Source organism: Passer domesticus, chromosome 12 (genome assembly GCF_036417665.1).
Source record: "Passer domesticus isolate bPasDom1 chromosome 12, bPasDom1.hap1, whole genome shotgun sequence".
Classification (NCBI taxonomy): Eukaryota; Metazoa; Chordata; class Aves; order Passeriformes; family Passeridae; genus Passer; species Passer domesticus.
In genome coordinates, this window is record NC_087485.1 from 19,621,505 (window position 1) to 20,183,510 (window position 562,006).

Sequence of the window (562,006 nt, forward strand, 5' to 3'; positions counted from 1 at the left end):
TGCTCAGGACTTTACTGCAAATGGTGATGTTTTTAAAAGCTTGAGTGATTTAGTCTGGATTCAACATCTGCTGCACAGCTCCAGGTGTCACCAAGCCTGAACAGCTGATCTGAATGCCAAGGTGAGCTGAAAGCTTTCCGTGTCTCTCAGAATCTTGGGCCAGAGTGCAAGGCTCGAGTAAGATGAAGAAACACCCTCAGCTGTTCCTGTGGGTGTTTGCATTTGTGCTGCCCCTGCTGCAGTCACTAATAGATGCAAGTGTAATAAAGAAAAGCTGATGGCACTTCCTGTGCACGTGCAGTGTCTGCCATCAAACCTTTCATATTCCTATATTAGCTCTTCTGGCTAATGTTCTGTTGTTAAAATACTGCATTCATTATGTTTGAGATCAGTTGACTTTTTAAGTTAAGAGAAAGGAAGACTTGGGGTTTTTTGGCTAGGATGAAATCCTTGGAGAAGTAGAGGCCACATGTATGCAGAATGGGGGGGGAAGGTTCAGTATTAAGCACTTGTGAAATTATTAAAACAAATTTTTAGAAACTTAACTTTAAACCCTTCATTATATATTAAGTGTACCCTCAATGCTTTCTCTCACTGCTAATGTATGCAGGAAAGTAAGCAATTAAAATAAGAACATTTTAAATTAAAAAAGAGCAAAACAATTAGACCTTGGATTGGTAAACAAAACAGGTACCAAGAGACCAGTTACGAACTTGCAATCCTCCTCTGCTCCCAGCTTTTTCATTTCTCAACCTGATCTGCACAGAAATTGTACATATTGTAGATTCAAACTGCTATTTGGCTTTAGTTCTCTATTTTAAGCATTATTGGGTGGAACTGTCAGCACAGCAGCAGCAGTTCAGCTGTTGATCCTTTTAGCAAATGTAAATAGTGTTCATTTTTTAATCCGTCAACTGTTTGGACCAGTTGAAAAACAGAAGTTAGCATAGGTCCAAATGACTTGCAGTCAGAGTGACTTGCAGTAAAACCACTGGGGCTTCATGCTTCTCACTGTGAATCCTACACAATGTTATTGACATTAGTTTGGATATTTAGTGTGAGAAATAGCTACTCACTTTTCATAGTTTAGGAAGGTTTATTAAACCTTATTAAAAATGCAACAGAAAACTGAATAGAGAAAAAATGTTATGGCACCGGGAGCAAAAGATTTTCCCCGCCATGTGCTCTCTCTTCCACACAATGGATGTTTCCCCTTTTTAACCCTTTAACCCCTCCAAAAGTTCTGTTCATCAACCCCTTCCTCGCTGACCAGTGGTGGACATCTCTTCCTCAAATCCTGATTGGAGGTCAAATGTCACCATAGCAATTCTAAAAATTAAACCCACGTGTTTTATTTTTAGTGGATCTCCATATGCAAGTGACCTCCTTCTCAGTCATCCTGAGGTGTTCCCTGATATTCCCTGAGTTCTGACCTGTTGTGCTCAATTTGCTTCTCAAATTGAGCCAGGGCATTGGCTGCCCATTTATGTGGGGTATCCTCCTCTAAGTTCATGATTTTTGAGATAAGGTTAGCCTTTCTTGTCGCCATCTCTGGGTCCATTGGCATGGTCGCTATCTGCATCCCTTGTACAACTGAGTGTATCAACCGGATAAAGCAAGGGATCAGACAGGGTAGGAAGATGACTCCTGCTATGGAACAGAGAATAAAGAAGATTAACTTCTTCCACCATGCCCCATTAAACAGATTGTCCCACCAGGATGCATTAAGGATCAAGTTCCACTTCTGGATGGGCACATGGGCAACTCTTTTTATTTCAGCTGCAAGTCCTCTGATCGTCTCCCCATAATCGTCAATTTTGATGCAGATTTCAATTCATTGAACTTACCACATACTCCCCCTTCCTCTGCCAACAAATAATCCAATGCTATCCTATTTTGGTAAACAATAGCCCTCATCTGGGAATGCTGCCTTGATAGCAACTCCAAGGCATCTGCAGTGTGGTTGGACACGATTTCCACCACTGCCTGGAGTCTGATTAACCGGTTCAGGAGATATATCGGGGGACGGTAACCCCAACTACCATCCTGAGCCCAGGAAGCGGGCCCGTAGTATTCAATGATACGCTCTGCGGGCCACTCCTCCTCCCCCCATTTCTGGCTTCCTTCAAAGATTGGAAATTTCTTTCTTACATCTCTCTTTTGTCGATCTAGGGTCTCATAAAGAGGAGCCTCTAGTGAGCTGCTTTCTGACCTGGGCAAGGTGAAGAAGGCTGGTCTGATCACTCCCAGGGTGCATGACCCTTTCCATTTCAAAGGCAGCTCACTGTATGCCTTTTTTCCACAAATCAAATATATTCCATTCGGTGCTTTCCAATTCTTTACCTCCCTGGGTTTGTCCCAAAAATCTCTTAATCCCCCTAAGGATTGGAAAGGGTTAGCCCCAGCTTTCTTGTTCCAGCAAAGTCCTATGTTTTCATTTCATTTGCATTGGTTATCTTTTTTCTGACTCCAGTACCCGTAGGGAAGTTCTGGTTGCCACCTTTGGCTTTTGTTATCTGAATTTATGATCAGCGTGGAAATACATGGTGTAAAACCTACAATTTCCACATATTTTCTTCCTTCTCTTCTTATGCAAATTGTTCCAATTACTCGCTGATCTAAAATCCATCCCTCAGGTCATTGGATTAATTTAGAAATTTTGGTGTGATTCCACTTAAGCAGTTGTTCTGGGGTTCACCCTTCTCCTTTCCAAGGCCACTTTTCGGCCGATTTTAAACCCCCACATATCCAGCAATTTGTAAGACCTAATTCCATAGCAATTTCTTGCATGAGGTCTATGAACAAGTTTTTATCTGATGCTAGAAGGCCAAATTCACTATATTGTTTTTCTAATTGTTCGTAATGCTCACTTAGAGTTCTTAACCTCTCCTGCTCAATTTTCCGTTTCCTCATTTCGGATTCCTGTCTTTAATTCTTGGGTGATCTGCTGAATTTTACTTTCCGAATTCACTCCTTCTTTGTTTTGGGAAAAGCAGAAAGTTTTGTCATATTGGAGGCAGGCTCGGTCATCATGATCTTCAAGTAATCCTATGATGACCGGTTCTTTCCCCAAAGACATATTCTTCCTGTACTTCAGATTCTCCCCCACCCAATATGTTCTTCCTCCCATGGTACACATTCCCAACTGTTCACTGTTATAACACAACTGGTTCACTTGAAAATATCCCACAAAAATCGAATCCATTCTTCCCCTAGTCCACACAGTACGGTTACACTTATCACATATGGGAATCTTAGCAGTTCTAATATCATGCTTTTTCCTGATAAGGGTTGACTTACCTACCCTGGACGTCACCTCTGGCAAGATGCAGACCCTCTCCCCTTCTTTTAGACAACCCCCATATCGAGTGCCGTCCGACCAACAGTACCTGTGTGCTGTGCCTTTAATGCAGCCTGACAGGGCGAGGTTGGGAAAAGCCTCCGCTTCACCCTGACCATCCCTTGTATAAACCTCGCAGATTCTGCTGGGGTCCCACTGATTTGAATCAGTTTGTGTTTCAGCAAGTGCACTAGTCCTGAGGCACATGGCTAGACTCAGGCTCATCAGGGTTAGTCCGATTATTGTTCCTCTGCCCCCACTCTTGCCCACTGGGTTGCCTCCAGCGGCGGGGAGTACCATCTTCTTGGCAGCAGGAATCAATTTCTCGGAGATCATAGCTGGCCCGGGCTGCGTACCTCCACTTAAACACTCCCCACAGACTGAGCCGTACTGGCCGGGCACTGCAGGGTACTTTGTTCTTCCTTCGGCACTTGATTTATAAGATGTGAGCCCTATATCGGAGTTTTCCTCTTAATCCGTTTTGGAAAAGCCTGAACCACTGTATAGAGTCTGCTTCAATCACTCCCAGTTCTGTGAGCAACGTCAAGAGTAGTTTAGTCACCCGTACTTCGTGGTTAAAACAATCCTCGCACAAACCCCTAGGTCTTGCCCCCCATCACAATGCGCCGCTCACGTTATCTTACAATAATAGCACTGAAATGACACAAACAGATAGCAAGGACAGTCCGGCTCTTGACACTCGATCCGGTCAATCTCGGTCATCAGTGTGGTCTGCGCAGGGTTAACTTCAAGTCTCCAGGAGGCGAGATGACCTTCCACTCGGGTGTGCCCTTTTTGGATTCCACCTTCTTAACCCTGGAAGGTGCGTCCAGCCCTTTTCGGTGGTTCGTACTGCTGTATCTGTAGTCAAAAGAACAAGAAAGGGTCCTTCCCAATGAAAAGATAATGGCATGTCCTTCCAGGTTTTTATCAGGACGTAATCTCCGGGTTGGACTGGATGAATGGAAAAGCCCACAGGAGTCCCTTGCATTACAATTCCCTGTTTTCTTAGCTCTTGCAGGTTTCGGTTAATAGTTATCAGGTATGGCCTTATTTGCCCATCTTCAATCTTGGGGTGTCCTATTGGCATCCCATGTTCATAAGGCATTCCGTACAGCATTTCAAAGGGTGATATTCCAGTTTCTGAATTTGGCAGAGTCCTGATATTTAGCAGAGCCAGTGGTAAGCACTTAATCCAGTGCTTACATTTTGGTTTCTAAAATTAATTTTGTTAATTGTGCCTTAAGAGTTTGGTTCATCCGTTCAATCTGGCCTGAGCTTTGTGGGTGCCAAGGGGTGTGATACTCCCAGCGGATTCTCAAGCCTTCTGCCATTTGCTTTATTATTCTACAGGTGAAGTGGGTACCTTGATCTGAATCGATATATCTCACCAGCCCATATCTAGACACAATTTCTTCTAATAATATTCTTGACACCATCTGTGCAGTTGCCCGGGAACCACCCAGTGTGTAAGCTTATCCACTATGACTAGTAGACATCGATATCTTCCCACCTTCGGCAGATTGGTGAAATCGACCTGGACCCTTTCAAAGGGTCGATATGCCACTGGTCAGCTTCCCATTGCTGTTTGCTTTGCCCGGTTCCGGTTGATTTTCTGACACACCATGCACCCTTGCACCTCCTGTTTAGCTAATTCATATATTCCTTTACACCCAAAAAATCTTAGGAATCGATTTGCCAGTGCCTGAGTTCCCCAATGTGTTTGTGCGTGTAGCCTTCTCAGTATCTTCCGGGTATATTCTTTAGTCACTATCTCCCTCCCATCGGGTAATTTCCACTTACCTTCTTCTAATTTTCCCCCTATCTTTTTATATTCCTCAATTTCTTTTTTGGAGGCCTGTGGGGGAAATTCTCGTACCTCCCCCTCACAGTCCTCGGGGGTACTTACCGATAGGAGTGCTGCGTGTTTAGCCTCCTGGTCTGCCAGATTGTTACCTCTTGTTTTAAACTGTGTCCCCCTTTGATGTCTTTTAACATGTACTATAGCGATGGCTTTTGGTTCTCGTATAGCCACCAATATCTGTTTTATCAGCTCCTCATGTACAAGTCCTTTTCCCCTAGTACTGATCAGCCCCCTTTCTTCCCAGATTATCCCAAAAGTATGAACCACCCCAAAAGCATATTTTGAATCAGTGTAAATGGTTCCCACTTTACCTTTTAGCTTCAGCAGGGCTCTTAGCACTGCATACAGTTCACACGCCTGAGCTGACCACGCTGTATTTAGAGGACCTGTTTCTATTGTCCCCCCAGTTACCCCATCTACAATTGCATATCCAGTCTTTTGTTTTCCCTCTATGACCCGGGCCGACCCATCTACAAACCATTTTTCCCCTGTTTCCAACTCCACTTCTTCCAGATCAGGCCGAATTTTGGTCTGCAACTGAACTAGTTCAGCGCAGTCATGCGTGGGTGTATCCAAGGCTTCTCCATACAGAAATTGGGCCGGGTTTTGTGCCGTTGTGGTTTTTAATTCCAGGTTGTGAGAATGGATTAAAATTGCCTCATTTTTCAAAAGCCTTGCGTCAGTGAGCCACTTTTCTGCTTTCTGTTGCAAAATATTCCTGACGCTATGCGGAGAATACACTTTCAGTGGAGCCCCAAATGTCACTTTCTAAGCCTCTTCCATTAGCATTGCTGTGGCCACTATAGCCTGGAGGCAAGTGGGCCACCCTCTGCTGACAGGGTCCAATAGCTTTGATACATAACCCACTGGTTTCCTTGACCCCGCCCAACTTTGTGTTAATACTCCATACGCAGTATGATTGCTTACATCCACAAACAATTGAAAAGGTCTTTTCAAATCCGGGAGGCTGAGTACTGGAGCTACTATGAGAGACTCTTTTAGTCTTCTGAAACTTACCTCATCCTGCTCACTCCACTTAGGTCTTTTGGTAATCAGCTTTTCATATAAGACTTTTACTTTTTCGCTGCACCCCTCAATCCACTGCCGGCAGAAACCCACCAGTCCTAAAACCTGCCATACCTCCCGCTTTTATTGAGGTGAGGGCAAAGAGACAATACCCGCAATCCTCTCAGGATCTAATTTTTTTCCTCCCTCTTACGAGCCAGTGACCCAGATACTTTACCTCTGGTTCAGTGAACTGGAGTTTCACCCTTGAAACTTTTAACCCTTTGTTCCCCAAAAAGTTCAGCAGGGCAATGGTGGTTGCCCTCATCCCCTCCTCATTAGGCCCCTCAATCATCAAGTCATCTACATATTGCAGCAGTTTAGTCCCTTTTACGGGGACAAATTCACTCAAAAGATGCTCAAGAGCCTGACCAAACAGGTTAGGTGAGTGTACAAACCGCTGCGGTAGGGAGGTCCATTGGAGCTGCTGTTTACGGTTTGTCTCCGGGTCCTCCCATTGGAAAGCAAAGTAATTTTGGTTTTCCTCTGCCAAAGGGCATGTCCAGAACGCATCCTTCAAGTCAATCACACTATACCAGATATCCTCCGGTGAAACATTATTCAACAACACATATAGGTTGGGGACCGTAGGGAATAAAGTTTTAGTTCTCTGGTTTACTGCTCTAAGGTCCTGTACCAGGCGATAGCTCCCGTCTCACTTCCGGACTGCCAGAAAAGGAGTGTTATGCCTCGACATACAAGGTTCCAAAGTGCCTTTTTGAATTAGATCATCTATTATAGGTTCAGCCCCCACCGTCGCTCCATGGGTAATGGATACTGTTTTACTCTAATAGGGTTTTGCGGGTTTTCTATTTCTATCCAAATAGGTTCCATCTCCAACTTCCCCGCCTCCCCGGCTGTATGCCACACCTTAGGATTGATTTTTTCCTCATCCTCGGATGTTAGTTTATATAGACTTACCACCAGCTGTGATTCTTGTGCTATTAGGCTTATGCCTAAACTCACCATTAAGTCTCTACCCAATAAGTTATAATCTGCTTCTTCTACCAACAACAAATTCCCTAAGCACTTCTTCCTCTCAGATTCCACCTCCACATTTTTTATTACTGGCACTTTAAATGGTTCCCCCTTTGCCCCAATTACCATCATAGAATCCTCGCTTTTTGAGCATCCTTGGGGCAAGTGCTGCACCGTAGTCCTCTCTGCTCCTGAATGCACTAAAAACATTGTTTCTTGTTTCTGAGGTCCAATCCTAAGTTTTATCAAGGGCTCTCTCAGTGTTATAGACCCCAAATTAAAAAGCCCCTGACACCTCTAGTCCTCTTGGAACATCTCGTCTCTCATCCTCTTCTTGCAATCTCTTCGGAAGTGTCCCTTCTGTTTGCAGTAGTAGCACTCAGGTATCGCCTTCGGTTGGGGTGCAGGTTTCTTCGGAGGACGTTTAGGTTTTCCTGAGGTTTTTCAGGAAGGTGCCGCTTCCCCTGCAGCGAGCTCTTTTTCTTGCTTCTGAGCTTTCCGGACTGCTGCCACTAGGACCTTAGCCTGTGCCTTCTGCTTTTCATCCTCCCTCCGCATATATACCCTTTGCGCCTCCTGCAGCAATTCTTGCAATGATTTCTCCTGCCAGTCCTCTAATTTTTCCAATTTTCTCCATATATCCTCCCATGATTTAGCCATGAATTGTGTTTTTAATAATATGGCTTCTACCGGGCAGTCAGGGTCAGTGCCTGAATACATTTGGAGACTCCTCCTTAGTCTTTCTAGCCATTCGGTCGGGGTCTCATCCCTCCCTTGGCATTCCCCTAAAGCTTTCCCCAAATTCTGCCCCTTAGGTACCGCCCCTCAGATACCCTGGATGACCATGTTCCTTAATTCAATCATCCTTTGTCTATATTCTTCTATCTGGGCATTCCAGGATAGTCTCTGGTTGGACCACTTAACCTCCCTGCTCCCCCCTTGTGGGTTCCTGTGTTCCCAATCCTTTATTGCGGCTGTCCTTTTCATGTCTCGCTCCTCAGCATTAAACAGTAACCTCAGAATAGCACAAATATCATACGAATAAATGCTGTCTCCCAAAAATTCGTCCAGTTGCTCGGCCACGCCCAAAGGATTATCCATTATTTTCCCCATCTCCTTTTTAAATGCCCGCACATCCCCCGAATTTATTGGCATGCTCACATAACCAATAACTCCCGGAGCAGTTGGGACCTCTCTGAGTGGGTAGAATCCCGGCTGTCCCTCCTCCTCTTCCCTGTCTTCTGCAGAGTGTGTCTTCCGGGTCCTGTGTCTCGTGTGGCTAGCGGGTGGAGATTCCTTCCTTGCCGCGCTCCCTTCGGGTTGCGTGAGAGGAGGTTGGAGGGACAGGGTTCGTTCCAGCGGGTAGGGGTCTGCTGGTGCCGACTCCTGCGGGATGTCGGGCGGCGGTGCCTGTGGTCTTACCGGGTGGTATCCAGGATTCTTGGGTTCGGGGAGAGGCTCGCGCACCTGATGGTTCGGGTGCGGGGAAGGCAAATTCTCCAAGGGTTCCCAAGTTCTCCAAGCCGGTCCCTTCGGCTGTTTGTATGCTCTCACAGGGTACAGATCAACACTAGCGTATTCCCAGATCAGAACGTATTCCACCTCCTCTTTAGCAAATCTTCCCTCAAACACAAATTCTCTCAATGCCCAACATATCTCTTTATTGAATGATCCAAACATGGTCCAGAGCATATGTTTCCTGATTTCTACATCGGCCCACTTCTCCATACAGTACTAGACTGCCTTTTTCTTAGATTTTTCCCTTCTAATAGGGCAGTCTTCCCAAAGTTCTAGCATCCAACCCAGAGGACTATACCTCAGGATGTCGGGGAGATTGGACCCCACCTTTCTCCCCGATTTATCAAGATTCTTTTCTTGGATTTTACTCTTCTACAACCCCATATTCTACTCCCCTCCTTAGGCCTATTTACTTACAGAACTGCTTTTTATTATTTTTCCTTTTACCAGTGTACACACAAAAAACCAAAAAAACTTTGCTGACCCCCCAGTCACGTAGCAAACTGAACTGCGGATATATCGTCAACAAAAATGAGCTCTCTTACCTTTTCTCTGGATCCAGCGAGGTCCCGTCGTTCCTCCTGACCCAGTCAGTGATTGTCAAAGCAACCCTTCTCCCCCCGCCACCTTCTCGATTTCCCCGGGGCTTTTCTCAGGTTGATGTGTGTCCCAAAACGTGGTACTTTATTCTGTGGGGATCCGCGTGGGGATCCACGCTCACTTCGTGGTATTTCTACCCTGTTCACACGCACTCGTGGTGCATGTTCCAAGCGAGCTCACTCCCCGCTTTCCCCATGACCAGTCGCGATGCTTGGATCCGCGCTCGCTTCGTGGTATTTCTACCCTGTTCACACACACTTGTGGTGCGTGTCCCAAGCGAACTTTCCACTCGCTTCCCCTGTGACCGACCACTTTCCTCAAGGAAAAATGGAACTGTGATCTTAGGGTCCGCACTCGCTTCGTGATATGTATCACGTCTCACACACACACACGAACACTCCACCACCCAACCACGCGATACTTACGGTCCGTTTTCCTGCTTGGATTCTTCGTGCACGTTGTTTTTACGGGTAAAAACAGCCGGCTTCCACGGAGAGCTACCTCCATCCTCGAGAGCTCTTGGCCCGTTCCACCGTTTGGTTGTGGCTAACTTTCTGGCTACAGAAAAGTTTGATTTTATCTGATTGGTTCCGATGGGTTTACCCAGTCTTGTCCGGCCGCTGAAATCAGCGGGCCGCCGCCCGGACCTCAAGAGGGGACCCTGGAATCCTTATGAGATATCACGTCGGACTGGTCACCAAATTGTTAGAGATGAAAAATGAAAAATAGTCAATTTTAATAAAAATATAAAAAGTAAAATTTATTCCGCAACCGTAATACAGTCTCGACAGCCACCAACCAAATCGGGCAGCGCACCACCCCCGGACGGTGATGCGGGTGAACATGAGATTGGCCTCGCTAGTACCAATTCTTCCCCATCCACACTGGCTGCTCCGAGGCAGCAGTTCTTATACGGTTTATTTTGCCCACAGCAGAGTGTCTTTGTTTCTTTCTGAGTTCTTCATATTCATGTTGGTTTCTTTCTCTGGCTTGGGCTGCACAAAACCTCCGTCTGGGAATAGAATAATAAGTTTCCTCGATTCCTGGAATCTGGCATTCAGATGGAAGGTGTTGATGGCCCTGCTCCTCTCAGATAGGTGTCTGTCTGGGCCATCATCACTTTGGCGTCACTGGGTGCAGGTCCTTGTGAATGCCCATCTCCTGTGCAGCCAGCGTTTCCTTCGAATGCAAATGCAGTGGTGCCTCTCTGTCCATCTGCCGCGGTTTCGCCATCCTGGGGAAGGAATCTCCCCCACCTTTATACACCAATAGTTAATTTTATACATATATATTTTGATATACCCTTTATTCCCACAAATTACTACCCATATCTATAACATGTTAGAAAGTTATGCTGTATTAATTCTCTTAAGTAGTGTGTTAAATATAGTTTTAGGTTATAACATAATGTTAAAATAGAAACTATGTGATGTAAGATACTTTTAAACTAGCTCAAGAAAGAGATGAGATAATCAAGAAATTCTTCACACAGAGATAACAGCAACAAGATGCTAAAATCCCAAAGAGAAAGAATAATTCCTCCTTATCGTGAAGAACTAGTCTCCTTGCAGGCTCCTTGGAGTCTGATCATGATTTACAAGATGAAGGGGGGGAAGTTGACCATAACCAGAAAACACCCTTTGTTTGAAAAGTTTTTGAATCATGTATGAGATGTATGAATATGCAACAGGCCATTGCTTTTAAGAGTCAATCCTTTGTTAGCAAGTCATGCTTTTTTTGAGAAAAGTATCTGAACTTCATATTATTTGCCTTTTTTTATTTATTTTCATATCCAAAGTTCATATTATTTACTTTTATTGTCCTTTATTGTCCTAACTCTGATTGTCCAAATTCTTATTGCTCTAATTTGTATTACTATTTTTATAACTAATTTATTACCATTAAATGTTTAAAACTTTTAAAACAAGTGATTGGCGTATTTCACACCCCCCTCATATTGTAAATCAATCATCTCAGTCTCCATGAAGTCTGGCTCTTCTCCATAAGGAGGCAATAATTCTTCTCTTGGAGAAATAAGAGAAAAAAGGAATTTCATTTGGTTCTGAACCCTTGCAGAATTCTGTAGTCAGAATGGTCAATGTATGTGATTCTAGTTTCAACATACATTTCTTTATGATTTGTGATGTTAATTAAATGTATTGTGTTATATAATTGCCTGTTACTTAGCATTTCAGACTCAGTGTGGGTTTTGTTTGTTCTTCAAAATATAAATACAATTACTAGGAAGGAAAATATCTAAGTAATAATGAAACATTAATGAGGAATAATCATCCTGTTTGTCAGAACCTGCTGCAGGGAATCCATTGTTCTCTGGCTAGCAACAGAATCATTATTTTAGGCATATTTACTTCTTCAGGTCCTGGGATCTGTAATCATTTAGAGTGTCCCATGATAGTTATTTATTGGCCTATCTCTCTTGCTCTCCACTCTATTACATTTGAATATATCTTGTATTGAAGGTCACAGACTCACAGAATGGTTTGGATAGGAAGTGACCTTAAAGCTTAGACTATGTTCTTAAAATATTGGCATGTAACTTTAAATCTAAGAGCAGCATCTTTGTAGATCACCCACAGTACTGATTTGCAGTGTTTATGGGAAGCAAATTGAATAAAATGGGGTTGCTGCCGCTCCTCCCGGCTAGCTGATGACAGGAGGGGGGCAGCAGATTCCCCCTCGAGCCCCGTTGAATCCCAGCTACCAGTGACGGCGCAGTATAAAACACAGAGCAGCACACGGGTCCCGGGGTAACTTCATTTGATGGTAAAACTTTTATATAAACCAAAAAATTTGGAGATGTTTCTGTTTTTCATGAAGAACATCATATGAGTGCTTACAGGTCAATATGCGTGTGATGAGCCTTACAGTAATTACTTTTTTTAGAAAGCTGCCATAGCAATACAGCTTTTACAGCAGTACATGTTAAATCATCTCCAATTTTTAATTATTTTTTTTAAAAGTAGCTATGGTAGTTAGGTAACCTCTCTATCCCTCTAACCTTGCCTCTTGCCAAAATGTAATGGTAAAACTTCCCCCCCTTCTGCGTCCCAGAGGTGGTGCTGTTGGAGCTAGCAGGTCGTGCTGTGAGAGGAAGGAGCCTGTGTTGTGTGGTGCTGCTCATGGGATTGCCACAGAGAAAAGGCAGAAGGCTTTAATACACTGCTGCTGTTTGCTACCATCTTCAGCATCAACCTTTTGAGTCCACTGTCAGTCAGGGGAAAGGTATGAAAGTTCTTAGATAAGGGACTGACACCCTCTATTCAATTAGCATCCCGTGTAAGGACCAAGCAACAACATGGTGCCACCCTCCCCCTGGGTCTCTTGAGCTCCTTGCACACCCCAGCAGGCTTCCTGGTGCCTCTGACTGCAGATCCAGCTAAGATCCGGTCATGTCTGGAGATAAAATCCTGAAGTAGCTCCATAGGTGCTTGTTGCTTTGTCTCTGTGAGTTCTGCAGTGCCAAAGACTGTAAATGTGCAGGTTTCTAGCCAAAGCTGCTTATATTATAGCCCTTTAGACCTACTTATATTTTATACTGCACTGACAATATGTAGATACGGTATTGTAGTATCCCACACACTCTCTTCCCTTGGTCAATCTCCAAGTCTCCACCCCTGGAAACATCACTACTAACCATAGAGTTAGTCCTCCTGCAGGGAAAAACATAATCCCCCATGGACTTTTGCTTTACAACTTCCTCTGGTTTCTCCTTCCCCAGTCACTGGCTTGGCACCCCTGGCGGCCACCCCCCTTCCCCTGGAGGCCAGTCCCCTCTGCCCAGCCCTTCCCCTTCTTAAGCTGCCTGCTGCACGTGGTTCATCCTCTTTCCCGTGGGTTTCCCTTCAGCTACTGTGTTATTCTGCTGGAATAAAACCTTACGAAAGAGCCTTTCTTGCCTCTGTTGCTGAGCCAGTTGCGCTGAGTGTTGAGTGGAGGTTTGACTGCGTTGCCTGAATGTTCACTCAGCTTGTCTTTCCACAGGAGAGGCTTGCTGGGGACAAGAGATAGGCAGCAGCACCTACCATTCTAACACCTACATTTTTACTGTATTAATTAGCAAAATTAATTAATTAATTAATTAATTTTTAATATGTATTTTGATATTTTATTAATATTACAATTAATTGATTTACTGAAATAAATTAGCAATAAGTTTAGTCATAATGGTCCACATAATCAATTTCCTACATCTCACACCTGACCAAGAGTCTTCTCTCTACGAGTTTGCCACAATCCCCAGTGTCATCTGGGCCAAAGTACCACCAAGGTAACGTGTTTGCTATCAGACTGTCATCCATGATCATCATAAGGGTGTCATTCACTTCATGATATGGGTTTAGAGTATTAGCTATCCAATTCCAGTGGCAAGGGACATGGTAGGATTTCAGGTAGTGGTTAAGGCTGTCTATAAAAGCTCCAGGTGCTCAACAGAGGTGGACAGAATCCAGTTCTCTGTCCTGAAAAGCTTAATCTGTGAGAAAACTGTGCAGGATCTCATGAAATTGGCACCATGCCTGGGTAGAGAGCTCAGCCTTCACAGATTTCTTCACATAGAACATTCTTTTCCCTTCTTTATTGGTAAATGAGCTGTGCCAATGGCAATCCTCAAGGTTCTTATCACTCAGTAGGTTTTTCAAAGAGCGTCCCAGTTTCAGAAAGAATTTCAGGACTGAACTTCTCAAGGCACACATTCTACAGAATATAATGATGATTCAATTTCTTTATCCTCAGCTCAGTTCACAAGGTCAGCAGTTCCACTGGAGAAGAAAACAGGTCATTCCCATCATACAGCTATAGAAATAGGCATAGTGGCTTTTTTAAATAATAATTTTTTCTGCTTAATGTCTGTAATCCAGAACAGTAAAGAAATAATGGAGTCACAGACCAGTAAGAAAAGTAAATGAGGTCTATTATGAGTAAGGCCATTTGGAAATCACGTGGAACTTTGGAAATAGTGGAACTGTAGGAAATGCCAGAAAATTTTGTTCTTCTTCCTTCTGGGTGCATCTCAGAGACTGTTTCTCCCATGGGAGGAAGAGCACACTAAATACAGGCAGCATTCAGAACAGCTGAGAGGGAAAAAATCAAAAGAGAGGAGATGCCCTGGAAGCTGCAGGGACAGTGGGCATGTGCCAGCACTGACCTGCTGACCATGGACCCTTCCCAGCAATCACACAGGAGCCCAGTGACCTGGGGGAGTATTTGCACCTCACCTTCACCGCGGTGAGAGAGGCAGGGGAAGCAGCTGTACCTGAGATGTCACAGTAAACCGCTCACTTACAGACCCGGGCTTCCTGGGGCGTGAAGAACACGCTGACTTCAGCCGAGCAATTCGGCCTGATCTCACCCTCCTAAAGCAGATGGAGACAGCAAAACATTTCTCTTCAGACATCACATTTCTGGTTCTCAACCACAGTCCTGTAAGCCGTTATTTAGAGCATCAGTGACAAGCAAGGAGTGGGTAACACTCATCAATAACACTGACAACAGAGTTTGGAAGCTTTAGTCAGGCTCCTGCTGCCTGCCAGGAGCCCATAGGGCAGAAATGCTTTTTGCAACCAGATCTCTGACCTCACCAGAATTCCAATAACTTCTCTCTTGGCACACAAAGCCAGCTGAGGCGGGGATCAAGTGACCTTATTCAGTCAAGTGACCGTATTCAGGGATGAGGAGGAAGAGGAAGAAGAGAAGCAGGAATGGGGGTTCTCAGCCATCATTTACCTTCAGCTCAAGGGAGAAAATGCCACTGCAGAACAGCATGGGATCTTCTTGCACCTTTGCCCTTTCACTCTGGAGGCTGCAGGTGGGAAGAGCAAAGTGTACTTGGCAAGTAGTGTCAACTCTGCACTCCTTCAGAAAATCAGAAGACTTGTCCTTTTCCTCCTGACACAGCCTGCAGTCACTGGGGACACAAACCCAGCAGGTTGTTTAATAAGCCCCACATCTTTACAGAGAGAAGTGGAAATGCAGGAGCAGCTCCTCAGCAAAGGGCTGACCCTGAGCCACGGGCTTCCAAATGGATCAGAGGATCACTTGTTGTTCACTCCACACTTGCAAGCTCAGGAGAGGTTTCCAAAGCCAGCAGCCCTCAAGAGAACCTCGTGGCTCAAAGCCTCTGCCACAGCTGAGGGAAAATCCACCAGCCACCCCAAGTGGCTTTTCCTGATACAGAGCTGCTTGGGGGAGGCAGGTAGAGATAGGATGGTTTACTTACCCTAAGCCATTCAAAAGCACCAGTATCTACTGAAGCCATACATTAGTTTTACCCTTGGGCAAGGTATTTCACTGGAATGGAATTTTCAAACCTACCTCAGCTTCAGCTGATCCTCCCTTCCCTGAGTATCAACAGGCTTCCACTGGAAGTGGGCTGTGATATCACTCTGGTTGTGGATGAGCACAGCTGCGTGGTGTGACAGTGTGATGTATGTCTTCTCAGCTGTCACAGTATTCCTGTCCAGCCTGATGGGGACATCCACAGCTCTTCCATGAAGGCTTGTGTGGGTGTCTTCACCTGGAACAAGCAAAGGGGAGTCTTTACTCAGATCACTGGCTGATGGAAGCACAAGGAACAAAGCAAACCACAGGCAGCAGAAGAAAGTGGCACAGCTTTTAGCTGAATGAGCAGTTCCATGGATCAGTACATGTATCACAAGCTGAGAGCTGCATGTGCCCAGCATGAGGATCTCCTGGACAACCTGCCAGCATTTCACCCTCTAGAACAGACCCCTAGCAAAGGCTCCCTCATTTCCAGAGCTTTCAAACCTTCTTTATTCCCAACTAACTCCCGCGATTCATCTGCGCTGAGATTCAGTACCAAGCTCACCATTCCTGATGCAGGTGAGATGCAAACAGCAAATACCAGACATGCTCTCTAGAAATGCCATTTATGTGGAGCTCTACAGTGATCGAGATGACAAACCACATGGCTACAAACTAGATGACTGCAAAATGAACACCATGAAAACTATCATCATCTCCCTCTTTAAACCCATGGCCACATCAGCCTTTCTGCTTAGAAAGGGCTCTGCTCTGAGGGATGCACAGAGTGCCCTGTGCAGTGCCCAGCACTCACCTGTGTTGTAGTAGTGTCCCAGCATGACAAGGGACCTGGAATGGTCACCAGTCTATAGTGGCAGAAATCCCACTGTCACCTGCATGGTGTCACCGATGCCCAGAGCTCCCGGGGCTGGAATGACAGAGAAAGGGCTGCAACACAGACATAGCAGGACTCTTGGGGGAGATTTGGGGATGTTAGCCCTTTTGCAGTCCAGTTCACTTCTGCTCACTTGTGCAAGCAAAGAGAAAACCAACCACAATCAGCAGAAGACAGAACAGACAGGGTCAGAACAGCTACTGACTCTAGAGTGAGGAGATCCAGTCCTCACAAGATCCTGTGGGATAAAATTACCTCATGTCCCCCATACTCTGTGTCCAGCTCTCTGCAATGAGGCTCAAGGATCATTTGCATGTTGCTTACTTTCATCAGGCATCAGTTCTCCTTATTGACAAAGCTGGGGAAAAGTTATGGCATGAGGACACCAAGCACCATGTACTCCTGACATAATTTAGAAACAGAGCTGACAAAGTGAGCAAAGCTGGCAATTTTGTGAGCAAGGCTCTCAAAAGCACCATGGTAAATGCACTTTTGGTAAATGCTGTGTGCAAGGAGGCTGCAATCTATTTCAAGCCCCATGGTATAGTTACCTGCTATAGCCAAAAGTTATTTTGTCCACTGGGGCCTTAACTGCCATTATTAAATTATTTGATTTTGGGAGAATCAATCTCATTAAAAGCTGCCTCCCACCCCAAGGAAGACAGAAAAATTACTGCTAATTGAATTGCCTCATCTCTCCACTAACACCTACTGCAGCAAGAAACCCAAATATCACCTAATTTTAACATATCTTACTTTTTAGTGGTGGTGTAACAGCTGAAGTCAAATGGCATTAACTATTCCAATAAATCCAGTCTGTTAGGTTAAAGCAGCCATTACTCCATCTCTGTGCTGAAAAATTCCATACAGAGTCGGCAAATCACAAGCTCCATCTTTCCCTCTGTCACTGCACCCAGGCTCTATTTCATCTACTTCAATATTTAACTCCTGAAGTTCAGAAAATGTTTAAATCTCTATCAAGCAGGATCCAACATGTTCTGTATGACTCTGGCAACAGAGAACAGCTGGCAAGCACATTGCAAAAGGATACCAGAGTTTACTAGATATTTATTTTGGTGGTGACACAACCAGATCTGGAAATCCCAGAGAAAAACTGCATGGATTTACAAGTTCCTGCCTACATATTTGCACAGTCAAAAGCAGCAGCCCATTTGAACAGCATCTGAGGAACCTGCTCAAATAGCTTTGGAAGGCTTTGATGGAAGCTTAAATAGCTTTGGCAGGCTTTGATGGAAGCTCCTCTCAGACCCTCAAGTTTCACAGAAGAAATATGAATTTTCCTTTTGGACTCAGTTTTGCCAAATTAAAAATCAAAGCCATTCAGCTGCCCCAGGTTAGACAGCAGGTCTGTGCTGCATTCCTGACCTGAGCTCCTACACCAAGACCTCTGGGATCAAGTAAACCTCAACTCACCACCAGCCAACTGAACTGGTTTCCTTGCAGATACGGTGTCAAAAATGCATTACCCTCTCCAGTTCAGCCAACAGGAGAAACAGTGATTGTCTTCTGAGACTGACAGGAACAGCACAGGCTGTCCACAACACAGCTCATGTTGGGCATCTGATGAGAGGACCACTGGAAGGCCATGTGCTTGTCTCCTCCCAGAGAATGGGTCTATTTGGCTGACAGTGGTGAGTAGGCATTTCAGAAGCTGCTTGTGCTCAGGAGGGTGCAAGCCAGCTACTAATGTGTTCCAGCACCCTCCAGGAACAGAGAAATCTGGGACAGAGACAGCTCAAAGGCTGCATCCTGCTTAAAACATGGGAAGCAACAGCAAACCCCACACGTCCTGCCCGTTTCCAGCCAGGCTGCAGGGCAGCAGCTGCGATGCTCTGCTTCCTTCTGTTGCTCTTTCCCAACCCTGTTATCACCCAAAGGTGTTTTGCACAAGGAGAGATGGGCTGCCTCACCTCTGGGTGCTCAGCTGGTAACAAGCTGCCCGGTTACCAACAGTGTGAACCAGCAGAGTCCTCTGGTGCTGTACTTGACCGGACACCCCAAAAAGTCCAGCTGGTCACGGAAGTCCAGGATAGCTTGGGCACCAATAGCCCAAATTGGCACAATGAACTCTTCCCTTTCAGTGGTGCAGACGAGCTGGTGGGAATAATCCTGCAGTAAAAGAAACTGCCTCAGCACAGGGCATTTATCCCCATCTTCAGCATGGGCAAAGAGTATCTCCCAGTTCTAGATCCAGTGCAACTCCACCAAAACCAGCAGAGGTCCTCAAAACCCAGGCCAGATGCCCTGAACCAGCCTTGCAGGTTCACTTTCCACTGAAGACACCAGTCTCTTGGGACCTCCAGACTCACCTTGTTCTGCCCAGGGGTGAAGAGGATGCAGACAGTCGTATAGAGGCCTGGTGGCACCTTGCAGTACATACCACTGGGCCCTACCAGCTGGAAATAAGGTGGCTCTCCAAGGTGACCTTCACCAGCTGAGGAACCTGCGAGAAAGACATGGAATGATGGTTTTGCCACTTGTGGAGACAGGGGGACATGGCCTGGTGCCATCCTTAACCACCCTTCTCTGCTCTCCTCTTCCAGCACAGTGTTACACTTCCACATCCTGGCACTGACCTTGTCCCTGTTCCTTGGAACCATGGGCACTTCACAGACCTCACTGGAGTGTACTTCTGAAACACCACCTGTGGTGGGGAAGGATGAAATGAGCTCTGCTCTGGCTCAGCTGCCAAGAACTGCAAGGAGAGGCCAGAGAGAGCAGGGAGAGCTGGTCTGCTGCTGGGAGGAAGGTTCATGAAGGAGAATCTTACACTGATCCCCAGTGAAGTACAGACTCTGGGTGAGTACATCTGCCCAGCCCACACTGGGCAAACAGCGGCTGATCAAAAGCTCCTGGACCACACCAGGCAGGCTCAAGCCAAGGTGCTCTTTTGGCACCCTCCTCAAATATGACAGCAAATGGCAAGGGCAGGGAAAGGCTACCTTGTGATGACAGGTCTCACGCTTGTCTTGAGGCTGGACAATCTGAGGCAGACTCAGCTTCTTAGCTCTGGCCAGCCTCTGCTTGGTGGTGAGAGACATCTTCTGGAAGGTAGAGGGAGTCACCCTCAAAAAAAAAAAAAAAAAAAAAAAAAAGTAAGAGCCTCAGAAATGCCCTTGTTATACCCTTGTTCCTAGAGGCTTTTCTTGTTCACTTGCTACTGATGAATAATTTTATGATCACAGCCACTAGGACAGTCCTGGAAGCCCTGGAAGTTTCCTGCTGAAATACTTAGCATCAGTAAATTAATAACACAGAGTGGAATACATATACTCCAACCACATGGCTCTGTCCCATTAGCTTCTCTATAATGTGATGTAACATGTTTGGGAATTTCTGCTCTTTGGGTTTTTGTTTCCTCTTACATTTCATTGGATTGAGGCAATTGTTACATATAGGTTTTATGAGTAATTTTTTCCTCCATAGAGAGAGTAGAAAAGAATACAGGGAGAGTAGAATAGAATACAACAGTATTCTTAGTTGGTTTATTAAAATCAATGAGTTAGAAAGTAGTAAGTAGCTATGGAACTGAGAAAAAGAGAATATTAATAGACTATGATAAAACACTATGGATGTGACAGTCTGGTTAGAGAGCAAGAAAACTAGATAAGTTTTCCCCAAATCAGTCAGAGAGACTTCAGGGAGTTGAAGATAAACAATGATAGCCTATTATCATAAACAACCTGCAGGTGGTGTTTCCCTACTCTCTATTTTCTTGTTTTTCTCAAAGACTGTTTATAGGAAAGGCATCTTGTTCATTAGCCAATCAGGTGAAATGTATTGATTAATTGACCAACCAGGCCTATCTGTATCAGAACAATGTATAAAAAGAGGATCCGAAGTAAAGACGTGTGCTTTATGCAAACCATCCTTCTGGAGAGTCTGTGTCATTTCTTACTCAATAGCGAAAAATCACTCCACAGAAAACACAAGTATGCTAAAAGAGTATCCTTCTCCTTTCTGCAAAAGGTCGATCACAGAGGGCATAACCAGGGCGGTACAGAAAGCTTCATCAAGAGCTTGTGGGGTGGAAACAGAGTTTTTTGTGTTGCAATGCCAAAGGTATTCTGTGCAGTGACAGAGCTCTTGTAAGAGCTGTAAATTGGTACAATGCCTTCAGGATTAAATTCAAGCTAGAAGCATTCCTGCTCCCAGAGCAGCAACCTTTCTGTCACTGCTCTTGGACTGCAGCTTCAGAAACAGGCAAAACAGACCTCAGCTTAGAAAAACCTAAAAGCTCATTTTGGTTTCCTTAAGCAGATACAGGAGCCACCGGTATTTTACATGTAAATACTTAACAGGAAAAAAAGCCAAGAGCCTCGAAAAGGCAAAACAGCTTAGTAATTTATAGAAAGTAACTTTGATCAAAAATAAAATGTGTTAATAGATTGGTCTGAAGATGACATTCACAATTTTCCTGGTGATATTGTGCACTGTACTGTAACAGTGGATAACAATGGGACATAGCCAGTAGGATAGCTGGATATGATTTTCAAACTTATTCTTAGTATTCATTGAATTATTCATTGAATTCTTATCCTTCTGTATACTTCAGGTCTGCTGTAAACTTCAGAGACATTTTTTCACAAGCTTCTAGCAAGTTACTCTAGATCCATAATTACTGAGGCCAAATTGAGTCAAAATGCCAAGTGGGATTACTCTTTCTCAAAGCCTGGAGTCACACAGAATGAAGCAGTACTGAAATCATCGTGTGCATCCCATACACACAACAGTCCAGTTACTGACTGTCGGTTCGAGAGGTCTCGTGGGGTCCCCTGGCTAGCTCTGGACCCTGGGCTTCGCCGACATGAACAAAGGCAAAAGATGAAAGGCGCCCTTTCTCCTCAGGATGATTGTCCCACTACTTTATTTGCAGCACTACTCCAGGGAATCCGAGAGGGGAAAGAGATCGCTTGTGCGATGTTGGGAGATTTTAAACCCGGGGAGAAGGGGGCGGAGGAGAGGGGCCATAGCCAATGGGATACAGCTGAAGGGAGGGCGGGGGGAGGGAGTAACCCAGGGCAAGACCACCACCACAGGGCTCAAAGGAAAGGGGTGCGAGAACAAACCATGTAATACAAACAAACCGCTTAGTGCAATATGACAACTGACCATGTGCAGTAATCTTTTTACTTTTGCTACAAATTAAAGAATAAGCTACAAATAATATCTTGAACCTGTTTAAATTAAAGGATGGCATTGCAATACCCTAAAAAATTCTAAGGGTACCTACTGCTGGTCTAGTAATACAAGAGAACTGTAAGTGTGTATTACTAGTTGTTATTCATCCTAGGTAAAAATTGCTCAATTCAGCTCTACACAGCAGGAAACAAGTCATGGAGAGTTGAAATGACGGAGCTGGGACAGTGTAGCTGGTCTGCTTTTTGTGAGAGATGCTCTTAAGCAGTGGCAGCAGTAATGTGCTCAACTCTGCAATTTTTTGTGCTCTTTTTCTTTTCCTTATTTTTTCAGCTGAGTACCAAAAGGAAACACAGAACTGCAATGTTACTATCAAAATCATATATATTTTTTTCCAACTAAAAAATACTCAGACCATTTAGAAAACACAACAGAAGTGTTGGAAAGTGTAAACAATACAAGATATTGGACAGTACTTTTACATTATAATACATCATCCAAATGGATATGTATTATAATCCAAATGGATAGTGGGGCTTGAGGTACAAGGATATAAATGAAGTTTTGTTAAAAGGGCTTATTTTGGTCTCTATGTGACAACTGTCATCACCATGATGTAAATACTTCACAATCTATTAAATTTTCCTAAGTTGTATTATTTCACGATCAGCTATGATTTATTTCATTCCTGTTGTACCCATCACTGAACTATCTGAGCACAATCTCCAAACAAGACAAATGGTAAAGTAGCAAAGGGTTGCAATAACTGAGCAGCCAACAGAATAAGCCATATTGGCATATATTGGCTTTTGTCGAATCCTCTGTGAGTGCTTTCGTTTCTTTTCCTCTTTGGTTTAAAATGCAACACATTTTCATTACTTCTGATGACTCACCTCTGAAAGAAAAAGGCAGTAGCTGTTTTTGGCAGGGTAAGTCGCATTTGCAAATTGGCTCACCTCACTGGCAACAGAACTGCATTTTTTCTTACAGAAGCTGCTCATCAGCTTGAGTGGGGAGAAGGTGCAAAAGGATAAGAGAGGCTGGTGGAGCTCTGATGGTCTGAGGATCCAATGGTGCAAAGAGCTGGAAGGTGAAATACCTTTTATAGAGTTCAGGGTCATTAGGGAAAGGGAGTGTGTGCCTGAAAGTCAGTTCTGTCAGCCATATTCACCTAGTAAAAGGTTTTTTCCTGCACCTGTGTGTGTGGCCAGTGCCAAGGGATGGCAGCTCTTTCTGTTGTGGGGGCATTGCAGCCTCCAACTGCAGAGCATTGAAATGTGTTCACCAGGGCTCTGTTTTGGGGCTGGTCCTGGTTAACATCTTTATTGACGATCTGGAGGTGGGGATTGAGAGCACCCTGAGTGAATTTGCAGATGCCCAGTTGGGTGGGAATGTGGATCTGCTAGAGGACGGGAAGGCTCTGCAGTGAGACTTGGACAGATGCAATCAATAGGCCAAGGACAAAGGCGTGAGGTTCCACAAGGCCAAGTGCCACATCCTGCAGGTCACTAGCCATGTCAGTGTGAGCCAAAGTGTGCCCAAGGGACAAGAGGCCAAGGGCACCTGGCCTGTATCAGCAGCAGTGTGAGCAGCAGGACCAGGGCAGTGCCTGGCCCTGTGCTGGGCACTGCTGAGGCCACACTCGAGTGCTGTGCCCGGCACTGGGCCCCTCGTGAAAAAGGACATTGAGGGGCTGAGGGTGTCCAGAGAAGGGCAGCAAGGCTCACAAAGGGTCTAGAAAACATGCCCCATGAGGAGCAGCTGAGGGAGCTGGGTTTGTTCAGTCTGGAGAAGAGGCTCACGAGGGACCTCACTGCTCTCTCCAACTCCCTGACAGGAGCGTGCGGTGAGGTGGGGCCGCTCTCTCCTGCTCGGCCTGCAGTGAGAACCAGAGGAAGTGGCCTCACGTTGAGAGAAAATTCAGGTTAGAATTTAGAAAAAAAAATTTCTAAACTGTTCAGGTGTTCAGGCCTGGGAATAGGTTGGCCAGGGAGGTGGTGGAGCTGCCCATCCCTGGAGGTGTTAAAGAGGCCTCTGGATTTGACACTGCGAATGGATTACTGGCTTAGGGTTTGCAGTGGCAGTGCTGGCTGACGTTTAACTGGATGGTCTTAAAGATCCCTTTCACCCCTGACGGTTCTGCAATTCCGAGTGCTTCCCGCCTGGCCGGGGGAAGGCTCAGGGCTGTCCCCAGTCCAAGGGCGGCCGCGCCCTGAGGCGCTCGGGCGGCGCTGCGGCTGCGGCGTCTCCTGAGGGGCTGGGCCGGGCGCTGCCCTCAGCTCCGCGAGATCCCATCCCTCAGCCCGGTGGGGGCTGTCGCTGTCCTTCAGCCAGGAGATCCCACCCCTCAGTCCGGCGATCCCTGAGCTCGGCGATCCCATCCCTCAGCTCGGCGACCCCACCTCTCAGCCCGCAGATCCCATCCCCTCAGCCTGCAAATCCCGTCCCTCAGCCCGGCGATCCCACCCCTCAGCACTCGGCAGCGGGCACCCGCCTCGCCTCGGGGTCTGTCTGGAGCCACCCACGCCGCTGCTCACAGGTACCTGAGCCGTGCCCCATTTCCCCCCTCGGGACTCCCCGGCCTTCCCACAGAAGAATGCAGCTGCTGTTTTAAAGAATGCTGCTTTAGACTGTTGCCTTCCAACCCCACCCCGCCCCACCCCCTTTTATTTAAATTTTTAAAATATTCTTTCCCTTTTCTATTTGGGCGGATCTGGAGTGTTTTCTAAGAGGTCAAAGTGGAGCTCTGATAATGAGCTGTAAATCACACGCGGCTCATCCGAGGCAGGAGGGTGCGAGGGAGCCGAAATAGGCCAGGACAGCCCCAAGTGCTGCTCCACAGCGCAGCGTCCTGCCGGCCTCAGCTGCTGCTGTGGGGTTTGGTTTCCACAGACGCCAACAACGCGCACTTCTGCCCTCTGGGGTTTGGTCCCTGGGTTTCGAAGGGTGAGTCCCGCCGAGGCTGGCTGGTCTGCTGACTGTGCCAGCCGTGTGCTCTAGTGCTGCTGAGCACACACATTGGCAGATCTGCACTTCTCCAGGAGTGGTTTCTGAGGTTTGAAGCAATGTTACTGGGTTATTTTCCATAACTGATGGAGAAGGGTTTTATATGCAACATTTGCCAGATGTTAGTTGAAGCAAATCTAGTTGCTTGTCTTTCCACCTTGCCCTGTGATGCAACAACTGAGGTGAGCTATTTGCATCTAGTTAATGTAGGCTGGCTCATAAATACTATTTTGTGTGCTTTCTGTAGTTTGCAGAAGATCCAAGTAAGGTCAAGATGTATCCTTGTATACATACAGTTTTAAACCCCTTGTGCTTCCTATATTGCATAATTGTATAAACATGTCTTAAACTCTTCTGAAAAGCAATTAGCTCCAGAGTGAACTCATTTTTGAGCCTTCCTTTTGTTTGGGTGGGTTTTGTTTTTTCTTAGGCTGGCGGGGTGGTGGCAGTAGGATGAAAAGAGGTGAGGAAGGCTTGCAAGCTTTTGCCTGTTGTGGCAGGGTTGGATTTGCAGGAAAATTAAATGTAATGTGACAGTGTCTTTGGTGAATTGCAATGAGTTCTCACTGTAAGGAAGATGTCTCTGTGCTCATTGCCTTTGCTTTGATCAGTACTGCCAGAGCAACGCTGATGGTTTAGTGGCTCCTTGAGCAGCAGGAGGCTGAGTGTTTGCTAGTGTTCAGCCCCGAAGTAACATTACTTGGTCTTAGTGCCAGTTGTTGGCTGACAGCCAAGTTGGCCACTCTCGTAAGGAAAATTGGATCAGCTTTGTTGTGATCAGTGACACGGAGCAGGGGATATTCTTTACTGACAGTGCCCCTCAGTGGTAACATGGAATTACCTGATTTCTGCAGAATGTCCGCTCTCAAAAGATGATAACCTGGTAGCTAGAAATGCAGGGTTATCATAAAATATTGTATTTCCAAAGGAAAACTTTGCCATACAAGAATACATTAAACTGTGTGTGTGTGAGATGACAGAGTAAAAGCAGAAAACTGGAAAGTGTGTTTTAGAAAAATGACGTCATTTATACTGCATATGTTGTAAACACTGTTAACCTGAACAGACCTGAAAACACTTTTTCCTTGCTGTTGTAGAACAAGAACAAAGATAAAACAAAAATGGACACTCAAAAGGTGCAGAAAAATCAGTGTGGTAAGAGATCTAATATAATTTGTCATTACAATCTGCATCAATTTACAGAGTTTTAGCAGACTGTGTTAGGCCTGTTGTGGTGTGGTTAACAGTTGGGAAAATGTACTTTTTCCCAGCTGCCAAATTTGGATATTGTATTGGATATGCGAAGGGTAAATCCAATGACAAACCTACACACATAGTAAAGCACACCACCACAAAGTCACTTTTAAAAAAAATTCACTAATATTCATCCATGTTTTTATTGTATTGTAACTTTGTTAATAACCCCCAAACCTTGTAAGGATTTACAAGAAACCATACATTCTGTCACTGTTGGAAATCATTATCAAATAAGTCTTTTAATTGTACCCCAGTGTCTAAGAAGCAGATTTTGCAAGTCTGTTGACCCACCTAGGGTTGTATGTAGGTGCCCAGAGAATATTTTGTGTTACGTCTCCAACCACCCGATGGAGGGCTCTGCTGCTGTGCTGCATGATTTATGTCTCCTGTAACTCAGTGCCACGGAGCAGCCTTGTGCTCTTGGACTCTTTCCTTACTACTCCATAGGGTTTCAAGTGCACTCTGGATTTTGTTTGCACTCTGAATACTTTAATGGCTGTGTATTATTTACACTTAATGCACCTTGCAATTGTGAATTTAATATTTAGCAATTTATATCAGACTTACTAAGAGTTCCTAGTAATTAAAGGCCAGAAATATTAAAGGGGGGCTGTTAGTCTGCAAAGGAAATCATGCTCAAATAACAAACTATGGACAGCAATATTTCTAGGTTTGTAGTTTGTGGCTGAATAGAAGTGAGGTAGCTCCATTTTGGCTCACTTTCTCCCCTTTGTTAAAATATATGTACATACTACATTTTGGACAGGTTTATTCTAATACTGACTAGATTCATATATAGAAAATATAACAATTTTTATGATTTTTTTTTTGTGTTTGCTCCTAGATATGAAAACAGATCTGAACTTACTGCTTGAATGCCTTAAATATCAGATGGACTGCCCTCTGTCTCAGAAGGAGGCTTTGATCACTATCTATTCCATTTGCCAACAAAACAGTAAGAAAGGCTTTTCCTTTGAAGCAATGCAGTCATTTGTGTTCACCATGTATGCTAAGAAACTGCACTGTAAAAATGTTGTCTAAAGGACATAAGGTTTGAGATGCTGGAAAATCTTAGGAGCCTTTCATTTTGCAGAGAAACAAAAGCAAAAGTTTCTGTTCTTTTTTGCTCTTGTAGGTGAAGCGAGCGAATACTTTCGAGAAATTGGTGGTTTGATGTTTATAAATGACCTTGCCAAGGCGAGTGCTCATTGCATCGTAAAGGAAGCAGCTTTATTTACATTGGGGATTATTATAGAGAGTGATGGTAATAAAAATAATATTGTTTGTATTTCTGAGTGCGCTATGGCCCCCTGACGTTACTTGTGCTCCTGCTTTGTCTCCATTTCTTTTGGTCTCCCAAAATGAGACGACAAGATTGTCAGTTGGAGCAAGGGCAGTGAAGGTGCCCTGTCCATCCCCAGAACTGAAAAGTGCCTTGTTGATTTGTGCACGTAGAGTGTCTTTAAGTTGCCAGACACCTGCACTCTCCCTCTGCCTCAGCAGCAAGTGTTCAGTGACGCCTGGATTGTTCCAAAGCTTGCCAGAGTCCTGGCTGGTGTAGAGCTCACTGCAGGGGAAGCCCCCAGTCACTTCATAGTCCTGCCCTGTCTCCACTTGCCACATACTGGCCACAACTGAGACATAGTAATTTAGGATTGTGAGTGGCTTACTTTAGGACTTAATGGTTTTCCCTTTCTGTTTTCAGTGTATTGTCAACAGACTTTGTGTACTTCTGCATTGTTTGAAGACCTCATTTTATTTTTAATTAAAAAGGATTCTGGTGTGAACTTGAAAAGAATGTCTATTTATGTCATCTTAGTACTGGTTTCAAATAATAGTAAGTTGGGTTTTTTCTGTGTTACAACATTTCTTTTCTATTTGCCAATCTGCAGTCCAAAATTTGGAACATTGACTAAGTAATGTTTTGGTGAAGTTAATTAATAAAGATGAATGTTTGCATGTAACTGAACCTGAATTGTCAAAGTAGGTTATTGCTCCCTGGGATTTCCTTAAACAGCAGAACGTGGTTTAGTTCTAAAAATACAGTTTGCAAATGCAAACCCATAGTTTCTGAGAGTGTCTAGAAAGAGAAAAACATAGAAAGGTTTTTTACCAATATGTTGACATGATTTTGTATTTCCTTCTGGGAGGATATGTGCTTAGGAAAGAGAATGTATGTATGTAAATGAAACTTGATGTTAAGATTTTGTCTGCAGTTGCATTTGTCTCTGGAGTCTCGTGTGTGTTCTCTTTTAGAAAATGGGCAAACCTGTGTCAGAGATACAGGCTGCATCAGCCTGCTGCTGCAGTTATTCAGGTAAACAGGGTTGCAGTTCAAAGAGACAAATAATAGACTAGTTAGCAGCCATGTTTCCTTAACTGTCTGGGACTTGTTTGCACTGTCCTTAACAGAACAACTCTCTCCACCTCTGAGAAGAATCTGTCAGCTAAAACCACTGATCCCTGCTATCAGCTCTGGTCCTCAGTGTGCAGCACTCTCTGTGCCTGTGTCAACAACCCCCAGAACGGTAGGTGTTGCTCTGAAAGTTGTGGAAGAAGTTCAGAGATATTCTCCAAAGCGGTAGCACTTTGGTTTCATTTCATTGGGTTTTGATTGGGGGTAATTTGTTTTTACTTTTCCAGAAGATAATCAAAACATTTGCTGTTCGGTTTTTCCCTATGCCAAAGAGTGGCTCGAGAGTTGCACAGAGCCTGAGATAGTTCGTCCCATTTGTTCATTTCTTGGTCTCACAGTTGCAAATAACTGTAAGTGCAGCTCAAGCTTTACACAGTTTAGCATTTGAGAAAAGGAAGTTTAATTAGAGAGTTAAATGGTTTTTTCTTTCCTGTCAATCTCTACAAAGTCATTTGCTGTTCTTCCAACTTTTACTCTGACCTCTGTATTCCACCATCTTTACTTACACGACGCTGTGCTCAAGCCCACAAATAGCCACAATCTGGTTACGTTTCATAGGGTCAGGAAAACTGTTTGGAGGTGTTTTGATGAAAAGTGTGTCTAAATTGAAGTCCTTCTTACATGACTGAAAACAATGACTTAGGTAGAACTCGGGCTTGATGTTTGCCATTTGTGTGCACATATTAGGGTCCTGTTTTCCTGTAACTATGTTATATGCAGTTACTCCATTTCTTGAGATTAATGTATATCCAGCTTCTGTTGTATAAGAAATGGAATGACTAACACATGCACAGAAAAGCTCTGATGGACTTAGTTAGTGAAATGCTAAAATAATTTGCAAACTCTGTTTGCTTAAATCACGTTTTTTCTTTTTTCCACTAAGCATATGTGCAGAAATATTTTGTTTCTATTGGAGGATTGGATACATTAGCCAAAGTTCTCCTTGAGCTTATGCATGATTCCTGTTTGAGTCACTCCAGCATGAAACTTGCAGCGGTAGTAACAAAGACTCTGGATGCCTGCATTGCTAATAACTGTGAGTGGCAAGACATTTTTTATCTATGGTAATTTTCAAATGCAATTTTTAAAGTCTTGTGCTGGTGGAAAAGTTGTAGAAATGAATGCTTTAAGGCAGTTAAGTAATGTACATCCCAGTGGGTATAGCAGTGTTTTTTAAAACTCAGAGGTGTAAGTGGGGAGTGATTCAGCTCATTTGAGGTGGATTACTGTCCCATTGTTGCTAAAATAAATACAGTGAAATTGAAACCCAATTGAAAATTAAAAATAAGATGCCACAGCTCATGCTGGGTAAGTAAAGCTGAGCTCTGGGCCTGGATTTGGTCAGTCAGTTTGGATCCTGGAGTTAGGCCTGTGCCTGGATATTAAATTGTGTAGCTTTGGGAAGCTTTAGTAATTCAGAGATGGAGCTGAACGAATGTGGTGTTTCTGCACAGCACACCCTGCTCTGGTTTGCTGGCTGGGTACTGCTCTCCTGATGAGGTCTTGTGTTTTCCACACAAGGTTTGCAGAAACCTGTGATCCTGACGAGCCTGTGCCGTGGCCATGGTTGGTGTATCTCACACTTGTGCCATAAGAGCTTCAAATGGAAGTCCACAAAAGTGGAAGAGCATAAGCCTGCACTAGTTCTGAGGGTAGTTTCAGATCAGTTGGGTGTGACAGGACTAGGCCTCAGCATGGATGGACTAGCAGTGGTGTTGCCAGTGCCAGGAAGGGCTTGCCCCTGCTCTTCTTATGGCAGATACTCTGTGTGTCAAAGCTGATTCAACTCTGGCTCCATGCTAGAGCTGATAAAGGACGTGGAGAAACTCAGCAGGGATCTCCAAAGCTTGCACAGTGCCAAGCCCTCGTTCATCAGATCTTCTGCCTCATCTCCATGGAGCACAGGCTGGGAGGATAGGCAGGGCTGGATTTGGGAGCAGCACAGGAGGGATGGGGTCATCTGAACAGTTGGAGGTGGAGCAGAGCAGGGCTGAGCAGGCCCACGGCTTTGAGGGGTTTGTAGAGTTCCCTCAAAACCCAGCATTTTATCCTTGGAGAATTCCTGTACACTCATGACTGACTTTATTTTCCTTCCAACTGTTTCAACAAACAGCTGCCATGGGTGTTGTCTTGGCACAGTATCACACTGTGTCAGAGCTGCTGAAGCTGCTGTCCAATGAGACACTGAGCACAGGAGAAAAAATCAGTATTATTCTAACAATTGGACACTGTACTGAAGTTTGTGGTAAGATTTGCTTTTTCTTTTTCCTGTCAGCTTCTCCTAAATTCTCGTACACTGACTCCTCCAGTGGTGTCACTTCATCAAGACTAGAAAAGGAGAGACAGCTCTCTTAAATACTATAGTGTCAATATTTGGACAAAAAGTTTCTATAATGTTCATCTTTAACTTTTAAAGCTTATTAGCAGGAAGTGTCTCTAGAAGCTTTGAAAAAGTAGACTAAATATGCAAGAATTCAGAGCTGGGCTTAGGTGTCACAGGGAAGAGTTAATCCAGACCTGAAAGCTACTGCAATCCAGACACAGCAAGTGGGTTGTCTTGAGCACCCTTTTCATGGTCCTTGGAACATACAGTTCTGTCCACTGCTTACAAGGCAGTAATATTTGTAAGAGCCATGTAAGAGCATTGGTTTTCAAGACACAGAAGCAGTAGGTAGCCCTGAAATGTTTTGTCATGTTCCTCAGGGCTTGCCCAAGCATATCTGGCACAAATGCAGCACTTCCGTTGGTATTTTGTGGTAGTGCAAGCAAAGAGAAAGGGAAGTTCATTTGTAGTCCTGTTTTTTCACATGTGTGTTTAGATAAACAAGAAAAAGGCCTTATGTTCAAAAATCTTGGTTGGTTTTCATCCTCTGAGTGCCAATAACATGTTCAATGATTAGCTCAATAGGACAGAAATTTATTGTAGCAGACATTTTTCATGAAGAATTAGTGAAACAAGACTTAATGGAAAATGTCTTGAATAGAAAAATGATTAAAGCAACAGAAAAAAGGTTTCTCTTAAAATGTCAACACTGTCAAAATAAAAGTGTTTACTTTTCTAATTTCCTTTTTTATTACGTTTAAAAAGAAAGAGCTATGTTTAGCAAGTTATCATTTCTAGGAATACATATGCAAATGAGGTCACAATAAAAATTAAGCTAATTACATAATGAATGAGGAGGAACAGATTGGCTAGAGCAGGATTAAACTACTAATTTTATTTTGCTGATTATAAACCGTGAGATTTTGATACTTCTGCATCACAGGCCTCACTGAAATGTCGCATATCTACTCCAAGAGCAGGTAATGGAAGAGAAGAAGTACAAGAGTCATTATTCAAATGCTTTAGGCCACAATTAAATGAGCTTGGAACTCCATCATATAATTTGTCTCAGTAGTCATCCTTCAGTTTTCTTGCAGTAATCTGAGTTCTGATCAAATCATCCTGTGGGATGTAAAGCTCTCCTGCTGTCACTGCAGCAGGCTTGGGTCTGTAATGAAAATCTCTTTCTACAGAAACTTGCAGAAAGTTGCCAGTATTGGCTGCTAAAATTACTGTAAGGTTAAGGTGTGTGGGGCTGAAACCAAACCTTTCCTTTGCCATGTCCTGTTCTAGAAGAAAACCAGTGTGAGCTGCTTCAGAACAATGGTCTGCCACTTATGATTCAGGTATTGACAGAATCTCAGGACGAGGAACTCATCAAAGCTGCTACTTTTGTGCTGCAGAACTGCAAACAAATGAGTAAGCTTGCTGTTACTGCTTTAAAAATGACAGTGATTGTTTCCATCTCTGTGTCCTGCTGATTCCCCAAGTGATTTTAACTGTGGCAGCTTTGTAATTCTGTGGACTCCTAAAGATGTTTGTTTTCTGCACAGAAAGTTGCTTATTTGTCATCAAGAACTGACTTAGGCAGAAAAAAGAGAAGTAAGAATTCCAGCAGTGTTGCTATAATGCATTTGTGAAACCCCTCCATGTAGGGCCAGTTCTTAAAGCTTTCCCATCTATAAAGTGTGTGGAAAATATGAACATTGTCATTTAACACCCAGTGGATACCCTTTTCCTGGGGATGTAGCACTAGAGGGAGAGAATAAACCAGGAGATAATCAAGCCTGAAATCACTGTGTCTGCATTAATTTCCACTATTAAGAAATCTTGATTTTTTTTTCTGAAGTAGGATGTATTTTTTGGCCCCTTTAATTATCTGTACAATACCTCCCATGAAACAGAGAGACCTTGTCCTGTGATCTCTAGAGTGTGGAGGGTGTGCAATTGCCAATTAGAAAAAACAAACCAGTATCTACATTTCTGTGCTGTAAGCACAACTGAGAGGTTTGTGTAAGTTTGAGGGGGTGTGGAGATTTGTAGTGCCCATTAAGATGGAATTGTTTATTTAAAAAAGTAGAGACTCATGCTTGTGAAAAAGCCAGAGTTAAGTCAATGTCAAAGTCTTTTTTTTCACAGCATCATCGTGAAAACAGTTTATAGGAACTATAATTGCAAGCTCACCTCTTCTCACTGCAGCATATATTTCAAGTGTGTTAACATTTATGTATAAATTTAAGTTTTATAAAAATTGGTTTTTTCATTGAATTATTGGTGCTGGCCCTCAGCATACTAAAATATAATAAATACTTTTTAAATGTTACTTGATAAAATATTAACTATTAATTTTGTTTCATATTTTATAAAGCTGAACAGTTGTCTCTGAAATTATATGATAACTCATTAAATGTGAACAATGCAGAAGAATTGGATGTGCAAGTCAGAAAAAGATGTCTGCAAGACTACTGGAAGAAAGCAAAAGAAATTTTACACAGAATAAACTCAATTGAAAAACAGCATGATGAGGTTGGCCTATTTACCAAAATAGGATGAAACTAATCACATCTTTCCAGATTTAAGGAGAAAGCAAAAGTAAATCCTTTAGATAATTTCAATGTGAGCAGAAAACCCAGGAAAAATGTTGGATTTGTGTGAAACTAGAACTTGCAACTTTTATCAGTATTGTAGATCAGACAGAGTTACAGGTGTGCAGAGAATGGAGGCATCTGTATTGTATGAAGTATTGTAGTTTACTCTAAACCCAGATTTTCTATGAGATAGAAAAAGAAGTTGAATTTATTTTTAATTGCTGGACATCCATATGTATAATTTTTATATATTCATGCATGAAATGCTCAGGGTTGTACGGCTATGGTGGGATAGATGATAAAGGAGAATGCGAATATACACTGAGATAAAGTTGTTTCATTTTTTCCATGTGCTGTAAAGCTTCTAAGTATCTGTGGGTTTGGAACAACAAGTTTATGAGTTGTTTAGATGGCTCTTTCTAGCAGCGCCTTGCATTAGTAGCAAATTCCTTGCTTTAGCCTGAAATTAGCATTTAGGAAGACCCCCCTCAATACCTTAAGTGGCATTGCTGTCTTGTTGGCTCTCAGCTCAGTCAGGGGGTTTTCTGAAGCTTTTCTGGAATTTGCTTAACCCTCAGAGTTTGACTATCTAGTTCATCCTGGCACTGGATTAAGTTACCATTTTTATAGAGCTCATATAATCACTAACCAATATTTTTCAATACAGGAAAGAGTGCAAGGAGAAATATTTGTAGACGAATCTTCAGTAGCCAATTCTGAAGCATTAAAATCCCATGAAGTGAATCCTGTTGATCCAAAGAAGTACACAGAAGGAACACAGAAAGATGTCTGTTGTCCACAGTTGACCTCAAAGTTGAATAATCAGGTTCTTGCTTCATCTGTAACTTCTGCTCCACAAAAAGATGAAACGGTGAACACTGTGGATGCAGCTCCTACCAGACAAAGTGAACAGAGCAACATTCCATGTTCAGTCACTGAGCTGCAAACAGACAGTGTACCGCAAAGTCACAATATAAATGGAAAAACTGCCTTTGGAAAAAATCAGTCTGGTCTTCAGGCAGGGTGAGAATCTTAACACCTGAGCAGAAATACTAAGTTGCTTTTCTTTAGCCATTCCAGATTGACAGGCTTTAAAATTACCTGCTACTAACTATAGGTGTTTTTCCTAGTGGAAAGGCATAGCCCTTTGGTGGCCCACCAGAGGTTGTTTTGGAGGTCACAGATCAAAGATTGCAGTCATTGCAGTAACAAAGCTGCTGATCTTTGAGTGCTGGTGTTGTACAGAGAGCCTCTTTCAGGGCATGTTTGAGTGCCTTCAGCATAGCGCTGAAAATCATTCCTGGCTTTTGCCCCAAAGTTCTCACTAGTGTAACAGACCAAGATTTAAGCTGTTGGTTTGGACAAAACCACAATGGTTTCTGTAATATGCACTTACTAAGGAAACAGCAGGTAGAGAACTGCTTGGAAAAGTACTGAAACTAGAGTGTCTACAAAGTAGGGGGAAAAGTTTCTGCACCTCTGCTGTTCTCACCTCATGTTCCAGTGCTACCCTGCATGGAAAGGGAAAGGAACAGCCCTATTTGGGGCTATTCTCTTGCTCCTTGGTCTCACACAGATGCTAATTTTCCTCATTTTCTTTTGCTGCTTGTGTTTATCTTTCCTGTTGATAAACCCAAAATTATTTATACCTAACTTGTAATGATAAATACAGATTCCATTCTCTTGAGTTTGTATCTGGAATATCCCTCAAGACAGTCAGTGGAAAAGTATAAGCAAAACTACATTTTTGTGGGTGTTTATGTTTTGTTTTGGGCTTTTTGAGTTCCACATTTTTATTGTGCTTTTTTTATGTGTCTGGCTGCACCTTGCTCTGTGCAGTTTCCTGGTATTATATTGTTACTTCGCAATTACCACAGAAATCACCAAGAGCCTGGATATTTTACGTGGTACATTCAGGTAAATTTTGCTTTGCTACTGGTTAGCATCATTTCACAGCTTCTTTAGTTGTTGTTATGGGCTCTGATGCACAAAATTCTTAAAACATCAATTTAAAAAAATCTCTTTGTGTGAACTCAGAAGCTACTGGAAGGTAACCACGGATCAGGCTTCTTGCTCCTGCAGCTTTCAGAGGGAGTCAGGGACACAAAAAGGCTCCATCAGGGTATCATAGCAGTGTGTTGGTTGCACAGAAGTTAACTGGGCTAAGAAAAGAAGAAAACCAATTACCTTTTAGAGTATTTGCTGCAAATGATGAAGGCTACAGTATTCTGAAGACTTTGTGAGAGCTTTGTGTGCACTTGCTAATCCTTACGTGAATCCGAATTGCAAATTACTCTGGAAACCAGTGACAGCTCTGCACTCCCTGCTGAACAGACTGCACAGAATGCCAGTCACAGATCTCTGGGAAAGAGGTTTTAACATGCACTGATACATGCTAGGTGCCATAAGTCCAGTAACTTGGAATAATTAGAATAATTTTTGTAGTGTTTTCTCTTTAATATATTTAATATGTGTTTTTGTTGTGCCCTTGGAATGTGTGTATTCATTTGCAGGTAAATGTATGTTGTTTTTATTGTTTTATTGGTTTTAATTTGATTACATTTTGATCTTCCCAGTGAACAGTTATTTAAACAACCAGCAGAGACTGTTAGAAATATGAAACCGACATGCATATCAGGTACAAATAGCTACACATTCTCCTTCCTGAGCTGATTTTGTTCTTAATGAGATTTTAATTAGTTCTGCGTACATTTATGACTACTTTTTATCACTTGTTATATATCATTAGATGACAAAGGTGCCTTATGTGTAATATCCTTTAACTGGTTTGCATAGTGTTGGAATTTTATGTTGTACACAGTTTTACCAGGAGAACATTTATCCTACTTTTCTTCTAATACATATTTTAGTTTTCTTTTTTTAAACTGATTTTAACTATAGAAATGAATGTATCAGAGATTAAGTGTAGTGTTTAATCTGACTAGTGAAAGCCACTAACAGAAAGTGGAGGTTTGGTCCAGAGCTTGTAAGGCTGGGATAGAGCCTGCCTGTGAGAGTGACTTTTGCCTGATGCTGTTCCTACACAGTGAGCATGTGTTTAAGAGAAAAGATTTTCAGATTTGCATTAATCCTGGTCTGATACCAGAAATGAATGATATTTCAGAACTGGGATTGATTCAATCAAATCTTTATTCATTATTTACTTTCCTGTTAATTTATAAAATTACTGAGTATTCATTAGATTAGAATTTGCCAGAATGGGAGCTTTACAGGTGACCAGCTGATCTCCAGGTTACATCTGTTTAAAGTGAGAATATGTATTATTCCAATAGATTACATTTTTCAGCATTTGATTCCAAACAAAAATAAAAATTATAGGGCTTAGTTAAGCAATATGGGTTTACCAGGTTAATTTACTATGTTCAAGTTGAAGTAATTTCCTTTGGGAGAGTGGTGAAAAAACATTGAATTGAACATAGTTATTCTGGAGTTACAGAAATGTGAATGTGAGGCATTTAACTTGAGAAATTTCACTCAGATTTTCTGCTGTTATGTTAATTAAACTTTAATAATCTACAAATAGAGAATGCAGTTTGATGTAGTTATACCGATGCATGATTACCATGGCAAAAGATAGGTTACATTTCCTAGTGACTTTTTTCCTCCCTCATTTAGATTCATTCTGCTCAGAGAAAACTGAGAGAGTCAAAAGTACTTCAGCTACACCTTCATCCCATAAAATGGCAGATTTAAGATGTTTGGGTAAATATTATCTTAGATCTTTATTTCCAGAGTACATAAAGAAGCCTTAAAGAGTCAGCAGTGCAGTAAGTGGATTGACTTGACAGAATTGTAATGCATCCCTTCCTTCCTTCCTTCCTTCCTTCCTTCCTTCCTTCCTTCCTTCCTTCCTTCCTTCCTTCCTTCCTTCCTTCCTTCCTTCCTTCCTTCCTTCCTTCCTTCCTTCCTTCCTTCCTTCCTTCCTTCCTTCCTTCCTTCCTTCCTTCCTTCCTTCCTTCCTTCCTTCCTTCCTTCCTTCCTTCCTTCCTTCCTTCCTTCCTTCCTTCCTTCCTCCCTCCCTCCCTCCCTCCCTCCCTCCCTCCTTCCCTCCCTCCCTCCCTCCCTCCCTCCCTCCCTCCCTCCCTCCCTCCCCTTTTTTCTACCTCTAATATAAAAGGTAAATATTGAAATAAAGCTGACAAATTGCAGTTTTGGTCCATGTAATAATGTGGGTTTAATGTGTGTAATAATGTGGGTCTCCCTAATTAGAAGAATAGTTGAGTAAGTGTTTTCGTCCTTTCTCTGCTTTCAGAGATGGAGGAAGAACACATAGCCCTGCTCATTTCCCTCATTTATTCTCCTGCTAAGCCTCCTCAGTGTTTTGCAGCCCTTCTCTTCTCTCTGACTCACTGCTGTGAAGTATAGGCAGGCAGTTTCATGGTAATCCACATCTACAGCCCTCCGTTACCCCAGGCTCTACTTCCTCAGCCTGCTCCATCAGTAGGTCATGAGAATGTTGCTGGTACTCTGGATTTGTGAGTGGATTTTGTAATCAAGCCAATGTTTCTTTATTTAAAAACCCCCAACAAAACAAAAACCCACAGAAGACAAAGACCCCCCCCCAAAGCAGCCCATAACTCACTTCTGAACATTATTTTTATCTGAGTTGTCAAACTAAATTCAAGCTGAGATTTAGCACTGCTTTACCTTAAGGTACAATGTTATAGATACTTGTGCCCTTCCTGTGACTCCTCACACAAGTTCTCCTTCAGCAGATGTAACTTAACCATGAGGGCTTCCAAGGATATCTAAACCATAAATTACCCTAGGAATGTCCTCAAAAATGAACAGCAAGGCTTCCTGTGAGGGCATTCATGCCTAAACTAGATTTAGCTCTGTGCCTCACTCAGTACTTCGGGAGTGGAACTGCAGTATAACTTAATCCCATAAAATGTTGAAAACTAATTTTTTTAAGAGAGAAAATACAAAGTATTTCAGGAAGTCACATAAAAATGCCATGATTATGGAAAACCTGAAGTCAAATTGATCCTGGTGAGCAAAATAAAACCTGAACTTTGTGGTGGCTTGTTTAGAAGCTGTGATTGCTGTTTCTGCAATATCTTATTTTTCCCAGGTTGCACAGCAGGAGGACTGTCCTTGAACAGTAAAACCTTCACCAAGATGTTGCAGAGCTGCCTGCACAGGTGTGAGCACCACAGAGTCATCCTGGAGGCTGAAGAAAGATACCGAGGGGAGCTCCGCAGGGTGGCTGCTGGTAACAGCAGCAAACCTGCAACTCACCAGAGTATGGAGTTTATGTTCAGTGCTTGGAACCGTTGCTTTAGAATTGCATTTAAAATTCTGAACTTTAGTTTATTTGCATCTGATTGTCTTGCTGTTTTAAACTCTCTCATAGAATTTGATTTACAGTGATTTGTACTAAGTGAGATCAGAACTGGCCACTTCTGTTTTGAAGGATCGTGTGTGTTTCTTGCCATGGTGACAGATGCTCATTATAGGCTTTCATAAGACTCTCACATTTGCCAGAAATAGTCAAGTCCTTAGAGAAAGGAATGTATTAAGTTGAAATATGTGCAAGTAAATGTATGACCATGCCAAAGTAATTTCATTTAGTATTCACAGAATCACAGAGTGACTGGGTTGGAAGAGACCAATAAGATTATCGAGTCCAACCCATGCCCTAACAACACCTCAACTAAACCCTGGCATCGAGTGCCACATTCAGTCTTGTTTTAAACACATCCAGGGATGGTCACTCCACCACCTCCCCAGGCAGACCATTCCAGTGCTTTACCACTCCTTCCATGAAAAACTTTTTCCTAATATCCAACCTCTGTTTCCCTTGGTGCAGCTTGAGACTGTGACCTCTGCTTCTGTCAGTGCTGCCTGGAGAAAGAGACCAACCCCACCTGACTACAACTATCATTTCAGGGAGTTGTGGAGAGTGATAAGGTCACCTCTGAGTCTCCTTTTCTCCAGGCTGAGCACCCCCAGCTCCCTCAGTTATTCCTCACAGGATTTGTGTTCCCAGCCCCTCTCCAGCCTCGTTGCCTCCTCTGGATGTGCTCCAGCATCCCAAGGTCCTTCCCAAACTGAGGGGCCAGAGCTGGACACAGCACTCGAGGTGTGGCCTCACCAGTGCCCAGTACAGGGGCAGGATGGCCTCCCTGCTCCTGCTGGCCACGCTCTTCCTGATACACTTACAGGTCCAGGATACTTAGAGATCATAATTAATTAAATAGAAGCACATCCTATATTTTTCTGGTTTAAAGAAGGAATTCTGAAAATTAAACAGTTACTACTTACTAGCATTTGTTCTGGTGCTCATCTTATATTTTCCAGAAATGCTGCTGGCCCCAGTGAAGAAAGACAGGCTGCATAAAGAAATATCAACTTTTAGCAGCAAGAAGGATGGTTTCCAAAGTAAGGGCTTGGTTTGGAAACCTGTGTGAAAAGCCCTTACTGTCTATTGATTCTTTTGCAGAACTTTACCATGGAGACTGTGGATAGAAAACTATTTTCTTTTTTTTTTTTTCCTCTAGATTCTGAGAATAATCTGTATATTATTAGGCCATAAAATGCATACTCTATAATCATGAAATTGTGTAATGCACATTATCTCCCTGCAAAGTTATCTGGCACTTGCTGTGTTGATCCCGTTTTGAATCCTGTCAGGGTTACTTCCTTGGCATTTGCTATTTCTCAGTTTTCTGTGGCATTGTTTTCTAAAATGGAGAAGTTTAGTCTGGCTCAAAGCAGAGCTTAGCTGCCTGAACCTGGATTTAGCACCATTCCTTACACAGTTCCAGTCATGTTTTTCCATTAGACCCATTCCTGTCCTCTGCTGAGGACTTGGGGCTTGTGATAAACAGCCAGACCAGGAATCCGTAATGAATTCTTTGAAATGAAATTCCCACCAAAAATTTATTTTTAGTACTCTTATTTTCAAAAGCCTTGTTTACATGGTTATTTAATTAATGCCCATTAAAAGCTAGTAGGTTGATGTTTGAATTTGTTTATATTTTCCCCCCTTCAGATTCAGTAATTGATTAATTTGTCTTATGAAAGCCACAAAGTTATTTTAAAATATAAAAACCTAACTAAAGCAACTGTATTTCATCTTGAAAGCCCATTACAACAATATATTGTCTTTAGCAAGTACACATTTCCTGTAAGCTAAAGTAAACTGAGTTTTTCAGTCTTTCTTCCAAGACCAGATTAGTGGTATGGCTCAAAAGATGGTTCTCTCTTAAATTTTAATTCCTAAAACATAACCTCTGTTATATGATTTGGGTTTTTTTCTAATAAAGATGTGTAATGTTTTATTGTTTGGTTTTTTATTGTTTGTTTTTAAGGCATTCTTTTGACTCCAAATAGAAAAGACAAATCTAATACTATAAAGAGAGATGAACATAGTAGAAATATTAGGTGGACTAGCAACTATAACTTGACACCTGCATATGAAAAGTGTGAGTATTACCAGAAAATGAGTTCTCTAATATGCACAACTGAAAGATTAGCATTTGCATTTAGGTCAGGGCATTGAGAGAAGCACCTGTCCTTTATCTCCTATTGGAGATAAATGGCAATGAATTTAAATAAAGTGTTATACTTGTCTCTTACAGAAATCCACTTGAACATCAATAACATTATTATTTGTTTCTGGTTCATCAGTAGTCCCTATGCCTTAATGTGGATTATGAGAAAAATATCTAAGGAGAATGAGATATTACTAACAAATTACATATTCAGATTCATTTGAATAAATGCTCCTTTACAGTTTTATATCCAGTTTTTCAGTAGATTTTAGTTAGTTTAAAGTGACTAAGTGGCCTCCTTGTTCACAATTTTGTAGCTTTACAAAAAAAACAAGATGCTAACCTGAAGAGACAGAGAGTCAAAGAGATGTGCAGCCAGAAATGTCAGCACTTAAAAGAAAATTGCATTCATTCACTTGACAAAGATGAGGTTAGTTATGCAAAACCTGATCATGCACTGACATGTTTATAAATGGTCAAATAAAAGCACTAGGAGTTACGTAGCTTTTTTTTCAGTCATCTTTAACTGGAGCCCAGTAGCAAAATGAACCTTATGAAAAAAATATTCCTGTATTGATTCTACTCCAGTCACACTGATTTAGCCCTGAATTGAGTTCAGCATTTTTCAGCTGACATATTTTCAGAATGGTGGATTGGAAGGTCTGATTTTTCCTGTATTGATGAAGATTTGCACACTATGGAGGCAACAGAAGCCTAAAGGAATAAACCTGCTAAAAGAATAAACTATGTAAGCACAAGAGAAATTAAGATCACAGAAAAATACTGTATTTTAGTAAGTGTTGACAGTGAAGAAATATTGGAGAAGCATTGCTCCCTTGCCAGTGAGACAATTTCTTTACAACTACTAAATGTTGAATTGCTGGTAATGTTACTTCCCCGTGCAAAATAGTATGTACATTTACATAATTCTTAATGACACCAAAATAATTATTTGCAGGGTAAGGAAACGTGTTCCCTGGCCACGAGCATGAGACCTTTGAACAAGAGAAGAGTCCGAAAAGATTTCACAACTGAAGAAATCAACTGCCTTTTGAAAGGCGTTCAAAAAATGGGCAACCACTGGAATTTGATTTTGTGGTCTTACCCTTTCCAGAAAGGACGGACAAGCGTTGACCTTTCCAAGAAGTACTACAGGTTACAAGTGCAGGTACTCATCACTGAATTTTCTACTGATGGCAAATGCTGGGAGCCCAGTTTTCATTGTTAGCCCCTGAGCTGACTTGCAGAAGTGAAGACAGGCTTTCAGAGTGTGCAGCCATGGGATTGTGCCTTGTGTCAGTGCAGTGCCCATGAGAATAGCCATGAGAATGGTCTCTGGTGTAATTCCATCAGAACTGGAATTCAAATTGGTGCTTGGAGAGAGAGAACTAAAGTAGGGAAAGACCAGAGAGCCTTAGAACTTGCCACTGCCACCTGACAGGGTACAGAGAGAATTAAAGTGTCATTAAGGACTCTGAATTAATCACTGTATTTATCATGAAGTTGGTCTCCTGTCTGCTCAGCTGCTGTTGTGATGCTGGTCTGTGAAAGCCTCTGCAGCATTTTCCCAGTGATAAATCCATGCAACCCTCACACAGGGAGCATTGCTCCTGTGCTTTGGAGATCATGGGAGCAATTAAGTGATAAGCCTTTGTCTACTGAAAGCTGATCTGTAATTGTGCAGTGGTTTGGAACAACATTTATCTTGATATTTTCTCTTTTATGTCCATTTTATAGATGAAAAAAGCCCACAAAGGACATCAATAACATCATCTGTGAGAGCTTTGGATTTTGTTGCAGAATGTTCAAGAACAGCCTTTGTAATATTGAGGTATTGCCAGAACAACTCGAGCCCTTGGAGAATTTAGGTTGGTTTGGACTCCTGTTTTTCAGTGGCAACTGACAGAATTGTTATGCATTATAATTTAAATTTACCATAACTTGACAAATTATTTAAGTAATGCTATCATAGGCAACAGAATCTCTATCAGTAAAAATTACATTAATTTGGAACTTAATTTAACCTTCTTGAGCATTTCATCTATGCAATTTTGAGTTAACTTTTTGTGGCTTGCTCTGTACCATTTGTCAGAAAAGGATGTATTGCTAAAATGAATACTTTATGTCTGAAACTGCTGTTAATGTTGTTGTGTCTGAATCTGTTTCCTCTTAATTAAATGAAATGTTTAAAGCAGGTAGAATATTTTGTCATGTGTTGAATATGCTGCATATGCAGAAAAATATCTTTGTGACAGAAAACACTGAATGTGTGGTTAAACACTGCTGCACAGAAGAGGCAAATCTTTCACTGCAACAGAAATTCTGTACTCACTGTTGAACTGAGCAGTACTTGTAGAATTTGGCTTCTGTTTATAGTTGGACAGTTTTCTGGTGTATTTTTCAAATAAGTGAGCAGAACCAGCATTTCTGCTAATTACACATTTTTTACAGGACGCTTTACTGAAAGCCTTGGTAACTTGCTTTTTCAGTGATAGCCTTAGTATTTCAGTTGCATTTTTTATTTGTTCTGATAAAGAAATGATGACTCAATAGTTAATTTATTGTGGAAAAGGTTTAGTTATTGTATTAGCGCTAGGTTTTCACTATGATGTGGCTTGAATGCTTGAAAACAGGCAAGGTAACCAAAACCTGAGAGACTTGCAATAAAGATGATGCCAATGATGCAATAAATATGTCTTCCAATATTTTCAGCTGTTGCAATTTGGGGGGGGGTTATTTTTTAAATATTGAAACATCTATAAAAGATGTCTCTGATTGGAGCTGTTGCCAGTAGCAGGGTTGAGTATCAGTGGAACTATTGGCAGAGTAGGAGCCAAAAAGGCTCCTGAGGTGGAGTGTCCCCAGGGAGGGCACTGGGGTCCCTTACACACTCCAGATGTTTTTCCAGGGACGCCATCCTAGTCCACACAAGCTCTTACTTCATCCTTTGACTGAATGTGTATTAGTATCCACATTGCCAAGTCCTGAAATATGTCTCAAGTGACTAAAATATGTAAATCTTTACTTGTCACAAGTTGAGAATGTTGCAATACTGACAATTTACCACACCTTAGGTGTACCCTGTGGAGCCTTTGGTCTCCTCTCCTCTTTGGAGCAGGACTGAGGTCAAAGTTATTAAAGTTGTTCAGTGCCTTGCCAAGTTCTGAGACTCCTCAAGGAAGGAATTCCTGCAGCCTCTTTGGGCAGCCTCTGCTTGTGCTTCACCTCCTCTTGCAAGGCAGGAGCTGGAACCACATCACTGGAACATTCTGGTGGGATCTGAAAGGGAAGTCATGGATCAGGAGCAGGCAGAAACCTGAGGTGTCAGTTTGTGCAAGTCTTTTGTGCTGTCTTTTGCTCTCCTTTGGATTGACTGCACAGTTTTGATCAGTTTAATTTTCTTGCACAAGTACTTTGAAATCCATATGTAACAGGCACCAAAATTGCATGAGAACAGCTGATGTCACTTTTAGGCTTGTTGGGCCACCCAGGGCAGTGTTTCAGCACTTTGAAAGGCTGGGATGACTGACAAACCATCCAGGAAAGTCCGTTTGTAAAAACTCCGTGCCCTCCTGGCTCTGTTGATCAAACAGAGGGTGTTAGGGGTGTGAGGATGGGGTAGTAATGACAGCTTGATCAGTCAGCAACAGTTTACACAGTGTGCTCATCAGAACTGCCCCGGCACTGCCGGCACAGGGCCGACACCGGCGGGGCACGGCAGGGCAGGTGCCGGGGGTGCGGGGAGGCACCGGGCAGGTACCAGGGCAGGCACCAGGGCGGTACCAGGGCAGGCACCAGGGCGGTACCAGGGCGGTACCAGGGCAGGTACCGGGGCGGGTGCCGGGGATTCGGGAAGGTACCAGGGCGGTACCAGGGCGGTACCAGGCAGGTATCAGGGCAGGTACCAGGGCGGTACCAGGGCGGTACCGGGGGTTCGGGGAGGTACCAGGCAGGTACCAGGGCGGTACCAGGGCGGGTGCCAGGGCAGGTACCGGGGGTTCGGGGAGGTACCAGGCAGGTACCAGGGCGGTACCAGGGCGGTGCCAGGGCAGGTACCGGGGGTTCGGGGCGGTGCCAGGGCGGGTGCCAGGGCAGGTACCGGGGGTGCAGCCGGAGGTTCCTGAGCGGGCGCCGCTCCCGCGGGCAGCAGGGGGCGCTGGCAGCCAGGACGACGCGCGCAGGGCGGGCCGCGGCCGGGGCTGCCCGGGCACCGCCTGATCGCGGGGCGGGCGCGGAGCCGGCGGGGCGGGCGCGGGGCGCAGGGGCCGGCGGGGCTGGCGGGGCCGGCGGCGCGCGCGGGCGGGGCGGGGCGGGGCGGGGTCCTCGCGGCCCGGTGAGGTCACTCTTTGTGGCGGCGGCTCCAAGATGGCGCCGGTGCTGGCGGAGAAGAAGCTGCTGGGGCCGGACGGGCCCGGCGGGGCCGAGCTGCCCGGCGAGGAGGACGAGGGACAGAACCTCTGGTGAGTGCCTGCGGCCGCCCGGGCCCGGCACGGCGGGGCGAGCCCGGGCTCCGCCGGGCTGGAGCGAAGCGAGGCGAGGGCTCTCGGCCGGTCGGGGCCGCGCTCGGGCCCCGCGGGCGGCGGCGGCGGCGGGGCCGGCGGGTAGCGCCGGGGGGTGCGTGAAGGGAACCCCACGGGCGCAGGGACCGGAGTGCGGGGGTGAGGCAGAGCGGGGCAGCGGGGCCGGACCGCGGCTCTGCGGGACGTCCGCGGCTCCGGCACAGGCGAGCTCATGTGTTTTCGGCTTTTATTTCTAAAGAACGCTTTAAACAAAATACCTATCGTGGCAGGAAGGCGTATATCGAATATGCAGCGATCGATTGTGATGACAGTTAGTTGAAAAGTAATGTTCTGCAGTATTACGGCCTCTTAAAAGGGAGGAGAGCCTTAAATGTCCCTGCCTATGGTTTAGGAATCATAAAAGCTGTTCATGCTCGTGGTGGTTCAGGGTGCAGTTGGCCTGTGGCTGTGGGAGCCCCGCTGGTGCGCAGCCCGCGGGTGCCCGGTGCGGATGTGCTGAGCTCATGGTGCTGTCGCTGCCCGCTCGCTCCGCGCGGTAACGCGGCCGCTCTGCTGCTTCCCCAGGTCCTCCATCCTCAGCGAAGTCTCCACACGGTCCAGATCGAAACTGCCATCGGGCAAGAATATTCTTGTTTTTGGTAAGTAGCACACACGACCACTTGGGTGTTGGTTTGTTGCTTTTTTATTTGTGGAAACAAAGTGTATTTCAAACAGCGATTGGCGCAAACTGACACATGGCTTTGTTACAGTTGGTTTATGTAATTTGATCTGTGGTCTTGTCTTGTGCTTGTAGATTTACTTTCTCTTTGTTTTCCACTGTTATATTTATAGCCTATTTTAAGTAACAGCAGAGAATAAGATATTCTTCATTCTTTGCTCCGGTATAAGCCATTGGATTTAGCTGAAATACTTGAAACAGAACAGCAAAGAACTGTAAATCAGAAGTGTACAAGGATGCTTCTCATTAATTAAGCAAGTTGTGAAAAAATATTTTCTATGGAGTCAAATGTAATTCTGAAGGTGGTTTTTTTTTTTCCTCTACAAACTTACTGGCAGGTGATGATGGTTCAGGCAAAACCACACTCATGGCTAAAATACAGGGGGCAGAGCATGGCAAGAAAGGAAGAGGACTGGAATACTTGTATCTGAATATTCATGATGAAGACAGAGATGGTAAGTTCGTTTCAAGTGCAATCTCTTTAATTAAGTAGCTGCCATGCTGTTTTAATAATTGTGGTTTGGTGAGTATGTTCTGGGCTACGCCCCAGTAGCTGCTTCAGCGTGGTGCTGGGAGTTGTGGGTGCTGGGTGTCCATTTCTGTGGACGGGAAGGTTTCACAGTCGGTGTCTGTTCTCCCTTCTGCCCCTCTGAGAGCCTGACCTGTGCCTGGGGCAGGGCAGCTCTGGAGATGCTTCTGGGCTAGGGGAGATGCCTTTGCTGATGGTGACTTTGTAGCAGCTGCAGTGGCTTTGCTGTGGCTACTTTGTGACTGGAGAAGAGAGGGATACTCCATGAGAATTTCACGCTCAGCATGGATCTCTGGGCGCAGGGTGTTGCTCACAGGGGCTGTGTGTGGAATTTTGGTTAGCTGTAACAGATGTTTTGCTTTACTTGTCTGAGTGAGGAACAGAACTTAAAGTCAGAATTAGTGTTTCCTTTTCTCAAGCTGGAGCTGATCTCTTTGCTCTTTGCCCCTTGTCTTTTTGTTGCTGCTGCTGATTTCTTGTCGCTACTGTGTGGAGGGAGATTATGCCAAGAGAACATTGAAAAGCAGGCCTTGTGATCAGATTACTTGTATTTTTGGGAAGGTTCGGGACAGGAAGAGATGGGGAGTGAGTTTTTTATCCTTGCTCCTAAATGTGCCTCTATGATCTCATTTTGGGCAAGCTGCTAGACCTCCTTGAGTTGGTTTGTCTTTAAAAATGGGGAATGTAAGCCTTCCTATTCATGACTTCCTTCAGAACTCAGAAGAGGGAAGTGGTGGTGGTGGTGGTTCATCCCTGTTTCTGGGAACAATAAGACTAGGAAGATCCTATAATGGTATTTTGAAGCTGGAGATGCACTGAGGGCCTGCAGGAGTGATTAAGTGCCATATGTGACTGGTTGTTATGGAGATTGGGCCTGCACTCACGTGGCAGGAAGCTGCCTTTGGATACTAACTTAGGCACAATGAAAGGATGAGTACATTCCTATATCTTCCAGGGGCCTCCTTGCAGTTCCCAAAAATCTTTTGGGCTGTAATTTTAAGTGCTTCTTCAGGTTCTGGGTGTAAGTGCTTTTCCACCATGCACAATCTGCTTTAGTTCAGCATAAACACTTCAGGGGGGGAAAAGCCCCTATGATATCAGGAGGGCTGAGGCAGCCTGTGTCATTAGAAGCTCTCTCGCAGCTTCAAAGGAGATGCTGTTGCAAGCAGAAAAATGTTTGCTGTGCTATTTTTCCTGGTGTTATCTATTAAACCTCAAATATATCACTACTCTGGAAATATTTTGGGGCTATTCCTGAGTGGCTGAAAGTGATAAGTATTTGAAGTGATTAGGAGAAGCCTGTCATAAGAACTCAGGCAGAACTAGCAGGAAAAAAAGAGATCTTTTTGACTGACTACAGTCTCAGCTGGCCAATTCAGGTCTTCATGCATCCTCTAATGTGTGTGTTAGGAGCTAATAATATATGCCTTTTTCCTTTCTGTCTCATTAGTGTCATCCAAAAGCAAAATAAATAGCAAAGTGGGTCAGGACCTCCCAGCAGGCAGAGATAACACTCTTTCTTCTCTAGGACAGGTTTGGATTTGGTTTTTAAACTCTCTGTGCTTCAGATGAATGTATGCTCATATCCAGATTGGGGAACAAAGGCTTTATAATTGACCCACAATTCTGGAAGCCATAAAGAACCTCAGGGTAGGCATTCAGGAGCAGTTGAGTGGTTCTGAGAGTCTCTGCTCTTTATTAGACTCCAGTGTAGCCAAGACCAGATCACAAGGTTTTCCAGGGGTGCCAGGTCAACACTGGCAACTGAAACTCTGCAGTGGAGTGAGATGATCTCAGTTTCTTTCCCAGGTGATAGAAGATTTATTTGCTCTCTTAGTCTTATTCTTCTTCATTTCAGATAAGTTTACTCTGTCCAGGAGAAATATTTTCCTCATAATGCCGAGTCATTCATTATCTACTTCTCACTTCCCCTTGGAAACCTTAAGGAAAATCTCTGTTGTTTCCTATGTTGTGGTCTCCCCTCCCCATTCCTCTTCAAGGGATGTTTGAACCCGGCTGCTCCTACATCTAAAGTAGAATTTTTTTGGATTGCTGAATACAATCTTGGTTTACAGTTACTTTCCCCCTTAAGATCAGCTCAGGAATTAAATTGTTCTTTTCAGTTTGTAGGAAAGTCCAGGAAGCATGTCTGCCTTGCTGTGGCTCTCTACCCGTGGCTCACAGAGGTACCCATGGACTGTGTGGTTTTCCACGTCCCCTGCTGGTTTCCTGGCGGCTGGAGGCACATGGGCACTGTGCTCTGTCCAGCTGCTCCAGTTCTGCCAGGTGTCACTGCTCAGTGTGACATGTGGCCTTTGCTTCCAGGGCTCAGGATACTTAGATTCTGTCTGCTACTGAATCTCTGCCTGAACTAGGGAAAAGATACCTTTTTATTTTAAAGTTATATTTTATCACTATCCCAAATGCCACCTAGGCCAAGGCATTTGCTCAGAAAGAGGTTTGGAGAGATCTGAGAAGCAATCCTGGGAGAGAGAGGATTCTCCTAAATCCCCAGCTATGTTATCCTTAGAGCATATGGCTGCTCCTGCATACATGACACCATAGTTCATCTGGATGAAAGCATTTATAGCACTGCCTGCAAACTTAGCTTTGAATTTTAACTGATCTTGGAGCTCAGGCCCCAGAGTCCTCCATTAGTGGAATTTCTCAGGGAGTGTGGCAAATTTCAGTTTTTTGCTTGTCTTTTTGATGAGCAGGTGTTTTTTGTCTCTACTGGTTAGTCTGCTTTTGAGCACTGAGAATCTGAATTCATAGGAGGTAGAGGAGAAGCTGTGCACAATTTTCCTAAAGGATCTGTGTTTCCAGAGTAGCTTTCAGAGGCCCTTGCAGGGCCAGGGCAGAGTTACAGTGGGGATGTGGAGCAGAACAGGCAGCCAGACTGCGTGGCCTGCTCTGTGCTGTGTGTGTCAGCTGGAGCCACAAGCACCAAGGCACATTTCTCACCTGTCAGATTGCAGATGCACTTTGCCTGTGCCCAGTGTGCAGGGAAGAGGAGCCATTCTGGGGTTGTGTTCTTACTTGTAACAAAACAGTGTTGTGTTTTGCCTCAGATTTGGACTGGCCTCAGCCATATCATATGCATATTCCAGCTGAACTGGTTGTTCCAGATTGAGCCAAGTCTTGCTGCTGCACTAGTTTCTAATGAGAAAATTTTTTTTGGTTGTTTTTTTTTTGTCAACATCTTTAAAGTGGTTCTCTTGAAAGTTTTCTTTTTTGCTTCTCTTCACAACTTGAGCAAGGGATATCTAATTGCCACTGATATCTTTTGAATAGATGCAGGTGTAGTTGCAGTTCACAGAATCAACAATGTGCAATAAAATTCATCAAAGCTGGAAAATCTTTTTCAGGACTAAAGGGATAATGGAATATTGACAGGATTTAGAGGTAGGATTTTAGCAGCTTTTGTAATAGCCTGTGATAAGTAGCTCCTGCTTTTCCAACAGGACCTGGTAATTGTTTGCTCTGTTTTTGTATGTTGTGTCATGGCCAGTAAGAAGGTCCCATTTAACATTCATGACTAAGTAAGAGCTTGATGTGGTGCTGACAAAGCTGAATTTACCACCAAGGTCTTGCCAAATTGTGAGCACCCATGCTGTATTTTTAAGTGTGTTTTATGTTTTAGCAAATGTAAATCACAAGACATTCCTCTGTCCTGTTAGAAAGGAGCAAAACCTTTCCTTTCATACAATGTTTGGGGTTTTTTTTTGCTAGAGTACATTTTAATGTGAGTGGAAGGGTTCCAGGCTTCCTAGCAGATTGATTTTGAGTGGTAGTTCCAGCTGCATTCTAGTTCCACCTGTATTCTAGTTCCAGTCTGCATTCCACATGTTAAGCAAAAATTAAATCCTTAAGGGGAGCAAAGGTGCATAGCAAACAAAACAATTTTAACCTTAGATATTGGCTTTAAAACATTACTTAGAAGCAGTGAATTTGGATATTATCAATTTTTCTTACTTGCCAAGGTGTGAAAGTCTTCTGCAGAGTGTTCCCTACACGAGAATCCATCAGTGCTGAGGAGAGCTATAAACTTGCATAAAGTATGGATAGATTTGCATTAGGTTTTCAAAACTTCCATTCATGCTCCAAGGAGACAGTTATGCATACACAGTCCCTGTCTATTAATAACCTTTAGCTCATAGAAGGCTCACGGGGTTTTTATTTACTGGGAGGCTGCTGCTTTAGGGCATGTACACAGGATGTTTCTAGGATGCAGAGAGTCCTGCAGAGATATTTCATTTACTGTTGTGTAATAGCAAGCATGTAAGTGTGTTCACATTGTGTCCTACCTTGCTCTCTGTTTTCCAGACTTTTCCTAGACCTTCCCTCTGTCCTCAGAGGTCTTTGGGAGCTCTAGATTCAGACCTGCAGTGCTGTGGGAATCCCTGTGATGCCAGTGATTGGTGTCCTGGAGCAGGGTGAGGTAGGGGAACAGGGCTGGGTGTGCACAGGTGCATTTCTGAGCTCCACAGGGCTTACCCTCACTGATCACTGGGGAGTGAATCGAGGGGTGCAGCTGGCAGTGAGAGGAGCTGTAAGTTCACAGTGTGGCTGCTGGCCTGTTTGTGTCATGGCTGATGTTGGAATGTCTTAGGACAGCCCAACAGAACTTTACAACAAATGCTAAACGTAGGCTGCCACATAGAGCACCTTGATGAGGTGTCTGAAACTGGGCTGCTCAGTAATTTTGTCCAAGGCCTGATTAAACAGGTAGGATGTATATATCGGTCATCTTTTCTTCTTCCAGATTTCTTAGCCAAGCTTTTTCCTTTTTCTGCAGTCAGGATGGGTGGATTCCTTCCCAAAATAAAGTCATGATAGCCATAGTAACTGGATTTATTTTGCGAAGCTGAAAGATTCAGGACACAGAACTACAGTGAGACGGGGTAATTATGAAGCTCAGTGGCTGCTTTGAAAATCTGGGCTGTGCAGTGGCTGGTTTGCAGATCTCTGTGTTTCAGAAGTGACATGTTGTGTACATAGTGCAAGAGAGACTCACTGATCCCTCTGGATAGCTGTAGTAAAATAGGGAATACTTAGGGAGGGGTACTAGGAAGAGTCTAGAAGATAGAAACAATGGAGTTGTTCCTCTTCAGCAGGAAGTTCTGAGGATAATGTTCTCTCTCTCCTTCTCTCTCTCTCCTCTCTCTCCTCCAGTCCCTTTTTTTTAATTTGGAAGACTTGGTTATTCATGGTACCTGATACATCATTTTCGGAGGAGACTTCTTTTTCAGTTCTTATACTCTTGCCAAGAGTTCAGTTTTGGGGTAAAATGCCTGTATCTGACACAGCTGATCCCCCTCTGCCTTGCATTCTAACGAAATATCCTGCCACTATCAAAAACACTTGTGGAAGAAACACAAAAGCTGCCATACCAGGTCATTTCCCCAGTGCTCGTTTGGTCAGGAGTCTGCAGAAGGAGCTGGTGTTAAGTCAGTGTGAGTTAAAAGCAGGTGGCACAACCTTGTTGGGAAGGTGGGAAGTTCATCCTGTATTTGCTCCTCCCACTCCTGTGCTAGAAACTTAAGCTGGTTATTGCTGGTATCTTGTTTGCAGCTTATTTCTGCTGGGAAGTTTCTTGAGTGTGTGAAACCAGCTTATGTGTCTGGGAGACACCCAGGGCAGCGTTCATCCCCGCTAGGCTGGGGCAGGGCCACCCCTTTGGGCCTGCACTTACACATCCACTGTGTTTTGGGTTCACTGTGAGTGTTTCTAGTGCAGGAATAGTGTGCAGTGATTAAAAACTGTCCTGACAGCTGTCCTGAGTAAAAGCTCAAGAACAGAAATTATTTTTTTAAGGAAAATGAAACCCAGAAATGAAAGCATTTCTGACTAATACAGGCATTTACACAGGAACCTGTCTTATAAACAAGCAGGCAAAGTGTGCTGGTAGCTGGGCCTGCTCCTTCCACTGACACTGATGCTCTCACCTGGTCGCTCCCAGCCTGGCAAAGCAAACCCTGGCATCTGCTGGCTTCCAACTGTGCCTTTTCCTTTCAGATCACACTCGCTGCAACGTCTGGATCCTGGATGGAGACTTGTACCACAAAGGGCTCCTGAAGTTCGCTGTTTCTGCTGAATCCCTGCAAGACACCATCGTGGTCTTTGTTGCAGATATGTCTAGACCTTGGACTGTTATGGAGTCTTTACAGAAATGGGCCAGCGTCTTGCAAGAACACATTGATAAGATGAAAATTCCTCCAGAAGAGATGAGGCACATGGAGCAGAAGTGTAAGTCTTTGTGCCTCCATACATTGCTGTTGGTTTTTTAATTGCTCCCACAACATTTGATGGATTTCTTTGGGTCAGTGTTTTGAGAATGGGTTGGATAAAAATTACTTTTTGGTTGTGATTGCAGCCCTAATTCAAATATACTGTGTTAGGCTTTAAAACAACTCTTCCAGTTTTGCTGTGCTGACAAAACATCAGGTGAATTATTGGTCTACATCCTGGGCAATAATGAGATTTTGATAATTTGATTTTTAAAAAGGATAATTAAAAAAATAACTCAATAAAATGACAGATTCAGTTTTTAAAAGATGGTGACAAACTTCAGTGATGAATTGAGCTGTCTGCTTTACTGTGATATCTCAGCCACATCCCATTCCCATACTGTGCTTGTCTTACAGAAAATCTCTCTGCCTTTGTTTTTCTGGTGGCTCAAAACTGGTTCTGGTTTCCGTGAAGCTGGTGCAGCTAATTGTGTCTCACTATAGCCATTCCTACCCTGTGACTTTAGGAATGTTGTATAAATTAACTTTCTTTCCTGGCATATCCATGGCAGGATGGAATCTAGCACTGGCAGGCAGTCGTTTTTGCAGTATTGGATCCTGCAGTGCTTTCCTAAAGTACTGTTGAATGTTTCTTGAGATTTTTCTTTCTGTTTTCATATTGAATTACTCCAAAATAAATTTCTTTAGTGAAAAAGACCTTAGCAACTTCCAGTCCTTTGAGATGAAGTAGATTCACACTGATCCTTTGTGCTTGCTGCTTTTGCTCCTTGTGGCTCTCTGTGCTGGAGTGTGGAACCCTTTCAAATATGGTCTGGTAGGTTCCTGAGCTATCATAGGGAGCAGTGTGATCTGCTTGACCTGTGAGCACTCAGGTGTATTTGTCTAGCTTATAATCCTTTCTGAATGTTAAATATTATGTTCCCAGAAGCCCTATGCCTACAGCATACCAGCTGCAGTTTAGACTTAAATCTGATTGAAACCCCCCGGGTTTGATCATTAGGTTGCATTTAAACAGACAGTAAAATATGAGAGTTTTTAGGGGAAAAAAATGTGTTTCAGAGATTTTTTGGGAATGGGAAATGGAAAGGCAGTTCTAGTATCAAAATACAGCACTTAATCCAATTTGCACGTTTGTGAGACACAGCAAATGTTATGACAATCCAAATAAAGGGCAAGTTTGTGCACTTAAATTTTCCTTTTGAAAAGAGAAGCTTTTCAGCTTTCCCTTCAGAGTACACTCTGTGAAGGAGGTATGGCAAAACTTGAGTGCCCTGTCTGAGGAACTTAAAAGGCTTCCCAATAGTGATATCTTAGATAGAGAATTCTAAATTAAAGTATCATAGAGACTCCTGGTTTGTTCTGAGCTCTCCTGGGGTCAAGGGAAGAGGAGAGAGGCTGAGTTCCCTCATGCCTGGCTCCAGCGCCATCCCCTGGCTCAGCTGTGGCACACAAGGCCCTGATATCTTCAAATTTCCATCTCCTGTTCTCAGACCTTGTGCAGGACCCTTGTGCCACCTGAGCACATCTCTGGCTTCTTGCAGACTGTCCCTAGGGCCAGCTCTGTGCTCAGAACTTTAGCCATCATGTCCTGTAATTCTCTTAGTAGCCTGTGCTGAGGAAAGGCCCATTGTACTGTGTCAGAGTAATGCACTGGCCAGGGTACTGCACACCAGGGTGCCTGGTGACTGCCTTGGGACTGCTGCGCATCCTAAAGCTACACAGCAAAGCTCTTCTTACTGAAATCCTGCTGCCTGTGCCTCCTGGGGTAAGCTGCCACTTAGAAAATGAAGTCACTGGCTTGCAACAGCCCAAATACGTAAAAACCAGGATAATAAAGTTCACAAGGGCAGCTGAAACATAGAAATGGAGTGCAGAGTGATGGGATGTGCTGAATTTAAACCCCCTGCAGCATAAGACCACGTGGATTGATGTGTTTCCTGACTTCTCTGGCAGAGTATTCCCTTACTCCTGCTCCTCCATGCCAAGCTGAATGTCCACAGTGATTTCCCTGGCTGTCACACTCAGCACCAAGACCCGTGGGGAAACACTGTTCAGTCCTGCCCCACTGGCATCCACTGGAAGTGCTGCAAGGTTGTTCCTTCTCCATTGCTAAGGTCCTAAGAGTTTCCAGACATGCCTTTGTTAGCTCACCCTTGTCAGTGCAGCTGGACTTTGGACTGCTTGTCTCTGCTGGCAGGGTTTGGGAGGCCTTTCTGCACCCAGCCCTTGCTCCTGTGTTTGCTGGTTGAGATTCCGACTCTTGGCTTGCCTGGCTGGCTGAGAAACTTCCCTTTGGAGTTAAAGAGCTTCCAGAGTGGGCAGCAGGACACATGGAAGCCAGAGGCTGCCTTCTTGGGAATGTACCCAGAGCATTGCTTGCCTGCACTCACTCCATCACTGAGCTGCTCTGGGAGTTCCTTGCTGAGAGCTTGGCTAATATGAAGTCAGGTACATAATGTGAACTATGTGCATTTAATTCAGGCTCAATTGTGATCATTCATTATTTGAATAATTATTTCAGGGATGTTGCCTCCCTTTTTAAGATAGCAGAGCAGATAAGGTGGCTGTCAGGAATCAAGAACTGCAGAAAGGAGGTGTACTGGTAAAATGGCAATTATACCAATGACCTCTGGGGTGTTTGAAGCTAAAGAATTGAAACACAATAACATGTTTTTGCAAATTGTGTACTGTCCTGTTCAAGCTGAATTAGTTTCAGATTGTCTACCTTTTTGCTTTTCTGATGTAACATAGAGCTGAAAGATTTCTTAAGCTAAAAGATGTTTAAAAAATTAGTTTATCCAGGTACCATTTGTCTAGGAATTCTTTTCACAAGACTAAAATTGTTAATGATCAATGAAGATATGGCACAAAAAAGCTAGAAGTTATTGTGAAACTTGAAAGAGTGTAAATATGGAAAGATTGTCTCAGAAAAATACTCTTGATTTTTCTCATTCTGCTGTTCAGGGCCTTTGGGACGTATCCATTAAGTTGTAACATTTGCCTGCATTTCCACATTGCAGTCAAAGAGCACTCCAAGCCTGAGAAGATTACTGTTACTGGAACAGCCAAACCTAATCATTGAGAATTGCTGTCTCAGTGCAGTGCATGTCCTGAGTGATGCAGCAGTTTTTGGTGGAGTTACCTTGCAGTGCCTCATGTGACCAACAGCAGCAAAACAGTTTGCTGGAACCTCACTTTCATGTGCTGTGTTCAATGCAAAACTCTAAAGAGCCACAAATTTGGTAGATAAATCAGCACTCTGTAGTGGAGGTATGATTTTAATGGCACATCATCACCTGGTAATAATTTTTTTAACATAAGGGGCCATTCTGAGTACTCAACCTTAGTGATGGGTGGCAGAATATTACAGATTTCCAAAGGAACTGTTGTTTTTCTGACTTCCTATTTTATATGCGTCATCTTAGGGGTATTTCCTGTTGGAAAACCTTAAATCAAAGTAATTTTCACTACTTCTTAATAAAGAAAAGAGTTCTTTTTCATACCATATAGAAGATGATTCCTCAATTAGAACTGTGGGGAGGAGACAATATTCATAGCTCATAAGAAAAATAAAAGACTATGGGGTGTTTGGACATACGACTTTATATCCATTAAATATGGATACTTTATGTCCATTAAAAGCCTTGGAATGGAGCTCAAGTGAGACATAGCTGTGGGAGATGAGAAAAGGTATGAAAATGCTGTGTGTCAAATAAATGTTTTAACTGCAGTGAGCTGCTTTATTACTTTGTGAGAGTGCAGTTTATTCATCGGGGCATCTGACAGTGCCTGAGGTCCAGGTTCACTTGGATTTCTTAGGACTAAATTCTGAAGGGAATGGGGGTTGAGTGGAAGCCTGGAGTAGTGTTGAAGAGCCTGTTGCTGTCAGGCACTCCCACTGTTCAGGCACTCCCACTGTTCAGGTGGTGTCTGTGCTCAGGGTGCTGTAGTCAGAGGTTCTTGCTCTGGCTGGTACCTTCTGTAACTCCGCAGTTGTTTGTTCAGAGCTGCCCCTGTTGGCCCCAGTGTTGTGTCCCATTGCTCCGTGTCTGGCAGGGGTTAATGCCAGGCCAGGGACATCCCTTGGAATCCACACAGAGCTCAACTCCTCACCAAACCCTCCCCCTTGGTGCTGCTGATGGGTCCTGCTGACTCCCGGGGAGAGGGGGGGCTGGGAGTTGTGGCTCTCTGGGATTGTGCCCTTCATTCCCATTCAGCAGAAATTAATGAGGATGAAACCATAAGACTCCTGAAATTTCCGCCTTACATTTGCTCTTATTTACATTTCTAAAATTCTTAGAGCATCTAGTGTTTTCTCATGTTGTCAAGTGTTACTCTTTTCGGGAGAGGCCTTTTTTCCCCAAATTTGAAGGATTTATGCTCAGTAAAGATTATTTTACTTTGATATGAAAAAAACCCAGGAAAGGAATCCTGTCTGATTATAATGCTGTGGTAAATTGAGAGCTGCATTGTCAAGTAGTCTTTTCTGTGTGATTAAGTCAGAGAGACTCATCTGAACCATTGTGGGAGATGCAGATGCTCTTCTTTGAACTGCTGTAATACACTTGGCCTCAATAGTAAATAGTAATGGGAAAGCTAATAAAGGAAAGAGGTACTTCAGAAAACTCCTTTTCTAGTTAAATGCTTTTGGTGAGATAAACACGTGGAATGTGCAGAATGTGTGTTGGAATTCTGATTTGCTGTTGCCGACTAAGAAACAGTCCTGGAGAAAGCATCCTTTGGAGCACTGCTGTTTCTTCTCCACAAGAAGGCACTGCCTCCCCATGTTAAAAGCAACTACATTTAATTTTCATTTGTTTGTATTTCCTTGCACCCTGGCATATATTGAATTGGTGATTGGAAGTTTTATGGTCTATTTAGTTTGGGGTTTTTAGGCTTTTCTCTGGAATAGAGCTCTCTTCCACAAAAATCACACAATTTTGTTTCAACTAAACATTGTAGAATGTGCAGCTTTAAACAGAAGAGTTTTCTGACTTGTTCTTCCTTCCATGCACCCATACCATTGCAGGATTGTTTTGAAAAGGTACCACGACTTCTTTTTGCAAGGTTTGTATAAGAAACTTCCCTGAGGTTTTACCACGTCCTAAAGCTCTGGTACAGAGCGTGTTCTGAGCAGCCTCTCTATGCGGCTGGGCTGGAGACTGGTGGCTTTTCCAAGGAGTTTTCCTCATTGTCCCTACAGTCACTCTGCTCCCACTGTTTCTAAAATGAAGGAGCCTTTGTAGGAACAGATCATGGAGTTTGCTTGGCTCTTTCTGTGAGGGTTCCTTATGGCTGAGTTAGGAGGAGGAGAGCCCAGGGCCCCAGGGCAGTGTGTGCCTGGAGCAGCCACATCCAGGACACAGATTTAGCTGGTCTGTGGCTTTGGTCTTGAATAAAAGACATTAAAGTGTAGATTGCAGCCCAGATGTGATAAAGCATGTGTGGGCTCACAGTGCATTTCCAAAATGGCTGTAATGTTATTCCTTAGGTGCTTCAGTATTGGATAGTATTCAGGATTATTGGAACACTCACTGTTTCCATAAAATTAAAATACTGAAAACATCAAAAGCGCCAAGTTTCCTCTGGACGCCACTATAGTTTTGCAGAATACAACTGAGTCTCTTCAGGTAGCCTGCAGATGCCCTTGAGTCTGTGTTTATGCAGGTAGGTTTTATATTTCTAGCATTGGATGCCTGCAACAGAAATGTAGAGTAATAGAAACTAAAGTAATTGTTTGTAAGAAAAAGTGGCTGTTTCAAGTTGGTCTTTTCTGTGTACGTGTACATTTTCACCGTGCTTTCTTCCACAACAGGTACAAATTGCAGGGTATAGGCTGTGTTGCTAAACCACATTTATGTTTTCTGTTGTCAACTGCCCTATAATGAAATGTTCAGGAATATGTATTTTTGCAGATAATTGTGATTATTTAGAATGGCTCCAGATCCCACTTAATTTAGCTTCCTGTAAGTTTTGATGGAGGAGTGTTGTGGTGTTGAAAAGGGAAACAAGGCTTAACTTGCATTCAGTTCTCATGTAGTATAAAAATAAAATAAAAAACCCTTGAGATATCTAGTTAGTTTTAGATTAATTGTGGTTTAAAAATAAGTAGTTTCTTTGTCGCAGCCTAAGATTCTCTCTCTTTTAATAGTTATGAAGGAGTTTCAGGAGTATGTAGAACCTGAAGAGGGTTACCAAGGATCACCACAGAGGAGAGGCCCCTCGTCTGGCCAGGAGGATGAACACATTTCCCTTCCCCTCGGAGACAACGTGCTGACTCACAACCTGGGCATTCCCGTGCTCGTGGTGTGCACAAAAGTGAGGCTCTGCTTCTCTTTGCTGCTATGCTGGGTTTCATTACTTCTCTGTTAAAGGCATGATTTCTGCAGACATGCAAAATGAATTCTGGATTAGCAGTGGAGGGATTTGTTCTAAAAGTGAGCTTCTGCCATCAACATCAGTTTTTACTTTGATGGAATAGTAATAACTTTATCAATTATATGTTAATTACTTTAGCATTTGATATATCGGTGCTATTTTAGAACCAGAGACTCAAAGTAAATGTGATGGGAGTGTGTAAGATAAGGGAAGGCGTTTTAAGATACACTGGGATTAAATGCCTATGTTTTTCTGGTTTGTTTTCCTGCCTGTCCAGTGTGATGCAGTGAGTGTCCTGGAGAAGGAGCACGACTACAGGGAAGAACACTTTGACTTCATTCAGTCACACATCCGCAGATTCTGCTTACAGTGTATCCTTTTCTGTGCTGAGGAAATTGCCTCTAATCTGGAAGCAAGAAGAGATGTTTTCATGTTGAATTGTACATAACATTCATCCAAGAGATTGCTCTGCAAGATTGCTTGGTATTTAGTTATTTGTTAGGGTACGTGGTACACACGCCTAACCTTAGGTGAGTATGTATATAGTTTGTTTTTTTGAAAATGTTGACAGACGTATAAAATATTTTATAGTTTTTAAATTGTGCATGGGACTTGGACCTTTTGTTCCTTTACAAAGGATTGGCCTTGCATTTTGTGAAGTGTTCTTTCTTGATTTTTCCCTCAGAATTTGCAGTTTCCATGTAAGCCTGGGATCTCATGTGTGTATTAAGTTTTTGACATTTTCCAACTGGAGTAGGATGCAGTTTTCTTGTAAGCCTGGGAGGATGGATAACTTTTGTGTATGTCAAAGAAAAGTGCCATGAGCCTTGCCCTGTTATAGCCCCTCCACCCCTGCATACTAAATGTCTCTAGTTTTGCCTTGAACTACTGTTCAAAGCTAAGTCTAGTACCTATAAATCTATTAACTCCTCTTAATATATATAATCATTCTTAATAGAATTTAGAAACTGTATATTACCTAATTTTCCTTAACTAGAAGCCCAGATGGGGCTGCCTTGATTTATACATCAGTTAAGGAAGAGAAGAACCTTGACCTGCTGTATAAGTACATTGTACATAAAACCTACGGTTTCCAGTTTACCACGCCGGCCTTAGTGGTAGAGAAGGATGCAGTTTTTATGTGAGTCACTGGGACAAGCAGCATGGGGCCAGAAGGGTTTTTATGTAGAAATGCACTTGCATGTAACATGGATATAAAAGTAAATTGAATGGTATGTTGTTCAAAAGCTTAGTATGTGGAATCCCAAATCTAAACAGCAACTGAGTGCATATTACTTAGACTGTAACACTCCAGTTTTTGCATTCTTGGAATTTAGCTGAGAAATAGGGATGATCTGTAAGAAAATTGCCTTATTTAAGTAGAGGGCAGTAAGTAAATGTTCTCTGTAGAAGCTGCAGAAAAGGCAAAGCTTTATTCTCTTTACAGACCTGCTGGTTGGGACAATGAGAAGAAAATTGCCATTTTACATGAAAACTTCACAACAGTAAAACCAGAAGATGCATATGAGGACTTCATTGTAAAACCTCCTGTCAGAAAGGTAAAAAGGGGGTATTTCTTCCCCCCAAAAATAAGTACAGTTCACTTGAATGGCTGCTAAGGACTATTAATATTGAAGAACTCCAAATATAAATTTAAATATAACTTTTTAAAAATATGTGAAATATCATGCTTTAATTTATTAGTTATTTCAAATACTGCAAGCAAACACAGAAACCATTCATCTTCTTGAATTAAATAGCTAATTTAGCTATTTTGTAGTCCAGGAATAGCTATTTTACATTTTGCATTTTTGCATGCATGGGGTAGAAACACATTCAGAAAATGGAGAATTCTTTTGTAGGACATTTCCATTTATACTCACATGGCTTTGAGATTGCCATGTGAAGGCAAAGCAAGATCATCTCAGTTTGTTGAAGAGATGCTGATGAGATCAATATCCAAACTTAAAAAGAGGAATGTGGCTACTTACCAAGTGCTGATCTCTGTAGGACAGTGCCAGCATCACTGTTCATCTGCTCCAATATTTTTTATTTTACAGTATTTTTTATGTTAACTTCTTTAATGATACTATTATTTTAAATGTGAAAGAACAGTTTAAAAAAAAGTGAACAGTAGTCTTAAAGATTTGCCTCTCTCTCTCCCCTTTTGATCACCAAAGCATAAAAACCAGTTATGATAATTTCAGTTTTTACTTATAACAACAAAATGTTTTGTTCAACAGTTAGTCCATGATAAAGAGCTGGCAGCAGAAGATGAGCAAGTATTTCTTATGAAGCAGCAGGTAAGAATGGAAAAATAAAAATAAGTCCTTACTATGTAAGATTTCACTTTAATTTCTTGTTATTACCTTTAGTTTTTCATTTCTCATTTAAATCACCAGGTAGCTGTTTCTCAGCTTTGCAGATTCAGATGTAATTGTGAAGTAAGACTTTATTCTAACAAATGCAAATAGGAAATATGGTCACTTAACTTGGCAAGTTGAAGGGAAGATATGCTGAAAACAGAAAGAAGGTACATGGAGAAAGGGAAGAGACTTTGTATTTCACCACACAGTCGTATTGATCTGTGAAATAGAAATACTTTTAAAACCTAACATCTGAACATTGCAGTTTCCTTACAGCCAGAGGCTTGAAAGACTTTAATGTGTCAAATTTGGCTATGCTGTAACTTATTTTCTTTATTACTCTGTAGTTTAAAAAATATAGCAATACTTCCCTATCCAGGTGATTATAAATGCCCTGGAAGTTACGGACTGGGGTGTCTGTGGTTCTGGCTTTGAGTTCTGGACTGGATGTGTGAGACAAAGGCCCAAAGCTTATTTACTCCTTGCAGTCAGTCCTCTAGAGGCAGAGTGGGGAAGTATGGAAATATCAAAGAGGAATCCTGTAAATATCAGAAAAAAGATCAAGTAAATTAATGGTTACTCAGCTTCAGTGTATTTTATTCCTCTGTATTCTTTGAAATATATTTAATATGCTTAATATGTTGTTTTTGCAGTCATTCCTTGCCAAACAGCCGGCAACGCCTACCAGAGCATCAGTAAGTAGATCCAAGGAAAAGAGTAGGAGGTGTTTTGCTTCCCTTTTCAAGGGAAAAGGGAATGATTCTAACCTGCAGAGGTCCATTTTTAAATGTAACCTACATCATCTCCCCAAGCTGCAGAAAGGAAATAAATAATGAGGCAATATTTTAAAATGTTGCTTATGAAATCACTGTGAAACATTGGATTATTGAACTGAAAATCTCCTGCAGTGATTCAGCCTTTCCTATAGTAGAGGCACATCCCCAAAATAACTGATGTTTTGGGTGCTTGTTTGTTTTATTTCTCCAGCATGCATCACTACAGTGCCAGTAGAAAGGCTGAAAAAGTATGTGATGTTAAACTTGCTTAATATAACTAATCCTTTGAAATTCTTCTCTGATTTGTGTGATTTGGACTTTTTAAGGAATCTCCTGCAAGAGGCCCTGCAGGATCCCCAAGAACTCAAGGCAGAGCTGGTCCCGCCAATGTACCCAGTGCCTCACCAATCACATCAGTTAAGAAACCAGATCCGAACATTAAAAGTATGAATGAGCATTTTACTGTTCTATCATGTGTTATTTCCCTTAACGTGAATCCTCTTCTGTAGAAAGATTTGGGTATTTATTCACTAATGGTATAGTTAGTTTAGTAACAGAAATGCATTTATGTGATATAACTTTGGATTTTTTTTTTTCTGGTCATTTTTGTGACTTGGAATAGAGTTCTGTTACTACTAAGCAGTCATACAGAGGTCAAATCATCCTAATTTCCTTAAATTGCCTCCATATATTTATTATGCATTAGGTGGATTATTAGGGTGGAGACTGCTCTAAACTAAAAACTGTTTTATACTTCATATCACTTATTCTGGAATCCATGGTGAACCCTGTTCCACTAAAGCCCTCTCTGGAATGTCATTTGCTGTAGCAGATGGAGTCACTTGGAAATGAAAGCTTTCCCCGAGATGCAGCTCCATGGTATTGAAGGGTTTTTTTCCCCTCTGGGCATTAAGAAGAAACAACACTACAGGGCCAGTGTTGTTTTTTGTTGTGCACTGTAGGGCCATGTCTCACTTGCAGGGGGTAAAATGCCCTTCTGGATCCTGTCGCATTGCTGAATTGACAAGTTTTGATTTGTTAAGAGCAGTGTGGCATGAAAGGCTGCACTAGGACATCTGTGCAGGTTGTTAATGGGCTTACCAGTCTTTGAATTTCATGTCTGAACTTAATCATCTTGCTTTTGACTTTTACATTTATTAAAAAATAAAAAACGTGAAAATATTTAGATTAAAATTTCATTACATCCCCCTCATCATTCCAGAAAAGCAGGAATGTGCATTCAGCCATATCTGCCTATGCCAAGGTATGCAAAGGACTGGGGTATTCAAAATGAACAAGGACAAACTTTCTCAGAGCTGAGGTTTATTTCCTTGATTGGCAAACAATTTGTATGTATGTGAAAATAAGTTATAATTTACCAGCTCTCAGTGTTCTGTGTAATCTGTATTTGTTTTTTTCTTTAGATAATGCTGCAAGTGAAGGTGTCTTGGCTAGTTTCTTTAACAGTCTCTTGAGCAAAAAGACTGGCTCTCCTGGAAGTCCTGGTGCTGGAGGAGTGCAAAGTACAGCCAAGAAATCAGGTAATGGGCTTGTTATTGCAGCTTGTTTTTAATAGTTTATTTGGCTCCTTGGTCTCTGGGTGTGTCTCTTACACTGGTCAGGAAAGTGACAGAGCTTGACAGATGACTTTAAAAGAAGAGCTAAACTACTGCAACTTCTCAGCTCCAGGGCTTCTGTTAAACTCTGTTAATTCTTCAAGTGAAGTTGGACTGCTGGGATTTCAGTGACAGTTGAGTCTTGATCCTATGCCAAAAGTGCTGATTTATTTTTCACCTTCAGAATTCCTTCTTTTCTTTTCTTGATGCTTCGCTGTTGCAAAGGAGATGCAGTTTTTTGGGTTTGGACTGGAGTTAGCAGTGAAACTATTGAAATCTCCCCAGAGTTCAAGCTGAAATGAATCACTGCTTGTGACAGCTTGAAGTTGTTCACTCATTAATTATTTAGTATTTTATTGTAATCCAGCACAGCTGGTAACCCTGACAAATGGGTGCCTTCTGTGTGTGTGCTGTGACTGCACTGTGGGAGATCCTTGCTGATAAATAATGCAGCAGTTCAGTGAAAATAAAAGAAACCTGTCAGAGTGGTTGGTACCTACCCAGACCTTGGTGATGCAAAATGCATTGTCCACCTGACAGATGGAATTTACTGCTCTGATTCTTTGACTGTTGCTGTTCAGTACTGGGATTCCCATCACACTGAATGTTCAGGAGCTTTCCTTCCAGAATCCTTTTACTATTAAATTATTGATAGATGCCCTACTTCTGATCACAAGCTTGTGCAATCTTGTGGGTGTTAATGGTCATGCCATACCCACAGTGCCTCATGCTGAGAGGGGAAGGTAAGGCCCAGACATTCTGAACTGGAAATGAGAAATATCTGCTCCCAGCCACACTGATGGTTCTGTCAGTCAGAGAGCCAAGGCAACTGGAGTCTGGGTGTTTTTAAATTTCTTTTTAATTGGGAAGGTTTATATATGACATTTCATGTTCTACAAGCTCAAAAATGCCTAGGATTTGACTTACAGCAAATCAGGTATGATCTTTCTGTGTTTTGTTTCAGCATGATGAATCCTGTAATTTTGTCTTTATCAAACTTAATTATGAAGATAACAAAATAGATTTGTATTATATATTATTTCCATAATAATATTGTTTCCATGTTATAAAAATGCTGAACTAATTCTGTCATAATCCAGAATGCCCTCTTCAGTTAAACACTGAAAGATGTCCCCTGCTTCATCAAATGCAGCCTCATGTTTTACTCACAAAGTCAAAATAACTTTTATAGAAATAGAACTGGAAATATTTTTAGGTGTTACTTCATCCATGCTTTCTATCTGAAGCAAAGTCAGTTAGGGAGTACCTGGCTAGTGATTAAAAACAAACTCAAAAATAAAAGCTGTAATGTCACCTTTCCAGGAAGCCTATTCCAGTACTTAACTTCTCAGTTACTTTTTTCCCTTGCCCAGTGTTTTTGAATCCCAGTACTCTTGGTCTGGTTTGGGTGGCAGTGGAGCTCAGTGTTTGCAGCAGTGTTTGGGTTTGAAAGCTGTTCCCCTCTGCCTGTGACTTGTGTGTGGCCTGCAAGAACAGATTTGTGTGTGGGCCGTGTTGTTTGGCTGTGACAGTCCTGTCCCCCTGGCACTCTGCTCACCTGTTTGCTTTGTGCTCAGGAAAAGCTGGGGGTGGCAGACAAGGCCCTGCCTGCCCTGAGAAGGGGTGAGCTGATCTGTGCTACACATGTGTTCTGTTCACCTCTCAGGGGGACACAGGGTTGATTTCATCTGTGTGACACTGAGCAGGATTTTTTTTATAACAATTCAGCCAGTTTAATACATTTTCTGCCACCTGGTAGGAGGGTTTCTAGTCTGTATCAAGTTCAGTGTCTCAAAAGCTTGTGTGTTTGCTTGATCATTGTCTTCTATTTTATCATCCTGCACTGCTTTGGTAATTTATGTAAAACTTTTTCCCCAGTCCTATCTTTCCAAATCCTTTGTTGTCTCTTCAGGCCTACATACCTGCTCTCATCAACAGTAGGACAGGGTAGATTGCTGAATAAAATACTGACCAGTGCTATGGATAACTAATGGGTAATTTTACAAATTAAAATTATATTTTTTGCTCCTTCCTTAACTTCCTTGATTTTGGTAGACTAAATTAGACAAGTCCTCTTCTGGTCTCCTGCTAGAGGCTGAGCTCTGTTTTCAGAAATAGTTTCTCCGTTAGTTGCCATCATTGGCTTATTCTTGTCCTGAACAAGAATGATCAGAATATTGTGCTGAGCTCTGCAGATCCACCTCGTTGTAGTGCCTTTTGCAGCAGTTTTCTTTCTTGGGTGGAAGTGCTTCTCCTGAATGATCTCAAGGTTGGTTTTTCTTGGCTACATTGAGTTGGCAGCTCCTCTTCCTTTTCTGGCTTTGGAAGCAGAACAGTTGGCTTTTGCTCACAGGAGAAGGTGCTTGTTCTTGTCACCTGCTGTGCTCACACCTTACGTGAACAGTGTAAGATTAAACTGTACTGAGAAGGTAAGGGCTCCTTGTGCTGCTCCCTGAAAAGCTCTTGGGGTTTGTGAGGTACCTGGTGCTGGTGAGAGCACCTGTTCCTTTGTGGAAGAGTTGAACAGAACATCTTTGAGAAACTATTATTTCCAGCAGCATCCTCTGTGCAAGTAAATGTGCTAAAATTATCCTTGTAAGCATTTCAAATGTCTAAACTGTTTAAGGAGCCTGACGTTTTCAGAAGGTTGATGACAAAAATATTTAGCTTTAAAGAGACCATCTGTTTCTCTCACAGCTAGGAATAGCCTGAGGCTGAAATGTTGAGATTCTGTCCTGGGATGAGAGTGACACTGTGGGTCTCAACAATACTGGTCAGACTCATTGATGGATTGGTTTCTACTGTGACAAATCTTACCTGAGAAAAATCTCTCTTCTGGGCAGTGTCATGTCCATTTTTCCTGCTGTGCAGTGCTTCTTTTTTGTCTTTGTTTCTGGACTCTCTTTGATGTCTAGACCATGATATCTCAAAAAACTTCAATTGGTTATTTCTGTGGTGGATTATCTTTCCACATCTGAACTTCTATAGTCACACAGTTATTTCATTTATATTCATAAGAAGATTCTTGCAAATTCTAAGTCTGCCTTCCTTCTCTATTCCTGTACAGAGATAAAGAACTCAGGTTCCCTGCTCTCACTCTGATCTAGCAAGGGGAATTAATTGTACACAACTGGGGGCATGTAATTGTCCAGAACACATCTTACTGCATGAGGCCATCACTCCTTGACAAATTTGTAGGGAAACTGAAAGCCAGTGTCACTCACATTCATAACTGAGGAGAAACTCTGATTTTCTTAAAAACAGCTCCCTGTATTTCTTCTCCTTTGGAAGGTGCTCCCCATGGTGGTAAAGGGGAGTGTATTCCCCTGCATTGGGAGAGTTTTTCCTGTCCACATGAAGTATTTGCAGGACACTGCTTGGGGTTAGTTTGGAGCCCTAAGGAGTTCATCCAGCATAAAAAACAACGTTTTAGTTTTTGTTTAGCTTTGCTCTTGTTTAAGTGAGGATTTTGTGTGGCCTTTATTGGTTTAGGCTTTTAAACTCCCAGGTGCCATGAGTCTCCACATGAAGTGTTTTGTATTTTAAGTTCTGTTACAGTACATTAATTAATGTACTAACTCCTAAATTTTGCTTAAATACTCCTCCTTTGAGTAGATGATGTGTAGAGAGCTGTGGCTTATGCCTAGTGCTTAGGTCCTAGCTTCCTATTGATTAAAGGTAACCTTTTAACTTGGTTATGTCTTTGGAAAAAAACACTTGAATCTCTACCAGTCAAATCTTGCCTTCTTAATGTTTTCAGCATGTACCCTGGAAAAAATCCACCTAATATTTCACACACATTTGAGCTGGAAAACAGATGCTTGTTAAATTCTTTGGCTATGTAAGGAAGCTGTACATGGTTATATAATCTACTTTTTGTCTAAAAATATAGCTTTTTAATCTTAAATGCTTGTATGCTCCATGCATTAGGCTATATTGTTCCAATTTTGGTGATGAATTTGTCTGTGGGTTTATAATTTTCAGAAACACTGAAGTAAGCTGATGGTTCAGTTAGGGAATTGTTAAAAAGTTTTGAGACTAATATAGAAATGTAAGATATCCCTTTCCATGAAATACTTCAGTGTGTCTGGTTCCAATTGAAGAAGTGCTTTGAAATGCCTGCTTGGAGATATTACATGAGTATGCAATTCCTGTCCCCTTTTTAAGGGAAGCCATGGCTGCAGATATGAGACTTCTTCCTGTTACTTGTTTCATATTCAAATGCAGTGGGTACAAGTGCGACCAAATAAATGGGATTTCTTTTTTAGCAGGTGTCCTACATACCTTGTGCTTAAAAGTTGGGTTTAAATAAAGTCCTTGCTAACAATGCCAATAATAGAACTGTGTATAGTTGATTTTTACAGAGATTCTAAATACATGGTTTTTTTAAGAGTTAGTTACTATAAACATATCACTGGTGGTGTTGTGCTTTTTCCTGCTGTGTAGTTCAGCTTTTCATCTTTTTAAAGTGAATCAAACCTGAGTATCAGTTTTTACACAAAAAATACCCTGCATTGTGCCAGGCTCTGTGGCCTTGGGAAGGTGGCAAAATAACAAGAAATAAATAATATATTGCCATCTAAAGGTGATTTATTGAACACGTACACTTCTTGGTTAAAACATTTCATTGAAACCCAATTGCTTTGTGTTCTTTATCTCTCCAGGACAAAAGACAGTTTTGGCAAATGCTCAGGAGGAGCTGGACAGGATCACTCGCAAGCCTGACCCCATGGTAACAGCAAACTCTCCTCCAACAGAGAACGAGGCTTGATGGGCAGAACAATGCAGATGTAAATGACCAAATAACTATGTATAGTGATCTGATAAGACCAGGAATTTTCTGCTATGGCAGATGCTATCAGTTTTCTCTGGGCAGGGGAAATGAGCTTACTACATCATTGCCTTGTCCCAGTAAAAAGTGCACATTCAGGAAGTTTGCATATAAAATCCCTCTGTATAAGATAACCATTTAGAGTTTATATAGGGCAATTCTTTTGGTTTGGAGGTAAAGCAGGTGCAGCTGCATTTCCTGTTGTGAAGAACACAGAGAAGCAAAATGGAGAATTCTCTTAAAAGTACTACTGACTGCACACGAGGCAAGAAAGAGAACTGAAACCCTCTTTCAGAGTTTCTGGAATTGGCTACTTGTATGTTTGCAATGCATTATATTCTTGGAGTGGTGGTGGTGGAACAGCATTAACTGGGGGAAAGAAGCCAAGGTGGGGAATGGAGCCCTAAAAGGGGAAACGGATTTGGGACAGCGAGAAACCAGAATGTTGGATTGACTGGAGAGGAGCAATGTTGTCAAATCCTGTGTTTCACAGGGGGTAAATAGTCACTGTTTTTAAAAGACTACTTTACATTGGAGAATTCCAGGCCAAACACTAAGAACCATGGGAATTTATTCTTGTTATAATCTTGTTTTAGTTTTTAAAGAAGTCTTAAGAGTGTGGATGCCCTTTCTGGTGTAGCTGACAAAGGGAGAAACTAAACTTGTTTAGCTCCAAGTGCCTGGCACAGTATGTGATGTGTCTTTAGAAGGTGCTTGAACTTATTGTGCACTGTAGTACAAACAGTCACTGTTTGGTTTTATTTGAAAAACAGTAGTTTGTCAATTTGTATTTAATTTTAAATCCTGTTTTCTGATAGCTTCTGCCTTTTTTATGCCAAGAGGTTGGCCTATGAAGAATGGTGGGTGACGGATCATTTTCCCATAATGAAATGTGCTACAGAACACTCTCAGTATTTTTCTTTCTTACTTTTTTGTAACTAAATATTAGCTACCAAGCTAAAATGGATTCCTGCCTTACACCTATGGAGGTTTTTAAAAAAAACTTTCAAGGCCCTAGTTCCAACAACATCTGCTGCTGGTGCAGCCAACTCCAATTCTGAAGATAACCTAAAAAGTATGAATGTGTACACGATGGACATCCTGAATAATTTGTTTTGTGTTTTCTTTCATGTACCATTTCATTTGGAAAGATGGGTTGTGGTTGTCCCTATTGCTTTAAGGGAGCCCTGTCCATGGTCACATAAACCCTCATTCTGTACAACAAACACAGCTGCAGTGGTTACTGAAATGGCACTTTGATTTTACACACGGTATGCTTGTTTTACATGGACACACTACCAGAAATTAAAAATACCAAGCATATTCTGTGCTCTTAAATGCTGAAGGGAAAAACCACAATTTGAATTATACAGAGTTTACTTTTTATTGATATGAACTTGTTGTACTAAATCTGATGTCTGGATATAACTTCCCTAATATATATTGTTACTTAAAGATACAGAATTAGACTGACCACTAACACAGTGCTGGGTGTTAACCTCAACTCCTATATTACAGCAAGAGGCTGTTCATGTGAGTCTGTCTAGACATCTAGAAAGCTAAGAGTATTTACTTGCCTCTTTGACAAACTATCATGAGTATGTTACTTGTGCCAGTTTTTTTGTTGTTGTTGTTGAAAATATTCTATTTTTCTTTTTCTTTTTTTTTTACTTTTTTTAAGAAATTGTATGACCTGAAGTTATACAGTTGTCTAGATAACAGTTAGACTAAGACTGTGGCTGGCTGATGGTGATGTGGATGCACTTTCTGGTGTAATGGGTGCCAGTTGCAAGTTACCACACCAGAAGTAATTACACACTGTCCTCCTGACACTGAGAAGTGAGATTGGAGACTAAACCATCAAAAATTGGACAGGAAAACTGAAGTGTGTGATTGTAATGGCATAGTTTGAAAACCTCAGTCTGAAACTGCCTTTTTTGTCATCTAACCTGATAAGCACTTTTCTAGCAATATGGCTAAAACTTACAATTGAAGTATTTTCCAGATGTATAAAAATGTTGAGTATACTAAAACTGATCAAAACTGTTACTGTGTCATAACTTACCAGCTTTGAAGAAAGACAAAACAGGGATAGATTTCCAGTTTCTAATTGCAAGTGAATGCTCCTAGTTTACTGAAGAGAGGTGTAAGTAATGTAGCATCCTGTGGGTGCCAAAGTCTGCTGGCTTTGGTGAGCTGCACAGTTGTTATTCTGGTGTCTTCAAGCATTGGAACCAAAGGCCAAATGCAAACAGCCTTTACATTTTCAAGTGAAACTTCATTTTATTTGCAGATACACTTGTATGGTAGACTGTTTAAACTATTATATGCCTATATTTATATGCATTATAGTGACTGCATCTACTGTTCATGTTTAAACTAAGAAAACAAAAGATGAAAGCATTCAACTTGAAGCAAATAGAAAACTTTAAAGATTGGCCCTCCATAAAAATGCTGTGGTTATGCTGCTTGATTTTAAGTTTGCACTTTTTTTATTGGCATTTAAAAAAAAAACTGTTTAAACTGAACAGAATTTCGTATTTTATTTAATTTAACTACGTTGAAAGTGACTGCTCTGTACATGTGAACTTAACAATATACATGCTGTAAATGAAAGTTCACTGTCCTGTATACTAAGTTTATTGGTTTTTCTTCCAACTTACAATTAGGACTGCAAATGTATGAAACAAACCTTAGTCCACTTGTATGGCTTTAACCAGGTGCAGTATGCAGTCATGTGGAACCTTGCTTTCTAGTGCTGGCAAAACGAGGACGTCTTTAATTACTGGCTTCAATAAACATGAATCCAGACTGCTTTCTGCTGTGCTTTTGTCTGGGAGATGCCTCCTGGAGCTGTTTGTGTGGGAGCAGGGTGTGGGTGAGCTCTGAGCAGGAGGAGCAGATGGGCTGTGAGCTGTGTCCCTGGGTTAATGACAGCTGCCAGGCAGGGGCTTGGCCCAGCCCCTGCCAGTCCCTGGAGCTGGGAGCTGTGTCCTGTGCCAGTGGAGAAGAGCTGTGCTTGTGGCAGCTCACAGCACTGCTGCTTTGGTAAAAAAAAATGTATTTCATGGGGCTGGGGAGACAGCTGTGTGCTTCACCAGCTTCAGATGTATTTTGTGGAATACTGTTCCCAAGCACAGCACTGATCCTGAATTAGCAGGATTCAAATCCAGGCTATGGGAAGTTAAGGAGTGAATTGCTGGAGTGTTGAAAATTCCTCTTCTCTGCCAATAGTCAAGTGTTCTCACTTGGCTGGATGTAAGAAGAGCTTCCCAGTAAACACAGAAGGAGTGGGCATTTAATTAGGATTAAGCTGCTGGTTTTCATTGTTTGTTTCATTTCATATCAACTGGATGCCTCTGTTCCCCTGCATAGATTGAAGTGCTAGGTATGAATGTCTGTTGAGTCACCCTGCCTCTGAAATATAAATCAGCTAAGCTTTGGCTTTCTGGAACATAATTTCTCCAGAAGGGAATCCTTAATGAGGCCATGAAGCAATTATTATTTTAGAAGTGCCATAATGTTTTCATTAGCTCATTTTTTGAGTATATGAAGAGAATTATATTTATGATATATGATATGAGTTTGGGATAAAACCAAGTGAAGACTTCATCTTCAGATGAGGTGAAGTTGAAAGTAACTTGGAAATATGGTGACAGTGGATGGAAGTGGAAGAAATTCTTATAACTCTTACATTTACTTTGCTGCTCTTCAACTGTAATTCATTTTTTTTTCAAAGCAAGTTAGGGGAAAAAAATTGGGATAATAAGGCTTTGGTGCAGAAAAATCTTTCTGAAGGCTGCTCTAAGGCTGCCCTGAAGGCTGCTTTAAGTTTTCTAAGATGCTCCTAGAAGAGGAGTCTTTCACTTCCTGTGCTGTTCCAAATGGCAGCATTAACCCCTCTGGCTTTTCAGGTGTGGCAGGGTTTTGTTAGAGAATGAACTGCTCAGGTAAGAGCCTCTGCTTGAACAAAACAGTGAATTTCTGAGTCATTGCAGTTCAAATACCTACACAGGAGAAGCTGGGGTTTGAAGTTGTTACCAATGACCTGAAGGAGACTGCTTGTCTGGGTCTGTGTTTAGAGTTGAATGGACTGTTTGGTACCAAACCCAAACTTGTCTGTTATATGGTCTTTTTCATTTAGAAATAAATACATTCATAGGATAGACACAGTTTAATTCCAAATGCACTCTTTTGCTGGAATTCAGTTTCCCTTCAAGGAATTGACATTAAAATTCCAGCCTGACATGCTACAGCCTTTGTAATAATGAACTTTTCTCCTTCACTGACCCACTCAGATTGTGTGGAGAAGACAACAAGCACAAATAATCACAAAAGCCAACAGTCTGAGCTGCTGCTTTGGGACACCGCTGGCTCCTGTGAGATTCTTGGACCCCCTGTAAGTGGTTTATCAGCAGCTCCACGGAATGGGCACTGCAGGCTGCAGGTGAGCACAGGATGGGATCTAGAGGGATTTCTGCTCCCTGGAAGAGTGAAAGGAAGTGATCTCTGCTTCCACATGTACCTCAGTGAAATTCACATGTTTAGAAAAAAGCTCAAGGAATTTTCTCAAATGAAGTTCTTCACAAGTGGTAGTATAAATAAGCTGTTATAATGCTTCCAAATCAGGCATGTCTACAAAAACCTCAAGGACAGGGCACCTAATTCTTCTTCACCTGTCTTGAAAGAGTAACAAGGTTTGCAGTATCAGCACCATGCTGCAGTATCAGCACAGCTGTGGCCCGTGCTGAGGGCAGCAGTGCCCCAGGAGCGTGGTGCTGCTGTGGCCAGCAGTGACTGATGCTAGTGGGGTGACTTGGCAGTGTGAGTAGCTCTGGAGCACTGTCACCCTCTGAAAGAGCTGTGTAATCCCTGTTTTTTTTCCAGGAGTCAGAGCTCCAGGCTGCGAGTTCCTGGAGGGCTTTATGGGAAGCACATTAGTAATTACATGCAGGAGGTCTGTGAGATGATGTCAGAACCAAGGGAAGCAATTAATTTTCTCAGTTGCCTTTGGTAGCAGACTTTGTGCAGCAGAACCAACACTATGAGTAGAACATTATATCTGAAGGAAAAGATCCCTCACTCCCCTTTCCCTGACGCTTAATTACAATAACATTTTGCTGAATGTTTCTGGAGCTCAAATATTCCAAGCCCAGGAGGTGGCAGGCGTGGGATTGGTGCCTGAAGGTAATGCTGGATATGCCTACAAAGGCACTGGCCAAAGGCAAAGGCACTGCTTGTCAGCTTCCCTCAGTAATTCCAAAGATATGTTTGGCATATTATTTTTGTCATCCAAGTATCTTCAAGGAAGAGAGTGAGCTGCTGATATTTTTTTCCCCCAAAAAAATTATTTCATTAAATTCTATGAATTTTGTTAATATGAGTTAAGCTGTTCTCCTTTCTAATTTCGAGTTGAATAAATTGACACTGGTTTGACTGGTTTGTTTCTTTCAGAACAAAAGCTGAAACAGCACTGTCCTGCACTGAAAGCCAACAGCTGTATTTGTCCACAAGAAAGCTGAATTAGCTTGGACAAGTTGCCTTTGAGTTTTCAGTACAAATGTTTTGTATGTAATATGTAGTGTAGCTTTATGACATTAAAATGTCATCTTTAACTTGGGCTTGCCCAAAACCCTCAAAATATGCCAGAAATGGAGCTGCAACTACTGCAAGCATGTGCAGTGAAATACTGAAGCTGAGGGAAGGAAAATACTATTGTAGATCTCTGGCACTCACCTGACCAGTCTGACAGCATTCCAAAAGCCAAGGACTTGCCTTTGAGAGAGGGAGTGGAATGGACTTAATTGACAACTGAGGGAGTGAGACCACAGAGAAATGATGGATGGATGGATGGATGGATGGATGGATGGATGGATGGATGGATGGATGGATGGATGGATGGATGGATGGAGAGGGCTGCTGAGATCAGATCACACACAGACAGCACACAGTGGTGTGTTATCCATGGCCTCAATGAGAGGGACTGCAGGACAGTGCTGTGCCCTGGGGGCACCAAATTAAAACCTCTCTTTTCCAGAGGAAAATGATTACCCACTAAGGACTTGGTATACTGATGATGCTCTGGAGATTATTAGAAAGTGAAGATTTTCCAAATTTTCTGCTGTTCTGAAAGAGTTCAGTTACTGTGCCTACAAGCAGAGAGGGAGACATAGGAGAGAATTCCATTTAATTAAAGACCAGTCACTGACTGCACAGAAAATCTCTTGAATGCAAAACAAAGGCAGAAGTCCTGGAGGGAGAGCTCTAGGCACTTCCAACCAAACCCACAAGTGGCTCTTTCTCGCTCGGTTGTGGAGGTCAGCGATGGAGCCTGACCTCCACAGCTGGGCTCCAGCTTTGGTAAGAGTTGGGAGCTCCTGTAGTAATGGGCTGGTTTGGAAACAGGCAGTGGAATATCAGCCTTTGATTTGTGCAAGACATGGGGGCTACTGAATTAATACTGGTATTTGTTTATGCTGTGAACCTGAATTGTTACTCCCAGGTTTTCCTGGGAAGAGCACACATGCCCCAGGACAACACTGGATTGTCAATAGGTGACTATAATTAGCTGTGCTTAACTGGCTGAATCAGGATGTTTTAACCAGTATCTCTCAATGCTGAGAAACTGCCAGAGAAACTGGCAGGATCTGAAATACTTAAAACAGCAAAATCCTGTCAATATCTCTCCCAAGTCACCTTTCAGCTGAACAGAAGTACAACATGACTATTAAGAGAATGCTGTCATATTTTAAATATTTTAGCATAGTTTCCACTGCTTTTGCATTTGTACTCTGTCCTGTTCTACCCCCTCCCCAAAAATAACTTAAATCTTTTGGCCAGTTTCAGTGACAAGAAAGATCTCACAGACAGCTGACTTAATCCCAGTTGCATGAAAATTAAGGGCTTGGTGATGATGATAAATCCAAAGATTTCCTCTGCTTTAGGCAGGGACTGCCAAGGAAGTTTGGCTGGTTCCTAGGCAAGCCCAGCCAAAGAAAGATCTGTGGTCTGCACACACGGAACCTGGTGCAGTGCTGGCTTCCTTCTCTCGAGCAGTAGTTGGAGGACAGAAATAGGAGCTGAGCTGCTCCCTGTGCAAGGGGACCCTGGAGAGGGGGCTGGGGCAGTGGCCTCAGTGGGAGGGGTGAGATGGGGAAGGTGGGAAGAGAAGACAAGCCTGCAAGGAATCAGGATTTATTAGTTCCTCTGTGTATGGCTGTAGAAAGCTGGGCCATATGCCTGCCTTGGGTTTATAGCCAGTGATGGAAGACTTGAAATTATTTTTCCTGTTGAAAAAAAGCAAAAAAGCCAAAACTTCCCTTCCGTGTAGAAAACCCATGTAACCAAAGAAATACTCTGTGAAGAATGAGCCAGATGAGCTGAATACAGAGTTCCATCATATGCAGAAATTAGGTGCTGTTGCAAAAGGGAATATTCTTTGAACCTCTGTTACGGTTGCTGATGTTAGCAATCAGCTGCAGGTTAGCTGTAAGTAAAACAAATTCAGGAGGGTAATTAAAGAATGAACTTCTCTACCATGTGCAGTTCCCCAGGAGAAGTGCAGGGGACTGGGTTGTTGCATAACAACACACACAGGATTCAAACAGTTGAGGTCAGTTGTTTTCACTGGCCCATTCCGTCCATGGAAAGAAAGAATGTAGTGAGTGTACTTCATCTTTTTTTTAAGCCTGCTAAGGGACCTTTAAAACTTTTCTTATAAAACATGGTTTATACAATTTTTTCATCCTTCCCTTCAGCTTCCCATCTCCTCAAAAAATAAACCCTGGCTCTTTCCCTCCAAAGTCTGCTGTACCCTGCGTGCTCCATCACTTGCTATAAAACTACTGATGGTGCAGGGGCAGCATCCCCATGTCCATGCAGAGGGAACATGAGTTTTCTGGCCTTCTGCTCTAGGTCTGTATGGTTTTATGGTGTTATTGGAAGACCACCACCTCAGTACAGGGCTTTTTTTCCCCTCAGTTCCCTGGATAAATGTAGTGCCATGAATAAAATAAACACTGCTGTCAGTCTCTCAGCATATTTTTTCCCTGTGCTTCATTATATAGGATTCTTTCAAAAGAAATATAACTCACAGTCTTGGCTGGTTCCCAGCACCATTAAAGGTCTGCTGGCACTTTTCTTAAGAATCTGGCATTTTGCTTCTCTTTTTTATAGAAATTCATTTCACCTTCTGCTGTGTAGAATTTCTGCTGCCCTGTGGCTGCATGGTAATCCCTCTCTGGCACCTGAAGATTGTGGATACCCTTAGAAGTTTTTGGAGGTGAAAGGAGCACATGACTTCTTCATTCACTACCAAACTGGCCCAGTAGATGATACAGAATGAGATGTCAGTCCCTAATCTTGGAGTTTAAAAAAAAAAAAAAAAAGGTTCTGTGAATGGCTCATTGTTAAAAGTAAAAGCACACGAAGTTGTGTTCCTGTCTGCAAGGTAAGGGTCTGACTGAGCCATTTGGCAGCATTGCCTTTCTTGGTTTTGTTTCTGGGGGGGTGGGCTTTTTTTTAATTTTTCATTTGTTTTTAAAAGGGAAACACTGTTTCCTGACAGTGATGGTGAAGTTTCAGCAGTGACACTTTACCTGTCCCCTTAATCCTTGGCAGGGTCCTGTGGGGACTTCAGCAGCTGCTGCCTCTGCTCCCAGCTGTGAGAGCTGGTGGCACTCCTGGGGCTGGGCACTGTCCCCAGTGGCTGAAGCCTGGGGGGCTCCAGGGCTGCTCTCTTTGTTTTCCAAGGCCTCAGGGCTGGAGGTGGTGAAAGTGCACAGGGCAATGTTGTAGCTGAGGAGAGGAGTAAGAGTCACTACCACTTCTGGCTACTGAAGGTGCACTGTTTGAACCAGATGAAAAGCCCAGGAGTCCCCTGCTGTGCTGTGGTGCATGCCCAAGAGACCCTGGCCAAATGGGCACGGTGCTCTCAGCCAGTGGAGCTTGCAAGAAGCTCTTAGAGGCTGCCCTTCATCTCAGCTTCTTTCTGTTCTCTCTGCTTCTCCCTGAACTCTCCTCAGCTGGCAGGGCTGTGCTTTGACCCCTTTCCTCAGCTGGTAGGACTGGTTTTGACTCCCAGCTGTGGAATCCAGGTGTCCTCACTGTTCCCGAGTGCCTTTCCCGGTGGTGTCCTGCTGGGAGGCTGCATGCCCAGCTGTGGAAGGATGTGGTGACATGGGATTGTCACACTGTTCAGCAGCACTATAGAGAACTGACCTCACAACTCGCCACCATCCCAGACAGTTTTCCTTCTGCTTAAAGTCTGTGCCAGAACTTGCAGTTTCTTCTTCTTGTATCAATTCCTACTTCTGATTTGGCAAAATGATTTGCCCACCTCCCATGCTGCTCATGGCTTCAGAACCACTGTGCACACCACGCTCCCACACTGGCAAAATGCACAATTCCATGCACCGAGGCACTTAAAGCTACCAGATGTTTTCCTGAAGCAAGTTCTTTATTAGCTTTTGAGGGTGGGGCTTGGCTTTTTTTCTTTTCCCCAACTGAAAAGCTAAGAAAAAGCTTCAGCACTTTTTACATTGAGAATTTCAAGGAGAAAAAAGCCTCCTGTCTGATGCCGAAGTTAAACTCTAATCACTGCTCAGCTCTCCTGGAATTTGGCAGCATACCAGGGCTCCTTCCCTTTGGCAGGTCACGTGGAAATACCGGAGCCTTCTCTTAAAGAACCTCTCGGCTCTTTTCAGGTACTTGCACAGATGTAACTTTCCTGTTAGGATTCTAATGCCTTTTACACTCTCAACTGCATTAAAGCACCATTCCTAATAAGCACCATTCAGATCTACAAAATTTTATGTTTGAGCAAAGTTAAAATACTTTTAAGTGTGTTTAAACTACATAAAAGCACTTTAAAATCTGGTTTGAATTGATATTCCTATTCTGCTGGAATAGAATCACAGTTTTAATCTTGGAAATAGCATTTAAATGTGCTTAATGAAAAGAACCCACAATTGGTTCACAAGTTTATGAGAGACTGTAGGAATATCTGAGATGAAGGTTGAGAGATGAGGGTCTCTTTGTTCATTTTGTTCACTGAGAATATTTAAGATTCTCTTTCAACTGCCTTTTACACCTAACTCACCAGCTGGTTTTAATTTATGACCAGTGTCTTGGAGATTCTTTCTGATGGGGAGTTTTTAATTCTGTCAAAGCTGACCTAACTGTTCTGTAACAAACAGATAATTTAATTACAGTGTCTGTGAACAGCATACTTGGTTTTTCCCTCAGTGCTGCTTCTTCCTTGTTTTCACTCTTCAGTTGCATTTTAGCTGGATGTGAAGAACTCAGTGATTAATTCCCTGATCTGATTAGCTCGATACTACGGTGGTGTCTTGAGTGCTGCTCAGTGACCCAGTTCCCCATTTTCCTGGTCCCTGTGAGCAGGCACACAATGGAACAGCAGGCTGTGCTGGAAACTCACAAAGCCAAAGTTATCTGAGAGCAATCTGATCCACGGGGATGAATGCAGTGACCTTTTTCCTGGATCATTACTTCTATTTACATATTAAATGTAGACTTTTTTTCCTTCCCTTGCTGCAGAGCTGTAAAGGTGCTGTATCAGGCAAGAATGTGTGTAAAGGATTCCTTTGTTAAATGTTGGCAGCAGCCTCAGCAGGCCTTGCCAAGCCAGTCCAGCCCACCCACCCATCCAAGAGCACGCCAGGTATCCCAGCCCAGCCTGGGCTGGGTGTGGACCCTCCTGGCAGGGCTGTGCCCCGGGAGCTGGGACACTCAGGAGCTGCCCCGGGAGCTGGGACACTCAGCACACACTGGGAGCTAGGACACTCAGGAGCTGCCCCGGGAGCTGGGACACGCAGCACACGCTGGGAGCAGCCCTCCTCTTGCCCCAGAACACCCTGCTGGAGCAGAGCTCGCTGGCTGTGCTCTCCCCGCCCCAGGAATTGGCTGTCCAAAACCAGATGGGTTCAGTGTGTCTGCACCTCCCAGCACCCCCAAACTGCTCTCGTGATTTAAATACATTTACACTTCATGTCCAGGGGAGAAGGAAGTTATTAAAAAGTTTGCAGAAGGGTGTGCTGGAGGAACTAAGCAAACAGCCAGAATAAAGATCTCCTACCACCTCACCTTTTGCTAAACCACTCAACTATCTTCCCCCTTTGTCCTTCTTCAACACACCTTTAGATTCCCTTTCAACACACTGACATGTTTTGGTTAGAATTGCAAAAGATTGACCAAACTAATACTCCCTGGATGTTTCAGAGATGTTTTCCTTGTTTTGCTCAGGAGAGTTTTCCAGAACTGCAACAGGAGTCCTTCAAAATAAAGGTTAAATGTCTCTGCAGGTAAATATGCATAACCTGTGTTTCTGAAACAGCCATGGAGCCTTCAGTTACAATCCAGAGACACTCTCCTAAAGACAACCACATACTCGTGATGTTTCCTGCAAGAAAAAGAGCTTTGTGACAGTTCTGATTTCCCCAGTTATACAAGAACTTAAATTAAGAGACTGTAAACACCTATTAGTCCAGCCCTGTGCCATAGCGGGATTTCCCCCTTACATGATTTCCTATTGTTAGGCCAGGTTCATGTGACACAAGCAAGAGTTACCCTCTTTCTCCATGCTCTGCTCATGTTTTCTTATTTTTTTCTTTCCCTGCTGCTCACCGTTCACCAAAGGGCAGTGACTTTCTTTTACACTCTTCACCTTGCTTGAGAATATTGGCCTCACCCTGCTACACAGGGTGTAGCAGAGAAGCTGTGGAAGGACTTTGCACAGTCACCTGCAGCTCCAGTTAACCAAGCTGTGACTGTTAGTGGTGAACAAACCCCTGACTCTTTCCCTGGTTTTCTCTCCTTGCCCCTCCTTCTTTGGAGATGTTTATTCAGAGGCCAAACAAGAAAAATATCTTGAAATTAAAAATCACGTGTACAGGGCAGAACCTATGAAAAGAGGGATCAAAGAGTTTCAAGGGAACCATGAAAGGGAGGCATGAAGTAGAACACACAGGTAACTGGAAAGCAAATCCCCAGGTGGGCAATCGACAGTGCTCATGGAAAATAGACCTGTAGCAGTCAGGCGCTTGGAGGCCAGAGGAAGATGCTAGAATTGTGAATGTGTTAAAGTCCTGTAATGTGGAACAGGTGACAGCGCAGACTATCACTGACAAGAACAGGAGCACGCGTCTATCAGACCCTGGCTGATAACCATGGCAGATCACAGGATGCAACTCAGAACACCTGAACTTCACCGTGGTACACAGCAGTACGGCTGTGTTAAAAAAACAGCTGCATTTCACTCACCTGGATTTGCCAGGTTATGTTGCAATTTGTCCTTATTTGTCGTGACACAGCGCCAGGAAAAGCACCCCCAAAACTGGATTCAGAGCCAGTCAAGGCTACCTTGGAAAACGTCACTGTTTCAAAAGACAACGCTCATGGAAGAACGGCGCGGAGGTTTCCGCTGCCGCAGCCGCTCGGGCGCAGTGTCAGCGCAGGGGCTCGGCCGTGAGCCCGGGGCAGGTCCCGGAGCTTGGAGCCGGCCCCGAGCCGGGGCGGCAGCGGGGCCCGGGGCAGGTGCGCGGCCCGTTCCGCGGGGCGGGCGCGGCGCAGGCACCGCCCGGCTGCGCGCCCTCCGGGGCGGGCCCTGCCCGCCCTTTCCGCTCCGCGCAGGGGGAGGAGCGGCTGCGGCGGCGCCGCTCGGAGCTGGGCTGCTTTGCTGGGACCGGGATCGGGACCAGGACCGGGTTCGGATCGGGACCGGCACCGGCACCGGCACCGGCATCGGGATCAGAACCAGGACAGGGAGCCGGGCGCGCGCCCCCGAGCGGCGGCGCTCAGGGCTGTGCGCCCCAGCCGGGGCACGGCTCTGCACCGGGACAGCGCGGCTCCGCTCCGCTCACCCTGCGCGCCTCTCGCACCGCAGCGCACCGGGGCGGCGCTCCGCGCCTCTCGCACCGCAGCGCGGCCCCGCTCCGCGCGATGCTGCCCGGGCGCTCCCCGCCCTGAGGCAGGCGCGGGGTGGCCATGCAGCCCTCGCTGCCTTAGCTGAGCGCGGCGCTCGGCCCGGAGCCCGCAGCCAACCCCCGGCGGCACCCGCGGCACCGGCACCATGAGGAACGGCGATGACCTGGAAGGCTTCGACGGCGAGGCGTCCAGCGCCTCCATGATCTCGGCGGCCAGCAGCCCCTACCAGCCCACCACGGAGCCCGTCAGCCAGCGCCGCGGGCTGGGCGGCCTGCGCTGCGACCTGGACTACCTGCGGGGCACCCTGGGCAGGCTGAAGCTGGCCGAGGTGGTGAGTACCGCGGGGAGCGGGGCTGCGGCCGGCGGTGTGAGGGGCGGGCCCGGCCGGGCCGCGCGGCGCTGCCGGGGCCGCGGGAGCCAGTTCCACCGGGGCCCTGTGCCCGCGGAGCCCCGGCGTGCCGAGCAAACCGCTGCAGGGCCGGGACAGCGCGGCAGGCAGCCTCGGTGCCAGCACCGCACCTTCCCGGTGCCGTGCCCGGGTGAGGCTCCGCCGTTCCCTCCTGGGACCCGCCCGGTGCCGGGTGCGGAGCGCGCCGGGCCCGGAGCTCGCAGAGCCCTCGCTCGCCTGCTTGCCCTTAGCGGGCTGAAGTTCTCCTTAGTGCATCTACTAAAAAGAAAGAAACCCTTAAAAAACCCCCGAACGCCAAACGTGAGGTTTTGTACTGTGAAATTAAACGTGAGCTGGGTTCGTTCATGTGCTTTGGACACCTGAGCTGGTTCAGTTTGATGGAGCCCGTGCAAGGCTTCGACCACCCCAGCAGTGAAACACGTAATAAACACCAGAGCATTTCAGCAGTTTCTGTGGTGATGTTTGCCTTCATCTGATCTGCTTTCCAAGTCACTATGGTATTTATATTTTTCAAATCAACAAATGTGTTTTTCAGGATATTAAGAAAAGCGCTGTTTTATGAAAATGGCAATCACCTTGAAATAATTTTTTACATTGTGTTGCAAATTCTTGTAACTTAAGTTCTTTGAGAAGTGTGATACCAGAAACATTTTAATATTTTGTATTTATAACTTTAGCATTTAAAACCACTGCTGGTTAGTACAAGGCAAAACTTGCACATGCAGGTTTCATGAAAAACACATTGGAAGTATCCTGGCTTCAGCTGCACACAAGTTTATAGAGGACTCTGGTGATGAATTCATTTTTTATGAATGCCTAGTAAAATCCAGGGTTTGGAAGTGTGATTTGTTTTCATCTCATCTCCTCAGCGCAGGGTAGGATCTGTGCTCTGCAAGTGGTAGCAGTGAGCGTGTTAGCCCAGTAAAACAACAGGGACCAGCAGTGTGTGCGTTGTGTGTGTTCAGGACTGGAGCCAAAGGATCTGTCATCACTGTGCAACATCTACCTGTCTTCGAGCTGTTTAAAAACTGTCCGTGTGGTGGAAATCCTGGGGTGGTGCTGCCTGATACGCTGAAATAATCCACCCTCGGGATTTTTGTTTCAGTTCCTACTGCAGATCCTTTCTGCAGTACACTAATAACCATGGCAAGTCTTGTTAAAAACATGTCATTAAAATGACTAATTACTGATTGTAACTGAATCCTTTATTATTAAATCTGACTTGCTTGGAACAAATCCCGAAGATATATGGAGTACACCTCGTAAGTTTTTAAGTCGTGTAAAGAAAGATGGGGGGAAACCACGTTGTGCTGGAGTCAGCGAGGTTTCCTTGTCCCTGGACAAGGACACTGCTGCTCCCAGTTCATCGCTGGGGAGATTGATACTTACAGAGCAGTGTCTTGAGAGAAGCTGAGCCGTGCTTTGTGCCCTTTTCATAAGAATGATCTGAGCTATTGCATGTGCTTCCCAGGAGTGTATGAATGCAGAGGGGCAGCAGTTAAGAAGAAATTAAATAAGCTAGTGTGGGGTGGAAGGCTGTGTACCACTTCAGCCTGGTTACCTGTACTCAAAAAAACTCCTCATTCATGGTAATAGAAGAGCAGACTACTGACATTTGCAAACCGATGGAAAACTGAGCAGTGTTGGAAAAGAAAGGAGAGAGAGCACATTCCACTGTGTACTTAAGTTGCTTGTTTGCCAAGTATAATTATTTCAATTACAATATTCAATAATGCCTTTACAAAAATACTGTAGGAACTGAAATGTGACAAAGTCTGTGGTGTAGAACTCTATGTCTTTAAAACAAGAAGGAGCTCCTGGTGCTCAAAAAAACATTACAAAAAGGAAAAAGGCAAGTATTGGTTAAGATAAAAGTCTATAAGTGTATTATAGTAAAAAAAAGAATGTTACAGGAAAGATTACAATGCATGTGCTTCATTTAGCATCAGGATTTATCTTAAAATACATTTGTGATTGACAGGCAAAATATCAGCTCAAGGCAAACATTGCTGCTGCTTGTTCTAATCTTTCCTTGAAGGGCTTCCCACAAACTGCCCTGTGGTGCTGAGGGAAGGAAAACTGCTGCTCTCTGTGGCTTGGATGGCCCTGCTTCCAAATGCCCATTTTTGACTGTCAGAAGGAACAGGAAATGGGGAAAACCCCACATCACTTAAAATAGGTGTAAGGCTCTGTTAATTTATTGTAGATTTATCTTTATGGTTCCAAATAAAGGGGTTGTTACAAGAAGGAAACCATGATGACATTGTAGGCATACGGAGTAATGTAAGTGCTGCTAGAGGGCACAGTAGTTTTAACTCATTAATATTTCAAGACAGTATGCCCCAAAGTGTCCTTTGAAGGGACACCAACATAATGGGTTATGATATTTCTTGTATGGGATTGTGCAGCTTATTTCTCAGCCTTGTTTTGGTTTTTGCTAAGTTTAGATTTAGTTGCAGACTGGAAAACTACAATTTAGGGCTACATCTCCTCTTTATGGCCAAGCTGAAGAGTTCCTAGTGCTTGGGCAGAGGTCAGTAATAACAGTGTGAGGAGCAGTGAGGGAGTAAGGGAAAGGGCCCATGTGGAACAGCTTAGCATTGAGCTGACTTCCCTGGTTTTGACAATGTTATTGCCAGGTGGGTGAGCTTTTCAGAAAGGAGTCCTTTGCCTGTGTCTCAGTATTCTGTTGAAATAGTTGTGTGTGTTTGTTGGGATCTGTGAAGGAGCATCTGCTGTACTGGGGCTGCGGCCGTAGCCTCTTACAGCAGCAGCTTGGAGGAAGGTGGGGAGCGTTGGACCACATCAGAAAAGGAGTGTGCAGGGCTCCTGACACCTGAGGGTGTCACCAGACAGTGACACACGAAGGGAAATGGAAGGGGGCAGGACCTAAGGTATCTTGGAGCTTTCATGTTTGCTTTGTGCCTTTTGGTTTTGTTCTTATGGGACTTTGAACTCAAAAGGGAGGTCAGGGAGAAGCCAGTGCATTTATGTGCTAGCCAAAGAAATGGTTTTCCTTTGGAGAGGTTGTCTCTGTTGACCTTCTGGCATTTAAAAGGAGCAGTACCTTTTCTCATGGAAGGAGTGAGAGGTCCTTGGAGACCAGAGCATGAATGTTCTTTAGCGTTTATTCTCGTTTCTTTCTGGCACGAATTTGTTTCTCATGCTTTTGAGGGCTTTAATACTTCCCACAGAGACTGCTGTACAATGATGAAATGCATATCACTGGAAAACTTTGCTATGGATGTCCTCAAATGATTTATTTCAGTATTTTCTGCCCATTCCCTTGAATTTCCTAAGGATAGTCTCTTCTTTTCCTGAGTGTGCTTGCTGAAAAGAGGTGTTTACTGTGGAGAGTCAGGAGGGGCCCATTCTGTCATGCCAAGGAGATGAGCTGGTTAGCAGGTACCCCCTCTTTGCTGGAAATAGTTTCATTTTAGATGAGACTGTCTGCTTCCCACCCCCACCCCGCTTTGTTTTAGTTTTCAACTTTTCAAAATGCATCGTTATTATTTTTCCTTGGTTATTGTAATTCTGCATCTTCAAAGATCTTACTGTCATTAAAGCTGGACGTAAACATATTTCCTACTGAAATTCCCATGGCTAGTCATGGCTGCTCTATGTCTGCTGCTCAGTTTTCCTGGGAGTGTGGCTCCAGGTGGGCTGCTCATAGGCTTGAAGGAAAGGAAAACTAGGCAGGATCCTGTTGGGAACCCTGTTGGTTCTCACTGGAATCCTGCCAGGTTTGTACAGGCACTTGATTTAAAGTAACATGTATCACCTTTAGCAGCGGGGCCAGTGGGTGTGAAGAGTTGTGCCTGGTCAGTTCCCGTGACATTGGAATGGTTTACCTGGAGCAGTGCGATCACAGAGCAGCCAGAGGCAGCAACCACTTGGCGTGTGCTGGCTGAGAGGGTGGATGGCATTTGTGGTGATTGGCGATGGCTTCTGTGGCTCAGACAGCCCCAGGCATTCTTCTCCTCATGTGTTTGTTCCAAATGCTACAAAAATCCATCAGAGATTCCTTTTAAAGAAGATAATACTTCTGCTTGGGAGGTCTCTGAGCTGCGAGGTGCTGATGAGTGCACTGGGAAGTATCACTCCATGCTTGCTCTTGTCTTCTTGTCTATAGCATTTGGTATTGCCAGGGGAGGCAGCAGTTTGAGCTAAATGAAATCTGGTGGGAATAGCAGTTCAGATGTTCACAGTTTTGAGAATAAAAAGTTCCAGCTTCATCGGTGAAGAGTAGCTGTGCATTGAAAAAAAGTTGTTTTGTGGCTTACTGTCATTATACATTTCCAGATTCAGAAATAGGTTGCGGAGGCCAGGACTTCAGTGGAGCTCTTGGCTGTCAGGTTCTGTTGTGATGAAGAAGACAAAATTCAAAAGCCAGGAATGCATGGGTAATTACATGGGTAATAAGAGTATTGTTAATTGTATTATTAATTATATTAGAAAATTAAAGTAATAACATTTATGTTCCAAGCAATAATTCCAGCTAATTGCTGACTATTAGAATCTGGTTGAAAGCTATTCTGATGTGTTCATTAATCTCATATTTAGTTATTGCTTCTTCTGTCTTGAGCTCAGCATCTCAGCTGGAGGGGAGGATTACATGGAGCCCCCCACCTCCCACCTGTGTGTGATGTGTCACATCTGAGGGCCTATCTGACTTGGCGGCTCCTTTGCCCCTGCAGTGCTCTGTGTGTGATTCCCAGCCGGGAATGGTGGCTGGAGCAGGGGGCTGGGTGCTTCCCAGGCAGCTGCCAGCTGTAAGGCAGGGAGGTTCCAGGGAGCCACATGATCAGTGTGAATGAAGGCAGATTGCTTTTGCATTGGTTATGGTGGAGTGTGGATTTCTGTCAGTGGGGTGTTAGTTCAGGGAGTTAATAGAGGGCAGTGGGGGGATGTTCTGAGGAGGTCACAGCAGCCAAGCTATCAGTCCTGGTGGGAAGCACTCTGTGCTCCTGCTGAAAAGCAGAGCACTGCAGGTGACACTCAGAGGGACCTTCAGGTCCCTGGCAGCCCTCTACCTGCCTTTTTTATTCACAGGTGATGGTTTCACCTTAAGGTTTAGTTTTCTTCATTTATTCTGCACTTTGGAGGGATAGAAGCCTTCCTCCTTTTCGTTGTGGATTTAGTTGGAGCAATTGATAGCTCTTTGTTCCTGTGCTCACACTGCCCCTTGCTGTAACTCCTCCTGACCCTCCTGCCCTCAGCCATCCCTGTTCCTGCTGCATGGGGCAGGACAAAAGGGTTTGGACAGTGCTGGACAAGGGGCTCTCAGCAGCCACAGCCTGAGCAGTGCTGGCCTTTGGGCTGGGTCCCACCACTCTGCAATGTCACTTTTCCAGACATTTCTCCTTTTTCATCCCAGCAATTTATAGTCACTCTGTGATGAGCTGCATCGTCCACCTTTTTATTCTCTTGTACTCTTCAAACAATGAATGTGTGTTACTGTAAGAAATCATTGTGGGTTTTTTGTGTCATGTGCTGAGCTTTGATTTTCAGTGGCATTTGTAGCTGCTTGTTCAGAAGATGTTGAATATCACAGTGGATACTGGTGATCTCTGGTATTTAGTCTTAGAAAAAGGCTGTTATACCATATTGAGAGGATCAGATTTGTAATGCACAAATATGGTGTCTCTTCAGTGCCTCTGAAACTCTTGACATTTCTTCAAAAAGATTTCTCTTCAAAGGTTGTGGATCTGCGTTGCTGTGTGGTGATATTTTTATCCTAATATTTACTGTGGAAAAATAATAAGGTAATTCTGTTTAGCTTCGCTTTTTATTGTTTCTTTGAACAATTAAAGAAATGACTGTGGCTGTCTTCCCACAAAAAGGTGGATGGATATTGGTTTCTTTCAGAGTGTCTCTTAACTACCATCTGGCCATGCTCATATCTTCCTGCCAGTAACCTCCAAATTCCTGTTAATAATTTACCTCCTAAGATGGTGGATAGTTTTTAAATTCTGATTTCAGAAGAAATTCCTACTATGTCTGTACCGAGTATGTTGTATTTTTTCCCTTCCATTATGAACCAGTGCAATAGTAATAGATGCACTACACTAATGTAGTTCTCATGGTATTAATAATTGGAAAGCTGTCTTTACTTCTTGTAATGTTTCTGGTAATATCTTTTGTTGATGAGGCTCCCTAGTGATTTAATTATCATCTTGAGATGAGAAAGACAAGGACTAGAAATTTAAGAGATTGTAACATAATCAGTGTTGGGAGAATCTGTTACTTCTGCTGAGAGTTAATGCATCATTTTGCAAAATCAACTTGCACGCTTTCCAGTAGCCATCATCATCCTGTGCTCAAAGTTGCATTTCATCAAAATCTCTGTTGCTTCAGGACCTCAGCAAATAATTATGTACTGAAATTTTGCATGCAAAGAAAACTAAATGCACAGTGAAGAGACTTCTTGATGCCTTAGGATTTTAGCTTTTATATTTTTCGAATCCTGTACTGCATTAGTGTATAAACTCCATATAGAGTGTTAGTTAACTCTCTTCACGTTTTGGTCAGACAAAACAATCCCTTTAGGCCTGAAATTAAAGGACACCCTGCAGCCTCAGGCCCTGGAAAGTACAAACAGAAGTGAGTTGGAGGGGAGGAAACTGGGGGAATATGACTTCATTACCTGGAGCTGTAATTGGAGGATTAACCCTTGATATGTAAATGGACCAAATTTATAATTGTCTGAAAAACTCCATCGTCCATCTTGCGAGTAGCCCCTCCTGGAGGCTTTTGGCTGGCCAAAATGTGCCTTTTGAAGGTCTTTAATAAATACCTACTTTTATTCTCTTAACCTTGTCTAGCCTCTGTTCTAGGTAGCCACTCCAAGGCATCATCTTAACAGTGGGTCAGCTGCTGTTGTTCTGTAGTGCTAAAGCCACCACTTATTAGAGCTGCAATTAAAAATACATTCTTACATTAAAAAAAAAAAGAAAAGTCACCTAATTCTCAGGTGATTTGCATAGTTGCTTCCAAAATATGGAAGTGATGTTTAGGTTTCCCTGGAACTTGTGCCATCACTCCAGAATATGGGAGGAGGGAAGCAAAAGCTGGGCAACACCAACTTGCTGTAGAATAGGTGTCAGAACACCCGGCCATGAGCAGAGAAGAGATGGGTCAGAAATATTGCTGGCAATGGGCAGAGAGGTCCTAGAACTGGTGTAGCTGTCACCCAGAGTGAGAGGTCACTCACAGTCCGCAGAGGGGGCTCAGGTGAGCAGAAATCCTCTGATGTTTTAATCTCACTGTGCACAAATTAAACTGGGAACTATAACTCAGAGTATCAGATTCCTGACTGTGGCGTCTAGTGAACTGTAATTAAGGCTCTGGTGTGTAACGCCTTATCTTGTGGGAGAGTGTGATGCATTTTTACCCAGACAAATGTTCCAGCATCCAGTTAAACTTCTGTTAATGTGTAACTTGGTATTCAGGTGGTGATGCTTGCACGTCTTTCCATTTTCTTAAGCTTGTATGTACATTCCCAAAGTGTTCTGTTTCCAAGTGAGCTGACCTGGCTGGGGTTGTTTGCTTCATTCAGGAGAGCCTGAGAGCCCAGCAGTGCCAGTGAGCAGGAGCACGTTGTGTGCCGTGTCTGAGTTCTACAAGGTGCTGCTTCTGCTGTGACTTTCACTGAAGCTAACCCAGGGCGTTTTCAAATGCTGCAAATCTGCCAGTGATGCAGCATTGCTCAAAACAGGTCTGGCATTTTTTTTTCCAAATTATTTTATGAATTGACTACAGCCATTTCCATATTAGGAATTTTCTGTACTTTTGTACATTTTTGAACTGAAATACTTGTGGCAAGAAAGCAATGAGCATGGTTGTGAATATTATTAAATGCTTAAGTTCTGCAAGTCTTTAACTTCTGTCTCAGGAAATTATTTTTGTGCTAGAAATTATTTTCATGCTAGAAACTGATAATGCCACTTGAATGTCGTGAATAGATTAATTAGCAGTTTGATGACAAGCTCTTCTGAAAGAAACTAATTGTTGCATTTAATGCTTAGAAAGGTTTTATCTAATGTAGATGAAACCTTTTGTTAAGCACAGTGGTATTTAAAGCAGAGCTGCTGTTGTAATTAGTAACATTTTTAAGAGGTTGGTGCAGCTGTGCAGCCCCTGGTGTGCAGGGTGGTGCTGGAGGTGAGCGCAGCCCAGCAGCTCTGTGCTGCTCACAGCATTTCCAGGGGCACGGCTGCTGTGCTCTGGAAAGCTCCAGGATGTGCAGCTGGGCAGTGGCACCGGGGCTCTGTGCTGCTCTGGGGAGTTCTCCTGGTGCCCTGTGACAGCCAGTCCGAGCAGCACGGAGGCTCCCTGCATTCCCCAGTGCAGCTGGCAGGGCTCTGCACGTCCTGGCCACATCTCTTGCTTTAATGTTCTCTTTCACCGGGATGTCTGGACTCTTTTTGCCTTTTAAGGCATGGCATCTAAGGGGGCCTTCGGGTTACAGTCTTGGGAACGTTGGGATTGCAGGGACATTTTGCACCATTTCCTTTAAACAAAAACAAACCCAAAAAACTTCAATGGATTCCGTAAGATTACTTTTAAGTTCTTGACTGTTTTCTCATTAAAATTTCTTTCTTCTCTTAGTATTTGTAGGATGTTTGATGTTTACTCATAATTGGGATTAAATGGGGTTTTAAAGGATACAGACAGATTCTGATAGTGATGAAATAGAACTTTCAATTTTTAAAATAGCCAAACAGGCTAGATAAACTAGAGGCCATGCAGACCAAATACTTGACAAAGTTTATGATCATGCCTTTACTTCTTAAAATCAATAAATTACTTAATTTATCTGTTTGTTACCAGATTTACAGTACCGTGTTTTAATATTGTTTTGACTAGCCAGGTTTCCAGCACAGGCTAGCCTGGGAACATGGATGGGAACATGAAGCCAGTTCAGAAATGTTGATTTTTTTTTTCTCTTTTTTAAAAGCTGAATAGAGAATTCTCATAAGTGAAGCAACAGAGGTTTTTCATACTTTATTTAAAAATAACGCAAGTAGGATCTCAGTAATGTGCTGTATTCCAGCAAAGAGTGTGTGTGCAGCCCCAAGACAAGAACAGGGCAGTTATATCTGCCCATTTTGTTTAAATAGGAAAGATATAAAAAGCTTTGCGTCCTTACAGCTTGACTTAATGGGAAGTGCCAGGAAGTGGAGTGGAGAGGACACTGCACCCTTGCTGGGAGGTTGGGGAGGGAAAGGTGGGGGCTGTACTGGAGGTACCTCCTGGGTGACCCACGCAGGTGTTACCAACAACTCATAAATGCTGATACAGAACTGGTGACTCTGCTGACTTCAGTGACACTAACTATTAAATTAGTCTGGAAAACTGACAGGATTTGGCAGTGATTTTTAAGGAAGGTTTTATTTCCCTGCTTTGGTGCCTGAAAGTGAGGCTTGCTAACAGAGCAGTTAAGCTGGATTTAGTCTCTGTTTTGTTACCTGTAGCCAGTTTTTACTCTGTGTTACTATTGTGGTAAAGCCTGCATGAGTAGCAGTATAGCAGCAAATGGGACTAATGGGAAAATACTTTATTCTTCATTCTTCCCCCACTACTTGCAGCTGGCAGTGGCTGAGGAAGATGCAGATGACCCAATGCATACAAAATTACATTCAATATGGCACCATAGAAATATATGGTGGTCTCTTTGACCTATTTTTGCCCGTTTTGTTGAAGAACACGATATGCAAATGCTGGTCAGATTGTGACAAAATTGGACTTGAAGAAACCAAGCTGAGTAGTCCTGCTGTTTAAGAATTTCCACTCACTGTTGTGTGCTTTAATTACGGTTTTTATCAGCACCCTGGAGCCTGGTTCTGAGGTCTGGCTGCACTGTGGTGGTTTGTGTGCTGGGCTGGTGGCCTGTCCCTCTCTGCTCCCCTGGGGCAGGCAGGGGCACACTGAGGCTTCTTGAGAGAATCTGACTGCCTGACCTTGGTGAGCTGCAGCTGCGTCTGAGGAACCTGTCCTGTCTGGCACCAGGGAGCATCGCTAGCAGACCAGCTTGTGAGGCTTGGGAATTAGAATGGCTGTAAAATCTACTTGCACACACTGCCAGAATGAGCACGAGACAGTGAATAGGAAAATTGAGCCTCAGATACAGGGATATGGTGAAAAAGGGGTGAAGAACCATCTGCCTCCCTTAGTTTTTCTGTTTGGTGCACTCACTGTAGCCATTGGCACAATTGATGTATTGTAGACACAAAATAAACCTTTCCATTTATGAGTTGTTCATTTTGCTGGGTTGTTCAAGAATTAAGTGAGTAATGCAGAATATGAATGGAAAAGGTAAAAATGTGAGACTGTGTTGGGATTTTGTTCATTGCTGTCTTGAAGGACTTGTTTCTTATGAAAATATTATGATTTGTGCTACACAAGAACTATAGTTTCTGGGGACTGGAGGCACAGGTTCCTGTGGAGAGGAATTGGTGGGAGAAAGCAATTATGTTTGGCTTTGTTTAAAGCATATATGGTCTTGAAATGAACCTTCCTGTAGGGGGTGGGATTGCTAAGAAAAGTGTTGATGGGCTTTTGTTTATGGGACAGGTGGCACACTATATCCATTTTTGTCTAATCTGGAAGGTTTGTTTGAATCTCATTCAGATTTCAGTGGGGAAATGTCATGTGCCTAAAACAAAAACCTCCTTGCAATGTGCCCTGGCTTCAGATGCTGTTCAGTGGTTTGTTTAGTCAACTGCTTGGTGGATAAAACCTAAAATACATCTAAATAAGACTTTTTTTTTGGGGGGGGGGGGTTAATTGTTTTTGTTTTCTTAGGAAGAACTATATTTGTTTTATCTGTCAAAACCTACTGTGTGTTTAATGGTACTTGAATTGGAATTGGTTTTGCATTTATCTAGCAGATAAGAATGTTTGTTGTATAAGTGTGTCCAAGCAATAACAAAACTCTGTACTAATGCAGTTAGCAGGAAATAAGTCACCACATCATGTCTGTAGCTTTTTTTGTTCTAGATTCTGTTATTAAGTTCACTTTAAAAATTGATGCATTTCTGGTTTAGCCAGTTGAGAATTTCTTCTGTTCACTGTAGTATAATTAATTTTTTTTTAGAATAAGCCTCAGTTTTGATGTCATAAATGCTTTGGAAAAAACATTCTGTTGTTGATTTTGAGTGTTGATTACCTTCACTCTTAAATATGACCCTTTCTCCTAATACACCATCAAAATGTTTCAGGCCTCACCAATATGTTCTGTATTTAGAATTGGTCTTCTGCCTAAACTGAGAAGGGGAAGTCAGCAGTAGCTGAATCTTAGGGTTATAGAAAACTGCTGGAGGTGGCAAAAGATCAGCTGATTTAGTAAAGATTCCCCAATATTTAATGCACTGGAGTTTTGCCACATTACAGCCAAAAGTGAACTAAGAAATAATGAAAACTTTGCAGCTCCATGTAAAACACTAGAGGGGCAATGATGATCTGAAACTCATATTTTCTGCTTTTATTTCTGCCATCACCAGCAAAGCCAGATCAGAAGTGAATTGGGAGGCCTGGTTGAATTTCTCTGGGTTGGTTTGATTGTGTTTGTGCCATTAGAGCACAATTTAGTTTACCCAGGGTGCTGAATCACTGGTGGTGCTTAAGCTTCCCTCTCTGGTTAAGTGTTGTTTTTCCTAAACTTTCTGTCTTGCAGGGAAAGTTTAATACTCCTTTGTGATTAAGGCCCCTTGCAGCCTCTTACCAGAGTTAATAACACTTTTCATGGAGTCTTGAGGATGCAGAGCAGGAGCAGGCGGGAAATCAGTCATTTTTTGCTCAGGGTAAAAGATGGTTTCCTGCTGGAGGAGCAGGACTGTGTTTGAGCCATATGATCCCAAATATTCATATCTGTGCCAGCTGTTTCAGATGTGGGAAATGCATGTGTTTTGCAAGGAATGAGACCCACTTTGTTTCATGCATAAAGTTGGGACTGCTGGGCCAAGGAAATGAGAACAATAAATCTAGATTTTAATTCCAGAAAGTTCAAAGTCTTCAGATACTTTAAGCGGTGTAAAAGCAATATATTCTTCCCTATTTTGTGCATGTGTATTCTGCTGTACCATTAATTTAAACAGTCTGGATGTAAAAATGTCTTGCTGGTGTGACATTCTTACTAAAATTCTGTGGGTATTTTTCAGGCAGAAAAAATGCTGACCATTTTGTGGTTTTTTGGAAATCATGCGTAATTATGTCATTTAACCACACAATGAGGCTTTCTGTGGTAATGTTTTAGATAAACAGGAAAACTCTTTTTTTACTTTGTTTTCATTGCAGAACTGTCTTTTTTATTTTTAATGCAAAGTTCTTTGTTTTCCTCAAAAATACAGCACAACATATTCTGACAGGAAAAATACACCATTAAGCAACCTCCTAAAAGTTCTTTTTCAGCGTTGGTACCTGTCACAGCAGGTCTTCTCCATTTTGGGGAAATACAGTGTTTTATGTCTGATGTGCCTGTGTTGCCAAGAAAGTGATGTAAATATGAGCCATTCACATAGCCCCAAGGCGGATGATTTCTTCATTAAGGGCCCTTCTCCGGGGGAGTTTGCAGGAAAGTTGAGATGAATTGCAGTGATGGTGGGAGGCTGGTGTGGCTGACTCCAGGGACATTGGATCCCGGAGCAGAGGCTCTCTCTCAGGAATTCCCTGGCTGCATGGAGCTGCTCTGGGGACTCAGTGCAGGAATTACCTCGGCAGTGCTGCACACCCAGGGCAGTAACACTTGCCAGTTTATTGAGGGCTAAAAGCACAAAATGGCATCATTGGGAAGCACATCTCCTATTTAACCCTCTGCTTGGGCCTTTTTCCTCCAGCCTGTGAGACGTGGTGTTGGCAGATGGGGGATGGAGGGCAGGGATGCTCTGTCACAGCACAGGAGCTGCACTGCACACTCTGGCAGAGCCAGACCTTTCCTCAGCTTACCTGAGCATAGCTCATTCCTCCTGAGCCTGCTTTGTAGACCAGATCCTTACAAGAGAAAGGTGTTCCTGCAGCTGGCCTGGGATACCTCTGCATGGACCTGAACATCCAGGATTAGCAGATGTTTCCATCATGACAAAGGTGCATTTTAATGCAATATTCACTGTACTTACTCTAAGAGTGGAAGTGGAAGAGAAACCAAAAGCAACTGCTAAAAAAAGACAAAGATTAGTGGTAAAAGAAGGCTATCCCAATTTTAGGGTGTGGAGGAATTAGAGTGGAATAGAAAGCTCTCCAAAGTTCTTGTTTGTTTTATCCATCAGAGAAAACTCTCTCTTGCCTCGGCCCAAGAAAGCTGTAGCTGTGTTGTTTGTGGGGGAGGGCAGTAATTCATGTAAGAGGAGATTTCCACCACATTCAACTTCTCATTTTTCCTTGGTAAACCAGCCTTGAAACTTCGGCTTGTGGAAAAACTTGTCAAATCTCATCACCCTAAACTCTGACAAGATTTGTGATTTGAAAGTGGGAGTTGCCTCCTATGTTGGACAAATGTCACGGTGTATTTTGTTGGCCAAGACCTGTGCTCTGATACTGTGCTGTTCCCATGGTTTTCTGGGTTTTTTTAGCTAGTCTTGGAACTGCAGTTGTGGGAGGCAGAAGCAGGGTCCTGGGTTTTGAGTGTTACCAAGCAAGGACTGAGCTGTAGCAGCTGGGGAGTTGGGGCTTTTCTCTGCAGCTTCGTGTCTCAGCCACCTGCAGCAGTGCAAACTTGGATGGAGCATGGAGGCTTCTCAGGAGGGCTGGGGGTTCTGCATCCTTGCTTCCTCTTCCCAGGAGAGTGTGTGTAGTCAGCATGGAAAGGCCAGGCAGCAGTTTGATCTGGGATGGGAGCTGTGGCCACAGGCAGAGCCAAGGAAGCTCTGGACAAGGGACTTCCCTGCAGTTTGCAGTGCCAGCCAGGGATGTTTCTGTTCATTCACAGCCTCATTTATGTACACTGCCTCGTAAGTTGTTTATTTCATCCATTAAAAAGCACAGGGATAATGAATGTCAACACATGGTTGGGATTTTTTTTTAATGTATCCTATCACTGGATGAGCTGTGGCCTTTGAGAAGCAGCTTTGGTTCATGCAGCAGCATTTGCACGACATTTTTTTAGATCTCTGAGGTGGAATCAACCTTGTGTATTTCACTTTCATTTCTTGTATTCTGAGTAGTTTGCTTTTTTACTGAAAATGAAGTCAGATTCCTCTCTGAGTGAATGGCCAGTGAAAGTGATAGTAGGTATGGTTTATTGAAGTTTCATATTTGTAACTACAAGTTGGGAGGATGCTTCTGGCAAGTTTATAAATGTGTAGGAGGACAAGATTGTCCTGATGTTTTAAAGAGAATATATTTTGTATTGAGGACTGAGATTTCTATTGTGATTAGGAAAAGGGAAGTTTCTGTAGGAGCACAGCTTTTTTCTGATGAAGTGATTAATGGATTTCATGTTTTGCCATGGCTTTGCTGTGAGACAGGAGTGGCAGGTGGCAGGAGGATATTGTCTGTAGCACTGGCAGCATGGACAGTCTTTGAGAAGAGGAACATATATTTTTATTGCAAGAAAAATGCTAACAGATTTAGTTGTAATCTTATTTGAAGTATCAAAGAGTTAGAAATAAATGGTGTGTATGGGATTATTGTCCTTTTCCTGTGTCCCTCTATCAGACAGGGAAGCAACTGGGATTTTCTCCCAGCCTCTCTGGTGAATTTATCAGTGGACTTGGGCTGCCACACCCCAGGCCGCTGCTGCTGCTGCACCTCCTAAACTGATGGCACATCTTTACTTGCATTTGAAATGCTTTGTTAAGTCAGGCCTACGTGTACATAGCTAAGGTTTTTTTCTTATAAGAGTGTGTCACAGGTAAATGTATTTTATAATTTCTTAAGGGATAAAATGAAATCTAAATGTAGAGTTGCTCTGGAGTTTATTAATTCTGTATTTGGGAATATGTAAATAATACAGGATTATTTGGGTTCATTGCTCCAAGTGCCTCTTCAGTACATAATTAATTTCTAATGCTGTTTGAAGGAAACTCTTTGGTCTCTTTTGAGCTTTGCCAACCAAGATGGGTGTGTTGGCCTTGAAGAAGCAATGCTGCCTGGTGTGGAGAAGAGTCAGTGTGAAAATTTATCAGCGAAACACCAGAGCTGTTGCCCAGTGCAGCACCTGATGTGCCACAGATTTTGGCTCCTTCAGCCTAATGTTGGTGGCACAATTCAGAGTTGTTCATGTTTTGAGAAAATGAACCTAATAATAAGTGGGGCTTGTACTACAGTACTTCTAGAGAATAATTGCAGAAGCATACCTTTAAAAAAATGTTTACAAGTGTCATGTATTAAAAATAGTGTCAAGAAAAATAGAAGCTTTATTATATTGGAGAATCTAGAAGTAGAAATTTTGCTGGCTAACATTTAGCATTAAGTTGTGATGTTGATCCTTCTTATAAGAGCAAAGATTGGTTTTTAAAGCTTTTTTCTTTTTAATTGCATTCAGCATCATCTTCAGTTTTGAGGCTTGTGTTTACAGAGAAGATGAACTTCATTACATGCTAATACTTTAAAATGAGGCTGTGTCTGGACAGTAATTTTTTTTGTATGTGTGTCATTGCTGAAATCATAGTTTGACTTGGATTCCGCTTTGATTCTGAATATTCCATTTCACGCATGATCTTTCTTTCTGAAGCTATTCAGTGTCAAAGATAAAATCTGAAGTGTTTAATCACTGGGTATCCATTGAGAATTTGTTTGATGTGAATTGGCCTGCTCTGTTAGCTGACAAAAATTAGTGTGGCATCTGCTGTCTTTAATGAATATGTGCTAAGTGAACTGTGAGAGGCTTTCCAACCAAGTATGAGGGTTTTTATTAAAGTAGTTTGGTTGAGTTTTAACCTGGTTTTAAATTTACATTTTCTGCTGTATTCTGAAGTATGTGGCAAATGAGCATGAGGGGTATTGTCCTTTTCTTAGAATTACTGCTCATGTTAGTGGCAAAAATGCTTTCTTGGTTACTTCTTTCAAAATCCTATTTCTTCATTTTGCAAGTTTTGTTGTGGGAGGCAAAGACAAACTAATGGGTGAAGCATAAAAAGTGCTTGAAGGAAGTTTTTCTGAAAAACATTGAAATTGGCAAAGAAGGATTTAGCAGAAATTGGTTTTTATCCTGGCTTCTGTCAGTCTTCTAAACTTACGTTTGTGCAAAACATTCAGATTGTTGAATATTTGGGTCTGAGGAAAGAATCTCGTTTAGTTTCTCATCCTCAGATTGAAGTGCTTACTGCAGCCTTGATAGAATTTTGTGGCACAGCAAGAAGAGAATTCTTTCTAAAAAATGTCAGTGGGTGAATGGGGGTGGTTGTCCTGAAAACCAAAGCAAAACATTCTTAAGGCCTTCCTTGCTTGTCCTGGAAAATGCAGAAACCCCAACAAAACAACAAAAACCCCCAAGTCATCCATGCAGCTGCTTCAGGCGTGGTGTGAGAGCTTGTGCCAGTGGTGTCCCATGGTGGTGGCAGCTGTCCCTGCTCGCCTCTGGAGGGGGATATAGTTGTCCACTGGGCAGACTTTATTTCGAGTACAGTGAGTGCCAGGGTTTTATCCTAAATGGTGAATTCAACTCGTGTTGAATTCAGAGTGCACACGTGTTAACTCTTCCAATACATCCTCTGAATTTTGTGTGACCTATCATTATGCCAGTTCCATGTTTGTGATTGCAGCACCAGGGGATTTTCCTTCATCTCTTAGCTGCTTGTATTATTGTGCTATAAGGGAATGATAAAATATGTTTTTATATGAAATATAGTGTACTGATGATGATAAATGTGGAAAAGGCAGGCATTTTTGGAGACTGGTAGAAATGCTGAATCTGTCCTATTTTGAATTGATTTAGGTCTCAATTGGTAGTGAATTTTAAGTAGTAATCTTTATTGACATGTCTTTGACAATTGCACAACATTGATACTCTGTAATTGTGCTTGAGGTTGACAAATGCATTCCATCTTCTAGTTTTGGAATAGTGTATCATGAGTAAAAAAATGCAGTAAAATGTTTGAGGTACTGTTTGCATGTTAAGCCAGTGGCCTCCAGGGGTTTCATGCTTTTTGGGGTGTCTTGGTCATTTTGATGTTAGAGTCCTTGTAATTGGGCTCAGTTGTTCTTTGTTGAATGGGACAAATCCAGAAAAATCTTACATTGCTTTTGTTTTGGCTCCCTACACAGTGCCCTGTTGTAAACTAAAATCACACATTCCTGAGTGTAAACCGATCATGTTCCCAATGGAAATTTCAGGAATACTTGTGGCTACTTTCAAAATGTGGAAATCTATTTATTTTTTTTTCCACTTGTTTTTCTTCCCAGCTTTTGGCGCTGACCGCGTTCATCTGCATAGAGACCATCATGGAATGCTCCCCGTGCGAGGGCCTTTATTTCTTTGAGTTTGTGAGCTGCAGTGCTCTGGTGGTCACCGGAGCTCTCCTGCTTTTGTTCAGTCTCAACCTTCACACAAGAATACCCCAGATCAACTGGAATCTGACTGTAAGTTCATTTAAATCCTCACTGTGTTAAAAGTACCCGCAAATCTGATTTAAGTTTGGTCTTTGGGCTTTGCTTTCCCCTGTTGTTTAGTACTGTGTATGAGTGTTCTTTATGCTGGGTAAAGTATACATTTTACTCTACATTTATTTTGAATGCTAACAGCAGAATGAGCTCTAAAATGTAGCAAGATTAAACTACATTAAATAGAACTAAAATTGTGTTCTGGTAGATTGTCTTTGTGAGGACAAACTTCCTGATAATACCAGCAATTATGTTTTGTGAGTGAAGTGGATAAAAATGCAATCACTTAACTTTGTAAAATATTAAAATTATAAAAATGTAGTTATTTAACTTTGGCAGAGGCTGTATTTACAGCAGCATGTTGTTCTCTCTTAACCTGGGGTTTTTTTATATTAGGACAAATTTGCTACATATATTTTCTTACATAGACTTAATACAATCATTGGGCAGTAGTGTAGAAAATTAAGTGCTTTCTGTGAAAATTGGGTGTTTTGTATTGCCTACACACCTATTAAATATTGACTGGCAATGCTTAATGTGTTCTCAGATATGAGGAGTTTCAGGAAGAGAACTGCTGGCAGTGCACATTCCTTTTGTACATTTCTCTATTTTCATGCTGTACTCTGAGTTAAACTTTCAGACTGGCTTCCAAAAACACAGGTCACAAAATCAACATATTAAGTCACTGTAGCAAAAGATCTGTCAGCTTCAAGGGCAATATTTATACCAGCTTCTTTGGACAGTACAGATACAATTGTGCCAGTGTTCTGTGTTATAACATTAATTTTGCAAGTACTGTTGGAGTTGCACAGGTTTTTAGGCTTCTGTGTGATTTAAAAAAAAAAAATTAAAATGTAATTTATTAATGCAGCAGTTTGCTTAGTTTCTCAACCTAAATGACTTGGTTAAATTGAGACTGGAACGTGGAATTAGATGATCCTTTCTGCCCTGGGGCTGCATAGTTAGTTGATAAACTCCTTCTAGGAATGCTTGGTAGATAGATAGATAAGGTGTTCTGTGGCTGAACTGTCCAGAATTATCCCTTTGTGGTGGCATCAGTTGTGCCTGCATAGCACTTGTTAGGAGGTATTTTGGGGAAGGGGGCAGGGTTAAAAATCCAATCAGTTGTGCTTTGGGGTTTTTTGTTTTGTTTTATAGCAGTTTTTGAGCAGTGGTCACGCTCTGCACCCCCTGCCTAAACAGCACTGGAGCAATGTGAGCAGGTCAGAGGCCAGCCAAAGGGCACCTGGAATACCCTGCAGTGCTTTGCTTCAGTTCAGACTGCCACGTCCAGAGGCAGAAAGAGTCTGCCATGATCTCCTGAGGCTCATTCTTTTAGTTGTGTACTGGAGATGAAATGCTTCTCCCATCCTTGTATCAGAGTTCTTCAGAAGTGAGAAGGGAACTGGCAGCTTGTGTCTTCCATGAACTGATGAGACCATCCTTCTTCCTGGTGTTTCTTACAGATTCCAGCAATCTGATTATATTTGATTTTTATTTATGATTATTTGATTTTAACAAGCAGTTGGGACTGTTTCTCTGAGTGAAGAACAGGAGTGAGAGATTACCTTCAGTATTCAGAGTGCTTGGGACCATTCTGTGATTCTACAGCTGTTTCTGCTCCTGCAAGTACAGAGTGTGAGATCAAAGCTTGCTGATAAAACACCTGTGGGACATTACTTTGGCCAAGTTAGTTGGAAATTTAAGAATGTAGGGTTCTGGCTGACTTTTTTTTTCCTTTTGCTTTATTTGGCATTTTAGTTTTTACAATTTAAATGTATGTTCATACATTATTTGCCTCTTTCAATATTTATTACTTCCCTGTGTTTTGATGGTTATTTTTATACTTTTTCAGCCTCTGTATATGACACAGTTACTACAGGAGCTGCTTTCTGAACAACAATCCTTCACATCCCTGAGTGCTTTAGGAGGAAGTCACTCCTGCTTATGTATAAATTCATCAAGATGCTTTTAAAAATATATATGACTTTATAATGCATATTTCCCTTATGAAATGTCTCAAGCATTGCTTTTAGAAGCTGTGTGAGAAGAAGAGGGTGTTGCAGTGAAGGAATTTAATCAACTTAAATTTAGAAAGAAATCTTTCTTAAAAATAGTACTTCTTCCTAGGAACCATTGAAAACATTTGCTTTCAAATGATCCTGTGTATTAGAAAGTACCTGGCCATCAACTGCTATTGTCCAACACAGGATTATTTCCTTTAAAAGCTTATTTAAATTATAATTCTTTCCAATGTATTGTGGATATTGGCAGATGTCCCCTGTCCCTGGCTGGAATGAAAATGTGGATGGGTGTAGACTAGGATCTAACAGATATGCAAAGTTGCTACATTGTAAAAAAAAAAAGTATATTTTTAGCCATTTGGGGGAAAGATATTTGTTTTGATCCTAATTAGAGACTTGGCAGTCATTTTCATATTTTCCTGAAGTAAACATGCAAGAAACATGGAGCTGGTGAGGGCAGAAAAGAGCCTTGTCTGGGTGTGTTGGAGAGAGGCTGGTTTGTTCCAGCAAGATGAAAGAACAGTCCCTTGTCTGTGTTGTGCAGCACTATCAATATTATGCAAAAATGCAAAAGCTGGAGAACCTGTCAGTGGAAATTTCCATTTCCTTTATGCCTCAGAGCTCAAAGGGAGACCATTCTGCAGGGAGACAGGAGTGGCCCAGGGGAATGGGGAGCACAGCAGCTCCTGCTCCACCAGGAGATCGGGCACATTTGCTTTCAGAGAGAGCTAATGAATTCTCCTATAGTTTAGTCTTTGCCTAAATTATCCTTTTTTCTTTTTTCTTAAATTCATGATTTGCATCTCATGTGATGTACAGGGAGATCTGAAGGCCTGGCATCCAAGGGGTGAGCGTGAGCTGGCCTGCAGGAGCAGGAAAGGTGCTGGAGTCCTGGGGTGTGACTGGGATCCTGCCCTGGGATCTGCTACCCACGAGTGTGATGTGACTGGGATCCTCTCTCCTGCTCAGGGAGACACCTCAGCGGTGCCAGGGAGCTGGGAACGCTGGAATTTGGCAGTGTCCCTTGGATGGATGTTTGTGTGACAAGGGAAACCTGATTATCTGAGTACCAATGTAAATCATTGCATGATCAGCCAGTAGAATGAGCTGTTTGTCTATGTGTAGGGAAAAAAAAATCTTCCAAGGCATTTTGACCATTGATTTTTTGTTTTAAATTATTTTCTTGAAGCACTCACTGGAGTTATGGTAGTGTATTTTTTGGGAGTCCAGTTCTGACTGGACTTTTTTCAGCTTAGAACGGCTGAGAAGTGATGCACAGAACTGAGCACAACACAAAATCAGTTCCACTGGGCTGGACTCGGTCCCAGGGAAGCACCAGGGAGCAAACAGGGACCCAGGTCTGTGTGTTAGAACACACAGATCAGCTGGGAACTTCTGTGCTGCCTGAACATTGATTTCATCATCTCTGCAGAGCTAGTTGTTTTCTGTTTTTGCAGCAGTGAAACCTTGTGTGGCAAAGCAGCTGACACTTGAAGGAGTTGGCAGAAAATTTCATGTGATGTCTGAATGACAAAACTGTCCTGTGCCAGCCTTGCCTCTGCACAGTATAATTGCAAAGCTGTAGCTCAAAGTCCTTCACAGGGTAATCTTGCTTTTTATTTCTATTTTTAATTTACTTGTTCCTCTTCTGTTTTGAAAAGACATCTTGCTTTCCTTAGCTGTTGAATGAAAAATTAAGTCAGTCATCCTTGACCTTTATACTTACTGCTCTCAAAATAGTAGTACCTATTAAGCATAAAAATTATAATTTTAAACATTTAAAAACAATTGGAAGACTTAATTTCCTCTGGGCTCTTATGGACTGTTCTCGTTTGGTGCATGGTGTAAATATACTCTGTAATAAATGCAGTCTCAGTTTTAAATACAAGAAACTTCTGTGTTTTGGTAGTTCTTGAAGGTGTGGTCTATTGCTTTGTGAGAGTAACTTTCTGAAATTTATATTAATGGGCTCTTCTATTGGAGAAGCAGTGCTTATATGTATCTTGTGTTTACCTAGGTAACTCTAAAATATATGAGGGAGGAAAGAGATGGCAATGAATGCTCATAGGGTTAATTCGGTTCTTTCTACCTAGCACTTATTTTTGCTTGATGAACCATGTTTCCATTTTTAATTACAGTGCAAAATACTCAAATGATGTTTAATAACAGAACAAAATTCTGGGAGTTTGACCAGTGGTGCTTGGTTTAGAGACTGACTGGTATGTTTGTAACCTTCAACTTGACAGCTTCATATAGAAGCAAGGGAAGATGTTCCCAAACCTTGCAAATAAAGTACTGCTTGGAGGAAAAATCAAGGTAATTGTACCAAAAAAATTAAAATAATAATTAAATGAATAATCATTAATAAATAAATATATAAAAATAAATGTTATTGGTAATTAAATAATGATTAATAACCACACTCCTACTCCCTTCAAACCAGCAAACCCAAACAAAACTAAAAGGAAATGTTACTTTGAGCTCTGTCTTCTGTGGAAGATAAATCAGACACCAGCAGGCCACTGACTTCTGTCATCTTTTGTGTCAAAGTCAGGCTGTTGAAATGTGCAGGCTTTGCTTTCAGAGTACATTAGTTTGGCCACTTTGATCTCCATCAAGATGTAAACTTTTGGATTTCAGAAAGTAAATGACAAGAGCAAACACCAGTTTAAATGTCATATCTCTGTTTACACGAGTTTCAACTGCAGTGTGGCACTGTCTGCCTTTTAAGAGTACCTGGCCACTTGTGCAGGACAATTTACAGGATAAAAGGCAGGGCAGGAATTTTGATTGAATGATTCCAGAAAACTAGTGTGAGGTTGTGGGAGCTGTGGATAAAGACGTGTGGGTGCTTCTGGAGCCGCTGAGCATCAGAGGCAGCTCCTGGTGATGTCCCAGCCTGAAAGGCTGAGCAGCAGCGTGGAAGATTTCAGGAGTGACTTGGTGGCAGCTGCCAGGTCTCTCATTGGTAGCACCAGTTCAGCTTTTCCATCCTCTTTAATCCAGGAGCTATACCTGCCTGGACCCTTAAAAACAAGAGTGTGGGATGGTTACAGAATCATGGAATGGTGCTTCCTGCCTTCACAGCAGAATCAGCAGAACAAAAGCGTTGCCCTCTTCTAGCGTAAAATATTTCTCTTGTCATAAGCCCATCTTCATCCATGAGTTACAACATCTCCTCTGCCTTCTCCTCCCCCTGAGTGGGACAGAGGGAAAATCCATGGCCTTGGATGCTCTCCGTTGGACTGGCAGGACCACTGGGGACTGAACAGAATTACTTGCAAATAAACTAACAAGTGACCAGAAGTCACTTGTTCACTTGAAATCGTTTTGGAAAGGAGAAAGGAAGCAGCAGCAGCCTGGAGTGGGTTTGATTCAGCTCAAAGATTTGATTCTGTTATGGATGGCAGCTCTGTACAGTATTTTATGGCACAGCATACTGTCTCATGAGGTTGCTGTAATTTCAGCAGAAATTCTTCTCTCTCTGTAATGTGGTTTTACTTTGTCTATAAATATAATAGCAAGAACTTCAGCCCCGTCATGGACGGATTTGAAGCAGCTCATCTTTTTTCAATTAGTTTATTCTTCTTATTGTCACGATTATTCATTTTCTCTTACGTGGAAAAAAAACTTGCAGTATTTTAGGGAGTGTCCTCTGCTTCCTGCTGTAGTTTGTTTTCTTTTGTTTCTCCTCTTACTTCATCCAAAACTATTGAGGGGTTTTTTTGCTTTTCTTATCTTTCTGCTCTAAGTAGTAGCTCCCACATTTTGGATAAAGGACCTCCACTGCTATTTGCATCTATGATGTTACCATTACATGTGTATATACAGTGTTGCTGCTGTCATTGCCCCTTAAGCTCCAAAGTCTGTTCTGGGGGTATAAAATCATTTTCATTTTAGCTTTTTCAAAACCCAGCCTTACTATATCAAGGCTATGTTAATTGCATTAGAAAGGTTTGACCTAAGTGGGGAAAATGGAGTTGCAGAGATGAATAAATTGGAGCTTCAAGATAGAATCACTTCTTCAGATTTAAATTATTGAATTCTCTGTGTGGAATTTGATATTTTTTGTTAAAAGTAAACTAAAATAAGATGCGAGTGATGATGACAAGTTGCTGATGTACTTATATCAAAGTACATTCAAAAAGGCATCAACAGTTTAATTTCAGCAGGATTTTATATTTTGCAGCTTGGAAGAAGCTTTCAGGTCCATTTGTAGCATGGAGCTGGGTGATCAATGTGTCATGTTGTGGGCAGGCCTGGCCCTCTTGCTTACACTGTGCTCCTTTGGAAAGGTCCCCAAGGTGACAGATTCTAAACCTCAGAGGTCAGCAGGATTAATTACTGAGCACATCTGACCCCATAAAACATAGACCATCATGTGCCAGCCATGTAGTCTTTAAGTACGGTACTAGGGAAGTACAAAATGTGTGTGTGTGTGTCTGAAAAAGCACAACCTGTATTATATTAAGTGAAAGGATAGAATATTAACTACATCTTTGGCTGTTTGTTCTGATGGTTAGGTCTCCTACAATTAAAATCAGCTTCATTTTGAATATGACTTCTGCCTTAACTTGGCAGCTGTTGATTTTGTTTTGCTGTCAATTTTGTTGGCTTTCTGATAAGCTTTTAAAACAATCAGTGTTTTTAATTTTTTGAACACTGGAGTCTTCGTGTACACAGCTCAATCTTTGTAATATTCAGAGCAGTTTAGGTTCTTTTGATTCATACTGTGAGAAATTTTCTCCTCTTTTCAATAACTTCTGAGGCTCTTCTCTGTAGCCTGTCCAATTTTTCTTCTAAAAATGTGGATAGTGGAACAGGGTGCAGCATTCCAATGTCCCTTGTGAAGGTAAGATTACCACTTGTTGTGTCCATATGTCCAAAGGAGTGCAAAAGTGATTTTTCTCCCTGTTTTTGGTCATGGCAGCACCTCTTGAGATACTTGCCTACAGTAGTTCCTAAGTTCTTCTGAATTATTTCTTCTGGGATTTTGTCTCTGTTCAGCAGGTCCTTCCTGTAGATGCCAGATGTACTCTAGTAATAAGATACACAACTTGACCTTGAGTTGAATTAATTTATATTTTTTTAATTATCCAGGGACTGCCCTCTCCTCAAAATTTAGTTTCCCCATTCTTGGTGACACACATATATTTACATAGAGACTTGGTGGAAGTGTTGAAGCTGGGTCTGTTGCAGATACAGTGAGACTTCCCCTCCAGTGGGAGAAAGGTTCATGCAGGTGAGAACCACAGCTCGTGTTGGCAGCTGCAGGAGCTCAGTTAGAGCTGTAAACTCAGAGCTGCAGAGGGACACTCTTGGAGAAACTGTGTAGTGCCATTTACTTTCTAATACCTCTATTTATGTAAAGTTTAAATTTCATCTCTCAAAAGAAAAAGTTATGTAATTAAAACTGCAAGAACTAGTTAATAGAATTTGGATTTGCTTGATGTCCTAAGTCTCAGGCAGCGCCTATCTCAGTGAGCTTGAACAGGGGTAAAAAATATCTCTGTACACAGGCAGGTGAAAAATTGGTAGGAATTTGTAAGACCCAAAGTTTACTTTTGTTTCTTTACTATTTGATTAGAGTTTGGGTCTTAATGGGCTCGTGACATCTGGATATGAGTGTGGAAGTGGCCATGAGCCATGGGAACCTCTCTGATTCCTTGGGAAAGTCCCTGTTTGAGATGAGGCTCAGGCCAGGGAGATGCCTCGTGCAGTCTGGACACTCAGTTTTGATAACCAGCTGTTGCTGAGTCAGTACCCTCAGAACAGATTGTTTTATGTGAGTAGCTCAGTGCCAGAACCTTCCATCTCTGCAGTTACTTTCTGCAGCATCCTGTAGTCGTGGCTGGGAAAGGAGATGTTTTGGGGCTGGCTGGACAGCACTGTTCCCTCCCAAGTCCTTGTGCTGTGTAACTGGAGCACAGCTGTGGCACTCATACCCAGGGGAGTAACTTTAGAGCTACCTCTTAAGTCTTCAGAGCCTGACTTCTCATTGCACTTCACAAGATGCACTTTGGGAAAAAAAAAATATTTAAAAAATTGAAAAAGTGAAGGAGCTGTAACAGGAAGTGAGCCTGCCTTGCATGTGGGAGAAGAAAGTCAAGTAGAACAAATTGTCCTTGAATTCAAATTGTGATTGCTTTTGTATGGTGGGAGCTGTCATGTTCACTGTGGTTTTGTGGGGTTTTTTTGTTTGTTTTTTTTTTTTTTTTCTTTACCTCAAGCCTGTAAGTAGTACAGCAATCTCGAATTGAAGGTTTTCTTTCAGTCCCTTCTGTGTGTGGTAGTATTCACTTCTCACTGATTTGATGTTTGTAGGATTCACTTCTCACAGATTTGATGTTTGTGCTGAATTGTCCTTTCTTGATCCCTCCACCCTGACCTCACCTGTTCATTCATGGTAGTTTTGTGGTTTGGGAATGGTGTTCCCCAGTTTGGTGGGGGCATGCAGGCAGTGCAGTATCCATACACATCAGTGTGGAAGGTGTCCTGATAACACATAAACACCTTGTCCTGAATGACTTTGTTTAGACTTTGTTTCTTCTGTTATTTACATCCTTGAATGTTTTTTCCTCGAGTCAGGTCAGTTAGCCTTGTATTGATGTAATCATTCTTGTGCAAATACCTGCCATTCAGAATTCTTCCTTTGGTTCCAGTGACATGTTAATGACCCCGTTTGCCGTGAGGCACTGCAACATCACCATCTGAACACCAGTGACAGGAGTTGTGTGTAGCAAGTTGTTTTCCTTTGCTTGGAGCAAAGCAGTTTTCCCTGAGCGTGTGGCAGTGTGTATGTTCTGAAATGTCGGCTTGATGTCAGTTTTATGCATTAAATAGGTAAAAATCTCTGTTCTTACCCTGCTGGCAGCTGTTACTGGCAGAAGTGGCACAGGACATGCAGCTTTGTTCAGTGCAGGCCTCAGGGATAGGGTGGGAGAGCTCCTGGTGTGAGGAGCAGGGGCTCTGCAGTGCAGCCAGCCGGGCAGGGTGAGCCCTGTGCTGGCAGCTCTGCCCACAGCCAGCCCCAGCTCGGGGGTGTTCCAGGGCTGCAGGGTGCTCTGGGTGCCCTGGGACTGCAGCTCCCACTCCTGCTGCTCCTGTGGGACACCTGGGCGACCAGAGGAACTGGCAGGGGGTTGCTGTGCTTCTTGTTCCAGCCTTCTGTGTCTTCACTTCTGATAAAGCAAACAATCATCATTTAGTAATGCTACTGAATTTATTTTTTTAGGATCTGGTCAACACTGGACTCAGCACTTTCTTCTTTTTCATTGCCTCTGTAGTACTGGCTGCTTTAAACCATAAAACTGGAGCAGAAATTGCTGCTGTGGTAAGAATTTAAACTTTTTTCTATCTGACTCTTACCTTGTGTGAAAATTAACTTTTACTCATTGATTGAATAAACCTGTTGCCTTTGCCATCACAATTTACTTCTGCTTTCACAATTTGCTATGAGATAGTTCTTATTTTAAGACTGCTAACATCCTTGGAGGTTTGTCTGAAGGCCTGAGGCAAGAACAGCAGAAAAATGACTTGCAGAGAACACTTTACCGTTGAACTTGTCTTTTTCTTTGGTGCCTTCTCTTTGGTGCTCTATGTTGCAAGCCTGTGGAAACGATAGAGCCAAAAAGTAAGAACTTGAAGCTGTTACACATAATTTGCTTAGCTCTTGCTCAGTAGAGATGATTTTTTTGTTCTTTGGAGTGAGTGTAGTAGCACTTCAGGATTTTAAATCTACAATAGTCAGTTCAAACAAATTACTTTTGTATGTGAGTTGGCGACCTCTTATTATTTTCTTGTTTATTTCCTTTTTAACCTGGTTTTTAAAATCACATAGAGGCTGAAGCATAGAGGCTGATGCTCTGGACTTGTCACTTTTTGTGTGCATCCGAAGGAATGAATGAGCTTTTGGATGAAGGGCTGGTTTCTTTACAAGGGGATTCTTTACACTGCAGGTTTTAATTGTCATGTTAGTAGTGAGAGAACTCTGTTTTCTGGGATAGTTGATCTTAGCCACTTTTGCAGATTCTCTAGTTCATTGAGAAGGAAAACATAATTTCCCAGGCCATGATGATTTGTCAGTGCAAATAACGTAGGAAGCGGAACTTCTGAGGACTTTGCTGTGAAACTGCTTTTCTTCTCGTTTTCACAACTAGTCTGCCATGTCTTTGTGCTGCCCGTAGGTGTTTGGTTTCCTGGCCACGGCCGTGTACGCCGTGAACGCGTTTGTGGCGGTTCAGAAGTGGCGGCTGAGCAGCAGGCAGCAGAGCGGCCGGCAGAGCAGCGACTACATCCGCGCTCGCACCGAGTCCCGGGAGGTGGTGCACCGGCCCGAGGCCCAGCGCCTGGACGCGTGAGAGCCCGTGCCACCGACAGGGAAACAGCGCTCCGCTCCCTCACGCAATAAGGGTTTTGCTTTGTTTGAGGAGGAAAAGGTGGATCCGAGGGTGGTGAGGATGCCCAGCCCTGCACGCGTGCAGAGATGTGTTGAGCCAGAAGCTGCTGTCACAAAAGCAGAAAATGTTGGTGGTTCAAAAGGAAGATCCCCTCAAGGCCTCCACATAGACATGGGCATATATTATATAGCTCACAGAATATATAATATATGTCTGTTCTGAAGTATGTCGTTGCTTTGGATTAACTGCACAGCAGTTCCCTTCCCTCTCTGCAGATCCACTGCTCCTTCAGCTGCCCCAGGGACAGAGCAGCCCTGCCTGGCTGTGAGGGAGGAGGGACACCCACGGGAGCCCATGGAGCCAGGGCCACTCAGCAATAACTCGGCCAGAGGGACCTGTCCCTCCCAAACTGTCTGTCTGTCCTCTGCCCGGCCTGCAGACCTGCCTGCCTGCTGGAGACCCGTGCCTCGCGTTCCCCTGGGTGCTGGGGAGGGCCGGGGCTGGGCCGCGCCTGCCTGGGGATGCACTGAGGGCAGGAGGTGCTTGTCTGCTCCTGCTGGGTGCATCCCAGTGTTCATTCCAAAGTGGGAAAATAAATGTGTTTGGGAGATGGGGTGGAGAAAAGGAGCTTAAGGGGCACAGTGGAGAATTAAGGGGTTGTCATCCTACAGACTTACATTCCAGCCATGGCTTTCTTTTTATTTTTTTATTTTTTTCCCCCCTTTTTTCTTTTTTATTTTTTTTTAAGGTTCAACATTTCTAGAAGTTTCTGCTAGAACTTGTTTTCCCTCTAAGCCCAGGGTAAGCAAGAACTAGCAAAAAATTTATGTGCTTTTAAAGTGTTCCTAAGGTTGCACTGTTGTGATTCATGTAAGTTAAATATTTCTTTTTGGAAGGGTGGTTGTTCTAAAATTAAACCTTAATTGGTAGTAGGTAAACCTGATTTTTATTTTAACTGGGTGTTTCTGCAGATTTATTCCCCTTAGGATTCTTTGAAAAATGATTTTAGCTAATTGGAAAATAATATGATTGTATTGATTCATTTAGAAATAGTAAATAGCTGAAGGTTTTGGGTTTTTTTTTTTATTTTCCTTGTGCATCCAGTGAATGAATTACATTTTCTCTACTCAGAACTCAAATTCAGCAGTAATTGGCTAGATGATGTCACAATATTATTAGGAATATGTCTCTTGATATTTTCCTGTTTCTTTGGTGTTTTTATCGCTGTAGTGCATTATTTGTCATTTGTGTGCCTGTGTGAAGACAGTGTGTGTGAGAGGAGATCTCTAGAACGGAACTCCTTGGTGGTGTGAGGAAAATGAAAATCTGTGCAATTAGTGGAACTGTTTGCCATGTGTGCCTGAGTTTGTGTGTCCTGCTGGAGCTGCACTGCTCAGGGTCAGAACAAGGGGCAGTGTGCTGTGGGTGAGGTATTGAACATGAAAACCCACGTTACACCAAACAGGAGGTCAGGAGAAGTGCCTGGGCATTTATAATGCTGGAGGGAGCTGGGATAGTGAAAGTGTGAACCTAATGCTGCAATATTCAAATTGAGCAGCAGAGAATTATTTTGATGAGTGAAAAAAAGGTGACAAAGGTGGTGCCTTTCCATTTTCAATCTATTGACATCTATAGTGCATTTCATCTCAGTGGCTAAGAATGAGATTGAAGTTCAGAGTTACTGATGAGGTTAAGGAAAATTTGTATTTTCTTAGTGATTGATGGTTTACCAGTTCCTACAGTAACATTTTATTGTGCTTTATTGGATGTTATGCCAAAGGGAACACCAGTTTAAAAGAAGACTGAACCAACTCTTGGTGCTGGGTTAGAACAGGCATTCCACTGAGGGTTGTCTCACCTGGGTGCATTCCCTGAGCAGTACGGGGCAGTTCCATGGCCAGTGTGGTAAGAAATAACAATTTACTATTGCCAGAACTACTGTGACAGCCCTGCTGTTTGCCAGCACTGCCCAGGACTGGCAGAGTTTGCAATGTCAATTATTAAAAGACTTTTTAAAAGTAGCACAAGCATACCCAGTCAGGAATTGTAAACTGCCATCAAAGCAGTTCGGATAAAGATTGTAAAAAACCTCAAGCAACCCAAACCAGACAAAACAAAAAAAAACCCCAAACATCCCACACCAAAATCAAGCCAAACCCACCTACTGAAATACAGAATACAGTTCTTCAGAGGCTCCATGCTTTTAGAGTTGCCATCTGGAACCAGGAGGGGGTTTTGTCAGTGGCCAGGGCTCAAGAGCTCCTGTGCTCATTGTGGTCGGGGCAGAGCTCTGCGGGCTCCTGTGCCTCTCTGGTTTATGAATTTGTACCTTTCAAGCCCTGCACCTTTCCTGGCCTGGAGGAAGGGTGGCTCAGGGTTTTTCTGTGCAGTGAGGTCCCAGCCCTTCGAGCTGCAGTGCCAGGAGCAGAGTGCAGCAGTCACACCTCAGTGGGGCCCTGGGGCTGCTGCAGCAGGGGTGAGGTTCCTGCAGCTGGGAATGCCAGTATTCATTGCTCACATCATGCCCTGAGCCTAGCACAGCTCTCAGGGTGGAATCCAAAAGAGAACAGTAATTTTAAAAACACTATCTGATTCACTTCGTGAAACAAAAGGAAATGTAAATGTGTAATTTCCTTATTTTGGGGACCAAAGATGATTTTAATATTGTATAGTATATACTTTCTAAAAAAATCTTAAGCACTTATTGCTCTGCAGAGACATTATCTACTATTTGGATTATATAGAAGGGAGATAAAATAGCTGTGAGAGACAACTACATTTGAAATATTAAGATCATTTTGATGTATCCATGGCTCATTCGCCCTGAGTTAATTTTACACAGTGTATTGGAGAGGTATTTTTTTTAAGACTGTTATCTAAACTGCAGTCAGACAAAAAAAAACTGTTAAGGAAGAAAAGAGGGTAGAAAGTTTTTTGGTTTTTTTTTAATTGCTTAGACAAGTGACATTAAATTGCTTGTCTCAGCCAGTTAGTCTTGCTTGTAATTGCTAGCACACAGGGATAATTTCTTTTAGTCCTTAAGGGTGCTGTTTAGCTTCATAAAGGGACTCAAACCCCACTGGAAATAGAACTAAATAAAAGCAAACAGGTGAGCTTGGTAGGAACAGGATGCTTGAAGCAGTGACGGTTTGGATGAGTCCCCTTTGGTCCAAGAGAGCCCTCAGCTCTGGAGTCTGGGTGTTTCTGGGTGCAGACATGACTGCATTCTGCACCTGTGCACAGACAGTGTTACACCGTAAGCTCTGGAGCAGCAGCAGTGCTGGAGGAGCCTCTTTGCCTCTCCTGCTCAGTTTGTCAGCCTCAGCTGAGGTTGGAGCCACGTCCTTGAGCTGTGCAAACAGCCCCAGCAGGAGCTCCTAAAGCCACAGAGGAACTCACTCATGTCTGAGTAAAGCCAATTCCTTCTTCCTCCACCATTTCCTTTTATTTGGAATATTCGTGCCTCATGGATCAAATGCTTTAATATTTAATTCTTGCTAAGCCTTGTTTGTTGGTCTGTGCAGTGCCAGGAAATCAGAATGTGTCCAACATCCCTTGATTTCAGCTGTGGTGCTCTTCCCTTTCCTGGTGGCTTAGGAGGTTGGCTGGGTGTTCTTTCCCGTGGGACTGTGGAAAGCTGGTGCTGCTCTGAGATTCCTGGTAGGAGCTTGGGAGGGGTAGAGAGTGATCTCCCTGTGCCTTCTGAGACAGGCACTGGCTCCAAAGATCTGGGACTGCAGTCTGTGCTGCTCACTGGATTCAGGAGCATCAGCAAAATCTGTGCCTTGGCAGCAGCTCCTCTTCTTTCAGTTACAAGGTGTCTTTTACACGGGATTTCAGTAAAGGAGCAGCGGGTGCTGCTCTTTCCTTGGCTTTGTCACCTGTTGTGACAAACACTTCCCAGTGTTTGTTTGTCACTCTGGTCTCATGGCACACTCTGGCATTGTTTCAGCTCTGTCTTTCATTGCTGCTTCCAGAAGGAGGAGGGAAAGGTTCCCACTCCACTGGGGAGGAATTTGTGTTCCCCCTGTGAGTTCCTCTGTCCATGTGCTGGTTGTCCCCTCCTGCCAGGACAAGCCAGTGGTTCATGCAGTGCTTGCACACAGCAGAGGGGATCTGCTGCAGGCGGCCCTGGACTGTTCTGGGTGGGTCAACCACCAGCTTTTCATGAGCTTTAAGGCCCCTAAATGAATCTGGTCACCTCTCTGCTGTTTTGGGGGTGTGCACGCACTGCAAATGCTTAGCTAATCTGTGGCATTATTAATGCAATCCTTTCTTCCTCCCTCTTCCTCAGGCCTCTTTCTGTATCTGTTATTTTCTTGTCTCAAGTCTCATGTCATGTTGTAATAATTTCTACTTGTTTTCTTTTGTGAAGGAAAAAAAACTCACAAAAAATCTAAAATAAGCAAGAATAATGGTTTGAGGGCATAATCAAAAATGTAAACAAACTTAATAGCAGTTCAGGTAGTGTAGGAAGTAGTATTTGTCTCTCCTACTGATCAGCTTTTTGCATGGAGGAGCATGAAGAACAGAACTGCCCTGAAAGCTCTGGAGCCAAAACTCTTCAGGAGGCATTCAGGATAATAAAAAGGCACAGTCTGATAAGGAATTGGAGATGTGAGAAGGACACTTGACAATCCAGAGCTTTCAAATGAGACATGAACAGTATGAACCCACAGTGGCCACAGCAGTCATGGGGATCTCAGGGGGCTGGAAAAGGGCTGGGATTGCCCAGGCTCAGCTCCCAGAGAGTCCAGAGGGGGATCCAGTCTGGTCCCTGCTCAGTCCCACAGGGAGGAGGAAAGCCAGGGTCTGTCACTGCTGAAAATCAGGCACTTGACTTGTGTTTGCACCATGAAATAATGGATTGTCCATTGTCTGGAGGGCCAACAAAACTCAGAATTACTGTGCAGGTACAGGCATCCTGTGTGTGAGTTTTAATGGCAACAAAAGCTTTTCAAAATTATCCTGAAATCAGTACAAAAATGCACAGAATGTGTGAAAATACTTTATAGAAATTATGCCACGTTCCTCTCTTTATTTTGACAGAGGGAGTTGGTCAAAATGAATTTATACAAATACTCAGGAAATCTCTGAATGACATTGTAGAGGGTTTTCCTGGTATATTATTTTCCCTGTCAGCCACTTGGCCACCTTTATAGATCTGCTTGACCAAGTCAGAGTGGTGCTGTCCAACCTGAAAGGGTTCCCTTGTTTTGGTCTTTTTTTTGGTTGTTTTTTTTTTGGTTTTTTTTTTTTTTTTTTTTTGGTTATATTTTAAAAATCTGTCTATAATTTAATCATTTGTATAAAAATAATCTTTTTTAAAAATCTGCTTACACTGTGATTTCTGGTAGCCTTTAATTTAGAGTATACAACACAATCTAATTTTCTAATTTTCTTTTGGGATATGCAGCTTTCAGAAGTGTTCTTATATATGCCCAGAAATGAAAGTTGTCTATTTATCATAGGAATGTGATTAGATAAAGTAACCTATCCAGAATCCCAGTGCAGCTCTTTCATATGTGCTGGATGGACTAGTTAGTGAAATTGCCTTTTAATCTCTATGGGTTAATAAATATTTTTTTATAACTAGCCACAGATATTCCTTTTTAAATTATACTTGGCAAACAGAAGATATTTAATTTTATATACAATATACATAGTTACCTTGATTGACATATTTATAACATAGAGCTTTGTGTTTACTATGAAGGTTTTATCTGTATCCCTATGTATATGTGGACTTCATGGGTAAAACTTTTAAAAGTCAGTTAGCATTTATGGAAGGATATGGGAACTTTCTTCATGGCTTCACAGTGAGGACATAGGAGCATTTAAAAGGCAATAGCCAGATTGTTTTACAAGTATCTGGGGGGGTTCTTATTTTTTGATTGGGGCTGGTCCCTGCAGCTATTTTAATAACATCTGGATGTGAGTAACAGAATGGAATATGAGCATCTGCCTCTTCTGACTGTCACAGGCCATTGTCTAGAGTACAGGAAATTTCAGGGTATTGTATTGTTTTGCTTCGGACAAATGTCTCAATAGACCTACTTAATTAAAACCTTCATGTGTCTGAAAGAAAACATCCTCTCTTAACTAGGTTGATTTATCTCTTTTGGTACCCTTTTAATCCCAAAAGCAGAGTTGTCTGAATATCTTTAGTGATGTTCCAGCTATCCTGATGTCTGCAGGTTAAAGTGGTCCTGGCTAGCACCCTTTTATTACAACAATTGCTACCTTCATTTTTCTACTGTTTCTACTTTAATCTTGAATGTTTACCAGTTTCTATTGTTGGATCTTGTGGAGGGAGAGTGTCTTAGCACTACAGCTCATCCAGCTTTAACTCAAAATACATCACAGTCCTGGAGTAAGAAAATATTTTTAATTATATATTGTGTCCAATTTATTGCATTTTAAAATGACTTCTATACTTAAGACACAACATTTATGACATGATAGGATGAATGACTTAGCTAATCATTGTATCTGTCTAGACTTACTCTCTTTTGTGTTAGTGTCATTTTGAAACTATTTGTATATGTTGAAGTTTGTAAGGGTTCAGGAACCCACAATAAAATAGTAAAGTACGTATTTATTTCTCATTATAATGCTCAAATTTGATTTGGAAGTTGACACTTTGTATGTCTTTTCACAGAATTGTAAACAAATACCGAAAAACTGCTTCACCTAGGGTGCCTTCCATGTGTGGTACTAACACTTGTCATTCACAGGAATAGAGATGTAAATTTATGAATCCAGTAAACACTATTTTTGTAATGTGAGTCACTAACTCAGCTCTGGCCTCGTTGTGCTTTGTTCCCACCAACTCCAGGTTTATGGCTGCTGTGGTCACTGCCTTCCCTCCCTGTGTGCACTGGACCTGACCCCTGGGGATCACAGGTTGTGTCTCCTTTGCTCAGCTGCCCCCCGAGCACATTCCTGGTGTTCCAGGTTCCCTTCCTTGGGCCGTGTGGAAGGATGCTCAGTGTGGGGTGTCTGTATGGTCAGGGCTGACCTTGGCTGCTCTAGACCAACTCTGCAGTCCAATCCAAACATTCCAGCTCATAATTGATGATTTACAGCTTGTGAAGAGGGAGCATCCAGGCCTGACCAAAAGACTTTATCTCTCTGGGTTACAGGTGCTGTATTGACAGGTTTGTAATTGCAAACAGCTCAGAGGTATTATGGAAAAACCAGGTTAGAATTCTATTCAGGCTGAGCAAAGGGAATGCAATTTTCCTTTTATCGTGAGCACAAGTCTGCTGTGCTATACCCTTGGTACTTTGCTTTTGGAGTACAGCCTGCAGTGTTCTGTCCTGGAGAGCCCTTGGTGATCTCAGTGTGGTGTGAGGCAGCACCCGGCTGTTGTCCTGCCCTGGGCAGTGCCCCCTCACCCAGGGGCCAGGCCAGGGATCCCCTGAGCTCCAGATCTTGCTGCAGGACTGTGGGGTTTCACATTCCCCTGGAGACAGCTCACAGCCCTGGAGGATTTCCCGTTGTTCTGCAGAGCCCGGAGGTGCAGCAGCTGCTCCAAGGTGGTGCTCCAGGAGCAGCTCCCACTGCCTGCCAGATCTAGGTGGGAAAGGTATCCTGGGAATGCTTGACCAAGCTCAGAGGCAAGGTACTCTACAAGAAAACACAGCCTCTTGGTGTAGCTTGTTTCTACACCAGTAACCATCTTTCAGTTGTTGAGGTCTTTCTTTGGTGTCTGTGCTAATAAAAAACCACAAGCTGAAGAGTTGTAAAGTCTTGCAATACACAAAGCAGTCTTGGTTTTAAAATCCATGCTATTGCAACATAATTTAAATGGTGTATTTATCAGTTTTAAATGTCATTTTGCTTTTCCAGTCTTTTGTATATGGGCACAATACTTTTTGTAATTTTTTTTTATTTAGTTGTCTTTCTGTCTTTTCTTTCTGGTATTGGAAGATTTGAGCTCTCTGGGTTTTCACGGTACTCTTCTGATCATTCTTCATAGTGGTAAAAGTCTGTATTTTTGTATGTAGGAGAAATGGAAGTTTTCTAACACTTATTCAAATCAATATAGTATGGAATCATTTGTGAAGGACTTCCTGTTTAATAAATGGACATATTAAAGTACTAAAACAGTGTCCCCATCTGTAAACATGGCCTGGGCTGCGGTAATTTTCTTCCTAGTGTTGATGTGGGGCTGTTTTGCATGTGTGTTGATAATTCAGAGATGTTTGTGTTAATGCTGAGCTCCCCCAGAGCCAAGGCTTTTCCTGCCCCTTGTGCTGCCATGCTGGGGAGGGGCTGGGAGGTTGAGAGGGGCAGAGCCAGGACAGATGACCCCAGCTGAGCACAGGGGCATCCCATGTCTTATGGCATCAGCATATGAAGGGGGAAGAAGGAGGAAGGGAGCGTGTTTGGAGTGATGGAGTTTGTCTTCCCAGGTCACCCTGCCAGGAGCTGTGGCCCTGCTCTCCTGGAGGTGCTGAACACCTGCCTGCCCATGGGAATTAATTCCTTGTTTTGCTTTCCTCGTGTGCACAGCTTTTGCTTTCCCTATGAAATTGTCTTCATCTCACCACAGGAGTTTTCTCACTTTTCCCCTCCCCATTCTCTGCCTGATCCCGCTGGTGGGAGGAGAGCGAGCCCAGCGAGGGCCTTGGGGGCTGCTGGGGTGAAACCCCCCCCAGGAGGCAGGAGAAGCTCTCAGTGCAGCACTGGGGGGTCCTGGGCTCTAACAGAGGTGCAAGAGGCACTTTGTGTGGGGGGCACACCCACCATGCAGCCCTGGCTGGGGCTGTCCTTGGGACACTCCTGGCTGCAGGAGAAACCATGGGAGAGCCTTGGGGAGAGGCAGTGGAGCAGAGGGAACGTGGAACTGCTCTGCTGCTCTCGTGCTGGTGGTGGAACTGCTCTTGGAGCAGTTCTGGTGCGCTGCCGTGGGCTGCAAGGCTCCATGCTGGGCTCTGCAGCTGCCCATTTGGGACTGGAAGGGGATTTTGGGGCTGAAATGCCCCAGGGAGTGGGGGAACACTCTGCTGCCTCTCAGGCTGGGACTGCAAGTGGCGCTGGGGGCATTTTTGGTTTCCAGGTGCTTTAGGCACGAGGTGGAAGCCCTGAGTCAGTACAGGTGAGAACTCTGGAAAGGCCCGAGGGATGGGTGAATCTGTGAAGGGATTTGGGAATGTGGATGCTGCACTTAGAACACCGGAGGGACCGGGGCGGGTGGGGAGGGGGACACAGGGGGTGGCACAAGGGAAGGATTCCCTGAGGGAGCCAGAGGCTCTTACAAGGGGCCAGTTCATTTTGCCTGTGGGGGCTGTCAGCAGCACTGTGGGATTACCCAGAGGGGTATCCATGGTGCTCCTGGGTCAGGAGAAGCTTCATCAGCTGTCAAATTAAAAAAAAATAAAAAATTGTCTAACTTGTAGATACTGGATCTTCCTTCAGTCTCCCAGGAACACTGTAATTAATTTATTCATGGATCAGGCTAACAAAATGTGTGTCCAAAATCCATAAAAGAAAAGGACAAGGATTTCCTGGTGGAAAAAAAACGTTGGAATCAGTATTTTCCTCTTCACGGAAGTGGATTTAAAAATTGAGTTATTTTTAAAAAACAACCAAAACCAAACAATCAACAAAAGCAGTAGCAATAAAAAACCAAACCAAAACCAAATCCCACCAACCAAGAAAAAAAAAATCCCTAACAATCCCAAACCAAAAAACCTCCACCCAAACTCCTCCTCTCCAAAGCCCCAAACAAAACCACACTTAAATTTTCTGGGTAACAGTTTTACTTTCTGGCCTGGAAGCTTTACAAAACACTGAACACTGAATTCTTCCAGTAAAGGAGTGTCCTAGGGTGACTATCTGTGTTGCAGTGTGGATTCTTTGATGCACTCCTGTTTATTTATTCCTGACTTTTTAAAGATCCTGACTTTTAAGCCGTGCAAAAAGATGTGAGAAGATTCACATTCTCAGTGAAATTTCTTCTGCCTCCTTGATGCATCCTCTCTGAGGATTAAAGGAGGGCTAGGTGGGGCTGCTCTGCACATGCTGCACATGTGGCATTTGCCCTGGAGGGCAGTTTGTGTCCTGGTGCAAATCTGGAGTGAAGCCACTCAATGATATTATTTCTGACCAGAACTGTGCCCAGTGAACTTGCTTAGCAGAAGGACAATGAGTGGAACCAGGTGCTTACTGAGCAGAGCAGTTGTGTTCTGCTTTCCAGCACACCAGGCTGTTCTCCACCACCACAGCAGCTGAGATTCTCTGCTCTTCCTTGCTTTCCTGGAAGTGACTGTCAGATGGAAACTGAAGACCTGAGGAACTTCAAACAGTATCAAGTGAAAAGCACAGTTGGGTGGGGTAATGGACAGGGTGTTCGGAGGATAACAGAGCCTCTTACTTCAGTCAGAATCTAAACCAGCTACTTGGAAAGGTATTTGAGTTTCTTGGAAAGGTCTTTTGAACTCTTTAGTGTCACCTGTCCAAAAATCACTGCACAACTCTGAGCAAGTCCACAGATAAATGGAAAAACTTGGTAGGAGGGAGAGAGCCCTTCAGGCAGAGGAGAGCTGTGTGAACTCACCTGAGGAGCCACTTTCCCTTCCTGTCGGTGGCTTTGGGGTCATGGAACTTCTGGCATTCTTCCTACAAGGATTCATCCACACTTGGGGTTGGAAACTCCTTCTCAGGCAAGCCCAGGAACTCCAGGTGGCTGCAGTGAGGGCAGGGATTGGGCTCTGGGGGCTTTGGAAGCAGCTCCTCCACAGGACACGAGTGATTGTGATTGGAAAGAGGTGTCTGAGGAGGCCACTGAAATCAGCACTCACTTAAGGGCTCCACACTGCAGGGGGGGTGCTGTGCTTGTCTCCTGAATTGCAGAGAGTGCTCCCAGCACCCTTTTGATGTCAGTTGAGGAAAAACAACCAAACACACCCCAAAAGCCAAGCTGACTTTTCCTCCACGTGCCCCAGACCCTGAACTTGGTGCAGTATTTGTGGCAGAATATGGGCAGAAGAGTGAGTCAGCCCCTTCCACCCCAATCCAAACTGGCTTTGAAGTAATTATTTTAAATCTAATTTTCTGAAATGATATCTCTAAAATACAGAACCATGTTTTCTTTCAGTCATGGGAACAGGTCATTTTTAATAAAAGGCTGATATCTTACAGAAGTGCTTGACCCTGGGAGCAAAGTGCTTTGAAACAATCGGAGCCATCAAGGACTGAAAAGCCAGTAAGGAAATTCTCTGGGCAGGCACCTCACTGCAAGCTGCTAAAGCAATCCCGAAGCAATTAATGAACATTTTGTTTGGTGCCCGTTTACTTTAAACCAACATGGAAAAAATGACCAGAAAACCTCAATATATTTTGGGTGTGTGAAGGATGAACCCGAAGGGGACTTTGTTGTTTATCGGTTGACAAGAGAGCACTGAATCCAAAATGTCTACTCAATAGTAGAACAAATTCTTGGTTAAATTTTTTCATCTCATGCCCTAAGGAAGAGGTTTGTCCCGTGGCTGGTCCCCAGGGCTGGCTCTGAGCTGTGCCCCTTCCCCAGATTTAGGATTCCTGAAGTCACTGCCCCTTGTGCTGGGCACAGGCAAAGCAGCAAAATCAGGTCTTCAAGTAAGTAAAGACACCCAATACTTCTATTAAAAGAAGTTTAATCCAGCATGGTTTCTAAATATTAACCACGTCTCCAGCTGTGACATGCAGTACATTTTTTACTTAAAAAAAAAAAAAAAGAGAAATACAAAACAAGTATAAAAATGAGCCTATGTCCCCTGAACATCACAGTGTGTGCCAGTAAAATACAACAAGAGAAGGGAGAGAAGCATGGGATTTCGTACAGGAAAAGGTCCAAAGAAATCTTTCTCATAAATCAGAGATTGTCTGTCCCATTTAGAAGCAACCACTTGTTTTGCATTTACTCTGTCAGTGGTCAGGAAGCAGGAGATGCAGGAGCTGCCTGCTGGACAACTCTGAGCCTGACCAGCACCCCTTGTCCCTGCCAGCTCCCCTGTCCTGCTGGCAGCTGCCCCAGGGAACTGGAACCCAGATGCTGATTTTATTCCAAAGGAAATCTGCCTTTATTGTTTTTTCCCTGTTTTTCACTTACTCTGTTAGTACCATCTGCTCACATTTTAATCACACCTGTTCTGGTGCTGTATTCATTTTTAAAACATCCATACAGGTTTCTTTGCCACAGACCTGTCTGATGCCACCTGTGAGGAGCACTCTTCCCAAGCACTCCCAAGTGTTTATAAATGGACACAGATATTCCAGGGCAGGTTGTGCTACCTGTGAAAACAACTTTTACATTCAGAGGGCTTTTTCCCTGGAATACAACACAAGATAAATCACATCCTTCCAGGGGAGAAAACCCAACCCACCCCACCCAGCCACACTGAAAAAAGGGGGAGTGGGGAGATGAATTTATTGCAGACATTCTGTAGTTTGGGGTTGGTTTCTTGGCCTTTTCACAGTGGGGAGGAGGCACTCAGTGTACATTCAGTGTACAGTGGCCAGTGGCACAGAGCAGGACACCAGCACTGGTGCCTGGGGCACAAACACCTGCAGGTTTCACCAGGCAGGTCCTGCTGGGAGGTATTTGCCAAGTCTGCCTTCCCTGGCTGTGCAAACACTCCCAGGGCTTCCACAAAAACAGGACAGGGCTGCCCAGAGCTGCCTCAACTGTTCCACCCCATCCTGTGGTGAAATTGCAGCAGAGGGGATGTGACTCCATCCAAGCAGCTTAAAACAAGGGATACTGAATGTTCAATGAGCCAGCTGCCCTGCAGCACCATTATACTTTGAGGTTTGCTCTTGCTGCAGATTTCCAGTTGTCACTTTTCCTTGTCACAGATAGACAGGAGATACAAAGGTATTGAAACCAGCATGCTAACTGTAATCCATGCCTTCAATGCTTGGGAGTATTCAGACTTTGGATAAAGAAATATTGTTAGTTAATCAAGAAAAATACAAACAGGCACCCAAACCTCTCCTCTTTGGCATGTCAAGAAGTATAAAAGCTCTAAGTGTTAATGGTTTGGTATTATGAAAGCACATTAAAAGCTGTAAATGTTAAAAATGCTGTTCCCACTTACTCGGGACATGGATGTACTCAGTGGGGAGGGCCAACAGAGAATTGAGCTGTGTTGTTTGGACAGATCTGTAGGATCTGCAGTTTCCAAGGAGTGTTCAATGCACTGGGAGTAGTCTCCTTTTCCACATCACTGCCCTGTCTGTGCTCTGGTGATTCCATAAACAGTGAGGTGGAAAGGGGCTGAAATGAGGGGATATTTCAATTGGCAGTGCATTCAGCAAAGAGGAAAGTGCTTGATCATCTTCCCTTCACGCTTGGTTGGTGTTTGGTTCTTCAGTCTGAGTCAGAGTCGGAGTCCTCATCTGAGGGGTGAAAGAAGGAACAAAAGTGAAAATGCAAACTGGAAATCCCCCCAGCTGTGGCTCTGGCTGGGACAGAGAGGCTGCGCTGGCAGGGTGTGCCTCGAAGGACACAGAGGCTGGGAATGAACACCTCTGTGAAATGGCAGCTCTTGCTGAGGTGGTGGGACCTGAAATGGTGTTTGAAGGAGCTGGGAGATGCTGCTGAGAGGCCCTGCTGGCATCTTTGCTGCTCTGGGCACATCCCTGCTGCTGGCCATGTGCTCAGCAGCCCTACACTTCTGAGAGCCACAAGCTCTGAGATGCTGAGAAATCCCAGCAGGCCACAGAGCTCCATCCTTCTGGCCTCAGCATTAAGAGCCCCTGTGTGAACACAAGTTGGGGCTGCAGGGCTGAGCCCTCCTTGCATGGCCCCAAGCTGTGGGACTGCACTTCTGTGAGTTTATGTACTTGTGCCTCCATCTCCAGGGGAGTTAGATCTAATCTGTATCCTAATTCTGCACCCTTGCCACCTGATCATCTTCTGAGGGCAGTTCAGTTTTTAGCTTTTACAGTCTCCTTCCTGTTCCTTTTATTCTTTTTTTCTTTTGTGTTTCTTTTCAGCCTAAAGCTTGAAAAAACATTTAACAGTCGACTAAAATCCCCAGAAGAGAGAGTCAGTGCTGCTGTTCACCTCCTGGGATTCCATACACACCTTGGGTGTTAGGTTTTCAGGGGTTTTAGATGGGGTGTTTTGGGATATTTTTTGTTTATTTTTAAGTGTGAAGCAGTCTTTTTAATCCAAGGGTGGGTGCAATAAGTAGTCAAATGGACATGATGCCTGATTTGGGCTCCTGGAAACTACAGAACAACTACCCCTGTCCTGACTTGAGCTGGCTTTGAACACCCAACACCTTCTTTTTATCTCCTCCTAAGTGGATCTGTCTGATCTGAAGTGAACTGTAATAGAAAAAAAAATTGATAGCAACCTTGTTAATTTTATGCTGCTTGACCCTTGGCATTCAAGGTCATTTGCCCACAGATGGTCAAAGATCATAAGAGGCAATCATGATAAGGAAATGATAAAGAGAAAAGCACTATTTGGACACAAAAAACTGTGGATTAATGGATGTTAATTATAAGTTACCAAAAAGAACAACAACAAAAAAAAGGTAGAAGTTTGCTTGTTTTTACAGCAAGACATTTTAATAGGGAAAGAAAATCTGTGCTGCATGGTGATTTCTATAATTGGACCTGGGGCTTTTCAAAGTGAGATGTGAAACTCTGAGAAACTTCACATTCCTGGCTTGCAGGTTATCTTCATAAATCACTGGAATTCCATTTGCAGCTTCCTAACTGAGCAGAGCTGTGGCAGACAAACCCAAGAATAGAAACTGCTCTTACTGAGCAAGAGCTCTTGCTCCCTGCTAAGGGTAAACTGGAGAGGGAAATCTCACACTGCAGCTCGTGTGACAAGCAGGGAATTTTACCCACCTTCTGTCTTGTGCCCCTCGGGGGAATCGGAGCTGCCTTGCTTGAGGAAAGTGACCAGGTCATTGAAGGTGATGTAGAAATCAATGGCAAACACGATGGTGGCTGCAAACCCAAACACCTGAAAGGGCAAAATAATGCTCTCCTTAACAACAGCTCCCGTCTGTCAGGGACAAACCAAACCCACACAGGAAAAACTCCATGGAATTTTTTGGCCTGTGCCTTTCCAAAAAGGCAGGGAAGGCAAATGGTTTGTGGCACATGGGTATCACCTGAATTACAGCTGATTTGGGAGCCTGAGAAGTGACCAGGGGTGTCTTTATCCCTCCCCCAGGCTGCAGCCCTCCTGGGCTCTGGGCACATTCCGGACATCAGCACTTCCTGCACCTCCACTGTCCCAGGGCACATCTGCCACCAAGGAATCACCTCCATTTCTTGGAAAATAATTTTCCACTTGTTTGCAAGGAGATGTGTCTATTGCTGAGTGAACTAGACAGATTAAAATGATTCTGGAATTCTCTCTCCAGTGTCAGAGCAGCAGAGTTGTGCCAAGCTGGGTGCTGGTCTGGGAGCCTGGGCTGAGCACACTCCATTGCTCCATGGCTCACTGCAGGGACAAAGATTAAACAAGATCTGGGTTTGTATTCTGGGATAGTTTGGGAAGGGCTGCTGCCGACACCACTGGGCACTGTTCTTCCCAAGCTTAAAAAATTGTTATGCAAATTTTATTTATGTTGCATACATTATTGATGCTTAGAGTCAAGTTGCAGATGCAGGGGCTGTATTGTATTTCTGACCACAAAATGCTGATGGGTGAAGGCTCCCTCCTGAGCAGTCCTTGTACTGGAGGGTAAAATGACACTGCTCTTGTTTCAACTCATCCAAGTAAAACTAAGCAGGAGAGGCAGAAGGTTGAAGTTACTTAATTTAGACTGGCCTTAGCAGTTACAAGTTTGAGTTTTTTTTGGTTTTTTTTTTTTTTTTTTTTTTTTTTTTGTATCATCATCATCATCATCATCATTATTCCCTCCATTCAAGGATCTTGACACTCCTTGCAGGAGCAACTAGTAAAATTAAAAAGCAGAATAGGTGCCTTCCCTAAGGGTACAGTTAACAATGAGCAGCTCTCTTAGGGTAAAAAAACGATTCATTGGTTCAAGACATGTTTTTCTGAATAAGTGACTATTTCTTCTTTGCTTTAGGCAAATTAATTCTCAGTTAATTGAAGAAACTTCAATGACTTGCAGTGGGGTCATATTTGAACTGTTTCTCAAGTACATCCATGTACTGAAGTGCACTCAGTTCACCACAGCACTCAGCTGGAAAGCTCATGCCTACTCACCCCTGCTGCTTTCGATGCTCCATCGCTGTATTTTGAGACAGCAGCAATTGAAATGGCAAAGTAAATAATGGCAGCGGTGACACAGCGCAAGAAATCCTGTGGAAGAAGCAATGGTGCATTCTCAGACTGGTCAAGGATTTCCTCTAAAAAATTCCATCCTGGAAACTAACACTCAGCCCCTCTGTTGTTGCAGCACTGGCTTTGCTGGCATGTGACCACAATCTGGTTTGCTGTAGAGGAGGAACTGCTCATCTGTGAAATAGCTCTAAATAAGAGAAGACCTGAACCTTGGCATAAACTTCTGCTCTTAAAGATGCTGGGATAAATCCTGCTGCTACCCTGCCTGTGTCAGGCAGACCTTCCTTCAGCCTAGGAAGGGCTTTGTGGGGCGTTTGCATTGGAGCACAGCAAGGGCTTTAATGGAAAAATCATCTGAAATGCCTTAAAAACCTCGTGTTTGAGCAGAACTCTGTGGCACCAGAGGCTCAGGAGGTCCCAGCTCTGTGGGAGCAGGTGCCTGTCTCTCTGTGGATGCAGGGCTGTGGTGATCTCCAGGGAGACCTGTCTGTGCAGCTCCTCATCCAGGAACCAAACACTTGGTTTAGTGTTGGAATGATTTGTGCTTCTCATGCCCACTGCCAGCTCCACCAGCCTGCCCCAGGAGCCCGTGCCTGGTGTCATCCCTGGGATGCCCTGCTGGGCCCTGTCACACCAGCAGGGATGTCCCTGCAGTGGGCTTTAAACACAGAGCTGTGTCCCAGGGCATGTGCAAATCACGAGGGCTGCAATAATGGTACCTTCAGCCCTGTTCACAATTAGCTCTTCTGCCTTTCCAGAACAGATGGAGGAGTAAGATTTGTCTCAAAGCACAAATCCTGCAAGAAACCTGACTCCTCTGAAGTCAGGACACGGTCAGTTATCTACATTGTGTGCCTGCAGTATGTTATGGTAATGGCCATAATGAACACACACAAGTGCCTTTTTTGTCTTAGTTCTGGAACCAGATGCATGTAGAAAATGGGAAAAGGATGGAACTGAGATTACCAGCTGAGAGCTGTGCACAGTCGTAGCCAAAGTAACTGATATTGTTTTATCTACCAGTGGCCTTGCTGAAGCTATTTTTATACACTGAGAGCTCTAATTCAAACCTCAGTGCAATGAACTACTGATGGTACCAAGAGAATCGAGATTGATGAAATCAGCAGGGTTTTTTCAAGTATTTGTACTGCAAGGCAGCTGCTGCCTTTGCAGTGATATTTGAGACTGCAGGGACATCCAGTGGCCAGGGCTCTCCTGCAGCCCCAGCACTGCCCCAGCAGCCACTGGGCTCCTTTGTGAGCAAGAACTGGCCAGAGCTGCCCTTCCCAGAGCAGCTCAGACTGTCTGTGGGTGTAACTCTACCCGAGAATTTAATCACAGCCTGACAAAGTCTGCCCATTATCAGCAACACACCTGTTTCCCCCTCTGCAAGGGTGGCAATGAGGAGCCCCCAGCAGTCAGACTTGGGCTGATGCTGGCCCTAAGCCATCTGCCTGGAACTGGGCATACATTCTGTGCTTTGATAAAGCCATGCTTTGTGTCAGCACCCAAAAAGCTGCAGTGCAGAGCAGAGCAGTACAGAGTCCTCTGGGACCTTCTGAAGCAGAGGCAGCAGGGAGAAGTTTCTAAGAGGGCAGTAAAGTTGTTACAGTCACCCTGATCTCCTGCCCAGCCCCTTTCCCTCCCCTCTCACTGCACAATTAAATCTGAAGGTTTCTGTTGCACATCGCACTTACCGCCAAAGGCCAGTGGACTCCTTTAAACTTCTCATTAAGCTTGGAGGCGTAGGCAAAAAAAAGAAACAGTGCCAGCAGAAACTCTAGGAGTGGTGCCATCATGAAAGAAGCTGCTAGAGATGCAATATAGCAGATAAAGATGATAAATGACAGCACCTAAAGTAAAGGGAAAACTCGTAGTTATTTGCATGGAATAGCAGAGCCGTAGGCAGCTGAGCAGCTTTGAAGTGTTATTTTCCCTGTGTATTTCTGTCAGAGTGCTGCTGCTGCTGGCACAGCTTCAGCATCCTGCTTTTTTATTTTTCATTGGGCCAAATGATTTTTCTTGTTCAGCACAGAATAAATCTGAAGTAAGGGTGTTTATTTCCATGTGTGTGAAATCGCTTTTCCGGAGCGCTGGGTGGATTTGCACCTCTTGAAGTCAGTAATTTGCTCTGGATTGTAAACAGCTCTGACAACATAATTCTGAAAATAGAGTGGGGTGTTGCCAAGCAAGCAGAGCTCTAAGCTTTCAGTCGTGACAGCTCTCATTTGAAACCCAAATCAGTGCTCAGACAGCGTGAAGTAACTCAGCATTTATAATCTTGGAGTCGAAAGAATAAAGTCGGATGATGACGGATAGAAAAGGGCCAAGAATGAATTGTTCTGTGACTTCTGGAAGTGTCTGGTTCCAGTTTTCCAGCATGACAGCTGTTTTAGAGAGTAATAGAACAGATAACTCCCATAGATTTCTTTTATCTCCATGTTTCCTAACTCTAGTAAATAATAAAAAATGGCATTTTTTCTGCACTGAATTAAAATACCTTTAGAATATGGCTCAAAATACAAGTTTCTCAATGGGAAAACAACTGAAGAAAATGCACTTTCACCTACACCAGGCAGTACCTTAATGGTAATGGACTGTGTTTGCAAAAGAGTCTCCAGTCCTCCTGTTTAACTGCCTTGCATGGGAACTGGTTGCTGTTTCAATCAAATTAGCTTGAAGTAACAAAAGTAGGCAGGATGCTGAATTACACATTACTGTGTACCAGTTTACACCTGGGCTGCTCTGTCCAGCCTTTTTTTTCCTGGAGACAAATCTCTGCCTTCCCAAAACTCAGGGATGCTTTTGGTCAGCACAGACTGAGCATTAGATGAACAAGACTTTTTAAACTTCTAATTACAAATCAGGACACTGACATTCCCACTCACACAGCACTGAAAATAAATGGATTTTTTTCCCCCTAGATTGCATATCTAAAGGCAGATGTAGCTTCCTGCAAAGGTAATCAATGCATCTGCCTTGTTAAATTTCAGCTCTGTGGATTTCTTTGTTTGCTGCTACCATGGGTTTCTGGGGACCACCTCAGAAGAAATCATCATTGCACTTGAGTGATGATTATTATCACTCCTATTACCCTCCTATAGTTACTGATTGGTAATTACTCCTATGAGAGGTCAGTCAACTCTCAAATACACGTATCAAAAAAACCTTTTATGTTTACGGGACAACTAAGCAGTTAAATCCCACTGAAATAATTTCTTGGTGTAATTAATTACCAAGATTTTATTCCCAGCCTGTGTTTTGGGAAAGCAGTCAGTGCCTGAGCAGGATGCTAACAGCTGGAATAAACTGTTTTCATCCATTAGGACTGGCTGGTGAGGTTAGAGAGGATGTAACATTTTTAGTAAGAGACTATATTTATCTTAAAGGTCTATGCATTGTTCTTGTTTCACGGGGTTCTAAGAGACTGAGCTGGGATAGTTTATAGAGCCCACTGCTGCATGGGCCTGCTGGGTGGGAATATCTGCCCCATTTGTTCGTGTTTACCCCATTCTGAGTTGTTTATTGCTCACAGAGCCTCTCTGCAGGTTTTTCTTCTTTTCATAAAGTGGAGGGAGTTCATTCCCTGTATCTCATCCTTAGTGTGGTATTTTCTTCCTATGAGCTAAAAGTGATAAGAACTCTTTGAAGGGAAGTGGATTTACCAGAGCTTGACAACTCCTGAGAGAGGACTTCCTTCTTCCCATCACAGCACCTATTCCCTTCCCACCCCAAAGAACAAAGACTGCACTTGCTCTGCAAATCCGCTTCACTTGCATTTCTGGAACACAATTTAGACACAGTTCTATGTTTTCTTGGAAAAAAAAGAAATCACCATCTATACAGGACATTTTCTTTTTGTTTTGGTGTTGAAAAAAAGTCTTCTTTTGTGACTAAAGGCAGGCGATGGCCGTGCTGCAGAGGTCACCAGCAGCAGGGAGATGGGTTCAGGGCAGGTCCCACTGACCACAACCCTTCCAATGGCAGATCCTCAGAATTGAATTAAACCTAGTGATCTCTTAGGAAAGGACTAAATGCAGTGTTAAATAATGCATCCTACTGGAGCACTGAGGAGAGGCAGAGAGGCAAATTTCAGATATGTCAGGTGATGCTGCACAGCAGAGATCCCTTTGATCTCCATTCCGTTTGCGTCAGTAACTCCTGCACTCTGACTGCTTTTGCACTGAGAAAAAAGCTTTCCTGATTAAGTGTAAAGTGAAGGGAAGAGCTTTTGTGGTCTGCTCTTATCAGCTTTATGGCAATTTGTGCCAGGGAAAGCTCCTGCTGTCTCCTCTCAGCGCTGGGCAGGTGTGAGGTTCAGACACAGCTGGACTCAGGGTGAAGCAGGAGCTGGTCTGTGGCAGGAACACACCAAGGAGCCCCTGATCCCAGGGGCTGGGGTGCCAGGGGATCCCTCCTTCTGTGCCAGGGAAGGTGCTGAGGAGATCAGAGCATTTCAACTTTCTAATTGGGTCTGACCCAGAGAGGCTGAGGAAATATTAGTTGTTTATTTTAAAATCTAGTTACCAGACCAGTCACTTGTTCAAACCAAGCCCTGCATGACTGGTAGGTGACAGCAGTGTCCTGCTGCCTGCTCCTCAGCCCCGAAGGTCAGCCACTGTATTCCCACCTCCCCACCCTCAGTGGTGGGATTCTCTCCAGCCTGTCCTGCTCTCCACTTGTCAGCATCCCCTGTGAGGAGAACTGCACACTGAAAAAAGGGCACCTTTTGATTCACAAGAACCTATTTGATTTCAGTAGATTACTGATGGTATTAGTAAAGGGGAACGACTCTGAAGACTGGTGACTGGTCTGCAGTTAAACACCATTCCTCATTCTGGAGGCACTCTGAGACTGGAAGGGCCCAAGGAAGATTTTATGTGAAATAAAAACCTATAAAAGAACAGATCAGATTTTGAGAATGAAGATTTGAAAGACTGTATTTTTGGAAGGCACAGGAAGGGGAGGGAGGCAGACCTTGGAAAGAGCCAGAGGAACAAGAGGAAGGAGGTGCCCAAGGTCTGTCAGGTGATGACCATGGCACTGCACCTTGCTCTTCGGTTTTCTTCTTTTCTGTCTCCTGTCACTGCCCTGATTTAATGCAGATTTTAATGCCAAACTTCCTTGGTAGCTTGGGAACAGCCCTGTGTAATACAAGAGCCCACAAAATTGTAGGGTTTTGATGATGTTTCTCATTTCTCCTTGTGTAGAGCTCATTTCCTCTTCTGACAGCTGGAATGCACAGACTCCTTGAGCAATATTGGCTATTACCTATAACTGTCTTTTCTGAATTACAGAAGTGAGGTGCCTTTTCTGACCATTTAAGTGCACTACCACTAACTCAAGCATTTGATGTTATCTTAAAATTTTAAAACTACACCTCCCCTCCCACAATACAAACACTGCAGTGCCAGTCTGTACCCAGAAATAATGACACCTACCTACATACTTCTCCAGACTTCAAGTCTTTGTGAGAAACATCTTGCAAACTGCAAGGTGCTCTAAAAACTCAAAAGCACCTTTCAGAATATATCCTGACCCCTCCAAGGCTGTCAAATGTTCCATTGCACATCACATTTGTGCACCTCTGCACTTCTTTTCCTGGAGCTGTGTGTTTCAGGGTCACTTCAGAGAAAGGTCATGCAATGGGACTCTGTTTTTTGTAACAGCCCTGTATCTATGCTAAAAAAAAAAAAAAAGGCAGCTAGAGGAAGTCTGTGAGGCTCCATGCAGTTGCAAGTTCATTTCTAGCACTTTCAGAAAGCACTGCAGCTTCTGGGAGGGAAAAAAAAAAGCAGCAGTGTTTTATCAGTTTTGTCAATTTGTATTTACACAGCATTTTTCTCTTCCCTTCACTTGGGATTGCACCCTGAGCACTGAAAGCAGCCGAGTGAGCTCTTCCTGAGCTGCTGATGACAGGTTGGTGTGACTGCTGCCAGCCTCACTGTGAAGGAGTATCTGCATGCAGGAAGCTCTAATGCAGCAAAGAGCAGGACAGGAACCTTTCATAGCTTGGGAAAAAAATAATAAAAAGTCCTGGCAAAAAAGCAGCCTGACTGTTCACTAAGCACCCTTTATGTACACTCCCATTCACACAAAACTCTTCTTGGGTATTGTGTTTCAGAAAGTAACTTTCCCATTTAATCCCATGTAATTATTACTTATTACTGTGTTGCTGGCCTTCCTAGGGTGGCCAGGCATTACAAAGTTATATTTTATTGTACAACCAGCTTGCAGTTCAAGGCCTAAAAAACAGTCCTGACAGTGGCTAGAGAGCACAATGTCCCTGAAGAGAGAGGCCTGAGCAGTGCTGAGGTCATGGCAGCTCCAGAGGCCTTTGTCTCCCCTGAGGAGGAAGAACAGACTCGCTGGAACCCACTGGGAATTCAGGGATGCTGGGAAGCCACTGCCATCACTGCACCAGCTCCTCACCTCCTGCTCCCACCTCCTGCTCCCACCTCCCTCCTCAGGAAAGAAGAGCTTTGCCTACGGATTTACGAGTGGGTAGCAGTGTCATCTTCTGGACAAGAGTGTGTTTTGTTCTTGTATTCTTGTCAGACAGACAAAGTGCATCATTCAGTGGTCTCTGCTGCACTTGTCGAGGAGGTGAAATTCCTGCTTCCTCCAGAACTGGCTGCAGGAGAGGCCTTCTGGCTACAGACCCTGAGAAAGGCACAGGGGCCTCTTCAAAGGAGAGTTTACACCGAGCAGCTGGAGTTTCAGTTACGAAGGTCAGGTCAGAGGAGACTGAAAAGACAGGAGAAAGACAGGAGAAGAGAAGAGAAACAGGCACAATGATTTCTACATCCTTTTATGTCACCACAAAGGTGGCACAACTTTACCTATTCTCACTGCATTTTTATAAAAACTTAAGAAAATGTAATACCACTGCATGCTGGCTTCAGGAGACTGAGGAGATGCCAGTCAAAGCATCCACAAGGGTTTGAGTGGAACAGCCAGGTGAGCAGCAGAATCCACAGCTGGGGATCCTGCCTGGACAAGCTCTGGTGCCAGCTCTGGTGAGAGTGGCTGTTAATGGTTCCAACACAGGGAACTGAAAACTCATCTCTTGAAGGGTGGAAAAAAGCAGGGATGAGATGCTGACCCTCAACACAGCAACTTGAGTGATTAGGAAAAATGAGCAGCTTAAGAGGAGTGTTAAAATGTGTGGAAGAAACCGTGGCATGGGGTGGGGGGAGAACAGAGAGGAAAAAAGAGTAACCTGTAAAATGGTTAGCCTGTAAATGGTGTAATGGTGATGGTTAACCTGTAAATGGAGTAATCTGTAAATGGTGGTTAGAAAATGGAGGGAGCAAGACAGTGAGAATAAACAGGATTAGGAGAGATAGTGAAGCTTATAAATGTATTTGATGCTACTGCTTCTTTGTCTTTACAGATGTCCCAGGTGGAATAAAAAATTAATCAGGCAGGTTAGTGGGGAGGTGGACTGGATATTCCCCAGGGGCCCCATACAACCCCAACCACTCTGTGATTCTGTAGAGATCAAAAGGAGCAGGGGATGGGGGAAGGAGATCTTCCTTATCTGAATAAAATTTGAGATAATTACACCTCTACCTGTTATCAGCTCCATCCCAGCCTGGCCTGTTCTAGGGGAAGCACCCAGGTGCCCAGTTTACATGGGTACTGTACCAGACCAAATCACACCTGAACATCCTAAAGATCCTCTGTGTGGAAATGTTATTCTCAAAAACGGCTCGAGAGCTGCAGAAATAAAGTGCATTTCTGGGGAACTGCCAAGATGCTGGATAATGTGACATTTGTAACAGTAATGAGCATCCCACTTTGCTTCTGAACAAAAAGCACTGTTCAAAAAGTGCATCCATGAATATTATTTCCATACATTTATGCAGAACCTAACTCCACCCCACATTAGCACTGTGTCAGAGGAAAAATTAAACATTCAAGATGAGAAATACAAAGCTAAAGATGAAACACAGATTTAAACCATGATAGATTTAACTTGAACTCATCTTCAATTATTTGGCACTGCATTTCTCTAATTGTGTACAGGCTGCATTTACTCTGGGGCCTGTGTAGTCTTCAAGGGTTTCTTCTGGCAAAGCTGAGACAACTGGAGAGAAACTACTGCTGTCTCTTGTCTGCCAGGAAACCACGTCCTGAGCACGTGGGCTTGGCCTGCAAGGAGCACAAGGAAAGCTCTCTGCAGATGGGATTTTAGAGCTGCTTTCAGCCAGCCATGCCCTTGGGAAGCCCCAAGTGGCCTTACAAAGGATAAACCCCTGTTTTGTCAAGACAGAGCAGTTTTTATTACTCCAAGGAGGCATCGTCAGTACTTCTCTATGACAACAAAAGGGTGAGTCTGATCCCATGACCAGAACAGTATTCCTCCAACATGTCATCATTCTGGGATGTTAAAAAGCCAGGCTATCTGAAAGCCATCATTTAGTGGCTGTAAGCTTGTAAAGGAAATTCCAGTGTGTGTTACAGTATGTAACAAAAATACATGCCAAAGGAGCCAGGTTAGCTGGGCTCTGGTATCTTCTAAATGTGCGGTTTTGTAAATACAGATGTTGTGGGAGTGATGGGGTACCTGAAGGAGGGACGGGGTAGCTGGCATTTTTTTGGTAGAGCTGATAAAGCCCATGGCCTGCTGCTACCCAGCCCCAGGCTTTCCCCACCACAGAAGTCATCCTGACCTCCTGAGTGAATGCTTTTCCTCTCACATCTGGCTGTTCCCCGTCTCTCTGCCGCAGGGCAGTGCCCACAGCCTCACAAGCCCTCAGAGCTGGTCCCCACCAGCTGGTCACAGACAATCCTGTCTCCTTCAGTCTGTTCCTTATCTTTCTTTTGCTGGAATATCCCGGTTTCCTTCCTGAGCTAGCCAGAGACACATTCCACATCTCAACAGTGCTCCATGGACCTGACTGCCAGTTTGGGCTGTCCTGATATTTGACTATCTGCTGCCAAAACTCCAGCAAACTAAGTGTCTGAATTTATCATTATTTCTAGCAAAAAATGATGTTGAACACCTAATTTCAATCAACAAGTTTCCTATTCAGCAGCTAAATTGTGGTGTGAAATACCCACTCCCCATGGGGTGAGCAATCTCCTTCCCTATCACGTGGGCACTGTTTCAGCTGTCAGGTTTTAAGCCTTTACCCGTAAAATTCCAGAAAGTCTCACACCACAGTCGCTGCCCTGGTCCTGCTGCCACGCTACTGCTGACCCAGGCCAGGTGTCCCTGGCCTTCTGCCCAGCTGGGCTGTGCCCAGCGGCTGTCCGGGCACCCCAGAGCCTTTCCCTCTGGGCAGCTCTCCCGCCCAAGGGCTCCAGAGTGGAGAGCAAGCACATCGCTCTGAGGGTCAGGGACAAAGCTCCGGAGGGCTCGGGACAGCAGCTGAGCGACCGTGATGCCACACATCACAAATCCACGAGAAAAGTCTTTCCTGACACACTGAGGACAGGCTGCCCCCTCACCTGGCACCAGCCCATAATACAAACCGCAGCCCTAGTGGGTTACTGGATTACTCTGCAAAGGGCTTAAAACGAAATCAAAGCGCTTTTTCACCGAAAAGGAGTCCCCGACAGCGAAACACACTTAATGCACTGGAAGTCAAACGTGACGAGTTCTGGTCTCTAACGTGCTCTGCCCGAATTACGCTAAATCCATTATGTTCTGGGACAGCCCCGCAGTTCCCCCATTCCGGTACGGCTGCTCCCCAGTTTTCCCCTTGGTTGTTGTCCCACGGCTCCTCTCATTTGTTTTTCCCCGGTTTTTCCCTAGATTTCCCCTCGGCTGCTGCCCCCGTCTCCCCTCGGCTGTTCTCCGCGGCTGTCCCCGCCGCTGCCGCCCCTCTCCCCTCAGCCGCACAGGGAGCGGCCCGGGGCAGGTCGGTCGGTGGGGCCGCCCCGGGGGTGGCTCCCGCAGCCCCCCAGCCCCGGTGTCTCGTCCTTACCGACTCTGCGAGCAGCAGCTGCCCTTTGCGGGAGCGCAAGAACTCCCGGGGCGGGAGCAGCGAGCTCAGCCCGGGCGCTGGTGCGGCTCCCGCGGGCTCGGGGTCCTCCATGGCGGCGGGCGGGCCGGGCTGGGCTCGAGCCGGGCGCGGGCTCAGCCGCGGGGATGGGGGTTGGCCGTGGAATTTTTTTTTTTTTTCTCTCTGAAGGAGGGAAGCGGAAATCGTGACACTGCGGAAACGTGAAAAAAAAAAAAAAGTTTCAGCATCCCCAGCTGTGGGGGGCGGCCCCAGCGCCCGCCCCCAGCCCGGGACAATGGAGCCGGGCAGCCCCTGGCCCCGCCGCTCCGAGCACACAGAACCGCCGGGCGCTGGGGCTCACCCAGCCCAAACCCGCTCACGGCTGAAATTTCAGGATCCAAATGCCACGGCGAACGCTTTAACATGAAATTCACATGGCACAAGAAAATCTTTCCAAAGGATGGTTACTGGGTCATTACATTTTTACTTGACTTTAAAAGGTACATTTACTCTAGTGTACTTTTTTACACTTAGTAAATAAGATTAAATAATGCACTTACACCCGTTTGTATTTTCTTTTTATTAGAGAAAGAAGACAACCATGAAAATAATTTTCATACAGGTAAAAACATAATTAAGTTTAGAAAAACACAACAATTTTCTCCGAAGCTTTAACTGGTGAAACTGCAATGCTGAAACTGCATTTGTAAAAGTACAAAACCTTATGAATGATACTGCAGAAACATCAGTGCACATGAAATTCAGAAGTGAGCATGTGAAAATGCAAATTCTTTTTAAAAAAGTGCGAAAACAGAATGGAGAACTTATTCTTTCACTAACGTCATTCTTATTTGGCAGGAGCACTCCTTCCTCTTGCTTTATCAAGGCTAATCTTCTTGCAAAGAAGAACCACGTCGACAATGCAGAGAACAAGCAATATAAGACCCAACACCTATAAAAATGACCATAAAATTAGTTCCCCCAATCAGTCTTGAACTTTTACTGTAGTGACTCATCAGTAAACATATACTTGTTTCTGGCCTTGAAAATATGTGTGATTTGAGACAGTGGATAAATTAACACCCACATTTACATCCCATCAGGCTTTCAGAGAGCTGTCTACAGCCTGCTCTGTTTGATTTTTGTGTCAGGCCTTGGAGGTAGTGTGGTGCTCTCCTTGAAAGCTAAGCTAATGCTGCATTATGCCAGACAATGCTTTTATCCTAAATGAAAGCCCTTCTGTCCCTTAATTAAGGGCTGCTTAATTAATGGGACCGGCCCTGAGAAAAGTCAAGGGAAAGTCAGTATTCCTAGAAACAAGCCCAGCACGAAAATGCTCTTCTCCTCTGAAGCTCTGAATGGGAAACATTCCAAATTGAACAAAATGTACTGTATTATTTAAGAAATAGACAACCACAGGAAGGTAACTGGAAAAATGTGTTTGCAGAAAAGCCACTGAGTTAAGTCAGCTCCTGCCCTTCAGCCCCATCCCACTGCACACTGGGGTTTTTTATGCAAGCACTGCATTATCTGATCAGGGGAGTTATTTTCAGGAGAACTCTGGGGAGAGGACAGCTCAAGGCAGTTTGTGCCTCAGGAGAACAGGCTGGGGTGATTCTGTCCCTTCCAGCACTGAAGATGTCACATGTTCCACCCAAACTTGTGTTCCCAGCTACCTGCTTGGTCTCCTGCTCCCGCCTTTAATTTCTGTGAACTTCACAATTGAGAATATAAATTCTATTCCAGCACAGTCACTCTATCAGAAAGTCTCCTTTTTGCTTGGGATGCCATTGCCAGTGAAGCCACCAGCCTTCCCCCTTACCATCTCCTAAGCTTGAGTTTGAAAGAGCTCTGTGGCAGCTTTTAGGTTTCTTTTGGTTGCTTGTCACATTTCAGCTTCTCTTGTACTTGTAGAGACTTTCAAAACCGAGGGGTTTTCTTCCCCTCCTTATTTATTAAGGTTAATTACATTAATTGCCATTTGAATTAAAAATACCAATTACTCAAACTATTAAACTGATTTCATCTTAAGAACACAAAATTCTTACAATCATAGTATGAACAAAACCCCTTTTTAACTGACATAATTCCTCCGTTTGTGTCACAAAAAATAATGTAAAGGCCAGGAGGGAGGTACCAGTGTGCCTGTTAAAAAGTTTCAACTCTTTTAATAAGACAGTTGGCATTTTTTCTCATAGTAACCAAACTGGGTAGTCCTAAAAGAGCTGGGGATTCTCCTACCTAGGATTTCAAGCTATGGTAGCAAATGTAAGTTACTTAAAAACTCTGGAAATTTTCACTGTTTCAGTACTTCTCTGCAGTATTCCTAAGTCTTGTAACATCTTCAGATTACTAGTGATGTGAGGATTATTTTCTTTTAGTGAGATACACTGGATGTAACTTGTTTGCTACTGCTGAGAGTGTTCTTCCAAGACAGTTGTTTGCATGGTCCTACCACAATGTGAATGTACTAAGAGGTTCAAATCGCTGCATTCTAAGAACTGAAATTCATTAACAATGCTCCTACTTACTCCTCCAGCCAATATTCCCTTGTTGGTCTTGATTATTATTGCAAACAAGGCCACAACGAGGAGGAACAACGCTGCAATCACCGAGTTGAAAATATCCTGAAACAGCCAGTGGAAGCAAAACATTTATTGTGAAATACAGGCCTGAAGGAGAGTGTGGAGAGCTCCCAGCACAGAAGGGATGGTTAAAAACAGCTGGACTGCCATGAAAACAGAGTTACAGCAATATCCGTGTGAGAGGACACTGACACCCAGTGGTTTGATCAAAAAAAAGAGTGTTTATAGTAAAAGTTCCTTGTTTTACCTTTCTTCTGTTGTTTTTGCATCAAATGTTTGCAATTTGGCTACACCTGATAGACTGAAGCAGCAAATACATGTACAAGAGGGAGGTAAGAGGAGAACTTGTTAGTATTTGAGTGAAAGTGTGTGACTAATTTGTGATGTGAAGGTGTTACACAGCAAGGCAAACAGTGCCTGCGCCGGGAGGGGCTGTTATTGGATCCAGCAGCCGCCCAAGAACTGATGGAACAGAACGCTCCCTTAGGAGAAACTGCCTCAGCCTCCAGAGGGCACTGGGGCTTGCCTTACCTGCGCAGAAACAATCACCGAGCCTCTGACACATCCTCCGGGACAGGGGATCCCTCCTGGCCACGGGCCTGCTGCTGCTCACAGCCAGCGGCCCCACAGCCAGGGGACAGCAGGACCCACAGCCAGGGGACATTGGGGACAGTCAGGGGACAGCAGAACCCACAGCTAGGGGACATTTGGGACACTGGTACCCACAGCCAGGGGACAGCCATAGCCACAGCCAGGGGACATTGGGGACAGTGGTACCCACAGCCAGGGGACATTGGGGACAGTGGTACCCACAGCCAGGGGACAGCCATATCCACAGCCAGGGGACATTGGGGACAGTGGTACCCACAGCCAGGGGACATTGGGGACAGTGGCACCCACAGCCAGGGGACAGCCATAGCCACAGCCAGGGGACAGCCACAGCCAGGGGACATTGGGGACAGTGGTACCCACAGCCAGGGGACAGCAGAACCTACAGCTAGGGGACAGCCACACCCACAGCCAGGGGACAGCCACAGCCAGGAGACATTGGGGACAGTGGCACCCAGAGTCAGGGGACAGCCATACCCACAGCCAGGGGACATTGGGGACAGTGGTACCCACGGCCAGGGATCACTGGTACTCACGGCCAGGGGACATGGGTACCCAGAGTCCATCAATACTCACGGCCGGGGACTCGGGTGCTCACAGCCATCAGTACTCAGAGCCGGAGCACCCCGGCACTCGGAGCCCACGGGTACTCACAGCCAGCGGCCAGAAGAGGCACCGCATCCGCGTGTCGAGCCTCAGCAGGTAGAGCAGCAGGAACAGGACGGTGATCACCGTCTCGATGCCGGTCAGCGCCGTGTAGGCCTCGTGCGCGCCCGAGGCCACGAAGCACAGGAAGGCGGCCAGCGCCACCAGCTGCGGGACAGGAGGGCACGGGGGTCAGCGCCGGTCCGGGCCCTGCCCCTGCCCCGGGCCGCTGCCGGCCGTACCGTGCGGGCGATCTTCAGCGCGCCCCGCGCCGAGCGGGGAAAGGCCCGGTCCACCTGCAGCCGCCCCATGGCGGCCGAGCGGCCCGGGCGCTGCGCGGCGGGACCGGGACCCCGCGACGACGCCGGGAGCCGGGGAGATGCCGGGGCCGATCCTGCAGGTGATGCCGGGGCCATCGCCGGCGCTGAACCAGCCCCGCCTCAGAGCACCGGGGCGGAGGAAGTGGCGGCTCGGCGGCGGAAGGGCCGGGGCCGGTGCGGCGCGGTCCGGGCGGCGGCGGGGATGGGCCATGTGGCGGCGGGGCGCGGCCTGGGCCTGGGGCCGGCGGGGCGCGGGCACCGCCGTCCCGGGCCCCTCGGCGGGCGGGCCCCGCGCCGCTGCCGACCGTGAGTGCGGGGGAACCGCGGGGACGGGACGGGCCGGGCCGGGCCGGGCCGGGCGGCCGCTCCTGGGCCCGGCCTCGGCTCCGTGCGGGCCCTCGGGATGCGCTGGAGCGGCTCCGGGGCAGCAGGAGCGGGGTCAGACTGGAGCTCTGACCGGGGCTGACCGCCGAGCCCGTCCCTGCCTGGCTGGGTGAAGGGTCCTGTCAGCTCAGCTTGGCTTGGACAGGCTTTTGCTGCTGTTTTGATGTGTAAGGTGCTTGTTTTGGAGCTGCTGTGTAATCCGCCGGGCCTGTCGGGCCAGTGGGTGCTGCTCCAACTGGTCTTTCCAAAATTCATTTTTCCCCTGTGCAGACCCACTGAGGAGCAGCAGATGGAGCAAAAATCTGATGGAAGTGTGAGCACTCACCATCAGACTCTTGGCAGTGTCAGGGACAGTGGAGAGCTTCAGCTAAATCTGTGTCATTCGATGCCACAGTGTGTGTTAAATGACCCAATAATTACCTGAACCTTGAAAGCTGATAATTTGGTAATAATAAGCCATAGGGAAGCTAAAACTGGCCTGGAGGATCTCACATTAAGAGACTCAGTATAACTAAGTTATGAAGACCGCTTTGATATTAACTGTTGTTTATTTCCATTCTAGATAAGCATCTGATAAAAAACGATGCTAGAAAGAGAATTGTAAGTATTTGCATTTTGTTCAGAAAACAAAGTAAAAAGTGCAGCCTCTTTCATTGTAATTCCATTGTAATTTGAGTGTGTGTGTGTGTTTGCAGCTGTAGGCCTTAGCTGTGTCACTGGGTCATACCCTCTGCGAGGCTATGTTGGTCTAGTTCTGAAAATTGTGGTAAAATTGTGGGAGATCCGTGAAAAAAATTGTGAGGGCTTGTGTCAGGACAGGTGGCAGTTTGGGTTCAGTGTTGCATGTGTAGCCTTGCCATTGCCTATATAACCCCCTGGACTATAAATTATTTTAAGGCAGTTGAAAAAAAATTCTCTTAGTTTATTTTAGTTGTTTAGGTTTCTGAAAATAAAAATGTGATCCATCTTAAGGTTTAAGCTATCTATATAATGGATGCTGAAGTTACTGCTCCAGCTGGCACTTATTTAAAGCTGGGAGTCAGGTTTCTGAGGTGGCCTGTGGCAGAGTGGGGAGCAGCAGGTGACCCTCTGGAACCCCCAGGGTCCTGGGAAGGGGAAGGAAGCTGGAAGCAGGACAGGGACTGGCTGTGGTAGTCTGGGAGAGTGACAACATCCAAACGGATCCCATGAAATAATCTGTGCCCAGCGTGGGGGGCTGGCATGTTGGAATGGGCAGGGGGCATTTCTGACACACTGTCACTGCTCTGCCACAGTGTGACAAAGTGACTCTGCTTTTCACCAGATCTGTATCGAGGGCAACATTGCCAGTGGAAAAACAACATGCCTGGATTACTTTGCACAGACTACCAGCATTGAGGTACTGGATGCAATTTCTTTGTCCTTATTTCCCTCGCTGAGCAGCTGCGTGTCTTAGATCCAGCATGTCCTTGGGTGCAAGAGGAGGGAGCAGCAGGGGCTGAGCCAGGGGCTTGCTGGGGCACCACCCCAACCTTTACAGTCAAATTGCAGCAGAGAAATGTCGATCACATGTGGTAGGTACTGGATGCCAAAATACCCGAAAAACCTGTGAACCAGTGTTTGTGCCTTTGTAAAATAACAGCAGCCCACAGAGCATGGGCATGTTTGGACTTGCCTGTTTGCCATTTAATCCCACTGAAATCTTAGATGGGTCTGGTAAAAGCAAAGTAAAGAATTATTATGTAAAAATACTTATGCAATGTAACAGAGATCCCAGTGAATAGATGGCTTTTTTAATAAAAGGAAAATCTGTTAGAACTGTTTCAGGAGATTTCTTAGACTGATCTGGTGTTTGATTTCATGTTGCTTAGAACCAGGTTAGGGGAAGGGCAGGCTTGTTGCATTTTAAACAAAATCAAGGTCAGTGAACAATTGTTCTTGTACAACAGATATTAATGCTTTCCCCAACAGACCTGGCTACACATTTTGCAGTAAGTTTTAGGAGTCCTCATAGAAATGCTTGATTGCCAGATGTTTTTTGGTAATTTAACAGGAATTGTCCATATGAAGTAATTAACTGTTAATCCAAAGGATAACATACTTTTAATTTGCCTACAGTGTAGCATTTTTAAGTAGCTACTTAAGTTCCCAGGCTGATGACATTCTCCTAGGCCTGACTCTACAGTATTATTGTAGATTTAGACCCTGTTTGAACCAGGCAGGTCTCTTGTGATTTTACCTGTTCAGGGAAAAATCTGATTAATTTTGTAAAAGATTTTAATACAATTTGTTTGATAGAACACAAAAATAAAATAAAAATTAACGTGGTAGCAGTCTGATCCTCTTCCTTTGCTAACAAGTGTTACTTTATGAGAAGTTAATTTGTGAGGGCATGGGCTTGTCATTGAAATGCTAAGTACTCTGCAAAGCTGTTCTTTCCCTTACATGGCACTGATTTTGACTCAAAAAAAAATTCCCTCCGGGCTTATGAAGTAATCTATCAGTGTTTAAAAATGCTAAGAAGACACTGGATATTGACATGTCTATATTTTTAGCAGTGTTCATTATTTTCATTATTACCTTTTGTGTTACAGAATTCAGTGCTAGTTTTTTAAGTGTGATGAGCTTTCCAATACAAGTCCTGAATACTCTGATTTACTGCACAAGTATTCCTTAAGAATAGTTGTACACTTGTAGGGTCACATTAAGTATTTTGAATGTAAGATGTGTTTAACATGGAGTAATTATTTTTAACCAGGTTTTGAAGGAACCCTTGACCAAGTGGAGGAATGTTCGAGGTCATAATATCCTGGTAAGTGGCAGAAATTATTCCTGCAGTTACAGTGGCTGTTCTTTTAGCAAGACATGTGTGATGGCTTTTTATCAGCCAGCAAAACTGCTACAAAAGGTGTGATCCAAATCTCACACAGCAAAAACTAAAGCTCCACACAGCAAAAGAGCTTCTACTGCAGTTAAGACATGCATGTAATAGAAGCACTGCATATAAAGTGTGGTTTTGGCAAGGACTGGGTGTCCCATGGGGGGAGTTAAAGCAATTCCCAGGAAGGTAAGCCCTGAGTGTGGCAGTTGTTTCTAAATGTGCTTGTGCCTGTTTCAAAGAAGGGAAGGAGGTGAGGTGAGGGGTGGATCTGACCAATTAATGTTGTTGGACTGGAGTTCTGTGGACAGTTCTGGTGCCTCCAACATGGAATTGTTGGAGCAAATCCAGAGGAGGCCATGGAGGTGCTGAGGGGACTGGAGCACCTCCCCTGTGCAGCCAGGCTGGGAGAGCTGGGGCTGCTCAGCCTGGACAGGAGAAGGTTGTGAGGAGAGCTCACAGCTCCTTCCAGGGTCTGAGGGGATGCAGGGAACCCAGAGAGGGACAATTCCTCAGGAACTGCAGTGACAGGACACATGGAATGGCTCCCAGTGCCAGAGGGCAGGGATGGGTGGGATATTGGGAAAGAATTGTTCCCTGTGAGGGTGGGCAGGCCCTGGCACAGGGTGCCCAGAGCAGCTGTGGCTGCCCCTGGATCCCTGGCAGTGCCCAAGGCCAGGCTGGACACTGGGGCTGGGAGCAGCCTGGGATGGTGGGAGGTGTCCCTGCCATGGCAGGGTGGCACTGGATGAGCTTTAAAGCCATTCCAACCCTTTAACCCTGCGTGAATCTGTGATCCTGTGGCTGCTGTAGGTAAGGAAAATTCAGCCCAGTGAGGAGCTGAGGGCTTCTGTTGTCTTTTGAGTGTCTGAGTCTTCTTGCAACTGCTCCCCCAGGATGTCCCTGGGTCCCAGCTGCACACTGGCCCTGCTGGGATGCTGGAGGTGGTCCCTGCTGTCAGCCCTGGGCTTGGGGCTCAGCCCCTCTGCAGAAACCCCACTGTGGCTGAGGCAGGGGTCTGTGCTCGGGCTCTGCAGTGTGGACACACCCCAAGCCATACTTGCCCTGGCATATGTTAAATAGCAGCAGTGTTAGCACAGGCCCTCTGGAACAGTAAATTGTCCCTCCCAGGAGTTGCTGATGCCTTTCTGATTGTTAGGAAAGGGGTGAGGCATGTGTTGCACGACACCATAGCAGCCTTGGAGCACTGGGAAACTCTGATCTTGGCAGGGAGCAAAGCAGAAGGTCAGACCTGTGGGTTGAAGCTTTGCTGCTGGCTTAAACTTGTCACCTTAGCCAACAGACACTGAATGATGTTTTATTTTGAGTGAAATCCTTTCTCTGCTGTGCAGGATAGATTGATGTTTTTAAGTTCTATCCGAGTGTGGAATTGCAGTAATCAGAAAGTAGAACAGCTACATGAGAGCTGCTGTGAGGATCCTTTGGGAAGAATAGCCTGTGTTAAAGGACACCTTTCCTGAGGCCCAGACCATACTTAGAACCCTGTATGATTTCTGGATGCACTGAGGGTCTGTCAGGTCACAAAAATAGAGTAGTAGGTAGGTTTTTTTTCATTACTTGGTTCTGACTGTTCCACGTGCAGAATAACTAATTCCTGCTGACTTCAGCCAGCCTCCCACTCAGTGTCTGTAGGGACAGGGCTGTAATTCTCTATCTCCATTGTGGAGAGCAAATGATCCCTTCATTCTGATCAAACCTGATATCAGCTGTTTTAGTGCACTTCTTAGAGCAATGCTGTTGTATAGGGCAAAAGCTTCCTAAATACCCAACTTCCTGTTGTGCTGTGTGTCCTAACAAATGTCCATCTGTCCTGCTTCCCTCTCTGACCCCAGGGCTTAATGTACCAGGATGCATCAAGGTGGGGGATAACTCTGCAGACCTATGTGCAGCTGACCATGCTGGAGCAGCACACCAGGCCCATGGTAAGGAAACTTCTTTTAATCTTAAGAGTAATTAGATGTGGTTATGAGTGCTAAATATTTTTAGCCTTCTATTCAAGAGTTAGGATGCAGTGTGTGCATTCATTCTTTGTTCCTGCAGTGGGTAGGAATTTCTGTGGTGCAGACATTGTTATGCTCAGTGTGTGCTCTGGGGGTGAAACCTCTGCCTCCTGCCTGCTCACAACTTCCCCAAACTGATCCTGCTGTTTGGGCACACCCTCCAGGGCTAGGCTTGTACAAATTTCTTCCTCATTTCATGTCAGTGATTTGTCTGTAATTTCATTTTTTCAAATCTTTGGCAAACACCAAGTAATCTCATGTTAGAATTCATAGCACTGCTTCATGCTGTCTAGTACAAATTTAGCAATTGCTTCTTCTGGTTATGCAAAAGACTTCCACTACCCTTTTCTATTCCTTTTTCAGGTGGTTGACATCCTTTTTTTCTTGTATTTTTTTCTTTTTTCTAATACTAAATTTCATATTCTACCTTTTTATCAAGATCTCTTTATTCTTTTCTCCTTCAAGCACCTTTTGTTACATTCTATGCTGTCTTCCATTCCCTGATTACAAGACCTGGTCTTAGATGCCATGCTTATATTTTACTGATTGTTCTTATATTCTGTTTTCTGAGTTTGTGTCAGGGCAAGCTGTTGGTGGTGCCAAATATGAAAGTGGCACATATAATCATTAGGTTTTTGGAAGAGGTGTTTTTCTAAGACAATAGAAATCCTGTTCTGTTGGAGAAGAAGTTCAGTCAAGAATTCCTGAGGATTTCCCTGTGTTTCAATCTGAGCTTTTTTGTCATTTGAGCCTTGCTGGAGCCGTTTTTGCTTCATTAATGTGCAGAAACCTGGGTGAGAAGTTGCTCTGCCAGGCCCAGGAGTGTCAGAGGATCTCCCTGCTCCAACATGAAGTGTTGGTGGAACACGTGCAGGGCTGGCTGAGGCCAGGGCTCTGTCAGCTCCAGTTACTCCTTTTAAAAGTCCTGTTTCCTTTCTTGAATGTGTCTGATGTCAGCTGTGTGCTGTGACCCAGCAGTGCATGGGATGGAGCAGCACTTTGGGGAGCAATAGTTCCCATTGTCCTGCAGATCCCAAATGGATTGCTGCTTTTTTGTACCCTGAGTTACCTTCCACTGCTCAGCTGAAGCTCAGCACTTGGCTTTGAACTGGTGTCTGAATAACAAATCAGAGGAAGATCAGGAGTCCTTGTTTGCTTTGTAGTTCCCACCCTCCCAGTAAGTTTGTTTCTCACAAGATCTGAAAATTGTATTTCATATGTGCCACATGAGTGTGAAAAGAAACAAGCATGAAAATGTAGAGAGTCAAGTTTTGTGTTGCAGATTTCCCCCATAAGGATGATGGAGCGGTCGATTCACAGTGCAAAACACATTTTTGTGGAAAACCTCTATCGAAGGTATGGCATGTGGTTTTCTGCTTTACTTTCTTGGATTCATTATTTTAAATATCTATCTAACCAAAGGATAGTTTCTTTGGTAATGTGCATTTAATGGGCCTGTGAAATCTGCCAGTTCTGTGTTGGAGTGGCAGTGTGTTTGGTATGGGCTGTGATGCCCACTTCCTGTAGGACTCTGGAAAACCTTTTTCAGCAGTGCTCCTGAGTATTTAGCACTCAGTGTTATTAGGCACCATCTATTGAAGTTACTGGCTCTCCAGCTGAATACCCAAATCTTGCTTGAATCAAACACATGCTGGAAAGGTAAAAAACCACAAAGATAGAAAGAATTAAGACTGTAGGCTGGGCAGTGTTATCCAGCCTGGCATCCAGGATTGGCATTTCTGGCAAGCAAGGTCTCAAGTCCTGTGCTCTTGCTCAGGATCAGGATTGACAGGATCAAAATAGACTGCAAGCCTTGGTAGGCTGTGAGTAAAGAAAGAACAATTATAACAGTTACACCTGACTGCCCTAGGTACAACTCCCCTGTCCCAAAGTAACGGAAATATTACAGGAATCAGGGTTTTGTTTGTTTGTTTGGATGGGTTTTAGTGGGTTTTTCAGTGGCCTTGAGGTACAAATCCAGTTTGTGCCACAAGGTGTCATCCATGCTGCACGAGCACCTCTCTGCCACGGGAAAGCCTTTGCAAGTGGGGAGAGACACACATTGTTCATCCCAGTCCACACATGGCAAGCAGCCTGGAATATCCTCATTTTTAGTCACTGGCTTCTTTTTTCACTGTAGACAAAGTGCTTTTTTTCCTAAAGACTTAGTTGCTATGAGGCTAAATCTGTTTGTGGCAACACTGTGAGTTAATAATAACAACAATTTTAAGGGCATCTAAGATGTTTTGCATTTTTTAAATGTTGAAAAAAAAGCATTTGCTTTGTTTTGTTACAGCAAGCTAGAAGGCAGCTGCTAGTACCAACAGCAAGACAAAAGAAAAGGATGTGTAAAAGGATTATAAATAAAAGAAGGAATAATTGAGGAATGTGTGAAAGTAGCTGTTTTGTGACACGTTAAAAAAGGAGTCAGTCTGGCTGTGTTAGGTGAGTCTCAGGTGTGTACACGAGTGTGCAGGGTGTGCTGTAGGTGAGCACTGCAGTTCACTGTCCCTCTGAGTCCATCACTGGTTAGGATAGAAACTCTGTTCACGTTGGACTTAGGCAGTAAACACCTGACTTTGTAGGAGCCAAATGCCAGCAAACTTTGGAAATCTAAACACCATGTTGTGCCTTTTGTATACCCTGTATCTTTATGGATGTTGAGCCAGAGTCCTCCCAGGATTACCCAGGGAAAGAAAGCTGTCTGTAGGGCAGGTCAGTGCAGAATTAACTTGGATGTATTTGTCTTTTAGGGTAAGAACAGTGAAGCTTTTTCTTATTTCCTCTCAGCCTTTCTATTTCCCCCATCTATCCTGGAGGAAAGTAGCACAATCAGAGTTTGGCTGATGCAGATCCCTGCTACCCAGAATTGATGTGATTATCAAGAAGAGCAGCAGTGAGCAGTGTTACCCCATTTCCAGATGGCAGATCAGGAGGGGAGGTGGACAAACAGGGATTTTGCTTTTTTCCATACTTAGGGAAATATCTTTTATTACTTTTGCTCACTTTTGCAAGTGATCAAAGCAAGTGATCAAAGGGGACTGGTTAGAAATCTGTGGACTATTTTTCTTCAATGCTATTTAAAATAGCCTAACTGGTCTTAATCATTCAGCTGGAGAGCACAGGAGCCTCCCAACTCCATCTTCTTAATAACATTTTTTCTATTGCAGAAGCATTTAGGAAAGAGTATGGAGTATGTGTTACTGTCACCAGTTTTGTAGAGAGGATACTGTAAAATTAGTAATATTTGACACTCAGGAATATGGTAATAAGTGAAAATTGATACACTAATAAAAACATAGTATGTGATTCTTAACATGTCCTCAGTAACTCCCTTTTACTTGAGTTGTTTGATAGTTTATTGTTGTTGCTGAGTTACCTTTGGGACATTTGTCTCCAACATTCTGTGCTCTGAGTTCAGAGTTAAGCATATTGAATATTTCACTACTCTTTCTGCAAATATTTCTTACAGTGGGAGTAAATTTATTGACACATTGACATATTTTTCCTGCCTTTTACTGTGGCTTCTGTAAGGAATTGTTGGTGCTGCTCAGTAAATCCAGCCCTTCTGGTGACATGCCCTGGGACAGATTTGAACAGAGAACCTGAGCAATAAATACCATTGAGTACTTAAAAAAAAGGAAAATATTTGGTCTTTCTGTTTTATAAACAATGGATTATGTGGCCTTCAATTTGCATGGGCTTCTTTTCACAAATGTTGAAGTCAGTGGGGAGGCATTGTGGTCAGGTGAGCAAAATGAGAGTTTGGAGTTGATCTCTGCATGCTGCTGAGTGAGTGATGCCTCTTGTGTTTTTTCAGTGGAAAAATGCCAGAGGTGGATTATGCTGTCCTAAGTGAATGGTTTGACTGGATCCAGAACAACACTGATGTTTCAGTTGATCTGATAGGTAACGTCTTGATGGGTCTGGAGGGCTGTGTTTGTGGGTGGGTTTCCTTTCTGGGAGAAAAAAATAATTCTTGTTTCTTGGCTCATAAATAATCACATTATTAATACAAAAGTGACCACCATCAGACAGCTTGGGTTTGTGGGTGGTTCATGGGTTGGGTAGTGCCAAAGGGGAGGTTCAGTGGTGGTACCCAAGCCAGGATCCTTCCCTTCTATAGTTTGTGAAGTGAGTTTCTTCTTTGCTTTTAAAGCTGATCCTTGAACATAACTATTAACATTTTTGTTCCTGCAGTTTATTTGCAGACATCTCCCAAAGTTTGTTATGAGAGGCTAAAGACACGATGCAGGGAAGAGGAAAAAGTCATTCCTCTGGTAAGGAGTTCCTCTGATGTATGTGCTTACAAGGAGCTTTGAAAACGGAATTATTCCAATCTAAATATTAAAATTGTATCCTGAGTATATTGCCAGAATGTGGTGCAGCTGTTTCCACTGCAAACTAAACCCTGAGTATTGAATTTAGATTTATTTTTAAAAAAATGATCTGTCTTGCATGCTGACTCTCCCAGGTATTCTGCTGTAGTAATCAGTGCACTGTAGCTGACTTTAGGTGCAGCATTAATCAACTGGTAATCTTCTCTAGGATGTAAAAGTCAATTGTACCATGAACTGGCACAAAAGCACCCAGGTGAAGCAGGGGTGCCTGGACTTGCAGGTGCTGAGGTTTCCGTGGGCACTTTGCTGTCTGCTCCCACCAGGATGTTTGTGCATGAAAAGTGTCTCTGCTGTGGCTGAAAGGAAGCAGCTCCTTGAAAACTGTGAGCTTGGGAATCTGCTTTAAAAGAAGCTGTGGTGCTGGAACAGTGATTGCTGTGCCAGTTCACAGCATGGCCCCTCATGCCACAAGGCTTCTCAAGGAGCCTGAGCAGACATGGATGCAGTTCCCCCTGCAGCCCTGGGTGGGTGGCTCAGGAGAAGCAATCATCAGTTGAAGATCTGTGCAAAGAGCTGAATTTTGGGCCATGTGAAATTTGGAGAATAAATCCTCCTGTAATGGGTTTGAAGAGCCCTTGCGTTATTTTGCATCTCTGCTGAAGAGGAGGGGAGCAGTTATGAATGAGCAATGTGAAGTGGTCTCCATGAAGAAAAAAGCCAGTTCATGACAGGCAGGAGAGCTTTTAGAGGAAATTGAGTTACAAGAAAGTGAACTGGGAATTCTAGGGAAATGTACTGACACAGAAAGTGCCTCCCATACATATTCTTTGCAGCCTTGCCCTTTTTGTCCTTACTTTGTTGTATTTTTCTCTGTAAAATCTTGATCCACATTTTACCTGTGGGAGAGAATCATGGTTGCTTGATCATAAAAGGAGCTGAGAGCCCTGTGCTCCTGTAAGTTGTGTCTTCAAGGTCTTCCTGGAGTTAAACTTTGTACTGGGAATTAATTTTTCTGAAAAACCTTCTGATGCTTTTCATTTTTTGTTAGTGAAAGATACATGTTGCAGCTTTTATATGTGTCTCTTAACTACTTCCCAATGGATGAAGATTGTAATGTGTGTGTCATCCCTGGGCATTTGTATTATTCCAGTGCTTCTTTTCTAGGAATATTTAGAAGCTATTCATGAGCTCTATGAAGAGTGGCTCATTAAACGTGCACTGTTTGAAGTTTCCTGCCCAGTACTTGTGAGTATTATTTTTATTATAACCAATTAGGCATGTGGGGGATTGTGTTTTCCAAATAATAGGAGCATTGTTTAGTGGTAAAAGTAAATAAATCTGCTTTTCTGATAACCTTTGTAGAAGGACAAAGACAAATGTGATAGCTGTTGGTGTATAGCACAAAAGGGGTCTGCCATCTCTGCAGTGGAATTTGAGAGGCTGCTCACTGGGATTGCTTGCAGGATCAGCCATGGAGCTTTTCAGGGAATGCCAAATTCCCAGCAGAAAGCAGCTTGGGCAAATCCCTAGGAGTATCCCAATTTGGCTGCACTGGTAGTCCTGTTCTGTTCTGCTCCAAAGAAGCCAAGTTTTATGGTGTCAGTTATTGTCAGTGTTCATCCTCTTCTTCCCAAGGTTATTGGAGCTGACCATGACATGCAGAAAATGATAGAGAAGTATGAGGAAAACCGGGACCAAATACTGAACCCAGCTAACAGACAACACTGTTTATAGAAGCCTGTGACTGTTGTATCAGAAATCATCTACTGAAGTCTGAGTTGGTATTTTTAATATTTAAAGATAATGGTATTGTTTTTGCACTATGCTTTGTAGAACTCTGTGGACTTAGATCTCTGAAATTATCAGGTACCAGTCAGGAACAGAATATGAATCAATTCCCTTTGTGTTTTTAGACAAAACATCAGCTTTACTGTGTCAGTTCTGTTCAGATAAAATATGGCTTGTTTCCCTCATTTCCCACTTCACTGCTGCTTCCTAGAAGTGACTTTACTTTCTTTGTTTTTTCCCCCCAAAGTCAGCCCTGTTTTTGTAATTTAAAATAAACCGTTTATTACAACATCCCTCTGAGGGAGGGTACCTGAGGTTTCTCTTCATGATCCCCTGGGGGTGAATTGGGCTGAAACAACACCAAATGGCCAGGGTGTGTATGAAGGAGGTTTGTTTATGACAGAGCTTTCAGCTTGGCCCTGGTGCCCAGCAAGTTATCCTGGGTGTGAGCACAGGGCAGGGACAGGATCACCAACCACAGGGTCACCAGCCATGGGATGACCATGGGATCACCACGGGATCAGCCCCTACCAGTCTGAGTTTAGGAGATCTTCCCTGGCCAGGTGCCCCTCCTGGAGGGTAGGGAAAGGCTGTGGATGTGTCTCCCTGGAACTCAGCAGAGCCTTTGAGCCCCTCTCCCATGACATCTCCTGGAGAGGCTGCAGCCCCAGCTTGGCTGGGATGGGACCTAGCTGATGGCTGGGCCCAGCCTGGTGGGAATGGGATCCCCTGGGATCCGTGCTGGGAACAGCCCTGCTCAGCCTTTTCTGATGGGCTGGAGGAGGGCACTGAGCTGACCCTCAGCTAAGAGGGGCTATTCCCCTTGGGTAGCAAAGGGAAGGCTCTGCTGAGGGCCCTGGCCAGGCTGGGTGGATGTGCCAGGGCCACTGCCATGAGGTCACGGGCAAGCACTGCAGCCACGATGGCCCCTGCGGCTCCAGGGAAGTCTGGGATGGGTCACAGCCCTGGGTTACAGGCTGGACCCAGAGACCTCCGAGGTATTTTCCAGCCTCAGTAATTCTGTGATTTTCCAACAACTGAATTGCAGTGGAGAGGAGGGGTGCAGCTCTTTGGGTTCCTTTCTATTCAGATACAAAATACCACAGAGTATGGAAGGCAAGGGTAAGAGCAGGTAGTGGAGAGATCTCACAGCAGCAAGGCTGGATTGTTGGAATTTTGATGTCTATGGTCAGATCAATGTTCAATCTTGATCCCTTGTGGTGGTACCCACCAAACCTAAGGTTCAGAGGATTGCAGACATTCCATCTAGCATGGGAACAGCTGTATCCCTCCCCAGGGAAATGATCCCTCCTGTCAGCTGTAGCTCTGAGGGCCATGCTCGGGTGGAGCCTCCCTGGCAGCAGTCAGGGGCATTCTGAGGCCTGGCTGGTCTCAATGCCCCTCTGGCTCTTGCCCACTCGTGCTCCTGTGCTGTGTGGGCACCATGGACCTGAGCAGCAATCTGGCTCCAGGAAAGTGCTGCCCTACCCTCTCTCTGCTCCTTTGTTCCCCTTTCCAGGCACATCCAGAGTGGCCATTAGGTGCCTGAGGCACAGCAAGGCATTGACTCCTTCCTGCCCAGGCTCTACACGCTTCATACCAGAGGTGAGATGTTCATTTTCTTGTCATTGGAGGCAGCAAACGAAGTGCATCGAGTTGAAGTAGCTTTGTTAAGCAGATCTTACCAGTTTGAAATGGTGTTTTGCTCTAATCCCACATTAATGCAATTTCATTGAATTCAGGAAGTTCTTTCTGCTCTACAGGATATCACAATATAGCTTAGTTCTGAAGAGAACTGTGCACTGGCAGTCCCACTGAATTCAGTGCAAAAAAATTTAAAAACCCCACAGTTTTTGTTAAGTGACTGCAGAATGGCCCTGAGGGTATTTTCAGCTAGCTTTTTATAGAGAGCTTATTTTATTTGTGTTCATGAGAACCCCAGTCCTGCTCTGGCTGAGTTGAGGAACAGTGAAAATACAGGGTGCATGGGACTGTGTTTGTTACTCTTTTCAAATGTTTCTGAAAACATCCTAGAATTAATTGATTTCTTAACTGGTTGGTTTGCCTTTTTTTTTTTTTTGAATAAAAAGGAGTAAAATCACAGGTACTTTTTTGGGTTTATGTCACAATCAGTTTATTATGACCTGTAAGTACTTGGAGAGTACAGAAAAGCAGTGGGGGTTTCATTCTTGGACTTGTCAAAGGAGGTGCTGAGTTGCCCTTCTCTGGGTGCTGCCCTCAAGGGAATCCTTTCACTGCAGCACTCTGACTGCTCTCACACTGAGTCTCTGGGTAATTTTAGGGGAATGATCCCAGAAGTACAGAATGTATTTTCCCCTACTGGTTTTGGTTGGTTTAGCTGGAACAAGCCAGGCTTCATTCATTAGCACTTTGTACAGACATTTGTCAGGCACTTTGTGCAGGATAGAAACATTCATTTATGTGGCTTTTCAACAATACCTGATGGTGCTGCTTTTGTAGGGTTGTGGTTTGCCTAAAACCCATTGCACTGAAAGAACCACACCCAGTCAGGAACTGCAGCTCCTGTCCTGGAATTCCCATCTGATCAGCTGATTCTTTTCTAAATGACTGCAGCTTACTAACAATAAGTGCACAGTGAGAGCATTTCCTAGTGAAGTACTAAGCTGGTACTAAAGCTTGTGATTCCAGGAATGCCATTCTACTGCTCTGTCATAACCCTTTAGAATTCCAGCTTAAAAGTAAGGTTTTGTGTGCCAAGTAATTCTCTTCTTGCAGCTTCTTTGTAGGGGGATACCAGCTATTCTTGATACCTTCTGTTAAACTTTCAAAACCTTTTCTTCTCCAAGAGTCCAAAAGAACGATTTCTGTGGAAATGGTTCTACACGTTTGAAGCTCAGTCATCTGCAGTTTGTTCTTAATTCTAATTTCACTGTGGACATACATTTTTGCACAGCACAGAAAATGTCACTTTATGGTTTAGTACACTTTATGGTTTATGGTTTAGTGCAGAGATTCTCACAGCCCAAAGCATGCCACTGTTACTTGTCAGGACACAGCCCTCTGAACTCCCTTTTGTTCCTAACACCTATTTCTCACAAGCCCACCCAGAGCTGAAGGCAGTCCTGTCCCCTGGTGTTACCTTGGGTGAATTCTGTTTCTCCTACACTGCTGGAATCAGGGGATGACAGAATTTCAACCATTAGTTCTTCAAAAAGCAAATCTTTATATTTTAGTTCCTGAGGTTTTTCTAGTCATATCCCTGTGTGCTCCTCTGAATTTTTTTCCAGGATGATAGTCAATTATAAACAATTAATACAAAATTAGTTTCAGCTAATATTTTAATTGTACATAAAAGGAATTTTTCAGGAATTAGAACTGAGCTCTGTATTAGCCACTGTGAAGAAAATTAACTCTGCCCCAGCCCAAACCAGCACACATTTCAGTGCTACTGAAAAAGCTACTTGAAGCAGTATTAAAGTGCCTTTCTGGTTAACAAGTATATCATAGAATCCCAGAATTTTTAGGGTCGGAAGGGGCCTCTGGAGGTCACCCAGCCCAAGCCCTGCCCAGGCAGGGTGACCTGGAGCAGGTGACACAGGAGCATGTCCAGGTAGGTTTGGAATGTCCCAGAGAGGGAGACTCCACAGCCTCCCTGGGCATCAGCTCCAGGGCTCTGCCCCCTGCAGGAAAACAAGTTCTTCCTCATGTTGGGATGAAATTTTTTGTGGTTTAGTTTATGGAAATTGCTCCTTGTCCTGCTGCTGGGCACCACCCTCTAAAGGTATTTGTAGAAATAGCACTGGAGACTGTGCCTAAGCAGTGCAGCAGTGTGCTTTCCTAAATGAATTTAGAGCTGTGTGTAACACAGGCTCTCCGTGCTGGGAGCCCAGCTTCCAGGTGATCCAACACTCCTGAGCTTTCCACACAGCACTCCCACCTGCAGGTTATCCCTGATCCTGCCCCTGCTGCTCACCAGGATCCTTCTCTGAGCAGATTTTTTTCCCTGCTATTAAAATGGTGAAGAATGAGATTTTTTTCTTTTCGTTTTAGAGAGATGAACCGGCCTGCAGAAAAATTCTGTGCAGAATTAAGTGTCAGGAGCAGGGGCAAGGGAAATGGCAGCCATAGCTGGACCTCTCTCTGCTGGTGGCAGTGAACAGTTACAATGCTCAAGGCTTCTCTTGGAAATTGTGGTGGCCACAAAATACTTTGGTAACAAATGGTTATATATTGGTTAGATATAAAAACTATAGCACAGGTTAATGCCGCTACAAAACGAAGTGTTCACAGAGCTGTTTCCCTCTTTAAAGCTAAAGGAATGTAATCAAACTTTCTAAACCTGTTTTCAGCTGAAGTCAGGAGGAAGATTAGCTCAGACACAGCTTCAAAGGAATGCAGAAAGTTAAGGAGTACAGTCCAGTATGGCATTTCTAAACTTCTTCCAGTTTAGAAGGATTTACCTTGTACTGGAAGAGTATTGAAGGAATAGGTCTGTGAAGGGAAAAAAGAGAAGTAGGATGCCCAGCTGAAGAAACATGTATGGCATTAAGAACAGCCAAAAGGAATCTGACCGATTAATTAAATGGATTTAAATTTATAGAAGACTGCCTACCCTCTAAAAAGGTGACCATTCATGTTTCCTTGTGAAAGGAACCATTAGGAATTTGTGTAACTCCTGCTATTTACTGTCCCAAAGCAGTGATGTGGTTTGGGTATTTTTAGAACTGTTGTGACAGAAAAGCTAATCACCTCCCTGACAACAGGATCAAGGCCACAGGTGAGAGGACAATCCCCCCAGGTAATGACAGATAAAGCACTGCAGACTCAGGTGTGATGGCACAGCACTGCCTGGTCTGTTCTGTCAATGATGACATAAGGCTCCTGGCTGTCAGTCTCTTGGGAATTACAGTGCTCCAGCTTCCCTCCCCTGCCTCCAGCAGCGTCACCTGCAGGCTGCCCCAGGCCCCTCCTGCCCCCGCGTGAGGGCCGCACATCTATGCTCTGGGGGGGGATGTAGGTGAGGTTGGGGGGCTCTCTGACATGCCTGAAGCACTCAGAAGCCACGTGTGCCTTAGCAGGATCCATGAACAGCCTCTTGCAGTCAGAACCAGCAGTGGAATCCTCTGGGTGCCCAGCAGTACAGCACAGACCTGAAGGTGGCTCAGGGTGTGGTGCTGCTCTCTTGTGCAGCTCAGCATCAGTCAGGTATGTATGTTTTATTTGGGAGTGACTGAAATCTCTAACGTGCCTGTCACTTCCTCCTGCATAGGCCATTGCCTCAGGCTGGCCACTTTCCTCTACTGGATACATAAGTTCTTCCTGGGCATCCTTGATTTGTAGTTCTGTGAAGGTCAATGACAGCTCACAAACATCCTCTTCCTTGGGGATGCTGCAGGTTTGGGCAGAGGCAAAGTCCTTGTAGGGCAGAGACTTCAGCTCAGTGGGCTCATCACCAGGAGCTGGGTCTATGCAATTTATGGCATCATTAATTTCTGCTTCAATTGATCCTTCTGGGACTCCTGGAGCTTCAAACTCCAAGGTGGTTTTGCTGTCACAGGAGCTGTCAGCAAACATGGCAAAGGCTGGGGGGCCGCTGGCTCCTGGGGACAGAGGTGCAGGCCCCAGCGCTCGTGCAGCCAAGTCTACAGCCCCTGCCAAGGCACACTCCTCACTCAGCCTGGCTCTGGGCTCCTTTTCCAAAGCCTTGGGAGAGAGACTCTCACTGAAGATGGGTGTTTGTGCGATGACAATGTCACTGTATTTGATCAGGAAGTCCTCGCTGTCTGAGCCCTTGCCTGGGAGATGTGCAGTGTCGATGCTTTGCCTCTGGTGCTCCTGGAGGCTGCCAGGGGATGCAGCAGCTGCTGGCTGAGCCACCTCCCTTGCCATCCTCACATTCCCAGCAGCTTCAAAGGATGCAGCACAGGTGGCTGAACGCTTCTGCTGGGGGGCAAGGCACAAAGGTGTCTCACTGCTCCCTTCACTTCCCAGACTTTCAGCGTCTCCTCCCGGGGGTGTCTGATGCTCCTCCTCCTCTCCTCCATGCCGATGTGTTTGCATTCCCTGCTGCAGGCTCTTCTCCAAACTGCCATGTGTTTCTTCACTTGCCATCTCCAGGATGGCCTCACACTCAATTCTTGCCAGGAATATCTCAAATGCAGTCTGCTTCGTTTCCTCATTGTTTCTCTTTTTGACAAGTGAAAACTCTGTTGCTGTGGTTGCAACATACCCGATTTTCTCCAGGACTGCTTTCACAATGTCCTCTGGTAGCACTGGCTGGATGTAGTAGACAAAATTCCCAGTGAAGGTCTGGAACAGAACACAATATGGAAAAGCTGGTGAACATTGGGGGAAGGGGTGCAGGGAAATGTGAAACAGCTGATTTCCTAAAGACCAAAAATACCTCAAGACCTGCTTACAGCTTTCAAAAAGCTGTGCTCTGCAAGTCTGAGTTTTGAACTGCAGTGAGTGAGGCTTTTCTAACAGCACTGCTTTGGCAGCCTCTCGAGCATTGTGGCTTTGCTACTTTGCACATCAGTTCCAGTGAAGCTGTGCCAGTTTCAACCTGCTGGGGTCTTGGCTAAGAGTACCAGTATTCAAAAAGGAAGAGAGTAAGAAAATCATTTTAGTCAAATTAGAGAAACTCAGAAATAAACCTTCTGTATTCTACTGGGCCTAAGCTTTTGAAACAAACAGAGATTCATAGGATTAATCACTGAGGTCTTTTCCTAAAGAAAGAGACATGATGCACTCACTGTGAATCCCATTTCTGAACTGGGGACAAGTTTAACATTTTCTTTTTCCATGGTTCAGGCTCCTGCTGTGAACTTTACTACCCTTGCATTAATCTGCCATTTTTTAAAAGCATCTTTCTGAAGAGAGACTATTCTAACAGAAGTATTGTTCAAACACCTCTCTTGCACAAGCTGTCTCCAAAACACCAATAAAATGCTGCTGCTACTGTGCAACAACTTAAAAAACTGTTCAAAGTTTGCTTGGTTTTAGAGCTACCCCAGGCATGAGGCCTAGTTTGTAACATGGAAGTGGTTTTTGGTTTTGTCTGAAACCCTGTGACAGGAGAGACTGTTCTGAGCTGGGCATGACCAGCTCCTGGTAAGTCAGAACAGAACAGAGGTGGGAATGCAAAGTCAGGGTTTCCAGGAGTGGGGTACCTTGTTTTCAGGCTGCCCAGCTTGGCCAGACCAAGGCTGACCCCTGACATCAATGTCACAAGCAGGAGGTTCAAGAGAACAAAACTGACCCCCAGAATGGCCACAGTATAATTCTCAGACAAATCTGTTAACAGTGCCCTGCACTCCCCACCTTCTGTTCCTTCTGGAGCGGGGGCAGCTGCAGACACTGCAGGGACATCAGAGCAGATGAGAGGCAGGACATGGGAAATTTTATCCCATGTATTTCAGTAGCTTTTAATAAAATCTCTACATGCACAAGGTACTGGTTGTTCTCCAACTTGCCTTGCAATAGAATTATTTCAGGCCTGCAAAAGGCTGCCTTACACTTTGGGTTGCCCACAGTGGCCTTCAAAGTTTAATTTTAATGCAGCCTAGGATCCTTATGTTAGGAAAAGCTGAACACACTAAGTGTAGACCAGACTATCTTAGGCTTTGCCCTGTTTTAGGGAGCTGAATGAGAAGAACAGGAATTTACAGCTGTTTGAAAATCCACAGGTGAGACCTAAGTGCAGGAAGAATCAAAGAAATGGCTTTTCCTCACCAGCACCTGTTGCCAAAGCAAGGGCAGTAACTTTGCATATGGGAGTCTGTTTAAATTTGGGATGTGTGAAGATGGCTGTGTCTTCTGGGCAACGAGACGTGCTCAGTGTGCTGGGGAAGTGGGGTAACCGTGACCAGCCTGCTGCAGAACCCAGCCGCATTTCCTCTTTCCAGGGGGCTGTCGCTGCCCCTGCAGCAGCTGCAGGCTCCGAGCCGGATCAGCACCAGAGAGGCCCTGGCTCACCCGGCCTTTGGCAGATGGCCACGGCTAAAAACACCCTGCTCGTAGGCAGGTTCTGCTCACAGCTTAGAGTGGTGAAAGGCAAAGCCCTTCGGAGTAGCTTTTACCTTCCCTGCTGCCTCACCACACCCCCGGAGCTGCTCAGCACTCGGGGCCCGGGCGAGGACAAGGCCTGTGAAGGCCCACGAACACCTCGGAGCAGCCCTGCCCGAGCTGGACGTGCCCCCGACCCCGCTCCCACTTTCCGGTGCCGCTGCGGAGCCCCGGCCCGGAGAGGCGGCAGAGCCGTACCTTGAGGGAGCGGATCTCCCGGCGCCAGGGGCACAGCAGGAGGTTGACGCAGAGCAGCTCCAGCAGCTCCAGCGCCTTGAGCAGGTCGCGCAGGGCGCGGCCGCCCCGCGCCCGCCGGCAGCGCTCGGCCACGCCGCGCACGTCCAGGGCCCCGCGGCGCCCCGGGCCCAGCAGCCGCCGCGCCCGCGCCTTGAGCGCGGGGTCGGCGCAGGCCGCGAGCTGCCCCTGCGCCGCGCGGGCCGCCAGCTGCGACACGTACTCCCGCAGCAGCGCCGGCTCCGCCATGGCGCCGGCCCGCCCCGCCGGGCCGCCCCGCGCCGCCATTGGCCGGCAGCGCCCGCGCGCCCGACAGCTATTGGTGCTCCCGCCTGTCAATCAGGTCGGGGGCGGAGCCTCGAGAATCGAAAGTGAAAGGCGGGAGGGCGGTGAGGGCTCGGCCGCGCGCGGGGCGGGCCCGAGGGGCGCTGAGGGGAGCACGGCCCGGGGCGTCTCTCGGGATGTCCCGGGATGTCCCGGGATGTTTGTTGGCTCCCCGGTGCGCCGCGCCAATTCTCACAGCGCCGGGCGGTGTCTCTGTACGTTAACCTGGTTTGCACGAAGCAGGGAGCTCCTGGTGATCCTCCAAAAGCTCCCTGGTCATCAAAAGTTTACACTGTTTGCAGATTTTAACAGAGGTATCAGCAGTCATTGTCACAAATGGTATCACTTCTGTGTTGATTAGTCCTCAGACCCCTCTCTGAACCTCTCTAGCTCGGAGAGGTTTGTCCTGCTGTGGGGTGACAAGTGCCCTGCCATGGGTTACACGGGACCTGTGCCTGCTGTGGGGTGACAAGTGCCCTGCCATGGGTTACATGGGATCTGTGCCTGCTGTGGGGTGACAAGAGCCCTGCCATGGGTTACACGGGATCTGTGCCTGCTGTGGGGTGACAAGAGCCCTGCCATGGGTTACACGGGATCTGTGCCTGCTGTGGGGTGACAAGTGCCCTGCCATGGGTTACATGGGATCTGTGCCTGCTGTGGGGTGACAAGAGCCCTGCCATGGGTTACACGGGATCTGTGCCTGCTGTGGGGTGACAAGAGCCCTGCCATGGGTTACACGGGATCTGTGCCTGCTGTGGGGTGACAAGTGCCCTGCCATGGGTTAAACGGAGGTTGGCTCCAGCAGCTGGAAAGCACACCTGTGATCCAGGTGCTTTTCTAACCTTGATTTTTGGAATCTGAGTTTTCAAGTCACCACCTGTGGCCACCATGATGATGTTGTTCTCCTGTGTGACTTCACAAGTTGATAAATATTCTCTCATATGATGATTATTATTTTATTTCACACAAGTCTATGGCCATAATTTCACGTAGAAATTATTTCTGTAGGGTAAGAAAGGGAATAATTTGTCAGACTACCAAGACCACTTAGATCAGTTGGATGTGGTTTCTATTCAGGAAATATCTTTACTCACCTTGCTGTGCTAAAAAAATGAGCTGTTTTAGTATTTCTGGGGTGATTGGCCTATTATTCCTATTTTGCCATTTTCATATTTTCCCTTGGTGATACGTTGCCATTTTCAGTGTCCTGGTTTCAGTAATTTGACTTTGCCCTTCTTGAGCTTGGACACTGACTTGTCCCCCAGAGCAGGAGGGACCTGACTGCTCCAGTGCTTGTTCCTCTGACACAGGTAAAATCCAAATGTAAGTGACTGAAGCACAGAGTTGCTTCCTCAGCAGTTGCTCGGTCGTGGGTGGCCCCAGAGATGTGAAATAAAAAGCAAGAAAGCCAACCCAAATATGTGTGTGTTCTTTACTAAAAGTTCTGTATAAGATCAGTATATTAAAAATTGAAGCAGAAGAGATGACTACAGAAATACAGGGTTGTTATCATGTAGCAAGAAATAGCATGTCCACTTTTCTTTCTGATTTTACCCATGTAATAAAGCAAAGGCCTGTGTTAAGCCTGGGTTTTAGCACTGGTATTGGAATTATGCAAGGGTTTAGGATAATATCTGATAGCAGGAGATGAATTTCTCAAGAGCAACATCACTCTGCCAACTTTGCTGAGATTTATCCAAGATCTGCAATATTTTCAAGAAATGAAAGCATGTCCTTACTGCATCATTACAAGGAATTTCAACACCTGCAGTGGTAGCATCAGAAGCTGTTGGAGCAGCTTCAAAGCTGCAAAAGTCTCTCTATAGTGTTTTACAGCTAGTTTTTTTTTCTTTCTAGTGCTATCTGTCTGGATTTATAAGCTTCCCCCCAATCCAGCTTTGTTGGATTTCATTCAGTTGAAAAGATTAACAAGAGCAGAAAATGCTAAACCACTCCTGCAAGTGATGGTGGTAAGATATCACAGAAGGAAGCACACTCTGCCTTCAATTCACAGTTTGTTTTTTAATTATATATGTTTGTAATGAATCACATAACCCAGGTATTCAGTGGTAACTCAGAAAAATGCTACAGTTGGATGTGGATGTTTTGGGTGGCTCCCATAGCCGTGTGGCAGTGCAGCTGGGGTTGTTTGGATTATTCTGTGGTAACAGGATGACAGGATTTTATGGAGTGGTCCACGCCACCAGAGGGAGCAGGCAGATGTGTGTAAGAAATGCTGCCAAACCCAGAGCACAGTGCCAGGGACACTTCAGTGTTACTGAAGGAAGAAAGAAATACTTGGATTAGTTTCCTACAATTTTACAATGCATTGCTAGCATGAGGTAATATGTAAATCTCCCATTCTCATCAGAAGTCTACTTAAAAGTCAGCTTGTTTTGTAAATCACAGATACAGACTTGGTGGAAGGGCAGGAAATCCCTGTTAAAAAGGTGAAAAGCCAAACCAAAGGGTTTCCCACTGTGCAGAGAAACTGAGCATCAGTAACAGGGCAGGGACTTGTCTGCCTCGTGTGAAAAGCCCTCTGTGCCTGTCTGCAGAGGAGCCTGCAGCTTGGTCATGTTACCTGCACGAACCTCACTTTCAGGGGAAAAAACCCCCTTTCCCTTCTGCTGTGGGTTCAGCAGATTCCCCATCCCTCCCCAGGAGCAGCGTGGGGGAAGCAGCTCCCGGAGCCCGGCCCTGTTGCAGGAGCAGCTGTGCAGAGCTGCAGGCAGACCCAGCCCTGAGAGCCAACCCCACTCTGCACAGACCACCCCGTGCTTCCCTCTCTGCTGACTGCCCTGCCCCTAAACCTGACTGGGGCACTGCGTGCACCTCTGCCCCCTCTGAGGTGGGGTACAGCATTGTTTCTCTCATTGCAGGGTGCTCTGCATTCCACCAAACTGTTGAAATGAATACTTTATGGAGAGGATCAGTTCTCTGTGTTAAAAACACAAATGTGAAATAGAGCCTTACCTTCTAGAAAAGCCTGCCAGCAGTTCTGCACTGCAAAATGGTGAGGTTTTGTTCTTTTGGGTATAGTATACTGAGAATATTGAAAATCTTGCTGAACTGCAAAAGAATTGTCTCATTTTAGCAAAATACATATTTACTGTCATCTACTTAGCAAAAAATGCATGCTTACCTTACATCTCATCATGTGCATATGACTCAGTAATGGTATAATTTATATAGCAGTAAGAACCATATAATTGCTTCCTCATCTAAGTATTAATTATAATTGTGTCAATCTTTGGAGTGTTGAATGATGATTACAGTTGAAAATTATTCAGTATTTACAGAAAATCCAAGTGTAATTTTAATAATTTGGATGCTGCTTCCTTTTAAACACCATTATATATTTGCTATACTCAGCTTTACATATCCTTTCGTGGTGATAGACAATGAAGTGCATTTTCTCTGTGTAAATTTTTTTTTTTTTTTTTTTTTTTTTTTGGTGAAAATGCCAGTAAGAAATTTCCTGGAGATGAGCCTGTGATAACTCTGCTCCCCTGCCACAGCTCCTTGGCTCCTGTCCCTGGTCCCAGATGGAGCCCAGGCTTGTGGGTGCCCCAAGGGCTGGCTGGAGCTCCATCCCTGCTGTTGATGTGCTGGCAGTCAGTTCTGCTTCCTGCTAGCACCCCGACTCACCCTGGGGTTTTCCATTAGATACAGAACTTAAAAATTGCTTAAAAATGCAGAGTGCGTTTCCTGCAGCAACACATTTCAAAACAGCAAAGCAAAGAAGTTTTCCAGGGGAAAGTCCCAAGGAAAGCACAGGGTTGAGCTCTCCTTGCTCTCTTGTGGGTTGTGTGTCCTAGGCCAGACACACAGAAGCTTTCAGATGAGAAATGGGACTATTTCAGATGAGGAATGGGACTATTTCAGATGAGGAATGGGACTTTCCAGGCAGAAGTGAACAACAGGATCCCAACTCTGTTTCGTTTCAGGCAATAGACAGAAACTTTCTTGGCCGTCTGCTGTTGGATGTCAGGACGGGCCTCTAGTCTGCATCTTGCAGCATTTTTTTTTTTGCTGGGCCATACAAAAGAAGTGTGGGAAGCAGATCTTCCTGTCCCACACTGTGTCCTCCCCAGCCAGGGTGAGCAGAGCGAAGCTCAGGGATGTGTTGTGTTTCAAACACAGATCCAGCCCTGGGAGCTGTGCCCAGCAGGTGCCGGGGCTTGGCCAGCGGCTCCCGGGAGGGGAAAAGGAGCAAGAGGTGCCCATGAGGGGCTGGGTGCCCGCTGCCCTGCCCGCCTCTCGGCCAGTGCCCGTTCTGGGAGCCCCTCGGTGCTGCACTTGGTCTCCTCTGGCCGGGCTGGTGCAGGGGGGCTCTGGCGAGTGCAGCCTGGGGACAAGGTGCAGCCCTGGCTCTGCTGTGCCTGAGCTGAGCTCCCACTGCCCTGGCACACTGGCTGCGGACCCACGGACTGCCAGCCCAGTGTCCCGGGCTCACTCGCTGGGTTCCTTTTCCTGGTCCCGTCTCTAAGGCTGGGAACGCCCCGAGACCCCTGAGGCTCTGTCACTGTGCCCAGCCCAGCGTCTCTGGCAGCTCCCGCAGCTCCCACAGGTCACTGTGGCCTCACGGAAACACCCGCGCTCCTGATGGAGAAAGATACTGGAATTTCCTGTGCCTGGAAATGCAGCCGTGAGTGGGAGCTGGCCCAGCATCCTCTGGGACCGCTGTGCCTCCCCTTGGCTCCAGCAAGCTCCAGCCTGCGCCGCTGGGCTGCAGCTCCTGCCGGTGAAGCCGCTGAGCTGTGCGGACCCGCTGGCCCTCCAGCTCTGTGGATGCTGGCTTTGGAGGAGGACTTGCAACAGGCTTTGCAATGGCCTGGAAAGCCTGGCACCAAAGGAATAATGTGAATATTAAAATATGATTATTTTTTCTTTGGTTCTACATGGTACTGATAATAATACTATTTTTTTTAGGCAGTGCTTTGCCTACTGAAACACACAGACAAAGAGTTATTTAAAAATGCTTTGTTATCAATACACTGAATGAGCTGTACTAGTGACACCTACAATGTCAACAAAAGGCTCTTCTTTTTCCCTCTGTTCTAAAACATGCAAAGTATCATCAAATCAACAAGTAGGCTTGACTGGATAACATTTATCTTCATTATGAGTGGCTAATTTCAATGGGTTCTGCAATGCTTCAGAAAGGTCAGATGCACTGCTTGTCCCTGCAGCTCCTTTATGGTGTGTGATGCCATGGAACACTTTGAAGCACAAACAGGGAAATTTACATAAACTTGCAAAATTCACTGTAAAAAGAAAAAAATCCCATTGTATCCCTGTTTAAAGATATAAAATTAGTAAAACTTCCAGAGGTTTTATTCTCCTATTGGTGTGAGTTCTTCAGCAGAATGGAAGGGAAGGGCCGCTTCCGTTGCGGGGCGCCCCGCGGCAGGGGCCGCGCTCCCGGGGCCGCGCTCCGGGGCCGCGCTCCCGGGGCCGCGCTCCCGGGGCCGCGCTCCGGGGCCGCGCTCCCGGGGCCGCGCTCCCGGGGCCGCGCTCCCGGGCCGCGCTCGCTCCCGGGCCGCGCTCCGGGGCCGCGCTCCCGGGGCCGCGCTCCCGGGCCGCGCTCGCTCCCGGGCCGCGCTCCGGGGCCGCGCTCCCGGGGCCGCGCTCGCTCCCGGGGCCGCGCTCGCTCCCGGGCCGCGCTCACGGGCCGCGCTCCCGGGGCCGCGCTCCCGGGCCGCGCTCGCTCACGGGGCGCGCTCCCGCGCGGGGCCGGGCCCGGGCCGCTGCCGCTCCCGCGGCCTCCCCGCAGCGTGTGCGGCCCGCCCGGCGCTGCCGGCGGCTGCTCCCTCCTCCGGGCTGGGACACGTGTTTCTGGGTATTCCGTTTCTTTGGCAAGGGTCCGTAAGGGAATATGGGGGGGGATCGTCTGTGGGAATATATATTTGTGTTGCTCCTGGCCCCACACATTCGTCATAGCTGAAAGAAAAAAAGAAACATTCATTAAATTCCTGGGGAAAAAAGGCCACAGTACATTACTTCAGCATAACAGAGGCAAGTAACGTGAGAAGAAAACGAGTGTCTGGTGTTTTGTTGCTGAGCCCACATCCTTGCTGACCCTGCCATGTCTGACACTCAAGGATACAGCACTTAAACCACGGAGAGATAACCCCAGAGGGGCACGGTCACCGCAGCGCAGTGCGCCAGGGCCCGTTCCTGCTCTCCCTGCCTCCAAGAGCCAGGCTGGAAGAGCCTGCGGGAGAGGAAGGGGTGCTGCTGTTCCAGTGTGAGAGGAGGCATGGCAGCTGTGATGGAGCGTCCAGCAGACATCTCCGTGCTGCCCTGGCTGCAGGCTGCAGCTCAGCCCTGCCTGGGTGGTGAGCGCTGCCAGGGCTGAGCTGCGTAACCTGCACAGACCGGGGCTGGTCACTCCGGGAGCGGGCACAGTGCCCGTTGTGTGCCTCCCAAAGAGCAGGAACAGGGTGTTATGAATAGAAAGTTGTATTTTTTTTAAGTTTCAGAGTTAAAAACAAGTCAGACCAGTCAGACCTCTTTAGTTTCACTGCCAAAGAAAAGCTCCTCAATTACCTGTTAATGGCCGGTGATTAACCATTGTCCCCTTGATGCTGGCCGCTTGCCAGAAACAAACACAGGGACAGACCCTCTAAGTACGAAGAAAATAGCAGTGACATCAGAGCCAGTATGCAGATAAGAAATGCATTGCGCCCCGAATTTTTACAGTTTTACAGTTTTTACAAGAAAAACCCCTAAAATTACGAGCCAACAAGTGACCTAAGTGACGTCTAAGGATGGGAGCATTGTCCCGTACCTGCTTGGACCTTTTTATTTCTCACCCTAACCTGAAAAGATACTGATTAAAGAGACGCCCCGGGGTGTTAGACAAACAAGTCAGGAATCTGCTACTCTCCCGTGAGGACAGAATCCCCAGCTCTGCCTGCAGACCAGCGGACAAAGCTGCATCATCCTCCTCCTCCGTGCCATGCCTGGGAGCAGCGGTGGCGTGGGCGCGACTCGTCGATTTCTCCCCACCTGAGCTGATTCTTCTTAATAAAGGCATTAAAAAGGAGAAAGATCTCCTGCCCATTTATTTCAGCGCAGGTGGACTGGGGCTTCCATGGGGAGCTGCCAGGCTCCGTGGTTCTGCCTGTGCCACCGGGCTCAGCCAGGCAAATGTTCCCTCCTCGCTCGGCTCTGTGCTCCCTGGCTGCAGGCAAGAGCCCTAAAGAGTCACAACGTCATGATCTTAAATGTTAGACCTGCCTTGTGGCTGCTGTTTAACCTTTCCAGCATCATTTTAACTCCAGTCCTGTAGAAGGAAACGTTTCCCATTAAAACAACAACAACAAAAACAAAACAAAAAACAAAACAAAACAAAAAACAAACAAACAAACAAAAAACCACACAAAAAAACACCCCAAAAAACCCCACAAAAACAACAACAAAAAAAACCCCAAAAACCCTTTCTCTACTGAGTTAACCTGAAAAAAATTTCTGCTGGAGCCAGACAAATTAAGAACCTATTTCCTCAGCCACACTAATTGCAGAGCAATTAAGATCTGGGATATTTCCTGAAAATTGGGATATTGAGCATGTGTCTTCTCAGCAGACTGCAGGCACACACTGTGCCCCTGTACCTGTGTTACTGCCGGGCTACACCAAGCTCCCAAAGCCCAGTCTGGGTGATGGAAATGGTTCTTGGGGAAGGGAGAGGTAAGAAAGTGAAATCAGAGTGCTACATAACTAAATTCAAATATCCATGGGTATTTTTATTTTTACCTTCATTTCCTCTTACTTTTATATTTGTCAGGACAATGGCTTTGAATTCAGACTAGAAAATTTCAATTTCCCCATCAGAAAATAATATTTAAGAACCCAAGTCTGTTCTCAAAACCCTGAGTAGGTCTGCTAGATATTTCAGAAAAGTCTCTATATGTTAGGAAGTAGAACTGTTGGTTTTTTTTGTTTTTTTGTTTTTTTTTTTTTTACAGCATGTGGAAAAGATGTCACTCCAGCCTCTACTGAATACACTGAAGCTTTCAAACATACATGGTAGTCTTTGAAAAGCTCTTGGACCTCCATCAGAGACTTAGGACATGCTGTCCTCCACTCTCCTTGAGCTCCATGAGGGTAAAGAAACAGCTACTTCTTGCAGGATTCCTGTGAGCTGCATCTTTACTGTAATTTACATTTTGCTGACCCAAAGCCCGGTGAATTTATTTGAAATCTCTCCTCAGGTTTGGACTGACTAAATCAGGCTAGCAGGGAGCACTTACTGGGCCTGTTAGCACAAGGGAAAAGTTTCCATTCAGAAAAGCCCACAGCAATGGGAGTTTCAAGGGGGAAAATCTGGAATCCTTCTGCCAAGAAACAAAAGGGAAGAAGCTTTTCTGTCTCCTGCTTCTGGGAAATCTGCCATTGACCTAAAGGAGAAATGGGCACAGGGGAGCTGTTTCTTGCTGCTGTTACCTGATCATCTCCAGATGATTCCTCTGCCTTGGGTTTAATTTAATGCATTTCCTGCACCACAGCTCAGCTTTGTAGAACTGAACTGCTGGCTGGGATAAACAGGGAAAAGATCCCTTAGGAAGGAGACTTTGAAGGGTTAAGTAAATGGTGGGAGTTATGGTAGTAAGGAGTTGGCATTTTAATGTTTAGTTCCAAATATCAATATATTTGTGTTGGGGCATTTTATCCTTCATACATAGGATAAAAATAATTATCTCTTTTTCTCCAAAAGCAAGTAATGTTTTTGGAGAAAAAACTACATTTTTGGCAATTAAGATCACATTTTAAAAATTGAGTGAGGTAGTAAAAAACACGTGCCAGACTTTCAATTAAACAGCTTTTTGGCAGCTTCACAGCTGTGCCTACAGATTGTTGTGGCCATGGAGAGAATTACAAATAATTCAAATAGTTGTGGGGTTTGTTGTTTTTTGGGTTTTTTTTAACAACTTTTTGTGTTTCATTATCAGTTTATGATCTTGATGTTAATTTCCTGTGTTCTTTTCTATGCATGGGATCTTTGCTTGTAGAGCTCCTGCTCTGTTTCTGCAGATAAGGTTCCTTGTACTCTCTGGTGAGGGCAGAATGGACATGAATTAAGGTCATTAAAGAGACTTTAACTTCGTATTTTTTTCTTTGTTTCCAAGTGTTTTGTGTGTTTTTTAAAATGTATTTTGGTTGGGTTTTTTATGTTTGGAGTTTTTGTTTTTCTTTGTTTGTTTGTTTTGTAGTGCGATTTTTCCCCCCTCTGTTTAACAGCTTTAGTACTTTGGTTGTGCTTTCTGACTGCTGTTATAGAGGCATTCCTGTAGGATAAATAATGCATTATCAACTCTACAAGCATGAATTTTATTTTACAGTCTCTCCTTCAAGGAGGCTTTAATATGTAAACTTATATGACTTTACAAGATCTTTTTAATTAGAGAAGCTAAGCAAGTATTATAAGAAATAGTACTGAGTTGAACAGGCATCCACTCTGTGGTGGATGCTGTGGTGGCTGGAAAACCATTCCTCAAAAGATTTGAAGGATTACTTAGAAAAAATTTCAATAGCAATAATTTCTTGCAGGTGATTAGCAAGTATTGATGTGAGTGATGCTGGACAAAAACCTTACTGTCATTTTAAAATACAGCCAAACCTTGATCCCCAGTCTGGAGCTAAACAGGCAAAAATCTTTGGGGGGGAGGTTGGGAGGTTTGTTCTGTTTTGGTTTTTACCTGGTATTTTATGTGTGAGTTTTTTCTGGGCCAGATTTCTCCTGGTTTGACTGCCTCAGTCAGAAGCTCCCAGTTTAGCTGGGGAGCACCAGGAACACCAGGGAAGTGGAAATGGGAGAGACAGAGGAAGAGGGGAGGTCTGACACTGCAGCTTACAAATCATCAAACTGCAACCTCAGGAACTGCTAAGGGAGTGATACCCACAAAGGGGTGTGCAATATGTGTGTGTACATACATATGTGTGTATATAGGTATATTTATCTATTTCTATATATATATTTAGATATATATATGTTTTGCAACTGAAAATGCAGGACCATGAAATGGAAAAACAAAAATACTTGTTCATCTTTTACAAAACCCACCACAACAGTTATATTTTATCTGTCAGGTTCACTTCTGTGAAGATATTATAAAAAGTAGCTCAGGCTTGACGTTCACTACAGCAGTCACAGGAAAATCCTTTTAAACAGGAAAGCAAATGCTTTTGGAAAGTGTTGTGTTACCATAACATAAATAATGGAGCACAGGAACTCATTACACTGCATCGTGTGGATACCAGCCCTGAAAAAATTCTTGGCTGCAGTACTTGTAGTGAATCCACTTTAATCCACTGCTTTCTAAAACTTGAATTGCCTGGAGGCGCAGGAACAGTGGCAGTGATGAGAAGGAAGGGGTTACTGACCATGACATGTGCTGCTGTCTGCATGGCTTTGGGCCTTGTTTTGTTATAATACCTGCACTGCTGTGTTTAGACACACTACTGAGTTTTTAAGGGATAATTTCCCTGAGAAAAGCAAGGGAGGTTGATGTCTGTGAGCATCCTACTGCAGGTAAATGGGATCTGCAGAGGGGAATGGTGCTCAAAAATGACAGCAGCTCTGCAAGATGACCTTGCTGACTCAGAGTGTGGCAGGAGGGGCAGTAACTTTGGGAATTTGTTGGGTCTCGTTGCAGTAAGTATTAGGATGGGTTTATTGCCAGGGAAACTCCAAAGAGCTTCATTAACTGGCTGTCATTCATAAATCAGGAGCCCCTCTCTGGGGCAGGAAGAAGGTTCTGCTGACAGAACTTTTTAAGATGCAAACAACACGAAGTGAAAAAAGGCAGAGCTGGGAATGAAGAATTCTTTGTGCAGTAGATGTCTCGTGGTTCACTTTGTTCATTTGTTGTATGTTCTAACTCTGCTACAATTGCTCCTGTTGCACTGTTTCCATTTTGTGTTCTTTTGAAAATGGCAGAGGCCCTGAATCTGGAACATCTGTGTGCTGGCAGGCTGGAGCTGTGATGAAACAGCACAAAGGATGTTTCCATGATGATGTTACCTAACAGAAGAGCTGAAATTAGAACATTTGTGCTGTAACTCTCTGCAAGAAGGTTCAGATGAAAAAAATAATGATGAGTTTGATGCCCATGTAGGCAGTTGAGCTGATGATGCTGAACTCTGCCTTCTGTGATGGCACAATTAGCTCACAGCCAGGCTGGCAGGAGAGCAGCCTGGAAATCTGTCCATGTGTTCCTTGAGGTGTGTTTTCCTAGAATACATATTTTCTTTGGTGATTTATTATTACCATGGGGAAATATATCAGTTTTGACAGAACTGCTTCTCTAATGACATTGTCATGAGCTAGGGATATTCCTAGGTTTATTTTTGATCCTGACACTTTCCATTTGAAATTCTAATTATATACATATTTATTTACATATTTATTTTAATGCTTTTAAATAGCAAAAAATGTAACCCAAGATATTGTTCAAGTAAACATCTAGGACTTAATTAACTTAACTATTGAAGAGACAGGAAAGGTGGAATTTAGGTTTTTTCTGTCTTTTTTTCTGTCCATAGTTATTTCTGAAATTTCCAGTTCCTCAGAACTACAATAGGAATGTTTGTGTTAATGAGCACTAAAAGGTTACATCTCTGTTCTGCACTCTGTGTCAAGATAATCTTGAGGAAGTTATGACTTTGATGGATAAATATTCCAGAGCAAAGATGAAATTAAGTGTAAACCGTTTTCATGAAAACATATAGCAGATAATATTTGGAACCAATATAATGCAGTTTCATCATAATTGTGCAGCTTTAAACAATTGAAATACATTTTTTAATAAAACAAGTCATTCTAGGATGAGGGTTTCATATGATACAATTCATCCTGGCATTAATTTTATACATAGTAAGAACTACTTGATCATCAGTGGTGTTTGGTCTCTGGATTTCTGTAACCATTACACAGTAAAGGATGCTGGGCACTGACGGAGTAACAAGAGTCAGTTAAATAAAAATTTGGTGCTTCCCAAGCCATGGAGTTAATCCACAAACAGGATTCTGAACACCACCTCCAATTCTTGCATGTCACCAGAACCTGCTGATGTTTGAGGAAGTTTTCCATTTGACAAATTTTAGGATCATATTCCAAGAAAGGGCCTTGCTGTACTTATTGCAGGAATGAATTCTGAGCAGGTGCAGGAAATACTGGCTGCAATATGCAGCTGGGAAATCAGAGAAAAATACTCTTTGTTCTTAAAGTACAGTCATCAAATATTTGGAGCTTTAACTTGTGGTTGCTCTGCATAGCACTGTAGATTTCTGGTTAGAAATCCTTGGTGCTTCCCTTCCATGAGGTGTTGCTGCTGTCACTGCTGCAGGGTGTTTTTTATGCAGCAATAATTTGCACCTGCAGAGTGGAACTGGGGCAGGTATAAAGAGAGCTGGTCAGAAGGTGCCCACAGGTATTTTTAAAGACAGAAAGCAAAGGGAATTTTGTGCCCCAGCCTCCCAACACACAGGCTGAGGTGTGAGAGTGTTTTTGACTACAAAGAAAAGAAAAAAGAGGAAGGTGTGGATAATTAAGAAGAATGGAAATGCCACGGAAAGAAATGCTCACAAATTGGCTGTAAACAAAATTAAGCTTGAAATAAGAAGTTTTCCAAAATAATTAGGAATTTACTTGTTTCTGTCCCTGATACTGATGAGGAATAGCACTGGGATGTGAAGGGAGGGGCTTCAGAGTGTTTGGAATTTGGAGTTAAAGGAATTGAGAGTTTTAGCTCATGTCATGATATCTAATGGAATTATAAACCTGTCATATTTCCAGTGACATTTTTTACCTTACTAACTGAAAATCTCAGTGGGGGTGTTGATGTAAGAGCTGAACTTAACCCCTAATGTCCATCTCATGCTTTGCCAGCTGTCAGTGTAATGTGGCAAAAGCTCCTCACACCTGGTTTGCTCTCAGGAAAACAGCCTTGGCAAAGGAATACAGCACAGTATAGCAAGATTTTATGTCCATTCTCTGCAAGCCTAATTCTGCCTTTCAAGAAAATGCAGGAGGCTGGCTTGGCTAACTTGCATCCTCAGAAGTGGGGGATGGAAAAGAACGTCTTAAAAAAGGAAGTCCCTTAAGTAAGCTTTTAAATATATATATTTAAAGGGAAATTAGTGTCTGACTTTAAGACAGGAGCATTTCCTTTTGCCATTTAAATAATTTTTAAATTGATTTGCCCATTTAAACAATGCAGGCTGAACATGGTTATTGAGAATACTGGGATTTATCAAGCCTAAATTTTCTCTAGAACAGATCCTATGTAGACTAGGGAGGGTGACCAGCTGAGGAAGAGTGAGCCCACAAACAAACCCTCACACAATGTGATTTAATATGAATGCTGGGATAGAGAGGGCTGAATGGTTTTTTACTTCATGTGCCCTGTGGGGAACACTCAGTGTGAAGTTTGGAGAGGACTTCTGTGGCTCCCAATAAAACCGTTCTTGCAGGTAAATCCCTGCATCCTCCTGAGCAGTCGTTCCTCTGGGATGTCCTGTCAGACACTCAGCAGTCTCAGGCAATCATCTTGGTTGCCTAAAGCTCTGTACATACCATTAATATCCAGTCACTAAGGAGTGCAAAAGCACTTATGCAGTAGGGTGAGATGCATTTTCCCTGGCCACAAGGTGAGAAGTTGATAAAAGTCCTTTCCTGCTGTGAAATCTCCTCATTGCTTGGATTTTACTGACTCCCCTAAAGAAAATGTAATAGTTTTTAATTTACTTGGACTTTAGTTGGTACTGTAATTCAATCCACTTCAAACATGTGAACTCAACTTATTTTTAACCAGCTTTCTTACTACATATTGGTAAGCAGATAACGAGTAATGCTCACTAGAAATGTGTGTTACAAAGAACTCAGCACAGTAAACGTGAGCTCATGGTTTCTGTCTATAAAGGTTTCATCCCCAACAGTGTGATTTTACTCCCCCCAGCACAGTGACTGTTGAACAAAATGGCAGATATTGGATTTACAGGCTTTCCAGTGTTTCTTTCCAAGCCATGTTGACCATGATGATAGGTAAGATGTGGCAGGGAGATTGTCTTCTGTCCTGGCTGGATGTGTTCAGTGGGAGGGATTAGAATTCTGTGGTTTAGAATTGTTGGGAGATCACTTGGATCATCTTTCTCACACTGAATTTCTTAGAAACAAAGGCTTTGCCATGTCTGGTGGCACAGACTACGAAACATTAACTTCCAGCCCTGCCCTGCTGCCAGTATCTGTACATATCAGAAATATGCTCTGAAATACAAACCCCTCATATTCTGAAACTGTTTGGTTCATACCCCCTGTATTTTGTTTTTGTATTTCCCATCTATGCCTCATGTAAAATCAATGTGACAGATGCTAGCACAGATCTGAGATTCATTAAAAAGCCATTAACTGTCCTAAAGGGATGTTTATAGATAGCAGCACTGTATATTTTGGGCTGTCAAAACAAATTGACCAAATGGCTTCTCTATAACCACCCTGCAACTACAGCAGGCTAATGACGAAATTCCATGCCTGGCATCCCTCTTAATCTAATGCAAGGAAGGGGTTAGTGGAAGTGTCTGTGGGGATAATCAGATTGAGCCACAAATGAAACTTGTGATTCAGAGATCAGAGCAAATACTAATATCCCAAGGCATTTTTCATAGATTAATTTACCAATAACATTTCTTCTATAAATAGTGTTTTATATAAACACTATTGGACTTCCAGCTGGAGAGTTGGGAGGCCTGAACAGGGAGCTCAGCCACAGACATGGGGACTGCCTCTGTGTTTCATCAGTCTTCCCCTTAAATCCCTTCTCCACTCATTTTGTGCTTTAAACCTCAGCTATGAAATATATGAAATATAACTAACCACCCTTTGGCCAAATGAAGGTGTTGTGCTTTCTCCTGAAACCATTTCAGTGTGTGCTCTGACAGGAATGGTGTGAGGAGCTGCACACTCCTGTCTGGGTGCTGGAATGCAGGTGGCCTTGCAGCACCAGGTGGATAAAGGAAATTATCCTGGCAGCACCCACTGCTTTCAACTCATAGAACTCTCTCACTTCAAAGATTTGTAAGAGTTATTTACCAGTGCAGTTGCTTTCCTTGCTGCTCTTCATTTCTGTTCTGCTGATGCCACAGCTGCAGTACATTTTGGCCTTGCTAGTTTAGCTTTAAATTACATCTTGCCCTCCAGGAATTAGGAGGAGGAATTACATTCATTTAGGCAGTGCTATGTTTCAGTAAACCTACTCTTCAAAATATTATCATATGCAATGAGATTGATCCCAGGGAGTTAAATGCACAAGGTCAGGCATGTCTTGTTTCTGCTTCCAGGCCATGTCTGACAGTCAGCTTTCAAATAATTTCCATGCTCTACTAATTAAAAACAGACACTGCAGTGTTATGCCATGCAGGAGAATATAAAGGGAGATGTACAGGAGTTTTTCAGGCTTTACATAATGCAGTAATTCAGACAGTACCTCTCACCCAGTGCTTTTCTGAACAGCTACAATGGTCTGGAGAATGCATTAATAGCAAGCTTGAAAGTCTCCATGTAGCTTTGCTTTCAGCCATCTGCTTTCCCTAAGTTCCCCAAATTGTGTTGCTAAGATATAAAATTTACTAAGATTTTGATGATTTGCCAAAGCTACTTTTTCTAAAATATTTAACTGCCGTGGCAGTATGAAAATAGCCAAACCATTCACAATAATCTCTACCTGGGACCTGTGATGCAGGGCTGTAATTACTGGGATGAGCAGTGTTTTCCAGTGTGGGCAGAGTGGATCCTCAGGGACACAGTCCACTCAGCCCAGCAGGAAAGCTGGAGGAGGCAGTGGCTGGACACCTTTACGTGTCCCAGAATAGTCTGAGAACAGGTGGGACACAAGATAATTAACCCTTGCCAGGCTGGTTACAGAGCCACTGCAGAATGTACTGCAAGCTGTGGATAATCTGTGCTGTCCTGTGTCACTCATATCTCCTTTAAGCACAACTCCATAGAAGTGGAAAAACCTTCTCTGTGCCTGTTTCCAGCTGGAAATGGAAGCATCCTTTGCTATAATCTTTGATGATCTGTCTGCTAAAGAACTATAGCGTCAGTTTGTTCTCAGGAATCTGGCCAGCTGCCCACTCAGAGTCTTGCTTGGGTGTCAGCTGGCTGCCTTTTATTAGGAAAAACTCGTGGGTGTGGGCCCAAAATCCAGTCTAAATTCCTAAGTGGATTTATATGAAATTATACACATTTAGATGCCAGGCTCAGAGTAATTTTTCACATGTGAGCTTTCTGGTAAAATATTTACACAATCCCTAAAAGCCCATTAGTTATATAGGATGATATATTACCTATATGTGTGTATATATATGGGTACTACATAACTGCTGCTTGTAGAACATGCACAGAATAAACAAAGCAAAGATCCATGTATGGTGTGCTCATAGTGCTGAGCTGCTCTATACCACAGTCAGAAAAGGGCTGGTCTTATAGTGCTTTAACTCAAAAAGAGTCTGCTTAAAAGGAAGAAAAAAAAAAGAAAAAGAAAGGGGGGCATGGCTGTCCAGCCTGTGTTTGCTGTTTGTAAGACACAGCACTACAGAAAGCTTGAAGTTCTGCTTAAAATGATTCCTGTTGGTTCATTGGAAGGAGTCTGAACTGAATCCCTTCACTTCTGGACCTCAGGGGGCCTGAGGCACATGAAGGAGATGCCCATGGCCCAAAGTGCAGCTCCTGTGGCTCACGAGGCTGTTCCTGTACCCTGTGAATGTGGGCACACAATTTAGGAGCTGCTGAATGATTTCTACAATTCTGTTTTTCTGTTTCCTCTGATCTGAACACTCTCAAGATCAGTAATAAATGTAACTTGGAAGTTCTTGGAAAAAGTATGTATTTTTGACTTTGAAACTTTGACTTGTAAATGCATTTCTTTCAAAGAAAGATGACTTTAAGTAATTCTACTTGTGTGTCTCATTAGGATGTTATCACTATGATAAATTTTAATGTGAATATCACTGAATGAAAATTCCTGTCCACATCTTCATTTAGTAAAACTGTATTCTGCTAAGAAAAACCTGAACTTAAACAAAACAAGGTCTGTCTGTATTCAGAGTTTGTGTGAGCTGAATTTTTGCAGTGGGCTTTGCCAGTGTAGGACTGTAACCCTGAGAATGTCAGGCAAGTGCTTACCGTGGAGGTGGATCAGGATACATGATGGTCACCTGAGAAAGTATATCCAGGTAGGAGTCCAAGTCACAGGCTGGGGGGAGCTCCTCGCTGCAGGTGGATCGCAGCTCTGCAGAGGAGCCGCCGTGGGAGAAACCATCTGGGGCTGCAAAACAAGAATTTACATTGGCTGCTCCTCCTCTGTCACTCGTTTATAACACTGCCACAAATCAGAAAACACACCCTTCCTGAGGCAGAGGAGTTGTGGGTATTTTGGAACAATCAGTTTTCACGGGATATTTTATTTCTTTAAGAGTGAATGAAGCCCATCTGTAGGTGAATGGTGGAGTTTCAGGCACAGGGACTGTGCCTTTAGTGCTGCCCCACAACGCAGTTGGAAGTTCCAAAGCTTTTCTTGGGCCTCAGAGGCTGAATAGGAGTGTGGGTTCTACCCTGTGCATCTTCAGGTGTTTGTGGGGTAACTGCAATTCCAGCAATTGCATCCCTGGGAAGTTTGTCCATTCTGGGAGGGCTGTAACAGGAGGGGCAGGGGTTTGATTGCTGAGAAAATGCTGCTCTCAATAAACACTGACAAAAATGGGAGAAGCTGGAAAATAGCACACACAAACACACACACAAAAATCTATTTTCTGTGTTAAAAGGCTAATTAGTGTGTGTGTGTGTCCATGTAATGCAGTGTGGCATAATTTAGTTTAGGATTATTCTTTTGAATATCTCCCCAAATACGCTTTTCTTTTCCATTTATCTAGCATTGTTATATCTAACAAGGAGTTTGAAAATTTTCCTTTTTGTTTTTGCCTGGCTCTAGGCTTCTTCCACGAGTTGAAACTGTCAAAGTAGTAGATTTAAACACAGTGATTAAAGCTTAATGGTCAGTATTTTATCATGCCAAAATATTGGGTCAAACAGTAACTCCAGTTTGGGTTTAACTATTTAATCCTTAATGTAGCTGCTGAAAATTAAGAAAATTGATATTACTGTAATAGTAGACATTAGTTTTCTGGATTTTGTTTTTATTTTCCCTCTGTAGGTTGCCATGGGAGTTTGCATTTAAATTCTTTTGGACTCTAAATTTTGTTCCCAAAATATAGATGTTATTCACTTATCTGGATAAATATTTCTGGAAAAGCCAAGAAGAAATTATTCCTTGCTCCAAGGGGACAAACTGGTCCTAGAAGATTTGTTTAGTTTGAACGTAAACATTCCTGATCCAAGTAACTAAATGAAGTTCAATTGACTTCAATGGATACGTAATCTACCTCAGTGAAAACATTTAAGCCAATGCATTTTTATGTGGCTCACTATTATTGGCTTTTCTAGATAAATAAAAAACCCCTCAATGATATGCACAAAACTGCAGCCGTAACAAGCTGCAGGTAGAGGAGCCTGCTCACAGAGGAGGTTGTTGATGGTCCACCATTTATCACTGGAATTTTTACTGTCTGAAGAATTACACAGTAACTTTTAAAACCGTTTTTTCCCCTTAAATAGAAATAATCTGTCATTTCCTTGACAAAGCAAAGCCCAAAAGGGCTGAAAACACTACTCTAAAATTAACTCCTTGATATTCCCAAATTATCTGTAAGGTTTTTTTAATGTGTTTGTTTTGTTTCATGGGTTTTATTTTGGTTAGGAGGTAGGAATTGGGACATTTTTGAGTCTCTAACGATGGTGGCTGTGGTGACACCGATGTCATCAATGACACTGTTAATGATGGTGACAGTTTAATGATATTTGGTGCCCTGTTGTTCTGTTTCCAGGCAAATATTCACTTTTGCACTCAGATAAACTGCATTTGCCCGGTGATTGTTGTAGGCTGGTGCACTTGGCTGAAACGAGAACAGCTCTGCCTTTCCAGGAAACAGAAATTCCAGCAAATGCTGCACCAAGGCTATCGGGGGATGTGAACACGCGACGGAGAATAAATCTTATCCCATGCCTGTTGGGAAGGATGAAAGTTTGACAAGAAAGTCTCACAGATATGTATGCTTAGCAGAAAGATTTTTGAATGTAGAAGCTGAGGAAGGAATAGAGATGGAAGCAAGTTTTGATATAGAAGAAAATAATTGCTGAGCCAGTCTTGCTGGATAACCAAGGAGGCAAAGGGTATGTTAGTTAGAAGGGGGTTTTTATGACTTAGAACAAAGGATAAACCCACCTCAAACAAGAAGATGTTTTTACCAAGTAGAAAGATAGCACAGGCAAACAAGTCAGCAAATGTTGCAAGTAGAAAAAAGGTCTCAGAATTTTCCACTGCAAGAAAACTGAAAAACAACTTCTAGCTTAAACTATAATGTACTAACATTTAGTGATTGGAGAATACTAACATGAATATGGTAATTGTATTAGTTATGATAGGCTATAGAGAAAAGTTAAGGTATAGATTGGTTCTACTGTATTAAGATGCTCAGCAAAGAAAAGTATATAATGCATTTGTAACCTAAACTAAGGGTCTCCAGGCCTGCCTGCAGCTGCAGCTGACAGCTGTAGGCTCAGGCTCTGTCATCCATGACCCTGGACTGCTCTAACATCTTGCATGTGATAAACTGCGTTTTGGAAGAGCCGCCTGGAGTCCGCATCTCTCAGTACGGCTCTTACAGATGCCGAGGGCAGTGAGCTGGGTTCTGTGAGCCATCACCCGTGTGGGCACCCTGCCCGGGGCTGCCTCTGCCCTGCCAGCCGCCGTGACCGATCCCTGTAGCGGCCGTGGTTCCCGTCCATCCCTGCCATTCCCGGCTCCTTACCGTCGGCAGCCGCGCTGCCCGCGCGGGGCGGCCGGGCCCGGCGGTCCCGGCGCAGGCTGCCCACCACGATGGTGGCACAGGACAGCAGCAGCACCAGCCCGATCACCAGCCCTGCCACCAGCAGCGGGGACACCAGCAGGCTGCTGTCAGCGCCGTGCTCCCCGCGGCCCGGCAAGGCGCTGGGAGCGCTGCTCCGGTTCGAGGCGATTGCTGTGCACAGAGAGAGAGGGAGGAGAAATGTGTCATTTCATTTCATTTCATTTCATTTCATTTCATTTCATTTCATTTCATTTCATTTCATTTCATTTCATTTCATTTCATTTCAAGCTGCCCCCTTTATTGGGAGCATCCTTCTGGAGCCAGGGCTGCGTGAGCCACAGCTTGGATGGCTTCTTCCCCACCAGACTCCTTGTACCCTGAACTGACCGCTGCCGAAAGAACTGAACTGCACAAGGAGAAAAGTGGAAATTCCAAAATGTGAGCTGCAAGAGGTGACAGTCTGGTCGGAGAGAGAAAGCCAGAATTTCTTTCCCAGGAATTGTTCTGGGGAGTTTTGAGAAGGCTGAGAGAAAGAATTAAAACAATCTTGCAGCTGGTGCTTTGAACAGTTGTTTTCTCATAAGATGTTTACCAAAAGGTGTTTTCTTAATTAGCCAGTTGTGTAATGGGGTGTTGATTAAGTGAACAATCAGGTCCACCTGTACTGGAATGATGTATAAATGAATGGGTTTCTAATAAACTCGGATTCAGCCTGCTGAAGAGAGCTAGAAACTATGTGTCACCTCACTCCCGGTCCTGCCTCAAGGGTGACACAAGAGGAACAGAGGAATTGCCTGTTGTTAGGGGTGTCAGAAGGCTCTGAGGATTCGCAGAGGAAGATTTGGGCAAGAATGAAGCACAGGAGCCTGCTTTTGTGGCACATGGCTTGCTCTGGTTTGTTTAGGGAGTCAGCATCCCAAGAAACTGATTTGTAGTGCAGGAAGAGACTCATCCAGGGATTGTTTGGTTGTAACTGCTTTACTCTGGTTAAAAAAAATAAATCTTTACATGTATTATTTGTGTTCAATAATAAATCTTCTTAAAGGAGAATAACTGTAGTAATTTATTGCCAAGTCAAACACAAGCCACAGAGACAGTGCCAAGAGTTAAACAATAATATTCCCTTAGAGAAACAACTGATAGCATGATTATACATGGGAATTAATTGCCCAGAAATACATTTATGGGGGATTGCATTGCTAATAGGGGGAGAATGGGGGAATTGCTAATGGTAAAGAGAATAAATTATGGGAAAAATTATTCAGGATTTTAACAGCTAGAATCCCCCTCTCACACCCCTCCCCCCCCCAAAAAAAAAAACCCCAAAAAAACCAAAACCAAACAAACCTCCCATTAGCTGCTCAGCATCAGTAAACCAAAATTTTATTGATGCAGAAAAATTGCTGGAGATGCCATATACCAAGCTCTGGCCTGGATACATTTTTTTATCTGGCTATGTGCCAGTTGAAAAAGTACAGAATTTATTTCCTGATGAAATCAGGGATAACAAAATTCAGTCTTTTGAGTATTGTGTGGAGTGAGTATGTGTTTTAGGAAGTGCAGTGCTGTTTACAAGGATAGATGTTATCAGAGAGTTCTCAGCAAGGTTTGCTCTTTTCCTTTGGGAGACACCTCTTGATTTGCAGTCACAATAAGTTTAGAAAGAAGACAATGGCTCCAAGCCAGTGTATATTATCACTGACTGATGCTTGAGACTGGGAGAACCAACTAAAACATACACATGACATCAGGGGAATTAGCATGTACAGGAGTATTGTTAATTTTCTGGAGCACTTGACTGTTGGCTGAGGATCTTCATAGGCATTTAGAACAGACAGCCAAGAAATGTGCTGAGCTTTTACCAAGTGTCTTGTGCCAAAAACCAAGACTGATATTTAACCATGTAGTGTTAAATCAAAGGTTATGGACAAGTGTCCTACTTAATACTCAGTGCAAAGAACTTTTGGGTGTGGGATATGTTTGGGGAGTAAGGCCCTTGTGCTAGAACTCAAATTTCCAAAACTTTACAAAATTTGACTTGTGTTTCTCATTTGTACATTTTTAAAGCTATCTCTGTTGGCAGTGTGTCCAACACACCCTCACTGGCTTTCCAAGGCCTTGTATTTTCAGATTTTTGCAAATTCTGACTTTGAAAGATGCAAATATCACAGCAGTGGCAGTTTAAATCCTGGCTGCAGGGATTAACACCTGAACTGGAAATAGTGCCAGGTAATTTATTGGCAATTTTGGCTGACTTGCAAAGGTAAAAGAAGAATCAACTTTGTTGTCAGCATGATGAGAACATGAGCCTGGGGTGTGAGGTTGCCCCACACACTGTCAGGCTTGTGGTCATTGATTTTATGTCAAATAGCTCTGAAATGGAATTGGTGATAAACTGCTGTCAACTGGGGAGCAAGGAGGCTGCAGTGAGTGCTTTCAGGTCTTTAAAAACTTGGGACAAATTTGGGACGATCCTCTAAACAGGAAGGGCCTGGCCAAGGATATTTATCTTTTATTTCCAGGTGTGGAAGCCAGCTGGAATATCCACAGTCTGACTATTTGGGAGATTCCTCTGGTGCCACCCAGTGTGAGCACTGATATTTGGACCTGTTTTGCTGTTGAACAGCTTTAAGTGACTTCATACAGACAATACTCTCCTGCACTGGTGTGGTTTGGTTCAAGACACTCCATTTATCCACCACATTCTCAGGGCTTCCTGGGCTGTCCCAAGTCCCGTCTGTTTTATCTATTGTTTCTCACCAGCTTTTAATCTAGCTGAACCCAGTCCCTCCTATAGACAAGTTGTAGTGCAACATTGCTTTTATTAGAAGGACTGAGTCCCCTTAGCTCCTAACACAAAATGTACTTGAGAAACTTCTCCTGTAGCACCATTTCCAGTTTGACACTGTGAGTCTGATCCTCCAGACTTTACTACTGACTTATTAATGGAACAAACAACAGCAGAATGAGATGCTGCGTTGATATAAATTCTTTGAGTTTGAATTTTGTGGGGGTAAAAAGAGATGTTTATATTACTTTTGGCAAAAAAACCACATTGTAAATTTTCTCCTCTTATCCAAAACCATTTTCTTTTGATAAACTGTGCATTTCTCCATATAAAAATGCTATGGATTTTCCTTCAGAATTGGAGTATCTGCAAATGTATGTGAAGCCCATAAATACAACACTACTAACAGAGTGCTAACACTTTTGTTTTGAGGTAAATTGTATCCTTTCCCATGAAACTGCAAATTATAAACAATACATAAATAAATATGATTATTTTATATCTAATCCTCTAAATGTGAATTATGTGAACACTGACTTCAGAGTCAGCACCAGTGCAGAATTGCCTGGACTGTCCATGCAGTGTCAGACAATAAATTAGCATTTTGAAAAATCCCTTAAATATCACAACATATTACTTTACTCAGTGCTCCTGCATCTCAACAAACCAACTGGAAAGTAACTGAAGGAGGTGTAGAACAGCCTGACTTTTTGGGTGCATATTGTTCTTTCTCAGTCCTGCTAAGCTGTCTTTGAAGGGACAGTGACCCCTCTCTAACCTGGCCATAAGCAGTGGGGAAGTTTCAGCTGGGTCAGATCCTGGCAGGGTGAAATGTGCTGGTGTGCAGATGTGTCCTGGGACAGGTCTGTAACATCTGCTTTCTCCCAACATTTATATACACTCTGCCAACAAAGTGCTGTTGCCAAGGGATATGGGAATGACTGGATTAAAAAAATGAAAAAATTACTAATAATCATGCCTATGAAAAAACTGTCACAAGGTTTTTCTAGCTACTGTGGTCTTGAAAGTTAAAAAATTAGAGAAGAAAAGATAGAATTTCTTTAGAAGGATTTTAGCATTTGGTATTGTAAGCATGCAGATCTTCTGGCCATTCTTCGTTAAATTAACTAAATTAACTAAATTCATTAATTAATTCAAGATGGAGTATAATCTACCATATAAATACTCCTTTCCCTTGTTTATGCAAAATTGTTTCCCACAATATTATAATTTATTTTCTACATTTAGTATTTTAAATCTAAATTAATTCTTCCCAACATGCAGCCCTTTATTAGGAGTGGCTTCTCCCTTCCTCAGCGCATTCCACCTGCTTGTACCTCAGAGCAGAGAGAAGGGAAACACCTCCACACAAATGAGTCTCTTCTCTCCACACTGAGTTGAGTTTGGTGTTGATGGTGGGGTCTTGTTCTGTTTCCTTTTGTCCTGAAGGCACATCGGCTCTGGTGAGGCTGCAACAGCCTCTGGAACTGATGGGCTTTGGGATGATTTTAGAGCTGGAACCTGCTAAAATAACCAAATCTCTTCCCCTGGTTTCCAATGTGCCATCTTAAAAAAGATGATAATTCATGTTATGACTGGTGGAGAGGATGAGACATGGAGTGGTTTTGTTTCCCAGGCTCAAAAGTGCGTGACCAGCTCCTGAAGGAGTGCTGATGTATTGTTCTAGAAAGATTTTGTGTCTAGAATCATCCACCTCTTCACCCCTGCCAGCCTGGCATTATTCCTGAGGGCAGGGTGGGCTTGGTGCTGCCTTGCTGAACTGGAGCTGAAGCACAAGGACAAAACAGGATATTCCTTGTACCCCGGGTCAGTAAAACTGTTTGGGATGGTGATCCAGCACCTCCCAGCACCCTTAAATGCCCTGCACTGACACAGGGCTGGAAGGAGCAGTGGGAAGGTCAGTTTAGGATTGTGCACCCTCTGTAATCCTTTGGTCTTCAAATCATTGCAGCAAAGCATCTCAAACACTGAATCAACTTAAAGCATGTTTCTGATATCCTTCCTTTCTCAGTCCCTTGGATTATGCAGTCTCTTTCTCCAGGGAAGGTGAGTGACAGATGTCAGGAAGGAGCTGAGAGCACCCAGATGCCCTAAATCAGTGCATTGATCTGAGATTTTGTTGATCCTGCCTTCATGAATAGTTCCTGTTTGAAGATGGTTTAGTCTGGCCAAGAGTAACCAGCTGGACCCTTGTCCTGGCTTGTAAAATAAGCATGTATTCTATTTTGCCAGCTGTTGGGGGTTAAGCAGTTTTTTCTTATCTCTTTCAAGAACAATGACACTGCCTGGAAGATAATCTCCTGCTAATGGGCTATATAATGTCCTGGCTTGTAAAATAAGCATGTATTCTTTTTTGCCATCTGTTGGGGGTTAGGCAGTTTTTCTTATCTCTTTCAAGAACAATGACACTGCCAGGAAGATAATCTCCTGCTAATGGGCTATTGAATTTCTCACTGTGGCTGGTAAGATTAGTTACATCATCCCATTGGGAGATGCTCCACCCAGAGGGAGGAGCCAAGCATCCCTGCCACCATAAAACAAGCATTTCTGAGACCACAGACAGCCTTCTTCGCTGGATTTCCCAGAGGAATCAGGAACCAAGGCCCAGCTGCTCCTTCGCCGCATTTTCGGAAGGGATCTACACCCTTCTGCAGATCGCCGCTCCAGGAGGAGCAGCCACCATCTGGCTGGACTGCTATCAGCACCCTGACTTCTCAGGGTGTCAGGTTTTTCTCACTCTGCCAGTGGTTGTTTTGCTTGTACTAAATTACATTGTTATTTAGTTTTTTTCTTCCTAGTAAAAAACTGTTATTCCCGTTCCCATATCTTTGCCTGAGAGCCCTTTTTAATTCTGAAGTTGTGATAATTCGGAGGGAGGGGGTTTACCTTCTCCATTTCACAGGAGGCTTTTGCCTTCCTTCACAGGCTCCTGTCTTTTCAAACCAAGACAACCCTGTCCTTGCTGCTGCCCTGGGAAACAAATCTCTGGAAATCAGCAGAAATTGCACTGCTTGCTTCTGTGGCACAAGGGACGTGTAGCACAAAAAAAGATTTGGGAAAGGGTTTGGATCACAGGAGCATCCCTGCAGCCAGGGGGAGAGGGATGTTACTCAGGCATTGAGTCCAAGGCCCACAGGAGCTGAACCTTAAATTAACTAAAACAAAAAGTCTCTGTTGGATTCAGAGCTATTCCATTGGATCCTGAGGAAGGCTGAAACTTCACTTAGGCTTGATAAATACCAGGGTGTCATCTGCTCATGGGACTAAAAGGAAGCAATGAGGATGCTCAGAACAGGGCAGGCTATTTGTCCTTTTGTATTTCTCTTATTCTCTTGTAGAAGAGTTGAGAAATGAGTGGATGACCAGAACAGTCTGGGAAATGCCCTTTCTATAAAGCAGTTTTACATCAGCCAGACAAATAGTACGGGAAAAGGAATTTGCAGTTCAGGAGGCCCAGGAGCATGTTTGGTTCTCTCAAGCACAGTTCTGTTCTTCAGGCTTTTCTGCTTTCCACACAGAAAATTAAACTGCCTCACTGCAACAGTGCATGTTCAATAATAACTCTGTAGGGAGTGCTTCAAACTTTTACCTCGTCTTCTTATCTGCTGGAATTGACACTTAGTAGTTATTTGACAAAGTCAATGAATAAATAATTTTTTCCTGTCAGTTGCTGCACCAGTGACATTTTAACAGTTTCCAAAGCAGATGAAATTCATTATTATTTCTAAATTTGAGGTAAATCTTCCTATACAAATGGTTAACTAATCTTGCCTGTTCGTTGCTGCTGTGGGAGATCCTCAGCACAATCCATGCCCACAGGAATGCCATTAACCAGGCAGCACCTGTGAATTCACACTCAGCTTCTCCGCTGCTCTCTGCAGTTCAAAGACTCTTTGAACTTTTAAACTGCATATATACTTTCTAATCTGAATTAAAACTTTTTACTGATTAATAGTAAAAAATTAAAACCTTCCTCATACCTGAGACTGTGCTAAGGATGGCTCAGTTTTATCTGGAAGTGAATGTGGGACAGCCTTCCAGGTACAAAAGCTGCCCATGACCTTGAAGAGCTCCTCCAAGGCAGAGAGGGTGGCCTTTCCCCTGAGACAGCAAACTCTGCCTTTTTATCCTCTCTTATGCCTATCAGATAATGACTTTCTTCTTGCATTGACATCCTTATTATAGAGCCAGAATGAGGAAGATTGGATCACCAGCAGCCTGCAAATTGAGAATGTCAGAAGCAAAGAGAATGTGGCTGCAGAAGGGCTCAGGAAATAAATCTTTTCAGCTGCTGTGGCTTTAGGGTATTATGTTGATGTCACAGCAGCTTGTATAGGTGCTGTTTCAAATTAACAGAAAAAATCTTCCAATTTTCAGATCCATGGTCTCTTTTATCAACATGATAAATACCACTGCAGGGAAACAAATCACTCTGCAAGTATAACAGCCCACTTTCTGATGGACAAGGAATATTTTCCCCCTATTTTCTCATATTCAAACATCTTGGAACTAATACAGTTTTATAAGCAGGACCCAAAGCTATTACTTTTCTCAGAAACTCTGTATTAGGGCTTGGAAAGAGGTATGATGAGAATTCTCTTTTATCCATTAAAGTTACCTTCATAAGCCCAGATCCAACCTAGCTTGGTAGTGACTTGAATAGTGCAAACCCTGTAATTTTTGGGTTTTTTTAAATTGTGGGATACTCCAGGTTTTTTTGGCACACAACTTTCTCATATAAATCTTTGGAAAAATGTTGCAATGTAGTAATATTTCCTAAGGTTTGAAAAAATATAATGGACAAATTATTTTATATTTTACCTTATCAGTCTGCTTGAACTATGATCTGGATGTCTCTTGTCTTGCCTTTAGGAGGCTGAGCTCTGTCTGAACTGTATTTAATGTAACCTAAAGAGGGCAGGTGGCAGCTCATGGGACATGCAGCCCAGGTAGGAAACATAATCTATATTGAGGCAACAAAAAACCAACCCCAAACCAAAAATCCAACCCCTTCCACAGAGAAGTTCCTTTCCTTACAAACTTTTGTCTCAAGTTCCACAGAGAAAATAGGAAGGAATGATGAAATTCTTGCCAGCTCAGTCACAACCTGTGAGCACCTGTCTTGTGCACTATATGCATTTATGAATCTCCAAATCGGTTATCCTCTTCTGATCACTATTAAACTGGCTCACATTAATGACTGTTTAAATGATGGAGTTTTGTGTTTTCCTGGTGTTTCAATGAATTGTTGCACTGGCTCTATTAGTCATCTTTAGCAATCCTTAGCCTGCTCACCGGGTTCAAAGCTCTATAATGAAGATCCATCTGCAACTAAATATAAAGGCTGAACTGAGCTTCAGGAACCAGATCCACCTTCGGTACACAGCCCCAGCACTCCTCCTGCAGTGCTTGTGTCCTTGTGCTGCTTCTTACTTAGGGCTTTTCCTACTGAAATTAAGCCCATTTATTTTTCCAGCTTCCTTGCCAGTCTTCAGTAGGAGTAATCTACTGAAAAAGCACATAGAGGAATGACTGATTTTTACTGCTTAGAAAATAATGATGACTGAAATACTCATCCAGGGAATTGTGTAAGGAATGGGGTGCTGAGATAGAAACCTGTTAACACACACTGGGATCCCAGGATCTTCCTTCAGGAGGTGGTATCACATGTGATCTATCTCGGCCTTTCTTTCAAGGTGACATGAATTTTTAAAAATAATTAAAATGGTTTGCAGTGGTGTTCTGCACGCCCACATGAGTTATGGTGATGGTGTTGCAGAGTACACAAAGCCTCTAGTGTGATTTACATCATCATTTGTATCTGTGAAAGCTCCAGCAGTATCTGCCTGCATAAATCAAGGGGTTTTCTCATACCATTAAGAAATTATTTCATTCCTTCAGATTTCACCTGAACAGGACTAGGATGTCTGCTTAGACAGATGCAGGGATGTCAACAATGGCAAGTCAGATATTGATTCTGGAGACAATTTCAATATAATCTTTGTTGTTAAAGAAGCCACTGAAATACAAGGACACTGACAGGTCTGTGGAAATGAACCACTCAAACATTACTGTTCAAAAGCCCGGGGGAATCCCTGTTGCTGCTGCAGAGCCCATTTGGTGCAAGGCAGTGCAGGACTGGCCTCACAGCCCAGGACTGTTCCCTGATGTCTGCAGTGTGTGATGTACACCCTCCACTGCCCCTGTGTGCCCAGCAGGGCTGGGCCAGGCTGGCACAGCAGAGCAGACTCACCCTGAGGGGCTGCCAAAGCTGCCAGGCAAAGCTGCCAGGCTGGGGGTGTCTCCTGGGGCAGCAGAACATCCTGCTGCCCTGCACACAGAGCTCAGCTACAGGCTCCACACAGCTCCTTCCTCTGAATCATGTAATGATGGCTGCTTTTCATTTGAGGTGGCAGGGAAAGACTTTAAAACCAACCAAAAACTCCCCCTCAGCCAAGTGTAGCCTTTAGGAAAGGACATTTATTCACCTTCAATATAAACTGCAGCGTGTAATGTGAATATTGGAAATAGAAAATGCAGTGCCCACTTCAAGGCCTGTTCCAGCAGCGTTAGCACAAACACCTGCATCAGCCCCAGCAGCTCTGTGTGTGCTGGGAGTCAGAAGGGTCTGAGCTGTCCCAGAGAGAAGGCATGCAGAGGAAGACAGATTTACAGATCCCTGAGAATCAGCTGTGCTTGCTGCACCATTCCCTCTCCAGGCAGCTGACAGTCCAGGCTGTAGGTGTTCCAAACTGTTCTTAAAGGGCAGCTGTTTATGGTTCTCAAAAATGATTTAAACAAGGGAATATTTCTAAAGGAACAGGAAATGCAGTGTGCATTGTTCTCCACTGCCCCCCAGTCAGATTGAGAGAGAGTCATAATTGAGGGATGCAGAGTCAGGCTGGAGAAAGAACTTGGGCTTTTTCTGTGAGCACTCTGTTCTGGGGATTATACTCAATTTAAATAATTACACATTATGGAAAAGTTGATTAAATTTTGAATCCAAAGGATTCATAAATCCCTTTGTAATGAAAGGTGCTGCACATAGATGAGAACCCCTGTGATGCCCTCAGAGCACCCTGGACAATGCCTTAACCTGGAGCATTGCCTGGGTTTTGTGGCCTTTTTGAACAAAAGGCACCAGGAAATGGTTCAGTCCCAGAAAATAAGTGTGCCCAGCAGGGGTGCTTCTAATAAAACTATCTAAATAAAAGCTCTTGTAGGGATACTGCCTGGAAGTATCCAGGGATAGCATCCAGCTCCCACCTTCTTGAAGTTCAGTCTGAATTAAAGGTCACTAACTATTATTGCTTTCTATTAATAGTCACAGTGGAAATGTGTCTGTTAAATTGTTCCCATTTACCCACTGGAAAAAAAAACAAAAAAAACCAACAGAGAATTTTTGAAAAAAGCTATGGGATTCTTGGTAGAGAAACTGGTATCTAGGCTGATATTCTATCTCCTTTCAAGTACATGGGTAGACACGTGGAGAAATAAACAACTTTGTAATAGAAAAGGAAATAATTTCTGTCCCTGTTGTCCTGATCACATGTGATTGCAAAGGGATTTTAATCCACATGCTTGCTAACAGCAAAGGCTTTTACATTGTGGATTACCAAATCTGAAAAAAAAAAAAAAAATTTGAACCCCTTCTTCAGTTTCCTCTCACCTGCATTATTTATTCATTTTAACTCCGTGCTGCAGATCAGGGTTACCTTGTTAGGTGCTTAATGAGGCTGAGAGGACCCACATGGTGTGGCCAGTTAAGGAGTTCTATCCAGATTTCCTAAACATTCTTCTTCCCTACCTGAAGGCAATCTTGCATTGCAGGAGAATCAGAATGTCCTTCAGTACGAGGGCAATCAAAAGAGTTTGCATCAGGAGATTGATAAACTCAGATTTGTAAATTGTATTCTCCAGCTTTTAGGGGCACTCAGAGTTGCTGGAGACACTGCTCTTCAGTTCTGACGGGAATGGATGAACCTCTTCAGTTTCTGGTGGATGAACAATCAGATTAAGAGACATTCAGTTTAAAAACAAGCTGAAATTTTCTATTCTTTGCGTTAGTAGACAAAGAGTTTTTTGTGAAGAAACTGACAGCATGAAAATAGCTCCTATTTTATAGGACACTGCAGAAACACGGGTGTGTGAGCTGCAAAAAAGTGAGTGCTCTTCTGAAAAAGGCTTGTTTGTGGAAGTGCTGGAGCACTGAAAGGAATGAAAGGGGGAAAATGGTGCTCCAGGGTTTCTAGAGCACTATCAAAGCATGCACAGCACGTGGGAAATGTGCTCTGAGCTGGACACTCTGCAGGATGACCGTACAGGGAAAGGCTCCAGGAAAATCCCATCCAGCAGGGGAGTCCCAGGGCTCTGAACACAGCAAGGACCTGGTGCTCTGCAAAGGTGCTGTGGCTCCTGGAGGGGACCAAGAACAGGTCCCAGAGCAGGAATTCCCTTTGGCCCAGCCATCTCCAGAGTCCTGAGACGTGGGAGCCTTGAACCTCAGTGCCTAAAGCACGAGCAGTGCAATGACAGCTTGCTGAGGCTGCAGCAAAATCAGTCTAGAAAAGGTGGCTGCTTTGTCTTCAGAGCTCCCGTGCTTTAATGTCAGCAGGGACTCCTTGTGGGTATTGTAACTGCAAGTGAAATAGTAAAACAGCTGAGATGAGCCTCATTAATTATTAAAAAGCTGACAGTCAGTGTGGATCTGTTGTGAAAAAGGTGTGAATTTAGGATGACCTGTTGCCTCAAAGCAATGTTTAAATCTGTGTTACCTCTGAGAAGTAGCTCTTCACCTGCTCCTTCAAAATTATAAACCCATGAACTTCACAGTATATCCTAAATATAATTGTACTGACAAAATGCCCTGTTAGAATGGCAATGGGAAGTGTGAATATTTTTTGATTGTTTTAGTTATTTATGTTTTTAAAAAAATCCAAAGTGCCCACTGTCCTGAAGCTTGAGGAAAACCATGAGAATGGGAAAGGCTTCAAATCTCTGCATGTATCAAACAGCTCCTTCAACTCCTCATTCTTGACATGAGCATCACAAGGTTCTTTTGAGGAGTCCCAGTGAGGGTGGTGGTGGTGTCTTTACACTGTGCTACAGAGATGTGGGCTCCTGACCTGGGGAAGGGAGGGTCCTGCCTTCCACTGCAAGCTGGAAAGGGAACCTGCTGTGGAGCCAGGTGTTTATGGTTTGATGGCTTCTCTGGGTCAGTTTTTGGTTGTTTCTGTTTGTTTGGGTTGGTGTGTTTTAAGCCTCTTTTAGCTGCTGAAGATGAAGGACAGACTGCAATGCTTGGCCAAGGAAGGTATGACCTCTTTGCAACAACAAAATCCTGTTTGAACTCCTCCTGCCTTCTGGATGGCCCCTGCATTGGTATAACGGGAGAAATGTGCTAGAAATGTTAACAAGGGTGATCACTGTGTTTTATGGGGCTACCTCTACAGCTTTAGAATGTTCAGCCAGTGCATGCTGACCTGCTGCAATTTGTTCTGAACAGCACCTGGAGCAAGGGCTTTCACAGTGCTGACAGCACAAGAGACAAGAAATACCCTGCTGTTTGGATTATTACAATTATTGATGCATTCATATGTACCCTGTCATTTGTAATACTATCCTGTTAAGTCCTTCTGGGAATGAGATCACAGATATTTCTAAGTAGCAGCTGCTGCAGAGTTTCCTGAAGCCCCAGATTTTCAGGCTGGGCCAAGGCAGGCAGGGCTGAGGATACAAACAGGTGCCTGGTTTCAACAATATGAGCTGACAATACCTGAGCCTGCAGCCTTGAGAAGGTGTGGGCAGCCTCGGGGACTCAGGGAGTGCTGAGTGTGTTCAGTGAGCTCTGGGGTTCAGAAAGGAAACCCACTGTTCCTGCTCCCCGCCGTGTCCCGTGGAGATAAACCCTGCCTGCAGACAGCCCAGCAAGGGCTGTGTTTATCCCCATGCTGCCCTCTGTCAGTGTTTGATTACCCAAAAGCTCTGCAAAGAGAACCATGCATGTCACCCCTAAAAAATCTGTGCCTGAGAAAAAAAGGAATGAACAATGACTGATGCATTAATTTACATCTGTCAAGTTGATTACCGACTAAATTATGGTTCTATTTCCTCTGATTAATTTAGCACAAGCTTCCTTCTATTATTCTTTCCCTGCCCACAGGGTGGATACCCCTGGTGAAGCACAGGCTCCCTGGAATGCTTTTTGTAATATTCCTCCTCTCTCCAAACAAGTCCTCCTCAGCAGCAGCTCCTGAGTCATTGCAGGAGGAACCCATACAGCGTCTGGTCAGATTATCTGCTGCATGAGGTCAGTTATCTGCTCATGTCTCAGTTCCATGAAATTACAAAGCAGCTGCCACTTCACTGAGGAAGGATTTCAAGGAGCAGGATGTCCCCAGGATGAGCTGGGGAATGCTGGTCCTGGGGCAGGCAATGTAGGTGCAGAATGATCATGGTATGAGACCAGATTAATTACTCATCCATGCATGCATCTGTAAGTTAGGAACATATATTTAATCATTATTTGCTATTTTATTTAATTAAATTTGAACTATACTTTTTTTTATGGTTGCATTCTTTTCAGTGAAGTTTTAATCTTCTTGAAATTTTGGAAAATTGTTTTTGTTTTCAGTAGTAGTATTTTTTCCCTAAACTTTTAAAGCAACTTTAAGCAGAGAAATCTAATTTAAAGGTTTTATTTACTCTACAAACACTGTCCTTTGGGTTCTGACTCAAGATAATTCAATATGAGCACATGAAACCCTCTCCTACAAATGTGTATAGACCTATATTATCACAAATAGTTGCTGTGCTATGATCCCAAATCAAGATTAATACAAAATCATTTTGCCTAATGTCTACCTTATTTTGCCTTTAATGAAGAGCTCTTCTAATTCTTGTTGGCAATTTCTACTGATAAAATTCAAGGGTTTTTTTCCACAGTGACTTAGCAGAATGCAGCAGGATTTTCAAGTTTCCATAATGTGACTTTAAGGCTTGTTTTATTTCCATTTGTTGGATGCCAGTTTGCTGTGGGTCAGGGAGGGGCTGCTGGCCCAGCCCTTCCCTCTGCCAGGACAAAACACCCTGGAGGAGTGTGCTGGGAGCAGTGTCCCCAGAGAGCTCGGGGGCTGCAGGTGCCCCTTTTCCTGAGGAACATGGGGCAGAGCACTGTGGTTTCCTGTGCAACCAGTCACATGGCTTTTGCTGGGTTCCAGCAGGAAAATCTGTGGGTTTATTTTGTGTCAGCTCCTCTGTTCAACAGATCCTCACACAGCAGGAGGAGGTGGCCCTTGCTGGACTGCAAGGAATTTATCACCTGCAGAGCCAAGAGAGCTTCTTCTGTCCCAGCAGAACAGAGGATGTCCAAGGAGCTTGGCATCCAAGTGCTCTCTGCCTTTTCAGGAGGAAGGGAGGGTGTCAGTGCCCAGGAGCAGCCCAGCACCAGCCCTCAGCGGATCCACAAGGATGAGACATTGCAGTTGCTCAAGCACTGAACAATAACCTAAATGTGCAGGATTTTAGCACGTGGAGACTTCTTTTGGCTTGTTCATTCCTGAAATCCACACTGGCCTCTGTTAGGACACAGTGTGGTGGGGACAGGCTGCAGTGCAGGTGCTGGCAGGGCTGCAGGGACAGTGGGACTCTGGTGGCACCATGAACCACACCCCCACTTGTGTGAGTGGGCTCTGACTGGAGGCATTTCCTTTTGGCTGGTGACTTAACTCTGCCCTTCCCTGGGTTCCCCTGTGATTTCATCTAAACCCCAATGGCCCTTTCTGTGGCACATGATCTCTGTCACGCTCTGTGCTGACTCACATCCTGTTTCTGCACATTTTTCCTGCACTTGCTGTGACCTGTGAAGAGGGATGAATTACCAGCACACTGTTTCCTTAAGCTGAGCAATTATTTTGAATGAATATTTCATGGGTTATGCGAAGATACAAAGTGGGAATAAAGATACTTGCTATAGAAACAGGGTTTTTTTTTACTTTTCTTTTTGGAAGCTTTCATCTCTTCTGCAGTGGGGATTACTGTGCTATTTATTCTTTATGGTGAAAATATGGCAGTTATGTCTGTTAGATTTTTCATATTTTTCTTTATATTCCTTGAAAAGTGAGAAATGTAAATTACATTCCTGTACTGTCTTTGGGTATTTTGTTTTTATTCTGATGATGTCTCCTTTCTCCAGGCAACAAAAATTAAGATGCTGCATTATGCCTGTCCCATTCATGCACTTTTTCCATGTTCTACAGAGAATTTCCAGAATGGGGGTTCTGTAGAACTTTGCAAAGCCCTGCTGCCTACTGTCTCCAGTGTGGTATTTACAGCAAGAAAACTTTTAAAGCCCAACAGAAGCTTGTGGATTGACCTCACTGCATTTTATTGAAGTGAATCTTTTATTTTCATTGCCTGATCTCTGTGTTTCTGCACCAGTTACCCATTTCTGCGTGTTTATGCTGTACTGTATAAAATATTCCCAGTACCGAGAATCAGGAATCCTTCAGCAAAGTATGTGTGCAAAAGAGGCACCTGAAAAGCTCAGGGATCCCTACTTTATCCTCTTGGTATTAAACGAGTTATGAAACAAGAAGGAGAAATGCATCTGTGCGCTGCTGACACTGAGCCAGCAGTTTCAGTCTGAGAGGAAGAGAGAGAACAGTGATATTTGTAATCCAGTGCTAAATGCAAATAAGTTCTGTGTCTCTTTCTTCAGGAGATCGCTTCCCTGAGTCACCGGGGTTCATTTACATTTGGGTGACATCTACAAGAATTTTGCCAACACAGCTTATTACTGCAAACATTGTGTCAGTTCTGACATTTCCCTTTGCTGGAGAATCCCCAGTTTGTTCCTGGTGGCAGACTCGCAGTCACACGGGGAGCGGTGCCAGCCGCAGCCGTGCCTGCATCCTGCCGAGCTCCCTCCCCTGAGTTCTCCTCCACATGGAGCCCTTCACTCCAGGCTGGGAGCAGGGCCTTCCCCAAAGCCTGGCTCAGCACCTGGATCTGCTCCTGGAGCACCACGGGCAGGTCCCAGGCCTTCTTCTGGAGCAGAGGCACGAACATGTCACCACCATGGGTGGCAGAGCTCCCTAGGGGCACCCAGCAGCTCCAAGCCCAAACAGGAATTCAGATGAATCCAGCACTCCCGGGGCCAGACAACTGAAGCCATGGAACGGAAGGTTGTTTTCATCCTCTAGGTGCACTGAAAGGATGCTTAATTTCCAGACCCTTTTCCCAGTCCAACTCCCAAGTGTGTGTTACAAAGGAGTCAGTGCCAGCAGCGTTCTCTGAGTTAGATCCTCAACTCCTTGGTCTCCCTTTCCCAGACCCTGCTTTGTGCATCTCCCTGGCTATCCCACACAGAAGGACTGAGGCAGGTACTTCCACTTCCCTCCTAGACAGGGTGTCCTCAGGCTTCCTTTCATTCATGAACATCATTTACAGGTTCTGGGAATGGCTCTTGTTAATGGGAGTCACCAGTGATGCTTAATAAGACACATCAGAATATTTTCTTGTCTACCACTCCATATACTTTTCTCCTGCCCTGCTTATGTATTTATTTGTAAAATATATTTATGTGTCACTCCCCTCTGGGGAACAAAGCCTGGCAGCCACAAACACTTCCCTTGCAATGCAATGATAGGAACAAGCCTCTTCTGGAAGCCACCCAGATGAAACCAGCCACATTATTTCAGTTATGACTCAAGGCAGATTTGAATTTAGGATTTCAAGGAGATGTTATGTCCTCTGACCCTGCTGGCTGTTTTCTATTCACTCTGTATTTTTCATCTTATTCTCAGTTCTACAGCACACAGTGTTTTCCACTAACTCATATTTCATAAAGATAATGTGCCAAAGACTGGAGTCTGCTATTTTTTATAAAGGTACTGAAGCTGGGCCTCAGTTCAGGAAGGTGCTTATGTGCATAATTTGTGCTCTGTAAATGCATCCTTGATTTTATTTCTACAAAAATTTCCCATTTAGGAGGCACCGAGATTTGTGTTCTAAAACTGTCACTGTTCCACTCCTTTAGATTGTGGGAGAGGGTTTTGCCTTGCTGATGGGCTTGTCTTGTCTTCAAAGTTTGTATTATAGAGGTGTTAAAATCAAAATTACCAAAATATTGGTAAGTGCTTTTGCTGAAATTCATAGATTCATATAACAGATTAAGGAAAAGGCATAGTAAGGTAACTCCTTTAACAAGAACAATTTCTTGGCTGTGTTTGTGGGTTTATGGAGCAGCCTTCACAGGCTGCCTTGATAGAAACTTCTAAACCTTGGCTTCTCCCCTGAAAAAGGGCAGCCATTCAGAGAAATATGTTAATATTTATTTCAGAACACAACAATACTACTGATCATTTCTCACTATGAAACAGAACTGGTCATTCTTTATATCCTGTCAGATAACTTACTGTGGTTAAATCTATTTTGAAAATGGCTGTATCTAGCGGAACTGAGCATTTTCTAAATTCATGGGACAAGGGGAGTCATCATCACAATGCCTGTCCCATGTCAGGAGGAGCTGGCCCCGCAATCTTTGCTTGTCCCTGCTCCTCCTCCTGTGTTAAAGCTCCTGGCTTCCCTCAGCCTTGTCAGTGCTTCCAGGGGGAGGCAAAGGGGCCACAGCCCTGCTGGTTTGTCTCCCTTGTTTCCCGTGGGCCAGGACTCTGTGCTCAGTTGTTATTCCTAAACCCTCTGCTCCTTTTAGCCTCTGAAAAGATAAGCTTTAGATTAGAGATTAAGCTTTAAATTAGAGATGCAAAACCAGATGAAAGTTCGGCTCTGATTGAGTTACTTGAGGGCTATTGCAATTGTGTCCTATGTTCATTTCTGCTTACAGAAGCTGTAGTGTGTCAGTGGAATTTTCTGTATCAGGCAAGATCAACAAATACTGACCCCTCAGCAGGCAGTAAAATACTCATGAAATAAAACCCAATGCCAGCAAATAAAAGAGGAAGAATATGCTGAATAAACATTACTACTGGAAGAAGTAGTCTTCCAACTGAATCCTTAGAAAGGGTAAATAGAAGTAGTAAAAGAAGAGGATATTGTTGTCATTAGTGTTGATAATCCAGACTAAGGTAATCTGTGAAATTTATAACTAGCCCAGCAGCAGGATTTTTGTAGGCAAAAGCAATTTTGTTGTGGCAAGGGAACAGTAGATGGCGATTTCCACAGCAATCTAAACTCTTCTCGTAAACACTGATACATGTTGTGAATGCTCCAAAGAACTGAAACCTGTCTGGAGGTCACAGCCTGGGACTATGCAAGTGAAGAAGAAATAAGAGTTACAAGTATCAGTGAATTCAGAACTGACAGCAGCCTGACAAAGACTACTTAAACTATCAGTACAACAAACAGTGTGATACCTTAAAGAGCCTGAATTAGTCAGTGTTTATAAGAACTGATTTATTAAGTTGCTTCCAAACTGGATGCTGATTGGGTTGTTTTTTATTTTCCCTCATCCCTTTATATTTTTCTTTGGCATGTTTGAGTGTTTTTCCTAATAGAGAAGATTGTATAATAAAGGTATTCCTGAATATAAGGAATGCTTCCTAGAAGTGCAAGGGTACTATGATACAGCAAGTTGCCAAGCTGACAAGTACAGTTACATTTATTTCCTGAGTGAAGAAGTGACGTTAAAAGCAGCTGAAATGACTTCTCAGAAGGAAACTGGGAGGCGTGGGGCAGTCTGGGACTCTTGAGTTGGGATTCTTTCCTGTCAGTGTCTCTGATAACCCATTCGTGTATCCTTGAGTGCTTCCTTAAACTGGGTGTTCCCATTTCTTTCAGTGGTGTGTGACAGTATTCCACAGATTAAGAGCAAATATTCCCTACTTCTGGAACTTCACTTTGGAGCTTGTTTCAGGAATTTCTTGCTCTCCCATTTGAACAGTAAGAAGAGCCTCGATGCACCTGCAGGGAGGTTGAACCTCTCTGAAATGCCTTTCTTGAGTACCTGCCTGTGTCTGACAGCCTGGAGAAGGTCTGTGTGCCTTCCCTGGAACTGCTGGCAAGGACTGGGAGAAACCTGGGTACAAATTTGCAAGAGAACTGTGAAATTGCAAATTCCTTTTCTTCAGCTGGACCAGCTCTAAAAGGGCATGCAATGAAATGAATGGAAACAACGCAGTCATTAGTTAACACTTAATGTTTTCAGCATTTAGTATTTCAAGTTCTGCTGTGTTTATGCAATAGATGTTTAAATAACAGTACTGTGCCTCTCTTGAAATCAGCTTTTTGGACAAGACCTGTCCAGAACCCAAGTCTGGACAATGTTCAAACATATCTGCCTCAACAGTCTCTGTTTTGTTTCTTGATTCTGTTCACCATCGTTGTGGACTCCAGGCAGGATTACCTAGACGAGGATTTTCCATGGGCAGGATTATATATTCATGATTTTCTATAAAGCTGCTGGAGTGGGATGAAGGTTATGAATCCTCAAGGCCACAGAGGCAATCTGGGGGCTTGGCTGTGGAGATGCTGCTCTTGGAACAAACAGAAACCTCTTGTTAAAGTGAGCTTTAAGTAAAATCTTCATGGCAGAATCATTTTAAGCTCTTGTGCAGTGTTTAATTACTCTGCTTATAAAATGAGAAGTGTCAAGTTACATAAACCAGATTTTTTTCAAGATGAAAGCCTCCACACATGTAATCCTTGGGACTGGGAGCAATGATTACACAGGCTGTGATTCTCTTTGGCTTCAGTGGGGTGAATTCTTTGGTTCCCATGAAAATGTATGTTTAAATCTGAAGCAGAATTTTACTCTTTCTATCTACTTTCTCATGGTTTCAGGAAAGTCTCTAGATAGAAAATACAGCGTAAAAAAAAGGCATAGGTAAACTGAGACACTAAAAGCTCAAATCTTTTGTGCTTTAGCTTCATGCTAAATGAGTGGTGGAGAAGGAGACAAAGGGGAGATGACGGCAAGAACATCTTAAGTGCTACAGGTCAGCACCACTTTTCCAAGAGTAATTTCTGAGAAATATGTGGCTAACCCTTGAGCAAAGGTCATACATTTGATTTCCTCTTCCAGCCAGGGAAATATTAGCTTGTTTTCTCAACCGGAACAAATCCATGCATTGCTTCTGAGGGCAGCTACCCCTGAATGCATGCGGGACAATGCTTTTGTTAAGTCCTAGAAGTGGTTCTACTTCCCATCCAAGAGGATTTAACAGCAAAAACCAACCTCAATCAGAAAAGAGAGCACAGGAAAGAGAAGGGGAGAAGAAGAAAAATATAAGAATGTGTTTTTTCATCTGGGGATTCTGGTTGACTGATCCAGAAAGGAATAGGCAAATGTATTCATACTTGCAATACACTTGAAACAGTTCATGTTCTTTCCCATTAGGCTGAATTTCATGGTAGGTGCACATTAAATGCAATACTTTTATGCTAGGGCTTGGCTTCCTAAATGCTAAAATTAAGCTCTCAGAGTAAGCTAGGAAGTAATGATTCTGTTTCTGAAAGCCAGGACAGATATGGAGGGTAAAAATTAACTGAATTCTGGGGACCTATCCTGCAATATGTTTTTTTTTTTATTATTTTAAACATGATTAATTATAAATAATTAATTGTTTTTGTTATTTCCAAATTAGTCAGCATGACTCTAAGAATTTATTTCCTAAGCTGCCCCTGAATTGCATTCTGATGGCTTTTTTTTTTCTTTCCCCCCTCCTTTATCTTTTTCACTTAGAGAGGATTTTTCATGGGCAGGACCTTCTACACGACCTTCTACAAAGCTGCTGGAGAGGGATGTAGGTTATGAATCCTCCAGGCCTGAGGTGCTGCCCAGAGAGGCAGCTTGGCTGTGGAGATGCTGCTCTTGGGAACAAACAGAAACCTCCTGTTAATGTGAGCTTTAAGTAAAATCTTCATGACAGAATTATTTTGAGTTTTTCTATTCAGTGTTTAATTACTAATAAAATGGGAAGTATCAAGTTATATTTGATTTTTTTTTTTTTTCTGCATGAAGCCCGTCCTGTGTAGAGCTGGGTGTGTTTGTGTGTGCAAACTCAGCTGTGGGAAGCACACACTGAGGGCTGCACTGGACTCCTCTCCATAAATTACACATGTGGCTTCTCAGGCTGTTGTTGGTTACTGTGATGCCCTAAACAGCCTTTCAGGAATTTTGGAGCCTGGCTTAGCACACCAGGATTGATATTCTTACATAGCTAGAATGTCCAGGAACCATGGCTGGGAAACTGCATGTGTGAGGTGCTACAAAAAGAACAAAGATTCTCTCCTCCCACATTCTTCTTGTTTGCTCCACCACTTTTTCAGGCTCTTCCTGCCAGCCTGGATTGTGGCAATAGCACAGATGTTTTCCACCTTGCAGCAATATACTGAACATATGATAGAAATCCATCCTGGAATCCTGCCTCCCTGGGAAGTCCACTCTTACTCTCAGTAGATACTGTGGATTTTGATTTTGAGGATCAGAGTTTTTCCTCTGTTCCTTCCCTGAAATTTCACTTCACCGTCGCTGGCTACAAAGCTTTTTCTGCACATGCCTAGGTCTGAAAGGATGTGCAAAATACTGTGGATCCTCTTTGTTTTACAAGCACCATTCTTGTGTAAGCCCTGGGGAATCTCTCTCCCTGTCTCAAACAGAACACATGGGCTGTTTCTGCCATTTGCTCATGATTGTTCCAACAGAACAAGAGCCCCAGTGTGACCAGACTGCCCCCAACAGTGGTGGATCTCCTCAGAACCCTGTAGCTTCATTCTCACAGCTGTGGCCTGAGATTTCCATGAGTTTTGTGATAGTAATATTGGTGTGATATGGCTGAGAAAGAGCTGCCAGGTTTGGGTTTCCCCTTTCCTCAGGATTTCTGAACTCCTTCCTTAGCATCTCTTTTTGCTTTGCCCTTCTCATTTCTGAGATCCTGCATGGCTGCTACAAAGCAGTCTGTTATCTAATGAGTGCTGAGGCCTCCCGGTCACTACTGTAGACACCACTGAATCTGATTTTATCATTGCCAGAACAAAGGGTTTGATTCCCTCTGAGGCCCAAGAGCAGGAACCCAGGATATTGGATTAGGCACTAATGGCACAGTGGGATGGAGGTTTTTAAAAGTGATTTCCCTTTCCCTCTGTCATTAATCTGCTTCTGTGGCTGATGAGCTGCCAGTGTTTTAAGAAGCAGATCTCATGAATATTCTTTAGTGACAGGCCAATCCAGAAGTCCTGCAGTGAATGCACTGTGGGCACATGTAACAGACTGAGGAACTTGTCCATTTATGTCTCTGTTTAAAGGAAAAAACTTTCTCAGACCAAAGCCAGAACTGGACTAATAACCTTCTAGTGGGTATACAGTGCTTTTTGTTTTCAAACCTGCACAAAGTGCAACCTTCCATGCTTTGGGACTCTAGAATCTGAATTTAGGATTTTGTTTAAGGGCCTGAATAATCACAACACAGCGATAGTTTAAACCTAAGTACTAACACAGAGGATCTAGTCCAGTCCAAAGCAAAACCCTACCATGCTTCTGTGATTAATTTTTAAGAAGTCCAGCATTGACAGGAGTGATTGACCAGTTTTCACACTGATAGGGGAGTTTTCTTGGGGCAGTAGGAAATACATCCCAATACTTTGGTTCCTGTATTTTATCCCAGTTCTCTGGGTGACTGGTCTTTTCCGTTAGTTGATAGCTGAGACTGAACTGCTGGGTTTTTTTCTAAATAAAGTTTCACATGGTGAGCTTCCCTGGGAATCCCTGTACAGCTGTAGTCCACCAAAATTCCCATGATCTCAAAAGTTAATGATAGATTTGCCCATGAGTAGAATCAAAAAGTACTTAAGTCCTGCTTGTAGGCATTTACTAGGAGGGGGGGTGTGAACTCTTTTTCAGAAGCACCTGAAATTGTTCTCATTCTTTAGTTTCATGTATGTTTGAAAGTCAAATTATTGTACAGAGTTTTCAAGAGGGTTCCAAAAGATAAAGGAGTTCTTGAAGGTGCTGCATAACCACCAGCTGCCATTACTCTTCATAATACAAACTGGTTTAGAAGTGCTGTTTCAGCCTTACTGAAACATATTTGGGTTTCTGGAAAGCCAGAGGTGGGGGAAAGAATTGGAACAAAATTGAAATAGAGCAGACCAAAATAACACAGTAAAGCATGTTACCAGCATTGAAAGGCCTTGTGACTTTGATAAATATTCCAGATACTGAATTTAAGAGACAGAGTTCTGCACACCGTGTGGCTCTATCACCATCTGCCAGGCACTGTAATTAATTGATTCTATCACAAAATTGCTTTGCTAATTAGATGGAACACAGTCTGGTAGTAGTACTTAGAGGGTTCATCTTCTGGCCTGGTGAGTGCTGTGCAATATTTGTGTGTCCAATCCTTCCATAAGAAGCAGGGATTGTGATCCCTATGGCACTCAGGGACACATCCCTCTCTGCAGAGGACAAGGTGGGGGCCTCCTGTGCTCACACATTTTTAGGCTGAGGAAGTAATCTCAAACCTACTTAGTCAGGGTCAAGCTGTCAGCAAGAACAGATGCTGGTGAAGATCTTCTACCTGATAGTAGTTCTTCCCCTTTTACTGGGGGTTACTCTCCCTGGAACTCCTGAGGTTCACAGAAGACTTCCTGATAAGCTGCAGGGAAGATCTGAGGAGCTGATTCAGCCTCCTGTTGAAATGTAAAGCTGTCCTTCCTGGCTGCTAATGAAGAAGAACTTTGACAAGGACTGTTTTCACAGGCAGCTCCCAAGGTGGAACACGGCTTTATTCTGCTAGATCTTTACAGTGTAGAAATAATTTATTTGTAACACACTGAAAATGGAAATGTTAACCTATCTATGCACTAGTTTTACATTAGGATTTATGATGAGAATTACAAACTTCCAGCCCAGCGGAAATTAATTTCAAACACCTGCTTAGCATCCATTGAGGCACTTGCAGTCAAGGAACACCATATTGCTTGGCAGAGATCTGGACTACAGGTTTTGTTTGGGTTTAAAAAAAAAACTAAAACAACAGCTGTCTTCTTCCTCCTCCTTTGCAGTTAATTCATCATAACTGCAGTGAGTAAGAGGTCCTGCTGCACCCTGCTAATGTGAGTCAGAAACACACAGAGCAGTGGGAGCACTGCTGGCTACCAGCACAGGGAATCAGAAAATATTGTGTCACTTCTTGAATCAGAAAATATTGTGCCACTTCTTGTCCTTGAAGAAACAGCCATTTAGCAGAAGGCTCCAATTTCCACTGGGAATTTGTGTGTGAGTGTGGGAGATGCAGATATGGCCTCTAAACAAATGTGCCACAGGGTTTTAGTACTGACAGTCTGATAGCTGTAACTTTATAGACTGCTGCACTTGCCTGTTGTTAAAAACCAAATTTAAAGTCACTTAAAGCCATTTATCCAAAGATTTTCAGGTTGCTGAAGTAATAATATGAAAGTAAATTTCATCTATCTATCTATCTATCTATCTATCTATCTATCTATCTATCTATCTATCTATCTATCTATCCCTGCTTTTATCTATATAAAATCCTTTTCAGTTCAAAAAAGGTGACAATCCCTATGTCTCTGAAAAACTCTAAATAAATAAACAACAATTTTAGATGATATATCTATTTGTATGCTTAATCAGTGCCCTTAAACAGCATGAGAAATTGTCCAAGGACATACAAGTAATGGATAAGTGATATGACTGACACATGCTTTAAAGGTATCTATTCATAATGATTGAACAGAAAAACATGCCGTAAGGGAACTATACTCTCTTCTTGGTTCCTGGTTTTTATTATTTGTGAGTTTCATATGAAGTAGATGAAGTCTTTGTTTGCCAAAATAAAAAGAAAATTAAATTTCTGAATTGAGATACCATTAACTGCAAAATAAACACAACAAATCTAAGACGAAAAAGAATAATGATAACTAACATGTAAAAGGTATTTTCATTCATGCTTTATGGCTCAAGGATGTAGTTCTTTAAAATGACTGTTGCTTTCAGAGGACAACACAAGGTGCTTGGATCCTGCCAGGAAGTCTTAAATGTCCTAAAACATATTAGGATGAAACAAGTATATCAAATATACCAAACCTATTCTGAAGGAACCAAGGTGTTTTCTACCCTATGGGCTAAATATTTAGATGTCAGTATTATAAAACCAGAAAGTCAGAAATTAGAACAGTGAATGATTCAAGTGGAGTGCCTCTATCCTGCACACAGACAGGAGGAAAAGTAGTAAATATGATACATATTTATTGTACATATTTAGATATATACTCATCACCAAGATATTAGTTAATAAGTATGGTATATAATTATATACCATATATTATACATATCTCTATAAATATTATATATAGAATATATATTTATTATATATACTGTATATGTGTGTGTATATATATGTGTATATATATATCTGTGTGTGTGTATATATATATAAGGTATATAATTATGTACCTTACATAATGTTACCTGTCGGGGTCGGCTGTCAGTTGTCTCTGCCCCAACACGGGAAAAGGTGGTTCTGGGCAGGCCGCACTTTCGAAGAAGTCTGGACTCTTGCTTTTGGTCTTCAGTTGAGTTTATTGTTCCTTATCTACAAAGTGTTTCTGTCTGTCCAGCCGAGGTCTGATCAGCAAGACAGCCAAGGGCACTCTCTCCTGCCCACGGGGCGCTTGTCTCTTTTATAGTGAATACTACGTATAAGATATTTACCTTCAATTTCCAATACTTTTCACTCTTGTTGGCAAGTGTACCTTCACCATGAACCAATCCACACATGCCAACATCATCCTGAACATGGATGCCAAGGAGAAGAAAGAAGAAGGACAAGGCACGCCCAAATCCCTCCATCTTGGGACTCCTGACCCCCATGCACAGAATTCCAAACCCCCTGTACAACATACAAAAGCCCCCTGTACAGTGCTCCAAAATTTTCCCCTTCACCCCGTGATTGCTACTACTGTGCTACTTAAACTTTTGTGGCCTGTAATTCTTTATATAAGGTTGGCAATTGCTCCATGAATTAAGATCGAATTTCCAGGTGTCTTTGGCTTCCTGCCAGGGTCTCCAAGCCCCTGCCAGGGCTTTGAGACATCCAGGGCATCCAGAGAGATGTCCCGGGTTCCGACAGTTACCTATACATTAGTCACACAGGTGGGGGTTTCATACACAAGTACTTTTTCTTGTGCTGATTTAGCCACACGTTCATTGATGATGTCCTGATGTGGACACTGCTGCTGTGGAAATGTGCCTGGCAGCCCTTGGGTTCTGTCTGGCTCTGCCCTGCATTCGTGGGCAGCAGCAGTGCTGCTCTGGCAGGCTGGCAGGGGGAATGCTGCCCCAGGGTAACTCTGGGGAGCTCTGCTGTGCCTGCAGCTCTGCTGACAGGCCTTGCAGGCTGCTCTGGCAGCCTGTCTGGAGTGCCTCTGTGTCTGCGGGAGCTGCTGCTGCCTCAGGGGGGACACTGATCCCAGGGTCACCCCTGAACAGTCACTGTGTGAAGACTGAAGATCATCAGTCCTTGCACTGACAAATAATGAATTTTCCCCCAGGCAGTTTCTGAGTTCTGTGCACTCCTGTAACTATTGCAACTGCTCTGTTGGTTTGGAGCTCTTAATGGCTGTAATGTTCAGAACAAACCCGTGAGTACTTGACTCCTATTTTGTCAGCTGTCATTCTTGTAGCTTTTTACTAGCACTGAAGTGACAGCTTTGCATTCAGAAAAAAATATATTTACATATATTAAGAAGATTGTTGCCAGTCACTACTTTATGCACACCTTTATAGAAGGGCAGAAAAGAACACATTCTTATCTGCAATGCAATTCATTAAAGGTTACCATGGGATCCTGGAAAAATGCAAGATCATCCAAAGTGGTGTGTTCCCATTAAACCTTTCACAGCCACACCCAATATGTTTTCTCAGGGGAAAAACCACAACCCCATGTCTAGCTGTAATCTCTGCTGATCAGGTTATGAATTCAGAGTGTAATAACATGAGATCATATCTAAATTCAGGTCTTATGTTCCTCCCATGCACGTTACTGTAAACCTTAGTAATTCTCAGTGTAAAGTCATAATCTTCTGTGCTCCTTGGATCTAATCTGGATGCTGCTCTATTGTCAGAGTGTTGTGTGGGGCTGGAATTGCTCTGGGCAGCTTGGGAGTGGGTGGTGCTGAGCAGGGATGGTGGTGAGGGCCTGCTGTCCACACTCTGCATGTCCAGAGGGTTTTACTTTTCATTTTTCCTCCACGTATCTCATGCCTATTGGAGGATGGGGTGTATTATTCACTCCTGAATCTCATTTTTTGGGTTACTTTCACCTGAAGTGTCTTTATAGTCCACTCTGCCATTGTAACATCTGGTCCTTCAATTGAGACCATGCTCTTCTGTGTAAAATGTCATGGTAACTGAAATCCACAAGTAACTAGTGACAGCATGTGATCAATGCTATTTGTAGAGTGTAGAATAGAGGTCTAAAAGCAGTTTGTCTCTTAGATGTTGTTAGTCACAAAGTGGGTATGCTAAAAGGAAGGGTTCAGTGTTAAAACTGTAGCTTGACATTAACGTGTAAACATAACAAGGCAGGAACTGAAGAAACTGAGGTGGTTACATCTCCAAGTTTGCTTGTAAACAGCAGCTGCTGAGACTGCAGCACCCTTGTGTTCAGCAGAGATCTTTCAACACCTCCTTCAACTCCTTTGCAACAAATCTGGTTTTAAAACAAATGGCTAAAACTGTCTGCACTGTGTACCAAAAGTACCCCATGACTCCTTTAAATACACTGGATATCTCTCACCTGGCAGTAATTCTGCCCTCTCCAGCTGCCAAGCATCACTTGAATCAGCTGTGAGGTGGTCTGGTTATTCACACTTCACTTCCAAATGCAGAGGCCCAGCCAGCAGCCACTGCTCTGCAGAGCTGCCAGTGCCTAATTGTTTCTGCCTTTCTTAGCTTTTTTTTCTTCCTTCTCCCTCCTCAACTGGCATTTCAGGGCAGTAGCTTTCATAATACATTAGCTTAATGCACTCTGAGCTTGACCACATCTTCCATTCCCACTGCTGCCTGAACCACACATGGTCCTTGAACTCAGCATCCAGTATGAATGATTTAGACAGATGAATGAATAAGCCTCTAAATATCCATGTCCTTGCAACAGCAAAACCAGATGAAGCCTATTGTTGAGAGCAGCCCATTGCTGCAGACACTGAGCTGGTGAGCAGATGGATTCACATTCACAGAATGAGGGCACGATTCAGGAAAAGTGAAGGGTAACTCACTTGAGCAGAATTTCAAGGACATGTGGACTCTGCCACAGTCCCCTTCTAGTGACAACACAGCCAGTGTAAGAGGCAGTCTGTCACCACAGTGTGGTTCATTTTTACTCAGCAGAAGGCTCAGTTAATCTGAAAGGAGGAGAAACAATAGATGATTGTGTAACAAGCAATTCCTTCTGAAAGTCAATCTTGCTGCTTTTGAAAGGCCCGGCTGGATGACAGCTCTCTCTGCTTTGTCAGGCCTGAAAAGGGTCTCAGACTGAAACAAACCCTTCCTGTCCTGTTCCGGGCATTTTCCATGGGTTTGAGCCAGAGGAGGTCCAGCTGAAGCACACCAGGGAAATCACAAGGCTCAGGTGCCTCTGAGCCCTCTGGCTGCCTGATGTGCTTGAACACCCAAACCAAAACAATGCATCTTCACCCCAGTTGAACACAAAATGGTCAAATGGGGGGAAAAAGAGATCTGTTATCTTCCATAAGCCTGAAGGACTGGATTAAGACCTCCTTAGCTGTAAGTATAACTCTGTCATGGTCCCTTTCCAATTTGACAATTAAGGGTAGGAAATGAGTCTGATAGAGTGGGGAAGGATTTTTTCAATACTCTTAATAAAGCCTTGGGTGAATTTATGGAGACATAAACCCAGGGTTGGTTTGCAGAGACATGGAATCCTATCCAGTAGGGTCTGCAGCTCTGCCTGAAGCCAAATGTTTTACTGGCCCCTCAGTTAAATGATTTGAAGATGTGTCCCCGGGCTACTGTTGGTTCTGGGGAGCCGAGTAGAAAACTGAATCACTCCCCTCTGCCTAGAGAAGGGAAAAAAGTAATTTCCTCTTGTCCTTTGACAGTGCACTGGGGTTCCTTTTATCTTTGTGCACACAGACAGCAATGAACAGACATTTCCTCCTCTCAAAGGACAGATGGTAATAGTGAGAAAAGCAGTTTCAGGTCATGCTAATATTCACCTGTACAAAATATATTTGCATCAGAAATGGGATTGTGGGTGGGACTGGTGTCACTTGTCACATCTGAGCAGGGCCACCCCTTGCCGTGCCAAAAGCTCTGAGGGTTTGGCAGCAGCAGTTTGGCTTTTCACGTCCATCAACATTCAAAGAGCAGCTGCATGACACAGCTTAATGGGAACTGGGGCATCTCTGTGAAAGAAGTACATGGGGTTTTCTTGTGTGTTTTACACTTCACAATACAAAATATCCCATGGAATTTCAGTGTCCCACTGAACCATCTAAACAACTGAGCAAATAATTGAAAAAAGAACTTATCATGTAAATATATTTCAGTTTCTTAGGTTACAAATCTATTAACATACTATATGGAACAAACAGAATTATGAAGATCGGGAAGTCAGAAAATTCTTCAGGAAAAGGGAGGTTAAAAACTTCCTACATTATTCAAAGAATATATTATTTTATAATTTTTCCCATTTTACCAGAAGAGCTATTGAAGGTGATCTTGTTTGGATGGTACAAAAATGCAAATAGTTGTCTGACAAGTGCATCCGAGTGTGCACTGACACACGTAGAATCTTCCAATAAAGAAAAAGAAAAGCAAACCAGACAGAAAATAGTTCATTAATGACTAAATTAAATATTTTTAAGTTTGGTAAGGCAGAACTTTGTGCAGAAAGATTCTTTGGAAATCAGCTTTTATTTTCGGCAGAGTATTGTGAATTCAGGTTGTATCCAGGCCACTTTATGTGAACAATTAAAACATTCCAGAGGCAAGCAAAGGTTCAGGCCCAGCGTGAAGAGCAGGAGCTCTGGAGAGCACAGGCTCAGAGGTGCAGGCTGGCACGCAGCAGAGCACAGGCACTGCTGCCACATGAGCTTTGTTAGCTCTCCAGGATTTTTAATATGGAACCTTTTGTCACCCTTTACAGCTGCAAATCCTGCAGTTTGGGTAATTGCTCCTGATTTCCCCTCCTGCACAGCTGCTCCAGAGGAAGATGGCAGTGTCCCCAGTTCATAAACATCACCAGCACTGCCACAGCAAATCTCAGCCTGGGCCCTTGCACCTGCAGCTGTGCCACCTCCCAGGACCACAATGCACCTTCAGAACATCATGCTGCACCTCCCAAACAGCCTCTGCATTTCTGGCAGGCATCTCAGACAATTCCAGGTAAAACTGCATGGAATTCCCAGCAATTAACATTGTGGGAGTTCCTGTCTGGGTGTGGGTTGTGGGTTGTTTTGCTTGCTTGTTTGTGGGGTTTTGTAAGGGTGTTGTTTGTTGCTTTGTTGGTTTTGGGGTTTTTCGTAGAGCTAATAAAATGACAGAAGCAGCTGCTAAGCAATAATACTTTGTGGTGCCAAGGGTAGTCCTTGTGTAAATGGAAACAACTTTTATTGGTGTTGGATTGGTTAAACAGTCATTGCAAATGTCAAACAGAAAAATTATGTAAAGGGAAAAAATAATTTATTAGGAAATTTATTAAAGTAATTTGTCCTGGTAATAAATGTCATATTAATTTTCATATGTAAGTAATTGTCATATGTAAGTAATTGGTGATATCTTCCATAAATCTGTTTAATTCTGAATCTATTTCAAAGCTGTCCTAATGATTTTAAACCTCTATGAAGTTGCTCCAGTTTACACACTTTTGTATCTTCTTCACTGTGCCTGTTTTCACCAGTTCATCACAATTCTCCTCTACCACTGGCTGTGATGTCACCACTTTTTGGACATATAAAAATTCTCTACAGTTCCTGCAACATAAAATTCCTGTTTTACCTTTCACCACTTCACTGACTCCACTTTTAAGGTTGCTCTAATCCAAACACCTCATGTCCCATGAGGTAATGCTGTCCTTTGTGTGCTGCCAGCTCTTGTGGAACTGGGGAAGTCACTTGAGATCTGCCTTTGTAGGAACACCAGAAACCCACAGTGATGTTTTGTTAGCCTCAGGAAGAACCATCCAGATTGTAAACCGTAAAATGTTACATGGGCAGAGCCAATTTCCTTTGGACCGAGACGCAGTGGGGTACAATGATGGTTAAAAAATGGGTGTGCAAACCTATCCCAGCTGTAGCAAGTGCAAATTATGTGTTTTGTGAATCCAGATGATACAAATGTCCCATCTGTTCTCAAAGGGAGCTGTAAAATAATCCCCAAAATGATGAAGACTAAAAATATGCCAGTGTTCTTTTGAGGAAGAGAGTGAGGCACAGCCAGCAGGCAGGGACAGAGGCATCACAAACTGACTGAGCAAATAATAAGCTTTCAGTTCTTTGCAATGAAAATTCTTTTGAGACTGATTGTTTCACTGGTGGAAAAATGCATTACTTCCCAAGGTGATCCTTCTGTCCCAGTACATGCTGCCAAAAGGTATTTTGTCTTCAAAGCATGTTTTAAAACTAAAAATTGATTTGAAACCTGTTTTTCCTATGGATGACAGGGAGCTAAGAAGCCTCTCTCAGAGGAGCCCTTTCTGGTTCTTCACCTGTTCCCATCTGAGAGGGCCATGCATGGGGTGCAGGGTGTGGATTCTAAATCGGCCCACGTTTGATGGATTTAGCAAGTGGAAACTGGTAATTTAGGAACATCAAAATGGCCATGTCAAATTTAGGCTAAGGGGCAGTATTATATAGATGTAATGCAAAAAAATTGACCCACAAGTTGAAAACTAGTCTGCATCAATATTAAAATACAGCAATAAAAGGTAATAGTTTGCAACCAACTAATTTTCCTGTGTCAGTAATACCAATTTTTTTAGCCACATGTCCACTGAACTGTGTCTCTGTTGAAGTGGGTACCCAGTTGTCACCACAGCCAGTGAATGAACCACTCATGGCCCAGGTTGGGGTGATGTTCAATGCTCTGAATATGTGGTCTAGATAAGCATGGCATAGAAACCTGTGCCAAACACAATGTAAGGAAGACAATTCTCATCTCTGGTGACTTCTTGTGTGCACCAGTTCCTCAATATTTGTGCATTGATGGCAACTAAATAAAAGTACAATAACCTTAAACCAGAGCACAGACACAGGATGTCATTTCTGTACTACTACAGTATCTTAATACTGTCTTTATCCCTGCACTTTACTATATTGTCCTTGGCTGTATTTGGGAACCATAATTTCAAAATCTGGGGAAAAGTTCTTGTTTTTACCTCTACAGATGCTGCAGCTCTCCTTAAGAGCTGGAGATCTTATGTCTCCAACTTTAGGAAAATTTCCAATTTATAGCTTGCTTCATTCAGTAGAAATGTTTGTTTGTTTGTTTGTTTTTAATCAGAAGCACAGAAATAAAGCTCTGAATTAAGGGATTTTTTTCTATTTTTAGCTATCAGGTTTTCAGATATCTTTCAGATTGATTAATAGGATCAAGTGGCAACAGTGCAGTTTCAACTCATGTTTCCATTTAGGATTGTGCTGTTCTAAAAGGAAAGTATTTTATAAAATTGTCCATGTAGTTAAACAGTATTGGTGATATTCTGATTTTGTGCTCTCCCTAAACACCAGCTTCTGGTTGGTATTGCTGCTCAGAGATGTGCTGTTCAGCCAGAGCACCCAGCAGGATGCATTGGAACTGTTTTCAGTCTACTACTGAATGTCCCACATTCTTTCTAAAGGAACACCTGATTCCACAAATGTGTTTACTGTGAGGAGAGTGATCATTAGTGCAGTTTGATGTACTCTTCAAATGAAGCACAAAAATCGCCCCAAATAGCTCCTCCTTTTTGCTTCGCTTTGCAGAGTGTGTGTTCCTCCCTTAGCACCAAGTTCCAGGCCAAACCACAAATCTTTGGATTCATGTTTCTCTCTGGATGTGTCTCTGAGGCAGAGTTGGAGTCACAGTGACTAGATATTGTTGGGCTACTTGTCAACATGGCTGCTGTAATAAAGCAGCAATTTGTCTTTAAATATAAAATAAAATAATAAAGTAACTCACAGTTAATTTACCTCTCAGAGCTTTTATCGTCTGGTCAAGGCAGCAGGGCTTTACCCTTTCTCTGCTGCCCAGGGAGTGAGGGTCCTGTGGGTCCCTGTGTAATCACTGCCCTTGGAGCAAGTTTCAGGGCAATACATTGAGGTGACAACAAGGAAACCTGGTCTGAAAACTTCTAGAAACTCTGGTCTTCTGTGTTGGGCTTTCTGTGACCAACTTCTTCAATAAAGCCTGGTACTTGTCGCCAATTGTTTGAGCCTTGTCTGCTGTGTGTGTTTGGAGAGTGAAAACAGCCAGACTGTACCTCAGTGGTTTAGCTTAGAAATAACCAAAATACTGATTTCTGCTAATAAGAAGAGATGTTAAAGTGTGGATTAGAAGCAAAATTCAGTATGAGGGGGTCATAGTAAGAACTGGTCTTCCAGCTGGGACCAAAGAGCTCACAATTGCTCCCACCCCGAGAGGATCTGGGACCTCTTTTGTAAAGCTCATCTCTAAATCCTGAGGCCTTGCTGTAGAAATCCCTTCCCCAATGGAATGGAGACTTCCCTGCATTTGTCATCTAGCCATAAAAAACATTGCAGTCCTCAGTAAGTGGAAGCAGAATTCAGAGAATTCTTCTCTTGTTAGCAAGAGTCAGTGGCAGGGAATGGACAGACACCAACCCAGCAGCCAGGAGAGCCAGGCTTTCTCCTTAAGTTCCTGTGTAATTTAAAACAACTGACTTTTCTGCCAGCCTTTTTTCCCTCTGCCCACCTTTTGTGTTTTCTAGATACCTGTCATCTCAAAGGACAAGGCCAGTTGTTTTGGGCAGAACCTAGAGTGATTAAGCTTCAGTTTCAGTTGGGGCTTCTAAGTAGAAGTAATCTTGTAGAAATTTTGCAGCTAAATCAAAATAAAGCTGGATGCTGAAAACCTGTGAAGATCAGATGCTTACAGAGATGCTTTTCCTAAACCATAAAACTAATAAAGATTACTTGTCAATGAAGGGAAAAACAATTGCTGAAAGACAAATCCTCATTTTAAAGATGGAAACAGAGGGATTAACATGCCTGCAACTAAAAGGAGCAATTAAAAGATAAGAAACTTAGAATTAAAGAGCCCACAGAAAACAAAGTGTCATAGAACTATTTGCATTAAGAGTAGACAGAGATCACGGGGCTTTGGCTGGAATGTCCTTTAGTGAATTATCTTCACACAAATTCTTGAGGACTGTAGGCTTCCATATGTCATACAATATAATTAAAAAAAAAAAAAAAAAAAAGTCAGGAGTATTTCAGGAAGTTCCAGCAAGAAATGTATTAGGTCTTGGAGCTAAAATCCCAGTTTGCATAAATGCTGTCAAAGCCAGCTGAATTGCTTCTGCCAGCTCTGAGCTGGAGGCCAAGTCTTCAAAGCATCTGAGGACAGAGATTGTAAAGAAGCTTTACAGAGGGGTCCACCTCTCCTGGAGACATGCTCTGCATAAAGGTATCTGGGCATGTGCCTGAACACAGAGCTCAAACAGGATCTAAACCAAAGCTCCCCTCTGAGAGGTTTCTTGATAGAGCTGCTTGTAGCAGCTTGATGAGATCCCCGCCAAAAACTGAAGCATCATTTTATTTATTTGCTAGAGAGCAAGTTTGGACTAGACTCTGCATGTGTGCAATGCAGGTGCATGGGAACTATGCATCTATTATTTCCTAATCTATTATTTTGAGTGGAGAAGTGTGAGTTGGGAGAAGCTGCTTGAAATGAAAGCATTAAGTTAGTAGGCACAATGGAAATGATTGAAATGGAGTTGTCAGCCTACATCCTTATACAGGAGGATGAGAAACTGTCAGGCTTGGAGAGAAATGGATCCCTTCCCAGTGCAGATTCCAATTAAAAGGTGAAGAAATTATTCTTCATGTAACGGATGACTTCAGGCCATCATAAAGTAAATTGATGGCAGAAAGATGCTGGCTATTACTTAGTAGAGGAGAGGAACAAAGGATTCCAAGGTGTGGTTCTGGAGGTATTTGAGCATCCTTCTCTCCTGCCCAGCTGGAGTCATTAAAACGTGAAGTGCAATGTGGAAAACTGCAGGGAGATATGAGGTATGCCCTTAAGGAAAAGGAGATGGGAACCTCCTTGGCAGCTTCAGAAAAACATCCACACTTGGAGAAGAAATAGAATGAAGGAAGAAAAGAGCAGATTATTCTGGGGATTACATTTTGCTGTGCACTATAGAGGGGGCAACTGCAGTGCATGTCCCTCAGTCTGGCACCACAGACCACGTGGTTATCTGGCATTTTTGAAAATGGGTGGTGCATGTTGGTGCTTTGATCACTGACACTTCTTAAGGCGTCCCACAAGTGCAAGGGGATGTCCTGCTGTGCTGTGCACAAGTCTGGCTGCAGATCTGTCAGACTGTCAAACTCCTGGCATCCTGCACCTCCCCAGGCCAGCAGCTCCCACCAAAGCTGGAAACAATCTCTTGTCCTTCTGCATGTCTCACATCTGGGACGGCCCAGAGAACTCCTGGAGGTGCTTGCACAAACCCCAAATCACCCAGTCTCTTCCCTGGTTTGGACTGAGGCGCTGGGCTCTGTGCCTGGGGATGTGCAGTTACGTTCCTGTTGATGTTGTGCTTCCTGTCACTAGGAATTGTGTTCATGCCTCAGACAACTGCACTAAACTGGCTGAGTTTGGAGTAGGAAAAAGACAGGATGTGCCTCTAGAGCTGCAGAGTCCCAGTAGAGAAGGCATTTTATTCTTGCTGTGTGCGGAAAGATTTCCTTGTTTATGAGTAGAAGTTTATTCATCCTTTCACTGTTGTCCTGGGGTCTCAGGGTGCAGCTCTATGTGCTGGAGTCAATGGCAGCACAGCTGGCAGACAGCTGTGCTCTTCTGCTGTCCCCGAGCCAGATGCTGAGGGACAGCCTGCAAAGTGGCTCTACTGATTCCAGGATGAGGATTTTCTGCACTTTTCCCTTCTGGGAGGTGTCCCTGGGGCCTGTCTTAGGTGGGTTTTTGTGCACAGAGAGCCACAGTAGGAACACTTCTGTTCCTTCTTGGTTTGGTAAGAGAATTCTGTTTAGCTAGGACAAGTCTGTAAACTCTCTAAAGATTCTAAGACAGGAATCTTAGTGCTGGATTTGGAAATGCTGTTTGTATATTTTAAAGCTTTAGGTTTTGTCATTCATGCCTGCAAATGGATATTTTACATATCTCTGGACATTCCTTGTGCTCTTATATATAAAAGCAGGGATGTAGTTGAATTGGACAATCATAAATACTTAATATTTGAATACACAGAATCACTAAATAGCTGGAAATAACTATCTTTTTATAATACCACATATGTATTGGCAATCTGCATAATTGATTGAATAATCAGTTGGTTTGATTGCTTTTACTTGTGTCTACAACCAATTTCCTCAGAGATAAATCTCAGAAGTGCTGGGAAGGGGGTGGAGGAGGCAGGCACAGGCAGAAAGGGAAGGCAGTTTGCATAGAACAATTTTTCTGCATTTTTATTTCTCTGACAGTTTTTGGACCCCTTCATTTAAGCATTTGAAACACTGACTGAGGTTCATGACTGCTGATTAATAATATATATTCATTGTCATTATTTTCTAGAGATAAATCTGACTTTTTATTCTGAAAACCAACCAACCATCCAAACACAGCTGACTAAAACCTAGAAACACTTTGCAAAGAAAAGCCAATGTTTCTCTCAGAAAGAAACATCTAAAGCAACAAAGTCAAAACAAATTCTATTTCTGACTAGGAAGTTCTGTTAAACTCTGGCCCTGCCAGCCCACCTTGGCTCTGTGTTGTTGAAGTCACTGGGCTCCATCCCTGAGTATTCTCCTACCTGGACTTTGCTTGGGTGACTTTTCCCCTTTGTCCTGGCCTAGAGCAGGACTCTCCAGGCACAGCTGACTCTGTATGGGCAGAGCTGCAGTACTGCTCCTGGGCCTTTGCCCTTGCTTAGGAAATTCAGTGTTTGGGCAGCAAACAGGTCTGGTACCTGGCCTACAGGAGTTCTGTAGAGGCCACTGTGGAGTCTCCTTCCTGTGGTACCTCCAACAGCCTGGGATAACTCTGGTCTCTCCCCATTTGCTGTAAAGGCATCCCATGAGCCACGGTTTCACCTGTGGCTAATGCCCACCTGGTGCTGTGGTAATGTTATCTGTTCCTGTCAGTGGAACATTTCAGAGCCTAGGCATTATAGGAATTAAAGCTGAGAGCCCTTGTGGAGAGGGCCAGAGTGTCAGGCCTGGCTGAGCTGGAGGCAGTCAAGGCTGAAGGAAAATCATGATCTAAACCACTTAATTTTGTAGGCACCTGTGTGGAAATGCGAGTAGTCCTCAGACTCCTCTGAACTGGTTGCTGCAGTTGTTCTATTACAGAACTCTGCTGATCTAAACCCAATGCAACACAAAGCTGTCCTGCAGTGAAGTGCTGGGAAACATCACTTTGTGCATTATGTAAACCCAGCATTTCTGGGGGAACATAATCTCAGCATTCTTGTTGCAATATTGACCTGTAACAACACCAGCACAGCACAGGGATTTTCTTGCCGAGCCCACAGGCAGTTCCCTAACAAATGAGAGACTGCCAATGCAGTTGTACCAATGTCCACATTTTTGTACTGCTATTAGGTGTTTTCTGTGACTTGGGTGATGCCAGTTGGGCATCTATTGGGCAGCAGCCACTGACTTTGCAGTTGCCCTTCAGGCCAGCTTTAATGTGGTGTTTCGGAGGAGTTTAAGGGATTACCAGGCAATCTGAAAGACAGCACCTGGCATTTACTTGGTTTTGCACTGTCTTCACCTTTACCAATGCAACTCTGCTCTCAATTACCAAAGTTATCTTAGGGATAGATCCTAGAAATCCCTACAGTGGCCACTAGTTCTGACTATGAATAATTTCTCCAAGTTTGCTCTCATGATAGGTTGTGACAGCAAACATTAAAATGGGTTTGATTTCTAGTCTATGAATGATTGTAGCTGTCTTTGTGTTCCTCCATGTATGTTCCAAAGTAAATTAAGGGAACTTCTTGTCTGTTCTTCCCTTAAACTGCACTTTTAATTGTAGGATTTCTCAGCCATGATGGGCATGAACAGTTACAAAGTCACAGTCTGATTATAACATTCCAGCACAGCTTTTCTTGAGCAGCAGCCCTTGCTCCAAGAGGGCTCTTGCTGAGTTTAATTGTTGTGTATTTTTCTCATTTTGCATTCTTCCATCCAAGACACTGGACAGGCTGCCCTGCTTCCCTGTGTGCACGTGGTTTTCTGCCAGAATAGGACCAGTGACATGAGCATAATTGGCTTCTATAATGCTGTATTTCCTTTTCAAAAAACCTTCATGTAATGACTACAAAAGGCAGTCATAAAAAGGAGAGCAGAAGGAAGTCAAATGTCAGGAATTGTTTTATTTCAATGACTGGAAGTAATTTTTAGCCACATTTGTTTCACTAGTGAGTGCCAAAATGATATAAATTTTTGACTGAAGTAAGTGTGCTCCATTTGTCAATTTGCTCATTTGCTGTTGTGGGAGAAAATGCTGAAAGGAGGATTTAAAAAAAAAAAAATTGAAGTACTTGTACCTGACACTAAATTTTATGGTCCTTTATTTCAGACAATTCTGTCATCTCTGTGAGTTTGGTCTGCCTAAAGATGACAACGTTAAGGACATTTCTGTTAACTCAGTTTTCTCTCAGTCAGGAAGCTATTTGCTTTACTGGATTGATGTTTACCTGCTAGAGAACTTTAAATATAATATTCCTGCATCTGTACATGACTGCAAAGCACACCAATAATGCAGTTAAAAAAAAAAGAAAAAGAGATTACTTACAGAGATTGGAATAATTGCTGCCTATCCCAATACTGATGGATCTTCCAGAGATGAGAGGAAGATGGAAGAAAATAACTAAAAAGGGAAAAATGAAGAGAAAGGTCCTTAATAGCAGTTTGGTTTTGTTTGGTACCAGATGTGAGTTGAAGGCATGTTGCATTAAGGTTCACCTGCTCTCTCTGGGCAGGACTGCACATCTCAGACCCTGAGTGCATACACAGATATAGTTTGAATGGGGGAAAAACGCCAAACAAACCATTGCTTCATACTTCTAGGAATCCCTCCTGTTCAGGAAATGATATTAATGCCTCTCAGATTCCAAACCCCATGTATAAACAACAATGTGTTATATAAATATGCTAATTATTGTTAAGTCATTCACCAGTCTCTGAAACAGGCACCTACCACTGTAAAACCAAGTAACTCCCCTGATTTGTGTGAGTGCAGCTTGAATGCATCAGGCATGTGTGTGCCAAACTGGGTTGGAATAAATTTAGTCTAAAATCTGATACACATACTCCCCCTATGCACTTAGGCTTTAATATTTATAACTTGCTCTTCAAAGATTTATATTTACAGGCAACAAAATGCACACGAGTAAAACGTGTCCTAAATAACCAAATCTTTAGATTTCTTAAAAGATGAGCTCGTTTGCTAATGCAGACGGATTTAAAGCCTGATTCCCGAGAGCCGCTCGCTGTGTCACAGACTTGGCTCGGGGTCTCGGCGCTGCCCTGCCCTGCCCTGGCCACGGCGGGCACGGCTGGGAAGGGGCTGGGAAGGGGCTGCTCCCTCCCGGGAGGGGGCCCGGCCCACACAAAGTTTCGGGCAGGGGCCTTCGGGCTGTGGGATCCCCGCAGCCGCGGCTGGGCGGCAACCCGCGGGCTCCCTCGGAGCCTGCCCCGCCGGCCGGGACCGGCCCCTCGGAGGCGGCACGGCTTCTACTTTACCCCGGCACGGCTCACGCCTTTGCCCAGCTTGCTTCATTCCTTACCCCGGCTCGGTTCAGGCTCTGCCTTTCCCCATCTCAGCCCCTTTCCCCAGCCCGCTCCAGCCCTGCCTCCCTCAGCCCGGTTCAGCTCCAGCCCCTGCGTTCCCCCTCACCGGCTCAGCCCGTGCCTTCCCCCGGCTGCTGCCTTCCCCTCACCGGCTCAGCCCGTGCCTTCCCCCGGCTGCTGCCTTCCCCTTCACCGGCTCAGCCCGTGCCTTCCCCCGGCTGCTGCCTTCCCCTCACCGGCTCAGCCCGTGCCTTCCCCCGGCTGCTGCCTTTCCCCTCACCGGCTCAGCCCGTACCTTCCCCCATGCCGCCCGCCCTGCCTTACCCCAGCCCGCCGCCGTGCCCGCTGTCTCCATCCGCCCCCGCCGCGGCTCCCCGGGGGCCGGCGGGGCCCCGCCGCCTCCTGCCGTGCGCGGGGCCGGAGCGGGGCCGGGCCGGAGCCGGCGGCCCCGGGCTGGGGGCCGGGGGGCGGGTGACCCCCGCCCCGCGGGCAGGGCCGCACATGCCGGGGGCAGCGCGGGGGGGCCCGCGGCCGCACATGCCGCGGCTGACCCCGCCGCTCATCCCTCCCGCGGCAGCGCCCGGCAGCGGCCAGCGGCGGTAGCGGGGCTGCTGCGGGGATGCGCTGCCTGCATGCGGAGCTGGAGGCGGACAGCGGCTCCGGAAAGCCGAGTCCAGCCCAGCGCTGGGGCTGGAAGGGAGGGAGGGACTGCCTGGGGTAAACCCACGGCGATGGACGGGGCTATCGGGCAATGCGGAGGGTACAATTCCGTGGGGCTGGATGGGGTACTAGGAGGAGGATGTGGTCACGTAGTCCAAGCGAGAGCTAAACCCACTTTACAGCAGTAACATCTACTTGTTACCAGGGGTCTTGGGCACGTTTCTCACTGTGCTTGATAAATGCCCTAGTGCTGGATGCAGGGGGAACGGGGCCGCAGCAGGTACTGAAGGGTGTGAGCTTTCATAACTGGTTGTTTACCTCTAGGAAAAGCATAATTAGCTTTTTAGGCAAAGAACGTAATTTTCTGAATGTCCTGTCAGCAGTTTGTGGTTTTTCATGATCCAAGTTCCATTGGCAGTATCTGTCACCCACGCACTCTTTAGTTCTGCAGGACGCTGTGGAGTGGTCCCACTGACCCTGTTTGTGGGGACATGGAGCTGGAGCTAAAGAGCCTTCTTTACTGCCCTGTCCCTGGGTGGTTTTGTAGCCTGGAGAGCAAGTTCTCACAATGAGAAGGGCTTTGCTGTCAGTGTTTAGGCTGTTCAGCTTCCCCGTGGTTTAGCAGTGATAGATGCAGGCCTGTAATGAAGTTTGGGGTAGATGTAAAACATGTGGTAAAAAGCTTCCTGCTGTTACTAATCACCCTTTTTTTCCATTTTCTTTTCTTCTTAAATCCAGGCAAGCATTAAGGGAGTCTAAGACAATTGAAATGAGGGTTTTTGGGAATTTACAGGTGTGTTTCCTTATGGATCACAGAAACCTGTACCTGTTGCCAAAATTATAGTATCTTGGTACCCTAAAATCCCTTAAAATGCTGCTGCAGAAGTTGCCTTGTAATAAATTTATTCAACCCCTCAGAATGTCTGACTCCTTGAAAGACTCCTTGTTTATAATTTCAATAAATGGAAACTTCATGGCTTCCCTTTAGGGGTCTTTGTTGTTTGGTTATGGCATGAAGGTGTGAATCTGTACACATCAGAAAATCTGATTTTCTGTGTGTTGGGTTTTGGTTATGTGCCCTGTGGCCTTGTTCTGCCTGTCCAGAATCATGTATGTGTGTAATGCTGCACTTTAGGATATCAAATATTTTCTCCACTTTAAAGTTCAGGAATTCCTAATGTTTAGCAATTCTGCAAAATTTGGTGATGACATCTTTGTTCAATGGCACTTCACATTTACTCGCAGTATCAGTATTAAGTTTAGTCCTGACAGACTTGGGGTGTTAAGTTTGACTGAGTTATCCATGCTCAGACAATTAAATAAGCTCACAAATCCTGGAAAGTGCCTTAGTAACTGACTTTGGATGCAGGGGAATTGCTCAGTATTTGCAGTTCTGAAAAAATCTCTCAGCTTGGATTTAGAGCCCTTTCTGTGAGAGTCTTGTCATTTTGCTGTTGTAGGAGTTGCAACACGGTGCCGACAGGAAGCATCAGAGCCTGCAGGAACATCCCCAAGCTAACAGGAACCTCTGGAACCAGCAGTGCTTGCTGTGCCCAGCTGCAGTGGACTGGAATGGTGTGGGCTTTGCTCACCCTGCTGATTTCCAAATCTGCATCACATGCATGGGGAGATGGGGGTAATTTTTTACCCTTTTCTCTGTGTGTTTTTCAGCTTTTAGACTTTCCCGTTTTGCTCCTTCAGCTGTGCAGCTGAGTGGAACCTGGCTGTGGAGTGGGACTCGGGCCAGAGCCAGTGCAGCAGTGCTGAGTTGTGTCATGGGGATACTGTGGATAGTATACATCATTAGTTGCTTCTTCTGGTAGCATCTGCTTTTCTGTTTTGGTAAAATGGATTTGTATTAAAGAAAACTTGCCACAAATAAATTATTTAACACATAGGAGTTTGCTTATGGATGCCATTTGGGAGAGCTGGAACTAAAATAAAAACTATTCAGTATTCCTGCTGCTCTTATCTATTACTTTGGGTTAGTTTGTCCTTCTTGGGACATCACAGAGCAGGAGAGACCAAGGCAGAGCCTGTGTGAACCTGAGTGGTTCCCGTCTGAATTCTGCCATCTTCTCATTTTTTCCCAGTCTACAGAAATGGGGAGTGTGACTGACAGGGAGCCCAAGCTCATTTGGGTAAAGTTTGGAATGGTATTCCTTATGGATGGAGCTGCACAGAGTTGCTGTCCACAGTGGCTGTTGCCCAATTTACAGATAAGGAAAAAAAACACAGACAGATAATTCTATTCTTGGATTATTTTAAATTTTCTTCAGTTGAGGGACTTCATTATAAAGCTGCCGTCAGCACAGTGACAGACCTTGGCTCAGCTTCCCATCTCCTGGGGTTTGCTTTGGGATCCTTGGGGCTGAGTGGAAGCTGCAGTCTGGTAGCCAATTTTTGTAAGGCAAAATAAATTTTTGTGCTATAATGAGATCACTTTTGACTGAGAATTTTTATGTATTCATAGCAACATGTTTGGGGCATACTGTTTACTATGTCTTTTTTTTTGCTTTGTGGAAAAGGTGGTAATGAAATAAATGTCCATTGGATTATACAATTAGTTGTAGATAGAACACCTCAGAATGAGCAAAATCAGTTATGGGAACAGGAAAGTCTTTTCTGCATGGAAAATCTGGAAGCAGTGAGATCTCATCACTGCTGTAGAATCTGCAGAGCTTTCTGCCCTCGCGTCACCTTGGGCCAGCTCATCCTGCCCTGTGCTGGGCATTGCCAGTGCTCTGGCACTGCTGGAGAAGTGATTACACCAGGCTGGGCATTGCCAGTGCTCTGGCACTGCTGGAAAAGCTGATTACACCAGGCTGGGCATTGCCAGTGCTCTGGCACTGCTGGAGAAGTGATTACACCAGGCTGGGCACTGCCAGTGCTCTGGCACTGCTGGAGAAGTGATTACACCAGGCTGGGCACTGCCAGTGCTCTGGCACTGCTGGAAAAGTGATTACACCAGGCTGGGCACTGCCAGTGCTCTGGCACTGCTGGAGAAGTGATTACACCAGGCTGGGCATTGCCAGTGCTCTGGCACTGCTGGAAAAGTGATTACACCAGGCTGGGCACTGCCAGTGCTCTGGCACTGCTGGAGAAGTGATTACACCAGGCTGGGCATTGCCAGTGCTCTGGCACTGCTGGAGAAGTGATTACACCAGGCTGGGCATTGCCAGTGCTCTGGCACTGCTGGAAAAGTGATTACACCAGGCCCTGGGCTCAGGGAATTCCTTGTTGGAGTCTCCATGGTGTGGTGGAGCCGGCTGAGTAAAACTCAGCCTGCTTCTGAGAGCAAGAGACGTCAGGGAAAGAGGCTCTGGAGGTTGGTGGGAAGGATCTCATGCTTTCATAGCTCCCTGGGTTCTGAAATGTAATAAGAAGAGTCCTCTGAAGGAAAAGTTTTCAAATTTTCTGAAAAAAACTCAAGCAAACAGATGTTTGTCAGGTTTTAAATACTTTCTGAGTTTGGATTTATTGTAGAATTACTAACAAAGGAATTTCCTCCTTGCTGAAAGCTATTTTAATGAAAAGGGCGGAATTAAAAAAATATATATATTTTCTGTAGAACATTTTTCAGTTGGCATTTATAGGACGGGTAAATTTATTTTGAATAATATTTTCTAGACTTTTAAATCAAATGTTTTTGTTCTTTAGGCATAAAATCTGTGAAAAGGAAAAATAATTTTAAATTATTAATACAGATGAAGCACATCAGTAACAAATATTTCACAGCAGCCTGAAGACCCAAAGGCAGAAGTCCTGTACTTTTACCTGCCATGTAAAGGAATGAAACCTGGAATGAAGAGGCTCTCTTTCTATAACTGCCATGGCAGGAAAGGATTCTGTAGGAATTTTATGCCGTGCCCAAATTCTCAGAGGCTGTTTTTCTGATTTTTAGCTTGCCAACTTCCTATTCTCTGGAACAAAAGGTGCTCTTGGGCTCTGGGGGCAGGTTTAGTTTCTTATTTATTCACCTGCTTGCAGACCTTTGAGGAAGATGGTGAGTTGTTCTGTCAGTGCCTGCTGTATATTTTTTTTAAATATCTGTATGTATGGTAAGAAATAACTTGGTCCAAGATTGTTATTGAAAATCCAGTATTTCCCCTAAATACATTCAGTCTTCCTGATGCCAATTTTTAAGGATGTAGAATGGAAAATTTCATCTCAGTCTTCTTTTCCCTCTCATTCTCTGACTCCTTAATTAAATTTATATCTAATTATGCCATTTATTTTGTGTTGACCTTTCAAAGACCTTAGAGCACCTGATTGTGAATGTAGAGTCTCAGGGTTTATTTCCATGGGTCCTTGAATGAATTTGTTATAAAGGCTAATGTCACTTTCAGAATTAAGGGTGGCCAACGGATTGCTAACAAATAGTAACAAATGTGTCCCTGAACTATAAATATACCTAAATATATAGAAACAAATAGTGAATTATGTCATACACAGCATTTAAAATAAGGTAACACCACTACCACCAGCAATAACAGTAAATCTGCATGTCTGAATGGTTAAAACCCTTCTGTATGTTGTAAGTCCACTCTTTGACATGGGTGTTGCACCTGGTACTGAAAATCCTACATTTGGATGATCAGATCCACCTGTACCCACATGCATGAAACATGGATGTACCTGTTCCTAAGGTGAGGGGTATGCATGGCCCTGTGGGGGAACAGGCTTAAAATCTGTTTTTTTGGTGCAGAGTCCACATCCTGTATTGGCAGAGCCCAGTGTGTGCATCAGATGTCAGAGGAAGGAGCAAAGAAAAGGGAAATGAAGGTAAGCTCCTACTGCAGAGTAGTTTATTGACCATTTAAAAGATTGCTGGTCAGTGTAACCTTCATAAAGGTTGGCACTTTTATGATTTAGTTGTTATTTTTTTACACTGAAATGAAGTATTCGTCATTTATTCTCAGGAAGGTTTTTAAACGAGGCTTTTGATAGAGGGCAGAGAAGACAGCCCTGCAGTGCTGTTAGTACAGGCAAGAATGAGAATCCAGCCATGCCTTTGTTCACCCGAACCAAAAGTACAAGTGAGGAAAAGGCAGCATGGCAGCAGCCCAAAATGTAATTGTGAGCCAACATTGATTTTATCTCTCTGACACCATTGTGTACTAACAAGAAATACTTCATTCACCTTGAAGTACAAAACCCCATAATTCATTGTTTGTGTTTTACCAGTGAATGCATAAGTCAGTACCTCTCCACTTTATTACTAGTTTATTTATGAAGTGTTTGTGAATCTGCAGAGCCTCTGAAGGTGGTTAAAAATTTATAAATAAGCAGAGGTGCAAAGTTCCTCACTGAAGCTGTGAACTTTTTCATGGTAGTAAGGAAGAGATGCAGACTGGAGACCAAAATGCTTGGGGAGGAACCTTGGAGCTCATAAAATCCTCGTGCAACCCCAGCTTGGGCTGGTGAGGGCAGAATAAGGCCCTGGGAAGGCTCCTGCCCCAGAGCAACTGCCATGAGGTGCAGAAAACAGTGACAGAAAAGAACTTGCACAGGGAATGATGCAAATACAGGCAGATTTTATATGAAACATGAAAAAAAAAAATCAGCATCCTCCAGATTTCCTGACAGACTGGCACCACTCCTGAAACAAGACATGTATTTTTATAAACTATTTATTAATGGTTAAAGTAAGGGTATAACCTGTTCTTTAGTTTAACAGTTTTGCCCCATGGGAATAAATGTGCAGTGATAAGCAGTCTGGTAATTAGTTTAAAACTTGAAGAGCAGAGGAGTTCACGTGCTAGGAGAGAGGAGCCCTGTGATAAATGATGTGGAGAGGTGGAAACCAGGGCACTCAGGTGCCTTGTGCAATTCCTTTGCAGAGAAATGCGAGGCAGGCTTGGGGACAGAAGGAACAGAGCAAAGCAAAGGAGAAGGAGCAGATCCAGAGGTTTGCAACACAAAAAGGTTGTTCTGGGGTTTGGGGTAAAACTTGGGCAGCCTGGGCAGGTGTTTAATGCAGTGGGAAGAGCAAACAGGGTGGCACAAACTGATAAAGAGATACCAAAATCAACTGAGAGGGGCTGGGATGCTGCAGCCCTCAGACTGCAACAATTTCTGGTCAGCCTTTGTGTAGGCTTGGGACAGAACACAATGTTCCCAAAATTGCTGGTAAGATTATAAAGGAGCAGTTGTGAATTGAGCACTCTAAGGTAGAAGTGAGCCAGAGCCAGTACAACTGTCTGCAGAGGGAAATGATGATGGAGTAGCTGGGAAAAGAGAAGGGAATTGAAGGGGAAGGAAGGCACAGGCTGCCTGAGCTGGTGATTTGTAGTTAGGACAGACACTTTTGTGTTCCTTAGTACTTAAAAGGACAATTGACTTTTATCAGAAAACAAATAGAAACAATTGAATGGTACAAACACAAGCACTGGAGATGTGTCTCTGCCACTCTTGCTTTCATTACTTTGCAGAACAAGGTGGACAGAGGAGCTTGCCCTTCTTACTAACCCAGATTTGGTCCAAGCTTAACTGAAAATGTGCTGAATGTCAAACAGGGGATGCAGAAAGTCAAGGGCAACTAGATTTTTAATATTTGTTTTGGTTGGTTATTAGCTTGAAAAGGGACCAAATTTGGTTTTGGTGGGTTTTTTTGTTTGTTTCTTTGTTTGTTCTGTTTTGTTTTGGTTTTAAATTTGATTTTAATTCCTGTGTATGCTTTGTACTTTATGATTTGGAATAGGTTATATTTTAGAGGCTTCTTTATTCTGGTTATTATAAGTTCTTATCATTAACTATCTGTCATTAAGCATTAAAGTATAGCATGAACACAATGTGCAGATTCTCATCCATGAGCTCTGATGCTACTTTTTTTCAGATCTCTAACAAATAAACCACTCCCAAGGTCTACAAAGTGTCCCAAAATGAGCACCTGTTACATATTAAAGTATTCACTTTACCCTAAGAAGCTTCAGAATTGAGTCTTGCTGTTATGACTTGTTCAAATATTACTTTGTTTTTGACATTTGTAGCTGAATTTTATATCTATTTCTATTTCTAATGTACCAGCAGTTAGTTTTTCAGGTCTGCTACACAACAATGTAAGTGTCTTACGGGAAAAAAGCTGTTGTCCCAATGACTGTGTTGCTTCTTTTGGATCATCCAGCATGAGAAACAAGGATGTTATCCAGTGTTGATGTGCCCAGAAGTCACCAGGAATATGACATTTGCTCATGTTTTTGCACTGTAACATGAATTCGATTCCAGTGCCTTTACCTGGATCTCTTCCAGCAGTTGAAGATCCGCCTAAGAATATGAGCATGCAAAGGGAACAAAACTAAATAAAATACAGTATGAGCATCTGACTGCCATGCTCGTCTAAAACTATCTCTCAGTAGTTCTTGCTTCTGCTAATAAAACATTCAGAGCTCATTTTACTATTTCTGAAAGTCACCTTTACTCAACCCATCACTGCAGAGGAAAAGAACTCAACCTGTGCTGCTTTCTGCTTCCACATACTGCGTGAGACTTTGGGAATGAGCTTGAGAGCCTTAAAAAATAACAAAGAAAAAATCCAACGCAATTGTTCAGGTGCTGGAATATAATAAGAAAGTCAAGTCTTGCTTATTCTGGGGCACTTGGATTGCTGATACCACCAGTAAAGTTTGGATCTCAAGAAGTTATTTAAACAATGCTAGACTTTGGTATTTTATATGTAATACATTCATTGCAGGTCCATCTTCAAAGTAATATCTGTGGCCAAAGGTTTGATAACACATTTCTTTTAGCAGTGAGTAAGGGTCAAGATCAAAACCATATAGCTATTAATCTTAGGACTGAAAATATTTGTTCATATATATATATATATAAAAATACAAAAATGATTCTATATTATCTCTATTGTCAGATTTTGAAATATAATGTATCTATTGAGCAATTATAGCATGTTTTACCACCAGAAATATTTAGTTTAAATGCCCAAGTTTTAAGGAGAGAGAACATGTGGATTTGTAAATGCCAGATGCATTTGCTGTCCTGGCAAGGAAAATACCTTTTTTCTCTTATGAATGCAGCAATTGCTAATAACATGAATGCAGGGGGTGCAATGTCAGTTTTTCCAGCCAGTTTCTAGTGATCACACTTTAGAATGGATATGTTTCCCCTCTGCTCTGAAATGTGAGATTGAATTGGTGGAGATTCCCACGAGAGCTGTCCAGGAGCAGTTGATATCACCCCTCTGACTGCTGCCTGTGGTTCTTTGGGAGCATGAAAGCCAATGCCAGCTGACACGTGCACCTGGCTTGGCAAATACTGATAAAAAATTCAGTGTTGGGCCTTGATACTAAAATCAAAATTAAAAAACTCTGAGGATTTGTAGAGAGGCTGTCCTTGGGGAAGAAAGGGTGCATGATGAGAGTTGGAGCATGCTTTAAAAAGGTGAGAAGGCCTTGTTTCTGTTGAACATGTTGAGCTAACATTGCTTGCAGTGCCACAGCACAGTGACCATGACTCCTGCTTGTGCATTTGGAAATAAAGACAAGGACTGGGAGTGAGCACTGCCCAGAGCCCAGCAGGGAAACCTCAAACTGTGCTGCTGCTGGGGCAGCAAGGTCCTTGTCCCCTGACTGATGCTGGTTCTCTGGGGCTGAGTTAAGCCCCAGGTGATGCAGGCAGAGTGCAGCTGACAGTTTGCTGTGTGGGTGGCTGTTTCTCAGGGTATGAAATGCATGAAATGATCACATATTCAGACAAAAGCCCCGGGGAAATGCATTATTTACCACCCTGCCTCCTGCTGGTGTTTAGTCTGGAGCTAAGTGCAGCTTTGGCTGCAATGATCAATGTGCAGAGCCTGTGGGGCTGCCAGGAATGGATCTGGGAGCCACGCTGAGGACCAGCTTTTCTACTGCTTTCAAAATCACTTTGCATCTGACAGTGTGAACTGGTGTTGGAATAAATCAGCCAAGACTCCCTTTTCTACATGCAGAAAGCCAATTCTTTATTCACAGAGCTCATATTTGTAGGAAATATCAGCACTGGTCAGCAGTACAGTGAAACTCAGTTCATTGGCCAGTAAGGGCTGTTGCTTATGTCCATCAAATTTTCTCTCACTCTAGATATGCTTACATTTTTCCTCTGTGGTTTCTCTGGGACAAATCTTATTGTTTACACAGGTGCATTTGTTTTTCACCCTCAGAATAGATTGTTGTGTTAAAGGAACTTCTCATTTTCAAAATGGCTTCACATGGGAACTTGCAAATTGCTTGTGAGCTGCACTTAGAAGAAAAGCCAGGCCAGCTTTGGCAATTTTAGCAGAGTGAGGCCTGATTTCATAAGGCTTTTCTTTCATAATTCTTCTACTTGTCTACAACATCTCACCCTTTTGGTTAATTTAAAAAAGGCTCATATGTTCTCATGTTAAAACAACTTACTCTTGTGAGGGTATTATCTCATTACGGTTATCACTGGTTATCTCTTAGATATGGGATAAGATACATAGAAGACCAATTACAATTAACAAAATGTACCAAATTCTATCATGTCATTGACACAGGGTTTCACAGCATGAGAAAACAAAACAGCAATATTCAATGTCTCTTAGGGAAATGTAAATAAATGACTATTGTTTTAAAGTCCAAATAGCTGAGACTCAAGAGAAAGTTCATTAGCTGGAAGTGTTGATCTTTGACATCACTGAATGTCCTCCTGGGTCCTGGACAGGGAATAACTGAAGGAGATTAGTAGGAGCACTGTCCCATGATGATGACATGAGCCTTTTGTTGGCAAATTGCTTCTGCAAGTTTCCAGACACAGCTGTGTCTTGGCAGTCCTACTTCTGTTCCTGTTCTGGCCATGAGGGCTGCAAGGTGATTAGGTTATTTCTCTTTCCACAGGGACTCATTTTCTCAGAGGTGATCAGTGTCTGATTGAATGAACAGGGACTGCTTTGAACCTGCTGATGATAAAACACAAGCACACCCTCTCTTGAAGTCAATGAATCAATTAGGCTTTGCTGTGGCACACTCAATTGGGATTTAGATTTGATGATCATATTACATTATTTGGATGTTCTTAAGGCACTAAATTCCCCTTCTTTTTGTTTTTGTAAAAGGAGATGCATGTCTTTGGTTATGAGCATGAAGAAACATCAAGGCAAAACAATACATGTAGTGAACAATAAACTGACAGAAATCAGGAATAAGTCAGGTACAACAATTAAGAATATTTCAGATAATACACATAATTAATAATACATGTGAAATTAGGCAATTAGGAATCTCTGAAATACTGTACCATCATCCCAGAGTCTGAGAACAGCTGACAAACCTCAATTTAGTGAGGGCTTGGATAATTATTTTCAGATAATAATTCCCAAGCTCACTATAAAAATAGGTTTAGCTGTCACATATAAAGGGTCAAATTGCCAAGTCAAAGTGACCTGAATCTAGTTTTGATGCAGAAAACATTTGGATTTAATGGCAAATTCTCCATCCAGGTAGAGCCAAGGCCTGGCCACCACCCAAGCTCCAACTGGGAGGGAATTCCCTAAACACGTTTTAAAACAAGGCTCTTAAGAATAGCAGTTATGAGTAAAGGCCTTGGGGTTAAAGACTAATCAAACCATCTAGTAGTTGGATAACTCTGAAGTTTTCTTCAGGATAGAGATGCTTCAAACACAGCAAACTGCTGGAGTGCTTCTGTAACAATAACTGGGAAAAACCACAAGACTAACAGTTTGGAGGAGGCTTGCAACAAAGCTCAAGAATATTTTCTTGGAATTCCGAAAAATACTTAAAATTATGAAACAGCATTGGGTCAAACCGTAGAGCCAGTGCAGGGACTAGCCAGAGAGCTAACCTGATCTAAGAGACGCATAAACAGCTAGAGAACAAGAAAGAAGGCTCCTGAAATGACACATGTCTTTTAGATAATTACACAAAGATGTTAAAGGATATAGGAAGCTAACTACAAGTACAGTAATAACATCTTATGAATAATGCCTATTATCAAATCAGTAAACTCACATCACAGAGGAGCACATGAAAATTGTTGAGGAATATTCCAAGGTTGATTTGGCCAAATGTGCACTGAAAGCACAGAAGCTTCAGGAGGAGTTGGCATCAGGGAAGCAGGAGCAAATGAACTTCCCAAGACACCAGTGGGGAGAAGAGGAATCAAATTCACAGACAGAAAGAGATCATAACAGTGAAGGTGAAGACAAATACACAGATGACGTTGATATGCCTGGGCAGAACTTTGACTCTAAAAGATGCATCGCAGTCTGAAATTTACGTATTTGGGAAGATACTGCTAAATACTTGAGGAATCTAGATCCAAACTCTACTTATTATGATCCCAAATCAAGAGCAATGAGGGAGAACCCTTATGCCAACACAGGCAAGAATCCAGATAAGTTGGTTATGCAGGTGACAACTTTGTTTGCTGCACAGGCGACGCCATTTCAATGGCACAGACTCAGCTGTTTGCCGGGGAGGCTTGTGACAAAGGCTCTGGAGTTCATCTTCAAGTGGACCCTACAAAATTACAGCTTCTTTATAAATCTTTCAAAGTGAAAAAAGAAGATTTCAAGGCTCAGCAGAAAGAAAGCATCCTAGAGAAGTGTGGAGGACAAGAACATTTATATGTCCCCCCAGGTGAGCTGCTGTTTGCTCCAACAGAAGATTATGTGGAGTATTCTAGGTGTGGAACAGTCATCAAAGGACAGGAGAAAGCTATTGCTTGTCCTAAGTATGAAGAGGATGTGAAGATCAACAACCATACATACATTTGGGGTTCATACTGGAAAGATGGCAAGTGGGGTTACAAGTGCTGTCACTCCTTTGTCAAGTACTCCTACTGTACAGGAGAAGGTGGGAAAGAAATTGCTAATGGAGAGGCAAGTTAATGGAAGAGCAGCCTGAAGAGGAAGAACACATGACAAACCCAAAACACTGATGGAGGTCCACTAAGAGAAACAGAAAGAGGAAAAAAAAGAAGCACAAGAAAAGCTCAAATTCTGACAGTGAGGGTAAAGAGAAAAAGAAGCAAGAAAAACTAAAAAAAGGCTCTAAATGCTGAAGAGGCTTGACTTTTCCACATCAAAGAAATCAAGCAGTTAGATGAGAGGAAGAGACCATACTGCAGCCAGTATGAAGCCAGGGAGTCAATCGAAGAGGGGAGAGAACGAGTTGCTGCAAGAGAAAAGAACAGAAACAGACCAACCAGAGAAGATACAACACCATCTTCTGTGTCTAAGAAGCCTCGGCTAGACCAAATTCCTGTGGAAAATCTTGATGCAGATGATCCTCTTACTGATGAAGATGATGAAGTGGTGAAGATGATGAAGACAAGGACTTGGAAAACAGTGATGATGATGATGACACTGCAGCTCTTCTGACTGAAATGGAAAAAACCAAGAAAGAATGAGCTGAAGGACAAGCTTGAAAGGAGCAAGAGCAAAAGGCTGAAGAAGAAAGACTTTGGATGGAGAACATTCTGAGTAGTAACCAACTGCTGAACCTTACTGGGCCAGCACAGTCTCAGGAAAACTTCAAAGTTAAAAGGAGGTGGGATGATGATGATGTTGTCTTCAAGAACTGTCCCAAGGGGATATATGAGACAAAAAAGGACAAAAGATTCGTCAATGATACTCTGCAATCAGAGTTTCACAAAAAGTTCATGGAAATATGTATTAAGTAGTACAGTTTTATGTGCTGTAGTGTGCAATTACTTGGTAGGTCATGGCTGTTCCCTCCTTTTCTCTCAAAATTTAAGGCTGAATGTTTGGTCATGGATTCTCAAATGTTTTTCCAAGATCAGCAACAGCTTCATAATTAATAAGTGCTATGTATCTGGAGCTTTTATTCCTGCGTATTGTTTTCCTTTACTGTTTTAATGAGACACAGTTTGTGTCTCATTAAAAAACCCCCCAAAACCAAAAAACAAGCAAAAAAATCCCCAAACCCTAAAAAGGAGCAGAGCTGCAGTGGCCGAGCAGCACGCCGGGGCAGGGTGGGGGGAGGCCTGCCGTGCTGCCCCATATCTACAACAGGTCTCTTAGATGAACAGCAATTAAATATAGATCAGCCAGTCCTAAGTGATGGGCAGGCACTGCCCCAGAAAGGGGGGGAAGGCGCTGAGCCACCCTGTGCCACCCTGTGCCAGCTAGGGAAGGGAAAACTCCATGGCTCCATCCTGTGCCGCTGCATCTCTGTTCTCCCCCCTAAAACACTTGCAGTTGAAAAAGAGGAGGGGAAGAGGCAATAAAAAACAAACCCTAAAAACTGCACACTGTAAGGGAAAAAATACCAAAAGACAAATGTAGAAAATGCTAGAAAGGCGCAAAGTGCCCATGGCTCTCCTCTTCTGCTTTGGAGTCTGTGAGTTCCATGGCGGACTGCTGCCTGAGGGAGCAAGCCCCAGGGGAGCCGCTGGGGCCAGAAAGAATCTTTGCTACAAAAATACTGTCTGGCCTCTGCTGGTCCTTCAGTTTACAAGTTCTGCTGGAGGACGAGGCCTGCTCGGATGGCTGCCACGCTACCCCTGCAGTCACCACCGTTCCCAGAGAGTGGCAGCTCGCTGGCCCTGTGCCGCCTGTCCACGCCACCTGCGCGGGTAACTGAATTGCGCCAGAGGTAATTCTGCAAGAGCACGCAGCTAAGTTCTGGTTCCAGGGTCCTGGTTCTATGTTTCTCCATGAGATTTGACTCTCACCACCCCTACCACCATGTCTGGCCCTGGGATAGAAGGGAAAATGACTGACCCAGGGGCTGTGTACTCCGGAGAATCCGCACCCAGGGACACACACACAGGCACTGTCCTGGAACCAGAGTGTAGGCTCAGGCTCCACTAAATACATTAGCTAAATCAGGGACAGGCCCCTGGACCACACAACACAGTAACAAAGGTATCAGCACATACTTACTGTACTTTCTCTCTCTTTTCCCAACACATATTGCCTCTTTTAACTCACAGTTTGGCTTTCTTTCCGTGACACTCAGGTTTCCACATGGTTGCTGCTCCCGTGTGCCATTTCCATGTCATGGTTCTGTTACAGATGAGTAATGAGATAGTTGGCTCTCACTGTTAAGTGGTGAACATGAGGTGTATGATAAGAGAAGTTTTTGTGGATGTATAGTTATGTTACTGTAAAGTGTCCTCCCACCCTGCTTTATTATGGGATGGCCTTGGTAGTCGGGGCATTTGTGAGGGTTGGTCTGGTACTATAGTAACACCTGACCTCTGACCAAGATGTAAAGTGATCTCTATCTACCACTCGACAGCAAGGAAGGAGCTGCCTGCAAGACTTTAGGAGGAGCTAGAAGTGTAAAAGGCAGAGCATCCATCTTGAAGATGAGGACGTGGCTGGTAGTCACGGGGCTCCCAGCACTGTAATTTTTCCTTATTTAGTCCTTTTGTGATAGTTTTTGTTAGAGGTTAATAAAATTTTAAAAAGTGAGCAGTCATTTCTCACAGTTCTATTCTAAGACTTATTTCCCCACACCTTAGCATACTTTCCAGTTCTTGACCACTCACTCACCCCTGTTCTTGAGACTGTTGTCCCCATGACTTGCTGGGCCCTTCTCTCCTAGGCAACTCTTAGGCTGCCTCACCTTCTGCAACTCTCCTTTGGCTGTGTTTGCGTTCTGTGACCCGCAGTTCTGTTCTCCTAGCACACGTTGTGTTTTTCTCTGTGTGTTCCACGCTGTCTGTGGCCCTGTGTGCTCCCCGTCCACGTTCCGCTTCACAGCCGGCTCTGGTCTTTGTTTGTTCCGCGCTGATCCTGCTGTAGCCATAGCCTTTTGCTATTTGTAAATTTGCTGCTTGGATTTCTGTTTGTGCTGATCCTGCAGCTGGCTTGAGGCCGGCTGCAATCTTCCTTTCATCACCTTGTATATTCCATCTCTAAATCCCTTCTCGCTGCCCGGTCCTGCGGTCAGCTTGGCTCGTTTCACCTTCTTCTTTCACAACAGCCTGTTCGTCTCGTGTCTATCACATCTACAGGGTCACCAGGTGTTGGAATAAATCAGCCAAGACTCCCTTTTCTTCATAAAAAAGCCAATTCTTTATTCATAGAGCTCATATTTGTAGGAAATATCAGAAGGGACTGTGCTAAACCTAATTGGTCAGCAGTACAGTGAAACTCAGTTCATTGGCCAGTAAGAGCTGTTTTCTATCAAATTTTCTCTCACTCTAGATATGTTTACGTTTTTCCTTTGTGGGTTCTTATGGGACAAATCTTATTGTTTACACAGGTGCATTTGTTTTTCACCCTCAGAATAGATTGTTGTGTTAAAGGAACTTCTCATTTTCAAAATGGCTTCACATGGGAACTTGCAAATTGCTTGTGAGCTGCACTTAGAAGAAAAGCCAGGCCAGCTTTGGCAATTTTAGCAGAGTGAGGCCTGATTTCATAAGGCTTTTCTAATTCTTCTACCCGTCTATGACAAACTGGCAGCAAAATGAAAATGCATCCCACCCACTTATGTCTTTCTGTACATGTTCTTCCTTTTTTCCCCCTTTAGTTGCCCCATGTGAGGGGCTGGGTGCAGATCTTGCCCTTGCTGGAGACCAAAATTTGGCTGCATTTAAATGGTGCAGACACAGCCCTGTGGGAATTGGGACTAAAGAAGGGGAATTTATTGCTGGAAAGGGATTAGTGCTGCTTTGAAGAGATCTATTTACAGAGTCCACCCACCCTCAAGGGGCTCTGTATGTGGACTTGGATTTGGGAATTGCATGGTGCTTCCCTGGGAGGCCTTGAAATGGGCACCAGAGAGAGGGAAACCAGGCATTGTTAAGTGGGATTGCATACAGTTTTAGAAGTTTACACAAGGCACAGGAAAAGTACACCTTTGTGTTTGACATTCAATTTTCCAAGTTTTATTACATAAAGACTGCTAAGCCCCATTAATTCACTGAGAAATCCTCACTGAAGTGATCAGTTTATGAAATTTGTCGTCCTGCCATTGAGTGGAATTAATTGCTAATGAAAAAAAAGGTGCATCAAGATACAAGACAACCTACTATATGAATAATGTATTTTTGCTGTATTTTGCTAAGTTAAGAAAAATTCAAGTGATATGACCTTACTTACTCCTTAGGTATAGATATATATTTATAGCCCCACAGTCATCACTTATGTTTTGGAATGCTGTATTAAAAAATAAGCAGTTAGTTGAGCTGATAGTCCACTTTTTTTTTTTTTGATAGAGCTCTAGGTTGTTAGGTGAAAAACAGGATTACTTGTGAGAAAAAATCAGAATCTTAGAACAGCTGTAGCTAGAGATGGAATTAAACAAAATGTCTTAATACTGAACCATGGCATTAAGAGTCTGAGGATAAATGCAGACAGTTGATGAGAAGGTTTGTGTACAAATTGGCTTGGATCATGTCTTGCCTTTGAAGATGAGTCAATTGGAACATTAATGCTGATGGACACTGAAAAGATCTGCTCTCTGCAGGTCAAATCTGTGCTGGGAGGCTCTGATCAGGTGCTGCTGTCACTGACTCTGGGGATCTGATGTGGCCAAAGAGGGCAGGGCTTCCCTGTCACTCTGCTGCCATTCTTCAGCTGTAGGGAGTGTCTCTTTCTGTGGAATGTAGAAAAACAAACCAGATTTAATTAATTCAGGTAGGAACCTGATGATGTTCATTGAGATGGGTACAGTGCAACAAGGAGAGGGGTTTGGGCTCTTGTTTGGAAAAGGTTGGGGTGTAAGGGCAGAGAAAGGTGCTGAGGGCCTGTGTGGAGGGAACAGTTCCCAGTTTGGGAAGATGGGATGAAGGGATAACACACTCCAAGCTGAGCAAGCACAAACTGTGTTCTCAGAAGAGAGGGCTCATTCTGTTTTGGCCTCACACTGTTATAGATGAGTAATGGGATGTTTGCTCTCACAGTTAAGGGGTGAACATTGTGTGTATGTTAAGAGAAGTTTTGTAGATGTATAGGTGTGTTACTGCAATGTGTCCTCCCCCTTGCATTGTTATCATGGGATGGCCTTGGGCACACAGGAGCATTTGGGGAGGGTTGGCCTGTTACTACCAACCACCTGACCTCAAATCAATGTGTAAGACAGTGATCTCCCCCCCTGGACAGCAAGGAAGGAGTTGACTGACAAGACTTTAGGAGGAGCTAGAGGTATAAAAGGTGGGGCCTCAGGTTTTAACTTTTATATTTTTCAAATTCTATTCTGCTTTAGTGTGTTAGTCTAGGTTTCATATTAGGGGATGGTGAGCTGTCTGCACAGAGTAGGGAGACAAAGCAATTCCTGCTCTAGCTGGGGACCAAGGGCAGCCAGTCCAAATCTCAGGCCCAAGAGCACAAACAACATGGGCTGAAGAGAGGAAAAGAAGCAGGATGGGACTTAATAGGCTAAAGCTGTAATTGGGCAATTAGCTCCAATATACAAATGGAGCAGAACTTATAAAAGTGAGAAACCCCATGACCGGTCATGCATTTTGTGACCATTTTGGGCTGTGCTGCCCAAGGTGGATCCGTTGAGACCTTTTAACAAATCCCAACTTTATTCTTTAGCTCTGTCCAGTCTCCGTTCTAGGTCAGCCTTCACAAGGCATCGCATACATTTTGTAGATGAGCACAGGGTGGTTTATTCCATGCTCTCAGTGCTGTAATTTTTCCTTATTCAGTCCTTTTGTTGTATTTTGGTAAGGTTTAATAAACCTTTAAAATTTTAAAAGTGAGCATCGTTTCTCACACCACTGCCTGATGTCATGGCTGGGAAATGTGTTTCTCTTGATACCCTCCACTCATTCTGTCTTATTCCTTCCTTTGGCTGCTTCTGTGGAAATATCTGGTGGGAGTTCCATTTTCTCAGACTCCCAGGTAGGATAAGTGTTGCAGCTTTTTGATACTTAGCAAGGGAAAAGTTTCCTAGGTACAGTGCAATCACATGCACAGCATTCAGTAGGAAACCTTCAGTTTCTTCAAATAAATGAAATATGTGAAAAGAAAATACTTACTTGATATTGAATGAAGCTCCTCCAAACTGAATCTGAAAATCACAACTAACTGAAAATAGCAGAAAAAAAGGCATTTGTGCTCTCTAGAGATGAGGACAAGTGATAGGCGGATCAGCAGAAAAAAAAATCTTTTGAAATTAGTTTATTGGAAGGAATAAGATCTGCTGCTGTAATGTTCTCTATGTTGCAAACCTGCTGCTGCAGCCCAGGCTGTTCCCATTGCAGCAAAGCATTCTTGAAAGGACTGGAATAACCTTGCCCAGCAGAGCTCCATACAGCAGAATCTCTGTAATTCCACCAGCATTTCTGAGCCTAACCCATCTTCAGGGCCCTATAACTCAGCTCTCAGATCTTCATTTGGCGCTTGCAATCTGCTGTGCTGTGATTTAACATTTGTCCAAACATCATGATGTGAAACTGTGCTCCCCTAATGGTGGAGCCTTGCTCAAATCAGAGCTGTGTAGAGTTATATATTTATATATTTGTATTTATTCCAGAGGCCTGTGGCCATGTGGACTCCTTGCAGGCTGTCCTGTGTGGGAAAATGAGCATCTGAACACCAGTATAGCCAACATATATTTTTGAGTTCACTAAGAGACTTATTCCTGCAGGATGAAATAGTTGTGCTGTGGTTAGAGGAGGACAGGAAAATCACAGAAGGCCTCTGAACCTGGGGGTTGAGAATATCAGAGCTGGGTAGAAATAATTAAAAAAAAATAGTCTTAGTCATGCAAGAAAAACAGGTGAGTGTTGGTTATTTATTGTGGTTTGAAAAAGGGTGATTTGGACAGCTGCACTAAAGGTCTTGTGTGAGTACTACAAATGGCTAAGATAAACATGATTCTTAGAGGCAGAATCAAAGGAGTGAAAAGGCACTGAAACTTGAATCCCTTGACTAAAAGTAAATATTTTTCCATCCCATACAGAGCCATATGAGGTGTGTTGTTCATATGTTTAGCATCTCATAAAAATAACTTTATTTCTCACCAGTGTTTTCTGCATGCTGCAAATACTCTTTGTGGCTATGCCATGGATTATAAAGGCCTAAGACAGTAATTTTAACTTCCAGATGTGTGTGTGGTTGCCTTGTTCTAACACTCCCTGATGTGAACTGTTACCCCTCACCCTCGGTCACAGGGACCTGTGAGGTGCAGGTTCCCCTCCTGTGTTGTGCTGTAGGTTCTCTGTTAATTGCAGTGGAATAATGCTGTATATGACATGCAGAGCTGTAAATATGTGCAGGGAAGGGTGTCTTACAGGTTTTTGTAGATCTTTTGCAAAATTCTCTTGTGCCTGGAAATTGCTTTAAAATGATGAGTGGTACTAAAACTTTCATCTGTAAAATGAGTAAATGTAAGAGAAATTCCTTATTCAGGATGCTTTGGTGTGTGTTAACTAACCCTTGTAGTGTGTCTGTGTGGCTCCTGTGGCACAGGAAGGGGAAGGGCCTTTCAGAAGGGAATTCCACTTTGAGCACTTGATGTGAAACAGCAAAAATTGGCCTACATGATGTACCTGAGATGGGAAGGAAATCTGTGTCACAGCAAGGGTACAAGCCCCAAGCTCTGCTCTTGCCAAAATTAAAGCTCTTGCTTTATTAGTGCATGGTGTTTATAGCTCCTAATTGCCTCCTAAAATACCAAGGCAGCCAGCTTGGCATAGTCAGTTTGGTCACCATTTAATGTTCTGCCAGATCCCCCTCTCCTGGAAGGCTGTGTGCTGCTTCCACTCCCCTCAGGAGTGACTGATGTGACAGCAGAGGGGTCACACAGCCCTGCCCACAGGCAGCCTTGTCTGCTGCCCAGTGCTTGTATGGTGTGCACGAAAATCCAGAAGTGGTGATGAAATCCAAAAAGCCCAGTTCTGATGAGGGTTAATGCTTAACCACCCATTTATAGGAAGGCATTAATGGCGAAGATTGTTTTACCAGGATTGAAGAGAATCACTGAGATTTCCAGCTAACTCAAAGCTCTTCCAGTGACGGAAGAAGAGGGGGCTGGTTGCTCTTTTATCGCCCTTCTGGAAGGGTTTAATCTTTGACCTCCCCCAAGTGATTTCTGTGCCTGGCTTGAGCAGCAGTTTTGCCAGGCCCAGGCAGGCCCCGAGGGGCAGATCTGAGGCTGTTCAAGATGTGATTTCTCAGGCCGGTGACAGTGGGCACTGCTAAGTAAACACTGTGACAAAATGGTTTTCTTGCCAGCATGCCACCTGGCACTTCTGATTGCCCAGTGTTTATCCCTTGGCTTTCCAGGTGTATTCCTTTGTGCCAGCTCTTTCCCACAGCTGAGTTTCGTGGTGGATCCCTGCTAGCCTGGCCTTCTGCTTGTGCTGGCAGTTGCTGTTGAGTTCTAGGAGGCACCAGGACTGGCCATGGCCATCTGAGCCTTGTCCTGGCTGCACTGGTGACAAAGGCTGTGGGTTTTGCTGCTCTGGGTCCTCACCTGGCTGCAATTGCAGAACTCAGGTCGTTCCCAGGCTCAGAAATCCATGGAGAGCAGGGCCCTGCTTGTGTCTGCAAGGGCAAAACGCTGCAGGAGTGGGAGCTCACCCAGCCCCAGAGCTGGAGCAGCCAGCAGTGACATTTGGGCAGATTCAGTGTCCATGTGGATGGCTCTTGCCCAGCTGGGTGGCACAGAGAAGAGTTTCTTGTCCTCCCCAGCTATGTCACACACTCACATCATCCATCGTTATCCATCCTCTCTCCTGCTCCAGCAGGAATTCCTTGGCCAGGAAGGCTGTGCTCCAAGGCATGGCAGAGCCCAGCTGCAGGGAGTGTGTGCAAATAACCTGCCCTTGGTGGCCTTGGAGCAAGCCCAGGCTGCCAGCCAGGGGCAGGACCTGCTGCCAGGCTGGAGGTGTCACCTGTGCTGTCACTGTGCCAGGACAGCAGCTCTGGGGGAACCCTGACTGCTGGCAGCTGCTGCTCTGGCAGGGTGGATCTGGCAGGGTGGATCTGGCAGGGTGGGACCTGGTCAGGGTAGGACCTGGTCAGGGTGGATCTGGCAGGGTGCTGGTCACTGGGGCCTGGACACTCTGGGGGCAGAGAGGAGCAGGGGGCAGGATGGGATCTGGGGGCCAGCAGAGGTGTGAGCTGAGCAGGCTGAGGTGGCTCCTCAGGCTCTGCTGAGCCATGGGGAGCTGTGTCCCTCCAGGTTGGCTCTGCTCACAGGGAATTTGCTACTTGTGTACAGCAGAACTTTTTGGATCAGAGGGAGAAATAACATTTTCCCCCTCTCCTGTTTTTGACCTACAAATTCACCTGCTGCTGTTCCTCTTTCCTCTGCCTTTTGCATCCTGCTTGCTGTACAGGGCTGTTTGGGACACACTGTCAGTGTGCACAGTCAATTAATTTGTCACCTTTGTCCTTACCTCAGCCCAGTGAAATGTCACAAACAGATCTTAAGCTGACCTGGGTGTTTGCTGTTGTTCTTTGTGGCTGACCAGCTGGAGTTGGTTCTGGTGGCCTGCAGGTAATCTGGATCCCGAAGGCAGAGCCAGCCTCTCCCACTGTGCTCTCTCCAGAGGGCTTGGCAGAGCTGCTGGATCAGCAGGGCTGCAGTAATCTGTGCAGGAGAGAGGATGGAGGCTGATTAACTTGCTGAACTAGGCCCACTTGCAAGAAGTCTTTGACTTGCAGGTAGTTATTAATCTGTAATTGTGTGACAGGATTTCTGTGAATACTTCCAACTTTTAGGCGATCACTGGAAGATTCCTGGTACATTTTTGTTACTGCTTTGTTTCTGTGGCAACTTGGGAAAGTACTGGTTGTAACATAGAAATAATTAACAAATTGTGAACTAGTGGATAAGGTGTGTGCTTGTAAAAACAAATGTTCTCATTCAAGGCAAAACAGAACCAAGACTCCCCAAAGATAAAAATTATTTGGTGTTGCTTTAGAAAAATCCTGTTTAGTAGTTGTAGTTTGGTTTGGAAAGAGAATATTCTAGAGAAGTAGGGTTGGACATCATCATCACCCACACCAGATAGCGGTGTTGTGTGACAAAGTAGCAGGATTTGGTGCTGACTCCTCCTGGCAAACAGGCAAACGTGCCCCAGGGAGGATGGTCTGGGCCGAGGTTGATTGAAGGAGACATCTGGAGGTGGCATCCTCCCCAGAGCCCTTCCCTTGCCCTTAATGCCTGCCTGAACTGCTGCCTGAACGAATCTCTGCCTTTTCCTGCAGAAATCCAAGCCTTGCAGCCTCCATGGCTTCCACAAATGTCTGAGAATTCTTGTGGAGTCAGCGCTAAAGAATGAATGGATGGAATGACCTTTGGGGCATCACTGATTTCTCTGACTGTGGTCGGTGTGAGGTGATGCAGAGGGAAGCTGAGTGGGCATCCAGCAGTGGGAATGCAGCAGGCAGCCACCAGGGATCCAGCAGGGATCCATGAGGGGTCAACTGGGGATCCATGGGGGATCCATGAGGGGTCAACTGGGAATCCATGGGGAATCCATGGGGATCCATTGGGAATCCATGGGGGATCCATCTGGAATTCATGGGGGATCCATCAGGAATCTATGGGGGGTAAGTGGGGGTCTATTTGGAATCCATGGGAAATCCACGGGGGATCCATGGGGGATCCATGGGAGATGAATGGGGATCCATCATGAATACATAGGAGATCCATCTGGGATCAATTGGGAATCCATGGGGGATCCATCTGAGATTAATGGGGGATCCATGGGGCATCCATGGGGGATCCATGGGGAATCCATGGGGGGTCCATGAGGGATCCATGGGGGATCAGTGGGGCTCCATGCGGATCCATGGGGAATCCATGGGGGATCTATGTGGGATCAATGCGGGATCCATGGGGAATCCATGGGGGATCAGTGGGGAATCCGTGGGGATCTATGGGCTCCATGCGGGATCCATGGGGGATCCATGGCGGATCCATCGGGAAGCGCCGGGCGCGGCCGTGCCCAGCGCTGCCCTCGGGCACCACCTGGCGGCCACCGGCGGTCATTGCAGCCCGCGCTGCTGCGGCGGGGCCGCGGAATGTGTCGGGATAAAACGGATACAGGGATAAAGGAATAAGGGAATAAAGGGCAGTGTGCGCGGGCACGGATAAAGGAATAAAGGAAAAAAGGAATAAGGGAATAAAGGGCAGTGTGCGCGGGCACGGATAAAGGAATAAAGGAAAAAAGGAATAAGGGAATAAAGGGCAGTGTCCGCGGGCAGGGATAAAGACTAGGAGGCAGTGTCCCGGGAGCAGAGATACGGGATAAAGGGCAGTGTCCCGGGTCTGAGGGCAGTGTCCTGATGCTGAGAGCAGGGACACGGGGTGCAGGGGTGTGCTGGGGCCAAGGTCGGGATCCCAGGATAAAGGGCAGTGTTCCAGGAGCGGGGATGGAGGGCAGTGTCCCGGTGCTGAGAGCAGGGACCAGGCTCAAGTTCCCTGCAGTGCCAGGGATTCCACACATCAGTGCTGTGGGACACACCAAGTGCAGCTTAGGCCTTTGGCATTTTTAGGTTCTTCAGGTTTGCTCTGAATTTCAGCCAGGACAGCTGTTGAGAAAAGCCATTTTTGAATGCTGGACCTGGGAATTGTGTTTCGGGCTCCTTGCACTGCCCCAGTGCAGAGCAGCTCATGGTGCCCAGCCCCATCTGGGGCAGAGCAGAGGGGGCACTGGGGCTGCCTTTGACCCTCCCCCTGTGGGAAGGCTCTGCTCTGGAGGAGCACTGCAGGACAGGCTTTGGGCTCCTGAGGCTGCCACGAGAGCTCCTGGGACCATTTGCAGCCCAGCTGATTCTGACGTTTTGGCAAACCTCACTGGGGTTGTGTTTGCTGGATGTGTCTGCCTGGGGAGCTCTGTCCTGCTTTGTCATGGTGACTTCACCCAGAGCAGTGGCTTTCCTTCTTTAATGAGGAATTAAAGAGTTGCAGAGATTTCTGACTGATTGTGGCATTGCTGAAGGGGTTAACTGGATCAATCAAGAAAGTCTTGAGGGGAAGCAGGTGGGACAGCTCCTCACTGAGGATAAATGGAAGGAACTGCTGGTTTTCCCTTTTCCTTTAGGTCAGGCAGGAACAAAGTCAGGAAGGTGAGATCTGTGCATGTTTATTGCTCATAAAAGCATTTTTCTGGTATTGTTTTATTTTCCTTATTTTCTGATGCAGCCTGAAAGAATGTCTTTGCTGTTTTGTTTTCTCTTGTGTTTTTTCTATGGACAAGATTCAGCCTAAATCTTCCACTGTGATCTGATCAGACTCTTATTCATTTCCTGGTAAGACTTCATGACTTGTGGTACATTAAGACTGTGAAATGGGAAGATTTCAATGAGAAAGATATCACCTTGGTGATGTATTTAATTCCAGAAAGTTTGTGAAGTAAAGCCAACAGAGTTTTATTTCTTATTCTCTCAAACTTGAAACATTTCTCAAAAAAAAAAAAAAAAAAAAAAAAAAAGGAAGAAGAAGAAAAAAGGGAGAATAGGTCAGAAAGGATGATGATTATTTATTTTTGTCCTAACCTCACCTGAAATATAATAAGTGTAACTATTATTTCTAGCCAAATAAGAGAGTACATCACCATATTTACTGCCACCAGAGCATTTTCCCTGCATGTGACATATGTTAGGGAGTGAAAAGATGTAAAATAAATGTATAGAGGTGGATCTGTACCCTGAACTCTGATCTCCAAAAACCAGTGAGGCTTTGCAGGCTGTCCCCTGCAGTCAGTCCTGGCAGGGTGACAATTCCTGTGCAGGGCAGATGTCACTGCCAGGCTGGCTGGGCCCTCCTGGGGCTGTTCCAAGCCCTTGTGGCTGAAAGGAGGAAAAGAACAATGCACTTCTTGAAGAAAAAGAGCTCAGAAATGAATATTTGATTTTCCTCTGGTAACCAATCCTTATGTTTTCACTGGGTTTGTTGTAGCAGTAGCACTGGACTGCAATAGGATAACAAATCATAGAATTGTTCTTTCTTTCTCTGACTGGTGTAAATTTGCCTTGATAAGAGGACCTTAGCTCACCTGCCCTACCTGGGATGTGCCACTGTGGGCCAGGTGTTCACATTCAAACAGCTTTTCATTGCTGCTTTGATACATATCAAGGATTCTCATCACAAGCCATTACTTCATAAAAAGTTCTAATGGGGTGGGAGTAAAAAACCCTTTATTAAATGGCATGAACTTCTGGATCTGAATGTAATAAAATAATAATTTATGATATATTTTTAGGGATAAGAGATTAAAGTGCATATTAATTAAATGAATAATGAAAACCTTTGTGAGATTCTCTCCCACAAGTTGCAAGTAGCTTTTTAATCAAATTCTTTCTATGGAAAAATGCATTTCATTATAAGATAATTAGCACATCTATTGTGTTTTTAATACAACTTGTGCTAAAGTGTGTTTGATCTGGCGTTTGCTCATGGCAATTAGTAGTGAAGGAATTGAACTTTTTTTCTTTATTCTGGGCTTTGTAAATTATAAGTGCCATATCTGGGGAAAATGGATGTGATCTTTTGTGAAGAGCTAGATTAATCTTGGGAATATATTGGGGTAATCATTAGCAGCAGCAAAAAGAGAAGGTGGGGAGCTGTGCTGCCTAAAGCAGCAAATGTAGGGGTGATTTTATTTTCTGGCACCGGTGTGTTTTGTTGTGTCTGTCCTGTGCCAGTCCTGAGGAAGCCGGAGGGTTCTGTACCCCAGAGTGTTCTGTACAGGTTCTGTACCCAGGGGATTCTGTACAGGTTCAGGTTCTGTACCTCAGGGTGTTCTGCACAGGTTCTGTACCTCAGGGTGTTCTGCACAGGTTCAGGTTATGTAGAGATTCTGTACCTCAGGGTGTTCTGCACAGGTTCTGGTTCTGCACAGGTTCAGGTTCTGTATGGGTTCTGTACAGGTTCTGCACAAGTTCAGGTTCTCTACCCCAGGGGGTTCTGAACAGGTTCAGGTTCTTTACGGGTTCTGCACAGGTTCTGTACCCTGGAGTGTTCTGTACATGTTCTCCAGCCCAGAGTGTTCTGCACGGGTTCAGGTTCTGTACGGGTTCTACACAGGTTCAGGTTCTATGTGGGTTCTGCACAGGTTCAGGATCTGTATGGGTTCTGCACAGGTTCAGGTTCTGTACAGGTTCTGTACCCCAGGGGGTTTTGCACAGGTTCAGGTTCTGCACGGGTTCAGGCTCTGCACGGGTTCTGTCCCCAGTCCGGGGGAGCAGGACAGGGAAGGGGGCTGGGCAGGCCTCAGCCTGGGCTCCCGTTGATCCCATTCCCAAATCCCCCGGGGCTGTGCTGAGCATGGCTGGGGCTCCCTGGCATGGCAGGAAAACAGGCAGAGGCTGGGGGTGGTTCAGAGCCACGCTGATGGCCGGCTGCTGACACCCAGAGCTCTGCTGGGCCTGGGACGGGGCCTGCAGCACTGGCAGGGTCCAGCAGGGCCTAGCAGGGTCCAGCACCGTCCAGCAGGGCCCCTCAGGGTCCGGCAGGGCTCCGCAGGGCCCAGCAGGGTCCATCCTTCCCAGCTGCCCTGCTGGGGCTTTTTTCTGCCGACAGCTGGGTAAGGAGAGGGAGAAAACTGCCTTTACAGAAAGTTCTTGGGTGAGGTGGTGCCTAGGCTGGGCTCACTTGGAGGGTTTTTATGGCTGGGTTCACTGGGGCACAAAGGCTGATATTGTCTCCTGAGTGGAACTCATTAATGTGCAGAAAATCCAAACTTGAGATTGGCTTTTATGTAGTAAAAAACAACATAATACAGTACAGGAATATAAAAAGAAACCGTCCAGTGCAAACATCATATACATTGGAAATGGATACAGTGTTCCTTAAAAAAACTTTAAAAAAAATCAGGCTTAAAAACAGCAATTCCAGGTAATAGAATCTGGCTGATACCTACCAAAGTACTTGACTTACTGCACTAAATCATTTCCTAACTAACTTTACCTGCTGATAGCCAATACCACAGGTAGAGAAAAAAATCCTTAAACTGTGAGTATTATTAGTTAGCATTCTTTATAATACACAAATAAGTGGAACCTCTAGAGCACATACTGCTGGCTGGATTGAGCAAAAGAGAATGAGCCCATTCAAAATAAAACCAAGGCTGTCACCCCAAAATGTACTTTTTAAAAACAAAGGATAGGGTCCATTTCACCAATGGACAGAATTCTCAGTTTTCTTTTAGTTCATATTTGAAAATCTGAGTGATTGCATTGTTGATGTTGTATTAGAGTCCAGCCAAGTATTACATTGGACAACTTTTTACAGCAGTGAGGAGCAGTGTGAGACCATTATTGTGCATTGTTATTTCCTGCCAAGAAAACACTCTGTGGGAAGGGAGTGTGAATTGGAGATGATGTGAACAAGTAAAAAGCAAATTTGCAAAGTTCCACTATATTTGTTTAAGAAAAAAAGAAATTTAGTATTATTTGGTTAGCTACCAGATTTAAATAATCAAATCAACTAAACTAATACATACAGCTCCAGCACAGATCCTGCACAGTGGAGGATCTGTGTAGTAGGGCTCTGTTCCTGTTGGAGGCAACAGGAGTCTTCATTGCTGCAAGCCAGAGACAGGCCATGGTCCCAAGGGACCTGCATTTCCCAAAATCTGTTTAGCTGGGTCCCTTCCAATGTGGGAAGTTTCATTCTGGTCATTCTGTGGCTCTTCACCAGGTGGGAAACTGAGCACAGTCCCTTTCCAGAGACATGGTGGCTGCAGCTCCAAACCTGCCTTACATTTATGGTGCTTTTAAGCAGCCCAGTGTGTGGGTGTGTAGCATTCTGGTTTGGGAGTCTACAGTATTTTCCTAGGTGGAAAATAATCCTTTTACAGTACCTGCTTAGAAAAAAAAGCACAACAGTTTCACAGTAATGAGGCCCTTCATATTTTGTCCCTGAAAAAATGCTATTGCTTTAATTATGCTGAATAAACCCCCTATTCAACCTCTTTAGAAATCTAGAGAGATCTGTGTTTCCATCTAGAGAGATTTACAGTGTTGGAGTCTTGACATTCCCCCGATCTCCACATTTTCTGCCCTGCAGGATATGTTCCATTGAGTAACACTGAGATCCTACTTACAGACAGAAAAAACAATTTTGCTGCTAGCTAGAGCGAATTCTACCATGCCAGAAATGTGCCTGAAATTGTCATCAGGCTGTTAAAAATGACAGATGAAACCAGATTGTGTGTCTAAAAAGCCTGTCTAATTTTATCTTGAGTAACTCATAGATGTAGTAGAAGGCTATAAAGCAAAAATAATTAATAGAAGGGAAATAAAAAAAATAATGTTTCTTTTTGAGAGTAATGGAATAATTTCTAATACTAAGTGATAGACCATATGTTCCTCCTCTCTTCTGCTGGGTGAGCATAAGTGTGGAATATCAATAAAGATGTTGCAAAAGGGGCAGGCAAAGCAGCCAGCTGGAGATCCAGGGGGGTTAAAACATCCCTTCCCAATGGAGGGTGACCTTGGATGCATGTGGATGGAAACAGCACAGGAGGAGAGGATTGAGGGAGAAACTGGGGGCAAAACCAGGAGAAGTGGGGAAGATGGGGAGAGGAGGTGTGTCCTGGAAGACTTGAGCACATCAGTGAGCAGGAATTTTGGGGCAAAAAATGAATGTTAGTGAGGACGTTAATAGAGGTGATCTCTGTGTGTTTTTAACCTACTGCAGGTTTTTTTCCATGCCTGTTTGAAATCCTTGAGGGAAGAGCTGTGAGTTCCTCACTGGCCACTGGCAGTCTCTTGGTGTCTACCTCTAGCGGGAGGGGGGAAACTCATGGCTAGTTTGAGCTTAATACACAAAATCTTCACTTGCTTCTGATCCATACAGCTCAGCTAACATCTTGAACCTGGGTCCCCAGTCATTGAGAAAGTCATAGTCAATGTCTGAGTCTGAGGAGCCCGAGCCCAGAGAGCTGAGGGACTCCGCGATGGACTCGGCGCCTTCGTAGCCATAGATGTGCAGGGTGTCGTAGGGCAGCAAATCCCTGTCGTTGTCAGCCTCATCCTTCTTCACCTCAATCATCATCTCCATGCCCCCAGCTCCAGGGGGGATGTCCCCAGGAGGTTTCTGGACCTGTGCATACGGAGAGGGAGCGGCCTCTGCCTTGAGGCCGTTCTTGCGGACGGAGTTGAGCACGGACACGTCGTAGCTGGTGGTGTCCATCTCACCCCCGCCCTCCTCATCGTAGGTGACCAGCTGCTCGTGGATCTCTGCCACACTCCTCCCGAGCCCACTCAGGTCCTTCTTGTGCCTCTTTCTCAGCAGAATCAGCAGCACAATTACTGAAAAGGAAACTTAGATGAGCATGTGTGAATAGAGAAGTAAGACACTAAAACAAATTGCATTTGAGATATGCAACGTAGTCTGAAGTGGGGTTTTTTTGAGTGTTTTTTTAACATATATTTATTATTAAAATTTCTATTTAACTGTAGGATTTCTTGAAGGAGTTCACTCTGGACAGAGATTGTCCCCCTGACTCTTGAGCCGGAATCACAAGTACAAATACCTGATGTCACAAGGTCATTGAATCAACTACTGTCTAGAACTCTTAATGCCAAGCATCAGATGCTTATGTGGTACTTGTAAAACAGGCCAGTTCTCAGGCAAGGAAAAGGTACTCAGCCTTCTCTGACAGATTTCAAATACAGCAAACAGGTACTGGTCTGATGACTTGTTACAAATGTATTTATGTTCACTGTACTGCTTCAAGGGTTTCCAGACTAGTTCTGCCGTAGGAACCTGGAATCCTGTTGTTATTGCCCCAGCCCAAATTTCCTGTTTTATAGCTGTGTATGAGGCTGGTACCAGTAAATCAAGTATATTATACATGAGTGTAACAGCCTGTCTAGAGGAGCGAGCAGCTTTGCAGCTGAAGCTGTTGTAACAGGCCAGAGAGGAAGAGCATGTGAGATGAATCAAATAGGTACAGCATTTCTGGCTTCATGACCATTTCATAGCCACAAAGCTTTTGTACATCTCAGCTAAAGAAAGAACAAAACAATCCTCACGCTGCACTACAGAGAGCATTCCAAAAGTCAGATACGCACCAATGATTGTGAAGATGCAGATGAAAATTGCCACCAGTGCTTGTATGCTGACGCCAACCTGCTTTGCCCTCTCCTCACAGAAGGTGAAGTTGCCTTTCTCGTTGCACTTGCAGACACTGATGAGCAGGGTGTTTGTGCTGGTGAGGTCGGGGTCGCCGTTGTCTGAGATGAGGACAGGCAGGTAGTGGAATTTGGCAAGTTCCCGATTGAACTGTCCGTATTTGACAGTGATGTTAGCCGTGTTGTCTGGAAGAAGAAAGGACATCCATTAGGTGATAATCTCCACCAGATTGTCCTCACATATTACCAGTCAGCTGCTGCCTCTTCCCCTTAGTGCCAGCCTTTCAGGAACCCAGTGAAACTTTGGTTTCATTAAACATACTTTTTTTTTCAGTATGTTGAACCTTTAAAAATAAAGAGTTATTTAGCTCAGCTAGCCCAGCCACAGGTCAGTGCTGCAGCTTTTCTTCCCCGAGCCCTGGGGTCCTGCTCTGGGCAGCTGAGGAAGGGCATTGCAGGGTTACACTACCGTAGTTCTCAATCAGGGAGAAGTTGCTGTCTTCTGTGGCCAGTGAGTATCTGAAGAAACCTCTGGGTGATGTTTCATCCTTGTCAACAGCTGAAATCCTAACAATCACCTGCAAGGATGGAAGAGGTCACAGTTTTCAGTGTACATTGCCTCCAGTGATAAAGCATGTGGAGTGTTTGAGCAGGGCTGTGTGTCCTGTGTAACCCTTCAGTTTCAGGGCAGGACACAGTCATCTCAGGGTACTCCTCTTCAAGTTTTTCAGTTTCAGTTTTTCTTTGTGGGTCTTCAAAAAGATCAGTTTTGCCTCTTCAAATTTTGTGTAATGAAAGCATGAAAAAAGCCTCATTTTTAAAGACATATGGCTTGTTGAATTGTCTAAGATGGTGTAATCTGAAGTCCTCAGCCTACTCTGAGGTGTGACTGTCATTCTTGGAGTGCCTTTGAGACTGCCATGCCTGAAGGACATACTTGGGTTTTGAAATCTTCAACCTGATGTACATTAGATGTATAAAATACAAAAAAATGTGTCTGGTTATATACCAAAGGTATTTTATAAATTAAACTAAATTGAAATTAATACTTTGTGTGTTTTATCAGATAGTTTAGGCAGTGACAAAGTGTCCTGGCTCTGGCCAGTAGCTGGGAGGGGGCACAGTGGTTATTCTTGAACACCTCATGTCATTTCTGGGAGAGGAAAGGGACTCTCTTCCTGGAGAAAGGGTTCACTCTATTTGAGCAGGAGTGGTGGGATAATGCTCGTACGGAGCCAGAGGGAGCACGTTGGGTGCTCTGGCTGCTCTGCACTCTCTCTATTTTATTCTATATATATATATATTTCTGTTATTTATATAGTTGCTATTATTGTTAATTTTCTTATCTCATTGCTGTTTCCAGTAAATTGTTCTTATCTCAGCCCATGATGTTTCCCTTTTGTGCTTCCAGATCTCCTCTCCATCCTAAATACACTAAACTTGGGAGTACCTCCCCTAAACCATGACTCAAAGTGTCTTAATCAAGCAAATATTACAGTATGGGCTGAACACTTGTGTCTGAGGCCAAACACATAGATCCGAAATACCAACACTGTGCCAAGTAGTAACAGTCTGGATGTGCAGATCCATGCACTCTGTGACTACAAAATAATGTTCCATGCAGCAATGTTTCTCTTACTACTCTGAAATGGTTTCCTCCTCAGTATCACATTCAAGCACTTGTGTGATAGAACTGAGTTGCTGATTGTTGATGTGCAAAGCTTGACTGTCCTTCATGGCTCAGCTGTTAATACACAGATGTGAGAGCCTGGGGGGAAAGGAGCAGTGCAGCCCATGTGTGCAAGCAGATAGAAGTCCATATTCCAACAGTGCAATATCCTTAAGAGATATTCCTAACCACTGATGTTTTGGAAATCAGTGAAATGATCAGGTGTTTTGGCATGACAACTGAGACTCACTTTTATTAAAAGACATCTTTCACTCGAGCTGACAAACAGTAAGTAATTCAGGTGTCAGGGAAATGCTCTCCCTGTCTCACCTTTCCAGGTGCAGCATTTTCACACACTCGGGGTTCCTCAGGAGAAACAAGTTCTGGGGCATTATCATTTACATCATCAACGATGACGTGGACGTGGGCGTGTGACTCTCTGTCGGAAAGCCGGCCTGGAATGACAGCGAGGACAGGTCACAGCCTGGAGTCCCAGTGCTGGCTGAGCTCCCCTTCCCACGCCTTGTGCCCTTCTGTGCCTCCCACAAGATGAAGATTTTCTGGCTCCATCATAACTGAAACTTTTCCTCTGAGATTTAGACATTTCCCTAAAACCTCTCATAGTGGTTAAATCATAAAGGATCTTTCAGAAGTAAAATGACAGTAGATTATGGCTTCCTGATTCTTCCCACTGCATGCTGATGGATTGAGCATTGTTCTCTGGCACTAAAGCAGCAGGCACAGAACAGGCCATGTCTACACTGTGAAATATCAAACCAGGCTGGGACCAGCCTGCCTCCCTGGAGCTGAGCAAAGCCAGGGGTCAAATCTTAAAATGATCTCTGACCTATTTGCAGGGACTTGTTTGATTGGGAAGATGATGATGCAAATCTTGAAGCACTCCTTTCATTCCTAGCTCAGCAGGAACAGGTTGTCAGGTTGTGCCTTTCCTTTTTGACAGCCCTGCTGAAGAGGTGTACCCAGATTTCTTTCAAACTGGGAAATAGGTGGCACTTACCATCTTCAAGGATCTCCACAGCTGCCACAGTGATGTTGTATGAGGAGCTGAATTCTCTGTCCAGAGGCTTGGGAAGTTGAATAACTCCATTATTGGATACCCTGACGTAGTCTCCATTAGGATTTGCTCTACGCTGAATATATCTGGATTTTGTTTAAAACAAGATATGTCAATGCACAGCTGGTTTCATTTCATTTCTTCTCAGAGGAAGGTCAGAGAGTTCTTGTGTGACAAATTACATTAATATCTTGACCAAGAGGGCTGAGAATATTGCCCTAAAACTATGCAAGCTGTGAGAGTGAAATACATCTGTTGGAAGAGTTTCCATATTATTGTACTTTGCTCTTTCAGAAGTCTATTTTCTTCTCTAAACAAATGATTGAGACAGCTTTTACAATAAAAAATATAACAATAAATTATAACCATGTAAAAATGTCCAAGTTTATATTTTTTTCCCTAAATGTGCAAATGTTTTATTAGTAAGTCCATGTGGTAATGACACGGGTAAATGAAATTTATGTTCAGCTTTTAGTGAGCATATATATATATATATATATATCCATGGCTGCAGTGCTGGGAAAAGTAAATTGTTTTTTTGTTTTGTTTTGTTTTGTTTTGTTTGGCATGCAGATTCTAAAAAAATAGGGCCAAAGACTGGGTTCTTTGTCAAATTTTTGGTGCTATTAATGGATTCTGCACTTTCAAATAGAATTGTTAAAGCTGGTGTTGTCTTACCTGATTTTCCGTTTAGCTGCGTCGGGGTCCTCAGCATGAACTGAGCCGAGTGTTTTCACTTCTGCGTGGTTTTCCCTGACTTTGAATTCGTAGGGGAGTTTGGTGAAGACAGGAGGCTCGTCCACGTCGGTGACCTGGATGGTGACGGTCGCGATGCTCCGCGGGTTGCCGGGTTTGAAATGCCGAAGGTTCACGGTGGGGTCTGTGGCCTCGATGCTAAATCTGTATTCTGACACTGTTTCAAAGTCCAGGGGCTAAAAACAAAAAGACAGTTAGATATCCTTTCACTGGTGATGTCTAAGCAAACTTTGATTTGCTCTCTGTGCAGATTTAAGATCTGTGCTCTACTTCATGTTTGGCAATGTTACCAAATTTCATCTTGGCTGGACCCATGGGAGAGCATTTCCCAGCTGAACTTCTCTACCGTAGCATGGCTTAAGGTACCTCTGGTGTGGAACAGATTCATTCAGTAGTTTAAGGCAAAATAATTTTCTTTTGGGTTAAATACTTGTCTTTTTATAATGTGCAACTACTAAAACTTGGTGAGCTCTTGTCCCCCAAAGTCTGGGGAAGAGATTCTCCTCTTGGCTGTGCTTTGTGTTCTGAAGGCACTCAAGGCAGATCTGCACTGGCTGACAGCTGGGGCATTCAGTGATAAATGACATCCTCTTCCTTGTTTTTCCCCTTGCCTGAGACTACAAAAGGAATCACACAATGGGAGGAAGGCCAGGAGCTTGGGCAGTAAGAAATACTCCTTTCAAAGTTTCCTTTGTTCTACCACCTGAGATTCTAAAAACACTGAGATACACAGCAGTTATGGTGACTCTTGTTTTCCCCTTTGGGTAGACATTGCAAGGGGAAATGATGGGACTTCTCCAGCAGCTGACATTTTATCTCACATGGCTTTGTATTTAAAATTATGACATATGCATGGCCAAATTTACATTGAAAACAGGGTGAACTTTGCCCACTGTGTGCTGGAGGAAGAGCTGGTTCCAAATCCCTCAGGGAGGGTGTGTGGGGTCTGTGACTGCTCCTCCTCTGGGCAGGTGCTGCATTCCCCAGTCCTGGGAGGTTGGAGAAGAGCTGCACCCTGTGAAGGACAGCTGCTCATACCCAGTGTGTCCACAGCCAAGGATTTTACCGCCAGTCTTGAAATCCTTGGTACTGTTTTTCCTGAAAGTTTTCTCTTCTTAATGACATTTCTAGTCTTAGCAGTTACAGAGAGGCATTTGGAAGGGAAAAACACATTCCTGTCAATCTGAGGATTACAGGAGCTGATTTATAGTCTTCTCTCCTCTTTTTTTTTAACAGCAAGTCAATGAAATCGATGAAGTCTTGGTTTGGCAATGCTCTGCAGCAGTCCCTTGGTACAAATAATGTGCATTTGAGAATTTTAAAAACCAAAGGACATACCCTAATAAAGGCTTTGGAGAGTCTTAAAGACATAAGAAATTAGTGGGGAAGCTCTTAAAAAAAAGCTCTTTCCTTACCCTGAGGAAAGTAAGGGAGCTGTGGCTCGGATTGGAGCAAATGCCAAACTGCAAAGATACTTTTACAAAGGAGGTCAGGTGGACTTGTTCACCTTTTCTGCTTTGGTTTCAGGTGGGCTTCAGAAGGGAAGGATTCTTTGACTTGGCCAGTTGGTTGAACTCTTAAATCACTGCCTCTTTGAAGCATCCAACCACTTGAAGTTGGAGAGGAACCAAAGCACCTAACCTGAATATCTGACACAGCCCCCACTGCCCTCTGCAGTAATTCTGGAGTTTTTCAGGTCTGGAGGTTGAAAACTACTAGAAATCACCAGGTCTTCTTCTCCCAGAGCTTGGAGAGCTGCTGTTCAGGATCAATATATTTCATGCTGGCTTTCATGCATTTCCATTTTTTCCTGCTGCTAGTTCTAAACCAAAAAAATCACTTGTTACACATGGAAAATCACAATAATCATTTTTGTTATGGGGAAAAGTACCTTCTTTGGCCTAAAGATTCCTTCATTTGTGTATGGATTTGCTACAATGTCAAAGGTGTCCCTGAACTCTCCTTGGATAAAGCTGTATCTTGTATTTCTGTGCTGTGGTTCATCAATATCTTCTACTTTGACTCTGCCAACTTCTCCTCCTACTGAAATGTTTTCAGGAACTTTAAAGTGAAATGATGCTGTTAAAAAAAAAGAAAAATACATGAGGGGTGTGTACATGAAAGCTAGGACTCAGTTAAAACTGTTCTTACTTGACAGATGCACATAAAAATATTTAATTGAGAATTTAGCATCATATATCTCTAAGACATGTGAAAGCATAAATAATACCCCAGATTGTCAAGATCTTTAGCAAAGGGATGAAATTAATACTGGTTTTTTGTTTTCTGCTCTAGGTGTGCATTGCCCAGGAAAAGTGGCTCTGGCTGAAACACAGAAGAGCTTCTTAAGATGCAAAGTTATTTTGGCCATTTTTAAGGAAAGCTGAATTGTGCAGGACCATGAGCTGAACTCGTGCTTGTGCCAGCCCTGGCTCCAGGGGGGTTCAGGGGCTGTGTGGCACTCACGGTGTTTGAACACTGGGAAGTTGTCGTTGATGTCGGACAAAGCGATGATCACCGTGGCTGTGCTGGAATCCCCAGAGAAACCCGGAGCATCTTTGGCTTGAACAACAATCTCATACGTTGACTTGGTCTCTCTGTCTAAATTAGGCTCTTTTGTGTAAATCACACCTGTAAAAAATAATATTTGATACAATAAGATTTTGCAGCATGTCCAACATCTCTTCAATTTTGATGGCAAATTTTAATATTTTTATTTAATCTCCACACATTCAGCTTTAAGTACCAATTTTACAGTGGTGTTTTTCAAGAAATGTTAGAAATTCTTCTGCATGATGGAATATTTAGGAAAGCTTGTGCAGAATATTCTTTTTAATGGATCTTTCACCTCTTTCCCTGTGTTCTTTGCTCTAGTAAACCAGTGTGTTTACAAGAGATACTGACATTGGTTTTAAAACTGGGCAAAATTTAAGCTAGGAAGTTTAGGAAAGCAAATTATTATTGGTTACTGAATGCTGCTTCAGAATTTGTGTATTCCCTTTTCCTGTTTGGTCACTGGAACAGTGTCTATGCTAAAATGAAAACATGAACTCAGCTCCTGGTTAATGTTTCCATAAGTGGGAAAAAGAATGACCTTTTATTTTCTCATTGTGTTCATGGCAGCTGAAATCCTGGTTTTATTAGTTCATTTCCAGATGCAGACAGTAGCATTGTAGAGAGTGAATTAAAAACTTTTCTAAATCGTGTTTAAAATTATATTTTTTAATTATTATTCCTCTTTTCTAGAATGAAAAAGCCTTAAAACTGTGTTTGCTTCAAAGGGTATGGTATGGACAAAGTGCAAGGACAATTATGTGTCTGACTTACCAGAGTCATCAATGGTGAAATATTCCCCTCCTGTGGTGATTTCGTAGGTCACCGTGGCGTGACCTGACACTGTGGGGTCATCAGCATCCACAGCTGTCACTTTGGTGACTGAGGTTCCTAGAGAAGGATTTTCAAGGTGCATATAACATCAGTGGTGCTTTCTAAGGCCAGCCGTGAGGGGAGGTGGGTGCTGGAGGACATACCTACTGGTGACATTTCTGGCACAGAGCCATTGAACACCTTCTGTACGAACACGGGCGCGTTGTCGTTGATGTCGTACACCTTGATGATGAATTTGGAGGGGCGCTCCAGGGACCTGTTGTTTGTCCTGTCGATGATGAGGGCTGTCAGCTCGTACTCTGCCTTCTTCTCCCTGTCCAGCCTCTCGAAGGCGTAGACGTCCCCGCTGGTCTCCTCCACCTTGAAGATGGTGTTGGCGTACTCCCCCTCGATGATGTACTTGGCGTTGTTGTTCCTTACGCTGGATGTGATCTGGGAGGAAGGTGTAATTCAGGGAGATAAAGGTGGGGTCAGGCAGCTGGGTGTAGCAGTCTCTCCGGGAGGATTCACACAGTCAGGAATTCCTCATCCCACTGGGAACCCTCAGGACTTTTGCCGTCAGCTGGGGCAGCACTGAGCAGCACCACAGCAGCAGCTGGCCTTGTAGGAAGACACTTGCACCCACACTAAAACTTGCCTGCTTATACAGAACAAAGCTTTTTTTAAATCATACCTCATATTTCCTAAAGGTATAAATTGTTCATGCAGCCAACACTTACAAATAATTAACTGCATTATGTCTGAAATAACATGAGCCACCTTTCAGTTTGAGTTACTCTTGTTTGCAACTTTCTGGACCTACCAGGGGTTTTTGCTCAGTTTCACAGGATTACAGGAGGAAATCTGTATTCACAGCTCCTGACATTATTCAGCATTAGCCTCTATTCCTCAGCATTTAGAAGAATTCCTGCCATAGCTGCCAGCTTTCTGGTGCTCAGTCACATGAAATCCTTTAATAGGCAGTCTTCAGGCTCAGGGTATGACAGGAAGGTTACATTTCCATCCCATAGATTTTAAAATTTAAGGTTATATGCAGTGAAAAAAGGATGTGAGAAGAGGAATGAGCATGAATCAGTTTTAAAATAGAATTTAATACAATTCTAAATGCCTTTGCACACTAGTTGATCTGCAGATAATATAATATTCCCTTTCTACACCCTCACACATACAGGGTCGTTGCTAGAAGGTTTAAACTGCAATTTTCCATGTACTATATCAGCATTCTTATTTCAGCCAGCTAAATATCAAGGGTTGATGGGTTTGACCAAGTACTTCCAGCCTTTTGTTACTGATGTTATTAGAAATGTCACCTGTTGGGTGCTCAGGAGTTGATTTATCCTGTAGTTGTAATTTACTGTTGAGCATTGTTTAAATTTCGGTTTTCTCTTTTGAAATGTGTCATTAATATTTCCACCCCTCATTCCTTAATCATGCTTCTGGCAGCTAGCTGGGAGTGCTGGGGAGCAGTTCACACCTCTGGAGATGCCACTTGAGAGATAACCCCACTCTCGGGTCAAAGATGGGACAGTCTGTGCCTTCTTTCTCAATTTTTGTGTTCCTATTCAGTGTAAAAAGCACAAACCTCTCAGAATGCCTTTTCTGGTGCTGAGGACAAAAGGAAAGCACTGAGGTGGTGCAAGACAAAATCCAGATGTGTCACACACTCCTGCAGCTGTCACTCAGCCTGCCTCGCTGCTGCTGGGCCCTTTCTTTAAAGGGTTAATCAGGGGCTCAGTGCTGCAGAGGCAGCCACTGCAGCAGCCTTCAGGAGACCGAGCTGCTGAATCGCCCCAGAGCTGGACAAAGGGAATTGCTCTTATTTAGGACAGCTCCAGGAATAGAAGCTGCCTCTCAGTCTGGGGCTGAGTTGGTCTGAAATGAGGCAGAGATGCCCCGTGGGAGCTGAGAGGACCCTGTGGCCTCTGTGCTTCCTCTGTGGTGCTTTTTTGGCAGCCCAGAGCAGCCAGCAAGGCCGGCTGGACTCTGCTGAGACAGCCATGACAGATGTGAGTGCTGTACAGGGCAGGGAAACACTCAGCTGCATTCATCTGCAGAGTCACAGTGCATCCCTTTGAAACACTGGACTGGGAGAACTTTCCCTGGGCCATATGCAGCTGATGATAGGCTTTTATGAGCACTGCCCCAAGGAAAATGAGTTTGCAAGCAGGTCAATGCTTGTTAGTATTTTAAAAATTCTTTGCTTTTGCTTTGTGCAACAATATTTTTGATTGTGTAACAGTATTTCGAAATATAGCACTCGTGTTTTGAGTACAAGCTGAAAGATGTAAACTGTTGTTTTTTTATGTGCTGATTTTTATTTTTATTTGCTGATATCTAAGGTTTCTGAAAGAATCTTGTGCTGCCAGAAAAATCCTGACATGCATCAGTCACCAGACTTCCTCCCTAACCATGCACCTGCAGATAATGTTCCTGGATTTGGAATCTCCAGACCTGCTATTCCCTTAAATTTATTTGTATTCTTCAAAGGCCTTAAAATTCCTATGGCACTGCTCTTCATTTATTCTTTGCCCACATTTTGAAGATTTTAACTTGTTAATAAGTAGGTATAAAGTCCCATTTCTATTTCCTTTTCATTCCTCCTGCCTAGGCTGCAAACTGTTTTTCAAGATCCTCATTTGCTATTTTCAGTCATTGCTGACAGGTTGCTGCTTACCTTGCCAACATGGTGTGGCAAAGGTGTATCAATCTCTTCTTTGATGTGCATTTGGTTCCATATCCAGTCTCTCTTCTGGCGTTTGTGGCTGACATCATTTGAACAAAGATTTTGGGTTGATTTCTGACTTCCTGGGTCAGCAAATGCTGGGACCAAGAACAACGAGAAAAGTAGAATATGGTGGCTCATCTTCTTCTGTAGCCTAGAAAGTGATAGAGACATGCAAAAATATAAATAATAACAGAATCAGATTCAGCAGAGGGAGCACACGTGGAAGTGCAAATGGACATTCCTTCTGTAGGGAAGTTTGATCAATTTGTTTCTGTTCATTTGCCTCAGCATCAAAATTTGAAGGCTTCTTCCTTCTATGAAATAGTTTTAGCTGGATGAAAACTGTAAAAAACAATGAACAAAGTATTTCAATTAAATAACAAATGACCTTTGAATGCTGGTGTGAGCATCCCCCTGAGTGACTGCCATTGCTCTGAGGAGCACATTCAGAGCCAAGTCCCCGTTGTGCCCAGGGCCAGGGCAGCCTGGCTTCACGGCTGAGCTTGAGTTAACTCCACTTGAAATGAAATGTTCAGGCCTGACAAACCCAAATGCAGTGTTTTGAAATGCTCTGACACAAAATATGCTGTAGTCAATATCTTCGTATGGAAAAGATTGATTTAGAATAAAATCTGGGTTTTTTTTTGGTGGAAAACGTTATGAGTGTGAAATTTTCAATCAATTCCAAGTACAATACAGCAAATTATCTTTCTTTAAGGGCTCATCTATTGATTCAACTCCTTGTCTTCTGAAGCTTTTGGAGACTCACATAAAGTTCCTTTATCCCCTATTTCCAGACTTTAACATCTACAAAATGATAATTTTGAATGAAATTATTTTCAGGTGAAACTATTTTTTTGCATCCTGTGTTAATTTTAGCAAACTTTAGGCCTAACTTTCATATCAGAGGAGTTATTTTAATGTTATCAAAGCGGATTCATTTTCTTCCTAAATTTCCCATTCCTAATATAAAGGACTGTCAGGGAACTTTAACACTCAAGTAATCAGACTTTAAATTGCACATAAATGACTTTCCATTAGCTTTTAGGAGCTGTCAGCATGCATATCAAAAATAAACCTGCTAATTGTGATGAGAAGTTGACATCACACGGGCTGCTGGATGCAAGATTAAATTAATATTTTCATCAGGAAGGTGCTGAGACGTTTCCAAAATTACTCTTTGGTAACCAGGCAATCAGTGTTATCCCATGGTGCAGCATCAGTGTCAGTAAAAAAAGATTTTATTTACCATGAAATGTTGCTTTGCTGTACTATTCTCTCTCTCTCACATTGTTGTACATAACCTGAGGAATGTTCCTCCTTTGTGGCTGGGTAGGAAGTGAATAAGGTGCCTTTGAATGTGCTTTTTGATAGATAAGCTGTGTTTGATACAGTTTTCTAGATTCAAACAAAGCTTTTTGATTTAGCTAGTTTTTTCTATTCTGTGCCCTAAGCTTGACTTTGAATATTTTTAGAAAAAATGAGTATAATTTGGTTGTTTTTCTATACTTTATTTGTGTAGATGAACATTTTACAACTGGAAACTGGAAGGCAGTGATATGATTCTGCTGTGATTGCCTAAGTCTGACTTTTATCCGTACAACTACAAAACACAATAACCAAAGGAAGCCACTGGACAATGCCAACTAGCACAGACTGTGGTTTTGCCAAAGAGCAGACTGAAGTGGTCAAAGAGCCTTTTTCTCTGGTTCCTGTGCTGAGTGGAGCTCTCCTGTAGTGCTGGTTTTAAAACAGAAAGTGCTGACTGAATCTATTTACATACATGTGCATTTCAGCTGAAATTTAGCTGCCTCTTTCCCTCAGCATGTTTGTAGATTTTAAGGAGGCTTCAGTTCCTTTAACTCCTGATCAATGGATTCCTGTTCATATTTGTCCAACCTCCCTGGGCAGTGGAGGGTTCCTTTGGCAGTAGTTTGGAGGTCCTTGGCTGCCCTCTGGCACTGCAGCTCAAATACAGATGGAGGTGGGAGAGCCTCTTGCAAAAATTGATCTCTGCTTCACCTTTGCCAACTTTCAAGCTGCTCATTTTTGGAAAATGACAGTGCACTCTGGAGCTCTTTCCTTGCTCTTCTCCAGGGACATGGGAGTGCCTTGCCCGTAGGGCAGGCTGACTCTGGGGACACTTTCCCCAGGGAGGCTGACCCTGAGGACACTTTCCCCAGGACAGGCTGACCCTGAGGACACTTTCCCCAGGGCACCATGCTCGTTTTCCTCGTGGCAGCCTTTGCTGTTGTCACTGAAGTCCTCAGGATGCCCAGGAATGCCCTTCCCTGGCAGCACACACAGCAGGGCCTGTGAGCAGTGCTGGCAGGGGCTCAGTCCTGGTGGGCAGGCCACTTTCCCTGGGTGCCAGCTCCTGACAAGCTGTACTAAATTCTCTTTTCTGGCCATGACAATTTCCTTCCCAGCAGCTCTCACCCAAAGTGCCAGAGGCAGCAGCAGAAGGGGACATTGCCATCCTGAGCATTCCCACAGAACCAGGAGCAAGAACGTTTCTGAGGGATAACAGGGGTCATTCACAGGTAGGATCAGCTTTTCCCTTTTTTTCTCTAGGGATCAGCTTTTCCTTTCTTCTGTGTCTGCTGGGCAGGCAGGACTGAGGGATGGGAATCAGGTGCATCCCTTCGAGCAAGGACCCCCAGTTTCCAGCGTGGTGGGAATGCAGCCACGAGTCCTGCCCTGCTCTGGCCTCACACAGCCCCCTTGTCCCTCTGTCCCTGGCTGATGAGCCCAACAGCTCCAGCTTCTTTAGTCTAATCAGGGACCATACATGTTCCTGAAAGTTAGCAGGGAATGCTTTATTCAAGCAGCTGAGTCTTATTGCTTTGCTCTTAAATTTTCTTCCAGCAAATGATGGGTTCTCTCACCCTTATTATTCATTTTATGCGTTGAATTATTTTAGCAAATAACTCTTGGTCTGCAGGGTACTATAGACAGTTAACTGAGAAATTCTGGTATTCAAAGTGATTTGTGTGACACATGACTCATATAGTGCAGTTTCTTCTTCCAGACTGGGAGTAATTATTAAAAAATGTCGGGTGGAGATACAGACAATACTGTACTAATTAAAAGTTTGCATTTTACAGGTTGTTTTGGCAAGTAATCAACTGTAAAGGTGATGAACAGCTGATATAAATACAGTCTCCAGGTAATGAAACCATTGGATGAAATATTCTTATGAACATTTGTGGTTTGCTTTTTTTTTTCCTAGTATTTGCCTCTCATCTAGTTTACTTCTATCTCTAAAAGTGTGTTTCAATCCTTATGCAAGGTTAGTTTAGCTGGCAAAGAAATTTGTTCTATGCTTGTATATTAAACAAAGGTTAAACCAGGCTTCTGTATACAGAGATTTTAGGACATGAGGGACAGTTGCCTCTGAAATTATTTATTTTCCTGGTCAATCATACTAAAACCTTATGCTTATCTTTGAGAATTTTTCAGCATCCAAAACCCCAAACGGATAATGGTAGAGTGGTGATAATGAACATCTTGAGAGAGAAATTTGCTAGAAGTGGCTGTCATACACAAGAATACGAACACATTTTAAAAGGGTCATGTCCCTGTTGTTGAGATAATTTGCATAACTGATTGTGAGAAAGGCTGGAAATGAAAGATTATTTTCTCTTACTGGAATCTGAATGATTCCAGTAAGAATCTAAATGATTCATCTAAATGAAAATGAAAAACCCCATAAAAAAAAATTAGTTTCTCTTGGAACAAATAGCACTGAAAAATTATTTTTCAGATGGAAAAAAAATACTCTGATACACTATCTAAGCATCTCCAAAATTGCTGTGCTCAATGAAACCAGGGCAGATACAGAGAGAAGAATCTGACCTGGTCTCGGGGAGCATAATGCCTCTGAACAGTCTGGCCATACAGAATCCATTTTAACATTAATTTCTCATCTATAGAATGGGTAAGACCACAAGTAAATGTGTGAATGCAGCAAGCCCTAAGGAGCAGAAAGTTAACCAAACACAGGAGGGGATAAATTATATTTTTCCTTTGCAGTGCTGTAGTTTTGTGAGCAGGCAGAACATTATTAAAAGAAAATAGCCTTAGCAATACTTAATGCTGCCTTTCAGGGGCCATAGAGGGCTGTGCAAACCTGGGCTGATAAAGCTCCTCGTGTCTCTGACAGTCCTGCAGGCAGATAAAAAGCATTATCTGTTCCAAAAGGGGCACTGGAGCACACAGAGGACTGGGATGTGTCTGTGGTGCCCTGGCAGGGACCAGGGCCAGGAGTGACAATGCTCTCAGGCTCTGCTGTCCCCGTTCCCTCAGCTCAGAACTGCTGCCCATGGCTGTGCCCAGCTCCCAGAGGAGCAGTGGGACGTGTCCCCTCTGTGTCCCCACTGTGTCCCCACTGTGTCCCCAAGGTCCCCAGTGTGTCCCCACTGTGTTGTTACCTCTGCTCCTGTTCCCTCCGTGCTCCTGCTGCTGCTGGGGCTCCCATGGGACGGGAGCTGAGGTGACAACAGGAACTGGGGTGACAACAGGAACTGGGGAGGTCCTCAAACCCCAGTGACACTGAGAACAGCTGCCTAAGGAAATCGTGCAATTTTGACTCAGAGGAATCTTTTTTTTTTTTTAAATTTTTTTTTTTATTTTTGGGTGTACCGTGTGGCAGGGCAGAACTCAGTGTTTCTGTGTCTGTCACATGTCCCAGCCAGGCACAACAGTGCTCTTTCCTGAGAACACTCTGCTGCTTGTTCCTTTCCAGGTTGTTGAGCTGGTTTCAGCAGGCCTCGTGCCTGACTACCTGGGGCTGGAGTTTTGATTGTCCTTGTGTCGATTTTATGCATGTGAGAAGTGATTTCCACTGATGACTAAACAGTCTGGAGTGCAAATGCCTGCCTGGAACTGGTTCTAAAATGTCATTTTGTATGCAGTGATGGTACTTTGAAGTAAATGGCCACTGTGATGACTAAACAATCTGGAGTGCAAATGCCTACCTGAAAACTGACTGGAAAATGACATTTTCTGCTTGGGATAGTACCTTGGAATGAACAGGCACTTGAGCAATATCTTAAGCAAACTTGCTGCTTTAAAAATCTCAGTGTGGTGAGAGCACTCGTGCTGCACTTGGTGGTGCTCAGTTCTTGTTGTCTTGGTTGCTGCAGCAGTGTATAAACACAGGTGGGAGCATAATTCAGCACTTCTCATTTGAGCTCCTCATATTTTCCTTCCAGGGAAAAGGAGAATTAATTCTAATCTGAAATCGCTTTGTGATTTGAGCTTCAAGTTTCTGGTAGGCATGGGGAAATTTACTGATTATTATTTTCCTGCCTATTCAGCTCACCAGATAGTTTCTCCTGGATGATGCAAAATACAACTTCACCTCATGGGTGGATGGAGTCCTCAGCTAAGACAGATTTCTCTTTGGGAAATGAAGAAATTTGACTTTAAAGGACCTGTAAATGCTTGCTTTGTATACATTGCCTTGGTGGAAAGCAGGCAGCCAAATTGTGCTCGAAGTCTTTATGTTATTTCAGATACAGAACTGGGAAGAAAATGAGGGAAGCAAGACCTCGTTTGGTGGGTTTTTTTCAATTTTTTCCCCTTATTTTTATCATCCTTTTAAAAATTTTTTTCTTTTCTTTTTCTTTTCAAAGATGCAAAGCCATCCTCCAAGTTAGTGAGTGACAGCCTGTGCCCTAAAGATGTGAGCAGCAAAAACGGATCTACCCAGGACTCCTCCCAGAGATCCTGACAGCCCTGCTTGCATTTTAGTGAGTGACGTGCTGGTTTAAAGTGCTGCAGTGAATCCTGAGAGAAGGCAGAGGAAGAGCTGAAAATCAGAAATGTATGGTCCAGGAAGATTTTGGTTATAAGCAGAAAGAGTGAGGAAGGAAGATCCCTTTTGTTCCTTGCTGATAAATCTGACTGAGTTGAGAGGGTCCTGTCAGACAGTGAAGCACCAAGGCCCAAAATCTCAAAGGTGGAAGGATTTTTAACCTCTGCTGGTTTCTCTCAATTTCTAGTTAACTTTCTCTTAATATGCATTTTCTAAAAACTTTTACAAGCATATTTGCAGTTTAGAGGGTGCTATCTATGCTCCTGCCTGATTTGTATCTGATAAAGAATGGATACATTTATTTATTGAATGTGTGTTTCTGGTGTAGGTTCAGATTCAATTTCCTGTTCACAAATACACATTTGCTTGGCTTAGATCTTGATTTCCCTTTGCATAACACCTGCACAGCTCAGAAATTTGCTTCTGTTAGAATTCAAGAAAACCTCAAAGAATCTCTGTTCCTGGGAATATTTGAGAGAGAAGGGATGATAGATTGTGCCTGGTTGTCTTTTATTGTTTTGATATCTGTAGCCTTTTTTGGACAGTGTTAATTTAAGTATGTCTGGGGATATGAAACTCTTCTGTTTGTGGAAATGAATCCCTTAATGATCTAATACAAGAAGACATGGAGAGTCTGTACAAAAGTATGCAACTTCCACATAGGTCAAGAAAATCTAGGACTTATTTTTCTGTGTCGTGTCAAAAATCTTACTCAGGAAAATGAGCCACCCCAGAGGGGCTGCTCCTTCGGGTCCTATGCACAAGCTTTGATTCCTATTCTCATTTTTAATAAAATAATTTTCCTGTCAATCTGTAGTAATCTGGTATTTATCTGAGTTTCTTTCTTGTAAATCTGGTAATTGAGAAGCAAATTAAATATATGTTAATGTTTCAGTTACTGGGTTCATGGACTTGAAGGAAGGACTATTTTTGGACTAGCTAAATTAATAATTCTTGAATGACTTCTGTCGAAATGACAGTGCACTCTGGGACTGAGGGTTGTTTGCTGTAGATGACAGATGTGATGGAGGTAAAACAATGCTTTGGAGTCATTACAATGAGCAGTGACAGTATGACAATCCTTCTCATCAGATTGGTGAGGCAGCTAATTGTTGTTTTAAGGGTTGACTGTTTTTCTGTGACCATCCTGGTACATCCAGAAATCCCATCTGGGTAAATCTGCTGACGTGCCCAGAAGAGAAAGAGAGGTGAAGGTCTGTCAGAGCCCCTCACACACCACAGTCTGAGTGAGTCTTTAACATCCCTCCTCATTCCCCACTCTCAGCAGGCAGCTCTGTCTCCTGCCAGGTGCAGAATCCCTGGCTTTGCTCATTGTTCATGGTCATGTTGGTTGTCACCACAGAAGCTGTAGAGACACTTGAGAGTTGATAAAAACCAGTTTGGAATGGGACAGGTACAAAGTATGAAGCACTGAAATATTCTGGTACTGCTTGAGGCTTCTGACTCTCCTAGAGTCACATAATGCTTTACTTTCCCTGAAGTATTCCCAAAATGGATCCAAGTTCTTTAAATAAGTGGTATTGTCCAGTCTTGCCATGCATAAAGCCTTTCACTTCATGTACAAATATGTCAGTCCAAAATATAACAAGGGGTAAAATGTTTATACAGTGTCCAGTATAAACACAGTTGCTGAAATATTTGTGATTAAATTATTAAACTAATTTTGGATTTTGTTTCATAGCAAATACAAATATCATCATAAACAGAAAATTTTGGCTTTCCCTTAGTTGTTGACAGCATTAATCCCATGGAGTTTAAGGTCCCAACCTCCTCTGCTTTAGCTTTTTACAGCCTCTGCTCCCTTGGATCTGGTTTGTGAGGGCTAATTGAGGAGCAGGGGTGTTCTGGGGTTTAGGGAATGTGCTCAAGCCCACAGGCAGACTTTGGGGGTTGGCACAGTATATTCTCACCTCATCATTACTGTCACATAGATTTTGTGCTCTCTGGTTTAGAGCATTCCATTTATTACAATCAGAGATCCCACAATACCTATGACTGGTATGATTTATTTACTTGGCATATGTTGCAGGGGTGAAACAAACAATCAAATGACAGAAAATTTGCTCTTGGCCACATATCTTGTGGTGACAGTTGTCAAGTGCTTTTGAAGCCAGAGCCACTGTGGGGGTTAACTCTGGGTTAAGTGCAGCCTTTCTGCTCTGAAGTGAGCTGATAAGATGGGTGGGATCATCCTGCACACATAGTTTGGAACTGCAGACATTTCCCCCCCTGAATTCCTTGTCCAAGATAAAGAGGAATATATCTCCCATCTGGATTAATTATTGATGAAGACAGATGTTGAAAACAGTGATGAAGTGCCAGTGTTGCAGACAGGCAAAGAACTTATTCCCTTCCTTGCATCCAAAAGCAGATTCCAGAGATGATTAGGTGTACTGGTGTACAGCCTGGGCAGGGGCTGTCTCTCAGTCTCAGTGACATATTTGCCTGCCTGTAGATCCAGCTTTTTTCTTGCTTCCTCTGAGCCAATTTCCTCTTGCTCATCCCAAACTGAGGTGGCTCAGTGGGACAGAAAGGGGTGCAGGAGTCTCCCTGAGCCCCCCTCATCCCCAGCACCCCCCACTCCTATGCTGTCTGATTTTGGGGGAGCAGGAGGACAAGAGAATCCTCCAGAAATTATTTGCTCATTTTGGAGCAGAAGTCAAATAGTTTGGGCATCTTGGAGGTGTTTGTGATCACTGAAAAGATTTCTCCAGCCTCTCTGACCAGGAGCTTTGCTCCCTACAATGAATGGAGTGCACCTTTCAGACTGGGTCTGTTTTGGTGCTTACCCTGATTAGCTCAGCTCTACAGAGCTTGGCTGAAGCTGCCACTGGGTGTTCCAGAGTTTGGCCAAACTGAAAGAATACAAGGTACATATAAGAATAATGTATTGAAGAGCTTTCTCCATTTCCCCTTTGCTTCCACATAAATCCTTAATATCAGAGAGGCCTCCTAGCACAGAGCTCCAGCTGAGCCCCCCTCATTAAAGAGAAGTCCCTCTCCTTTGAGGAACCACTAGCAATAAATATGATGTTTTAAAAAGTACAATGTAGCTGTTTTTACAGCAGGTAAGATTTTTTTTTCCTCCATGTTTTTCTTTAACAGGAGCAAAAGTACCTGTGTGGCACACGAGCATTGTGCCCAGGTCACCATAACTGATATTTACTGCCCTGGCACTAATCTGCAGCAGAGAAACCCTGCTCAGCTGCCTGTGTGTGCTCATTCCTTTGTCCAGAGTGTTCTCTGGGGTAGCTGAATGCATTAGTATTTCCTCTGAAAATTAACGTTGTGGCAGATAAAGAAAGCATGCACATATACATAAATCTCTTGTTTTCTGTCTGGGCAAGAGGCTAAAAAAAGCAGGGTGTGTCTGGATAGATTTTGTTTAGTGTTCTGTATTTTTCTCCCTTTTTAGAATGTTTCATTCAAATGTCAGTTCATTCTTCTCTATTTCCTGCCCTTATCCAGCAGACTTGTAGACCAGACTTAATTAACTTTAAGACCTTTTATGTCCATCCCTATAGTTACAGTCCTTTCCTGGAACACTTCCATTGTATTATCTCCATGTGTTGTGAGATGATGCAAATGATATTATTACTGTTCTTGTGAATTTACAATGAGTCTTCCAATAGTTTTCGTTACAGCTTAGCTCTCGTCAGGAAAATTCAATATTTAAATCAAAATAAAACTGGGGCAGCAAATTTCCTCTTTAACGTGCAGAAAGGAAAGCTGGAGAGCGTGAAAATACAGGCCCCAGACACAGGGAAGCGTAAAAAGATGAGGAAAGCTGTTGTAAGTTGTGTGACTCTTCTGTGTGGATTTGTTTCTATGTGGGAGTGGTCATGATTTAACAGAGATTTATCTTAAGCTGAGGTGGAACTTTTTTCCTCTTCAGAGGCTGTGTAAGTGGAACATTTATCTCTGCCACAGCTCATGTTCTAATCACAGCCACTGAAAAGCCCTTCTGGAGTGAATAAACCCTTTTTCTTTAGCTGAAGAAGCTCCAGGACAGTCCATATTTGGCAGGTGATGCAGCTCATCACTTCACAGCAGGGAAATGAGAAAATACATTCCACAGAGAAATGTGTCCCTTTTTTCCTGTTTGGGACTGTAGTCATGTCCAAGTGCAACTCAGTAATTCAGTATCTGCCCTAACACTAATCTTTTACCAAAGCTGCTGCTGGCAAGCCCAGGCTACAAAGCAAAGGTGTTTGTGAAATGGTGCTACAGACGATGGGGCTCTGTGATAGTTCTGTCCCTGTGGAGTTCACATTTATGTCTTTGTAAAATGAACCCACTGCAAAAAGGGTTCATTTTATAAAGAAAGCTCTCCTGCTTTCTGCCCTCCCTTCTTCATTTGTGTGCTGGGTAAGTGTCTGGAGTGCCCTGACCATCTGAATGATACTAAAATGTGCCATCATTGTTTATGCTTTAATGAGAGCCTAAACCCCTAAACAAACAGCCAATATACACAAATTCATTGTAGCTTTGGGTTCTGAGAGGGGGTGTTGAAAACTCTGATACATTATTATTAATACTGATTGCTTGGCCTAATCCTAACATAGAATCACAGAATTGTTGAAGTTGGAAAAGGCCTTTAAGCTCATCAAGTCATGAGTAAACTGATTCTCTTGCAGACAGATCATTAATATCTGAAAGAGAATGACAGCAAAAGCCAGAAAGAGAATGCAAATCCCTTCTGAATTCAGGTCTAGGGCTGGAGGTAGAGGCAGGGACTATCCCACAACAGAACGGAGAAGCCAACTAAAGCTCTTTGCAAGGGGGGTTCTGCCGATGGAGCTGAGCCCATCACAGGAGCCATTCCCATCAATGGCAGGATTTCCTATCATTGGCAGGACAGCAGCACCAGCCCTTGGTCTCCTCAAGCAAACACTGGAAGGCAGGCTTTGTGCTCCTGGAGGATTCCCAGGACACAGATTCACAGCAGACAGCCTCGCTAAAGGAAGGGGAAAAGGAAGACTGCTGCTACCAGAGCATACCTTAGAAACGTGGACAAAGGCAGGGGAAGGAATTTGGTGGAAGTGGAATTTCCCTTCCCACTGTCATGCACAATGAGGCCAAGGGCCCCGTGTGCTGCATGAGCCCACCTTGTCCCTGCTGAGCTCTGCCAGGTGTCAGGAGCACCCTGCAGGGCTGGGAGGGACGGGGATGCAGGGAAATGGACTCAGGCAGAGGTGTCACGGCTGGTCTGTGGCTTGGAAACAGATGTGTGACACAAACAGGCCTCTGCTGCCTCAAGCTGTGGCAGAGGATGCTGGGGAAAGTGGACAGGAACAGAAGGGGACAACTGGGACAATAAAAGTGGCCTCTTTGGGTTTCGAAAATGAGGAACTGAAACATTTTTGCCTTTTTGTCTACCTCTAACTACGATGGTGCTCTGTAAGTCCTTGCATTTCAGGTAGCAATGTTGGGGCAGAAGAACACTCTTCTCTCTGCTGCTCTTTGGGAAGGTACTGTGACATTTCCCTAGTTTGTGCCAGTAACCATGCTGGCCTCTCTCTAAAGTATCTGTAATTTTTCACTATAACTTCTGGACTTTTGTGGCTAATACTTGATAAAGCTTTCAAATGCAGCTGCTAATCTATTATAAGAGCTTTGCTGTCTGTCTCATGCAAAAATACTTGTCTGGAGAAAAGTCTTCCAGAGTGTCTTTTCAGCTCTTGACTCCTGGTCTATTCTCAGAGCACCAAGACTGAAGTGTAGGCAGTGCCATGGAGGCATAGGTTGCCTTGTGCATTTCTCCTGTCTTTGGCATCCCTGGAAATCCCAGGTTCTTGAGCTGCTCCAGGTCCTGTGAGTGTCCTAATTAGCAGCTGGGAGGGCTGGGCCCCACATCTCCCTGCCTGCCCAACAGATCAGACCCATGGCACAAACAACTTCCCTTTCAGGAGATGACAGAGCTTACTTAACATATTCAGCAAAAGCTTGCATTCAGAATACAGCCAGTTCCATTCTTATTGGAAGATCTGAAATTCTGATGCAGATGAATGGAAATCAAATGCGAGGGGCTAATTTGTATTCCTGCACAGAAGAACTGCAAACAGGTTCTTCACAATTTTTTATTGACTTTTCATATTCCAAGGCCAGGCTCACTGCAGAATTCAGGAGGTGCAGTGGTGAGTGGCTGGTGAGGAATTCATTCTGTGCAGGTCTCTGGGGCAGCTCAGGGGGAGCCCCAGGAAAGGGACCCAGCAAAGGGCACAGGGAGCTGTGGCACAGCCAGAGACGTGGCAGGAGCCCAGGGCTCAGCAGGGAGAGCCAGGCTTGGGCACTCTTGAACTGAGAGGGGATAAAAGCCCAGGGGTTCCTTGGCTGGGATCCATCCTGGGAGGCAGCAGCTTGGGTTGTTCTGTTTGCCTGCACTGGGAATAAATGGCTTTATGGAATGAGAGGTCTGAGACTGCCATGGGAGTCCTGGGCTGGAACTGGGAAGGAATCCTGGTCTGATAGAGGGTGTCTGTAGGGACCTGTGGGGTCCTGGAGCTGGGAAGGGGCTCCAGCCCCAGCAGGGACAGTCTGGGGTGGGAGTGGGGCTGCCTGAGTCCCGCCTGGAGGGCTGGACAGGGGAGTTTACTGAACTGTGTGCCTTAATTTCTAAACCGTGCCTTCATTTTGCACAGGTTTATTCCCAGCATTTCTGGGTGGGACACCAGGGTTTGCAGGCACCCTGGAGCAGGATCCCTGGAAGCTCCTCAGCAGCACAGCTGGTGGCTCGGGGCCAGGACAGTGACACCAGAGTTTGTTTTCTGCGTTTGCTACACCTGCATGGCCCTTGGCAGAGCAGAGCCCCGAAGGGAAGCCCACAAAAAACCTTTTACCATGGCTCAAAAGAGTGTTCAGCTCTGGGCTCACCAAGCTCTGCTCTCCTGCAGCTCTCCAAGGTGTGGGAACTGTTCTGGTGAGTGTGAGCTGGGCACCTCTCTGTGCCTGCAAATCTCCAGTCTGCACCAACCATTCCTGCCTGCTGTGCTCAGGGGAGGAAGGGAAAGAACTCACACCAGTGCTAAACTCTGAGGCATTTTCAGTTTGTAAACTCACAAGGATAACAAGGGAAACTCATTTGTTTAAAAAAAAAAAAGACACCAAAGTAGTTTCATGCCCAACAAATTTCTCACAAAGGGAACCTCTTATTTTCTTCTTGGCACTAACATTGGAACCTCTGAATTAAACTTGGAGAATCTGAGCAAAACCTGGAATTATGATGAAAATACAATAAAAATTCCTTACAGAAAGCTCAGCTGCCAGAAATAATCAGTTATCTTGATTCTGTTAACATCTGCTCTTTTAGAAAACAACAAGTATTTTCTGGCCTGATTTACACCTGTAGTTCTGTAAACATGTACCCAGAGAAGACAAGAGCTTTTAATGAAAGTTTTTCTATTTTGAATTTGAAATATTAATTGAAATATCAATTGAAGTAACTGATTTATTTTGAGGGACAGTGAAGTCCTTTGTTCTATAAGTGCTGTAAATCAATTTTTACCTCTATCCTGTTTTCCCTCAGCAGAGGCAGGATGTGAGGCAAAGCTGGCAGCAGAGCTGTTAACTCTGCCCTGCCTCTGTGCCCCGTGTCCTGCGAGCTGCACGTTGCTCAGGGACTCAATTTCAGTGTTAACATTTGTTTTAAAAATGTTTAAAGAACACTCGTATGGTCTTCTGTTAAAGAGCAAGGCTTTGGAAAATGCTTCCTGTTGCATTGCAGTGCAGCTGTAGCAGTCTGAAAAATAACCCAGGTTTGTGGCTTTGTGGGCAAAGCAGGAACGATTTTTTAATTGAGTTTATCCTTTGCTTTCAAATTAATTTGTTTTATTACTTGTAAATCCACATTCTTCTCTCTAGCATATTGTACTGTTCTAAGGCTTTCCTATGCTAAATGCATCCTGTGTCCTTTTCTCCTGTGGGTCACCCTTTATTTAAGGATAAAAAGCACCTCCTGGAGATACCAGAGATAAAATTCAAGTCAGCATTTCTGTGATTTGTTTCTGGTATATGAGTTTTTGTTACCAGGCACAAATTAACCTAAGATGAGAAGCTTTTCTAAATCATTGGAGCATCCTTGCTTTTGTCTAATATATTTTCCTGCATGAACATCTATAATACTGTGTGCTTTTACAAATGCTGATCTAATGATTTGTATTCACAGGAGGCAGAGACACATTGATTAACTATACATTTGTTAACTGCAGAAACAGCCAACTTGGAATGTTTTTGGGAGCTAAGAATGGAAGAGATTTTCTCACAGAAATTCGTCTCCTTCCATATCTTTTTTTCCCTTGCATTTCTTTCCTTCCTTTATCTTTATTACAGTGTGACAGCCAGCATGGTGAGGTGCTGTGCACGCTGACAGTCCCACTACTGCAGAATAGATTTCTTACAGAAAAGCCACTATCAGTTCATCTCTTATGCACAAATACTTTGTCTCTGCAAGCTGCACAGCGAGCTTGTTAGTTCAGGGACCTGCTACACCTGCTCTAGGACAAGATAAAAGCCTTTTCAAACAACTTTTTGTGTCGAGCCACTGCTCATCAGATAACCCATCAGAAAAAAAAATGGGTCTTTTTGAACCACTGAGATCAAGGAACCTCTGGAATAAGAACTGCTGGTCTTTTAGAAGAGGGTCTGTAAAGCCTGGCACTCCAGAGTTTGGGTGATAAAGTACCTGGGACGCTTTAAACTTGGAAATTTAGGAGACTAAATCACTGACCTGAGTTTGTATAAACTCCCCTCTCAGTTTAAACAGGTATGCCAGAGCCGGCCAGGGCACACAGTGGCTGTCACCCCTTGGCACAGGAAAGCCACCTACCTTACAGACAGACCCCAAATCCACCCCACTTCAATGAAACATCAATTCCCAGCCCAGCACACCTCTGCTCACTGCAAACAGTCCTGGAGCTGAACCTGTCCACATCAGGAGGGAAATCCCTTCCTAGAGGCTTTATAGTGCAATTGGCAGCATAATCTCCACCTCTTTTCCATTATGGATAAACATTGGCAACATGATCTAAATATTACAAAGCAATACCCAAAAAACCCCCATGGAATGTACAGATACATATATTTTTTTAATGATCTGGGAATATTATGTTATAGCCCAACAAAGCCAGAGCTTTTCCTCTTCCAGTGTCAATTGTTAACAGCTCTGCTGTTTGTACTTGGTGTGGGTGCCATCAGTGTAAGGCCCAAAGGAGTTGGTGGATTGTATAAAATTCATAGCCCATTTGCTGATATTTCTTAACTTATTTAAGACATTAGAAAATAATTTGGGTGGAGGTAAAAAACCCTTTGAAATGGAGTTGATGGCTGAAGGACAGAAAATAACATTTGTCTCTTACCCGAGTCCGAGGTGGCCAAGGTCTGGTACCAAATCAGGCAAACTGAACCCAGGATCCCAAAATTTTAAGCAGAATACAAAAAATGAAGATCAAATAGAAAAATCCACTTCTCTTTTTGTGAAGCAATACTGGGAGTGTTCAGCTCTCCAGTCTCCAAGGTTTTCCAGCTGGGAGTCAGCCTTTCCCATCCTGCATCCCGGCATCCTGTTATTGTTCCAAGCCTTAGTAATTCAGTGAAAAAAGGGAGTGGAGGAAACAAGATAAACTCAGCTTTATTATTGCTCTATCTACTTATTTGTTGCTGACACTAATGAGAGAACTGAATAAAAGGAAACTGGCTCTGAAACACCAGAGTTGGTCTGTTATTTGGTATTGTTTTAGAGAGAGTTTTTGCAGCTAGCAAATATCTGAGAGGAACTTTTGGTGACTGACACTTGATCAGCACAAACTATGCCTGCTTTGCACAAACAGGACTTTCAAAGCAGTTTGGAAGTGTCCTACCTATAAGACTTTTTATACCTGGAAACCAAAAAGGTAGAGCCCTTCTGTTAATGAGACTGGGTTCCTGCTAAGCTCTGTCAGTGCTGGGTGTAAAGATAAAATGTCACAGTATTTTTCACAGGTAAAGTGAAGACCTGAGGAGCAAGTGGAGGTTGTGCCTTTCAGAAGGAGAAAATTTTCATAGCATCTTGATTATGGTGAGTTCCAAGTCTGGAGACCACTCAGAGCACTCAGGAGGGGAAGCTTCAGTGTTAAAATGAACACAAGGGTGTAGCTCTTGGCACTGTGCACTACAAATGAAAGAGGGTTTTTTTTTACTAAATAATGCACAAGAAAACTGAAAAGTGCAGGGCTTACTCAAAACATACTCTTTGGAACCACTTATAATAAATGTAGGCAAACGTTCAATATATCTTAGGTGTGACTTTAATAATTTTAATTATTGGATTAAATTTTTAATATTATTCCACAGTTAAATACTCTCTTGCCCCTATTTGTCATTACAGTCCAGCACAGGTGGTGGGATTGATTTCCTGCCTTGCCAGAAGGCTGAGGTTGGTCAGATTGTTTCACTTTTTCATGGTGTACAGCAGTGAAGATGAATGGCTTCTGAAGGAATTTGTTACATTAATTATTAAAAAAAAAAGGAGACATTTTTCAAAGTCTTGTGTAAGGAGCTCAGAGAGTCCAGTTTCCTTGCAGGAAAATGAGGTGTTAAATAAGCTGTGTCACTGCTGGGAGAGGAGCAGGGAGATGCTGATAGGGGTTTTCCAGCTCTCTGGTCAGGATGCAGCTCCCTGATAACCTGGTGCCCAGAGCACACAGGGGGCCCAGATAGGATTTACCCTTGCAAGTGGCTCCTACTGCATTCCCAGCCCCTTGTGCCTCTGATGGCCCCGTGTGGGGCTGGGACTGAGGGTGACATTCAAGAAAGGAGGAGGAAGGGAGTCATCCCTCTGCTCAGAGGGAAAAGAGGAGACCCCAGGACTCTCTCCATGAGCCCTGAGGCCACAGCTCAGGTTGTCCAGGCGTGTTTCAATGCCTGCTAAATTACCTTCTTATTATCTGATTTGCTTCATCTCCCTCAAAAAGTTCAAGGTAAGAAGTGAGAAAGTTTCTAAAGGCCTTTTCACATGCTCTGCTTCAGAGCTTGATAGAAAACTGAAAACCTGTTGTAAGTTTAAGAGGAAGATACTTCCACTGAAATTTTAGAGACCTGATTTACCATCTGAAACCTTCCCAGGATGCTTTATAGATTTCATCTCTTCTGAACTGGCTCTTTAGGTTTCCTTTCTGGCTATGAGGAAAGGTCCATTGAGATTTCATGGAAAGCAGAACCAATTCTTGCAGCCCCCTCCCACCAGCAGCAGAACTGATGGTTCAGAGTGCCCTGTGCCCTCTGGTTGGTCCCAGACATTTGCCCTGCTGTCCCTCCTAGGCAGTGAAAGTTACCATGTGAAAGTTTTAAAGCTGCTGACAGAAAATATTGGCAAACAGGATTTCTTATAGATCTTAGACTTTCAGATTTTATCATCGTAGCCAAATCATAAGACTTTGGAAAAATTCCTTGGTGGCTCATGCCTTTGCAATCCAGAGGGTAATATTTCAAAAAATATTATCACACTAAGTTCTGCTAATGAGAAAAATCCTTTGCATGATCAGACAACATTGGCAGACATAATTATCTTTTAGTTGTGTGATTTTGGGTATGAAATATTATTTAACAGTCTAGTTAGTGGAATTAAAGGGAGCAGTAAAAAATGAATTAGCACACACTGTATGTGTGACTCATGGATGGAGGTAGTGGCACAGCAGAAGGAGTGGTAATTATTTACTCATCATTTAATGGTGTTTTCCTGCCATTCCTGTCTCCAAATGACATCTGGCCCTTTTCAGTTCAGCTCTGCTGTATGAGTTTTCTTCCATGTTATATCCAGCTGCCCTTACTGGATCATTTGCTTCTTTGCAGTGCTTTTCCCACAGATGTTCATTAGCTGCTGCTTTGGGGCTCTGTGGCACCTGGGTCAGATATGTCTGCTTTAGATCAGCATCTCTTTCTGTGAAAGTCTGAGTTCAGCCTGTGTTATTGAAATGCAGTCTGAGCAATTTGCCAGACTAGTAAAGTTTAAAATAGTCCTCCCTCTCTTGAATGATGGGGTAGAGCTCAACTTTGCTTTACAGGTGCTTGTGCATAGTTTGAATTTGACATTCCTGGGAATCTGAAGTAATAGCTGTCATCTTGCTGCTTCTGAGAGGAATAATGTGTTATAATGGGCAGAACACAGCCCTCACTCTCCACATTAAATCTGCTAACTCTGAGTCTGCTCACTGTGCACAGACATCTGGGGTGGGGTTGTGTAAGTTACTGGGTTGATAAGTGCACAGAATGAATATGAGATTAAAGCACCTTTCTTCAGAATTAGATTTGATCTGTTGCTGAGGAGATTGATCTGGTGATCAGGAGCTCCAGTTTCTCTGCTTGCTGTGTTCCCAGCAGGGCAGGCTGACTCGTGGTGGCAGCTGGTTTCAGGTTTCTGTGTTGCTTGTTCACTGTCTCATCTGATCAGTGCTCTGGGAAGTTGTCCTCAGAGAATTCATGGAAAACATAGTTGTAGGAACAAGTTAATTGCTTTCCTAACCAGCATGAGTCCCAGCAAAGTGCATAAAGCAGCCCTGTACTTTTCACTAAGTGAGAGTTTTCCTTTTCTTCACAAGTAATTTGAGTTATGGTGAAATTCCATATGATAAATAAGCCCTTCTTGATAAGCACAGCCATCAAAACCAGACAGCTATAGACACAGCTGCAGCTAATAATCTTTTAATTCTCATCCTTCTATCTGACTCTCACTAGGGGAGGGCTTTACCCTTGCCAGTACAGCCCAAGAATGCTTTTATAATAGTTTATAAAAGTTAGATTTAGTAGTCTGTCCTGCTAAACCCAGCATGTTACAGGCAATGTGCAAGGGAAGGTGTGCCAAGGCTGGGAATTCAGGCATAGCAGTGACACCATGTCAGGATTTTTCTGACCTGTTAGGAAACAGGGTAGGGGACAGCACAGGCTTTCCTTGTTATAAAAATAAACCCCAAATGCTAATTTCCAGCAGCTCAGCTAATCAGTGCAAAATCCCTCCCATTTGAAATGTGCAATTGTATCTGACGGCTGTCTCCAGCCTCTCTGGAAGGACTATTACTTGAAGGTTAAAAAATAACAATTCCTGCTCTGTGTGGAAGGCATAATCTCTGCAGCACGTTGTGTTGTTATTTCTGGGCCTTTAATCAGGGCAGTGCAGTACTCTTAGTCATTTCCACTTGGTCACTGGTTTCCTCTCTGTCACAGCCTGAGGTGCGCATCCTGGAGCCACTCTGACTCAGCTTCCTCTTGTCAGGTTTCTTAAACAAAGCAATGTAGCTCTGATTTGTTTTTAATTTAAGGTGTATTTTTTAAAAAGAAAAAACCTTCTGAGGAATTTCAGTTAAAGCTGGTGGAATTGGGTGTTTGCTGGGAAGGTGTGATAGCATCTATTGAGATGTTTTCCAGAGCACTCTTCTGGCTGTACCACACTCACTCCTCTACAGCAGAACTCTCCTGGAAGGGTCAGTCCCATGATCCTTAAGGAGACCCCTGGCTTCATAAAGACTAATGACTACAGGGGTTTTTTCTTAAAATGTTCAGCAGGGAATGGTCCCAAACAATATTGTTGCCTTGTTCAGAAATGTCAGGAAAGAATGGATGGTACAAAATGCACCCATATTGTACTAACACTCTGTAACAGCCTGAGCTGAAGCCATAAAATGGAACTGCGTCACCACTGAACTGAAGGAAGGAATCATGAATCCCTTTGATGTGCTCACTGTGCTCACTGAAGACACAGGGGGCTGGAACAACAAGCCTGCAGGCTAACACTGCTAACACTAACCTTTACATCTGATTCCAGTTGGAAGAGCAGGTCAAGTGTAGAAGTGTGAAACTGATAAAAAGTTTTCCACAAATGTTTTTAGTAAACAATCTTCATTTCAGTGATTTTTTTTTCACCTGAAGAACATACCTGTTTTAATTGGAATGCCCCTGAAAATATAAAACCAAGCCAAGGCAATCTGTTCCAAAACAAAAGCGATGAAAATTGCCACCTTTCATTCATTAACTCTGTTGTTTGGTTGTTGAAGCAGCCCAGCTTTCAACTCCAACTGCTGGTGGAAATGGGAGGCTCATCTTTTGGTGCAGAAGAGGTTCTCTCTGCTGTGCAAGATCTGAAAGCAGAGGGACAACATCCATCCATCTTAATTTTTGGTAAAGTCTGCAGTGCAAACATTCTTATGTCTGTGGCATTAATTTAAAATAACCCCAGAAGCAGAGTGTGCAGGGGATGATGTGGAGCTCCTGGGGCAGCACGAGCCCCACCTGGGGCTGCTCCAAACCCTGTGCTCATGTCCTGGCTGTGAGGGATCAGACAGAACCAGGGGTTTGATGGCCTCTTCCCTTTTCTTCCTGCACTGTTTACACAACTGTTTGCCCATCCTGGCCCTGGCTTTCCCATGGCATTCTGCCCATTAATGGCTCAGCCTGCAAGCTCCTGGCTTCAGCACTGGGGCGACCAGGGGCAGAGGTCCCTGCACTCAGCAGTGCTGGCTCTTTGATTGTCCTGCTGTTAAATGTCTGCTAGAGAGCTCTAAAACAGAAAAAAGATTTTTAACTGGTTGAAATAACGTTGATTTTTCTTTCAAAGATGTCTGAGACCTAATTTTTATGCCTCTGTTCTATGAGAGCTTCAGGGAACATAAAAAGTCAGATTATTGCTTGAACTGCAACCTATATACTAAATAACAATTCCAGGCAGAGGAGAGCTGTCATCCCAAAAGCTGCAGCACACAAATAGCTCTGCTGTGCTGGGATTCATGTGGCTACTCAAGTGCAGAAGGAGTTTTATCTTGAGAGGAAGATTTTACAGTAGTGGGGTGAAAAGAGCAGGGTGCCACAACAAGCAGGTCACATTTTTGTTGGGTTTGTTTTCAGGGCTGTTGCTCACCCCACTGTCCCTCCCTCTGAGCTGTATCCACTTGTAAACTGCCAGAGAAGGGACGTGGCTCACTGGAGCTTTGTTCCACTGAGTGCCCATAAACCAGTTCCTGAAGGGAAGTGGTGTTTACAGGATGTGACAGGACCCACATCTCAAATACTTTCCTTGATGCCCCTTGAAGTCTCTAGATTTTCCTCACTCTGAGCTGCCCGAGCCCCGGTGATCCAATCTCCATGTGTGCACTCCAAGGGAAGTCATGGCACTGACGTTGGTGTGTCCTGGTCACAGCTCGCCCTCCTCCCCCGCTGTGGCCACGCGGGGCTGGAGCTCTGGAATACACAAACACACAAAAACACACACAGAGTCACAGAATTAGCCTTTGATATTATTGAGTCCAACCTGTGACCCAACACCACCCTGTCACCCTCACCATGGCACCAAGTGCCACATCCAGTCTCTCCTTAAACACCTCCAGGAACGGTGGCTCGCCCACCCCCCTGGGCAGCCCCTTCCAATGCCCCATCACCCTTTCCGTGTAGAATCTCTTCCTAATGTCCAGCCTAAACCTCCCTTGTGCAGCTGAAGGCTGTGTCCTCTTGTCCTGTCACTGCTCACAGGGAAAAGAGCCCGACCCCCCCAGCTGCACCCTCCTGCCAGGGAGTTGCAGAGAGTGATGAGGCCTCCCCTGAGCCTCCTCTTCCCCAGGATAAACAACCACAGCTCCCTCAGCTGCTCCTCACAGGATTTGTGCTCCAGACCCCTCACCAGCCTTACTGCCCTTCTCTGGATGCATTTGAGCATCCCAAGGTCCTTCCCAAACTGAGGGGCCAGAGCTGGACACAGCACGCGAGGTGTGGCCTCACCAGTGCCCAGTACAGGGGCAGGATGGCCTCCCTGCTCCTGCTGGCCACGCTGTTCCTGATCCAGGCCAGGAGCCATTTGGTCTTGGCCACCAGGGCTCTGCTGGCTCGTGTTCAGCCTTTGCACACTCACACACTCACACACACACTCAAACTCACACACACACACTCACTCACACTCACATACACTCAGCTTCTCCTGTGCCACAGCCATGGCCCTGCCCAGCCCGCTGTGCCAGCCCAGCTAGCATCACCTCGCTGTGCCCAGCTCTCTCTGCCATATGTTCCCTATGTTTCCCTGGCTGAGAGTGGCTGGGACACCCTGTGATCTGTGTGGGAGCTGTGCTAGGCTGGGCAGTGCCAGCTGTGGGCTGCAGCTGCACACAGATCCTGTGTGAGACTCCCCAGGCTCTCCACAGGGACCCCATGGACCCCACTCCCAGGTTGCTGCCACCCTTCTCCCAAGGGCACAGGGCTCCAGATGGGTTTTGTGTTGCTCAAAGGCCCATGGGGTGAGGGAAGGAGGTGATGTGCCTTTTCCAAAGCTGTTGGAGCTGATGTGCTTTCTCCAAAGCTGTTGGAGGAGCTGGGCACTTGCCAAAAGCAGAGTGGAGAGAGCTGCTCTGGATGAATCCTTGCCGAGGGCTGAAGTGTGAGAGCCAAGGCACTAATGCCTTGTAAATTGGTTGAGTGACTTTTACTCATTTATTACACTCCCTTTATCACACCCCAGGCCCAGGCTGCAAGCCCTGCTCTTGCTGCCAAGCCCTGTGCAAGTGCAGATGGTTTAAGAGTCCCACTGCCACCCCCTGTGCATTGTCCCTGTGCTGCAGTGGGCGTTGTGCCTCTTTAGCCACTGAGTGGTTGTGTGAGAACTCCTAATGGCTTGGAAACCAGTCAGGATGGATTTCTCCCCCCAGCCATCTGTGTGCAGGCTACAGCAGGCAGGCTTTGCCTTTATTTAAACTCTGCAGGCTCTGATGTCTCCTCTGCAGTGAGGCTGCTCTGATTTGTGCTGCCCTGAATTTAGCTGTTGCACTGCAATGTGGAATATAAAAGTTTCAGACTTTAACTTGAACTGAAAAATAGCATTTGATTCTTTGCTGTGTTTATAATTGCATCAATAGCTTTCTAGCTTTCAAGCACAGGGGCGGTGCAAATCAGATGGAAATCTGAGTATTTGGTTTTGGATATTGTTTGGAATTTTGGCATGAGGACATACCCTGCAAATAGTCAGGGAAAGCAGTCACAGACCTTGGAGGGTTCAGTCTATAAAATGCCACATTTCAGTGACTGATCTTTGCAGTGCACTGGGAAAATAATTTTTAATCTTCTGTTTACCTGTGAATTGCTCAGTCTGAGGTGTGGGGCTGCTCCCCCCAGCCATACACCAGCACTTCTGAGCTGTGAGGATCTCACTGCAGCTCTGCAAACTGAGGGGGTATACAGGATGAAAAATGGGGAATGAATAATGAAAAGATGCAAGCTTTAGGAACTAATGACTCATACTGAAATATATCTGCCCTGGACAGTTTTCTTTTGCTGATATTTCATCTTGACCGTACAAATGCTTACGCTGTGAGCATTCCTGTGCACTTTCACAGAGATTAAAAAGAACAAGAGCTGGTTCCTAACATCCAAACAGAATCTGAAAGGAGAGAACATGTATATTTAAAAGCACAATGGAAAATTTAATGCAGTTAAATCCTTGCTTTGACTTCTCAGTATTTACATTAATTTTGGAAATTCTGAGAAAAGGAAAATGATTGATCTTGCTAGTTTGCTAGGATTGTGCATGAACAGCTCTGTTAGGATCTGTCTTCCTGACTGCTCCTGAAAAAGTATGTAGCAAAATTAACTTATTCTATAATGATGTATTTACAGTAAAAAAGAGGAAAGATAAATGTTTGTGAATTACTTCAAGCAGACTTGCAGCCATTTTGACTTGTCCCCAGTTTAATGCAGCAGAAAATGATGCTGATTTAACTTTAACAATCTGTTTTGAAGAGAAAGCATAATTTTAAAACCCTTGCTTTTCAAAACCCCCCACCTTTTATGTATTATTTGCACACTGAGTGCAATATTTTTAAAAGGGCTTTGAGTACCTATGAAATAAAAGGGCTGGTAATTAATATTATTTATATTGCAGAATAACTCTGAGCCTCCTCTGAAGGGCTCCTGAGTTTAAACCACAGCAACAGGACCTGAATTCAGGTGGATGGGGCGGCTCAGCCAGAGCAGCTCTGACCCAGACCTTGGCCCTGCCCTTCCCTCAACCCAGGTTTTGTGGCTGTTGCTGTGCTCTGAAGCCCAGGAATCCCTGTCAACATGAGGATGTGGATTTTGGTGTGAAATAGCCAGGCCCTGGTACTCTTTTTCCTCAAAGCAGGGTAGGGTAGAATAGGCTACTGCAGCTGGAAGGGACCTGCAAGGCTCCTCTGTCTTTGGCGTCTGCAAGGTTGGCCTGAGAGCTCATTAGAAAAATTTTCTTAAGACACTTCCAGTGTTTCCTGCCCGTGCTCAGATGACAAAGGAAGGGGCTCTCTTGAAGGATTTTGTTGTTTCCTCTCGTGACCTTGACCGGCAGCTGCAGGTGCGCGGCAGCACAATGAGAAACGTCTTCTACGTGCTTCCCTCACATCTCCAGAGGCTGGCTTAGGGGAGGCTGGCATGAAAAAGGAGACATTCCCAACCATTGCTGTGGGTTCTATCACAGCCAGGGCTGCACAGAGCAAACGAGAGCAGACGAGGTCTGAACTGTGAGCATTAAACCCCAGCACATTTGAGAATGGCAGAGGATGCTGTGAAGTAGCAGCCTGGAATGTGCTGCTGGCTGGGGGATGCTCTTTGGTGGCTCTTCCAGCTGGGTGTGGGCAGAAAATCCAGAGTGTGGCCCAGAGAGTGTCAGTGGAGTGGGACCATGCCTGGATGCCTGGGGTTTCACTGTCTGGAGGATGCCCAACAGGGACAGCTTTTCTGGTGCTAAAACAGAGGAGCACATCTGTGTGTTTGTTTCACAAGCACTCTCTGCCTGTCACAGCAAAGACTGTCTGTCCTGTCTTACCTGGAGGAAAAAAAATGTTGTTGCTCTCATTACAAAAAGGAGGTTTGTTTTCACACTGCCATTGAGACTAACAGGAGGGGTACCCAATGGCTGCATTTGTGGGCAGGCTGAGGTATTTAATGCACTACAGGAAAACTTGTAACAAAGTCAGGCTTTTTATGATAAATCACTCTATGGGAGCAGACTTGATCTCTGATTATTATACACATACAAGTCTAAACAGCTTTCACCAAGGCTGTCAACAACAGTTGTGCAAAAACATGCACTTTACTATTATTATTATCCTCATTATCATCATTATTATTATTATATAACAATAACAATAACAAATAATTGGACATATAATTGTACTTCTTTAGTGGTAATTGACCAGTGCAGGTGTCTTGAGTTATATGTGAAAGTATTTATTATTATTATTATTATTACTACTACTACTACTACTACTACTACTACTACTACTACTACTACTACTACTACTACTACTACTACTAGTATTAGTATTATTTTGATTTGACAGCCTGGAAGTAGAGAAAATTAAGAGCAACTGTAGCCACAGAGCTGGACTATTCAATAAGGGCTGAATGCATCACAAATCAGGCAAATGAGAAATTCCAGGTTTTGTTTTGGCTTTCCAGAGCAAGAGACCAGCTAGCATATGACAAATCGGGCCTGCCCTGTCATGTGCCCTGTTAATACAGATGCACAAATAGAGTTTGGATCATAAATTGATGTTCCACTGTTTGCGGAACAAAAATAATTCAGAGGTGGAACAATTTTTGCTTCATTCTGCTGCTGCTGGAGGGTCAGAGACAGTCTTGCTCCGGCAGAGGTTGTGTCTGTCAGCAGGAGCAGTGTGGCTGCACGCAGCTCTGTGGGTGAGGTGTAGCCAAGAGCCTGGGGTGCTGCAGAGGTTCCTTGGCTGGTAGTGGTGGGACGTGCTGGTTTGAAGGGAATTGCTGGGATTAAACAGGTGGTGAAGGTTGGATGATTGCAGATACTCCTGTCACAAAGCCGAGAATTTGTGTTTTCTGTTGCTGTTTGGGGATTCTCTTGTCATTCCCTCATTTTTCAACCATTACACTGCATTTCTTCCTTTTTCCTGCACTCAACATCCTTCTGCTCTTCCTGCAGCTCTTCAGGTTTTACTCTTGCCCAGTTTCCCCCTGTGGCAGCTCCAGGTCGCTCTGTTCTGCAGAGCCGTGCCCTCAAACCCCTGCAGAGCAAGAGGGAGCGGCCCCTGCCATGGGGCCAGGGAATCTCGGGTGATTGAATCCAGCTTTCCTGCCTCCCTGACTTTCCCCAGCCACAGTAGATATGGCCTGCTCAGTGCCAAAAACATTTCCTGATGGGATGTGCATGCCAAAAGCCTCCTGGCTGAAGGGTAATGGAGGGTCTGGTCCTGGTGCTCTGGGTTTCAGGACTAAGCCACCTCTTTTCAGCTTCACCTCATCTACAAAGGTGCAGTGCCTCAAACGATGGTGAGACCTGCTGGAATCATTGCTGAGGAAGTTTATTGTGATGTCCAGGAGGCACCAGGGCCCTGTTGTGCTGAACGTTGTGCAAATGAAATCTTCAGGCCACCCTTGGCCTACAAAGTGCTCATTTCTCCTTCTCAAGGCATTGGAGACAATAGGGTAACATTCTAATCAATTTACCCTGTTGTAGCTTAATTAAGTTTTAAAAGTGATTTTATGTTAAATTATGTGACTGAGTGCTGCTGAAAGGGCTGAGACTGAGGAACTGAAGCTTTAGCCTGGAGAAGAGGAGGCTCAGGGGGGCCCTTGTGGCTCTGCACAGCTCCTGACAGGAGGGGACAGCCGGGGGGTCGGGCTGTGCTCCCAGGAACAGGGACAGGAGCAGAGGGAACGGCCTCAGGCTGGGCCAGGGCAGCCTCAGGGCGGGCACCAGCAGGAATTTCCCCATGGAAAGGGTGCTCAGGCCCTGGAACTGCCCAGGGAGCTTTGGAGTGCCCATCCCTGGAGGTGTCCCAGGAAGGGCTGGAGGTGGCACAGAGTGCTCTGGGCTGGGGACAGGGTGGGCATTGGGCACAGCTGGGACTCCATGGGCTGGGAGAGCTTTTCCAGCCTAAAAGATTCTGGAATGCTGAACAGGCTGCTCAGGCCAGAGCTGGAGTTCCCATCCCTGGAGGAATTAACAGCCATGAGGATGTGGCTCATGGAGACATGGTGGCCTTGCTAGTGCTGGAATGGTTGGACATGATGGTCTCAGACCTTTTCCAACCTAAACAATTCTATGTTTCTGTGGAACAAATCTGTCTGTGAATAGGTCAAATGTTATTTCCTATTGACTTTCTTACTGATTTCCTGGGTTTTGTGGATCATATTTCTTCAAGGATAGCTTAGACTTTTCATTTTGGATCCTAATGTGTGACACAGAATTGTATAAGAGTACCTTAATGTGCCCCATGGTGGAAAGAATCATCCCATTTCCTTGAATAGTATTGCTGGAATGAGTCAGGTAATCTGAATTCTGGCTTTACCCTTAGAGGTTGATATTACTTGTAAGTGTTTCTTTTGAAAGTAGTGAGAGCTACAATGGTGACTTTAAAGGTTTTTATTACCACTTAAAATCAACTGCTGCTTTCATTTTCTGGAAAGCAGAAGCTAACTTCTGGTTTTAATTGGAATGGTAACATTTTGCTATGCGCATTATGTAGTATGAGCTGCTTTCTGTTGTAGAGATGATGCAACACAAAGAACACAAAACAAACAAAGAGCTTCATCAGCAGTCAAAGAGGGAAAACCATGCTGGAGGTGCTGCTGGGGTGTGCTCAGTGCTGGCCTCCACGGCCCCTCAGGGCTGTCGTGTGTGTGCTCGTACCAAGTGCTGCTTCCTTCATCCTCCTCTGCTTGTAGGGATGTGCAGGGCCAAAGGATCTCTGGAACTCAGGAGAGCAAAGCCAGGAACAGCCCAAATGCAGCTGGGAGTGGGGTGCTCTGCTCCCTGCTGGCCTCTCTGTCACTGTCACTGTCCCTGTCCAGCCCACAGTGACACTAGTTTGGCACTGGTGGTGCTGGGCAGATCCTGTGTCTGTCCCAGCTAGGATTTCCCTTAGCATTTGCTGCATGTGCTCACTTATTGGATTAATTACTATATGTCTTGTCCCCTCTCCTTTGTCACAAGAGGAGATTTTTACTGAAGAGAAAATGACCAACTAATTTCTCAGCTCTCTGAAGATATTCAGAAAGCCACCCATCGTGGTGAAGGGACACACACAGCCTGGGTGCCACTAATGCTCTCAAGCACACTTTGAATAGAATAATAGGTGTGAAAGGGAACTTCTATCTGAATGCAGTTCTGGTATGTTTTGACCCATCTATGCTTCTGTTGAAAGGATTTCCGTTGCTGCAAAGCTTGGGACAGGAAGCACATTGTGTTTGCACTTTGCTGAAAGCAGGTATAGACTGGTGGAATGGCAAACTTGTACCTTTGTAGTGGGCTTTTCTCTTTCAGAATTGTTGGGTTTTCTTTCCATGCCTCAGAAACTGGCTATTGGGGAAACAAAGCAGAATGCAAGGAAAGGGAGAAAATTGTTTTTCTGTGTTAGTGTAGAATTTTAATACTAATGCATTTTAGAAATAGGAGAACTTGGAGGAGATCCAAGATACCCTTTGCTGTGCATATCAGCTTCCTCCAACAGATAAGGGTTGTGTCCCCCCTTGCCCATATCTGAAGCCCCCTCCTGACAAGCTCTTGCCTCAAGATATGGTAATCACCCTGTGTGCTGATAGCACTTCAGTGGGCACACCCCTTCTGCCTGGTTAGTGTCTCCTCTGTGACTGTGACATCTGTCTCTCCTCATTTCTGTATTTAATGACAGCTTAAAAAAATTATCAGCATTGGCCCATTAAAATCAGTGATGGTAGATTAAATAACAGATTATGTAGGTTAGTGATACATGAAAATCAACAGCAGCAGAAAGATTTCATCTCTAGGGCTGAATTTTTTTCTATGACAGTAGTTCAACAAAGCTTCTAGGTCTGAATTCCAAACGTATTCTGTGATTTTGTTGGGTATTAACAACCTGAGTTCTAAACAGTGGGTTTGTTTTTGTGCACACAGTGCAACAGTGATTACCCTCAGAGATGAAAACCCCGTGCCCTGAGCTTTGTGACCAGTCCCAAACTCACAGCTGGACTGACAACAGCCAAATCTTCAATGACCAGGCCATTTCTCGTAAAAATGTATTTCTGTACCATGCAAAGGCAGAGCTTGTTATTAATTTAATCTGATTTTGAGAGATTTTCTCATCTCCTCCTCCCATCTTGGGAGTATCTTTGTTATTTGATGTGCATTTTTTACATCCTAATTCTTTTTGGTTGTGTTGTGAAAAGTAAATGATGAGACGTATCTTATAAAAATGTGCACAACTCTGGTTGCAAAGAAAGCTGGTCTTGTTTGTTAAAAGACCTTCTTTGGCAGTAATTTGGGAGAGACAAGAGGATGAGTGTAGATACAGAGAATACATATGGAGAAATGTCCTTGTCTTTTAAAAGTGATGTGAAAATTCTTTGGAATAGTTTCTGTCTGTGTTTATTTTGTAGACAGCACCAATCGAGGCTGGCTGTGGAGCAGTTTTCTTTCCTGATGCCTTCCCTCAGCAAAGATGAGAGAAAATTTTGAAATTTTTGGGCCATATTCCAGATTGATATGAGTAAATCTTAATGCAGGACAACAACTGGAACATCAGTTGAGATTCCAGAGATTTTGAGAGGGAGGTGCAGTGAGCTGCTTGATAAAAAGTTTTGGGTTTGATAAGGGAGGTTTTTGTGCATTTCTCTGGACCCTTCCCCAGTACTGCCTCAGGCCTGCTTTCAGCACAGTTTTCCCTTTCACACATGCTGTTTTGTGCTCACCAGCTCTCATTCCAGTGCTTAAAAAATGTACTCCACCTAGTGTGATGAATGAATCAGCTTTAAAGGACAGGAGGAAAAACACATGGAATCCATCACTGGGCATAATCTCCTGGGAAGCAAGAGTTCAGGAAGGATGCAAGAATGTGACCTGAAAGCCAAAGTAATCCTAAACACACTTTTTTAGCCTTGAGAGGATAACATTTAAGGTTGTTTGGTGGATGGATATATGTGGCCAGAGGCTACTGAATTTTTAAGCAGAGCACAGTGGCCATGAGAGTTGTTACTGAGGGAGGTCAGCACTAAAGATTGAAACCAGGGCTGCAGCTTCAAGCCTGAAAGCTTCCACAGAGCACACAGCCTACAGCAGATCTTGGTAAACCAAGAAAACCATGTGTTTTTATGGGTAATCTTTAGAGGGTTTCTGATCTGAATAATCAAATGGCCTGGGATGTTTTTAATGGACTGTGGAGCTTTTCCCTTGTTCTAGGAGGCTGGAGAACAATGCCCAGTGCCCAAGAGAAAAGGGTTTTCAAGCACATGAGCCATGTGGCATCTGCTAAACTTGCACTTGTGACCTTTTCAATGAAGAAAGGGACAACAGGGCATGTGGAACTGGAGCTGCTGCCTTTCCATGGAAAGGAGGCTGTTTGGGCAATTGGAGTTTTCCACGGTGACCTAAGAGAGCCTTGGCTGACATCCCTGAAACATTCAGAAGCGCAGTTGCAATTCAGGCCTCACACTGTGGGAAATAAATTTGAACCTTTGCCCAACACTGGGCTTGCTTATTGTCAAAAGAAGAAGGCACTGTTACAGTATGAAATTCTGTGTAGTCAGAATGATATTTTAAAAGATTAAAATAGTCCATCAGGAGGTATCACAGTAAAATCTGAAAAATGGCATCATGTTTTACCTTGATAGAGCCATGTTCTGGTACCCTGAGTAATTTGGCACAATCTCATTACAAGTCCCATGTAGTTGTGACTGTTCAGGAACCTCAAGAAAGTAATTTTCCATCTGAGAAATTACATGGCTCGGCCCCAAAATACTCTTTGCTGGTGTTAACATAAAGCTCTGATGGTCTGGATTGGTGACTGCTAAATCACTGTAGCTCTGTCATCTTTACTGATGGATTTACTATTAATGTGACAGTTAAATGACACATTAAATATTATAGCCATTATTTCCTATTTCATTATTCTTTTAAAATATAGTCTGGCTTATTAAGGGTAATTTTACTGTAGCCAGACTTGTGTAACACATGATGCCAATATAAATGGCTCTGCTGCAGGTGAAACAGGACTCTTAGTGAGGTCAAGATGTATAAAGTTTAGCTAGCTGTCAGTTTTTATGGATCTGTTCTGAAATACTCATGCCCCCAGAAAGGCAGCCCTTCAAGAGAGAACACAATTTACTGCTTTTAAGAAACTGTTACCAGAATATGGCATTGCTGTCCTTAGTATTGGGGACTTGAGAATCTGAAAATGAAAATTTGGTGGGTTTGCAAAGGTATGAACAGAATTATACTCCTGTTAGGAAATCAAATGGATGAGATGATTTATCTCCAGAAATAATAACAAACCCCACAACAACAGCACTGGCAAAGGAATGCTTTTGCAGAGGATATAAGATAGTTGTTACCACAAATGCTATTTCAATTCTAAGAAGGAATAAGTACAACTCAAAAACCCATCAAATTTTGAGTAGTTAGGTGTGACAACTCTGATATTAATTCTTGTCCTCTTTCAGCAATGTCACCACAGTAACTCCTAAATACACCAAGAGCTTAAGCCTCACAACACAATAAGGAAGTAGATAAATAGTAACAGTCTTGAAATTTCCATTTGGGCTGAGAACAGCTCAGTATTGGCTGCAAAGGGGCTTGGGAAGGACCAGACGATGAGGTATTTTAATGCATCCGAAAGAGCCTGAATTTCTATGTTTGGTTGAAATTAAGGAAATCAAATAAATCCAGATCTCTGTGCCTTAAAAGAAAATTAAATTAAATGAAAGAAATTAATTTGATGAAAATGTTTTTTTCTGAAGTGAATTCCATTACAAAAATTAAAAAGCTGTAGTTGCTTTATTTCTTTTAGAAACCAAGTATACATGTTGTGCCATGGCTCTCTGCCTCAATCAGTTATTCAATTTTGAGGTCAGGCTGCTTTTACATTATCATCACCTCTAAAACATAATGTGAAATACAGACAGTCATAAATTGCCTCTTGTAGCATGAGAAATAAAAATGTAATGGATTCGCATTGGATTATGAACGGCTGTGCTAGGAAGACCTTCATAATTTTGTGGTTTTACCACATATGAATTATAGGCATGATCTCTCACCAGCAGGATGCATATAAATATCTGTAATGATTGTGCATTCATTTATGTGTTCTCCATTATGCTTGTAATGTGTCTGAGGGTAGAAATTACAGCCTGTAGCTGACAGCAGAGCTCAGCAGGAAAATATTCCTGACGTTTGTGCCACAGTGACTTGTGCTGGAAGGAGAAGCCTTTCACTGGCATCTTGCCCCCTCTTTGGAGAGCTACCCTGCCCTCCAAGGGGCTGTGGGCATGGGCAGAGACCTTGCTGCTCAGCACAGTGAAAGTGTATATGTGAGAATTAGTGAGCAGGCAGCACTCACTGATCTGCTGACCCCACCTGTGCCAACAGCCTGAGGATGTTTAAAGAACGTGGTGACACTTCCCAGCACTTTGGCTTTTCCATTTGGGTTTCATTGCTTTTATGCAGAAGCAAGTGACTGCTGAGTCTGTAAAGTGATAAATTAACAAAATTAGAAGATTTCCCAAGCAGAAGCTCATCCCTGCCTGCTCTCCATGGGCTATTTGTAGTTCAGTCTTCGCTGGGCGCTGATGCCCAGTGAGCACTAGCAGGGCTTTGCTGGGGCTCACGCTGTCCCTGTGGGCAGCTCAAGGATGCTGAAGGTTTTCACTGGACCTGGGGAGCAGATTTGTGGTGTTTATGAGCTTGTCACTGCTTTGGGAATGTCACCTGGTGTAATTCAAGCATGGCATTGTCCCTGTAGCTGCCAGTGCTAACAGAGACCATAAAAATGTTACACAGCTGGAGCCTCTCCACCTCATAATTCTGACACATCCCACTGCTCCTCTTATGACCTAATTTAGGGAAGACATGCTTGTCTCTCCTGTGCTTCCTGCACATGTGTGCCACAACTGCTGACTAAAATACAGGAGCCTCCTCTCTGCTTTCTCTGGGCACCTCTCTCATTAGCACCAGCTTTGGAAACTTTAGCTGTGATACCTCAAGAGCAGACAATACTGAAAAAAGAGTATTAAAAATGGTTTCTTAAAAGTTCTCCACCTAACAAAAATGCTGCCCCCAAAGAGAGGGAGAAAATGGGGTTCCAGCCATGCCAGCAATGCTGGGCTTGCCTGGGCTCCTCCTCTCTGGTTGCAGACCCAGTTTCTCCCATGCTGGCTGCTGAGTTCTGACAGTTCTGCTCCAAACGAACCAAACCTTTTCTGCAAGATGACAAGAGAAGTTTCTGGGTCCAGCACCACAGGACTGTGGGGTTTTCAGCTTGATTCCTGCTCTTGTTTAGTAAGCTTCCCTTTAATGGCCTCAGTATTTTTGGAGCCATTGAGAGATCTGGTTAAATGACAGAGAAGAATGTGTTGTATTTCCAGTCTACTAAAGGCTTGTTCCAATAATATGGAAATCTTGAATTAATCTAGCTGTAAGCGCACAAAAGTGTTCCTATTGGGCTTACAAGAGCCATGGAACCAAAGGGTGTGCAGTGGGCACTGCTGGTCTGAAAACTCAGTACACCTTGGGACCCTCTCAAATGGGGGCTGCTGTTTTATTCCAAGTTCTTTGTCCAGCCTCCACTGTCTGAGGATTTATGTTAATGCAGTTACCCATGGAGTTATTTAAAAGCATTTTCTGTTGCAAATCTCCCTAAAAGGATTCTGCAAGTGCTACACTTAATTATTTCAAAGAATGGAAATGACCTTTAATATGTTCTCCTGCATTAACCTTCTTGCCTGTAGTAAATAAGATGGTGCAAAGTATCATTTTCATGTACTAGGCATTGCATTAAGCAAAGAGATAAATGAATATTTCTACAGGTTGTGGTATATATAGGCCTGTTACAGCAGGTTGCTGCTCTAGTAGTCTGGATAATGCTTTTTCCTTACTTTTGTGCATGTTACTGGCAATTCTTTGGATCATATAAACTGCATGTCCTCCACAGCTAAGATGGGCAATCATTTATTGCTGCTACTGACAACAAAAATTATTGGTAGGATTTGATGTGAGGGATTGTGAACTTGATTGTAAATTTGTGGGGAGTTTTTTTGGTTTTGTTTTTTTTAAGAAAAATGTTGGTCTTAGTTTGACTCTTGGACAAAATATGATTTTTTACATATGAGATGAAGTATAATCTTAGTTTTAGAGAAAGAGGTATAAAGGGGTTTTAAAACTGTTTTCTCCAAAGCCAACTCCATCCCAACAATTTCTCAATTTCAATTTCCAACCATTACAGGTCCTGCTGTTTCCACAGACTGACATTTCTCTGCTTCACTGCTAGAGAACCATAACCCTCAACTCATTTAGCAATTTTAATTCATGTCATTACTCAGAACTTCTTAAAAAGTATAGAAATGGTTTAATCTTTAATTTTTTTTCCCCTGGAATGATTATTGTTAATATTACAGCTGAGACCAGAAGACAGGCTTTGGAAAGCTGTCCCTGTCCCTGGGGAAAGCTGTCCTTTGTCCCTGGGCACAAAAGACGTGGTGCACAGGCTCCTGCTGAGCACACCAGGATGGCTGTGTCTGCTCCCTGGAAGCTGCCCAGGTCCCTGGAGTTTCACTGGGCAGTGCACAGGGACCTGGGCTACGCCACATTAGGGGGTAAGCCTTGGAGGGCAGGGATTAAGGAGCTGCAGGTGCCGTTTTCAGCTAAAACCCCAGAAGCTGAAGATAAAATGGGCTGGCTGTAGGCTCATCAGTCACTGCCACAGTTAATAAAGCCTGTGGCTGGGCAGATATCCATCCATCCATCATCCATCCATCCATCCATCCATCCATCCATCCATCCATCATCCATCCATCATCCATCCATCCATCCATCATCCATCCATCCATCCATCATCCATCCATCCATCCATCCATCCATCCATCCATCCATCCATCCATCCATCATCCATCCATCCATCATCCCTCCATCCATCCATCCATCCATCCACCCACCCCTCCATCCATGTGGCTGCACAGACAGTGTCTTCCCAAGCACAGGGTACAGAGCTCCCGGAATCTGTGTCCTTCAGGATGCTGCAGTGCTGGTGGAGCCATCCCATTCCATCCTCAAGGCCTCCCTAAACAACCCCAGTTAACTCTGGCTGCTTCATTGAGAAATACCTCTGCTGGATTTCCCACAGCTGTTAAGTGGAAGTGAGCAGCCCCATGTTCCCACAGAGTGTTCCACCTCTCAGATGAGGAACTGCTTCCCCAGAGGTTTTGGTGAGGTGTTAAAGTAGGGCAAGGAAGGCAGAACTTGGAGCTAGAGTTCCCCCTCTGCAGGATCACTCAAATAAATCACTTCCCCAGCCTGGGAAAACACCGCCAGCCCTTTGTGAGGGTCAGTTCAATGGTTACGAGCAACTGGAGCGAGTTCTGGCTTTGAGTGAGCACACTTGTTACCATTTTATGAATTTAAGTGCATGCAAATCCATCTAATGAATTAAATTGATAGTTTTTGGAGTCTGGATTTCAGAAATAACTCTTTCATGGAAATTAAATGGTATCCAGAGAGCATTTTTCTTTATTGCAGCTATAACTAATTTTTTTTAAACTTTCACTGTCATTCTTCTATTCGCTAAAAAAAAAAACAGCCCAAAACCTAAATAAATAATGAAGTACCTTAGAAGCAAGATAAACCTCCATGTAAATGAATACTGAAACCTTTGCTAAATGTTATTAAGGTAAAACTTGAGAAATAAAGCTGTCAATGCAGTAATCTTGATTGCAAAACGATATAGTCCACGCTGGTTTAAATGCTGGGGATTTGCTGTCTACCTTGCATTTTGGAGTTGAAAGATTCACTTCTTTCCTTTTATTTTCAGCTTTCAAGGAAGTTCACAATTTCTTTAAAACTTTGCTGCTTCCTTTTTTATGCCACTCAAAATAAAGCATAGCTTTCAGCTGGTAGAAATACTGAGAGAAAATCAGACATAATTTTGTTTTTAGAAGAAATTGAGGTAATGCATATTAATTTTGAACCTTTAAGAGTTTTTGGATAATTTGCTTGCCAGAATTAGTTTCAGATAGTTGAAGTATCTGAAAGGCATGGTAGCATTTCCATGTGGGCAATCAGATTATGAATTTGAATGATTATTTCAGCACCTTTCAAAGTAGCCTTGCACTGTGTCGGGTTGCAAATATTGCAAGTAAGTTGTCAGAAAATGAGCAAAAGTATTGTTCTTATTCATGGGATATGGAGGCCTGTTCTAGTTCAGCAATTTGCATTTTATTTCTTAGAAGATCTAACCTGTTTTAACTGTATTTAGCTTCTGGAGTTTGTCTTGATCCGTTTAAACACTCCAGGAATGGCAGGGTGATGTTCTGCCTGCAGATAAAATACCTGGAGTTGATCTACTGTCCCCACTGTAAGAAATATCTTCAGTTTGTTCTGCCTAGGAACCTTGAACAAAAGCAGAGCAGCTCAGTGTGACATCACTTTGTGCTCTCATCAGGACTTCATGGTCTTTCTTCTCCAGGCAGTGTTGAAAGCACCTCACTCTCAACATCCTCTGTGTACTTCTTAAATGTCACAGCTTTACTTTGACAGAAGGAATCAGGGACAATTTTCCTTGAATTTGCCTCAGGCCTTTTTCCAATTAGAAAACCAAGATGGGGATGAGATTTAATCTGGGTGCTAAATCAAAAGCAGTTTGTACCTAAATGTGGTGCAAGGGGAGAAACAAAGCACCTGTCTAACTCAGAATGATGGAACCACCAAAAATCCAGAGCAGGATGAGCAGGAGGAATAGCCTTGTTTCCCTAAGTGACTCCCTGGGAAAGGCTTAAGCTGTGATTGATGAGAGGCCTCAGGAACACTAACAGTATCAGTCAGCTGGCATTTTGTGATGCTGAGAGCAGTTGCTGAGCCAGCCCAGGACTGCACCCCAGGGAGGCTGGTTCTGGGTGGAAGTGTGCTTTCATCCTGCATAATTTAGCCACGGCCTTGCTGCTTTCATTTCAGAGCCCTGAAAAGAAACTTTGTGCTTCCCCTGTCAGTGCTCACGTTGGTGCAAATGGCATGAGACAGTGGGAGTGAAACAAGAGATCAGACATTTGCCACTCCTTTGATAAAGGAACCCTTAACCTGCCCTCTGAGCTTCATTTAGCAGAGAATTCCTGAAAGAACTGTCCAGAATGTGCCAGAAAGAAGAAAAGTAACAACCAAGACCTGATCTGCTCATATGCAGAAAGAATTTAATTACACTTTTGTTTTGCTTATGTAATTTCCTTCTTCCTCCCCTCCTGTCAGACCCTGTTCTCATCAAGGGATGTCTGACAAGGAAAAGATGTGAAGAGGATACACCTGAAAGCTTCTCAGCTCTTGGGACTTGCGAGGGAATGCAGACCCTCATCCAAAGCCTCCTTATCTCCTTGCTGCTGGACTTCCCTCCAGCTCTGAAAGGAGAGAGGAAAGGTGCTCAGGAAGGCACAGAGCCAGGGCAGAGGCAGAGTGAGCCTGGCTGGCTGCACTGCAGGGAGGGTCTCACACTTCCCTGTGGGCTCCAAGAGAAGGACAGCCAGCCCAGTGCAGGTAAATTCACCCACCTTTAGAGATTCCCTGGTGAAAAAAATATAAATCCTGCTTGTTCTGCCACTGCTGGCTGGTGAGGAAAGTGGCCACAGCTCAGGGCAGTAGAGATGCTCACTTGGGCCAGATCCAGCTGTGGCTCCCTGACAAAAAGAGACCTCCAAAACTGCCCTGATCTTTGATTGCAGGCTTACTCAAGGTAAATTAACTTCATAATTTGATATCTGCTTTAATTAGTTTTCTAATTGTGCTTATACATCCTTTTCCCCTATTCCTAAAATAAGGAAGATGTTTCTGTGCCCAGGATGCGATGCTAAGGCCAGAGGGAGGAAGGGATATTTGGACACACGCTCTGCTGCTCACTTACCCAAATCCTATTTACTTTTCCTTCCCTTTCAAACAAGCCCATTCTCTAGGTGGTTGTATCCAAGTACAGCCTTTGCTCCTCTCCTGTCTGAAGCCAAAGCCCTGCTCAGGTAATCCTGGTTTTCATGTTGCAGTTACTCAGCTCACCTGCAAAGCCTGATACCGAGTCTCCAGCTCTGATCAATAAAGGTGTTCCCTCCTCACATCATCCACATTGTTTTCCTGGCTGTTCATCCAATCCATATTTACACTCAGTGGTCATGAACTTATAAAGTGATCTTGAAATCAGGCAGGTTATCATGAAAAGTAAAGCTGTTTTTATTTTTGTCTCCTTGCTCCCCAGCACTTGCCTTATCTGCAAGTAAAAAAGTATCCTAGAAAAAGTAAAAAAGTAAAATATTTGTGAAAATTCTTAGTTAGCCCAGGCAAAATTTGTTTGTTCTTCCTTCAGGGACCTTCCCAGAAACAGAAGGAGTGTTGAGCTTGAAATGTTCTCACCAGATATGTCCCTTTGAAGTGCCATAACTGGTTAAGATTTGACAAGGTTTCCACTGCAGCTGATGCTCTGCAGTTCCAAGTGTCCCCATGGACGGCCTCTGCCCTGGCTGTGGCTGAAGGATTTTCCCCAGGATCATGATCTGTGTGTGCTTCCATCCCTCTGTGGCTGAGCAGAGCTGTTTTGCTGTGTTCACATCTCAGCTCTGGCAGCTAGATGTGTTTCTGTTTGCCACCCAGGCACGGCTATCCCTCTGCAGTGTGTTTAAATTCTGTGTACCAAGCAGCACAAAGGAAATCTGTTGATAGATTTGTTAATTGTTGGTACATAATGGTATCTTTTGGAGAACAGCACCTGGCCAGGCTGGAATGTGCTGCCAGCTGGCACTTTGGGGATACCTTAAAGTCAGGACAAAAGCTCTCTGTGCTGCAGCTGTGTCACACCACTCTCACTGAGCAGGGCACAGAAGAGGCTCTCTGCAGCATCTGAAGGGCAAACAAAGGGGAAGGAGCCTTGATTGGTGAGCCTTGGTTGTATTACACAGGGATCAGAGGAGATAAAACACAGGCTAGTGCACTGTTTGTAAAATAAAGGTTCCAATTACACAAGGTGCTGCTGCATCTGTGCCTCCCTGACAGCTGTGAGGAGAATGAAAACACAGCTCTTGTTACATTAAGATATTAATAATTAATTCTTCCTTGGAATTCTGCATGCTTAGGCACTGTACAGAAGACTGGTTTGGGTTAAGGCTGAGTTTTTTAAAACTGCCACTTTCCCCTCCTTCTAATTTTCAAAGGATACAAATATTCAGAGCCCAAGGGTCTGTCTCCAGTGATGAGCGCAGAGAGATCAAACAGGCTCAGGGACAGAGAATGACATGAGGACCAGCTGGGGAATGGGTGTGGGACGCTCCTGAGCCAGTGTGGGCTGCCTTGCTCTTGCTGGGGACATGCAGGGGACAGGTATAGCTGCCTGACAGCTGGGACCATGGGGCTGGAGGTCACCTGAACCCCCAGGTGCTCTGTGGCTTGGCTATTCCCTTGTGCCATTCCCCCGTGGAATTTCCTGAACAAAAAGGGAATCTGGGCCTGGGTTGTTGCTTTGAGGAAGAGCATCCAAGGCTCGGTGTTTCTGAGGATTGTTTTGGGAAATGAGCTGCACCTAAAAGAAAATATTTCTTCAGCTGAGATGGGGGTTTACTTGGGCCTCTGAGGTGCTCATTGGGATCAGTGGGATGTAGGGCTTGGCCTGACAGCCTGACTGTCCCAGGGCAGCAGTGTGAGCTGGGTGTGGGCTGAGCCCCCTCCCAGCACTGCTACTGCCCTTGGCGAGAGCTGGGACCTGAACTGGTACCTGAACTGGGACCTGCTGCTGGCCATTCCCACCCCAAGGTGCTGAGTGTCCCCCCCACAGGCTCCTGACACCCCAGCGTGTCCCAGCCATGTGCCACCTGCAGTGCTGGAGGTGCAGCAGAGCCGGGGGGCTGCTGCCTGCTGCAGGGAGAGCAGCTCTCTCATTTCACTGCCAGCCCAGCCCAGCAGAGCGTGCCTGGCTTTGAGGAATGCCTTTATTAGTTGGCTGTGATCTGTTGGCAAATTAGGCCACTCCAAATGTGCCTGCAGCCTCCTGCTGTGAGAAGGACGCTGCTCAGATCCTCAGCACACCTTGGAGGTGTTTGCACATTAGAGTGTTTGCAGTCTATTTGTCCTGCCTTTGATCATGTCCTTGCTGAGTGTATTCTACTTGCATGCCCTTCCCCTTCTCAGCATTGATCCTTTTTATAGGCTTTCATAACAACTTGGGTTTCAATTCTCTTGCAGTTCTCTAATTAGAGTTATTTTCTTGCACTGCTGAGGCAAATCTTGGGTCTGTTGTACAGGCTGGTATTGTGGCTCAACACACACTCCCTAATCCGTGGGTGTGAGCATTATGTAGTGCATTGTATGTACTCTTGTTACATTTGGCATTTCATGCATGGTTATGGCCAGTGTAGTAATACCATTGAAGGGATATCTGGAATGCATATTTTTGATGCCTCAGATTTCAATTGCATAATCTGAATTTGCTTGTTTGTCATAGCAGGGGATGGAATTAGACTTGATGCTAAACTTTCAATGAAGGGAAAAACTGAATTTTAGGATAGGTGTATCACCCCAGCTGGCAAAAATCTATTGCCCTGTGAAGGTTTGCTCTGCTGGCGATGCCACAGTTAAGGTGTGATTTGCCCATGGCTCTGTCACAAGCCATGTCTCTGCATTTTTGGGCACACCTCCTGCCTGGGCTGGCTGCCGTGCCTGCTGCCAGCAACAGAGTGGCCATGTGCTGTGCTTGCCAGAGATTTACAATGAATACACCAAATATCTCCTCTCAAGCTGTGCTGGGAGACTGTGTGTGTTTAGACACATGCTGGATAACAGCACACCATCCCATACACGCTTCCAAGTTCTGCAAAATACCCCCTCAGCTTCCATTTCTTTTCCTGGAGAAGTTACCAGATGCTTCGTTATTGTTTTGCAAAACAGGCTGCATATTACCCATATGTTTTCCCCCTTGTTTTTCAGGAGACAAACTAAACGTTGGTGCCTGTTTCAAGTACTCATTAAATATTTTAGATAGGTTGGGAGTGAAGAGCAAGAGCTTTTCAGAGCATGGAGCAGGCAGAAAATCCGTGCAGTGGGGCATCCTAGCCATGGCAGCCTAGGGTGGGGCTCCTGGGTGGCACAAGCTTAATGGGAAAGGATTAATAACCTTTCTGCACTTAAAAGAAAGGGAATATTTCAGGGTGGTAGCCAAGCCTCCTGGTGAGAGGTGCTCAGAGGTTTTTGATCCTTTCATCTCCTTTTTGAAGAAAAGGAGATGAGGTTCCTCCGCTGGGTCTAGGAGGGTTGTCAGCAGCCAGAGGTGGTGCAGGAGGAAGGGGGAAGTTGGGAAAGACTGGAGGTCCTAAATCCAGGCAAAAAAGGGAGAGGGGCTGTTCTCTGGGGCTGCTGGAGCACAAGGGCATTGAGGTGAATGACACTTAATTACAGTCTTTGTTTTATCTTCTGCGGCTTGACAGAGGCCCCTTTAAGGCATAAAGCTGTAGCTGCACATCCTGTAAAAATGAGAATTCTGGGATGAAGACACCATTCAGACAGTGCAGCTATTCAGGTGAATTTAGGTTTACCCAGAAAATGAAGACATGTCTGAGAATGAATGTTTATAAATTAAGTGTATCCCAGAGTAAATATTAGTCAGAACCAGGGGACAGATTCCTGTGAATAGTGCCTTACTTCCCAAGTATTCCCTGAGGTGCTGATGCAGCTGTGCTGATATTTAGGGATCTGAAGGAATTCAGATGGAAACTTGAAGATATCCATGTTTTGCTTTGTTGAATTTTCAGGGAGAAATTACTGTTTCAAAGTTTCTGATAAATATTTTGCTGTGTAAAACTCAGCCAAATGGTGCATAACTGAAAACATTTCCCCCTCATCAAAGTCCCTGGTAATTTCTACACTATTTCATCTTGATTTTGTAAATGGCTTTTTGTTAAACTGCTTTGGGGAAGGGGGACAGCTCTGCCATTTTTAAGATGTCTTTTTGCACCTCTTCATCTCATGCAATGTTGTAATAAAAAGTTTGCCTAGCAACCAATGGATCCACTAAGGATTACAGAAAAACTTATTAATGTCACTTATTGATACAACCTTGACAATTCAGCTGTCAAAAGGTTGACACTTCAATGGGTGACGAGTGCAAGAGATTACTAATGGTGTAATTTCTGATGTGTTTCATGTCAGAGTAGAAGTATCAATTGCTTAGGAGCTAAATCTTGGCTGCTCTGACATCAGCTGAAGGGACCAGAAGGAAGCAGAGACCATAGATTGGTCATAGGTACTTAGAGTCCCTGATTTGCTGTCAAGGGAGGGAAGGGCTCATCCAGAGTGGGTTTTATTGGAGAAAATACTGTTCTATGAGAAAGCTGGAGGTGTTCCTGATACCTCACAGGGATCTATAATTGGGAGGGAAAAGGTCTGTGATCTGCTGGCTTCTCTGCCTTCAGAAGCTTCCAGACATTTCTGTTTGCAGCATGATTTAGAAAGGAATGACCTTTCTCCAGAATACTCCCCTAGCGATGCTCCGGGACTTTGGCACCAGCTGTCTGTGCTATTTTACTCTGAAGTGCCATATATTTTTATTTCACTTGAACTCTAACCTGAGCACTACCTACTGCTTTAGAGATGGCAGCACAACCCTCTGTATGAAGCCACCCTGCTTTAGTTCCAGGCACACTCAGTGTCCCTGTGGAAGGTGAGCTCTGGTGTCACTCCATGGCCACAGCTGGTTTTCCACTAGCAGGAGCTGCTGTGGTTGGCACTGTGCACCTGTGACCTCCCTCCCACACCTGCTGGAAAAATGGTCCTGCTCCAGCTGGGCACAAATGAGACAGGAATATGAAGATGAGGAGCTCTGATGCTGGATTTCTGGGAGCAGGAGCTGTGAGCAGAATGCAGCTCGGAGGATGTGTCCCCATCCCTGAGGCTGTGCTCCTGCTTTGTGCAGGAATAAGGCTGATGGAAATTCTGGCTGCTCAGATGGAGGGCTGTGCTCTGCCTCTCCTGCCCAGGGAGGTTTGCAGTTGGAGCTGCAATAGATGCTCTGGATGTTTTATTGTGGTATTCCCGTGCCTGTTACTGGCTCTGGCCACCGGGGCCTTTGGAGCCCAGCCCTGGGGCAGCTGTGGGGTCTCCACAGCCAGAACCCAAACCCAGCAGTGCTGGGTTCCTCCTGTGTGTGTGTGAGCCAGGGTGCTCAGAATGGATGGCTCAGCAGCCCTGTGTCAGGCATCCCCTGAGCCTGGCTCTGCTCTTCCTCTGGAGGCCAATGCTAATCAGCCATGACTTGGAAAATTAAGTGCAAAAATAGAGGTTTGTAGTGGCTGTGCTGTGCAGGTCTGCAAGGGAAGCTGCACACATGCCAGGACAGCGCACACACCGTAAATCTCTGCCCTGTGTTACATATAAAATACACAATTTAATTACAAACTACTAAGACTTTACAAGCAAGTGAATCTGATTCACCCACATCATAACCTGCATGAAAATAATGCCTGTACTTCAACAGATGAGCATATAAATGAAAATGTTAAAAATAAAATACTTTATTTCATCCTTAATTTGTGGTGGTTCAAGGCAATAACTGTCACAGACAAATTAATATGCTTTATTAGGAAATCAACATGTTGGAGATGTAGCCTAATCTGTTCTGCAAGGGAATCATGTCAGCATGTAACGACAATACATAATGTATACAGTTCCTATTGACTTTTTTCTGCTTAGCAGCTTGAATAAGTAGTAGCTTCTAAACTGGTGAGTGCAGAAGTCTTGCAGAACTCCTGAAGTCTTTGAATCTAAAAGACAGCAGGTTGGAAAACACAGAATTGCTAAAGCATAGTTAGTAACAATTTTTAGCTGAACAGGAAAATGCCATGGAGATGTTAATTATTAAATATCCTGAAAGTGTTATTTACATACCTGCTCATGAATTTCTTCAACATGTATACAAGAAACCTCTCAGGTCTCACAGGTCAGGAGATCCTGGTTCTTCCCAATTATCCACAGCTTGTTAGACCTTCAAATATTGCACAATAAACACAGGAAGCTCCATTTCACAAATAACTATGTGCAATAGTCAATTAATGCAGTGGTCCTGCTCTGCAGTCCATGGATGCTCTTCTGTGTAATCCTGAGGTATGATGCTTTAAGGTCTTGTTTTGCATGTGTATTTAAAAAAATGCTACTCCTGATTGCTGCTCTGCATAGTTGAAATAGCTTTCTTAACTTTAGGTGGACAAAATTGATTAGAACAGCTAGACTGTGGTTAAAAAGTAGTCATAAGTTCCCTGTTAATCGATGAAGAATTTTGTATAGCAGTAATGAATTCCAATATTTTCCCCTGTATTTAAAGTGTCTGGCTACAGGCCAGAGGCACTGAGGCTGGGTTAGAGTCTGTTTTGGAAACAGCAAACAGGATTTTAACTGCATGATTCCAATTGACTTCCAGCATTTACAAAAGCATGGATTTATGGCCTCAGCTCTGAGGGAATTAGTAATACTTACCTCTACTCTTTCAATGCTCTAACAGCAGGTTTGAAATGTTGGCTGAATTTGACCACTGGCATTCTGCAGGAGGGATAGGTGGGTGATAAAAAGCAAAGCAGGCAACAGTCACCTCTCCCAGAGGCGCTTATTAGCCCCTTCTGAAAGGGGGGAGTGTAATTCCCTCTGCTGAGGCTGTCTGTACCTGTGTCACTCTTTGATAAAGATGTGTTTTTACACTTTGTCTGGCAGGGCCTGGGGTGTCTTCTGTGAAAAACCTCCTGGAAAGAAACACAAGGATCAAATATTTCCCTGAATTTTGTGCTTGTGTGTACATAAGTAGGGGTAAAAAGGCAGTGCTCTGCCATTTGGACAGTGAATGTCCCATTTCCACCCTCTCTGTGCTGACACTGCACAGGCAGAAGTCGTGTCCCTTCCCATGGGAGTGCCTGGCTGACAGTGTACAGCAAATTGCAATTGCAATTTTTCTATGGTTTTCTATGGTCATTCTTCCATTTCTTTGGACCAGCTTGGTGAGCCTATCTGCTTGGCTGGGGTTTGGTGGCAGTCCTCCCCTGTCAACCATGAGTTCCCGGAGGTGACACCCCAGGGGCTGCGTGGGGCTGTTGTGGCTCCTGGCTGCCCCTCCACAGGGACTGGTCTGCTTTGCACTCCAAATAAAAGGTGAGTGGAAACACCCCAAATGTCCTCATCCCTTGTCCTTTCCCTCTCTGCCTGGGAGGATAGAGCAAAAATTGATCCAGGGAAAAGCACATTGGAATAAGCTTCACAAAAACCTCCTCCTCCTTTGATCTGGTTTTCAGTGGAAGGAAATATCTGTATTTCAGAAGGAAATGGAGGAGACTCGTATTTTTTTGTGTGGCCAAGTGGAGCTGCAAAATTTTGCAGAGCTCTTTGATGAAGAAAGAGTGCAAGACAGCCATCTGGTCCCTGCCCATCAGCATTCACAGGCCTCCCAGCAATTTGCATTCTTCGTTTGCTGCCATGAGTGCTGTTTCCGAGGCACAGGGGAGTCTAGAGAGACTTGTGAAGAGACCATTTTATTCCTTGTGATACCATTTATTAGGGAGATAATTAAAAATTCACCACAAATGTGCTTTAATTAATACATCAAGATGAGAATGTAAAACCCTTAGGGTGGAAGAAGAAACTTCACCTTTAAATATAAGAAGTACCTTACTTGCTTTCAAGTAGACCTTTGAGAATGGCAGTTTTACTTATCTAAGCTTTTTAGAAAGTTGAAATTTCTTTGTAACAGGTAGATAATGGTTTCAGCTGCTTTTTTTAGTAGGCAAGGAAATAACAGCACGTATTGAAGTGGAATACTGGTATTTTCATAGCTGGGAAATGATCTGTTTTACACTTTGGTAGATAAATTATCTGAGTAATTGTAGGAGAAATTCAGGCCTCGTATGTAATATAAAACACCAAAGAGAGCTTTTAAAGAGAAGAATGCTTTTCAAACTTTATTTTCTGGAGGTTGGAGAGAAGGGAAAATACTTAAATAGGTGCCTTATATGTAACAGACAATATTATTCAGAAAAACACAATAGTGTTATAAATTAATTCCACAAGTTATTTCTCTCGAGATCTTGCTCAGTACCTCAGCATTTAACGTGTGCCCCCTTAGGCTAGCTGCTGTGCTGTTTGGGTTTAATTGAAATTGTGTTGACATTAAACCCCCTAAATATTCAACAGAAACTGCCTGGAAAACATGAACAGAACAGGAGACCTTTGCTACCCCTGGCACAGACAGCAAAATGTTCTGTTGGGATTTGTGGGCGCCTGAGAGAAATCTCTGGGGATTAGGCTGGGGCTGAGCCTGCCCTGGCCATTCCTGAGCACTTGGGTAGGGACAACTGCTTTGGGCTCTGAGCTGACCCTCAGGGAACACAGACAAGAAAGATTCTCCCAGAAACAGGAGTGGAACAGTAAATTTGTGGCCTTGGTTCTATTCAAGGCTAACTAGACAGTGCCCTTAAAAAGTGACACTTTCTTGTAATTCTGCACTTTACTTTTAATTAAGAGGTAAAGTAATTTGAACCTGAAGTGAAAATTGCCCATTGTGTTTGGGCTTTCTTTTTATTTTCTTTTTCTTTTTCTTTTTCTTTTTCTTTTTCTTTTTCTTTTTCTTTTTCTTTTTCTTTTTCTTTTTCTTTTTCTTTTTCTTTTTCTTTTTCTTTTTTCTTTTTCTTTCTCTTTTTCTTTTAATATTCTGGTTGCAGCTGATAGAGCATGAAGGAAAAATAAAACAACTCAGAATGAAAGGCAGTGTCAGATGCTATGAGAAGTTAGTTCACCCAGCTGAACATCTGGCTGCTGTGCACCCCAAATCTCCTGAAGCCGTGTGCACTGCTGAGGTGAAGGGACTTTGGAAATTCAAGCAGCTTGAAGAGGTATCAACTTCCACTCAACTTCTCCATCTTCAAAGAGGAAGGAACTGGAGGAAGTGTTAGCTTCATGGAAGAGCTGTTATATAGAACTTCTGGGGAGAGAAAGACTTTTTTTAATGTCTTAGAATCATAAAATAGTGTGTTAGAAGCAACCTCAAGGATCATCTGGTCCAGCTTTTCATGTCAAAAATTAACCATGGGGATCACATTATATTAGACATGTTTGTTTAATGCAAAGGAAGATTAAGGCACTGAATGTATTTTGCTTTTCTGTACTTGTGCAGCTTGGACAGGAGCACTCTGGGTTCAGAACTGGCTGCATGGCCGGCCCAGAGAGTGCTGGTGAGCACTGCTGATCCAGCTGGGGCCAGGCCCCAGGGGTGTCCCTCAGGGCTCTGTGCTGGGGCCAGCTCTGCTCAGTATTTTTACTGATGACATGGATGAGGGGATGGAGTCTTTCATTAGTAAATCTGGAGACAACACTAAGATGGGAGCATGTGTTGATTTGCTGGAAGGTAGGAGGGCTCTGCAGAGAGCTGGAATGGTTGGATGGATGGGAGAGTCTAGCAAGATGAAGTTTCACAAGTCCAAGTGCCCAGCCCTGCATTTTGGCCACAACAACCCCTGCAGTGCTACAGGCTGGGGACAGAGGGGCTGCACAGTGTCCAGGCAGAAAGGGACCTGGGGGTGCTGGTCAGCAGTGACTGAACACGAGCCAGCAGAGCCCTGGCGGCCAAGACCAAATGGCTCCTGGCCTGGATCAGGAACAGCGTGGCCAGCAGGAGCAGGGAGGCCATCCTGCCCCTGTACTGGGCACTGGTGAGGCCACACCTCGAGTGCTGTGTCCAGCTCTGGGCCCTCAGTTTGGGAAGGACCTTGGGATGCTTGAGCACATCCAGAGGGGACAATGAGGCTGGAGAGGGGCTGGGAACACAAATCCTGTGAGGAATGACTGAGGGAGCTGGGGGTGCTCAGCCTGGAGAAAAGGAGACTCAGAGGTGACCTTATCACTCTCCACAACTCCCTGAAATGTGGGCTGTAGTCAGGTGGGGGTTCTCTGCTCCCAGGCCACAGCTGACAGAATGAGAGGACAGAGTCTTAAGCTGTGCCAGGGGAAGTTTAGGTTGGATGTTTGGAAAATGATTCTACTGAAAGAATTATAAAGTACTGGAATGGTCTGCCCAGGGAGGTGGTGGAGTCACCATCCCTGGATGTGTTTAAAAAATATTGGATGAGGTACTTGGTGCCAGGGTTTAGTTGAGGTGTTAGGACTGGGTTGGACTCCGTGGTCTTAAAGGTCTCTTCCAACCTGGTAGCTCTGTGATTCTGTGATTCTATATTGGACTACTGGATAGTCAAATTTTAAAGAGACTGAGTAAGTTATGGTTGTAGAAGCAAAAGAGAAGAGAGCAGATAAACCGAAGGTACTTCTGGGTATTTTGTGTGCCTTTGTCCTCCATGTGTAAAAACCAAAGGGCATTAACACCTATTGCAGATATAAACCTGTATTTTAGCACTGATTGGGTGTTACAAGCACAGGTAAGCTGTGATCTTTTCTTTAGGCTCTTCCTGCATTCAGCTTGGAATCCAACTACTGGGAATTGAAATGTTAGCAAATAGAGCATCCTTCTGTTCTTCATAGTATAACCAGTTAAGGACTATTTGGAATTGTTTTGATTGAATCAACTTAATTAGCTCCTCCTGCCCTCAGTGTTTCCAATAATTTATCTCTATTCTCTGAAATTCCACTCTGGTTTGAATGATCTCAAGTCTTAAAGACTGAACTCCAGTTGAATATTTCAGGGTTGATATTAAAAAGTCAACACAAAGAGTGCTGTAAAGCTATTGTGCACACGGCCTTAGCAGCAGGTAAAGTGCTATTCAGCTGGAGCATTAAAATGTCCTTTATTCCTGCAGACTGATGTGGGCTTGGCCATGAGTTTTAATACAGGATTCTTGGTAGCCCAGGGTGAGATTTTTTTTTCCTCAGTTTTCTTTTGCTAGAACTGGGCTGCAAACATAAATTGGTGCATCCTTTCTTCCTTAGATCTGTATTTGGCAGCTACTGGGGGAGGGCTCCTTTTAACTTCCATCTGTTTTCAACTGATGCTGCTACCTCCAAGCTTTAGGTGTGTTTTATTTTAGGGTGTGTCTAAATGTTTAGCCTTCAGAATACTTTTTTTTTTTTTTTTTTTGTTCCCTGTTATACATTGTTCTGGTAATAAAAAATAGTAAATATGCCAGGAAAGTTTAATTTCTACCTCAGTTCTGATATAAAGTTTGTTCTTTTGTGACACCAGTAATTGGTCTGCAAATCACTGTTGTGATGTAATTCCTAACAGAAGGGGAGGAGCTCAGGGTGCTTTTATGAGAATCTTTGTTCCAGGGAGAAGTATATGTGTAATTAAAGCTAATGTTGCTTAGAGGATGCTCAGATCCTATCATCCTGTAATCCTCAGGTGGCCTGTCCCTGATGGGCAAGGGAGGCGAAAATGATGGTCATTCACTGTCTCACAGACCTGGGAGAGTTCTGTAAGCAGAGCCAGCCACTTTGTGCTCTGCTTTAGCAGTGGTGACATGAAAATAGTAGATTGTTTTATTTTACATATCGAATAGTTTGCTCCATGTCCAATCCTCTTGGGCCATGCTGCAGAGGATACAATTTCTTAGCACTGAAATTCAGAAATCATTAGAGTCACCAAAAGCCCCCATTCTTTACTTTTGTAATTTAAATGAAGAAAGGCTGATGTCTGCAGCAAATGATAGATAAGGAAGGAAACTTCATGGGGTTCTTACAAATGCTTTTGACTCTCATTTTCAAAGTTGAGGCTTTACAGCATAGTCTTATTAGATACAATGATAGAGCTGATGAATTACTTTTTAGATCAGAGAAGAATGCTGATAAGTTGGATTTGGTATTGTAGCTGTCATTGTGGTAGAAAACATTATCTCTACTAGAAATGCATTTTGAAGAGCCTTGTTTGCCTTTGCTTTTGTGAATGTCACCCATATGATAAAAATGTGCATTCAGACAATCAGGATAGATGTGTCTCACCTCAGGCTCCATGCTGGCTCTGGGTGGGGGTATCAGGAGGGCCCTGTGCTGTTGCTGGCAGCCAAAGCACACAACTGAATTACACCAGTCCTTTGTGTTCCTCCTGAGCCAGATGCCAGTGCAGAGCTGCTCTCCTTTCCTCTCTCTGCAGCTGAGGCTGTTCCTAGCACCAGGAGGACAAACAGACAGTGCAGGACAGGACAGGCTGTGCTGGGCAGCTGTGCTCTGCCAGCCCTGCCCAGCTCTGAGCATGCCACGAGCTGCTGCTTCCAGCACCTTCCTCTCCAATGGCCTCCTGCCAGTCATTCCAAAAGGTGTTTCCCCCAAATTCCACCCCACTAAGGGTGACTTCAAGCTGGACAGGGTCAGAATACAGACTTGTTTCTCCCAGAGTCTAATTTTCCTCCTGTACCTAAGGACAGATTTGCTGTACACAGGGTATGACACTTCTATTGATCATCAATCCTGACCCATTTCTGGGGCAATGTGTACAAAGCAAAGGGGACCACTATGGGTCTGTGCCTGTCAAAAAACCCTGTGGTGTAATCATGGGATGTTTCCTGGACTTTTAAAACATGACATATGGCACAACCTGATAAACACAGAAGAAGTAGGATTTTATGCTTTTAATGCGCTGCAGAGACAGAAAGAGCTGTGCAGCTGGAGAGTCCTTTGCAGCACAGAGGGCAAATGTTCGTGGTTCCTGCAGACCCTCAGCACATCCTCCCAGGGTGCCACTCCTTTAACTGAGGGAGAAGCATTCCCTGCAGGAATGTTTCTGAAGGACAGAGTGGCTGCCACAGGTTGTGGCAGGAAGTGGCCCTGTGACAGTGGACAGGGTTTGGTGGGAGTGAGCCTGGCTTCAGGCTGGGTTTGATAACTCAGATGCTAAAAAGGCTCAGTCTGTTTTTATTAGTGGTGGGGCAAGTCTTGAGCTTTGAAAGGATTGTTCAGGTTCAGAATTTGCAGCCCTCCTGCTGCCCCCCTGACTGCAGGGATGTAAGGATTTCTCTCGCTGACAGCTCATTACACTTGGCTCAATATGTATGTTGTAATCCATGGAAAAAAAAAATAATCACCTTCTCTAATGGCTGGAAAGAGCTGCTGCAGTTAAAAAATATTAAATAATTAACCTCTAGTCCTTAGAAATAAGAAGTTTCAAAATTACTTTAGTGCCTCAAATTTCAACAGAGGGCAGTGTGACATTGCTGTTTGCATCTCCGGAGCATTTTCTCTTGTGATGATTTATGTGAAGACTCTTCCACTCAGTGTCCTCATTAAGCTTATTATAGGAGTAATAGCATTGCTGAAAGCACAGGGAAGATGTAAACCAGAAGAGATTTTTGCAATGGCTCGATGTGATAAAGGCAAGATAAACAGGAGAACACTTTAAGGTAATGGATGGAGTCAATTACAGCAGCATCTCAGGGCCCAGGATAGCAAACAGGGCTCTGCAGTGAGCAAGGGGAGAGGTTATGGTTATGGATCAGCTCCTGGCTGGGGAATATTTCAGGGGGTTTGTTTGGTGTGCAGAGCTCCGCCAGAAGGTTCCGTGGAGCTGTGCCTGCTCTCCCATCAGCTGGGTGTCTGAAGGGCTCTGCTCTGCAGAGCAGCAGACTGATTCAGGTGGTGCCCCAAAGGATGCTGCTGGCTCCTGTCAGCACCACCTGCCTAAAGGGTCACTGCAGACTCCTCTCGTACACCTGGTGCTGATAAGCACTGCCTGGGAAGAAGCATTTTAGCAAGAGATGAGCAGAAAGGCCTTTTGGGGTCAGTGAGTTCAATCTCTTGCTATCACAGAAAGCTGTATCATATAATCCCCTTCAGGAATTTAACACTCTTGCCTTTAGAGCGGGCACTGCCTTTCTGCAGAGGTGACCTAACTCAGATAAAGTACAGAAACCCAACCTCCTCTTTGTTCATCTTCTCCAGCATTCTGCTGGTGGAGACCCTCCTGTAAAATACCCAACAGGAAGTGTAACTGTTTCATCTGTTAACTGAAACAAACCCAAACAATAAGTCTTCCATTGGGATTTTTTGCATAAGGAAAATAATAAGTATTTGTGTACACCCTGTAGGAATGTCATGTTTTGTACTCTGCCTGCAAGCTCTACAGCAGCAGTTAATTAACAAACACAATTCCCAGAGCCCTGTTGACATTAATCATTGTTGCTGGTGCACAAACACAGATGTTTTGGCATGAAAAGGTGCTCTGGTAGTTGAAGTTCTTGCTGTTGCTAAACTTTAATGCAGTGCTCATTTAAGCTCAGTTTAATAGGTAAGAGAAGAACTGATATTTATAAATGTATGAGAGGAAAGTATCATGGAGAAGGGTGGCTGCTGTGAGCATCAAGGCTGAAATATTTGGATGTTATTTTGGTAACAGCAAATATTAAATTAAGCAAGGAGTTGTGGCTTGCTAACATGAGACATAAACGTGCAGAAATCCCTTTCATTCTGCATTGGCAGGGAAGGACTGCTCAAGGAGGCATCCCTGGAGGTGTCCAAGGAACACCTGGACATGGCACTCAGTGCTCTGGGCTGGGGACAAGGTGAGAATCAGTCACTAGATGGTCTTGGAGGTCTTTTCCAGCCTTAACAATTGCGTGATTTGAAAGCTCTTGAACTCTTTGGTGTGAGAGCGACAGCAAAGACTTGCCCAGAAGTTGGTTTATTGTCATCATGTTCCTCATGACTCATGAGTTCTGTCTAAATAAAGTCACAGTGTGCATCACTCAATTATGGTGTATCAGCAGAGGGAAAATGCAGTGCTAAGCATGAGGATGGAGAAATGAAACTGGGTTTTTAAATGGCCCTTAAATTCACTGTGCTCTGACACTGAACTGCATGGTGCATCTGTGTCCTCGTGAACCCCTGGAAGAAAGCTGGGAAAGAATTTGTCACCATTTCAATAGAAATCGGGGCTGGAGCCAAAATCAGGAACCCAAATGAGAGGGCGGGGAAGAGAGAATGACTGAACAGAGAAAAGGAGGAAAAGAAAATTTCAGGAGACTATGTTATGATAGAAAAAATGAAGATAAGTAGATTTTAACTGGCTTTATTAAAAAGGAAGCCTGTATTTAGACTCTTAGATGGCTGGAATGGCTTTTAAGGGAGATATCCTGTGGCCGGTTGGCATGCAGGCTCCTGCCCTGGGCTGCTGTGGGGGGCTCCAGCACCAGGCCCCGCGCCCGCAGCCGGGTGAGCCCGCCCGCTGTTCGGGGCCCGGCACTGCCCACGGCCTGCCCCCGCCGCCGGGAGAGCCTTCCTAAAGCTGCCCTGCCGTGGCCGGGCTGGAGAATTGCCGAGCTGTGCCTGGGGCTGTGCTTGGGGCTGTGGCTGTGGCTATAGTTGTGGCCGGGGCTGTGGCCGGGGCTGTGGCTGGGGCTGTGCCTGTGGCCGTGGCTCTGGCTGTGGCGATGCCTGTGCCCGTGCCCGTGCCCGTGCCCGTGCCTGTGGCCGGGGCCAGCAGCGCTCCCGCTCCCTTCCCGGGCTGCTCCTCCAGCCCGCGGCAGTGCCGCTCCCGGGGGCAGCGTTTTCCTGCCGGTTAACCACTTCGCCTTGTTTTAAAGGTGTTTTCAAGAAGGGAACGTGGCACAGCCTCGCTGTCGCGTCCCATCGCTCCGGAGGCATCCGCGGCCCGCGGTCCCTGTGCGGAGCGGGGCCGGCCCGGCCCGGCTGTGGGGAGCGGCTCGGCCCGTGCAGGGACGCGCCCCGGAGAGGCCGCCCTGTCCCGCTGCCTGCCGAGCTCGGGAGAGGGCACTGCGGCTCCAGGGCTGGGCGGGGACAGCTGAGCCTCCTCCTGCAGCCGTCAGGCACCAGTGACACCGTCGGACCGGAGCGCTCACAAGCGGCAACTAAACACATTTAACAATCTGATTTCACCCCATCGCCCGACTGCTGGCAGACGCTTTTTCTTGACAAAACGCCTGTTGAATCAAAATTCATTTTGCGGTTTGACTTTAATGGTGTTTTGGGTTGGTTTTCCCCTCTGGTTGAGGGGCAGGATCCCCAGGCAGGAGTGGCCCTGTAAATTGGAGTGTGCTCAGTGACAGAGGATCGTCCCCTGCTGACCCCGTGCTGTGGCACTGAGCTGGAGCCCTGCATCCCGGCAGGTGCAGTCCCTGAGCTTCGGGCACCAGCTCAGTGTGAACAAAGCACCTGCTGAAGGCTTGACAAAAGCAGTGTCTGCTTGCATATTGAGCAGAAGGAGGACAAGCTATTATTAAATGATTGCAGTGAGGAAGAACATTTCTTTCCACCCTTAGGCTAATATAAAATATTCTCAAGGTCAACTGTAAGAGAATATAGAGAAAGACAAGAAGCATAGGTGCTGTCAGTTGTATTTTCTGTTTTCATTTAACTGTAGCCTTAAAATCAGAATTATTTATAGCCGTGATGCAGCTCCCTGTGACCCTGCTTCCTCCAGCTCAGGAGCATCTCTTGTTTGTGCTCAAAAAGAAGCTGCAAGTTCTTCTTTGAGTCACTCCCTTTTGTGCATACTGGACAATGGGAAACGCCTGGAGTTTTCTTGGCTTCAAGTTTAATTACAGTTTTTCTGCTGTATATGTGTGATCTTTTCAGTACCCAGAGACTGACTGCTCTCGGATGGTCTATCCTGCCTTGATTGGGATGGATGCCTCAAATAAATGAATTGATGTACTGAGGAAACATTTAGGCACAAACATAAGGAATTTGTACTTTGAAGGCAGATTTACGCTGCCGACTTGCTTGTGTTAAGGTGGGAATTGTGGGGGTAGGGCTTGCCCTGGGCTGGGCAAGGTGCTGGTGCTCTTTAGGGCCTCCTCCCTGAAAGGTGATGCTGTGAGCCTGGGCACGAGGGGCTGGTGAAACATGTAGAGGTTACAGGATAAAATTTACCCTTGAATTTGTTCTAAATTTAGGTCAACATCACTGGGACCAGAATAACTTTTAACGGTTTCAATGCTAAACATTGCTTTCATGTGTGTGAACTTTGTTGCTGGTGGAGGGCAAGAGGAAAGAATCAGAGAATGCTGAAAAATTCCAACGAGCCATTTTAAAAGCAAAGCCTATTTTTACTCAGTTTAAGGCTTTAAACAAGGAGTTATTCAGCCACTCTCCTACTCATCACTCACAACAGCATCACTTCTAACCTTTCAGGTGTTCTTGAGTGAGTCACTCAACCTTCTCTTACCTCAGTTTCCCATTTATGAAGGGCATGGAGACAATAATTCATGTCCACTTCATATGAGTTACAGGATACAGAGTGCAGGACTTCATTTAAGTAAAAATACCAGCCCTGCTGAAGTCATACAGTCATAAACTGTATGATTTTATACTGATTTTTACCTAACCTGATTATCTATTTAATTAAATAGTTGAATGGATGTTAGTTCAACAGTGGGATGAATGTCAGTGTTAGGAGAGACTGAAGGCTGGAGATGTGTGTGCATACACCCAGGGTGATGGGGGCTTTGCAGCTGCCTGAATGGGTTCCATTATTTTCTAAAACAAGTGTGGCTTGCTAATGTGTGGGTTATGAGTGCCTATGTAACTGTGGAAGTTCAGGTATGTGTTTGTAAGAAAAGCTGTGTGAGAAATCTAGCCTGTGAGAAATGGCTCCTCTGTACCCTACTCTGCAACACGAGAGTTAATTTTTGACTGTCTGAACATCTTCAAACTTTTTAATGAATGAGGGCGAATCTCAATCAAATCTGAATCCAATCAAGCATGGCCTTCTTTTAAGCTTCCTAGGGCAATTCAATCTTTTTGTTTGCATTCTTTGCTGCTTTAGATTTTAAGTGTTTCATAATAATTTTTGGATGGAAGTTTCTGGTCCAGCTCGCTGCCTGCCTATGTGCTTATCCTGTTTGTGATAAGCAGTTTCTGGAGGCTGAAGGCACAGGGGCTCTCTGTGTTTATCCCTGTCTGGCAGAGCAATCTGGGGTGTGCTGAGCTTGGGGTCTGTGCTGGGGCTGCAGCCACTTTGAAGCTGTGTGTGCTTGTGTGCTTCCCGGAAAAGAAATGGATTTTAGCAAAGCCATGAAGGCATACTTAATTGGGATTTAATGATGAACTTCCTCTTTATTTGTGTAAGAGGCAATAGCAGAAGTGTCACGGAGATGCATTTCTCTGTCTCAGTTTCCCAATCCAGAGTCGCTAATAAGGAGATGACGCTCTGTCGCAGGCGCTTTCCCTGCGCTCCGTCTCTCAGAGCTGCATCTCTCCCCACATTTCCATGCCAAACAGCTCAGTGAGAACCAATCAGGGAATGTGACAAGTGTTGAGAACGTTTCTGTCTGCCTTTGCTGCTCGTCCTGTTTGCAGGATGTCAAATGATGTGTGCAGCAATCAGCTCAGCTCACTGCCACTCGGTGGGGGGAGACAGAAAAACCACCTCTGCCTCTCCCCCGCCTTTAGAGGTGAATCAACTAGATGATGTCTCAAAAGCTATTTAAAAAAATTCATTAGTATTATCAAAAAATAAAAATTTTTAAAAAATCTTATTTGCAAGCTTTCCCCGCTTCACTCCAGAGCCTAATTTGATATGTTTTAATGTAACCACTGATGAGCTGGTTATCAGCTGTGTACTCATCTCACCCCTGACTCTAAGGCAGGCTAATGCAGAAGGCAGGTAGTACAGCAATATTATGAAATGAGCACTATCATGAAGTGCATTATTTGCTATTCAAGGCTTGATTTCACAGCTCATTATTTACGTAGGTTCAGCCATACCGAGTTCCCTTGGGCCAGTCAGGTTTTGTGCTGATATAAGAGCAAAGCCAGTCCTCTGATTTGTATATTCTCAGCATCCACCTCCACGTTTTTAATCATCTTGTTCGTGTGTTTGTGTGCTGCTCTCCCCTGCCATCCCCCTGGCTGGGGCTGTCATTTCAAAGGGAAGTTCAATGTCAAAAATAGAATCCAGGTGTGGTGTTTCACCCCCACGGCAGCACCTCTCAGGGGTGTCAGTGCCCCAGGACACAAATGGCTTGGCCAGCATCGGTCAGGCTCTGTGTTTACATGGACACGTGTGTGAAGAGAGCCCTCAGTGTGCTGCAGGGCTCCTGCAGAGACTGCCTTGCCTGCAGGTTTAATCAGGAGTACAGTACCTGTGCCTGTGCTCTGGCTGGAACTCTGTGATTAGGGTCTAATCAGGAATTTGTGCTGACTATTCATTATATATTTTAATAAATTCATACCAAAGTGTTGTAAGTGGGACAAATTGTGCACGCTCACAGGTGGCCTCTGCCTAAATGTCCAAAACTGAACTTCTGACTTTTGGCAAAAGCCTGCTACAGGCCAGCTGAAAAGTCTTACAATGCCTGGATTAGATAAGGGGCACATCCCAAATCCTCCAGGGAGACCTAAACCAGACTTACTGATTGGGAGGCACTAGTTGGGCTTTCGTACACAGACTGCAGAGGGAGAACTGCTGAGGCCTTGGGCTTCTGGAAAGAAGAGCAGGGCTTGAAAAAGGATTGTTCCCAAAGTGAGAAGTGGTCTTGAAAAGAGGAGAGATCTGAAGGGAGGTCCTGGAGGGACGATCCTGGATGCTGGATATAAGTAGGGGGATGAAGGCCAGGGATGCCCAGGGACCTGTGCCAGGAAGAACTGAGAAGGACAACTGTGCACAGCTGGAGCAAAAGAACTTCCTGCTTCAACTCCCACTCCACGGTGAGGCTGGGACCTGATGAGCAAAGACAGCAGTGAAGGGGGCGAGGGGAAAATCTCTGATCCCCATTTAAACAAATCCCAGAATCCAGATCTGCTACAGGCTGATGCTTGCTCTGACTGGCCATTGCACAAAGGGGTAAACCTCTTTGTGCAGCTTCAGAAATGTCCTTTAGTGCATGGTTTGGCTTTGGGGACCTTTGTCACAGCTGTCCCTTGCAATGCACATAGGCAAAGCTCACTGGGATAACACTCAAGGGCAAAACTCTCTCTTGGGAGCTCCTGGGAAACACTCAGCTGTGTTCCATAGCTCTCCTGTGTGCTGGAAAATATCAGTGGTGTCAAGAGGAGAGTCACCATATCACACTGTATGTGTCAAGGACACAATCACTCTAGCAAGGTATTTCCAATAAGCCAGGACTCGGAAAGAGATCCAAACAAATGCTATGATGAGGAACAGAAAGGTTATTAGTCAAAAATATTGGATTTGAAAGTGCACAACTTTGGAGGGACTACCAAAAGTAAATGTCAGTTGCTTGGCTGTTACACAAGTCTACACCATATTTCTTTTGCTTGACAATAGAAAGTTGGGAGAGATGAAATTGTCATTCATGAGGGAGCTGGGAAATACAGGTTTTCTCTCAGCAGCATGAGTGATGTTCAGTTCTCTCTCATGCGAGCACAATGTGTTTTACAGAACAAGACTCTTCTCTGCTGCTTTATTATCACGTTCTTCCAAGAAACAATCCTATCTGTGTTATTAGATTAATATATTATTTTCCTGTTTCTTTTTCTCAGTGCACAGGGAACATTCCTATATGTTATGAGGTTCCCTTGTGCTTTATTCCAATTTTTAAAGATAAAGTTTGTGTTGTATAATTCTAGTTGAAGATATTTTATGTGAGGGATAGTGAGGAGAATTAAGGTACCACATTAGTTCTTCCCGTTTCTGGCTTGGATTATGGACCCAGACGAAAGAAGGGAGATTCTGTCCCTGCATGGCAAAGGGGAGTGGGTTTGGAGGGATAGCCAAGACTGTCCTTACTGCTTGGCAGCTGCTGTGGTTTCTCCGAAGAAATCAATTTCATCTCATCTAAGAGGTGAGATAGCTGAATCCTGTGTTTCTTGCTTGGTTTGGAAAGCATCTCCTTCTGAAGGGTCCTTCCTGGGACACTGTACTTGCAGGTTGTTTCTGTAATTAGATTGAATGAAACACTTCTGCCTTATAAAATTAATGTCAGGATTATAAAACTTGAATTACAAAGTAATCTAAAATTGCTTTTGAACAAAGAACTCATTCATATTCTCTCTCATGCAGTGATTTCTGTTGTGGAGCTTTCCCACACAGTTGTTTTGGCCAGCTATCTGGAAGAAACCTGGGTGTAGTATTGATGGAGAAGTGATATAGTAAATTGTATAAAGTTTCCCTATGGCATCTTAGGAAGAAAATAAATATTCCAAAGAGGAGAGGTTATGAGTCGCAGTGAAAAACAACACTTTAGCCTAACTGCACATACAGGCTGGTAAATATACTGCCTTCTGTCAGGGCAGGGGAACTGGAAATGCATATTAGCTGAATCCATGCCAAGCAGCATGACTGCACTTGGATCCTCTCAGCAGTTGGGAAAGTACTACTTCATGGCAACATAGATCTGTACTTTTCTTTCATGGTGGGGAGAAAAACCCATAACTCATTTCAAGACCTGCTCTGTTTTATATCAGAAATACAAAATGGTGAATGTATACATTTCAAACCCAGTGTAATTTAGAAAGGGGAAATGGTCTAGACACCTTGTGGTACTTGTGGCAATTATGTGCATCTCATTTCTCAAAGAGGTTTATTTAAGTTTATGTTTAGCTCTAGAAATGAGAAAAGGAAAGGTGTCATGCTAGAAGTGCAGCCTGCCAGAGGGGCACTAAAAGGACTTTAAGAGCAATTGTGCTTCATTATTTTCTTCTGAGACAAATTCAGAGTAGAGAATTCAGAAGGCTGTTTTTTTTGTTTCATTTACATAGATGAGGAGGGATTGTGACTGCTCTTCTGTGAGGTTCACCTGTGTGACAGGGAAGCAAACTCCTTCCCACACAGGCTGAGCTTTGGGAAAGCCAGGCCTTATATCCTTTGGGCCTGGCTCCAGCAGAGAGATCACCTCAGAGCTGTCCTTAATTTAATTTGGGGTGAAATACTGGGGGACGGCTTAGGCAAGGATTGTAATTGTTCAGACCATTAAGATTGGAAATAGCTGCTGACGGGAGTTTTCTCCTGTATGGCAGAATTTCAGAATTGCAGTCAGGGGTGCGATAGCCTTTCATTAACATCAGCACCCAGGATAATGCTACAAGTAAAACCGTTGTACTTTATTGCGTTCTTGCTGTCATTTAATTGCTTGATAATAGGTTTTCATAACAATAGAGACCCGTGGAAAGTTGGCTGGAGCTATCCCCACCGGTGAATTAACTGCAGCAAAGTTGCCGTTAACAAAGCGAGTTGTTTGGGGAGGTCATTCCGAACAGATGGCCATTATTTAGGGAAAATAGCTCTAGAGTTGGGTCTCATGAGGGAAGCTAAAGTTCCCATTTTTAATATGAACTATATGAAAATGTGCAAAAGGGTTCCCAGGGCCAGACAGACAAAAGAAGGGCTGTGCTGGAGAGCTTCACAGTGGTGCTGTTGTGAACAGTAAGTGCTAGGAGCAGGAATGTGGTGCTTTGCTTTGTTTTTAGTGTGCTCAGATGTAGCCTCTTCTCTTGATGACCTTAACCTCGAGCAATCTGCTTTTGTCTCATGGCATGAGACCATTTTGCATAGATTCAGAACTCACTACCACCTTGGAATATTAATATTAATCACTGTTAATAAAACATAATGCTCACATGCAAATGGATGCTTACATATGCAAACATGGGGGTTCAAACATGGTGATGCAAATGTTGGAGCGCTGGTGTTTGTTACATTTGATGTTCAGGAACTCCAGTGGGATTTTCTTCTCATGAAAGAGCTCATGTCTCATTTGATCATTCTGGGATGTGGTTTGAAGAAAATTAATTAGCTGGAGTGGAGTGGACTATGAATTTTATTTTTATGAGTATCAGACAATCTGTTTTGTAATTCAGTTGTAATTTCCAGTGTGAGGATGGGTACACAAGAGAACAGTCAGTGTAACTGTCATGGTTTTGTTCCTGGAAGGTGAGGCCAAGATAAAATAAGTCTGTTTTCCAGGGAGATTTCTCATAGAAACTGAAGTTGTAGCTGCCAGTCAAATCTCTTTTCCATTTGTGACTCTCAGCTTTCCCTCATAAATTTCAATGAATAACAAAAAAATTTAACGGCCTGCAAAAGACCATATTGAGCAACAAACTATTTTTGAAGAGCCCTTTTCCCTCCCTCACACGGATGGGAAATAAATACAATCCCAGCTTCCTAAAGCATTCTAAGATTGCCAGGTACCCAATTTTCCTCCTGTAAGAGGCATCTTAACCTCTCAGAGAAGAGGTATTTTGCTTTTTGGGATTCTCAGACTCTTTTCAGGTTGATAGGTGGAGTTTTTTGGAAGGCATTTGTGTGCAATGCAGCTGGGTCTGTTACCTCAGGGAGGGCTGAGGTGGAGGGAGGGTGTCCAGCTGTGTACCTGGCCTGCCTGTGCCTCGGGGGCTGTGCTTTAGAGGCTGGGTGTACTGCTGAAGTGACTTTCATGGGAATGTTTTTCCATTTAATATAAATCAAACACTGGAACAGTCAAAGCACACATAACCAGCAGCTCTCCCCAGTGTGGAGGGCTGCAGGCTGGCCCTGCCGGGGCTGCAGACGTGTCCATGGGAAGGTGGAGCACAGTTCTTCCTGCTGGGCTGAGGGTGCAGCTCTCTCTGAGCAGCCAGGGAGGTGTACAGGCACAGCTGGGGCTGAGGGCATTTTCTGGGGCAGGGTAGAAAGCACTGGTCAGTCTGCAGACAGCACGAGGGATGCCCAATACCCACAGAGGCAAATCCTCTTCAAAGGAAAGCGGGGCCATAATTTCCAGGTGACCTTTCCCTTCAGGCACATTTAGCTGCTCCCGTTTCCACCCTCATAAAAATAGTGGGGTAGAGACTGCCAAGACCTTTGTCACTGGATATTGTATTTGCAGGGTGCCCAGATGAAGGAAGGAATGATGAATCTGACTCCATGCTCTCATGGCTAATTTATTATTTTAAGATACTATATTATATTAAAGAATACTATACTAAACTATACTAAAGAATACAGCAAGGATACTTACAGAAGGCTAAAAAGGTAATAAAGAAACTCGTGACTCTCTCCAGAGTCCAGACACAGCCTGACCCTGATTAGCCATCGAGTCAAAACAATTCACATGAAACCAATGAAACAACCACCTGTTGGTAAACAATCTCCAAACACATTCCAAAGCCGCAAAACACAGGAGAAGCAAATCAGATAATTATTGTTTTCCTTTTTCTCTGAGGCTTCTCAGCTTCCCAGGAGAAGAGTCCTGGGTAAAGGGATTTTTCAAGAAAATATGACTGTGACAATTGGACACTTCATGTTTTAGATGAAGTGTAGCAGTGCAGGTTCAATGCCTAATTGGTATGAGTAGCAACAACTGAAATCAGAGAATCATAGAATGTTAATATTTTGGGGTTTGTTTGATTTTTAAAAATTTTTGTGTTACTCATGGGCTATATCCCTATTACACAAGCATCCCAAGAGCATCCTCTCTGCTGGGCTGCTAACGAGCTGATGGAGTGATGATGGTTCTCCAGAGAAAGTGCAGTGAGCCAGCCCTTTCCAGCACAGGGCAGGGCAGCTTGGGAAAAATCAGTGTAATCACCACACTCAGTACTGAGGGAAGTTTGTAACTTGCTGGGTGTCCTCTGGAACTAATGACAAGTGTAACACTGGTGAGCTGCTGTGGTCACTGCTTTGGGGATTATGGGATGCCTGCAGTTTGTTCACCTCTTGGAAGAAACATCTAAGTTGTTCACATGTAAAACAAATTGAGGTTTTGTTTACTTTTTTTTAAATGGGACCATAAAAGTTTATCTATTGTAAATTAATTTGTTTTTAGTCTTGTACTACAGTATTCCTCTATTAAATGCAATGAAACAACGCAAAATGTATTCAGAGAGCTAATCATCTGCAGAAATGGCTCAGTGAGTGTTGAGGCTGGACCAGAGCTATCAAAGGGAAGTCATGGAAGATAGGGATGCAAAAACCTATTAAATCACTTAATCCTTCAAGCCTCAAATGCAAGGCATTTTCCTGGAGAGAAGGACACGTCAAACTGAGAAGAACTATTACAGCAGTGGGTACTTTTGTGGTGATTATTTTGTTACACTGATGCATCAGCAATACTGGGGGATGCAAGAGCAGGGTGTCACTTGCTTTTGTACAGCCAGGGCTGTGTAACCCTGATGGTCAGGGCTGTGCTTCTGTGGTGCCCTTATTCTGGGCAGGAAGTGTAAGATTGTGAGGAGGGAGAATGAGCCATGGGATGTCTGGGGGATGCCAATCACCAGCTATGGGTAAAGCAGCTGGATGTGGGGACTCCTCCAGAATGCACTGAAAGTGCTGGAGAGAGGCTTGGAGGGCACTGGATCAGACTTGAGATCACAGAGTTTCTTCACAAGATGGTTTGGGCTGGAAGGGACCTTAAAGCCCATCCAGTGCCACCCTGCCATGGCAGGGACACCTTGCACTGTCCCAGGCTGCTCCCAGCCCCAGTGTCCAACCTGGCCTTGGGCACTGCCAGGGATCCAGGGGCAGCCACAGCTGCTCTGGGCACCCTGTGCCAGGGCCTGCCCACCCTGCCAGGGAACAATTCCTTCCTAATAGAATTTATTCCTTCTGTGAGAAGGGTGATCTGCTCTCAGATGAGGGGTTTGGTGGGCATGAAACTTTTGTCTTTGCTTGCCTGGCAGGGCTTTCAGGCTGGGTTCACAGCCGCTGCCTCTTGGGGCTTGGAACTTCTCAGAGGGAGCTGAGTCTTGCTTCAAACTGCCTGGACTTGGCTGGGTTTGAAGTGAGCACATTTGTCTAGCTTTGTTCCATGTTTTCAATCCAAACACAGAATCACAGAATGTCCTGGGCTGGAAGGGACCCACCAGGACCATCCAGCCCAACTCCTGGTGCACAGGAGACCCCCACAGTCCCACCCTGTGCTTGAGAATGTGGTTCAAACACATCTCTAAGTCATTCCCATGTGATGCAAACCTCCTCTGTGTTTGTGCACAAAGCAGTGCCTTTAATCAAGTTTTGCTCTAATGGTGGAAAATATTATTAATAATACAGAAAAGCTATTTCAAATAATTAAAATGGGGAAAAGTGTTATTTTACAATTATGCTGACAGCTTGTCTTTGATCTTGGAACCTTTGTCAAGGTGTGTTAGTAATGCAAATGAATGCCCTCTCATTTATACCTCAGAGTAAAGCTATCATTATGTTTACTAAGCCAGAACTGCCCCGTGAAACTGAAGTACTGTGTTAATTGTACTCCCGAATGGGATTGGTTGGCTTTTGTAACCTTTCTTCCCACTTCTTGTCACTTCTGCATTACGAAGCTCAAGTGGAAAAAGAAGCATGTGGCAAAATGACAATTTTTGCAAACATTTAGATAATTTAAAAGGTTAATAAAATACCAGTACCCAGGGAGCTAGATTTGTCAGCTTGCAGTGGAGTATTGTAGGAATGAAATGTTTGTAGGTGACTTGGGGAGAGCACAGCACTCTTTCTGCCTTCCTTGGCCCCAGCTTTGCTCAGAGCAGTACAATGTTTGTGACAACAAGATTTGGCCCCACAGATGCTCAATGTTCAGCTGTAGCTTAATGCACTCTGAAATGAAAATTCCTGTTACTTTGCTGTACTGAAGGCAGTGTTTTCAGAGCTGAACATGATGCCAGGGTTGTATACACACCCCTGTAGCTTCTGCCTGCCTTCCCTGCTCCTGTCTCCTGAGCTGCTCCACCTTTCTAACACAGCTGGTGGAGCCTCGGGAGCTCAGAGAGAATGTAAAACTGCTTCAGAAGCTGGGTAGAAATTCCAGCCCCAGCTGTGCTAGGGCTGCAGCTTCTTCACTGACAACACCTGACCTGTGTCATGTGAAGCTCCCTGACACATTCAGCCCTGGCTGTAGATTGCATTGATCCTACATGACCCAGTGCTGAGAAGATGCTGATTTTGTTCAGGAACGGGTGCAAATTTCTGAAAGTTATGTTGGTTCTTTAGGGGTGGCATGAATATGTCATCCAGATCTGCATGTGTTAATTGCAAATATTTAGTTGTGATGCAGGGCTATTTTTGTAGCCTCTATATTTAAAAAAAAGCAAATTTATGATAAAATAGTTGATAAGAAAGCAAATGATGCCCTGCCTGTTTTCCTTTTCCTCTTCTCAATTTCTTACAGTTAGTGGAAGGCTCTCAGGCAGCTTTGGACTATGTTTTAAGAGCCATCATTCATGTCACGTGAGGGTTTCCAGGATGTTACAAAATCTAAATTAAGCATGATGGCAACACCACCTGGAAATTGTTTACAAGAGGAAAGGAACAAAGCCTGTCCTGTATGTGCTGTACTCTGGGGGTAATTAACATTTGGGTGAGTGGCTGGGTTTGAGACTGCTGAAAACTCACCTCACTTCTTGTGTGTGTTTGTGAGTAACCAGGTGGGATTCCCAGCCTCTGGCCCTGCTGCACCATGTCACCCGGACAAAATCCCCTCAGATGGGTCACAGAACTCCTGTTGTGAGGACTGCCTGGCCACACGTTGTACCCCTTGTACCCCATATGTCACTGCCTTGCTGGCCTGAACCTCCCAGGCAAGCTCTGCTCCCTGCTGAGCCTTCAAAAACAAAATCCTCCTTCCCTCTTCAGCCTCCAGATAGCAGCAGAAAACCTGCTGTCGATCAGGTTATTTCTTGATCCCCACCCCCAGTATTTATCAGCTGATTAATTCCCCTTCACAATATTAAAAATGTTAATTCCACGTTTGCTAAGTCTCCCGTTTCCCAGCGAGACTTGGACCAAGCTGTTTAATCTTTGTGCACAACCCGCTGCAATTTTTTGAGAATTGTTATCATTTTGATTTGTCTGTAATGCACCGCCCAAAACAATTATAACCTCTGTAAACTGAAGCTGTGACAAGCTGTTAGCTGGGAATTTGGGCCCTTCTGAGGAAGCCTTTGGTTACTGGCCTTGGAATCTGGCTTCCTAGGCAGCCTGTGTATTGAGTGCTTGTTCTGGGGAACAGCGGATGAGGATCTTGCAGGGAAAAGCAGCTTGGGCAGGCTCAGAGCAGACAGTGAGGAGTCTCCTCTGAAAGAGGACAGCTCTGGTCATGCAAAACAATAGAGTTAAGCAAAGGGCCCTGGGCAAAACCTTTGAAAATTAAAGTTAGACAGGAAAGGAGGGAAATTAAAATGGTCAGGGGCTGTTCCTGCGGGATGCAGCTGTTTGGATGGTGGATTCTCGGAGGGCTCCAGTGATCCCACAGGGCTGCACGTGGACCTGCCTTCCCTCATGCTCTGGGGGAGCTGAGCTGCTCACAAAACCTTGAGCTGGTTTTGTAGGAACGTTTGTTTGTATCACCAGTGGCCACATTTTATGTGATCAAACGGGAATTTTGAGGAAATAGCTGTCTTTCAAGTGCAGCTAGGGACTTTTTATTTTCCTTTAATTTGGGAGCTTGCAACATCTTGAAAGAATTTCCTGAGTCCCTCCCATATTCTTGTGTGTTGCTTAAGGTTTTCCCCATCTTAAAAAAATGCATTTTTTCAATTGTTTGTCTGTTTAAAGTAAAATCTGCAGGTTGTTGCTACCACAATTAGGATGTTTTACTGCTGAAAGGGTGGCTTGTTTTCCTGTGAGAAAACAAGAATTTTCCTTACAGGAGAGTGAGAGTGTGGTGAAAGACCACCCTTTTTCTGGGAGGAGAAAGCTGCTGAGTGAAGGATCGGATCCTCTCCCCCTCCCTGGCACTGCCACCTTTCCCTCTCACAGGTCTGGGGCACTCTGCTCCAGGGGCATGGGGGCATTCAGGAGTTCCTTAGGCCTGGGTTCCCAGTGTGAATTGCTCCAGTAAAGTGTAGAAAAAGTGAGTTGTGACTGCTGAACAAAGGAGCAACAAGAGGATAAAAATAGGAGCTGTTTGAGCCATAGCAGCAGCGTTAAGGGGGTGCCTGGCTGTGGGTGGGCTGGGGATGAATAGGTGTGTGGGTGACTCCAAAATCCACATCAGACACCTCGTGTGCCATGAGTTAAAGCAGATACATTGCTACCTACAGGGACTTACTTCAAGTGCCTTATATTTGGCACAGTGTGACTTTGGATTACATGAGGAAATGCTAAGCATGGAGCTCTTATTGCTCTGCTCAGGCTTGGCAATTATGAAGAATAAAAAATTTACCAGAGCCTAAGCTCTTTAATAGTTATAAACATGGGGAGAATTAAGGGACAGGAAAATTACAGCAACTCAGCTAAACCACTATAATTAAGGCTGAATTGCTTTTATATTACTGCATTCATAAGTAGAATGTTGAAATAAATAAAAAGTAAAAGCTCAAATATGGTTTCAGACTTAAATTTAGGTAGGACAAAGCCATTTTTTCTATCCATATATCTGTAACTTCCAGTTTCTGTCATCCTTTCCCTGTTCTTAGTGATGATTTCTTTCCCTCCAGATCCAAATATCTCCTGAGCTTCCTCCACTGGAAGACTGGGCTTGTCCTTGCCTGCAGGCGCAGCCCTGTCACACTCAACAAAAGGCTCCTAAATCACTTGTGTGGGTTTCAAATCCCCTGTGTAATGGAGTCAGAGACATCCTTCACATTCAGATTGAGACCCAGCAGGCTGTAGGTTTTTGAAGCTGAGCTTGTAGTTGTTTTTTTTTTTTTTTTTTTTTCTTTTGGGGGTGTGTGGTTTTCTTGGTTTTAATTTTATGTAACACCACAGAACCACAGAATAAGCTGAGTGGGAAGGAACCTCCCAGGATCATGGATCCAGCCCTGGCCCTGCCCAGACCCCTCAACAATCCCCCCAAGGATCATGGATCCAGCCCCTGGCCCTGCCCAGACCCCCCAACAATCCCCCCAAGGATCATGGATCCAGCCCCTGGCCCTGCCCAGACCCCCCAACAATCCCCCCAGGATCATGGATCCAGCCCCTGGCCCTGCCCAGACCCCCCAACAATCCCCCCAGGATCATGGATCCAGCCCCTGGCCCTGCCCAGACCCCCCAACAATCCCCCCAGGATCATGGATCCAGCCCCTGGCCCTGCCCAGACCCCCCAACAATCCCCCCAGGATCATGGATCCAGCCCCTGGCCCTGCCCAGACCCCCCAGCAATCCCCCCAGGATCACAGATCCAGCCCCTGGCCCTGCCCAGACCCCCCAACAATCCCCCCAGGATCACAGATCCAGCCCCTGGCCCTGCCCAGACCCCCAACAATCCCCCCTGTCCATCCCTGGTGTCCAAAGGCTCCTGGGGCTCCGGCAGCCTCGGGGCTGTGCCCATTCCCTGGGGAGCCTGGGCAGTGCCAGCACCTCTGGGGGAAGCAGAACCTTTCCCTGCTCTGCAGCCTGAGCCTGCCCTGGCCCGGCTCCAGCCACTCCTGGGTGCTGTCCCTGGCCCAGAGCAGAGCTCAGAGCTGCCCCTGCAGTCCTGGGGAGTTCTGCCCTCAGCTCCTCTGCTGCAGCTGAACCAGCCCAGTGCCCTCAGCCTCTCCCTGGCTGATCCCTCCAGCCCCTTCACCACCCTCATGGCCTCTTTTGGAAATTCTGATGGCTCAGTATCTTATATTGCAGTGACCAAACCTGCACTGAGTATTTGAGGTGTTTCACACTCAGCACACCTGTGGCCAGCAGACCTGTGTGACTGCTTGTGCATCTTCATCAGCCCCCTGCTAATTGCTCCAAGCCAGGGCCAGTTTCCACTGAAGACGAAGTAATTTAGAGCCTTCAGAAATACAGAGTTCCCCCAAGTTTGGTGAAAATCTTCAGCTTGAGGTGAAAGACCTACATTAAAGCTGCTCCAGGGGGAAAATCCAGCAGAACTCAATCCTTGCTTCCTTTGGGAGGCAGCGGGTGGATGAGTTATCAGCCAGCCAAATGGGGGACTTGGGAAGCAGCTGCAAGGATATTGAGAGGAGGTTAGGACACACAGGACATGGGGCTTGCTGTTGGTGAGCTTGTTTGGGTCAGTAGGTCTGAAATGGGAATAATTTCCCATGCGTGCATTTCAAAGGCAGCTTAAGGAGAGCAGCTTTTTTCCTGATGAAAACCAGTCTGAGATCTCTGAAAGTGATAAAATATACAAGAAAACAAAATGGCCTTCATGGAGAGAATTCTCAGGTGCTATCATGCTTGTGTAGGCAGCAGCAACCTAATCACAGCTACATTCTATATTATTCTGACAAAATAAACTCCACCAGTGGCACTGCTCGTGTGCTCCCCTGCCTCCCCCCTGCATTTCACAAACCAGTTATTTTGGAAACCATAAAGCTGATTTTAAAGGTCATGCTCACATTAATTTGGGACTCCCCTTAAATTGTACCTTGAGTTACGAAATGACAAAGCCTGGAAGCAGCTTTGAGTGATATTCATGGTAAATTGGTTCCACGACAGAGGCAGCAAGGCCACCTTTGAGCGCTTCTGTGAGTCCCAACAAACTGAACATTGATCTCAGCATGTTCAAGAGAGGGGGGAACCCTCATTTCCCCTTGAATGGAAGCAGCAGTGAACCTTTTTTCTCTGCTTCTAAATTCCTTTTCATGTAAGCTTTGCTGTCTCTTTGTAACCATCTGCTGCAGTGCTCTGCACTCTGAGCTTGTCTCACATTTCAGATTTTCTCGTGTTTGTTTCTGTGGCAGTGGAGAAGAGCTGGAGGATGTGAGCTCCAAAAGTTCACAAAGTAAAAGAGCAACTGAGGCAAAGGACACCTCCATTTTAGGGAATTTAAAATTTACTGTTAAAAAACATAGCACTTCAAATGCAGTTATCAGGCTGTTGTCTCCATCATCTTCAAGGTCTTCATTTAACCCTGAATGTACCTTCATGGTGTCCCTGACTTGTTGGCAGCTGGAAAGTGGATGTATGTCTCTAAATTTAGCATTTTAAAGAATGATGAGCTGTTTTTGTTTTATAACATAGGATTGTTCTCTGAAATAAGTTTTGGTAATGCTGACAGGACTTTTCCACAGGAAGGTGAACTTTAGCTCACAGCTTGTTAAGTGGAAGATAATCTATATTTTCAAGGGGCAAGAACACGTATGACCTAATTTCTCTATAATTTTAAGCCAGAAGTTGGGTTGGAGGGTGTCTTTCCTTTGGATTTAGGGACATCAGGAACAGGCTCAAACAGATTTTATTTGGTAGGTGTAATAAATTAAGATGTCTTGTAGAACTCTGAACAGCATGTTTTAATTCACTTTTTATATGCAGTAGGTTTTTGGCATCAAATCCTTTTTATAATTTTTATTTTAAGCATAGATAGTTAACATTTCTTGTCAGTTTTCAGACTGGTCAGTCTATTCCAGAGGTTCACAGCTGGAGTCATTGGCCTTTTATCCAGCAGAGCTTTTGGACTTTTCCAGTGCCCACTGAAATGTGATGAGGTGAAGACAAAGCCATTTTTAGGTGCATTTGAGCTGCTGAAATGTTTCCTGATTCTGCCTCTGTGTAATTACACATCTTCCAGGGTTTGGGGATTCGTATAGCTAAAATCAAAACTAATGTTTGAAAATCAGAATGGTCATCTGGGAATCCCCAGCCAGTGCCACAGTTGGGGCTGCCGCTGCCTCCCAAGGCCTGACTGGAGTTTGGGGTGTGGGAAGGAGCTGCTGGGGCAGCTTTGGTGCAGTTGTCACCAAGTTCTGTGTCTTTGGAGGAGCAATAGGAGCAGGAAGTGCCAAGGGGGAGCAGCCCCAGGTCGGGCTGCTGCAGAGCCTTGGGCTGAGACTGTCTGAGCTCAGCTTGACAGTGGCTTGGTTTGTTTTGTTAAGAAATACAAATATAATAGTTGCTAAATGACCAGCAGAAAGGAGGAATGTCCACAGGACTGTAAGTGAGGATTGGAAGGGATAGCAGATTTAAAATAAAACTCTACAAGCTCTAGATTATTACTAGAAGGTTCTACAAATATTTCTCTTTGCAGAGAAATTTCAGAAATCAGCAATCTTGTTTAACTTCTGGGATTTTTCTCTAAGAGAAACAAAGGCAACACATGAATGCCAGGGTTGCAAATTCTAAAATGGTTGTGCATATCCCATACTCTTCACTGCTCCAGGTTTGAGACCTCCCAGCTGATGAAAAGCTACTTGAGATGAGTTCAGTCCAAACTCCTTGGGCAGTACAAGGGTTGACACTTTAAGAACTTTCAAAGCAAATTGACTTAGGTTCTAATTTAGATAGTGAATTCGTTTGTAGGGTTTTTTTTCTGTTATTTTAAAAAATAAAATCTGTTTCTTCCACAGCTGGAATGAGCCCCATAGGGTGTTTCTAAGAGCAGCCCACAAAGGCTCAGCTTGCTGAGATGCCTGCAGTGCCCTGGCCTGGACCAGAGCAATCCCCTGAGTTCAGCAGTGGGTGTCATTCTGTGGAAAGCCCTCGTTTTCCATGGGATTGAAGAGAAGTGCCACGTTAGGGATGATTCCCAAAGGCTGCTCTCAAAAAGTGGAGATTGCTGCCTCCTGGGTGGGGTCAAGGTTTGTATTTTCCTGGTTTTGGGTTCCAGTCTCTCTGACAGTAAAAGATGAAGAGACTGGAACGCTGGAGGATGCTTGGGAGGTGTTGAGGTCAAGTTCTACAGAGCTGATGCTGTCAGCTTGACTGGCAATGCTCAATAAAATGAACTGAATGTTTCTCTTGGCTTGATGCAAGAGATTTTCATGTGACAGCCTCAATAATGCGATCAAAATTTGGAAGAAGCAAACCTGGTTGTGGTAGCTGGATAGGTGACAGGTCTGAGATAAAGCTGTACAGACTAGGGAACTCAGATCCATGCAGAAGCCTCCCCTAGAGCTGACCAATAATTCATATTGAAAACTGACAGTTTTGCTGGACATTTAATTTCTTACAGGAAATATTTCAGTGTTAAATTTCATTAAGCTTAGAGCAACTTAAAGTAGTCCAGGAACAGAGAAATGGAATGAGCATTTACCCAAAGGAGCACCAGTTCTGCCTTCACCTAATTTTGTGCAAAATGAAGTATAAAATTCCAAAAAGAGCTGTAGATGTGATTTGATGCCTAAGCAGGATAATTTTGAATTATGACTTGTGTTAAAAAGATAAAAAGTCCTCTTCAGATGTATGACAAGAGAGAGAAGGGAGAGATGTGCTTATTATAGTCAAGAACTGTGATAGATAGGCATCAGTGATTCCATTTGTTTTATACACTTGCTTGTCATTTTAATGGTTTATTATCAGGGATCCAGTCAGAATTGGCAATAAAAAGAGTATAGCTTTACTTTGATTCAAAGTCTGCAGCAGATATGCCAGCAGAAAGGATAAATAAAGCATGGAAAATATGCTGTTAATAAGGGAAATACAAGTACTTCTAAGCATATTTCATATGCTTTTTCTTTATTTTAGTTTCAAAGAGAGTGTTGAACGCACTAAAATTGCTAAGTTATAGTGAATAGTACCTTCAACATGGCTTGAAATATTCCATTCTAGAGCAAACCTGGGTTTGTTCTTGTAAATCTACTCTTATAAATAATTTTCAGAGGAGAAAAAAAAATATGGTGTTTTCTTATTTTGTGTATTTTACAGGAAGGGAGGATTTTTTCTCTAAGAACCTCGTTGCTATTCACTGCAATTCTCCACTTGAGGAGAGGGAATACCCTGGGGAATTTTGTGGCACCAGGTCTGTGTGTTGTTCTGTCCTTCAATGGCCAAATACAGTGTGCAACTGAGAAAATGAAAAGTGACTAAACACAGTTCAGTCTTTTTTGATGCCAAAAAACTGTTTTCTGGCAAAGTAATGGGCTGAGGAAAGGTCAGCTGACCCTGGGTCAGGCAATTAAACTGTGTCCTGATTTTGGGTCACTCTCTCTGTCTGACTTAGTAGTCTTAAAGGAGAAAGTCTTGATTAAAACACTTCCAAGTAGAGTAGTTTTGTATGCAGTCGATTCTGTGCCTCAGGTTGTCTTTGCTAACACCTGTATTTTTCTCATTTCAGGAACAGAAAGCAAAATATTGAGTTCAGCAAATTTAAGCAGTGTGTTTACAATTCTAAGCAAGTGTAAAAGTGATAGGGCTGAAATTACTCTTCTCTGGACTTGCTGGGTCTGGGTCACGTACACTCCTGCAGATTCCTTCTAAACTGTTTGGCTCTTTGACCTCTTCCTTTTCTTTTATATTCACTAAGGGTATAGGAAAAGATCCCTATTTCTTTTAAGACAGGTCTAAAAAAACCCAACCCTTAAAACCGCAAAATGACAAAAAGTCTGTAGCCTCCATTGCAGCACCTGGTACCTTTTACCCTGGGACAGATCAATCTGCACACCATGGCAGGGAGGAGAAACCTTGCTGTGTTTTACTCAGCAGCCAGGCACAAACTGGTGGGAAAATCCATTGCAAGAAAGAATCCATATTGGTTTTACACAAAAAGCTGCTTTCAGCCATTGATCTGGCGCTCCAAATCAATGGGTTTGCGTGTGAGACCTGCAGGGTCCTGAGCCTGGCAGGCAGGTGCTGCTGCAGTTCAGTGATGTCCCCAAAATCCACAGGGGAAATCAGCTCAGCACTAGGGAAAACAGCAGCAAAACTCAGCACAAACCGAGGAGAGAATGGAGTGCAGGGGTTATTAGCAGGCCAGGAAGGTACAGTGCATGTTTAGTACTGCTGGCATGGAAATCTGCTGAGGGAGGCCTTGCTGCTACCCCATTGATTGCAGGTGCATCTGGGAATATTTGTATGACTGCCTTCCAGACAAAGTGGAAAAATATGTTCAGTGCAAGAAAATAGAAAAGCAAGTTTCTCTTTCCAGGGGATGAGTTTGTGGATGGACCTCCTGATCTTTCCAGAAAAAAATGGGTAACAGCTGGAAAGAATCTGTGACACATGTTTGTGGGAGAAAGAAGCAGAATAAAAAGAGAGTCAGGAGAGGATTTTTATGGCTTCAAAAGGGGGGAAGAGCTGAACCAGACAGCAACAATCCACAGTAAAGCATGTTAGAGAGGCCAGGCCCTGCCATTGCCTTCTGGTGTGTGTTCTCATACAGACACTCAGCCTTGCAGGTGGCAGGTTTGTTACACAGCACCAGCAGAGCTTTTGCAGCTAAACTGTCCTTTCTGTGCTGGATCCAGGTCGCCAAATCCTGATCCTCATTTTCAATCATCCCTTGGCCTGAGTTGGCTACAGCTTTATTTGTGGTGGTTCTGCTGGGCTTGACCCCAGGGCTGCCCTCTGGCTGAATTTCACCTTTCTTTTTCACTGCTTGGAGTCCTGGTCTGGAGAGATCTGAGATCCATCATGTACGATCTGGGACTTTTGGTGACCAAATTGTATCTGGCTGGACCAAATCTGGGTCTCTCAATGCTTGGGCTTACTTAGACTGATGCGGTTCGTATTTGAGGGGGGTGGGAGGGGCACCCCGGGGTGTCCCCAGAGGGCCCCCTAAGCTGAGTGTTCCCTGGCAGCAGCAGGCAGGCAAGGAGACTCCACACAGCTTCTGAGAGTGCTGATTAAATGGGGGTTTATTGGGGGTCCCATCCCTGGGAACAGCATGGTCACTGAGGGGGAAGGGGGGGGAAGGAGGGGGAGAGGGAGAGCCTAGGGGAGGGAAGGGCCAAGAGGGGAGGGGAAGGGCTAAGGGAGGGGAAGGGCTAAGAGAGAGACTGGTCTTGAACAGTTTAAGAAGGAGATTGAAGTGGGCACGGAATCAGACTTGTGCCAATGATGGTATTACAGATACAGGATGGCTCAGGGCAGGACCCCAGGCTTGGGATATATCATACGTTTTGGAGGGGTGAGACAGAGCATGCCATTTAAATAAAATGCAATACAACATTAGACCATATGGGAAGATGAATTGGCAGTGACATATCCAGGGCATTTTGGGCTGACTGTGTGTGCTCAATAAACATGACACCTTCTGGCCATGGCAGCAGCCCATGGACATGAGAGCTGAAGTGCCCAGATATAACTCAAACCACAATTCAGTGCTTAAGTACCTGTTCAAACACCCGAAGAGCTTATGAGCAATCATTCATACTTGCCATCCCCAGGACCCTGAGATTTACCATTCCCCTGTTAGGGAATGCATTTGAAGGTGACTGAGGGCCCCAGGCTCCTTCAGACTCTCTAATTTAAGAGAGGTGCCTTATGTGAGCATCTCTTTGAACAGGAGCCATCAATAGATCCTGACCTTGCCTTGTCCCTGCTCTGGATGTGGGTGATCTCTTCAGCTCTTCCATGGTTTTTGGAGTGGGGCCATCAGGTTTTGTGTGGACAGATTTCCCAGACTGTTCCACTGGAGCAGAAAAGAGGAAAGTTGGTTTTCAAAGCTGTTCTCTGTTCCTTGTGTTGTTCAATACTGCCTGTGCTGACTGCAGCTGTGAAATGGTGTGGAATGGACATCATTGGTGTGAATACAGACAAAAACACCTCCTTGTACTGCCCGGATGGGATTGCATTTCCAAATCAGAGGAAGTGGTGGTGGTGAATTCCAAGGCAAAGGGCTCTGCATCAGGGAGGAAAATGGTTTTGGGTTTAAATGCAGTTCATCACTTCACTCTGCCCAGTGGAGGGGATATGCAAAACCTATCAAAAGCAAAATATCAAAAACATATCGAGCTCAGGAGAAAGTAACTGCTCTTGCTTTGCTGTTCCTGGATGTTCTGACCCCTTCTCTCTCTCTCTCTTCAGGCCCAAGGGTTGTTCCTATTCTGTTCTCTGTGTTGCTTTTGAGATCTCAAAGGCAACCTGTGTGAGGGAAAAGGATATTTCCTGGAGAAGGGAGGCCAGTTCTGCCTGGTGGTGTCTGGAGCCCATAGCAGGGCCTTGACCTGGAGCCCTTTCTTTGTTTCATGGATCTGCTCCCTTTCCTTGGGGTTTTTCTGCTCAGTGTTGAGTGCACTGGATGGTGCCACTCAGTTGTTCTTTGTGGCCATTAGCAGAGGCTGAGCAGTGTTCACAGGTGCAGGAGGGTCCAGGAGAGCAGCCCCAGGGAGAAACAGGAGCACCCTGGGGAATGGGTGTGCTCTCACAGTGAGCAAGGAAGGGCAGCCTCAGCCCTGTGAGATAAGGATGCTGCTGCAGGGGCTGAAACCTCACACAAAAATGGGGACTGCTATCCAGCACCAGGGCAGTGATGATGAGACCTCTACTTGGGATAAGCCCAAGGAAAATTCCTTGCAAAGCCTATGGATTGCTTTCACAGTATCCAGAGGCCTGTTCATTTTGCATGTCTGTTTTCCCAGTTATTTTTGATTATCTGGCTGCTGCTGTTAAAACAGTGGCTTGTGCATACTGGCCCTCTTAGAGTTTGGTCCATACTACAAACATTCTAATTCTGAAAACCATAGTACATTGCAGACTGAAAAGTATCCATGCTAGGGATCCCTGGGTACAACTGGCACTTATGGCAGCAGGTTATTTTATGGTCCTTTTACCTGGGTATACAAGCTCACCAGGTACTGATGTGGCCAGCCAAAGGCAGGGTGCTAAAGTCAGACCCTAAGATATTAATGACTGTGGGTTTGTACTGCAAATCTACTTGTACAGCCAAGGAGATGGCCAGGGAGCTGGTGTCAGGGCAAGGAGGACCTTCAGTCTGTGCAGAGGGACATGCAGCAATCAGGCAGGGTTTTCTGTCCCTGGGAAGGTGATCTCCATGCTCAGCCTGGTGCTCCTGGGGACAGCTGAGCAGAGTAGGACTGGGCTGCTCAGCCTGGGGATGCTCTGGATGCTCAAACCAGGCCTTTTCTCACGGCTTCATTCCTCATTCCTCACCCCAGGGGAGCAAGTGAAACAGGGTGGGGGTTTAGGTGATGGTTGTTGGAACTGAGGCAGTGTCTTAGCTACTGCAGTTGTTCTGGGATTGATGTTTTAAAGCAGTATTTGATGTTTTAAGTCAGACTGATGTTAGTTCCTCTCACTATTCTGCTGTATTTTAGAGAATGTTGTCACTCCTCAAGGTGACAGTGCTTTGTAAAAGTAGGAAGTGGCTTCTGCTTGCCTCTCCCTGCTGTCCTGCCTGCCCTGGCTGTCCTGGCTGTCCTGGCTCCAAGGGCTGGACATGGGAATTCTGCCTTTCACCACTGTGCCACTCCAAGCCAGCACAGTTTGAGTTGCAGGTGTGGGAGTGAGCTGGGGTATCCCTCCAGTGCACAGCTCTGAAATCTCTGCAGGTCAGGTCCTCGTTAGTCAGAGGAAACACAACATCTTAATTAGCCAGCGAGTTGTTCATGGCTGTGTGTGCACTGTATGGAAAGTAACATGTTAAAGACACAAGTGTGGTGATGAAATTTATTTTTTTTTATTTAACCCATCAATTTTATTGCTCATTTTGACCACAAGCTGAAATTGTTGTGATTTTGTTGTTTGTTTGGGTATTTTTTTCCCTTTCCAGTCCCTGGCTGAGATCTGTTTGGTGTTGCAGGTCTGACTGTCAGGCAGCTGCAGCTCTGCCCTTGGCTCTGTGGTTGAGTGTTTGCCCACAGGGGTCAGAGATTTCCAGCAGCTCCTTGGCTGCATGAGGAATACAGGATGAGGCAGGAACTCCAGAATGTTACCTTGTTTATCTAAGAGAGAAAACAGGAACTGAGAGGAAGGCAAGAACGTTTTATGAGCTCTGAATGAAAATGCCAGTACTCCATCTCCCCATGAACTTCTGTCTTTCTGCCTGACTCCTTACTTGCAGGATTGGGATAGTTCTAATTTTTAGTGTTGCAAGAAGCATCATAGTTATGACAGAATCAGCTAATTACCTCATCACTCTGCAAAACAATGATTTCCAGGTATTTTATTCAACCTTGGGACAGGGAGTGCCTGGAATAGCTGGCACCTCCTTGGCAGGAATCCTTTGGAGATACATTGCTTTCTCCTCTGCTCCTCTTACAACCTCTGCTCACTGCCTTTGATGCTGATGTTCTGGTTTAATAGGACTCATCCTTTTACTGCAAGAACATCAGAGTGCTGTGAGTAAGTTTGTTCTGTTTAGTTTCTTCTTGCTGTCAACTATGGATGCCTTTTAGCTGGTTTATTTTTTCCCCTCTGTTTTTTTAATTTATTTTTTCTTGTTCCCCATCAGAAATGTGTATCAGGGAGTAGGATCTCTTAAAAGCTTTATTTCAGAACTTAAACATTGCTCTTCCTGCTTTTTTCCGTGGCTCTGGGAAGTTATGGTTGTTCAACATTGAAATACCCACTAGTGCCATTAGCTTACAGACCTGAGAGCCTCTCATCTTTTGAGAACATTACTCATTGCTCCATCCTATTAATAACAGCAGCAGAGCTGTTAGTTCATTTTTACTCAGGGTTATTAATTTAATAGTATTTATTTTTAACTTAATTTGTTTTCTTCTTCATATCTCTTTTTTTTTTTCCTAGTGCTCTTTCAATAGCCAAACTCTTCTTTAAACTCTGTTAGAGTTAAGATGATTTGTAGATTTTGACTGCTGGGTCAGTATTTTTCCCCTCCTATTTTTGGGAAGAAAGGGATGAACAGCAGCAGTCCTTTGGCTGTCCTTTGGTTACTCTCCCAAGGTGTCTGGAGCAAGGCCAGTCCATGGTGCAAGCAGGGCACCTGAGCTGTCCCTGGCACTGGCAAAGTGCATTTCTCACCCCCATGGCCTCAGCGCTGAATTCCCGATGTTCTGGAGCAAAGATGCTCCTGCAGCCCTTGGAGTGCTCCCTGCTCCTCATGGAAGGTTCTGGTGCCTTCAGGGAGGGCTGGTGGAGTCCTTAATGTAGAGCTGGAGATCAATCCCTGAGTGCCTCACAAAGCTGAGGTGAATTGGGTGTGAATCCAAGGAATTTTCTTTACTTCATCCATATTCACTTCCAGTGTTTGCTGTGTCATAGCTGCAACCTTCCACAAGCCAGTATAAACACCTCATTTGCTTTTGTGCTTTGAATCCTAAAAATGTATTGATTCTTATCATTCAGATATCAATTAAACTCTGTCTCTGTACATACCAACAGTTAAAACAAATCACTTGACATATACAGTTAATAGCTGCTGGAAGAATTTTATAAATCCTTGTTTAAAAAAATAGTAATGTATTTTAACTTCATACATACTTATTTCTCTTGCTTTTAAATTTGTGTTTAAAAAAGAAAATGTTTTTGAGTTTTGGTGGGAGAAAAAATAAAGGGTAAAGAACAGTGGCATAGTTACTGATGCCAGCCTGCTCAGTTCTCTAAAACCCTGCACCAGTGTCCCTGAAAAATAAAAGATGAAAACAAAACCATAAAACAAATAAACCTGAGAGCACAAACCAGATATTTAATAAAGCCATGTTGACACTGAACATAAGCAGTTATGATGCAGTCTAAACAGAGTAAACAAATAAAATGTTCAGGGCAGAATTTTTGTGTTTCCAGGTGGGATCAGGGGTTCTGTGAGAGTGGGAATTGCCAGTCTTACTCTGGGCTGTTTCCACTGGAGTTTCCTCTGAGCTGTCTCCAGAGCCTGATACTCCAGATTTATACCCACAATTAAGGGCAGGTGGAATTTATGGCTGTTTGATTGGGCTGTTGCAAATGTTTAGCTTTGGGCTGGTTTAATGAGCTGGCTCAGGTTATGAATCAACTGTGCCATCCATCACAGGGGAAAAACTTTGGGGTGTGACTGGCTAGTGCAAAATGTGTGTTTGCAAGGTCACACAGTGACTATATAACCCAGGACTTCTAATTTAATGAAGAATGATGCTTTCCTGGCTTAGATCCTTGCAATGGAAGGAGCCTTTTGCTCAGCTGAATAGAAGAAGACAGCATGAAGCATCTCTAGGTAATGCTGAATTTCTGCATTTAAGTGTTTGTTAAAAGATGCATTGAAATAAAAGCAGGAGTGTTTGCATTCCCAGTCACACCCAGAGGGGCAGGGACGTCTGGGGTCCCACAGCAGCTCGTGGTGACAGTGTCATGTCCAGGTGTATTACACCAGGGATATTACAGTCAAGAGCAGCCCACAAACATTACAGGAAATTAATCCAGCCAATATATTCTTTCAGGGTTATCAGCTCATCTGAAGTAGCATCAAAACTCAGCCCATAATATAATCTATTCAACATTTGTTTCTTTCAGGCTTACAAGGAGCATCCTGTCCCAGAGGAATGCTCTGCATAATAAAAGACCTGCCTGGTGAGAGATATTGGATGGGCAGTTCAGCTGCTGCTTGAGGAGAGACAAACTACATTTGGCATAAAAAATGGGAGCAGCAAATTCCTCTACATGCATCTATAAATTGCTATAAATTCATCAGCTGAGGGGACTGGAATTTTTGGTGGTAATGAAATCTTGCAGAGTCACACATTTACCAAACTCTGCTGCCTGATGACTGATGGCTTTTACAAAAGAATCAAAGTGAGCCCTCGCTGTAGCTGAAATATTCTGCCTTCCAAAGAGATGTCCCAGGCTTCTTCCTAATGTTGCTAATCTGCCATCTCCCTCCTGCCCTAAAAAAGGAGTAAACACATTCCTGGTGTCAGCAGAGAGCTCTGTGAAGGCTGCCTCAGACCCTGAATGAAAGCACTGGTGGAGCCCCTGTGCCACGGTGTGCACATGGCACCAGAGCAGAGAAATGACTGCTTGGTACTGGAGCCTGCTGAAATGCAGTTCTCCCTGTCTGGATAGCACTGTGAAGTATTCCCAGCAGAATATTAAACACTTAATGTGAACAGAGGCACTGCATCCTTGCAGGAAATCTGTAATGGTCTGTAATACAAAACAGAATATTTTCACCTGGTTTTGAGACTTACTCTTCTGTATGAAAATGGTCAAACCAGCAGCAGTATCTTCCTTTTCCTTTCCTTTTCAGAAAGGAGGATTGCAGAGTCAGATTGTAATTGAGGATTTTGGTTCTATATCACAGGGATAAATTAGGGGAAAATAGAAATCATTGTTTAAAACATTATTATAATGGGAATAAAAGAAAAAGAGAGAATTCCTTGATGCACTTTAGAGTCTTCAGTTACTTGGATTAGGAAAATCTTACTTAAAAAACCCAGAATCAGTTTGCTTTAGACAAGTTCTCTGGAGGTTCATTGTTCCAGTGCTACCAACCTGCAGTAACAGGAAACTTCTGTGATGAATATACAAAATTGCCTGAACAAACCATTTTGAGTGGTGCCATTTCTTTACTTTCTGAGGGAACACAAACTCATCATGGAAGAGTGCAAATGCATTTTGGAGGGGCTGATGGAAAACACTCTGACAGTAAAATCTGGAAGGCTTAATCATGGCAAAACCCACTGATTTCTACCTTATACATTCTTTCCAAAAATTACTGCAGTTTGTGCTTGGGAAATCCCCCAGTGGTGGTGGTGATAGTGCTGCAAGGCACATGAGTTAATCCATGACAGCACTGAAATTCAGGGGCTTCCACCTATCCAGGCACAGTCAGAATATTCGTGGGACAGTCATTAAGAAATGTCATTGACTACTTCACATGCACATCTTTTTATGGTCAAAGTAATGAAAATATGGAGATTACTCTGATACTTGTTGACTTTGACTTTAAAAAAGCCCATCTAATCAGTTTTAGCCACCTCATTACATGCTCTTGTGATGTGGCAAGTAAATATTGCTAATTAGCTGCTGGGGCTAAACATTTTTGATCGTGGGCAATTGAGATTGAGGCTTATTTAGTTCACCATTAGGTTGGAAACGCATTTTTCTGTGGAGTAATTAATTGTCTGCATCTGTGAAACTGGATTAATACAATGGTTTTATTGACTCCCAGAGTACATCCTTGTTTGAGATGCTCCCTTAAATACAAGTCAGGATGTGCCCAGATTGGAGTTCTCTTGTTTGGGGGAGGTGAATTTGCCAGAATTGATGATAAAAGTTGGTTAGTTAGTGAAATTGAGCTAGATGAATTTTTAAGTGATGTGCAAAAAGCTGCAGGTTAAATTCTGCTTTGTGCTGAAGCTTTCTGCTGAATCATTAAGGGTTTATGCTATAAATATGGTGTCTTAATAGCCACTTTTTCCCCTTTAACTCACCTGAAAGTTATCGTATATTAAGATGCCGACTTCTCCAAGTACCTTGATACTTCCTGCAGGGGAGATAATGGTAAGTTATTGATGCATTTTGACAGCTTTTCAAACAGGTTGTCTGTGTGAAACAGAACTGTACAAAATGTAGCCTTCCAGACGTTAACATGTAATTTGTCATTGCAGGAACAGTAAAACAAGCCTGGAATGTGTCTCAATTTTCTGAGCAGCAAATGAACAGAAAAAAGGGAAAAAAAATCTCTCTGTGAGACACTTGTTGCTTCTGGCACAAAGGATCCTGGGGGAGCTGTGAGCTCCAGGGCTGAGCTGTGTGGGGTGTTGGAGCAGTGGGAGCAGCCGAGTGTGGGGCTGGGGACGGTGACAGTGACAGTGACAGTGAGAGGCTCCTCTGATCTGCTCCTGGAAGAGCTTCTGACCCAGCCACCCAGCCTACCCAAGAAATGTTTTTCTTTTTTCTGTCCCATTCTCTTTCCCCTGGGCTCCTGCCTTGCCGTGGCTGTGCTCGCTGCCCAGGAGGGGATCCCAGCAGGAATTGTGTCCCCAGGAGCCATCGCAGCCAAGAGCTCCAGTGCCCACATCCTCCTGCCCTTCATGTCCTTGGCTCAGAATTAACTGTAACAGGAATCCCATGTGTAAGCAAAAATACTGTCAGTATTGAATATTTTAAAAGCGAGCCTGGGATATTTTTACCCTTTTTTTCAATGCAATCTATGAAACCCTCTTTCATACAGGACAATTTTTGGATACAAGGTCAACACAAAAATTCCTCCAATATAAATCCCTGTATCTTTTCTTTCACTGTAACAACCATTGTGAGAACTGCTGAAAGTAGTCTTGATCTGGCATTACTATTCAAAGAGAATCACAAGGTTGTGATTATTGGCTTTGGAAGTTGCCACTGACTTCACTTTACCAGGACTGATGCTACAGTCCCTAATGAGAAGGGCAAATTACAGACATCTTCATTTCAGTGCTTACCAGAGCCTTTCAGATATTTTGAGCTCCAGAGAAAGCTGTTTTATTCTTCCTTTCCTGTATGGCCAGTAGCACCCATTTTATCTCCCACATTAGAAGAACAAGAATTCTATTAATGCCTGTCTTTAAGCAACTGGACAGTTTCCAGCCAGTATTTCAGTGTCTGGCTTAAATAACACTCAACAATAAATGGACAAATACCTATTTTCTTCAATGGCATCAGCAGGGCTCAGTGGCTGCAAAAGGACTCAGTTGTATATTTGCCTTTTATGTAACAAGAAGTGGGTTTAGACTGAGCCACCTCCCTGGAAAGAGAACAAATTCTGAAACAGAAACAGGTTTCCTACATTTTATTTGGTGTCTCTGTGTGTGAGACTGGGTGAAGCCTTAACAGAATCCAGACAGTGAGTGGCATAGTAGCAAACCTTCCTCTTCAAATCCACCCCACCTTTCTCCAGATCTGAATAGTTTGAGAGCCTTGGGCTGGCACAAATTAATTGATCTGAATGGATAAAGGTATTAATATAACAGGGAAGAGATGAATTCCTAGCTGAGGAAAAGAAAGAAGAAAACAGTGAGAAGTTTGGAGAGAAAACAGGAAATGTGATGTTTGCATGAATGTTTGAGAATGTCTGATGCCCTTTCTACATTTCTGGTGTGTTTGATTTGTGGCCATGAAGGACAAGGAGGAGCAATTGAGTATATGTGGGTGCAGGAAGGAGGAGAGACAAATCAGTTCAGAAGAATGTGAAGAGAAAATTAGGAAGAGCAGGACAAAAAAAGGAAAGCATCTTATGGAATGAGGAAAAGGGAAACCAGAGAAATGACATAGAGATAGGAAGGAAAAGGTGGAAAACAGGAAAGAACTAAAGTGAAGAACTAGAAATACCCCAAAATAAGTAAATTATTAACTATCCTGAGGAATAGCAATGGTAAGGAAGAAATACAAACTTACTTTGGTGGAATTTTTAAACCCACGTGCACTTGTATCTCTAGTTTATCTTTTAGCTGTTACAGGCAGAAATACTGAGCTCTGAGATTAGTGAAAGTGTGTTTTTAACCTTTTTAAATCTGGATTTATAGCAGGGGAAACTCTGGCCTCTTGGGTCAGAGCTGGTGGTCCTGACTGTGTGCCTGGAGTGGGAGCAGCCCTTTGCAGGGTCAGCACCAGGGGAGGCTGGGCTACCATTCCATGAGATATTTTTTCAGGCTGGTGATGCCAGCAATGATTTGCAGATTTATATGGGATGTTATTCTGACACTAGGCAGCCCAGGACTGTCTCAGAAACTTTTCTCCAGATTTTTATTGTATTTAAGATTGTAATTTAGTTTTATCTCCAAGTATACCTGAAGCAGCTTTTCTCAGAGCAGCAGGAAATAGATAAAAAATGCAAATGAAGCCAAATGATGTTGTACCAATCTCCTTAAGGAGTTTGATTGATTGAATTATGTGTAGCCTCTTTTTTGCCTGGGTACAAAGTTGTTTTTAGCAGGTTTTTAGCAGTTCTCTTGACTGTGTGAGAGCAGAGAGAGGCACCTGTGAGGTGTGGAGGTTCAGGAGGCACAGAGGAAAGCCAGAGTCCAAGCCCTCTAATCCTGGCAACTACAGCTGCACTGGGGATACCAGTGGCTCCTGAGAGGTAACAGCAGCAATGCCAGGGACATTTTCTGCTGTGGGGAAAACTCTGCAGAGACAATGGCTGCACAGGCTTCCTTCTCCAGCCAAAGCTCCTGCAACCCTGTGCAGCAGAGACAGGAGGGGAAGAGGAGAACTTGAACAGTTCAAGTGCTGACAGTTGGCATTGCTGGGAGGATGGTTGTAAATGGCATAAAATTCACAGATTACGTCCTGCCAAGCTTGTTCTGAATGGATGTCATTCCCACAGCAGAAACTCAGCCTCCCCAGCTTCCTCACTGTTTAACTAAGACAATGCAATTCCTCAGTAAATGTGAGAGATGGAACTGGGGTTTTATTCCTGAAATCTTGGCTTTGATGCCTTAAGGAGCTGGAACAGAGGCTGGAACAGAGTTAAGAGGAATAAAGAGGGTATTTATTGAAGAGCCTTCAAAGGCCACACCCAGTCGTGGCTCTGCCTGGATCTCCAAGATGGAAGCAAGAGAGGCCTTGGTCACAAGATCTCAGATTTGTATAAGTTGTAGTTCATTTGCATATAGGAGTTAACTGCCCAATTAATAGTTTCAAATGATGAAGTTTCATCCTCCTTGCTTTCATACCTACCCTCCTTTTTTCATGTTATTTGTGCTTTGGGCCTGAAGTTTGAAGGGATTGTCCTTAAGTCTCCAGCTAGAACAGGATTGTTTTATCTTCGCCACTCTGTGAAAAGATCCTACTTAATAAAAAGCTGAAATCTGCACACCAAAACAGAACAGAAAAACTTAAACCCCAAGGTATCAGTTTGGTAATGTTTTTGGGCTCCATCTTGCCAGGTGTTGGGTGTCTCAGCTCCCCCTGACCTCAGAGGCAGGTGAGGCCCTGGGCCCCTCTGCACCATCAGCTTTTTGTGCTTCATCTCCCCAGGAAGGTGTGCTTGCCTGAGGGGATGGAAAGGTGTGTGGGCAAAATGTGAGAGCTGCCTTCATTTGCCCTTCTCATTAGGGACTGTGGCACCAATTCTGTTAAATGAAGTCAGTGGCAACTTCCAAACCCAATAATACAATCCTGAGATTCTCTGAGGATATTAAATGCCTGGTCAGGACCTACTTTTGGCAAGCAAATCTGAGATAAATGTTAGGACCTGGAATTAGAACATAATCTCAGATTTGGTGAGAAAATAAATCCTGATCTGCTGTCACACTGGCTTGATGGATACTAAGGCAGCCATTGGAGTTTATGACATGACTGACCTGCAAATTAAAGAGGCTTTAAGAAAGAACTGACATGGACAATGTTTTGTGGCCTATTCTGTCTGTGTTATAGATGGATAATGCGATGATTGGCTCTCACAATTAAAAGATAACTACTGTGTGAATATTAAGAAAAGCTTCAGTGATGTATAGTTATATTATTGTAGTTTAGATGTCCTCTGTTCTCCCAATAGTTCCCTTTTCCCTCTGCTCTGTATTGTTACCATCAGACAGTCTGTGTTATCTAAGACAAGAAGGTGTGCACATGTGCCCCTTACATGGGGCAGCTGGGAATGGAAGAGCTTGTTGCTAAGGGAGAGCGGCATGACAGCACCTGACCCTCCACTCAAGTTACATGAAAGCAATCTCCACCAATAAACGGCAAAGAAGAATTAACTCACAGACTTCGGGAAGGACCAAGGTTGGCTGATGCAACCCAAGGGGTGTAAAAGGCTGAGCATCCATCTTCAAGATGAACTGGCCTCGTGGTGGGCAGCCACGGAGGCAGTTGCTACTGCTGCAGCTTTTTCCTTATGTAGTCCTTTGTTGTATTTTTGTTAAGGTTTAATAAACCTTTTTAAATTTTCAAAGTGAGCAGTTGTTTCTCACAAGTGCCTGAATTGTCTTTGACAGGGCTCAATGTAATACCTTTAAATGTCCCACAATATATTTGGGATTGTGTGACTCATACAAGGGCTTTGAGACCTGAATTTTACTTTCCTCTGGACTTGTTTGGACCTCCCTGTCTCAATTTTTGCCTCCTCCAGATTTAGTTAAATAGACATGTTGCAAAACATAATTAATATTTTTGATGTTTTAAAATTCTTGAGTGAAACATAGAGATCTCTGAAGGTATCATTTGAGAATTTAAGTTCCTAAGTGTATTCCTAGTCACTGTTACAGCTATTGCCTGGAATATCAGAACTCCTGGTCATGGATTGCTTAGGCAGGGTACTGTAAAATACAAGGCACCAGTGTACAGTAAACTTAAAAAAAATTAATAGAATAATAAATAGAATCTGTTCATCAAAGGCCACAAAGCATTTTTTTTGTACTTTCTTTTCTGAAGAAACAGAATACAGGCAAGAATATGGGCTTCAGTTAGATGAAAATATTTAATCTGTTTCTCTGTGTTGTCTCAGTGGTTGCCTCATCCTTTTTAGGGTTTGGATATATAGACTTGAAATAGAGCAAACAGCAATACAAACCAGCCCTCTCTGTGGGAATGTTGAGCGTAATTCAAGCGGCAGGGAGGGACAGAAACTGCACTGGATGTTCTCCACCTCCATCACAGCTCCTCACCCCTACCAAGGCAGCAGCAGCAGTGGAGTTGTGGGGCCTCGTTTCCTGTCCATTCAAAAGCTAACAGATTGTTTCCAGGGCTGCATTGCCCTGTATGAGATTCTAATGAAAGTTTCAGGCTCACTTGTATGTTTTTAAGATAGTGCCATAAACATTTCCTCCAATACAGCCAAGTGCAAAGTGAATTGCTTGGATTTACCTCCCCTGAAGTAGGAGTACAATAATTTCTTACAAACAGAAATGACACAAGGCAAAGCTCCCATTGAAACAGAGCATTTTGGTGCTTTTATCTCTGTCTAGAAAGGATTGGAAATCAAATCTGTCAATTGGATTGGAAAATCAAATCTGGCTGTTAACTGTTTAAGTCCTGGAAGCCCTCCCAGAGAAGTGATGCTGTGGTGTCACTTGAATTAACACTGTAATGTGAGCTGATAAAGAGCAGAGTAGTTCCTTTGTTCCTGGAGCATAAAGCTGGTGCTATGTTAAACACTTGTGCTTGCTGAAGTAGGATATTATCATTTCTCATCCTATTCCAGTAATTAGGAATTGGCACCAAAGAGCACATGAATAGCTGGATCCAGTACTGTGTGTAACCCAGATGGGATTCTTTCCTTTGATCCAGAGAAACTTCAGATGAAGTCCATGGAGAAATTCCTTCCTCCCCTCCACCCATACCATGTGAGAGGGCGTGGAGGCCACCTCAAACCTCGAGCAATGGGCAGAACACTCCCTACAGGGTGTGACAGCCCATGAATCCCACAGGGCACAGGACAGGCCCCGGCCTCGTTTGCTCTGGGATTCTCTGAAATCTGCCTTCATCTTGTGCTTGAGAATTGGGGTTTGTGCTTATGGTACTTGGTATTTCTGCATGGGAAATGGATAAGCTCTGGAGAGGCTTTTCACACCCTTCAGGAGCCCAGGGAAGGTGACAGCTGCAGAAAGCAGGATTGGAAGGTGGTGCCCCTGCTTCCCTCTGGGACAGACAATTAAATACACTTTTTAAAAATGCAGGTGCCTATCACTTTGCTTACAGAGTTTTGCTCTATTATAACTGAGTGTGAAGGTTTTCAGAACTGTGAAGGACTCTGTCCACACTTAAGAATTTTGCAATTTAAGTCAAAGTCTCAAAAACATGTTGATGTTATCTGGTACCTTTCTATTATGGTGAAAATGTTAATGCTGCAATTACTGAGAAAGACAAACCTGGGACCTGTAAAACAAAACAATAACAATCTTGTAAACAAGTGTCTGTATGATTGCTCTTGACATTTTAATTTGCCACTTGTTAAAAGTCCATTTCCTTGACCTGAAGAGCCTAAATTTGAATGAATTTGAGCATCTCACGGCAGCAAGATTGCTGAAACTACTTCTTAAATGGCATAAATAATACTGACCAAGAGGAGGTATTTAAGATACAATCATCTTCAAATAACAATCTGTTGTTTTTTAGTCCATATCCTTCCAGAGCACGTTTCCCAGCACACCTGTGCCTGTGGGTTCCCTGCCCTGGTGATTTGCTGAGGCCACTTAGCAGCAAGCTGCTCCCAGCCTGTTTTTGCTGGCCTGTGTCACAGCCTGGCTTTGTTAGTCAGCCCAGCAGTGGTGAAAGCTCCTGGTACTGCTTTTAATTTGCGCTGTTTGCCAGAGGGATTTGGGAGAGCTGGCAGATGTCAGTCAGGGAAGTGAATTTGCATGAAGTGAAAAGCAGCACAGTGATGGCCCTGGAGCCTCCAGTTCTCTATCAGGTGGTGCACAGAAGAGAAGCAGGAATAATTCACACCTCCCATGCCAGGGCTTCCCACGGAAGCCGTCAAACAGGCTCTCTGCTGCTTCTAGGATGACTCTGCATTTGGGTAATGCTTCAATTGTCATGTAAATTTTAGAGTAAGCAAATACAAAGTCCCAACACGTGTTTAACTTGCAGAAGATAAGCTTAATTTAACAGTGCTTCGCTCCTGTAGGTGCGAAGACGCATTGTGATGGTAATTATGCTGCATCTTCTCTCAGCAGCTCCACTTCCTTGAGGCTCCTGTCTCTGCCAGCTCCCTCTTCCATCTTGCAGAGCTCACCCAGAAGCTGTGATCATTTTAATTGCTGTGTGGCAGAGTAGGAGCTTGGTTAATTGTGTGCTGTGCCAAGCTGAAGGACAGGGAGATGTCTGCGTTGTTCTCTCTCAGCACATGAACCTGTCCCAGGTGTCTGTGATTCATTTTGAATCAATAGTTCTTTAAATGTACAGCAGAAAGTGTGATTTAAAGTCAAATTCATCTAGATACATTTAACAGTGCTTTAAAAAATTTATTACCAGCTGAACTGGTAGCAAAATGGCCACGCTGCTTATGATTTGGCTGGTATCCTGACTTTCTTGCTTTCCAGATTATTTTTGGATAGTTTGGCAAATCTGTACTTTCAGGCAGTTCAGCACATCTCCTCGTAATACAACATAAATTGAACTGTAAAAACTAATGGACTGGAATACATCAGGGCTTTAAAGACTTATGGCCAATTCTATATATTTTGTGCAGTGAAAGAGGCTCTCAGCCTCAGGTCTGTCATAGGAAAACTCGACCTGAAGTTGAAAAACTATCCAAGCTTTCCTGTAATGGCAGTTTGTCTGCTCTGGGGAATGGCCTGGCTCCTCTTGAAATGCAGTACTTACAGGGAAATTCTGATTTCATCCCCTCTTTTTTGGGGCTAATGTCAGTGCTGCACTGAGGAAGAGAGAAAGGAGAAGGTGTGAGCTGAGGAGGACATGTGGCAGGAGACTTGGCAAGCTGCTGAGTGGTCAGCGAGTGCTTCTGAGGCTGCCTTTGAGCCGCTCTGAGGGCAGGAGCCAGGAGCCAGCCTTTCCTGAGGCAGCAGATGTCCCTTTGTTCCCTGTGCTCCTCAGCAGTGGAAAGTGTCAGGTTTAAAGGATGTCACCTCGCTGAGCCAGGCTGGCTCTGCCGTGCTCTCAGAGCTGCTCAGCCCTGCTTTGGTGGCAGCAGCTCCTCGGGGTGGCACCTCTGGTGTCACTGTCACCCTCTGTGCACCCAGGGCTGCCCGCCTGTCACCCCCCAGCCCGGCACCACCGTGTCACACCTGGGCTGCTCCGTGGTGGGCTGACCCCATCTCCCTCCCCTGGACCTTTTCCTCTTGCATTTGGTACAAGACCCATCTTGGCTGTTTTCTTCCCAGCCTTTTGCTCCACATTTCATTGCCAGCAGTCCCAGCCATCTGCACCCTGGGGAAGTAAGTCAGCTTGACGTCAGTTATGTGGAAAATTGAGGAAGGGAGAGATGGCCCCTGACTCAAATGAAATGCCATCAGTTCTACAAGATGTAAGTCTGCTGTCACAGTTACAAAGAAATTTTATTTTGCAAGGGACAAGAATTACTTTTTTGGGGGTGGTGGAAGAGCTCTTTGTTTTTTTATTTTTTAATTTATTTTTTTTTTCTTTTATGTTTTTTGCTTGTTTTTGTTTTTAACCTAAGTAGATTCCAGGAGTGCCAAAGACATTAAATATATAGTGATAATAATAAATTATTAATATTAATTAATTAAACAGACATTATGTTCCTACAAGCATAACAGAAATTTATCCAGGACTTGCTACTGATCATTTGTTTGTACATTGACTTCGTACAGATATCTGAGTATTTCACAAGTGTAAATGAATTCAGGCTTGCTGCTTACTTTTTAGATAAATAGTAATATAATTATTTTTAAAGAATAAAGTAGCTTGCCACTACTGTTTAATATGTATTTTTTAGAGTACTAGGGATGCTAGAGCAGATTTCTGTTATATTTGTGTCTGAACTTAGTGACATTTTCAGCTGAAGTATCAGAGAATCATGGATGGAAGGGACCTTAAAACTCATCCCATTTCACCTTTGTCATGGCAGGGACACCTTCCACTGTCCCAGGCTGCTCCCAGCCCCAGTGTCCAGCCTGGCCTTGGGCACTGCCAGGGATCCAGGGGCAGCCACAGCTGCTCTGGGCACCCTGTGCCAGGGCCTGCCCACCCTGCCAGGGAACAATTCCTCATTCCCAAGATCCTATCCAGCCCTGCCCTCTGGCAGTGGGAGCCATTCCCTGTGTCCTGTCCCTCCAGCCCTTGTCAGTTGTCTCTCTCCATCTTTCCTGCAGCTCCTTCAGGCCCTGCAAGGCCACCCTGAGCTCAGCCCAAAGTTTCTCCTGTGCAGGTGAACAATCCCAGCTGTGCCAGCCTTTGCTCCCAGCAGAGCTGCTCCATCCTCTGCTCATCCTGGTGCCTCCTCTGGGCTCTCTGCAGCAGCTCCAGGTCCTGGCTGTGCTGGTCCCAGGGCTGGGGCAGCTCTGCAGGTGGGGTCTCACCTGAGGGGCAGAGGGGCAGAATCCCCTCCCCTGCTGCCCACGCTGGGCTCAGCCCAGGGCAGATCCAGCTCTCACCTCCAGCTCCTCCAAGAGCAGCTCCAGGTCCCTTCCTGAAGCCAGCCAGGAGTCAGGGATGTCACAGAGAGGACTGGCAGGTGGTGGGGCTGTATTTGTCACCTCAGAGCCAGCCCGTGGCTCCCTGGGCTGGGTCTGACCTGTCCTTGCCAGCAGCTCACACACAGGCAGGGGACCGTGCAAAATTTTTGCTCAAAATGCATTTATGTTTAGTCACGTTTGGTCAGATGGGTTCTTCGCTCTGTAAATCATTGGCTGCAGACAGCACGGACCCTGAAAAGCAAAAAATAAACAATTACAGGTTCAACATGATCTAAAACACAGACACCTGCAGAGGCAGCTGGCAATTTCCTTCCAGGTCTGGGCATTCCTATGGCTGGGAGTGGCCTTTGCTTCAGTGGCACCACAGCACAGCAAATTCCAGCCAGGCTTTGCCTTGGCTCTCACAGAGAAGGGCAAGAGGCACCAAAAAAGCAGAAATGTTGCCCTGAGTTTACCTGCTCAATAAAAAGATTTAAACTGGGGGTACAGAAGGAATATTTTAATTTCTAGTTTAATATCCTAATTTATTTTGTATATCTAATCTTTTGTATTCAGTGTACCTGCCTTCTACTGAGTGTTATGGCTTTTATAAAACACTAAGTATAAATTGTGTAGCGTGTTATAATACTAATATATTCTGAATTTATTAGTTCTCAGTCTATCCTCTGAGAACCTGACAATGAATATTAAATAAAGCTGCTGTCACAAAAGCATTTCACATTATAGCCTTGGATAATTTGTAATATACTGAATATTTTGCATTTAATGAAAAACCATTGGCTTGCATCTACTAGTTTAGAATTAGTTTTGAACTGAGATAGCCAAGGCATTAAAATGACTTTCTGTCAGTAAGTACATATGGTTTTGGGTTTTATTTTGGGGAAGTTCTTTATTTGGTGCAATTCAGACATCACTAATACTTATGAAAATTACTTGTGCAATGAGCTGTTGCTGTCTCAGGAATTCTTTTCTTTGTCTTTATGGTCCATAGATTTATCTCACTTTGAGGGCTTTTTTGTGTAAATAATTCGAATTATTCTTTTCATTTTAATATAATCTAATCAGTATGTATCATGCATTTTAATGTAATAAGAGTTTCTAATTATTTAGAACCATTATTAGTTTTCTGAAATTCAAGGGAATTAAATCACAATGATTGTAGTTCCCTCTAGCACTGCTGGGGAAGTTCTTAGCACTTAAACCAAATTTCTCAACTAGATTTTCTTAAGATGCTTGGCAGACTTATACTAAATTGTGTTAAATTTCAAGATTTTGTCTTTATTTTTGAGAATAACATTAAACTACTGTTGCTTCGTGCCATTCTGGTTGCAAAGAATGGAGTTTGAGTTTGCTATTTGCATTGTGGGTACCATGATTTAAAGATCGTTTGTCTTGTGCCTGTCCATCCCCATCTCCCCCCACCTGTTTTCCCTTTTTATGATTTTAAGTTCCATGGTTGGTGAGGTAGAACGTGGGATATTAAGAGCAGAATTTTTGGTGAAGTTCAGTAAATGCAGCAACAAAACAGGAGCTGTAAAGTCTTGTTTATCTGCAAAGGCAGGCTTTTTATCCCAAGTGATGTAACCATTTACCCAGTCGTGTGCCTTTGCTCTGGCCAACAAACACTGCCCTCAGTACATGTCTTTTGTCAAAAGAATCTTCATTTTGAGAAGAAAAATATTTTAAAACTAACTTTCCAAATGTATGAATGAAATGAAATCTTTACTGCTGTATTGTTCTTAGTTGGACCTGCATATTTAATTCTTAAAATCTCCATGCTCGCTGTAGAAGACTGGAATATGTAAATGTGGAAAAATGGCATGAGACTAAGGAACATCTGCAGACTGCAAAGCAAGGGAGACTCACGACTCTGAGGGGGGGCCAAGCTGAAAATTAGTAGAGATGGGGAAGGATTTTGTTGTTCTGTGCCTGGCACTGCCTGTAATTATTAATTTCTGGAGGCAGGGTGGGTCTGCAGGAAGGACAGGGTGGGCACAAGTGGGTGTAGGGCTCAGTGCCGGTGCTTTCACGAGCAGGCTCATTTAGGAAGTTGGTTTTGTAGGAAAAAAGCCTAAAGATGAAAACATGGTTGCCACGGACTGGCCTTTCCCCAAGAGCAGATTTTGCTGTCTGCATCCAGCTGAAGTGCAGGGTTTGAATGGTTGAGAATATTAAAGGAATGAAGGCTCCACAAGATCTGGCACAAGAAGAAAGGAAATAATTTATTAGGGATTTCATTGGACTTCATCTGAAGTGTTAGGGACTTCAGTGGATTTTATCTGGATTATTGTACAGTTGAAAAAAATTTGAATATCGCCTACAAGTATCTTCCAGAGCCTTGGGAGCCTCTGGTTTGACTTGGAAAGATGGGAATGGAGCAGAGTGTGAATGTCATATGTCTGAGCAAATGAAACACCCAAGATTCATCTCCCAGCAGGGCTGGAGCAGGATCACTGGGATCACTGCAGTGAGCTACTTTGATAGGGAATAAGCTACAAGAATTTAGGAGCACAAAATACATTCTATATAAAATGACCTCACATAATTGAAAACCAACACTGGATGAACAAAATAATTTGGTTTGCCCTCACTTGAGTCCTTCTGTAGAAAACCCTATGCTCAGACTTGCATCCCAGAATGATACTCCTGACTTTCCATGGATGTGGCAGAATTCACACTGTCCCAGGACAATATCTTAATGCCACTTTGTTTCATGCGCTCTGGATGTGGTTAGAATTCAATCATACTCTGAATTCATCAGCACTGTTTTTCATTTGTAACAGCCTAGAGCTTTGGGGCTTTCAGAAGAATTTGCTTCAGCTTTCTTTTTCATTAGAATTTATTTGCAGCTGAGGGAAATTCCAACAGCCAGAAGCATCATCACATAAATTAATGGGTTGATTCCACTCCCTGGCCTGGCACAGCTTTGGGGCAAACTTGTTAAACCCTGGCAATACAGGTGCACCTCTTCCTTCTGATTTTCTAGGCTAATATGAGAAACTTTGAGGTCATAATTTACAAATGCAAAATACTGATTAACTGTTTAAATTAAATTATTAACAGCTTAATATGCTGTGTATGCTTTTCCTAGAAAGACTTGGATTATTTCATTGCTTTAAGAAACACAAGGGGTTTCTTTTTTCCTTGAGACGGTGTTGGGTGCATGTGTTGGGAATGGGAATCTTTGGGGTGAGGTTGGCAGGTTTTGGGAGGGGTCTGGTGGCTGCTTCAGGTCTGAGCTCTGTCAGCTCCTCCTCTCCCTCTGGATTTTGGTGCTGTGGCTCTGTAGAAGTGCACCCAAGGAATCCACCATGGAAGTGCACCTTGGTGACTTCTGTGTGGGAACTTTTTTCAGGTGGATCAGAGAATTTCCACATTTTTCTGGGATGCCTGGTGGCCCAATTGAAGCTGTTGAGCAGCATGATCAGAGCTGGGGAAATCCCAAGCACTTCCATGCTGAGCATGTCTGAGGTTTCAGCCCACAGGCTTCTGGTCTCCCTCTGGAAGCTCCATCTCTGACCCCTTCCCTCTTACAGACCCTGGTTTATGGGGCTTGGAGAGCCAGGAACGGGCAGCTGCTTTTTTACAGTGAGGGCTTTTTGGGTTTAGAGAAGGTGCGGAAGACAGTGGGAAGCTGAACTAGGCTTTCAGAAATCATCTCCACAAAGTCTGTGCAGTAAGAGCCTCTGTGCTACAAGAATGTAAATTTGTATTTTTCCTGCAGTTTGTTATTATATCAGGCCCTGGAATGCCCAGGTAGGGCGGTGTGGCTTTAACTCCTCACCAAAATGTTAGGAATCAGCTTACAGGGCCTTCCATGTGTATGTACATGGACACAGAGGTGTGGCAGCTGCAGCCCTCTCAGAACTCTGCTGCATCTCCACGGATGCTTTTTCCAAATCCACGAAGCATCAGCTCAGCTCCTGTCACACGCAGCCCAACAAACTTTCAACAGCACAGAGCATTTCTCACCCCCATTCACTCTCAGAAAAAGCTACTTTGCTGACAGCAACCTGTTTTTGAGTGTAGACAAGGCTGAAGTAATTTCATTGCATAACCTGCCACTTAATGGCTACAATTAGCTGAGTGAAATTTCCTACAATGGCTGGAGTTAAAGTTCTAATGATTTTGCTCTTGGCAAAATGCACACTTTCCCCCTAAGACTCCATAGTTGATTATTAAAAACCTAAGGCATCATTTAGACTTCCCCACTCATATCTATCATAAAGAAGAATAACATTACATATGTTTACTGCTGTCACCTGCTTCCTTCCCACAATACATGTGTTCTGCAGGATATTAAAAAATCTATGATGCACAAGTGAGTCGTAACAAGAAAAGCAATTACATCTCTATCTTTATTCAGAGCACATAAGGTTTTGGGCTGTTCAGACAAAGATATGACATTTTCAGGCAGAGTGTTATTGTTCCACACTCTGTGCAGTTTAGGATCTTTAATAAGAGCCTTCTTTTGAAAACCTTTCTAGAATATTTTTGCATGTGTTCAGCTAAGCATTCATGTGTGAAGGTCCAGTGCAGGGCAGAAGAGGATTGCCCAGAGCAGGACTTGCTCCTGTCTGTGTAAAGAGCAAGCTCTGGGCTCTTGGGCTGCTCTTGGCAGTGTCCTGGGCAGAGATGGAGCCACAGATGGGGCTGGGAATGCAGGGACAGCTGGGTTTCACTGGAATGTGGTCTTCCTTTGTGATCACCCAGAATTTGCCACTTGAAAGTGTCAGGAACAGAGGAACATCTGTAACTCTAAACATGTTTTGCATGTGCAGACATCCTGTTCTGAGAGGCACAGAGCTGGTGGCATCTGGACTCAGCCCCTCCTGCTCTTGAGACAGGGAATCAAGGAGGACCAAGAGCTCCTGGCAGGGGCACACCTGGATCTCACTGTTGAGTGCCCTGTGGATCTGAGCAGTTCAAATGCAGCTCCCCAAAAGGGCAGTGGTGGTGGAGGGGCTGCTGGGCTCTCTGGTCTGGGGCACACGAGCCTGACAATGACAGAAATGGTCCCTGCATTGTGCTGCACAGCTGCACTCTGAACATGGCTCCCTGCAGGAACCCTGAGTGCCATTTTCCCCTTACATACAGCATTTTTGGAGCTGTGTCTGCTGTCACCTTTCTGAGGTTGTTGGGTGTTTTGTGGCTCTCAGCCATGTGGTTTTCCCCAGCAGGAAACTATACTGTCCCTGTCTGGTACCATGAGGAAGATGCTAAGGGTTAATATTTACTGCTCCTCTGCATCACATGTAGGTGTCTTTCCAGTGTCTTTCTAGAGAGAAATCCTGGGACCTGAGAGAGCTAACTGATGATTTTTCTGCCTTTCAAAACTGGATTTTCTAACTGATCATTTGTTACTTGTCTTTACTGGGCATTTTCTAGTTTGTCCTGTCTGCAGAAAAACTCTTTTGCAAGACAAACCTGGAGGTTCTGCAGGACAGCACAAATGCAGGTTGGTAAATTTGTGTGAGGTTTATCTTCAGTGGGCAGAGGAGACTGAATAAAAGGGCCTGTGTAAAACACACCTATTAAAGGAATATTTTCAAATTGTTGCTGCGAAAACTGTTCAGATTATGATGATATTCATTTGTATGGCTATGGGGAACCAGTGGGAACAATTCTCAAGTGTTCCTTCAGTCCCCTGAGGACTGACAGGGACATTTTGAAGTATTTTGCTTTGTAGCTGTGGTGCACCAGCCAAGCAGTGTAATGGAGCAGCCAGAGTTTTTATGTGTATGTGGGTCAGTGCAGGTTAAACCTTCAGTCTGCTTTTGAACTGCATCATTACTTAGAGCACCAAGTGGTACCGAGTGGGGGCTGAAATTGCTGCTAGATGTGGGATTAATGGCAGCAGCTAAAGTTGCCAGTTTGTCATGCAGACGTTAATGGCTTGGTGGGATCATATTTAAAACTGTATGTGTGGATGAAAAGCATGCTGCTCTGCTTGTTGTGTAATTTTCAAGCAGCCTGTAGAGACTGGGCTGTGCTGCTCCCCAAACAGGGGAGAATGACAGGGACAAACCACAAAATTTAAATTGCTTAACCTGCTTAAATTGTAGTGTTATACATTGTCATTACTTAAGTAGGGTATAGTGTGTGGAAAAAAAAGAGCCTGTATGTATATTTTGCCCTTTACAGATAACATTATTGCAAGTAGTTTTTGGTTCTCTTAGAATGAAAAAAGGGTGAAATCAAGTCCAACATCTGCTTGGTTTGCTCAGCCAAGAACTTGCCTTTAAAGCACAATTGCAGGAAAAAACCCAAGTGGTAAGGTCAGCAAGCAGCAGAGGCATCACTTCCCAGTAGATGTGTAGGTGTACTGGTATTTTCAGAATATTTCTGCATACATCTCTATGTGAGGTCTCTTCGTTTCTGCCACATACCAAAGTTTTTTAAATGATGAAACTGTTCTGCTTTTCCGTTGCAGTAATCATTGGAATCTGTGTTTTCCTTGCCTGGGGACCCTCTCACTGCAGGGTACCAGGCTGGGGAAGCTCTCTCTGAGCTCAGCTCTGTGTGGCCACTGCTCAGAATGAGGCAGAGGAAAACAGGCTTGGCCATGGGTATGAGGTGCTGTGGAATTCCTTTTCCAATTGAAGCCTGGCTGTTCATTGTTCTCCACCAAGGACAGCATGTTCTGGTCCACGTGGGGAGGGGTGGCACATGCTGGGTGCTGCCTGGTGGATTTTTGGAAAGCCAAACCACCGTGGTTCCCAAAGATTATCACTGCACAGGGGTGACAGTGGTGTGAAATCTTGTCACACAGGGCATTTCACCCTCAGAGCCACCCCCTGTGTGCTGATGGAACCCTCTGGGGTGCCCACATTTGTGTTTAAAGCCCCTCAGCCCAGTGTGAGCCCACACTGCTGGTGACTGATTCCTTTCCTCCCCTCTCAGTCCCTGGGACCGTGCTGGGGTTCCCATGTCCCTGCCAGCTGGGTTGGCCAGGTCCACCTGGAGCTGCTGGAGCTGGGCTGGGCGCTCCCAAGGGCTCTGGAGCCATCTGCTCTCACAGCTCCAGACCTCCCAGTGCTTGTGGGGGGGAAGCTCCTGCCAGGGGCTGCTGATTTTGCTGATTTTGGCTCAGTGCTCAGCCTCCCTCTCCTGGCTGATGTCCACAAGCTCAGCATCCAGGGGATTTTCTGGACAGGGATAACAACAAAAGGCCCCAGTCTGTGGTGGTGTGGCTGTGGGGACCTTCCCTGTCTGTTGTGACCTGCCCTGGGGCAGCCTCAGCCTCCTCTGGGCTCAGAAATGCAGTGCAGGGACAATTCTACATTCACTCCATCCTTGGAGTTTGGTGCTGCACTCAGTTTAGTGAGGTACTGGTGACACTGAGAGTAAGTGATGGCAGACCTAGAGTGACCAGGACACCATTTATATCAACAAAATAACTATTAATATCAAATTGCCCCATCAGAATAATTTATGAATTTAATTTAGCTTTTCTTAAATTTTAATTTCCTACACAAGAATCTAGTTTATTCATGTTTAATAAAGGTCTAATGTCTATAAATCATGTAGCTGTATTTATTTTAGGAAGTTGTGAGGACTTGATTTTAAAACAAAACTGTCTCTTCATAAAATACTATCTTGATAATCCATGCAAATATAAGAAAATTGTCTTTGGGGATGAATCCAGACAGGTGGATCTTAAGATTGAAAAAATGCTTTATGAAAATGGCCTGAAATCTGCCATATCATATTTCAAGTGAATTGCAAACTTTGTGAAAAAAAACCTGAGTGTTTTTTAAGGCTGCACCAAAATAATTCATACTGAACACACACACACAAGCAGTTCTGGGCGCTCAACCCCAGGACTTGCATTTTTCTCCAAATTTTAATAAAGATCAAGTTCAAACAGTTTATTTTGCCTAAGACTTCTTGCTCAAGTCTTCTTAAAAGGCTAAAAAAATTAAACAAAATCTCATAATCGATCCTCTTGGAGACCTTTCTTCACACCTAAAATAGAAAGAAGAGGCCATTAAACATGTTAGCTGATACAAAAAATAGAGGCTGGAAGGGGAGAGGATGGAGATATTGAGTAAAAACTCTAGAAACTACAAATAGAGTGGACATTTTTTGTACGTTTGGTGACAGATTTTGCCTGAACAAACAGGGCCAGCATGGACAGGAGCCCTGTCCTGGGGAGCTGCTGCCCAGAGCACTGAGGTGTGCACACAGATGTGAGTTTGTGCAGCCCAGGGTGTGCTCTGGGTGCCTCCCTTGGGCAGGTGATTGCTGCGCTTTTCCACTCTGCTCCCTGCTAGTGACAGTCAGGTGGGGTTTGACTGAGGTGTGATGCTGGGGGTGTCACCTGTGAAACTCTGGGGTTAGCTGGGGTTGGGAAGCACAGAGCTCTCAGCAGAGCAGGAGGGTGCAGCTGGAGAGAACAGCTCAGGGGACGAGCTGGGGGTGGGTTCAGCAGGGCACCTCCTGCAGGAGGGGTCCCAGAGGGTGTGGGGGCAGTCAGTGTGTGTTAGGGGTCTCTCAGTGTGTATTTTTGGGTGCTCTCGGTGTGTGTTTGGGTGCTCTCAGTGTGTTTGGGTTCTCTCAGTGTGTGTTTGGGTGCTCTCAGTGTGTGTTTGGGTGCTCTGTGTGTGTTTGGGTGCTCTCCGTGTGTGTTTGGGTGCTCTGTGTGTGTTTGGGTGCTCTCAGTGTGTGTTTGGGTGCTCTGTGTGTGTTTGGGTGCTCTGTGTGTGTGTCTGGGTGCTCTCAGTGTGTGTTTGGGTGCTCTCAGTGTGTTTGGGTGCTCTCAGTGTGTTTGGGTGCTCTCAGTGTGTTTGGGTGCTCTCAGTGTGTGTTTGGGTGCTCTCAGTGTGTTTGGGTGCTCTCAGTGTGTGTTTGGGTGCTCTCAGTGTTTGTCTGGTTGCTGTCAGTGTGTGTTTTTGGGTGCTCTCAGTGTTTGTCTGGTTGCTCTCAGTGTGTGTTTTTGGGTGCTCTCTGTGTGTTTGGGTGCTCTCAGTGTGTGTTTTTGGGTGCTCTCAGTGTGTTTGGGTTCTCTCAGTGTGGTTTTGGGTGCTCTCAGTGTGTTTTTGGGTGCTCTCAGTGTGTTTGGGTTCTCTCAGTGTGGTTTTGGGTGCTCTCAGTGTGTTTTTGGGTGCTCTGTGTGTGTTTGGGTGCTCTCAGTGTGTTTGGGTTCTCTCAGTGTGTGTTTGGGTGCTCTCAGTGTGTGTTTGGGTGCTCTCAGTGTGTGTTTGGGTGCTCTGTGTGTGTTTGGGTGCTCTCAGTGTGTTTGGGTTCTCTCAGTGTGTGTTTGGGTGCTCTCAGTGTGTGTTTGGGTGCTCTCAGTGTGTGTTTGGGTGCTCTCAGTGTGTGTTTTTGGGTGCTCTCAGTGTGTGTTTGGGTTCTCTCAGTGTGTGTCTGGGTGCTCTCAGTGTGTTTGGGTGCTCTCAGTGTGTGTTTGGGTTCTCTCAGTGTGTGTTTGGGTGCTCTCCGTGTGTTTTTGGGTGCTCTCAGTGTGTGTTTGGGTGCTCTCAGTGTGTTTGGGTGCTCTCAGTGTGTGTTTTTGGGTGCTCTCAGTGTGTTTTTGGGTGCTCTCAGTGTGTTTTTGGGTGCTCTCAGTGTGTTTGGGTGCTCTCAGTGTGTTTGGGTGCTCTCAGTGTGTGTCTGGGTGCTCTCAGTGTGTGTTTGGGTGCTTTCAGTGTGTTTGGGTGCTCTCAGTGTGTGTTTTTGGGTGCTCTCAGTGTGTGTTTGGGTTCTCTCAGTGTGGTTTTGGGTGCTCTCAGTGTGTTTTTGGGTGCTCTGTGTGTGTTTGGGTGCTCTCAGTGTGTGTTTGGGTGCTCTGTGTGTGTTTGGGTGCTCTCAGTGTGTTTGGGTTCTCTCAGTGTGTGTTTGGGTGCTCTCAGTGTGTGTTTGGGTGCTCTCAGTGTGTGTTTGGGTGCTCTGTGTGTGTTTGGGTGCTCTGTGTGTGTGTCTGGGTGCTCTCAGTGTGTTTGGGTGCTCTCTGTGTGTTTGGGTGCTCTCAGTGTGTGTTTTTGGGTGCTCTCAGTGTGTGTTTGGGTTCTCTCAGTGTGTGTTTGGGTGCTCTCAGTGTGTGTCTGGGTGCTCTCAGTGTTTGTCTGGTTGCTCTCAGTGTGTTTGGGTGCTCTCAGTGTGTGTTTGGGTGCTCTCAGTGTTTGTCTGGTTGCTCTCAGTGTGTTTGGGTGCTCTCAGTGTGTGTTTGGGTGCTCTCAGTGTTTGTCTGGTTGCTCTCAGTGTGTGTTTGGGTGCTCTCAGTGTTTGTCTGGTTGCTCTCAGTGTGTGTTTTTGGGTACTCTCAGTGTGTTTGGGTTCTCTCAGTGTGTTTGGGTGCTCTCCGTGTGTTTTTGGGTGCTCTCAGTGTGTGTTTGGGTTCTCTCAGTGTGGTTTTGGGTGCTCTCAGTGTGTTTTTGGGTGCTCTGTGTGTGTTTGGGTGCTCTCAGTGTGTGTTTGGGTGCTCTGTGTGTGTTTGGGTGCTCTCAGTGTGTTTGGGTTCTCTCAGTGTGTGTTTGGGTGCTCTCAGTGTGTGTTTGGGTGCTCTCAGTGTGTGTTTGGGTGCTCTCAGTGTGTGTTTTTGGGTGCTCTCAGTGTGTGTTTGGGTTCTCTCAGTGTGTGTCTGGGTGCTCTCAGTGTGTGTCTGGGTGCTCTCAGTGTGTGTTTGGGTGCTCTCAGTGTGTGTTTGGGTGCTCTCAGTGTGTGTTTGGGTGCTCTCAGTGTGTGTCTGGTTGCTCTCTGTGTGTGTTTGGGTGCTCTCCGTGTGTTTGGGTGCTCTCTGTGTGTGTTTGGGTGCTCTCAGTGTTTGTCTGGTTGCTCTCAGTGTGTTTGGGTGCTCTCAGTGTGTGTTTGGGTGCTCTCAGTGTTTGTCTGGTTGCTCTCAGTGTGTGTTTGGGTGCTCTCAGTGTTTGTCTGGTTGCTCTCAGTGTGTGTTTTTGGGTGCTCTCTGTGTGTTTGGGTGCTCTCAGTGTGTGTTTTTGGGTGCTCTCAGTGTGTGTTTGGGTTCTCTCAGTGTGTTTGGGTGCTCTCCGTGTGTTTTTGGGTGCTCTCAGTGTGTGTTTGGGTGCTCTCAGTGTGTTTGGGTGCTCTCAGTGTGTGTTTTTGGGTGCTCTCAGTGTGTGTTTGGGTTCTCTCAGTGTGGTTTTGGGTGCTCTCAGTGTGTTTTTGGGTGCTCTGTGTGTGTTTGGGTGCTCTCAGTGTGTTTGGGTTCTCTCAGTGTGTGTTTGGGTGCTCTCAGTGTGTTTGGGTGTTCTCAGTGTGTGTTTGGGTGCTCTCAGTGTGTTTGGGTGCTCTGTGTGTGTGTCTGGGTGCTCTCAGTGTGTTTGGGTGCTCTCAGTGTGTTTGGGTGCTCTCAGTGTGTGTTTGGGTGCTCTCAGTGTGTGTTTGGGTGCTCTCAGTGTGTGTTTGGGTGCTCTCAGTGTTTGTCTGGTTGCTCTCAGTGTGTGTTTGGGTGCTCTCAGTGTTTGTCTGGTTGCTCTCAGTGTGTGTTTGGGTGCTCTCAGTGTTTGTCTGGTTGCTCTCAGTGTGTGTTTTTGGGTGCTCTCAGTGTGTTTGGGTGCTCTCCGTGTGTGTTTGGGTGCTCTCAGTGTGTTTGGGTTCTCTCAGTGTGTGTTTGGGTGCTCTCAGTGTGTTTGGGTTCTCTCAGTGTGTGTTTGGGTGCTCTCAGTGTGTTTGGGTGCTCTGTGTGTGTGTCTGGGTGCTCTCAGTGTGTTTTTGGTTGCTCTCAGTGTGTTTGGGTGCTCTCAGTGTGTTTTTGGGTGCTCTCAGTGTTTGTCTGGTTGCTCTCAGTGTGTGTTTGGGTGCTCTCAGTGTTTGTCTGGTTGCTCTCAGTGTGTGTTTTTGGGTGCTCTCTGTGTGTTTGGGTGCTCTCAGTGCGTGTTTTTGGGTGCTCTCAGTGTGTGTTTGGGTGCTCTCAGTGTGTGTTTGGGTGCTCTCAGTGTGTTTTTGGGTGCTCTCAGTGTGTGTTTGGGTGCTCTCAGTGTGTTTGGGTGCTCTGTGTGTGTTTGGGTGCTCTCCGTGTGTGTTTGGGTGCTCTCAGTCTGTGTTTGGGTGCTCTCAGTGTGTTTGGGTGCTCTCAGTGTGTTTGGGTGCTCTCAGTGTGTTTTTGGGTGCTCTCAGTCTGTGTTTGGGTGCTCTCAGTGTGTTTGGGTGCTCTCAGTGTGTTTGGGTGCTCTCAGTGTGTTTTTGGGTGCTCTCAGTGTGTGTCTGGGTGCTCTCCGTGTGTGTTTGGGTGCTCTCAGTGTGTGTTTGGGTGCTCTCAGTGTTTGTCTGGTTGCTCTCAGTGTGTGTTTTTGGGTGCTCTCAGTGTGTGTTTGGGTGCTCTCAGTGTGTGTTTGGGTGCTCTCAGTGTGTGTTTGGGTGCTCTCAGTGTTTGTCTGGTTGCTCTCAGTGTGTGTTTGGGTGCTCTCAGTGTTTGTCTGGTTGCTCTCAGTGTGTGTTTGGGTGCTCTCAGTGTTTGTCTGGTTGCTCTCAGTGTGTGTTTTTGGGTGCTCTCTGTGTGTTTGGGTGCTCTCAGTGTGTGTTTTTGGGTGCTCTCAGTGTGTGTTTGGGTGCTCTCAGTGTGTTTTTGGGTGCTCTCAGTGTGTGTTTGGGTGCTCTCAGTGTGTTTGGGTGCTCTGTGTGTGTTTGGGTGCTCTCCGTGTGTGTTTGGGTGCTCTCAGTCTGTGTTTGGGTGCTCTCAGTGTGTTTGGGTGCTCTCAGTGTGTTTGGGTGCTCTCAGTGTGTTTTTGGGTGCTCTCAGTGTGTGTCTGGGTGCTCTCCGTGTGTGTTTGGGTGCTCTCAGTGTGTGTTTGGGTGCTCTCAGTGTGTTTGGGTTCTCTCAGTGTGTGTTTGGGTGCTCTGTGTGTGTTTGGGTGCTCTCAGTGTGTTTTTGGGTGCTCTTGGTGTGTGTTTGGGTGCTCTCAGTGTGTGTTTGGGTGCTCTCAGTGTGTTTGGGTGCTCTCAGTGTGTTTGGGTGCTCTTGGTGTGTGTCTGGGTGCTCTCAGTGTGTGTTTGGGTGCTCTCAGTGTGTTTGGGTTCTCTCAGTGTGTTTGGGTGCTCTCAGTGTGTGTTTGGGTGCTCTTGGTGTGTGTCTGGGTGCTCTCAGTGTGTGTTTGGGTGCTCTCAGTGTGTTTGGGTTCTCTCAGTGTGTGTTTGGGTGCTCTCAGTGTGTTTGGGTGCTCTCAGTGTGTTTTTGGGTGCTCTCAGTGTGTGTCTGGGTGCTCTCAGTGTGTTTTTGGGTGCTCTCAGTGTGTTTGGGTGCTCTCAGTGTGTGTTTGGGTGCTCTCAGTGTGTTTGGGTGCTCTGTGTGTGTTTGGGTGCTCTCAGTGTGTGTTTGGGTGCTCTCAGTGTGTTTGGGTTCTCTCAGTGTGTGTTTGGGTGCTCTGTGTGTGTTTGGGTGCTCTCAGTGTGTTTTTGGGTGCTCTTGGTGTGTGTTTGGGTGCTCTCCGTGTGTGTTTGGGTGCTCTTGGTGTGTGTTTGGGTGCTCTCCGTGTGTGTTTGGGTGCTCTCCGTGTGTGTTTGGGTGCTCTCCGTGTGTGTTTGGGTGCTCTCAGTGTGTTTGGGTGCTCTCAGTGTGTTTTTGGGTGCTCTCAGTGTGTGTCTGGGTGCTCTCAGTGTGTTTTTGGGTGCTCTCAGTGTGTTTGGGTGCTCTCAGTGTGTGTTTGGGTGCTCTCAGTGTGTTTGGGTGCTCTGTGTGTGTTTGGGTGCTCTCAGTGTGTGTCTGGCTGCTCTCAGTGTGTGTTTGGGTGCTCTCAGTGTGTTTGGGTTCTCTCAGTGTGTTTGGGTGCTCTCAGTGTGTGTTTGGGTGCTCTCACTGTGTGTTTGGGTGCTCTCAGTGTGTGTTTGGGTGCTCTCAGTGTGTTTGGGTGCTCTCAGTGTGTGTTTGGGTGCTCTCAGTGTGTTTGGGTGCTCTCAGTGTGTTTTTGGGTGCTCTCAGTGTGTGTCTGGGTGCTCTCAGTGTGTTTTTCGTTGCTCTCAGTGTGTTTGGGTGCTCTCAGTGTGTTTTTGGGTGCTCTCAGTGTCTGGTTGCTCTCAGTGTTTGTCTGGTTGCTCTCAGTGTGTGTTTGGGTGCTCTCAGTGTTTGTCTGGTTGCTCTCAGTGTGTGTTTGGGTGCTCTCAGTGTTTGTCTGGTTGCTCTCAGTGTGTGTTTTTGGGTGCTCTCTGTGTGTTTGGGTGCTCTCAGTGTGTGTTTTTGGGTGCTCTCAGTGTGTGTTTGGGTGCTCTCAGTGTGTTTTTGGGTGCTCTCAGTGTGTGTTTGGGTGCTCTCAGTGTGTTTGGGTGCTCTGTGTGTGTTTGGGTGCTCTCCGTGTGTGTTTGGGTGCTCTCAGTCTGTGTTTGGGTGCTCTCAGTGTGTTTGGGTGCTCTCAGTGTGTTTGGGTGCTCTCAGTGTGTTTTTGGGTGCTCTCAGTGTGTTTGGGTGCTCTCCGTGTGTGTTTGGGTGCTCTCAGTGTGTTTGGGTTCTCTCAGTGTGTGTTTGGGTGCTCTGTGTGTGTTTGGGTGCTCTTGGTGTGTGTCTGGGTGCTCTCAGTGTGTGTTTGGGTGCTCTCAGTGTGTTTGGGTTCTCTCAGTGTGTGTTTGGGTGCTCTCAGTGTGTTTGGGTGCTCTCAGTGTGTTTTTGGGTGCTCTCAGTGTGTTTGGGTTCTCTCAGTGTGTGTTTGGGTGCTCTCAGTGTGTTTGGGTGCTCTCAGTGTGTTTTTGGGTGCTCTCAGTGTGTGTCTGGGTGCTCTCAGTGTGTGTTTGGGTGCTCTCAGTGTGTTTGGGTGCTCTCAGTGTGTGTTTGGGTGCTCTCAGTGTGTTTGGGTGCTCTGTGTGTGTTTGGGTGCTCTCAGTGTGTGTTTGGGTGCTCTCAGTGTGTTTGGGTGCTCTCAGTGTGTTTGGGTGCTCTCAGTGTGTTTTTGGGTGCTCTCAGTGTGTTTGGGTGCTCTCCGTGTGTGTTTGGGTGCTCTCAGTGTGTTTGGGTTCTCTCAGTGTGTGTTTGGGTGCTCTGTGTGTGTTTGGGTGCTCTTGGTGTGTGTCTGGGTGCTCTCAGTGTGTGTTTGGGTGCTCTCAGTGTGTTTGGGTTCTCTCAGTGTGTGTTTGGGTGCTCTCAGTGTGTTTGGGTGCTCTCAGTGTGTTTTTGGGTGCTCTCAGTGTGTTTGGGTTCTCTCAGTGTGTGTTTGGGTGCTCTCAGTGTGTTTGGGTGCTCTCAGTGTGTTTTTGGGTGCTCTCAGTGTGTGTCTGGGTGCTCTCAGTGTGTGTTTGGGTGCTCTCAGTGTGTTTGGGTGCTCTCAGTGTGTGTTTGGGTGCTCTCAGTGTGTTTGGGTGCTCTGTGTGTGTTTGGGTGCTCTCAGTGTGTGTTTGGGTGCTCTCAGTGTGTTTGGGTTCTCTCAGTGTGTGTTTGGGTGCTCTGTGTGTGTTTGGGTGCTCTCAGTGTGTTTTTGGGTGCTCTTGGTGTGTGTTTGGGTGCTCTCAGTGTGTGTTTGGGTGCTCTCAGTGTGTTTGGGTGCTCTCAGTGTGGTTTTGGGTGCTCTCAGTGTGTGTCTGGGTGCTCTCAGTGTGTTTTTGGGTGCTCTCAGTGTGTTTGGGTGCTCTCAGTGTGTTTGGGTGCTCTCAGTGTTTGTCTGGTTGCTCTCAGTGTGTGTTTGGGTGCTCTCAGTGTTTGTCTGGTTGCTCTCAGTGTGTGTTTTTGGGTGCTCTCTGTGTGTTTGGGTGCTCTCTGTGTGTGTTTGGGTGCTCTCAGTGTGTGTCTGGGTGCTCTCAGTGTGTGTTTGGGTGCTCTCAGTGTGTTTGGGTGCTCTCAGTGTGTGTTTGGGTGCTCTCCGTGTGTGTTTGGGTGCTCTCAGTGTGTTTTTGGGTGCTCTCAGTGTGTGTCTGGGTGCTCTCAGTGTGTTTTTCGTTGCTCTCAGTGTGTTTGGGTGCTCTCAGTGTGTTTTTGGGTGCTCTCAGTGTGTTTGGGTTCTCTCAGTGTGTGTTTGGGTGCTCTCAGTGTGTTTGGGTGCTCTCAGTGTGTTTTTGGGTGCTCTCAGTGTGTTTGGGTTCTCTCAGTGTGTGTTTGGGTGCTCTCAGTGTGTTTGGGTGCTCTCAGTGTGTTTTTGGGTGCTCTCAGTGTGTGTCTGGGTGCTCTCAGTGTGTGTTTGGGTGCTCTCAGTGTGTTTGGGTGCTCTCAGTGTGTGTTTGGGTGCTCTCAGTGTGTTTGGGTGCTCTGTGTGTGTTTGGGTGCTCTCAGTGTGTGTTTGGGTGCTCTCAGTGTGTTTGGGTTCTCTCAGTGTGTGTTTGGGTGCTCTGTGTGTGTTTGGGTGCTCTCAGTGTGTTTTTGGGTGCTCTTGGTGTGTGTTTGGGTGCTCTCAGTGTGTGTTTGGGTGCTCTCAGTGTGTTTGGGTGCTCTCAGTGTGGTTTTGGGTGCTCTCAGTGTGTGTCTGGGTGCTCTCAGTGTGTTTTTGGGTGCTCTCAGTGTGTTTGGGTGCTCTCAGTGTGTTTGGGTGCTCTCAGTGTTTGTCTGGTTGCTCTCAGTGTGTGTTTGGGTGCTCTCAGTGTTTGTCTGGTTGCTCTCAGTGTGTGTTTTTGGGTGCTCTCTGTGTGTTTGGGTGCTCTCTGTGTGTGTTTGGGTGCTCTCAGTGTGTGTCTGGGTGCTCTCAGTGTGTGTTTGGGTGCTCTCAGTGTGTTTGGGTGCTCTCAGTGTGTGTTTGGGTGCTCTCCGTGTGTGTTTGGGTGCTCTCAGTGTGTTTTTGGGTGCTCTCAGTGTGTGTCTGGGTGCTCTCAGTGTGTTTTTCGTTGCTCTCAGTGTGTTTGGGTGCTCTCAGTGTGTTTTTGGGTGCTCTCAGTGTCTGGTTGCTCTCAGTGTTTGTCTGGTTGCTCTCAGTGTGTGTTTGGGTGCTCTCAGTGTTTGTCTGGTTGCTCTCAGTGTGTGTTTGGGTGCTCTCAGTGTTTGTCTGGTTGCTCTCAGTGTGTGTTTTTGGGTGCTCTCTGTGTGTTTGGGTGCTCTCAGTGTGTGTTTTTGGGTGCTCTCAGTGTGTGTTTGGGTGCTCTCAGTGTGTTTTTGGGTGCTCTCAGTGTGTGTTTGGGTGCTCTCAGTGTGTTTGGGTGCTCTGTGTGTGTTTGGGTGCTCTCCGTGTGTGTTTGGGTGCTCTCAGTCTGTGTTTGGGTGCTCTCAGTGTGTTTGGGTGCTCTCAGTGTGTTTGGGTGCTCTCAGTGTGTTTTTGGGTGCTCTCAGTGTGTTTGGGTGCTCTCCGTGTGTGTTTGGGTGCTCTCAGTGTGTGTTTGGGTGCTCTCAGTGTGTTTGGGTTCTCTCAGTGTGTGTTTGGGTGCTCTGTGTGTGTTTGGGTGCTCTTGGTGTGTGTCTGGGTGCTCTCAGTGTGTGTTTGGGTGCTCTCAGTGTGTTTGGGTGCTCTCAGTGTGTTTTTGGGTGCTCTCAGTGTGTGTCTGGGTGCTCTCAGTGTGTTTTTGGGTGCTCTCAGTGTGTGTTTGGGTGCTCTCAGTGTGTTTGGGTGCTCTGTGTGTGTTTGGGTGCTCTCAGTGTTTGTCTGGTTGCTCTCAGTGTGTGTTTTTGGGTGCTCTCTGTGTGTTTGGGTGCTCTTGGTGTGTGTCTGGGTGCTCTCAGTGTGTGTTTGGGTGCTCTCAGTGTGTTTGGGTTCTCTCAGTGTGTGTTTGGGTGCTCTCAGTGTGTTTGGGTGCTCTCAGTGTGTTTTTGGGTGCTCTCAGTGTGTGTCTGGGTGCTCTCAGTGTGTTTTTGGGTGCTCTCAGTGTTTTTGGGTGCTCTCAGTGTGTGTTTGGGTGCTCTCAGTGTGTGTTTGGGTGCTCTCAGTGTGTGTTTGGGTGCTCTCAGTGTGTTTGGGTTCTCTCAGTGTGTGTTTGGGTGCTCTGTGTGTGTTTGGGTGCTCTCAGTGTGTTTTTGGGTGCTCTTGGTGTGTGTTTGGGTGCTCTCCGTGTGTGTTTGGGTGCTCTTGGTGTGTGTCTGGCTGCTCTCAGTGTGTGTTTGGGTGCTCTCAGTGTGTTTGGGTTCTCTCAGTGTGTTTGGGTGCTCTCAGTGTGTGTTTGGGTGCTCTCACTGTGTGTTTGGGTGCTCTCAGTGTGTGTTTGGGTGCTCTCAGTGTGTTTGGGTGCTCTCAGTGTGTGTTTGGGTGCTCTCAGTGTGTGTCTGGGTGCTCTCAGTGTGTGTTTGGGTGCTCTCACTGTGTGTTTGGGTGCTCTCAGTGTTTGTCTGGTTGCTCTCAGTGTGTGTTTTTGGGTACTCTCAGTGTGTTTGGGTTCTCTCAGTGTGTTTGGGTGCTCTCCGTGTGTGTTTTTGGGTGCTCTCAGTGTCTTTGGGTGCTCTCCGTGTGTTTTTGGGTGCTCTCAGTGTGTGTTTGGGTTCTCTCAGTGTGGTTTTGGGTGCTCTCAGTGTGTTTTTGGGTGCTCTGTGTGTTTTTGGGTGCTCTCAGTGTGTGTTTGGGTGCTCTGTGTGTGTTTGGGTGCTCTCAGTGTGTTTGGGTTCTCTCAGTGTGTGTTTGGGTGCTCTCAGTGTGTGTTTGGGTGCTCTCAGTGTGTGTTTTTGGGTGCTCTCAGTGTGTGTTTGGGTTCTCTCAGTGTGTGTCTGGGTGCTCTCAGTGTGTTTGGGTGCTCTCAGTGTGTGTTTGGGTGCTCTCAGTGTGTGTTTGGGTGCTCTCAGTGTGTGTTTGGGTGCTCTCAGTGTGTGTCTGGTTGCTCTCTGTGTGTGTTTGGGTGCTCTCAGTGTTTGTCTGGTTGCTCTCAGTGTGTTTGGGTGCTCTCAGTGTGTGTTTGGGTGCTCTCAGTGTTTGTCTGGTTGCTCTCAGTGTGTGTTTTTGGGTGCTCTCAGTGTGTTTGGGTGCTCTCCGTGTGTTTTTGGGTGCTCTCAGTGTGTGTTTGGGTGCTCTCAGTGTGTTTGGGTGCTCTCAGTGTGTGTTTTTGGGTGCTCTCAGTGTGTGTTTGGGTTCTCTCAGTGTGGTTTTGGGTGCTCTCAGTGTGTTTTTGGGTGCTCTGTGTGTGTTTGGGTGCTCTCAGTGTGTTTGGGTTCTCTCAGTGTGTGTTTGGGTGCTCTCAGTGTGTTTGGGTGCTCTGTGTGTGTTTTTGGGTGCTCTCAGTGTGTTTGGGTGCTCTGTGTGTGTGTCTGGGTGCTCTCAGTGTGTTTGGGTGCTCTCAGTGTGTTTGGGTGCTCTCAGTGTCTGTTTGGGTGCTCTCAGTGTTTGTCTGGTTGCTCTCAGTGTGTGTTTGGGTGCTCTCAGTGTTTGTCTGGTTGCTCTCAGTGTGTGTTTTTGGGTGCTCTCAGTGTGTTTGGGTGCTCTCCGTGTGTGTTTGGGTGCTCTCAGTGTGTGTTTGGGTGCTCTCAGTGTGTTTGGGTTCTCTCAGTGTGTGTTTGGGTGCTCTCAGTGTGTTTGGGTGCTCTCAGTGTGTTTTTGGGTGCTCTCAGTGTGTGTCTGGGTGCTCTCAGTGTGTTTTTGGTTGCTCTCAGTGTGTTTGGGTGCTCTCAGTGTGTTTTTGGGTGCTCTCAGTGTTTGTCTGGTTGCTCTCAGTGTGTGTTTGGGTGCTCTCAGTGTTTGTCTGGTTGCTCTCAGTGTGTGTTTTTGGGTGCTCTCTGTGTGTTTGGGTGCTCTCAGTGTGTGTTTTTGGGTGCTCTCAGTGTGTGTTTGGGTGCTCTCAGTGTGTGTTTGGGTGCTCTCAGTGTGTTTTTGGGTGCTCTCAGTGTGTGTTTGGGTGCTCTCAGTGTGTTTGGGTGCTCTGTGTGTGTTTGGGTGCTCTCCGTGTGTGTTTGGGTGCTCTCAGTCTGTGTTTGGGTGCTCTCAGTGTGTGTCTGGGTGCTCTCAGTGTGTTTGGGTGCTCTCAGTGTGTGTTTGGGTGCTCTCCGTGTGTGTTTGGGTGCTCTCCGTGTGTGTTTGGGTGCTCTTGGTGTGTGTCTGGCTGCTCTCAGTGTGTGTTTGGGTGCTCTCAGTGTGTTTGGGTTCTCTCAGTGTGTTTGGGTGCTCTCAGTGTGTGTTTGGGTTCTCTCAGTGTGTGTTTGGGTGCTCTCAGTGTGTGTTTGGGTGCTCTCAGTGTGTTTGGGTTCTCTCAGTGTGTGTTTGGGTGCTCTCAGTGTGTTTGGGTGCTCTCAGTGTGTTTTTGGGTGCTCTCAGTGTCTGGTTGCTCTCAGTGTTTGTCTGGTTGCTCTCAGTGTGTGTTTGGGTGCTCTCAGTGTTTGTCTGGTTGCTCTCAGTGTGTGTTTTTGGGTGCTCTCAGTGTTTGTCTGGTTGCTCTCAGTGTGTGTTTTTGGGTGCTCTCAGTGTGTGTTTGGGTGCTCTCAGTGTGTGTTTGGGTGCTCTCAGTGTTTGTCTGGTTGCTCTCAGTGTGTGTTTGGGTGCTCTCAGTGTTTGTCTGGTTGCTCTCAGTGTGTGTTTTTGGGTGCTCTCTGTGTGTTTGGGTGCTCTCAGTGTGTGTTTTTGGGTGCTCTCAGTGTGTGTTTGGGTGCTCTCAGTGTGTTTTTGGGTGCTCTCAGTGTGTGTTTGGGTGCTCTCAGTGTGTTTGGGTGCTCTGTGTGTGTTTGGGTGCTCTCCGTGTGTGTTTGGGTGCTCTCAGTCTGTGTTTGGGTGCTCTCAGTGTGTTTGGGTGCTCTCAGTGTGTTTGGGTGCTCTCAGTGTGTTTTTGGGTGCTCTCAGTGTGTGTCTGGGTGCTCTCCGTGTGTGTTTGGGTGCTCTCAGTGTGTGTTTGGGTGCTCTCAGTGTGTTTGGGTTCTCTCAGTGTGTGTTTGGGTGCTCTGTGTGTGTTTGGGTGCTCTCAGTGTGTTTTTGGGTGCTCTTGGTGTGTGTTTGGGTGCTCTCCGTGTGTGTTTGGGTGCTCTTGGTGTGTTTTTGGGTGCTCTCAGTGTGTGTCTGGGTGCTCTCAGTGTGTGTTTGGGTGCTCTCAGTGTGTTTGGGTTCTCTCAGTGTGTTTGGGTGCTCTCAGTGTGTGTTTGGGTGCTCTTGGTGTGTGTCTGGGTGCTCTCAATGTGTGTTTGGGTGCTCTCAGTGTGTTTGGGTTCTCTCAGTGTGTGTTTGGGTGCTCTCAGTGTGTTTGGGTGCTCTCAGTGTGTTTTTGGGTGCTCTCAGTGTGTGTCTGGGTGCTCTCAGTGTGTTTTTGGGTGCTCTCAGTGTGTTTGGGTGCTCTCAGTGTGTGTTTGGGTGCTCTCAGTGTGTTTGGGTGCTCTGTGTGTGTTTGGGTGCTCTCAGTGTGTGTTTGGGTGCTCTCAGTGTGTTTGGGTTCTCTCAGTGTGTGTTTGGGTGCTCTGTGTGTGTTTGGGTGCTCTCAGTGTGTTTTTGGGTGCTCTTGGTGTGTGTTTGGGTGCTCTCCGTGTGTGTTTGGGTGCTCTTGGTGTGTGTCTGGCTGCTCTCAGTGTGTGTTTGGGTGCTCTCAGTGTGTTTGGGTTCTCTCAGTGTGTTTGGGTGCTCTCAGTGTGTGTTTGGGTGCTCTCACTGTGTGTTTGGGTGCTCTCAGTGTGTGTTTGGGTGCTCTCAGTGTGTTTGGGTGCTCTCAGTGTGTGTTTGGGTGCTCTCAGTGTGTTTGGGTGCTCTCAGTGTGTTTTTGGGTGCTCTCAGTGTGTGTCTGGGTGCTCTCAGTGTGTTTTTCGTTGCTCTCAGTGTGTTTGGGTGCTCTCAGTGTGTTTTTGGGTGCTCTCAGTGTCTGGTTGCTCTCAGTGTTTGTCTGGGTGCTCTCAGTGTGTGTTTGGGTGCTCTCAGTGTTTGTCTGGTTGCTCTCAGTGTGTGTTTTTGGGTGCTCTCAGTGTTTGTCTGGTTGCTCTCAGTATGTGTTTTTGGGTGCTCTCAGTGTGTGTTTGGGTGCTCTCAGTGTGTGTTTGGGTGCTCTCAGTGTTTGTCTGGTTGCTCTCAGTGTGTGTTTGGGTGCTCTCAGTGTTTGTCTGGTTGCTCTCAGTGTGTGTTTTTGGGTGCTCTCTGTGTGTTTGGGTGCTCTCAGTGTGTGTTTGGGTGCTCTCAGTGTGTTTTTGGGTGCTCTCAGTGTGTGTTTGGGTGCTCTCAGTGTGTTTTTGGGTGCTCTCAGTGTGTGTTTGGGTGCTCTCAGTGTGTTTGGGTGCTCTGTGTGTGTTTGGGTGCTCTCCGTGTGTGTTTGGGTGCTCTCAGTCTGTGTTTGGGTGCTCTCAGTGTGTTTGGGTGCTCTCAGTGTGTTTGGGTGCTCTCAGTGTGTTTTTGGGTGCTCTCAGTGTGTTTGGGTGCTCTCCGTGTGTGTTTGGGTGCTCTCAGTGTGTGTTTGGGTGCTCTCAGTGTGTTTGGGTTCTCTCAGTGTGTGTTTGGGTGCTCTGTGTGTGTTTGGGTGCTCTTGGTGTGTGTCTGGGTGCTCTCAGTGTGTTTGGGTGCTCTCAGTGTGTTTGGGTTCTCTCAGTGTGTGTTTGGGTGCTCTCAGTGTGTTTGGGTGCTCTCAGTGTGGTTTTGGGTGCTCTCAGTGTGTGTCTGGGTGCTCTCAGTGTGTTTTTGGGTGCTCTCAGTGTGTTTGGGTGCTCTCAGTGTGTTTGGGTGCTCTCAGTGTTTGTCTGGTTGCTCTCAGTGTGTGTTTGGGTGCTCTCAGTGTTTGTCTGGTTGCTCTCAGTGTGTGTTTTTGGGTGCTCTCTGTGTGTTTGGGTGCTCTCTGTGTGTGTTTGGGTGCTCTCAGTGTGTGTCTGGGTGCTCTCAGTGTGTGTTTGGGTGCTCTCAGTGTGTTTGGGTGCTCTCAGTGTGTGTTTGGGTGCTCTCCGTGTGTGTTTGGGTGCTCTCAGTGTGTGTTTGGGTGCTCTCACTGTGTGTTTGGGTGCTCTCAGTGTGTGTTTGGGTGCTCTCAGTGTGTTTGGGTTCTCTCAGTGTGTGTTTGGGTTCTCTCAGTGTGTGTTTGGGTGCTCTCAGTGTGTGTCTGGGTGCTCTCCGTGTGTGTTTGGGTGCTCTCAGTGTGTGTTTGGGTTCTCTCAGTGTGTGTTTGGGTGCTCTCAGTGTGTGTTTGCGTCCTCTCAGTGTGTGTTTGGGTGCTCTGTGTGTGTTTGGGTGCTCTCAGTGTGTTTTTGGGTGCTCTCAGTGTGTTTTTGGGTGCTCTCAGTTTGTGTTTGGGTGCTCTCAGTGTGTTTGGGTGCTCTCAGTGTGTTTTTGGGTGCTCTCAGTGTGTGTCTGGGTGCTCTCTGTGTGTTTTTGGGTGCTCTCAGTGTGTGTTTGGGTGCTCTCAGTGTGTTTGGGTTCTCTCAGTGTGTGTTTGGGTGCTCTCCGTGTGTTTTTGGGTGCTCTCAGTGTGTTTTTGGGTGCTCTCAGTGTGTGTTTGGGTGCTCTCAGTTTGTGTTTGGGTCCTCTCAGTGTGTTTGGGTGCTCTCTGTGTGTTTGGGTGCTCTCAGTGTGTTTTTGGGTGCTCTCAGTGAGTGTCTGGTGCTCTCTGTGTGTTTTTGGGTGCTCTCAGTGTGTTTGGGTGCTCTCAGTGTGTTTGGGTTCTCTCAGTGTGTGTTTGGGTGCTCTCCGTGTGTGTTTGGGTGCTCTCTGTGTGTGTTTTTGGGTGCTCTCAGTGTGTGTGTTTGGGTTCTCTCAGTGTGTGTTTGGGTGCTCTCAGTGTGTGTCTGGGTGCTCTCAGTGTGTGTTTGGGTGCTCTCAGTGTGTTTGGGTGCTCTCTGTGTTTGGGTGCTCTCAGTGTGTGTTTGGGTGCTCTCAGTGTTTGTCTGGTTGCTCTCAGTGTGTGTTTTTGGGTTCTCTCAGTGTGTTTGGGTGCTCTCAGTGTGTTTGGGTGCTCTCAGTGTGTTTGGGTGCTCTCAGTGTGTGTTTGGGTGCTCTCAGTGTTTGTCTGGTTGCTCTCAGTGTGTGTTTGGGTGCTCTCAGTGTTTGTCTGGTTGCTCTCAGTGTGTTTGGGTGCTCTCAGTGTGTGTTTGGGTGCTCTCAGTGTTTGTCTGGTTGCTCTCAGTCTGTGTTTTTGGGTGCTCTCTGTGTGTTTGGGTGCTCTCAGTGTGTGTTTTTGGGTGCTCTCCGTGTGTTTTTGGCTGCTCTCAGTGTGTGTTTGGGTGCTCTCAGTGTGTTTGGGTGCTCTCCGTGTGTTTTTGGGTGCTCTCAGTGTGTGTTTGGGTGCTCTCCGTGTGTTTTTGGGTGCTCTCAGTGTGTGTTTGGGTTCTCTCAGTGTGTTTGGGTTCTCTCAGTGTGTTTTTGGGTGCTCTCAGTGTGTGTTTGGGTGCTCTCAGTGTGTTTGGGTGCTCTCAGTGTGTTTGGGTGCTCTCAGTGTGTGTTTGGGTTCTCTCAGTGTGTGTTTGGGTTCTCTCAGTGTGTGTTTGGGTGCTCTCAGTGTGTTTGGGTGCTCTCAGTGTGTGTTTTTGGGTGCTCTCAGTGTGTTTTTGGGTGCTCTCAGTGTGTGTTTGGGTGCTCTCCGTGTGTTTTTGGGTGCTCTGTGTGTGTTTGGGTGCTCTCAGTGTGTGTTTTTGGGTGCTCTCAGTGTGTGTTTGGGTTCTCTCAGTGTGTTTGGGTTCTCTCAGTGTGTTTTTGGGTGCTCTCAGTGTGTGTTTGGGTGCTCTCAGTGTGTTTGGGTGCTCTCAGTGTGTTTGGGTGCTCTCAGTGTGTGTTTGGGTTCTCTCAGTGTGTGTTTGGGTTCTCTCAGTGTGTGTTTGGGTGCTCTCAGTGTGTTTGGGTGCTCTCAGTGTGTGTTTTTGGGTGCTCTCAGTGTGTTTTTGGGTGCTCTCAGTGTGTGTTTGGGTGCTCTCCGTGTGAGTTTGGGTGCTCTCAGTGTGTGTTTTTGGGTGCTCTCAGTGTGTTTGGGTTCTCTCAGTGTGGTTTTGGGTGCTCTCAGTGTGTTTTTGGGTGCTCTCAGTGTGTTTGGGTTCTCTCAGTGTGGTTTTGGGTGCTCTCAGTGTGTTTTTGGGTGCTCTGTGTGTGTTTGGGTGCTCTCAGTGTGTTTGGGTTCTCTCAGTGTGTGTTTGGGTGCTCTCAGTGTGTGTTTGGGTGCTCTCAGTGTGTGTTTGGGTGCTCTGTGTGTGTTTGGGTGCTCTCAGTGTGTTTGGGTTCTCTCAGTGTGTGTTTGGGTGCTCTCAGTGTGTGTTTGGGTGCTCTCAGTGTGTGTTTGGGTGCTCTGTGTGTGTTTGGGTGCTCTCAGTGTGTGTTTGGGTGCTCTCAGTGTGTGTTTGGGTGCTCTCAGTGTGTGTGTTTGGGTGCTCTCAGTGTGTGTTTGGGTTCTCTCAGTGTGTGTTTGGGTGCTCTCCGTGTGTTTTTGGGTGCTCTCAGTGTGTGTTTGGGTGCTCTCAGTGTGTTTGGGTGCTCTCAGTGTGTGTTTTTGGGTGCTCTCAGTGTGTTTTTGGGTGCTCTCAGTGTGTGTTTGGGTGCTCTCAGTGTGTTTGGGTGCTCTCAGTGTGTGTTTGGGTGCTCTCAGTGTGTGTTTGGGTTCTCTCAGTGTGTGTTTGGGTGCTCTCAGTGTGTGTTTGGGTGCTCTCAGTGTGTGTTTGGGTGCTCTCAGTGTGTTTGGGTGCTCTCAGTGTGTGTTTGGGTGCTCTCAGTGTGTGTTTGGGTGCTCTGTGTGTGTTTGGGTGCTCTGTGTGTGTGTCTGGGTGCTCTCAGTGTGTTTGGGTGCTCTCAGTGTGTTTGGGTGCTCTCAGTGTGTTTTTGGGTGCTCTCAGTGTGTGTTTTTGGGTGCTCTCTGTGTGTTTGGGTGCTCTCAGTGTGTGTTTGGGTGCTCTCAGTGTGTGTTTGGGTGCTCTCAGTGTGTGTTTGGGTTCTCTCAGTGTGTGTTTGGGTTCTCTCAGTGTGTGTTTTTGGGTGCTCTCCGTGTGTTTTTGGGTGCTCTCAGTGTGTGTTTGGGTTCTCTCAGTGTGGTTTTGGGTGCTCTCAGTGTGTTTTTGGGTGCTCTGTGTGTGTTTGGGTGTTCTCAGTGTGTGTTTGGGTGCTCTGTGTGTGTTTGGGTGCTCTCAGTGTGTTTGGGTTCTCTCAGTGTGTGTTTGGGTGCTCTCAGTGTGTGTTTGGGTGCTCTCAGTGTGTGTTTGGGTGCTCTCAGTGTGTGTTTTTGGGTGCTCTCAGTGTGTGTTTGGGTTCTCTCAGTGTGTGTCTGGGTGCTCTCAGTGTGTTTGGGTGCTCTCAGTGTGTGTTTGGGTCCTCTCAGTGTGTGTTTGGGTTCTCTCAGTGTGTGTTTGGGTGCTCTCAGTGTGTGTTTGGGTGCTCTCAGTGTGTGTCTGGTTGCTCTCTGTGTGTGTTTGGGTGCTCTCCGTGTGTTTGGGTGCTCTCTGTGTGTGTTTGGGTGCTCTCAGTGTTTGTCTGGTTGCTCTCAGTGTGTTTGGGTGCTCTCAGTGTGTGTTTGGGTGCTCTCAGTGTTTGTCTGGTTGCTCTCAGTGTGTGTTTGGGTGCTCTCAGTGTTTGTCTGGTTGCTCTCAGTGTGTGTTTTTGGGTGCTCTCTGTGTGTTTGGGTGCTCTCAGTGTGTGTTTGGGTCCTCTCAGTGTGTGTTTGGGTTCTCTCAGTGTGTGTTTGGGTGCTCTCAGTGTGTGTTTGGGTGCTCTCAGTGTGTGTCTGGTTGCTCTCTGTGTGTGTTTGGGTGCTCTCAGTGTGTTTGGGTGCTCTCCGTGTGTTTTTGGGTGCTCTCAGTGTGTGTTTGGGTGCTCTCAGTGTGTTTGGGTGCTCTCAGTGTGTGTTTTTGGGTGCTCTCAGTGTGTGTTTGGGTTCTCTCAGTGTGGTTTTGGGTGCTCTCAGTGTGTTTTTGGGTGCTCTGTGTGTGTTTGGGTGCTCTCAGTGTGTTTGGGTTCTCTCAGTGTGTGTTTGGGTGCTCTCAGTGTGTTTGGGTGTTCTCAGTGTGTGTTTGGGTGCTCTCAGTGTGTTTGGGTGCTCTGTGTGTGTGTCTGGGTGCTCTCAGTGTGTTTGGGTGCTCTCAGTGTGTTTGGGTGCTCTCAGTGTGTGTTTGGGTGCTCTCAGTGTTTGTCTGGTTGCTCTCAGTGTGTGTTTGGGTGCTCTCAGTGTTTGTCTGGTTGCTCTCAGTGTGTGTTTTTGGGTGCTCTCAGTGTTTGTCTGGTTGCTCTCAGTGTGTGTTTTTGGGTGTTCTCTGTGTGTTTGGGTGCTCTCAGTGTGTGTTTGGGTGCTCTCAGTGTGTGTTTGGGTTCTCTCAGTGTGTGTTTGGGTTCTCTCAGTGTGTGTTTTTGGGTGCTCTCCGTGTGTTTTTGGGTGCTCTCAGTGTGTGTTTGGGTTCTCTCAGTGTGGTTTTGGGTGCTCTCAGTGTGTTTTTGGGTGCTCTGTGTGTGTTTGGGTGTTCTCAGTGTGTGTTTGGGTGCTCTGTGTGTGTTTGGGTGCTCTCAGTGTGTTTGGGTTCTCTCAGTGTGTGTTTTTGGGTGCTCTCTGTGTGTTTGGGTGCTCTCAGTGTGTGTTTTTGGGTGCTCTCAGTGTGTGTTTGGGTTCTCTCAGTGTGTTTGGGTGCTCTCCGTGTGTTTTTGGGTGCTCTCAGTGTGTGTTTGGGTGCTCTCAGTGTGTTTGGGTGCTCTCAGTGTGTGTTTTTGGGTGCTCTCAGTGTGTGTTTGGGTTCTCTCAGTGTGGTTTTGGGTGCTCTCAGTGTGTTTTTGGGTGCTCTGTGTGTGTTTGGGTGCTCTCAGTGTGTGTTTGGGTGCTCTCAGTGTGTTTGGGTGCTCTGTGTGTGTGTCTGGGTGCTCTCAGTGTGTTTGGGTGCTCTCAGTGTGTTTGGGTGCTCTCAGTGTGTGTTTGGGTGCTCTCAGTGTTTGTCTGGTTGCTCTCAGTGTGTGTTTGGGTGCTCTCAGTGTTTGTCTGGTTGCTCTCAGTGTGTGTTTTTGGGTGCTCTCAGTGTGTTTGGGTGCTCTCCGTGTGTGTTTGGGTGCTCTCAGTGTGTGTTTGGGTGCTCTCAGTGTGTTTGGGTTCTCTCAGTGTGTGTTTGGGTGCTCTCAGTGTGTTTGGGTGCTCTCAGTGTGTTTTTGGGTGCTCTCAGTGTGTGTCTGGGTGCTCTCAGTGTGTTTTTGGTTGCTCTCAGTGTGTTTGGGTGCTCTCAGTGTGTTTTTGGGTGCTCTCAGTGTTTGTCTGGTTGCTCTCAGTGTGTGTTTGGGTGCTCTCAGTGTTTGTCTGGTTGCTCTCAGTGTGTGTTTTTGGGTGCTCTCTGTGTGTTTGGGTGCTCTCAGTGTGTGTTTTTGGGTGCTCTCAGTGTGTGTTTGGGTGCTCTCAGTGTGTGTTTGGGTGCTCTCAGTGTGTTTTTGGGTGCTCTCAGTGTGTGTTTGGGTGCTCTCAGTGTGTTTGGGTGCTCTGTGTGTGTTTGGGTGCTCTCCGTGTGTGTTTGGGTGCTCTCAGTCTGTATTTGGGTGCTCTCAGTGTGTTTGGGTGCTCTCAGTGTGTTTGGGTGCTCTCAGTGTGTTTTTGGGTGCTCTCAGTGTGTGTCTGGGTGCTCTCCGTGTGTGTTTGGGTGCTCTCAGTGTGTGTTTGGGTGCTCTCAGTGTGTTTGGGTTCTCTCAGTGTGTGTTTGGGTGCTCTGTGTGTGTTTGGGTGCTCTCAGTGTGTGTTTGGGTGCTCTCAGTGTGTGTTTGGGTGCTCTCAGTGTGTGTGTTTGGGTGCTCTCAGTGTGTGTTTGGGTTCTCTCAGTGTGTGTTTGGGTGCTCTCCGTGTGTTTTTGGGTGCTCTCAGTGTGTGTTTGGGTGCTCTCAGTGTGTTTGGGTGCTCTCAGTGTGTGTTTTTGGGTGCTCTCAGTGTGTTTTTGGGTGCTCTCAGTGTGTGTTTGGGTGCTCTCAGTGTGTTTGGGTGCTCTCAGTGTGTGTTTGGGTGCTCTCAGTGTGTGTTTGGGTTCTCTCAGTGTGTGTTTGGGTGCTCTCAGTGTGTGTTTGGGTGCTCTCAGTGTGTGTTTGGGTGCTCTCAGTGTGTTTGGGTGCTCTCAGTGTGTGTTTGGGTGCTCTCAGTGTATGTTTGGGTGCTCTGTGTGTGTTTGGGTGCTCTGTGTGTGTGTCTGGGTGCTCTCAGTGTGTTTGGGTGCTCTCAGTGTGTTTGGGTGCTCTCAGTGTGTTTTTGGGTGCTCTCAGTGTGTGTTTTTGGGTGCTCTCTGTGTGTTTGGGTGCTCTCAGTGTGTGTTTGGGTGCTCTCAGTGTGTGTTTGGGTTCTCTCAGTGTGTGTTTGGGTTCTCTCAGTGTGTGTTTTTGGGTGCTCTCCGTGTGTTTTTGGGTGCTCTCAGTGTGTGTTTGGGTTCTCTCAGTGTGGTTTTGGGTGCTCTCAGTGTGTTTTTGGGTGCTCTGTGTGTGTTTGGGTGTTCTCAGTGTGTGTTTGGGTGCTCTGTGTGTGTTTGGGTGCTCTCAGTGTGTTTGGGTGCTCTCAGTGTGTGTTTGGGTGCTCTCAGTGTGTGTTTGGGTGCTCTCAGTGTGTGTTTGGGTTCTCTCAGTGTGTGTCTGGGTGCTCTCAGTGTGTTTGGGTGCTCTCAGTGTGTGTTTGGGTCCTCTCAGTGTGTGTTTGGGTTCTCTCAGTGTGTGTTTGGGTGCTCTCAGTGTGTGTTTGGGTGCTCTCAGTGTGTGTCTGGTTGCTCTCTGTGTGTGTTTGGGTGCTCTCCGTGTGTTTGGGTGCTCTCTGTGTGTGTTTGGGTGCTCTCAGTGTTTGTCTGGTTGCTCTCAGTGTGTTTGGGTGCTCTCAGTGTGTGTTTGGGTGCTCTCAGTGTTTGTCTGGTTGCTCTCAGTGTGTGTTTGGGTGCTCTCAGTGTTTGTCTGGTTGCTCTCAGTGTGTGTTTTTGGGTGCTCTCTGTGTGTTTGGGTGCTCTCAGTGTGTGTTTGGGTCCTCTCAGTGTGTGTTTGGGTTCTCTCAGTGTGTGTTTGGGTGCTCTCAGTGTGTGTTTGGGTGCTCTCAGTGTGTGTCTGGTTGCTCTCTGTGTGTGTTTGGGTGCTCTCAGTGTGTTTGGGTGCTCTCCGTGTGTTTTTGGGTGCTCTCAGTGTGTGTTTGGGTGCTCTCAGTGTGTTTGGGTGCTCTCAGTGTGTGTTTTTGGGTGCTCTCAGTGTGTGTTTGGGTTCTCTCAGTGTGGTTTTGGGTGCTCTCAGTGTGTTTTTGGGTGCTCTGTGTGTGTTTGGGTGCTCTCAGTGTGTTTGGGTTCTCTCAGTGTGTGTTTGGGTGCTCTCAGTGTGTTTGGGTGTTCTCAGTGTGTGTTTGGGTGCTCTCAGTGTGTTTGGGTGCTCTGTGTGTGTGTCTGGGTGCTCTCAGTGTGTTTGGGTGCTCTCAGTGTGTTTGGGTGCTCTCAGTGTGTGTTTGGGTGCTCTCAGTGTTTGTCTGGTTGCTCTCAGTGTGTGTTTGGGTGCTCTCAGTGTTTGTCTGGTTGCTCTCAGTGTGTGTTTTTGGGTGCTCTCAGTGTTTGTCTGGTTGCTCTCAGTGTGTGTTTTTGGGTGTTCTCTGTGTGTTTGGGTGCTCTCAGTGTGTGTTTGGGTGCTCTCAGTGTGTGTTTGGGTTCTCTCAGTGTGTGTTTGGGTTCTCTCAGTGTGTGTTTTTGGGTGCTCTCCGTGTGTTTTTGGGTGCTCTCAGTGTGTGTTTGGGTTCTCTCAGTGTGGTTTTGGGTGCTCTCAGTGTGTTTTTGGGTGCTCTGTGTGTGTTTGGGTGTTCTCAGTGTGTGTTTGGGTGCTCTGTGTGTGTTTGGGTGCTCTCAGTGTGTTTGGGTTCTCTCAGTGTGTGTTTGGGTGCTCTCAGTGTGTGTTTGGGTGCTCTCAGTGTGTGTTTGGGTGCTCTCAGTGTGTGTTTGGGTGCTCTGTGTGTGTTTGGGTGCTCTCAGTGTGTTTGGGTTCTCTCAGTGTGTGTTTGGGTGCTCTCAGTGTGTGTTTTTGGGTGCTCTCAGTGTGTGTTTGGGTTCTCTCAGTGTGTGTCTGGGTGCTCTCAGTGTGTTTGGGTGCTCTCAGTGTGTGTTTGGGTGCTCTCAGTGTGTGTTTGGGTTCTCTCAGTGTGTGTTTGGGTGCTCTCAGTGTGTGTTTGGGTGCTCTCAGTGTGTGTCTGGTTGCTCTCTGTGTGTGTTTGGGTGCTCTCCGTGTGTTTGGGTGCTCTCTGTGTGTGTTTGGGTGCTCTCAGTGTTTGTCTGGTTGCTCTCAGTGTGTTTGGGTGCTCTCAGTGTGTGTTTGGGTGCTCTCAGTGTTTGTCTGGTTGCTCTCAGTGTGTGTTTGGGTGCTCTCAGTGTTTGTCTGGTTGCTCTCAGTGTGTGTTTTTGGGTGCTCTCTGTGTGTTTGGGTGCTCTCAGTGTGTGTTTTTGGGTGCTCTCAGTGTGTGTTTGGGTTCTCTCAGTGTGTTTGGGTGCTCTCCGTGTGTTTTTGGGTGCTCTCAGTGTGTGTTTGGGTGCTCTCAGTGTGTTTGGGTGCTCTCAGTGTGTGTTTTTGGGTGCTCTCAGTGTGTGTTTGGGTTCTCTCAGTGTGGTTTTGGGTGCTCTCAGTGTGTTTTTGGGTGCTCTGTGTGTGTTTGGGTGCTCTCAGTGTGTGTTTGGGTGCTCTCAGTGTGTTTGGGTGCTCTCAGTGTGTTTGGGTGTTCTCAGTGTGTGTTTGGGTGCTCTCAGTGTGTTTGGGTGCTCTGTGTGTGTGTCTGGGTGCTCTCAGTGTGTTTGGGTGCTCTCAGTGTGTTTGGGTGCTCTCAGTGTGTGTTTGGGTGCTCTCAGTGTTTGTCTGGTTGCTCTCAGTGTGTGTTTGGGTGCTCTCAGTGTGTTTGGGTGCTCTCAGTGTGTTTGGGTGTTCTCAGTGTGTGTCTGGGTGCTCTCAGTGTGTTTTTGGGTGCTCTCAGTGTGTTTGGGTGCTCTCCGTGTGTGTTTGGGTGCTCTCAGTGTGTGTTTGGGTGCTCTCAGTGTTTGTCTGGGTGCTCTCAGTGTGTGTTTGGGTGCTCTCCGTGTGTGTTTGGGTTCTCTCAGTGTGTGTTTGGGTGCTCTCAGTGTGTTTGGGTGCTCTCAGTGTGTTTTTGGGTGCTCTCAGTGTGTGTCTGGGTGCTCTCAGTGTGTTTTTGGTTGCTCTCAGTGTGTTTGGGTGCTCTCAGTGTGTTTTTGGGTGCTCTCAGTGTTTGTCTGGTTGCTCTCAGTGTGTGTTTGGGTGCTCTCAGTGTTTGTCTGGTTGCTCTCAGTGTGTGTTTTTGGGTGCTCTCTGTGTGTTTGGGTGCTCTCAGTGTGTGTTTTTGGGTGCTCTCAGTGTGTGTTTGGGTGCTCTCAGTGTGTGTTTGGGTGCTCTCAGTGTGTTTTTGGGTGCTCTCAGTGTGTGTTTGGGTGCTCTCAGTGTGTTTGGGTGCTCTGTGTGTGTTTGGGTGCTCTCCGTGTGTGTTTGGGTGCTCTCAGTCTGTATTTGGGTGCTCTCAGTGTGTTTGGGTGCTCTCAGTGTGTTTGGGTGCTCTCAGTGTGTTTTTGGGTGCTCTCAGTGTGTGTCTGGGTGCTCTCCGTGTGTGTTTGGGTGCTCTCAGTGTGTGTTTGGGTGCTCTCAGTGTGTTTGGGTTCTCTCAGTGTGTGTTTGGGTGCTCTGTGTGTGTTTGAGTGCTCTCAGTGTGTTTTTGGGTGCTCTTGGTGTGTGTTTGGGTGCTCTCCGTGTGTGTTTGGGTGCTCTTGGTGTGTGTCTGGCTGCTCTCAGTGTGTGTTTGGGTGCTCTCAGTGTGTTTGGGTGCTCTCAGTGTGTTTGGGTGCTCTCAGTGTGTGTTTGGGTGCTCTCACTGTGTGTTTGGGTGCTCTCAGTGTGTGTTTGGGTGCTCTCAGTGTGTTTGGGTTCTCTCAGTGTGTGTTTGGGTGCTCTCAGTGTGTTTGGGTGCTCTCAGTGTGTTTTTGGGTGCTCTCAGTGTGTGTCTGGGTGCTCTCAGTGTGTTTTTCGTTGCTCTCAGTGTGTTTGGGTGCTCTCAGTGTGTTTTTGGGTGCTCTCAGTGTCTGGTTGCTCTCAGTGTTTGTCTGGTTGCTCTCAGTGTGTGTTTGGGTGCTCTCAGTGTGTGTTTGGGTGCTCTCAGTGTTTGTCTGGTTGCTCTCAGTGTGTGTTTTTGGGTGCTCTCTGTGTGTTTGGGTGCTCTCAGTGTGTTTTTGGGTGCTCTCAGTGTGTGTTTGGGTGCTCTCAGTGTGTGTTTGGGTGCTCTCAGTGTGTTTGGGTTCTCTCAGTGTGTGTTTGGGTGCTCTCAGTGTGTGTTTGGGTGCTCTCAGTGTGTTTGGGTGCTCTCAGTGTGTTTGGGTGCTCTCAGTGTGTTTTTGGGTGCTCTCAGTGTGTGTTTGGGTGCTCTCAGTGTGTGTTTGGGTGCTCTCAGTGTGTTTGGGTTCTCTCAGTGTGTGTTTGGGTGCTCTCAGTGTGTGTTTGGGTTCTCTCAGTGTGTTTTTGGGTGCTCTCTGTGTGTTTTTGGGTGCTCTTGGTGTGTGTTTGGGTGCTCTCAGTGTGTTTGGGTGCTCTCAGTGTGTTTTTGGGTGCTCTTGGTGTGTTTTTGGGTGCTCTCAGTGTGTGTTTGGGTGCTCTGTGTGTGTTTGGGTGCTCTCAGTGTGTTTTTGGGTGCTCTTGGTGTGTGTTTGGGTGCTCTCAGTGTGTTTGGGTGCTCTCAGTGTGTTTGGGTGCTCTCAGTGTGTTTGGGTTCTCTCAGTGTGTTTGGGTGCTCTCAGTGTGTGTTTGGGTGCTCTCAGTGTGTTTGGGTGCTCTCAGTGTGTGTTTGGGTGCTCTCAGTGTGTTTGGGTGCTCTCAGTGTGTTTTTGGGTGCTCTCAGTGTGTGTCTGGGTGCTCTCAGTGTGTTTTTGGGTGCTCTCAGTGTGTGTTTGGGTGCTCTCAGTGTGTGTTTGGGTGCTCTCAGTGTGTTTGGGTGCTCTGTGTGTGTTTGGGTGCTCTCAGTGTGTGTTTGGGTGCTCTCAGTGTGTTTGGGTTCTCTCAGTGTGTGTTTGGGTGCTCTGTGTGTGTTTGGGTGCTCTCAGTGTGTTTTTGGGTGCTCTTGGTGTGTGTTTGGGTGCTCTCCGTGTGTGTTTGGGTGCTCTTGGTGTGTGTCTGGCTGCTCTCAGTGTGTGTTTGGGTGCTCTCAGTGTGTTTGGGTTCTCTCAGTGTGTTTGGGTGCTCTCAGTGTGTGTTTGGGTGCTCTCACTGTGTGTTTGGGTGCTCTCAGTGTGTGTTTGGGTGCTCTCAGTGTGTTTGGGTGCTCTCAGTGTGTGTTTGGGTGCTCTCAGTGTGTTTGGGTGCTCTCAGTGTGTTTTTGGGTGCTCTCAGTGTGTGTCTGGGTGCTCTCAGTGTGTTTTTCGTTGCTCTCAGTGTGTTTGGGTGCTCTCAGTGTGTTTTTGGGTGCTCTCAGTGTCTGGTTGCTCTCAGTGTTTGTCTGGTTGCTCTCAGTGTGTGTTTGGGTGCTCTCAGTGTTTGTCTGGTTGCTCTCAGTGTGTGTTTTTGGGTGCTCTCAGTGTTTGTCTGGTTGCTCTCAGTGTGTGTTTTTGGGTGCTCTCAGTGTGTGTTTGGGTGCTCTCAGTGTGTGTTTGGGTGCTCTCAGTGTTTGTCTGGTTGCTCTCAGTGTGTGTTTGGGTGCTCTCAGTGTTTGTCTGGTTGCTCTCAGTGTGTGTTTTTGGGTGCTCTCTGTGTGTTTGGGTGCTCTCAGTGTGTGTTTTTGGGTGCTCTCAGTGTGTGTTTGGGTGCTCTCAGTGTGTTTTTGGGTGCTCTCAGTGTGTGTTTGGGTGCTCTCAGTGTGTTTGGGTGCTCTGTGTGTGTTTGGGTGCTCTCCGTGTGTGTTTGGGTGCTCTCAGTCTGTGTTTGGGTGCTCTCAGTGTGTTTTTGGGTGCTCTCAGTGTGTGTTTGGGTGCTCTCAGTGTGTTTGGGTGCTCTCAGTGTGTTTGGGTGCTCTGTGTGTGTTTGGGTGCTCTCCGTGTGTGTTTGGGTGCTCTCAGTGTGTTTGGGTGCTCTCAGTGTGTTTTTGGGTGCTCTCAGTGTGTGTCTGGGTGCTCTCCGTGTGTGTTTGGGTGCTCTCAGTGTGTGTTTGGGTGCTCTCAGTGTGTGTTTGGGTGCTCTCAGTGTGTTTGGGTTCTCTCAGTGTGTGTTTGGGTGCTCTGTGTGTGTTTGGGTGCTCTCAGTGTGTTTTTGGGTGCTCTTGGTGTGTGTTTGGGTGCTCTCCGTGTGTGTTTGGGTGCTCTTGGTGTGTGTCTGGGTGCTCTCAGTGTGTTTGGGTGCTCTCAGTGTGTTTTTGGGTGCTCTCAGTGTGTGTCTGGGTGCTCTCAGTGTGTTTTTGGGTGCTCTCAGTGTGTGTTTGGGTGCTCTCAGTGTGTGTTTGGGTGCTCTCAGTGTGTTTGGGTGCTCTGTGTGTGTTTGGGTGCTCTCAGTGTGTGTTTGGGTGCTCTCAGTGTGTTTGGGTTCTCTCAGTGTGTGTTTGGGTGCTCTGTGTGTGTTTGGGTGCTCTCAGTGTGTTTTTGGGTGCTCTTGGTGTGTGTTTGGGTGCTCTCCGTGTGTGTTTGGGTGCTCTTGGTGTGTGTCTGGCTGCTCTCAGTGTGTGTTTGGGTGCTCTCAGTGTGTTTGGGTTCTCTCAGTGTGTTTGGGTGCTCTCAGTGTGTGTTTGGGTGCTCTCACTGTGTGTTTGGGTGCTCTCAGTGTGTGTTTGGGTGCTCTCAGTGTGTTTGGGTGCTCTCAGTGTGTGTTTGGGTGCTCTCAGTGTGTTTGGGTGCTCTCAGTGTGTTTTTGGGTGCTCTCAGTGTGTGTCTGGGTGCTCTCAGTGTGTTTTTCGTTGCTCTCAGTGTGTTTGGGTGCTCTCAGTGTGTTTTTGGGTGCTCTCAGTGTCTGGTTGCTCTCAGTGTTTGTCTGGTTGCTCTCAGTGTGTGTTTGGGTGCTCTCAGTGTTTGTCTGGTTGCTCTCAGTGTGTGTTTTTGGGTGCTCTCAGTGTTTGTCTGGTTGCTCTCAGTGTGTGTTTTTGGGTGCTCTCAGTGTGTGTTTGGGTGCTCTCAGTGTGTGTTTGGGTGCTCTCAGTGTTTGTCTGGTTGCTCTCAGTGTGTGTTTGGGTGCTCTCAGTGTTTGTCTGGTTGCTCTCAGTGTGTGTTTTTGGGTGCTCTCTGTGTGTTTGGGTGCTCTCAGTGTGTGTTTTTGGGTGCTCTCAGTGTGTGTTTGGGTGCTCTCAGTGTGTTTTTGGGTGCTCTCAGTGTGTGTTTGGGTGCTCTCAGTGTGTTTGGGTGCTCTGTGTGTGTTTGGGTGCTCTCCGTGTGTGTTTGGGTGCTCTCAGTCTGTGTTTGGGTGCTCTCAGTGTGTTTTTGGGTGCTCTCAGTGTGTGTTTGGGTGCTCTCAGTGTGTTTGGGTGCTCTCAGTGTGTTTGGGTGCTCTGTGTGTGTTTGGGTGCTCTCCGTGTGTGTTTGGGTGCTCTCAGTGTGTTTGGGTGCTCTCAGTGTGTTTTTGGGTGCTCTCAGTGTGTGTCTGGGTGCTCTCCGTGTGTGTTTGGGTGCTCTCAGTGTGTGTTTGGGTGCTCTCAGTGTGTGTTTGGGTGCTCTCAGTGTGTTTGGGTTCTCTCAGTGTGTGTTTGGGTGCTCTGTGTGTGTTTGGGTGCTCTCAGTGTGTTTTTGGGTGCTCTTGGTGTGTGTTTGGGTGCTCTCCGTGTGTGTTTGGGTGCTCTTGGTGTGTGTCTGGGTGCTCTCAGTGTGTGTTTGGGTGCTCTCAGTGTGTTTGGGTTCTCTCAGTGTGTTTGGGTGCTCTGTGTGTGTTTGGGTGCTCTCCGTGTGTGTTTGGGTGCTCTCAGTGTGTGTTTGGGTGCTCTCAGTGTGTTTGGGTGCTCTCAGTGTGTGTTTTTGGGTGCTCTCACTGTGTGTTTGGGTGCTCTCAGTGTGTTTGGGTGCTCTCAGTGTGTTTGGGTGCTCTCCGTGTGTGTTTGGGTGCTCTCAGTGTGTTTGGGTTCTCTCAGTGTGTGTTTGGGTGCTCTCAGTGTGTTTGGGTGCTCTCAGTGTGTTTTTGGGTGCTCTCAGTGTGTTTGGGTGCTCTCAGGGTGTTTTTGGGTGCTCTCAGTGTCTGGTTGCTCTCAGTGTTTGTCTGGTTGCTCTCAGTGTGTGTTTGGGTGCTCTCAGTGTTTGTCTGGTTGCTCTCAGTGTGTGTTTTTGGGTGCTCTCAGTGTTTGTCTGGTTGCTCTCAGTGTGTGTTTTTGGGTGCTCTCAGTGTGTGTTTGGGTGCTCTCAGTGTGTGTTTGGGTGCTCTCAGTGTTTGTCTGGTTGCTCTCAGTGTGTGTTTGGGTGCTCTCAGTGTTTGTCTGGTTGCTCTCAGTGTGTGTTTTTGGGTGCTCTCTGTGTGTTTGGGTGCTCTCAGTGTGTGTTTTTGGGTGCTCTCAGTGTGTGTTTGGGTGCTCTCAGTGTGTGTTTGGGTGCTCTCAGTGTGTTTGGGTGCTCTGTGTGTGTTTGGGTGCTCTCCGTGTGTGTTTGGGTGCTCTCAGTCTGTGTTTGGGTGCTCTCAGTGTGTTTGGGTGCTCTCAGTGTGTTTGGGTGCTCTCAGTGTGTTTTTGGGTGCTCTCAGTGTGTGTCTGGGTGCTCTCCGTGTGTGTTTGGGTGCTCTCAGTGTGTGTTTGGGTGCTCTCAGTGTGTTTGGGTTCTCTCAGTGTGTGTTTGGGTGCTCTGTGTGTGTTTGGGTGCTCTCAGTGTGTTTTTGGGTGCTCTTGGTGTGTGTTTGGGTGCTCTCCGTGTGTGTTTGGGTGCTCTTGGTGTGTTTTTGGGTGCTCTCAGTGTGTGTTTGGGTGCTCTCAGTGTGTTTGGGTTCTCTCAGTGTGTTTGGGTGCTCTCAGTGTGTGTTTGGGTGCTCTTGGTGTGTGTCTGGGTGCTCTCAGTGTGTGTTTGGGTGCTCTCAGTGTGTTTGGGTTCTCTCAGTGTGTGTTTGGGTGCTCTCAGTGTGTTTGGGTGCTCTCAGTGTGTTTTTGGGTGCTCTCAGTGTGTGTCTGGGTGCTCTCAGTGTGTTTTTGGGTGCTCTCAGTGTGTTTGGGTGCTCTCAGTGTGTGTTTGGGTGCTCTCAGTGTGTTTGGGTGCTCTGTGTGTGTTTGGGTGCTCTCAGTGTGTGTTTGGGTGCTCTCAGTGTGTTTGGGTGCTCTCAGTGTGTGTTTGGGTGCTCTCAGTGTGTGTTTGGGTGCTCTCACTGTGTGTTTGGGTGCTCTCAGTGTGTGTTTGGGTGCTCTCAGTGTGTTTGGGTGCTCTCAGTGTGTGTTTGGGTGCTCTCAGTGTGTTTGGGTGCTCTCAGTGTGTTTTTGGGTGCTCTCAGTGTGTGTCTGGGTGCTCTCAGTGTGTTTTTCGTTGCTCTCAGTGTGTTTGGGTGCTCTCAGTGTGTTTTTGGGTGCTCTCAGTGTCTGGTTGCTCTCAGTGTTTGTCTGGGTGCTCTCAGTGTGTGTTTGGGTGCTCTCAGTGTTTGTCTGGTTGCTCTCAGTGTGTGTTTTTGGGTGCTCTCAGTGTTTGTCTGGTTGCTCTCAGTGTGTGTTTTTGGGTGCTCTCAGTGTGTGTTTGGGTGCTCTCAGTGTGTGTTTGGGTGCTCTCAGTGTTTGTCTGGTTGCTCTCAGTGTGTGTTTTTGGGTGCTCTCTGTGTGTTTGGGTGCTCTCAGTGTGTGTTTGGGTGCTCTCAGTGTGTTTTTGGGTGCTCTCAGTGTGTGTTTGGGTGCTCTCAGTGTGTTTTTGGGTGCTCTCAGTGTGTGTTTGGGTGCTCTCAGTGTGTTTGGGTGCTCTGTGTGTGTTTGGGTGCTCTCCGTGTGTGTTTGGGTGCTCTCAGTCTGTGTTTGGGTGCTCTCAGTGTGTTTGGGTGCTCTCAGTGTGTTTGGGTGCTCTCAGTGTGTTTTTGGGTGCTCTCAGTGTGTTTGGGTGCTCTCCGTGTGTGTTTGGGTGCTCTCAGTGTGTGTTTGGGTGCTCTCAGTGTGTTTGGGTTCTCTCAGTGTGTGTTTGGGTGCTCTGTGTGTGTTTGGGTGCTCTTGGTGTGTGTCTGGGTGCTCTCAGTGTGTTTGGGTGCTCTCAGTGTGTTTGGGTTCTCTCAGTGTGTGTTTGGGTGCTCTCAGTGTGTTTGGGTGCTCTCAGTGTGGTTTTGGGTGCTCTCAGTGTGTGTCTGGGTGCTCTCAGTGTGTTTTTGGGTGCTCTCAGTGTGTTTGGGTGCTCTCAGTGTGTTTGGGTGCTCTCAGTGTTTGTCTGGTTGCTCTCAGTGTGTGTTTGGGTGCTCTCAGTGTTTGTCTGGTTGCTCTCAGTGTGTGTTTTTGGGTGCTCTCTGTGTGTTTGGGTGCTCTCTGTGTGTGTTTGGGTGCTCTCAGTGTGTGTCTGGGTGCTCTCAGTGTGTGTTTGGGTGCTCTCAGTGTGTTTGGGTGCTCTCAGTGTGTGTTTGGGTGCTCTCCGTGTGTGTTTGGGTGCTCTCAGTGTGTGTTTGGGTGCTCTCACTGTGTGTTTGGGTGCTCTCAGTGTGTGTTTGGGTGCTCTCAGTGTGTTTGGGTTCTCTCAGTGTGTGTTTGGGTCCTCTCAGTGTGTGTTTGGGTGCTCTGTGTGTGTTTGGGTGCTCTCAGTGTGTTTTTGGGTGCTCTCAGTGTGTTTTTGGGTGCTCTCAGTTTGTGTTTGGGTGCTCTCAGTGTGTTTGGGTGCTCTCAGTGTGTTTTTGGGTGCTCTCAGTGTGTGTCTGGGTGCTCTCTGTGTGTTTTTGGGTGCTCTCAGTGTGTGTTTGGGTGCTCTCAGTGTGTTTGGGTTCTCTCAGTGTGTGTTTGGGTGCTCTCCGTGTGTGTTTGGGTGCTCTCAGTGTGTTTTTGGGTGCTCTCAGTGTGTGTTTGGGTGCTCTCAGTTTGTGTTTGGGTCCTCTCAGTGTGTTTGGGTGCTCTCTGTGTGTTTGGGTGCTCTCAGTGTGTTTTTGGGTGCTCTCAGTGTGTGTCTGGTGCTCTCTGTGTGTTTTTGGGTGCTCTCAGTGTGTTTGGGTGCTCTCAGTGTGTTTGGGTTCTCTCAGTGTGTGTTTGGGTGCTCTCCGTGTGTGTTTGGGTGCTCTCTGTGTGTGTTTTTGGGTGCTCTCAGTGTGTGTGTTTGGGTTCTCTCAGTGTGTGTTTGGGTGCTCTCAGTGTGTGTCTGGGTGCTCTCAGTGTGTGTTTGGGTGCTCTCAGTGTGTGTTTGGGTGCTCTGTGTTTTTGGGTGCTCTGTGTGTGTGTCTGGGTGCTCTCAGTGTGTTTGGGTGCTCTCTGTGTTTGGGTGCTCTCAGTGTGTGTTTGGGTGCTCTCAGTGTTTGTCTGGTTGCTCTCAGTGTGTGTTTTTGGGTTCTCTCAGTGTGTGTTTGGGTGCTCTCAGTGTGTTTGGGTGCTCTCAGTGTGTTTGGGTGCTCTCAGTGTGTGTTTGGGTGCTCTCAGTGTTTGTCTGGTTGCTCTCAGTGTGTTTGGGTGCTCTCAGTGTGTGTTTGGGTGCTCTCAGTGTTTGTCTGGTTGCTCTCAGTCTGTGTTTTTGGGTGCTCTCTGTGTGTTTGGGTGCTCTCAGTGTGTGTTTTTGGGTGCTCTCCGTGTGTTTTTGGCTGCTCTCAGTGTGTGTTTGGGTGCTCTCAGTGTGTTTGGGTGCTCTCCGTGTGTTTTTGGGTGCTCTCAGTGTGTGTTTGGGTGCTCTCCGTGTGTTTTTGGGTGCTCTCAGTGTGTGTTTGGGTTCTCTCAGTGTGTTTGGGTTCTCTCAGTGTGTTTTTGGGTGCTCTCAGTGTGTGTTTGGGTGCTCTCAGTGTGTTTGGGTGCTCTCAGTGTGTTTGGGTGCTCTCAGTGTGTGTTTGGGTTCTCTCAGTGTGTGTTTGGGTTCTCTCAGTGTGTGTTTGGGTGCTCTCAGTGTGTTTGGGTGCTCTCAGTGTGTGTTTTTGGGTGCTCTCAGTGTGTTTTTGGGTGCTCTCAGTGTGTGTTTGGGTGCTCTCCGTGTGTTTTTGGGTGCTCTGTGTGTGTTTGGGTGCTCTCAGTGTGTGTTTTTGGGTGCTCTCAGTGTGTGTTTGGGTTCTCTCAGTGTGTTTGGGTTCTCTCAGTGTGTTTTTGGGTGCTCTCAGTGTGTGTTTGGGTGCTCTCAGTGTGTTTGGGTGCTCTCAGTGTGTTTGGGTGCTCTCAGTGTGTGTTTGGGTTCTCTCAGTGTGTGTTTGGGTTCTCTCAGTGTGTGTTTGGGTGCTCTCAGTGTGTTTGGGTGCTCTCAGTGTGTGTTTTTGGGTGCTCTCTGTGTGTTTGGGTGCTCTCAGTGTGTGTTTGGGTGCTCTCAGTGTGTTTTTGGGTGCTCTCAGTGTGTGTTTGGGTGCTCTCAGTGTGTTTTTGGGTGCTCTCAGTGTGTGTTTGGGTGCTCTCAGTGTGTTTGGGTGCTCTGTGTGTGTTTGGGTGCTCTCCGTGTGTGTTTGGGTGCTCTCAGTCTGTGTTTGGGTGCTCTCAGTGTGTTTGGGTGCTCTCAGTGTGTTTGGGTGCTCTCAGTGTGTTTTTGGGTGCTCTCAGTGTGTTTGGGTGCTCTCCGTGTGTGTTTGGGTGCTCTCAGTGTGTTTGGGTTCTCTCAGTGTGTGTTTGGGTGCTCTTGGTGTGTGTCTGGGTGCTCTCAGTGTGTTTGGGTGCTCTCAGTGTGTTTGGGTTCTCTCAGTGTGTGTTTGGGTGCTCTCAGTGTGTTTGGGTGCTCTCAGTGTGGTTTTGGGTGCTCTCAGTGTGTGTCTGGGTGCTCTCAGTGTGTTTTTGGGTGCTCTCAGTGTGTTTGGGTGCTCTCAGTGTGTTTGGGTGCTCTCAGTGTTTGTCTGGTTGCTCTCAGTGTGTGTTTGGGTGCTCTCAGTGTTTGTCTGGTTGCTCTCAGTGTGTGTTTTTGGGTGCTCTCTGTGTGTTTGGGTGCTCTCTGTGTGTGTTTGGGTGCTCTCAGTGTGTGTCTGGGTGCTCTCAGTGTGTGTTTGGGTGCTCTCAGTGTGTTTGGGTGCTCTCAGTGTGTGTTTGGGTGCTCTCCGTGTGTGTTTGGGTGCTCTCAGTGTGTGTTTGGGTGCTCTCACTGTGTGTTTGGGTGCTCTCAGTGTGTGTTTGGGTCCTCTCAGTGTGTGTTTGGGTTCTCTCAGTGTGTTTGGGTTCTCTCAGTGTGTGTTTGGGTGCTCTCAGTGTGTTTGGGTTCTCTCAGTGTGTGTTTGGGTTCTCTCAGTGTGTGTTTGGGTGCTCTCAGTGTGTGTCTGGGTGCTCTCCGTGTGTGTTTGGGTGCTCTCAGTGTGTGTTTGGGTTCTCTCAGTGTGTGTTTGGGTGCTCTCAGTGTGTGTTTGGGTCCTCTCAGTGTGTGTTTGGGTGCTCTGTGTGTGTTTGGGTGCTCTCAGTGTGTTTTTGGGTGCTCTCAGTGTGTTTTTGGGTGCTCTCAGTTTGTGTTTGGGTGCTCTCAGTGTGTTTGGGTGCTCTCAGTGTGTTTTTGGGTGCTCTCAGTGTGTGTCTGGGTGCTCTCTGTGTGTTTTTGGGTGCTCTCAGTGTGTGTTTGGGTGCTCTCAGTGTGTTTGGGTTCTCTCAGTGTGTGTTTGGGTGCTCTCCGTGTGTTTTTGGGTGCTCTCAGTGTGTTTTTGGGTGCTCTCAGTGTGTGTTTGGGTGCTCTCAGTTTGTGTTTGGGTCCTCTCAGTGTGTTTGGGTGCTCTCTGTGTGTTTGGGTGCTCTCAGTGTGTTTTTGGGTGCTCTCAGTGTGTGTCTGGTGCTCTCTGTGTGTTTTTGGGTGCTCTCAGTGTGTTTGGGTGCTCTCAGTGTGTTTGGGTTCTCTCAGTGTGTGTTTGGGTGCTCTCAGTGTGTGTTTGGGTGCTCTCTGTGTGTGTTTTTGGGTGCTCTCAGTGTGTGTGTTTGGGTTCTCTCAGTGTGTGTTTGGGTGCTCTCAGTGTGTGTCTGGGTGCTCTCAGTGTGTGTTTGGGTGCTCTCAGTGTGTGTTTGGGTGCTCTGTGTTTTTGGGTGCTCTGTGTGTGTGTCTGGGTGCTCTCAGTGTGTTTGGGTGCTCTCTGTGTTTGGGTGCTCTCAGTGTTTGTCTGGTTGCTCTCAGTGTGTGTTTTTGGGTTCTCTCAGTGTGTGTTTGGGTGCTCTCAGTGTGTTTGGGTGCTCTCAGTGTGTTTGGGTGCTCTCAGTGTGTGTTTGGGTGCTCTCAGTGTTTGTCTGGTTGCTCTCAGTGTGTTTGGGTGCTCTCAGTGTGTGTTTGGGTGCTCTCAGTGTTTGTCTGGTTGCTCTCAGTCTGTGTTTTTGGGTGCTCTCTGTGTGTTTGGGTGCTCTCAGTGTGTGTTTTTGGGTGCTCTCCGTGTGTTTTTGGCTGCTCTCAGTGTGTGTTTGGGTGCTCTCAGTGTGTTTGGGTGCTCTCCGTGTGTTTTTGGGTGCTCTCAGTGTGTGTTTGGGTGCTCTCCGTGTGTTTTTGGGTGCTCTCAGTGTGTGTTTGGGTTCTCTCAGTGTGTTTGGGTTCTCTCAGTGTGTTTTTGGGTGCTCTCAGTGTGTGTTTGGGTGCTCTCAGTGTGTTTGGGTGCTCTCAGTGTGTTTGGGTGCTCTCAGTGTGTGTTTGGGTTCTCTCAGTGTGTGTTTGGGTTCTCTCAGTGTGTGTTTGGGTGCTCTCAGTGTGTTTGGGTGCTCTCAGTGTGTGTTTTTGGGTGCTCTCAGTGTGTTTTTGGGTGCTCTCAGTGTGTGTTTGGGTGCTCTCCGTGTGTTTTTGGGTGCTCTGTGTGTGTTTGGGTGCTCTCAGTGTGTGTTTTTGGGTGCTCTCAGTGTGTGTTTGGGTTCTCTCAGTGTGTTTGGGTTCTCTCAGTGTGTTTTTGGGTGCTCTCAGTGTGTGTTTGGGTGCTCTCAGTGTGTTTGGGTGCTCTCAGTGTGTTTGGGTGCTCTCAGTGTGTGTTTGGGTTCTCTCAGTGTGTGTTTGGGTTCTCTCAGTGTGTGTTTGGGTGCTCTCAGTGTGTTTGGGTGCTCTCAGTGTGTGTTTTTGGGTGCTCTCTGTGTGTTTGGGTGCTCTCAGTGTGTGTTTGGGTGCTCTCAGTGTGTTTTTGGGTGCTCTCAGTGTGTGTTTGGGTGCTCTCAGTGTGTTTTTGGGTGCTCTCAGTGTGTGTTTGGGTGCTCTCAGTGTGTTTGGGTGCTCTGTGTGTGTTTGGGTGCTCTCCGTGTGTGTTTGGGTGCTCTCAGTCTGTGTTTGGGTGCTCTCAGTGTGTTTGGGTGCTCTCAGTGTGTTTGGGTGCTCTCAGTGTGTTTTTGGGTGCTCTCAGTGTGTTTGGGTGCTCTCCGTGTGTGTTTGGGTGCTCTCAGTGTGTTTGGGTTCTCTCAGTGTGTGTTTGGGTGCTCTTGGTGTGTGTCTGGGTGCTCTCAGTGTGTTTGGGTGCTCTCAGTGTGTTTGGGTTCTCTCAGTGTGTGTTTGGGTGCTCTCAGTGTGTTTGGGTGCTCTCAGTGTGGTTTTGGGTGCTCTCAGTGTGTGTCTGGGTGCTCTCAGTGTGTTTTTGGGTGCTCTCAGTGTGTTTGGGTGCTCTCAGTGTGTTTGGGTGCTCTCAGTGTTTGTCTGGTTGCTCTCAGTGTGTGTTTGGGTGCTCTCAGTGTTTGTCTGGTTGCTCTCAGTGTGTGTTTTTGGGTGCTCTCTGTGTGTTTGGGTGCTCTCTGTGTGTGTTTGGGTGCTCTCAGTGTGTGTCTGGGTGCTCTCAGTGTGTGTTTGGGTGCTCTCAGTGTGTTTGGGTGCTCTCAGTGTGTGTTTGGGTGCTCTCCGTGTGTGTTTGGGTGCTCTCAGTGTGTGTTTGGGTGCTCTCACTGTGTGTTTGGGTGCTCTCAGTGTGTGTTTGGGTGCTCTCAGTGTGTTTGGGTTCTCTCAGTGTGTGTTTGGGTTCTCTCAGTGTGTGTTTGGGTGCTCTCAGTGTGTGTCTGGGTGCTCTCCGTGTGTGTTTGGGTGCTCTCAGTGTGTGTTTGGGTTCTCTCAGTGTGTGTTTGGGTGCTCTCAGTGTGTGTTTGGGTCCTCTCAGTGTGTGTTTGGGTGCTCTGTGTGTGTTTGGGTGCTCTCAGTGTGTTTTTGGGTGCTCTCAGTGTGTTTTTGGGTGCTCTCAGTTTGTGTTTGGGTGCTCTCAGTGTGTTTGGGTGCTCTCAGTGTGTTTTTGGGTGCTCTCAGTGTGTGTCTGGGTGCTCTCTGTGTGTTTTTGGGTGCTCTCAGTGTGTGTTTGGGTGCTCTCAGTGTGTTTGGGTTCTCTCAGTGTGTGTTTGGGTGCTCTCCGTGTGTTTTTGGGTGCTCTCAGTGTGTTTTTGGGTGCTCTCAGTGTGTGTTTGGGTGCTCTCAGTTTGTGTTTGGGTCCTCTCAGTGTGTTTGGGTGCTCTCTGTGTGTTTGGGTGCTCTCAGTGTGTTTTTGGGTGCTCTCAGTGTGTGTCTGGTGCTCTCTGTGTGTTTTTGGGTGCTCTCAGTGTGTTTGGGTGCTCTCAGTGTGTTTGGGTTCTCTCAGTGTGTGTTTGGGTGCTCTCAGTGTGTGTTTGGGTGCTCTCTGTGTGTGTTTTTGGGTGCTCTCAGTGTGTGTGTTTGGGTTCTCTCAGTGTGTGTTTGGGTGCTCTCAGTGTGTGTCTGGGTGCTCTCAGTGTGTGTTTGGGTGCTCTCAGTGTGTGTTTGGGTGCTCTGTGTTTTTGGGTGCTCTGTGTGTGTGTCTGGGTGCTCTCAGTGTGTTTGGGTGCTCTCTGTGTTTGGGTGCTCTCAGTGTGTGTTTGGGTGCTCTCAGTGTTTGTCTGGTTGCTCTCAGTGTGTGTTTTTGGGTTCTCTCAGTGTGTGTTTGGGTGCTCTCAGTGTGTTTGGGTGCTCTCAGTGTGTTTGGGTGCTCTCAGTGTGTGTTTGGGTGCTCTCAGTGTTTGTCTGGTTGCTCTCAGTGTGTGTTTGGGTGCTCTCAGTGTTTGTCTGGTTGCTCTCAGTGTGTTTGGGTGCTCTCAGTGTGTGTTTGGGTGCTCTCAGTGTTTGTCTGGTTGCTCTCAGTCTGTGTTTTTGGGTGCTCTCTGTGTGTTTGGGTGCTCTCAGTGTGTGTTTTTGGGTGCTCTCCGTGTGTTTTTGGCTGCTCTCAGTGTGTGTTTGGGTGCTCTCAGTGTGTTTGGGTGCTCTCCGTGTGTTTTTGGGTGCTCTCAGTGTGTGTTTGGGTGCTCTCCGTGTGTTTTTGGGTGCTCTCAGTGTGTGTTTGGGTTCTCTCAGTGTGTTTGGGTTCTCTCAGTGTGTTTTTGGGTGCTCTCAGTGTGTGTTTGGGTGCTCTCAGTGTGTTTGGGTGCTCTCAGTGTGTTTGGGTGCTCTCAGTGTGTGTTTGGGTTCTCTCAGTGTGTGTTTGGGTTCTCTCAGTGTGTGTTTGGGTGCTCTCAGTGTGTTTTGGGTGCTCTCAGTGTGTGTTTTTGGGTGCTCTCAGTGTGTTTTTGGGTGCTCTCAGTGTGTGTTTGGGTTCTCTCAGTGTGTGTTTGGGTGCTCTCAGTGTGTTTTGGGTTCTCTCAGTGTGTGTTTTTGGGTGCTCTCAGTGTGTGTTTGGGTGCTCTCAGTGTGTGTTTGGGTGCTCTCAGTGTGTTTGGGTGCTCTCAGTGTGTGTTTTTGGGTGCTCTCAGTGTGTTTTTGGGTGCTCTCAGTGTGTGTTTGGGTTCTCTCAGTGTGTGTTTGGGTGCTCTCAGTGTGTTTGGGTTCTCTCAGTGTGGTTTTGGGTGCTCTCCGTGTGTTTTTGGGTGCTCTGTGTGTGTTTGGGTGCTCTCAGTGTGTGTTTTTGGGTGCTCTCAGTGTGTGTTTGGGTTCTCTCAGTGTGTTTGGGTTCTCTCAGTGTGTTTTTGGGTGCTCTCAGTGTGTGTTTGGGTGCTCTCAGTGTGTTTGGGTGCTCTCAGTGTGTTTGGGTGCTCTCAGTGTGTGTTTGGGTTCTCTCAGTGTGTGTTTGGGTTCTCTCAGTGTGTGTTTGGGTGCTCTCAGTGTGTTTGGGTGCTCTCAGTGTGTTTTTGGGTGCTCTCAGTGTGTTTTTGGGTGCTCTCAGTGTGTGTTTGGGTGCTCTCCGTGTGAGTTTGGGTGCTCTCAGTGTGTGTTTTTGGGTGCTCTCAGTGTGTTTGGGTTCTCTCAGTGTGGTTTTGGGTGCTCTCAGTGTGTTTTTGGGTGCTCTCAGTGTGTTTGGGTTCTCTCAGTGTGGTTTTGGGTGCTCTCAGTGTGTTTTTGGGTGCTCTGTGTGTGTTTGGGTGCTCTCAGTGTGTTTGGGTTCTCTCAGTGTGTGTTTGGGTGCTCTCAGTGTGTGTTTGGGTGCTCTCAGTGTGTGTTTGGGTGCTCTGTGTGTGTTTGGGTGCTCTCAGTGTGTTTGGGTTCTCTCAGTGTGTGTTTGGGTGCTCTCAGTGTGTGTTTGGGTGCTCTCAGTGTGTGTTTGGGTGCTCTGTGTGTGTTTGGGTGCTCTCAGTGTGTGTTTGGGTGCTCTCAGTGTGTGTTTGGGTGCTCTCAGTGTGTGTGTTTGGGTGCTCTCAGTGTGTGTTTGGGTTCTCTCAGTGTGTGTTTGGGTGCTCTCAGTGTGTTTGGGTGCTCTCAGTGTGTGTTTTTGGGTGCTCTCAGTGTGTTTTTGGGTGCTCTCAGTGTGTGTTTGGGTGCTCTCAGTGTGTTTGGGTGCTCTCAGTGTGTGTTTGGGTGCTCTCAGTGTGTGTTTGGGTTCTCTCAGTGTGTGTTTGGGTGCTCTCAGTGTGTGTTTGGGTGCTCTCAGTGTGTGTTTGGGTGCTCTCAGTGTGTTTGGGTGCTCTCAGTGTGTGTTTGGGTGCTCTCAGTGTGTGTTTGGGTGCTCTGTGTGTGTTTGGGTGCTCTGTGTGTGTGTCTGGGTGCTCTCAGTGTGTTTGGGTGCTCTCAGTGTGTTTGGGTGCTCTCAGTGTTTGTCTGGTTGCTCTCAGTGTGTGTTTTTGGGTGCTCTCTGTGTGTTTGGGTGCTCTCAGTGTGTGTTTGGGTGCTCTCAGTGTGTGTTTGGGTTCTCTCAGTGTGTGTTTGGGTTCTCTCAGTGTGTGTTTTTGGGTGCTCTCCGTGTGTTTTTGGGTGCTCTCAGTGTGTGTTTGGGTTCTCTCAGTGTGGTTTTGGGTGCTCTCAGTGTGTTTTTGGGTGCTCTGTGTGTGTTTGGGTGTTCTCAGTGTGTGTTTGGGTGCTCTGTGTGTGTTTGGGTGCTCTCAGTGTGTTTGGGTTCTCTCAGTGTGTGTTTGGGTGCTCTCAGTGTGTGTTTGGGTGCTCTCAGTGTGTGTTTGGGTGCTCTCAGTGTGTGTTTTTGGGTGCTCTCAGTGTGTGTTTGGGTTCTCTCAGTGTGTGTCTGGGTGCTCTCAGTGTGTTTGGGTGCTCTCAGTGTGTGTTTGGGTCCTCTCAGTGTGTGTTTGGGTTCTCTCAGTGTGTGTTTGGGTGCTCTCAGTGTGTGTTTGGGTGCTCTCAGTGTGTGTCTGGTTGCTCTCTGTGTGTGTTTGGGTGCTCTCCGTGTGTTTGGGTGCTCTCTGTGTGTGTTTGGGTGCTCTCAGTGTTTGTCTGGTTGCTCTCAGTGTGTGTTTGGGTGCTCTCAGTGTTTGTCTGGTTGCTCTCAGTGTGTGTTTTTGGGTGCTCTCTGTGTGTTTGGGTGCTCTCAGTGTGTGTTTTTGGGTGCTCTCAGTGTGTGTTTGGGTTCTCTCAGTGTGTGTTTGGGTGCTCTCAGTGTGGTTTTGGGTGCTCTCAGTGTGTGTTTGGGTGCTCTCAGTGTGTTTGGGTGCTCTCAGTGTGTTTGGGTGCTCTCCGTGTGTTTTTGGGTGCTCTCAGTGTGTGTTTGGGTGCTCTCAGTGTGTTTGGGTGCTCTCAGTGTGTGTTTTTGGGTGCTCTCAGTGTGTGTTTGGGTTCTCTCAGTGTGGTTTTGGGTGCTCTCAGTGTGTTTTTGGGTGCTCTGTGTGTGTTTGGGTGCTCTCAGTGTGTTTGGGTTCTCTCAGTGTGTGTTTGGGTGCTCTCAGTGTGTTTGGGTGTTCTCAGTGTGTGTTTGGGTGCTCTCAGTGTGTTTGGGTGCTCTGTGTGTGTGTCTGGGTGCTCTCAGTGTGTTTGGGTGCTCTCAGTGTGTTTGGGTGCTCTCAGTGTGTGTTTGGGTGCTCTCAGTGTTTGTCTGGTTGCTCTCAGTGTGTGTTTTGGGTGCTCTCAGTGTTTGTCTGGTTGCTCTCAGTGTGTGTTTTTGGGTGCTCTCAGTGTTTGTCTGGTTGCTCTCAGTGTGTGTTTTTGGGTGCTCTCTGTGTGTTTGGGTGCTCTCAGTGTGTGTTTGGGTGCTCTCAGTGTGTGTTTGGGTTCTCTCAGTGTGTGTTTGGGTTCTCTCAGTGTGTGTTTTTGGGTGCTCTCCGTGTGTTTTTGGGTGCTCTCAGTGTGTGTTTGGGTTCTCTCAGTGTGGTTTTGGGTGCTCTCAGTGTGTTTTTGGGTGCTCTGTGTGTGTTTGGGTGTTCTCAGTGTGTGTTTGGGTGCTCTGTGTGTGTTTGGGTGCTCTCAGTGTGTTTGGGTTCTCTCAGTGTGTGTTTGGGTGCTCTCAGTGTGTGTTTGGGTGCTCTCAGTGTGTGTTTGGGTGCTCTCAGTGTGTGTTTGGGTGCTCTGTGTGTGTTTGGGTGCTCTCAGTGTGTTTGGGTTCTCTCAGTGTGTGTTTGGGTGCTCTCAGTGTGTGTTTGGGTGCTCTCTGTGTGTGTTTGGGTGCTCTCCGTGTGTTTGGGTGCTCTCTGTGTGTGTTTGGGTGCTCTCAGTGTTTGTCTGGTTGCTCTCAGTGTGTTTGGGTGCTCTCAGTGTGTGTTTGGGTGCTCTCAGTGTTTGTCTGGTTGCTCTCAGTGTGTGTTTGGGTGCTCTCAGTGTTTGTCTGGTTGCTCTCAGTGTGTGTTTTTGGGTGCTCTCTGTGTGTTTGGGTGCTCTCAGTGTGTGTTTTTGGGTGCTCTCAGTGTGTGTTTGGGTTCTCTCAGTGTGTTTGGGTGCTCTCCGTGTGTTTTTGGGTGCTCTCAGTGTGTGTTTGGGTGCTCTCAGTGTGTTTGGGTGCTCTCAGTGTGTGTTTTTGGGTGCTCTCAGTGTGTGTTTGGGTTCTCTCAGTGTGGTTTTGGGTGCTCTCAGTGTGTTTTTGGGTGCTCTGTGTGTGTTTGGGTGCTCTCAGTGTGTGTTTGGGTGCTCTCAGTGTGTTTGGGTGCTCTCAGTGTGTTTGGGTGTTCTCAGTGTGTGTTTGGGTGCTCTCAGTGTGTTTGGGTGCTCTGTGTGTGTGTCTGGGTGCTCTCAGTGTGTTTGGGTGCTCTCAGTGTGTTTGGGTGCTCTGTGTGTGTTTGGGTGCTCTCAGTGTTTGTCTGGTTGCTCTCAGTGTGTGTTTGGGGTGCTCTCAGTGTTTGTCTGGTTGCTCTCAGTGTGTGTTTTTGGGTGCTCTCAGTGTGTTTTGGGTGCTCTCCGTGTGTGTTTGGGTGCTCTCAGTGTGTGTTTGGGTGCTCTCAGTGTGTTTGGGTTCTCTCAGTGTGTGTTTGGGTGCTCTCAGTGTGTTTGGGTGCTCTCAGTGTGTTTTTGGGTGCTCTCAGTGTGTGTCTGGGTGCTCTCAGTGTGTTTTTGGTTGCTCTCAGTGTGTTTGGGTGCTCTCAGTGTGTTTTTGGGTGCTCTCAGTGTTTGTCTGGTTGCTCTCAGTGTGTGTTTGGGTGCTCTCAGTGTTTGTCTGGTTGCTCTCAGTGTGTGTTTTTGGGTGCTCTCTGTGTGTTTGGGTGCTCTCAGTGTGTGTTTTTGGGTGCTCTCAGTGTGTGTTTGGGTGCTCTCAGTGTGTGTTTGGGTGCTCTCAGTGTGTTTTTGGGTGCTCTCAGTGTGTGTTTGTGTGCTCTCAGTGTGTTTGGGTGCTCTGTGTGTGTTTGGGTGCTCTCCGTGTGTGTTTGGGTGCTCTCAGTCTGTATTTGGGTGCTCTCAGTGTGTTTGGGTGCTCTCAGTGTGTTTGGGTGCTCTCAGTGTGTTTTTGGGTGCTCTCAGTGTGTGTCTGGGTGCTCTCCGTGTGTGTTTGGGTGCTCTCAGTGTGTGTTTGGGTGCTCTCAGTGTGTTTGGGTTCTCTCAGTGTGTGTTTGGGTGCTCTGTGTGTGTTTGAGTGCTCTCAGTGTGTTTTTGGGTGCTCTTGGTGTGTGTTTGGGTGCTCTCCGTGTGTGTTTGGGTGCTCTTGGTGTGTGTCTGGCTGCTCTCAGTGTGTGTTTGGGTGCTCTCAGTGTGTTTGGGTGCTCTCAGTGTGTTTGGGTGCTCTCAGTGTGTGTTTGGGTGCTCTCACTGTGTGTTTGGGTGCTCTCAGTGTGTGTTTGGGTGCTCTCAGTGTGTTTGGGTTCTCTCAGTGTGTGTTTGGGTGCTCTCAGTGTGTTTGGGTGCTCTCAGTGTGTTTTGGGTGCTCTCAGTGTGTGTCTGGGTGCTCTCAGTGTGTTTTTCGTTGCTCTCAGTGTGTTTGGGTGCTCTCAGTGTGTTTTTGGGTGCTCTCAGTGTCTGGTTGCTCTCAGTGTTTGTCTGGTTGCTCTCAGTGTGTGTTTGGGTGCTCTCAGTGTGTGTTTGGGTGCTCTCAGTGTTTGTCTGGTTGCTCTCAGTGTGTGTTTTTGGGTGCTCTCTGTGTGTTTGGGTGCTCTCAGTGTGTGTTTTTGGGTGCTCTCAGTGTGTGTTTGGGTGCTCTCAGTGTGTTTTTGGGTGCTCTCAGTGTGTGTTTGGGTGCTCTCAGTGTGTTTGGGTGCTCTGTGTGTGTTTGGGTGCTCTCCGTGTGTGTTTGGGTGCTCTCAGTGTGTGTTTGGGTGCTCTCAGTGTGTTTTGGGTGCTCTCAGTGTGTTTGGGTGCTCTCAGTGTGTTTTTGGGTGCTCTCAGTGTGTGTCTGGGTGCTCTCCGTGTGTGTTTGGGTGCTCTCAGTGTGTGTTTGGGTGCTCTCAGTGTGTTTGGGTTCTCTCAGTGTGTGTTTGGGTGCTCTCAGTGTGTGTTTGGGTTCTCTCAGTGTGTTTTTGGGTGCTCTCTGTGTGTTTTTGGGTGCTCTTGGTGTGTGTTTGGGTGCTCTCAGTGTGTTTGGGTGCTCTCAGTGTGTTTTGGGTGCTCTTGGTGTGTTTTTGGGTGCTCTCAGTGTGTGTTTGGGTGCTCTGTGTGTGTTTGGGTGCTCTCAGTGTGTTTTTGGGTGCTCTTGGTGTGTGTTTGGGTGCTCTCAGTGTGTTTGGGTGCTCTCAGTGTGTTTGGGTGCTCTCAGTGTGTTTGGGTTCTCTCAGTGTGTTTGGGTGCTCTCAGTGTGTGTTTGGGTGCTCTCAGTGTGTTTGGGTTCTCTCAGTGTGTGTTTGGGTGCTCTCAGTGTGTTTGGGTGCTCTCAGTGTGTTTTTGGGTGCTCTCAGTGTGTGTCTGGGTGCTCTCAGTGTGTTTTGGGTGCTCTCAGTGTGTGTTTGGGTGCTCTCAGTGTGTGTTTGGGTGCTCTCAGTGTGTTTGGGTGCTCTCAGTGTGTTTGGGTGCTCTCAGTGTGTGTTTGGGTGCTCTCAGTGTGTTTGGGTTCTCTCAGTGTGTGTTTGGGTGCTCTGTGTGTGTTTGGGTGCTCTCAGTGTGTTTTTGGGTGCTCTTGGTGTGTGTTTGGGTGCTCTCCGTGTGTGTTTGGGTGCTCTGGTGTGTGTCTGGCTGCTCTCAGTGTGTGTTTGGGTGCTCTCAGTGTGTTTGGGTTCTCTCAGTGTGTTTGGGTGCTCTCAGTGTGTGTTTGGGTGCTCTCACTGTGTGTTTGGGTGCTCTCAGTGTGTGTTTGGGTGCTCTCAGTGTGTTTGGGTGCTCTCAGTGTGTGTTTGGGTGCTCTCAGTGTGTTTGGGTGCTCTCAGGTGTGTTTTTCGGTTGCTCTCAGTGTGTTTGGGTGCTCTCAGTGTGTTTTGGGTGCTCTCAGTGTCTGGTTGCTCTCAGTGTTTGTCTGGTTGCTCTCAGTGTGTGTTTGGGTGCTCTCAGTGTTTGTCTGGTTGCTCTCAGTGTGTGTTTTTGGGTGCTCTCAGTGTGTGTTTGGGTGCTCTCAGTGTGTGTTTGGGTGCTCTCAGTGTTTGTCTGGTTGCTCTCAGTGTGTGTTTGGGGTGCTCTCAGTGTTTGTCTGGTTGCTCTCAGTGTGTGTTTTTGGGTGCTCTCTGTGTGTTTGGGTGCTCTCAGTGTGTGTTTTTGGGTGCTCTCAGTGTGTGTTTTGGGTGCTCTCAGTGTGTGTTTGGGTGCTCTCAGTGTGTTTGGGTGCTCTGTGTGTGTTTGGGTGCTCTCCGTGTGTGTTTGGGTGCTCTCAGTCTGTGTTTGGGTGCTCTCAGTGTGTTTGGGTGCTCTCAGTGTGTTTGGGTGCTCTCAGTGTGTTTTTGGGTGCTCTCAGTGTGTGTCTGGGTGCTCTCCGTGTGTGTTTGGGTGCTCTCAGTGTGTGTTTGGGTGCTCTCAGTGTGTGTTTGGGTGCTCTCAGTGTGTTTGGGTTCTCTCAGTGTGTGTTTGGGTGCTCTGTGTGTGTTTGGGTGCTCTCAGTGTGTGTTTGGGTGCTCTGGTGTGTGTTTGGGTGCTCTCCGTGTGTGTTTGGGTGCTCTTGGTGTGTGTCTGGGTGCTCTCAGTGTGTGTTTGGGTGCTCTCAGTGTGTTTGGGTTCTCTCAGTGTGTTTGGGTGCTCTGTGTGTGTTTGGGTGCTCTCCGTGTGTGTTTGGGTGCTCTCAGTGTGTGTTTGGGTACTCTCAGTGTGTTTGGGTGCTCTCAGTGTGTGTTTTTGGGTGCTCTCAGTGTGTGTTTGGGTGCTCTCAGTGTGTTTGGGTGCTCTCCGTGTGTGTTTGGGTGCTCTCAGTGTGTGTTTGGGTGCTCTCAGTGTGTTTGGGTGCTCTCAGTGTGTGTTTTTGGGTGCTCTCAGTGTGTGTTTGGGTTCTCTCAGTGTGGTTTTGGGTGCTCTCAGTGGGTTTTTGGGTGCTCTGTGTGTGTTTGGGTGCTCTCAGTGTGTTTGGGTTCTCTCAGTGTGTGTTTGGGTGCTCTCAGTGTGTTTGGGTGTTCTCAGTGTGTGTTTGGGTGCTCTCAGTGTGTTTGGGTGCTCTGTGTGTGTGTCTGGGTGCTCTCAGTGTGTTTGGGTGCTCTCAGTGTGTTTGGGTGCTCTCAGTGTGTGTTTGGGTGCTCTCAGTGTTTGTCTGGTTGCTCTCAGTGTGTGTTTTTGGGTGCTCTCAGTGTGTTTGGGTGCTCTCCGTGTGTGTTTGGGTGCTCTCAGTGTGTGTTTGGGTGCTCTCAGTGTGTTTGGGTTCTCTCAGTGTGTGTTTGGGTGCTCTGTGTGTGTTTGGGTGCTCTCCGTGTGTGTTTGGGTGCTCTCAGTCTGTATTTGGGTGCTCTCAGTGTGTTTGGGTGCTCTCAGTGTGTTTGGGTGCTCTCAGTGTGTTTTTGGGTGCTCTCAGTGTTTGTCTGGTTGCTCTCAGTGTGTGTTTGGGTGCTCTCAGTGTTTGTCTGGTTGCTCTCAGTGTGTGTTTTTGGGTGCTCTCTGTGTGTTTGGGTGCTCTCAGTGTGTGTTTTTGGGTGCTCTCAGTGTGTGTTTTTGGGTGCTCTCAGTGTGTGTTTGGGTGCTCTCAGTCTGTATTTGGGTGCTCTCAGTGTGTTTGGGTTCTCTCAGTGTGTTTGGGTGCTCTCCGTGTGTGTTTGGGTGCTCTCAGTGTGTGTTTGGGTGCTCTCCGTGTGTGTTTGGGTGCTCTTGGTGTGTGTCTGGCTGCTCTCAGTGTGTGTTTGGGTGCTCTCAGTGTGTTTGGGTTCTCTCAGTGTGTTTGGGTGCTCTCCGTGTGTGTTTGGGTGCTCTTGGTGTGTGTTTGGGTGCTCTCCGTGTGTGTTTGGGTGCTCTTGGTGTGTGTCTGGCTGCTCTCAGTGTGTGTTTGGGTGCTCTCAGTGTGTTTGGGTTCTCTCAGTGTGTTTGGGTGCTCTCAGTGTGTGTTTGGGTGCTCTCACTGTGTGTTTGGGTGCTCTCAGTGTGTGTTTGGGTGCTCTCAGTGTGTTTGGGTGCTCTCAGTGTGTGTTTGGGTGCTCTCAGTGTGTTTGGGTGCTCTCAGTGTGTTTTTGGGTGCTCTCAGTGTGTGTCTGGGTGCTCTCAGTGTGTTTTTCGTTGCTCTCAGTGTGTTTGGGTGCTCTCAGTGTGTTTTTGGGTGCTCTCAGTGTCTGGTTGCTCTCAGTGTTTGTCTGGTTGCTCTCAGTGTGTGTTTGGGTGCTCTCAGTGTTTGTCTGGTTGCTCTCAGTGTGTGTTTTTGGGTGCTCTCAGTGTTTGTCTGGTTGCTCTCAGTGTGTGTTTTTGGGTGCTCTCAGTGTGTGTTTGGGTGCTCTCAGTGTGTGTCTGGGTGCTCTCCGTGTGTGTTTGGGTGCTCTCAGTGTGTGTTTGGGTGCTCTCAGTGTGTGTTTGGGTGCTCTCAGTGTGTTTGGGTTCTCTCTGTGTGTGTTTGGGTGCTCTCAGTGTGTTTTTGGGTGCTCTTGGTGTGTGTTTGGGTGCTCTCCGTGTGTGTTTGGGTGCTCTTGGTGTGTGTCTGGGTGCTCTCAGTGTGTGTTTGGGTGCTCTCAGTGTGTTTGGGTTCTCTCAGTGTGTTTGGGTGCTCTGTGTGTGTTTGGGTGCTCTCCGTGTGTGTTTGGGTGCTCTCAGTGTGTGTTTGGGTGCTCTCAGTGTGTTTGGGTGCTCTCAGTGTGTGTTTTTGGGTGCTCTCAGTGTGTGTTTGGGTGCTCTCAGTGTGTTTGGGTGCTCTCCGTGTGTGTTTGGGTGCTCTCAGTGTGTGTTTGGGTGCTCTCAGTGTGTTTGGGTGCTCTCAGTGTGTGTTTTTGGGTGCTCTCAGTGTGTGTTTGGGTTCTCTCAGTGTGGTTTTGGGTGCTCTCAGTGTGTTTTTGGGTGCTCTGTGTGTGTTTGGGTGCTCTCAGTGTGTTTGGGTTCTCTCAGTGTGTGTTTGGGTGCTCTCAGTGTGTTTGGGTGTTCTCAGTGTGTGTTTGGGTGCTCTCAGTGTGTTTGGGTGCTCTGTGTGTGTGTCTGGGTGCTCTCAGTGTGTTTGGGTGCTCTCAGTGTGTTTGGGTGCTCTCAGTGTGTGTTTGGGTGCTCTCAGTGTTTGTCTGGTTGCTCTCAGTGTGTGTTTTTGGGTGCTCTCAGTGTGTTTGGGTGCTCTCCGTGTGTGTTTGGGTGCTCTCAGTGTGTGTTTGGGTGCTCTCAGTGTGTTTGGGTTCTCTCAGTGTGTGTTTGGGTGCTCTCAGTGTGTTTGGGTGCTCTCAGTGTGTTTTTGGGTGCTCTCAGTGTGTGTCTGGGTGCTCTCAGTGTGTTTTTGGTTGCTCTCAGTGTGTTTGGGTGCTCTCAGTGTGTTTTTGGGTGCTCTCAGTGTTTGTCTGGTTGCTCTCAGTGTGTGTTTGGGTGCTCTCAGTGTTTGTCTGGTTGCTCTCAGTGTGTGTTTTTGGGTGCTCTCTGTGTGTTTGGGTGCTCTCAGTGTGTGTTTTTGGGTGCTCTCAGTGTGTGTTTGGGTGCTCTCAGTGTGTGTTTGGGTGCTCTCAGTGTGTTTGGGTGCTCTGTGTGTGTTTGGGTGCTCTCAGTGTGTGTTTTTGGGTGCTCTCAGTGTGTGTTTGGGTGCTCTCAGTGTGTGTTTGGGTGCTCTCAGTCTGTATTTGGGTGCTCTCAGTGTGTTTGGGTGCTCTCAGTGTGTTTGGGTGCTCTCAGTGTGTTTTTGGGTGCTCTCAGTGTGTGTCTGGGTGCTCTCCGTGTGTGTCTGGGTGCTCTCCGTGTGTGTTTGGGTGCTCTCAGTGTGTTTGGGTGCTCTCAGTGTGTGTTTGGGTGCTCTCAGTGTTTGTCTGGTTGCTCTCAGTGTGTGTTTTTGGGTGCTCTCAGTGTGTTTGGGTGCTCTCCGTGTGTGTTTGGGTGCTCTCAGTGTGTGTTTGGGTGCTCTCAGTGTGTTTGGGTTCTCTCAGTGTGTGTTTGGGTGCTCTCAGTGTGTTTGGGTGCTCTCAGTGTGTTTTTGGGTGCTCTCAGTGTGTGTCTGGGTGCTCTCAGTGTGTTTTTGGTTGCTCTCAGTGTGTTTGGGTGCTCTCAGTGTGTTTTTGGGTGCTCTCAGTGTTTGTCTGGTTGCTCTCAGTGTGTGTTTGGGTGCTCTCAGTGTTTGTCTGGTTGCTCTCAGTGTGTGTTTTTGGGTGCTCTCTGTGTGTTTGGGTGCTCTCAGTGTGTGTTTTTGGGTGCTCTCAGTGTGTGTTTGGGTGCTCTCAGTGTGTGTTTGGGTGCTCTCAGTGTGTTTGGGTGCTCTGTGTGTGTTTGGGTGCTCTCCGTGTGTGTTTGGGTGCTCTCAGTCTGTATTTGGGTGCTCTCAGTGTGTTTGGGTGCTCTCAGTGTGTTTTTGGGTGCTCTCAGTGTGTGTCTGGGTGCTCTCCGTGTGTGTTTGGGTGCTCTCAGTGTGTGTTTGGGTGCTCTCCGTGTGTGTTTGGGTGCTCTTGGTGTGTGTTTGGGTGCTCTCAGTGTGTGTCTGGGTGCTCTCCGTGTGTGTTTGGGTGCTCTCAGTGTGTGTTTGGGTGCTCTCCGTGTGTGTTTGGGTGCTCTTGGTGTGTTTTTGGGTGCTCTCAGTGTGTGTCTGGCTGCTCTCAGTGTGTGTTTGGGTGCTCTCAGTGTGTTTGGGTTCTCTCAGTGTGTTTGGGTGCTCTCCGTGTGTGTTTGGGTGCTCTTGGTGTGTGTTTGGGTGCTCTCCGTGTGTGTTTGGGTGCTCTTGGTGTGTGTCTGGCTGCTCTCAGTGTGTGTTTGGGTGCTCTCAGTGTGTTTGGGTTCTCTCAGTGTGTTTGGGTGCTCTCAGTGTGTGTTTGGGTGCTCTCACTGTGTGTTTGGGTGCTCTCAGTGTGTGTTTGGGTGCTCTCAGTGTGTGTCTGGGTGCTCTCAGTGTGTTTGGGTGCTCTCAGTGTGTTTTTGGGTGCTCTCAGTGTGTGTCTGGGTGCTCTCAGTGTGTTTTTCGTTGCTCTCAGTGTGTTTGGGTGCTCTCAGTGTGTTTTTGGGTGCTCTCAGTGTCTGGTTGCTCTCAGTGTTTGTCTGGTTGCTCTCAGTGTGTGTTTGGGTGCTCTCAGTGTTTGTCTGGTTGCTCTCAGTGTGTGTTTTTGGGTGCTCTCTGTGTGTTTGGGTGCTCTCAGTGTGTGTTTTTGGGTGCTCTCAGTGTGTGTTTGGGTGCTCTCAGTGTGTTTGGGTGCTCTGTGTGTGTTTGGGTGCTCTCCGTGTGTGTTTGGGTGCTCTCAGTCTGTGTTTGGGTGCTCTCAGTGTGTTTGGGTGCTCTCAGTGTGTTTGGGTGCTCTCAGTGTGTTTTTGGGTGCTCTCAGTGTGTTTGGGTGCTCTCAGTGTGTGTCTGGGTGCTCTCCGTGTGTGTTTGGGTGCTCTCAGTGTGTGTTTGGGTGCTCTCAGTGTGTGTTTGGGTGCTCTCAGTGTGTTTGGGTTCTCTCAGTGTGTGTTTGGGTGCTCTGTGTGTGTTTGGGTGCTCTCAGTGTGTTTTTGGGTGCTCTTGGTGTGTGTTTGGGTGCTCTCCGTGTGTGTTTGGGTGCTCTTGGTGTGTGTCTGGGTGCTCTCAGTGTGTGTTTGGGTGCTCTCAGTGTGTTTGGGTTCTCTCAGTGTGTTTGGGTGCTCTGTGTGTGTTTGGGTGCTCTCCGTGTGTGTTTGGGTGCTCTCAGTGTGTGTTTGGGTGCTCTCAGTGTGTTTGGGTGCTCTGAGTGTGTGTTTTTGGCTGCTCTCAGTGTGTGTTTGGGTGCTCTCAGTGTGTTTGGGTGCTCTCCGTGTGTGTTTGGGTGCTCTCAGTGTGTGTTTGGGTGCTCTCAGTGTGTTTGGGTGCTCTCAGTGTGTGTTTTTGGGTGCTCTCAGTGTGTGTTTGGGTTCTCTCAGTGTGGTTTTGGGTGCTCTCAGTGTGTTTTTGGGTGCTCTGTGTGTGTTTGGGTGCTCTCAGTGTGTTTGGGTTCTCTCAGTGTGTGTTTGGGTGCTCTCAGTGTGTTTGGGTGTTCTCAGTGTGTGTTTGGGTGCTCTCAGTGTGTTTGGGTGCTCTGTGTGTGTGTCTGGGTGCTCTCAGTGTGTTTGGGTGCTCTCAGTGTGTTTGGGTGCTCTCAGTGTGTGTTTGGGTGCTCTCAGTGTTTGTCTGGTTGCTCTCAGTGTGTGTTTTTGGGTGCTCTCAGTGTGTTTGGGTGCTCTCCGTGTGTGTTTGGGTGCTCTCAGTGTGTGTTTGGGTGCTCTCAGTGTGTTTGGGTTCTCTCAGTGTGTGTTTGGGTGCTCTCAGTGTGTTTGGGTGCTCTCAGTGTGTTTTTGGGTGCTCTCAGTGTGTGTCTGGGTGCTCTCAGTGTGTTTTTGGTTGCTCTCAGTGTGTTTGGGTGCTCTCAGTGTGTGTTTGGGTGCTCTCTGTTTGTCTGGTTGCTCTCAGTGTGTGTTTTTGGGTGCTCTCTGTGTGTTTGGGTGCTCTCAGTGTGTGTTTTTGGGTGCTCTCAGTGTGTGTTTGGGTGCTCTCAGTGTGTGTTTGGGTGCTCTCAGTGTGTTTGGGTGCTCTGTGTGTGTTTGGGTGCTCTCAGTGTGTGTTTTTGGGTGCTCTCAGTGTGTGTTTGGGTGCTCTCAGTGTGTGTTTGGGTGCTCTCAGTCTGTATTTGGGTGCTCTCAGTGTGTTTGGGTGCTCTCAGTGTGTTTGGGTGCTCTCAGTGTGTTTTTGGGTGCTCTCAGTGTGTGTCTGGGTGCTCTCCGTGTGTGTTTGGGTGCTCTCAGTGTGTGTTTGGGTGCTCTCAGTGTGTTTGGGTTCTCTCAGTGTGTGTTTGGGTGCTCTGTGTGTGTTTGAGTGCTCTCAGTGTGTTTTTGGGTGCTCTCCGTGTGTTTTTGGGTGCTCTCAGTGTGTGTTTGGGTGCTCTCAGTGTGTTTGGGTGCTCTCAGTGTGTTTGGGTGCTCTCAGTGTGTGTTTTTGGGTGCTCTCAGTGTGTGTTTGGGTTCTCTCAGTGTGGTTTTGGGTGCTCTCAGTGTGTTTTTGGGTGCTCTGTGTGTGTTTGGGTGCTCTCAGTGTGTGTTTGGGTGCTCTCAGTGTGTGTTTGGGTGCTCTCAGTGTGTGTTTGGGTGCTCTCAGTGTGTGTTTGGGTGCTCTCAGTGTGTGTTTGGGTGCTCTCAGTGTGTGTTTGGGTGCTCTCAGTGTGTGTTTGGGTGCTCTCAGTGTGTGTTTGGGTGCTCTGTGTGTGTGTCTGGGTGCTCTCAGTGTGTTTGGGTGCTCTCAGTGTGTTTGGGTGCTCTCAGTGTGTGTTTGGGTGCTCTGTGTGTGTTTGGGTTCTCTCAGTGTGTGTTTGGGTGCTCTCAGTGTGTGTTTTGGTGCTCTCAGTGTGTTTGGGTGCTCTCAGTGTGTGTTTGGGTGCTCTCAGTGTGTGTTTGGGTGCTCTCAGTGTGTTTGGGTGCTCTCAGTGTGTTTGGGTGCTCTCAGTGTTTGTCTGGTTGCTCTCAGTGTGTGTTTTTGGGTGCTCTCTGTGTGTTTGGGTGCTCTCAGTGTGTGTTTGGGTGCTCTCAGTGTGTGTTTGGGTTCTCTCAGTGTGTGTTTGGGTTCTCTCAGTGTGTGTTTTTGGGTGCTCTCCGTGTGTTTTTGGGTGCTCTCAGTGTGTGTTTGGGTTCTCTCAGTGTGGTTTTGGGTGCTCTCTGTGTGTTTGGGTGCTCTCAGTGTGTGTTTGGGTGCTCTCAGTGTGTGTTTGGGTTCTCTCAGTGTGTGTTTGGGTTCTCTCAGTGTGTGTTTTTGGGTGCTCTCCGTGTGTTTTTGGGTGCTCTGTGTGTGTTTGGGTGTTCTCAGTGTGTGTTTGGGTGCTCTGTGTGTGTTTGGGTGCTCTCAGTGTGTTTGGGTTCTCTCAGTGTGTGTTTGGGTGCTCTCCGTGTGTGTTTGGGTGCTCTCAGTGTGTGTTTGGGTGCTCTCCGTGTGTGTTTGGGTGCTCTTGGTGTGTGTCTGGCTGCTCTCAGTGTGTTTTTGGGTGCTCTCAGTGTGTTTGGGTTCTCTCAGTGTGTGTTTGGGTGCTCTCAGTGTGTGTTTGGGTGCTCTCAGTGTGTGTTTGGGTGCTCTCACTGTGTGTTTGGGTGCTCTCAGTGTGTGTTTGGGTGCTCTCAGTGTGTGTCTGGGTGCTCTCAGTGTGTTTGGGTGCTCTCAGTGTGTTTTTCGTTGCTCTCAGTGTGTTTGGGTGCTCTCAGTGTGTTTTTGGGTGCTCTCAGTGTCTGGTTGCTCTCAGTGTTTGTCTGGTTGCTCTCAGTGTGTGTTTGGGTGCTCTCAGTGTTTGTCTGGTTGCTCTCAGTGTGTGTTTTTGGGTGCTCTCTGTGTGTTTGGGTGCTCTCAGTGTGTGTTTTTGGGTGCTCTCAGTGTGTGTTTGGGTGCTCTCAGTGTGTTTGGGTGCTCTGTGTGTGTTTGGGTGCTCTCCGTGTGTGTTTGGGTGCTCTCAGTCTGTGTTTGGGTGCTCTCAGTGTGTTTGGGTGCTCTCAGTGTGTTTGGGTGCTCTCAGTGTGTTTTTGGGTGCTCTCAGTGTGTTTGGGTGCTCTCAGTGTGTGTCTGGGTGCTCTCCGTGTGTGTTTGGGTGCTCTCAGTGTGTGTTTGGGTGCTCTCAGTGTGTGTTTGGGTGCTCTCAGTGTGTTTGGGTTCTCTCAGTGTGTGTTTGGGTGCTCTGTGTGTGTTTGGGTGCTCTCAGTGTGTTTTTGGGTGCTCTTGGTGTGTGTTTGGGTGCTCTCCGTGTGTGTTTGGGTGCTCTTGGTGTGTGTCTGGGTGCTCTCAGTGTGTGTTTGGGTGCTCTCAGTGTGTTTGGGTTCTCTCAGTGTGTTTGGGTGCTCTCAGTGTGTTTTTGGGTGCTCTGTGTGTGTTTGGGTGCTCTCCGTGTGTGTTTGGGTGCTCTCAGTGTGTGTTTGGGTGCTCTCAGTGTGTTTGGGTGCTCTCAGTGTGTGTTTTTGGGTGCTCTCAGTGTGTGTTTGGGTGCTCTCAGTGTGTTTGGGTGCTCTCCGTGTGTGTTTGGGTGCTCTCAGTGTGTGTTTGGGTGCTCTCAGTGTGTTTGGGTGCTCTCAGTGTGTGTTTTTGGGTGCTCTCAGTGTGTGTTTGGGTTCTCTCAGTGTGGTTTTGGGTGCTCTCAGTGTGTTTTTGGGTGCTCTGTGTGTGTTTGGGTGCTCTCAGTGTGTTTGGGTTCTCTCAGTGTGTGTTTGGGTGCTCTCAGTGTGTTTGGGTGTTCTCAGTGTGTGTTTGGGTGCTCTCAGTGTGTTTGGGTGCTCTGTGTGTGTGTCTGGGTGCTCTCAGTGTGTTTGGGTGCTCTCAGTGTGTTTGGGTGCTCTCAGTGTGTGTTTGGGTGCTCTCAGTGTTTGTCTGGTTGCTCTCAGTGTGTGTTTTTGGGTGCTCTCAGTGTGTTTGGGTGCTCTCCGTGTGTGTTTGGGTGCTCTCAGTGTGTGTTTGGGTGCTCTCAGTGTGTTTGGGTTCTCTCAGTGTGTGTTTGGGTGCTCTCAGTGTGTTTGGGTGCTCTCAGTGTGTTTTTGGGTGCTCTCAGTGTGTGTCTGGGTGCTCTCAGTGTGTTTTTGGTTGCTCTCAGTGTGTTTGGGTGCTCTCAGTGTGTGTTTGGGTGCTCTCAGTGTTTGTCTGGTTGCTCTCAGTGTGTGTTTTTGGGTGCTCTCTGTGTGTTTGGGTGCTCTCAGTGTGTGTTTTAGGGTGCTCTCAGTGTGTGTTTGGGTGCTCTCAGTGTGTGTTTGGGTGCTCTCAGTGTGTTTGGGTGCTCTGTGTGTGTTTGGGTGCTCTCAGTGTGTGTTTTTGGGTGCTCTCAGTGTGTGTTTGGGTGCTCTCAGTGTGTGTTTGGGTGCTCTCAGTCTGTATTTGGGTGCTCTCAGTGTGTTTGGGTGCTCTCAGTGTGTTTGGGTGCTCTCAGTGTGTTTTTGGGTGCTCTCAGTGTGTGTCTGGGTGCTCTCCGTGTGTGTTTGGGTGCTCTCAGTGTGTGTTTGGGTGCTCTCAGTGTGTTTGGGTTCTCTCAGTGTGTGTTTGGGTGCTCTGTGTGTGTTTGAGTGCTCTCAGTGTGTGTTTGGGTGCTCTCCGTGTGTTTTTGGGTGCTCTCAGTGTGTTTTTGGGTGCTCTCAGTGTGTGTTTGGGTGCTCTCAGTGTGTTTGGGTGCTCTCAGTGTGTGTTTTTGGGTGCTCTCAGTGTGTTTTTGGGTGCTCTCAGTGTGTGTTTGGGTGCTCTCAGTGTGTTTGGGTGCTCTCAGTGTGTGTTTTTGGGTGCTCTCAGTGTGTTTGGGTGCTCTCAGTGTGTTTGGGTGCTCTCAGTGTGTGTCTGGGTGCTCTCAGTGTGTGTTTGGGTGCTCTCAGTGTGTTTGGGTGCTCTCAGTGTGTGTTTTTGGGTGCTCTCAGTGTGTGTTTGGGTTCTCTCAGTGTGGTTTTGGGTGCTCTCAGTGTGTTTTTGGGTGCTCTGTGTGTGTTTGGGTGCTCTCAGTGTGTGTTTGGGTGCTCTCAGTGTGTGTTTGGGTGCTCTCAGTGTGTGTTTGGGTGCTCTCAGTGTGTGTTTGGGTGCTCTGTGTGTGTTTGGGTGCTCTGTGTGTGTGTCTGGGTGCTCTCAGTGTGTTTGGGTGCTCTCAGTGTGTTTGGGTGCTCTCAGTGTGTGTTTGGGTGCTCTGTGTGTGTTTGGGTTCTCTCAGTGTGTGTTTGGGTGCTCTCAGTGTGTGTTTTGGTGCTCTCAGTGTGTTTGGGTGCTCTCAGTGTGTGTTTGGGTGCTCTCAGTGTGTGTTTGGGTGCTCTCAGTGTGTTTGGGTGCTCTCAGTGTGTGTTTGGGTGCTCTCAGTGTGTGTTTGGGTGCTCTGTGTGTGTTTGGGTGCTCTGTGTGTGTGTCTGGGTGCTCTCAGTGTGTTTGGGTGCTCTCAGTGTGTTTGGGTGCTCTCAGTGTTTGTCTGGTTGCTCTCAGTGTGTGTTTTTGGGTGCTCTCTGTGTGTTTGGGTGCTCTCAGTGTGTGTTTGGGTGCTCTCAGTGTGTGTTTGGGTTCTCTCAGTGTGTGTTTGGGTTCTCTCAGTGTGTGTTTTTGGGTGCTCTCCGTGTGTTTTTGGGTGCTCTCAGTGTGTGTTTGGGTTCTCTCAGTGTGGTTTTGGGTGCTCTCAGTGTGTTTTTGGGTGCTCTGTGTGTGTTTGGGTGTTCTCAGTGTGTGTTTGGGTGCTCTGTGTGTGTTTGGGTGCTCTCAGTGTGTTTGGGTTCTCTCAGTGTGTGTTTGGGTGCTCTCAGTGTGTGTTTGGGTGCTCTCAGTGTGTGTTTGGGTGCTCTCAGTGTGTGTTTGGGTGCTCTGTGTGTGTTTGGGTGCTCTCAGTGTGTTTGGGTTCTCTCAGTGTGTGTTTGGGTGCTCTCAGTGTGTGTTTGGGTGCTCTCAGTGTGTGTTTGGGTGCTCTCAGTGTGTGTTTTTGGGTGCTCTCAGTGTGTGTTTGGGTCCTCTCAGTGTGTGTTTGGGTTCTCTCAGTGTGTGTTTGGGTGCTCTCAGTGTGTGTTTGGGTGCTCTCAGTGTGTGTCTGGTTGCTCTCTGTGTGTGTTTGGGTGCTCTCCGTGTGTTTGGGTGCTCTCTGTGTGTGTTTGGGTGCTCTCAGTGTTTGTCTGGTTGCTCTCAGTGTGTTTGGGTGCTCTCAGTGTGTGTTTGGGTGCTCTCAGTGTTTGTCTGGTTGCTCTCAGTGTGTGTTTGGGTGCTCTCAGTGTTTGTCTGGTTGCTCTCAGTGTGTGTTTTTGGGTGCTCTCTGTGTGTTTGGGTGCTCTCAGTGTGTGTTTTTGGGTGCTCTCAGTGTGTGTTTGGGTTCTCTCAGTGTGTTTGGGTGCTCTCCGTGTGTTTTTGGGTGCTCTCAGTGTGTGTTTGGGTGCTCTCAGTGTGTTTGGGTGCTCTCAGTGTGTGTTTTTGGGTGCTCTCAGTGTGTGTTTGGGTTCTCTCACTGTGGTTTTGGGTGCTCTCAGTGTGTTTTTGGGTGCTCTGTGTGTGTTTGGGTGCTCTCAGTGTGTTTGGGTTCTCTCAGTGTGTGTTTGGGTGCTCTCAGTGTGTTTGGGTGTTCTCAGTGTGTGTTTGGGTGCTCTCAGTGTGTTTGGGTGCTCTGTGTGTGTGTCTGGGTGCTCTCAGTGTGTTTGGGTGCTCTCAGTGTGTTTGGGTGCTCTCAGTGTGTGTTTGGGTGCTCTCAGTGTTTGTCTGGTTGCTCTCAGTGTGTGTTTGGGTGCTCTCAGTGTTTGTCTGGTTGCTCTCAGTGTGTGTTTTTGGGTGCTCTCAGTGTGTTTGGGTGCTCTCCGTGTGTGTTTGGGTGCTCTCAGTGTGTGTTTGGGTGCTCTCAGTGTGTTTGGGTTCTCTCAGTGTGTGTTTGGGTGCTCTCAGTGTGTTTGGGTGCTCTCAGTGTGTTTTTGGGTGCTCTCAGTGTGTGTCTGGGTGCTCTCAGTGTGTTTTTGGTTGCTCTCAGTGTGTTTGGGTGCTCTCAGTGTGTTTTTGGGTGCTCTCAGTGTTTGTCTGGTTGCTCTCAGTGTGTGTTTGGGTGCTCTCAGTGTTTGTCTGGTTGCTCTCAGTGTGTGTTTTTGGGTGCTCTCTGTGTGTTTGGGTGCTCTCAGTGTGTGTTTTTGGGTGCTCTCAGTGTGTGTTTGGGTGCTCTCAGTGTGTGTTTGGGTGCTCTCAGTGTGTTTTTGGGTGCTCTCAGTGTGTGTTTGGGTGCTCTCAGTGTGTTTGGGTGCTCTGTGTGTGTTTGGGTGCTCTCCGTGTGTGTTTGGGTGCTCTCAGTCTGTATTTGGGTGCTCTCAGTGTGTTTGGGTGCTCTCAGTGTGTTTGGGTGCTCTCAGTGTGTTTTTGGGTGCTCTCAGTGTGTGTCTGGGTGCTCTCCGTGTGTGTTTGGGTGCTCTCAGTGTGTGTTTGGGTGCTCTCAGTGTGTGTTTGGGTGCTCTCAGTGTGTTTGGGTTCTCTCAGTGTGTGTTTGGGTGCTCTGTGTGTGTTTGAGTGCTCTCAGTGTGTTTTTGGGTGCTCTTGGTGTGTGTTTGGGTGCTCTCCGTGTGTGTTTGGGTGCTCTCAGTGTGTGTTTGGGTGCTCTCAGTGTGTTTGGGTGCTCTCAGTGTGTTTGGGTGCTCTCAGTGTGTGTTTGGGTGCTCTCACTGTGTGTTTGGGTGCTCTCAGTGTGTGTTTGGGTGCTCTCAGTGTGTTTGGGTTCTCTCAGTGTGTGTTTGGGTGCTCTCAGTGTGTTTGGGTGCTCTCAGTGTGTTTTTGGGTGCTCTCAGTGTGTGTCTGGGTGCTCTCAGTGTGTTTTTCGTTGCTCTCAGTGTGTTTGGGTGCTCTCAGTGTGTTTTTGGGTGCTCTCAGTGTCTGGTTGCTCTCAGTGTTTGTCTGGTTGCTCTCAGTGTGTGTTTGGGTGCTCTCAGTGTTTGTCTGGTTGCTCTCAGTGTGTGTTTTTGGGTGCTCTCAGTGTTTGTCTGGTTGCTCTCAGTGTGTGTTTTTGGGTGCTCTCAGTGTGTGTTTGGGTGCTCTCAGTGTGTGTTTGGGTGCTCTCAGTGTTTGTCTGGTTGCTCTCAGTGTGTGTTTTTGGGTGCTCTCTGTGTGTTTGGGTGCTCTCAGTGTGTGTTTTTGGGTGCTCTCAGTGTTTGTTTGGGTGCTCTCAGTGTGTTTTTGGGTGCTCTCAGTGTGTGTTTGGGTGCTCTCAGTGTGTTTGGGTGCTCTGTGTGTGTTTGGGTGCTCTCCGTGTGTGTTTGGGTGCTCTCAGTCTGTGTTTGGGTGCTCTCAGTGTGTTTGGGTGCTCTCAGTGTGTTTGGGTGCTCTCAGTGTGTTTTTGGGTGCTCTCAGTGTGTGTTTGGGTGCTCTCAGTGTGTCTGGGTGCTCTCCGTGTGTGTTTGGGTGCTCTCAGTGTGTGTTTGGGTGCTCTCAGTGTGTTTGGGTTCTCTCAGTGTGTGTTTGGGTGCTCTCAGTGTGTTTGGGTTCTCTCAGTGTGTTTTTGGGTGCTCTCTGTGTGTTTTTGGGTGCTCTTGGTGTGTGTTTGGGTGCTCTCCGTGTGTGTTTGGGTGCTCTTGGTGTGTGTCTGGGTGCTCTCAGTGTGTGTTTGGGTGCTCTCAGTGTGTTTGGGTTCTCTCAGTGTGTTTGGGTGCTCTCAGTGTGTGTTTGGGTGCTCTTGGTGTGTGTCTGGGTGCTCTCAGTGTGTGTTTGGGTGCTCTCAGTGTGTTTGGGTTCTCTCAGTGTGTGTTTGGGTGCTCTCAGTGTGTTTGGGTGCTCTCAGTGTGTTTTTGGGTGCTCTCAGTGTGTGTCTGGGTGCTCTCAGTGTGTTTTTGGGTGCTCTCAGTGTGTTTGGGTGCTCTCAGTGTGTGTTTGGGTGCTCTCAGTGTGTTTGGGTGCTCTGTGTGTGTTTGGGTGCTCTCAGTGTGTGTTTGGGTGCTCTCAGTGTGTTTGGGTTCTCTCAGTGTGTGTTTGGGTGCTCTGTGTGTGTTTGGGTGCTCTCAGTGTGTTTTTGGGTGCTCTTGGTGTGTGTTTGGGTGCTCTCAGTGTGTGTTTGGATGCTCTTGGTGTGTGTCTGGCTGCTCTCAGTGTGTGTTTGGGTGCTCTCAGTGTGTGTTTGGGTTCTCTCAGTGTGTTTGGGTGCTCTCAGTGTGTGTTTGGGTGCTCTCACTGTGTGTTTGGGTGCTCTCAGTGTGTGTTTGGGTGCTCTCAGTGTGTTTGGGTGCTCTCAGTGTGTGTTTGGGTGCTCTCAGTGTGTTTGGGTGCTCTCAGTGTGTTTTTGGGTGCTCTCAGTGTGTGTCTGGGTGCTCTCAGTGTGTTTTTCGTTGCTCTCAGTGTGTTTGGGTGCTCTCAGTGTGTTTTTGGGTGCTCTCAGTGTCTGGTTGCTCTCAGTGTTTGTCTGGTTGCTCTCAGTGTGTGTTTTTGGGTGCTCTCAGTGTTTGTCTGGTTGCTCTCAGTGTGTGTTTTTGGGTGCTCTCAGTGTGTGTTTGGGTGCTCTCAGTGTGTGTTTGGGTGCTCTCAGTGTTTGTCTGGTTGCTCTCAGTGTGTGTTTGGGTGCTCTCAGTGTTTGTCTGGTTGCTCTCAGTGTGTGTTTTTGGGTGCTCTCTGTGTGTTTGGGTGCTCTCAGTGTGTGTTTTTGGGTGCTCTCAGTGTGTGTTTGGGTGCTCTCAGTGTGTTTTTGGGTGCTCTCAGTGTGTGTTTGGGTGCTCTCAGTGTGTTTGGGTGCTCTGTGTGTGTTTGGGTGCTCTCCGTGTGTGTTTGGGTGCTCTCAGTCTGTGTTTGGGTGCTCTCAGTGTGTTTGGGTGCTCTCAGTGTGTTTGGGTGCTCTCAGTGTGTTTTTGGGTGCTCTCAGTCTGTGTTTGGGTGCTCTCAGTGTGTTTTTGGGTGCTCTCAGTGTGTGTTTGGGTGCTCTCAGTGTGTTTTTGGGTGCTCTCAGTGTGTGTCTGGGTGCTCTCCGTGTGTGTTTGGGTGCTCTCAGTGTGTGTTTGGGTGCTCTCAGTGTGTGTTTGGGTGCTCTCAGTGTGTTTGGGTTCTCTCAGTGTGTGTTTGGGTGCTCTGTGTGTGTTTGGGTGCTCTCAGTGTGTTTTTGGGTGCTCTTGGTGTGTGTTTGGGTGCTCTCCGTGTGTGTTTGGGTGCTCTTGGTGTGTGTCTGGGTGCTCTCAGTGTGTGTTTGGGTGCTCTCAGTGTGTTTGGGTTCTCTCAGTGTGTTTGGGTGCTCTGTGTGTGTTTGGGTGCTCTCCGTGTGTGTTTGGGTGCTCTCAGTGTGTGTTTGGGTGCTCTCAGTGTGTTTGGGTGCTCTCAGTGTGTGTTTTTGGGTGCTCTCAGTGTGTGTTTGGGTGCTCTCAGTGTGTTTGGGTGCTCTCCGTGTGTGTTTGGGTGCTCTCAGTGTGTGTTTGGGTGCTCTCAGTGTGTTTGGGTGCTCTCAGTGTGTGTTTTTGGGTGCTCTCAGTGTGTGTTTGGGTTCTCTCAGTGTGGTTTTGGGTGCTCTCAGTGTGTTTTTGGGTGCTCTGTGTGTGTTTGGGTGCTCTCAGTGTGTTTGGGTTCTCTCAGTGTGTGTTTGGGTGCTCTCAGTGTGTTTGGGTGTTCTCAGTGTGTGTTTGGGTGCTCTCAGTGTGTTTGGGTGCTCTGTGTGTGTGTCTGGGTGCTCTCAGTGTGTTTGGGTGCTCTCAGTGTGTTTGGGTGCTCTCAGTGTGTGTTTGGGTGCTCTCAGTGTTTGTCTGGTTGCTCTCAGTGTGTGTTTTTGGGTGCTCTCAGTGTGTTTGGGTGCTCTCCGTGTGTGTTTGGGTGCTCTCAGTGTGTGTTTGGGTTCTCTCAGTGTGGTTTTGGGTGCTCTCAGTGTGTTTTTGGGTGCTCTGTGTGTGTTTGGGTGCTCTCAGTGTGTTTGGGTTCTCTCAGTGTGTGTTTGGGTGCTCTCAGTGTGTTTGGGTGCTCTCCTTGTGTTTTTGGGTGCTCTCAGTGTGTGTCTGGGTGCTCTCAGTGTGTTTTTGGTTGCTCTCAGTGTGTTTGGGTGCTCTCAGTGTGTTTTTGGGTGCTCTCAGTGTTTGTCTGGTTGCTCTCAGTGTGTGTTTGGGTGCTCTCAGTGTTTGTCTGGTTGCTCTCAGTGTGTGTTTTTGGGTGCTCTCTGTGTGTTTGGGTGCTCTCAGTGTGTGTTTTTGGGTGCTCTCAGTGTGTGTTTGGGTGCTCTCAGTGTGTGTTTGGGTGCTCTCAGTGTGTTTTTGGGTGCTCTCAGTGTGTGTTTGGGTGCTCTCAGTGTGTTTGGGTGCTCTGTGTGTGTTTGGGTGCTCTCCGTGTGTGTTTGGGTGCTCTCAGTCTGTATTTGGGTGCTCTCAGTGTGTTTGGGTGCTCTCAGTGTGTTTGGGTGCTCTCAGTGTGTTTTTGGGTGCTCTCAGTGTGTGTCTGGGTGCTCTCCGTGTGTGTTTGGGTGCTCTCAGTGTGTGTTTGGGTGCTCTCAGTGTGTTTGGGTTCTCTCAGTGTGTGTTTGGGTGCTCTGTGTGTGTTTGAGTGCTCTCAGTGTGTTTTTGGGTGCTCTTGGTGTGTGTTTGGGTGCTCTCCGTGTGTGTTTGGGTGCTCTTGGTGTGTGTCTGGCTGCTCTCAGTGTGTGTTTGGGTGCTCTCAGTGTGTTTGGGTTCTCTCAGTGTGTGTTTGGGTGCTCTCAGTGTGTTTGGGTTCTCTCAGTGTGTTTTTGGGTGCTCTCTGTGTGTTTTTGGGTGCTCTTGGTGTGTGTTTGGGTGCTCTCCGTGTGTGTTTGGGTGCTCTTGGTGTGTGTCTGGCTGCTCTCAGTGTGTGTTTGGGTGCTCTCAGTGTGTTTGGGTTCTCTCAGTGTGTTTGGGTGCTCTCAGTGTGTGTTTGGGTGCTCTTGGTGTGTGTCTGGGTGCTCTCAGTGTGTGTTTGGGTGCTCTCAGTGTGTTTGGGTTCTCTCAGTGTGTGTTTGGGTGCTCTCAGTGTGTTTGGGTGCTCTCAGTGTGTTTTTGGGTGCTCTCAGTGTGTGTCTGGGTGCTCTCAGTGTGTTTTTGGGTGCTCTCAGTGTGTTTGGGTGCTCTCAGTGTGTGTTTGGGTGCTCTCAGTGTGTTTGGGTGCTCTGTGTGTGTTTGGGTGCTCTCAGTGTGTGTTTGGGTGCTCTCAGTGTGTTTGGGTTCTCTCAGTGTGTGTTTGGGTGCTCTGTGTGTGTTTGGGTGCTCTCAGTGTGTTTTTGGGTCCTCTTGGTGTGTGTTTGGGTGCTCTCAGTGTGTGTTTGGGTGCTCTCAGTGTGTTTGGGTTCTCTCAGTGTGTTTGGGTGCTCTCAGTGTGTGTTTGGGTGCTCTCACTGTGTGTTTGGGTGCTCTCAGTGTGTGTTTGGGTGCTCTCAGTGTGTTTGGGTGCTCTCAGTGTGTGTTTGGGTGCTCTCAGTGTGTTTGGGTGCTCTCAGTGTGTTTTTGGGTGCTCTCAGTGTGTGTCTGGGTGCTCTCAGTGTGTGTTTGGGTGCTCTCAGTGTGTTTTTCGTTGCTCTCAGTGTGTTTGGGTGCTCTCAGTGTGTTTTTGGGTGCTCTCAGTGTCTGGTTGCTCTCAGTGTTTGTCTGGTTGCTCTCAGTGTGTGTTTGGGTGCTCTCAGTGTTTGTCTGGTTGCTCTCAGTGTGTGTTTTTGGGTGCTCTCAGTGTTTGTCTGGTTGCTCTCAGTGTGTGTTTTTGGGTGCTCTCAGTGTGTGTTTGGGTGCTCTCAGTGTGTGTTTGGGTGCTCTCAGTGTTTGTCTGGTTGCTCTCAGTGTGTGTTTGGGTGCTCTCAGTGTTTGTCTGGTTGCTCTCAGTGTGTGTTTTTGGGTGCTCTCTGTGTGTTTGGGTGCTCTCAGTGTGTGTTTTTGGGTGCTCTCAGTGTGTGTTTGGGTGCTCTCAGTGTGTTTTTGGGTGCTCTCAGTGTGTGTTTGGGTGCTCTCAGTGTGTTTGGGTGCTCTGTGTGTGTTTGGGTGCTCTCCGTGTGTGTTTGGGTGCTCTCAGTCTGTGTTTGGGTGCTCTCAGTGTGTTTGGGTGCTCTCAGTGTGTTTGGGTGCTCTCAGTGTGTTTTTGGGTGCTCTCAGTGTGTGTCTGGGTGCTCTCCGTGTGTGTTTGGGTGCTCTCAGTGTGTGTTTGGGTGCTCTCAGTGTGTGTTTGGGTGCTCTCAGTGTGTTTGGGTTCTCTCAGTGTGTGTTTGGGTGCTCTGTGTGTGTTTGGGTGCTCTCAGTGTGTTTTTGGGTGCTCTTGGTGTGTGTTTGGGTGCTCTCCGTGTGTGTTTGGGTGCTCTTGGTGTGTGTCTGGGTGCTCTTGGTGTGTGTCTGGGTTCTCTCAGTGTGTGTTTGGGTGCTCTCAGTGTGTGTTTGGGTGCTCTCAGTGTGTTTGGGTGCTCTCAGTGTGTTTGGGTGCTCTCAGTGTGTGTTTGGGTGCTCTTGGTGTGTGTCTGGGTGCTCTCAGTGTGTGTTTGGGTGCTCTCAGTGTGTTTGGGTTCTCTCAGTGTGTGTTTGGGTGCTCTCAGTGTGTTTGGGTGCTCTCAGTGTGTTTTTGGGTGCTCTCAGTGTGTGTCTGGGTGCTCTCAGTGTGTTTTTGGGTGCTCTCAGTGTGTTTGGGTGCTCTCAGTGTGTTTGGGTGCTCTGTGTGTGTTTGGGTGCTCTCAGTGTGTGTCTGGGTGCTCTCAGTGTGTTTTTGGGTGCTCTCAGTGTGTTTTTGGGTGCTCTCAGTGTGTTTGGGTGCTCTCTGTGTGTTTGGGTGCTCTCTGTGTGTGTTTGGGTGCTCTCAGTGTGTGTCTGGGTGCTCTCAGTGTGTGTTTGGGTGCTCTCAGTGTGTGTTTGGGTGCTCTCAGTGTGTGTTTGGGTGCTCTCAGTGTGTTTGGGTTCTCTCAGTGTGTGTTTGGGTGCTCTCAGTGTGTTTGGGTGCTCTCAGTGTGTGTTTGGGTTCTCTCAGTGTGTGTTTGGGTGCTCTCAGTGTGTGTCTGGGTGCTCTCAGTGTGTGTTTGGGTGCTCTCAGTGTGTTTGGGTGCTCTCAGTGTGTTTTTGGGTGCTCTCAGTGTGTTTTTGGGTGCTCTCAGTGTGTGTCTGGGTGCTCTCAGTGTGTTTGGGTGCTCTGTGTGTGTTTGGGTGCTCTCTGTGTGTGTTTTTGGGTGCTCTCTGTGTGTGTTTGGGTGCTCTCAGTGTGTTTTTGGGTGCTCTCAGTGTGTGTTTGGGTCCTCTCAGTGTGTTTGGGTGCTCTCTGTGTGTTTTTGGGTGCTCTCAGTGTGTGTCTGGGTGCTCTCAGTGTGTTTGGGTTCTCTCAGTGTGTGTTTGGGTGCTCTCCGTGTGTTTTTGGGTGCTCTCAGTGTGTTTTTGGGTGCTCTCAGTGTGTGTTTGGGTTCTCTCAGTGTGGTTTTGGGTGCTCTCAGTGTGTTTTTGGGTGCTCTGTGTGTGTTTGGCTTCTCTCAGTGTGTGTTTGGGTGCTCTCAGTGTGTGTTTGGGTGCTCTCAGTGTGTTTGGGTTCTCTCAGTGTGTGTTTGGGTGCTCTCAGTGTGTGTCTGGGTGCTCTCAGTGTGTGTTTGGGTGCTCTCAGTGTGTGTTTGGGTGCTCTGTGTTTTTGGGTGCTCTGTGTGTGTGTCTGGGTGCTCTCAGTGTGTTTGGGTGCTCTCTGTGTTTGGGTGCTCTCAGTGTGTGTTTGGGTGCTCTCAGTGTTTGTCTGGTTGCTCTCAGTGTGTGTTTTTGGGTTCTCTCAGTGTGTGTTTGGGTGCTCTCAGTGTGTTTGGGTGCTCTCAGTGTGTTTGGGTGCTCTCAGTGTGTGTTTGGGTGCTCTCAGTGTTTGTCTGGTTGCTCTCAGTGTGTGTTTGGGTGCTCTCAGTGTTTGTCTGGTTGCTCTCAGTGTCTTTGGGTGCTCTCAGTGTGTGTTTGGGTGCTCTCAGTGTTTGTCTGGTTGCTCTCAGTGTGTGTTTGGGTGCTCTCAGTGTGTTTTTGGTTGCTCTCAGTGTGTTTGGGTGCTCTCAGTGTGTGTTTGGGTGCTCTCAGTGTTTGTCTGGTTGCTCTCAGTGTGTGTTTGGGTGCTCTCAGTGTTTGTCTGGTTGCTCTCAGTGTGTGTTTTTGGGTGCTCTCAGTGTGTGTTTGGGTGCTCTCAGTGTGTGTTTTTGGGTGCTCTCTGTGTGTGTTTTTGGGTGCTTTCTGTGTTATTTTGCGTGCTCTCAGTGTGTGTTTGGGTGCTCTCAGTGTGTGTTTGGGTGCTCTCAGTGTTTGTCTGGGTGCTCTCAGTGTGTGGGTGTCCCCCAGGTGCTGCCTGATGCCGTTTTTGGGCTCATTCTCCAAAGCCCCCCTGAACTCAGCTCCCTATCCCCAGCAAGGTAGAGCACGGCCCAGAGCACGATCCTGGACACCTGGGCTGCATCCCAGGGGGGAAATGCTCGGGAAATGCCAGGAATGGGCTGAGCAGTCAGGAAAGAACCTCGTTTATCATGCAAGAAGTGGGTAATTCCATCCCTGACTTCCTGCTGCCACTCCATTTGCTGCAGCCTGTTGGTGCCTAAGTGGTGAACACTTGAGGCAGTACATTAAGACTTGAAAGGAACAATAAATTTTACAATTAGGTTAGCAAACACCAGTGATGGTATTTCTCCCTGTTGATAATTACAAATCAATTATCTCATATGTTTTAAAAAATGAAAACTCCCATGGTGGTGTTGCACAGCAAATGTTTCCAGAAAGATGTGAGAACTTCAGGGCCAAGTGCTAGAACATGTGCAGTGGTTAGCAACAGAAATGTCTGAACCCTGAAGCAATCCTTCTGTGAAAAATGTATTGAATTAAGGTCAGCTGGAGCAAACTGCTGCTGAACATGGTTAGTGTAAAAGAGAGAGCATCTTCAAGGAGAGAGATAATGGGACTGAATTTTTATGTCTAATGAACTGAAGATCCAGGCTCTGATGCAATGTTTTACAATCTGTTTATTGTACTATAGGGGTTTTTGTTCAATTCCATGAGCATCATTGCAAGTATGAAATAAAGTCTTTCATAATAAACTAATGACTACAGGAGTCTGGTTTCAGCAAACGAGTATTTCTGTTACAAGCAATTGGTTGAGTTGGTTATTTGTACTAAAAAGGCTACAATTGTTTACTTTAACACTATGTGTAGGCTGTTAGAATTAATTGACAAATAATCAGGGTAAATCCACGTTCTAATATTGCATATCTAAATGTAATAACAGTGAGATGAGCAAAGATGAATAGTTTTTGAAAAATGAAGGTATTTTAAAAGAAAAGTTGTATGAGAGAGGCCTGAAAGGAGTGGAGAGGCTCCCTGCAGTAGGGCAGGGCTGGGTGGGTGTGTGAAGAGAGCTCTTTGTCACTGCTCCAGCCCTGCCAAGGAGCTGCAGTGACCAGCAGAGACATTGGATGTGCTCCACCTCACCCATGTTTGAAATGCTCTTTGCCCCTGAGGGGTTGGCGTGGCTGCTCTCACTCAGCTTCTCACTTGTCCTTCCAGTTTCCTCGGCATGAAGGCTCCTGAGGAGGTGACACATGGCACTGTGCTGGCATTAATCCAGATGTGGGGCTGCACTGGAAATGACAGACACAGACAATGTGTCAGAACCCAAACAAACAGCACCCACACCAGCTCAATTCCTGTATGCAAATGTTGTGCTTGCAGGTGCAGACGGGATAATTGTGCATGGAAATAATCACAGCCCATTTGCATGGGTAATTTGTGTATACAGTGATGGCATATGCATATCTACTGCGAGAACTGCTTTGGAATCCAGAGAATTACTGTGGCACTGCTTCATCCCTAGGAGCAGTTTCCCTTTTTCAGTGCCTTTTTGCCCCCACAGCATTGCAGTGAATAGAACAATTGGATGTGTGATGTCCTTTCATGAACAGAGCAGGGAAAGGTTATGTCAGAAAATCTCTTAGTTTTCAAAAAAAGGAATATATATGTGTGTGTATGTATATATGTGTATGTCTTTAAGAAAGCACCATTCCCGAATTCTCTCCTGCTTTTCCTGGGAAGTGAAAACAAAGAGGAAAGAGAAAGAAGCACCAAAATGGAAGAGAAAAAGAGCCCAGGCTGAGAGGAAAAGGGGCTCTCAGTGAAACTGCATCCCATTTCATGATGTAAGCTGCTGACATTGCAGCTTCATGGCCTTTCCCAACAAACCTGACAGGCTTTACAGCAGCTCTAAATCAGAGTATGGAGGAAAGTACAAGTGGTTAGAAAGTGAGTGCAGCAGGCAATTGCTGTAGAGTTTGTGTCACTTTTAGTCCTAGTGAAGCCTAAATACTATATTGTCTGTTTTGTTGACAGCACCTGCAAAAGTGAAATGAGAAACAAAAGTCTTTGACACTGAAGGATTATCTCTGTTAATTTCCCATGTTTTGCTCTGAAGGAGTGACATTTGTACTCTTAGAGTTTTGTACTGCAGCTTTCCACTGTGCTGCTGTTGTACTGAATGTGGGATTAAAATGAGTTTAAAAATGTACCAAAGTGCTGCTTTAACTCCTGCGGTATGTGTGCAAGATGAATGTAATTTCATCATTTCTGCTGATTAAAAATTTTAGATGTGTTTTGTGCATGTGTCTGAGAGTTGACAGTACAAATCTTTAGTACCTAATAACATTATGTCTTACACAAGATATAATAGGATATATTGAGTGGGGCTTATACTAAAGACATTTATTCTCATAAATTCTGCTGCATGGCAACCCTAGGATTTGTAATTATTTTCTGGTTAGGAATGAAATTCTGGTGTAATTCAATAGCATTTGCAATGAACTGTGGTGACCTGACACACAACATTTGGATTGAAGTGATCAGCACAACACCTTCCCCCACCAGAGCTGAGCTGGAGCCATGGGCAGCATCATAAAACCAGCTGGGGGTTTCCACTGGGAGCAGCAGAGGAACTGGTGTCCATAATGCTGGAATGACAAGAGCCTGGGTATAGTTCTCAGAATGTTTTTTAAAACAAGTTCCCCACTAAAGCAAACCCACTGCTTTGTTGTTACTTTAAATCAAAAGTTTTACACCCATTTTTAACTGCAGAAAGGACTTACTTTGGGTCCTGTGCTTCTGGAAGAGTACTTATGATGTCCAGAATCAGTAGTTAATCCCTTTAAAGTGTTCTTTTTTGATATGCACATCTGCCAGTCCAATGGCATCGTCCATGTGCTGTGGAAAGCAGGGAGAGTCTGTCAGAGATCTGAATCTTGGTGGGGAATCCTTTCCCTGTAGAGTTAGACTTGACTTTTTCAAGAGCCTAAAAATATGTTTTAGGCCCATGTGTGGTGTGTGCTGCGTTCTTTTAAGGAGTTTTTAAATTTCAGCTGTTTTGGGAGGATCTGGGTGTTCCTGGGCATGTTAACACTTTTCTGTTGCTTTGAATGTGGGCGAGTTCACACTGAGAAAGGTCGCTTTACATAATTTCCATTATTTATTTTTCTCTCTATTAATAGGTTCCTGTACCTACTACAGTTTGTTGGCTACATAAACTACAAAATCTGGTGAACTTTATGGTCCAGCACAGAGTCAGCTGTGGCGGGTCCATGAAAAGAGTGCAGCTGATTTGTGTAGGGACTCAGAGGATGCAGGGGGCCTGATAACAAACCTAAAAGAACACCATTCACCTTAAAACATCTTCCCATAAGAGCGTGGAAGAATCTAGAGAGCCTGACACTAGGGGGGGTTTCATTATGATTCCTCTTTCTGTGATAGCTGGCTCATAGCCTCCCACCAGGACCCTGCTGTTGCAGGCGAAGTTTCAGTGCTGGGGAGCTCAGGAGGGATGTGTGGTGTGAGAAGCCAGGGCTCTTGCAGGTGCCGGTGCTGGGAGGGGTTTTGCAGCCTGTGTTCTGTGCAGTTCTAATTCTCTATGGCTGGAGTCAATTTATTAATAGGTTACTCATTTATGGGCAAGTGTTTGCAGATCCCCAGGAGTTCCCATCCAGGAAGCACAGCAAACATCCAAAATAATCCAGCTGGGCAGCTTTGCTATTCATCTTTTCCTGCATGCCTTCAGCTGAACACAAGTGATGAGTTGTCCACAAAATAAAATGTCAGTTTTTATTTATGTTGGTCTTGGTGGTAAAAAGGCATTTCTAGTGCCAGAACCAACCCCTAATTTTTCAGCCATGGGTCCCTGAGGATTTCAGGCCTGAGGAGGGGACGGGCTGTGATGCAGAGCTCTCCCAGCAGTGCTGGGTGCAGGGAAGCCCTGCCTGGCACCCTGGCGCAGCAAAGCACAACAAGATCACACGTGGGCAGCTTGCACTGCTGCCAGGCACAAAGCTGATTATGGGCTCTGTTAATTCTCTGGATTCAGATCAAAATGTCTTAGAAGCCAGAACTCCTCTGGGTTTAACAGTATGGATTACATTGCAGATTATTTCCAGCTGTAGTATATAAATATATATATAGATATAGTCAGGATCTTTTCTATGGATGCTCCCTTTGTCACTCCTGGAGAAATGTCAGCTAGTTGTGGGAAGGATGATGTTGTGAGGCTTGTGAGTGTGTGTGCTTTGGCTGGTTGGTTGTTTCCTTCCAGCTGGATGTGTGAGGCACAGAAATCTCCTGCAGGATGAGCAGTGCAAGGCAGCAGCAGCAGCACAGCCCTGGGGTAGCACGGGCACCTGGAGAGGGCTGGACGTGGTGCTGAAAGAAGTTATCCAAAAGATATGAACAACATTGTTCTTAACCAAGAGCTGTATAATCCGTAGAGTTTGCTGATTCAGCTGGCCAAGGTGGGTTTAAAACTGCAATAGTTTTTGTTGTGGGGAGCAAAACCTCTCCTGAGAGCTGCTCCTGCAATTTCTCATGAACTCTCTCAAGGCCACTCATTGCTGTGTTTCTGTGCTTTTCACTGACACCCATTCCTCTGCACTCAGAAAGACCCTTGAAAATACAAGTTAGATGACCTCTGCTGACTCCCAGCCATATTAAATTTCATGTTTTTATCAGAGGAATTCATTACCCTTATTGTTAAGATACAATGAATAACTGGCAGCTTTTTGGAATTAGACAGCAGCCTGATGTTCTGTCTTAGATGGTACTTTGACCATACTTTATATGCTTTGACATGTTATTTCATTTAATATTGTAGGGTGCCCCAAGGCGCTTTAACCTGGAGGTTGCTGTAAAAATAAAGCTGAAATGCATCCCAGGAGCATTTTGGGGAAACTCGACTGTCAGGTCATTGGTAAATGGAGGCAACAGTTAAAATACACAGTAAAACAGTTTCAATAAGCCACTAAAAATGCATCATTTATTCCAGCTTATCCATCCCAGTGTGCAAAGAGAGCTCTGGAAACCATTGCAGCTCCTCCTCCTAAAACTGCACATGGAGCCATTCTGCCTTCCAGAGACACACAGTGAGAATTGTGTGAGGGAAGGTTAAAAGAAGGGAACTATGATTCCTCCACAGCCAAAAATTGTCCTCTTTAAACTTCATGCGTAAACTGGGGCAAATGATGAGCTGAACCAGCAGTAGTGGAGGGATCTGCAGGAAACCCTAAATGATGCTGTAAATCCTGAGTATCTTTTTCAAGCTGTTTTGCTCAATGACTCTCTCCCAGCTGCACCCAGAGCAGTTCTCCAGGTGACTTGGGAAGGGCCCATCTTGTCTCCTGTGCTTCTGACAGATCTGGGGTTGGAGGCTGTACAGAGCCCTGCAGTGCATGGGTGTCCTTGGACACTGACTGGGAAGGACACTGGAGTTTAACTTTCACCTTCAAGGGAATGTTTCCAGGTAGGGTGAAGGGCAGATACTCTGGTGAGATAGGTATTTTAAGTAATTTCTGTAAGTCTGAATAAAACAGATTATTCTGAGTCATCTGTAAGAAAGAAAATAATCCAGCCCCAGAGACCCCAACCCTAGAGAGAGACGGTTCTATTGTATTTTTACAATTAAGATAATAGTCTATGATTTCCTCCTTGTTTCCTTAAGGAAAAATAAGTATTCATGCAAACCCTGGTTATTAAGAATCCTAACAATGCTTTGTCATTGTTGTATAGCTTTTTGTGGCCTCAAAAAAAAGCTGGGAGATGGAGCATTTGTAAGTGCTTTAATAACTGGTTGTCACTTGCCAAAGAATGGGCACCAAGGATATCAGCAATTCACAAACAGAGCCACTCAAAAGCTGAAGAATGTGGAGTTATTAATTTCAAAGTAAAGAGCTGAATTTAGTGACTGGTAAAGAAACCAGCTTTGTGGTTTGCAGGAATCAGAGGTTTTCTGTGGGATACAAGGTCTCAGCTCTGGGCAAATCCTCTGAGGCAGAAACAACTCTGGCCTCTTACAAAAAGATTCTGTTTCATGTTGGGTCATGTGGTGGTGGAGGTGGAGATAAAGCATATTTTTTAAACTTAAAGGTTACTTTATTCAAAGAAACTCACTGAGTCACAATACCAACTGACTTCTGGGGAATTAATTCTCAAATCAATTTGGTAGCATCATCTCAAAAAAAAAATCATGTATTTCTATACTTTCATTTTTTGCTTATATATACACGATTACATATACCTAAACATGTAGAAATAACTATTAGTATTATTTTATCATCTAATAAAAACCTCCTGAATGCTTAAAAATTTGATATGGCTATTCATGCCTCATGGCAAAGCATTTGTCTCTTGCATACCTGAATGCTGAAAGTTTCATTACCAGTGTGTGAATTTGCTCCTTTAGATCTTTTTTAAAAGAAAAAAAAAAAATCAACAATGTTGAACTCTTTGGAACAAGCTTTATTTTGTTTTACAGTGTTACTAGTGTATTGAGAAATATCACATCATATTAACTTATTTTTTCTGGCTCACTCGCTTAAAGGTAACAGGACAAAATGCATTATAGGCTGAATTTTAAGTGCATGAAGTAGTTTAAAGTATTTTTTTCCCCTATGAATAGTAGCTGTCACCAATGCACAGTGATGCAGTGATTAATTTGGGATTCTCCAGGGATGGCTGGCAGTGATTGACCTCCTGCATTCCCATCCCAACATCACAACCTGATTCACAGCTCATTTCATCACAGTTGTGCCACAGGCAGTGATCGTGTTCTGTGGGGCTGGGGTAGGGCAGCGTGGGCAGGGTCTGTTCTGTGGGGCTGGGGTAGGGCAGCGTGGGCAGGGTCTGTTCTGTGGGGCTGGGGTAGGGCAGCGTGGGGAGGGTCTGTTCTGTGGGGCTGGTATAGGGCAGTGTGGGCAGGGTCTGTTCTGTGGGGCTGGGGTAGGGCAGCGTGGGGAGGGTCTGTTCTGTGGGGCTGGGGCAGGGCAGGATGGGGAGGGTCTGTTCTGTGGGGCTGGGATAGGGCAGCGTGGGCAGGGTCTGTTCTGTGGGGTGGGATAGGGCAGCGTGGGCAGGGTCTGTTCTGTGGGGCTGGGGCAGGGCAGCGTGGGCAGGGTCTGTTCTGTGGGCTGGGGTAGGGCAGCGTGGGGAGGGTCTGTTCTGTGGGGCTGGGGCAGGGCAGCGTGGGGAGGGTCTGTTCTGTGGGGTGGGATAGGGCAGCATGGGCAGGGTCTGTTCTGTGGGGTGGGATAGGGCAGCGTGGGCAGGGTCTGTTCTGTGGGGTGGGATAGGGCAGCGTGGCCCGGATCACAATTTGGAGCCCGCTGTGATCCCTTTATTCAGCTGGGCTGGAGGGAGCTGGTGAAATGAGGGATGGGAACGATGGCTCTACCTGGAAAATAAAAATTTAAATAACCAAAATAACAAACATAGAAACTGCAGAGTACAGGGGCAAGGTCCAAAGATGGGGTTGTGGTGAACATAACAAGGTACCGGGGTATTCTGAGGGCCGGGGTCCAATCATGAACACGAATTTGAACACAACCTTATTTGTGTCGGGTTCTGAACCAGCTGAGAACAAGAACCAGAAACCTGAGCAAACGCAGGACAGTCCCATTAACATATTGGCTCCCATGACCATACCCTTCTCACCATGGCCTGACTAGATGCCACTTTTTCAGTGTCCTGTTTCCCACTGTTACCTCTCGTTTTAAGTTTTTCTGTTCTGTTTTGATGTGCAGTTTTTAGATTTACATTAAGTATTACTAGGATCTTTTCACAGGGTGGTGAACACAAAACAATCTAATTCTAGCTAGAGACTCAAGGACAATCTCTTCAAACTTCAGGCCCAAAGCATAAACAATGTGAAAAGAGAAGGGCAGGCAAACAAGCAAGGAGGATGAAACTTCATCATTTGAAGCTATTAATTGGGCAGTTAACTCCTATATACAAATGGACTAAAACTTATAAAAATGTGAGATCTCATGACCAAGGCCTCTTTTGCTTCCATCTTGGAGATCCAGGCAGAACCATGACTGGGTGTGGCCTTTGAAGGCACTTCAATAAATATCCACTTTACTCCTCTTAACTCCATCTAGCCTCTGTTCCAGCTCCTTGGGCATCACCGTGGTCTCAGGTTGATGCCTCCTGTATGTGCTACTGAGGCCAAGCCACCATTTATCTCAGTTGGAGGCATTTCCACAGGCCAGGATCTGTTCACAGGGCAGTGTGGGGAGGATCTGTTTTGTGGGGCTGGCACAGGGCAGCGTGCCCAGTATCAGTTTGCTGCTGCCTGGCCAGTGATCCAGAAACAGAGCAAGGCCTGGAAAACCCTAAATGGCTCTTGCTGCTTCTTACAACACAGGATGAGATCCAGAGATGTTTGGAACTGCTGGAAAGGGCCTGTAAACCCTATCAGGCAGAAACACATGCAATTAATTTCTGCTATTTTCTGCAATCACAGTGTGGAGGGGCTGTGATGTTTAATATCTCTGTGCAGGGCATTCCCTGGTGAGATTTTTAGAGCCCTTACTTTGGAATCTTCAGCCCTGGTTGTACTTTTAGCTACAATATTTATTGAAACTCACCTGCACTGAACAAAATGCAAATTGCACAATTTGGGGTGCAATAGATGTCAGTCACTTGGGAAAGCTGGGAAGGATGGAGAATTAGCAGATGCAGCTGCTCATGATTAAGGACCCACCCTTGAATTCTCCATAACTTTCACAGTGAAGGTGAAATATCATGGGTGATTCTTGTGGGGGAGACTGTCACTGCCAGGTGCTGGGAAAGATGGGAAATGTGCTGCCAAGGAGATGCAGATTTGCTTACTGCCCTTGTAATTCCAAGTTATCCAGGTCTCCTCCCAGCTGCTTCCTTACATTTGACCAGGAAGAACAGGAGACTCCAAAAGCACCTGCAAGACAAAGGAGCCTTGGTGTGAGGATGCAGCACTGAGGGAATATTTTACAGGAATACTTCTTTGCTGCCACTTTCTCTGTTCTAGTCAAAGACTCTGCAATCTCTCCATACTTATTGCTCGTTTTAATATACATTATTTAGAGTTTTTTCTGACCTTCATCCCTGGCTCTGAACTACGTTGCTTAATTTTGTGCAGATGGACACAAATGTTTCCCCTGCAAATGTAAAATGTGGCTCTGAGATTTTCTGGGTGTGACTGCTCAGGTACTGGGGTGGGAATGGTTCACAGACCCTTCATGTTGCAAAGGCTTTGGAAGCAGCTCCCAAAGCTGACCTGGATATCTCCACTGTGCCACTGGAAGTTCATGGATTAAACACAGGTCTGAACAGAGATATGCCATCACTCATTAAGCTGGTGAAGAATATTTCCCTATTTAAACGTCTGCCCCACCCCAGCTTGGGAAGAAACATTCCCAGCCTCCTCTTTTTGGGTTATTCCTCAGCTTTTTGTGTCTGGAGATCATTAAGTCTGTTCCATGCACCCCTATGTGAATCCAGCTGCAGCAGTGTGAGGTAGGTGGAGCTCTCAAATCTCAGTAAAATCCCTCTATCCACTCACCCTGGGGCAGTGAAGCTTTTTATTTTTAATGCAGGGAAAACTGAAGCTTAATATTACACCTCCTTGAAGAAAGCATTTGAATTCCTAAAAGGGTGCTGCGTTTGAGGCATTATAATCTGCAGCTATTATGATTATTTTTTATTTCCCTTTTAAGCTGAAGGTGGGAATTAGGGGTGCTGCAGTCTTTGAGTGGAAGATCGTTGAATTTTGGCTTTCTGCATTGTGGAACAGAGGATTTCTGTGACAGCCATTTATACAAATGGGCCAAGACATATCAGAGGCTGATGTAAGTGCTGCCAATGCCTGAGTCTTGTCAGGTTTGTGCCTCCTGATCTTCACTACAAAGAAACCATGCAAACATGTCACTTTCTCACTTTGAGCAGTTAATTTGTCATCCAGGATGGTTTTAATCTCTGAGCACAACCATTTCTGAATTGTTTGTTTTATAACTCTGCTCTGAGAGATGTTGCTTGCTTTGATGTGCCTGTTGCTCTCGCCACAGGCAATGAAAAAACATCAGAGAGCAAAATATTCACAGTGCAGAGGATCCTGCTGACCATGCAGCTGGGGAAGGGCTTGCTGTGGCCAGGGCAGTGGGCACACAGTGGCCAGGACAGTGGGCACACAGTGGCCAGGACAGTGGTCACCCTGTGGCTGGAGCAGTGGGCACACGTGGTCAGGGCAATGATCACAGTGTGGTCAGGACAGTTGTCACACTGTGGCCAGAGCAGTGGTCATGCTTTAGCCACAGCAGTGGTCACACTTCAGCTAGGACAGTGGTCACCCTGTGTCCAGGGCAGTGGTCACTCCATGGCTGGAGCAGTCAGTGGTCACCCTGTGTTGAGAGCTTTGTAACAAGCTGGCTCCGAGCTAAAGGTCACAGTGAGATTAATTTGACCAAGATAGAGAATGAGGGGAGTTGCCATTCCAATTAAACTGTGTCCTTGGCCCACGGATGAAGTAATGCACCGAGCAGGTGGTGGAGCAAAATAGCCTGGGAAAGTGTGATAGTTATACCAAAAACAGCACGTAGATAGCTAGTTACCCAATGGTGAGCTGGGATTTTGCACTATGCATGAGCTAATTAAAAGGTGTATAATAATTGGCGATTCGGAAATAAAGACGAGACTTGTCGATCATCATATGGTGAGCGAGTCTTCCTTCTCCATCAACCCTGTGCCCAGGGCAGTGGTCACTCCATGGCCACGCCGGTGCCACCTCCCACGTGTTCCCCCAGCCCCGTGTCCTGGGGGTTCCAGGCCCTACCTGGGTTGGATTCTGAGGTGAAAAAGGTCGATTTTGGCTCTTGTGCAGTCCTGCCCCTCCCTGGTGAGCTCAGAGAGCTCCTGACAGCTGAAGCCATTTCTTGTGGAGAATGCTCTGAGCGAGGGTTTTTGGCAGGTTTCTGATCTGGGCTCTCCTTGTCCTGCCTGGGGAGGAGGTAGCGACACATCACTGCTGGGGCTTGGTCTCTGTCACCATGGGAATTATCACTCACTTCAATAATTTAGGAATCATTCTCTTGTTCATTTTCTGTCCAAAACTTAATCCCAACTGAAAAATTGCTGGCATTTTTCTCCTCGGAGTGTGAGCACTTATTGTCTAAGGAATTAAAATGCAAAGAGCTTGATGGCTCCATTCTCTTGGCACCAGCTCTATCCAGGTATTTTGTGGATCCTGATTTCACCAGTACCTTAAACACATGTATTTTTAAAAGACTTTTTTCTTTTTTTCTTCTCTTTTTTCCTTTAGTTTCCCTTTCAAATTTTTTTAGTTGGTCTGGAGATGCCCAGGAGCCACTGTATATTTAATGTGACAGAAAACTTTAACAGTAATTTCTGTTTTTAACTCTCTCTATATTTTGGTATACATACATAGAAGTATAAATAGAACACTCTTGTTAACTTATTTATGAGGGTTGGAATATTGGGATCATCAATATAATACTGTAATAGTTAAAGGTTTCATCAAAATAAAAATTTAAAGGGAAAACTGACTTTGGACACAGCTTGGTTATTGCAGTAATAAAAGCATTAAATTGCAACTGATGGAGGTCAGAAGCATAAGGCAGAGAGGGAGGAGCCACAGTGATGTGGAAAAAAGACAAATATGGCAATATATGGGTATTCTATGGGCACTGGAAAGAAGGATGGGTAGGAAGGAGACTATTAAATGTCCATGTTTTAATACAAAGTCCATATAGAGTAACCTGGAAGTAGAGGCAGTTTGAAACTGCATTTTACTTGTTTGCTTGTAAATCTTTTGGAAGAACTGGGTGGCATTTCAACCCAGCAGCTGCAGTAGCTGCCCTGAGAGATGCTGGTGGGCAAAGGAAATATGCCTGGAAGGAATGAGCTGCCTTGATTCCCCAGTGAGGTTCAGCAGCTTTGGAAGGTTTCCCAAAGCACAGGACTCCTCTGTTGACATCGCCAGGAGACTCTGGAGCTCTGTTGGGATGGGATGTAACAGCACAGAGCAAAGTTCTTCCTTTGCATCTTTGATTTCTGAAGCTGTGCTGACAGCCTGTCACTGCCTGCCTCTGCTTGCTGCCTGTGCAAACAACCCAGACCACAAACCTCAGACCCAAAGTGCTGAAATAGAAGGAAACTGCAGGATTTTCTGCCTAAGAAACCCTAGGAATAAGTAGAAACCAGTATTTTTGCTACCTGAAATGTGACAGTAGCATATAATGAAATATATATGTGAACACAACCTGTAACATATCTATATAAAAATCAGGCTGCAGTGCTCAGCTTGAATAACAAAGCTCAGGGATGTGGTTTCCAACACTCAGTTCTAGGCATTGTTTAGTTTTAGAGTTGGAAGTCCTTGCTTTTTTGTGTTGGGTAATCAGCTGGGCTTTTCTTCCCCTTCCTGCCAGCTGCTGGTAGGGTGTCCTGTCCCACGGGACAGAGCTGTGTGTGCAGCACAAACCCTGAGCCCTGAGCAGAACAGGCTGTCCCCTCCCAGGATAGTGTTCCCGTGGCTGGCGTGTGGGGCAGGATGCCCACTGGGCACTGGGATCCCTGACTGCCTCTGAAGCCAATTTTTGGTTGGATTGGCAGAGGATCCTTAAGATTCTGGCATAGCAGTGAGGGAAGAATAGGTTTGCCTGTGCACAAGTCAAAACCCTGGGAGCAAACAGCCAGGAACATTTGTATTTCCATGTTCCTCCAAGAGCACCTGGAATTCTGTGGGCATGTTCACTGCTGGAGCATCACTGCCCTTGTGAAAACCCTGTCACTGAAAATTCCCCTGCTGAGGAGGAAGGCAGAGTGCTTCAGGCCCCCATTTTTTGGTGTGGATCCTTTTGTTATATTCCTGATTGCTGGCTCTGATAGCTGAGGCTTAATTCAGTGGCTGTGAACATGAAAAAACCTCTCTATGATAACCACTCTGTTTTGTCCTGATTGAATTTGTGATATGCTGTGGTCATCATTCAGTGGAAATCAAGAGCTGGGAGTAGTGGCTTCACATCAATTCAGTCAAATCACTGCTTAAAACTGGAGTTATAATCCTTTAAATTTAATTTTGTGGGCAAATTGCAGTTGCCAGCTCCTCAATGTGATTCGTTCCAAAAACATAAGAAATTGAAAATGCCAGGAGGCATCAGACCTGTAAATATATTAGTGCCATCTGGAGTGGAGTGACCTTGGACATTTTGCTTGGCCTTAGTATCTTATTGTTGAAAGCAATTCAGCCATTAATACTTGATTAAGTTTGTGCCTCTGACTACACAGAACTCGATTTTTACCTCTCACTCAAAGAGCAGGTGACATCTAATTTAATAAGGTATTAAATGTGCATTATAATAATTTGTTGGTTTTCTTACAGAAAAAGAGCAACTAAATAAATATAGATTGCTTTGAAATCCACTGTGTGTGCAGTACAGGAAAGAGAACAAGATTTCTGGGTTTTGTGACAGCCTCAGTGAAGCACAACAATTAATTTTAGAGCTACCTGCCTCTGAGCTATTTTTTATCAGGTTTCAAAAAAAAAAAAAAAATCTGCTTGTACCTTAACTCATTATCAAGCTTTGGGGAAACAATTTCTAGATTAAAATTACTTCAGGACTGGTGAAATGTTACACTATTGATACAGGGCCCAGTGAAAATACTGGGAAGAATTCTATTGATTTGAAGTGAGCTAAAATTGCAGGGGCTTCAAAAGGCAATTTACATCAATGGCTCGCTGGAGGTTAAGTGTGGTGCAAACCTCAGTGTACCACACCTGCAGCTGCTTGACCCCTGGGTGTTCAGGGATGGGCTCATTAACATCAGTCAGGTAATGTTACAACGGGAGGGGCTGTAGGGGAAAATGAGCAGCTCTAACAGCAGCTGCCTTCTTGCCAACAGAGTTGATAATTTAATAGCAGCAGTGTTTTATAGAACTCTGCACACAAGGCAGATTAATAGCTGGAAACACAGAAATCTGAAGTAGATTTGTAATGGGAAGAATCGTGGTGTTGCCTGGTGTCTGGCAAAGTCTGAGGTCCCACCAGTCTTGGAAAGATTGCTTGATTATGGTTGGAGTCTGTCTCAAGGTGTGTACATGTAACATGGTTATTGGGAAAGCCTTTAGAACAAAAAATGTTTCTCCAAAGAAGTGAGATATCGGTGAATATTTCAAATATAAAATGCACACTCAGAGGGAGGTTAACTGAAGGCTTTGGAGCACTCTAGGGTTAAGCATCCAGTTAGTATAAAAGCAACATTTTTTGTGTGTAATATCCTTGCCTAGCCTTGTTGATAAACTCAAATAAGCCTATTTTGACATGAGGCTGATGTGTGAGTCCTTGGGAAGGTCACAGCCAGATCTGCTGCCCTGTGCAGCCCAGAGCCTGTGCTGGGCCGCTGGGGCCAGAAAATACAATCAATACCTAAAACCAGCAGAAAGCAAAGAGTGAAATGTGAAGAAACAATAATTTGATAAACATGATTTGCTTAAAGTGTGAAATAACTGAGAAGCAGGTCACTGGCAGATTGCTGCAGCTGCCCCATGAATGCCCTGATGGAAGAAGGGCTGCAGGGATGGCCCTGGATGGGGCAGCCTGGTTTGGCTTGAGGGAAGGGCAGGGTCCCCTGAGCTGAGTGACATTTTCCATCAGACTGTCCCCACAGGTTGCTCTCTGAGCTGAATACCACCTGTCAGAGTTACTTGTGCTCTCACAGTAACATCTCTGATAAATGAAATTCAGAAAATGTAAAAGACAGGAATTACCAATGTGCAGATCTGCTGATAGTTTTGGAGGGAGGCCTAACCTCAGGCAGGATTCAGTGTCAGCTCTGCCAGGTCACAGTACCACTGTTGGCTATCAGGGACTTTCAAAGCCTTACCTCACTATTGCTTAGGAAGCACTTCAGTCAATCAAATCCATATGAGCCAAAAAGGCAACTAAGTAAATTGTCCATGTCTTAGCAGTGACGTTTAAAGCTAAAATATGACCAAAGGGTGTTGTGCCAGGCTGGTCACTTCAAAAGGGACAGTGCTAACCTGGGGATTCTCAGGGAACCACCAAACTCTTTGTATTGCAGGTTCACAAACCTTAAAAGTGCCAGAGAGGAGAGCAGTTTTTTTAGTGTAACTAATTGCACTTAATAGAAGTACAGATAAAATTGAATCATTAGATGGCTTTTTTTTAAGAACCATAATGAAAAGAGGCAATAACAGCAATGACTCCTTCTCCAGTCTCAGCTGATCCTGGACAGAGGGGATCATGCAAACATAACTTTATTTGTCATTTAGAGGATTGTTAAAGACTAAAGGATCTGAGATCCAAGCAGATCTGCTAGTGCTTTCTTAAATGTTTCCCTTAACCATGTGTTATGTGCCTTGTGTTGGATTAAATCTTCTCTATAAGGAAAAATGGGGTTCAAACTAAACTTTGAATAATCAGATGATCAAATTTAATTGTAAATTTCCTGTAATTTTGCAAAGAGCTGTTCTGCATCCTGATGTTTCATACACCATATTTTAACAAGTGCTTGCACTTGCATTATCAAAAGCCACACAAAGAAGTATCAGTTATCACAGTTTAAGAGGTTATACGTTTTTCCTGCTTCCCCTCCACGAGGATGTAGAGGAGGAGAATTTTGGCAAACCTTTGGAATTCTGGGGTCTGTTGTCTGGTGAGTCTTGCTGATATTCCTTACAAGATACACGTTGGGCGTCATCCATTCTGTGCAAGCAGTGGGAATAACCAGTATGGAAACTGGCAAGGTTTGCATTCAGTTTTCTGCTTCCATCCGAGCCATGAAAATTGAATGCCTGGAATCACAGAGTTTTGGATTTTTTTTGCATTACTGAGAGAAATATGCATCAAAAATATATGAAAATGTTCCTCCCCTTGCCAGGCCAGCCCTTCCCCTTGTGAAGATTTCTCTCACAGTGTCCTTGCTGCTTCCATCCCAGTGGGGAAAAAATGGTGTCCTTATTTGGCAGGGGTTGTGTTTGGCAGCAGGGCTGAGGTGGTGCCTCCCACCCACTCCTTGGGGATTTAGAACAGCCCCTGCAGGGGCTTTGGCTCCTGCTCTCCCCCTGTTTCTCTAATCCAAGCTTGACATGCTGGGGAAGGCTGGAAATGAACTCCCCGGGGGATGTGGGCACTGCTGCCCCACGGGGCTGGGTGGTGATGACCATGGGCACTGCTCAGGGACCAGCGCTCACAGCTGGGCCAAAGCTGGGCCACAGGAGATCTACAGCTGATCCACAGGAGATCCACAGCTCATCCACAGCTGGGGCACAGCTCATCCACAGCTCATGCACAGGAGATCCACAGCTCATCCACAGGAGATCCACAGATGATCCACAGCTCAGTCACAGCTGGGCCACAGGCGATGTGCAGCTGATCCACAGCTGGGCCACAGCAGGGCCAGGTCTGGCTCCCGTTAGGGGCAGGCATTGCTGAGCTGCCTGCTTTGCCTCCTGTGTTCGTGTTTTCAGAACTGAACTCTGCTTTCCCAGTCTGTGCCTGGATGGGAGCGTTGATGTTTTCATTCTCTAAGTGCTTGCTGAAATGGCATAAATAGTGAGACACAAAGACTCTCAAGCTTGCTGAAGCTGGAGAACAGCAGAGCAAATTTCCACTTATGTGACACTTCAGAAACGCGAGTTTGGGGCCTCAGATGGAGACAGACAGAAACGGCTAAAAAGTCACTGCCAAACCACAAGCACTCCATTGAAGGAAGAGGAATAGACTTGGCAGACAAAACAAACAATGCCGAGGGTGCTGTAAAGCCCAGTGCTTTTCTTTTCATTTTTAACTCAGCTGGAACACCACGGAGTGATTTTTAGAAAGGCTCTGTAGCTCTCACATCCCTGCCTTTTGCTCTCACAGGCATTCCTAAAGCCACCTTTTCCCCCAGCCTGCTTTCTCCATGTTTTTTATCTGCTCTGGTTTTCATTGGGCTGGCATTTTGCAGAAGTGTGGAAGTTCCTTTGGAACTTTTTTGTTTAACTCTTTAAGCCCTGTCCATGCAGCAAAGTTGTTTCCTTTGTATACCTCTCCTTCTAGAAACTGTATTCCATGATAAAAGTGATTCATCTAGACTGGAGTTAATTCTATAAATATCCTGGGGGGAAAAAACCCCTAAAATTCCTTTCATGTGCAATGAAAGTCCTGGGACTTAGACCTGACCAGCACAGCAGAATTGGCAAACAGAATTCTGAGTGATGGGAAGCTTTCCCTGCAGAAAGGGAACAAACCCAGCCCTGTGGCCCAGCTGCCAGGTCCTACAGACACTCCTGACACCAGAACAAAGCACATTTCCCAGGCACTGCCAAGTTCCACACACACACTGAAACCCAAGGCTTCCCCTGCCTCAACAGGGATTTTCCTAAAGAATCCATCTCCTCTGCCAGGTTTTCTGCTGAAGAGGCACCTGTGGGGAGCAGAGCAGGGCTGGGCTGGTTTTTGTTTTCCAGAGACCTCTGAGCAGTGCAGAGCCATCAGAGTCTGAGTTATGGCTCCTCAGACTCAGGGAGGAAGAAGTTCCTTTGCAAGATCTCAGGTAAAGAGCAGTGCAGCAGAGCTCGTTACATTGATGGTCCTTTACTCTGACATTTTGATTTAGTTTAAAATTCTGTTTAAACTTTACTTCTAGATAGTAGTGCTTAAATTTTTTATTGGCAGGCTGCTTGGAACTAGTCCATCCAATTTGTTTTCTTTCTGTGGATTGGCTGACAAAAACACAAAAGCAAACAGTAGCTTGGAAATCAGCTCTGAAAGTTTAATGAACCTGGGGACTGACAGAGGAAGGGGCTCTCTGGGAGAATTCAGCTTTGGTAGTTCCACACCTCCTTTCTTGCTTGGAAGTTGAGTCAACCAACCAAAACCATCTAGATTAAGTGTCCCATATTTAGGTAACTTTTCTAGGGTCTGAAAAGTCTGATCAAAATACTACACTTTTGTAAATGTCTTTTTGCTGGTGGCCTTTTAAAATAATGTCTACATGTGCACTTGCAACTCCTGGAGAGCTGAAAATCAAAGTATCTTACAAATGTTGAGAATGGTTTCAGTAATTCTTGCAGTTATCACAGGTTTAGCTGTACTCTGTTGAATATTGAAGACAAGAATGTTATTTATGCCTAAGTTAAAGATGTTAGAATTCCACTATTAGGTCAATTTTTGATTGTAAGGAACAACACCAAGGTTACCTTTGTGCCTGCTAAATTGCAAAGGATGGAATTTTCTTCTGAGTTATATGCTGTGTAATCAGATATTCAGGTTGTTTTGTAATTTGTTCAAAACTTTTGAAGCCTAAGAATGGAACCCTCAAATCTGATATAGGGACAATTTTACAAACGCACTCTAAATTGAGGGTTGTTATTGTAGAGGAGAAAGAGTTAGCTGGTCAAAGAAATGGTACTGATCTTCACAGGTTTGTATTTTGTTTATCTGAAAAGTTATTACCTTGAAATTAATTTTGTTAAGTAGTATTTTTAGTGCTTCACATTCACGCTAATAAAAAAGCATAATTTTTAAACCTTCAAAATGCAAACCTGCTTTCAGTGTAAGTCTCTCCTGAGCTGCTCTGTGTAATCCTATAGGCAGGGAATTTCTAAAACAAATACCTGGGAAGGAGCAGCCCTTTTTGACAGGCACATTTGCAAGGCACCAAGGCAGTTCTTTGAGAAATTTCCTCTGAATTAAGTTCAGCAGTTTTCACTGCAGGGAGATTTCATTATTCATTTAACTCTTTTGGGAACAAAGGTACAGATCTAAAAATCCTTACCCTGAAAGATGCTGAACTGCCTCAAACGTCTTTGCTTATTATGTATCTCCAGATCAGCCCTACAACTTCAACACGGAGGACCAAATCTGTGCCACGTGTGAGCCTTTCAAATTCAGGGAAGCTGTGCGGAGGGTGAACTTGGCTATCAGCAGCTCCTTAGATCTAAATATCAGGGTCATTGCTTAGATCCTTTGGTCCTTGATGTAGGTGTCTCACAGCTCATGAAAGGAGCAGGGCTATTTAAATATTCAGGGAACAAGCAGTGCCTGCGAGAGCAGCAAGAGGCTTCTTCCTTTCAATGGTAAAGGGCCCATAAATTCCAAAGGTAGGAAAGGGAAGGATAAGAAAAACCTGCTGTGGAAGAGGTAAAAATGGCGAAATGCAAAGACATATATTTCAGGAGGACAAAAAGGAAAAATATCAAAAATATCTAGTACTTACAATCTAGAAAATGACTTTTTTTTCTAAACAGCAAATTGTAAAATAGTGCAGTAATGCAAAATCCCAATGCTTCACCCGGTCACCGTGGCCCCATTTCTGCTTAGAAGGAGCCAGAATTCATTTTCATACTGTTCAAAACTGAGTTGGTTTTTTGCTTTTTCCCCCTTCCCCTTCTCCTCAAAGAATGCTTCAAGTTACAGATTTAGTATTTACACATAGTATGGAAAAAAGAAAGAATCAAGGTCATATTCTTCCCTTCATTATCAAACGATCATTCCTGTGGCTTTCCACACCTTTGGCTGAACAGGAGGAGTGTCCAAGCCTGCACTGGCTGTGCTTCTTGCTAATCCATCCTGCTGTGTGGGAGGGAGCACGTGGCTGTGATCAAAAGGAAATCCAGCCTGAATACATGGAGAAATAAAATGGATTTACAGTTCCCTTCATAAGGACATATCTGAGGAAGGCTTTGTGCTTTTAATTGAGTGAGCATCTCCCTTTGTACCAAGGCAACTTTTATCTACTCAAGGAACTTCCTTAAATGTTTTTTTGTTTAAAATGCAGCTGTTGAGCCTTAGAATCTGCAGCATTTAGAGTTCACGTTCTACCTGTTTCAGAAAGTATGGCAGAGCTGTTTGTCTCCTGGGCAGAGACAAATGGGGTGGCTCTGGCAGTGTCACACCGCAGGACACATTTGTGGCAGGGCTGGGCACTCAGCTGAGGGATTCTCTGGGTTTAGATCCATTGTAAAGCAGTTCTGGGGGATTTTTGCTCATTTCTTTATTTTAAATATGTAATTTCCTGCCATGAAGGCATTGATGGCATTTTTATTGGAACATTTAAAGGGAAACTTTTAAAAGTGCCTCATTGAAACTGTCAAGCCTGAAGAGCCCCAGGGAGAACTTTTCCTTCAGCAAACACTTCCCTACTGCTGGGAACTGCTAGAAGGTGTAATCTATTTGTCAGATGATCACGTTTCCCTCAGGGCTCTCCTGGCAGCAGCCATGGGGCTCCTCAGGATGTGCAGAAAGGCAGTGAAATGTTTGGGAAAGCTCAGCACCAGCTCTGGGTTGTACAGGCAGCTGCACAAATTGTGCCCCATCCATTGGGTGTTCTGAGCTTCTGGATTTGCTCTTCCTCGAAGCTGACATCCTTTGCTTGCCTTAGAGCTGGCAAATGCCACAGAATATGTGTTTGGAGGCAGCTTACAGGTGCCTTGGAATTGCCTGAGCTTCAGTGACCAGTTTGTCATTGTGGTCCTAACTAACCAGGCTGGGCTTTTGGAAAGACTGAATAACTTCCCCTTACGATGCATCTATAAATGCTCTTAGAATTTAAGACTGGAAAGTCATCAAATTGTTAGAGTCCATTTTGGTTACTATTAAATACATTGTTTGCACTGTTTGTAAAATTCTCCAGAATTGCCTCATCTTTCACAAGGACATTTATGGAGTGGTTTGCTGTATTTGAAAGTGCAGAGCTTTCTGAATTCCTCCAAAGCAACCATCACCCTCTGAACAGACTTAGCATCTACCAGAATCATTGAAATAGAAAGAAAACAGTATTATAATCCTGTAAAACCTGTCATGAGTATCATAAAGTCCCCAGCAATGACATTGAAAACAGCTGTACAGACAACAACTGTTCTGTGTCCAGAAAAGTCCTCTCTGTGCATTAGGAGGCAGAACACTGAGCTGTGCTCTTGACCTCTGAATAAATCTGCTTCTTCTGCAGACAGCATCCTTTTCCAACCACATCAGGAAAAGTTCCCCAAAGTATTTTCTCCTGAATTCAGTTTCTGCTGACTGCAGCTCTGTCACACTTTACACACAAAACATATGTTAGTACATTCCAGGTTTTAGCCTGGAAACCCTTATGGAGCAGGATTTTAGGCTGTTGGTTTGTTTTATAAAATGAGCCATCCCTCCAGACAGAAATAGGAATTTTTCCAGCAAGTTGTATTGGCAGGTGAGCTGTGCAGCCTGTGCAGTTTGTGTTGTCCCATGACAGTCTGCATGCAGCACAATTATGAAACGTGCATATTATGCTGTAAAGTTGAGGGAAAAGAGGATTTTATGTGTGTAAGTTATGGAACATGTAAAGCATGTGGTGCACACAGATCTGCCTGGTGACAAGGCAACAAGCTGCTCCAGATCAGCTTCCCCTGCAGGGAAAGAGCCCAGAGGACTTGGGTGCCCAGATCCTAAGAAATCCAAATGGGGTAAATTTCCTGCCTCGTTAATGTATTTTCAACAGGCCTAAAGTGATAAACCAGAACTTTACCAAAATGGGTAAACCAGGCTCTCATGTCAGCAGGAGAAAACCAGGCATTTTTTGTTAGAGGAACTGGATGTCTGACTCCCTAAGCTCCTTCATCTTGTCGCTTTTATAGAAAAGTCCACCGTGGTCCTGGGGGAAGCTTCTGATCTGTGGAGTTTTCCCAGTGCAATATCTGGATATGAGAGAGAGGAGACTGGACTTGTGCTTTTCTTTAGCCAAGGCTGTGGTGAGAATCAGATTAAAAGTAATTCATGAGGGCAACCCCAGCAGACTTTGTTTTCTTGAAGGACAAGAGCCTGGCTTTCGAAGGCATTGCACTTATCTAGTGCTTTCAAAATCTAATCTTGTCTATTTTCTCTTCTGTGGTTCTTGAAAACATAAATGATATTTTGGAGTTGCCTGCTGTATAGCTCATTCAATATGTTTTCCTTTCAGTATGATTGCTTTGGAGAACAAGTAAATACAGAATTTGTCTGGCAGGGGATGAACTCCCCATGTCTGTGCAGGCAGCCTGATGTGATTGTCACTGGAACTGACACCAGCAGCCTGGATCTCCTCAAAAAGAGTTTTCCTGCTCTTGTCAGCACTCATCTGATTTCCAGTGGAGAGCACCAAGGAGCCTGAAGGGCTCTGTGTCCCTGCTCTGCTCATGGACTCTGTTCTCTCCTCTGGGCACTCACAGGGGTGGAATGAGCAGCCTGGTGTGGCCTGCTCAGCCTTTGCACTCAGCTGAGAAAGCCCGGAGTTGTTGCTCCTTGGGACAGCCTCTTTGGGATGTCAGCACCTGCCCACCACTGCTCTGGGTTGATTTAACTTCTGCCAGATGGCAGAATTTTCTCTCATTCCAAGACTCCTTTGAATGTAAATGAACAATCCAGAGGCTGCAAGCTCATGTCAGATATGTTGTGCCATTTCAAAGGTTGTTTTCTAGTGAGGTATTTTCATATTTCAAATGGCAGTGTCTGGTTCTGGCAGCACAGACCATCAGGATGCAGCCTAGCACTGCTAGCTGTTATTGTGGGGAAAATTTGCCATCTTCAGCTGGGGATTTAAGGGAAGAGAAACAGGGGGAGCTGGAAAGAATCAGATTTAGCAGGATTAGACTTGCCTGTGTCTACATGCTGAATATCAGGATTTAAACTATGTAGGGTGTTTTACCTTGGAAGCACCAATGAAATGTGAGTTTTGGTAAATAATGAATTGAAAACAGTGTTTTGTGAAGGCCGTTACCTTTTAACACATTTTAGGTCTACCTAGCACAGGTGGGCATTTCATGAGCTGCTGCTGGAGCCCTGTATCAGAAGCAGTTGGCAGAGGCAGGGGCAGTGATACAAACCCCTCTGCTGGTCACTCATCCCTGCAGAGCTCCAGGCCACTTTGTGCAATGCTGGTGAGGAATTCCAGCTTGCTTTGGCATTTTCCCTGGACCAGGATGGAGCAGTGTCCTTAAGTGTCAGCTGGGGCTATTTAGCCCTTAGGGGGTCTCAGGTGAAGCACAGTGTTGGTAAAACTGAACCACCTTCTCTGTAAGGGTGTGCACTGCAAACACAATCACTGAATCACAGGTGGATCACTGGGCTCCCCTTGGCTGGGCACTGAGTACAGCACGGGGAAATGCAAACCCAGAGCTTTCAGCTGAGTGTTCCAGCCCATGCTGAATCCATGGTGAGACACTCCCTGCCCATGGGTGGCCTAAAGCAACCTGGAGGGGTGGCCTGCCAGCCAGGGGAAGGCTGGATACTGTGGGGATGGGGGCACTAAGAAAGGGGCAGGGTTGGTGCCTTCAAGAAATGACCTGTGGAAGTTGTGCATGGCAGCTGCTGCAAACTGACTTCTTGGGGGTTCTGTATGGGCTGCTTGCATCTCTTCTTTCCACCAAGAATGAGTTTTGGGTGTGTTTCAGCTTTCTTCTGTGTTTTAAGGTCTGAGAGATTTTCCATCCACCAATTTCAAAGCGTGTCGCTTTTACACTGCCAAAATGTAGAGCTTGAAGCAGAGTGAGGAAGTCACTTACAGCAGCCTTTGTAACAGCCTTTAACAGCTCACAGGTCTCCTAAATCCCAAGCCAAAGCTCTGTCTGCTAGGCTAGTCTGCATTCTGAGATTTTGCACAGATACACCAAGTACATATTAAAAAGCTGCAGCAGAACACAGGATTAAAGGGCGATATGTGAAGTACAATATCCTCCAAGTATTTGAAGGGAGGGAAGCAGTTGGAGGGTGACAGTCTGTTCCCTGGCAACTTCTGACATTTGTGTTAATTCTCTGCTGGAATGAAAAATAAGCCTTCTGAACTCTTTGTGTAAATGGAACTGGTGAAAAACCTGTTTTCAGCTTGAAACCAGAGTGCAGGAGCAGCTGGGTTTGTGGAGGATGGCGCCATTTGTCCTGGATCAGATGGTTGTGCTGGGGCTCTGGCACATGGGTTATTCTCATCCAGGCTTCTCCTTGATTTAATTCTCATAAGAAGGGAGTAAGTTCTTTAAGCATTCTCTGGCTGTTCTCCATCCACAAGCCAGTGTGCAGAGCTGTTACTACAGTGTCAAGGTTTGTTAGGAGGCAGTGCCATTTGTGGGCTTTATGTTTAAGGAGTATTTCCGCATTCATCTCTCTTTGACATCCTTTTTCCAGCCAAGGAATAAGAAACTGCATAACCTTTGCTCCTGTTCTTTACACTGTCTGGCAGTAAACCTCATCATCCGAGTGACTTGGGCCTTGATCTGGCAAGGCATTTAAAACTAAATAGGTATCAATTTCTATTCAAAACTGGGAGGAATTCGGTCTGTTCACTGGCTTAGAATAAAGGATGACTTAAGTACCCAGCTGGATTGAAGCTCAGACTGGCTGGTGTCATAGGTGAAAGCTGTCATATTGCAGGTTGTGTCTCCTGAGAGCAGAATAAGAAAGCTTTCTTCCCTTTGTTTTTTCCTCCTCCACTCATTTCCAGTGCTCCACAACCTTTGCAAAGCCTGCAGGTCCTGCCTGTGTTGCAGTGTCTCTTCCTGGAGGCAGAGCTGGCCAAGCCATTGTGTGATGTTGAGATGTCTCAGTTTGTTTTCAAAGAGCACACACCTGGCTGAGGCAGAATAACATGTATTGATTTTTGGGCTGTTTGTAGAAGGTCTCCTTGGTCTGGAGCACATGAAAGCAGCAATGAGGCATTGTGTGGAGTTAAAAGCAGAATGCATTCTTTCCGAAAGCAGAAACTGCTGAGACTTCCAGATGGTGAGCCAGAAAAGTTTTATTAGCCCTCCATAGGCTTTTCACTTTTTCCAGATCCCTGCAAAATGGAGAGGCCTCTCCCTCTGATTTTCTTGCCAAATACAATTATGAATCTACTGTTTATCCAGATTGCCCTGGCTTTAACACATTATTTACATTGCCTGGATTCTTTTTGTCTGGCACCTCAGATTTTGTCCGTGTTAAGGTAGAGTCAGGCATTGCTGGAGAAGGACATTTGTTAAAACTTGCATTTTAGGAACTAATTCTTTCAGGAACAGCAGGTAGGAGGATCTGATCCTGTTACATGACATCTGTGGACCAAAAAAAAAAAAACAATCCCACCCCAAAAAACAAAATAGGAGAAATGCAAAAATGCTTCTTCCTTAATTTGATCAGTTTAAGTGCTATTTTGGATCATTTGATCGCCACTTCTTGTGCCAGGTGACAGCTGTCTTAAGAGAACAACTCAATTTTCTTGTTTATTATGCACAGGTCCTTTCCCAAGGGTGAGTATTTATCCATGGGAGAGAAGATAATGGATACCAAGTTGAAAGAGGTTATATGACAGTAATTGAAGCAATATGTTGGCATGGTTTATTTAACTATGAGATTTTAGCTGCATATTGATTTAAAAGAAACTTGAGAGAAGGAGTAGAAATTGAAGTTGTTTATTGATTTAGTTCTTCATTTCCTTAAGTCTAAGGACTAGAGCATTAATGGAAGAAGGGATATTTTTTCTGGCCTGGTATTTGCATCTCAAAAGATGACATTTTGCAAGAGGATCGTTAGAATATGCTGGTGGTTTCAATTCTCTTTGCCATATGTGAAATGAGAGGGTTGTGCCGAGCTGCTTCATTAACTATTCAGGGAGCAGTAATTTCTCCAGTGGGCCTGTAAAATGCTGTGGGTGCTCAGGACCCAGCAGCCATTGCCAGGTTGAAGGTGTGGTGATCTCCAAGGCTGGGAGCACTGGAGTTTTACTTTTTACTTTTAACACTCTTCCCATAGTTTGAAAATTGTAGATAAATGAAAAATCATCTCCCCCAGCTCCTGAAGGAGCCCACTGGAGTTGAAGCAGGGCCTTTCTTATAACTGTTACTTTCAACTCTGTTGGGATTTTTTATCCCATAAAATATTTAGGATTCATTTTGGTATAGCAAGAGAAAAAGTGGTTTACCCCCAATTCTCTATAAAAATCAGGATATATCCTTGAGATTTCTTCTGACTTACACACAATGTGAATCTTTGAATCTGTCAATTTAAACATTGCAGGGAAAAGCTGGTTTAAAACCTTAGAGATGTGAATCCAAGAGAACTGCAAAAATTCTCTTAATTGATTTTCATTTTTCTGTGTTCATTTTGGAAAGCGAGACTGTAAATTTATCCTCACTTCTTGAGCCATAAAAACCTCAAACAGTTTCAGACAGAAATGAACAAATGACTTTGGTTTTAGCATCTTGTACAATGCAGCTTTTCCCAAACTCAAGTGAAGTTCCATACTGTTCTTTTTTTATTAATATTTAGAAGGATGTAAAGGACCTCTGTCATGCTGTGTACTGTAGACTCAGAATAAAGAAATAGCCTGGCTTTTTGAAACCAGTGGTTGAAGCATTGCTGCCAAATCACTTGGAGAAGAAAGGCAGGACACGATCCAGTGAATGGCACAGAGAAAAAGAAATTAATCCCTGGAAAAGGGAAGAAAGGAAATCTTTTCAAAAGGTTGGAGGTGGAATATTTATGCTTGCCATAGTAATAGCAGCAGGCCGTTGCTCTGTGTGACATTCAGGTGACACAGTGCCTCAATGGGCTGAGGTGTGGCAGCTCTGTGTCAGGCAGATGTGTGGGATTATTCCTCTTCCTCCTTCTCCCCAGCAGTGCTGGATCCTACATGTGCCCAGTCCGTGCTCCTTGAGCCCCTTGAGCAGGCACTGAAGGCTCTGTGCTGAGCTGCCTGTGCCATTTCCAGGCAGGAGATGTCCCTGCAGGGGCTGTGGTGTCCCCTGAGCACAGCAGCGCTGGGAGCTGCCAGCCTGGGAGCTGCGCGCTCCCACCCTCTCCACACTGGAAGCTTCTGACTTACATAACTAGACAGTGATTCCTGCTCTGAGCAAAGGAAACAGACTCTGTTCTTAACTAAAAAAAATCACCAGAACCGTACATAATTATCAAGGTAAGAGAAGGTAGTCCTTTCAGGGGAGTGACTGTCTTCATAAATACAGGGCTGCTTCCATGTGGAAAGGAAACCACCCCCTCCTTTGTTCTCTTCCCATCCTGAAGAATCATTAAGTATGTCCTTGCAGCACTTGTGCTTCCTCTTTCAGCTCTCCAGCATCGTCTTCCACAGCAATGATTTCTCGTGGTCCATGCCAGTCCCACTCAGCTCTGGGTGTTGCTCTCCTCTCCCTGAAGAGCTGTTCCAGGATTTTCTTGTTTGCTGATTGAGATGCAGAAATTCACTGTGCAGGCAGAGCTAATTACCCCTCATTATGCGTACATGGAAAGCCAAACAACCCCCCCCCCCCCCCCCCCCCAAATTAACAATGTTTCTCCTCCATGCGTTTTTCCCCCCTGCTCTCCCTCCTTCTCTCCAGTTACATCCATCCCCCCTTTGGCATCCGTTCCCTGATTTTGAATGTGCCCTTGGCCCAGCTCACTTTCAACATCACACAAACCTTGTTTTCCCTCCCCTGCCTCCAGCTCCTTCTCAAATGGAGGAAGAGGTTCCCAGAAGTGACCCTCAGCAGCAGCACTTGGATCTCCAGGGAAGCTCCCGTGGCTGCCCAAGCCCAGCTCTGACCCTTTCATCTCTGGCACGCCCAGAGGCGAGGGAAGGCTGAGCCGAGTTCAGCCGTGCATTAAACAGCTCCCTGGCAGTGGCAGGATGAGAGCTCCTTTTGTTCTGCTGGAAGATAAACAGCTGTCTTGGTGTAATTAATAACCCTAATGATTTGTTCCAAAAAATGGAATAATCATAGGATTGAGTAATCAAAACTATTGATTAATGTAGAAGGCCCCTGGAAAAGGTTTAGCACAAAATGTTTCATCCTTCTGGGCATGGTTCCACTAGAGGCTGTAGTGATGATTGAACAATAGGATTATTGTACAAAGTCATTGTTTCCAGAATAAAAAAAAAATAGTGCCTTTTTTTTTTTTTTTTTTTAGCAATTCATTCATCAAATAAAATATGCATTTTTGAACACCACCATTCTTTTTTTTCAGCTGGGCTCAGAACTCACACACAAATCCCATTGGCATCACTGGTGTTTTCCATGATGCAAATTAAAGGAAAATTTTGCTCTTAAAAGTAAAATCCTGTCTTAAATTTTGCTCTTAAAAGTAAAATCCTTAAAAAGTCTTCATTTGTTTTTTATGCAAAGAAAAGTGCTGATGATTTCAGGAGAAGTCCTTACTACCCCCACCACTTTTGTGCTTGAATACTTTTTATTTGCTTTGCAAAATGGAAATCTTGGAGCAGGAGGTATGAAGGGAGGGATTAATTTCCTTGGAATTTAAAACAATTCTAATAAAAATTCTGCAACATGTAACTCCTAGGCCTAATAGTCTCTACAACAAATAATACTTTGGGGAACAATAAATTGTGTAATGATAGTTCTGCTCATATTGGCTAAATCATTATGTATTGCAAAATGTCAGCCACTGAAGAAATCATAACTAAGCATGCTGTGAGCCTGCAATCTTGTAAAAGCCTGAGATCATAAAAGGAAAAGGGGGACTAAAAATATTTCAAAGATGCTAGAATGAAAAGGCTAACAACTGTCTTTTTCACATTTCAAAATTTACCTGTTTTCCCCAGGAGAGCATGAAGACATAATCAATCAAAGCAGGGCTTTTGTAGATCCTCCTGTGATTAATCTAATTATTTTGGAGAGATCAGATGAATTTGCAGTTGATATAAACAGCAGCTTGATTGAAGTATCAAAGATAGATCAATAGGCCCAGAATGTGGATCAAAACATTCTAAGCTAGGGAGCTTAGAATCAATATTTTCATGAGGAGCGTCAACAACTGGGACTGCTGTGCTTAAGCTCATTGAATAAATGTACTATTTTCAGCAGTCACTTGTCACCAAACCAGCATTGCTGTGTCTGAGGCGTTTGCTGCAGATGAGCCCCTCACAACTCCCGAGGAAACTTTCTAAAGCCAGAGAGTGGCAGTGGAGCCCTGCAGGGCTGAGATTTGGGAATTGCTCCTGGCACTGGAAAGGTGGCAAGAGCTGCCCAAAGGGTGGCAAGGGCAGGGGGAAAAGCTCTGGGAGCTCAGGGGAGCACTCGTGGGGTTGGACAGACATCCCTGACCTGGGTACAGCAGGAGTATTTTGGCTTGGAGGTAAGAAAGCAGCTCAGGGAGCAGGGCCTGATTGTAGGGAAACGAGAAGCTTCCTTTCCAAAGCTCCCAGAGACTGAAGGGAGGAGATGATCAGGGCCTATTTTCTGTAATTCTGATTTTATTCTGCCCCAGTTTAGGCTCCAATACCTGCATTGGTCTCCCCTCAGCACACACAGTTAAAAAGATTTTGGGCAAGCATGCCATAGAGGGGTTGGCCATGGGAAAAGATTCCTCTCAGCATTCACTGGAGCTGGAGACCTGAGCCCTCTCTCTCCCTTCTCCTCCATTAGTGTGAGTTGAGTTATCCTGATGAAAGATGCAGTGTTTGGCTGCAGCTCCTTTCAGAGGGAAAGGTGAGCAGGGAATGTTGATAGGAAACACTTCTGGTCATTAATCCTGTGCTGACCCTTTGTGTGGCCCTGAAACTGATACAGCTGATATGGCAAGAGAAAAATCTTCCCATAAGCCAGACCCAAATTCAGCAAAAAGCACTTCTACACTTCTTTTTCAGAGTTCAACATAAAAACCATAACACTTGTAACAATTTTCTTTTGATTTTCAAGGAGATTGTGAAGAACTTATTGCTTTAAAAAATAGTTTTAACCTCTCTGACACTTCAGTTTTTAAAAATCTTAGAAAGAGATTGAGAACATAAACAAGAACTCACCAGCTCTGTAGGTGAACAGTGTCAGCTATTGGCCTCTGTGCACAGAATAATTTCCTTTCCGGTTCTTTGTGGATGCAAACATGTACAAATGACACAGAGTAAGGAATACATCTCAAGAAGGTCATTGAAACATAATCTGTGTTTCTTTCAGCAACTTCATAGTAGCTTTCTAGTCTTTCTTTTTAATTTTATCTCCCTAAGGAGGTTTCAGGGTTGCATCCCAAGTTGCAAGGATCCTCCACATGTACTTACAGTACAGGTGAGCACACAAACGGCTGTTAAGAGTTGGTTTTGGTTTTTTTTTGGTTTTTTTTTTTTTTTTAATTGTCCTGTAGCATAAAAACTATTTGGACATAATCAGGTTGCTAAACTTTCTCAGGGTTCCTTGTGTTCACAGGGTGGCACAATCCATAAAGTCAGATTTTTGGGGTGCAGGTAGGACTAGGGGTGCCTGGGAAAGTTAAGGAGTGCCAGAGTGTTCCATCTTGGCACTTTGGGTTCAGATGTTGGAAAAAGCCCTCAATGCCAGTCTGCATCACAGAGCATGGAAATACCAGGAATCTGCCTCACTTCCAAAACGAAAGGTGATCATTTTAGCTGGTTTTCACCTTGCATTTTAAATGTTAGCTTGAATTCTTTCTCCACCAGGCATGCAGCAGAATCCTGACTGTGTGTAGCAGCACTTTTGCTGTGGTCTGACCTTTCCCATGATGTGCACAGTTTGAAGTTCATTAGTATTTTATCTAACTTGTGCTGGTTGGGAAACTGCACCAAATCTTAAGCAGAATCAGTTTGGAAATCAGTTTCGGAACTGATACCTGATAGCAGCCATGTATTTCTGAAAATAGAGCAAGAAGCAGTTTTGTCTATTGGAATAGCTCACTGATTAGTTTTCACCTGAGGGCAGCACAGCTCCTGGCAGGGACATCTCTGTGCCACTCTGAGGGGTTCCACAGACCTCAGTGAAGCCTGGTGTCATTAGCCTGTGCAGGGGCCTTCACTCAGGGCATTCTGAGAGCAAGGGATCACTTTGGTCTGGGGAAATGCCATGGCAACCATGGTACCTTATCTCCATGACACTTGCTGTGGGGTTTTATCCAACCTCGCTGTGAACTGGGACTGGCACGAACCAACTCAAGCTTATGATTGGAATTTTCCATATGAAAGGATGCTCAGGAGTTAAATCTGGAAATCAGGCAGTGCCTTTTAGTTTGGATTTCCCTTAAGCCCCAGAAGCAGAGAGTTGATGGGAGCTGTTTGCCTTAACAGGGAAGGAGGGATAAAACCCCAGAGGTCCATTAGGCACCACCTCACAATCTGTCTGAACTGTGAGGAAAAGTTCAGGGTTTGAGTTTTGAGAGAGAAAGGGGCTTAATCACTTGTTACTGCACTGGTTCTTCACTTAGGGAAGAACTCCAGCAACAGCTCTGAATCTTCTTTACCTGAATGCAGGCTCATGTGGGGATTCCTCCATGCTGTGAGCCAGGGACTTAGAGCTCCTCTTTGTTAGAACAGCACTGGAACACACTACAGCAAAGCTGAATTTATTTGTAAACACACACAGTTCGACACAAACACCATCTGGTTTTCACCACTGGTTTCTGTTCAGCAGTCCTATCTCTTGACAGGGGTCAGCTCCCCATTTTGGGGGCAGCCACTGCTCTCTTCTGAGGTTTCCTGGTGGCAGCTTCCCCGTGTCCCCTCAGCAGATGCTGCAGGGCACACACGGGCAGGAGTCAGGTGTTGGGAGTGGCTTTGTGTTAGGTTTCAAATGATAAAAAATATTTTCCCAGGAGTGCAGCAAAGCCAACAAAGAACCCCTCCTCACCCACTTTAAATGCTTCTTTCCTTGTGTTCCCCATAAAATTAAGTAAATCTTTGCTATGATGTGTAAACTTCTCATTTGAAGCACTGTTAGATACTGGTTCCAACTGTAGTTACTGGTTCTACTCTGAAGCAATGATTTTTTTTTTTTTTTGTGCTGAAGAAGAAAAATGCGTTCTCAGTGCTTTCAGCACTGAATAGTTGGAAATTTTGGCAGTAACTAAAACCTTCCCAGCCTTTTCTTGCTCCCTTGCCCCAGTGAGTGTTTCTTGTCCAACGTAATGCAGGTAGATTCTTGAAAATGTCTCCTTTGAACATTTATTTGACAGCTAACAAAATAAGAGAAACTCAGTATACATTTAATATGATAAATGCACTTGCTGAAAAACCCAAATTTCCAGAGTAGAGACAGTTAACCAGAGTTTTACATGCCTTCCTCTTGACTTCAGTGAGCTGTGGATCACACCCAAAAATATGCTACCCAGTGAAACTTTGTAATTCCATTTAGCAAATGCTTTCAAACACAATGGGAGGTTTTCAGAAATATCTTTCTCTGGAAGTGTTCATCTGCAGACATGAAAACAGCCTTGATAACAATGTCTATCTCTGTAATGATATCACCTTATCTTTAATTAATGTAGAGTACTGTAAGATGTTTTTCTGAGATATGAGCCCCTTACTTGGGTAAGATTCTTCCTGTGTTTGAGCCAGTGTAGCTGTTCTAAACAAGGTTTAATGGAACTTGTTCACCAGCCTTGGAGGCAGCCAGAGCAGCTCTGGTTCTTTCCTTTAAGGCAGGAAAAATAATAAGGAAAAATAATAAGGCTTCTGACAGAAACATGAAGCTATCTATTGCTAATACTGCCGTGATTTGATTAGAAACTGCCTTAGTCCATGGAATCACGTGACTTCAGCCATGTGTTTTAACTGGAAATGAGCCCATAGAAATCCTCTGGGTCTGAGCTTGGAGTAGTTTCAAATTCACTGTCAACATTCAGATACCTCAGACAGCTTTTACATCTGTAATCACCCCACATCAACAATAATTGTGTCACAAAAGTCTTACAAGTTTGTATGAGGTCCCATCCTCGAAATATAGGAAGTACCCGCAATGGAGTTTCCTGTGGAGTCCAAACCCCTCTTTTATCCAAACAATCTGATTTGTAGTTAAGGAATGCTCAGTGTTTATTTCTTCAGTTTCCAGTGGGGCCTCCAATTTTATTTTGCGTCCATCTTTTGATTGCTGGTCTGAGCAGAGGTGAGAGTCTTGCATCTCCAGCATGTTCTCCTCCTCCTTGCTCCCTCTTGTCTCCTTCCTACAGCATTTTCCTCATCCTCGATGCCTGAGGCTGACACCAGCAAATGTCCTGCTTGTGTTCTCTGGGCTCTGGGACAAATGGCCTGAGTTCCCATTCCAGAGAAGATCCTGGGCATACCAGGATTGCTTACCCAGCTCTCAACCATGTGTCCATGGACCACAGAGCAATTGGGAGGTTTAGCTGTCTCTATTATGTTTTATATGTGTGATTTCTTGTGGAACTAATCAATCAAACATCACAGCTGTTAGAGTCCCCCACACTTTTAAAAATTCATTCACTTGGCTAAATGTTTATGGCTGATAGAGATCTTTGAGTATGAAAGAACAGCCAGTGCTCACTGGAAGATGGCACAGCTGTGAGATTGCCACTGAAATGGCGAGGATGGAAAAGAAAATACTCAAAGCCAGGCCATTCTTAAATATTCCTGCCCAGGAAGTAATCTGCAATTTCAGGGTTGATTCTCTGCCTCTTTGAGGTAGTCCTGGCTCCCAGTGCTGGACTTGCTCTGTTTTGTGCACCTTGTGCTGCTGCAGAACTGTTTTTAGACCAAGTGAAGAGTGCTGCAAACAGGCTCCAGGGTACTTTGGAGTGAAGGTGTCTGGGTGTGATCATTCCAAGCCTCTCCCTGAGCTGGAGAGGTAGATGGTGGGAGGTGCTGGGCAATGTCTTCCCAGTCTGTAACATACTGTGCTCTCTGTCATGCAAATACAGAACAACTTTCTTCCACCTGAAATAATCTCTGCTGCAGACAGCCAGGTTGCCATGAAAGTAAGAGGAAAAAAAAAAAAAAAAAAGCACTGTTCTCTCTGCTTAAACAACAGATTTGTCTCCGAGTTGCCAAAATTGTGAGTGTCAGGGTAGCCGAGCACACTTTTGTGTGTACAATTGTCTGTGCATATGTCTGGTACTCCTGGTTTTGGAAGGGCTGTAGGTTTGTATGGAACCAGTCCATCTGTTCAGTGATTTGGTAATCCGAGAACAGTCAAACTTGTTACTCTGCCCTCCTTGCTGTTGTCCTTTCAGACTCTGTCACCAACCTCAGCTTTTAATACTATTTTAAAAATATTGGCACCCTGCTGCATCCTGTGTTTGACCAGTCATGTCCATGCAGGTTCAGTGACACACCGGAGCTCCCTGCCCAGAGAAATGAGTTCTGTTTGCAGAAGGGAAAGTTTCACTGCCCTTTCCATGTGCATGTAAAACTCCCTCCTCCAGAGATGAGCACAAGTTTGTATCAAAGAAACTGCCTCTATCAGAGACTGAGAAATGGAAGCAATTAAAGGCAGTGCCACTCCTCTGAAGGTGAGGTGGCATTTGCTGCCAGTGCTTTCTATTTGTGAGGAATTGCAGTGCTTTAGGGAGGAGGGCTGGCTGGGGTGCTGTGCACAGGCAACATGGAGCTGCAAAGTGATTACAATGACACGTTCAGAGGAGCCAGTTTGTTCCAGGAGAGCAAACTGCCAGGAATGCAGTGATGTCGAGAGTGTGCCTGGTGGGTCAGGGCATGGTGGGGCTGTGCAAATACTCAACAGTACTGTGACAAGCAATGGTGTGCTGCTTTCTTCCAGAAGTAAGAGGCTGGCTGAAAAATCCAGGCTGGACTTCAGATTTGGAAAATACCCAAACTAAATGCTGCCCTGGATTTTGCAATGCTGCCTACTAGAAATGCCACCTCCAGCTTCAGGTGAGCATGGAGTGCCTTGCCCTGGTGCTGGTATGGCCTCTGAGCTGCTGGTGCTTCCAACACAAGGGACATTTCTAGCATGGGTGGGATTTGGGCGTAACTGCAGACTCCATGCAGAGTTTTGGGAGGCAGTTGCCTTAGAGGGACATTATAATAAAAATTGCAGGTGTAAATGCAAAGTGATCCCACACAGGAGTTGTTCCGTGGCCAAGGGGACTGGGAGCAGTGGTGCCTGTTCACACAGCTCTCTGCCAGAAAGATTTATCCCCTGCCTTTATCAAGGACCTGATGCAGAAGGAGGATTGTAGATTTTCTGTGGTTTATCCTTGCCTGTATTTGCCTCTCTATCAGGCACATCTCCATTTCATGGACAGCTTTATGCTCAGCTCTGTGAAATGCAGAAAATGCTACAGAGTGCAGGTGTCTCTAACACTTCCTGGGAAACAGAAGCTGCAGTGAGGAGCACCAGCATGGTACAAGTCTTAACAGCCAAAGACTGGAAGAATCTCCTCCCTGAGGATCTATAATTAAAATAAAGGACTGAGCATGGCATGGGAAGAAGAAGGACCAAACTTGCCTATCCAAAGGCTTATCACAGGTGAGTGGCAAACCCATGAACAGACAGGTTCTCCCCGAGTCCCCCTCTGGTATCCTGCCCCGGCTGGATCTCTCCTGTTGTAAAATTGGGCAGTGAGATGTTGTTCAAAGGGAAGAGACTCCAAAGGCTTTCACAAAAGTATCTCCTCAGGACACTGCTGTTTTGTGCACACACATGCTCTCATGTATATATGTGGGGGGAGAGAAGAACATCCTGTGGGATTTCTTTTGCCATCTGCCGAGTTCTGAGTGCCATCTGCAAAGTAAAAGCGTTTATGTTGTTTAGCCTTTGTTCAAAATGTATTTTTTGTCACAGTGGCTTTTGGCATTATCATGCACGATTAGAAGAAATATTCAACAGTTTGGAGCAAGCAGAATAAAACACTGACAGCTCAGAACTCTGAAACATCCAGTTTTCAGAGTAATTGGACAGAAGGGTTTGACACCGTGCCCACTGTACTCTCCACTCAGGAGTTGAGACGTGCCCTTTCAGGTTCACAGGACACAGACAGCAGCTTGTCTGGAGAGGAGAGGCTTATCCAGCAGAACAAGGGGGAGGTGCAGGCAAGGAGAATCACAATCATGCACACGATTACTCTGCTCCTCAGAAGTGCCTTGGCCAGAGGGGGTCCGAGCAGTCAGGAGCAGCAGCTCTGTGGAGGTGCTGCTTCATCCCTGCCCAGCTGCACAGCCCTCGCTTGCCCTGGGCTCGCTGCTGCTGGCAGCTGGCAGGAGCAGCGCTGAGCATCCGCCTGTGCCATGGGGAGAGCAAAACACAGCGAGCACAAAGGGGAAAATCAGAGCCCGATTCCCTCTTCTGGCATTCGTAACACAAGTGTGGCTTCTTGCCAGCAGGAGCTGTGAGTCTGCACTTCAGATTTGTTTGTGGCCAAAAAATAGTCAGCTTAGGAAAGAACAGAGAACTCTCTAATGGCCCATCATGACTTAGGAAGATAATGAGAGGAAGAGAAGTTGCCCTTTACCTAACATAGGAGCATGCTACAGGAATCTTCATGGTTTGGGTGGCTTTTGCATTTTGAATTTATGTGAGGAGGCTCATCCAGCTGCTGGAATACAAATTGTTTTCAGCTTCACAATCATATTATGAAGGATAATCCTATTATGTGCCATAAATTAAAAGAAAAAAATATGGAAGTTTGTAATTTTTATGTCTCCAAATGCAGCCTGACTTCCTGAAGCACAAGAAAAAGTTGATGCTCCAAGTCATGTTCCAGAGACATTTCTAACTCAGAGAGAGCTTTCATGTATAGTTGTAAGCAGGATTATTTCAAATTCTTTGAAATACCTTGAATTTTTATGGTTTTGCTTTATGTTACCTGTTCCTGGAGCCCCACTGATTGTTGAATCCTATTGTTTTCCCAGAGAGATGGAGGATGAGCATTCAATGGACTGGAAGTTAGATGGGAGTTACAATTAATCTTTAAAAGTATCACAGGTGTGCAAGCTCAATTTATTGCTGTATTCTGTGGATTTGTGGAGCTGAGAACAGGGTTAATATGGCCTGATGCTTTGTTTGCTCTTTCAGTGAGGGGATGAGACCTGTGGGGGAGTTTTTCATAGTTGGGGTGAGATGTGGAGCTGGGGAATACATAGCCCATGGACCAAGCTCACTGCTAATTCCTGCTGGTTCTGCAGGCTCAGGGAGCTGACAGATGTGGACACAGTGCTGTTATTGTTTTATTTTAAATACCTCAATCGTCCGAGAGGAGCTGAATTTGGCATTGGATTTAAGTTAAATGGTTGGCAATCCTAAGGTTTACCTGCACCTTGGTTTGGTTTTCTGTGGGGCATCATTTCTACACTGTGAACAGGGCCCTTTGTGGGATAAGGCAAAAGCCCCACACAGTTATCACAGCATTTTTGGATCCAGGTCCTTCCCCAGACAGGTGGGAGTAGCTGAAAAGCTTTGCCTCTGTCTTACCAAGGTAATTCATCAGCAGGATCCATCCTGAGTCCTTCCTTCCTGGCACATGGTCTGACTGCATATCAGGGAAATAAAGCTTTTGGAAGCTTTAGCCCAGCCTTCTTTATGGTGAGAACACTGCACTGGAAGAGCAAAAATTATGATTATTATTGCTATTATTGTTATGTCTCATGGATACAGGCTTGGGCTCATTGTCTTAGCCTTGAAGGCTGCCTCAGCCAAGTGCACAATGAGCTGGGTCAGACCACCCCAGAGCAGGACACAGGCCAGTTCCATGGGTCTGGCTGGAATATCCATGTTCTTCCCTGCTTCAGTCCCTAAGACAGCCCAAACACAGCATCTGAGGTGAAGCTCAGTAAGGCTTCAGCTTCACTGGGAATCCCACATAAAAATAAAGAGCTGTCTGTACTGCTCCCTTGGCAGGGATTGCCTGGGGAAGGGGGTCAGGCTCCCCTCAGCTGGGAGTTACAGATGTCAGGGGGCAGCTGGGCCACAGGAGCAGCCTCTCACCCCAAGAGCAGCTGAGGGGCTGAGCCTGCTCCCTCTACCAGCATGGAAAATACCAGCAGAGAGAAAAAAGCCTGTAAAATAGTCAAGGAGTCAGAGAAATTATCACCCAATAAAAGTGCAGTAGAATGGAAATATGAAAAATCTTGAATGAATAAACCATGCTTAAACCACGTCTTAAACCATGCTGTCAAACTGTGGATTCCGTCACTGTCTGAGCCAAAAAACCTGGGTTCAAGGTATGGTTATTTCTCTATGAATAACAAGGTTTGTGCATGGTGTGACACTAATAAAATCACACTGGAGAAGAGGAAAGTCTGCATGTCTTAGTGATTAAGCAGAGTGACCTTTTGTGGGCTGAATTACATTTGTGTATTACGTATTTCTATGTTTCTTTCCATGGGAACATCTGGTGCTGGCTCATCCTGGAGACAGGTTTCTGGACTGGGCTGGCCATGGGTCCAATCTAGGCAGGCACTTCCTGTGCAGCAATTTCTCCTTTGATGCAAATTTTCTCCAAAATTACTGTTAGCAGATTAACTAGAAATCTTGTGTTCTGAGGAGCTGCATTTGCTGCAGGAACAGCTGTGAAATTTGATAAAATCACCATGGTGTGTTTAAATGGTTTTATAGCAGTAGCCCTTTGGTTAACCCTGGATCATTTAACAGCTGGATAAGTCTTTCAAGAGTAATTAAAATGATGTTCTCAGAGAATTTAATATTTTATACATGGCTTTTTCAAAGAGGAGCAGTGAAGACAGAGATGCCAAAAATGAAAGCCTGGCACTGGACACTCAGTTTTGCTCCCTGGTGCATAAATTTGCATACATATTTGGAAAGGAGCAATGCCTGACTTAAATAAGCAGTTTTCTTCTAACCCCACCTCCTTGATGATGAACCTTGGTAATAATAAAAATGCACCGACTATGGAAACTATTGACTAGTTTTAATAGTCAATTAAAACTTCTCCAGTTACTGTGCTACAAATGGACTATGAAAACTCGCAGAAAAACATGTCACTTTAATTCAAGTCCATCTGACTCTGGAATAATTTACCTCCCAGAAGCCTATTCCCTTAAACAGGTTCACAGTTTGGCTATTTACCTTTTTTTGCCGTTAGAACACATTGTTATTATAATTCATTAAGCCTGTTTGTATGATTGCCAATACTTTTAAGTATGGATAATTGCGAGTGTTTGAATAACTGACATTATGTATGTCAGCTATATAATTAATTGCCATTACCTGATGTATTATACATCCCATTTATTTCAACACCTTACATGGTATTTTGTCATTTTATTATTGCCGTATCTCTTCTTTTGACAAGTTAATAATAAAAAGGCAAAACAAAGCATTATGTGTTGTTGAAGTAAATGCATCTTCATTACACAACAAATAAATTCTTCAACAGAGCCTGCCAGGTGCCAGGAAGAGACTGAAATTGCAATGGACACACAAGTCAGTGTAAGTGGGCATTCAGAGGGGACACAGCAACCCCTGCTCCCCTCTGTCTCCCAAAGGAATGAGCTGCTTGTTATCCAGCCCATGGCAGTGCATCCACTCTTCAGCTGGAGCTGCAGCCTTGGCTTCACCCTCCTGACAATCTCCTTTCATTCCATACTGAGGCTGAAATGACTTGGTTCCCAGCACTCTGTGCTCCCATCACTATTCAGGATTCATCCAAGATCTAAGAGCCAGTAGAATATTATAATTTTGTCAAATATAACAGGTGAAAACCACATTCCTCACTCTCAGAGTTTTCAGCCCAATATAATTTTTCTGCCCCAGAGCATCAGACAGAAGTGTTCTTGAAAATAAAAAAAATAAAGGCTGTAAGCATTACTTTAATGGCAAAACCAGATTGTTCACATTCTTAGTGTGCTAAAAAAAACAAACAAAAAAACCCACAAACCCAGGGCCATTTCAGTAACACTATTCAGAGGTTAACAGCATATTTTCTGTAGCTCTGACCATATATATTGGCCAAGTGTATATAAACATGTCTCATAGTGTAATATCTAATCATAAAGTTTGGTATTGAGAGAAGACATAAAAACATTATTTTATTTTCCTATCTGCAACTTTGATTTGGTAAAGACTAATAAAAGAAAATGTAATAAAAATTAAATGTCTGGTCTGTGATCCTCATAGTCCCTCCAGAAATCACCATCCTCATGTTTCCACAGCATAAACAATATCTAGTAAACAGAATTATGGTTTCATTCACTGTTGTCACATCATGCTGTAGCTTATAACAAGTGCAATTGTATTTCTTTTGGAACAGATTAAGAACAGTGTGGAAGGTGCATTCCCTGAGGGCACTGGAGTCGAGGATTATAAACTCCATGTCCATTATGTGCCAATGAGACTACAGAAATGAAATCTCCACATTCAGAGCAATAGTATATTTATTGCAGAAGTGCTCTGTTAAGAGATTTGTTTTGGGATATGTTTAAAGAAGACATTTTATGCACTGAATAGACATAAGTACCCAATGTCTTGACTGTGTCACCATAAACTGTGAGCAAAACTCTCAGGTTTTTATAGCACACAGACCAAAAGAATCATTGCAGCCTTTCAAAGCTCATAGTTTGTGCTTAAAAATAAGGGCTTGGTTGCTTTTGTCTCTCTTTGGTGTTTGTTTTCATTGGGGTTTTTCCTCTCCTTCCCCCTTCTCAAAAATTGCAAGTGGATTTCTTGGGATCTGGGGTCAGTACAGCTGGACAAAGGCCAAGAGGTCATTTTCTTTCTGACTGCTACGAGATGTTCTGGTAGAAAATCAGGGTGTGTAACTAATATTATTTCTTTTAAAAATACTTCAGTGAAATTGAAACTATCATATTTTTTATGCAACAACTGAAAATAGGCACATCCCCAAAGGTTACCTTCCCCTTCCTTGGGCCCTTACCTAATGCTGCTGCAGCCCGTGTTCCACCTTCCACAAATGCCTCAGTCCCTCTGCAGTATCTGCTCAGATTTACTTGGGTTTCTTTTCCTGAGGTGCTCCTTTTACTGCTTCTCTCATTTTTCTTCTCCAGATGTGTGGGTATCTCTCCGTGTAGACATGGCTGAGAGAGACAGTATTTACAGTGGGCATGGGGAAGGGCCTCTGCCAACTTCAGCACAGCCTGGGTGTGTAATTCCCTTCAGCTCCATCACAAAATCCAACCTGGATTTTGTTGTTTTTTTTGTAAAACATTGATGTGGAAAGGTTTGCTGTTGTAAATATCTGTGTGAAAGCAGAAGGAACAATCACCTTACCCTTGTTGTAATGATCATTGCAGTGAGCTCTCACGACTTTGTTACACAGCAGCGAAGTAACTTCATCCTCTTGTAGGATTTCAAGGTGAGAAGTTAACTTTTTGTCTATCATGTGGCAAGGGACCTACAAAAAATAAATAGCACATATTCAAAATACTGTGCCAGTGGGGAGCAGCTGGATCTTTGTCATGGTTACAGGGCATCTATGGGGCCCAGATCATGAACTGAAGTGGTGCATGACCTGGAAACCAGCAAGTCCTGACTCACCTCCACCCCACTTGTGAAAAGTAAAGAGAGAATCTGCAATTTGCATCTGTGCAAAATGGTATCATAGCCTCTGGTGGTGGCTGCAGTGGGGAAACTCCAATTGCCAGGTGAAATGCAGACTTCAGCACTGGGAGGGTTGGCACAGGTCACAGAAAATGGCAGGGAGATGAACCCTGAACTTTGTTTCAAATGCAGAGAGGGCAGATTTTTAAACTATGTGCTCTGAAAGAGCTGTACTTACTCCACTCTACATCTCTGCAGGCACCTGTCAGGGAGATCCCTGATTACCTGTGCAGGGTCAATCACCTACACAGATGCTGGGGGTTTTGTCTATAAGCTGGTTTGCTGTTTGTTCTTCCTGTTACTGACAGCACACAGAGAAAAGGAGCTCTGAACTGGTGAATGATGTGCAGAGAAACCACTGCAGAAACAAGAGAACAGAGCCCAGCCCTGGTCCTTGATGATCTTTGCTCAGCCTGTGTTTGCCCTTGTCAGGGAATGCAGAACACTCAGAGCAGCAAAGTCTTTTCATTCTGCTTGAAGTTGGCATGACTTGGAAGGCCGAGTTTGATAAAGTCAAGATATTCCTTGAATCAAAAAAGGTGTAAATAGTGGCACAGTCTTACAGGGCTACAGATGCCAGACCTTGCCTCGTCTTTCCTGACCTGCCATTCCTACAGCAGAGGAATAGAGCCCTCTATTTTAAAGCAGAGCCCTCTATTTTAAGCTTATTTTAGGTGTAATATTATTAAACTTTGCTTGAATCCTGGTGGCAGCTTCCAGCCCACCTATCAGATGTTTGCTGATAATATGGCAATTATTTGTGGGTTTTGGCACTAATTCTGCCCAGGAGTGCTCTGAATTTGTCAGAACTTTTGGAGTGGAGAAAAGAAGAGTGCATGTGCTTTTGCTTCTTTTAAGCATTCCAAGAGGAATCTCCTTGAGAACTGTCTGATGGTGCACATTGTGAAACCTCTACAGCAGTGGAAGGAGGAGCTGCTGTGGGATTATTGGGATGAACCTGTCCTGCAGTGTGATGGACATGGCTCTTGGTCTCTTTTAGGGTAGAAAAACCTCTGTCTGATAATAGCACAGTCCTTTTAAGCTGCATAAAGACTGGGGCTGAGGGGTTTTTTGGGCATCAGTGACCATGGCTAATTTAACTCAGCATTATGAACAATAAAATACTTTGTCAGGCATCAGATCTGAACTCAGGAATTGTTTTTTTGTTTCTCCCTATTGAGATTATAGATGTCAACTCATAAAAATTGTGAAAGTAATTTTCTAGAATTTGATTTTACGATGTTTTATTATTAAAACAAGAAATATGATTTCCTATCTTAGTGAGAAATAGAAACAACATGAATAAGAGTCAGAGTTTTTGAGAAGAATGAGCCTATTCCTTCAAAGTTGCAAGTTCCTGCTGCCTTGGAAAGTCATAAATCCCAAAGAAAGCTCACCTTGGACACTTTATATACTGAGTAAATTCAGAAAACAATTATTTTTTTAAAAAAGAGATAATATAATATAGCAATCTATTATTCAGAAAAATGTTTTTAGTAGCTCATTCAGAAGCACTTGTCTCTGTAAAAACTCTTCAGTCAATGCAAAAAGTAACATTTTGGAAAGCTGACTTTGGGGCAATTGACCTTCCAAAATTCAGGCCTATTAAAAAGCCAGACATGTCACTTCAGTAACATGTAATAAACAAAAGGCATTCTTAGCACCTAATTGTAAGTTGAAACTTACTTATACAACACAATTCTTCAAGGATCACAAATAATGAACAAATTAATGAAATTTATAGCCTGTTTGCAAATCACTTGTTGACAGAAAGTGTTCTCCTTGTCAGCTCACATTACTCATTGCCAGTTCTTTCAGTGACTGACTTCAAAGCTACAGATTCCTCAGTGATGGTTTTTGGATAAAATCTCCTACTCCAGCTGGTGCACAGACATTCCTGCCTGTGATTTCAATAATTGATATAATTAATTACTTGCTAACGTTGCTCCTTGCCCCTTTTGCTGAGTGCATCCAGACAGGGCAATGCAAACACTGTCAGTGCAAGAGAACAGCTCCTTCTAAGGCTCCCCCAATCCTGGTGCAGAGGAGCTGAGGAAGATGGCAGGAGGGAAAGCTGGAGATAAAGGCCAGCCCGTGGAGAAGCATCTTCCCTCCAAGAGCAAGGCAGGAGTGCCTGCCAGGTCCTTGTGCAGAACATTCACTGCCGTGAAATATGAGGAGTCATGCGTGTGGACTCCGACCTCCGAGCCACGGGTTACACACTGATTATACAGCTTTTCAGCTGGGTTTTAGGCCAAGATTTTAAAATGTAACATCCCTAAAATCCTTTGTTTTATTCCCCTTGGTGAGAGTGGTGACTTTCAGCCAGGAGCATGGAGGTGATGTCAGGATGTGAACGTGTCAATAGGTATTTATTGCTCCCGAGAATCAGGGCATTTTCAAGGCATGTGCTCAGACTCAGCCCTTTAGCCTTACCTTGTCCTTTGGTGCCTTTGAAATCCAGCCTGTCTCTTTCTGATCTGCTGCTGCTATCTCTTCTAATTCTCTTTCTTTAATTCTCTAATATTTGCTGTTCTAAAGCAAAATCTTCAACTTTTTCTGCTGTTTTGTTTATGCTTCCAACAAACATGATAGGTTGTCTGGTAAATTCTGATTGGTTATGTAATCAGCTGCACATGGAGATAAACTGTAGCCCAAATGTTTTCTCTAAAACATTTTGTAATTACCAGTAAATTTTGTTGACTACTGCCCTAAGTCACTGTAACCAGTACATAAATGCAGTGTTGAAATCTAGGAAATAGCAGTACAAGCAAAAATCCATTTACACAGAATTTGTATTTGCAATACTCTAAGGCTTCAAATTTCTCCCTTTTCTATGTGTACATCTCAGCACTGACAGTGTTCCTCTTCATCTTAATTTTGGGAATTTCTTGGTGTGTTTGCAGAGGTATTGGTACAAAAATGCAAAAGAGAAATCTGAGATTTGGTTGCAGAAAGCACTGAATAGTTTCAGTGAATATAAAACTTTTCAAGACATCCCAAAGTGAAGAAATTAAAACAGACTGTGAATGGAGAATAACTGGCTGAATTCTAATTAAACTGTAAATTTTGAAACTGCATAATTTATTTGTCAAAAGATATAAAATCTTGTAAATAATTTTTCCCAGCAGAGGAGTTTTCAGATACAGTTTTGTTCTTTTGGTGGAGTAGGAGGGAGTTTTGATATATTTCCTCCAGCACAGTCTATTTTCTAGCTGAGAAAGAGAAGGAAAGGCAGGAGAACTGGAAGCTCTTTGCTCATGCTGGTCTGCCTGAAAAAAAACACCCAAAATGCACTTGATAATCTCCTCACAGAAACACAAAAGGATGATGGAAGAAGCAGATGGGGAGAGAAGGGACAGGTTTGGGGTCCTGGGGGATATTTGGATCTCTGGGGCAGATTTGGAGCTATGGGGTAGGTTTGGAGCCCTGGGGCAGGTTTGGAGCCCCGGGGCAGATTTGGAGCCCTGGGGCAGATTTGGAGCTTTGGGGCAGATTGGAGCTTTGGGACAGGCTTGGAGCCCTGGCACAGATGTCACCCAGCAGAAATAGTGTGTGTGTGGGGGGGGACAATGTGGCACATTGGTGCTGCCACATCCTGTTCCTAGGGGAGCACTGGGGATCCCAGTCCCCAGGGATGACGGGAGGGAGGATGCAGAGTGGCAGCCACAGCAGGGCTTCCCTGCCCTTCCTGCCCGAGGAGGCCTGGCACAGCCCTTTCCATGCTCCCCCTCACAGGGTGCGCTTCCCTGCACGATCAGCAAATGCAGCAAAAAGGATGAATTGACTTAATGAATTATTTTGATCTCTTCTGAAGTGATAAAAAGAGAGCTGTAAAACTCAGTGCATACAAGTTCCAACTTGAAGACATCTAATAGTATCTAATATAGTAATTTGATTAATGTTCTCTGCTCCTTCTGTAGGTTTCTCTAATGCACCCTGCTGAGCTTTTGGAAGTGTTCACAATGTACACAGGAAATTAAATGACAAAGAATATGCTGTGAACTGTTCATACCAAGCAAACTAGAATGAAATACAGTATTTGTTGGGAGAATAATAAGCATCCACATGCAATGCTGCATGCTGGCTAACAATTTAACCAGTGCTTGAAAAAAGAGATTAACTGTATTATGCACCTCTCTTGTCTGTAACTGCCAACTCATTACATAGCAAGATAGGTTCCATCTCAGCCAGCCTGAGACCTCTAAAATCAATACAACTGTTTAAATGCAACTTAGAAACTCCTAGACTATGAGCTCAAACCACAGCATTGGTGCTTGCCTATTTAAGTGATAATCCAGAGGTAAAACTTTTAAAAGAAGTCTGTCTGTGAAAGTAAAAAGCGTGATACAGGTCTCCTTATTGGAAAGCAAAGGTCTTTCCTTTCTTCTCAAACTCAGGTGGATAAAAATCAATCTTCAGCAGGACTGGTTGTGCAGCACTGAGGGCCAGCTGTGAGGATCTAATAGAGCCTCTGGGCTGAGGGAAGGCGAGATGTACTTCTCTATCAAAAGGGAGATAAAATCTTCCCAGCTGCTTGTTTCAGTCTGCCATTAATACCATGGTGTTGCCTGGATTTAGCACAAGACAACCAGCAGTAAGCTGGGTACAGTCTGGATCTGGTGCTACTTTGTACATGCAATTTCGGCCAGTCAAAAATGTGGGGTTTTCAGAATTTAATTCCTTTTAATGGCCCTAGTGAAAACACACGTGAGTGGCTCCATCTGTTTCAGCACAGGACAACTGATAGATGCAGCAGTAATATTTCATGGTATCACAGCAGTAATGGAGGCTCCCTTCTGTCACTCTCGGGTATCCCTGACTCAGATTTCCCTCACCCTGTGATTTTGTGTCAGGTGTGAACATGTGAGAGGCACTGCAGTCCAAGCAGCACTTGTTTTTTGGTAACAGAAGAAGATTGGAGCACACACTGATTCTTCTTTATCCAGATTTGGTCATGGCTGTTAAGCAGAATTCTGCTTTATATCTGGATTTTTAGTGTGCTGATAGCAGGGTTCTTTAGGAGTCTTTTGTTTAAATTCCCTATTAAAGTGCTTCAGATATGAAAATCAGAAAATAATTCTGATTTCAACATCTGAATTCAAGATCCACAGACCATATATTTCAATCTATCTTTGCTGATTTTTTTTCTTGTTATTGTCACAACTCCCACATTTCTTTTCCAAGTACTTTTAGGTGACCCACAGCTTCTCTTGTTTCAGCAGGAAGCCACTCATGCATCTCATGAGCATCACAGATTCTCACTGTGTTTGTTTATCAGTCTGTTTTCTTTTTTCTTGATCCTTTTGGCTATCCAAATGTTTGTTTGGAATTATTCATAGCATCAGTAAGTCAATCTGCTTTACTTCAGTTCTAGGACAAAAAAATTGCTCTGGTCAAGACCCCTTCAAGACTGGGAGCTGCTGAACTGGGAGCTGCATTCAGATTGGAGCTCACCAAAGCACAGGGATGCACTAAAGTTTCCTTGCACAACAGGTCCTCCAGTGTAGGGAAATTGTTAAATTGGAATGAGAACTGTTATCAAATAAAAGAGACTACCAGTGATGAAACCCAGAAGGGTTTCTTTAAATGCAGCTCTAGCACACTGATAATTCAAGCTTCTAATTGTTAGCAAAACAATAGGAAGTCTATAAGCTGGATATTTGCCAGCAGGGGCCACTTCTGGAAACTCTTTGCTTTTCTCCTTTCATCTGCTGCATTGAGATGAGGGAGAGAGTTATGTCAACACTTGGAGATAATCTTTTTATATGGGTTTATATAAGAGAATAAGGAAAAGGCTGAGAAAATTGTTCCCTTTTGTAGGTGTTGTACTGAAGAAAAGCAAAAATATGGAAAGTTATCTGAGAATATCTGAGAATAAAACAAACAAAGGAAATAGACCTAAAATGAAGAGCACAGAACCTGGAAAGGCCCTGCCCACAGAGGGGCAGTTTATGCTGTGCCACTCCTGTATCAATGCACAGGTTTGTGGAGTGTTTCTCTCCAGGCTTCTGTGGGAGAAACATCAGCAACTAATCTCAAAAGGAGCAGACTTAACGAACATTATTAAACTTGAATTGCAAGGAGCAACAGGGCAGAGTTTAATCACTCCTGTATTTTTAATAAACAGGAGTGCACTTGATTGCTTTGGAGGTGGATCTGAACTGCAGAGTGATCCCAGAGAGAGCAGGAACTGCCCCGTGCCCGTGGGGCTGTGTCTGTGGGGCTGTCCCCGTGTGTGCAGGGCAGGGAGGGCAGCAGTCCCTGCCATTCTTGTGCTCCAGGAGCAGAATTTGGCAAAAGAGGAGTTCCCTGTTGGCTCAGTGAGCCACTGCTGGTGGCAGGGCAGCAGCAAGGGCTGGGATGGTGCCCAGGAGAGCTGGGAGGGCACATCTGGGGCTGCTGGGCTGTGACACCAACACCCCCAGCCGAGGTCCCAGGAGGACTGCCCCACACAGGTCACTGCCATGCTGTTCTTGGATTACTTTGCAATCACTTGTGGGTTTTTTTCCTGGTTTTATAGTAAAAGAGTTATTTTAACTATTTCCCCAGTTATGACTCAGTGTTGTTCTCTTGTGGCATTCCCTATTTGCATTTTACAGTTCTTATTCTGATTACAGTTTGAGCCTGGCAGAAGTGCTTTAAGCAGTGTCTGTTTTACTCAGGCTGAGGTATTTTGGAGTGCTGCAGACATTCAGATATCCTCTGCTGACTTTAGCAAACATCCTGCGTGGTTTTCCTTGCCTAAAAACTGAATAGAATCATTGCTCTCTTCCTCTGCCTTCCCCTCCCTCAAAGCTCTAGCAGATCATGGTTAAATTATTGCAAACCTTTCCATGTGGTAGCCCAAGGCACAGGACAGCAAATGAAAAGGCCAAGAAAGTATGTGAATAGGTCTTCTTGTTTAAATTTTCAACTAAGAGCTGCAGTGAATTTTTCAAACTATTTTAAATATTCTAGTGTTCTGTCATATTTTTTGCCATCCTGACATTGTAAATGGATGTATTTTATTGGCCTGACACAACAATAAATAATACAATTCAGTTTTATTTAATGATTTCTGGTTTCAGAAGCAGAGAAGCTTTGCCAATTTTAAATTAGGTCTTGGAGTAAATTTAAAATTAATGAAATTTAAAGCTGTGATTTGTTTAAGGATCCAGAACATTCACTCTTTCATCTATTCATCAAGCTCTTTAATTACCTAGTATGCATGAAACCTGTATTATGTCTTATTATTTAGAGATTAATTTTATGAAAACCTCAGAGAGATACATCATTAGAGTGACTCTTGGATAATGTATAGTCTAACCTTTTCTGCTAATCCCACCACAGATGAAGAGAGGCAAGCTGACAACTCTTCTGCAGTGTTTTATTCCTCCTGTTCCCTGCAGTATTACCAGCCGCTCGCAGTTTGTCTCTGCTTCCCCGTTCATTTCCAGCCCTCGCTGCCTGTCAGCCCCACTCAGGCCGGGCTCGGGGATGGGCCAGGGCACATCCAGGAGCAGATCCTGGTGGATCTTGTGCCGCTGCAGAGCACGGGCAAAGCTGGGGGAGACTGCCCCAGGGATTTGGGAGCCTCCCGGGCTTGAGGCACTGCACGGGAGCCGCCTGTCCCGTGGGGAGAGAGGAATTCCGGCACTCAGGAGTCCTGCGGAGAGCTCCGGGAGCCAGCAGGCCGCTCCCACAGGCGAGAGGCTGCAAATGGCCCTGTCGGAGCCCCAGCATCCAAAGAGGGAGCAGCGAGTCCAGGGGGACCGGAGAACCTCCCGTGCCAAGCCTTGGCTCTTGCCCGCTGCCTCAGCCCCAGGAGGGTGTGCCCCTGTCCAGCCGGGAGCTGTGCCCGCCCCTGGCCAGGGGCCCGTGGGCAGCAGCTGGAGCTGCGGGGACCCGTGCTGGGGACAGCGACAGGGACAGGGACAGTCACCTGTGCTGCGCTCACCCTGCAGCCCCTGCACGGCCCCAGCTGAGCCCTGCCCTGGCTGGGCTGTGTGGGCACTGCCTGACCGGCCCTGGCTCTGTGGGCACTGCCTGGGCTGTCCTGGCTATTTCAGCATTGCCTGCCCTGGCTGTGTGGGCACTGCCCTGGCTGTGTCGGCATTGCCTGCCCTGGATGTGTGGGCACTGCCCTGGCTCTGTGGGCACTGCCCTGGCTGTGCGGGCACTGCCCTGTCCTGGCTGTGTGGGCACTGCCCTGGCTCTGTGGGCACTGCCCTGGCTGTGTGGGCACTGCCCTGGCTGTGCGGGCACTGCCCTGTCCTGGCTGTGTGGGCACTGCCCTGGCTCTGTGGGCACTGTCCTGGCTGTGTGGGCACTGCCCTGGCTGTGTGGGCACTGCCCTGGCTCTGTGGGCACTGTCCTGGCTGTGTGGGCACTGCCCTGGCTGTGTGGGCACTGCCCTGTCCTGGCTGTGTGGGCACTGTCCTGGCTCTGTGGGCACTGCCCTGGCTGTGTGGGCACTGCCCTGTCCTGGCTGTGTGGGCACTGCCCTGGCTCTGTGGGCACTGCCCTGGCTGTGTGGGCACTGCCCTGTCCTGGCTGTGTGGGCACTGCCCTGGCTCTGTGGGCACTGCCCTGGCTGTGTGGGCACTGCCCTGGCTGTGCAGGCACTGTCTGCCCTGGCTGTGTGGGCACTGCCCTGGCTGTGTCGGCATTGCCTGCCCTGGCTGTGTGGGCACTGCCCTGGCTGTGTCGGCATTGCCTGCCCTGGCTGTGTGGGCACTGCCCTGGCTGTGTCGGCATTGCCTGCCCTGGCTGTGTGGGCACTGCCCTGGCTGTGTGGGCACTGCCCTGGCTCTGTGGGCACTGCCCTGGCTGTGCAGGCACTGTCTGCCCTGGCTGTGTGGGCACTGCCCTGGCCTTGTGGGCACTGCCTGCCCTGGCCTGGCCAGGGCTCCTCAGCTCCAGAGGGGCAGGGCTGTGTGGGCACAAGAAGGATGTTGTGATTTTGCAAGAAATTATCATCAAATTCTGTCTAATAATTTGTATTCCTCAGGTATGTTTTGCCTTCTCGTGCTGTGTGTGACCTCTTTTCATTGCTGCCAAAAAGAAATTATTTTTCCATTTTTTCCCCCAGTGCTTCCATGCCAGGCTAATTCTCTGTTCTCTTGAAAGCTAATATATCCACTTTTCGTATTAATATTTGTGAGAGTAATATTAGGAATGTTTTATTTCATTATCTCACAGCTGAGAACTGTACTCACACTGGGTTATAAAGCAGCTAATTACAGTGTTAGTGACTTTACAGTGTGCCATGCCTGCAGTGCAACTTGTCAGTTTCTGAGAATTTCTAACAAGGAAATAGTTTGCAGGGTACTTTGTGAATCTAGTCTGAGAAATGTTGCATATGCAGCATCTTTGCAGTGCTCTACATCTCCTAATCAAAACTCTTTCACCTCTAAGGGCATTTGCATTTTATGGAAAACTTGATAAATTCAGATTATTTGACATATGTACTTTTCCCTGTCTGTGCTTGTTAAATCAAAAATATTTAGGATACTGCAGAGTAACAGAATATTTAAGTGCAGTGATCCCTTCTGCTACTCCTCCTCTGGGTTTGCAGTCATCACTACCTCACAGTAATTGTGGAGTTGAAAAGCTATAATTAAAGCTTCAGATGAGGAGCAATGAATAAAAGGGACACTCTCCCCTATTCAGCCTTCATTAAAGTAATTGTCATTAATGAGAAAGGAAAAAGGGGGGAAATGCCCAATTCATGAACAGATGTGCAGCCTTCTAACTGTAATGTTTTCCAAAGCCTGGTCTCTGCTTAGGAGGACTTGGTTCGGTATTTACAGAAAGCTCCCTCTGGGCAGCGTGGCATTGCATGAAGCATGCTTTCCATTCCAGACAAAAATCTGTATTTTAGAGAGCACAGGTGGCAATGGATTCAGTTACCTGGATTAACCAACCCTGCAGAGATTTGGAGCCCACTTACATGGGAGAACTTGGAGAGTTTTAGCACTTTGATAAAACTCCCGGTGGCCACTTAAGCAGGATACACACTGGAAGCAGCTCAGAGTATTTCCCTGCACTCAGGAAGTCCTGCTGACAACTTCAGCAGCCACCAGGCAGCTCTCACAGGCCTGAGCTTGCAAATGGCTCTCTTGGAGTTCAGAAACTCCACTCTGCACCCCCTTCTGTGGAAGGAATTCCCAGTCCCCTCCTGGCTTTGTCCTAGAGGTTATGGTGCAAAGCACTCCATGTGCACATGAGACCAGACTCCATTTCTGTCCAGCACAGAAGTTCCCAACATGTGCTGTGTCTCTGTGTTTCCCTGCTGGAGCTCTGTTTCAGTGGTGAAATGGATTCACCTCCGCATGTTTCTCACCTGAGTGGAGTCCCTGCATTTCCAGAGCCTGGAGGATCCCTCAGAGAGTGGGAGTTTCCAGCAGTCCCTCCCCTCCTGCAGTTTCCCATCCCAAAGGTCAGGGCAGGGGGCACAGGAGGAAAGTGATTTCCCTTTGGTCATTCAGCAGCTCAGGTTAGAATGAAAGCCACAATTTTCCAGTCCCCATCCCTTACCTCACTCACTCCAGACCTTCCATGAGGTTCATGAGCTGAGCTTGTGTGTCCCAATTGTCTGTTCTTTACCATTAATGGATGTGTTCTTTAAGGGGTCAGGAAACAAACACTTCGAGTGAAGATTTAATGAACAGCAATATATGTTTCTTGCACAGATACATACATACACACACACACATAAGTATTTTGATATCACACATCCTTTTAATAAAAGATACTTTATTTTTCACTCAAGAAAAAAAGTCTTTTAGCATTAACAGGAAAAGCAAATTTTTGGGTTTTTTTCCCCAGTGATTACAGGAGATGGGTGAGCCTGGAGTGATTCTGTTTTATTGAATCTTCCCAGTACCTGACAGCAGTGGAAATGCCTGATTTAATAATTCAGAACTGGCTCCTGCAGAAATACTTGCATTGTGCATGTTTGAAAAATAGCAGAGCCAGAAGTAATTTTAAAAATTTGTGCTGGTTGTAACCTGTGAGTGAGGAGATGTGTCCAGCCACCTTGACATCGTGGCAAGGGCAGGATTTGTGAATACAGGGTTTGTATTCTAGCACATTTAATTTTATTAAACAAAACTGTACTTTCTGTCTACCCAGAAATGCCTCCCAGGAGATGCTCTGAAGAAAATCTGTAATTCAAAGTGACTGTTTTATGTTATTCTCTTTCAGCACTTTTTCTTCTTATAAATTGTCAGCAACCAATATGTACTTTTTATTTTTCTATGAATCATGTAAACTAACAAATCTTAATCTACATCTGCAAATTAAAGGCACAAGAAGTCAATTACAAGTGTTTGGTTTACCTAATTGAATTGCACTGTCTTTTGATTGAACTTATAAAGTCATGTGGTTGGTGTTCCAAGACCATAAAACTTCTAAGATGACTTCCATCATTAATATCTGCTGTTTCTGAATTATGATTTTTTTTTTCAAGCTCTCCAATATTTAATCAAAATTTGCAGTTTCTGTAGACATTTTGTTGGAAGATTTGTTTCTTGGAGCATTCATGAGATGTAAATGCAAGAGAGGTGAGCACAGGAGCAGACTGCCTAAACACAAATCAGGCTTCAAAGAAATACCACCAGGCTCTCTCCCCACTTCTTCCTCCATAATTTGCTGTTTGGGCAGCAAGCAGTGAAGGGCAGGAGCCTCAGCTGACGTGTGCTGCTCACATCTACCTAACCTGGGTGATCCTGCCCCTGCCCCTGCCCTGAGCTGATGGATGTCACACTGCTGGTGGGACAGGCTGATGGCTCAGCTCTGTACCTGCAGTGTTTGCAGAGCTCACAGGTCACAAATTCAGACTCTGATTGTTGATTTGCAGGGAGCCATCCCAGTGTTTGGTTTCCCCAGTGCCTGAGGCCCACAGCACAGCCCTGCTGGCCACCAGCAGTGTTGGCTCTTCCCCTCCCTGCTCTGCCTTTGTCTGTGCTGCCTGCTTGTACCTTCACTTTCATCCAGACAGATTTGGAAGTTACCTTTATGCAGATGAGCAAAATGAGAAAGGAAAGGATTGCACTACGTAAGGGTTTGCTGCAGTCAGTAAGACAGGTTTTTTTCAGCTCCTAAAATATACTGAAGTCTGAGAGAAGATGGTATAAAACAATTTAACATTAGAGGATTTTCAGAGATAGTTCAGCTAAAGCACTCTGAAGGTACAATTTTAAAGGGAGATGATGCAGTGCTAAATATACAAAATGCAACATTCTATTTTAGTTATAATTAATTGTAACCAGTTCTTATTTAAATCAGCCTGCCAGTCATAATTAGTCTGTACTTTAAATGTTTTGCTCGATGCTGTGGAGCAGAAACAGTTTCACATTAAAATAATAATGGAAGTTCTGTAGGAAAGTAGACCACAGCATTACAATCCTCACCTGTGTGCCTTGGGAAGGATTCCCTGTTCCAGACAGGTGTTTTGTAACATGGGGATGAGATCCAGGTTGGATTTGTGCCAGGGGAGCACTGAGACTGCTCTCTGCAGACACGGTGAGATTTGTTTTACACCTCCAGTTCTCCTGTGAGAAGAGCCAGGGCCGTCTTCCTGCAGCAGGCAAAGAGCACTTCCTTGGACTCCAAATTGTTATTTCTCACTGTGAGATTACACACGAGCTTTCTGGTTGCCTCACTTTGTAACCCTTGCTGGGTACATTTATTTTAGTGGCACAGTGCCTAATTTGGCTCTGTTCTTTTTATTCTCAGAATTCTGATATTTGTGGAAGGTGCTAGGGGTGTTGGAGATTTGTGTTAGTGCTGTGCAGGAAGGAAGTTTGAAGATGAGCTATATTATATATGGTTCACTAGGTAGTAGTAAACATTCCTCTTTGTTGCTGTGCTTGGGGATTATCAAAGGGTGTTGTGTTCCCAGTTAGAATTTTTCTGGATTAATGAAACAGATCACAGATCACTGCATAGCAACGTGCCTGAAGTCTGTGAAATGTTTTCTGAATAAGGATTGGATCAGGCCCATTGAGAATATAAAGTGCTGGAAAGAACACAGTATGATTTTACAGACCCTTTATTCAGTTGTTTTCTCGCACTGGCCTCACAGCCTCTCTAATTAGAAACTTGAGGTTTCTCTAGTCTGCTCTGTGTCTTTCCTTCTCTCTAACAACACACCAGCAACATCCGAATCCTCATTGTTACTCCTGGCTGTCCCTGACAGGGACACTTTGTTTGAATGTGGACTTGTTCAAATGAAATTAGGAATACTTAAAGTTTCAGAGCTTCCTGTAGAGTCTGTGCGTGTTCATGCTGGGATTGCACATCAGTCTTTGGGGGCTCAAGAGCAGGATGCCAGGTGGAGGCTGCCTCATGTTGAGCCAAGGACTGCCACTCACCCCTGCAATTTAAGTGTCAGTAGCCAAGGGAATATTTCGGCGTTTCAAATGTCTACCAAACCCTCAGGAGGTTCTGCAGCTTAATAGGTAATTTTAATTTTGTTCACAACTTCCATAAAAATGTGAGAAAAATGTGCATCTCATGGGCAGGTATGAGCAGCTAGAGAATGAATCTCCACTGTGAGTCAGATCCCTTTCACAGGTTCAGAATTTAGAGACAAAAATACCTGCAAAAGCCTAGGAGTCTCTGTTCTTGTCTCTTCCCAATCAAGGGAATAGAACCTGGGGCCAGGAGCCTGCTTATGAGCTCTGGAAATCTCTGACTTTGCTGCCTGTGGCAAGTATTTTGAATCTGTCAATAAAGTTATTTTAATGTCTGACAAATGATCATTGCATAAAATTCTTTGCAATCCCATTTCTTTGGCTGACAGCTTTTCTTGTCCTCTGGTTTTGGGGCATAATAAATCTGAAATCAGATCTCTGAGATGAGCCTGCACAAAAAGCTGTTATAAATGCATTTATTTGGCCCTTTTTCCTCAGAGAGTGTTAATATCTGATTCTGGTTTGACTCAGAATATCTTGAATTGTTACTGTTCCCAGTAGCTGAGAAATCCCAGATCCTCTTGCATACAACCCTTTAGATTTTGGATTTCTCAAATACGAAGGTTGTTGCTTTTATACTTGATCCTGAGGAGGTCCAAGTCTCTTAAAAATGTTCTCTTGCTTATAACACATGAGTAACTAATGTGGGGGTTTTATGGGAGGTGCCTTGGAATCCTTTTGTGGAGGGAAGGCTCTAAGGAATACAAGTGCCACTTCAGTTCCATTGTTAAAATGCTGACTGAGTTGAAGTGCCTTAGTCATGGAGATTTTGGACTGAGTCAGATTGTGAGAGATCCTCCTGCAGGCCCAACACAAACATGAATTCACCTTGTACCCTCTGTTGTCTGTGCTGCCTGGTGAAGCAGCTTTGCTGTTGAGATGAGGAGGTTTGAAGTGTGTGATTCACCAGAGTGTTGCAATTGATGAGATGCTGAAGCTGTGCACAGGTCACATAATTATATTTCGACTCACAGGATGGAAATCCAGATGGTTATTCAAGAGTCTCGCATTTTTGCATCAGGGTAAAGGTGAAACAACTTCATTAAAATTATTCTCCCACTTGCATCTTCTATTACCTTTTTCCTTTTTTTTTTTCCTTTTTAATGTTTCTGGGCTACATAACCATATCCAGGGTATTATCCTCTTTCAGGGATGAAGGATAATGGGATATAAAGGAAGCCTGGGTTCTCCAAACATCTTAGTTTTGCTGATAAAGGTTGGCTGTATTTTATGTGCTGTTACAGCAAGAAACACGAGCTGCAGTAGGGAATGTGTTTGTCTCCGTGGTCCTAACAAGTGCATTCATTTAAATTTTATAAAAATTTCATTCCTGTTTCAATACTGGCAGAATCCAAAATTGAAAACCTGTAGGTCACATTTGAATAATGGCCCTGCTTGCCCTGTACCTAAAGCTGAATTGTGATTGTGCTACCATTATAGTCTTGGGGCATGAAAATCCTTTGAAGTGATAACCAATGGAACACTCTTTATTTCATTTTAAAAAACGTCCTGTTTTACTAATTCAATCTCTTATTTTTAAAAAAAGCTTTTCAATTTTTTCGTGAGTGTAGCAGAAGGAAACAGTGAAATTTGTATCTGTGACAGTCCAGGCCAGTTACCAAGGGCTCTACAGCCTAGAACATTTGCAGAATTTTCAGGGAACGAGTCAGAACAGTGTTAATGGCAAAACTGACTTTGCACTCTAACCAAAAATATACACATGATATCAGATTTAGTATTCTATTTCATTGATAATTTACTACTTATGTCTCCTTGTTTTGTTTCAATTTTGTTGCTAGTTTATTTTTAGTTTGTTGTTTTTTTCTTTCAATTAAATGAGTTTGCCAACAGTACTTGATAGGATGGATGAAAATCCAGGGCTATATCATCACTTGGATCTGGTCAGTTGGCATCACTGCATTTTGTACCAGCTGGGGTTCTGCCTTTCAATTTGGAACAAGTTCTATACCCTGGTCCTTTTTTTTTTTCTATTTGGACACAAACCACTAAAACTGGCACCAAGTTTCCCTCTCTTTCCTATTTCTGTTTCGCCTAGTTCCTAAACTTCCTGGAGGAGACAACATCCTTTTCTTTCCAGAATGAACCTGGAAAATAATTTATAAATAAACAAAGAAATAGCAATAGTGGAGTAGAAGGAAAGGAATGCTATCCATTATTTATGTACATAATTAAATGAATCCCTGGTTATTTGAAAGCACAAAGACAAAACTTCACCGTGGGTGTATTATGTACATAAATGCTGAAGCACTTAATGGTGGTCTTATATGAGAATGCTGCTTCCATTTTCTCTCCAGAAATTACATTTTGTTCCATCAGGCAGCTCTCAGTTTGCAGCTATTGCTGCACACACTGCAATTTCTGCTCAGGTTTGTCAGGAATTCAGCAATTAATGGTCAGGGGTTTGCTTTTTTGCCTTTTTTTTTTTTTGTATGTCATTGTCCTGTACGCCCAAACCCAGATTTGGTGGCATTAGTGCCATGTAGGCAAACGGGGTGGCTTCAAGGTGTGACACATCACCTCTCTGTGGGGCATGTGGGAGCCAATGCTGCTTTGGACCTCCCTGTTTATTTTATGGGATGGAGAAACTTAAGCATGAACCATGTTTGCTCAATTAAGTTATTGAGCCACTGCTTGAATTACTCTTCCACTATGTTGTTTAATCCCCCAGTGAGGGTTGAAGATTATAATTCACAGACCAAGAAAATATTTTTGTTTGTTTCAGTTTTGGCATTGATATCAAATATGTTACATTATTTTTCTGTAGTTCTCATTTTCTCTTTAGTCCATATTTTTATGTTATACCATTTTGCCCAGAATAATAAGAGAGTTGTTTCATACACAGGGGAAACTGGTAAAAAACCCCCGAATTAATTGAGTTGTCTTAATTTTACAAGGAGATGCTTAGAGTTGAAACATAAGGGCCTGAACTTGGAGCTCTTTATGTGGTCTGCAAAATGAAGCTGTGCTCCTGAGTGAATAGGTAAGTTTTTTTAACCATTATTTTTGCTTCCCCAGACTATTTTCTGTCAAATTCAGCAATCCAGCTCTTCTCAGGATAATGCAGTGTGAAGCACATGGAAAATAATTTTGGTTTTAGGTGCCACTCCGTTTATCTGATTCCCATGGAGCTCCTGCCAACTGGTCTGGAGCTGTTAAATCCTTGCCAAAGCACGGCTCTAATCCTGAAGGGAGGCTGTGTCCCAAAATGTGCCCTGGCTTTGGGGCCAGGCACTGGCATGGAGGGGAGCCCTGCCTCAGCCCAGCATGGAAAATGCCCAGCAAATCCCTTAGCCAGGCCCTGGTAATGAGCTGGGAGTGGTGCTGTGCCAGAGCATTCCAGGGAAATCCCTGCTGTCCCAGCTCCTCCTCTCTGTTCTAGGAGAGGTCCCCCTTTCTAGATATTTCCCAGTATATATCTAAACCTCTTCCCAGTTTACTGTAGGTGATGGGAAAATACTACACAGTAGGTTAGAATTTTGAAATCTGTAGTAAAATACTTGAAATATAAAAAGACACTTCAGACAAGTTCAGTGACAATTTTGACTTTCTGAGTTCATTGCATTCTGCTGAGCACTACTAGTTATAAGAAAAAAAGAAAATACTTTTTCTACCAAGGAAATATATGTAATCAATATTTGTGTTGTACAGCAATCATCAAAATCCATGGGTGTTGCCAGAAATACACCTCAGAATATAATGAGATCTGTCAGGGAAATGAAATTCAGCAATGGGTTGCCCAAAGGAAACCACGGCCTACCACCAGGTTTTTTGTGTGTGAGTTTCCTCAGCTTTTGAGCAGAGGCATAACAAGGTCCGTATTTCCCTCTCCTGTTTTGCATGTTTTTTCTGTGTCCAAGGCAGCTTTCCCAGACACTGGCAGGAGCACAGGGCCCTGTTACGAGTGCTGGCTGGTCACCCACACCCTGATCCAAAAGCCCTGGCTCCCTCCTGTCAGCCATCATCAGAGCAGACACCAGAGGCTGTACTTGCCTCGTGGGGCTGCAGGTTTGGGGTGAGGAAATCCCACATTGCCCTGGTGTGCTGGGCACACCTGTGGGTCCCAGAGGGAGCACACCCAGCAGATCCCAGAAAGCTCCGGGCATGGGCTGTGTGTGAGGGGTGGATCAGGTTTTCTGCACTGACCTTTGTCCCCATCAGGGGATCCATGAGAGCACATTAAAAGTTCCTGGTAATTATAGATGTTCACTTCTATAATTATAGAGGTATTCACCTGGCTGAGGTGTGGGACATCAAAACATGAACAAACGGCCCAAATAATCTTTTCCCATGCAGCCAGGAAAGGAACAGTATGCCCACCCATCTGCAGCTCTGATGGTGTTATTCCAGGAGATAATTTATCCTAGAGCCAGGAGAAGGAATGACTGCAGCTAAGCAGGGCAGAGGAAGATGTTTGTTTGTTGGAGGGGAGAGGGAATGGCTGGAGGAAGCAAAGCAAGCATGGAATTCTAATGCTAGATTTTATCAATTCATAAGGTTTAATTAACTTATACTTGTGGTACCTCTGAAGAGAAAGGGAATCCAGGTTAATCTTCACAAGATATACAATAGAAATTATTTATTAAAATAAGGCCCATTACTGTGATTATCACACACATTTTTAATTAAATCTAAAGTTATGTCAGTAGAAATTTTTACTTATATGATCTCAAAATGTTTGGGCTTGTTCATCTTTCTAAGCTTTACTTCTCTTCCATAAAGATCATGAACTCGGCTTAATTAGAAGGAGTAGTTATAATGTCAGAGCAAATTAATTTCAGTCAACCAAAGGGGCCCTTTGAGGATGCTGCTCCCCACCTGTAGCTGGGAAGTCCCAGCTCTGGCGCTGAGCGAGCTCTCATTAACTGGAATGAGGTTTCCATGATCCATGGCAGGAGCAGCCGGGGTTGGGTGGGGACTGTGTCCCCTCCGAAGGGCAGCGCACAGGGCTCATTCCCAGCGCCTTGCCCAGCCTCCCCAAAGCTTCTGGGCTTTAAAGAGGGCTCTGAAGCTCTTGGAGGTTTGTATGCAAGGCCTCTCCCAGGCAGTTGGACTGTTGTCTCTCAGGGATGCCTCTGTAATATATTCAGTTTGCAAGTGGAAAAGATTTCTGTTTTTGAGCTACTCTTTTTAGCTTTTTAGGGACTCTTTTTAGCTGCTCTTCCAACAGAGCCAGGCCAAAATTCTGAATTGTGTAAGCAGATCTGATGATCTGAGTATTCATTCTTATTAGGTCCCAAGAACAAGAGACTATTTTTTTTCCCATGGATTTCACTCAATGTTATCTTTAAATATCTGCCTTTTTTTTTTAATTGAGTCACTTTCTTTTGGATGCTACTACACTGACTTTGTATGTAAAATAGCAGAGCAATTTCACACCCTAGAAGGAATTTATTTTCATAAAAATAAACACAGTAACTTTTTTAGGTGTTAAAACATAAAGTAAAAATATAATTTAATAGTAAATCATTGCTTAAAAATGCATCTCATCCCAAAATTCTGGGCTACTCAATGTTCTTAAGAGGTTGTAATGAGCTGAATTCATTGGTTAAATTAAAATGCTTTTTCTCATATTCAGTAAATGCAGTGTGTGTGCAATTGAACAAAAATAAAATTGAAATTTACATTTTCATCAAATGAATAACCACATGCCGAGGATTGCTTGACTGCAATTTATGATTATGCAAATGAAACAGGTTTTGCAACTAGGATATGTACAATAAATGGGAGTTCCATTATTATGTATCAAAAAGCCATTAACCTTGAAAATTATATACAATTGACATGAACATTTCTAAAATATATCCAAAACCTGCTAATGTTCCCCCTTCCTCCCCTATGTATAGGGCCTGTACATTAGATTTAGCAAAAGAATTCAGAGTGAATAATTTTTTAAATGAGCTCTGCCACTTTTATGTTGGTGAGCTCTCTGTGACAACTTGCTGGGTCCTTTATTCATTATTTAAATCAGGAAATGCTGCTGATTAATTCCTCATCTGCTGACAAGAACGTGCATTCCAAAAGCTTTTCATAACCAGAATTTGCTGTTTCAAAGTCCTGGTGAGGCAGCAGAGAGGGGGTGCTGAGGCTCATGGCAGCTTCCCAGGTGACAGGTTTCCCTGTTGGGAGCCCTCCCCTGGCTACTCTCTGAGCATTGCTGGTGTTTGATGGGTATAAATCAGATTTTCCTCTTCCTCAGGGACAAAAGCAGCAGAAGTGGAAGGAGAACAGGACCGGCCCAGAACACGCCATCGGTTCTGGCTCTGCCTTGGTATGGCAAGGCAAAGCAAACAGCCCAGAGCTTAAAGCCTTGAGATAATTTTCCATGTAATTCCTAAAAGATGGTGCCTTTCTGAGTGGCTTTTTGGCTTGTGGAGAGGAGCCCCTTCTGTGGCACAGGCAGAGTGGGAATGCTGGAGGTGCAGCCCCAGTTCTGGGGCAGGTTTGGCAGCTGCTGGGGGGTTGCAGTGCTCAGATCCTGCACGCTCCAGCTGCTGCAGTCCTCACCCAGAAACATTACCAGGAAATCTCCAAGGCTCCCAGTGCCCTGCTATGGATTGCCAAAACTTTGAAAAGAAAAATACACATCACTGAGTGGTCAAAGAATATAATGTTTCCATAGGCTGGTTCTCAAGTGGTACCCCAAAGCTGGTCTGTTCTTTCAATGACTGTTTCATGGCTTTGCGGAAGTGTTTCAGCTGTATCTCTGTGTCAGTTATGCATAAGGGTTTGATATCCTGGGGTTTTTTTGCCATAGGAGGATTTCACAGGATGGTACACAATGTGTAAGGTACCAAGTTTGTTGGTAGGAGATGTCCTTTTGTCTGTTGTCCACAATGTTTAATTTGCCAGAATTTCTGAGATTCCTTTTCCTTACATGCCCAGAGCTATCACAGGAGACTGCTTATAATCTTTTATAGAAAATAAATCAAAATAATACTAAACATGACCCTCATCATCCTAAACCTAGCACCCTTTGGCTGCTCTTTTCTTCCCTTGTCTCTATAAGAAAGTGAATTCACTTTTGGAGTGGACTTTACATCTAAACCACTGCCAAAAAAATGCTAGCATAGGGCACTATACAGATTAGAGTAGATGGAAGTGTCATAGATGGGAAGGAGGACAGGAGGAGCTGGAAATCTGTGTATGTTTGGTTCAGTGTAAGGGTAGACACTGATGTTTTGAGGATTCTAAAATAGAAAATTGAGAGTACAACTGATTCCACTGGCAAAACAGAAAAGTCTTGTTACAGACTTGGAAAAACCTGCAGGAGAAAGGGACATATGGATATTTAATTATAATTTTTCAATATTACTTTTGATCACAGGAAATAGTCTTGTGACTTCTACTGAAGGAGGCTGCAGCAGCTCAACTCCCAAGAGCTGCTTTTGGCTGTAACCTTAAATAATCATCTTCATTCAAATAGAAAAGGGGCATCTTGTGTTACTTTTGAACTAGAAAATTATGCCCAGAGTTCATAGATATTGCAGAGGAATGTACTTAAAATGCCATTACCCAAATTTTCCCTAAAACTGGTGGGATGTGTTTGAACTGTGAAGTTTGACCTGATGGGGGATGCAGGTGCATCCTGTAGGGTTAGCAAAGCTTTTGCTTTTTTACTTTAAGGTGGTTTAATGTTTCTATTCTATATGAAGGGTTGAATTAAAGAACCCTTTAAAACAATTTAAAGTTGGGGTTTTTTCCCCCTAACACTGTATTTGCTGTCTATTGCAAGGCCATTCAGTATCTACCTGGGGTGAGCTCTTGGGCGCCATCAGCCTTCCCAGGTGGAATGGCCCATGGAAATCCTTCTCACATTGCTTCTTCCACCACAAGGATGCAGCTGAGTGCTCCTGGGTGTCCCTGTTTACATGGAAACACAAAAGAAAGTGGCTGTTTGCTCACACTGGCTCTTGCTTTCATCACAATCTACTGAGACATCTTGGAAAAACAGCATTTTTTTTTGTACTTTAACTCCTGAAAAAAATCTGTCACAGAATGGATCATGACTGAGCATTTCATGTGCTGCTGCTGCTAAGTTTGCCAGGGAACAACAGAATGCCAGATCTGTGTCTTATTTTTCATAACTCTCTGTAAACACCCCCCGAATTAATCCTAAGAAATACCAGAAATGCTAATATCTACTCTTTGTGTGTGCTCACAGAACAGATTTAGGACACTCATTTGAAGGCTGTAGATAAAGCCAGCATTTGCCATAAGTTAAAAGCATCCTTTTGACATCTCTGGAACACATTTCTCAAAGTACTGAGGAGTGATAGAACTTTTAATTCCACCAACATGTCTGATGTGTTCAAATGGAGTGGTGCAGAACCCCACAGCCTCCCGCTCACCCTGCATGTCCGAGTGCTGTGCCAGGGTTTGTGTGAGCACATGGGAACACCCTCCCAAACCTGCCCTAACAGCTCCCAAACTCCTGTCAAATAGGATCTTTCTGGCATCATCTGCCTGCTGCGGTGCTCATCCTCTCTTTCCTGAGGGTAGCAGTCAGCAGTGACCTCAGCACCAATTCCTTATTTTAGGGTATCACAAGTTGGTGGGGCTGATACCCCTCTGGGAATAAGCTCATTTTCCTCTGCTGGCAAATACCACTCAAGAGTTTATTCAGGGCTCCTGACTCCTGTGAATTAGGAGTAAGAAACATTTTTTAACATGAAAATGAGGCTGAAGCAGAAAATGATGGCTGTAAAGTAGCCTTGGTTGGTGCTTTCCTCATCAAACAAGGAGCCTTATTAAAAGACAAAAAATAATTTAAAACCCCTCCATGAGGTACAGGTCTGTGAAGAGTTTTTATTATCTCTAACTCTTCAGCCACTAGGTGGTGGGAAAGTTGCAATCTGAGAGGACTCAGGGACCTGATCTGCCCTCCCAGGGTTAATCCACAGCAGGCAGGAGTGAACATAGCATTCCTTAAATCCTCGTGAAATTTACCCTGAGGTGGCATCTGGATTGTGGCATTGCTTTGTACATCTCTATCCAAATGAGCTTTGTGCTGGAGAACCTTGTCCGTGTTACCAGGGCAGCTGGCATGAAAAGAATCCCTTTAGTGGCCAATTTCAGTGGAGAAACGGAAACAAATTATCAAGAGGCGAGTTCATGCTAAATTCAAAGTACCACAGCCACAGTGCTGGCAGTGCCTGTTCTGAAGCTGACTGGTGTGCTGCATGCCTGCAACCCCTGTGCCATTAAATAACTGAGAGAACTCCTAGAACACTTCAATACAGAGTGCAATGACTAATTTTCCTCTCAGTTGCTTCTGTGGCTGATAGTATAAAGAGGAGGTGTGCAGTACTCCCAAAAATATTGTGTGCATGGGCTGAGCCTTTCTTCCACAGTGCTCTGGAATTTGCTGAGCTGGTTTTTTGTGTGGACATTTGGGGAGGAAATGGTTTGATTTGAAAATGTCTTTACCAGGTTTATGACTCCCTGCTCTGCTCTGAAGGACAGCTCCATAAATACTCCTGGCTCTGGGATCCCTCGCCAGGATCTCTGTGGGGTGGCAGATTCATCACCTCCCTTTTTGATCTTGGAAATGAATTGAAGTCCCATCTTCTAATGCAAATGGCTGTGATAGCAGCCCTTAACGATTGAGGTAACTCCAGAGCAGGCTTTGGGAGCATCAGGTGATGGCAATGCCTTTGATTTATGTGCCACCTTTCATTACCAGCCATCTCAAAGCACCTATAATTTCTGGCAAACCTGTGCTGAGTTAATGGGTTATTTCAGAGTCTATTCAGCAATAACTGTTAAGTGTTCAGAAGGAAGACTGATTGATGGGTGAGATGGCCCAGAACTTTAATTATCTTAATGAACAATTTTTGAACTTAACAGAAAGTCTAGCACTAACACAAGTGGAGCCATGAACTTTAATTCCACCACTCATTCCATTAAACCCTGAGCTCAATGGTAATTTAAAGCCTTCTCTCTAGCTCTGTGTGTGTTTTTCAGAGGAGTCCACTGAGGCATTGCTGACACAGAACCACTTCTGCTCTGGAACATCCCACACCTGCAGAGAGCTCCAGGACCCAGTGACAAACAGCTCCTGACCCCGAGGAAGCTGCTAAAAAAATTGATAAGCAATGAGTCAAGTTTAGCAGAAGGAAACAAATATTTAAAGCCTTCAGAATAGCCCTTGGACAATTATTAACAAGCAGATATTAAAGACTCTGGTTCGACACCTGCTCCACTGTTTTGTCTACGATAGGAAACAGAAGTGGTAGATAGCTGAACCAGGGCAACAGGCACCAGGAAAACAGCATGAAAGGCAAACAGATTGCTGTTGAGAAGATGGTTTTGGGATGATCTTAGTGTGAAAGTTCTTTTAAAATTAGTAATTGTGATCACACATTCATTGTGTCATCTACACCTCCTTGTACTCTTCTTACGCCTCTCAGTTATTGTACTTTTAAACCTTAATCATTTTTCCACAGAAATGAAATTGTTATTAGCATCTGTTGTGTCTGCATAATTACTGTGCCTGTTAAAAGGCTTATTTCTATTATTTCCAGATCCTTTCCACAAATCCTTACATTGGTAATTAGGATATCTTGCAAATACTGGTACTATGAAAAGGATCAGAAATTTTTAGCTTGAACTAACAATTTCCTTCTGATAACTCATACTATAGGGAGTACCATAAAAGTATTAATAATATTAGAAAAAAGCAATAATTCCAAGCTGTGTTTTACTGTATCGGTTGCCAAGGAGATACAGTGCTGTGGGTGACTTTAGGACCTGGATTCCTTATACCAACTACAGCAGAAATGTCAAGAACATGATAATTATTTAGGCTAGAAGGAATTTAAATATAGTTTGTTCCACCTGTATTTTCATCCTGGAGATTGAGGAGGGGTCAGAGAAGGCACCTGAGGGTGGGGGCTTGTGTCAGGAGCCCTTTTTGAGCAATAGGGAGAGGTGAGTTGTGGAGGGTGACTTGAGGTGAAGTCACTGAGTGTCCACACGTGGACTCCTGGGATTGCACTTCTGGGTTCCCCCGTGCCTGTGGGGAGCAGCAAGTGGGCACATCCCCAGAATGGCCTTTACACAAACATATTCCTACCCACACTTCCATAGGGCATTAAAAACATGCCTGAAGTGCTATGGGAAAGGCCCAGAGCTGCTGGAGTGCTTGCCATGGGCTGCTCCCGCTGGGCAGGCAGGGCTGAGGGACAGGAGCTCTGGGGATGGCCCTGCTCTGAGCCTGGCAATCCTCATCCCTCAGGGAGGAGAGGCTGAGCCCTGCAGCCCTCTGTGTGCACAGCCCTCCCTCTCACTGCTCTTCCCACAGTCCACTGAAGGGCTGCTCTGCTGGTCTCAGGCTGTGATTCTCAGTGTTCAATTATCCTGCACAGATGTTTTCTGCTGTTTCAGCCTCTGCCAGCAGAAGGAAGCTCAACTGCCTCTTACATTTATTCCCAAGGAAAAATGGCTGAAGAGTTTTGAAGCCCCTTTTAGCCAGGTTTCCCTCAAAAGCCTGATGTGGGTCATCTCTGAGGAGCTGAAGGACAGTTTGGAGCCTTTCCATTCCCTGCAGCCCCCTGAGCTGCCAGCCTGCTGGGCCAATCCCCCACATCCCAAAGAGGGGTTATGGAGCCATGGCTTCGCTGTGCAGGACAAACTTCTGGGAACTGGAGCTGAAGGAGGTGGAAAAGAGAGATTTGAGCTTTGCCAGGAGCTGTACATGGCAGCAAAGGTGAGTGTCAGGCTTCTGGGACCCAGCTCGGGCTCCATGAGCTTTGGAGTGCAGAATTCAGGCTTCAAAGGTTGCATTCCCCTAAAACATCAGACATTCAAAAGTAACTCTGTGGCTGTCAGATCTCTCAGCACAGATAATTCTGTCATTTCCTCTTGCTGTTTGCTGGTTTTTGTTGGTGTCTGCAGGCATGAACTTGTGGTCTGTCCTTTTGGTTTTCTGACATTTTCCTTTCCTCCTCAGTTCAGAGCAAAAGGGTCTTGCTACATTGGACAAATGTCCTTTTCTAAAATTCATTTCTCCCAAGCCATGTGACTACAATGATCTCATTCTTTAAGAGGCTGTGCTGTGTGAAAGCTTGAGAGAGACAAAAAAAGCAGTTTCTGGAAGAACTGTTAAAAGATATCCATTTCTCACAACTATAATAGAACCTCATAACTAATTTAAATGGAATTTGTTTTCCATAACACAGATTTTTGGGTGTAAAGTACGTCCTTTGAGAGAAGCAAGAGAAAACAAACTCTGTTATTTTTGATTACCTTTGTGTTTTGTTTTTTATTCATTATGTTAATTTTATGCTAATAACCTTCTTACATTAAGGTTCACTTTATACTGCATAAACTGACAAATAGAGCAATATTTATCAAGCATAAATATTAAAGACACTATAAAGACTTCTAGGCTTTTAATTATTATGCTAATATATCTCTAAATTATTCTTGGATTACCACCCTACAGTTCACTGTGGAACATGACACAAAAATGGTAAAAATACCAACATTCTATTTCTCAATGCTATTAATGAATCACATAGAAATGCTGTCTATGAGTTAAAAAAGCACCTGTTATAGCACTGTGGAAGTGAAGATATAGAATTCATTTCTTCTGGTAAGCTGTTAAGCCTTTGTTTATATTATCATAAATACCAAGGAAATCCAAAGTGCTTTTTTTGTCTTTAAAGTACAGGAAATCTCCATATATTGCATGGAAATTCCTCCTATTGAGGCAATTCTTGGTATTTCTTTTCAGAGTGTGTGTTTGTTGGTGTCTGTTCAGATGGTGCAAGGCTGTGAGTTTCAGCCTCTCCTGATTTTGTGTTCCATCCCCAGAGACAGATGGGCCCCAGATCTCAGCTATCACATTTATTCTGTGCTGTTACAAGTGGGGGCAAAATCCCTCCAGTGTGTGGAAGGACTAATTGTCTCTTCTTTTTCCACCCAAATATGTGACCTTTTTTCCCCCAGAAGTTCTTTCTTTTAATAAACATTCCACAGGTTTTATGTTGGTTTTATTTATTTGGTTTTGTTTTATTTTCAATGTCTTAAATGTGGGCACTACAGATAGCAACAAAAATGCTTTTATGGCAGCTGGTTTTTCAGTTAACTCTTTACTTGTACCATCTACAATGGAGCAGGCTTGGTGTTAATAGGATCCTTAATTCTCTACAGCTCCATTCACTGCACGTCTCTTTGTAGGAGTTATTAACAATTGGAATAAAAGTGGTCTAAGGTGTGAACTGAGTGTCCCCAGCACAGAAGTGGCTCCCTCCCGGGGAGGTTCCGTACCTGGAGCTGTGGGGAGTCACTGCTCTGGGAAGAGCAGCTTTGATTCACTCACTAAAAGCCTCTGCCAGTCACTCTGGACTGGGGCACCGTGTGCACTGCATTATTATTAAGTGCCTTTTTAAAATGGAAACAAATGACTCTGCTGGGATATAGTGCTCTTGCACAGAGAGCTGCTCAGCTGACAATCACCTCTTTAAAGCGATATTATAGTGCCAAATAGCGCTGGGAAGGGGGAGGGCAGGGCTGTGTCCCATCAGGTAACAGGGAAGGACTGCCCGGAGCAGCAGCCCCGGCAGGGCTGAGGGAGATGGGGCTGCACAGACGAGGGGCTGTGAGGGCCGGGCTGAGCCTGGGCTCACCAGGGAGAGTGACAGAGTCACAGGAGCAAGAGCAAAGGAAGAGCTTCTCTTGCTTTCTTCTTTCAGAGTCCTCTGGGAAATAGCTTGAGCCACTCACAGTTTCGCGTTCCTTCATTTGTTTGTTTCTGTGATGTGCTGTGTGAGGGTGGCTGTGACCAGTTCTGGAGGCAAAGGTGAAGCACTGACATTGAGTTTATCTTTGGGCACGTTTAAAGGGCAGTACAGAGATGTGTGTGCTTTGGAAAGGAGCTGCTTTGGGGTGCTGGCAACTCAGGTGCAGGGAGGTTCTTCCCTCTGTGCCAGCCTCCATCAGGGCAGTTCAGCTCCCGTGGCACTCTGGAGGTGTCAGAGGCTGCAGAGGAGCCCTTCCCTTCCCTGCCCCTGTGCTGGGCTGTGCCCGAATGTCTCAGAGCACGGAGAGCTGAGCACAGCCACGAGTCCGAGTGACAAAGGTGCCTTCAGACACAACTGCCTCTGTGTGCTTCAGCACAGAAAGATAAATATATAAGAAAGTGTAGTCAGATGTATTGCTCAGCTGTGTCTGTATTGCTTGTTTTAGCTGTTCCACGCTAATAGTTTGAAAATACAATCAAGTTTCTGGTGAAAAGGATTTTTTAAATTAAAAATCAGTACCTATTTTTGACCTGTGTAAGAATCCAAATAAAACCCACTTTGTTGTTTTTGATGTTACAACTCCCAATTAAGTGTTTAACAAGAAAATATTCCTGCTGGGAACATTCAATATCAATTTTCAGTAACTAGCTGCAGTGTGAAATCTTGGTTTCTCTGCAGAGAACCAGTTTTTTGTCTGGCCCAGCCAGTATTGATCCCTGTCTTCATCAGGGGAGGTCACTTGGACCTTCCTTCTCCAATCCCCAGCATCCCTGCTTGGCCCTGTTTACAATGAGCTGCAGGGACAGAGTCATGGGGCACTGGGCACATCCCAGGCTCTGGAGTGCTGCTGCCCACTCCCACACTGATGGGAGACTTCTGTATAAAGCTGACCTAAATCAAGAGGAGAAAGCACTTTTAAAGTGGTTTGAGCATTAGTTTTGGACATGCCTTTACTTACAACAGTTCCCTTTTCAGGGGGTTCCTCAACCAGCACTACAGTTTTTAGGATGATTTTTGTGCTTCTTAGAAGTACATCGAGTGCTGGTGTTTGGGAGACAATCTTCATTCCACAGGTGACAGACAAACTTATCCTAAAACACTGCAACAAGATGGAGAAGGGGTTAAGGTCATCTGTCTGATGGTGAATCTGCTATCTGCAGAATTCTATTCTGTTTTGTAAATATATCAGCAAAGCTGAGGTTTTTCCAACCTGAAATAGTGCGTGCATAATTAAATAATCTCTGTCTATATATGCGTGAGAGATGGGAGGAAAGAAAAAGGGATATTTTCTCCCTTTTTACTTTCTGCAGCAGTTGGCTACACAGATGAAAACAACCCACAGCACAAAGTAATTGTGAAATCAATCAGTAATCCAACCATCCTGAGCTCTGGAGTAACCTCCCAGGAAGGGAGAAAACAAAGAAGAACACAATATATTAAATACAAATCCTAAAAGATAGGTAATGTGCCAAAGAGGTTATTGCATTCAGGAGGCTTGATAAGGATGATTTAGCAGGTGAAGAGATCACCTCTGCAGATCAGAGAGGGAAAGGACCACGAGGAGATAAAAGAAGGAATGCACAATAAAGAGATAAGTGAGCCTTATCTTCTTGGCACTTACCTCATGATTGTTAACATTTTGTCTTCTTTCCATAATCAAATTTCCAAACCCTCAGATGCAGAGCACCCTGACCTTTGGCCTCTTCTGTAGTCCAGTAAAACCAGGACAAAACTAAAGGAACCATTGGTGCAATTCAGCTCGTTTGTTTAACAACAAAAAAGTAAACAGTACAATTTTAGACTAAATATTTGGGGGTCTAGCTGTAAATTGTGATAAGCTCCAAATCCTTCTTTTGTTTCTGCAGGCAAATATTGAGCACAACACTGGTAAATGTATTTCTGCCTCAGACACTGGGCTGGGGGCCATGGACTTGCAATGCTGGCTCCTTCAGAAGCTCACTTGACTTTAGACCCCATGTAGATGCCAGTTCTGAAAGGATGTCTTATACTTACCTACAGAGGGAATGCTGCCTTTCAGAGGCTATTCCTCTTGCTAGAAAAGTCTGTAACTGCCTTGGTCAAAAAAGGGTTTTTCCAACTCCAAAACAGATGCCATATGCCATAAATTGCATATTTCCCATCACTTTAGCTTACAAATTCCTAGAGTCCTAGAGTTTTTAGGGACTGTTTTTTTTTTTTTTTTGGTTTTTTTTTTTTTTTTGTTTTGTTTTTGTTTTAAGAGATATTTCATGAATTTTCCTGTCTGGTAAAAATTTCTAAGGAAACCTTCCCTTCCCTTCCCTTCCCTTCCCTTCCCTTCCCTTCCCTTCCCTTCCCTTCCCTTCCCTTCCCTTCCCTTCCCTTCCCTTCCCTTCCCTTCCCTTCCCTTCCCTTCCCTTCCCTTCCCTTCCCTTCCCTTCCTGAAAAGAGTTTGTAATTATTACTGTTCTGCAGGAAATGCTTTACTAGAAAGATAATTGCAATCTCCTGTTTGTGTATTTTAAACATTCATTGTGTACCTGTAATTTAAAAGTACAGTGGGGCAGAAAATAACCAATTGGAGAATATTGATAAATCAGACAGGTCTGAGTTAAAGAATCAGAATTCTGTTGTGCTTAAATGCACTAACTGCCTGCAGCTTATTTCTGGGATTAAGTTGAATATATAGACTTTTATGAAGTTTTTATAAATACAACTTGAATTCACAGACCTTTAATTAAATGTATAAAAGCAATTTATTAGGCAGTAAATATCTGTATCAGTGTTCAAGTGGGCAATGCTGTCACATGAGAAAGGAAGTGCAAGGCCTGTGCAGGTTGGTGGAGAGGACGTAAATATAATGCTGAGGATATGGCTTTAATTTAAAGAATAATTTCTGTTGCACCCACGACTTTATTCTTTCATGTTATTGACAGCACAAATGTTTCCATCCATTTAATTTCATCCTCTTCCTTTTCATCTCAGATATTTATATGTTTGCATGGCCTTATCATGATAATATCCAGCTGCCCCCCAAACAGAAATATCCTGAACAATTTCTCTTCTTTCTTCTTTCTTCTTTCAGAGTCCTCTGGGAGATCGCTCGAGTGATTCACAGCTTCTCATTCCTCCATTTGTTTGTTTCTGTGAGTGAGTGGATGTGCTGTGTGAGGGTGGCTGTGACCAGTTCTGGAGGCAAAGGTGAAGCACTGACATTGAGTTTATCTTTGGGCACGTTTAAAGGGCAGTACAGAGACGTGTGTGCTTTGGAAAGGAGCTGCTTTGGGGTGCTGGCAACTCCCTGCTGGTGCAGGGAGGTTCTTCCCTCTGTGCCAGCCTCCATCAGGGCAGTTCAGCTCCTGTGGCACTCTGAGTGTCTGGGATTTCGGGATCCATGTCCCAGCCTTCAGTGCCAAACAGCACCTCAGAGAGTTAAGCACAACTGTTCCTTTTTATACAACTTTCATAAGGTCAAACCCAAAAAAGATATAATTTTTTACCTGAATCTTCCATATATCTCTGGATTACAGGAATTACTTTTTGTGCTACTAAACTCTGAGGCCAAAAAACTCTTTTGAAGAGTTTCTCTTCATTTTTTCCCCCTCCAGTTAAGTCTGGTTCCAGTGATCATACGGACAAAGCAGGAAAGTTGAGCAGATCTCAAGGCTGGGCCTGCAGGATCAGACCTGTCCTGAAGACCTCAGGGAATGTTTCAAACTTCCCAGTCCTGCCTTTGCACTGGTGTGAGAGCATCCCATCCATTGCTGCAAAACTCCTGGGAACCTCCCTGTTTTTAACAGATGGCAAAGCAGTGTGGAAAAAGCTGGAATGCTGATAGGTTCTGTGCTGAAGTGAGAAAAGGAACCATCAAATACTTCTGTCATCTCATGGCTGGATTTCCAGCAAGGACTGAAATGCCCTGAAATAGCCCAGCCTTGGTAACCTCCCTGGCACCAGCTGGGTCAGCCCTGTTAGTCCCCAGGTCCTGAGCCTGGCAGTGGGATTAAGAGCATCAAAGAACCTTCTCAGAAGTGGAACCAAGTCTTTTTTTAGTGTCTGTGAGCCACAGGAGGCACTGGCTGTGCTCGAGGGCAGTGGTGCACTTTTGCACTCAGGCTTCCAGCTCCTGAGCACCAGGTGTGCCCTCTGATGGGGCTCCTTCTGCTCCTCTCCAGCCTTTAGCCCACCAGGCCTGGGAATTTGCTCTGGGAGAGCAGCCCCATTTTATAATCTTTCTTCAAAGAATATTTTTGAGACATGCAAAGGAGATTTATTTAAACAGGGAGGTAAAACAAGGCCTAGTAATAAACACAGAAGCCCTCCCTGTGTTTAAATTCCTTCCTCACAGAAATGTTTTCATATTAGGTTTCTTTTTCAATTATTTTCTTTTCCTAGACCTTGCAGATGTTCACCTGGCAGGTGTGTTTCTGGTCAGCCTTTAGAGCTCGTTGTGAACAGAGCTGGGGGCTGAGTGCCCTGCCTGCCCTGGGGATGGGCAGGGCTGTCCTGAGCACCACTGTGGGCAGTCACAGAGGGAAAACAGAATTTGCAGCTGAATTTTCCACAAGCACTTCACTGAGCAAAAATGGCCACGACTGTTTGTCCCCTGGGCAGCTGTGATTCTCTTTCTAGAAGACAGCAGTTATGAAATTATTCCAATGTGTGTGAATTGGTGCTTGTTCTGCCATTCTCACTGGATTTATTGGGGTTGAACTAACAGAAGGAGCAAAACTGCTCCTTAGTCACATCTCTTGCACAATTAGCAATGCCAATAAAAGCAGTGAGTGTGTGTTATCCCTGCTCTGTGCTGTGACTGTCAGTGGGAGCAGCACTGATGTAATCACTTTCCACCACCAGCACAGGGACCTCTGGGTGTGCAAGAAGCAGCTCTAATGAGCCACATTCCAGCAATCCCCAGCTGGAAAATGGTTCCTACCTGGGGAAATTACACTTGGATACAGATGGATAGGACTGCTAATGACAGTGTCTTATTGATAAAAGCACGTTTTTTGTAAAAAAACGATGAAAAAGCCTTTAGTTACATATCCTGCATGATGAGAAGGAGCCCGAGCTGGCAGTGAGGGCAGCCCAGAGTGAGGGCAGGAGCAGAAGCCTCTCCAGGGTGTGAGGAGCAGCAGGGTCACTGCTGCAGGCCAGGTTCCCACAAGCCAGGCAGGCTGGATCTAAGTGCCAGGGCATGGGCAAGGACGGAATGGATTGACCAGGGAGCAAGGAATTCCACAGGGGCCTTGCCATCAGCAGGGAAACCCTGCCTGAGGGGCTGCTTGGGGCCTCCACAAAGGATCTTCAAAAGCCCAAAATGACTTTGCAGAAATGAATGGCTCTGGGCTGGCACGTTCAGGACCGAAGGGCTGACAGAACCTAAAATGATTCTCTTAACAGAAAAATGAGACTCTGGCTCCTCTGCCAAAGCCTAGGGATCTAAGGCTTTGTCTGGTGCATACTAAAGAATGGAAAAAAGGCTTCAGGAGAGAAAAAGAGATCTCAGAAAGTGAGAAGAAATAAACAGAAAGATAACTGATATTTACATTGTGATCTTCCTGATTATTTGCTGTGCTATTGCATAAGTTTATTTACTGAATGCTGTCTTTTACCAAATAGATTGTTTCATTTCTTCTTGAGAATTGGTTTCTTTTGCTATTTAAGCAAGCAGCCCACAGGAATGCCTTTTCATGCATTCAAGTTACTCTGCAGACAGTGCTTGAGGCCTTTAGCAGTGTTTGTTTAGAATGGGCTGATTCCCCTCCTGCTCATTGCAGGGCTCTGCTTTCAGGCAATGCTTTATCCAGTCTTAATGACAAACACTGGGAGGAGGTTTAAGTCCCAATATGCAGCAGAATGACTTTTATTTGTTTAACTGGCAGCATGTGGTAACTTCCTTTCCTTCTTCAGTAACCACAAGATGCAGCCCCACCAGAGATGTGGTGGTGTGTGTTTGGCACAGAGGAGTTTGTGCCTTTGGATGCACCTCAGCAGCAGATGCAATCCCTCTGCCACAAACCCCTCACACAGAGATTTGGGCTCTCTTTCCTTCCTGTGCTCCCTTTTGCTTCCAGTGTGGTAACAATTCATTCCTGGTTTTATGCAAAGAGCAATTAAAATAAAGTAAGTACTGGCAAAACAGGATTGCACTTTGGCAGTGGCAGCACGAAGTCAAAGCTGCTCTGGAGGCTGATAACCTCTGTACAATGTCTGCACTACAGCGATTTCCAGCTGGGTGGAAACCCCTCCCTTTTTGACAGATGCCATCTGTAGTGTCAAGTTTCAGGTTTCAGCTCTGTCCCACCCTGTCCTGTCCTACTTTTGGCAGATTCCTTTACTGCAGTTCAGCCATCCTTGGCAACTCAGCAGCTGCAGGCAGATTTTCCCTTCCTGGTGCTGCAAATGCAGAGGAAGAAAGGTGACAAATTCAGCTGGTGGCATCATTTAGTGTGGCAGGGGACTCTAGAGGTAACCCAGACTTAGTAAAAGTGGGTCCAACCAGAAAAGGTTTCTTGGGGCTGCTCCAGTCATGTTTAGTAACTCCAAGGATGGACACTCCACAGCCTCTCTGAGTCCCTTATGGTAATTTTCCCCTCCTTGCAGTAAATTAAAACTGTTGAAGGTTGGATTCAAATTCTAAAACAAGTCTTCTGAAGTAATTCGGTTCCAGCAACTGGTTTTCTTTCAAATAACAAGAATTGATTTTGCCCATTTTTCATGAGAGAGGGCAACTGTGCCATCATGTTTATCAAAAAAGTCTTTGGCATCTAATGAAACTTTCTCTGTAAGAGCTGGCTGCCTGTGAAGCTCTTTGGAAGGCTTTGCAAAGGTCATAGCCTCAATCCTCAGCTTCAAGGAGAATGTCAGAAGGCTTTACAGGGTCATTTTATATCCAGCAAAACAGGAGATCATATGGCTACATAGTTTTAACTTGTCTTGGGCAAATATTTTCTCTAAGCTGCAAAAAATGTTGTATTTATACTTTTAATGTATGCTGTATTATTAAGCTCTGACATTAAACACCATCATGCCAGTCTGGAGGCACTGAACTTTGCTAATCATACAGGAAAACAAGGGAAGGGGGAACCTGGCAGGTCTTACAGAACATTTCTTCCTTGCTGTTAACTCCAGAGGTCCCTTCCAACCTTGCCCATTCCATGCTTAATGCTTGATCAATCAAAACTCTCAGCAGGCAAAACTGAAGACATGGAAGCTCCTTGATTCTAAACTAGAATTTGTCCTTTACACAGCACAGGGACCAGGCCTCCCAATTATATCCTCTGCTTCTTTAACAGGCAAAGGAATGGTGTTAACAGAGGCACCAGTTTTGGTGAAAAACAATGCAGGGGAAGCCTTACCCAAAAAACCCCACAGAACAAACCAGAAACCCCAGCAGAAATATGAAAATGCCGCTTTCCTGGAGTATCCCAAGAGTGTTATCTCAAAGAGAAGAGCCTGCTGCTGTGGAAACAATTCCATCCTTCTGCTGATGTCTGGGACATGCCAGGCAAGTTAATAATTTACAAACTCCAGAGGAGAATTTTATAGAATACAGTGGGGCAAAATATGTTTAATTGCACTGGATAGCAAATTCCTGGAAAAATGAAGTATAGTTCAGCTTGAGACTGCTTGAGCCTGCCAAATAAATTCAGCTGGGAAAAGATGTCGAGGCCAAGATCAAGGGAAAAATGCAACAAGTCAGCATTTAGGGCACTCCAGCATTTATTGCTTAACCCACCAGACTCACGGGATATTGGTTTCTGTGCTCTGAAACCCTTCTGTTGAAATGGTTTCACTGTATCAATTTCACTGTAAATGAACAATCAGAGCTCTGGGACCTGTTTCCACCCCTGTGGGGTTTTTACTAATTGTTCTTCAAGTCCAGCCTGGGCTACCTTGCTCAGACCCCTTGGGTTATTCTGCATCCTGAGAATATATCTTGCAGATAGCTAATAGGAGTGGAGTACTCAAGTTATAGTTTCTTCTCCAGTAAATGTTTTATTGCCTAAGAAAAAATGGAAAGATTATAATCCCTTAAAGTAGCAAAAAAGATGATTAGAACACTTTTGTGAAGGTGGAAGCTCTCCTCAGGCATTCAGCATTCTCAGGCAGAGAGAGGAATTGTCATTAGATTGGTTTGAGCTGTGAATCTAACTCATTTTAAAATGATCCTTCAAGATGAGTCATGCTTAGTTCAACTCCCAGTGTAACTGAGCTCCACAAGTAGGAAAAAGAAAACCGGCAATAACTCCCACTCCTTTCTTCCTCCTCTTCCTGGTGCCGAATCCCCTGCCCTGCTTTGGCAGAGCACTTGTAGCCGGCCACTGGCTGCAGCTTCTCCCAGCTGGGCTCCCAAAGACAAGTGTGCAATTAGCCTTTGCCGCCCGGGCTAATTGACCTCTAGCCCTTGTCGTTTCAGCTAATTAGCGAGGCAGCCAAGCTGTGCCTCTGCTGAGGCTGACCCGGGGCTCAGCTCACAGGGGGCTTTGGGCACTAATGCAAAGGACAATTTTTGTTGTGGTCACCCTGCAGCAGCTCACCCTGGCACAGGAACTGGGGGCTCACTGTCCTGGGCTGGCCTCTAGGAAAGGCTTCTGGCTCAGCAACTCTGGCATTTCATCTTCCGCTAGCTCCTAAAACCAACTTTTCTAGGTTTCTACCTCTCTAGACAACCAAAATAGTGTATTGTAGTATTTAATTTCAGCTGGCAATTTTTCTTAAGAAATGCTGTTTGATTGGCATGGATTTCGTCTGTCAGACAACTAAACCCAACACAGGTAAATCAATAGAGAGATAAAGATGAGGTATCAGCACTATTCAAAAGATGGGATTTTCATCCTAATGGCTCAGCCTGCTCAGCAATTCTCTTTTGGTTTTGCCAGATGTAAGGGCATAACCTTGAACAGGAGAAAAACCTTTTCAGTCTTGTAAAAAACCAGGTTCACATAAGGCAGCATTGCAATTTGTGTTGTTATCAAGAAGGGTTTTTCTCTTGAGCCTCTCTTGAATGTCACAAAAAATTAAAAGCAGAAAGAGTTGCTCTAGTCAGTCATAGTCAGGATTGTTTACATAGACATTAACACAAAAATAACAATTAGTTCCCATTATTAAAAATTTCTGAAAATGAGCAGAGGTCTTATTTTGCATGGTTAATTCAGTTGCTGTTCAAGTGCCCTGTGCTGGAGATACCTTTGAATTTCATGGCTTTAGGTGCACTCACCTGGTAGTCAGTGGTACAGTATCAGAGTATGTCCTAGCATGATGCATGGTTTATTTGCACCCTGGAAGTGTCCTGGTGACGTGTGAATTAGTTAAAGAAGATCTAGTGGGAGATGGTGCTCAAGAGCTGGGTTTGTGCAGTGTGGGGTATGTTCAGTTGCCATGGTTATTCCAGGAAAATATGTGTACAGTTAGTTGAGTCCCTATATAGTTTAACTTGCACAATGAATAAAAAAATAGAAGCATAAAACTTCTCATGTGAAACAAAATCTTTATAATCTGAGGGTTCATGATAATAAATTGAAACTGGAATATATATTAGGTACAGATACACAGGAGTGGTGGCAGCTAAAGCAACAGTGTTTATCTTTTTACATAAATTGCAAAGCAGGTCAGAAATGCAAAACAGGTCAGAAATAAATGAGTTGCTAAAAGCTGAAGTGATGATGTGATAATCTGCATTTTAGAAATGATCTTGTGGCATTCAGAGCTATGAATAATGAACTTGGCTCTTTTTCGCTTCTCATTTTCTTCTATCACTGGAGGAGGCAGCAGGAGGAAGGTCCAAAGCAGCAGAAAACTGACCACTGAGGCTGTGCAAATTAGTTAGAACCAGAATTAGCTGTTCAGCTGAAGGTAATTTCTCATATGATGTCTCAAATCTTTACTGACTGTTTGTATTTCTCTTTAGGCACTGAATAATTTGGTAACAGAATATGAGTAATGCCTTAAAGGGAATTAAGTCTGCCTAGTTATTTCTTGCTGCTCAAAGATAACATTACCTTTACTAGGCTGTCTGAAAAAATGTGTTAGCATGAAATTTATATCCCTTCATTTATAATGCCTGGTTCTCTCCTGTGGTCTAAAGAAATAAGGGAACCTGTTGAACAGCAGAAGAGGGACAACCTTCCTCCTCTGCTCTCTCTCCATTTCAATATTTAACTGTTTGAAGTGTTTATGAGAATGGAAACTGAAGTCTCACAGCCCAGACAAAAGCTTGAGTTCTTCTGCTTTACAGGAAACTTGGTTTTCAGAAATGATGTTTTTATTCTGATTTTGGAGAGTTTGACTCAGCAGCAAAGCAATGTCTGATATTATAGCACCGTATTCTTGTGTTATAAAACAAAGGCATGTTTATGAATAACCATGGCCAGAATTTGCTTTATGCACATGGAAATGGGGGATTAATGAGTCTGATCCACCACAGAGAGCAGTGTTGAAGCAAAGGTATGAAAACACACAAGTACTTTGTTCAAGTGGTGAAAAATAAGTTTCAGAAGCAGCATTAACTTTGTCCCTGTTTTTTAATGCAGTGGTATGCATAAAATGCCAAAAATAAAATTTCCCTCAGAGGTGGAATAGAATGTTAAATTCACTACAAATGATAGTATGGTTAAACTTCATAATGTCAAGGCTTTTTCTTCTACCACTGGACATTTCAAACAGATGTAACATCTCAAGTATCAGATGGTGTAGAACAGCCATCAAAAATCAGTGTTCCAGGGCTGGGTGTGTGTGACAGGGAATGTGGTGGGCATTGGATGCTGTGTGACTGCAGTGCATGGGAATGGAGTGAGTGGTGGCCAGGGATTTCAAATTCAATATCCATTCCAAAGGCAGAGGTCCATGTGTGAGTTCTGGTGATAATGTGGATAATGATTCTGTCAAGTCAAATGCACTTGCTGACCGATATAAATGAGTTATGGGGGCCTTTTGAATAATGTGCTGGTGATGAGCCATAAATCACACTGCATTCCCCACTCCATCTGCAGAGGGAGGCCTGCAGTTCTCTCCTGGTAACCCTCAAGTTGGTACACATATTAACATGAAAAATAACCAGTCTGCCAATTTTAAGCAGTGGTTTGCTTTGGATAAACACTCTGACAGTTTGGGCAGGCTGGTAAAGGGGTCTGACAGATTTGTTTGTTGTATGAATAATGCCTCATTTATTGTGTTGGAATAACTGACAGTCCCTCATCAATGGCAGCAGGTCAGGGATGAGCACTGTACAAGTCTAAGAAGGATCCTGCTCAGCTGTCATTTTATTAATATAATAACTATCTGTTAATTGAACAAATGCAGTGTCCAGTATCTTGGTCACAGACATGGAGGATTCTGTTCTTGCTGAAGAAACCAATGAAGTCAAAGGGTGATCTGTCTGCCAAGGGGCTTGCAGTCCGAATCCAGCCAGAATGAGGCAGTGGACAGACAGACAGACAGAAGAAAAGATTGAGGCACTTTGGGTCAGTGAGATAAGCAGCAGGCTCAGGGTCCCAGCAAACTGCTGATTGTCAGGGCTCTGTCAGCAGCCAAACGGGGCTGGGGGGCTGATGCATCCTGGGGCAGGGGGCATGGGGCTCCTCTCAGCTGGGGATCAGCCTTGAGGCAATTCTCAGTCTCTCTTCCTGAGGATCAGTGTCTCATCCTGACTGTGGGGCAGGCAGAGGGAAGGTTGGGTAACCTTGTCTAACTCAAGCTAATTTTAAGAAAACAATGAGATTCTAAGAGATACCAGGTTCCAGATGTGTATTGGGTGCAGAATGGGAGCAGCCAAGGCTGCTTGATGGCACCATGGAGGGAAAGGCTGAAGCAGGCAGGGCTCCAGACCAGCTAGCCAAGCTTCTGCTTTATTAAACACCAGAGAATCCAAGCACACAATTTAAATCCACAAAAACTAGGGCTCCCTGGTTCCAGTGCTCATGCTATCACTTGTTCCTGTTATTAATTTTCCCACTGGCACTTACTCCAGTGTAGTTTCATGGCTGTACAACTTGTGTTTCATCTGTAGCCAAGCTGTGGAAACCTCAGCTTTCTATTTATTCCTTATTTTTTGGTATCACATAGACAAAAATGCATTTCCATTAAAGTCAATTTTGCCATGAGGCAAATGTAGTTCTGTCTTTCCTGCCTCATCCCATCTTATTTTCCCAAACTATAACTTTGTTCAAGAGAAAAGATAGCAGTGAAATGCTCTGACAATCATCACACCCTTGTGTTTTAGTACTTGGCTCTGTGATGTTCTGAAAAATAAGAGGTGTTGATACAGACAGCATATAAATATTCCTGCAAATAAGCTTTGTTTTAAAATACCTATTGTTTTCTTTCTATGTCTGCCTTTACTGTGAAAAATCACAGAAAATTTCTGTTGCTTATGGGGTTCCTACACTGAGAAAATTACCAACCAGGCACTGAAATTGCTGCAGGAGAGCAACAAATAAGACTGCTTCATGTTGTTTAGACAATTTGATTAGTCTTACTCAGGATTTCAGAATGTGGTAATCTACATGTTGCTTTACCTTGAGTGCTCAACCATTCTCCACAGTGATTTATACAAACAAATGAAATGTCAACTTGAAATGTTCCAGATTTTTATCTCCTGAAGCTCCATGTTCCTACTCTTTGTTGCAAACAGTCTGTGAAGCTCCTCACCAACCCATGTGTGCTCTTACAGTTCTGGCTAAACCATCATTGTCTCCAAGCTTGAGGCAAGACCTCTCCACTCCTCTGCAACAGCAGAACTTTGTAAAAAGAATGGTCTTAACATGAACCACTTACACAAAACCACCCACAGTGCTTTTTTTGTCTTCTGGAGAAAAACACAAATTTAGCTAATACACTCTGTTCTCACAAAAAAAGTCCTCAGGCCTTCCTCCCAAGGGAAATGTGAATTAGAGACAAAGCAGTGAAATCAGTGGCTGCATATCAGAGCACTGCAGGGACACATGCAGCTGGGGGTCTGGGTGATGCTGTTCTGCAGCTGACACAGCTGAAAAAACCTTGGGTGTTACAACAATTTATGGCTCAGAGGAGCAGAAACATCTCTGTCAAAAGAGTCCAGTGCTCACAGCAGGTGATGCAGTGAAACGTGGCTTGAGAACATGCAGAGAACACCTAGAGACAGCAGGGAAGAACAAACACCATTTTGTTATTTGTCTGTCGTGGTAAGAAGATCCCCTACTTGCTGTGGAAGCTGTTCATGCCAATACATGAATGTATTTAATTTCTTGTGGTCAGATTTGTGGTCTTCCTTGCCCTGCTGAAGGAATGAGGCAGTCAGTTTCATCCAAACCCTAATGGAATTCTCACTGTTTTAGATGAGCTCCTAAAACTCACCCAAAAACTCACATGAGCCCCTAAGCTCTTTTTGAATCTAAAACTGGGAAGAACTCATGAAATGCCCAGTCTACTTGTGGTACATCTTGTCTGTGTGAAAACAATTGGGATGGTTCCAATTCCAGTTACCAAATGGACAAGATTAGCTTTTCAATTCTAATTGCAGGCCAAAGGAAGGAATGTATATTGTTCATTCAGCTTCTCTTTCATGCTGACAGATACTTGGAATTCCCACCATGTGACAGAGTTATTTGGGTTAAAACTGTCTTTTGTCCAATGTAAATTGTGGTGTAATTCCAGAAGTACCTGCATTTCCTAGGATATCACTGCATTGGGATATTGCTGCCTGCCCACTGAAGCCTCAGTACTGAATAAATACCCAGAAAAGCTGTGTAACCTCTTGATTTTAATGCACACTTGACTTCTTTGTCTCCAGAAATAAATTCCATCGAGTTTAGATTTCTGTGTCCCTTCCTTTCATCCATCTAATTAACCAAGCTTCAACTTCTTAACTTCAACAGTGCACAACAGATTGGAAGAGGATTTCTGTGCAGACAGTGGGGATGGGTGGTGATCGCATATTCTCAAGGTCAGACAATGGAATAACAAATCAGGAATATCCATATTTTATTGAGCAGTCTCAGAACACTGCTGCTAGAATGCCAAGGGATTTACATGGCAGTTACCAAAGTTTTAATTTGTTCTGTTCTTTGGAGTGAAATTTTTTGTATAGGGTTTTGTGTGGTTTTTTTTTTTTTTTTTTTCTTTTTAATTTTTACAGAATGCACTGAGATTATATTTTCAGTGTTGCAGTGGAGAACAGAAGGCAAACTTTGAACTCCTCAAGGTGCTTGCCAGCCCTTTTGCTGAGGTCCCTCAGCCCAGCAGCCCTGTCTCCCACTGCCCTCTGCCCCGGGCTGGCTCCATCCCAGACTGGTGCTGGTTCCAATCCCAGACTGGTGCTGGCTCCATCCCAGACTGGTGCTGGTTCCAATCCCAGACTGGTGCTGGCTCCATCCCAGACTGGTGCTGGCTCCATCCCAGACTGGTGCTGGCTCCATCCCAATCTGGTGCTGGCTCCATCCCAGACTGGTGCTGGCTCCATCCCAATCTGGTGCTGATTCCATCCCAGACTGGTGCTGGCTCCATCCCAATCTGGTGCTGGCTCCATCCCAGACTGGTGCTCGCTCCATCCCAGACTGGTGCTGGCTCCATCCCAATCTGGTGCTGGCTCCATCCCAATCTGGTGCTGGCTCCATCCCAGACTGGTGCTGGCTCCATCCCAGACTGGTGCTGGTTCCATCCCAAGCTGGTGCTGGCTCCATCCCAGACTGGTGCTGGCTCCATCCCAGACTGGTGCTGGCTCCATCCCAAACTGGTGCTCTCTCCATCCCAAGGTGCTCTGCCCCGTGCTCCAGGTGAGGATGCTCGACAGGATCAGACCAGGGAATCAGGAACAGACAGGAGTCCCAGGGCTGATGTGGTGCCAGCTGTGCCTCAAACCACACTGCTCTGATCCTGGGTGTCCCAGGAGTCCCCCCGCTCTGTGTCACACCCAGGGACACCAGCCTGTCCCAGGGAAAGAGGACAGGAGCAGCTCTGGGGTGTTTATCCCAGGCATGTCCTGGAGAGCACCGAGGGCAGCTCCAGAGCCAGGGGCTCAGGGGACGTTGTTGTAGTGAGGCTGGAACAGAGAGGTTCTAAATACAGGTGTAAATCAGGAGAGAGGTGGAAGTTAAAGACCAAAGCAAAGAGCAGGGAGTGAGGGAGAGTGGGAAGACAGCATGGAAAACAAGCTCCAAGGAATGGATATCAAGGAGTTGGGGAGCTTCAATCTGTGATAAATAAGCAGGGTTCAGGACATACTGAAATGGGGAAATCATTGATCCCACATTTCCTCCACACAAATGTGCACGGACCTGTGTGAGACATTTTGCCATAATGTTGCCTCTCAGGACAGAGTGTGGGACAGGATGGGAATTATCCAGGAGGAGTTCAGAGGCTGCATGGCACATTAGGTCAATTAATATGCACAGCATTGCATTTCCTCCTTCAAATTAATAAACAGCACATTCATTTCTTTTCTACTAATTGAATGTTTAACTTGTTTGTCTAAGGCCAGGGATAGGTCAGGAGGAGGTTAGGGATGGATATTGCTTGTTTTCTCCAGAGCCATGAGCCATTGCTGGGTTTCAGATTTCCCCAAGCCTGTCTCATTGCCATACAATTTTGCAGACAGATGAAAGAGTTTCTTTCATTATGAAAACAAAAGGGCAAGCAAAGAGTTAGGGAAACTGATAATTATATACAAACTTCTTCCCCAAGGGCAAAGAGAAAAAAAAGAAAATCAGTGTGTTGCAGTTTTTTTCAATATAATTAGTAACTTAATGATGAGATAATTAGTATACATATTTTCTTTTCAGAACTTAACTGTGCAATGAGTTTATAGCTAGAAGACACTTTCTTTTTATATCATTCTTATGGCTGGCTAGGGCATGTGAACAATGGGAAATGAGGAAACAACTTAGCACAGTTTAAAAAATTAGATAATTTGGGACTTACTTCTCAGCTGCTTTATTTGTGAGCTTGTTTTGCTATTTTTCCTTGAATTTCTTGTCTACTTAGGTTGAAAAATCTGGAAAGCTAACAGCAAAGCTGTCATTATAATGACTTCTGTAGCAATTCAGCAACTACCTCTGAAACTTCCAAGTGATTTTGGTGCTGAGGCTGGAGATCATTATCACTTGGGACACCTTGGGAGTCTGGTTATGCATCCCCAGTAGTCACCAGACAGAGAGTGAATCCTTTGGCCAGCAGAATACGAATTTGGCTCACAGAATATGAATCAGGTTCCCATCCTTCTCTCTTTATGGACTACATACGAATGTGTAACTTCAGCTCAGTGTCAGGCAGATTCAGTCAGGTAGAGGCAAAACAGCTGCCTGGAGGGGTTTTATGAGAAATGAGATGGGTGTGCTCTAAACCAGGATGTTCTCTGTGGGGACAGCAGTGGAAGCTTCTCTGAGATGCATTTCATGTGGAGACACCCGGGTTAACCCCGTGGCACTAGAGAAAACATCCCAGGTACAGTGAGCAGAGAGCTGGCTGAGCACTGTTCCCTCCCAGCTGCCAAGGAGGAAAGCTGGCACACGTGTCCCCTGGGGCTGCCCTGGCTCAGAGCCCCCTCGCTGGTGGAACACCATCCAGAGGGGACAGTTTGGCTCTCCTTGGAGGAGGATGAGCTGGATGTCTGTGGTGCAGAGCTGCTGGTGACCAAACTGTTCTATTCCCTGGGTAATGCTGTCCAGGAGCTGCCCAAGGCAGAGGGAATCTCCCACACTGTGGTGCCTGGCAAGTGCTCTCTGTGCCTGGCACGGGGATCTCCTTTGAGCCACCCCTGTTCACTGCTTCTGTCTGTGTGTTGAGCCTGGAGACTAAGCCACTGTAAGCCAGCTTTGAATTATTAATCCTTTTCTATCCTCTTTCCTTTCTCAGCCCCTCTCTGCCAATATTGTTTCTTTGCTTCCCTGCCAGTGTGAGGCTCTGCTGCCCCCTTGCCAGCTCCAGGTTCTGGCCTTTGCACTCCCTGATCCCTGCTCCCATTCCACCAGTTCTGCTTGGTCATGCACAACTTTCCCTCTGACCATTAGAAACTCATCCCTTCTCCTTTCTTGCACAAGCCAAGGAAGTTTCTTTTTATTCCCTCCTCAGCTTAGACATAATTCATCAACCCTCTCAGAAAACAGCACCTCCTGAGCCTGGGCTGAGGCACCATGAGCATCCTTTGGTTTTCTTCCCATCACGGGCACAGTTTGTGGAAGTGAAATGTGCTGAAACACAGAGGGCAATAATCTGACAAAAGCTTCCTTCTAAAGGGTAATTCAGCAAGATGAAAAGGCCAGAACTGCTTTTCCAGGTTTGTGAAATAAATGGGCAGGAGATCTTTCTCCTTTTTAATGCCTTTATTAAGAAGAATCAGCTCAGGTGGGAAGAAATCGACGGGTTGCGCCCTCGCCGCCGCTGCTCCCAGGCGTGGCACGAAGGAGGAGGATGATGCAGTTTTGTCCACTGGTCTGCAGACAGAACTGGGGACTCTGTCCTCACGGGAGAGTCGTAGAGTCATAGCTTGTTTGTTTAAAAACCCAGGGGGTCTCTTTAATCAGTTTCTTTTAGGTTAGGGTGAGAAAATAAAAAGGTCCAAGCAGGTACGGGACAATGCTCCCATCCTTAGACGTCACTTAAGTCACATGTTGGCTCATGATTTTAGGGGTTTTTCTTGTAAAAACTGTAAAACTGTAAAAACCCAAGGTGCACTGCATTTCTTATTTGCATACTGGCTCCGATGTCACTCCTATTTTCTTTACCTCGGAGGGGTCTGTCCTGGCAAGTGGCCAGCATCAGGGAAACAATCAGTTAATCACCTGCCATTAACAGGTATTCGAAGAGCTTTTTTTCGGCAGCGAAACCAAAGGAGTCTGACCCGGTCTGACTTGGTTTTTTTAACTCTGAAACTTAAAAAAAATTACAACTTTCTATTCATAACAGTTTGATTTTCAGGATGTGTACCATTTCTGATGGGGCAGAATCCCCCCGAAAGCTTCAGTGAGATTTAAATGAAGTAGTAGATGAAGGGTCACTCCTCTGACTCAAAAGCTGATGAAAAGCACAATGATAAATGGACATTTTGTGAGCTCCAGTAAGGTACAGTGAGGATATTTCATTTAGACAGGAAAAAAACACCAGATAGTCCATGAGCTAAACAGTGATTTCTTGAATGTTCTTTTCCACAGGAGAATGGGTTTATGACTTAAATTAATTAATTTCATGAAGGGCAATGATAATTGAGCCTCTTTGTATGTTTTATAGTGTGAATACTAATGAAATTAAATGCTTAAAATTAAGACTAGATAAAAACTTGATCTGCCAGTAGTAACTCTGTAAAGACAAATTGCAGTGCACACAGCCACTGTAAGAATCTGTGATTTATTTGTACAGCCATTTATAATGCACTAAATAGCAGCATGCCAATTATTATGGAAACAAATTGGGCTTATATTAGCATGTCTGAGGTGATCATTGATCCCAAATAACGTTATTTGAAGACCAGTAGAGAGAATAATGAGGGAATAACACTCTGCCCTGGGGCTGTTCAATGCATTTCAAAATGGAAAGTGAGACTGGCATATTTTGGGTTTTATTGATTTTATCAAGAAACAAACAGAAAAGCTGTGTTGCTTTTCATCAGTAAGATTTTCTTGTTCCTGTCACAAGCAAATAGCTTCTTTCATCACCGCCAACAACAAGAATGTCTCTTGGAGGGGCAGGGAACAGAGAGGGAAAAGGCCAATCTTTCTTGTTCTGAAGTGGCTTTCACTCCTTCCAAAGATGGAGATGGACTTCAGTGGAAATTCTTCTTCAAAAACTCAAGAAATTTACTGGGGAATAATTGATTGTTGAAAAAACACAGAATATTTTCAGGTTTTGTTTTTAATTATTATTTTTGATCAAAATTCCTGAAATAGTAGGCAAAGGCTGCTTGTGAATTTTATTTACTCTTTTTTGATGCTAAGAACTGATTCTGATAATTACTTTGATAAGTCAAGTTCACAGTTACTTCTGATTCTGGGATAGTGTTGGAATAAATGTGGTGTTTTAAAAGATATGGAATTATATCCTCTATAATAAAAAGGAGGAATATATGCATCAAAATCTGATTTTGATATTAAACTGTAAACTAAACAGGTGGGGCTGTGACCCCCCCCCCCCCTTATTTTTCAAGTTTTGGTTTAAATTTCAATATTGAAAACCCAATAGCAAAGAACTAAAACTAGAGTTCAGTTTATCTCTGATGAAATGGACTACAGAATCTGCCAGTGATATTCTTGAATGCAGTCAGGCAAGGTATCATGAGTGAGATACCTGCAGAATGTGTCCAATAATAGGAATGTGTCACAGCTGTCTGAAGGAAGTGATGGAGCAGCTGCAGCTCTTCCACTGAAGGGAAGAGAAGCAGCAAGAAATACTGAGGGAAAAAAAAAGGAAATATAATAGACTTTTAAAAGTGCTGGTCCCTTCCATGTGAGCTAAATTGCTCCTAACTAGTAATGAAATGGGCACATTTGCATTTGAGTTTTGAGGGGAGGCCTCAAAACAGCTTCAAAATGGAATTTAGCAGCTTGTGATGTCAACCACAGCTCAACACAAAGGTAAAGAGCCCAATTATTGAGCCTGTGAGCCAAGCCAGGGCACAGCAGCTCCTGGAGCACCAGAAGGCAGAGCGGGGTCTCAGGAGGTTGGTCAGAGACCTGGAATGGCCTGAATTGTCAGTGCAGGTCAGTGCAAGCAATCATCAATACCTGGGTGGGGGAACACCACTGGGGCTGTTTCAGAGGGCTGTGCAGCCCCCAGCTCGAGGGGAGGGACAGACATCCACAGCCTCGAGGCACCAGGAAATCAGGGGTGGTGGTCAGTTGGTCAGGCCAGAATCGTGGTTCTTGGCTTACACTAAAAAGCCACCCATGACATGCCATCCCCCAAAGTCAGGCCCAGTCACTCAGAGCCTGGCCAGCCTCCTGAAGGGCCTCACATTCCCTCTGGAGACTGGGAATTGGATTGCTCACATTTGTCTGCAGTGCTTGGTCAATGAAGTCCCTCCAACACTGTAACAATAAGCTGCTGAAGCACTTCCTAGGGAGCTGTGCTCAACTTGATTTTCACCTGGTGACAGTTCCTTGCCCCTCTTCCTGCCTCAGTGAGGATTCTCTTGAACAATTCACAATTGATCTGACTTCATTAACAAACAAGAAGGGAAGACATGGTCTTTGGCAGACCATATTTTTTTGAAATAATTATCATGATTTGGTTTCTTCTAGTCAAGTTTGTCCTGACATGTTTATAATATTTTGTGGGAATTAAAACACAAGGGGAATTTCCCTTTCCCCTTAATTTTCTCAGCAGACCTGTGGCTGGGACATCAAAACTCTTTTCAGAGTCCCAGTTTCCTGCTGTGAAAGTTGTTAGTATGGGAGCAGAAATCCCATTTTGGGGTGCCTTTGTTTTTAAATAATTCTTTAACTGTGATTTGCCAAGAACTGTTCTGAGACTTCATGGTTTTATCTGCTCCAGCCCAGATGAGGAGGTGTGATGAATGCAACCTGTTAAACACCACAGTGAGACACTGGGAGCTGCAGGAGGCAAAGACTGCAGTGATAGGCTATAATCAGAGGCGAAGGGAGATGGAGCACCACACAAATACCTCTGAGAAATTTGTTAAACAAACTCAAGCTCTTGTATAATTAGATGACAAGATTTATTTTAAACTATGAGGTATGAGTGTGACAGCACTATAATTTGTCTTAAATAATTTCTTCACACCCAACAAGACACGGTCTTCAGAGTTCAGTCCTTCTATGCATTTCTTAAAAATAAAACCCAACACTTTTTACACCTAAATTGAGTATGGAAATGGAAATAAAGCTTGCTGAAAGGCAGGTTTGAAGTTTCCTTTCAAGATTAAAGAGATTACCTGATTTAGTGAAGTAATTACTCATGCTTTGCTATCTGATTTCCTCCAAAATAATCTTGTTGACAGCTCCTGCTTTATTTATTTCAGTGTGAAGGGATGTGTGCACACAGAGTAGCTGAAACTACTGGGGACAGGACATCTCTGTCTGGTTCCCCCTTTGCTCCCTGTGTGCCCCATTGTTGTGCAGAAGAGACAGGACAGGGTGGCAGTCCCTGCCTTCACAGCTGAAGGGAAGGCATTCAGCAGTGTTCCAGGTGCTCCCCTTGCCATTTTCCCTGTTTTAAAAGGAGGGATGGAGAATGCTGCTCTATCTGGTGTCCTAAACTCTGCCATGCTATGAATGGCATTGCCATTTTTGTCAAAAAAACGCCGAAATCCCTGTTTGCCACATCAGTGAATTTCCTGCACTTGTTCCAAGTTCGTTGTCCAGGGATGTTTTGTGAAGCAAAGCCCAGCAGGCTGTGGTACTTGCCTGGACACCAGCAGTGGCTGGGTTGTGCCCTCTGTGCCCGTGGCAGAGGCCCAGGAGGAGATGTCTGTGTCACACTGGGCATGGTTGCACTGGTCCCTTACAGTGCCTGCCTCTGGGGACAATGCAGGGAACACACTCAGGCAGATGGGATTTTGTTTCCATGGCTTTAAATTGCTTCCCACAAATATTTGTGCCAGTCTGCAGTGCTGGTGGCAAGGTGAGTCACTGTGGCCTCAGCAAATGGCTTCAAAGACCTGAGGGAATATTTATGGTAACGTTCATGCAGCCTAATTACAACATGTGCCTACATTATCCATGACATTTGGAGTGCTCCTGGTTTATTTTCTGTTGTTTCCAGGTCCTAATGCAAAAGCACTTGCTGGCAGCACAGAACTCCTGTTTTCAGGGATCCATCTGCCATTTGGAATTGTTTGATCAGACATCGAGTCAAAGACCCTTCTTTGTGTGCCAGCTTTTTTCCCTCTGCAAGTTATGATGAGCTTTTCCTTTTCCCTTATCCTCTGAGTGCTTTCATTCTTGCCACAGGGTCTTTTAAAAACTTTGCATCCATCACTGACATGTCACGAGGAATTGGAAACTTCAGTGAAAGGGAAGATAATCAGCCTTATAATGCTTGCTTATGTTTTCGGTGTGTTTTATCCTAACTAGGCGAGCTTTTCTGAGCCACTGGTGATCCCAGAGGAAATCAGCTGATTCTTTCTGGTGACATAGCTGGGTAGCCTTCCTGACAAAATAAAGCATCCCTGCTCTGTAGCTGAGCTCTCTGGAGGTAATGCTCATCCTCGCAGAGCTGGAGCTGTTCTATATTCATGGAGCTTTGAATTCATTAACTGTGAATCTGTTGTCTTGTCAAGTCTCTCCTAAGAAATTTTAAAATTCAGCCAGATGTCTGGTGTTATCTCCCCTTTAAAAAAAGAATTCAGAGGGAATCTTTAATCTGTGAAGCTGATAGTCAGCGAAGTTCAGTCCGTTCCCATACCTGGCACCTCTTGTGGCTTTGAACAGAATTATCACGGCGGGGTCAAGGCATTTCACTCACCAAGTTTTTACTCACAAAGTGGTTGGGAGGATGTCTGTCACAGTTTATTGGTTAAACCCATGACTACATGACAGATTTGCTAGTTCTGGGAGGCTGCTATTCTGTCACTCTTGATGGTGGAGTGATACAACTTCTGGTAGCAAGTTTTATGAGTGCTCTTAGCAGAACATCAAGACTCCAAAATTCTGACTTTGGTTGCTCTGGATAGAGGTGTGCATGTGTAGATCTTGCTGTTCCCTTTCTCAGAACTTACAGATAAGGGATAAAATTGTGATAATGTTTGCCAGAGGCTCTTAGTCCTCAGGCTGGAAGCCCAGAAGCCTGGGAGTCTGACTCCAGTTTTACATTAACAATCTTGCAAGCTGAAGAGCCTTTTATTCATGTTTGTGGCAGTGAACCCAGCAGCTCTTGGACCCCTCATTGAAGTTGGAAACACCAGATTTCTTCTTTTCACCAACAAGCCCCAAAGCCTTGGACTTCTCCCAGTTTGCTGAGAGCTTGTTGCACCTCTGTGTGTGGGGGGAGCCCTTGGCTCTGGGGGCAATGTTCTCAACCTGCTCCTCTATCTCAAAGACCGCCAAAGAGCCTCTGGAGTTCCCTGCCAGCATCTGTGCATTTCTAAATGGGAAATGGCAAAGGAAATTACCTTGGCGGTCTAATATTTTTAGTGGGGCTTTTGTTGGGCATTCCTTATCCAGAATCTGAGCAAAAAAAAAAAAAAAAAAGTATTATGTAAAATCTCGGCATTTCAAAATGCTGGCATTTCCTTTTGACAATAATCCTATTTGCATCTGGGTTCCAACTGAAAGAGGGGAAATTTAGGTCAGACATTGGGAAGAAATTCTCCCTAATGAGGGTGGAGAGGCCCTGGCAGACGTTTCCCATCCTTGAAGTGTCCAAGGCCAGGTTGGACACTGGGGCTGGGAGCAGCCTGGGACAGTGGAAGGTGTCCCTGCCATGGCAGGGGTGGCACTGGATGGGCTTTAAAGTCCCTTCCAACCCAAACCATTCTATGATTCCATGATCGTATCTGTGCCAGCTGAACCAGCACTTCCCAGCTGAGGCTGGAAACTCCTGCATTCCAGAGCTACTGAAATCCCATGGCTTTATCATGACACTCCAATTTTCTTGCAACAGAACCTGTGTCTGAGGGGCAATAGTGGTTAAATGACTAGGAAAGATTTCCTTAGGAAATCCTGCTCCTCCAGAGCCTTTTGAGATGTTAATCTTCAACCTGTTTCCTTATTTTGGACTCCAGGCAGACACTGTAAAAGCAGACTGGGATACTTCACTTCAAAAGACATTTTCAACACCAGTGGTTGCTTATTGATTCAGCTGTTCATAAATCATTTAGAGATCCTCCTGCTGAACACAGCTCTCAGACAGGATCCCTGATGTTACTAAACTCAGCTGTACAAACCCTCCCAGGCAATCCACCCCAACAATGCCTTGTTTGATCAAGCGTCTGCTTTAGGGTTTTTTTTAGCATGAAACCTTTATGTGTTTTCAACAGAGTTTAGGTAGAGAATCCTAGATTTGTGTTTTGAAGTAAGTAAAGGTGGCATTCGGCTCTATTTTTATTGCAAACTACAAAACAAAATCAACCAGTGTTTAAAAGAATGAGGTAGTTTGCCAAAAAAACAACTAACAACTAACACAAAAGCCTGGGAACTTGGGGAATGCAGGATATGCAACCTTAATTCAGACACCTGGGCTTCTGAATTATGAAATACAAGGATGGATGATGTGTAATCATAATGTCTGTGTGCAGGGGAAAGCTGCTGCTTATCCTTAGTTATGCCACTCCTGACTTCTGAATGCTTCAGTTTGCAGCATTAGCAATTCCCTCTTCTTGAAGCATCTTATCTGTGATTCTCCACAAACTCCAAAGTTGTCTACATTTGGATAACATTTCCAGCTTCTCCCTAAATTAACTTATGTAAAACATCAGGCCACTACTGTGAAGCAGAGGGTACCAGAGTCTCAATAAAATGGCAAAATTTGCCATGGTACGAACAGTGTATTTTCCACATAAACGACTCTCTAAAAAAAGTTGAATATTTCTTGCTGAAATTTAAGAGAAGCCTGAGGCAGGCATCAGCCCGGAATGGAAGATGTCAGTCAGAGCAATTAAAGTGGAGAAGCCCAGGAGCAGCCGGGGCAGTCCTGTGGCAGGGGGTGTCCAGGCAGGGCTGGCTGCAGCCAGAGCCGTGTCACTGCCCTGGAGCTCTTTCAGCCCAGGGAAGGCTCAAACCAAGATCCTGGCAGGTGCTGACAGTCCCTGTGCCCAGGAAGGGGTCAGCTGGTCAGTGTGGGTGGGCTGGGGCAGCTCCCTTCCCTGGGGGATCCCACAGGGAGGGGGCTGGGGGTTCCCTTGCACGGCTGCCGAGGGAAGCAGAGCCTGTGCTGAGCACCTGGGGGGCTGCGAGGGACTGGGCAGCAAGGAGCAGCACAAGGACAGTAATTATAGCAGCAGAGACTTCTGGGGATGGTCAAGGTGCCATGGAAGCAGCACTACAAAAGCACCTGTTTTTTTTTTTTTTTTTTTTTAATGGGAAACAAGAGTGATACTGAATAATTTTTTAATCAGAGACACCTTGTGCCGTCTACAAGGAGATCCTCTTATTTGATTTGATAAGTTGCACCCTAGAAATAGAATCCCAGAATGACTGAGGCTGGAAAAGCCCATGGAATCCCATCTGTGCCCAATGCCCACCCTGTCCCCAGCCCAGAGCCCTGAGTGCCACCTCCAGCCCTTCCTGGGACACCTCCAGGGACGGGCACTCCAAACCTCCCTGGGCAGTTCCAGGGCCTGAGCAGCCTTTCCATGGGGAAATTCCTCCTGTGCCCACCCTGAGCTGCCCTGGCCCAGCCTGAGGCCGTTCCCTCTGCTCCTGTGCCTGTTCCTGGGAGCACAGCCCAACCCCCAGCTGTCCCCTCCTGGCAGGAGATTCCTTCCTGTGGGTGTGGGTGGGTGATGAAAGGTTCTATAGCATTGCTTAGGTATCATTTCTGCTTATTCTGTATTTCAAAGAATTATTTTTGAGAAATAATTATTTTAATTTAACTTTGCATTTGGAAAATGCAGAATGAAAGAAAATGATGGAGGATTTACTTTTTACCCTATAGATCTCGTGAGTTTAAAGGACCAAAAAGCAATTAAAAGCTTTTCCAGGGAAGCCTTGTTACCTGTGCTGTGTCTAGGCTCCTCAAGACACTGAGCCCAAAATTATCATTTTCTCTACACTGAGCAAATAAAAAACATGACTCAATGCCAACCAAAAACATGGCTCTTATTTGTAGCCCTTATCATCTTCTGCTATCTGAGGTGGAAATGTGACAACCCAGTGCAAGTTTCAGAAACATTTAGAAAATTAATATAATTGTGGGGAGCTGAAATAAATAAGGGTCTTTTCTTCCCACAGCCTTCCCAGAGACACTTCTCCCTGCTGGGTAATCACCTCCCTACCAAGCACTGCACTGTCCATGAGAATGAACCCAGATATTTCATCATCTCGAGGTGTTTCCTCTGGAGAGGTGATAAATATTTTATGGCTGAGCAGTTTTAACACCCAAGTCTAATTTTTAGTATTGCTGTCAGTGTTAGATTTTTCTAAAACAGTGGAAAAAATAATTTTCTTTAAATAGTCTGTTAGCTGCAGTTAGTTATTAGGATTTGGAACAGCTTTTATCACCCAGCAGTGACACCTCACCACCTTTAGCAGCACAGGAGCTGCTCCTGCCTCACTGCAGGTGCTCCCCTGAGTAACAGCACTGTGGAGCTGGGTCAGTGCAGGGAGAGGTTTATACCCTGCTGCCTCCTTCTCCTGTTTAGAAAGCATCAATGCACCAGCAAATGTCTCTGCCTACACCCGCCTGGGCAATGCCACGTTCAGGTGGGTACAGCCCTGTGAAGGGAGTGGTGAGAGCTGCCAAAGAAAAGGGAGGTGATGCAGAATGCAAATCCCCAATCAGAGCGCAGATCAATGTGCTTCTCAATTCTAATTGTTACTTAACCAACATGCATGTGTCTTTTTAAAAAAAATCCTTATTATCATCTTAATCTGGTAAATCAAAATTAAAGAGAAAACTTAAAAGGCCGGTCTGTAAAACCAACAGATGACCAAAAAAAAAAAAAAAGAAAAAGAAACATTTTTCACAGTATGTCATTAAGGGAGGTTCATCTTGTCTTTAAATCTTGTCTTTAGCAGATCCACTGCTCAGGCTCAGCTTGTACTTGTGATTGCAATTTTACTTTTTTTTCCCTTGTTTTTTAATGCCTCACAACTTGGAGCGTCCCAAGTGAAATATTTGCAGACTCTGGAAGTGCTGTTAAATAGAACTGTGCCCCCGCCTCGGTAATAATCTTCAGTGCTCTGAATAATCCATCTCCTTCCTTTGTATCTACATTGGTAGAGAGCTGGGGCTTCAGGGATGTTTCTCTTTGGCCATCACTTGGCCAGGAAACAAGCCCTGAGCATCTGAAACCGTTCTGCTTCTTTTGATTAATGCCCAGAGTTGGGTCTGTCCCTGACCTACAATAAGGTCTGGTTAAACTCAGCTTTAAAATTCAGTGCCTGTGTTTCCTTTTGGGTTTGTTGTTTGTTTTGTACCCCCCCTGTCAAGTATAAGAAGGCTGGGGTTTATACTCAGGATTATATTTCCTGAAACCTTAGCTTTCGAGATATTTACATTGTGTGCAGAAGACTTAAAAGAAAATTCTTTTGTTTTTAAGCCTATGATTTGTGGGTGGGTCTAATAAGTGACTGAGCTGCATCTTTGAAGCTGTAAAAACGAATCAGCCTGAAACACAATTCAGCACTTTATCTTTGTAGGATATTTTCTCCTCAGCAATAAATTTTGCTATAGGGTTTATCTGCAACGCATTTTTGGAGCTCTCCTTGCAGCCAGGTATTTTTACCTCCCAGGTTGGGGAACTCTGAGGCTGTGCAGGGTAATGACAGTGCTGAGGCACTGAGGCACTCTAAATGCTGTGCAAGATAACTTGAGCAGATATTAGTTTCCCACTGTGCTCAGTTGTTCCACAACAGCTAATTAAAAGGCAGTTGACAAGCTCAGAAGACAAGCGATGCTTGTTGGAGTCCTTAGCAAGCTGAAAAATAATCTAATAAACCCAGAATTAATTTAGGCTCAAATATTTTTGTTGCAAATGGTTAATGGTATGATGGTTGAACTGTTGAGCTCAGACTCTTTTCTACATGAAGTAGCACATGACCAGTCTAACTTTTCTCCCATGTAATAAAATTATACAAATCTGAATTATGCACATGTTCCCAAATTCCTAGACTTCATTAAATACTAGGGGATTAAAAACTTGTATAAATTAATCAATGTGCTATAATCCTAAAAATTATAAAATGAGCCCTTGAGGAAGTAATGTAATATTGGCTTTTTAATTAGCACGACAGCAGAGATTCATTGTTCTCTGGTGTAAGTCGTGTTTATTAACTGTGTTATCAGCTGGAGTGGCAAACCCCACGGTGCTGCTGCTGCTTGGGAATGGGTGCTGGGTGCTGCTGGGTTTGGATTCAAATTACACATTTGCATCTTCTGCTCACACACGTAAAGCTGAGCTGGTTGTATATTTAATATTTGTCCTTACTTTCAGGAGCAAATCACTCTCTGGTGATCCCTGGGCCTGTTCTCTCAAGATCCCCTTAAACAATTCTTGTTGAAGCCAGAGGCCACGCTGATTGCAGGGCTCAGAACATCAGTTCAGCGTGGTCTGAAAATGGCAATTTGGTTTCTAGAGCCAACAGAAATGCTTCTGTTGCCTGGAATAAAGCACAAAATCTTTCGAAAAACTGTTAAAATAGTAATATAAAAGCAAGTTTTTAGCTGAAAGCCTTCATGGTGGACAATATTGCAATATGCACACGTGACACAGTATTTCTGACATTTTTATAAGGTTAGTTGATTAGTTTATCTATCAAATATTGTCCAGTTAGAAGAGCAGCTATTTAGGTGATTTCCCCTGGGTTCTGCCCCACTGGAGTCCTCCCCCAGAATCTTTAGCCCTATACTTTATCATGTCTATGAGGTATGGTGCAAAACAAAGTGTCCTTGCTAGACTGAAAGCAAGGCTAAACAGAATTTCAATAATGTTTTAGTAAGGATTTGTTAAACTATGAGAAAGGGCAGGAAAAGTCTTAGAAGTTATAACCATGTATTAACAGTCTACAAAGTAACAAATATACGAAAAATAAATTTAAAAAAATCTTCAGACATCACTCCCTGTGTCATTTGACATACCTTATGCTTTCAAGACACAAACACTTTTTCATATTAAAGTGTATTTGAAAGTCTTCATTAATATTCTCCCTTCAGCTTCATCCTACAGGCAGTTGTCATGGTCATGGTTATGGGAATAAAGTGCTCCCTCCTATTACACAGGGCTGCTTCTGATAATGTTCAACATCAGTGAATCATCCAAGCTTTTAATTCTGTCATGCCAGACCTGTCAATAAACTGAGTGACAAAATTTGGTGACGTTAACCTTCAGGTGTCAGTGACCATAGGAAAAAAATAGCAGCAAATTTCACTGTTGTTCATAAGAAAACATAAAACCACATTGATTTTCCAAAGGTTATTTTGAAAAACACAGTACATGGCCAACAAACAAAACACCTTGAAGAATATCAATGGCACAAAAACTGCTATGTGACAAATTAATGGGGGGGGGGATTTGAGACAGATTTATAAATTCACCCTTTCCAGCTGCAAAGTAGATCTCACCTTTTTTTTTTTTTCTTTTTTTTTTTCCCTCTAATCTAAAGGTTGAGTCCAGATGTCCCAGTCCAGCCCAGGTGAGCCAAGCTGGGCTGTGTTCTGCCCCTGACTGGCCAAGGTGCAGCTGCTGAACATTGCTGGGGCACCTGGCAGAGTTTCCTGAGCAATCCTGAACCTGCTTCACCTGCAGAACCCTCCCCTGGTGCATTTATTTCACCTTAGAGTTTATGATTGTTTAGAGACTCAGGTTGTCTAAACCACATGCTTTGGTTTTGTGGGAATCCCACTTTGTAAATTTACCTTCGTTTGGGTCAGAGAATTTAATTCCCAAGCACCTGAGGCTGTGTGCAGGGCAGGATGAGTGCAGTGCTGGAAACCTGCATGCAGTGGGGATGGCAGTGGCATTTACCTGGGCAGCATTGCCAAAAAAAAAGAGGAAATTTAACTCCATCTTTGGCAGATCTCCCCAGCAGTGTCTGTGCTCATGGAAACAAACAAGGAAGAGCAGAGATCTGAGCATCTTTCCATGTAATTCCTGTGGAGCTGCTGGAAGACAGACAAGTTTCCTGTGCAGAACATGATGGCAACAAAGACTGTGGTCCTTTTGTTTCCACTCTGTATTTTTTAGAAATCAAAAGAAAAAAAAAGTCAATGAAATTTGACTAGTTCCCCAGTATCCAAGCCTTTTCCATGTATTATTTATTGTCCCAGTCCTCAGCTGGAGTAAATAATCCTGCTCACACTGATGCTTTCTGGGCTTTGCTCAGTTGCATCCTATTCTGGGCAGTGGAGCCATGCTTTCATAACAAAGAAGCATTTCTCTTTTTCTTCCTTCCTTTCTTGCTTCCTGTTGGAGCATTAAAATAATTCAGTGTAAGCAAACTATCCCCAGGATATCCAAGAATTCCGTTGTTATGTCTTCTCCTGTTTCTATTTACATTTGCTGTAAATAACCCTTTGCATTAGTAAAGGAAGGCTCACAGTTATGGGAAACATTTGCTAGAAGCTTATTTCTGATTCCCCCAAATTTCTAGAATTACATTGTGTTATGAGAGACAGCTACTTAAACGCTTTTTCCTTTTCAATAGGATTTTCAGCAATTTTAAAAAAATCTAATTCTGTTTATATTTTATTCAGAGAGGCTAATATTCATATTAGATCTCTTTTATGTTCAAATACTTCAGGGGATAAGGCAGCACTAAGTTTTGAACTACAGAACTAGATTTGGAATATAAAAATGTACCTCTTATTATGAAGTGATTGCTAGGAGAGCACTGGAAGGAAACCCAAATTATGATTTTTGGTTTTCTATATCCCAAAATAGCCTCACTCTGCTGTTTTTTATATGAACATGAAACATTGCTGCTGGGCTCCTCACTTGTATTCTGTGTTTCAGGTCAATGCACTTGGAAGCAGATGGAGCAGTAATTCATGAAAAATAGTGTTTAGGAAAGAAAAGGTAAGTCAGTTTTACAGACCCTGTACTGTCTGTGAATGTCTGACTTGCACTGGATTGGGAAGGGGTCAGAGTTGCTCCACATCTGTCCAATTTATTTCTAGGGAAAAAGGGGGAACACCACAGCTGCCAGACCCCAGACTTGGCCTCCTCTGTGCATTTCCTCATTTTTGCTCCATCTAATGGATCTAATACTCGTAAATCCAATGAAATATCTTGGTTTTAACAACATTTCATGGGCTCTGCCCACCATTTAGCCCTTGATTAAAATCCTGTAAACTGCTGCAAGGTGCATTCCATGGAACAGCAATCACAGGGGAGAGGGGCAGGATGGTCCCACCACCCACAGGTGGTGCTTTCTGGGGCTGTGTCTGAATGCTCACAGCTCTGACAGCTGGGGAGGGACAGAAATGCCTGAACTCCCTCTGTCCTGTCCACACAGGTGGAATTCCATGGGCCAGACAGCCTCCATATTAGACTGTCACCCGTGTCTGATATTATAAAAAGGAAGTTTGTATTTCACAATTCCTGAAGAAAATTTGTTTAGTATGAGCAGCTCCTTGGTGTGAAATTGAACTCCCTCAGTTCTACCCATCTTTCTCCCAGCATAAAAGTGTTAAAGGACTTTCCAGGGACATTTGGAGTAGTGCTGGTCTTCCACTCAATCTGCTGCTGTTTCTTTATGTTCCTTTTAAACAGCTCTTCATGGTAAAGGTCTGTGAACAGAAGTGCAGCAAAACTTCAGAAAAATTATTGCTTTAATTAGTATATGTTATTTATTTCTTCATGAAATGACTTGGGATCTGAAGTGTGGACATGTAGAACTTCTTGGGACAGATGTGCAGCCAACAGAGGATGGAGTTGTGAGGGACAAACTCTGTCTGCTGTGGGAAGTCTGGGTGGGAGAGGTACCTCAAGGAGCAGTTTTAAGGAATCTCCACAGGTATGTGGAGATTCCCTCCACTCCCTTCCATTCCCTTCCGTTCCCTTCCATTCCCAGTGAGCTCAACTGGGACAACATGTGGGAAAGTTTTGTTAGCAGACTTCAAAAACCTGCTTGCAATTCCTGCCTGCACCCTCATCCAGTGAATAATTTGACTCCCTGGCTATCTTCCAAGCCAATAATGCTGACCAAATTATTTTGAGCATGCAGATGGCAACAAAAGGGCACCAGGTGCTGTTTTATTGTAATAAAGATGTGCAAACCTTTGCATCACACCAGGTTATTTATCCACATGAATCATCAGGATGCTCAGCTTCCTCCCCTGCTTTAGTAAATGTTGAATAAGAGGCATCAGCTGTTTCCAGAGTGTGCCCTTCTGTATATGGCACAGATATTTTGCTTTGGGCTTCTCTTCCCCACTCTGACCCACGGAGGCGTTCAGGGGATCTTCTCTTTGATTTTAATGATTACTGAGTGATTGGAAGCCCAGATGTTCAGTGCCTTAATTGCTGAGTGTTAGCCTATAAAAGAGAGTAGGCAGTTAGTATCTGAAGGGAGGATTTTATGGCATATAAATGTTATTTGGTACATTAAGTGACATTATTTACATCCAATTTAGCTCTCTAAGGTGGCAACCTGAGGCAGTAACTTGCCATGATGGAAAAATTGCATTTGCTCTCCCATGTATCCTGTGTCTGACTTACAGACACAAGACACAAAACAGGCATGAAAGGAGACCAGGACAATATTGGTCAGCAGCTGAGAGCACCCTGCTCCCCCAGCAGATCTCTGACTGCCAGGTTTTCTGTAGGATCAGGGCAATGGCTCTGCTCTCTGGGAAAGGCTTAAAAGTCAACAGTAAAATCACAAAATTGGCTCTTGCAGCCCTCAAACAAGATGAGGATTTGGTGAGATCACAAGAAGGAAATTTCCATTTCTTTCAATTGTCACGCTGATGTATGAGAAAGAACTTGAGCACTTGACATTGATTCAATATCACTCAACTCTGCAGCAACTGGAATTTCTTTCTGTAAGAGAAGAAATTAAATTGCTGCCCTCAGTGGTTTAAAAACTGAGGTGAGGACTTTCTGAGCAGGGCAGACATGGTGAGGGATGGCACAGCTCATAAACTGTTTAATATTCAGGTAAAATTACATCTGCCTCCTTTGATCCCTGTTCGAGTGTCTAAATCCTGCAGGAATCAAATACAAAAACTTATTTTCTTTTTTTTTCTAAATTCCTGTCACCTTTTGGCAACCTGAGCTGGCATTAAGCATTGTAGGCTATGATGTAGGCCTTCCACTAGGAAATGTAAATTTGCCACTAGGAGAAATAAAAAAAAAAAGTCAGCAAAACCCATCTGTGGTGGACCCAAACCCTCTGCAATATCTTTGTTATTGCAGCTGGTGGTTTATACTGTTAGTGCATATTATGCTTTTTTGAGCATGTCAGTGCTTGTGCAAGTTTCATCTGTTTTTTCCAGAATCATGAGCTGAGGGTACAGAGCACCTGCAGACACCATCAGCTGTGGTTCTCTGGCCTGTCTTTGTCAGAGCTCTCTAGCCTGCCTCTGCTGCTGCTAAAAGATTTTATTGAGGCAGAAGTGACAGCCTGGGTGAGGCTGTGGGGAAAGCTGAGGGCAGAACTTTGGCCTTGGAAGGGGATGGGAAAGGTTTATTAGTGGCTGGAGTATTCTTTACAAACACACCAAAGCACGTGTGAAACCCAGCCTGAGCTGCAGGGATGGCTTCAGCTCCTGAGAGGAGAGCTCCTGCCTCACCCTCGAGCACCCACCCTGCTCTCAGTCCAGCACTGCCTTCATCACTGCCATTGTTTTCCCCATGGAAAGGAAGGCTGAGGGATGATCCATTACCAGTCACAGCACGTTGCTCTCACTGATTGGAAAGCAGTCACACACCACCAAGCATTTATTCTGTTTACTGAGATGTAACACCAAGGAACAGCAATTCACACCTGCAGTGAAGTTGTTATACTTCCCATTTCTTTTCTTTATTCTATTTTTATCCTTCTTCATTTTTCCTGTTTCATTTTTCCTTTTTTTTTTTTTTTAAAATCTTCTCTGCCTCTCCTTCCCCCCCTGCTATGATAGGTGTCAGTGACACTTCTCTTAAACCTGAAATAAAGGATAAATGTCAGTGGCACCTTTTCAGCTCTCCAAGGAGCATTATCCTGGAGCTGGTGACTTTTCTGTTGGACAATTAGTTTAAACATCTTTAGGTTACAGATGAAGTATCTATACAAATGTGTGTGTGTGTATTCATATGTGTAGTTCAGACCAAATCACATCATGAGCTGTGACATTTCAAGAGGAGACCTTCCTTCTTAGCCATGAGCAGCTATGTTATATCAGGGAATCTTCCAAATCAAACCTGTGACTGGAGCCTGTGAGGGACAACAGCAGGAAATAATCCTTCTCTCTGTGTCACTGGTTCAGTCAGAGAATTTTCAAGTCACAGAATATTTAACACTGCTTTTGAAAAATATCTGTTCCAGTCAAGACCAACCACAGCCCAAAAGCACTGAGGTGTTTGCAGTAATCTTGGAGTAATCCTTGGAAAGAAAGAAAAAAATATAGTGGGCAAATGAAATAACTCTGAGGGAGCAGGAGCCTCTGTGTGAGCATTCCAGGACTATTTTACTTTGCTTGTAAGGGCCATAGCATAAATAAATAAATTGAGGACAGAAACATCCCACTTGCCCAATACTTATCACAGACCAACCCCAGAGTTTTTAGATTACTGTTTTTGCCTCTCCAAACATGAAACTTACCAATATAATGTCTCTCACAGGGACAGGTGGGCACAGAAATGGAATGCTGAAAAGATTTTAAGGTGGAAAGCAAGGGAGACCTGGGTGGTGAGAAAATATTCCATTTGAATTGGTATCAAGTGTTAAATAATGAATGTGTGTGTATGCAGGCTATTCAAATGTTTTTGATTTCTTATGCTGAAGATTAAAATTTCCATTAGTATTCCACCTCTTCAGTTTTGCCTGGGGACTCCTAATTATATTTTTGAAATTGCAACCAAACAAAAACTTATCAAAAAAAAAAACAAGCAGATAACACAATAAGGAGCTTTTTACCCTTTTCTTCTTCCCTGCAATCAATGTTTAGCTCTTTGTACAGCCCTTCACTGCAAACTCACCTGCCTTCACTCCTGCATCTCCTCAGCATTTTTGCTGCTGAGCCCCTTTCAAGGTGGTTCTGAGCAGTTCCATGAAAATTGGTGTCCTGAAATGCTGCTGAGGAAGCCTCAGGACCAAAACAACAGAGATTATATCTTGGATTTCATTTAAACTTCCATGCAGTCCCATGATCAGCAAAGAGAGGATTATCTAACTAATGACCAGGTTCTACTCCATAAACTGAGGCACTCAATTATTTTGAGAAAATGTTATTGATATTTCACTTCTAATGCTTTCTGCTGCTGAGGCCATTTGAAATGCAGTTTTATGCAGTTGTTAACGTGCTTGAGCAGAGTGGGAAAGTGGGGATGTGCTGATGGGGCCAAAACCTCAAGGTCTGTTGTGTTTCCAGAGCTGTTTTCTGTTTTCTGGCGACAGCAAAAGCCCTGCTGGGAGGGAGGCCTGGCAGGGTGATGCTGGCTGCTCTCGTGCTCACACTGGGCAGTTGCATGGATATCCCAAAAATGATTACTTTTTGTTGTGCTTAATGGAGAATTTGGTATGAAATCCTAAAGCAGAAGGGTTAAGCTTTATTTAAGTCTGAGTCTACCCAGTGTGGGTGATGAGTCACAGCCCCAGAGTGTGTCTGGGGACCAGTGAGCCCAGTAAATCTGCCTTCCTCCCAGTGACTGCCCAGGGCTGAGACAGCTGCTACAGCTTCATGGCACTTGCCAGGAATAAAAATATATGCAAGGGTACTGGACATAAATGTAGACCTAAAAGCATTACTGAACTTTCTTTATAGCTTATTCCTGCAGTCTTAATTGCAGTAAATTTTGCTGAACTGAAAGCACCTTCCAAGGGCCTGCCTCTGCTTCCCTCACGTGAGCTTTAAATTGTGTTTTTATAATTAAGCTATAAATTTTAAAGCTATTTCAACTACACTTTTTAATATGCCACAGGTTGTCCACTTGTTGTAGCTGGGGTTTGATGGTCATAGATAATTTTCTCTACTGTGCTGCATGACAAAAAGCAGTTCCCAGGAGAGGAAAACCTTTCTGGGCAAATGACACCTCTGGGTCTCTCCACAGGGGGGAACAATGAATGTTTCTGTTTCACCCCCAGAAAACAACAACAACAACAGCAGCAGCAGCGACAACAACAACAACAACAACAACAACAACACCACAAAAATAAACTAAAAAAGCAACACCAAAAAACACCCCCAAACAAACAAACAAACCAAAACCAAAAAGACCAAAACACCAATCCCTGCCCAAAAAAAAAAAAAAAAAAGAAGAAAGAATGACCGTGTAATCTGAGAAATGTTATGTTTTCTGAGATTATTGGTATGCCAACATCAATAATAAACTGTGGTGGTGATGTTGGCTTCCCTAAAGCCACATTGAGGTGGTATTATAGGAGCTTCCAGCTACAATATTAACAGCTTTAGGGGTTTTCTAAGGTAGGAATTAAAGATCACCCACCAACAGGTAAATGATTACTCTGTTAGGAAAGCAGAGAATCTTCAGCAGCTATATAGAAAATAAGATATAAAGCTGCCAGCTAAATAAGGAAATAATGTATTTAAAAATATGAAGTTCTTTTGAAGTAAATATTCCTGGCTATAATGGATTACCTGCATTTTTTCTCTGTTATATCAAAAGTAGGTAAAATTTTTAGTCAAAATATGCAGAAATTACCCTGTGCCTTTATAATGCTGTGGTAGGGTTTTGCATTGGTTTAGTTAATGTTAATGTACAGGCCTGTGTTTTCTGGGTCAGAAAAGTATGACCCTGTTTAATATGCTTTGATTGCTCTGATTTTCTTTTAGTTTGAGAAATGGATGTGTTGCAAAAATGAAGCTTTCTTTTGCTTTTACCCTTGTCTTTTCTTATTATGAATAAGGTTCCAAAATTGGAATGGAAGCTGTTCAGGCTGGGCCAGTGCAGTGGCCGTGGCACAGAGCAGGAGTGGGGCAGGGGGACTCCAGTTCCTGTGGGATTCCAGTCCCTGTGGAGTTCCAGTTCCTGTGGGGTTCCAGTCTCTGGGACTCCATGGAGCCGTGTTTGGGGACACCTGTGACAGATCAACTCCTCCAGTTCCAGCACTGCAGACAGCCCAAGTAATCTGCTGTTCTGAGTACCTCAGGAGAGTCACTGTGTGCTGTGCTGAATTAAATACCTTGAGCTAAGCAAACACAGGGAGACAGCCCTGACTTAGAACTTAATTCAGCCCTGAACCTGTGCACTCAGGTCTCCTGCTTCATTTAATTGAAGTGTGTCTGTGTTTAATATTTGCTGGAAAGGACTGCACAGTGTATTCACTATTTCTTTCTCCTGGTTTTCATGCACAGAAGACTCTGTGTGTGTTTCAATTCTAACTCACAGTCATGGAAGCCAACTCAGCATAAAATCCTTGTGATTCCTGAGCTTTGCTAGGGCAAAACATGTTCTAATCATGACACAGCCAACCTTCCACCAGAGAAAGAATTAAATTAACAGTTTTTAATATTATGACATTTGGACCACTTCTTAGAAATGTGTAAAAACAAAGCATAACACTCCAGAGGAAGCAATAATTTCAGTTTCTGAGAGCACACATATTGCCCTGATTGACTCGGGGTTACAAACACACACTGGAAACAGGAAAATTGTTCACAATATTTCCTTGGCACGTTCAGCTCCTTCCAGCTTGTTCCCTTCCCTTTAAAGCAGTGTAGAGTAAACAGGCTCAGGTTTTTTGATTTTTAATTTGCCTTGTGTGAAGAACATTTTCTCTGTCAGCCTTGTTTGGTAGAATTCATTTTTTCCTCCAGATTCCACAGGCACCTCATAGACCCAAGACATTGTAAAGGACCCAGGCACTTCCCATTTAAATAATGGATGCTCCCAGATTTTCCTTGATAATTAATGGTTTCCAGCAGCACAGGAGTAATGAATCTCTGTTCTGATGAGAGTCCCATTTCCAGGCTGCCTCTGCTGCAGGAACATTGACACCCACACTTGGTCATACCAAGGATGCTCATGCCATGTCTGTTGATCCTTCTTCGCTGTTTCTCCTCATTTCTGGTCATATTCTTCTCTAAAGATAATTCCAGTTGTTGTTGGATAGGTTTCATTTGCCCCAAACTACTTAACTCAGTATCCAGCTGACTGGTGCTATCTTATTTTCTTTAAGAACTCCTGACATTGTCACCTCGATTGTTAGGACTTCACCTCCCTCCTCTGGTGACTCCAAAGCCCTTCTGGATGGGGATATTTCCCAAAAATCCAGGCTCTGGGGGAGAGGGGAAGGTGTTTCACCATTTAGTGATTTTGGTGCCAATACAAAAGTGATTGCATGAAACACTCCAAATCCCAGTGCCACGATGTTTTGGGGGCTGCTGCTCCAGGCTGGATTACACACCTGGAAGAGGTTCTGGAGATTCTGTCCCAGATAAAACCCTGTGTTGCTGTCAGATGTGTAATGGACAGGCAGTGTCTGTCCTCCTGCAAAGCCTGGCTGTGGGGTGTAGGAGCAGTCCCTGTTCCAGCCAATGCCCTGAACCCTGGACAGCTGTTTCCCTGCTCCAGGCAATGTGGCTCCTGGGCCAAAGCAGTGCCAGGCTCCTTCTGGCCCAGACCCAAGCCCAGACGTTCCCTGGCACTGGGGAGAGCTCTCCATGGGGCTGGGGCTGCTCCATGGCTTTGGGGTCCCAGCTGGGCTGAGCCTGGTGGCTGCTGCCGTGCCCTCCCAGCGTGGCACCAGCACTGTCCCCTCCTGGGGGACACAAACTGTGGATGCTGGGGGTGGCATCCCACAGTGCAGTGTCAGAAATGCCTCTTCGTGCATATTTAGTCCTGGGTGCCTGCTCATTATCAGCCTGCATTGTATTCCTGTCTTCAGTGAGTAGGATGAATGACTTCTAATCTATGTGTTTGGACCAAGAAATATTAATTTGAGCTTCATTGTAAGCTTACAGTATTTTAAATTCCTTCCAAGCGACATTTGGCCTCGACTGCACAATGTGTTTACTGAGGCAAAAACAAGAGAATGATAATTTTCACTGGAGCACACCTGCAATAATGGCTCACAGCATTTAATTTTTCCCTTGGTTTCCTGGTAGACTTTGTTTTGACACCTGCAAACAACCTTTTCCAAATCAAAGCGAGCTTTTTCTCTCCGTGTCATGCTGCCACCCAAGTCAAGCTGACAAAGTCCAACTAGGAAACAGAGCAATTATAAACACAGTTTCCTCTGGTGCTTGTGCTGTTTTTAGCTTTGCTGCTCTTCCAAGAAGAAACCTGTGCCTAATGTTTCCAGCTTAGCATGTAAAATTAATAAAATCTGACAATTACACTGAACAACATACAGTGCAAGTTAAGGGATCCTTTCTGATGTGATTGAACTTGAAAATATTAAATTGGCTCCTTCTTCTTACACTATTTTCTGGTTTAGCACAAAGATCATAAAATGTGTATCTGGAGTGATAAACGATAATTGGCTCTAGGCAGCCTTTTCTCACAGAGACAAAAGAACAGTTGTTATTGCTGTACTCCTTTCAATAAATACACTTGTAAGCTGCAGCTCAGCTGGGCTGCCCTGGGAAGAGGCAGCCTTTCGTGAGGAACATAAAAGAGATCAAATTTATAAATGGGCAGGTAGACTGAGGAGAAGGGTATTTTATATATTAGGGACATATAAAGTGTATTATCTGTGCTCACACAGTGCCAAGAAATATCTTACCAGGAGAAATGCAATCTGAAATTAATCCTGTACCATGCTAGAGAAAACCATGGGTTTAGCATAGATGTAAATCAGGTCCTGATTCAGTCTATAGAGGGTTTGGAATACAGAATTAATTATTTATTCCTAATAAGGAATTAATTCCTTATTCCTATAAGATTGTCTGATGCTCCTTGGGCTCACTTTTAGATTTCAAGCCTTAGCCCACAATATTTCCATTTCTTCCTTCACTTTCCATTTGTCTTCATGGGAAGGACTTACTTCATTTTCAATATATTGATCATTAAACCTCATCAGCTGACTTCCTTCTCTGCTCCTTGAAGTGTCTTGTGTGTCTGACAGTGACATTCTCCAGGATCATGGATAGCACAGGACTAAAATGCTTAATTTAAGGACAAATGTCTTTCTTTATTGTGTTGTTTTCCTTTGTATAACCAAGGATAAAAACAGTTCCTTAAATTAGATTTGTTGCTTGTATTTTTTTGGTGTGTGTTCTTGTTTACTTCATGACATGGAGCAAAATATTCCAGTGCTATTCCAAACAGAATTTCAATCACTAGCTGGAGGTTCTGTTATTTATTCCATAATTTCTAGATGATTCCTATCTGACACAGCATGGTTTAGATTACACCAGACTCCGAAATGGGTCTGGGATCACTCACCATGGACATGCTGTTTGGAGTTCTTATATGTCTAGATTATTTATCATTCTCACCAGTAAGTGGGAAGGAAGAGGAAGATATGGGATATCATTTTTTTACAAGGTGTTTTCCATGGAGATAGAAATATTGCAAAATTATATCAACCTTCCATTATTTCAATTAACTACTTTTGTTCATGGCTTGTCTTCCTGCAGCAGGAGCTAAAAGCAGGAGTGAATTGCCTTTAAGAAATTGCTGTATCATTCCTCTGGAAAAGCAGCGCTTGTTCCAAAGGGTCTCCAGCTGACAGCCCGATTCAGTGACTAAATACCTGTTTGAACAGAGGCTCCATGGGGCTGCAGAAGAACCTTTGCTGTATCTTTTAAGATCGACTGGGAGTCTTAATGAAGGCAAGGTCCCCTGCCCTTGGCCTGTGCCTCTGTTGACTCCAGCAGTCACTTAAGGAGTCCTGCACTGACGAGCGCTGGCAGCAGCCACGGCTTTGCTGAACCCTGGTGAGCAGAGCTCTGCTGAAGGAATATGCTCAGCTGACTGTGCCCTGGCCTAAGCATTTGGAGGCCCTGCACAAGCCCTCATTGGTGCCTGTGTTCCCAAAACTCCCTGCAGGAATGGGGCTCTGCTGCTTCCAGTTCTGCTTGTGTTCGGCCAAGAGCAGCCGGACCCTGCCAGAGGGGTTGGTTCCTCCTCAAATCAAAACCCAGCTGCATCTCTTTAGGCTGCCCATAGGATTTGACTGTGTAATATGGGATACCCCATCCTGTTCCTGTGCTGGGAGCTCTGGCAGAGCTCGGGCTGGCCCATGGGTGGTTCTGGAGGATAACACACACGGCCAGGCCCTGGCACCCCTGCGCACGAGGAGAGCTGGGCTGGCACCAGCAAAGGTGATGGGTTTTCCAAGCTCTGTGTGGTCTTGTTTGATTTGCTTCATGCCAATGTAAGCTCTTCTGAACAGCACAAAGCATCTGCAAAACCCATAGTGAAAACCAACCAGCTTTCACATTAAATGATGAAGAACCAAAATAATAACTAAATAGTAATAAGAATATTGCATGAACACTTAAACCATTAGCACTGACCCCCAGCTATTCTGAGGAAAAAAAAAAGCATAAATATTTATTTGAGACAACTGCTATAGGAAAGCAAGAAAAAGCTCTAATGTTTGATGAAGTTGAATCAGGTTCAAAAAATTGCTTCTCTCCAACCAGCTCTGGGGCTGAGTATGAGGGCCAGGGCCAAAGGAGCAGAGCTGAATCACCGGGCATGGTCAGCTTGAACCTGTTTGTGAGTCACACACCTGCAGTTTATATTAAATAAAGGAGACAGCAAAGGACTGGGGCAGTAAATCAAGACAGAAAGTCAAGTTAAATGCCTGGGTTTGTCTGACTGATAACTGGTTTGTTTTTAAAATATCAAAGCACTTGGTACACTCCAATACAAATTGGCTGAAATATTTTAAAAAGTGTCCTTTGGCTTATGCTGAGTATTTTTTAAAGGAAGAATAAATGATAACTCTCTAATTTTAAAAAATACTTGGAATTTCTTTTGCTGAAATGTTACATCATTCTCTTCCTTTTTGCTGTTCCTCATGTTATAATTTTTCAATATTTTTTCCTTGTAAACTATCATCACAAACTTTTACAATGTTAGGCACAACATATTACTTCATAATGTCATTTATTAGCAGAAGTTTAATAGCTGCCAATAATCATAATGTGCTTACTTTTGACTACTGGGACCCCATCTGTTCTGCTACTTTAGACCTAAATGAAAATTATGTAGTGCATTACTGAGACTTTTTACACTTGGGACGTGCTGGGAATCTTTATCTGCTTGATTTCTTCTTCTTCTTCTTTTTTTTTTTTTATAAGACAGCTTTCATTGATGAAAAACTGAAATTACTGAATTTTTTTTCATTAATATGCACAATACAGTATTTCTTCTATTTCATTCTCCTGATAGTAAATAATGTTACTAAGCCTGGGTTTGTTCCTGTGTGGTGATTAACACTGTTCTGTGCATCCTGATTGTGTTCATGGCCCTGCTGCAATTGGCCAGTGTTCTCTTCCCTTCAAAAACAAAAAACAACAACGCCCCCCCCCAAAAAAAACCAACAAACAAACAAACAAAAAAAGAAACATAGATAGCTTTTAACAGGTAGTACCTTTTAAAAACTTTTAACAACTTTTAATATTTTAAGGCTCATTTTTGATTTGCCAGTTGGAGGAGATACCTCTGACTCTATTGTTCCCCCAGTGTTTACAAGTGTTTTTTCCAACCTCTGTGAATTTCCATGTGGATTGAAAAGAAAACCTAGGGTGAAATCTTTATTTTATGTCTGTTCTGCCAAGGCTGAGAGCGTTTGAGTAAGGCAGCAGCCTGTGGAGGTTGTGTCTGCACTTAGTGCTCACATTAGAAATTCTCAGTTGGGGCAGGAATGGGAGGGGCAGTGGCTTTGACCCCTTGTCCTCCTTCCCTCTGCCCCTGTCCACTCAGAACCTCTTCTCCCCTTTGCTGAGGGTTTCTAGAGCAGTTTGCATGTAAAAAAAACTCCCAAACTGATAAAATAGGAGCATCTCCTTCCTAATGCAGATCTGCAGCATTACTCACTGAAATGCTCAATGTTTCAGAGGCCTGTGTATGTTATTATCACCCAGCACATCCAGGGCTCTGTTCTAGCAGGCACATCCGAGCTCCCAGTGTCAGGGAAAATTGTGTTTACTATCAATGTGTCCCTGAAAAGAAAACACTGCTAATTCTCAACTGCTGCTGATCTGGTAGAGGAAAGTGTCGTGGAAGAGAAGGCAGAAACTGGGAGGAGAGAAAAAAGGGAGATTAATGTTGAGTCGTGTTGTGTGTGAGCAGGCAGCTACAGCTGGGCCTGGAATTTTGGATATTTGGATAACTGCAGACTGGATGAGTTTTAGCTCCTGCTCAGACATGCAAATGAAGATTTCAAAACTTCAGCTGAGAACAGGAGTTGGAAGCCCTGTTTACTTCATTGTTGAATGGAACCTCAACTTCTCAAAACATGGCTGCTTATTTAGCATCTGAATGGAGTTTTAAAATCCCTTCTTATACATTTGATTTGAAAATATGTTACAATAATAGGAAGAACCTTTTTGTGCTGCATGCTGTATGACAGTGGGAATTGTGTTGAAAAGCTGTGTGGTAGTAAAGGGAAATGGTGAGAAGGTGACAATCTGCACCCTCTGAGGCCTCTGCCACGTTTTAGAGCTCCGTGCCAGCACCCAGCACTCATTTCCAGCTCTCCTGGCTGCTCAGGTGTCCTTCTAAGGTGCTGTTATCTCACCTTGCTTGGGGTCAGCAGGATGCTCAAACCAGCCTGTGCCTCCTCACACAGCTTATCTTCTTTTAAGCTTGTTTTTAATTAACCTTCAGTCATGTGTTTGAAAACATGTAGGCATGAGCTATGGATATAATTCCAATTTTTTTTTTTTTCCCAGAGAGATGCCAGTGTGGAACTCCTGCCCAGACCTGAGAGCTGCAGTGTGTCCTCCTCCCTGCAGGTCAGTCTGTCAGTGCACAGCTTTTGGGAGCATTCTTTTCAGGAGGGTGGACAAAATGGGCTCTCAGAGGCCCTTGGAAGATTCCAGCATCTTTTTATCTGACACACGGACATAAAAAGCAGCTGGGCATAAAACACAGCTGAACAGATGAGATATGCAGAGATATGCAGTCTCTTTTCGCCTAAGTAAAAATAGATTGCTGTTCATTTTGAGCCTATATGATGCAATAAGAGTTCACTTGCAGTGTAATTATATCTTGTGCTCCAGAGGAGTTACAAAGATGAGGATGCTGCAGTTACTCACCTCCTTTGCCATTCTGATCCCAAGAAGTGTCAAGAGAAAGAGCAGATGTATGTGCTAGGTTATTATCTACATCCTTTTTCAGTGGTTAGCAAGATTTTCTTCTGCAGTAGACCTTATATCATGAAATACATAAATAGTCCTGATTCTCAAATAAGAACACAACTCATCCCTGCAAAGATCATACAAGAAACCACAGCTATAAATCCCAGTAATATAAATTTTTAAACCATTTTGCTCAACTACCAAAGTGTTAGGCTTAGCAGATGTCTTCTTTCCAGTTTTTGTAAACATTTACAGTTCTATAAGGTAGGTGAACACTTAACATTAGTGAGTTTTTGATACTTGCAGCCATAAATTATTTATGACTCCTGTAAATATCTTTATATGCCAAAAAAAAAGCTGCCAAGTGAGCGCTGGTCAGGTATTTGGGAACACCTTAGAGGAAATCAGGCTGCTTTAAGGTTTGGTTTGGAGTCTTTTTTTTTTTTCTATTTTCATATGGCCTAAACTAAATCTTCTCCTCCTTGGCAAGTGATGCTGTTTGTGACACCTGCCTTAAATATACCTTTTATAGCTGGCAGACAGATTTCATTCTGTGAAGTCAGAAACTGTTCGTCTCTTCCCTGAGTCACCTCCAAAATAACTAAATTTGGATCAAGTCCTTCCTCCAGCTATGCCTGCTGCTGAGGCTCTGTGTGCTGCTTGTTCCCTTCTCTCTTTCCAGATCCATGTTTTCCACAACAAGGTGGGAGAAGAAGCTGGAATCCTCATCAGAAAGGGGCACTCTTGCTTTCTCCCAGCAGAACCTGGGAACCCCAGCGTGCCAGCAATTGGTTTGGGAGGTGAAGGGGAACATTTCCCAAATGCCTTTTGCCTATAAAGGTGTGCTGCAAAGCACACTCCCTTCTGACTGCCTTTAATTGCTGTTCTTTTGGGGTCACAGAAGAATCAAACTTGCAAGTAAGAGAAGAGAAAGCTTCAGAGAAGTAAATCAGGAAACAGATGCACCCAATTTTATGAAATATGATTCATAGCTTCTAGCTGTACACTTTCCATTTGTTCATCCTTTTGCTGTTCTGGATTTGATTCAGAAACTTCCCCTTGAGCCAGAATCTGAATTTCACTTAATTTAAGTCCCTGGGTTGTAGAAATGATGGTGTTCTGTATATAAAACAATTACCTATTTTAGTCTTTGTCTATGTACCAAACTACAACCCAGAAACATCTGAAAAGCCAGCAGAGAGTTTTATTTTTCCATGGAGCCATAAAAATGACCAATCGATAAAACAATGTTATGGTTGCAGTTGGGTGCTGAGACACAGAGCAGAGAACATGGCAGGAGCTCTTCAGCATGTCCAACATCTCCATCAAGAGTGCACTTCATACACTTGTATGGTTTTGTACAGTTTATTGCTGTGCTGTTATTCTCCTGGATAGTTCCAAACTGTGCTGAAATTCCATTCAAGGAAATTCTGTCAGGATGATGAACACTACATCACAATACTTTTCTCCATCTGAAAGTGAACAGTTGGACTTTGTGTTTTGTTGGCTGAGAATATAAAAAAGGAGAATAATTTTGGTCACAAACCCGAACTTGAGTGTTTTTGAACTACACTTGTGCTTGAGGGCAAAACCAAGATTATTTGAGCTGTGTTTTGAAACTGTATATTCCACACACAGTAAAGAGTTTGTGTGGGGAGGGACACATTGACAATGTAGGGTTGTAATTCAGAATATCCTGGTGTGTAAATTCTGGCCTGGATGTTCCTTGCATTGGCTCTGAATTCAAACATGTTTGGCATTCCTTAAATCCATTTATAATGTCATGAGGTAATGAAGGGTGCAGCAAAATCAAACACCATTTCTTACCCATAAAAATATATGAAGTAGAGGTGGGGGAAATGGCAGTAGTGATTTTGGAATTGCTTTCAACCATTCTTTGTGCCATCTTCCCAAGGATTTCCACTCCTGGAACTCTCTGTCTGTAGCTGTCATAAAGACATTAAAGAAAATGGGAGCTCCCTTCACAGAATTAAAGTCTGACAAATGTTAGCCTGAGATCTGTTTGGTTTAATGAATGCTTCAATTAAGTTAATTTTGAAGTTATATTGATGAAATTAGAATAGAGAGATCATTTCTTGGAGGAAAGTGGATTGCTGAGGCAACAGGGGGGTGTCAGGAACTGAGTTCCTGTAATTTCATTAAGGGTTTCTTTGGTTAAGAGAAGAAAATACAAATATTGTTCAAATATCACAGCTCTTTTTCTAAAGAACACTCAGATAAACCAGACCAGTATGTTCTACATTTTCTCCCAGTTCATTTGTAGTCCTTTAGTCTCTTCAAATAGCCACAGAGAAACATGGGTACATCAAAATGTCTCTTCTCCCAGGTGGAGAGCTCTGCACTGCACACCCAAGGCTGCAGCACGAGAAGATCAGCCAGGGCCATCCAGCTCTGTTTATCCAGACCAAAAGATTGCTCTCAGAAACTGGGGAAGTTCTCTGGTGAGAGTTCTCTGGTTTTCTGGTGGCTGTTTGCCAGTTCCACTTCCGGGGCTGCCTGTTGGAAGTTTGCAGCTTGGCAAGATTAGAAAGAGGAATGGCAGATCCACCCAGCCTGCAAAGTTCACAGCAGGCTTTTCTCAAGTTTTTGATGGTTTGAGTTGGTTTTTCTTGTTCTGTACCAGTTCTTCCACCATCTGTGCAATTCCCATTAATAGTTGTGAGTGATTTGTGTGTCTAATTCTTCATGCAGAGTGTTGAAAATCTACCCTAAAGCTATGAAAAAATAATGGGGAAAGCATGTATAATTGAAAATAGTCTTAATCACTGGAATGTTGAAATCCACATGGCTTGGAATACTTGAAAGATTTCTGTTTTAGAAAAGCTGAATTGAAAAGTGCTGTCATTTTCTTTAAATACATTTTTTTGAATAAAATATCAATTCCTGGTGCCAGCAGCTTCTAAACATGTTCAAGATGACATGATTGATAACAAGAATACTCTTCTCAAGATGTTTCTAATTCCATCTCTCTGTATCAAGAATGTTAAACTTCCAACCTGATATATAATATAATAACGAGTATTTAAACAAAAGATTAGTAATTTTTTTTAAGACCAAATGTTTACTGGGACATAATGGAAATCTGAGAGCAGGTTGTTGGCTCCAGAATGTGGATAAATTCTAGAAGCTGCCTCTTGAATACAAATAATTTCTTACTTGATCCTGCAATCGAGGGCACAATCTTGTTGCTATCACAAAACTAGAATCAAATAGTCATAAATGTTCTGTCTCCGAATCACAAAATTAAGTAAGAAATTTTAGTTTTCATGGCTTTCTGGTAAGTCTGTACCGCAGAGTCTCTCCAGTTTTTGAAACTTGAATTGCCAGCATCTGATTTGAGACAAGAATCCTCCTCCAGTTTGGGAACTTTGGCTGCCTGTCATGCCATGGCAGAGTGTCAGTAATGTTGTCTCAGCCAGCAAGGATCTTTTTCCACCTGTGGAGAGCGTGGACCCTGGAAGAACGTTCAGTTTGTCTAGGAAAGAAGTGATGCCACAGCCTGTGGAGATAAATAGTCCTAAATCATCCTATCTTAAATTTGGGAATCAACCAAAGAACTCTTATTTTGTAATTTGGAGTCGGAATTGTGACGTACAAAAAGTTCATTTGATCTTTTCCTAAATGTGTCTGAATTAGACCAGCTCCCGAGATCTCTGTACGCTGCCAGTCAAGAGCTGGGTTTTGTTTTTCCAGCTGGACAAGGTGATCTCTCAGAGGGTTGAGGCAGACACACGTTTGAAGGTCAGTGTCATTTCTCATCTATGGCTCGCCAGCTGGCAATCTCCACCTGTAAATCTCTGAATTAGCATCATGGCTTTAAACAATTAAATTTCAGGAACAATATGTGACTAATTAATGGTGGTGGAACTTGGTATGAGAAAGGACAATTTTAATTTAAAATGTGTCAGAGTACCTGACTTGGTATTATATTACTGTACATCAATGCCAGACAATGACAGCACTGTAAATAGCATTAACTGGCTGGCATAGGGAAAACCAAGAAAATTTACAGTTGATGTATCAAATTATAGCTCAGGTTCCAGCCTCAAATTATAGGCTTGTCAGAAAACATGGTGAAATAAGAGGAAAATGCTCATTAGTTTGTGATAAAATGGAAGCAGTTCTCTGGATATTTAGTTTGGGTCATACCCTGGAAGCCTCCTGTTGATATCTCATGGAAGACATTCTGTAGAACCACTAGACATTTTAAATGGTTTCAGGAGGAGGAAAAGAGCCTTTTGGGTCCAACAGAAACCAAATTCCTTGCAGCTTTTCAGTTCAGTCAAAAAAAAAAAAAAAAAAAAAAAAAATCTCTGTTGTGCAGAAAGTGTTAGGCAGAAGCAGTGACCCGTCTGTGAATGTCACACACAGCACTGGGAGGAGGAGCAGGGCAGGAATTGCTCTGACACTCAGGAATAGGGCCAAGTGTGTAATTTCTGTGTGATTCACTTGCTGGGCTCCAGACTGGAACAGGCTTCATCCTGCTGAAGTGCAATCTGCTGTGCCCAAGCTTCTACTGAAACATTTATTTCAAAAAACATCTATGGTTTTCAGTCCTCTCCAGCTGTTGAGAGTTCACCCTCTTAAAATTCTCTTCCTGCCAGTAAAGCTCATAAACGAAATGCAAAACCTGTCTAGAAAAAACCCAAACCATTCTTTGGGGGGAAAAAAAAATTCTCTCCTAAGTCCATCCTTTAAAATGCACCTTAACTCTGTGCAGTGGATCTTCTCCTGTCTAGCTTGCAGCCATTACTCCTGGACTTTTCACCTCTAGCAGTTCCTCCCTATTCTTGCTTTGTTATTTTATTTACATTGCTCTGATCTATCCCCTCTGTGCAGTATCATTTTCCACTCCCCACTTCCTCAGAAGTGATGGCCTCACATTCTCAGCCTGTGTAAATTCGATTAGTTCTCCTCTGGCTCGGAGTAAATCAATGGGGCTGCCGTGGTTTTACACCAGCTCAGGATCTATCCTGGGGCTTTTAATCATTGTTACAGCCCCTCTCCAAGTAATCAATGGCATCTTTGTACTGTGCTGGGCTCCAGCCCCAGGAGAACTTCTGGTCCTGGTCCTGCTGATTGAATTTCATTTAAAGTAGGAATACCACGTGTCTAGCTGGGGGCACAGGTGGGACTTTCCTCACCTGAATATGAGAAGTAATGGTTCTAAATCCAAAAATATATCTCTGTGTCCCTTTTGAATACTGTCTCTCAGGAGGATTCATTGCTAGTTTCTTCAAACCCATGTAGCCAAAGAAGGGAGTTATTAAAAAGTAGATAAAGAAAATGAAAGATGGATTCACAAAGGGAAGGGAGTTAAGAGTTAACTGGGTTTTAGTTGCTGCCAGATTGCATCTAGTTTTCAAATGTTTTCGGGGGAGGATACTCAGATTTCCCATCTCTAGCTGGGTCTGGGTTTCCAAATCTCTGTCAAATTGAGTCTGTTTCCTTGGTAACAATCTCACCCTCCCACCTATGAATAAGGACAATGGCTTCTTTCTGCTGAGCGGGGATGGTGGAGCCAAAAGAGAGGGAATGAGGTGAGTCTGCTGCACAGAACCTCCACACAAACCCAGAGTGGTTGGTCTCAGAGGGTTGAGTAGAGATTAGAGCAGATAGGTAAGGATGGAAAAAGATGCTGCACACACCAAGCTTGCCTCCAGACCTGATATTTTTGCTCCATCCTGGGGGGAAGTTTTACACATGGACAGTTGCAATGATGCATGAGAACTGTGTCTTGCATATTGCCGGGGTCGGCTGTCAATTGTCTCTGCCCCAGCACGGGAAAAAGTGGTTCTGGGTAGGCCGCGCTCTCGAAGAAGGAGTCTGGACTCTTGCTTTTAGGTCTTCAGTTGAGTTTATTATTTCTTATCTACAAAGTTTTTCTGTCTGTCCAGCCGAGGTCTGATCAGCAAGACAGCCAAAGGCACTCTCTCCCACCCACGGGGCGGTTGTCTCTTTTATAGTGAAAACTAAGTGTTAGATATTTACCTTTAATTCCCAATACTTTCTGCCCTTGTTGGCAAGTGTACTTTCTCTATGAACCAATCCACACATGCCAACATCATCCTGAACATGGATGCCAAGGAGAAGAAAGAAGAAGGACAGGGCACGCCCAAATCCCTCCATCTTAGGACTCCTGATCCATGCACAGAATTCCAGACCCCCCTGTACAACACATAAAACCCCCCTGTACAGTGCATTCTAACTTAAGTTCTAGCAAGTGAATAACATCCCCTCACCATTCAGACCTGAAATTCTCTCATTTCCTCACATTCAGGTGTCATTTCTTTAAAAGGATCAAAGTCAAGCCACCAGGTACTTTTGGCAACATTCCAGGGCCTCCGAGCCCCCCAAGGGTTGTCTCGGTAGCTCTGGACATCCGGAGTGATGTACTGAGTTCCCACAGCATATGTGGATGCTTGGGAAGTTTGGGGGTTTTTTGTCTTCTCAAGACATTTCTCTTTCCCCTTTCATTGGGCTTGGCTAGGCCCTAAGGTCAGTTGTTGGTTTGAGGTTAGTGGCCAAGCTCAAGATCTGAGAGACCAAAATCATAAGTTAGAACTAATGTGTCATTTTTTCCCTTTTCATTGTGCTAAAAAAACCACCAAGATTTCTTCCAAGGTTTTTAGTCATCCCTCAAGGTTTTTCCATGATATTGCTTTAGATTTCAGGCAAATGTTGAGGCCACTGGAATCTATCTGTCTTGGCAGAAATTATTTTATTTCTTCTGTTCTGTGACAGACGTGGATTTTTTCTGTGAAGTTCCTCTTTGCCTCTCCTGTTGGAGTCCTGCTTTAATGGCTGTGCCTGTGCTATATGTGATATATTTGATACACACTGAGTCTCTGGAAGGCTTTGTAACACTCTAACAATTCCATCCCCTTATCCAGTGTCCTGCCTTAGTTTACATTATGTGATGGAGCTGACACTTCAATTATAATTTTTGTCAAATACTAATAGACTGTTCAAACATGAGGAAGCCTAAAAACTAATTCTCTCCTTCCTTGTCCCAATTATTCATCAACAAAATGGTTTGCTTATTCACTGAATTGATTTTCTATTACTTTTTAAAATCTAAACCCACAGTAACTATTTGTGATACTGTTACAGATACTGCATCAATTATTCCCTGTAATTGTTTCATCCCCCCACTCAGACATCGTTCTTCACTCCCTCTCTTCAGCTGACGGACATTTTTCAGATAGAGCTAAGACTGAGATTCAACTCGTGCGTCTCCCAGCAGGATTGTAACTTCCTGTCTCTCCTGGACTATTCTGAGAGCTTGGGTCTTGGCCAAAGCACTGGTGATGGATTTCTCAGCGTTTTCTGCACTCCGTTTAGTCCCAGCTGTGGAGAACATCACCAGCTGCACATAAACCTAACGAGACAATTGTTAATGGGCTTGGTGGCTGGAGCCTGGATCTCCAAAGGTCAGCTGTAAAACTTGCAATTGCATTTTCTGAGGTGGTGCAAGCGTGCTCTCCATAGCCTGAGCCAGTCTGTAATCCAGAGAGGGAACATGGGACTAATGACACCTCCAGTGGACACATAATGTTTACTGTGACTTTTGCAAAGAGGAAATTTGCAAGACTGGACATAATCCCACCATACTTCATAATTTACATGTCACTCAAAATGTATGCTGACATGCAGATGATTAACAGCAAGCTTTGATGGCACATTAATTAGTATTTAATCCAGAGGCTCTCTTAAGATGTGATAAAAATATCTTTTTCTTTTTTCCAGTAGTCATTCAATTACAATGCACAAATGATCTTGACCATCTTCTGAATTTCACATATTTCACTTAAAAGCCTAATAACCACGTCTCACTTCTGTGAAAGTTGGCACACACACACCAGACTCCCCAGATACAGCTTGGATTAATGAGAAGTGCTTATGAAAAAAGAGCAATTGTACATTTTTTAAAGAATAACTAATGCCAGTAAGTACAGCTGAGATGAGTCTGTTATTTGTACATTGCTGATATTCCTCTCTCTCCCCTTTTGCTAAATGCATTGTGTAGTTTTGAGATTATTATTTATCTTTCAGCACCTCTTTGTTTCTTTTCTGAAATCAAAAAATGTGACTTAAAAGAATGTGGCTTAAAGAAAGGGGGGGGGGCGGGAGAGGGGAGAGGAGGGAGTTGTGCTCCTGGATGGAATTATTTGCAAATAATTTATCTTCTTGCAGTGGTTTTCTGTTCTTTCTTCAACATTCTTGCATCTACTTTCTTGCTGGAGCCCACAATAATATTCTCTTTTGCAGATAAGAGTTATTTTGCTGCAAGCTCTCTGTTAGAGCAGTTTTGCCTTTCTGGTGAGAATATGAATGCAGAGTTCTGGTGGCAGTGGCCACAATTCAACAAGAAAGAGCCCAGCATTTATTTGGTGGAGGAGAGAACCCATAGGCTGTAGGCAGTAGAGCTGTATCATATTCTATATGTGCTTTTCTCTAAATTATTCAAGAATTTATTTGTGTCCCTTTTTTTTTTATTATTCAGTGCAACCCCCTGTGACTGTTTTAATGTCCACAATCAGATGTGTTTATGTTTTCTCATCAGCTAGATTGAAATCAGTGTTCTCCTCCCTTGCCAGTTTTTATCCTGCAGCTTCCTTACACCCAAGGAAAACATGGCTGGGGAAAATCTCAGATTTGGTCAGGATTTCCTGTTCTGAGATTTTTCAGGAACTTTACTGGTGTGCCAGGTGCAGTGCCCCCCCAGTGAGCCATGATCACTGTAAGTCAGCCAAGGGAAGTGCCACCGCTTTGGGCTGTATCCAGATTACATTTATTAAAATTCTTGAGGCATAATTTAGAGAACTTTGTAAATTATGCTCCAATAATCAATGAAGGTGGTGGATTTTTAACAGCTGCTGGCGTACAACAGGGTGGCTGCTTGTACTAAGCAGAACTCTTCTGCACTAGGAATAGAAATTTTGGTTCTGAAACTGAAAAGTTGCTCCTGCAGATGCGGCCTTATTTTGTGTCACATGTTCACAGACAGACAGGCCTTTCCTATGTCATTGTGTCCCAGAGCACCTGCTGACACATGAATAGACATTTCCAGATTGGAATGGGGGAACTTAAATGATAGTATTGTTGTTTGTAGTCCCAGACGTATCTGTTGAGTTTGCTGACATGCACTATCATTGCTTGCCATCACCATCACCCGGCTGAAATACCCTTCTGAGATCAGAAACTGCTCTGAAATTGGATTTATTTATTCATTTTACCTTTATACATGGACTTGCCTCTAACACTGTGACATATGTCTTCTATCTCTGTAATAATGGACTAAGGGTACACCCTTGGATGGGGTAAATCCAGGTGGGGTCACTTAGTCCAAGTCAGCACATAAACTTGGAGTCTGGTCTACAGATATCCACAAAAGTACAGAGCACTTGGCCCTGCCCGTGAATTGCACTCATCTGCTGGGAACGGAAGAAGTTCCCACAGACACCCAGCTCCAGCCTCAGTATCTGCTTGTCATTTAAATAGCAATTGCTGTGTTTCTCTTCTTTATTTTAGTTTCTGTCTTTGCAGTATTTCTCAGATACTGCAAACTTTCTTCTCAGCCTTCCTGGCTCCCTTTCAGCACTGAAAATCAGTCTACTGTTGCTAAATGTCAGTGATGCAGCTACCCACGCCTGGACTCAACACCTCCCCTCCCTCTGTCTGTCTCCTTTTTCCATGTGGCAAATGAGAAGTTTTCAGGAAAAGCACAGCAGGTGCTTGCGCTCTTGTGTGTCTCAGAGCATGCAGGCCCTCCTAATGTTGAATGAAGGTGAAATTTCCCTAGAACACCCTCTTCACCCCATTTCCAGTATAGAATAACACAGAGGAATGGGCATCTGACAAAACATTATTCCTGCCAGGTTTTTAACAGTATTGTTGGACATAACTGAGGCTAACCCTTGCCCTGGAGTCAGTGATGATTTTGCACCAAGGGGCCTTAGCTCTGTGAGGTTTCATTCCCACATGAATTTTATTTTTTAGCATATGTGTTTAATGTGGAATAGTAAATCCTTGTTCTTAGTGGGGGAAAAAGTGTCCTCAGCCTCTATATTAAACTCTCTCCTAACACCATTTTTCTTTCCTCCTGCTTTTCTCCCACTGCTTTCTGCTTGTGTGCAGTTTTTGATCAGCTTCCAGCCAAAGGCAGCGCTGTCAGGTGTGAAGGGGATGTCTGCTTGGCTGGATTTGGGCACGTGTGGGCTGGGGTGGAGTAGGGGGGACAAGCTCCTTGAGGAGGTGTGTTCAGCAGTGGCTGCTGAGGCTCTGTCCTTCTGCAGGGGCAGTGTGGCAGAGCAGCTGCCTTGGGAGCCTCACACCCTCCCGTGGAGCTCAGGGCCACATTTCCCCTCCTAAATGTCATCACACAAAGGGATAAATGGAGAAGCTCCTGTTGTTGCACTGTCCCACCTTGGAGCCTGGCTACAGGAGGGACCACCCTGAGCCAGGAGGAAATAGAAATAGAAATAGAAATAGAAATAGAAGTGCTCAGGATTCAGTGCCGCAGTCACTGCAGGGCCACCGAGCACAGCGTGGGCTGGGAGCTCCATCTGGGGATTCAATGGGCCTTGCAGCTCCTCTGCTGCTTTTCACAGAACCCCAGACTGGTTTGGGCTGGAAGGGACCTTAAATCCCATCCAGCGCCACCCCTGCCATGGCAGGGACACCTCCCACCATCCCAGGCTGCTCCAAGCCCCAGTGTCCAACCTGGCCTTGGGCACCGCCAGGGATCCAGGGGCAGCCACAGCTGCTCTGGGCACCCTGTGCCAGGGCCTGCCCACCCTCACAGGGAACAATTCCTCATTCCCAAGATCCCATCCATCCCTTCCCTCTGGCATTGGGAGCCATTCCCTGTGTCCTGTCCCTCCAGCCCCTGGCAATTGTCTCTCTCCATCTTTCCTGCAGCTCCTTCAGGCCCTGCAAGGCCACACTGAGCTCAGCCCAAAGCTTCTCCTGTCCAGGTGAACAATCCCAGCTGTGCCAGCCTTTGCTCCCAGCAGAGCTGCTCCATCCCTCTGCTCATCCTGGGGCCTCCTCATGAACATCTCTTCATGATTCTCCTTAACAGATTTCACCAGCATCTGAACTGGAGAGTAAAAGCAAACATGGACAGAGGCGAGCCCCGACTTTGGCTGCAGTTTTGAGATCCCAGCTGCACTTTGATTTTCAGGAAGCAGGTATTTTGTAACTTCTGGATGTGATTGAAATGCGTTTAACACCCTTAATGTATCAGGTTACCCTATTGCTGTCTGTAATGGAGCATTGGAGGAACAAGGTAATGAAGGATCTGATTATCAAATGTCCTAGAAAAATTTAACATTGACCTGGACTTTCAAGTGGGCAAAGATAGAATTATAAAGTAATTCCACTTCCTTTGATTTTGCTGCACTTAAATGCATAAAATGTTATGTTGATTATCATACCAGCATGAATTTGTATTGCAAAGAATCTGCAAGAATACTGCTTGGAAATGTCCTCCTAGTTTAATTATTTTTTCTTATTATTCAGATATATTGCACTGAGAAGATATTCAGAATTTGTCTGGTTATGTAACGTAGACATTTTCTATCATGGGGAAATTTCAAAATCATTATTTTAGAAGTCTCATCCTTTGATAGAACAGTGCTGTTTGCTTAAATACTTAATGGAGAGATCTCTTTTATGAAACAGAGAAATGCCTTGATCAGATATTCAGACTTCACATTTCACTTCCATTACCATGCATGTGAGTACAAGGCAGTGCCATTCCTTCAAGTAAGGTTACAGCATTCATCAGAGCTTGAGTTTATAAAAGGATTTCCATGGAGTTGATCAGATACCTGTCTCACTCTGCTGACAGATGGAGTCAAGTATCTTTTCAGCTGCAGATTGATTGGAGTGCAAGATTAATTTAGTGTTTTCCAAACCACTTTCCTACAAATCCTTTTATTTTACCCTTTGGTTGCCCTGCAAAAACCTTGCTGTCTTTTTAATGTGATGCATAATAGAACAGCAAACCTATATTACTGCTGACAGTGTTGGTGCAAAGCATACATTAAAATGTGATAGAGAGAAGAAAATATGCTTTACTGATAGCAGTCAAGGTTAGAGGAAAGCCACTCCTCTGTGATCCTATTTGTGTTTCCCCAGTTGTGTTAGTATTCAAGGGAGCTGAGCTTTTTTGGCTTTGGATGAGAAAGGGAAGCAACTTCCAAAGGGTGTTTATGAGTAAGCCCTGGAGTTACTGAGATGGAATTACTGGAATAAAACAGAGGAGAGAGTGTGAGCATGCCTTTTGTTTGAGGCTGTATCAGATATACTGGAAATACTGAGTTTCTGTCCAGCCTGCTGCAGGCAGGACCAGGGCACAGAGGGGAACCCTGGAGCTTCCACACAACAGGAGGAGCCTGGTCTTGGGTGAGGGGATGGAAATAATTTACAATAAAGACTGCACCTTCTACCTGCTGATGTGCTGAACATCAGTATTTGGAATAAGGAAATGACTGTATTATTCCACTGACTTGAATAGCTGAAATGTGTGAGAGAAAGTTCATTCATTCCAGCATCTTCAATTACCTGAACTGATACAAGGGTCTTTATACCTCTTTTTCCTGTAGTATGGGTAAATATTATCTTTATTGCTCATAGTGATTTTCTGGTTTTGAGTAATTTGTTCCAGTACCTAAAATTATTGTTTATGTGAGACAAGGAATAAGGAAAATTTGTTTGGAATTTTTTACAGTTTTTGCATGCTGTAATTCTCCAATCTGCTTCAATTGTTTCACTTTAGTTGCTCCTGCTAACACTTATATCCCGCACAACCTCTATGAGGAACGTAGCTATTTTAACAATATACATAAAAGCTGGCAATTACATTGTCTTATCAAGTTTTTGCAGCTTATTAAGTTGTTCAGTGGTACTGGAAATGATTAGACACAATCCTGTAGGAACGAGAGCCTCAAAGAGGAGCCTGGGCTTTTAAAGCTGTGATATCCTGGAACATTCCACCTGCTGAATGGGTTTCAAAGGCACTGGCAAGGAGAAATCATTTGAGGTGGAAGGAAAACATGCCCAGGTTTGAATAAAAGCAGGAACACGTTGAAAGCTCCTCATTATGGAAGGCTGGACAGACCCAGTTGCGGCACAGGCTCCTCTGCTTTGTTAAAGAAGTGATGAATTACAATCTTCAAGGTGAGTTCCTATGGCCCCCAGCCACAGCAGAATGCACTCCTTGGCTGACAGGCAGCAAATGTGATCCTGGTTTGCTTCCTGGACAATGCACCAGCCAGATCCTGTGCCAGGAAGGGGAATTAGGGTTGTGTTTCTGTCTTGGGATGGCAGCAGAAACAATGTCAGCAGTCTGGTTTCTCCTCCCTCCTCATCTTGGAGGTGTTTACCACTGAAGGATTTTTGTGGGGAAACGCTAGCAAAGGTATAAGTGGAAAATCAAAGAAATTGAAACACTTTTGCAAACCCATCGTGCTTAAAAAATCAGGTTTTTTAAATCAAAAAATCCCAAGTGAAGCCCTGCAGGGTGTGCTATGAAAAGAAATGATTTGGCTTGCAAAAGAAACTGACATAAAATAAGCAGACCCGTACAAGTTGTGAAAACATGAAGGAAAGAGCTCTATTCTGTGTATTATTAGAACAAGAAGGGCTGGGTTATCCATATTTTTGACAGTAGTGGGAAACAGTACAGGCAGTGGGAAGTGGGGACAGATACACAACTTCCACTGGTCTTCCAGTTTTATTAGCACCTGAATGCCTGGAAGCTTTTTATCTGCACAGCTCCTGAGTTATTATGCCTCTTTTGTATTTATTCTCTCTCTCTTTAAAATGAGCTGCAGCATTTCTGTCAGCTGAATTCTGCAGGACAAAGCTGGGATCCTCTGTGCAAGGAACACTTCTGTCACTCTGCAGGATGCTGAGGAGCTCAGGTTCCCCTGATGCTCCTGTCCCACTCCAGGCTTCTGTTTGCAGAGGGAAAAACTTCACATTTTGTAACGTTCTGATAGCAAAATAAACTCCTCAAGAACTTGGAGCTATGTGTTGGACAGCTGATGGGAGCCAGCCCACGAAGAGGGTGGAGCAGTTTGTGTGTAATCTCTGAGTAGCTGTTGTGTTACTGGAGTTCAAAAAAATGGAAAAAAACTTGGGTGTTGGTTTTAGCTGGAAATTTTCTTTGCCTAAATTAGTCTTCCCAGATGCTACAGAATAATTCAGTGAAGATAAATAATGTACAGAAAGAAGAGATACTTCTAAAAAAACTTTGCAGTAGATTAGTTTCAACCTTATGTATATAAACACACATTTACACACACACACACACACACACACACACACATATATATATATATATATATATATATATATATATATCTTAACCAAATATTTGCAGGATCTTTCAGACTTCAGTATTTTTGAGTTTTCTTGGAGAAACTTTCATTATGATTAATTATTGTCAAAGTCTTGATCTGGAGAGATAAATTGAGATATATATTTGTACAACGTCTGATTTTGCATGGTTTATAAGAAGTTATTTCTCCACAGCCCTGTTTGAGCTTACAAAAGTCAGTCTGCTCTTTTTAAATAGTTGCCAGCTGTGTTATTTTCTTTCATTCATTCAGCTAATTTCTCCCATATTTAAATAGCTTGAGAGCTATGTTAAGGCTTCATTCTGTTCAAAACTCAAATTAAAATGCTGATTTCTGCAGTGCCTGGCATTTCTGACTAGCACTTTAGTGACTAGCTCTGATCTCTTTATTAAAGAGTTTACATGACAGTTGCAATTGTAGAGGGAAAATAAAAATAAGCAGACAGCCTTTCCCCACTGACGTGGCTGTTTAGAGCACCAAGTGGTTTTTGCCTCGTGCTCCTGACGTAGCTGTGCTTTGCCTTTGCGGGATGTCGGATTTTTCTTGGGAAATATTTTAAAGGGAAATAGTTCTCAGGGGCTTTCCACTGCACTGGATGGTGTGTTCTCACAAATGGAATGTGATGACTCTAAATACCTGTTTTCTCTTCCAGGCTGATTGGTGAGGTGCAGGTAGACAGATCTGTTTGGAATGCTCCTCCTCAGATTTCACTGGTCACCATCGAGCAGTCGGAAAGAAATATGAGGCTTGTAAAGTGTGGGAAAGAAGCTGCCTTTGACAAGCAAAAGGCCCAGTCCAGGTAATTTTCTTTGACTCCAGCGAGATTTTACTAAGACATAAAGAAGCTGGGCTGCAACATGGAAAAATCTATCTTTGTTCTGAGTGTAGCTTAAACTACTGACCCAGGACATTTGCTATGAGGTGCTCTGCAGCTGGCCTGAAGCTTTCACAACCAATGTTGTTGCTCCTGTCTCTCCCAGATGTCTGTTAAATCAGGATAGATGCTTCACTGAATTTAGAGAAAATTAACTGCTAGCCCTGAGTGCAGGAGGAGAAGATTTATTTAAAGCGCTTGTCCCTCTTTGGAAGACAAAACAGCAGATTGAAGTTTAACCTGCCAATATGGATCGTGCTGGAGATAAGCAACGTTGAAACCAGCACTGTCAGCCTCCTGCAAACTTGTCCTTGGGCCTGTCTGAAGAGGTGGCAGAGTGGACAGATGGCTCTGAGCTCCTTGTCTTGGTTCAGCATTTCAATTCTACAAGATTTCTCCATGAGAGGAACTCACAGATAAGCCAGGCCTGATTAGTTGGCAGAAGGTTCTGGTCATTTTTGGGCACACATCCCTGGAGGGGGTTAGTGATGATCCCTCTTTTATCAGTTCAGACCCTGTGCCACCCTCCAGCTCCGTGTGCCAGGATTTGTGCTGAAGGAAGGGCCCTGCTGTCACCGTGCCCCAGGGACAGGTCACAGGGATGGACAGAGCAGGCCTGGCCTCCGCTGGGGCAGTCACAGGCATTGCTGTTGGTGTGTGCAGGATCTGCAAATGTCAACCCTTCCAAAATGGTTTGAAGATGAGTAGTCTTACATAGAAGAAAAGAGAGAAAGTCTCTGTTTATCAAGCCAGGATTTATTCCTTCCAATTACATTTTTGAGGTGGGAGAAACCCATGGAAGAATTTGAAATGTCTAAAATGACAGAAAGAAGCTATAAATATTTTTAACCACCTCATTGTTCATCCTGGAGAGGAGAAGCTTTGGGCTGAGCTCAGTGTGGCCCTGCAGGGCCTGAAGGAGCTGCAGGAAAGATGGAGAGAGACAATTGCCACGGGCTGGAGGGACAGGACACAGGGAATGGCTCCCAGTGCCAGAGGGCAGGGCTGGATGGGATCTTGGGAATTAGGAATTGTTCCCTGTGAGGGTGGGCAGGCCCTGGCACAGTGTGCCCAGAGCAGCTGTGGCTGCCCCTGGATCCCTGGCAGTGCCCAAGGCCAGGCTGGACACTGGGGCTGGGAGCACCTGGGATGGTGGGAGGTGTCCCTGCCATGGCAGGGGGTGGAAGTGGGTGGGTCCCTTCCAGCCCAAACCGTTCCATGATTCTCTGATTTTCAGGTACATCCTCACTAGTCCCCCACTTCTGCTAAAGTCCACTTCTCCTGGCTCCTTCCCACCTTTTACTCTGTGCTCTCTACTTTTTCCTCTCCTGCCTGTTGCTCAGCTCCTGCCCTTCCCCACTTTAACCACTATCATTCAGCTCTTTTTTCCCTTTGGCATTCCCTTTTTCTTCCTTGCAGGAACCCACTGGAAAGAGCTATTCAGGGGCACACTGACTTGGGAAGGCCTTTTAAAAGCTGAGCTATAAATCCAACCACCTCCCTTCAAAGCCCTTTTGGAGTCACTCTGTGCAATGTGGCTCATGGCCTGTTCCTGTGCAGACCATGCTGCAGATCCCACAAGCTGAAGGTTCTTCATTGGCCATCCTTGTGGTTTGTGGAAAGAATAAATGATGCTGTCAGCTCCTCAGAGCTCTTCCTGCCATGAGCAGGGATGCAGACCCACCCACAGCCAGGGCTACACACATCTGTTTAAGCATGAATGACCGAGGTGTCTCTGCCCTGTGTGGGTGTTGGCTGTGATGCTCTCCTCACTCTGATGTGTGAAGGCACTATGAGATAGGTTAAAAATAATAAAGATTTCAATTTCGGTATATAAAGCCTTTCTGAGGTGATCCTCAAAGAAGAATGAGGGAGGCAAGACAGAAAAAAGAGTATGTAGCAATGTTATGACAAATGAGCTCTTTTGCTCACGCAAATTAAGACTCCTTTTTGCCCCAGTCTCAATCCTTATGCCTTTTGCTGTTGGGATTGTACAAAGAGACTTATCCAACAGAATCAGTTGATTTTGTGGTATGAAGTGATGCTGTCAGAGGAGTTGATCACAGCTGATCTGACAACACAAACAGTGACATTTGTTTTAACTCAAGGAAGGCAGAAACAAGAGTGTCTGTGTCACACCTGTGATTTCATCTCAAGTTTTTGTTTCATTGCTCTTTTTATGATGTGTGTTTGGTAGGAAGAGAGAGAATAAGGCAAGAAGGGAAATTTTGTCTTTTGACTTGATTGGCCCCTGAATCACACAGAGCAGACCATTAGTAATGTACTTATTTAATTTCTCAATATTTTATTTCAGATTCTTAGTAGGAGAGAAGTTCTAATAGTTAAACGTACCAAGCTCTTGCCTGTCCATGGGTGAGCACAACATCTTACATTTTTCATGTCACCAAAGCAAAATCTCTGGATTTTAGATTGGATATTCACATGTGTTTAGCTTATGGGCAAATAGTTAAATTGGGCAAGCTGAAAAAAAATGTATCCCATTGTTTGTGTCGAAATGTGTTTTCTTCTGAAAACTCCTCCTGAATTAAAATGTAATTGGGATTTCTATCCCAGTATTAGATGGAATATTTGTATTATATTTGTATTGCTTCCCCCCATCGCAGGAAGAACATCAATTTTCCAGGTATAGTTTCTCTGATAAAAAAACCCCTATAATTTAATCTGCAGTTTTGATAGCAGCAGAAGCAAAGATTGGAACAAATATGCTCAGACTCTCTCAATTTCCTTGCTGTGATCCATCAGTTCATTATGTCAAGGTCAAAGCTAAAAATTTGAAACTCTTTTTATTTTACAAAATAGAAAATGTCAGGAAATGTCAGGATTAGGAGCAGTGTTGGCAGAATCAATGCTACAGAGCATCACTTCTGAGAGCAGCACAACACCTCAGTGCTCAGGAGCTCTTGGCTCCTCAGAGAAGGACTGCTCTCCCAGCTGAGCAACAGGGACTTTGTTAATCCTAGGAAAAGTTTACCTTGCTTTGCTACCAACAGATAAATCCCCCTGGTTTGGATTTGCTGTGACTTCTCCCTGCCCTGTGTCAGAAATTAGAGGTCAATTTAAGGAACCTCCTGGCCCTGCTCCTGTTTTCTCTGAGTCCCTGCCAGCCTGGAAGGCTTTTCCCTGGAATGCAGTGGTCCCATGAAGGACAGCCACCTTTTGTGTTCATTCACCTTGGAGTGCTGCTGCCATGAAAAGAGAAAAGTCATGGATTTTGTGGATGATGTTTTGCTTTATTGTGTGCTTTCAGGTCCTTAATTGAATTAGCAAAGTTTTCTATGATTTTTTTTTAAAGCAATGAACTGACCCCAGTGCAAGTCTCGAGTAAACAAAGAAGAAAATAGAAGAATGACTGTTCCTTTCATGCCATTAAGTCCTTAAGCACATCCTTAATTTTATTTGGCATTGCAGTGAGACATAGCAATTTAAAAAATATCTTTCTCAATCAGTTAAATAAGGTAAAAATTTGAAAGCAGAGAAGATAGAGGCAGCACAGCATTTTAAACAGCAGACCTCATCCCTTGCCAGCCCCTCTGCCACAAAACCTGCAAAACAAACACACAGTAAAGCAGATGTTTGAATTCTGAGCAAAATATTTTAAAACATAACTGTCTGGCTGGAAACGAGGAAGGTGGTATTCATCCCAGGAGAATTTTTTTGGTAGTGCCTTTTTTTTTTCTCTCTTTCTTTAAAAATTCATCGTGATTTAATCATAATTGATTTGCTGAAATTCAATTACTCATTTAACTTCCTCAGAGTCCCAGTGTGTGCCTTGGTCTCCCAACAGTGAATGAGTTAAATGTTTCTTAGCATCCATTTTCCCAAGATGAGGCTTTTGTTTAGAAGTACCTTCAGAAATAATTGTTAATTCTTATAGGCAAGTGACACTGTGGTGGCAGCTGAGTTAACTCATCAGCACTCTCCAGGAATTGATCTAATTCACATTTCCACCCAGAGGCTGCAGTGGTCACGTTGGAGTTGTACTTTTATTTGTGAATAATGAGAGTTACTCCATTTCCAGCCCTGTGCTGGTGCCTGCCCTGCTCCATCCCCCTGCCTGCTCCATCCCCCTGCCTGCTCCATCCCCCTGCCTGCTCCATCCCCCCTGCCCTGCTCCATCCCCCTCCTCTGCTCCATCCCCCCTCCCCTCCTCCATCCCCCTGCCTGCTCCATCTCCCTGCCTGCTCCATCCCCCCTGCCCTGCTCCATCCCCCTCCTCTGCTCCATCCCCCCTCCCCTGCTCCATCCCCCTGCCTGCTCCATCCCCCTGCCTGCTCCATCCCCCCTGCCCTGCTCCATCCCCCTCCTCTGCTCCATCCCCCCTCCCCTGCTCCATCCCCCTGCCTGCTCCATCCCCCTGCCTGCTCCATCCCCCCTCCCCTGCTCCATCCCCCTGCCCTGCTCCATCCCCCCTGCCTGCTCCATCTCCCTGCCTGCTCCATCCCCCTCCTCTGCTCCATCCCCCCTCCCCTGCTCCATCCCCCTGCCTGCTCCATCCCCCTGCCCTGCTCCATCCCCCCTGCCTGCTCCATCTCCCTGCCTGCTCCATCCCCCTCCTCTGCTCCATCCCCCCTCCCCTGCTCCATCCCCCTGCCTGCTCCATCCCCCTCCTCTGCTCCATCCCCCCTCCCCTGCTCCATCCCCCTGCCTGCTCCATCCCCCTGCCCTGCTCCATCCCCCCTGCCTGCTCCATCTCCCTGCCTGCTCCATCCCCCTCCTCTGCTCCATCCCCCCTCCCCTGCTCCATCCCCCTGCCTGCTCCATCCCCCTGCCCTGCTCCATCCCCCCTGCCTGCTCCATCTCCCTGCCTGCTCCATCCCCCCTGCCCTGCTCCATCTCCCTGCCCTGCTCCATCCCCCCTGCCTGCTCCATCTCCCTGCCTGCTCCATCTCCCCTGCCTGCTCCATCCCCTTGCCTGCTCCATCCCCCTGCCCTGCTCCATCCCCCTGCCCTGCTCCTCCATCCCCCAGCCCCCTGCCCTGCTCCCCAGAGCTGGGAGGTGCTGGGGGCAGCTGGGACCCTAGGGGTGTCAGAGTGAATCCCTGCTGTCCTGGGCTGTGTGAGCAGAGCCTGGGGGGGCCCTGTGCTGCATCCCTAGCACAGGCATTGCCCCCTGGTCCTCACGGAGCTCCTGCAGCCACGAGTACACAAACTGGGGCAAAAGGAAAGGTGCCTTTGCCAACATCAAAGTGCCTCTCTCCATATTTTCTGCTGGTGTGAGCTGCTGCTGCTGCCCAGCTCAGAAATTCAAAATCCTTGCTGCCCACATTTCCATGTGTTGATCCCATTCCCTGCCTGCTCCTTTGCCACTGCTCTTTGCTTGGTTCTTATGGCTGCCCATAGCTTTTTGTTTTGCCCCAAACAGACTTTTAGTGATAGTGAGTTTTATTGATAGTGAGTTTTTCCACCTCTCTCTGTTTTTTTTACCTCTTATTTTTCTCCTGTTTTACATGATTTAATTAAGATTTAAAGAAAATAAGACAGTTTTGCTCCTTAGGTTCATTCCCCAAAGATTCTTCCACACATATGGAAGTTTTGCCAATTCCATCTTAGTATTTTCATTCTTGTTGGTTTTATTTCCTTTTCTTACATTCTCACTTCAATTGACTTCTGTCTCTTTCAGAGCTCCTTCAGAAAATGGGATGGTTCAAAATATCACAGGTTTAATCAAGGGACTCCTACTTAGGTATTTTCCTGTTTCTATGGAAGACACTAATCTTCCTGAATAGTAAAACAATTTTTAATAAGCTGTACAAAATTGAAAAGGCAATTTAATTGCCAGTGCTTATGCATTTTCTTAGAAGAGCTAAAATCCCACCAGCTAAAAGGTGGGATAGAAGTAGTACCAAGAGCGCTCAACTAAAGAACTAAAATAATGGGAGAATAATGGGAGCAGATTCACTGTGAGTAAAAAAAAAAAAAAAAAAAAAAAAAGAGACATCTTTATAATTTTTCTTTTATTTATTCAAACATTATAAATATCACAGAGTATGATAACTTGATTTATAAATTGAAGGAAGAAAGTGAATGTGCCAACCTGGAAAAAATATAAACAATTATACTGTCAGTCATTGTTTGAATTATTCATTTGAAATATCTTTTAAGAGTTTTTCATTTTGTCTGTAAGGCAAAGAAACATATTTATAGGAGTAAAATGTACTAAATAATTATTGAAGTATGCATCAAAGAATTCCTTTGATTATTTTAGAATAAATATTCCAAACTGCCACTTCGGATTTTATTGTCAAGTGGTGGAATATTTGATGTCTTCTATAAGATTTCAAACCTGAGGCAAACAAATTTATAAAAAAAGACCAACTTTTATCCTTCAAAGGAAGAGCATCACTATTATGAGTGACTCAGAAAAATACAAGCATGATCAACAAGTTGGAAATAGCAAAGTAATGAAAAATGTATTTCAATTAATGGGAGCCAATTCCAGAATTTGAGAAATTTGTGTTTGCAACTCCACATCCTCTGCTGTTTGCCAGTGTTTCTGTTTGCAGCCAGCTCTGACTTGTACAGAACTTTGGAATAGCAGATACTTAGGAGGTTTGTGAAAAACTGTAAAATACACAGATCATATTTTTTTCTGCTTAAAACCACGTAATGATTCACCAAAGTAATTCCCAAGTTCTGTATGGGGAAAAACAAATATTCCAGTTTGTGTTGAGAGCCATGGGAAGTTTGCTTGCACACGTTGAACTTGGATAAAAGTTAATTAAGGGTAGCTCTATAGTCAGCCAATGGAATTACGTGTTAATAAAACTATATTTTTAATTAAAACAAATCCTGCTAGGGAGGCACTTGAAAAACAAAAGCAGAAAACCAGAAAAACACCTCTTGAAGTACACAGAACGCATAGTAGAAATCCATTCTAAATTTTGTGAAATAGGAGAAGTTTCAAAACAAAGTTGGAGGCAATTTGAGGCTTTTTTTTGAGAAAGGAGAGAGAGGAGCATTAAACATTAAATGGGGAGTGCAGGTAAGGAAAAATAATAGCAATTTCAACTTGTCTCATGGTGCAAAATTAAGTCTTATAATGAAATATTCAGAGCACATTCAGTAGCTGTAACTCAGATCAGACACAGTCCCAGGTCTCTCGATCCCTTTGCTGTTAACAATTAACAGGGCCAGGATCAAGAGACCCAATTAATAAAGAATAACTCTCAAAAAAAGAAAGGTTTTTGCTGCTGACTGCAGTGGGATGAACGTTTATTATCTAGTTCAATATATACCAATTCAGGCAATGTAAAATATTTGAAAACCATCACAGAAATATTGTGTAAGTATTAAAATTGATAACATAGAAAATTATCATCACTGATTCCTCGGTTTTCACTTAAATCTTTCATCCTTTCAGTTCAAAGTCATGACTATTTGCACATTTGTTATTAAAAGAGAACCCAGTATTCTTTTTTAAATGTACTGAAGTGGGTGAATTGAATTTTTTCACTTTCAGTTATACAGGTTTGGATATAAAAATGCATCAAAGTATGCTGTTAATGTGTTACAGGCAAAATAATGGGAAATTGTAACTGAATGGCTTTTTATCTGGCTGCATCTAGCTATCAAACAAATCTCTCTATTAACTGTTAAATCCTAATGACTTCAAAAGACACTTTTGGGGTTGTGGTGGAATTCTGATTCCCAGTCTCCACTGGGCACAGTGACTGTACTGAACTCCTGGTCACTACTCCTGTCAGCTCTGTCCCTGCTTTTATTCCCACAAGTTCATGAAAGACATTCTGTGTTTTGAGAAAGGAGCCTTTCCCAAATCACTTTGCAGGTAAGTTTTTGGAAGACTCAGTTTTTTGGTAATAATAAGGATTTTTTCACTTTTAGTCCCGTGGTTGTAGGAGTTGCTTCCTGGCACTGTCAAGCAGCAGAAGTGATGGCAATGTGAGGTCACCTGATTCCTACCTTTCCTCTCTTTTCTGAGAGAAAACCCAGACTAATTTGTTCAGGCAGAGCAGCATCAGATACGGGGGGTTTGTTTGGCTGGTGCTGGGGCAAGGCTGTGCTGAATGCCAGCAGTGCTGCTCTGCAGGGTGGGCACAGCCTCAGCGGGGGCTCCCGGCTCTGCCAGCAGCAAGCAGCCCTTCCCCACCATTTCCTGACCATTTCCACTCCCTGTGGCAGCAGCACAGACTGTGAGAGGTAAAACAAGCAGGGCTGCTCCTGTGGCTTTGGGCTCACAGCTCCAGAGCAGGGCAGGGAGTCAGCAGTGGGACACAGGTGAGGGAGGGGATGAACAGGGCTCAGGAGGCACTGGGAGAAGGTGCTACAGAAACCCTGGTTGGATAAATTCAGTATATTTGCCAACAAAACAGATCCTTCATCAGCCTTCTATGAGGAAATTCTCTCAGGTTTTTCTCTGGCATTGTCATGCAGATATAGACAGGGTGTTAGTTTCATGGCAGATTTTTAATCCAATTCCCAAGCCCATTTGCCTTAAAATGTAGCTGGTGTTGTCTGAGTTATGTCACTAAACCTCTTTAAGACATATATTATGAAGTGTGATGGTTCTTTTTTCCTGATGTATTATTTATAAATAAAAAGTGACTTTGTTTTCATACAATATATTGGAAAACAAAGGGATTCTGTCATTTAGAGAATATCAGTCTCTTGTCTTCATGAAGTGCATTAGAGATCAGAGCACAGTGGACACTTAAGAGATCATCAGGTTGACACTGTCAAGAAAACATTTTTAATTTTTCCCTTGAACTTGTCCCCTCAGGGTCTCTTTCTGCCTGTACCTCTCATTTTGTTTGTGAAACCTACAGCTGTGGTGCTTCTTTTGTGTTGAAAACTGTAAAAATGCAATAACAAAGCAAAAAAGCAAAGCAAAGCCATTGAAAGAGAGTACAAAATTGCTGCTATCCTGCTCCCTGGGCTCTCTACTTAGGAGCTCTATTCACTTAAAACATTTTCCAGCTTCTGAAGCACTTGATTAAAGTCAATTGGGAAAAAGATCAGCTCTTAAAAGTGCTAATTTGTGCCTCAGAAAACTCGAGTAAGTCTAAATATGCAATTCCCTGTTGCTGTGTACTGCTGGCCATGGAGCTTGTCTGGAGATGGTTTTCCCACCTCAGCACACCATGGGCTGCCTCTGCCATGGGTTTGTCCTCTGCTGGGTCTGGCAGGTGCTCAGGGGGACAGGGCAGCTCTCCATCTGCCCAGCTCCTCTGTCCCTGGGCTGGCTGAGTGTCCCCAGAGCAGGAGCCAGGGCTGTGTCTCCGTGTCTGTCTCTGGCTGTAGGAGCCATTTAGGGTCAGTGCTGCTGCTGCTGTTTCCCTGGTGTTGAACCTCCCTCAGATGAGGGGAAGAACAGAGCAGAGCAAGCCCTGCTCCGGGGGATGTGTGCAACAAACGAGCTCTGCATGGACAAAGTGACAGAGGAACAGAACAAAGTTGCAAGGAACTTGATATGAAAATATCAACATGTATTTTCTGTGCTTAAAATGGAATTACACCCTTCTTTAAGTCTTGAAATATGGTAGTTCTATCTAAATTTATATGAGCTCTGTGACCGAATGTAATTTTAGAACCTTTCATATCTACAAAGTCATCTCTTCCTGATGTTTGAAGGATACTTTTAGTGCTCTTTTG

The 562,006-nt window shown here is 44.7% G+C and overlaps 10 protein-coding genes, 13 long non-coding RNA genes and 1 pseudogene across 56 annotated transcripts in view; 13 read left to right on the forward strand and 11 right to left on the reverse strand.

The window, feature by feature from the left end:
- Nucleotides 1-9,814: 9,814 nt before the first annotated feature.
- LOC135279562 (hydrocephalus-inducing protein homolog) lies at nt 9,815-24,340 on the reverse strand. 9 transcript variants are annotated; one of them, XM_064387026.1, is made up of 11 exons: nt 22,593-23,216; nt 19,503-19,626; nt 19,137-19,204; nt 18,870-19,003; nt 18,471-18,669; nt 17,296-17,391; nt 16,795-16,897; nt 16,459-16,572; nt 15,696-15,897; nt 15,108-15,288; nt 9,815-14,737 (listed from the first exon to the last, which is right to left on the reverse strand). In XM_064387026.1, exons 8-11 carry the CDS (start codon nt 16,481-16,483, stop codon nt 14,660-14,662), a joined length of 486 nt encoding a protein of 161 aa, XP_064243096.1. In that variant the 5' UTR covers nt 16,484-16,572; nt 16,795-16,897; nt 17,296-17,391; nt 18,471-18,669; nt 18,870-19,003; nt 19,137-19,204; nt 19,503-19,626; nt 22,593-23,216; the 3' UTR covers nt 9,815-14,659. The 9 variants fall into 9 exon arrangements, with proteins under 9 accessions (XP_064243096.1, XP_064243103.1, XP_064243097.1 ...); XM_064387033.1 differs by lacking the exons at nt 16,795-16,897; nt 17,296-17,391 and adding an exon at nt 24,243-24,340 and having other exon boundaries at nt 19,503-19,601; nt 22,656-22,782; XM_064387027.1 differs by lacking the exons at nt 16,795-16,897; nt 17,296-17,391 and adding an exon at nt 24,243-24,340 and having other exon boundaries at nt 22,593-22,782.
- Nucleotides 22,709-43,500, forward strand: LOC135279559 (telomere repeats-binding bouquet formation protein 1-like). Of its 11 annotated transcripts, none has more exons than XM_064387020.1 (21): nt 22,709-22,789; nt 25,803-25,860; nt 26,807-26,917; nt 27,098-27,226; nt 27,668-27,799; nt 28,219-28,279; nt 28,375-28,490; nt 28,606-28,728; nt 29,262-29,414; nt 30,492-30,623; nt 31,995-32,120; nt 33,070-33,227; nt 33,957-34,312; nt 35,866-35,927; nt 36,926-37,012; nt 38,385-38,555; nt 39,614-39,694; nt 40,627-40,740; nt 41,127-41,239; nt 41,768-41,977; nt 42,547-43,500. In XM_064387020.1, the coding sequence occupies exons 2-21, from the start codon at nt 25,827-25,829 to the stop codon at nt 42,574-42,576; spliced, it is 2,499 nt and encodes an 832-aa protein (XP_064243090.1). In that variant the 5' UTR covers nt 22,709-22,789; nt 25,803-25,826; the 3' UTR covers nt 42,577-43,500. The 11 variants fall into 11 exon arrangements, with proteins under 11 accessions (XP_064243090.1, XP_064243086.1, XP_064243087.1 ...); XM_064387018.1 differs by lacking the exon at nt 22,709-22,789 and adding an exon at nt 23,483-23,623; XM_064387019.1 differs by lacking the exon at nt 22,709-22,789 and adding an exon at nt 24,143-24,238.
- Nucleotides 34,438-44,979, reverse strand: LOC135279563 (uncharacterized). 5 transcript variants are annotated; one of them, XR_010346773.1, is made up of 3 exons: nt 44,909-44,979; nt 39,578-44,387; nt 34,438-35,451 (listed from the first exon to the last, which is right to left on the reverse strand). It is a non-coding gene; the product is annotated as an uncharacterized LOC135279563 (long non-coding RNA). The 5 variants fall into 5 exon arrangements; XR_010346770.1 differs by having other exon boundaries at nt 44,866-44,959; XR_010346774.1 differs by lacking the exon at nt 44,909-44,979 and adding an exon at nt 44,737-44,773.
- Nucleotides 44,980-45,010: 31 nt separating this feature from the next.
- Nucleotides 45,011-71,609, forward strand: DYNC1LI2 (dynein cytoplasmic 1 light intermediate chain 2). The gene is made up of 13 exons (XM_064387025.1): nt 45,011-45,269; nt 45,894-45,967; nt 46,386-46,502; nt 52,595-52,825; nt 58,979-59,145; nt 59,483-59,576; nt 60,211-60,346; nt 60,653-60,764; nt 61,449-61,508; nt 62,225-62,266; nt 62,674-62,791; nt 63,772-63,888; nt 68,628-71,609. Exons 1-13 carry the CDS (start codon nt 45,175-45,177, stop codon nt 68,732-68,734), a joined length of 1,470 nt encoding a protein of 489 aa, XP_064243095.1. The 5' UTR covers nt 45,011-45,174; the 3' UTR covers nt 68,735-71,609.
- Nucleotides 71,610-73,694: 2,085 nt separating this feature from the next.
- LOC135279565 (uncharacterized) lies at nt 73,695-81,359 on the reverse strand. Its single transcript, XR_010346775.1, has 2 exons — nt 81,074-81,359; nt 73,695-80,213 (listed from the first exon to the last, which is right to left on the reverse strand). It is a non-coding gene; the product is annotated as an uncharacterized LOC135279565 (long non-coding RNA).
- Nucleotides 81,360-81,462: 103 nt separating this feature from the next.
- Nucleotides 81,463-118,237, forward strand: CMTM4 (CKLF like MARVEL transmembrane domain containing 4). 2 transcript variants are annotated; one of them, XM_064387037.1, is made up of 4 exons: nt 81,463-82,067; nt 99,486-99,662; nt 108,942-109,040; nt 109,894-118,237. In XM_064387037.1, the coding sequence occupies exons 1-4, from the start codon at nt 81,882-81,884 to the stop codon at nt 110,065-110,067; spliced, it is 636 nt and encodes a 211-aa protein (XP_064243107.1). In that variant the 5' UTR covers nt 81,463-81,881; the 3' UTR covers nt 110,068-118,237. The 2 variants fall into 2 exon arrangements, with proteins under 2 accessions (XP_064243107.1, XP_064243108.1); XM_064387038.1 differs by lacking the exons at nt 108,942-109,040; nt 109,894-118,237 and adding an exon at nt 100,842-103,750.
- A 3,497-nt stretch (nt 118,238-121,734) lies between these two features.
- On the reverse strand, nt 121,735-136,509 carry CMTM3 (CKLF like MARVEL transmembrane domain containing 3). 3 transcript variants are annotated; one of them, XM_064387043.1, is made up of 6 exons: nt 136,321-136,454; nt 132,873-133,129; nt 128,080-128,235; nt 126,305-126,400; nt 124,966-125,083; nt 121,735-123,495 (listed from the first exon to the last, which is right to left on the reverse strand). In XM_064387043.1, the coding sequence occupies exons 2-6, from the start codon at nt 132,897-132,899 to the stop codon at nt 123,467-123,469; spliced, it is 426 nt and encodes a 141-aa protein (XP_064243113.1). In that variant the 5' UTR covers nt 132,900-133,129; nt 136,321-136,454; the 3' UTR covers nt 121,735-123,466. The 3 variants fall into 3 exon arrangements, with proteins under 3 accessions (XP_064243113.1, XP_064243114.1, XP_064243112.1); XM_064387044.1 differs by lacking the exon at nt 132,873-133,129 and having other exon boundaries at nt 136,321-136,507; XM_064387042.1 differs by lacking the exons at nt 121,735-123,495; nt 132,873-133,129 and adding an exon at nt 124,651-124,837 and having other exon boundaries at nt 136,321-136,509.
- Nucleotides 136,510-137,126, forward strand: LOC135279577 (uncharacterized). The gene is made up of 2 exons (XR_010346790.1): nt 136,510-136,838; nt 136,925-137,126. It is a non-coding gene; the product is annotated as an uncharacterized LOC135279577 (long non-coding RNA).
- CKLF (chemokine like factor) lies at nt 136,900-140,593 on the reverse strand. The gene is made up of 4 exons (XM_064387041.1): nt 140,420-140,593; nt 140,187-140,345; nt 138,870-138,965; nt 136,900-137,290 (listed from the first exon to the last, which is right to left on the reverse strand). The coding sequence occupies exons 1-4, from the start codon at nt 140,591-140,593 to the stop codon at nt 137,186-137,188; spliced, it is 534 nt and encodes a 177-aa protein (XP_064243111.1). The 3' UTR covers nt 136,900-137,185.
- On the forward strand, nt 140,557-156,188 carry TK2 (thymidine kinase 2). Its single transcript, XM_064387040.1, has 10 exons — nt 140,557-140,803; nt 141,444-141,481; nt 142,185-142,259; nt 143,619-143,672; nt 145,592-145,681; nt 147,042-147,115; nt 149,580-149,668; nt 149,960-150,039; nt 151,264-151,344; nt 151,735-156,188. Exons 1-10 carry the CDS (start codon nt 140,557-140,559, stop codon nt 151,831-151,833), a joined length of 927 nt encoding a protein of 308 aa, XP_064243110.1. The 3' UTR covers nt 151,834-156,188.
- On the reverse strand, nt 155,190-160,426 carry LOC135279572 (uncharacterized). Its single transcript, XM_064387039.1, has 2 exons — nt 160,135-160,426; nt 155,190-158,178 (listed from the first exon to the last, which is right to left on the reverse strand). Exons 1-2 carry the CDS (start codon nt 160,417-160,419, stop codon nt 156,694-156,696), a joined length of 1,770 nt encoding a protein of 589 aa, XP_064243109.1. The 5' UTR covers nt 160,420-160,426; the 3' UTR covers nt 155,190-156,693.
- A 110-nt stretch (nt 160,427-160,536) lies between these two features.
- LOC135279586 (uncharacterized) lies at nt 160,537-168,677 on the forward strand. Of its 2 annotated transcripts, none has more exons than XR_010346800.1 (4): nt 160,537-160,559; nt 162,352-162,464; nt 163,377-163,510; nt 168,471-168,677. It is a non-coding gene; the product is annotated as an uncharacterized LOC135279586 (long non-coding RNA). The 2 variants fall into 2 exon arrangements; XR_010346799.1 differs by lacking the exon at nt 160,537-160,559 and adding an exon at nt 160,623-160,808.
- On the reverse strand, nt 161,902-220,710 carry BEAN1 (brain expressed associated with NEDD4 1). Of its 3 annotated transcripts, XM_064387050.1 has the most exons (6): nt 220,583-220,710; nt 219,261-219,335; nt 180,427-180,636; nt 177,686-177,827; nt 163,471-163,566; nt 161,902-162,772 (listed from the first exon to the last, which is right to left on the reverse strand). In XM_064387050.1, exons 1-6 carry the CDS (start codon nt 220,611-220,613, stop codon nt 162,649-162,651), a joined length of 678 nt encoding a protein of 225 aa, XP_064243120.1. In that variant the 5' UTR covers nt 220,614-220,710; the 3' UTR covers nt 161,902-162,648. The 3 variants fall into 3 exon arrangements, with proteins under 3 accessions (XP_064243120.1, XP_064243121.1, XP_064243119.1); XM_064387051.1 differs by having other exon boundaries at nt 161,902-163,566; XM_064387049.1 differs by lacking the exons at nt 161,902-162,772; nt 163,471-163,566 and adding an exon at nt 166,154-166,440.
- Nucleotides 220,711-221,049: 339 nt separating this feature from the next.
- Nucleotides 221,050-230,517, forward strand: LOC135279588 (uncharacterized). The gene is made up of 6 exons (XR_010346803.1): nt 221,050-221,711; nt 222,379-222,554; nt 225,627-225,703; nt 225,841-225,991; nt 226,762-226,846; nt 227,951-230,517. It is a non-coding gene; the product is annotated as an uncharacterized LOC135279588 (long non-coding RNA).
- Nucleotides 230,518-230,624: 107 nt separating this feature from the next.
- On the reverse strand, nt 230,625-247,007 carry LOC135279587 (uncharacterized). 2 transcript variants are annotated; one of them, XR_010346802.1, is made up of 5 exons: nt 246,574-247,007; nt 242,268-242,421; nt 235,416-237,468; nt 234,801-234,923; nt 230,625-230,828 (listed from the first exon to the last, which is right to left on the reverse strand). It is a non-coding gene; the product is annotated as an uncharacterized LOC135279587 (long non-coding RNA). The 2 variants fall into 2 exon arrangements; XR_010346801.1 differs by having other exon boundaries at nt 230,625-230,831.
- LOC135279582 (pre-mRNA-splicing factor SLU7-like) lies at nt 231,898-233,549 on the forward strand (annotated as a pseudogene).
- LOC135279584 (uncharacterized) lies at nt 244,845-257,635 on the forward strand. 3 transcript variants are annotated; one of them, XR_010346797.1, is made up of 5 exons: nt 244,845-244,907; nt 245,039-245,090; nt 250,248-250,470; nt 254,361-256,118; nt 256,718-257,635. It is a non-coding gene; the product is annotated as an uncharacterized LOC135279584 (long non-coding RNA). The 3 variants fall into 3 exon arrangements; XR_010346798.1 differs by lacking the exons at nt 254,361-256,118; nt 256,718-257,635 and adding an exon at nt 252,930-253,540; XR_010346796.1 differs by lacking the exons at nt 244,845-244,907; nt 245,039-245,090; nt 254,361-256,118 and adding an exon at nt 247,259-247,366 and having other exon boundaries at nt 256,718-257,083.
- On the reverse strand, nt 247,517-276,112 carry CDH5 (cadherin 5). Its single transcript, XM_064387048.1, has 12 exons — nt 275,730-276,112; nt 260,484-260,685; nt 257,953-258,241; nt 257,750-257,866; nt 256,889-257,053; nt 256,314-256,501; nt 254,345-254,598; nt 253,610-253,752; nt 252,922-253,046; nt 251,392-251,500; nt 250,863-251,108; nt 247,517-250,097 (listed from the first exon to the last, which is right to left on the reverse strand). The coding sequence occupies exons 2-12, from the start codon at nt 260,670-260,672 to the stop codon at nt 249,604-249,606; spliced, it is 2,319 nt and encodes a 772-aa protein (XP_064243118.1). The 5' UTR covers nt 260,673-260,685; nt 275,730-276,112; the 3' UTR covers nt 247,517-249,603.
- Nucleotides 262,912-267,154, forward strand: LOC135279692 (uncharacterized). Its single transcript, XR_010346917.1, has 3 exons — nt 262,912-263,077; nt 263,642-263,703; nt 266,174-267,154. It is a non-coding gene; the product is annotated as an uncharacterized LOC135279692 (long non-coding RNA).
- Nucleotides 276,113-340,394: 64,282 nt separating the features above from the next.
- Nucleotides 340,395-345,576, reverse strand: LOC135279589 (uncharacterized). Its single transcript, XR_010346804.1, has 3 exons — nt 345,300-345,576; nt 342,074-342,126; nt 340,395-340,525 (listed from the first exon to the last, which is right to left on the reverse strand). It is a non-coding gene; the product is annotated as an uncharacterized LOC135279589 (long non-coding RNA).
- A 96,304-nt stretch (nt 345,577-441,880) lies between these two features.
- LOC135279591 (uncharacterized) lies at nt 441,881-459,792 on the forward strand. The gene is made up of 3 exons (XR_010346807.1): nt 441,881-442,304; nt 459,193-459,308; nt 459,660-459,792. It is a non-coding gene; the product is annotated as an uncharacterized LOC135279591 (long non-coding RNA).
- On the reverse strand, nt 456,127-473,395 carry LOC135279590 (uncharacterized). 2 transcript variants are annotated; one of them, XR_010346806.1, is made up of 6 exons: nt 473,261-473,395; nt 465,622-465,745; nt 465,269-465,428; nt 461,848-461,972; nt 461,243-461,315; nt 456,127-460,161 (listed from the first exon to the last, which is right to left on the reverse strand). It is a non-coding gene; the product is annotated as an uncharacterized LOC135279590 (long non-coding RNA). The 2 variants fall into 2 exon arrangements; XR_010346805.1 differs by lacking the exon at nt 461,243-461,315.
- A 1,466-nt stretch (nt 473,396-474,861) lies between these two features.
- On the forward strand, nt 474,862-499,635 carry LOC135279592 (uncharacterized). 2 transcript variants are annotated; one of them, XR_010346809.1, is made up of 5 exons: nt 474,862-474,943; nt 482,330-482,415; nt 489,399-491,142; nt 496,245-496,360; nt 496,768-499,635. It is a non-coding gene; the product is annotated as an uncharacterized LOC135279592 (long non-coding RNA). The 2 variants fall into 2 exon arrangements; XR_010346808.1 differs by lacking the exons at nt 474,862-474,943; nt 482,330-482,415 and having other exon boundaries at nt 484,658-491,142.
- A 2,003-nt stretch (nt 499,636-501,638) lies between these two features.
- LOC135279606 (uncharacterized) overlaps nt 501,639-562,006 on the forward strand; it is a 72,214-nt gene continuing 11,846 nt past the window's right edge. Inside the window, exons 1-5 of the long non-coding RNA XR_010346834.1 lie at nt 501,639-503,017; nt 523,698-523,760; nt 536,702-536,764; nt 548,217-548,325; nt 552,155-552,301. This is a non-coding gene — a long non-coding RNA (uncharacterized LOC135279606). The remainder of the gene's footprint in view (nt 503,018-523,697; nt 523,761-536,701; nt 536,765-548,216; nt 548,326-552,154; nt 552,302-562,006) is intronic.

Coding starts and splice junctions, on each gene's coding strand:
- DYNC1LI2 (XM_064387025.1), top strand. CDS start 45,175: ATGGCGCCGGTGCTGGCGGAGAAGAAGCTGCTGGGGCCGGACGGGCCC. Junction 45,270..45,893: donor GACGAGGGACAGAACCTCTG/GTGAGTGCCTGC, acceptor CTGCTTCCCCAG/GTCCTCCATCCTCAGCGAAG. Junction 62,267..62,673: donor CAACGCCTACCAGAGCATCA/GTAAGTAGATCC, acceptor GGACTTTTTAAG/GAATCTCCTGCAAGAGGCCC.
- BEAN1 (XM_064387049.1), bottom strand. CDS start 220,613: ATGGAGACAGCGGGCACGGCGGCGGGCTGGG. Junction 219,336..220,582: donor GGGCACGGCGGCGGGCTGGG/GTAAGGCAGGGC, acceptor TTCCCTTTTTAG/TTATTTTCTTCCATCTTCCT. Junction 166,441..177,685: donor TATCCTGATCCACCTCCACG/GTAAGCACTTGC, acceptor TTTTTCTTTCAG/CTATGACGAATGTGTGGGGC.
- CMTM4 (XM_064387037.1), top strand. CDS start 81,882: ATGAGGAACGGCGATGACCTGGAAGGCTTCGACGGCGAGGCGTCCAGC. Junction 99,663..108,941: donor AGATCAACTGGAATCTGACT/GTAAGTTCATTT, acceptor TTATTTTTTTAG/GATCTGGTCAACACTGGACT. Junction 109,041..109,893: donor GAGCAGAAATTGCTGCTGTG/GTAAGAATTTAA, acceptor TGCTGCCCGTAG/GTGTTTGGTTTCCTGGCCAC.
- LOC135279562 (XM_064387033.1), bottom strand. CDS start 16,483: ATGCTGGGACACTACTACAACACAG. Junction 15,289..15,695: donor GAGGATCAGCTGAAGCTGAG/GTAGGTTTGAAA, acceptor TTGTGTCCCCAG/TGACTGCAGGCTGTGTCAGG. Junction 14,738..15,107: donor TTTTCTCCCTTGAGCTGAAG/GTAAATGATGGC, acceptor CATCTGCTTTAG/GAGGGTGAGATCAGGCCGAA.
- LOC135279572 (XM_064387039.1), bottom strand. CDS start 160,419: ATGGCGGAGCCGGCGCTGCTGCGGGAGTACGTGTCGCAGCTGGCGGCC. Junction 158,179..160,134: donor GGGAGATCCGCTCCCTCAAG/GTACGGCTCTGC, acceptor GTTCTGTTCCAG/ACCTTCACTGGGAATTTTGT.
- TK2 (XM_064387040.1), top strand. CDS start 140,557: ATGCCGGGGCCGATCCTGCAGGTGATGCCGGGGCCATCGCCGGCGCTG. Junction 143,673..145,591: donor TTCGAGGTCATAATATCCTG/GTAAGTGGCAGA, acceptor CTCTGACCCCAG/GGCTTAATGTACCAGGATGC. Junction 147,116..149,579: donor GTGGAAAACCTCTATCGAAG/GTATGGCATGTG, acceptor GTGTTTTTTCAG/TGGAAAAATGCCAGAGGTGG.
- CDH5 (XM_064387048.1), bottom strand. CDS start 260,672: ATGAGCCACCATATTCTACTTTTCTCGTTGTTCTTGGTCCCAGCATTT. Junction 254,599..256,313: donor GAATCTTTAGGCCAAAGAAG/GTACTTTTCCCC, acceptor TTTTGTTTTTAG/CCCCTGGACTTTGAAACAGT. Junction 253,047..253,609: donor TGTGGAGATCCTTGAAGATG/GTAAGTGCCACC, acceptor CTGTCATTCCAG/GCCGGCTTTCCGACAGAGAG.
- CKLF (XM_064387041.1), bottom strand. CDS start 140,593: ATGGCCCCGGCATCACCTGCAGGATCGGCCCCGGCATCTCCCCGGCTC. Junction 140,346..140,419: donor CGCTGAAGATCGCCCGCACG/GTACGGCCGGCA, acceptor CCTGTCCCGCAG/CTGGTGGCGCTGGCCGCCTT. Junction 137,291..138,869: donor AGGGAATATTGGCTGGAGGA/GTAAGTAGGAGC, acceptor TCATTTTTATAG/GTGTTGGGTCTTATATTGCT.
- LOC135279559 (XM_064387014.1), top strand. CDS start 23,443: ATGCCCCATGAGGAGCAGCTGAGGGAGCTGGGTTTGTTCAGTCTGGAG. Junction 38,556..39,613: donor CAAACCTGCAACTCACCAGA/GTATGGAGTTTA, acceptor TATATTTTCCAG/AAATGCTGCTGGCCCCAGTG. Junction 40,741..41,126: donor GACACCTGCATATGAAAAGT/GTGAGTATTACC, acceptor ACAATTTTGTAG/CTTTACAAAAAAAACAAGAT.
- CMTM3 (XM_064387044.1), bottom strand. CDS start 136,431: ATGGAGGACCCCGAGCCCGCGGGAGCCGCACCAGCGCCCGGGCTGAGC. Junction 125,084..126,304: donor GAGCATCGAAAGCAGCAGGG/GTGAGTAGGCAT, acceptor TTGCCCTTTCAG/GTGTTTGGGTTTGCAGCCAC. Junction 123,496..124,965: donor CGAGGGGCACAAGACAGAAG/GTGGGTAAAATT, acceptor TTCACCCCTCAG/ATGAGGACTCCGACTCTGAC.